The sequence below is a fragment of the Lepisosteus oculatus genome, chromosome 17, assembly GCF_040954835.1.
Source record: "Lepisosteus oculatus isolate fLepOcu1 chromosome 17, fLepOcu1.hap2, whole genome shotgun sequence".
Taxonomy (NCBI): Eukaryota; Metazoa; Chordata; class Actinopteri; order Semionotiformes; family Lepisosteidae; genus Lepisosteus; species Lepisosteus oculatus.
Window position 1 is genome coordinate 12,153,683 of NC_090712.1, and position 576,716 is coordinate 12,730,398.

At 35.2% G+C, this 576,716-nt stretch overlaps 2 protein-coding genes across 40 annotated transcripts in view; both read left to right on the forward strand.

Moving 5' to 3' along the window:
• Positions 1-65,448: 65,448 nt before the first annotated feature.
• Positions 65,449-415,612, forward strand: nrxn1a (neurexin 1a). 38 transcript variants are annotated; one of them, XM_015363013.2, is made up of 24 exons: positions 65,449-65,571; positions 67,866-69,241; positions 84,698-84,715; positions 86,295-86,324; positions 87,187-87,198; positions 173,294-173,595; positions 175,617-175,661; positions 176,593-176,754; positions 186,099-186,537; positions 196,527-196,910; positions 206,410-206,613; positions 208,804-208,830; positions 222,463-222,585; positions 224,371-224,752; positions 225,564-225,754; positions 226,610-226,783; positions 232,047-232,073; positions 237,627-237,746; positions 290,534-290,715; positions 351,514-351,685; positions 361,087-361,176; positions 363,163-363,470; positions 397,253-397,340; positions 411,105-415,612. In XM_015363013.2, the coding sequence occupies exons 2-24, from the start codon at positions 68,533-68,535 to the stop codon at positions 411,407-411,409; spliced, it is 4,494 nt and encodes a 1,497-aa protein (XP_015218499.1). In that variant the 5' UTR covers positions 65,449-65,571; positions 67,866-68,532; the 3' UTR covers positions 411,410-415,612. The 38 variants fall into 38 exon arrangements, with proteins under 38 accessions (XP_015218499.1, XP_069035799.1, XP_069035800.1 ...); XM_069179698.1 differs by having other exon boundaries at positions 397,253-397,331; XM_069179699.1 differs by having other exon boundaries at positions 175,617-175,640.
• Positions 415,613-569,472: 153,860 nt separating this feature from the next.
• Positions 569,473-576,716, forward strand: part of fshr (follicle stimulating hormone receptor) — a 16,527-nt gene continuing 9,283 nt past the window's right edge. For both annotated transcript variants that reach the window (XM_015363305.2, XM_015363306.2), the window contains exons 1-2: positions 569,473-569,916; positions 574,730-574,801. In XM_015363305.2, coding sequence (XP_015218791.1) covers positions 569,765-569,916; positions 574,730-574,801 — 224 coding nt within the window. In that variant the 5' untranslated portion in view covers positions 569,473-569,764. The remainder of the gene's footprint in view (positions 569,917-574,729; positions 574,802-576,716) is intronic.

Consider the following 576,716-nt stretch of genomic DNA (forward strand, 5'->3'; position numbering starts at 1 on the left):
AGATTGTTACTAAAGTAATGGGCTGGAAGTTATTTTGTTGTAAATGGACAAACAATTTTGTATAGAAATGCCTGTTCCCCACTTTTTACAAAAGAACAAAGTTTTAATGTCGAGTCATACATGCACAGTGGGCTTGAGTTACAAATTTACAGTTCTTGCGTCTTGCTCTGTTTACGGTCAGTCTTCACATCCTTCCACCTGAAAAAACACATTTTAAACTTAATAGAAATCCAGTAGTACACAACATAACATGTACTTCAGTGATGTGTGTTGTGAAGTAAGCTCAGCAATTTCTGTTTGTGTTCCTGATGTTCACAAATACCAAAGACGGGAATGACAGAAGATTGCTCACACTGGCTGAAGGGGTTCCAGAAGGAATAGAAATTGAGGAAGACTTACAGTAAGTGGCCAACCAGCCTTGATGCACAGTATATGTATATAAGACAATTTTCACAGGAAAAAAAAATGTAGAAAACTATAGCATGCTTTTCCCCATCACATCCCTTTCAGATATAGTGAGATGTAAAAAGGCAAGAAACTTATAAATTAGAAATTATAAGAAAATAATAAATTCTTATGTTTTTAATAAATGTTGTCTCTGGACTTTGAACACACACATACCTCTTTACATTTACTTCAAAGAGAGACAGTATAACAAATACAAAAATCATAAACCCCTGCAATAATTGAATATATATACTTTATCTATGCTTATATTTGAAATATAATATTAAAAAATGACATTGTGCTACCACAGTACACAGTAACATTGACGCTTAGCTTGTGCAGCAAAAGGCTCCCTAAAGATCAGGCGGTATTACTGCAGTTTGTGTAAATAGAGGTACAATATCTATTAAAAAACTTCAAACATAATTATATGTTTTCTAGTCTGTTGAAGCAACAGCAAGAGTTTGCCTGCATTTTAATGGAAAGATTTTAAGGGAAATGAGAAGCTGAATATGAAAGAAAAAGAGCTTAAAATATTAGACGTGATGTGAAAAAAAGAACAAAAGATTAAAAAGAACAGCAAATGAAAATAGTTAATGTGAAAGTGATGCTTTTTTACTGAACATGTAATGGAAGTGAAAGCTATATTGCTCAAGTTGATAATAAATTTGACTTTAATCATTTAAGTGAACCTTTATCACAACATTATGATTTGGCTACTTTCCCTGGAACTTATTCTGGTTCCACAGATTTTCCTACTGAGCAATGATTTTTGCCAGGCAAAACAAGGTGTGAGAGAGCTGCATAGAATTTCTGAAATTTTGAACACCTACTGTATTATGCTTTATGCTTTCTTTCACAAGAGGAAGTACAAACGGAAGAACAGAAGTGCCCATTCAGTCCGTCATGTCCATTTTCTAATTAGCAGCTAATTGATCTAATGATTTTATCCAGACGTTTCTTGAAAGAAGCCGGGATACTGCTTTCAACAACATGGCCAGGTATCCCGTTGAATATCCCACAATCCTCTGAATAACAATGTTCTCAGTTTTAAATGCAATTCCACCTGTGTCCCCCAGTTGGTGTTTTACAGTACATTCTGAAGAAATCCAATTGTCTGATTTTGTTAAAGGCTTTGAGGATTTTGAATAATTGTATTTGGTCCCCTTGTAGTCTTCTCTGTCCAAGACTTAAATGATTCTGCTTTTTCAGTTTGTCAATGTATGATATTCCATTAATCCTTGGAATGTTTCTAGTTGCTTTTCTCTGGAGTGATTTCAGAGCAGCAATGTCTTTTTTATAACATTGTGATCAAAATTGACACAATATTCATGATAAAGTATTACGATTCATAATACAATTTTAACATAGGATCTGTTGATTTAAATACTGTACTTTACTGTAAAAATATCTCCTATCTCCTTGTTCATCTTGTTGATTTTTGTTAGCTGTCAGGACAGACAGAATACACAATCCAAGGTGTAGTCAGAAACAGGGTTTGTAGGCAGTAAAGTCAAAAAAGCAAAGGTTAATCCAAAGGCATAGCCAAAGCACAAGTGTGGGTTAAAACCAGGAAAGGCCGAACAGAATCCAGGGGAAATCCAAAGCAAAATTAAAAACAAAAGCAAGATCTGAAGCTGGGAGAAGAAAAAAAATGGAAAATAGGAACAAAATACAGAAACTAGAGGATAGACTCTTTAAGACTGAGCAGGGATGAACGGAAAATCAGGTCTTAAGTATCCTGTGGAAATAAGGAAAGTACTGATTTAATAACAGACAGGTGGGACTGATTTTCTGTCACTTCACATTGTCATGGTAATAGTTTGACAGGTGGAATTGTGGAAATATTGGTTGCCATGGTTACTTGGATGCATTTTCCGGTAGTCTGTCACGAGCAAACGTTGTTGCTTTAAAGGTTTCTACAAGTTGGTATCGCAAGAACTAACTTTTTCTACATCCATTTTGATTATAGGAATGGGATCCTGGAATAAGGCTTAAAATGTTTTTGAAAATAATTTTACACCCTTATTCTGTCATTTCCTTATATTTTTCTTGAACCTTTTGGGATACTTTTTTGGCTTTTGATTTACTCACATTTGATTTGGATATTTTTTGTTTCTAAATGCAGAATCTGATTCAAATGTTTTAACAGCATTAGTTTAAAAATGGGAGTAGAGTCTAAATCCATGAAAAACCCTGCACTTATCTATATTATCCAGTACAAACGTAATAATGTGATGGCTAATAATGTTCATTTTAATGGGAAATGTTTATAATACAAATCTGTACAAATTATACTGTAATATGAAATAGTTTTACTGTACATGTATTGGGAAAAGTACACAACATTTGCAGAAAATGCAAATGTATTGCTGAGACACAAATCATGTAAGCTTTTCCTCAGAGTAAGAGAGGAATTCTAAAGAGAGCCATAAGACTGCTACATCATGCAGATAAAACAGAAACTCTTAATTTGAGAGTAAAGGCCTTAACAACCATACCTTATTTTCCTTGACCTTTATCATTGCACTAATGCTTATCTGTTCAGTTTCTCTAGATTATAGCCTCCATGTGGCAATACAGAAAATTGCCTGTTAAATACAGAATGTACGAACATTGTTAAATTACACAGCCCTATAGGCACTGTGTGACAAGTGCAGCACAGGATTCAATCACAACTGCCACCAGTCAACTCTGGCTTACAGAGTCTCACAGCGCCACTCCTTAGATAGTGGATGCATCTACTGTACTTTGCCTAAAGGTCAGGTGGTCTGCCATTGGACAATTTAATGCTATTTTGTTCATGTACAGTACCAATTGTCGAAGGATTCAACATATTAATTTAAAAGTGCTGAAGACCAAAGGTGTTGTTATAGTTATATAGCTTTTACCATTAGAATCTCCGTTCTTATTCCAAAAGTAATCATAACTCTACATCAAGTTCAGGTTTTTATTCTTTACAAGGCCTTTGTATATTCAGACTTAAAGGATTACTACAGTCTTGATTTTAAACTGATAGTGGACACGAGCACATAGTCTGTATTCTGACTCAATTAGATATATATTTGAATAATTTAATCAACTAATTGTATGCCAAACTGAACTTTAGAAGATGTTTCATAGGAGGTTTCTTTGACTGTATTTTTATACTTATTGGTATTTTGTATTATTTTTCCCGTTTTATGTCTTCAAGAGCAAGGAAGAAACCAAATTACATTGAAAGTCTAATGAGAAACAAGAATGAGAGTGCATGATAATTTTTTATTAGAACTTTGTTAGAAAAATATGGCATTACCAAATTAGCTGAAAATGGGTTGAAATGATCAAGCATAGAAGGTAATTATTCTAGTAATGGAATATCGGGTTCCAGCATCAATATCATAACTCACTATAGAATTCAGTGTTTAATGTTTTTTTCACCATTCCAAACTTTGCCTTTCCTCAGATTCTTGTCCTTGTATTTGTGTGGCTGCAATGTCTCATTACCCTACTATTACTTTCAGACAAATATAAAAACTCATACACTTGTAGACATGCTCAGAGACTGCTGTAGCAGAAAGGGTATTATTATCTTAGAATTTAGTGTTTAGAAAAAGTACAATAACCTTTCTCTTACCATGAATTTAAAATCACCCTGGCATGGCTTAACTCCTTTGAGTTGACATCTTATGGATGCAGCTATCAAAAGGACACTAACAATTAGGATGGCTGACTCGTTAAAGGAAACTAGAATGACACAGGTTAAGCTCATAACTCATAAGGACACATCGAGTGATGATGTGCCCACTGTCAAGTTTCTAATACTGTATACCTCTCCAAAACAGAAACAAAAGTGAAACATTTGTACTTGAACCATACGTAGAGGTCAACTGTTATAAGACCACTGACAGGCCCAGGGATATCCCCCATTGAGGAATATACAGTACCCCTTGGATCTGGATACACCAGATAACATCATGACCAATCACCACCCAACTTATAAGGAACTACACAACACTTTGGGATGCTCTTGTATCCTCTAGGCAACCTAGAGGATACAAAAAGAATCACATGACTGTGACCATGAAGTGTATGCCTTGCAACTGAACTAACATACAAACGGGCATGCTGTTCTACACTATGTCTGTAACAAAATATTTTTTGATAGACCTGATGAACAAAATTAAACATTTTTGTTGACAGCACTGCATAGCAATGAATATTCAGCACAGCAGCGAAAATGCAGACTTTATAGATTTCTCTCCATTTAAGTCTTAAAGTGCAGACATTTCTATGGCTTGAGATTAAGTGCACATTTCTAGTAGAGTAGCTGGCTATTTTGGCCTGCATCCATTGGACTTCTTTTAGTTCAGAGCCAGTGAAAGGACACTGGATAGCTGTGACTACATCCATACATTTCTTTTCCCAGTGTGACTCCTCAGTGGCCAGGAAAATGTATGAGACTGATCTATTACAAAATTAATCAAATTACACTAACCTCACTGTGATGTATAATATGTCAATGTATTTAATGATAAGTAAGTGTACGAACTATGATGGTTAATAGGGGGTTTCACAACGATGGAGTGATTGGCAAATCACTAGCAAAAACTGGCCCTGGTGAATGTGTGTGTATGTGAACTGGCTTCCCATACTGGGTGTATCCTGCCTTGCGCCCATTGCATGTTGAATAGGCTCAGGCTCCCTTCTGACCCTGTATTGGATAACACAGTTAGGAAATGAATGATTTGATGATTAATATATTTTGTAATTCTTAAATGATTGATGAGTCATGTGTGTCACAGCAGATTGATTAATATTTTTTTACTTTATATTTATTAAAATTGTACAGTGTACATTGTATTCGTGAAATGAGAGTGTTTATCACCATTGCTTTGATGGAATCCTAGCAGCCATAAGGTAGTCCATATGTTTATTGTCCTGGTTTCTTATTGTTTCAGTAAATTCAAATAATCAGATCACTATAGTGCATTACACAGTACAATATATGACAGGGTAAATTGTGTTTTCAGTGGACCTTTCACAGGACAGGAAGCTAATTAGTTAGATTAGTCATTTGATGGTGATTTCAAGACACCACAGTGTGTTATTTACTGCATGTGGGCAAAGTTTCCCCTGCTGGTCTGAACACTGGGGTACTTCCTTCTCAAATAGGCAGAGTCAATGACCGACTGTAACATTTGAAATGATTTGAAAACTCATTTGGAACTCAATTGTAATCCCTAACCTTATCCTACCATTAATACTACTCTCCTGTTCTAATACACCCTTAACATTTTACATTAAACAGTAAACCCAAATTTTATAATAAAATTCTAAAGATAGCAGTAAATGAAGGTCCCGTAACTGGTAAATTTTCTTTGGAATTAAGAAGCTTTGTGTAGCACTTTGCAAATTATGATTTAGCTAAAAAACCAATTAGATTAACGAATATGGAATTCTGATTATTTTACTGTAGATAGCTTTACTTTTTTGAGCCATTTAAAACCCATGTATTTTCTTTTCCACAATAGGATTATGAGATGTGAGTAGTGTATTTTCACAACTGAGTATTATTATTAACTATAATATATTTAAAAAAGAAGTACTGAAACTCCACAATCACATATTGAGGCACTTTAAAAATACTTTTAAAAATATATCTGCAGTATACATCTGTTAATGGTTCCAAGCACCTACACACTCATTATAACAAATATGAACATAATTTTACAAGATTTTAATTAATTTGCATCCCTGTCTCATTCTTTTCTTCTAGTAAGACTGAAATTAATTACACTGATGGTATTGATAAGGGATTGGGCAGCACATTTCACAGGTCCCAGTAGTTTTCCAAAAGTTGGAAATTTAATGGATTATTCCACCAAGGAAAATAATAGAAGCATGTCGTATGATCCCCAAGCCAAACATAGCATTAAAAGCAAATGAAAAGGCTTGGTTTCATGTACTGTACATATACAGTTTATTTTGTTTCTAAAAAAATAAAATGAGCCTAATCCTCCATCTGTCACATAGTGGGATACACCCTTGATGGAATGCCAGTCTATTACAGGACGCACACAGATAAAAACATTCACACCAGGTCCACTTTTAGAGGAGCCAAATGACCTACCAGCAAGGATTTGGTCTGTGGGAGGACACATGAGCACCTGAAGAAAACCCACATGAAAATGGGCGGAAATTGCACACAGATAGTGCCCCAGGAATTAAACCCAGGGACCCAGGACTGTGAAGAAGCAATGCCCCTGTGCCACTGTGCAGCCCTTATTTGTTCACTCTAAATACAATTTGTAAAAGCCAATATATTTGTAGAATAACATTTTCCATTGTGTATGAAAAACTGATCATCAGTGGATTAGACACTGTACATTTGAGTTTTTTGTGTAAGGAGATTTACAGTACAGTATATATATACAGTAACTGTAGTTCAGGTGGGTAGCTGCATCAGCATGCGTAGGCTGCAAAGGAACAAGTAAGAGGTTTATTCCATGCTGAAAAGAGAAGAAAGAAAACAACGTTTCGGCCGTGGAGCCTTCTTCAGGTGTGAGAAAGACAGCAGTCTGCATTGCATAAATACGTGTAACACTTGTAGATCCCAAAGGATCTCAGAATGTTTTAGATACAGGAGTTGGGCCTACTGTACTTCATTCACTACTGAAGTACAGCACCCAACTAGGAGCACACCAGCCATTATGCTCCAGCAGTCACAGCAGGAGGGAAATGAGTCATTGCTTCACAAAATGGAGTTCTTAACTGAAGACTGTGAGGGATGACAAAACCCAAAATCGCTTTCACTCCAGCTGTTCTAAATCATAATCATTCTCGATGTCTTCTACTGAAATCTTTGTAAGTAAACCTCCCTTTTTACATTTGCCTTTCACATCTCCCCTCTATCCCATCTCCACCTTTGCAGTTACCCCTTAGTTAACTCCTCGCTCAGCATGGAGGTCCTGGTCTCCTCATCCTCACTGGCCCTCAGCCAAGCAGATTACGGCAAATCTAAATACTAAACACAAACATCCTCAAATATGTCAAATTTTTGGGTGTCAGTATTCCTGCTGAATTAATTTAAGGTGGAAATGTTGGGACAACAGATGATTCATTACCATAGTGAAGTTTATCTAGAACATTGGCATAACACCTTACTAGAATCCCCAAGGACCACCATACTGAAACATTGTTTTTTGGAAATTCTGGACTAGAGAGAAGAGTTATATTGTTATATATAGTTATATTGAAAACAGCAATATTGATAGTTAAGATGAAAGAAAATCTGGTTCTGACTAGACTTAGTGTGACAAATATAATGCTGGACTTTGGCAAATATAATCCTGATTTTGTGTTAAAATTAGTAGAATATTGTGTTTAAAAAGTTAGAAAGAAAAAAAATTATTTCATTCTGTAAAACTGAATAGTATATTCAAATAAACTCTCATCATGCTGGAAAAAATACTATTATAATATTTTTTTGAAATTGGTGTAAATTTTTTTTTATTAAATGACAATTAAGACCATTACTTTCAAAATATTTCTGTAGCCAAAACAACCTTTTTTTACTTGTATATTTAAGTAACAAGCAAGAAACACTAGATTTGTGCAATCAGTCAACTTTGGAGAATAATGTGTAATAAAGGTAAATGTGATCTTCACAAAAACATGTGTGACGAGAGACCTGTTAAATGGAAAAAAAAATCAGCTTCTGTTGTAAACTTTAACAGTGAGGTGATATGGCTGATATCCCTTGAGAAAGACATACAGTACTGTAGAAAGTCTAAAGGCATAGAACCTAACAAACTAAAAAATGAGAAGAGCAAGATGTAACACAAAAAAGTAACAAACTGGGTCAGGGACAAGTGCTATTTCATTGTTTTCCATTTAAAATATGTACTGTATGTGTTTTGACTGGTAAACTTGCTTTACCATTTTAATCAATTTGTCTGAAAATAGATATTTAATGAGTTTGTTTCCTGAGCTGCGTCATAATGTGCAAAATTGATGACCCCACATTTATACATATCAGCAAGCAAATTAGCCCTGAGGCCTAGCAGAAGAATCAGAAGAATCTGGAGCACAACACATTGTAGTTAAAATAACCATACAAAAATAAACATATCAGATTCAATACATATTTACCAAAAGAAAAAAGAAAAACAGTTACGTATAAAAACGAGTGTTCGTTTACTGAGCCTCCTTGGTATTACAGTAAATGCAGTGTATACTCATCAGAGGCTTTTACAGATATCATAAAAATAACAGTAAGGGTGCAGTTTTGACATGAGAGACTGGCACAGCCGGTTACACAAGCTGCATTCCACAGGGAAATGTGCACACGTGGGCAAGAAAATGTATATAAAAAACAGTCCAGAAAGTTTTAGGAAAAAAAAACAGATGAAAACGTATTTAAATACAGTATATACTGTATATATTAAGCAATCCAAATAGCTTTTGTACAAGAACATACCCTTAACATAAAATAAATATGAAACTCTTATATTCTATGGGCATTTTTTTAAATTATTTTCTGATAGCATGTCCTTGAAGCCAAATACTCTGAGTGGTTACAAATAAAACCAAATTGGTAAGTTTAGGGAAATGGTTATCATCCAATCAATTTTGGAAGACATTTTCCTGTTTTGTAGCTCACTCTGTATTTACATTGTGAGGATGCCTCAGTGACTTTTAATATGTGTGGTAAAATATTGCTGTGAAATGCATTATCAACTATTAACCTTCAGGCATGACTGAATGCTATCCTAGTTCTCTGACAATTCAAAATGTCAGCTGTCACTGAGGTTAAAGAGCTGCTGACTCCTTTGAACAGGCCAGTGGCATACACTGGAATAAGCTGTGTAACCCTGCCCTTTATGTAAGATTTCAGATCTGTCTAAGAAAAGGCCTGATGACAGCAGTGTGCGGTATCAGAATCAAAGATGCGCTCTGTACACGTGCAGACAAACACTCAGGAATTCATGAATAGTTCTATTTCTTTCTCTGAGAAAGAATGGCCTGGAACACTGTGTAATAGAAGTATATTTACGTAGAAAAATTATCACTGTAAGTTAGAGTTTCTGGATGGTGATAGTTAATGATGCCATTATCTATTTCCTTATGCAATGATAAGAGACAAGGTGCATCTCGAATGCTTCCCTGATTTTCCTGGACCAGTTATTTTTTATTCTCAAAGGTTTTTCAAAATACATGACAGAAACCCCTGTAGATTATAAATGTATTGTATTAACATAGCAGCCTATCATACATATACACAAGAAAAGATATTAAGAATTTTTTTTTAATTCATTTGAATTTATTTATGGATGGGAGACAAAACAGATCCCATTGCATTGAAGTGTGGTATTTTTGTATATCACCTGAGATGCTAGCTGCTCCTGAGTTACTGGCACTCATTGGACTTTGAACAGCGGCTTGTATTTTGATGTGAAACGGTGGTTTCTAGGTCATGGTAAATTAAAGTTTTTTTAAATTTTAATATAAATATGCATGGCCATGTGTCACAAACATGTGTTTATATCATGAGAATAATTTGAATAAAATATGAATTGTACTAGTTTTAAAATCCAAGTGCTTATTATTAAGTTCTGTTTTCTGTGGCGTAAATTTTAGGTAATTAAATTTGGAATGAAATGGCGGTAACTCTCGTCAGGTCCCGTGGTGCTGCTACATGTGAGAGTGATAATCATGCATTGCATTAATTTCAAACACTTTAGACTGCTGAAACACTCCAAAGAATTCCTGAAAGACCTTTCAACATCCAATTTAATAAGGAAATGTAAATGTATAGCACACACACATGTACTGTGTTAGTGTACCACATTGATGTTAGTTCAACACTTTTCCAAAATGTTTTTCATTTTTAACATTTTATTCATGTTCAACATTTTATACACTGATAGCAATGATTCCTAAGATAATAAAACAGGGGAATGGCCCAATGTATAGTATATTGATAACACTCCCAGTGGCACATTTACTCCATTGCCCTGTGCACACGTTACAATTGGCTTTAGTTGTGCCATAGGATTTGAAACCTCTGAGTTGTTTCCATATTCTGAGATCAGTGAAACAGCAGAGGCAACCTAAAGCACAAACCAAAACACTTTTCTCAAGCATTTCTTGAAGTTCTTTATCCCTCTTGTATTTGATATTGTTGATATTGATTTTAAACAAAGAGACAATTAACTCCCCCTGTGGAAAATCCACTGGCAAATTGATGAGGAAAGATAACAAGTGCTGGGAATGTACATCAACTGTTATTTAGATCACTCAAGGACCCCTAGAATGTTTTGGATCTTATTAGCTAGGACAAGGAATCACAAACTGTCTACAAAGTACTTGTTTTATCTGTATTTTTTTAACTTAGTTATTCATGTTATGTATCCACCTGCAGGCTCAAAAGGTTTCAAATCCTGACCTTTAATATCTGCTGACTGTATTGGTATTAAGTGTCAAAACAGGTCATTCATGCTCGCTGCCAAGGTTGTCAGTCAGCTTTAAAACAGCTTGTTCTATGGTGCTGAGTTCCTGGAGTTTTGCCCACATTCTTAAATGCCAAAAAAAAAATGAACACTGTCATTTGTAATGTCATTTTGATGTACATTGTCATCTAGTAAGTGACAGAAACTGATATTTAGCACCCAAAGTATCAAGACATTATAACATTTGATTCATTATATTGTATATTATTTTATCAGTAGATGAATATTTCTTCTTTACATTTTTAAATGAATTGCCATTACTAGTAGATGTGTGTTTGATAAAATATTTGACCTTCTGAATATTTTTCCATGTACTTTGTCTTTTAGGGGGCAAAGGTCTCTAGTTCTCTAGAGTAGCTAAGAAATATTCAAAAATTGTAAAATAGTTTGGGGCTCCGTTATGCTTGCCTTAATTAAAATAAACCTGTTCGAAGCGGTTATAGAGTATACGGAATGATGGTTTTTTATTAGGTATGTTGAGTTATAGAATTTGCTAGTTTGATTAAATTTGGGTTACAGTGTTGCTGAATGAATACTGATGGGATGAGGGAAGATGAGGGAGAAGAAAGTAGTGCTGAGAAGAGAAGCAGTGAAGCGTCACATCAGCAAGTTCACAAGATTGGCCACGGAATTCTAAACACTGAGGACTCCAGCAGGATTCAGCTGGAAAACCTGCAGATACATAGCAGTCGCCAAGGTAATGAAAAGTGTTCTCTTGCTTTATTCTACTTACATTGTTAAATCTTAGAATAAAATTAGACCTAAGGTTAATGGCTTACCTGCTAGCATACATGTTAGCATGTTAAACTATTCGGACAAATAATCAGCACAAAGTTAAACCTTAGAATAAAATTAGACCTACTGTATAGTTAATGCAGTAGCTCACCTGTAAGTATATTAGAAATAACAAATTTCATAATTCATGTTAAACTATTCAGACAAATAATCAGCACGAAGTTAAAGCTTAGAATAAAATTAGACCTACTGTATAGTTAGAAGCTCACCTGTAAGTATATTAGAAACAACACATTTCATAATTATTCAGTAAACAATATTTTAAGACAACTGTGGCTTAATTGGGGTCAAGTGGTCTAATTTCTACTATGTGCATAATAAATTGTATAATATAGATACACTGTATTTCTGTGATTTGAGAAATAGAAATATTTCTACTTTCTACATAGAGTAAAGCATATTAATAAAGATCCCTAAAGTAAACAGCTTTCACATCATTAATATATTGGACTTCCGGGTTGCTGAATTACTGCAGGCACACTGCAGTAGCTTTTTTTTGGATTATTGTAATCTCTCTGCTTGAACCATTGAGTCATCTACAAATGGTACAGAATACATTTGCCAGGATTCCAACTGGTACTAGTAAGTCTAATTAAATTACTGTAGGAACCAGTCTATTCAAATGTCTTCCAGAGTAGATTTAAATATACAAAAAGCCCATGATAACCACTAACAAACATTGCATTTTGTATGAATCTCTTTTATTCCCTTTAGCTTGCTTGCCTTAATTCATAATGTCCCCTTCAAATCCAAAAGAGTTGATCGGAACATTAGGGCTTTCAGAGGTACTGTGAATTATCTTCTGAAGATAATTAGACAAGAATGTTAAACTATGAGCCCAAAAGACAAATAAGAGCCTGAAAAGTATTTCCTGAATTCAGCCATGTTTTACAAGATGATGTTATTTTTTTGGCCTACTGTATGTTGTACATGTAATTTCCCATCTTCCTTTAATACAAGTAGAGTAAGAAGCAGCTCTGTAGCTTCTGTAATCTCCTTTGCCAGATACTAGTTCAGAATTCACTAGTTCTTGTTCGGATTCTAGTTCAGATGTGATTCATGAGCTCGTGAGAGGTCTGCTAGTAAAATGCAACTAAATCGTTTTACCAGTAAACTTCACTCTGCATCGCAGGCAGGCCAACATACACTTGATAGCATACTACCCTTTTCTAGTGCTGTAGTGTTGTTATTACTGCTTATACGGTACTTTCTGTCCATTTTACAGTTTAGCTGAGAACACCCATGTAAGAAATATTGTATTTATAGTAATTGCTGAAATAATACCCCTCAGGAATTGTTTCTACTGTACCTGAATCATGATGTTTTTTGCAAGTCTGACTATTTGGAACATAATAAACATCCATCAATAAACCAGGAATAAGGTCAATGTTGGTCTAATGAGACTCAATGTGTGGTGTCTTAAGTATTACACTATGTAAATTAGACTTTTGTCTCTTCTCTTTTATTTAAGTAATGGAAAAATCAATGCCCGTGGTTAGATTATCAGGTGAGTACTGCAAGATTTCAATTTCCCATGCTTATGCATTGTACGTGTAGAAAAAAAAATGCATTTTGTTATAGCCTATCTACTTGTGCTTGTAGACAATTTACTGACAATTTTACTACTTTGACTTGTACCAGGTAATATGACTTATAATAACTTTTGCATGATGATTCATGTTTTTTTGGCTCCTTAAACTAACAGCATAGATGAATAAGAAACAGTCTAAATGTTTATTTTCCATTAAGCAAGCAGTCTCTTTATTTTGTTTGTATACTTCCAATAGCTCTTTTTTGGATGTATTTCCTATTATTTATTTGCAAGTGGCAGATATTGTATTCCACTTAAACGTGCAACATATTTTAAATAAATGTATGTTGTGACCAGAAAATTGAGAGTGATTTGTTTTTTCCTAACTCCTCTCACCCTGTGCATTGAATATGAAGCAGGTTTATAATGGAACAAGTCAGGCTGATACTGTGGAGTCACAGAACATGACAACAAAGCGTCCTTCTTCTATAATGTGACACTTAGCAATAGAAATGACTTGTATGTTCAGAAAGAAAATGCTGTTGCTGAAAGGAACTTCATTCAGAGAAAGCTTCAATTGCTTTACATGTTTAATCTAAAGCTCCAAGGACATTAGCCATTACATTAAAATCCCTGCATGGATTGATTTCACTTTTGTTCAATCTGAAAAAATAAATATTGCTTTCTACCTTTGTTGGAGGAATGGGGCAAAGGGTACATTTCACTGTTACAGGACTGTTGTTATTGCTACCATGGCATACTTACTCAAAATCACAAAACATGTTGTTGTTTTATCCAAGAAAGATGATAAAAATGAATGTACGGTATAGAAACATTCAAAAGGTTAAGCACAGGACACCGGTACTATAGGACATTTTTTTCTTGTTGTCTACTAACATGGTAACACAATTCGCATATTAAAGGTGAAATTGATCTAGACAGTCATTATTTTAATTGTGTTCCTATTCTTAAATTACAATTTCTGCTCACAGTTTCAGAATCCCTGGTTTCAACTTTATAGTAAACTATATAATAAATGATGGAGTCAACAAAATCACAATTATGATATTACAATACTGCTGCAGAATGTAGCAGTATTGTAATATCCAAAGTATATTACAGTACTCCAAAGTAATGCTTAGTGTAATCCAGATATGTATTTGCTGTATAATGTACTGTATGTATAATTGGTCAAAATATAGTCTTTAACTAAAAATATATACAGTAGTTTAAAAAAAATATAATAATGAACGAGGCATTTTTCTTCCCTGCTCATTTGTATTCCAGTAGTGCCACACGTTATCAATGTCTAAAATACATACATCTCACCTGTAAACAAAATACTACAAGAGCCTTTTCACTGCAGCCTGGCTTTTGGTCATTTGTTAGTTTGTCTAGTTTTGGTGCTTTTCAAAGAGGTTGAAGCATATCTAAATTCAGGTGTATTTGTAATACATCTGCAGAATCCTGGATGTTAACATGTGAGGTGAGTCAATGTCAGATGGTTACAATTCACAGTGACAGGAAATGTCAAGAGGTGAATGGGGAGTCTATTCAAAAAGGCTTTGTTCTGCCCTTTGATTTGATGCAAACAATGGAAATCCTAATCAGGAGAAAAGATGGCTACGCTGCTCAGCCTAACCATTAAATTGCAAAGGTAGTGATCCATGGTGTGTGTAGAGCTCTGTATCAACCAATGCCTGCAAAGCCTCATTATCTTGCAGTTAGTGCATTTTACCCATGGCAGCAGAGTGTGGAGGCTGCATTGCATTTCTTAGCAGTTTAGCATCCATGGGGAGGTCAAAAATGGCAAGAAATGAAGAGATAAGCCTTGTTGTGTGTTCTTTCTCATAAATGGAGAACAATTGTGAATAAACATCAGCTTGCTGCATACACCAGCCTAAATTCAGATTTGTCTGGTTAGTTACACTGATGGGCCATGCAAGTAGATGCTCTCAGAAATATCCTATCTTACCCTAATAAGTTTAAATTATTGGTTTTATCACCTCATGTGCAGACATACAGTACACCCATACCTGCTTTAAACAATTAGGTTTTACTGTTTTTTGATTTATTATTAGTTTGTGATATATAAAAAAGGTCAATGAAGTATTTGAATAAAGACTCTATATTGTAGCCTTCATTAAAATAGCAAGCTGGCTGAAATTTGTTTTTGTGTCAAGCATTTTACAGCTTCTGTTTTTCTAGTCCACTAACACCAGGCAGCATAAGTGCCTGAGGTCCTTAGCAATTCCTAAATTTAGATCTTAGTGTGGCAAGAGATCTATTTTTTTTACCTCTTTTGAACCTCTAAAGTCCCTACAGAATTTCCACTTTTAAACATAAACCAGTTTTCATACACACAGAAGATATTCAAAAGACTATATACTGTATGTATTGTTGTTGTGCAAAATATAACTTGAGTCAGCAGTTGGTTATATACAGTATTTACAAAATATGTAAATACTGGGGTGGAGCGGTGGCTGGAAGGTTTCCGGTTCAAATCCCACAGCCAGCACAGGAATCCTACTCTGTTGGGCTCCTGAGCAAGGCCCTTAACCCCAACTGCTCCAGGGGTGCTGTACAATGGCTGACCCTGCACTCTGACCCCAGGCTCTCTCCCTGTCTGTGTGTCTCATGGAGAGCAAGCTGGGGTATGTGAAAAGATAATTCCTAATGCAAGAAATTGTAAAGGGTTAATAAAGTATAGTATACAAACATTTGCTTTCCTGATACTTTTAACATATTATCTTATACAGTGTATACAGTATGTAGAAAAGACAACCAACATTTGCAATGAATAGTGAACATATTTCTAGATCCCTTGTATTTATTAATATCATAATAAATAAGACAATATAGACAAATTTAAAAAGCTAAATTGCTCTCCTTATACTTTTTGTAATTGATTACATGAATAAAAGTTAAATTACCCTGAGAAGTCTGGTGTACTCTTCTCACCTTATTTCAAATACTCAAAATTCCAACACTTCAGGGATTACAATACATCAAGGGTCGATCAGTGATTCCCCTACAGCTGCATGTGACTACTGTAATTTCAGAGTCAGTATAGAAATCTCCCACACAGGCTTTTTCATTTGTGTTGCTGTTTAGTGTTCACCCATGCAATCCGACAACACCTCAGTACTACTTAGCTCTTTTTGCTACACTGTCTAGACAGGGATTTTTGAGGTGAAGTGTTACTACTCAAGAATAGTTTACATTCTTCAGCCTTGTTTCTTACTAACATCATTAACTGATTTCTGAGGGAATATTTATAGTAAAAATGAAATTGGAAAGTTATAAATCCCACACAGATTTCAATACTGCAACACAGATTTTTGATTGTCAAAGAAATTTGCTATGTTGTTTTCAAATCCAGGGCTTTGATTTCAATAACAAATTGGAATTTCTCTGTACATTCCCAAATGGAAATGTGCATTTTACATGTTGGACACCACTGCACATGAGGGCATTGAAGATGTATTGAAACGTACTTTGAAATTGACCCGGTAAATACATACAGGAATGATATATCTACTAAAGTGCAATTATATTAAAAATAACTTGGAACACTTTATTTTAGAGGTATGTTCAGAAACATTCATACTTTAAGACTAAGATAATATTTCAGTGTAGTATGGATCATTCAGATGTTTTGTCCGTATTTATTACCTTAATTCAGTAATAAAATGCCAAATACACAAGACAAGTATCACTTACAAAGGGGATATTGGATAAGAACTAAGTTACAAATAAGAGGTAGCCATTTGACCCATCTAAACTGTTTGGTAGTAATTGATCCAAGAATTTCATCCATCCATTTCTAATAAGAAGTCCGGATATCAGCTTCAGCACCATGGCTGGATAACGTATTCTATGTTTTCACAACTATCCTTTGGGTAAGTGCCTCCTGTTTTCTGTTTTCCACTTAGTGTACTCTGGTTTGTGTTTTGCTGTTCATTCTGAAACACCCTGCTCTCCTTATTTTATCAATGTGCTAAAATTATAATCAACTATAATTAGTTGTTATTTTTTATTTAAAACTTAATCTCCTTATAATGTACCAAAACCTTTTCAGTTCTTGTACTTGCAGAGTACAGTTTGTGATAAATGTCTTCTCTCACTTGTAAGGCTTTTCAGCTTTTCAGTGCTACAAATCTATAAGACAGAAGAATAAAATATGTTGCCTTTGTTCAGACTTCCAAATCCAATGAGTCTTTGTGTGCAAAAAGGACATCATTTGTATGACCTTCTTTCAGTTCAAGGACAATTAAACCTTGCTTCTTCTTCATTCTCAGTTGAGATGTAGGCACCATAAAGGACCAATGCATGGCATTTCTATTCTTTAAAGGATTTTGTTTCTTAGACCTTGGAACGGTGACAGTTGCTTCTGTTAACATGCCATTGCAGCTGTCCTTCATGTGCCATCAGCATCAGGGCAGACAAAATTATTGGTTATCTGACCAGCATTCTTTCCAGCCCACGTTTCAAAGACCTTCAGCACATTATTGAACAAAGATATCTGTCACCGTGGGCTATAATACTCCAATAAATCAATGTCACAATTGTAGCAACTAAAAAGAAAACCAAAAGTTGAAAAAAAAGATTGGTTTCCTTTAAAATTGATTTTTCTGTACTTGCAAGCTAAAAGCCTGGAGACTTTAAAATGAGACTTTTAGAGTTATCATCCAACTCTTTCCAAATACATAGTGTGTATATAATGTACAGTACACTGTATGTAGTAGGGATTCTACTTAAGGGTTATTTGGGATTCTTAATTAAGGTATCTTTTGTTGTTAGATCTGCAAAATATTTTGTAATATTAATTAAGACTATACACAAAATGAACAGTCACAGAGCAAAGGTTTGCCAGGTCATTAACATTACAGTATATTACAACTTATAAACAACTCATTATAAAACAAGTCTGGAAGCTGATGCAAGCTGAGGCATTCTTTAAAGGAACCATTAAAACTTTTCTGGATTATTAGTTTATCCACTATAGGTTTTATTTTGTGCACAACTTTAAAGCAGGCAAAAGTAATATTCTGAAACAGTTAATAACTGTGAAGTAAGAAAATCTGCTCAGAAGAAACATTCCATGAATGTCACAAAATAATGTCTTCATTCGAATGTCTTTTGATTTGTAGATGCTAAGATCTAACATTTGTCCTTCCTTATTTCATTAAAATTTAATACCCTCTAGCCCTCCATTATAAACGACTTTAAAACAGCAAGTGCCATAAGTGAACACTTTTAAATAATGTATGCTCTGAAAATATTTTATTCAAACTGCACTTTCTTAAACAGAAACAACCATTTCAAGACAGCAAGCAGGCAAGGTGAATAATAAATGAGAAGACCAGACATGTTTTATCTTTGAAACCTCTCAATACCCACTGTAAGATTTTAGAGCTGGGGTTATTGACCAGGCATTGAAAAGTCAGAAATCCTGTCTTTAACAATGTCCAGCAGTGGAACTAGAAGAGCTTCATAGGCTTGTCTGCTAAATCAGCTCAATACAGTATGTTTAGTATCTGCAGCAGATGGGAAATTTCACCGCATGGTATATGATGCATGTAATGTGTGATGTCTGGAAGAGAGACCAGCTCCACCGCATTATTTGATTCGGAGGTCTGTGTAATAGGGGCTTAACATTTGAGAAACGTAATGAAAATAATTATTTATTTTAGTTTTACGTTACTAGCTGGGTGGGTGACATACTGGCATAGTGGCTAGCTTTGTTGCCTTGCAGTATTGAGACTCAAGGTTCAATATCTGGGGTCCTATCTACATGGAGTTTGTATGTTCTCCTGTGTTAACATAGGTTTTCTCCAGGTGTTTATGTTTCCTCCCACAGTCCAGAAACTTACTGGTAGATTAAATATCTTCTAGTGTGAGTGTGTGTTCTCTTTTCAGTGTGTGCCCCGTAATTGGACTGGTATCCCATCCAGGATGTATTCTGCCTTGTGACCATTGTTTGCTAGGATAGGCTACGGCTCCCCTCCAACCCTGTATTGGATAAAGCAGTTAGAAAATGGATGGATGGTTTATTAGCTGATTTTCAATCCACTTTCACTTCCAGTAGCTTATAGCACATACTGTCTGAAAATGTTCCTAAATCAACATTCACACAATACATATTTTTGTTTGTAATTAAGTTAGCTGAAAAACGTGCAATGGACATTAAGAGCTTTTAAAATCAGGTATAAAAAGTTAGTTTCTACATTTCCCACAAGTGGGTGGCGATTCAATAATTTTGAAGCTTCATGCCATGAAGCCTTACCCCCCACTGCATTACTGAATAGAATAACTGTGAGAGCTGAGATTGAAGTGAATTGCTGGAAAATGAAAGGGGTGCTGCATTGTCATTGTCCATGCAGTACTTCATCCACAACTGAAAGCCCTACATTCTCATTTGAAAGAACTGAAACACCAAACCCTGAAAATCAATGAAACGAAAGATCAATGTGACTCCAAATCCCCCTCCATGAAGCCCATCTGCTGCTTTTTGTAAAGATGATGTAAAGTTCACCTCTCAAAATAGCTTTACTTTGACAATAATTTTCCTAGCAGTAGGAGTGAGAACAAAGATGAGCACTTTGATGCGTGTAGGCTCTCAGGGATGTAGGAGGCTTCAGTGGGAGGGTGACCAAACAATTTCTAAATAGATGCCTCCCCTTAAAGAATGGTAACATGTTACACTAAAGGGGCAGAACAAAATTATGCAAACAAATTTTGCACTAGAGGTAAGAAAACAGATACCATCACAAGAAATCAGAGGGTCTGTAGAAATAAAAGCAAGCTCACAATATCAATAAAAACACAATATTCTTTCCCATAACTAGAAAATAAGTCAAATAAAAATCAATGGGCATTAATATATCATACCATCATATTTGGTTTTACATTAATCCTGATTTCTTTTTACTGAAATCCAATATTGATCCATTAATAAGTCTATGGAATTCAGACAGGTTAGACTAAAGCGTTTACACATTACAAGCCCATTACAGACTCAAAGACAACATAATTGTATTAATAAAGTATTAACGATAGAATGCTCTTTTACAGCTCACTATAACAATCTTTCTTTTGTTGGAAGGGAAATACACTTCAGAGTTTAGTTTGTATTAATTGCACAGTTGTTCTGTTGTACTGTACAGTGTGTATACAGTATGTTCAGCTGAGTTCTTTCACATTAGAGGTTGTTGCTGGGAGCTAAAACAGGGTATAGGCTGAAAAGAACATGTAGAGATTCATTCCATACTAAAAATATAAATAAAAAGAACTTTGTTTTAACGACAATGTTTTCTTATGTTGTGTATTTTATGCTCTATACTTTCACTGTTTACTTCTTTTTCCTTTTGATACTTCAAGTAATAGCATTCGTTATGGTATTCCTCATGGGCCAGATTTTAAACCAGTTTAATTTATATTATACTGTTAAGAATATAATCTAAAAATATGTTGGTACTGTATTCATAATCTTTTAAAAATGTAAATATCTTACTGAAGTATTTATCTTATCACATTACAGAATCTTTCAGTTTCTCTGATGGTGTTTAAAAATCTTTCACAGTTGGCTCACACTGGAAGAAAACTTTCCAAAACTTACTCAAGTACTCAACTTTTATTTATTTAATGTTTTGGTCAAACACTTGTATCTAAAGTGATTTTCCATTGAATCTATTTACTGTATGTAGCTGGTTTTTTGCTGAAGTAACCTGAGCAAAGTGCAAAATGTACAACAAAAATACCTCACCAGCAGTTAAACCCACAATCTTTCAGTTTCAAATGCACAGGCTTAACTAATGTACTTATCCACACTACTACCAAAAACGTTCATATGCTTGACCAAACCCTATGAGTGAATACAAATCCAATAATAATAATAATAATAATAATAATAATAATAATAATAATAATAATAATATAAGACATATCTTGCTTGGTGAGCTGAACTGAGATTGAATAAGAATAGCAACATCCTTATGGAGCTTCAAACCCCAATTCTCTTTGATATGGTACCTTACTAGCTCCTCTTAAATGCCATCTCCTGTTTCCATTGACAAAAAATAGCACCTCAACACTCAGCCTTTGGTTGCTTTAGGGGCTATTTTCATTTCAAGGGTACCACCGGTAGCCCTGCCACTTGAAAGAGGGTGCACTGACAGTCTCAACTGCAGGACGTCCTCACTCAGTGGTCTTTTCGCTCTCAATCGGTGCCTTTTATATCAAGAATATGTTCAAATAGCAATGCGATACCATGTTTTAAGATTCACATGTTTTAATTTTTACAGAATTTTAAATTTGTATTCCTGAGACGCAATATATCACACAATAATAAAAAATACTGTTATTGATGATTTACATTATTAAAATTCAATTATGTTTTAATTTTTTAATGCTAATAATTTTGTTGTTTTAATTTCAAGTGTTGTTTTTTTTTTCAGTGAAGATTATTTGTTAAAAAATATATAATTACTGTATATCCTGCACTTAAATTTACACTCAAATGAGTGGAAGGTTGCATTGACTCTTTAGAGACAATACGAACCCTAACCCTAAACTACCCAAACCCTAAACTAGGGTTTGGATTATTAGAAAACATAAAGGATGCTTGATGGCATGGTTGTTTTCTAGGACAGAAAGAAAATTTAGGAATCATGATATTTCAGTGTTATTTTCACATTTGTTTTTCTTGCCTATATGGCTCTATACACTGCATTGCCCAAAATGGGAATGTTGACTTAATTACACTAAAAGCAAAAGTTTGAAAGAAAGGGCTTCATCTTTTCAAACTGTTGCATTTTGCATTTAATCCACTTTCATTTTAACAGTTACAGCTAATATGTATGGACTTTTCCTGACTGTTAACCTAATTAACCCTGAATCCATGCTCATTGAGAACACCATTCAACACGAAACGTCTAATAACAGAATACTTGTAAAAAAACAAAATTATAGCACAGTTCTTACATTTTCTTGGGTTTTTTAAGATTGTTGAGTGTTTTAAAGCTAATGTATTGATGCCCTGAGTTATATTTTCCACTCAAATGAGTGGAAGGTTGCATTGAATCTTTTGGAGACAATTTGAGCCCTACCCTTACCACCCAAACCCTTATCTAGGGTTAGGGTTAGGATTATTAGAAAACATAGAGGAATATTGATGGCATGGTTGTGTTCTATTACAGAAGTGAAATTTAGGAAAAGTTAAATGTTATCTTCACAACGGAAAATTTTTGTATACGCATGATAAAACATGGTAAATCTTTGAAAATGACTTGCTTAGCATAATGGAGACAGTTTTAATTTTATTGGTCGAAGCTTAAAATGAATTGGAACCTTGTAAATTTTCTTGAGCCAAAAATGGTTTTGAGAACATTGTGAATTAGTCTTCACCATGTTTTATTGCAGTTTCATTGTTGTTTGGATAATCAGCATGCCTCTCTGGACAAACAGTGCTATTCTCCAACAAATAGTCTCATTCATCACTTTCATTGTGGCGCCTTGTCTTTATCTACTCATAGAAATGATTATACATGTTTTTTTCAAACTGTACAAGACATTGCTGCTATTGAGCTATGTGGGAGTACACAACTCACCACCACATCAACGAAGTGTATTAAAGAAAACTTTGATTAAGGAAATTAAAAGAAATGTCACTAAAGATTTTGTCAGCAGTTAACTACCTTAAGGTTAAGTGATATTTAATTCGATTAAATACTATAAAATGAAGAATGTGATGTTCAAATTACTTCAGAAAAGCCCTTAAAGAAGATAATAATAATTAACAAAAAATAAAAATTATAGCTCTCTGAGAAGATTGGTGGCTCTGTGGCTAAGGATCTGCGTCTGTGACCGGAAGGTTGCCGGTTCAAATCCCGCGGCCGGCAGAGGAATCCTACTCCGTTGGGCCCCTGAGCAAGGCCCTTAACCCCAACTGCTCCAGGGGTGCCGTACAATGGCAGACCCTGCACTCTGACCCCAAGCTTCTCTCCCTGTCTCTGTGTCTGTGTCTCCCTGGAGAAAAAGCTGGGGTATGCGAAAAGACACATTCCTAATGCAAGAAATTGTATAGGGCTAATAAAGAAACATTATCATTATTATCAATAAACACCACTTTAGAATTATCTAAAAGATAAAATGACAATGGCAAATAAAATATTTTTGTTACAGCATTCTTGGTTTTATACTTAATATAGTTAACATAGGGATGTAGAAAGGCAGATTATGTCAAAGCAGTTGTTGTCCACCTTTTCTGTTGAAATTCTACATAGTCTGTGAACTTTACCGTATATGCTAACCAATTGCAGTACCCTATCATGAATTCCAGCCTCATCTGCTCTCAGAATCACAGTCCTATTGGAGTGGCTCAGCCCTGGATTAGTGACCTTGAAGAAGAATCCTATAATACAGGCTGGGGTTTAGAGAGCACCAATGCTTGTCTCCTGTTATTGCTACTGTATGAGGTGCAGTTCTGTCTTTGGCATTGTCCATCATACTGAATAATAAATTGAAACCTCTCCCTCTCACCACCATAGTGTCATGTCTTCTCTGACACATAGGAGAATGGATCCTATGGTTAGTTCCTTGGTATCATTAACAAATTATGAGTCCAGGTTAATAATGTGTCAAGCATTGGGGTAAAGAACTCAATTATAACACAATAACACACAAATGACAGTTGTTTGCAGTACTGAAGTCCTTTATGACAAATTTGTCCCAACAGTTGACTTTTGAGGGGAGAAACAGGCTTGGCCTAAAGTCTTTATAGACATTTTTCATATACTGTATATTCAAAGTTGAATTTTTTATTTATCTTTGAAGAGACAGTCAAAATAAAATTCCTTTAGGTTTTCTAGTTCATTGCAATGAATGAAAACAAGCCTGCCAGTTTTCAAAACTGTGACTATGCTGGTAGCAATAATTAATCCTGCAAGGAAGATTATAAATGCCATTCTATATGTATTTCAGAGCCAGAAACAATTTATATCGAGTTGTCATTTTTAAATACGTTTTTGGGAGAGAGTGCAATGAAATGACTGCATGAACAATGATGGATTGTGACAGCTATTTTCATAAGAAAGGAATACTGAAGAGCCACAAAGAGACTTATAATTATGTCTACAGACATAATTACAATTAGAAATAATTGTATAAGGTTAAATAATTTGCCAACCTTTTTGTCAGCAGAAAATGCATCTTTTTCAATCAATTTTCTTAGTTTCTTCTCTTATTTCTGAACAAATATGCCTTTTAAGTGTTTCGTAATTCCTTTTAATCTTTACTTGCTTAACTGAAAATACTGATTTGGCTATGGCTGACTGGCCCTGGTGCCTGCAAAAGAACCAAGAGCAGACAGATTTTATCTATACAGTAGCTCTAGAAAATGCACCTCATGGAATACAAAGTTATAAGACAGTGGGTGGTCAAGGAAATCCTACAGAAACTGCATTTTTTATCTTCTTTACCTTTGGAATGTGCTTAAAGTACTTTCTGAATTAATAAAAGGTATTTTAGACCAGGAAAACCATTACAATTGAGCATAGAAAAGTAAACAACTACATTTCAAAGCATGTATTCACTTGAAAGAAAACAAAAAACATAAAATGTTTACATTATTATGATTTTAGTTTACAACTGAATCAGCAAGATTAGAGGTTCTCAGTATAGGCTGTTATGAAAACAGTAAAAAGGAAAACCTTTTATTTGAAAATTCCTGCCACTTAACGAAACATTTGATTGGGCTACACAGAAGTGTCTATGGCACCTAGCCCTTGCCTTGCTATTTTATGCTCTCTAACACCCTTGAGCTTATTTTTACAGCAATTTTAACTCACTTTTATGATATATTTCATCAACAAAAGTGTCATCACTGGCTAAAAGTCACACTTAATAGCAGCCTGAGCTCATACATATGCAGTATGAAGCAACATTTTGAAGTTTCATGTCTCTGGAAAATAACATGTGAATCACTGATTGCATTTCTCCAAATGATTGTGAATAGCTGTCTGGCTGAGTGCCGCGCTGTTCTCGTCTAGAAATCTCATTTCCTCAGTGGTTGCATGAATATGTTGATGGACTTTTTCCTTAAAGATGACATTTTGTATTACAAATATCAAGTAAATGTGTAACATTTCTTTGGCTGTACCTTAACAGTTGTGGGAAAATTTGTTCATGTCAAACTTTTGTTTTGTAATATGCCTATAATTTCACCACAGATCTTCCAAAAAAGAAATCTATAGTGCTTAATCAATACAGATTTGGATTTTTCTTGTTTTTTAGGGAGATGCAGTTATCTTTATTTTGCAGGCAAGCATAGCATAGGAACCATTACTAAATTACATTTAAAAGTCTAGGTATAAAAAGATCAGCTCCCTTTTGATTTGGGCCTCGGGTCACCTAACCCACACTAATCTCCTTATTCAATTTCATGGCATTTCCTGCTGTAACTAATAACCAGAACCACCTCTACGGTCACAGGTCTCTCCCCATTCCATTCTAGGGGTAAAACTGAGATTGCCCTTTCTCTTTTCTAGATGTTACCATTTTTCTCTATACTGTTTTGGAGACAGTCACCGCTGACTGCTGCTCTCTGTACTGAGTTCAGGTGCCCCATCTCTCTGGGGGTTCCCTTGTGATCTCCTCCCTAAATAGAACTTACTCCTGCACTCATTTGCCTGCACTGTTAGTGTTCTCTTAAATTACTCCATAATGTCTAATTTCTTCACAGGACGTTCAATCTCTGTCCTGCTCCCTTTCATCGTCAGACTCAATCCAATTTGTGGTTAATGGTTAATCTGGTTACCTGTAAAAGAGAAGCGTAATTCAGTTTACAAAAAAACATAGTACGGATGGGATGGTAGTGCAGTGGTTAGCATTGCAGCCTCACAGCACTGTGGCCCTGCTATCAGTTCTTGACCTGGAGTTTGTACCATTTGTTCTTCCCATTTTCATGTGCATTTGTGCGAGGTGTTCTGGTTTCCTCACACAGTTCAAAGAAATATTAACAGGTTAATTGGCTGCTAGGAAAATTGGCCCCGATGTGAGTTTATGTGCCTGTGTGACTATGGTTGTCATGTGATCGACTGGCATACCATCCAATGTGTACCTTATCTTGTGCCTGTTACTTGTTAGGACAGGCTCCAGCTCCCCTGCAGCCCTGTGTTGGATAAAGCTGTTAGGGAATGGATGGATGGAAAACCTACAGCCTCAACCATCATTGAAAGTTAATTTTTCAGTTTGTTAGTTAGAGCTATTCAACAACATTAGAAGGAGTTTTATAAACAATATAAAACGTGTTTTTGTGTTCTTTCTGTAAATCATACATACAATACTATCGGAAGTCCTTCTTCTACTTTTGTTTTTCTGATGCTTCTCAAAAGCCAACTGGCCTCTAGAGAATAAGGTTTCTATAATTATGATAATGAAAAGTAAATTACACAATATGGCAGGTAATTTTGTGCTTTGCCAATTTAAAACCACTTGGGGCTTTACAAATTCATGGTTCAATGTCCTAAACCAATGATAGGCCATCCGGAACCTGCACTTTCATCTGAAGAACTGGGAGAAGTTGTTCAACTGATCCCATTAAGTCAATCATGTGATGCTTTAGGTTAGGATCTGAGTTGGAATGAAAATCTGCCGATAGACTGGCTCTGGGACCAGAATTGTCCATACCTGCCTTACAACAACAGAAGTTTTCTGAGATTTTTAAAGTTTGAGTCCAGAAATAAAAATAATCTTACAGTAAATAGAAATCCAAGTACTGTTGATTTCAGCCAAGTTTTGATATTACTGGTCTTTGTTTCAGCCAAGTTTTTAATCACAAATTGATTTCAGTTGCCCACATAAAGGTGAGCTGTCTGAAATGTTTCTAAATGGGCCTCTGCTTGTTGTGGGAGTTTTTGATACATTCATTCTTACATAGTCATTCTTAGCTACAGTATGTTTGTTTATCAGAACTTAATCACTATTGAGAGCTTTTTTGGCAGAAATAAAAGTACAAACTCTAAATCAGCTGAGGAAAGAATGCATAAAGTAAGAAACAGTATGTTTAAAATCAAGCACTGGATGAGGAAATAGGAACACAATGCCTAAACAAATCAACAGGAAAGTTATAGGTATAAGATTTAGCGATTAACAGCTCGGTTGGAATTAAAACCAAAGGATAGAGTGGTCCTAGGATACAGAACCTAGTTTGAGAAGTACCGTATTAATTATTAGGAAGAGAGGAAAGTTTTAACCAGTGGTCAACAGACATGTACTCTAATCACTTCCCTATAAATATGCCACTTTAACGCCTTGAAGACAGTCAGATGGTCATTTACAGTATGTATCTCTTGATGAGAAATATGTAATTGTAGTGATAAACATGGTATATTATGCAGTTACTGCCTACAGTCCAGCATACAGTAACAAACACAAAACAAAGTGAAGTGACTTCTGGTTTGATGTAGTAGCTCTGGTGGCTGTGCTCCAGAAAAATACATATTAGTTGCCCAAGGATAATTTTTTAATTATAGGTAGTGATCTCCCAGTTGTGTCAATTGTTCTGTTCATGGAGTCTTGGTTCATTAGCTAAGCAAACAGTAACTTTCTCTACAGGAGTGGACCATCTCCATTTATTCCCTGCTGACTGCCCTCTTAATAATCGAAGGAAAGTGACATGACATCATATCAGCTCCTTTCAAACTATTAACGTGTATTTTATTTTGATATTTATGTGAATTACTGCATGTCCATTGAAAAACAAAGGACAGAAGCAATACACATCCTGATTAAATTATAACTTAGCTTTATTAGCATAAAACTTACAGAGGCTCGCCTGACACTTTCTGTTAGTGGAACAATTAGAAAGCCCTCAATCTAACATGGCTGTTTCTCTCTAGAGCTCAGCCTGCTGCAGGTAAGGATGGCTTAGTTCTCATCCTCTATAAATACTCAATGATTAACGTAAAGGATTTGACATGCAAGAAAAAAAGAGAAAATGTATTTTTTTAAGGTTATAAAAGGAGAGCCTGTGGGGGCAATTGTACAGTATAAATAGTAAACTATTTTTTCAAGATGCAGGCATGCCAAACAGGACATATAAAATCACACTGTTATTCCTAGATTTTAAAATTCACTGGTTGGAGATATTTTTTCTTTCGTTCTTTCCGAAGGGTGAATTTTGTGGGGTGTGCTTTTTTAGGACAGATAGAAGAAAAGGATCATTGGTACTTTACAAAAAAATTAATCTAATAATGAATCCTAAATTCAGTGTTATTTCACTGCGGCATTACAGGTGTAAACAGGAACACAGCCATTTTATGAACCTTCAGAGCTACTGAGTCTGTCAGTTTTTCAAAAGCAAAAACGCAGCTGGTAGGGTATCTACTTCTTCACACCTACAAAGCACATGATTTTTTTTTCCAGTTAATGCTTGCAAAATTACTTTACAATTATTCCACTCTCAATACAATTGTAAATGTTGTGTTGAACCATGCTGTGCCCCCTTGTGGACAGTGTGAAAATTAACAAAGGGCAGTAAAGCATGAAAAAAAACCCTTAAGAGTGTTCTAAGGTACCCTGTGCAAAACAATTAGGTACTGAATAAACAATAGAACAAGAACATAGAATGAAAGAAAGCTGTAATGCAAATATAAAATAAATATGTCTGTACAAGATGCAAGTTTATTTACTATGTGGGCTTCCATTTATTAATTTAATCCTTAAATTTAAAATTAACTCCAAACGTATTTTCTTACCAAATACTGTAGATTTAACCAGACGCTGTTATTTGGAATTAAAATAATATTTTAATTCTTAAAATGATTATTAATTTTTATTGTTAAATTAAGACACACTACCCCATAATGAGATTCCACATGTATTAAACTGGTTAATCATTTTATTTAATAATATTTAAATAGAAAAAAGCAAACATACTTCCAGGTGGATTCTGCACATTGGTGGTGGTGGAGGGGAGTTCCCATTACCTGTAAAGCGCTTTGTGTGGAGTGTCCAGAAAAGCGCTATATACTGTAAGTGTAAGCAATTATTTATTATTATACTGTATAAGGCTTCTTTTAAAGATGGTAAGTTTATAGTAAAAGCATGGATGTTTGCAGAAGAGTGAGCATGAGTGTGGGACCTAACCTTTACCACGCACCCTTCGTCACGGCAGTATGTTATGAGAGGGAAAGCATGCCTTATCTGGATCTGAGTGGCACAGTATGATGGGATAGCCAGCTTTGGATTTCAGCTGTCATTTCAACAAAAGCAACACTAAGCAAGTTGGCTTTCACAACAGATCTGTGTAACATTTTCCCATGTCTCTTCAAAGGCGGAATGTGTGCACTGCTGGAGATTGATTTAATAATCTTCTACCAATCCTTCTCTCTTGTCCGTGAAGCTTGTACTTTCTCACTGATTTCAGGCTTCCATCTCCTGCTGACAGCAGTCAAGATCTTCCACTACTGAGAGTCAGCGAGCAGATATGTCTTTCTCACTTTGGTTACCTGACATCACCTATTTCTCATGGCAGCCACACTGCTTCGCTAATATTTCTGTGCACAGTTCACAAAAGCAGGACTATGAGCTCATAGTTCTGTACGCGACCTGCTTAAAAGGAAATAGTTCTGTGAAGCAGAACATGCCTCTTCTTTCACTGTGGCTAAAACTTAATTAGCGCCTTTAAATTGGTGTATGATGTTTCTGCACCAGTGTGATAAATCTGTGCAATGCTTGCCAGTATGAGCTTCTGTGATTAGAACCTTCAAAAGTGATTTCCCAGTTATTCTTATTTTATATCTTTTTTTAGATGTTTTGAATGTGCAAAAAAAAAAGGAATAATGTGAGAATTTTAGCTTTCTCTAGACTGGTGCTGTGCATTTTATCTGTAAAAAAACTGTCAAAACCACATTGCCTCTAAGGACAGATCTTAGAGGTGTGGTGCTCACATTGTCAATGGATGTGATAATTTACCACCATAGTAAGCTCTTCCATTCCAGGTATTCTCATTTTAAAAGAAAAGTAATAAATATTGAACTTTTTTAACTAAATATCATTCACCCATTTTAAGGATGGATGTTTTAAAACATTAAACGTAGTTGATTTTGTTCTGAGCTTTTCTTTTTTTCCTTGGGAACCCCATTTCATTAACAACAGTAAAGACAGGTGGTGTAAATCAAAGTATGACTTTTACTTTAACCTCAAATTGTCATTAGTATTCACACATAAAAGGTAAATATCAACAGCCCTATTTAGCTAATTAACTATGTTCTGTGCTCTGCAGCATTTTGAACATGAAAAAGATGAATGTGTAAAAGGGCAAACAGAGGGAGTCTTGATGAAACACTTGCTGCATTAGTTGGGTCTCTATGTTTTCAGGCAGATTTAATGCCTGTTTTTTTTTTCACTTTCACTGTGGAACAAGCCATTATGTCTCATAAAACACATATTACATTCAGATGAACAGTTTTACATTCTAGAGCAGGTAATTCACACTGTCCAATATTGATTCCAGTACACTTGGGGAGGCCAGATAATAACCTTTAACCCTGTGTTTTTTATAGTCTGTCTATCACAGATACATTTTATCGTTCTCCCTTCCTACAAATGCAGACAGGCCTTCATTATAGCATTGTTAATCTTGATTATAATAATGGGAAACTAAATAATTTAAGGGGAAGGATAGCCAGTGTCTTTAGAGAACTAATCAATTTTATGAGCACTTGGAGAGAAAACAGAGCAGAGGAGCTAAAATTAAAATTCAGTGTTGGAGATTTTTTTCTGTCCTGCAGCAAAACTCTAATTACAAACCCTTGTCAAAAAGAAAGGGATAATAAATGTTAATTAGGGCTTTCTGAAGTTGGATTTGTTTACTTTAATGCCTTCACCTTTGTAATCAAGACAGTATAGGCTGTACCTGTGATGAGGCTAAGAGAACAAAGGATTCTGGTTTGTAGTGTCCAGACTCAATAAACTGCATCTGATTTATTGCATTGGTAATTAAATGATCATAGAGATCAGGCTGAAAGTAAGGCTTATATTTATTTTAATTAAGCACAGATAAAACCTCATTTGTTAAAGGTTATTAAAAGTAGACATAACACTCATGTTAACACCATCATATAATATGGATCTTATACAGTAAGTCAAGTGGTATTCGCTAATGTGGATACTTCCTATGAAGAGACATGTTATGGAAAGCATTAGCAAGCCAGGTGTATGGTATTTAAAGGTGCACATCAAAAGTCAGCATAGCTCTTATGATAAGGTATGGTTTACTGTAATGTGTACATTAGAATAAGGCATATCCTATTCCTATACCTATACATCCTATACAGATATCACCATTGGCAAGGATCATTTACTGATTATAAAGGAAGTATGAGAAAGTGTAGGGTAGGCAGCATCTGTAAACGTTGCTTCTTGGACAATGAAAAATGCTATAGAACTAAATTTTACGAGATACAGTGTATTTATTTTGAAAGTACATGTGTGATACATTAAAATAATGTGCAATAAAACTTTTGCTACAAAAATGTGCCTTGATTGTCATTACAGAAATTAAATTGATGTCCTAAATCCTGTTTCACCAGTCCTGTATTTGTACTTAATCTGTATCTTGTGAGGATGTCATCCTCTTGATAATTCTAATAGAGCCGGCATTGCACTGAAACCTCTGGATATTGCTTTCCTTGAGTTTTTCGTCTTCCCCTTTCTTTTGAAAAGGGTATGAGATCATGACATTCAACTTCCATCATTGCTACATAGTATGCAATTTAGCATGCACGTTATGGTAAGCACGATTTAGTGAATACTGTATGCATATCATTACCCTCATTAGTGCTATCTTTCCACATCATTTGCACATATTACCATGCATTTTGCTTATTCAACAGATGCTAATAAACCCATCGTCTTATTTTAAGGCATGTCTGCTGGCACATTTTTTATTCTTTAAGAGACGTGTTACCATGGTTGGTCAATACAGTGTAATCATTCATTATTCTTGCATAAAATGCATCTTATTATAATTCCTTAAATGAATGCAGCCATAAAACTTGTCAGAAATGTCTCAATTTAGGTTGACTTCTCAAATGCTAGATGATTTGAAAATTAATTTTTCTGCCTATGAGAGAAGGTGATCGTCTATTATGTGACTTTTCACCTCCTGGTCTGTCCTAATTTTGTACCTGAGGAAAACTCAGTGAAAACCAACTTGCATACGGGGAGAATATGCAAAATACACACAGAGAACAAAATTTAAAACCTGGATGATGGTGCTGTGAAGTGACAGCGCAATCCACTGCACCACCTTACTACCTGTTTTCTCCCTCAAGCCAAAGCTTACATTTTGACAAACAAAAATTGATTTAACACGCTTTGATTAAGAAAATTCTTTGTTGAATAAGACAAATCAGTGTTGTTTAATTTATTAATAATATTACAGCACATTCATAGCCTGGTATCCAAACCTAATTTGTTCCTGAAAAAGTATTTCAGAAGGCAGGAGATCATAAATCGTAAAAATAAATTCCATTATTTCTTATGGGGAAAATTCCAACCCGTTCTGAGCTGAAGACAAGTTCACTCAAAAAAACACTCTAAACATACTGTATAATACCATACAGAGCATTGTAGCAAGCTTAGCAAACAACATTGTTCTACTCAAATAATTCATAATTTATATTTTTCATTCTTTCGTAATCAATCGCTATCCAAGCAATCGGCTAGAACGAGGTGCATTCTGTTGTCGACTACGTTAAAGAGTCTTTTTCTCTTCCTTAGGGCCCATAATTATGGAAGCGCATTGCTGCCACTAAGGGAAAAAATATTGCCGAGACGCATATCTCGTAATTACAAGATAACGAATTATCTCATAATTACAAGATAGCAATGCTTACATCAGTGTACAGTATGTGCAACTTGTTAGGTTGTGCACTGAATGTCTTTAGAAGCTAAGGCGAACTTGGCTGGCACCTTCGGTTTAATGATTGTGTATAGCGCTGCAAAATTTGTACAAAATTCGACTGGGGTTTAGTCATAATGAAATCTTGCGATGTTTAGCAAATATAAATAGAAACATTACAAGCATGCAGACTGTTTTGTGTTTTTTAGAGCTCAAAGCAATGATGGTTCCGTTATGAACACTTACACATGCAATCACTTCCACTGCTTAAAACTGTAAGTTCACACGCAACGATATAGGTATTGTAAGGAACACCGCCGACATTACAGGTTGTGCGAGCCGGTTGCCAGCGCAGTGATGTCAATGCCCTTCCCTTTGAATAGCAGGGACCTCAGCCACCGGGCTGAGGGGAGATCTCCCTTGAGCTTAGCTGGCTGGTTCCCTGTTGAGTCACGCTGGAGACCTGGGTTCGAGCCCCAGTGTTGCAGTGCTGACCTGAGGCGGAGCTAAAAGGGCAAAAAACCCACTAGAACCTGAAAGCGCTACAGAGAGTTTCACAGCCGAAATGTTCCATTACTTTTCTTCTCTTTTCAGCATGGAATAAACGTTTAAAAGTGTTCCTTTTTAGCCTACGCATGCTGACTTAGCTACCTGCTTGATATAGGTATTATACGACAATTGTGCTATCACGTGAGCATATAAAGAACGCAAGAATTACTTAGTCATAATTATAAGATAATTTTCTCGTAATTACGAGATAATTTTCTTGTAATTATGAGATACGTTTCTCGTAATTACGAGATAAGGGTGAGGATTTTTTTTTACCTTGGTGGTAGCAATGCGGTTCTGTACATAATGAGCAGGAACTACAAAACAAACACTAAAAACACACTTTGAAAAAACGAGAGCACAACCTTTCATTGTGATCATAAACAAATTTCTGGCCTGCTGCCTCACGGTGTCCTTAACCATAATGCCCTGCGCCCACGCAGAAACAAGTAGCTGTTCGGTGGTGTTGAATTCAAATGTTCGCAGAAGGTTCTCGGACAAATTCGATCATATGGATTACTGAAATTCTGTTCTTATAATGAATTACAAGGTACAAATTCTTCATGTTTAGATCATCTTTGTGTACTGAATGTTCTTATACTGGGGTATGAGTATATTTGGTTTGTGGAAATAGAACATGGTGCATAGGAAAAAAGTTGTTTTCACTGACTGTATTTAAATAGCTTCATTGCTATACTTTAAGCCAGGAATGTGTTGCATGCACTTAAGTACATGAACCAGTGTGTTCCTTTTGGTACGCCACCTTCCCCCATAATCAGACAGAACTCCTGGATGCGGAGTAGAAAACTAATGGCTTTGCCTTACCTCTCATTTACTGGGGAAAATGCAGAAAAAAACTATTCCAAGTAATGCTTCTTCATGCTCTAATGCAGCAGCCTTAACTGAGTTTTAAAGAGATCAAAAGCTACAGTGTTTAGAAAAATCAGTAAGGACATTCCATTAAGAAAAAGGCAATTAGGTCTTTGTAGTTCCTTTCCTCCAAACTGGTATCAGGGAGAACCTAATTATCCATTTCAGAATTCACAAGCAACAAAAAATCCTCTTCAATGGATTTGTCTGCTTGTCTGATGGTGAGGAATTAAGTCCATAAATGGCCATAGATTTTTAATTGCAATGTACTAGAAAAATACACTATTTCTCTTTTCTTTCCTATGTTTCCTAAGGTACGTCATACTACATTCATATTTTATCATCAGATGGATTCCATAAAGGTTTGCCTTATAACAATGTTAATAAATTGGTACATGTCCATTGCATTCATTTAGAATTGGTCAGCTTTGCATTTTTCATAGTCTGTATACAGTATACACTAAAACTGTGGTAGTTTTAGAAATGTTCCCTGCTCTACAGTATATAGAACAGGGATGTTCATCCTGGTGCTGTACTGTAGATTATTATACAGATAATTTGGTAATTAGGTAATTCTGAGATCATTTAGGACTAAAGTATAAGTACCCTTCAGCCATCAAGGACTGGACTTCTTTTAATTGAACAGATTACTTGCTTTGATTTGTCAATAGCTTACAAGTGTTATCCTTCTTTAAAATTAGGTGACCTATAAGACTGAGTGGATTGTGGCTGTCCAGGACAGGAAATCCCTGATATAGAACATGAGATATGTAATATGTATTTTTGAACAGTAGATGATTAGTATATTTTGTTTGTAGCACGGGTACGGTCTAAATAACAGAGATCTGAGCATATTAACTCTTTGTAATCAGGTCTACATTTCCAAATGTGGAAATAAAACCAGACACTTAAAAACTTCTACATTGTAGGGTTTTTTTCTGTCTGCTACTTAAAAGAGTCCAGTTGCACTGAACCATTGGAATATTTCATATCGGGTAGCTCCTGGATTTGTTGACTCCTGTGAGTCTAGGCAAACATTTTTTCTGCTCCATCAAGCATGGTTCAGGGCAATCAATTAATGATCAATTAGAAATATATGGTGAGCATTTGCATTGATCTAAACCAGGCCCCATACAGTTTCTTAAAACCTATTGATTGCAGGATGCTGTGTAGTCACATTGTTGAAAAGGGTTTTTGTTTTGTTTTTTAACAAGAGTAAAGATATTGATTTTTTCTATTCTGTACGGGAGACCACAAAAACAATTTGTCATAGTTCACATTATATAATTGTTAAGACTTATTTAAACACATATGCCATTTTATATGTATCCAGATTTATGGTACATCAAAAAAGAATCTCCAAATGCCCTCAAAAGTATCACCCTACTTTATGTGCTTCACTGTCACTCTTTTTATTCTGTAGGTTAAGCCACCAAGTACTGTGATGGGTGTATCTGTACTGTTTTATACTGTATGGGGTGCTGTGTCAATCCAAAATGATCTGTTAAACAAAGGACATTTAGGAAAAGCCAAGGATCCACTTTCCATTCAAATTTTATAGTTAAAATTATAAAGTTCTGCAATTGGTTTGTAGGAAATCTCATCCTGGTTGCCACAGAAGTGCTTAAAGGGTCGACTTACAGATAAGGCAAACATAGGGTACAGACATGAAAACCTAATGGCTATATTTACATAATAAACTGGTTTATTTTGACAACCTGTAAAAATATTTTATAGCAAATACATCTCTACTAAGCTGTTGTTTTTCAATCTATATTTAGTGTTATACCTTTCTATATACACTATTTTTATTTCTAGCATTTTCTATAATGGTTTACTTGTTAGTGTGTTATTTTTATTTCAGACTGTGAAAATTTACAACACAACATCTTTTTTTGTTACCTTGCAACAGATATTGGTCAGAAAAATACACCACAAATCACAGTACTGTATGTGTTCCTCCACTGCGTAGGCAGAATTTCCAATGCAGTAGATTACAGAAGATAAATAAAGCAAATAAGCCTGATAAATGAAAATGCCTTTGAAAAAAAGCGAGTGTGAAGGCTGAATTAATTCCCAAGCAGGGATTTCAAGGTTTTTAAAACATATAAATGGATGAGTCTTTCCCAGGAAACCCCCAGGTAGAGGAAGAATTTCTGCACTACCCCTCCATGGAGCATGAGCCATTCAGCTGAGCTGCCAAGCATCTCTTCAGGAATCTCTTGAAGATGAAGAGATTAAGGAGACAATGAAGCAACTGGGTAAAAAAAAGCAGGAAATGCTAAGGAAAGCAAAGGGGAGAAAGAGAAAATCAGTGCTGTGATACATTGATGAAGGTACAGTTAAAAAACTTTCATCAAGTAGCCATCATACAACTAATGTAGTAAAAGCCTTCAACTGGATTTAAGAGAGCACATACTGTACTGTATAAACAAAAATGATCACAGAACAAGATGGGAAACTCTTCTGTTAAAGATATAAGCCATTACAACCCTCACCGATTTTCAATTCTTCAAAGTGTACATAAATTGTAACCCAGGTTGTACTGCAGCCAGGTTATACAGTACATTAGGCAGTGTATTGCTGCCTCACCCGGTTAACTTCAAACAGTTCCCTAGTGTTCAGTTTGAATTCTTATGTTACTGATGAAGCAAGGGTGGCTGTGTACAATACTGAGTCATTAGACTCACAGCCTCTATAAAATGACTTGGCTAATGTGAAACACATTTGAATTTGTAATCTCTTGATTTCTGACTGTGTACTTTAAGATTTTATTTTTCAGCATTACACCAAAAGAAGCAGGTCGAAATGAAACAAGTTCTGAAAAGAAGTATAGGCCTTCATAGCTCATTAACAGTGATAGGCTATACTACTGCACAATAGATAAACTCAGATGGAAGTACAGTATTAAGTTTATTTTTGTACAATTGAATGTATGCTGCATAGAAACTCACATAGATATGGCTTGCATTGTGAAAGGAGATATTTTCTTGGAACAGAAGCCTTAATGACCTGTACTTTAGGGATGGGTTAGGCCGTAGGATTTGAAGGATATTTACTGTTCCCCTTTAACAATTTACAAGACAGATTTTTTTTCTACTGATGGACAAACATGTAGGAAGAAACCATTCCTAAACTCACAGCTGTTTCCTTGAATTTAGATTGTAGCTGTCTTCTATCTTCTACTATCCTTTTGCTTCACCAAACATTAAAATAATATTTTAATGTTTCATGAAGTAGTTATCCTATTTGCATTTTATTATTTTAATTTGCAAGTGGGCTTCCTGCTTAATTTATTTTAAGAGCAAAAGTTCAGCTTAAATTCATCACCCGAATAAATTATCAGCACAGACTTTTTTTGCATTTTGATTACCATTCTGTTTTTTTTTTATCGTGAGTCCTATATCATATTAAAATTTGCACAGTGGAAGCAGACATACAGTAGAGCTATTAATAAATATTTACTGTATCACCTAAAACAACAAATCTTGCCCTGTCCCTATCATCACTGTGTGGCCTCCTCCTCAATTTGGTCAACATTTAAAAATAAGCCTTTGTAATGCATTTTTTGGCGAAGTCTTTACTGCTAATGCACTGGGTTACTGAGGCATGTAAAAGTCATTTTCACATTAATCCAAACTAGAAAGGGCTCCAGCGATAAGAACTGGACTTAGCCAGTAAATCCTCCTCAGCTCATATTGCTGCTCCTGTAAGGCTAATTGCACAAGCAACAATCACAAATCTAACCAAGGGACCAACTTCATTTTTTTGAGCGTTCATTCAAGAGTTCATGCACTGTGGCACTTTGCTGAGTCAGTGAAATAGTCAAGATGAGCCAATGCTAAGCAAAGCCATAAAATTATTACCTCTGCTCTGAGACAGGCTTTATGTGGGTGTGAGCTGTACGTGCAAAAACAGGCATCATATGCATAAACAAGAGATGAATGCTTTGGAAGCAAGAAAAAGTTTAATTTTAAAACTGCTATAAACTGGGCCACCGTAAGCCATCTAAATCAACAAGAAAAAGGCATGTTAATTTTTACAACCAGGCAGTCAGGGATTTGGCAGAAGATTTCTCTCAGTAATGGTAATAATATTTTATTGAGGTTTTAAATTTTCCTTTTTTATTCTCTAACAAAACCTCCCCGCAGTAGTGAAGGGCTGACAGTACTATTTTATCTAGAAGAAAGTGATTCATATAACGGTGATGCTTTACACCATTTTCAATTCATGGTGGATTAATGTTCAAATTTAATATAAGTAGGTGTAAAATACTTTACCGCACATCAAGCATAAATATTTTATTTATGTTTGGTTATTGTTATTTAAATGAAAAACAAATAGCATCAATCTGCCTCAGATTGAATGAATTTCAATTCTCCTAATGTTCTATTTACTTTTTTTTATTTTTTCAACTGTGGTACAAGCAGATAACCATTAGCTCCTGCAAGGTTTCAAAATCCTATACAGGATTTATGAACAGTGAGTTTAAGGGGAATAATATATTACACAAAGGTATTGTGATTCTGGTTTAAACAGATAGGAACCTGTTCATTATGGGTCAGAATGAAAATTAAAATATATTGTGGTTATAAAAGCAGTGATTTATTAGATTATTTTAAAGATTCTTTAAAACGTCTCGATTGTTTCATACTGTTGAAATATTTTTTTAAATTTGAAAAAGAAAATCCTAAGAACACAAGGTCCTCTATGTTATTTATTAATTTTCTTGGATGATCCATAGCCTCTTGGCCACCTTCCCAATAACCCTTATTCAGCCAGTTCATTAATCATTTTGGTATCACTAGACTGCAGAAGTTAAAGACAAAAGCATAATTTATTTATTAAAAAGAGCTCTAATTTCATTTTAAAGGCCCCATAAAAAGGTGTATAAATTTGTTGGGGTTACATACAGCCTAGATGGTGTTAATGTGCAGTAATAATCTAACTCAATTCTTTTCTAGGCAACTTTTGAGGAAAATCGCTGTTGTCATACAAGCCTCTTGGCTCTATTTCTTGTTGTAATGGGTCAAAGTGTGGCCCGATTTAACTCACTAATTAACACAGAGATGTAAAATTGTACAGTCTTCACATATGTGTAAAAACTATAAACTCAATGTACTAGAACAAAATACCACAAATGCATATTTTTCTGGGATGTCAGTACAAAATTTAACAGTGATTTTGCCATGTTTTATTTAATTAACATAATATGTCATTTCTAATTTAGCTGTTCTACCATCTAAAAATAGCTTGGTGAAATAAAATACATGAACAATGTTTTTTTTTATTTTTGCACTGTATACAATATAAGCAGACACTTAGTTTTTTTTATTTAATGGTACTGTAGCTGTCTCACACCAAGAGATATAATTCAGCACTAAGAACAGCCTCAATACCTGATGTTTGCCACAACTGATCTTCTGTTATTTTCAAGGTTTTGCTTCGTGACATTCATAGAAGCTATTAGCAAATAACTAAACAAAGATGAGATGAATGGTTTTCTCCTGATTGTGAACTTTCTGTTCATTTTGAAGTCCTAGAAAGAGATCAGTTTGTTCAGTACTTCATAGACTAAGCTTATAATTGAGCCTAGAGTTTCATCTGGCTAGAGCTTATCCTGGTTTCTATAGTGTAAATGGACTGGAGATAACAGATCCTCCTCCATCCTCCTCCAGCAATGCTGGTACTAATTTATACAGGTTGGTGGACTGAATCAGCATAGAGTCCAATAGTCTATGCTGCCACCCCCTTGTACACAAATGCACTTCAGGCTTTATAGCTGCTGGAACATGAATGAAGTAAGATCTTTCAAGGGTATACTTGAGCATTTTACAGAAAGTCTGTATTGGTACAAATTCAATCTGCTGACTGAAAGAGACTGTTGCAATCAATTCACACACAGAGGAAGTAATGACACTATGCTATTTAAACTGTGCTGTGCATGGCTAAAGTCTGAGATTTGCAGCAATATTTTAATGTCTCGATAGCATGGTACCCACTATAGGATTCTTAATTGTCTGATACAGCATTTTCAGTTCTAAACATATTAATAAAATCTGATGCCTTTAATATAGGCTTTTTCTTGTTTTGTATAGGACAAATGCATACTTCCTTCTTCCCCCAGAGAGCAGTGATCGAAGCAGTATGACTAGAGCTGAATCCTAAATCAAATTCAATTGGAAACTCATTTTCAAGTGAAATAAGTAATTGCTCTAAATTGTTGTGTAAACCTAAGAAAGAATCTGAATCTCAAGAGTTTGAGTTTTTTTTACAGTGTATGTTTATAACATGAACAGAATATGGAGTAGGATAAGATCATTTTTTCCCTTTTTCAACAAACTGCTGTTTAAAGCATGCCAATCTTTAATATTTATTAATAACACTAACAGCTAATAAATGAAGATTTAGCTGTCAATTTAATCATGTTATTTTCACCTTACAGCTGTTTGTTTTATAAAACACTGAACATTTTCTAAGTATGTGCACACAAAAGAATTATATAAATATATTGAAAAACGTGATTGATAGTAAGGAACAGAAACTGCAGTATTGCAAATGTATAAGACAATACTCTATAAGGCAATATACATATTCATTAACCAAAACAAATATAATATGCATTCTCTTGCTCTGGGTAATAATAAACATGTAAATCATTGGCTGAGATTACAAAAGTCAGAAAACCACTTCAGCATAAGAATGCAAAGCAGATTTCAAATCAATAGACACTAGTAAGACCAGCAGTGAATTCATTTCCCCACTCAAAAGTGCAGCACCTTGTAAAAAGATATCAGTCTTCTCAGCACAAGACTTAAGAGTATTGAGTAAACTGTGGCACAAATGAAACAACACAAAAAAAGACTTATGCAGGATGAGAAGGATCACTTCAGGCACCCAGGTTTGATTAACAGCCAAAGAAAAAAAATAAAAAGGAGTTGCACATGAGCAGTACATGCTTAAACTTCTAAACTGAAAAAAGAAAATAATGGGTAGAACTTCCACCAGTGTAAGACTGATTAATCTTCAGCTACACTCAGAGAACATTTTCAGCTATAAAATAGTGCCATCTGCACATTAAAACAGTTGTAATTACACAAATGCATATTAAGTTAGTTAAACAAAAAGTAGCTAAGTAGTGTATTAAGACTGAATGTTTTAGCTCTGCATGTGTTATACTGTACATTGAAATATGAATTATTATCATGTCTTGGGTGAAAACATAGACTTTAGGAATAGGAGAATGATAAAGCAAAGAATTGTATGCTGGTGATTGGTTAATCACAGGTTAATGTCACAGATTCACATCAGCTCAATATTGTGTTTGAGCTGCAGTGTTTTTTTCTGCATTCTGTTTGTTAATTTTTCATTGATCTTAAAGTAAGTGGTCACCGCTACCTCTCCCCCAGCTCCTGTACCTTGACTATGCTATGTGAAGAGACTGATGGAAATGAACATTTGTGTTATCGTTGATTTGTCTATGATTGAGTCACATCAGTGAGTGGAATCAATTGCTCGCTGCATTACAAGGCATCACTTTAAACACTAAAGTGCCAGTCTAGGTCAGGTTGCAAATACTGTGTTTTCTATGTTCACTATAATACTGTTAGCTAAGACAAAGATATACACTATACTGAACAAATGCTTAAATACACATAATCTCCTGGAGCATAGAGACCACAGTGCATGATCTGAGCCCGTTACTTATAGAGCTTCTACTTAAGATTAATTACTCCTCTGTGTCACGTGGCTCAAAGGAAAGCCAAGCAATTAAAAACTGAAGCTTAATAATAGCCTGGCAAGATAATACAGGAATTATCCTCTTTTTATTGTGTCACCGGTTCTGAATATTAAGGATTGGCTCTGTTTCAAAGCTAGGGGATGCCATTTTGACAGAGAGCTGTGGGGAAAAATGAGAATTTACAATGCATAGAAGGATTGCTGGGGATTTTTATCAAATGCTGTTGCTTGGCTCTTGAAAAATGTTAGGAGACACTAACCCATTTGTTTTTGCTAGTATTATATTTGCATGGTAAGGAAGCTTCGTGCTTGAGGAATGCATTAGTATACAGGTCCAGGCATTTAAAACAAATGGCATAATGATGGTATCAATGTAATACTCTATACCAGGAGAAAAGAAAAAAGGAGAAGATGAGACAAAATTGTTGATCTGGTGTTTATTTCATATAAAGTCTTATATTGCTCTCTCTGCAACAAAAATAAAAATACAGGTTTCAATGCAGAGTCGCATAGGAGGCAGAACCTATCCCTGCCAGCAACAGGTGCAAAGCAAGGTCCACCTTGGACTGGACTACAGTCCATCGCAGGGCACACACAAACAGGCACTTACACCTGTGCCAATTTTCCTAGAAATGAATTAACTCTCCAGTATGTTTTCAGACTGTGGAAGGAAATTGGATCACCCGGAGGAAACCCATGCAAACACATGGAGAACATTCAAATCCCACACAGATAGCACCCCAAGAATTGAAACCAGGGTCCTAGCGCTGCAAGGCAACAATGCCAACCATTGCTCCACAATGCTGCCCAGGTAGCATAACCATAGAGCATTAATATGGATTCACTATAATATATATGATATATCATAATATATTGATATAGAAAGAGGCAAGCTTAGCTTTCTACCTTGCACTTTTCACCGTGCCTTTTGGCATGATGTGTAGTGAAAGTGAACTGAATACCAAGATCGCCAAGCTGCAGCCCAGGAAGCAAATAGCAGCAAGATGCAGAAAAGCCCATCTCTGTGTTTTTTTTTGCTTTTATATGTACAATAGATGCAGTGGAAACTGATACATTCACATTGTGCATGTACGCTTGTATGAAAAATTCAGGAATTTAAACAAAAATCAAATGGAAAGACATTTTTGCATTATGTTTTCCATAAGACAGTGATGTGTGATGTAACCATGCTGTAAGCCATGCTGGATGGCAAATTGTCTGATACTCAATCTGAGTAGCTATTAAACTGCATTCAATTGTGTTGTTAAATAAGTAAGACAAAGAACTGTGTGTTTGATATATAGAGCACATACTATTTAAGGACGCACTTTAACAATTAAAGCTACTATGTGATATAATGCTGTCTGATTCTATTACTTCAATTAGAAGCACTCCCATGTGGTGGTTAGGATAGACACTGGCCTGTGTGTGGTGAGCCACTTGATGTTTATCTAGAAGTAGTTCGGTTTTTTATGGGGCATAACACAGAGCCATAGCACAAATCAATAGTCTGGAAAAACTTGGAAAAAAAGTCTTTCCTTGCCTTAAATTAATGTCCTGCAGTGAATGGTTTTAAGAGAGAAACCTTTGTGGGGACCTGATTCAAGTTTTCAAAATTTCCAATGGAACAGACAAAGTCAACTCTATGGACTTCTTCAGAATAAACAGTGAAATACACACCAGACGGCATGTACAGCAGGAGCTAAGGGGAACCACGTTTCAAACAGAAAATAGGTAGCACCTTTTTTTTCTTGCTAAAAGGTTTGTGGGAGACTATAGCAAGCTAACTAGACATATTGTAGAGGCAGATTACCTTGTTTCCTTTAAGAAATGACTAATTGAGATCAGATGAATTACTGTAGCAAATAGTCAAACCAGCTAGTTGGGATGAATGGTTATCTTTCAAAAGTAGTGCCACAGATGGTGACCCCTAAATGCAGGAAATAATTTGCGTTGTAGCTGACTAAAACGCCTCACAATTATAAGGGTACTTTTTCCCCACTCAAAAAGTTGTTTTTTGCTACCAGGACCACCAATCCACCCATACAGTACATCAGGCAAGACAGTCATCCAACATAATTGAATTACAGTCTATCAATCTTCAGGAAGCCTTCCTTCCTGTTTCTTCTCTGTGTGTTGTACTGGTGGGAATTTAAACCCCCCGTATAACTGTGGCTCAGAATTCATAAGTGGTTTCGAAGACTGTCCCTTTTGTTCTTGGTTGTGGACAGAGCTAACTGCTCACAGTTCCTCGATCACCTGGCTGCATGCAGATGGCCAGAAATAACACAACAACATGATGATACATTGTGTATTTGAACCCTGATCTAAAATATCCCTTGCAGTCTGAGGCTCAGTTAGACCAGTCTTGCAATGTCACATGTCACCTCTGAACTGCGTGGTAATTAACAAGTGTCTGCACAAGGACCATTGATCAATGGGAAGCTCCAGAACAAGGAAAGACAAATGCTCCACTCTTATGGAGACACTGGCCATTCAATGCAAGCATATATAGTCAAATAGTCCTTCACATCTTTTGTCCCCAGACCCATTTTTCACTCTGTCATACTACTCTTTGTTTCTAAAACAGAATATTGTCCATATTGTCTTAAAATGTAGTTCCATCCACTTTAATGAAAATATTATACAGCAATTTCCCTAAGGATTGAATGACATTTTTGCTCTCTAAGCTCTGGAAGGTGTCGGTCTTGATACAGACCTTAATTGTATTCACATTTCCACAATAGGCTGTGCTGAATTGTCATTGAATAACCAGCTTCATTTATTGCCTGCTTTTCCACTTTCCTTCCTGGCCCATGAGGTTAGAGGGTTTGACACTAAGTGTGGTAAGAACCAGCTGTTTCATCCAGACACTGTGTAAAAGAGCCTGTTTACTGCTGTGGATTATGCAAATACTCACATTTTATATACAGTGACCTTACATTATTTAAACATATCCACACTCTGCTGAGTAGAAGCAGCCATACAAAGGAGTTTGGTAAAACATCATTTGAAAACCCATCAACAATTTTCAGATTCAGTGTTCGGCTCTCTCTGAAACAGCTCAATTGAAGAGAATGAGTACCTCCCAGGAGATTTTGGAAGACTGTGCTGCTTAATGAGAAAAACATGTTACACAGTCTATTTCCAATTGAGCCCATAACAGAAGACAACCTACAGACACAATACCTATTTTAGTCAGAAATAAAATACTTAAGAAACAATATTAAACACCATGAATGCAAATTGAATTAATTGGTGTATAAACACGATATGTTCAGAATTCAGAGCTGCAGTATCCCAAGGTCAAAATAAACATAACAGTGAGCTTTATTTCACAATACCATATTGCTTTATGGGGTATTGAGTTGGTTTGGAGGATGATGTTTAAATACTGTGCTTTCTGAAGGGGGTATTCTTAAGATCACCCTATGAGTGCAATATTCCCTATTCAGTTTGTGGGTCACAATTGTTTTCCTCTTGCACCTCTCTGTCTCTTGGTTAATTATCATAAGTAAAAAAAATATATACAAAAGAAAGTTAGACTACAAATCTTTAAAAAAATATGCACTAATATTTTGACAGTGACATTTTGTTTTATGTTTGTTAAAAGCCAATTGATCTTCAAAAGCACTAAAAATGTTTGGGAAAGTAAGTTAAAAAATGCAGATGCCCATGTTGAAACTACCATTGAAAAGTCAATGTGTTCCATTTTGATCTCTATGGTTTGGCAGTTTTACAGCAAGTAGTGAAGTTTGCCTCTTCTATCAATGAGAAAAGAAAATAGCATATGACGAATATCATAATCCCAGATTATGTTCTATAACATTTCTCTTATTTTAGAGATTCTAAACCTTTGGTACTATTTGTTACAATTATTTATTCCAGTGTTAGAATTGGTCTATGGTTGGTTAAAGTCACATTTTCTGAGGGTTTCCTAAACTAAAGCCGTAATGTAAGACTACATTTTTGTACAATTCAAACTCTTTCATGAAATCTTCATTGGTTGGCAAATCAAAAACCTTTCTTCAGCTGTTTCCAGTTGTCAGTTTTCCAACTTTTTCAAGCTGGACATATATGTTACTATTGCTAAAATGGGGTTTCAGTGCTTCTCTACTCTTACAATCAAAGTTTCTATACTGCTTTTATTAAAAAGATACATTTGACAAAATGTCAAATAATATGGAACAATTATTTTCAAAAGAGATGTCATGATTTGAAATTAACCAGCTTTAGATAATCCAACAGGCAAGTGCAATATGACAGGTATATTACAGCACCGTGAGCGAAAATGGTTCTTCCAAATGTCGAGAATGAATTGAAATCTAAACAAAATATTGAAATGAGGAAAATGCAGCCATCAGCAGATAATGGCTTATAGCACATTTAAAAGATAAATGGTCTCATACTAGAGTTGAAGGCCATCACCTATTTCCAGTTTCCACTACATTAGATAGAAATGAAAGATGTTAAATGCCAGAGAAAAGTGACAGTGATGTGATTTACTGGAAATGTCTGTGACATGAGATTAAATTTGAAGCAAGTCAGTCTTTTTGTGTGTGTACTGCAAGAAAATACTTCATTAATGAAAAAAGTCAGTTTTAATCTAAATAAATGTAGTTTTTGTATACATTGTAAAATCACAGAAACAAAGTACTGTAAGTGAAATACAGTACCTACTCTTATCTGTGTACAGAGATGAATTCAGGATTGTGCTTGTTAGGGGACAAGAAACTGGTCTGTCTTCAGTTTCTTTTGTCAAAACTTCTAAAAATCCTTAAGGAAAAACTTCCAGAAGTATTTCTCAGAAAAACTGCTCATTCCCAGTAAAGTTTGTGGCATCTTGGAAGCTTATTCAGGAAGCACAAGAAAACATTGGGACTGACAGGTTCCATTACTTGACATACCAGCTGTTTATATACACTACAGGTCTGTGAAAAATTGTGTAATAATATTGTAATAATGGTGGGGCGGGGCTGTGGCTCTGTGGCTTAGGATCAGCGCCTGTTGCTGGAAGGTTGCTGGTTTGTATTCTGAGTCCAGCAGAGGAATCCTACTCCGTTGGGCCCCTGAGCGAGGCCCTTAACCCCAACTGCTCCGGGGGCGGTATATAAATGGCTGACCCTGCACTCTGACCCCAAACTTCTCTCTGTGTCTGTGTGTCTCTTGGAGAGAGAGCAAATGGGGGTATGCAAAAAGACAAATTTCCAATGCAAGCAATTGTATATGGCCAATAAAGTGATCTTATCTTATCTTAACCCACCTCACTAACATGACAAAATGCAAACAAGAAGGCACGATAAATCCCTAATTCAATAGTTTGGATAATGTAGATCCTAATAACTGTGATAGAGGAATGAAATATGTAGAGCATATCTGTCGAATTTCCATTGCTGAGGAAATGAGATCCAGGTTGTGAGGATGAGGCTGCCCGCCAACCTCCCCACTATTGTGTGCAACGGAGTTGCTGCAAAGGTATAGATGGGGTGGTGGGACTGATGTGAGGGAGATGCACAAGAGGAAGTTCCGGGTATGAGACTTGTACTGTATATCTAGTCAAGTAGAAGTGTGCACAATTAGGATCTAATCTTTGCTGAACTTCTGTTCTAAACTGCATTTCAACTCAGGGCCCAGCAGCCATGAGGCAGCAGTGCTAACTGCTATGCTACCATACCACCCATAGATCAGCATTCATTTTACATTCTAAGTAATTTCTGAAATTACATGTTCAGTCAAATCTTCACTTTGTTTAATTTTTTTTTATTTTTGTCATATTGAAAAGAACAACGTTCTTTCAAATTGCATTGCCTTTAACAAAATGTATCTCTCCTTGCTTTCCAAAGGCTTAATCCATTTCAAATGCAATTCCCTGAACTGCTCTTTTAACAGTGTAGCAATTCATGACCTGAAGTGGAAATTACTTTTTCCATTTTCAGAATGCAGCCAGGACATGATTCAAACTGCTCTCCATATATACGCTCTGAGGTCTTCTGCTGTGTCTGTACTTAGGCTTACGTCTGACAGGTACATGACAAGGTGACTGTATTGAAATCACTGTTACATTTCCAATGTATTAAAGAAGATTTGTTCTTTTTTATTCCAGTCATGTTCTGCATTACAATTAAAGAAATGATTCACAAACAAGCCAAACATAACATGCATACTGTATGCTCAATTGTTTTAGAACCCGTTTCTGGATGATGTTTAGTAAATTATTATTTGAAATAAAAAAGCCGTGTTTAGCATTCAACTGAATGTAACAAAGAAATGAAGTTATGAATTCTCTCTAATTACTCAATATATATATACACTACATCTGTACTGTATATAGCTTGGAAAACAGCACAAAGGTTTAAATTGGAATGGAGAATTATAATTTTAGCCAGCAGCCATATCACCCTGCAACTCCCAACTGGCAGCCCACTGAAGCTCAGCAGGTGTGAGCCTGGTCAGTACCTTGATGGGAGACCTCCTGGGAAAAACTAAGGTTGCTGCTGGAAGAGGTGTTAGTGGGGCCAGCAGGGGGCGCTCACCCCATGGTCCATGTGGGTCCTAATGCCCCAGTATAGTGATGGGGACAGTATACTGTAAATAAGCACCGTCCTTTGGATGAGACTTAAAACTGAGGTCCTAACTCTCTGCGGTCATTAAAAATTCCAGGGTGTTTCTCGAAAAGAGTAGGGGTGTAACCCTGGCGTCCTGGCCAAATTTCCCATTGGCCCCTAGCAATCATGGCCTCCTGATAATCCCCATTCATTACTCAATTCTTGAAATTAATTGGAAAGCCTGTACACCATTCATTGATTGTGAAAGGATAAAACTATCTTTTCAAAACCTTAAGAACAAACTAAATCATTTAAAATCAATATATAAAGTGTAGTCAATATATGCATTATTTAGAAAACCATAACATAAACACTTTGGATTTTTTTTCTTTTAAAAATATAGCTGACACTACAACCTCTTTGTCAAGGATCAAGAATTTTCCTGGAAAGTTATTACAGCACCTTGTATGGGATGGGACATGTTCAGTTTAACAATTACACAATTATGTTTGCTCTGTAGGGAACCAACCATTTTTGAATTATTTCATTTCACTAGCTGATTCATTCGCATCTGTTCATAATACCTTTTTTGGTCTGACTGAATATAAAAGCATAAGAAAGCAAACCTTCTTATTTTAGTCTAATTAGTTTCAGTTTCAAGAACTGAATGTACTGCTGCCCTGGAAATAATTTGCTGCTTTTCTATTTCAGATCAAAACTGCTTAATTTCCAGACTCTACAGCAACAGTAAAGATGGCTAAATACAGTATAGTAAGAGATTTTTCTACTTCATTGCTTTTTTGGTGTATCTGTGAAAACTTTTTTAAATCAATCCCAAAGTTTGTAAACTTTTATTATTCTCAAAATTTCTTCTTTATAAATATATTTTATAAATATATAAATGTCAAAACATATTACTATTATTATCAACAGCAATAATAATAATAATAATAATAGTTGTATAAAAATACATTCACTTTGTTTTTCACAATACTGAAATCCCCTATTTCACCCAGGTTAGGTGGTTCTTCTTGAGCACTTTTGATCAAAGTGTTTAATGAGGCTGAAGTTGCTGAGAAAGACAAGAAATCTATAGCACAGAGAACAGTAGATCCTATCTGTTATTAATCACTAGACTCTGTTCATCCACTTCTTTCACCAGCAGGGTTGCCAGCCTTGCAATTTTGTTTTACTGACTTACCGACACAAGGCCTCCTATTTTTTGCTTCTGTCCTATTGTTCCCCCCTCTACATGACATTTTCATTTTTGCCTTCTTGGGACCTGAGGGATTTTACAGTGCATTTTCTACAAGACAGCTTTCATAATGGGTGGAGAGAGCACCAAGAGTATTTCATTTTTATTGTACTGGGGGTAGGGAATGCAAAAGGACAGTGGACATCTACTGTAAATTGGTAGAGTTTTGTCAATGCAGTTTAGAAGCACCATGCCTTATCTCCAAGTTCAGATGCAGACTGTTGAGTGTTGTACTGTATTTAGGAGACATGCTATACTACTAAACATTGCTGCTATTGCCTGGCCTTCATTTCAAGTGTTCTTTTGAGATTAATAGTGAATGTTGGCGGCACAAATTCATGTTAAAACAGCCGCATCAGCTCCTATACCACCTTACAGATTGGTTCTATAAAATCACAGTGGCGAGGCTTGGTCATTATTGGAATGATAGTCATAAGAAAGATTTCCCTTGAAGAGCATTGGTGGACCAAGAGGTGATACACTTACCTTTTGATAAGAAATCCCAAACTGATACTGCAAATTCAAAGATCAAAATATGTTTTAGAAGACCACAACATTATGGCCAGAATTAAAACTGAGTCTGTCTCTATGCTAACACCAACAGCCAAGACCTAAGAAGATATTTGTCTTATTTGGACTTTCTTGTTATGCAAAATATAATATGAATCATACAGCATAAAACATTATATACTTTTGAAAGTATGCTTTATCCAATGAAGCATGTGTATGTACAGTACATGTCAGTGAGCGTATCTGTGTGACACTGAGGTATTTTTAAAAGCCCCCTAGGCTTCTGAGATCTAAGGCTCTATGAATCGTGAAAAGGGAAAAATCAATCTTTAATGTTACAAAGAGTGTGTACATTGTTTTCTGTGAAATCATTCACAGTGCCCCAGTGACCCAGTGTGTTAAAAAGAATCCCTCTTACTTCAGTACCGCACCCTGTGCAATACTGTAGGCATTGGCACAGCTGTTTCAGGCAGCAGAGAGAATTTTGCTGCTGTGCAGAATGAGGAAGTGTGCATTGGGGGACAGAGGATTTAGCATGGACATGACAGTGCTAGGGCTGCACTGTGGCGCAGTAGCTAGACTTGCTGTCTCACGGCGCCGGAGCTCTGAATTCAATGCCTGGGGTTCTATCTGAGTGAAATTAGTAGGTTCTCCCCGTGTTCGTGTGAGTTTCCATCAGGTGTTCTGGTTTCTTCCTACAGTCCAAAGACATACTGGTTGGTTAATTGGTATCCTATCCAGGACGTGTCCTGCCTTTTGCCTGATACTTTCTGGGATATGCTCTGGTTCCCCTGCGACTGGATAAAGCAGTTAGAAAATGGATTGATGACAGTGCTAAAGAGGACTCCGAAATATATTAGACACAAGTAAAGCAAATGATACAGTTATAACAGGTTTTTCCTTGGAAGGAAGGTAAAAAAATGAAACAGCTGAAATACATTATCCCTCAAGTATTTACAAGAATAAAGAAACGATAACATATATTAATATATAAGAATTAATAACTTACTTTATGTTATATTAGTTTTCGCTTTTGACGTACTCTGGCATATTATACAATTAATATACAAGATGTTATTTCTTGTACTTGTAATACAGTAACTGTCATACTGTAATTAAGATACAAAGGAGGATTCATCTGTTTCCATGTTTAACTTCTAGTATTGTGTGCAATAAGTCTCACAACTGTTTTTTAAGTTGTAAATGATCACAGTTTAACACTGCAGTAGTGATCAACACTGCATGATCATGACAATCCCTTAAAATGAGGAAGAAGTCTATCCAGATCTCATGTTAAATTAGTCAATTGAAATATCTTGGAAGACAGCCTACACCTAAACTATGGTGTAAATACAGTATGTGTAAATTGTCATGAAATTAATTAACTCTAAAGTAAATGCAATATAAATGGAGGTGCAGAAAGAGCACCAAGAGGCGATGAAATAGTAAATCCCCTGCTCGTGCAGTTATGTATCTTGAATTATGAGAGCAAAGAGCTAATCCCAGGAGATAGGATACTGCAATCAGTAATCAACACGTTTCTCTCCAGTACAAGGACAATACAGTTAGTAGTTCAAATTAAATAAGGTGGCAGGTCCCAGTATACCTAAACCACCACCAAATAAGTTCAGACATCAGTCACAGCAACCTAAATAAGCACCCAAAAACACAAGAAAAAGAGAGATGGCGAGATATGGAACACTATTAGTTTGCTAGTAACATTGTCAATTGAGCAGACAGGCTCTCACCAATGGCAGGCGAAAACCCAATGGTTTATGATCATGTTGGGACAAATTGGCAGCACACTGCATTTAATTAAAATATTTGGAGACTTTGGAAGCTATCTGAATCTGACCAAATCAGTGCTTTTCTCTGGGATTATGTGTTTGCCATGCAAATATTGTAACAAAATCAAAAACTGATCTATGTACACAGTGCATGAGTGAAAGTATGGTGTGCTGAAGAAGGATTATTTTTCTTGCTGACTAGAATCCTTCAGTCCTTCAACAAGATTATATGTACAGATGGGCTGGGGGAGAGGAAGAATGCAGATTGAGTGTCATTACACTTGTAAAAAGAAGGGCTACAAAGCATTCTTATTGCATGAAATGGACCTATTACTTACAGTAAGTAGTAAAGCCTCCGCTACTGGTGGAATAGTTATGATTTCATGCCCCTCAATGAAACAGCAGCATCTTCACTTCCCAGGTCCAGTGATATCTTCCCAGCTTCTCTACAAGAATCAGTCATGACTCCATTCTACCACCTCCACCCCAGACTGACAACGACTTTGTTATACCACTATTTCATTGTAATATGACTCCCTTTGATTCTATTTCAAAACAAAAATACTAGCCAAGTGAGGAAAAATCTTTAAAAAAACAGGTAAAGTAAAGCATCCAGATACATTCCTGACCTTAAACAAATGTCCTAAGGGCCGGAAAACTAAGACTTTTTTTATCTTGAACAGAAAGGATTACAAAAATACCTCAGATTCAAGTACTAAAAATCTGAAAAAACATTGCTATTGAATCTACAGAATTCTTCAAAATCAACAGTGAAGCGTGATCCCGAGGACACATATTTAAAGTGCTTAAAGAACAGAAGGAACTCTTACTCAGTGGTGTTGACGCTGATACCCCAACCTTCTCATTTCTAACCTCTAAATTGTTTTTACGTGTAAGATTTTTCTGAATAGCTAATAACTTCAGTTCTGATTTTCTAGATACAACTGCAGATGGTCCAGAAACTTAACCTGCTTGTCAAAAGCATTCTTATCGAAAGAAATTAACACCAGATGCATGTGGTGCTCTGTCTGTTACGCTGATCTCCCACCGGGCGTTGGTGTTCGTGCCACCACTTCTCTTGCCAAAGTTCAGATGAATTTTTTTTGTTGCAATTCTTGGGGGAAAAAAGCTCTATTGTTATTAAAGAAAATGTATTTTTTTCATCCCTGATCCTCACCAAAATGAGTGGACTCAAAACAGATGGATGGATAGATTAATTCCTTAATGCCATAGGTTTTTAAAATACAGTGAAGTTTGATCATTTCTTTGCCCCATGTCTTTAATGAATTAGAGACAAATGAATGTATTCCTTTCAGTAGTTAACAAACACCGTTTAGTTAGGACTTGTTTACTTATCTTAAAATGTGCCCTTTGCCAAGGCATCACATTTCTTATATATTATTCAATGTATTAATAATATAGAGTTAAAAAATCCACATATACTTGATATACTGTATTTGATCTCACCTTTATCAAAAAAACACATAATTGTTACATACTGTATAATAATGTTCACTCAGGCCATAAAAAAATTATAAACTGTATATCATTATACAGTATTACTATATCTGTTTGGGAGACATCAATGTCCCAATATGCAGGAAGTTCCTGATGGAACATTCATTTCAGCAAAGGAATATATAATTACATATAGACTGAATCTATGAGAGATATTATTCACGTTATTGATGTTATGTACTACAGTATATTACAGTAACAGAAACTATCTGAGGGACAGAGGGTATACAGTATGTGAGAACTCACTTTTCTTCACTATTTCAACGTAATCCTGAAATGTCTAATGATCAATAATATTCTCTGCACTCATTGTTAATTCTTTTAGTTCAGGAATGAAAATAAGCAGAATTGATTTCAATAGAAAAAGCAGAAAAATCCCCTAGTGTAGGTTCTTTTTAATACTACAAAATCAAATGGATTGAATGACATTTTACAAAGTTTTAATGAGAATGAAATACAAGGTTTCATAATTGATTTGCTTTAAACCATTTTAAATGCAACTTTTGCATTTTAGATGTCAAGACAGAGCTTGGTATGGCATGCTGAGCAATCGGATTCAGGTATTTTCACCAGTCTTTCAAACATAATTATAAGAAGAGCAAATTAATAACAGCCATAGTTTCATCCAAAAAAATAAATATACATTCTTTAGATTCTTTTTTTAATAATTTCTTGCCCCTGAAGCAATGCTAAGGATATGCTGAACTTCAGAACATTTGATCTTTCACAAAAGACATTTATCTGTAGCTTGAGACTTGAGCTTTGTTCTTGATGAGGTTGTTTACAGCCAGGGTGACCAATAGTGTCCTGAAGATCCGCAGTTTATCACATTTTCAGTAAATCAGCTCTTATACTGTAAGTCACCCTTAAATTATGAATTTGTAAACATTTGGAATATGTATGAATTATAATTAAAAGTTAAATAGCAATTAAGTCAGGAATGGCCATCTTTGGTCCTTGACAGATAAAATTTGCTAGTTTTTCATTTCACGAGGAATGACAACACCCCAAAATCAAAGCGTTGCAATCTATTGTGGAGTGAATATTTGGCTTAACCCTCTTGGCTGAGGGCCAACCTCCTGGCCATAGGATGAGGAGAGGACCCCCACGCAGGGTAACCAAGGGGCAGCTGCAGAGGTGAAGGTGGGGTGGAGGTGGGATGCAAAAGTCGCATTCGAGGGAGATATCGCATTTGGTATTTATAGCATTCGGTGAAGAAAGGACGAAGGGAGTGATTGCTAATCACTGACGGCTGGGGATGATTGAGCGTGGTTGTTGTCATCCCTCCCGAACTTTAGTTAAATAAACTCCATTTACAAAAACTCAAAACTACTTAAAAGAGCAAATCACTTTCTTCAGTAGTGAAAACCAAACTGTTACAATCATTAAGAATTTCGAGATTTATGAGGGACATCTAAACCCTTTTGGCTTGTGGCTCTCCAGGACCACCACTGGCCTTTGTGTCTTGATCTATTAATCTGGTAAGAATGTGCTGAAAACTATTTACTGTCGGGTCCACTGTGCCTGAACTGGTTGGGAGACATCAATCTCCCAATATGCAGGAACTTCCTGATGGAGTCCAGAGGAAGACCTTTGACTTTTGTTTTCATTCTGAATGCACTTTAATATTTACCATAGTTCAGGTTTATGCTCAGCACAGACTTTCTGCTTTTGAAACATTTTTTAGCCCTTCTGAGTTAAAAAGGAACTTCAATTAATCAAAGTCTGAAGCAACCAAGATGATAGTTTATTATTTTATAACTTGCTAATTTATCTATGTTTTCAATGATGTTATAAAGTAAATAACCATGTATAGTCAAAATAAGAAAAATGAAGATAGGACAGAAGCTACACTCATCTTGCATTTCATTTGGGTTCTAAATGGAAGGCATAAGGTAAAAAAAATAGACAGGGATTGCGGGAACATGAACCATAAAGCTGCATTAGGTTTTCCTCAGGACCTCTGGAATACATTCCACTTTAGAAGGTACTCACAATCCAGGTTAATCCAGTTCATCTCCAATGTTGTCCTTTTTTATAAGTGATTTTATGTTTTACAGTATGTTCTTAAGAGATGTACGGTAGAATTCTTAGCATCGTTATGTTATGGGATCTAAATTATTACAAATACTCCTATTGTAGCCATCTTTCACCATCATAAATTATGTTAATTTCTGAAAACTACACATTTCCAGATAGTGAACACCTGTTTCATTTTATAGGATTCAAAAGTCTCAATAGATCACAAATTTCTAACTGTTTCATGTCAAGTAAAAAACAGGAAAGACTGGTTATTGGAATTCCATAGCAATAACTGTTTATTTTTGTGACCAAAGGCAACATACTGTATATTCAACAGCATGAAGCCTGAATCATAAATAATCCACAGTGAAGTAAAACACTGAGGATTAATTGACTTTTGCATGTCAGAAGCCCTGAAGGATACATTTGTTAACTAGCTAATGGAAATAATGACTGTTGCAGATCATCCATTTACATTTAAGAAATCACCATTGCAGGGGATAGTATGTGATTTCAGTCAAATCTGATTAGAACATTTGTCATTCTGTCACTGTTAATAGGAATAAACAACATGGGAGTTGATAGTAACATAGTTCCTGCTGCATTTTAAGGACAAAGGCTTCTGTATTGGATTATCAGGATCTTAAATCCCTTAGAGTAGCACTATTTCTTCTATTCTGTGTACTGTAGTTAATAGTGAAAAAAGGAAAGTGTTTTGGATTGATCAATATTAAAGAATTAACTGACTGAAAAGTTTACATTTACCTGATACTGTATTATTTAACAGGGGGAGTAAAGGCTATAGCTGAAAAAGCAGTAAATGGCTCCTTTGTAAAATTCCCAATTCTTTAACCTAAAAGCGTGGATACTTAATTTAATTCCAAAAGGAAAATATTTCACAAATAGCTAGTTCCTGAAACATTTTTGTTGATCTAGGATATGCTTTGTTTTTTAAAAGTTTAATGGCAATCAGTATTTAACACTCAGTGCTTACTGATGAACAATTTAGGAAAATCTGATGTAAATTAATTGAATCATTGTTCCACGACAGCAATTTTCTCACAGCTAAACTGTTCAGTTATTTTCCTATCAGATATTTTCCTTAGCACAGGTGCTGTACCTTTCCCATTGTCAAAAAAATAGTGCTGCCTGAAGTAGTCTGTCCTCTCAGATGACATTTGTATTATAGATCCAGAAAATAGCAGTGTATTTGCATGTTTACTGTTCAAGCTTTTTATTATAGACTAGTAAGCTTAACTGACGTATTGTTGAATTTGATTCTTTATTTTTGTTTTTGTATGCAGGCTCAAAAAACCTGAAAGGGCACTTGGTAACACTGGCTATATACAGTATATTGATTCAGTGCTTTCAGGTGTTGTATGACGTCTGTTATTTGACAGCAGCCTTGAAATGGACTGAGTACTAAACAGGGTTTATTGTCTCTTTATTAAATCGGCATGCTTGTCAATAAGCACTAAGGAATAACAGATGCTTGCTTTCTTATATACAGTATATAGAAATGGAATACTGTGTGACACAATGCACCTTAATACACAATTAAAGAGGGCATAGATTCTAAAAACAGCTACGTCAACATTAGGTTTTTTATGCAGTTACCATTAAAATTGTAAAGGCCTTTCACCATGAAATGCTGTTTTAATAGTTGCTTTCATATGCACTTTGCACCCTAAGAGCAATCATGGTTTTAATGTAGGCTCTGGATAGTTTTGAGCTAAATAGACCGTATGAGTTTAATAATGCAGCATGCACTTGCTTAGGATGAATACATGCTGAGAAAATAGAGGACCTGTAGTAGTTCCATAACACTTTCACTTTTAAAATACAAGAATTCTACTGTACTCATAAGACATAACAGAAATTAACACAGAGAAGCTAATGTGAAAATCTAAAATCATTCGGTTTCCATTCAGCAGAGCCTAAAGCTAAAATAAAGCCTTTAGCTTTCTCTTACTCATTCATTTCTGACAAGTTGAGTCCACGTGATTAGAACCTTAAAGTGTGAAATTGCCAACAGGTATACTTGCCCTTGGTAAGCCAGTTTATTTTTAATCTTATTTTGTGCCAAAAAAGCCTTTGATGGAGAGCAGGTAAGATTAGAGCAACTAAACTCTATAGTAATGTATTTAATGACATTTATCATTTTAGTGATTTAAAATAAGCCTTTTAATCCCTCTGACAGTGTGTGGCAGAGTTATGGAGGCACTGATTCCAGGGAAAGCGAAGAGAAACATATGCAAAAAGTGTTCTATGACATGAAACAGCATATTTCTGATTGTAGGTTTTTTATGGTCTCTGTAATTGGTAACATCTCAGTCATTAGCATTGATCTGCATGGCACAGAAAGTGGTTCTTGCCATAAATGGCATTGAAATGGGCCAAGTCACTTGGTGCCTTGAATATCATGAAATTCCTCTCAGAAGACAGCGTGTGAAATTATTTTTTTTACTATCGCTTAATAGTGGTCAAGGGTGAGGAACTCATAAAGGGCAATGTCTTGGGGAAAGCAGGAAACTGTATTTATGTATTTGAGTTTAGAGATGTGTCCCACCTTTGATTATAAGATAGGTATAATACAGCATATCAGTCCCACAAGTGATGAAAAATCTTGTTTAAATTCATTTGCTTTTGATGCAATGTGTAAAGGTAATGAAAATATAAATTTAGAATTATGAAAGTATTAGGCTACCATACGGAATCCCAAACTACAGTACATGATATTTCCTAAGTCTCTAAAGGAACATCAGGTTAGTGAGCAAGTGAAATTGTCCTTAAGATTGTCATCTTTAATCAAAAGAATTGGCTTATACAGCAAGTAATGGGAACTGCAAACATTTTGGGTTTATAATGAATTGGCAATGGTACAGTAAGTACATTTCAGACCACAATGAAACTACAGTTCCAAGTGCACGGTAACATGTACAACCGACACTTCACATCACAAAAGAGACAAAGTTTCGATGTGTGCATAGGGTCATATTGTAGTCATTGGCTGCAAATCAGAATGAGTCAACAAAAAGTCCGGTGATGATCTGAGAAATTGGGACTGCAGTCGCCCTTTTAGGACTTCTATCTAATTTAGTTGTAATGTAATTTTTATAATTATTTGTGGCGCAGTGGCGCAGTAGTTAACATGGCTGTCTTATAGGGGCACGCTGGGGCCCTGGGCTCAATTCTGGGGGTGTTAGCTGTGTGGAGTTTGTATATTCTCCCCATGCTTGTGTGGTTGGTCTTGGTTGCTTCTGTTGCCTCCTAGAGTCCACAAACATACAGGTAGGTTAATTGTTACTGGGAAAATTGGCTGTAGGTGGCAGCATGTATGTGTCTTCCCTGTAACTGATTTGAGTACCCTGCCTTGACAGGTTCCAGCTATTACTGTATGTCCCTAAACTGGAGGAAAGCAGTTAGAAAATGGATGGTTGATAATCATTTTCAATTTAATTATTTTTAAATAATAATCGTTTTGTACCCATGCATTGCCCTATTTGTGTATCATAATGATCTTGCAGGCACAGTAAAAGTTGCAGTGGACTGTATATTACCCCAGTCATAGTTAGGTAGCAACAAGAACTAGCTAACAAGACTAAGATTCACAAAGTCTGAGTCTCAAGGAGATAGCACCTTTATTGCTGGAGCTTCTCAATTCTTAGTATTTACTGTATTTACAACTGATCATCTTATAGTGTTCTCTTCATTCCTGCTGTCCATGTATATTCATTTTACATTTTTCTTATTGTGCTTTAAAAAATGCAATAGTTCAATATATGCCATATTTTTTGATTGATTGAAGCTAAATTGTAAAAATTCAAGATACTGTATGGTGCATTAAACTGCTGTAAATTGACCACCTAAATGTTTACACCCAAAGCTTTACTATTCTTTACTTAGCCCTGAAATGTTTTAAACAACAGAAGAATGTTTGGGTTATAATTTTAAATGACATCTTTCTTTGTTTTCTTTTTTCTCTCTACTCCATACTTATGCAATGTTGATCAGCATGTGTTCAGCAAATTTAAAAATAGAGTAAAAAAACAGTGATAGCTTTCTCTCCTGGAGACTAACAAACGGGAATTCAGCCTAGAACATTTACAGTTTCTTTTACGATTAAATTGATTTGAACTCCGGGGAAGTCTTGGTATGTTGACTGGGTGGATTAGTTTCAGGCTCCTACTGGAAGACCACCAGCATTCATTGAACTCTCTGACTTGACCCACTGGCCTTTCAGCACCAATAGTCAATACACTACTGCACCACTTTGTTAAGCTATGAGCAGGGTTCTCGTGAGCAGGTTTTCTTGATAAAGTAATGTATGAAGAGAAGATCAGTGTCATAAAATCTAATGACAGGTTGAAAAGGTAAATCCTTGGAGTCTAATAGATTTTAATTTTCTTTGCTTTAGAAACAGAATCTCCCAACAAATCTCCTCTTCCACCGGGCCTTTTATTCCCTGTCTGTGTTCCCACATGCAGAGCCTGTTCATTCTCCACCCCTGCCTCTTTAATGATGGAATGTGCTATCCACAGAAATGAGCACTGTTCAGTTGCACTGTATTGTACTAATATTCTTAAGTTAAAATGTACTAATTGCACTTATTCACTGTTAATTCTTTATAAGTCTATTTTATAGTTTAATAAAAAACTTTTAATACATTTTTAAAATTTACTGACATACATCAACGCGTAAAGTATATTAGAGCCTTGTCAGTAATTACATTCTGGTACAATTATGGAGCAAACACATACTGTACAAACAGTATATAAACCTTTGGAGTCAGAATGCACAAAAATGCTAGATCAATAATTTTATCACCTTTAGATCTTTCCAGCAATGGCTTGCTTCAGGAATAGTTTTTGGTAAAAGGCATTTCATATTTCCAGCTGATCATTGAGAATGCAAAAAAAAAAGAAATTGGTTAATTATATGATTGAGTGCCTAATGTGAAATGTGATACAAATCAAATGCACATTGAAACCCTGAGGAAACAAATCTATCTGTTCATTCACTTAAGCATGTGATTTTCCTATAGATTTCAGAAAGCAGCCAAATATTTCATTCTTTTGTCTGCTCACAAAAAATATGCCCTTAAACTGTCAAACAAATAAGTTATTGTTACTGGTTGTGGATTGTTTGACCAATCTGGTATCAACTGGTGATTCTAAAGGACATTGTTTGATACAAAATGATATTCTCCTCTTTAAGTAGCACAAACTGCCAGTTTTTTTTTTTAGAATTTAAATTTGGTGATTTATTTATGTGGAGCAGCTGTACGTCCGCCCATCCATTTTTTAACCGCTTTATCCAATAAGTTAGTTGTGGAGGATCTGGAGCCTAAACAGACAAGACGTGGGTGCAAGGCAGGATACAGCACGAACAGGACACCGGTCCATCACAGGGTACACACAGAAACACATAGAGACACATGCTATACAGTCATACCAGGACTAATTTCCCCTGAAGGCTATACACTTATAGCCAATAGCTCTTTGAACCATGTAAGGAAACCCATGCAAACACAGAGAAAACATACAGACTGCAACAGCAGCATACAGTAAATAACCTTCTAACATTTATGGAATGCAGCAGAAAAATACACAATATTACACAATCAAAAGGCAATAATTATCAAACAATAGGGAATGTGAATCTTGATTCCTCTCCTTTTTATTCAGTACTGTTATTATTTTTTAAGGTATGTTTTGTTTCCACAATGTGTTATAGATTTGTGTAACAACCTTTCAAAGGTAAGCGATTCATCCAAATGTTTTTCACATTTTCTTTTTTGGGGGAAAATCCATAAATGTATAAATAATGAAACATTTATATAATAAGTAGAATTACCCTTCAGAAAGAAACATCAGTTTTATCCAAGGTGTTTTACTTCTAAGGTCAAGAAAATCAATAGACAGAGGAAAAGGAAAACACAGGACCGGAAATAAACCAGTAGGCTTTCCTGGCCTAAGTACCTAATATTCCACTTATACTTTGTGTACTATTTAAATTACATTTCTATGCATTTTGCATTTACTTTCATGTAGAAGATGATTTCTAGATGATCTACAATGACAAATAATCACATCCAGTTATGATGCAAAGGTTGCAAGCAACAGTAGCATAAAATAATAGAAAAAGCATAAAACTGTAAAGTACAGTGTTAATTAAGTGCTAGGATGTTGTACAGTACTAATACATTTCAACTGTGCTTGACAGGCAGGAAGTACTGTAGTAACATAGCACAGTCAGTAAGAGAGGGTTAGTCATGACTTCTGGGTTAAGGTATACAGTATGTTGAAGAAATGTTTTGAGTTTCTTCCAGAAAATGGCAAGCGAGTTTGTGGTTCAAACTATGGCCAGTAGTTTATTTCACTATTGGAGGGGCTTTGCAGTTGGCCTTGGACTTGTGCTGCCTCAGTTGCATTGCCAATCAGCATGAGAACCCAGATTTCAGTTCCCTAATTGGGACGCTGTGGTCTGGAAATGGCAACACAGTCCCCTCTGAAACTCTGTAGGCTAGCACTAAGGTTTAGAATTGATGTGGTCTGGTCTTGAAACCAATTCAAAGAAATGAAAAGTGGGGGAAATAGATTGTTTCAGGAAGTTGCAAACTAAGTGGACTGCAATGTTCTGTATGAGCTGGAGTGGTCTAATTGTCCATGCACAGACTCAAGCTACTGTAGAAAGGAGTTGCAGTAGTCCAGAGAGATAACTAGTGATGGGAAAAATAGTTAATAGAGTTAAGTATGGGCAGATCTTCATCTACTATGTACAGGAAAAATCAGCAAGACAAAATCACAGATGAGATTTAGCATCTGAGTGTAAAGATGATGTCAATGGCGATGATGAGCATCTTGGCAGTCTTGGTAGAGACTGTGCCCAGGATTATAAAAAATTCTTGATTAAGTGAATGCCCTGCCCAGACATTAATTAGCTCAGTCTTAGAGAGGTTGCACTGGAGATGATAGTCGGTCATCTAGGAAGAGATGTGTGCTAGGCTTGCTGTGATGCTGGAGGATTCCTGTGTGGCATAGGGTGGAAAAGACAATAGAACTGTGTATCATATGCATAGTGATATTGGGACACAGTCACGATATCAAGTCATGGTAGGTGACAATGGGGCCACGCAGGCTAGTATACAAAGAAGAGGATGGGGTCCAGCCCTGCAGGTCCACTCTTAATAAGTTTTGTAAATTACAAACTGTACCTCTCCATGACACCAGGTAGGAGCTCCCCAAGAGGAAAGATGTGCACCTATTCAGTGCAGTGCCAATAATGCAGACCGACAAGACTGTTGAGGAGAAACTGATGGCTCACAGAATCAAAAGCTCTGGAGAGACTGAGAATGGGCTATACAATCTGGGGGTAATACAGTATGTCATTCAAAATTTGTTTTTATGTGACATATTCTCTGTGTAATAGTTTGAGAGGATATTTACTGACATGAGGGCAAAATACTGCTGACAAGCAGAAAACTAAATATTGGAAAATAAAACTTTTTAGACAACCATGAAGTAGATAGGATTGTGATGTACAAAATTAATAGTCTTTATACCTTTAATGATATGAAGAAAATCAAAGAAAATGTAAAGCTGAACAGAGACAAATACTGTAATATACTTTAAAATGATTGAGGTTTTAAAAATCTTGTAAGAGCTGGATACATCAACCCCACACACTACTTCACAGGAAGGCATGGGCCAGAGGAATGATCTATAAATTTTCCAAAAATAGGATGTTGTTGTTGTTAAGCTAGAGTGGTTTGTATATGAAACAAGTCTCCAAGACATATTGCATCTGTCTACTCCTTTTGGTTTTTCAAAAACTGGCTTTTGAGACTTTGGAGTAGGTAGAGTAGAAAGGAGATGTTTCATTCACAGCTTGAAGCTTTATATCTTTATATACTGTATCTGCTTTATCATATATCAGCTTTATATCTGTATCATGTTCCTTGTTTCTTGGACTTTCTCCAAATTTTATAGCATCGGGTTATCTTGTGTATACTGTACATAGCCTTATTTAGATATTATTGCAAATTCAGTTGTTTTAACAATAATGCTATTTGGTTCTCAAAGTCTTTTTCAATGCAACATAAAGTTGTAAAAGATCAGCAGCTAAAATGTTGAAAAAGCGGTTTCTGTATTATAATCTATGTTGCAGCGCCTGCAGAACTTCAAGAGTGGTGGTTATGGAAAGGATGACCTGTAAGTCACGATGCAAGAAATGAGGGAAAAAAAACTGTCCCCACAATCAAAATGTAATCAATGTGAGCAAAATGTCTAATTTTACCACTCTAATAACTGAACGTTTGTGCACAATCCTACAACAGGAAAGATGAAGATAAGCGCGTTTTACGGAGCCTCAGCAGGTGTCGATCCTTAAGAGTAAAAATAAACACCTTGGAGTGTGCGTAGTCTTGCATTCCCGCAATCGCAAATGCCCGAGGAAATCAACAATAATATCATGATGATAAAGGAATTTCCATACATGCAGATATGGTTGCCGGCTGCCCAATCGATTTTTTAATTTTTAAATAAGAAATAAAAAGAAGATACAATGATGTGTTCCTGCATGATAATAAAAATAGGTTTAAATAGTTAACAACCACTTATGCGCGAAAAACGGGCTAATTGTTCTTCCTCCTGATCAGCTCAGAATGCTATACTCTGTAAGTATTTACTTCTTCATTAAACGTTTAAAATACTTGAATTTCATAAAGACAACACGCGCTCCGTACAGAAAAAATCAGATTCTCTTCTCTTCCTGTTATGTAGGACAGATCAGCAGGTCTTTTTTTCCCAATCAGAGGCTCTGCAAATTGCGTGCCGCCCACTGCGCTCCGTCAGAGAGGGAGGAGGCGCGGAGCTCGGTCTCACATCTGACATAGTGGCCATTCTAGAGAGCCGGGTGCGAAGAGCACCGGCTGCGTCCGCATTCATAACTTAGTGTTTAAAATGAAACAACGTGAATCATTTTCTGTGACTTCTAAGTCCCTTAATTATCATCAAGCACAGCCTTCTCACCACTTAGATTATTTTTTCATACCATCGTTAGACAAAGCAGGAACTTATTGTACTTTCTAATGACATTGCACGTGGAAAGTTCAGTATTCCACAATGTATAGAGCTGAGTGCGTCTGCATTCATTTAGTAAAAAGTAAAAGAAAACGCACTATGGCAAACGAGTGTGAGGACTTAAATTATCACTATAACCTTTCACTCTTGTCCTATAGATCCGGCTCAGTTTTAATGCTGACGTGCGATGCTTTCTTTTCTCGATGCTTTCTGAATTTCTTTTTTTTTTATTTAGAAGGGCTGAAATTTTGTGGGAATAGCGATGATGAGGTGTAATTCACATGAATATGTATTTAACGGCGCTGCTAAAAAAGGTGCTGCAGCGCTCTGCCCCTCCCCTCTCAAACAGACAGCACAAGCAGACACGTGATCCGCTGTCTCTGCCTTCTGACACAGTCGCTGGCAGCGCACAGTAGGGAGACAGATTGCACCTTTTCTCCCTCACAAATAAAGGATTTTTCTAGTTCCCTTCTCCAATGTGTCCACTTTTTCAGAGGCTGGAGGGAGAGTATTACAGGTAAAGGATATATAACCTTGATTTTTGGGGACTGTCGAAGATTTTTTTTAAATGATTTTTATTTTTACAGTGATGCAGTGATTCTAGAGCAAAATGCATGAGGAGGGCTTCACGGAACATCTTTAGTAAGGGTAGATGGGACGAAGATCATGAAATGGTGATTTCTAGAGGTAATAAAAGTTTAAGGTTGGATGCATTTTATTTCTTCCAAGAATATAAAGTCTTGCTTTATATGGCATCTACTGATCTATAATAGCGGGCAATGTATGGTACGGGAGGAATTTGGCTGTAGAGTTTTTCCTTTTTTTTATTCTTGTGCAGGTAAGGTAGTGCCTGTTGTCGGTATTAGATGTATAAACTAGATTAGAAATTGGCTAGTTCAACAGCATTTATAACAAAAGAGATGCTCAGATTTTAAATGTTCATCGTGATTATCTTCAGCCTATTCCTCTTAAAGCTACTTATTCCGTTACTTCTCTGTATTTTTGGATTGAGCCCGTTTATCAAACACCAAGGCAAGACATGCATGTTCCAATGCACATTTATTCTTTCACTGAATTGGAAAAAAGGCAGTTCATTACAGATGCGTTTGACTTGCCTTGTTTATGGACGTAATGAAATTCTATATATCAATTTTAGAAGATTTTTTTTTTGTCGAAATCTTAAATTCCTTGGCTATGACTTATGAACCTCCCTTCGTTACTTCGCCGTCTCTGGAAAGCCTGAATGTGTATATGTGTATTCCCCTATGGATTGTTAATGCCATTTGTCGTGTCGGGGAATGAGAATATATTGTTAGTTTTCAGAGTGGAAAATATTTTAGATGTTAAAGAAAACACTTGCGTTCCCATCTACTTTTTTTCCCTCCTTTATTTTGTAATGGCTGTGGTTTGTCTGGGATATCACGAAAAATAATATTTTTATTATTTACAGTTTTAATGTTTATCGCCATGAGGACAACGATTGTATTTGGAGGTTTTAAGGATACTACGGCAACGTAAAAACGGATAGAAGTGACAGCACTAACGGTGATTCACTCCCAAAATATCGACATTTCCTTTGCGTGTCTTAATATGCAATAACCTACAGGCTTAATGTAGTTTATGTATTTATATCATATAAGAGACCGTGCGCCTTAATGCGAAGCTGTATACAATTGAATGGAAGTATAGCTTTAACTGCAGACCCCCCTTGCTGTGTGGTATTTACGTGACACCTGTAGGGATCGCCCTGTTCTGGAAGAGAAAGGTTTTCATGTCCCTTGGTGGAAACAGCACAATGCGGTGCAATAAATTACTGATAATATTGTTCTCATAGGAGAGTATTAACTGGGGACGAGGTTTCAGCGTACCCTCGGTAAATTGCGTCAAAAACTGTCATGCAGTGACTTGTTTGGATTGCATAATGAAAACCCAAGGTGGGGTGATAGCGATGGGGAAGACGGTTTTCTCCCCCGTTGTTTTCTTTTTGCAGTTAATAACTAGAGCTGAAAATTGCATTTCAAACTTAAAATGTCAGTTGAACAAGCTGCCATGTTTATAATTGGTTTAGTATACACCAGTTACTCCTGAGGAAGGAAATAAACAAGTACAACATTTAAACTTAATAAACAGCTGCCTTGAATCGATGTTTTTTTTATTTTGTATCTATATATAAAGCTAGTCGAAGACAAACAATATCACGACTCTCCTTTTGTCTTTTTTCCTTTTTAATTAGCACCTAAGTTTTGAGAAAAGCTATTAAAGGCACTGACTTGTCAGTCTAGCTAAACACAATTGTCTTCTAACCACCCCAGAAAATACAGTCACTAGATTCTATCTGTATCATATTGGTAAATCCACTGTACCTGTAAAAGAGAACAGCACGTCTTGTGCTTTTCAAACATTTCAATATTACCATGTTTGTATTGGCAACAAAATTACTAAATAAAAAATAGGAGGGTCTGTTTGTGAGGTTAAAAGCAATAGGAAGGAAAGAAGAAAAACATCTTCCTGATATCACTGCATCCATTTAGTCCTTACAGAATAATAAACATAAACTTTTGCTTTTTGATTTTTCTGAATCATTTTAACAGGTTTGATTATTTAAAATCAATTCCTTGCCAAAGTAAACAAAGTTACATATTAAAAGGGGGGAATTGTACCTGCTCCTTATACAGTATGTCTGTGCATCTCTCTTATCTGTATATATGTAGTGTGTGCTGTCTTTATAAAGTATAACAGATAATTAACATACAATTCAGTTGCATAATTCAAAAAATGGGTTAAATCATTATCGTTTTTCATTCTTTGCAGATTGCTGGTCATTATGTTCAAACTATTGTAAACGCTGGGATCAGAGTTTGGCCTTGAAAAGCAGAGGGGCTGTCAGGCTTTGCATGTCAATAGCTACTGAGCTATTTGACAGTTTATGTTTTTCAGCACCACTGGGAAGGAGGCAGCCTGAGAAGCCATAAGCAATGACTCATGTCGTCTGCTTCAGCATGATAGCGTGAATCTGATGATCAGAGCTGGGTATCTGTCACAGGGTTCAGTGTTTGCATTTTAATTGGTTCATTGAAAAAAAACACAACAAGTGAACCAGGATAGCAAGAAAGAACTGATGGATATCAACAACAACTGAGCCAGTTTTTAAGAAACCTGGATTATACAAAAAGAGTAAACAGAAAGAAAAAAATAGAATAACATTTTTGTTTATTTTGGCAGAGGACTTCAGTTCCGGCGTGTTGGGTGATATGGTCTAATACTGTCTCTTGCCCTATTGACAAGTCAACAGTACATTGCAGGTATGCAAATGAAGACTTTAAATCAGAAGTTTCATGATACATCCATCCAAATAAATTATTTTTTTTAGTGAGCCCTCCCCAGGAAATACAGTGCTACAGCTGCTTCCTGATTCTATAGTCTCAGCACAGAACAGATCTTCCATCTGAATATTTTTTCAGACTACATTTTTGCCAATATGGTGCTTGCAATGAGGCACGGCGCTCATTTAATCTGGGTGAGCCTGCTGGTGTGTTGCTTGGTTGACCTTGGTACCAGCATGGAGTTCACTGGAGCAGAAGGACAGTGGGCTAGGTTTCCGATGTGGAATGCATGTTGTGAGAGTGAAATGAGCTTTAACATGAAAACCAAGAGCTCCCATGGACTCTTGGTGTACTTTGACGACGAAGGATTCTGCGACTTCTTGGAGCTCCTGATCCACAATGGGAAATTAAGCCTTCGATTTTCAATCTTCTGTGCGGAGCCAGCCACCGTGCTGTCGGACACAGCAGTCAATGACAGCAACTGGCACTCCGTGACAATAAAGAGGAACTTCAAAAACACCACCCTCATAGTGGACAAAGAAGTCAAATGGATTGAGGTGAAATCAAAAAGACGGGATATGACTGTCTTTAGCAATTTGTTCTTGGGGGGGATTCCACCGGAATTGCGATCTGTGGCACTACGGCTAACATCCGCCTCTGTAAAGGATCAAGTTCCTTTCAAGGGATGGATAACTGATCTTAAAGTCAACAGCTCAGAACCTGTACTCAGCGGCAGTGAAGGAGTCAAAACTGATCTTTGTGGTAAAGACTTGTGTCTGAATGGAGGAGTCTGCAATGTGATTGACAACGAAGCTATATGTGACTGCTCGCAGACTGGCTACCAAGGAAAGGACTGCAGTGAAGGTAAGATGTTTGGATTGGTTTCCTAATCAGTTTTATTTGTCTCTTTTACAACATTTTTTTCTTTAACAAAATATCCTCTCCATATTTCTTTTAGCGATTAAGAAATTTACTTCTGAATTCCCCTGGTTTTATCATTAATTCTCAAAGTAACGTTAACATTTCTAATGATTAATTTGCATAAAGTTTTAGTAGTATAGTTTTAACACTTTAAGAGTCACATTTAGTGGGTATAGTTGGTTTTGAAAGTTATGGATCTCTTATTCACTTTAAAATGCACAGTATATACTGTCTGTATATGTATACGCAAATCAGACATGTTTTGATTGTTTGTAAGACTCGTAATGGTCTAGAGGCCCAGAACTGGGCTCATTAGTTGGTAGAGTGGTTTTGAGCATTCTCAAAGGTATCTGACATTCTGTATCTTCAATTCACTGTGGAAAAGTTGACCTATACAGGTTTTATTTCTGTACATTCAAATTTGAATTGTCTATGATGTGTGTTTTTAAGGCAGAGTAGACTCCAACTCATGCTTTCACAATTATTGTGGAAGATAGCAAGTAACAATATAAACCTAGTAGACAGTTTCAATGACTTACTCCTTATAGGTAAAGAGTTAAAGAATATGTATTAGATAAAGGATATGTATTCGTCTTCTAAATTGTTGTAATACTAGCAATTTACTCTCTAAACACACTACAGTATGTTAAAGTTTAGAGTCAGTTATACAAATGTTGCATTGTATGTTCAATCACAAAAGGCACATGCATAGGGAAAAGTACAGTATTTAGGCACATGATCAGTAGTCACAGTAACAAAATTCGCATTTCATCCAAAATAGATATTTGCTTTGGAGGCATCATCATCTACAAAAGAATAAAAAAATGAATAGGTGCATTTTTCAGCCTACATTTTAGTACACAAAATTAAGTAGAATTTGTAAATAAAACTATAATGTTGTTTGGGATTTGGATATTAGATACTCATAGGATATCTCCTATGTCTTTCCTTGTACAACAAAAAACTATGGGCTTTAAAGTTATACTGTGCACATTTATTACACTCTCTTGTCTTTAAATGTTTCCTAATTTGGTCAATTTCATAATTAATAAATCATTTTGTATCAGGCAAATTATTTGTGCTGTTTTAAAGCAGGTTAGCTTGTTGGGATTTTAACGTCACTTTAAGATAATTATTTCCTGCTAGAGCTGAAGGTTCAATCAGTTGTATCTCTTGTTTTTTTAATCATTCTTTAATAATGTCTTTTGCCAAATGCAGATTTTGTTTTGTGAAATTGCTGCATGGGACTGATAAATGATAACCCGTGAAACCTTGATAGTTCTCATTTATTATTATGACAATGAAAAGCATATCATTTCATGCAACATTAGCTACATGTACCTGTATTCCGAACTTCCTGACAATATTTTGCATGTTTTTTGTTACATTTGTTCTCCATACTAACAGAAGCTGAAATATACCTGCATTCTGGAAAAGAGGTCATGCTCATTCTTTGAGATTCTTGAGCTATGGGGCAACATTTTAACAGGGTACCTACTGTAGATTGATTAATTAACTGAAAAGTGAAAAAGCTTGAATGTACTAAATAAATACATGCATACGTAAATTAGGTTGCTACTTAAAGAGGTCAGAATTATTACAACTAATTAAATACTTGGAAACCAAGCCAAAATGAAAAAAATTACCAGAACTTAATTATTTCATTATACTGTAGATGTTTCATGAGCCACACTATATTTCTTAAAACAAGAAGTACTGGGATACTGTATTTTGTTTTCATGTATTTGGTATTAATATGTCTTAAGGTTCATACTGTGGAGCAAGATCAGTGGTTCTTAAATTCCCATAGGAAGCAATGAAAATGTCTCCTATGCAGTTCAAATATAAGCCCTGACATGTTTAGCCCAGTATATAGTAATTTAAATTCTAAACAATATACTGTAATTATCTGTGTAATTGAAGAGAAATTTCTTCATCTAGCAATAGTAAAAACAGATCAAAAACCCTAATTGTCTACTGCTACTGTACATTCTATGGACCTTTGATCACCAGACTGATCTCTTTCAATATTTCACAACTTAAGCCTTTTTGTCACATCCATCGATCTCAACAGCTGGTGTCACATGTTTGTTCAGGTGCTATAGATAACTCCGTCTCAAAAAGCAAGGATAGCTAAAAAGTTCTCTGTATGCTGCTTAGTTTGCAGTGTTATTTCTGAAAGAATGATTTAGAAGAGGCCGTTATCCCATTCAAGTAACTTGCCTGGTCTCTCATCCCACATCAGTGTCTGAGATGACTCTATTCATAGTCTGAAAGATGCTGGATGGCCTTAGTTTGCTTTTTTATATATTTCCTACTACAGTAAAAAGTTGCACACTTTCCCTCCCAAATAAATTGTATTCTGTGTCATAATTTTTGCTTTGTGACATGATTTGAATTTTTCAAAGCTGCTTCAAAGATAGCAGTGCCATTATTAAAAGTTAATCTCTGTCAGAGTTTTTGATCTATAGTGCAAGTCTGGGATTTCTTTGAAGCTCTCTGTGGCATTAAACTGTGTATAACCTAATTCTGTCTAACCTGGAGAAACACAGTCATGAAGTACATGAGAGAAGGGAAAGAAGGGCTGTTTGTGCTTTAGTATCTGTGCCTTTCAGCTTAGATGCGTTCTTTTTAGTTAGTTTATAGTGAGCTGTGGTGGAATATTTTATAGTCTATTAAGATCTTTCTGGAAATTAGACATACAAAATGAACAAAAAAAAGCAAGATGTATTTACCCTGGCAAAACAGCACAAAGGTTCCTTCTGTCAGTTTGTGATGCAGTAACCTGCTTTTTATTGGGTGTTTTAAATAGTTTCATCAGTACAATTCCCTCTCATAAATTGTTGTTTTCACAGCGTGAATTTAGAGTCTTAACTTTAATGCAACATATGGAAATCACACTACATCATTAAACATAATTCCATATTATGTTGGATTTACAGGCACATTCTGGGATTGTTAATAAGATTTCCAGAGATTTCAGTGAAGTTCTTTGAAGTGAATTTCGCCTAGCTACTCTCCAGAAACACAGTTTTGATGGACAAAGAAGTGTGAAGTTGATTGTTGAAGCCTTGTGCAATGTGAATCCCAGAAGCACCTAAACCTTCTTTGGCAATGCATTCAAAATAATTCTGGGCTAAAATTTACTGAATGCTTTGTCTTCACCTCAGGAGATGTGATTTACTTAGCAGTGGAGTATTCAGGGGTCTGTGTCATTTCAAAACCATCTTGCTGTTTGATATAAATTAAGTGCAGGGGGTCAGCCAGTATAATACCAGTCATGTTGTTACTGAGCTCATATTTGTTAATGCATTTCTCTCTCATAGCTTCATTCTCATAGCTGATTGAGAGGACTCTTTGACTATGTGACCAGGCTTGCCTTTTAGCTGACGTTAACATTTTTTTAAAAATTGTATTTTTTAATATCGAACATTGTTTTGTATTAAAATTGTAGCCTCGTTGATTGAGATTTACCATGTGTTGCAGTCCATTGAAAATAATGAATTTAATTCATGGAATTTCTAGTTGGAGTCAATGAGTACTTTTTTTCGTAAGTTAAAAATTCCAATACAATAGCAGTCTTTTCCAACAAAGTAACATCAAAGAATATTTAAAGGAATTATTTTGAAATTATGCTGTCATATTTGGCTGGCCTGAACATTTTATTTTGAAAAGGTGTCCCTTTATGGCTTCTACTTTAAAAGGACTTTTATTTTTTAACTGTAAAAGTCCAAAAAATATTAAGCACTAACATATTAACTTAATGCAAATCTGCATTTTTCTGCCATTTATTTACTGTTCCTCTTGTGTCACACTGGACTAAGGGTCTTTATTTATAGGATTTATGGTGCTGCAAAGATACATCATCCATTAGTGTCCTTGTCACAAGTATTTTCTTTGCCTTTGAATTCCTTCTAAGAACAACTGTAGCGGAGAAGATAAAAGCACAGTTAGGGTATATACAGTAGGTGTCTTAATTTCTAACTGATTTATGAAGCATCTCTTCATATGTTATAACATCATCTAATTAATATTTGAAAAATACTATGAAATGTAATTAAATGTCTAATTACATAGTGAATTTAAAAATGCTCAGTTTCAAAATTAGGGTGAGTTCTTTATATGTCAAGCTCAAGCCTAATGAGACGCTGACAGTTATTTTATTGTAGTCTGCCATTAGCTGTACCAATGTAAAATCCAGGTTAATCCCTAGCCCATTCTTCCACACACAAAAATAACAAACAATTGTTACGACACAGTAGGTTTTAAATAATTGGAGTTACAGTATGTAACTAAACATTTCTCTGAAAATGTACCAATCCTCCATAATTTCAGGATATTTCAAACTTTAACAAATAATGCAGATTTTTAACCTTCAGTATGCTGCACAGTATGTGACCTGAGAGTCCCAACCTGGCTTTGTGGATGAGGTAGTTGGGACCCATCTATAAAATGAAAAAAAGATTTGCTACAGTCATTTGTGGTGAAGTTGGTGGAGGGGACTTTGAGTAATAATTGCTGGGTAGAAAATTATGATGTTACATATTTATACATTAAGAGTGCAGGTAGAGGGAGATAAGTCTTTCCTTGTACATTTTATGTACTCAATTTATAGAAATATGGATTTATGGCATCTTTGGTAATCTGATGCCTTATGCCTTATCATGTTTAATAGTTTAATTTGTAGTCAGTTTAAATGTTTAACAATGTTTTTAAAACCCCAGTTGGAGAGTGTGTCAGCACTTTCTTGTTAGATGATAGATTCTAGTTCTGTATCTGTTTGATACATGAAATCAAAGTTACATTTAATGTCTTCTTTAGAAAAATGGACATGCGATCTGATTTGGAATCAACAGTTGGTATCTGATTGCTAAAACAATCAAAAACCCTCCACAGCTTGTGACCTTGATGCATCTGTCCCATTCATATTCCCAACAAATACACATCATTTTCTCATACAAATGCCTCTCAAATTTAAATGTGTACTTTTCCATTAAATAATTTAAAAGCTTTCTATTTTGATCAGATGAAGGGATTACAGGATTTTTTCTCTCACAAATCCCTTTGTTTTGTTGAGACAATTATTTAAATGCACTGGGACTATGTGTAATACAGTTTGAGATGTCAAATTTGTGGCTTTAATCACTCATTAGAAAATCAAATGAATTCAAGGTTTTCTCTTTCATTATTTTGAAATGGTACAATTATACTTATATTTCTAAATATTTAAATTGCAAAAATTATGTCTAGATAGCAAATAATTATAAATATACTTGATACATATATAGTATATCACTTTATCCAATGAGGAGAGACTTGATCATATTTTACAGTATTTTAATAGTTCGGATTAACAGTGAAGAGAAATACTGATCTAATTGCGTATTTCCTTGACAGTATCTTAGTTTTCTGTGGTAAGAATAGGTTCAGGCCAGAATGTCTTTTGGTGTTGTGGTTGTATGCTCATTTTAAGAGTTTGCTTTAGGAATGACCTTCAATATGATTTTTATTTTTGTTTCCTGAGAATGCTGACAAACATATATTGCCTGCAATTTATGTCCACCTTTGTCTTTAATTTGGAGGCAATTATATTTGTATTGATTTTTGTATTTATGATTACAAGGATACATGTCATTCTCATGAAATAAAAAAAACAGTATAGTACCTTACAGTATATCCTCCATTTGACAAGATTTTCAGAGACGAACTCTTCTTGCACAAGACAGAGAATGCACTATATTGCTAGAATACAGTAGGATTATTGGGGGGGTTTAAACTTTCTTTGTTAGCACAGTATGAAATGGTTGTAAATCTCTGACATTGGTGGTACCTCCCACAAGTAAAAAAGGAATATAACAAGAGTCTAGAGAACATCTTCTGAAGGAAGGTGACTGTTTGGTTAAGGTTAGTCAGGGGAAGATACTGAGGCTGTAGTAATGGTGTATATGAGAAAAGGCAAGCAATTATAATTAAGATTAGTCTTGTTAGAATAAACCATGAACAATCTTTTGCACCTAGAAGGTATCCAGTGACTTCCTAAATAAGCTGTATTTCATTAAATAAAACACCAATATAATGATTTCTCTCTCAGACTGTGAATTCACACTGGGTTTAAAGATTAGAGGGATTTTCTTGCATTTCTAGCTGCTGAAGATGTAGTTTTTTAATATAGCTGCAATTCTTCTGTTGATGTGAGCCTGCAACATTTTGTATCTCAGGTTTCCACATTGGTAATAATATGAATTGCTTTTTGCTTCTACCTGGTGATGCAAACGTAGATTATTGCTATTCCTGCCCTTCTGTAAAAGCAGACAGAGAAAAGAGCAAGTGCCAGACAGAATTAATTTTAGATTCCTCACCAAAAAAGCCTATGATGTGTACAACGTCTGTCTTTGTGACTCACATCTTTTAGTCAGTCTCCTCTAATACAGTGCAATAGTTTGGTTCTGTTTACTTCGGTGAACAATGTACTGTAAGTGTCATCTATTTTAAAAGGATTTCTATATATAATGTTTTGCTCCACAGTATATATTTTAAAAGAAAATTAATTGACTTAAGAACTGTAAATAAAGACTGATACATACTGTATAACAAAATTGATTTCCTCATTGTAGGGCTTGAACACAGATCAGAGTTTAAACATACAGTACCACTCATGTTGTCATCTCCCTTATCTTATTTCACTTCTGTACTAATCTTGACGAGTGAACAAAAAGTGGCAATAAAAAAGCAAAGAGCAAACTTTATACATAAATTGGATCCAAAATCAACCATGCAAACATTGTCTGAGGAAAGCAAGGATTGAGGAAATATATTGAGCCAATTCAGTATAACAGTGAAAAATGTATATGTCAGATACATAGGGCTTATTTCTTATTTTCAATAAAATAAATTATGTAGCATGCAATGGGTACTTTTAATTGCTGACATAATTCACATAGGAAACATTATCTGGAATTTTAGGGTATGATCCAGATTCTTTGTTTCTTGTTTCAATCATGCATTTAATGATTCAAGCAATCTTGAAGCTTCTATTTGACTTAATATAATTTAATATATATGATGAAGATAAATATAATAATGCATTTCACAGTATGACAGTAAGAAACATTCACATCTTATGTTCACAGGTATTGTCTCAGGCATTTTAACATATATAGGTTGAGTGGAAATGTTTCCTATTTTCTTTAAGAAAATATGCTTAAAGATTATATAGGTGTAAAAATGACTAATAAAGGAAATTTGTTTTGTTCACTGAGAACTAATTTTTGAGAATGAGCACTGTAGATTACAAAAAAGCAGAACTTGTATTGTACAACAGCAAAAGTCTATGTGAAGTTGTCCTGTTAGTTTGTTTTCGCAGAGAGGCTAAATCTTCAGTTTGTTTTACAAAAGGCTATTTGTTTTCATAGCATACATGTGTAATTAATTACTCTTTTAATTATAATGGAAAAATGTTCATTTTAAGGATCCTACACCAAAGATATTTAAAACATAATGGCAACATTATCCTTGGGTTGGAAACAAGCTACTACATCAGTGTTGTTTAGATTCAGTGTGTTCTGTGCAACCAAAACCAAAAATACATCAAAGGATCATTTTACAGGAGATGTACTGTATTCAATGCTGGTTCTTTGAGATCAGCTCAACATCATACAACTATGTTTTAATTGTATCATTCTTTGGTGATTAAGAAGTACTGTCAGTTGTAACAGGGTTTGGAGACAGTTTGGCGAATGTTACAGATTACATAAATACTATGTTTTTTTGTATAGCCTAAACTATAGATCACGGTCAAAAGAAAACAAGTATAATGTACAAACAAATGCTTGCTATTGGCTGGAATGAATTATTGGGGGGCTAAATGGTGTTGATGACAACTGAAAAATAACTTTTTGTTTCATAATCCAGTTTTACTGTGATACTGCAACTGAACACCCATTGTAGCGCACATCTTTAATATTTATCAGAGATATTGCATGCTGAAAGAAGATTTAGCTCACATCTGTAATGCTATTTCAGATATTGTCAAATCAGGGATTAAGGTTATTAGAACTATAAGCTACTCTGTGATTATCCCCAGGATCAGAAAGAATGCAAGATGCAAAAGAATCAAGAGACTTCTGTCACATCTGCCATCTGAACCCTTTTGTGTGGCTATTTCCTGATAAACGTGATATTCATAATAGAAGAGGTCCCAAATTTTGCTGAAACACTGAAAATGTTATTAAAGCATTATACTTAATAATAACACATTGTACTGCATAATAATAACATGGTTATATTTTGAGCTGCATATCATTTAGTAATTTCCTGGTATTTGGAGAAATAGTGTTTTGTGTCTACCTTTTCCTTATTTTTGTGGAATCCATTTTAACTGTTTTTTTTTTACCAGAAAGATAAAACACATTTGAAATATGCTGTATACACTTGTATGTAGAAACAACTGTCCATCATAAAATAGAAACATTGTTGATAATATTAACTACTGTCTATTTTCCTTTAGATATTTTAAGAATAATACATATCTGTATGAGAAGATTTTAGAAAGCAATATTTTTTAATTATAATTTTAAATTGCTAGCCATCTGGGCCTCTGAATGAAAAAAAAACCTTTAGATCTATTGTTTCTTCTCTCATTGTGTTGATAAATCTGTGAAAGTACTCATATCAACAATGCACATACTGTATGCCCACAATCTGTCATCTTCCACAGAGATTTTAAAATTTTACAGTATATTTCATATTTGAAAATGATGTGTGTATATATAGTATTTTATTTATTTGTTTCATGTTGCAAGAACATTTCTTTAGTTGCGTGACCTCTATGTCAACATGGAAGTCCAGTAAACTATAAAACAATGTTACCAATGTTAATAGGATTTCCCAGAGTGCCTTACTTTACTATCTTATGAAATATAGATTCATTGTAGATAAATATTAATAACAAAAATGTTGAATGTTTTTGAAATAATTATTTTATTTCAATTAATACTTTTAAATTATACTTACAGTAAGGAGAATAAGGAGGAAGTATACCACACTCCCCATAACTACCCCACGTAAGGATATTAATGTTACTCATTAAAACATTTATAACAAAGACAAAATCCACAGACTGTAGTGCCCAGACAAATGCTGTTAGCTTTTTTTCCTAATTGATAATGCATTACAACATTACAAACAGAAGTCCTGTTATATCTCTAATCAGATATTATGTTGGATGTCCTTTGGGCATGCACTTACATATTACATTAATCTTCTGTGCAATTCAGTAATTGACAAAATTATATGAAGACAAGTTTAAAGACCGTCTTTATTCTCTATATTACTAAACTTTAATTCAAAATTCTGAATTACTGCTAATTTACATTTGAATGTTGAAGATTTACAGTACAGATATACATAAAATAATATAGATGTGAAATACTGCAATACCCATAGTGCTGACATGAACAAGTAAAACATGCAGCACCTACTGTATATCAATTACAGTGGAAACTGGCAGACAATGTATATCTTCAACTACTTCAGGATTGCTGTTGCCAGTCATTGATATTTTGTTGTCAGTGTAACAGTAACTGGAGGTCTAAACTGCATTAGCTGGAATCTGATGTGCATTTACCTTAGTGGAACTTTCTTAAATGTTTAATGGGTGATCCGGGCAAATAGATCAACAAATTTTCACTGCTGATGAAGATGAATATGTAATACCTGACTTAGGTTTTGTGGCTGTTTTTGTTATCATTAGAGTTGCTGGTCATTAAACAGCCAGTCACATACTGTTTTATGTTTTGGGGATAATGAGAAAGACTACAGGTTTTGAGATGTCAGATGCCACTAAAGATTTGCCTTAAATACATTTGACCTACCACACTTTCAGACACTCTTACTATTATGTACATTTTCTTGATTTCAGTTGCAATTTAACAACAAATTGATCCAGCTAGTGATTTGTACTTGAATTATCAATTGGTTCTTTCACATTTTTCATCTTTTACTTTTCTTATAGAAAGTCCATTAGAAGCCGTAAAACTACACCACTGCACTCAGCCATTTTGTATGAGGACAGCTGTACGGTATTTATATGACAGATATGTAGAAGGATACTGTATCTCTTTAAATAAGTTTTATCTTTCACTAAAATGAATAGTAATTGGATAATTAATCCCAAATGATGCAATATAAATGCAATATATTTTACTAACAACATTGTGTTGTGTGTTTTCATGTTTAAACCTTACATAACAAGTTTGAACTTTTTGAATAATCGTTTAATATTATCGTAAATATGTTATTATGCAGTATATTTCTTTATCACATTATCAAGATGTATGTGACTAACGTTTTTCCATTATACCTATTAAGACGCGAATGAAAAATAAAATTGATCTCTCGAAGTGCAGTTACAAAGTGGGACAATCGATTCTTTAATCAAAACCTTTCCAACATTACACACACAATTAAGCCTGTGTCATAATCACTTAGGAACAAGCTCCAATATGACTTACAAATTACTATTTTGTGGTGAACAGAATCAGATTTATTGTGTTTAGACTTCTAGTTTCTGATTTATTTATGCACATAATTGAAAAGCCTTAATTAGCAAAATTTACATTAATTGCATTGCACTGAATACAGTTTTAGGTAACCCTGAAGGCAACTGATGTTCTATTAATTAATTAGCAGAAAATTATACCATTCGATCATTAAAACCTCTTTGAGGTTCTCTCTGTATAACGTATTTGAGGGGAATGTGCTGGCTTCCAGTGTAACCTTTGGCAACACATACAGTATATTGGTGTCTGGTTATTTTGTGAACTTTTGGTCAGGTCAAAAATGTGCTTAATACTAAAAATAAAAGCTGGGTTGCAAAGCAATATCACCAAGAAGATTAAAACAGTTTAATACTCCCTTATTTTTGAATGAAAGATGAGGATGAATTGTTTAAAAGAAAGAAAATGTTGTGTTTCCAGATAACTATGGTATTTTACTATAAATGTGTTCTTAGGATAATTGTAAAATTATTATAACACTTAATTTTACCTCTGCAGTGGGAATATCCTTAACACTTTGTGATATAAGTAAAAGGTAGTTATAAATATATCTAGTTAATGAGAAGTCAAGCAAGATCAATCAGTTTAAAGGACCCACGCTAAGTCAAATAAAACTGGAATCAAATCAAAAACAGCATGAACAACAGTCAGGCCTAGAGTGTACCAAAGACCCATCAACACAGTATGATGTTCACGATGGTGACCATAATCTGTTTTTATAATATGGCTCTTTAATATGGATTTAAAACCAGGGTGAGGCTGGATAATTTTTCTTTTTTTACTTTTTTTATAAAATAAAATAATTCTTAAATATTGGATTTTTAAAAACTTTTATGTCATAAACAACATCATAAATAAAATACAATACAGCAGTTGTAATTCTACGAAAACCTTGATAACAGTATGCAATAGTGGAAGTGATAAATATGAGAAGTGTAAGCATTAATCCTGAAAGTTTCAAGTGCCAGTCAACTGGCATGGACATAATCACAGCAAAGTCATTCATATTAATTGTCCCTTTGTTTGTTGTTGCATTATTACTGAACCTCATGATTGTGATTTTGGGTATACTGCAGAACTTTAAAATAAAGCCTATCCATTCTTTTTTAATCACAAGATGCGGTTTCAGTCACAGTCTCACCATAAATTTGGGACTTGTGTTTTTTATGCTGACACTGTCCTGAGATCAATAACAAAAGAGAAATACTTTGAGGAATATTTGACTGGGTCTTTTTTAAATGAGGGATTTCATTAGGAAGATTAAACCACTATAAATACCTTTTTTCTAAAGTTGGCTTGGTTTCACATTTTTTTGTTCTGCTGTCTGTTACCATAGAGTAAATACCTGTACTTTCAAGATCTTAAAATTGATTTCACATTAATATTTACTACTGTATGTCCTTTATTACTGTATTTTACTGTAGGACTAAGTATGCATGCATGTAATATGGTAAAATGCTGAATGTCTCAGAGACTGAAGTCTCCCCTGATGCATGGGGTTTGTATTTTGAAAGAGCAGCAATTGGAGAGGTGAGCAGAAATTTTACAAAAGAGCCCCCTACTTCCTTTTGTGAAGTTGCAGCTTATAAAAATAATGTTACTCATGATTCAAAGTGTGATACTGTGCATTGTTTTGCACTAACAGCCTTGGGCTGTTACAGTTGTATTTGAACTCAGTTATTATGCAGCATATTTTCCTAATATGAGCTGAATCTTAAACCAAATAAGGTAAAAAGCAACAAAAATCAGTAATGGATCTAAATGATCTGATGGTAAGGCTAGAATTGTATATTTTAGTTGAACTTCAAAAATGCAGCAATTCAACCTTACTATGAGGATAATATTAAAACAGAACATCTGAACGCCTCATGTACACATAGCCATGTGTCTTAGAGAAACCATTGAGCTACTACTGTAGCTGGCCAAAACTACCAAAGAAAACTACTGTAATTTGGGTTTTGATTAAATACTCTGAGGCATGACATATCCAGATAAGTACTCCTTGGGTTTATATTTCCCTTTAAATGCTTAGATAAAAATTTTACATTTGTGATTGTCATTAAACACATTTTTTTTTAGAAGCAGGTCAACAGTTTTTTTGATATTACTCCTGTCCTGAACCCAGAGCATATATAGTCTGAATGCATGATGTTGTTTTTGTTGTAATATCTACAAAGATTTAAGGAAATGTTAGTTACTTTTTGCTATAATTCCGAAACGTATATAACTAACTATGTATAAATGAGGCAATAAGCAGATTTTTGCAAAAATGCTATCTTTTTTAATACTCCTGTTAATTGTGCAATCTCCATTTCAGGTATAATTAATTTTCATTTTTTTTTATTTATCAGGAAAGATTAATGTTCTGATCAGTTCTGGTTTCAATTCACGCAAATTTCAGCTTACGCTTGTGAAAAAAAAACTTATTTTTTAAATGTGTTTTTGGTTATGAACGATGACAAAGTCACTTTAAATTAATCTCTTGATGTAAATAAGGCTTAAAATGATCTTTAGTTTTACTTATTTATTGGAAGAACAGGAAATGCTTAGTGCAATAATGTATAGTATGTAGAACATTTCAAGAACATGTTCCGGCTTTTGAGTATTTGAAGTTATTTTTAGAAAAACTATGAACACCTTCTGAAACATATTCTCTTAGGTACATACTGTAATTATTATGTTACCAATGAAGGTTGAGTGTTAGTCACTTAAGTCTTGAATTAAAAAAACTGCATCAAGACATTGTGAAGAAGACGCATTATCAGAATGTTTGTGTCCAAAGTCACTTAAACCTCCATTTGCAACTGTATGTTTGAAGAGAGTGCAGTAGGTCATCCTTGAATACATATACTGTAGCACTTTAATCATTTGTGATGCTTTTTGCACATTCTCGGAGTATCTCGGAGTGGCTAATCTTATTTAGTGATCTTTTTAAACAAAAATTAATTTTTGTTCACATGAAATGGTGCTATCATATTTGGCTGTGGTGCGTGGTATCTCAATTGGAAATGAAGCTGACTATTCTGGTAAGTGTGCAGTCAAGAAGACATTTTTATCGGGCACTAAATCAAGAGGTAGGAGCTTGCATTTCTAACAGAAAAAGGACATCAAGCTGTCCTTGATTCTGGTCAAATGCTGCTTGGAGAAGCTCACATGTGGTCATACCTACCAGTGACTGGAGGCAGCCTGTGTCGTGGATTAGCAGTGTGTGCCTGTGGAGATACAGTAAGAACAAGTGAGTGATATCAGGCTGTGGGATATATCTTTTACAGATGAACTTTAATTGAGCCATTTAAGTGACAAAAATGTGTAGGTTAATGATGACCGGTACAAGGCATCTTTGCCGTTAATCTTGATCAATGGAATTGAAGAGAAAGGGGTTACCAGCTTCAAAGTCTTCCAGAAAAGCACTGATAATCACAACCTCTGAGTGTTTTGTGAGTTTAACTACCTGCAAGATCATCTTTAAAGGATTCCAATAAAATGAAGAACAAACATGTCAACCTTTTTAGAATAAAAAAAAACATGAAACAAGCAAAAGCATAATTGTAGATATTGCCCTAAGAGAAATGTTGATGACAGCTGTTGACTTTCTTACATGTCATGCTTCTTAAAGATGTTAATTTTGCCTTTTCTTTTTAACAAAGCAGAAGCTACATCTATGCATGATGCAAATGCCCTTATGTTCACTAGGGGCATGGTTTATTTGCTCTCAGGGTTAAAATATACCTTAAAAGAAATGATTTTCTACATTGCAAAAGGTTTTACATGCCCAAAAAAATTAAATGGCCCAAAACTAGGTTCTGGTGTCTTTGGATAAGTTTTATTTTTAAGAAGCTACATTTGTTCAGAACAATTACTTAATATGATTACAGAAATTGATTAGTACAGTCTTGACAATCTTGCTCCATTGCTCAACATTGTAAGTCCATTCTTTGTCAAATGAAGAGATGCTTGTTTTTATTACTTAATGTGTTTTGTTGAGAAGTGGTGCTTGAAGCATTGCTTTCTCACAATTCACTTTGATGTTCCAAAAGCATGAAATCTGGTTAAAATCACTTTTTCCTAACAGGAATCTTAACAGAAATAATAAAACTTGAAAAGGTCAGTTTTCTGAAAGAGCCCAAACTGTAAGTTTGTAAATTTAACCATGACAGAATATAAAATAGAAACTTTAAATATCCTTAAAGAAGATTATTTTATTCTTCAAAGTAGATTGAACCAGGAGCTTTATCAGCCTGTCATCAAAAGCCATTGAATGCTGTCAGATTGTATTTTACATTTAATTTTACATTTTTCTGCATGACGTTTTGAAAATGTTTCCATTATGACCTTAAGTCTGTTAATTTAATTTTCTTGTTGTAATTGTTTTCATTTGCTTGCAAGTATCACCTTTTTTAATGCCAATAAATCTTGTTTTAAGGCTAAATTATTTTGAAGTGTTCATTATGGAAAGTTTGGTTGGACACTGGGGGTCAACGGCCATCGGATTATCATCACAAAAAACAACTCATCACCAGCACTTTTTAAATATTTACCGACAAAAGCTCTAAGAGGAAAACTGTTAATAGGAAAGAATGCTCATGTCAGCACAAGTCGTTTGTGCACCCGGTAAAGGTTGATTACAGAACTGATGCGTCTCGTTATTTTTTCAATTAAGCAGTTGATATTAACAGCACTGCTTCTCTGGTGCTTTTGTTAACCCCCTTGAATGGTGGCAATGGGGCACTTGCATGATGTGTTTGATGCCTTGCATGATAAAGACATGCAATGGCAAGTTCCAGTCTGCATGCTGCTTAATGAATGTCTTCCTTTTTTTCTCCTTACCTGTCCGTGCTTGCAGAAGACAACTATGTTGAAGGTGGGTACTCTGCTTTGTTCTGTGATTCTTTTCTTGTCTGTATTTCTTTAAAAAACTTCCGCTGTGTGATTGATACTGTTAAGCCGGATGTCCACAGTACGGTAAGTAGATTTACTTTACGTTGATATTAACAGAAATCCTTGGACATGAGGCATCTGCCTTAGCAAAAAAAAAAAGGTACTTTTAGCATGGCTGAGACTTCAAAGGCCTGTGCTATACTTTGCATTGGACCAGTATGCACAGTTAAATAAAATAGATTGGCTTGTTCATATAAAATTGCTGTCAACTGACTAGAGACATGCACGAATATATTCTATTGTGTGGAAGGGTGTTGTCAATTAACTCACTTGAGTTATTCGTTATTACTTATCTTCTGCAGTAATATCTTCTCATACATAGGCATTTCTACAAGGAAGCATCCTTGAAACTCATAACAAAAAACCTTATTAAAGAAGTTACTTTCATGAGGTGTAATGCTACTGTATATACAGAAAAAAGTTTGAATATAATTCAGTTTCTATAAATTGAAACATTGACATAGGTCTCTGAAGGGAAAAAAAAATACAGCAGTTACAGAATTACATTATGTACTGTGAATACTGGTAAGTAATTTTTGCCAAACCATTGCATTGCAAATTCCCTGATTTTATAACTATTTACAGTAGGCCACACCTTAGCCTGGTAGTGTCTTACTTGTCTAAAAAAATATACAGAATACAACTGTGTTCTGAACATATTTTAGATTTGTTTTCTATGTCATATTCCTTAGAGATGAAGTATAAAGCTGAAAACTGTAATCAATAAAAAAGTGATTTCATATCAAATAAATCATGACATGCTTGTCCTTGATTTAAGCTAAGATATTTTGTGGTGAAACAGACCATGGCTGTATGTTAAGTAGAAAGACCTTAGAGTCTTACTCTAGAACAACCTCACTCTTGCATGACAGGCTTTACAGGTGACGGTGTTATGACAGAAGCAAATACAGGTGCTTCTTGGAAGAGGTGGCCAATCCAGTTTTGAATGTAAGCATCGGGAGGAGATGTAATTCAATCAATACTCTTAAGTATTGGCTTCGATGAGGGGAAAATGACCAGACCCAGCCCATCAGGTTGTGTTTGAAAAATGGAGAAACAATGACTGCTAAATATATATATAAACTTGGTCTTTAAAGACTGAGATAGACTGTGTAACTTACAGTATATTTGGGCAACCTGAATTTCCTAAAAGCTATTTTTCTTCCATCACTTTTCCTGTTTGTTTGCAGTATAAATATGGTGTCGAAGTATGGTAGGGGAGGTTGGGGATTTGGGTATAAACGATGCCCCCTTTTTTAAAAAATAAAACAAAAACGCCTTTTATCTTTCAAAGTAAGTGTGACGCAAAGCATTTCAACCACTGGTTGAGAAAATGCTTTTGGAACCTCCCTCTCCTACTCAACTTTCCGCTCCCCTCTTCCCTTTGCGATTCAGACATCTCATGAGAAGCAGATGCCTGCCACAAAGCATTCTTGTCACTGTGACAGATCCTTCCCATGATCCCGTGTTCTATGCTGACTGTGCTCTTGTTTTCCTTCAAGGTCTGGCGCACCTGATGATGGGCGACCAAGGTATGGGCTCTGTTCCTTTTCCTCTCTTGCTTCCATCGTTCCTTCTTGTGCTCTCCTAGCTGCTTTATTTTTACATTTCGCCACTGCAGAACTCAGGCCAGATGCTTGAACGCTACCTTGCACAGTAAATGGATGGTTTGGTTATCGGCCATTTTTTTTCTGCTGTTTGTTTTTCTTTGCCGTTACTTTATTTTTCCCTTCTAGCTTTACGTTCCTCTTTTCCTGCAGCACAAAAAAACATTAAAAGAGACAAAAACAACAGGAAGATAGCACAATGAAAAAAAAATGCAAAGTGAAAAGGTATCAGAATAATCAAAAAAGGAAGCAGAATACAATAAAAATCTGACAAGCAAAAACTGGGGGATGCTAGGGATTTTGTCTTAAGTGTGTTTGAGAGGGATGTTCACTGATCCAACTTATTTTTGTTTCATTGTGGTTTGTAAAGCAGGGTTGGTGAAATCATGCTTAGGGCAGTGCATGTCTATTTTAAAACATGTGCTCCCATTTTGGCTGCTGGAATGCCATTGAAAATCTCCTTATCCCAGTGAGTGGACTGACCTTCCCCATTGTGACAGACATTTTCTCATCTTGACACCATTTCAGTAGAGCACGGCAAAGTGTATTTCCCTCTGCATGCCTCGGTGATGCAGGAGTATTGATACTTGGCTATCCCTGTGTGTCGCCCAATGCATCCACGGAGATCTCTATATTCTCCTCACGTGCTCATCCGTTCTTTCCATCAGTGAGTTTTTATTCTGCATTTACATACAGTCACGAGTCTTATGAGTGTCTCTCTCCTCTTTTATTTTCTTTCTCTGTCTGGAAACGCTTTCTTCATGGAACCATTTCATCAATTGCATAGGTAAAACTAAAGGTACTAAATGTTTTATTTTTATTTATACACATATAAATATACACATATACAATTGTTTGTGTATTATTTATATTTTCTGTAGTATTCAGTAAAAGTGCTAAATAATAGCCTTGAGCATGTTAAATATATTTATATGCTAATGAATGTGCTGAAACACAGAAGGTAGGTGTGGTCTTTGCTTTGATTGCACACTGTTAAAATGGCAGGGATTTCATATTGCTTTATGCATGGAATTATAATTGACACTTGAAAGGGGATCCTCATTCCTGTGGTTGCCACTCAGGCAACTGGACTGGTAACACCTTTTTTACTGTTGAACATAAAGGATGTTTGCAAGAAAATGACACTGAACTTAACATTTGGTTCAACATATTCTGTTCCTCTTCATGCAGCATGGGGTAAGTGATCTTATAAATCTCACCATTTGATTCTTGTCCCTGATAAATGTTAAATAGCAGTCATACAATTGCAGTTTTATTTACATTTAAAAATGCACATATTTATCGGGGATCAGGATTAAATGACATGGCAAGTGAAAGTTTATGATCATGTTATTTATTTTGCGATATTTCACTGGGAAACTTGAATTGGGGAACAGCAATATTTACATGTGTCAGAGAGAATTTATTTATTAAAGAATAATTAAGAAGACCACTTTACACCATTTGAGAAGATTCTAAAGAAGGAATTACATGTGTCTTACATTGTCAAAGGACAACTGTTTAAAGTGAACCTGACACTAATATTCAAGTTTCGCAGGTTTCTTTTGCAAAAGCTATAATAATCTGCTTCAGTTGGCTTTCATCAGAAATCCAAGCTGTGATTAACCACCCTTAAACTGGATTTACGTATTTTTGTATGTCAAAATGTATGGTTTTGTGTGTATACCAACCTTCATCTTTCAGACAGGTAAGAATTTTACACTGAATTTGTGTAACAACCTAAATAATCACTCAAGACCATTTTTTCATTTTTTTCAATTTTTATTTTCCACACGCAAATCCATAAATTATAACACATTTTATCAATAAGATGAAATTATTTTTTCTTCAATCCATTGACCATATTAGTACCATCAATGAAAGCTGCTTTTGAAGAAGAGACTGAAGAGATCAGGTAGGAGGATCGCAATGAAACATGCAAACAAAATATAAACATAAAGTTCATTACACAAAATCTATAGCGTAATGCATGCATTTTTTTAACTGGACATAAACATAAAATGCATAGAGTTGTTATTCATTTTGCTTTAAAATTCACAATGGATGGGATAAAACAAGCAATGCTGTCTCACATGTTTACAGGTAGGTGCTATTTATCTTTCTTTATGAATGTGGCTTGTCAAAATGCAGATGGTGACATAACACTTAGAATGCTTATGCCCACAGGTGGAATAGATTTCTTAGATTACATTCACAGAGCATTTTTGGTGGTAAAGATGGAACAGTATAGCACATAGGTTGTTTGTTGAGAATTGTCCTTAATCCCCTAATGTGTACAGTATGTGCTTGATGGACTGTTCAGTAGGGCGGAATCAGTGTGAAGACACTGCCTACTAGAATGTGTGTGTCTTACAAAGCTTACAAAAGGCAAATTCTCCTGGATTCATGTTTCATAACTTGGCATTAGTTACTTTGTCTCCCTTAATTAGTAGAAATAGTTCTGGTTGGTCATATACTGTATGTTTTATAAATATTTTTTTTGAGTGACCTTATACAGTATGTTTACAGCCTTACAGCAGTTAACATGTTTGCTGTGATGTGTTTTGATGGTACTATTAAATGATTTTAACATTTGCAGTAACTGTCTTGATGGTAAAGTTTATATTGTTTTTTAGCCTTGTATATGGGTTATACTGACATCAAAAAGGGGAAAAAAAAGGTTAACAGGGTGATCAGTTGCCAATTACACAAGACTTGTGACCATCTATTCATCCATTGTCAGGGAATTTCTTTTTGTTTTCTGGTAAGGGTTTCAGCAGTCCAGAACCAATTCCAGAAGCATAGAGTACCATTTGGAATAACATAGTGGAGGGGACAGCAATCCATCACAGGGTAATATCAAACAGGAGCAATTTTTAACCTAAGCAGTGTCTCTGGGGGGTGTGATGAAACCAGAGTACCTGGAGATAGTCCATGTAAACATGGGGAGAACATGCTCACTATAATAATTGTATACATTTGAAAAAATTAATTAACTGGTCAACAGCAAGTAAAAAAAAACAACAAATTAATAGGATCTAAAAATTGTTTCCTCGTCTTATCAATGAAGACATGATTTTTTGACCATCCAGATATACATAAACAGTCCCGGATAACTTTTTGGTTGTGCCGAGTTGAAGAGGATTCATGATACGATGACTACTAGAACTATTTAATAGGGTTGATAGTAGTTGAAGGTGTGGATTTTCCGATTACAACACAAAACAACACAACACAACACAACTATAGACCTACCATCCATGGTAATGCCAAGTTAAATTGTGCTTTAAATCAGAATATGGACAAATACAGCAGCTGAACAAAATGAAGAGCCATACATCACAGATTTTATAAACAGTGAAATTAACTGATAAACGGTTTATTACTATAGTTTCCTATTATAAAAGTAAATGACTTCTTCACAAGAAGTACTGTTACAGTGTTATTATATTATGGTATATATATATATTTGATCTCAATATGATAGTAAAATAAAGTTCCTTAAAAATCAGAGTAGCTTTTAAAAGGTATTGGTACACTACTTGCTCCTATGTCTTTGTCCAGTTTCTAGTGTTTGCAACACATGACCAAAGCTTTTTGCTAGGGATAACCTTACTAGGAGAATCTGGACATGCTGATATTGCCATTACAACCAAACATACACAGAAGAAACTATGTATCATATGGTATCATTATGACAATACACTGATTATTGGGTCATGGAGCTATTTTCACATTGTTTATTTGGGGTTTATAAATATGGTTTATTATTATAACTCAAAAGTTAATTTCTCAATCTCACTAGACAGCCAAATATTTAGTCCTTGGTGTAGCATACTCCCTCACCATTAATTTATTTCTGTTGTCTTAATTGCTCAGAAAGTCTTAACATTAAATCCCTCATTGAGGAGATAGTGGACAGTTGAGCCCATGGGCTGTGCGGTCTTTAGCAATGGAAGATCCTTATAAATACCTTCAAATGACAGGTAAATATGGGAGTATCATGTCCCATACAGTTAGTATCATAAATAGATCTGGATCGGAAATAGTAGTTTAAATGAAGCTGATCAACAGAAGTGCCAGTTAAGCAGTGATCCTGTACATCCTGTATGTTTCCTTAGAAAGGATTTATTTGTCTGGATCATTAAAGTTCTCTGTAATATTATAAACTCTTGCATCTTGTGAATTTCTCCTTTTTAAAGACAATAATGTGTGAAAGGGTTAAACTAAACCAGCAGAATCTGTCATGCTAAAATTAAAGACCTTCACGGACATTGCAGACAAAAGACATTTCTTCTTTTACATTTATGAAATCTTCTTTGGGTTTTAGCATTGTCTACGCTGGTCAGGTGTGTAATCCTTTTGTGTATACTTGTTTGGAGTTTTCAAATGAATAAGTCCTTGTATTATTTTCAGTAGTGAGGTAGAGATCAAGACAGGTAATATTGAAGGGTTCTGTTCTGCAAGCAACATTTCATATATTAAATTACAATCATTGAGCTTTAATGTCATGTTAAGCTTAAAAAATTACCTCAGGCTGCATACAGCACATCTTATACGAAGAACTAAATGTTTTGTTGCATGTGCAATTGCTTTGCTTTTTTTTTAACAAGTCATCTTCTTAATTGAAATAATACTCAAATTCTTAAAATGAGAACATCTCTACTCACCAGACTGTTAAAATGTCTTCACAGTCCCGTTAGTCCACAGTTTTAACAGACTGATTTAAAGTCTTCCTGTGTTTGCTTGTGTTGTCCATAAGTGTGTTAATTGTGTTGTCTGTGAATAAGTATTGACTATTGGAATATCCATCAGGGACTTATCTCAGGCACATCCCTCAGTGATTACTCTGTCATAAATTACTGCTATAAAATAGTGTGGTAAACCTTGTCAATCAATAAAGTATTTAAAGCTCTATTAGGGAATAAATAATGTCATGTATATCAGTTAATTTAATGGGATTGCATATTAGGGAGCAGACAAATTTGCCTGGAAATTTACCAGTGCGTGCATCTGCTAAACATACAATTTTCATGTATGAGGAACACATTGAAACAGTACATTACTGTAACTGAATCAGCTGCAGAGGAGACGATATTTAAAATTCCTAAGAATAGTCTATACAGCAGAAATGGCTATTCTGACAAGCCGTGTCTATAGTGTATTTCACCGAAAGTAGATTATATAAAAGTTTTTTTTTTAATTATTGCAGATACTGTTTAAAGTCCATGCCAGGATACTTTTGTAATTTGTTCAATCTTCTATACGGAATACAGGAAAAGTTGTAGTTTGAGATCTAAGAGTGTCAAAGGATCTACAGGCAAAATAATTTATTTTGACACTGTCAGAGGAACACAATATAATAAATTATATAATAATAATAATATAGGAGGAATTTTGCCCTGGTTGATGAAGCGACCTAATTTCAAGACTGATAGATCTCTCTGTAATAGTTTTTGTTTATGGCCATGTCCATAAATTTATGGCTGACAAAGTTGAAAGCCCCTGAAATTTAAGTGAAGATAGTTTTCATACATCTAATTCAATGCACTGTATGCTGTGAATAGAAATTGATATACAGTACTGTACTATAGCACAACAGCATGAAAGAACTGCAGAAAGTAATGTATCTGCCTGACCGAATCTTCATGCGGTTTACTTCATCCTGTCTCCCAAATCACCCTGCTTAAACGCACAAATTCCTCACTCTTAGATTGAAGGTTATTGCCATTGTGTCCCCAACTATTTTTGCATAATTTTACAGAGTATTACATTTAATTAAAGGCTTAAAATGGTGTCTATCTCACTCAGACAAAAAATTAAACAGTAATATTAGAATATTTTCAATAGAATGTTCAAGCTACGATTTCCATATTTGGGTTGAAAGTAAAAAATGAATAAAGCAACTGAAACTCTTTGATGGCGTGCTTGTGTTTCGTGAACAGCTTCCCAATGGGACTTTAACTCAGACAAATCATTTAATTGCTCATGAAGGTCAGTTATACATAGTGTTTCTTTCATGACCTTGCCTATCTCTGGAATAAATGTTATAATTATATCTACATACTAAGCTTCTATTTGGGTGAAAACCACAGTAATTTAAACAAATAAAGACATTCTAGAAAATGTGTGTTTTCATTAATAAAATTATACTCGGTCTTGAATTCAAAAGAATTTTCTGTGTCATCGTGATTTAGATCATTTTGAAACCATTACAAAATTAACCAAAACATAATCTACAGATATGAAATTGTTACTTGCTATTACATACATGTACTGTATAGTATTCTCTCACTCTGATGTGTTAGTAATTTATTTGGCCACTTTATCCAAAGCAGTTTTTAGAGAAGTGAATTACCTTTTGTCCACACAAATATTACACCTGTTTATACGTATAGTATATTTGCTAGAATAACCTGGATAAAGTAAATGCACACACATACTGTATAGAATGATTCTTTATAAATACAAAGCAATACATTACGCAGTAAATAAAAAAAGGTTAAAATTCAGTATTGAGAACCTCAAAGAAATACTGTAGTATTAGTAGGTACTAATGGAACAGTGATCATGTAGTAGAAACCCTTAGCAAAAGACGCTAATCACGTGTACTTGGTAATATAGGGTAATACAGTGCTAAAATGTGAAGATTGCAATTTTGTTAAAGGGTCTGAATAGGATACAGCTAGGATAATGTGTGAAGGTTGAGGATAAGCCAGCCATGTTGTTGAACCTGATTCTCTGGCTTCTTTCAAGAAACAGTTAGATGAGATCTGTGGTTCAATAAGTTACTAATGACCAGACTAAATGGGAGAAATGGGCTCCTCTTGTTTCCAACCTTTCTTATGTTCTTATGCTCTTCAGATACATTGTGGCTCTGTACTTGTACGTGTTGTGCTTGTTGTTATGCTTAAGATTCATTATCTTACCAATCCGTTAACATTAGAGTGGTGTGGTCTTTAATCAAGATTAAAAGGCTTTCTTGAAAGGTTTTGCTGTAGTTGTTAGATTCAGTGGTGAATGAATGTTTAATTGGATGGTATTTTATCTCATATATAATGAATTACACTTAAGTTGTTTTAAATTATTATATTTATAATTGTGTTGATAGTACTATTAAAGATGAAAAAATATTAAATTGTAATATAAAAGTGTTTTTTTTGTTTTCTGATTAACATGACTAATGTCATTTGCCATTTATTTTGGAGAAATTGTTTGTTCAGACTGGTATATACATTAGCTCGAAGCTTGTCTAGTGGTCTTTGGTCTAGAGGACTTTGTTCGACATTGTAATTTTGTATGTAATTTGACTGACTGAATTTGGCCTAATAGGTGACATTTATTACAACCTAAAACTAGCAAGCATTACAGGAATTTTGCAATAAACAGTGTGACATGAAAGCAAATAAAATCAGAAAATGAAGATACAAAATAATGTTTCCACAAGCTGGTCATTATTAATTAAACAGGATGCATAATCAGTCTTACTGTTCAGTTTTAATTAATTCTTAATTAAATTTTTATGTAGATGTAATGTGTAGTCTGAAACGATTGGTCATTTTATGTCGATGACTAATTCTGCACTAAATAAGCACACATCGGGCATTAAAGATTTTAAAGATGATATTTCCCAATAATTTACATTTTAATTAAAATAGCACTGGCATGAAAACCTCTTATTGTATTCAGTTTATAATGTTGAACAAGTTTAACGCTGTAACGTCTCTGTACATTGAAATGAAAGCTTGGTAAAATGTTTTCAATATCGTGGAAATCATGAAAATCGGGTGCTCTCAACATAACAGGTAAGGCTTATGGCAGCCTTCTCGTTGCATGCTTTCTTTCTACAATTATTTGTGTACAATGTATATATACTGTACACAGTAGATTTGTATGTTGTGACTTACTGAGAAGGAGTTAGATTTGCTCAGATTTCTGCAAACAAAACATACAAAAATGATCCTACCAATTCATAATATCTTTTTTTGCATTTTGTAAAACCTATGGTTATGTTAATATTACTGTGGCTTATGATATACTAATGAGTACTAAGCTTTACATTATACCAAGAAGAGATGTACATGCCCACGATGCTTTGTTGAGTAAAGTTTAGAGTGCCGCTCAACCTTTGTGTTGATATGAGGGTATGATTTAAAGACTGTTTTAAATATATATACAGTAGGAAGATTTTAAACGTATCTTTATTTTTTTCTTAAGAGCCTTTAACATTTCAGAAAGTTAGCTATGGTAGTATAGTAGGTTCTCAACAGCAGTGCCTGTCAGGCTAGGTATTTTATAACTGATGTTATCAATCTGATAACAACAATATCCTTGTCAAGTAGCGCTAATCTGTGCTCTGTATGAAGACACATATACAGTGTGCTCAAATCATATATGCAGTAAAAAAAAATTGTTCTGGCTTTTTGTAGGTATTGCATAGAATATACAATATAATTTCAAGAACTGCTGTGCTAATTGCTGTGTATTCTGAGATGAATGATTTTCTCCCTTTAGAGTTTTATCTTAAAGGCGCAACATGGCTTGCTTTGTAAATCTGTTGCTGCTAATGCTACTGTTGTCTATTATATTATAATGAGCATTTTGTTATTGATGATACCAACTGTAAGTAATACAATGCAGTGTGCTGTGTAGTAGCATAAGTATAGTCAACCTCACAGAAACACTTTAAATGCTTCTCTTTTAGAGCTCCATGGTTCCCCAGTCTGGGGACCAAGGAACCAGACACTTCTCTGTGGGTTCCAAAAAAATTAAAATTCATTTTACTCTAAGGTTAGGATTTAATCTTAATAATTTCCCTCATTTATGGAAACACCCTAGCCTTTTAGGTTAATTAAAGATGTGTTGCCCTTCAGAGTGAGTCTGAATATTTTATACATATAGTTCATCTCTATGTGATGATTATCTGGCTAATGATATGTCAGTATAAGCTGGAGGTGGAACACGATCCAGAGAGCTGTGATGACACTGGCACATACATCGCCAAATGACCAATGCTATCAGTGTGACACTTTTTTATATTTTAAGTGGTCTGTCTTTGTCTTCTGGGGCCCCTGGGTGATCCTAGTTCTTAACCGCTGGCCCCCGTTTAGAAAACAACAGCACTGTCATTTTCTTTTTCGGTGCTTTTATTTGGCTTTACAGCCTCAACTTACAGCTAACATTTGTGGTTTTGTATTCATTCAGTTAAACAATTTCTCATACTGTACAGCTTAACTCTTTGAAAAGCACGAGGTAGTGAACAGTCCTAGAGTTTTCATTTTTGCTCTGGAAATGCCCCAGACAAACAATTCCCCACTTTTCCCTCTCTGTCTTACAGCAAAACACAAACCATGGGGACACAAGTGGAAATTTTGTGGAAGTACAGTAAAACAGATAACAGGACACGTTTCCTTACCTGTAGGGTTGTGGGAATATGGAACAAGCTACCCTGCCAAATTATTGAAGCCGGTACCCTTGGTAATTTCAAGAAATAGCTAGATGAGATCCTGGAATCAGTGAATTGCTACCTACCAAATGTGCAAGATGGGCCAAACAGCCTCCTCTTGTTTCTAATCATTTGTATAGTATGTTCTAATTTTGATGTGGACAGTAAGGGTTAGCTACAGCAGAAGGCAATGGGAAATCTTGTTATAAGAGATTATTATTACGGACTTACTGTATAACTACAATGAAGTATATTATAGACCCTATTATATTCTTATACTTATTCTCAACATTACAAAAAAGCTTATAATTAAACTTTAAAGGTTTAAAAAGGGATTTTCCAACCAGAAGAGATTTGGGAATCCCTGAGGTAAGGCAATCTCTGTAACCCTTCAAAAGATGTTAATGTTTGGGGAGGGGGGATTTTTCTGCAGTGCTTGCAAAGGAAGACCTGAATGTGTTGTTTGAGAAGTTTTAAGAAATAGAAGTTCAGAACCAGTGAAGAAATCTTTCACTAGAAATGAATCCTTATTTCCATTCAGTATTAGAAAGCCATTCTTTTCTAGGTAAAGGGTCATGGTAACTGGAGCCTATATTATAAATACAAAGTTTGAGCATAATTTTGAGTTTCCCGAAAAACACTCATAAACAAAATTGAATCTTTATATGGTGCAATATAGAATGACACTCTGGACAAAAGTCCATTGCAGGGCACACACATTTACAGTGGCAATTTAGGGACTATTTCAAGCAGTCCGTTTTGTTATTGTTTTTCATGAATGTAAGAGCTAGTTTTTCCCACTTTGTATTCTGGTCATAAAAAGCAAGACCAAGTATTCTAAAAGTTATTTGCACGCTGGTGTTCGGGTTTCTGTCGTTTTATTTCTGACAGCTTTATAATGGGCTCTGAAATGGATTCGCCCCGACTGCTTTTGCCTGTGTGCAATTCTGTGTTTCTAGCAGTGGGCCCAGCAGGCTTTGCAGACTCCCTCTATTCAAACCCAGTGGGGGAGTGTTCCGCACATTTAACCTTGTGCACCTAAATTTCTTAGACGTTCGCTCAATTGCTAACATCAGCAAACTTTTGTAGGAGCCAGAAAGACTTCTGTGACCTAACATAAAGTAGAAAACATTCAGACCACATTCACTATAATAATATATAATACACTGTATAATATATACCTTTTATATGATATATACAGTACATAATATGGGGATAGTGTGCATGAATGTCATACATTTGATGAATTTTTTAGAGATCTCACATGTTAATTGTGTAAATTCAGGAATTTAAAAAAATCATTGCAAACATCCCAGAACTTAAAATCCATACAATATATTGATATTGAATGAACACACCTACGGTGTTTTTTAATGTATCATCATCAATCAATCACTCGCAATTTAATATTGCAGTGGGGATGGGTCTATTTGCACAAGGTATAGAAGAATGAGGATTGTATTCTGTCTAGCATTCTATTGGTCAGAACTGCAGAGCACAGCAATTATTAAAATGATTAAAGCACAGACTGTCTGCAGAACTGTGACATGATAGGAAAGCAAGCATGTTCATAACCATTGAAACCCATGTGATTATCATTGAAATTTGATGTTGATTTCAGCCACTGTTTAAAAAACAATACTGATATAGCTTGTGTTAGAATATCACAATAGCAAATCTATATGGATTAGACAAGATTCCTGGAAGGAAGTTGCATTCATGTAAAGTATAGATTTAATGGATAAACATTAAAAATCTTAAATTACAGCATTGTTTAATGGACATGTGAACCTCATACTGTATGCAACTACATACAGTGACACATTTCATTACACACAATATGAAACAATACAGTTTCTCTGTCATGAAAATAATTTCAATGAACCGTTTTTAATCACAGCTATTATTTTTTATCTCTTATTTTACCCACCAGTAATATGTGTGATTTTAATTCTGGGGCTCCTTTGCAATTTCCTTTTCATGGTAGTGTAAATGGCAATATTTTAATCTAACTTTAAAAACATGTCGAAATTCCCATGCATGTAAAGTTCATGCAACATAATAGAACGAAATAAGATTAGAAATTAGAGAACACATGTTTGAGGATTTGACCTAACTTGACCTATCTACCTCATGTGATTGCTAATAAATAAAGTAATTTAACCAAGGATGTAAATGCTATGAGGATATCAGATTCAATAATGTAGTAGGGTTTCCTTTATAGACTTCCACATTCCTTTAGGAGAGTCTTCCTCCTGTTCTCAGCCATAAATGCACTCCCTCCTAGTTTATTTGTGATCACTGGTTCATGTTTCACTTGTCATTCTAAAGATGTCTGACTTTTTGGTACCTTTGAGTATATTTAATACTTAAATGTCATTTTGTAGTCTTCTGCTTTCAAGATCAAGGAGCTTTTAAGCAGTGAATATACCTGTTTTGTTTTCCTTTGGTTTGATAACTGAACAGCAATAGCCTTTACATAATATAGTGGCCAAAAAAGAACACAGTATCTTAATGGAGTCTACCAGATGTATCAGAATTATAACTGCTCTTAATTTAAATTCCATGTTTTTAACTACAGACCATGACACTTTGTTTTCGTATTTCATTGCTTCGCCTACTAGGAAGATTATCTGTGTATATACATAGACAGACATACGATCCCTCTCCTTAATAACCATCACAGTTGTTTTTGGATGGCTTTGTTTGGTTTCAGAATGCATGATGGCATTTGCCATGAAAGGGGCAGTCTAGCAGCTTTTCTCCTTGGTGCTTGAGCTGAAGTGTGATTAGCCACTTTATTGATTCAGTGCCTCACAAAACACAAGGCAAGCTCATATTTATTTTTACATTTGAAGTTTACTCTCTGGTAAAGGCTTAGCATTCAGAAGAAGTGCCATAGTTATCAGGCACCTCCACCATGCCCGTACTGTAGCCTGAAAAGTGATGTTCCAAGATTAGTTTTCTGTCATGGCAGCCAAACATGAGGTATTAGTGTTACTGGGAAAATGTCTTTGGGATTGTTGAGCAGAAGCTGTAATTGCTTGGCACGGGATTTGTGTGTTTGACACAGAAAGATGACAATGTTGCTTTTAGGCAAGAGAGATCAGAAAATTACAGCTGCTGGGCTACTGGGAAATTTGCTACTGGGAAATAATTTTTAGGGGCTTTTTACTTCATTGCCTAATAAACCTTACAGTTTTAGGAAGTGTAATGAACTATACTGTGCTGAGCATCTCAGAAAAAGTAGCTAGCTGTTAAGATTTATTTTACAATAAAGATCCCTTTTTTATTATTATTCTTGTGAAACCCTGTTTTATATACCAGTAATGTGCTTTAAATCTGATGTTTTTAAGCCACTGTTAAGTCTATCAAATTGAGAATATATGCCTTTACAGGCAGTGTATTTTCAGGTTTCTGCAATCCTAGTTAAAAAATACACATTCATTTATCCTTAATTTTTCTGGTGTACCCTACATGTATTTATCCAAGATGTTGCAAGCTTATAAATGCTCAGAAAAAAATGAAATAAAAAAGGTGGATCAATATGAAATAGGCACTGTTGGCTCCCCAGGTGGTGTGAGGAGATCTGCCTCCGATCAATAATGCTGATCGATGACCGAGAGACTGCAGTACTGAAAAACTCTTTTTTTTTTTGGCTGCTGAAACACTGAGAGAATGAAAAGAGCCACTAACACGTCAGTTTGGGAGTATAAATCATTGTTCATTAATCGGTTAATTAGAGGTTTATCAGTATGAACCTCTCTGAAAGTCACATAATGTACCACAAGAAAACCACAAGCCTTTATTTCCTTACATCCAAGAACCACAGCATTGATATAGAATATTTTTTTTCTCTGCATGTTTTAAAAATGGGACTAATGGAATTAAAATAAGAAAATATTTGAAAATCGTATGTCTCTTGTGAAGTACAAAAGCATTTTGTAATATACTTGGAGTTGAAGACAAATTGGTGATGCAGCTCTGTATGATGGAATTATAACTAAAAATATAAATGCAATGCATAAATGCAGCTTTATAGAGTGATGGGCATTCTGAGTGACTACGAGTATTTTATGATGATGCTTGTATTGTCTGAAAATGTGGCAAAAAATCAGGGAGAGTTTAATATGAAAAAAGATGCAGCGTATAGGTTTTGTCCAGGAAAGCCGCAAACCTCTGTGTCAGCATTATTATGAAGTTCTCTCTCATCTCCTCATTCCTCATAGTGCCGGTTTCTTTTTGAGGAGTATTACTAAGACTGATGCATGAACATCAGTACTGGCAATTGTTCACTTTTTAGATTTTATGATGTCACTGACTTATACTAAACAGAATTGCCTAATTATTTTGTATACCATTAATGAACTTTCAAATTCAAATAAGACAAAGTAGTAGAACTCAGTCAAAACATTTGCGTACTTAATGTGCACTGAGTACTCAAAAGCTACATCTAATGTCAGCAGTAAATCATGTAATGCTGTCAGAATTGTCTGTGACAATCACAATCTAAATTTAATAATACATCTTTAAGACTTAACATACACATTTATTGATATGATAAAAGAACTGTGAAAGTTAGAAATGTCATGCAATGTGTAGTACAGTATAGGTTTTAATTCATTTATTGTTTTCGTGGATTATAAAAGTAAAGGATGTTTTTCTGGTTAGGAGATGAGAAAGTGTTTCAAATCTGTAAATTTTAGTTTCAGCGGATAAACAAATCGATCTTCTGGTCACAAGACAGTCGATGAGATGTTAAAGAACTGGAAGTGAAGGGTACAGGCTCCACAAGCAGTCAAATCAGATGAATCCCCTCTGCTTTCAGCCCTTCTGCCTGCCCTCTCTCCCCCTCACAGCAGATCTTTAGATTTTCCCTTTTATTTCTCATACATTTTATTTATGTTTGATTTATCGTGTCACCACGAGGGACAACACAATGAAATCCAATCGACAGGGTCACAGGTCAATATAACTCTCCTAGAAAATTGTTGGCTGTGTGGTGAAACCTCATTGTTGGCACTCCCATGATGCAAGTCCAAGAGTGGAAAAACTGGACATTTATGAAGATACAGTAGAAGCAACATAGAAGCTATTATCTTATAATGCTTTAGGTGGGAACTGCACATGTGAAAATTTGTGATGACCGTTTTTGTGTATAGAAGCAGCTGCTGTAACAGTTAAGGTATTCTTGCACAGACGGTCATAAGCAATAAGAAGCACTTTTGTCTTGCCCTGAATAGGTCAATACCAATTTATCTGAGGAAGGGAGTACTTTAAAATTCATTTTCAGTGTGGAACTCTTTAAAAGGTAACAGTTTATATACAGATAATTTTGTAATTTTCCATTATATAAATAGCAAGTGGTTTCTTTAATCATGGGCAAAGTATCTGTTTACACCAATGGCTGTAGAAAGATGAATTATGCCACCTTGCAGGCTAAAAGTACCATAAATCATGAAGTCTGAAATGCGACACTATTGATCTGAATAATTTGCACTTATTTCGTAATAGAAGACACCAGTGGAGATCATACATTTATAAATCATGTTGCTTTGCTCTTGCAGCCAAACACAGCAGTGTGAATGGAGAATTTCACCTTTAATTTAAAACAGCATGAGAGGGAAATTAAACTGCTACAGTACCTAGTGACAGATTTGGTGTCTTCAAAGTCTATTCTGTACATAAATGTAAATATGAAATATTTTGAAAATATATTTGAACAAATAGTATGTATATTAAAAGAGGAATGTATTTAAAATTATATGGAATCCTGTCTATGTTTTGTAAATAGAGTTACAAGGAGCATGAAATACTGATGAATTCTAAATTTCGGTATGTTTCCTGGTGCACGTGGATGGTACTGTAATAAACAGGAAATGCTTACTTTGGTTGGTCAGCATGGATTGTTATTTTTAACTTCTTTAATGTGAGTGCCAGTTGGGTTTTGTGAGTCTTTAGGAGGCATATTATAGCGCTACAAGATAAGCCTAACATTTTAACAAAGTAGAAATGCTGACATGGAGATAGCTTATTTACATTCTTCATTAATAAATATAAACGTGTTTGGTGAAAATGTATTCAGAGAAAGGCCAGCTATAATGAGAGCTGTCTTTTAGAGTTGGGCTGTTTATTCCAACCACGGAAGATTAAATCAAGGGACACATAAAGCTTGTTTGTGCATTCCTGTCACTGGTATGGGAGAAATTCTCTTTAGTAATGAGGTGAACAAATAGCCCTCCCTCAGAAAGGAAAATCTGGAAGCCAAGGTCAGCTTCAGTTGGTTTCTGCTATGCCAAGAGCAACCCAACAGGTCAGACTGAGTGATGCTTTGGGCAATTGTAGCCTACTTATTAGGTATAGATATAGAGACCAGACCAGAGGATGGATACAAAAATGCAAACAATGAGCTTCTGCTCAGTTTTTTGTGTTGATTTCACAGATCATTCACTTCCAGCCCAGAGAAAACAAGCTAAATAACAAATTATGTAAGCTTGCATCTACTAACATGACATGTATATAAAATGAATATATTTTTATATTGTCTAATAGGTTTATTTTTATGACTCCATGTCTTTATTGCCAAATCAAATGTGGACAGAAAAGCAAGGTATTGATTTTTACATTGATCAATTCAAAAAGTCATTCGCAATTTGCAAACCAGTGGAAAAGAACATGAATCAAATTAACCTAACTCACTTAACATGCATTGCCTGGTAACCCTAACACCAAACACCTTTGAGTGTTAATCAGTTATGTTTTATTTCAGGGTGAGGTGTGTTCAGAGAATTGTTAATGATGTACCATCATGGTCTACAGGTTCCTCTCAGCAGTCACAAGGGAATGTTGTATTTTCAGATTATTGTTTATTAGGCTACATGCTTTTTTGACACAGATGGAAATCTTTATCTTCATCAAACAATGTATATGTGTCTTTTGTTTTTCATATTTACTAATTAATTTCCCATTGATTAAAGCCAAATGCAGATGCAGTATTTGCATGTCAACTTGTACTTAAGTAAAAAAAAACATTATTTGTAACATGACTTTGAAACATCAAGAAAAGTTCTTAGTTGCGTCAGATATGAAATAGTTTGGTATACAGCTGGATTCAGGATGATAAATTTTCTCTACAGCATTTAGATTATCCCTTTTGTACTAGCATGTGCAGTTGCCAAGGTAACGAAACCGTGCTTCATGGGAATTTTAAATGTCTTGGGGAAATTGGACAACTAAACAAAACCTTGACACTGAGCCTTGTTGTGATATAGAATCATTTTCCATAAAATAAATTGCCAGGTGTTGCAAACTGAGATAACATTACCTGGTCAGAAGATGTGTAGTAAAATGCATTAAGTGAAAAATATATCTTCAGTCTTCAGTTGTCAACAATGTATTGCTCTTAAATTAAAGAAGAATCACTTCTTCTCAGTCTCTGTATTATTTGACATATTTTATCAGCTGAATTTATTAAATTTTTCTCGTGTATATGAAGTATCATTTTAGTATTAAGCATGGATACATCCTTTTATATTTGTAAGATGCTTATACAGTATTTGTCTGTACATGCTTGTAGACTGTAATTTGTACAGATACAGTAACCTTCAGAAACAAAGTTACTTAAGCAATATAAAACAAAATAATAAAGTTAGCCATCTGGAGTTGGTCACTCTTCCACCTAGAGATGTTTTGGAGATATATTTTCTGGAGGTAGTATCAATTACCAAATATACCTTAAAAGACCTTATCTTGTGAAAACTGGCTGTGAAATAACCCTGTATCAAAAGTGCAAATTGGGAGTGCTACAGGTTTGTGCTCACCTCCCTAAAAATGCTGTAGGGATAAACAAAAAAGACACAATTATCTTAATCTATTATTCATGGAAGGAAAAATGTCATTAGACAGTAGAAATTTAGGTGATACGGTTTCTTGACTTTATTAATATGTTGTATCTAATTTATTTTTAGTAATGGAATTTCCTGATTAAATTTTATCCCTTGTAATGAACACATGGTGAATACGATTCTGTGTTTGTCTTCAACAGCAAGAGGTCTTTAAAAATCACATGTGAAGGAAATTCTGAAGGCAATTACATATTTTACTGGTTTCTAGAATTACATTATTATAAATGAAAATATAGTTTTCAACTTATTTAATAACATGAATATATACAGTAGTACCTTCCTATTGTAGATAGGCATACAAACAATCACATTATTACAATTATAGAACTTAGATATACAGTATGGTCTGGTTTCTATCCTAAAAATATATTATGCTCTTGTGATGATACAAAATATCAGCTGTGTTAGCTGTTTATTTGAGGTACATGTAAGATAGAACAACCTCAGTACCCCCATTTTCAAAGACAAGGAAATAACAGTAAAACCTTTCAATGTTTAAAATTAAGTAATTAAATATAAAAAGATTTATTTTTAAATCTATTTAAATGACAAGTTTTGCAAACAGCCTCAAACTTTCTCTTTTTTATATTGGGCAGGTATTTTACAGTGTATTACATTAGGAATCTTTTTTTTATATCTAATACTGATCCAAACTTTACTGGTATTTTTACTTAAAATTTAAAAGTAAATATTTCTTGATGGGTGCCTGTACCCTTTTTAATACATCAAATGAGCTTTTGGCACATACAGTAGTTTACGATAGTTATATATATATAAGCTTGTGTTTATGTATACAAAGAACCAAAAAGAACTCACAACAGAGGCAGAAAGTTAAAGCACCAGACATCATTTATTTCCCTTGGCTTTCTTTTGGCTGGACTTAATTTACACATGACTCAGGCAAGGTGTGATCCATTAAAGGGGATTATCCATTCTGTGCTTTGTTGCTGGAGCAGGCTGCTAGCTATGCTCAGAAACCTGAAGGATGCCTGATCCAGAATTTCCATTTATTTTTGAATTGACCTTCAAACCATCACAGTTTTGTGCCAGAATATATGGAATATGTGGTGTTGCACTGTAAATTCATTTACAACAAGATCTTATTAAAAGGCAATATTATCCAGGATTTAAGCTGGCAAATAATGTGTGGGGAAAAATATTTTACAATTTTTTCTTGTGTACTAAGTCCCTGATATGTCAGGTTTTACATATGAATTCGATACCATCACTCCTTTTCAGAAGAGATTTATTTATGTGCAATGCTTGCGAAAGCTGACGTTGCAGCTAACGAATGCTGATGCAGCTCCACGCTCAATCCTCTCTATATACACATTACCTTGCAAAAAGTATTCACCCCCCCTTCCAGTGACGTGGGAAGTCCAAAACCTGCACCATCCCAGTGTGCAAAGTTGGTAGAGGCAGCTGCAGTTGCTGCTGCAGGTCCTTTCACCAAGCATTGACGCAGGGGGTTGAATATTTATGCAATCCACATTTTAATTTGGAATTTTTCATTATAGTTTTTGCTGACCTTTATTTTCTTTCACCCATGTTACTTTTTAAAAATGTGTAGAATGGGATCAACTGAATGGGACTGAATGGGACAAGGTAAATACCTCTGGAAAGCAATGTACTGTATATGCTTCAACTCAGAAGATTCAATGATTAAGGGTGTGCTTGTGTTTGAAATAAAAAATACAGTTGCAGTTTCGTTTGTATGCTATTTATTACATGAAGTGCAAGAGACATACAGAAGACTGAGGAATGTCCTGTGAAGGAACAATCAGAGAAGTAAACGTCTCTGTTAATTTTCTGTTATTGCTAGTTCCTCTGAAACTGAAATGTTGGCTTTGGAAAAGGGCTTGGTACTGTATATATCTGGCTCGAAAGGATTTGTTATAGAGGAGGAAAATCTGGATGTTAAGTCACATGAACAATGATGCTGTTCAATATACCAAATTGAATCAGTATTTGCAAAAAGTGGTCAAGTCAGTTAATAATCCTTCTGTATATATCACTTAATGTTACATAAAAAACACATTTCACAAATACAGTCTGTTACATACATGCATATGGTATGTTAACATCAATATGTATTTTATAAAGTATGTTGACAATCGAACTATAGTGCTGATAAAAATAATGCCAATATACTGTATCTACTGTATGTCATCCCTTACAAGAATACAATTAAACAGAGCAACAAACGAAACAAGAAATCTTAAATCATTTGTTAAATGCAGTCTTGCTCTAAATCAAAATTTTCAGTGTCTGGGTCAAAACAACAACAAGTCTTGTGTACCAAAAAGACTAAATACTTTTTGAAAACTGGTGGATAATGCAGATGTGTTTAAAGGGCTTATTTGAACTCAAGGACATAAGAAAGGTTACTGTTGAGAGAAGGCCATTCAGCACATCAAGCTTGTTTGTACAGCAAGATACAGATACAGTGTTTCCTCGTACAACCAAATGCAGTGTAGCTCTGAAGCTCAGCATTAAAATTGTATTTGTCTGCAGACATCGGCTGTGCAGCACTGCAGCACGGCACGTAATATCTGGCAAGCCCTAAACAAGAAGGATGGCATGATTACATCAAAAACAGAAAGTTCTGGCACAATTTACTGTTTGCAGTCTGCAACTATAAATACACGAGTTAGCCAGCCTGTGTTACCTGATCCAGTAAGTCCATCAATGACAGTGCAGTTGCTTGTACTGTTGGCTTCAGTGTAGACTATCACAGTCTGAATAACAGAGCAGCACCCCCATTCTCATTGAGAAAGAAGACAGCTGGCACACACAGCAGCATCAAATCTCCTGGGCATCTAAGCTGTATGCAGTAGCCAAAAACCAGGAGAGTTCTCACTACAGAAATTCTGCCCAGCTGTTAAAATACCACATTTGGCCAGTAATAAGTAATTATTTTATTTTTTAATTCAAACTTATGCTCAGTAGCTTGTATTATGCATAGATATGTATCCTTATGCATGCACATTTATACATTCATTTTGTATAATGAATGAATGTAATAAATGTGAAGGGGTAACATCTGTTTTGGAGAGTAATAATTAATTTATTTGTTGAAAACAAGGATCACAGAAATCCAATTGTTGCAGAAAAAAAAGACAGCGATTGTCTTATTTTCTTATCATTTCTGAATACTCATACTACGATGCGTTTTAATTTGTGCTGGAATATCACAGCAATTTAGGAATTGTGTACAGTATATGTTGGTTTTAAGACCAGAAGTGATACTTCTGACTGGTTGAGCATTGCCTGCAGTCTCTGCTTGCCCCTTTGAACCAAGATAAACCTGGAAGTATAGTGAATAGTGTTTTAAACACTTGGACTTTCTATTATGCTTTCACGGTTATGCTATGTCAGGTTGGAAATTGTGCATTTGTGAACCATTAACATTACTTTTAACTCCTTTTTAAATTACCTTCCAGAATGTTTACTATTGGAGATGCTGTGCTTTTTGCAAGAGCAGCTGTCACTCGCATGCTGATTTTTCAATGAGTGGCAGGTTAGGGCTCAGTTTTGTCGGTGCTTTGGGAAACACTGCTGTTGTTGTTGAAGTGGCCTGTTCTGTAAGACGGCTTTTCTGCATTGTTCTACTTATTTTTTTTATGTTTTTGGCAGTATTTCTGTATCTGTGAAGCTATTCCCATAACTTGTTATACACTGCAGCAGGTGTTTTTAATGTCATGTTCATTAAATACATACATTTACATTTTTGCAACAAAGGAGCCGAGACAGTTCTTGCATATGTATCTATAAAATGACTGGGGAAACCTAATTTAAATGATATTTTAAATGTAGAAAAATGCTGAATTTAATGTTCTCATTAATGTTCGTTTTATTACAGAAAGCTAGTCACACTGGTGAGGAATAAAAGTTTGGATTGGCTTGGATAAGGGAAGCTGATTTGACTGTCGGTTCCATAAAATCTAATTCCTTGTGATAATAAATTAATGAAATGAAAGGGAGAAAAAGGCTTTTTTTTCCCAGGGGGATGAATTGGTTTGGCAATCCAGCACCTGAAAGGGAACTGGGGAAGGGGAGGGGATTCCTGGTTTTTGCCAACAGTCAGCGAGGATTTCTAGATCTTTTTAAATTATCAATAGCTGCTTCATGTGGACCATGGTTCAGCTGGTCTAGTTATTCCTTTTCATTTGGAGAAGTGCATGAGACCTCTATTTACAGTACATCTGTTATGGCTGTTTAAATTGCAGTTTTACTTTAACCCGTTATGTAGGTTACATTTTAATTGTCCCAGTTCAGTTTGCAATCCAAACAAAATCATACTCTTACACAAAATAATATATTCCAGCATATTTCGGCAGCTTTGAAAATCATACATGGTTCAGCACAAGGGGAAAAAAATGAAAATAACCCTGACATAACATCCAAAAAGATGAAGAAGTATGTCCTGTTATCAAGATTCTTTGATACGGGTGAGTTGACAGAGGAAATCACCACCATGTGTCAATGCAGTAGAATATTGTTTCAAATGGGGGGGTTACCAAAAATAGAGAAATTTGGGAAATAACTGAGCGAATTAATCAATCCATAAAATCAAAATCATAACCTCAATTTACAGATTTCTGCCAACAATATACTTTTGAAGTTGGTATAACTAGAGGTGCATCAGTTCTTTGTGAAAACACTCATCAACGTTGGTGAGTAATAATTCAGGCATGCATCTAATACAAATATTTATTAAAAATAACCATACATACACTAAAGTAGGCACACGATAAACACACAACACACAAGTTACACTATGTTAACAAATAAGGCATTCCAGAGGCCACACAGAACAACCCTTGTGACCAAGACTGTTACCAAGTATTGAACTTTTAAATTGCGTCTCCAAGTGCTAAAAGAAGAATTAACCTGTCTTCTAAATTAAATAGGAAACAATCTGACGTTAAACCCCTCTCTGTAAACCCGAATGGCATAATATAAATGGGAACCTATCTCCCTATTCTAAAAATGCACTTACTATCCAGGAGAGGATTTTTTTAACTGAGGGATTCTTTACACAGGAAATCAGGGTGTCCTTAAAAACCCCAAATTACAAGCTTTCATCAAAATGTTCTGTTTGGTTGTGACAGAAATTAAACTGCAGACCATTAAGCACAGAATATTAGAACTAGCTCCAGAACACTGGCCTTGTCTTTAGGGAAGACAGGCCTGCGAGCTGTGCTTTATTATTAACATAGAGATAGATGAGAATTGTTCCTAAAATTAAAACTAAAGACATTTCTTGTGTGCGGGCAAGTAGACAATCCTGCTTGTTTAGTTCTTCACATAACGTAACAGTATATTGCTTCTGGCTAATGGTGACCTTTATTTTTAAAACAGTTTATCATTTACATATAATTTTCTGGGGGGCAGAAAAGAGGTGTTATCAATAAGAAATATAATTTAACATAATATGCATAACAAGTTTCCTTAATTTGACATGATTTGACATGATTTGCACGGATTTGATGCCAGATATTGATTCAAAATGTATCCCTTCATATATTTTGATGCAGATACCTGTACAGTAGCTCTTGTTTAAAATAGGAAGAAAATGATAAAACCTGTTAATGGCAAAATTGATATGTTCTGGCTTTCTGATTACTTTCAGTTTGCAGTTTTGTTCGGTAGAAGTCAACACTCTCTGCACATTGTACACAGTATAATTTCTTTTCTCTTCATAGCTGGAGTTTAGATTTTGGCTCAGTGGTACTGTCTGACACATGGTTTAAATTGTGGACTACCAATTGCATCTTGAAAAGGCAGGAAATCTCAGCACACATTTCATTCAGTTTGAATATTTTCTGTTTCAAGCCTTAGCTGATAGTTTCAAATGTGACAATAGAGAAATTTAGTACTGATGCAAATTAATATTTAAAATAACACAGATTATAGTATAATAAACAAATACATTATGACATCAGTTTAGCACTGTTTTTTTCAACACTCAGGAGGGATCCACTGTAACATTTACAGTGAATGAAATTCAATTAGCTAGAATTATCCAAACTAAATTTGTGAGTTGCCAATCTCAAATAGCTGTTCTCAAGTATCCAAAGATCAGTTTTTGTCTGTGATTGTTGAAGGGGGAATTTAGTGTACATTGAGGATTAAAAAAATCTCAAATTTTCCCATATAAAGAATGCTGAACATCCTTCATAGTGGCTCAATCACAGTAATGAATAGCACAAGAATTTCACCATTTGAAGCTTGGTATTATATTAGCCATAAAATACAATTATAGTCCCAACAAAGATAACACCACTGAGAGTGCAGTGTCTTGAAAATGGAGAAAATTAACCACATTTTGCAACAATGATATCATAATTAAAAAAAAAACTTAATTTCAGTGTGACAACTAGAGACACAATTTGCTTTTTTATTATCCTCTGCATTTTATATCCAGTTTTTATATCATTAACTGGCTAATAGCTTGTCTTTTAAGACACTTAGTTGTTACACACACTTCTAGTGTGCTAGCTTTTGGCAAGTGTATGGCATTATTGTCACTTTGTCAGATTCACAACATAATTAAATTCCACTTCAAAGAGCCTACTTAACATGAAAAATATTCTATGTTGAGTGTAATTAGTACTGGTATAAGCACATGCCCTAAGCTATATGCAAGTGATTATACTTTAATATAGGAAGCATATTAGAAAACTAACTACCACGTTAACTGGAATAAATCTTTTACTTTGCTGATGTGCCCTAGTCTATAATTTAGTAAATGATGAGACTGCCAGTGTTATCTGTGAAGTGTAGTTTAGTAGTTGACATTTCTTCTCTTTGAATGTTATATGTGTAAATTTCAGTATTTGCATTTTGATTAATCCTACACAGATAAAAGAAAAATAATACCTACAAATAAAAATTGTCATGTGCCTAACATGCTCCTTTAAATTATTGACAGGCTCTTTTTAGATTATTAAACTGACTTCACATTGTTAGCGTATCATGATTATATTTGAGTGAACAGACAACTGAACTCAGTGATAAATTTTGAAAAAAATACTTTAAGTAGACAGCTGTCGAATGTTGTGCTTTTTAAATATTGCAGTAGTGTATCATAACTACAGACATAATGTTCCAAAGCTACCCTAAAGCAACAAGATTAACAAGATGCAGAGATGAAAACGTCCTTGGAAAAATAAACATAACATTACACAGGGGTCATGAAACTATCGAAATATCAGGAAATAAATTGGCAGATAATTCAATTAGAAAAATAATGTTTATAACTCCCAATTTGTAAAGATGTCTGCCAGGAATCTACCTAAGCAGTAGGAATAATTAAATGAATATGAGTTTTCTTTGTTCAAAGTACAGGTTTGGTGAAAAGAGTAATAATTCTTTACACAGGAAATCAGATTTATCTAAAAACTACATATTTTTCAGTCACATCCATAGTCACCTATAGCTGTAACAATAATATAGAGTATGTTGGATACAGTGTGCATGTTCTCGGTAATGCTTCTGTTTTATTCTCATCATACTGAAAACAAATCCTTTGAATATTATAGTACCCTGTGTTTTCATTAATTTTGTCATATATACTTAAAATGATATGAGCTGATTAATCAGTCACTCAACCCTAGATCTGTGTTGTGGCAATTTTGTGTGCAATACTTCTATACCATGAAAAAAGTCAGAAGCTCATCCAGATATTTTGTTTGGAGTGGGCAGGAAGACTGTGGATTGATACAGATAGTACTGTATATGGTTTGCGGACAATTAAATTAATAGACTGTAAGTGTAAGGAAGAGAATTTCAACTGTCATTATAATTGTCTCAGCATTTGTTAACTATGATGATTTGTAAGTGACAGATTTAATTATCTTTTGTACAGTAAAAAAAGAGAACTAAAGAATGCACATGTTGGTTTCCAACCAGTGAAGCCCTTGTGTAGTCATTATGTCACTCACCTTAAAGCTTTCCCTTTGCTGTTCTGGAATATTAAAAGGAAATTTTATATATTTATATTATATATTTTTTATAGAAAAATGTACATGCCTGTCCTTCATGAAAAAAACCAACTTTAAACAATGTTTTTTTTTTTCTTAAGTATGTTTCCAAAAGAATTGTTTTCCTGGCCAAAAATTTACAGTATAAATGAGGATGATTCCTGCAGTTATATATTTTATGATTTGCTTTATTATGTGGATATTTTTTCTAAAGGCAAGCATTTTGTTCAGAAGCAGTTGTTACTGAGTTCTATCTTAGAACTGTAGACCTTAAATTGCACACTTAAGGTTATCTTGAGTTCTTTAATTTCAGTGAAGAAAAATTGTGTTACGGGTAAGCTCCTAATACCATGTCCCAAAAGACAGGAAGAAAAAGTAGACACATTTTTATTCTCTGTATCTCAAAAGAATTGCTTCCACTGAGCACTTTGTTGATAGGAATCTGTCTCTGTTTATTCACAATTTAAGTGCAGAATCACTTTAAACTCTGGAGTTTTGTTATCAAATGGATAGTTATGAACTTTATCTTGACAGCACATGAACAAATTATCCTGTCAGTTTGAGTGTATCATCCATAATTCCTTGTCCTTTTGTTCCATAAACAGTTATTCCAGTCTTGCTGACCTTGGTGTGGAAGATAAATATATTAAATTAATTTGTTCTCAAGTGACAGGGAAGTATGGCAGTCCTGTAACTAACTGTGGACATTTATTAATGGCTTGTCTGTTGAACAGCAAGGACCTTAGTCACTCAGAGGAGGTCAAATGTGAACAAAGAGATGTGGGTTCATATTAATGGGAAGTTTAAATTTGGCACATTGGCTGAAGAGCCAAAGAAAAACATACATATCACAAACCTGCCTAATGTTATGCATATTTAACCTGGAATCCTGTCTTTGACCTTGTCTCAATTATTTTGTTCATAAGATATAGTTACGTGTGCCAATAATTTTTTTATTTTGTATCCGTCCAGTTTTGAATTGTTAGTTGATAATTATTTTAGTTTACTGCTGCAACCACTGTAATACATAGGGAGCATGAGAATTACACTGATATATGCACATACTTTGAACAATCATTTTATAGGCTTACAGGTACCCAGCAAGCCCCAGGTATACCAGGATACCTTGGTTGACTAACTCATGTCCACGTAATTCTGTCACGGACGTCCAAAGGGACTACCTGAGGGCAGCAGGAGAGCGGAAAAAGACCCATATGCGTAGCAGCGAGACGGGAAAAAGGCCCGGGCTCGTGGTGCAAAGGGTTCAGGAATGCCGTATAGAAACCTCTGCCCTCAGGTAGTGGACGTGGTGCGACCTGGTGCTAGGTGGGTCTCAGGACATCCGAACGTCAATGCTGAGTGAGGGCAGAGTGCAAGACCCGGAAATATATAGCCCAAGGGAAAGAGAGGGACCGGAAGGACAGCAGGCAGGAAACTAGGGACAGCACAGAGAAGAAGCGCCCTCTGGCTGCAGAGGGCGTGACAAATTCTCAATCTATTAATGACTTTCCTGACTTCTGGACTGTGGAGTCCTATGTATTTTTAATTGTCTGTGTTAAACTTTTGCTTTCCTGCTTTTATACTGTATGCCTGTTGTGAAAAAAATGGGAGAGCTAGGAGAATTGATTAATCTGTCATCTTTTCTATAGATCGACGTTTAGACAGTGAAAATACAGGAATATGAAGTAACAGCAAATAGATTGTCTTACATTGGTATGCTAAAAATGTTGTATTAAGGTACTTCGTTACAAAGCATTTACAAGCAATCAAAACAAAAAATCAATGGCATTCCTTCTTGTGCTACATGTGCTGAGTCCCACAGATTTTATAAACCTGCTCTGAGGACAGGTCTTTCCTTCTGTTTTATAGTAGTACCTCTGAAAGCCTACAATTATATATAGTTTTTAAAATAGGGGCGTGTTTGTATCGGCCAGCTGTTCCAATTATTCTGGCACTAACTCTTCGATGACACTTTACCCACTGTGCATGTGAAATCCAGGCCACATCCCTTCTGTTCTCAAAAGTAATTAGTACTAATGCCTCTCTCCTGGTTAGAATATGGCTCCATGTATTTCAATAAAATATTAGAAGCACAATGTCAGTTTAATGTGGCTATGCTGGGAAATGGGGAAAGAGCTTCATAATTTGTTCCCATGGGTAATGAATTAGAATGAACAGCGACTATGTATTTTTTTAATTACCTCATACAAAAACCATAGTCTAACATCATGATATGGTTTATTTGTTCATTATATTGAACAAATTATTATTTCATTATATGTTTTGGGTTGTGTCCCTACTCTTATAATCAGTAGTGGATAAGGTAGGTGATAAATAGTAGTAGCTACTTTTCAAATTTCAAAAGGTTATTTAAATCACAGCATACTGTATGTGCCTGTGTTTTCAATCTGTTTAATACAACTCTAATTTACTCATGTTATTTAAAACAGTATGTTTACTGCTATCTGGGGCCTTGCAGTGTGTAAAATGGAAAATGCGTATGACAAAAACACAAAAGAAGCAATAAAAGATCTTGTGTGCTAAGGCTATTAGCATTTGGTGATTTCGTCAGGGCTTAAAAAGAAAATAACTGGCAATTTCAAATTCAAAATGCAATTCAAATTGTCAATCCCACCTCTAGCACAGAGTAAGTGGGGCAGGTAGCCAGGTTCACCTGTCTCAGCTATTCATCAAAATGAACCATAGCAAGCATAGGGAAGTTGGGAGTATGCTGTTAGACATACCAGCATAGCAGACACCATCAATGTGAAGGAGTGGATAGGTCAGTGGGAGCTTGTGGGTCCAAATTGAGGCTTGGATGCGTTTGCTTTTGTAGCCTTGAGCAAGGTATTTCTCTCAAATCTACTCTACTAAATGCCCTACTGTATAAATCGAACTCTAAGTCATCATTTTAAATGAGAGTCTGTTCTTAATTTACTTACAGTACCCGTTAAAATTGTGTGAGACACTTTCGAATGAAAAGTGCTATATAAATGCAACTAACAATAATTGTTAATTATTATTAATTAAAAACAGCAACACTAATACTTAGAAGAGTTGTTTTGCAAACTTTTTCTACATACCTAAAATGTTTGAATCTGTCCAGATAATTTTTCTGATCTAGAGAATAAGACGTAAATATTTTAATCTATTAATTGAGGCTAAAAAGGGGTCTTAGTTGCCCCCCCACAGGGAAATGCACCAACCGTGTTAATTAGCAGTGAGAGTGTGGCACCATGTGGATCCTCCACAGTCCAGCTAATTGAAAAAGACCATGATCACATCTCGCAGGCTCTTCCTGCTCATTGTCATTAATGAAGCATCTCCGTTCCCTTCCTGCGTAGAGACCTCTTAATTAGTGCTAATTTTGTAGTTTTATGGTGTGTCATGAAAATTAAGCCTCCAAGTAACATATTTATTGCTTTTGGTTGGAACAATAGATGCTTCAAAGAAGGCATCCTTTTTTTAAGCTATCATTTTAATGGCCTATTGAATTTTTTTTTCTGATGTGGTATTTGTGAAGGCAGGAGAAAAAGGACAGTGCTCGCATAAATTAAAGTCCATTCAGCTATCATGCACAGAACAAGAGCACAGATTTAGCAACAAAAGCTTGGGGGACTAAAGGTTTGTGGCCTGGAAACACTTTTCTATCATTTCAACATAAAGCTTAGCATCATTAAAGAACTGCATTGAAATAGGACTTTAAGGTCACCATTTTGTTGCGTATGTATTCAACTTCTTCTCTGTCCTCTAGAATGCTACTTACATTTCTAAGATGTCATTTTGCTACAATCCATATAGTGCTATCACAAAAAGTATTATTTATTATATACTTTTGGAATGGACACTTTTATTTACTACTACAGTGTAGAATGGACAGTAGCCAATGAACTTAAGTTTACTACTATAAACCTTGTATGTGCACTGAAGGAATTAAAACATCCTCTTCCAAAGCTTATTTCAAGTCATTCGACTCCTTTCACACTATGAACCCCCAACAGAAAATAGCATCCAATGGAGGTCCCACTGATAGCATTGATGGTTATTCCACTGATAGCTTCACCACTTGTTTGGAATTGACTTCACTCTTAGATGATTACACAGCTCAGACCTGGACAGGCAACCTTCAAGAATGCAGAATCTCAGTTTCCTAGCAGTTTCCTTTTAATTTCAGCTCACTTTTTTCATGAAATTGTTTTTAATGAAAAAAGGTGAATGTACTGTAATTAACATACATATACGTACTGTACTAACATGTACAGTATAAGGTCATCACATGTGCCATTTTGTTGCCATTCTTTGATTCCACATTAGTTTTCAGTGCGTCAATAGGCATATGACTGTTTGTGGATAATTACTCACAGATCATCCCATGATAGGAACTCTTCCATAATTACAGGAAAAAAGCCTGGAGCAGAATTGCTGTATGTGTGAGAACATCATTATTCAATGTTTATTAATATAATTCTCTTGTAGTTGCCACAATAAGTAAGAAAAAAACATATGTTGGTAGTTTCTGAGTTGTCATAAAAGGCCACAACGCAATTTTAATTATGAGTTAAATTTTGGCTTTGGCTACAGTGCACACACACAGAACTGCAAGAAGTGAATGTTGTAGTAATTATAAACACTACCACACCACAATACTACAAGAGTGATAACTACTGTTTCATTTTTATTCATTAGTCTGTTTATGTCATAGGACATTTTAGTTTTCTGTAGAGAGGTATAATGTGGACAATGTTTTAAGGTCCTTGGGAGTATTTAAAATGGTGTCAATCAAAATGCAAAGTGTCTAATGTTTAGAGTATGTCTTCTGTCTGTCTTTGGCAGCAGAATGGAATACATGTGAATTGCAATTATAGTCATCAGAATAACTAAACTATTGAGCAAGGAATGGCAGTATAGTGTTGCAAATTTAATTTAAAAGATTCCTTGTTCCGGTAACAGTAGAAGTGCCTGTCTATTTCATGATGCATGTTGATGTATTAAGATAAATAGCCTGTCATCTAAAACTGGAAAATGCTGCAAAATTGTACACGGCTTGCATATTAAGTTGAGAATCAGCCCTCTTATACTTTTTTCTCTTTCCTCAATGTAATGCAGCTCATCCATAATGTAGTCATCATGGGCAAGATAATTGAGTGTACTCAGAAATATATAACACATTGTGGTTCCTATACTAGAGTGTAAAATTATTAGAATGTACCTGAAACACTCAAGTTTGGAGTGATGTTTTAGAAATATGAAAACAGCCTTTGTAGGATTTTGGTCTGAGTGACTGTGAAGGCTCTTGCTTGGCTTTAATATGGTTTATTTGCTGCTCACACTGTACTCATTCCAGTGAGCGATTCTAAATCTAGAATTCTAACAGCTCAATTTAAAGAATAGCTGCTCTTTCCAAGAAATGCAAAATGAATTCTCAGTCATAGATGACAGCATTGACTAACATGTTGTAGAAATACTTTTTGTCTGTTAACTCTGACTTTAAAGAAAAACATACTTGTTTCTTCTCAGTTTGAGTTCCTTTCTTTGAGTCTCTTTACATTCCAGCAGTGGCATTGTTTCTTCATTTATAAAAAATAAAAAACATAATATAATTAATGAAAGAAATATGGAATAATTCCCAAATGGCTGTGAGTGCTAAAAGTCTTATTCTTATAGTTCATGTGCACCTTTGTTTTAGGTATATATAGCAATTCTTGTTGAGCTCATTAATTATTATAGTTGATACTCTGTAGGAATTATTTATTTGATCAAACTGGGCTAAAATTCAGCATTAGCTGTTTGCTTTTTTGCTATCTCCTGATTAAACTGTAATATAGCTACAGAGATCTTGAGTATTCCCATAGGATTTCTTCAGTTTATTGCTTCACATTTTTGCAAAATATAGGAATGTTCTTCACAATTCGGTGATGTGGATAGAAGGGATTTCAGTAGTGTTGAAATGAATTTCGCAAATGAATTCAATTTCAGCTGGGCAGCATGCCTTGATGTTGAAAATCGCAGAGGATAAATAGCAGCTAATCTGCATTCTATGAGGGGTGGCAACTGACTGAGTCAAATCATGTGCAGTGCTGTTTGTTTATTTGTTTGGAAATTGAAAGCATAATGTGCCCATTTTCCAAAAGGACAAACTGTAAATGCCAGATAGACAAGATCAGATAAAGAACTAATTTAGAAAAACATTAAGTCATTATCTAATTTTCTATAAGGATTTCCTCTCCATTGATACCAGAAAGTATTAAAGTGCTGGCTGCTGTGTTATAGGCAGAGGACTGTACTGTATAATGCTGAAATAATTTTGATGTAAAAAAATCCTTTCAGCAAGTATACAATACTGAAGTCCATTCTAACATGTGACATCTATGTGTTAATATGTTTTTAACTGGTATTGAAGGTACAGAGGAATCCCCAAGCAGTGATCTCCTCTGAGCTAAGGATCCAATATGAAACAATGGGGAATGTGTCTTTCTCTCAGATTTATTTCTGATTGCATAGCACCATTCTGCTCCTTATGTTTCTTCCTTCAGGGTCCCTGGACACTGCAGTTGCTTAGCAACCATAAAATTAGCCCTAGGATGTATCATTCAGAAACAGATTACACTGTAGTCAGGTTGCAAGGTTGTTGTGAACTGTACTCCCAAGAACTCTCGCTTTCAACCAGTGCATTGACTTCATTCATCAATGTGCTCTGTGGCAGCCATGTGAAGTGACTGTGTCAGTATCATACTCTGTGCAAGAGCTAAGCAAGCTGAATACATCATTTTTGTTTGTTATTTAATGCTAGCTGTAGTCATTTTTTATCAGCAATTATGAGAGAGTGAGGAGAATACAGATATAGAAGTAACAGAAGTGAAAAGGGAAAGAAAGGTACAGCAGGAGCATTAACAGAAGATACATACTTGAAATTCCCACATTGTATGTGGCATGGAGTTGTGTGCTTGAGTAAGTGATACACTCATATTGTTGTCATGTCATATAAATTATATTTTCAGAAGGACAATTCCTGAAAAGTGAACATTTGTAATTCTGGAAATTTGCTACCAATGTGGAAATTCATACTGTACTTATGGTCTGTCCAGGTCCTTCTGAGTTAAATGTATTTTTAAAAATATACAGTAGTCATGCTCTGCTGTTTTTAATCTTGATTAAAATGTGAATTTTATTTTAAAATGTAAGTCTTGAATTGGTAACACTACAAATGGCTTGAACTGAATTACTAGTAATGAAGCTCTTCACCATAAATGGACATGAAAAGCACCAATCCAGCAGACTGTCAATGATCATATTCCCCTTTAGTAAACAAAACAACAAAACAAACAACATAAACAAAATAATTTAATTAGGAAGTTCCTTTACAATTTCACAGCAACTGGAATGTTATTTTCAGTTTAAGCAATGGCACTGCAGTGGATATCCTTTCAAAGACTGTTAGCTAGTGGCCCACCAATTCCACTTCTAACAGCGCCTTTTTTCCTTGATGCCTAAGTAGTAATCAAATTTATATGTAGGACTAGTGAAATCAGGGTTTATGATGAAGAAACTGATGGCATTTTGTACTTCTTATGTCTGTTTTATATTATTCTGTTTTGTAGTTATTTGTGTTTTCTGAGCATTATAATCTAGTAGATGCTGAACAAAGTATGTATTTTTTTATAAAATACACATTATTTAACTTTGACTGTTAAGGGCTTGAAAGGGGCTTACTGATACAACTGATATCCCCATTTATTAATCATTGCTTAGGCTATTTTAAGAGGTTTAAGAGGAGTAGCTGCAGCTGTAGGAAAGCAATATGAGGTCCCTTAAAATGTGTTTTTACAAAGATGTAATATTATTTGAAAGATATCTCCAAGAATGATTTGCCTGCAATTATTTTGTTAAAATGTAGCTGAAACTTAATGAAATATATCTCAAAGTGAAAGTTCAAGAAAATAATCAAACCTGTCTGTTTCCACCAATTCTGGAGCACTATAGTATAAATAAGACCACTCTACTCCAAAGTTCACTCTTCTCATGTACCGTCACCACCACCAGTGCACCAGCCCTTTGCATTATTATAACTGATTATAACCCATTAGTCAGCACTGTCGTCCCTGAAGCCATGCATGATATGTATCAATTTATCAATAAATACAATTATTGCAATCCTATTGTTGGGATTTGACGATCTTAGGAAATAAATAAAATGGTCCTGATACTGTAGCTCACCATATTATTTTTGTTAAAAAATTAACAACACTAACTATAATAAATCTGAACCACAGCTAAAATTGCAAATGATTAAATACAATTTGTATTGATTTTTGGCTATTATATCAACTTTACAGTACAAAGATGACTAATGAGATATTGGAATACCAATGTACTGTTTTGTTAAGAAAGCAGAAAATTGTCAAGGCAACAGAAGACGGTAAATGTGAGGTAAAATAATGACAAATAACCCAGTAATATCCTTATATGATTGCATTTACTGATGGAAGCAGAAAATAACACCTTCATCCCTTGAGAGATCCCTTATATAAATAAATCAGTTGGTGTTTCAAAGAGTGATGAAGCTTTCATGTGAGACTGAGGCCTGTTCTGTTGTGGGGGGTTCAGAGAGATCAGCTTAAAGGAAAGAGGAAGAGCTGTGATGAGGCAGCCATATCAGTGCTTTATCTGCAGAGGAGAAAACAATAAACAGGAGGCAACAGAACAAAGAAAACACCTAGTGTCATTTAAAGATAATTCACATTGCTTTGAGGTTAATGTTAAGAGAATGTCTGGATTTATAAAATACATTTCCCAACAGAAAATCTTGCTGGATCTTACCTTCTTTTTCCCCCCATAAATTTCACAATATTTCTGGCACTGCTGGTTGCCTGTTATTCAATGGGCATTTATGCACTGCTGTTTTGGAGAAGAAGCGTGAAAAATAGAAGTGTCAGCTTCACAATGATATAATGTTATTTACATATATTTCTCAAGGGAAAAGGCTTTTTCAAATGAAATGGTGGAGGTGTGCAGGATGTCTGAGTATGCCGTAAACATATTGCATGATTACAGGTTTATTGAACTAAGGGGGGGTCAAATGCAAATGATGTTAAAACCTGGAAGAGCACAAAAGGAGAAGAAACAGACCTGCATCCAATACCTTTAGAGTAACTGGGGCATGTGTCATCTTTTCTCATTTCTGAAATTCTAATCTGTATCAGGCGAACTGCTGTGTGCTCTATAGAGTGTCTGGGTTTGCTTCACTGGCGTTTTGCCAGGATTTGCAGGTTGTTTACGAAAGCACTTCAAGAAGCATTTTTTTTTCCTTTTAACATCAACTGTTTCCAGTCTTTATATCTGCAACTCCTCAGCTTTCACAAAAGTAGGCGTACCAAGTAGCAGATTATATGGAATATTTCAGGAACCAGCAGTGGCAAAGCTCTTTCTTGTCTACCCGTTTTACAAATTGGCATATCACAATATTGAACCTGTCTGCTCCACTGCTTTTGGTCTGGCATCTTCAGCAAAAAGTTCTCTTCTGGATGTGCCAGGATATACTGCCTGGAAGAACTTTGTAAGCAGACTAGATTAATTGCTCTGAATATAATGTCTGGTGGTGTGATAAACATGCTTTGTGTAGAGGACAGATTGTGCACAGAGGACACTTCATTGCAATGGCTCTGAAGTACCTAACTGGAAAGTCCCATCAATCCTAAATTGTCTGTCACTTCTTCAACATCTCTTAACATCAAACACAGCTTCTGGTCAATACTTGGTGAAAAAAAATCATTTTAGGTTTAATCGTTACGAAGCGATGCTCCGTGTATGGGTTTAAAAGGCAATTTTCAAAACATGTTTAATTAAAATATAATTTACAACATCTTAATCATTGAATATTTTCATGTAGTTGCTCATTGGCCAGAGCTGAAATAATATGAACCTTAAAAAGTGCAGGTAATTTTTTCATATAGTTGTTTAACAATAGATGCAAGTTTGTGGAGTCTTTGCAAAATGTATTATTATAATACTATAGTATGTGGCTGATATATTGCTTTGTATTGATATTGGTCTTCTCTGGCATCACTCCCATGCTCTACTGGCTACTGTATGTAATGGCATTAATGTAATTGCTAGACACTTTTTGGAAATCATAGATATTTCAATTAGCTGTATTTTTAGAAATGGTACCTTGACAGTATACTGTGATGTGTTGGTGCTTCCATTACATGTGCCTTCTTTTATTAATTACTTGTAGCAGCTGCTACTGTAGGTAGGAGCTTTTACAACCAGCAAAATAATTTAGGCAGTATCCTTTACATGCCATGGATTTGCTATTTATTTATTTTTCTTGAATTAAGGATAACAGCTTAGCTCAATTTGTTCCAATACAATACCCTATTAAAGTTTGTTCAAAATGTGTTTTTAAACCAAACAAGCTACTCGGGCGAATTCGCCTCCACAGGCATCCAGATGTTCTTGAATTCATTAGATACAATATCCAACTCAATTGCTGAAAAACAAAATCCATTAAAAATGCTATTTGCATAAAATGGTTTAGAAATCCTAAGGTTTCTTTTGATCCATGCACATATAGAAATGGGAATGAAATAAACTCGAGGATGGCAAGCAAAGGAAATTTCCCATATAACAGCCACAAAAAATATTAACCAATGTATGCTTAATAAAATATGATCTCTGAAAAAGCATAATAAATACAATTAACTGAGAAAATGTAGATTCTGTTCCATGTTAGACATGCAGTTCAGTTTATTTATTACATAACACATTTCTTAGCAGAACAGCACTTGCTCTATGTGGCTGAACAGCATGTATATTACTCACTTGCCCATATAATGAAGCACGCAATGACATAAGTGGTCCCAGCATGGAAATGCGCAGACATTCTTGAACCAGTATTTGAGAGGTCTTTGAGCGTACCTTAAGAACAAAATACAAGTTGATGGCTTAATCAGATGTGTGGCACATCTGATTATTCTTTATTCAAGGTATTTCAAGACTTGGAATGTGTAAATTATAGGCTGTGATTTTTTTTCTATTACTGAATCACTACGCCTGAGCAGTATATAATAGAGACTCTCGCCACACACGCCAAATTGTTACAAAAAGAGTACAGAATTCCATTAGCACTGTTGACATTTCCACACATTTCCACCTAACCTTCAAGCTGTTAACAGCCACTGTGCTTTGCTATGTTAAAGCTTCATGGGACATAACACGTTGGGCCTTCACAAGCTTAACTTTAAAATAGCTTTTTATATTATTTGAAATGATTGCTTGAGTTACAGCCCATTTAAGTAAATTGAAAATGAAGTTACTAGAAGGAATGTATTTCTAAAAGCACAAAACTTTAATACATTTGACCCTGAAAGCCAAATTTGCTGTTAAATGCCAAGTCCTCTGAAACAATTAAAAGTAGATACAATAAGCTCAAGATACTTATTGTATCTACCTACCTCAGTGAGTGCTTGTTTGAAATTTTCTGTCTGTGTAAAAAATCAATAATCCATAAAAATATGCTGTTAAATGTTTTAGTTTATTAATTCTTTATGCTGGTGTAATGGACTAATTATGCTACATTTTTGTATGCTTAATGAAAAAATATTTATTTTTATATACATTGTGTACTGAGTGATAGTAATGCCTGGTAAATCTGCAGCATAATTTGTGGGCATTGTTAGATTAGCAGACACATAGCCAATGAAATAAGGATTGTTGTAAAACTGGTTGACTGGTTGCGAAACACAAGGAGCCACCTAGGGATCATGTCCATCGTGATCATGATCCATTGATGAAGTTAAAAATCTTACTGTAAATGTTAAATTTTCTTGGCTAGCTGATTCCTTTTCCACCTACATAGCTATAACCAAATTTACCTAAACTAAAGAACTCCTAACTAACAGTTAAATATATAACAGAAAAGGTTAGTATTTCCTTATCAGTCACATAGAATACTTACAGTTTTACTGGTGTACAATTATACTGATGTAATAGAAAAATGGTCAAGTGCAGCTATAAGTTTTATATAGTATTTGGATAGGTCATGTAATATTATATGTACTGTAGAGCTTAGGTTCTTAATATGTTGTTTTTTACAGAAAATTAAGGGTTAAGCCATTAACCTGCACACCTTTAGTCACTCTTGTCTGTATCTTGCCACTAATGGAATGCTACATACTGTAGTAGCTCAGAATATGACAAAATGTTTGAATGATCTTGTTTGGTGTTCCCATACCACATTTCAGGGACATTGCTGGAATGTCATCATGCATCTGCTTACTCTGTGTGCTTCGGAGTTGTGCATTTTCATGATGCTCCCCAGCTTTTTGAGATTCAGAATCAGAAATTGATCAGATGTGAAGTAGAATTCCCATTCAAATATATTGATATTTTATTTAAAAGCAGTTAGATTTTCTTGTGGTGTATACAGATATACATGTGTCAATGGGAAAACAAGGGAATCCTCTGTGGTTTGCCAGATAGAAATCAGACATCATTTATTTATTTATGTTTGTCAAAACAGGAAATGTTAAACGAAAACCAGATATTTGCTGCAAGGGAGGAAAGAAGATACTGATTTGACAGAGTGAATCTGCTGCTTGTCAGAGACCTTTGGATTCTCTTTGTATCCGAATTATGTTACAGAGTGTAGATCTCTTGTGCCACATCCACAAAGAACATTTTAATGTCGCTGAGCCGCTATTATGGACAATGAAGAAAAAAACAGAAATAGATACCATTCTTATTGAACGAAAATCAAGTATGAAACTCTTTACTTTCCATAATAAGTCAAAGAAAACCCATTACTCCCAAGGGACAAAATTACTTGGCATGGGGAGAATTTGAACAAAACTGCTCGAGATAAATGGCCATGCATGGAGCCCCACATTAACAAGCTTCGTTTTACACAGTGTGACCTTTTTTGGTTCAAATAAATTTGACGTGCTCTCCCCAGGTTTTTAAAATTCCTGATCAAAGTACATATTAGTTGCCAGCCTTGCAATATATTATTATCTCATCAGTTTCTCTTTTGTTTCTCGTTGTGGCAGCAGAGTTGTTTCTGTATTCCCTGTTGCTTTTTGCTTCACATTTCCGGATTACACCTTCAGTCAACTCTAGCTAGGTCTGCAATTAGCCTGAGGCTTCCAATAAAACAATCTTTGCATCTCATTTGAGATTCTTCTAAAGCAGCAAGCCCACAGTTACAGGGAAGAGAAGGGCCTGAGGTCTGTTTCTGGAGGCGGAATCCATTTTGTTTTCCTTACTAACAGCACTACTGTTTGCTGAGATATAGAATTATCTAGTTCCTTTTCTATTTATGTTCTTTAACTCACTGTCTTTTGCTGTTTAATGCCTTTTTACATTTGATCCTCTCCATCTCTGCCACACAATGGGTAAAATAAATGTTTTATCTGCTGAAGGATGAAAAGGACTTATCTTTGGGACTATGCTGAAGTCATGATGAAAGATATAAATGCCACTCCATCTGTGCCAGCCAGGCAGTGCCAGGAGTGGAATCAAATTTGTGTCCCTTCATCCACACCAAGGAACTCCTAGTGAAAGTTTTGGTTATCAATGATGTAAACTAATGAAACAAATTATTGCAAAGACTGAATGGGAGTTGATTGGTACTGTACAGTTTAGTAGGCTGGATGTTTACTTCTTATTTTTACTTAATATTAAAAATCAAAAAACACCAAAATAATTAAAATAATTGAGCAAAGGTTGAGGAAAATCTTTGACACTATTATTATATTGTTTAACTGTTGTGTATTTTGCAATCTGATCATTAAAAAAGCCTAAAGTTCAAATGTTTCATCTTACCCGCTAAATATAGTTTTTTTTCAATGTATTCTATTAGTTACAAAAGTTGTTTTGTCAAGAAGGGAACAAAGAATCTGTATTCCTTATATTTTTAGATACGTTATAAGACTTAAAAAGTACCTTCCTGCTCTTCTCCCATTAAGTCTAGCTGAACTATTTGCAAATTTCATTTAGAATTCACTATATTTAGAATTTGATTTAGTTACTCATATACTTTAAAAAAACACATAATTTGTAAGATTCAGTGGCAGATGTTCCTAAATTAGAAATCATGCATTAAATCGTGAATTTAAATGAATAGACCAAGATGAGAATATGTAATTCCTGGTTTTTAATATTTTGCATACTCTCTTACCCCTATTAGATACATAGACAGCTCAGTGATTGGACTATTTTGCATTTTCAGAATCATGCTTTTGATTGTTGCATTTTCTTTCATGTCATGCTTGATTTCTCACCCTCCTTAATGCTTTTAGTGTGCTGCGTATTTTAAACAGTAGTAGGCTGAGTTCCTTATGATCCTGTCATTTTGAGGCTTGTTATCGAACAAGTAAGATTTGGGATGTGGTCTGACATTTAGCTTATAAATAAATCTCATTGGGTTTTGTTCATAAGGAGCATTACATTTTCAGTATTACTTTTTAAGTCTTGCATTCTCAAGCATAATTGGCTCATTTTTACAGAGAGAATTAAATTCCTGATTTTTGTTGTAATATTATTGTGGAAAAAAAAAACTAAAAGTGAAAGATTTGGCAAAGCAAACTGTAATTTTCCCTCTGCAACTAAGGATATTTTTGCTCATGGTTGCACTTTCCTGGGTGCTACTTTTTTCCCCAGAAATCCTGGCCTGAAAATGTCCTTACCCTGACCATTTCCTGGTCCTGCTTAGCCAGAGATCCAGGTACAGCTGCAGTGCTGAAAAATGGCTTCCACAAAATGTATCAGCCAGACTATTCCTTGATAGGGAAATCCAAAAAAGGGAACATAACAGATGCTAACTCTTCAGAAACCAAATATATAAAATCTCCAAGGTTGAAGCTTTTAGCCAGTATACCAGGGAGTCCTGGAATGTATTCTTCTAAGATAAATACTGGCAATCTTACAATAGGAAAGCCATTAGTGACTTAGAATGTAACCTGCTGAGAGAAAGAAAATCTTTAGCTATACAAATGCATTTTACATCCATTAAAAATGAATGCATAAAATATATATTTTTAATTGTACACAGTTTGGATTTAACACTGCGTATCCCATATTCACAAACAGATTTATTGGTCTGATAATTTGTTGGTTTGATCCACTCATTTAATCAAACAGGCATTATGTTAGTAAGATGACAGGAAAATGTAACTATATTTAAATTCTGCGCTAATGCATCATGCTACCATTAAATATTAACAATCTGAAATGCATCTTAACTCATTCCATTCTCCTGTAATGTAACAAATGGAAAGAGAGACAAAGGTTAACTGGCAGAACTGATAGGTTAAGCTCTAAATGGAAATAACCATTCCGTGCCATCAGCAAAATAAAATGATGTATTTGTTCTGCAAAAAAATCATTTCTGCAACATATGGAATTTATATTTGAACAAAATAATATTAAAAAAATGAAACGTTAAGTTTAATCTGTTAAAATGATGTGTGTCTATATAGATGTGTGTCTGTTATTTTGTAATTATCCTTTACATTCTTGTTAAAATCAGAACAAAAAACAAACGTGGCTGATGTTTCAATGTAAAACCTCCTGTTATAAAATATTACCTTCTGTTGCAGAAAAAATATATATTTTTTAATTCACCTGCATTTTTTATTTTTAATTTCCAACTTTGCAGACAAGCTCTGTGTATAAATTACTTATGAAAGGGCTGAAGGAAAGGTCTAATGAAAGGTTAAAGATATTTGATTTTTGAACAATATTTACATAAAAATGCAAGAAAAACATTTGGAGGTTCACAGTTTGCCAAACTGAAGACAATTTGACCAGACGTTTCCTTGAAGATCCTGAGTCAAAATGCCTGAATAATCAGTAAAAAGTAGCATCTTCTCCTTTATCTATTTGCTACTTTAGTGTCCCAGATGTAACAACTCACAAGGAGTTCAGCTAACTACAGAAACCACCACACTGATTCTTCTGTGATTTGTGTCAGATTTCGGTCAGTCCTTTTTAGATTAATTCATTGGCCTATCCTTGAAAAATGAACGTATTCAATTGGAAACCTGATAGAGAAGAAAACAACAGTCAGATCACAAACAAAACTCATCTACAGCGATGTGTGAAGTAATGTAATCACAATCATATCAGCTCCATTGACAGTTTGTATAATGTAAAGAATTATTTCTGGATGAATTATGAACTTCATATAACTACTTTGCAACTTTAATTTTCTTAGGTATCTTAGTTATTGGGATTGGCGGTGTGCCACATGATCTCATTACTCTTGTGACCCATAATCACCTTAGACATTAATGACTACAGAACTCTCTGGGGACTGATTTAATCTGCCAGGTTATAGCTGCTCTGTTATTCCTGGCAGATACTGAGGGATTTCTCCCTCTTTTGGTCATTCTTTAAGGTGTGATACTGAAAACCACTTGAAGGATAAGAATAGATAGAAAATAGTCATGGCTTACAATCCGAAACAAATTACATCAGTTACTGGTCATGCCAATTGCTACTGTATGTATTTAATTCAGTAATTAATTTTAAGTAATAGGGATATGTTACACCATGTAATTAAAATAAATTGCAATAATATTATTATAATTAGAAGCTTGTGTATAATAAAGAAACTTACAGCACATCACAGACACTCCGGTCGGTTTCAGACTCCTGGATCCAAGTATGATTAATCTCGTTCCATTGACACTTACTGTACATCAATTGCTGTAGTTGTCTAAAACACCCTGTGAAATGCATATTTAAATTTTGGGGTAGGCTGATGATTTGGAAAAGAAATTACTTTTTAAAGACATCAGAATCAATAATGAAAAGCTGCACAAAACACAGGCAGAGGGGAAATCATCAGAGAACAGCCAAGGGGAAAAATGCCTTATGGAAGTATCGCAAAGCTCATTCACTTGAATGATTTTCCAGTTTTTCATTTGAAATGGTTACCGTTGTTTGTTGTACTTCATTTAATTTCTGAAGGACAGGCTGATTTTTATCGTGTTGCCTGCCCTTGTACACTTTAGACTGCAACAAATCCCATTATAGGGCATTACTGTCACCTCTTTAAGAACCTCTGAGCGCTGCCCTGTTATGTGTTAATAGGACATTTTTCCCAATGGGAATCCATGTAGTTAGCAGTCAGGTGATAATACGAGGCGAAACGATTGTATCATATGACAAAAAACAAATAACAATTATTATAAGTAGTACTCCAGCTTCTAGAACACGGCTTTCTCTTTAAGAAAGCGCTATTTAGTTGAGTGTCATTTTACAGAGTTAGATAAGTAGGTCCTTTCCCTGAAAACATATCAAAACCACGTGGATGAGGATTGCTTTTAAAAGGCTTTTTGCTCATGCTTCAGCAATGCTCTCTGAAGTTTCCGGCAACGTAAATTCATAAAGGCATTTCTAATGTCTTTGATTGCCTTGTGTAAGATTGTTGTCGTTCATACAGTTAGGCTGAACTAAGATGAGTTTATTTGCACACTGGTCCATTTTGGTTTTGGGGTTCACCCTACTTTGAAGCAGTAAAAGTCCAGCTTCAGCTTTTAGGTAGCTAGTTCCATCTAAAGTTTTAAAAATATATATTTTATACTGTTACGCATATTTATATTTTTATAATTTAAAACTTTTATTTCAAATAAAATTAATGCAGTTTGTCTCAATTTTAAAACCTGTATTTCCAGCCTTCTCATAGCACTCTCTTTAGCAAATAAAGTGTATTACATAACGTGTGTTAAAACATTGGTTACTTACTCTGCATATTCATACTCTTATCTGAAAGGAAAACCACCACTAATCCCCAGTGAATTTTATTAATTAGATCCACAACCAAAGAGAGCAATTAAGGTTGTATACTGCTGTGAAACTTTTTTATGATGGTGTCAGAATACTCAATGGGGACTAATACATGCATACTGACTCTTCACATATCCTGATACTTTATTAAATCTGTTCTTATTCTGAAATGTTCTCAGACAACTCTTGAAGTCTGACATGAAATAATAAAAATAGGTTGAAAACCACTTATGTCTTGCCTGTGGTGAATAAATGTATACAATTCTTATGATCTTAAATTCTTAAAATATGCAACAATTAGGGAAAAGCAAAATTTGGCCTTTTGGGGATTTAGCAAAACAAAAAAGGAAATTTCTAAACTAGAAAATTAATTTCTTGATCTGATAGAGACTTAAAGCTTACTTAGTAGCCTCAGTCCACAAGACAACATTATTTTACATTTTAGGGTAGCTAATATCCTGTCTCAGGGATCGTCATTTTCCATGTAAACCCTCTAGTCCATCAGAGTAAAATTTATATATACGGTATATATTTCCATGAAATTTATGGTGTCGTGCTTGCTGCAGAAATTGATTTGTTTTTTAGCGCAATAAGGAAAGCAAATGTATTTTTAAATGCACCATTGAAATGGCTTCCAATCACACCAATAAAAGGGTTAGAAGTCATAATGATTTATTTTTCGTTATCCATGTCAACATTTCAAATTCATCATGTTTGAAAGGCATCATGTTTAGCGAATTTTTAGGAAATTTGCTTAAAAGAACTTAAAATGTAATCCTTCATTTTGAATCCTCAATGCATGCTGACTAGCAGTCTTGTGTAACTTGTGTGTATGCATGGTTTTACAGTGAAAATTGTTTGAAATAATTTCAAGTAAGAATGTAATTTACATGTTTATGTTGGTGTAATACACAGTACATGTGTGTGGATAGGTTTACACATTGACCTCAGGGTTCCTGAAAGATTGTGGATAGGGAGTTGAGTCATTAATGCTGCTGTTCTTTAATAAGTGCCAGTGGGAATGTTAATATCCACTAAACACACTTCACAAGGGGTTCCACACCTAATAAGGAGGCTTCAGAGCACAGTGCACCCACACACACACTGTGCGCTTTTGAGCTGAGGAAATGCAAATAAGCTTCAATCGTTTTTAAGCAACTGGCTTTCTTCTTTATTGATCATCACCCACTGTGTCACCTACATTTAACAGACACAATCAGGAAACCTCCCTGTGGACAGCTGTTTGTGCTTTCTTATACTGTAGGTCAGATTGGTGGAAAGTGTGAGAAATGACAAAGAGCAAAGAACATTATCTAGAATAAAGATTTACTACTGTTTTTGTGAGTATTTATGTACGGTCAATATACTGTACAGTATATTTATATAGTATATACAGTATGTGTGCATTCAATTCTCGTAGTTTTTGCCTATGATTTACTACCAGACAGTGAATGCAATTCATCAGGTCTGCGTACCATAAAAACTTCCTAATACCAAACTTATAACCGTTTCTATTTAGAATTTTTTTCAGCTTGATAAAAAAGTTGTTAACCTGCATTACATTATTGGGCTTTGAGTATCGTATCGGACCCCCACTCTTTATCTGCTGCACTCTTTGTGCAATTCACTTCTTTCTCTAGTTCAGGTTACTGTGACTCTAGATGATATTGGGGTTCTAGTGATTTCCCACTTGCAGTTCATTTCTTTTTTTAGATAGACATTAAACTGGGCTGTGGATACTGAACACTCTTTGGAAGAAAAACAATCAGCAGGATTCGGGATTTAGAATTCAGAACTCAAGCAGAATGTCTGCCGTCTTGTGAAGGCTGACTGAGAACATGCTGGCTACATTTTGCATGCAGTTGCTATAGAAACGGTACTACTTTATAGGGTGACCCAAATTAATTTCCTAGCAGCTGAGTCTAGAGTACTGTCATACTGCTCCTGTACCTGCAATGAGCATGTTGGGCTGTTTAATTGGCTCTGTAGACGTTTGCTATTTCTAATTCTTTTATTGCTGGTCCCATGATTGATCATAAAGAATATTAAAAGATTAAGTCGCTGGACTTAAGTGTTATATCTCATTTATTTTCATAAGATTGACTTATAAACCAACAAACAAAATCTGTCGTTATCCTAGACATTAAGACTAACAAATTAAACATGGATTAATACACATCTAATTTCAAATAAAATTGTAGGACAAAAATACATTTTTGTCCTTTATATGGAATTTGACTTTTGTAATAAAATTCCCATTATAAATAACATAATTTTCTCTCTGTACAATCTTGTTTGTTCTTCCATGAAAAGTATAATAATTAAGAGTATACCAGTCATGACTACCTGTTGCTAAAGGGGACATTGGTGGGGGTGAAGTGGGGTGTGGGGGGCTATTATTATGGCCTAACTAAACATTACACATTGAAATGCTATTGTAGCTGAGTTATCACACTCCAAAGCATGTAAATAGGGGATGCTTGCTTGCAACTGCCTTTTGCATTCTGCAGAAACAGAAATGACTAAGTGGGCAGAACTTAAGCTCTGCACTCCTACAAAGAACTACATGTTCCAAATTATGCACAGCAGTCTAGGGATACGTGTAATATGGCTTTTTTCTTTTTTTTTCTTTTACTGGAGTGTTACTTGTGTGCTTCTCCATTAAATTTAATTCGAGAGCTCCTCTGCAATACCTCCCCATCCAGAAGTCCTGTGGGCAGGCTGTGGTTCATCTCTCTCATCCAAGCTGAGGAAACTATTCTCTCCTGTAAGCGATATGTAAATGAGGGTGCTGGAGAATACGCTTGATGGCATGGCTGCAATCCAGCAGCTGCTAACATAAAAATTACAGCAGCGAGGAACAGCTTCAGCACGAAGCATGATACTGAGCGATTAAAAAGTGAGGCATGGCAGAATGTAAGGAATAAAGAGCTGAAGAGACAGGGGAAAAAAACACCTCAATTCAGCGAAAATGAAAGTTGGTACTGTCGGGTAAAGTAATTTGGTTTTGAAATAGTTGTGACACAGCTGTTGACCCAGAGATGGGCAATAATGACAGCAGCATGAAATCAAGTCATTTTCACCTAACCAGCTCATTATTGGTTTGTTTTCAAGTTAGGACGACCTCTAACAAAAATCCTTGATCCGGCAGTTGTTTCAGCATTTCCGATACATTTTATTATTATTATTATTATTTACTACACTGTAAATACCTTTAGAACAGATGTGAAATGTTACTAATTACAAAAAGGAAGAACTAAATTGTAAATGCAACAAATATATGAATGATTCATGATGCAAATAAAATTTGAATTTAATGTGCTTCTTTAAGAATTGAGCATAGATAAAGGTGCATTTAGAAAAAGGAAGGAAAAGAAGCTTGGTTTTATTTATATTCCACAACAGCTGCTGATTTGGCAAAACTGTCTGGGACTTGATGCCTGTGGAGAGGCACATTAACTGCTTTGTTTCTTTATTGGTGAAAGACCTAGGTGTCTTGGGAGGTATTTATGTTGCAACCTTATACACACTTCTGAGATCTATTATAATATGTATTTGTACAGTAAGTATGTATTTGCAGCTGGAGCAGTAAGTGTAAAAGCCAGATGATATTGTTTTTTCTTTCTTGTTTCATATCATTTATAATTTGGTAGTGTGGCAGTTAGCGTGACTATTTCACAGCTCTTGGGACCCGTGTTTGACTTCACCCTGAAGGCCCCTTTTTTCATATTCTTCCCATAGCTACCTGGGTTTTCTCCAGATACTTCAGTTTCCTTTCACATGCTGTCTGGGTGTAACTAGCAAATGGGCTTGATTGGCCGAATGCCTTCCTTTCATTTTTTTCCTGTTCTGATCTTGTTTGGTTACCATTGCTGCCTCACAGAATTTGAGGCTGTGGGCTGAGAACCAGATTTGGGGTTCGATCTGACTGGAGTTTGTATGTTCTCCCTTTGTTTGCATGGCTTGCCTCCTGGCACTCTGGTTTCTTCCCACAGTGCACACACATACTGGTAGGTTAACTGGCTTCTGAGAAAATTAGCCCTGGTCTGAGTGTGTGCATGTCTATGTTTGTGTCTGTCTGCCCTGCAATGGACTGGTATCCCATCTAGGTTGAAGAAGCAGTTTGAAAATGGAGGGGTGCTCTTTGTGTAGCCTGCATTGCTCCCAATGTCAACTGGGTGAGACGTGGTTAGCTCACTGTGATCTCGCATTGGACTAAGCACTACTTTTCCTGTATTCGCATCTTGAAGAAAGTGTGGCATACATGACATATATTGAATATGGTAAAGTCCTTCACACATTACATACATTACAAATAAATATCAACATTGCATACATATGTAAAACTATGTAAAATTTAGAAGAAATGTTACTTTTTGGGGAACTATAACATTCCCATATTTTTACTAATGCAATCTTAGGCAAGAAAAAACAAGTGGTTTTTGTTCTTAGATCTGGAGATGCTTGGGATATTCAGAGATTGTCTAGAGACCCTGAAAATCAAAGAATCCCCAAAGTCAATATTCTTACACAGTGAATGTGTTCTGAGAGCATTTACAATGACTTTGTCATTCTGCTTTATAGTAATTTGAGGCTTCAATTTATGTTATATTGTGTTCCTCATGGGTATTTTCCTAGTGTCCTCCAACCAAAAAACCTTGAAAGCCCCAGATCTATGTTATAAAATGTGATGTTATACAGCTGAATCTGATTATTTTGTCTGAAGAAAGAGATACCATAAATCTGTATAAATAAATGCATTGCTTTCCTTTATGTGTAGTGATTTTGGGCTCAGGCGTGGAAAAGTGTGTATAAATATGCTATTAGGATAACCAATGTGAAGTGAAATAAAAAAGAAAGAAACTAGTTGCAAGACCACAGATTGGCAGACATTTTAATTTGCATAGTAATAACCACCCCCAAAGTCATTTTCACTCTCACAGGTCTTAGTTAATACCAGCTGGATTCTATTAAAACACTGCTGTTATAAAGAAACGCTGACTTTGTCATATCTAGCATAATGTCACAAAATAGCACCTAGGACCTTACAGTATTAATCTTCTATTAACAATTCCCTGCTGTTTAAAATCACTGGTTTCTCTTGGGAACTGTTTTTTTGGTTTCCTATTGCTAGTGCCAGTCACATCTTATATTGCCGGAAGGGCTTAACCAGCACTTTGCTAAGAAACAAATGGCACGGTGCAGTGAGCATTACAAAGAGCTAAAAGCTTTTACTTATTTTACATCACACCCAGACCACATCTTATTGAGTTATTGGTTTCTCATTTGTTCATAAACAAATAAAAAAGACATAAAACTATACAATACATGCTGAAACAAACCTGCAAATAAGCAGAAACAATATACCATCTGCCTGACTCTCATTTTAGAATATGTTTTTTGCTCTTATGGTTTTGGTTAATCTAAAATCCTATTAAAATCATTATCAAAAATTTCTAAAGCCGAACACACGCATACTAAAGTATACTCTTCCTCATTAAAACAAATAATTAATAACTTATTTCTTAAATCCTTAGACATTTTTATTTTGGGTAATTTTGTGGTTGAACATGGAGTTCAACCAAGTGATTTCAAATAACAACAACTATTGGGGTATAGTCACTTTAAGTTAATTTTAAAATGTAAAAGTCAACATCTGACTGCATATCTTTTTGAGGCAAGAACTGCCTGGGACCCACTGAGCTCACTTAACACTTTGTGCAGTCATCTTAGGGGCTTTGCCTAACCTTTGCTGCATCCACCTTTTTTCCTATTCCTGGGCTGTTCAGGCTTTCTTGTTTGTTCTGGCATGGCAAATGCATGATCAATTGTATTTAAATCTGGAGATCGACTTGACTAGTCTAGGGATTTCCACTTTTTCCTCCTAATGAACTCTTTGGTCGTTCAGGTTTATTATAATGCGGCATGGTAAAGCACCACTCAGTAAGTACAGAAGCATTTTCATCTACATAAGCGTTAGGTATGTCATTCTGCTGCTGCCACTATTACTTACATCATCAACAAAGATGACTGCGCCAGTTGCAGAGGTAGTCGTGCATGCCCAGGGCATGACAATACTGCCTCCTTGTTTTGCAGATCTGTTGGTGCTCTTTGGGGCATTCAGTTCCCTTCTTTCTCTCCTCACTAAGGGATTGTCTTGGTCACAACTGTTCATACTGTAGCACTATTCCAAAACTACCGTCTCATCTTTGTTTCAGAACATATCCTATTCTGCCATTTCTGTTCACAATGGGGATAAGTATCTGTGGTGTAGCCTTTGTAATTCTGCAGTCTCAAGACTTCTGCATACTGGATTTTGATACGTTGACCCCTGCACTCTGGGGTTTGTTTGTCAGTTTCACTGACAGTCGTTCTAGGACTTTTCTTGACAGCTATGATATTTTGTTCTATCAACAACAGAAGATAGTTGTTCAGGTCCTGTGTATTTTCTTCAGTATATTTCAAATAATTGATTTTGATATGCCCAATTTTTGCTTTGGTTTGTGATTGGAGGTTTATTTTCTGTAAGTCTAATTTTAAATCAATTGAAGATAAAGATGTCTAGCCTTTAGGGAATACCCTTAAGGGGAATCTGAATTTTTTGGAATTGTGAAAAAGACATTGAATTTATGCTACTTAATACTGTATGTTAGACTGAAAATGCAATGGTATGGAAATAGTCTACATGTTTAATTGTTTTTGCTAATTATTGTTTGGATATGAAAATGCAAAGTTTAATAGTGTTCAACATAATTTTGCAATTGGAACTGTCTTCAGATATTTAACCTTCAGTCTGGCAGATGAGCAGGTATACAATTAGGCCTCTTAAAATCTAATCACATTTATATTTGAAATAAATGAGGTCTAAGGTCGAATGAAATATGTATTAACAAACCCATTAGGTTAATCAGACTAAGCACAACATTACCTCTGTGTTTTAATTACGTTAGTACTATGAACAGTTCTGAGTTATTGTAATAGCTGGCATTTTCATATGTGCACTAGGATTTTGGTGACTTCCCATTAACCTTCTGTAGCTCCTATTCTGAAAGTACACATTGGAGCATATTGTACTTCAAACATATATATAGTATAATTACAGTATCAATGTTTGGCACTTACTATAGTAATATGTAGACACTTATAACTATGATGCAACTGTAGAAATATACTACAGTATTTGCACCAGTTGCAATTAAAACATGCATCTATTCTGGAAGCTTTTGATAAAGTCTCTCTCTTCTCTTTTCAGCATGGAATAAACCTATTACTTGTTCCTTTGTAAACAAAAGCTGATTTTTGTACAATTGAGCTAGTATAAATTATACCAAATAATACAGGATTGTGAGGTTTTGTGATGGGTCAGGGAGATATACACTGATAAGTTCTGCCCTTTGCTCTCACTATGCTGTGGCAAAAAAAAAATTGCTATCATGTGCCTACCTGCAGTGTGCTGAGATAGCAGTTTATATGGCCAGTTGTTAGAAAATGCATTTATTCATTATTCATTGGCATGATTTTTTTGTTGTTGTATCATTTTCACATGAGTAGGCTTAGAGGTAAACTGTTTCAAACAACCCCCCCCATGAAACTTTCTCTCACACAATGAATTTTCCACCCCAGCACATCGTCCTATTTACGCTCAGTTTCATTAAATCCTGCCCAGTTGAATCAGCCCTTGCAGTGTTTGTTTTGCCGTTACCTGTAAGCCCAAGCCATAAACAAAAGCCCTTCTGCATATAAATAGTACCATGCTTTTTATTGGACTTGTTATTTTGCTTCTGGTAAATCCGCCCTCTCTGTGGTATTAACAGGAAATTTCATGCACACCTTGTGTGTTAGATCTTAAATTATTGACTGTCCAAAGAGATAACAGTTACATTGTGTGTTCATTGGCAGAGAGAGGAAAAACAGGTTCAAGCCTGTAAAATGCACCGAGTGTCACCTAGAATAAAATGGATGCATTTGCAACATAGCCTATTTAAAATTCTTGTTTATGGGCTCCCATCAAATTTATGACTTCATTTACAATCTGCAATTGAATGCTGTAACAAGCTATTTGGGAATATAGCAAGTGTGCTTCCAAGTGGGTTGTCCATGCACCACATTAGATATGAGAGGAAAAGTCAGAAATGTCATTTCTGAACAAGGACTGTTAGACTGTGCTGTATGTGAGGATAATTGCAAGGATTTGATGTTTGTGTTGGTTTGCCGCTGGCATGGGAGCTGGGGCTGCAGATATAGCACCAAGGTGATTTAAATGCAGAGGAGGAGAGGCAACACAAGCACACGCAGTTTCCTGCGCTGCACGAGACAACATTGGCATGCTTTCAATTCTCTCCCCATAATAATCTTAACGGCAGTAATTTTAGTGTTAGGGCCGTTGACACCACAATGTATTCCAGTAACCTAACCACACATAAATTATGCTATTGTTCTGTCTGAAGGTGTCTGATGGTTCATATTTAGGGTTCTTTATGACCGCTTCTAAATGCTGCAGAATCCATCTTTTCCCCTTCAGCACCTTGACGGGGAAATGGATTTTGCTCCAGCTGCATGACCTGACTGTCAAGGTGCAGGATTGAAAGGGCATCACACAGTAGATGATAACGACCTTGCTTGTCAGAGCAGAAAGGGAGTGTAAAAGGTGCAGGTTTAAGTGCTGATTTTATGAGATATACCACAACATTGTGATGCTTGAATGTGCTTTGCATTTCCGACCAAAATGCATAACTATTATGCAGCACGTCAATTTGTAATATTGCCTTTATCTGTATATTTCAATTCTGTGCAATACAATATGGAATTTTTCTCTGCTGTATATGTTGTTTGATAAGAATAAATCTTCAAAGCAGCAATGCTCGCTCAGGTTTTGCACAGCAGAATTCTATTTTGACTTGGATTACTTCTATGAAAGTAAAAAATGAATTTGAGTAATGAATGTTGCAAAGTGCAAAAATTATGAAATTGATTTGAGATCCCTTAACCAAACCTTAACACCCCTTATCTCAAGTGCAAACAAGCTGCTTTTCATGTTGCTGTCAGCCTCTGAAAGATGTGATAACATTCCTCCTGTGAATAATTCAATCAACTACCCACATTTAATAAATAAGTGCAGCACTGTATTTAGCAAGTGAACTCAACACATGCATTGAATCTAAAATGCAGTCGTTGCCTCTCAAATATGGAAATACTAATGGAAATACTGTTACTGGGTTTATCTCCCTGGCAAACCATCACAGAAAGAACATATCCTTCCAGAGCAAGATGTTACCTTTTGTATGAATTAATGCACTGTCAACACCATTAATCCAGTAGTAATTGGAGTCTGTAGTCAGTATCCATGTTTACAAGCAACCAACAATAAAAGATTGATTTTATAATGTTTTATACTCTGTAATCTAATTTAATGACATGTCCATAAATTACCATCATAAAAACCTTCACTACGGTTTTGCAAAAAAAGGATGGTTGGGGGATTTGGATTTTCCCTTATAAATCAGTGTAAAGGGAGAAAAATGAAAAGGGTACAGTAAATCCTGAGCATTGCAAGGAACATAACACCTTCACTGTAACTGCAACTGTACCAATTCACAAAGTTATTTCCGGAAAATGACTACATCTACACTGATATTTTATCAAAAGGGCATAACACAGGCAAACTCATTATGGGTACTAATGATATTGCATGTCATCAACATTACAGATCAATAGCATGTCTGCTGTAAAAGTTGTAGGCTAGTTAGCATGTTTGGTCACCACAAGAAGCAAAAGAAGTTGCAGCATCTATCTGCAATCCGTGCCTTGCACCCTGTTGCAGACACTGTCTTGTGGGATTCTGTCTTCCTCTCATGCAGCCTGAATAAGCAAGTGCCAGTTCACTGATCTTTGAGCCGTACCGTAGATGCTTCATGGCATCCCAGCACTCAATTATTCAATGACCATTAATTGTTGAACACTGACCTATTTTTACAACTTTGATTAATAACTAAAGTGGACAGGGATCCAAAGCTGGCAAGATCAACTGAGGTGTTGAGGTGTTGCTCCAACATACCAGCAGCACAAAAGTTTTTGATTTTCATCAGGCTTCATAACCTGCAGAATTAATCTTATCATCACCTGTGCTTAATCAACTATCTCTTTAAATGAGGTGATTTGGTGCTTATACAATAATTAAAGTCTCCTCAGTGCATTGTGGTCAGTCATGGACAACAGCCACCTCTTCACTTTAATTTCGGCATATTCTGAAGATGCATGTTTATCCTTTCACGATGTTTCTTAAATATACTGTATGTAAATAATATCCTGATTGGTTCCACTTTCTGGTGAAAGATGAAACCCTGATGGAACTCTATATGAGAAAAGGGAAGAATGTGTAACCGCCGACATTTTTTTTTTTGCCTCATTTGGTGTGGAAAAATATTTGATTCAGAACAACATTATATGAGATGGCCAACCATCAGCTCATACCTCTAACTGCAGTCCAGTACAACTTGAAAACACAAGGATTGTGCAACACTTTTTATCATTGTAAATTAGGAACAGCATTAGACATTTTCAGTGCTCTCCACAAGTGGGTCCACATTATAACTCATCAGAAAAAATTGAGTGCCTTTTTTATAACTCCATTGAATGTGGAATGAATGTCTTTATAAAGCAGCTGACCAGCTTCTTATTCACAGCATCTTATACACTCAGTACCACAGCTGAACTTTATTACAGTCCAAAGGCATCCAGTCAAGTTAATTCCTGTCTAGCATGTCCTGTACTGTTACTCTCCATTCCGGTTGATGTGTTTATATAAAAATGTTGACTTGTTATATTTCCATTTTATGCAGTATATTAGCAAGATTTGTTACAATTTTAGGATATTTAAAATGACACCTTTAAATAAAATCATTGTGTTGAATGGCATTGTCTTTCATTTCAATATTAACAATGTTTACAATGTAGTGTTTAATGGGACCTGTGAGATGGTTCTAAATAGGAGTACAATCCTGTAGGTGTGGATGTTAATCAAAATGCAGCCAGCCACAATATTTAATCAATAATCAAAGTCAATGTTTTATATGTAGAAAAATACATGTAGAAATGGGTGGCATGGTAGCACAGTGTTTAGCATTGCTGCCTTCCAACGCTAGAGTCCTAGGTTCAATTCTTGGTGTGGTCTCTGAGTAGTTTGAATGTTCTCCTTGTGTTAGCATGGACTTCTGCTGGGTGCTCCCACACTACAAAGACATACTGGAAGATGAATTGGAAAATTAACCCTGTATATTTATGTGTGTGTTTGTGCTCTGAGCATACCCTGCAATGAACTGGGTGTTGCTTGCAAGGATAATCTGTGGCTTCTCTACAGCCCTGTAGTCGATAAAGCGGTAAGAAAGTGAATGGATAGGTAGGTGGACATGTATAAATAGAGTGATAAGTTTCTTTTGATGTTCAGTATGTATTTAGTGAAAACTCAGAGTCTTCAGCTTCTGTGCAAAATTGCTTAAATCACACTTGGGCTACCAGTACATTATGCACTTGTAGCTAGTGAAAAATGTTGGAAATAACTTTCAAGGCTAGTTAACTTCATTTGGGTTTTGATAAAGTGCAAACAGTTACAGCGGACCATGTATATCAAATGACATTTTATGACAAAAATAGAAGCATAAATGTATACAAGTTCACACATTTTCATCTATTACGTTTGTGAATGAGACTTCAGTGTGTACTGCAAAGGAACATTAAAATATGTATTACTCCTACTCTTTGTATTAAATACTGTAGCTGAAAGAGTTTTGTCCTCTGATCTCTAAAGTCATAATATTTGCTAGCACTGTATTTCCACAAATGTACTGTAGATAAGTGTTTCAAAAATAAAAGCTAAGGAGGCTAGCTGTGTTTGAGGAACAGGCTATAAATCTTTCTTGCACAGGAATGCAATTTAAATTAAAACTGCCACTTGTGTTAAAGGGATTTAGTCATAAATATACTGACTGTGTAATGGATTTTTCAGGTGTACTTCCAAATGTTAATTATAGTAAAACCTTTGTTGATGGTATCGCACTTCTGCAGTATGGTGGCATTGAAATGATTTTATGAACTCCCTTAATATATGACTATGACTGAAATATCACTACAGAATGAAATGAATAATCCTAATGGCTTCCTGAAGGTTTACCTTGTTGGATGCGTGTGTAACTATGCACCAACAGGTGTTGTATTTACACAATAAACAGCAATTCCATTTGCCTTGCTTTACTCTGTCCAAATGAATTGCCCCTAGGTTTCCTTTGAAGACCTGGCTCGCTGTGAAAGAGCAAGAGCAGTAAACAATGCTGGCATAACAATTGCAGAGAACATGTCTGCTTTAATCTATCAAATTGGACTAGATGTTAAGAAACTGAAAACTGGCATGAAGCTCTTTAATGATGTGTTTTTCCCAATCTAGTATTTTTTAGTACATGGCCATGACAAAAGCCAGTTCTCCAGACTAGAGTGATACCTCTGTTTAAATGTGTTCAGCTGCTGCAAACAGTTTCTATGCTCTGTCACAATTCCTCCAGGGAGCTGTACCTTACTGCAAAACATTGAGTCAGACCATAGATCAGAGGTCTGCCTTGATTGCAGCACACTGTAGATCTGAAATACTGTATGAATAGGCTCTGTATAAAGATACCATACACCCCTTGGCTGTGAGGAAAGCGGGCCACCATCCCAACAGTGGATTATATTTTATTTAATTGTACAGCGGATTTAGGGATTTACTATTCTGATACACTGTACTTTTCCATGGCCTTTGATGGTACAGATGGGTTTTCAGTTTTTTTGTTGATCACAACACAATTCCATGAATTGATGGACTTATAGACAAATGTTTTGTCCTAGCAGATAGAAGGTGCTGTTCTGCTAGGAGTACAAAAGTGAATACCGGTCAGTCTGAATTCTGATTTTTGAAAAGCTCCTTCCATGGTTTTTGTTATTGAGCCTGCAGAAGTCATAAGTCATGGAGCTCTGAATTTCCCCCCACTTCAGGAAGCTAGTAACCTAAAGTAAAAGCCATCATAAAGTCCTCACCACCCTCTGCCCAAAGCCTAAAGCAGGCTTTGAGGTCATAAATTATGAGGTTCTTAAAAATAATGATATAATAAGGATAATAATATATGGGCTAGTAATATTTGTCATGAGTCATGATGTTCTGACAACAAGCTTTTTTTTTAAATCTCGTATGCCTATTCTGTTTCCAAGGCTTTTAGTTTTATACCCCACTCTTAAGTTTGAAGTCCGCCTGACAGGATGATGAATTATGACATGTACTGTGTGTACATGTACATGTAGAGAAGGATTCATTATGATTTCACATGTGTTTAATCTGTTTAAAGGAAACTTCAAAAAGAATTAAGCTTTCTTATCTTTTTTGTTTTTCTCTTTGATTGATCAGCTTTCGCTTGTGATCACCAGAAAAATGCAATGTTTGATTGAAAGTTATGCCCGGAACGGACTGTACTTCAGCAGAATGCTCAAGACCATGATTAGCTCTGTTTTTGTTTGCCTTTGGCTTATACAGGGTGACAGCTGTCACGGCTTTCATATGTTATTTGCTGTGAATTCTATTAGTATTTTCCTCTTTGGAATGGAAAGATGCCTTAGGTATTATTCTGCAATAATGACTTTCCCATTAAAAATATACCAACATTTGCAGTTCTCCAAATTTCTTTATGCACTGTGAGCACAGAAATTACACTGTGTTGTTTTCTAAAGGTGCAGCTAAATTGTACTTTTTAACTTGTCATTGTACGGAGTCTTGACAAATGACATGCATATGTAGATTTTTTTCAAATCCATCTCTGATTAGAGTTAGTGTCTTGTCAGCTCACTCTGATGTGCACTTAATGCATGCTAACAGCTTTGCTTTAAAATAGTTTTTGCTGTAAAAGAAAGGACAATTACATATAGTATACATTTTGACCTTCAAATACAGTATATATTTGAAACATGTTCTTTGGTTGGCACGTTTCATCTGATCTCTGTTCATTTTTAGGATGAGTGTTTTCTTTTTCATAAAGGAATTTAAATTCCTTTGTGGCAGGTGTCTTCTGTTTACCATGTATATGTAGATAGTTCTCTTGCTACTCAGATAATCCATAATACTGTATATCAATTCACTACACTAGCAGCATGTGGTATCTTCAAAGTCATATTTAGGTCAATTGATTTATTAAGGGAAGAATGAATTGATATTGTGTAAATGCTGGATGGGACAATAAAAAGAATGGATCAGGACAGCATACAAAATTTAAAATAACGATACAGGGGTTAAAATAAAACAGCAGACATTGACATTTACTTTGATTCATATAATTGTAAAAGCTTTACTTATGAGCCTTTTTTTCTTCTAAAACAATTAATTATTACTTTAACTGTACATTTTTGATAAATAGGATCGTCTGTAGTTGTTCAGTTTTGCTCGGTCACGAAATAGACATTCATGAAACGTCCAATGATTAGAATAGTGGGTATTGTAGAAGACGCATGAACCCAAATACAACTCTCAGGTTATCTTTTACATATGGGCACCTAACTTGAATTCACCTTGTAACTTGGTTATTAACAAGTGATGAAATCATGTCACACTCAAGCTGCAATATATCATCCAGTGGTTAAAAGCATAATGCAGCTGATTTAGGTTGTGGATGGGTTTTATTTTTAGCATGCCTTTCAGTAATGAGTACAGGAGATTTAAGTTAAGAGATGTTTCTCATCCTTATGAATATTAGTTTCTGCACAGTTACAGCTGACTCTCAATGCTTTGTACACATCTGCTGAGTGAGAGCAATAAATTTCTATATTCATTTGTGATAAGGTGGCAGCAGTGTGACATGAATATTCTTTCTCATCTTGTGTAACAAATGCTTACAAAAGTTAAGGAATATCTCAGCTGTCAACACATTACAGAAGCTGGAATTTTGCACAGAAAAATAGCTTTATTAATAGATGGCAGTGTCTCTGAAGGAGTCTGTCAATAGGCTAAAGCCTCAGCATAAAATATGTCCGATTACCTTTGCCAGGTTCATTAATGGTTTACAGAAGGTGAAGCTTTTCAATATGAACCTTTGTATTTAATTGTTTGTACAACAGAAAATAAAGCCCTGCGATTTATTTTAATTCTTTTCTTGGAAGGAAGATGAAATGAACTGTTGAAACTATGGAATGTTGTTTACGCTTTTAATAATAGTATAAAATGTAACTCAACTGTATATGAGGTGAAAGTGTCTTCTTAATCCTCTTAAAAATATTTTGTCACTGATAAAAACCTACAATGCAAGTTTTATGACAAAAATTAAACTATATATGCTTTTAAGTATATGTCTCTGAGGTCAGGTCATACATATCAAAGGTTGATTTATTTGGTGAATTAAAACTTTAGGTTTGAAAGACATTAATTGATACCATACAGTAGGTAAGCTGACGTACACAATAGAGTATACAATGTATTTATTCTACACTGTATAATTTGAATCATTTTCATGTACTGTAGGATGAAAGTCTGCTTTAGTTGTGAACTTAAAACAAACATCAGATCCATTTGGGATGGAAATCAGCTGCATTATCTCGAGAGCTACTGTAACAGCTTTCATGCATTAAACCACAGTGGGATGAGTGGTTGGGGGAAAACCAAGCAAAACGGTCACTTCCTTTCCTCTTTGTGTGGATGGGAAAAGGGCATGCCACCATCTCAGATAGCTTGTCATAAACAATCAAGTGGCAGACAATTTTCATTACCCAGCTGTCCAAATTAAACACACATGCTGGGCTGCTACACATCAAGTCTGAAAATGTCGGAGCTGAAAGCTCCATAGGTCAATGTACCCCAAGCTTGATTCACACTGATGCCTTACTTAGGGGTAATCCGTTCTGATATCCCTAGATGCAACAGTCTGTGGTGTTTGAATAAACATTGAATTAACCAAGAGGAAATAAAAGGCTTGCTGAAGCATTGTGAAAACTGCACTTGCATGAAAGCAGGCTAAGTTGTCTCTCTGTGTCATTATAGAGAAATGTACGCTAAAATGTGCTGGGAGCAGTCTGGAAATTGAATCAGCTTTGAACTCATTCATCACTATGTTCCCTGATATGATCTATTTTTTTATTTCTCCTTAAAAGAGAAAAATCCACGCTGTCATAAAATTGTAATATGCTGATTTTAAAATGTTTGCATTTGGCATGTGTAGCATATGTGGCATTCACAGTATAATGTAAAATGCCCACAATATACAATATGCTACAGCTTTAAAAAAAGAGCATTGGATGCACCTACTGTTTAGTTTACTGACTGTATGGGTTGTACACATTGTTTGCTTCTCTTGAACAGACATCCTCAGTGTTTTTTTTTTACTTATTATAAATCATTGTGAACCCCCAGTTATTTTTTTGCTTTGCTCCAGAGTGAGGTTTTGATTAATAATAAAGATATCAATGTAGAAACAAATAGCCATTGTATCATGTACAATCATGGTCCTACAGTAAGAACAATTTATACAAACAAAAAATGTAAAATAATGAAAAGTGACAATGATGTAGTTCAAAAATCTATGTTGTCCTTGTGAGATGGTATTGAAGAGTTTTTTAATTTTCACATAAAACAGGTATATTTACAGTATAAAAGCTGAGTACCTCACGAGGGCATAGTGAGCACATGTCAATTCATAGAGCCTTGACCTCTGCACTGCGTTGAGTATTGTGCATAAATTTGAAATCTAATAAGACCATCAAATTGATATTATACAACTAAAAAAGAGGACACTATTGACAAGAAAATCTAGCAGGTCTAGGGGTTGTGATAAAGGACTTGTTACTAAGGGTAAAAAAGCATGGAAATTGAACCACAGCTCTGAATTAATTCATTGTCTCGTTTCCTAATATGAGACAGTTTTTGTTTACTGAATTGTCTCAGTTCATGTTCTGCCACTTGATTCTCTGCATTTTACTCTGATCTTGTCACTTAACTTTCTGCTAATCCAGAGACCCTGTAGTCTATGTAACTAAAACTAACTTTGCATAAAAGCACCTAAAGCTAAAAAGTATTACGAACCCTTCTAATCCATGTTTAATGATCACTAATTTATTAATTATAATTATAATTATAATTATAATTATATTAGGAGCTTCATATAATGCAGTTTACCATGAATAGAAAACATTTTTGTGGCATACATATTTTTTAGTTATTTCTTCTTTTATCCATCATTTGTAATCACATTCAACTTACTTTTTTCTAGAGGTACATGATATTTTTGTGTAACTCAACAATTAAAAGTACTTTAAAACAATAATGATTGAAAAGTAAAAATATATATTTATTGGACCTTAAATATATTGTAAGATTGATTGGGACAGATTGTGAAAGAAGAACATAACAACACCTTTGTGGTGTGGTAAAGCACTGTAAGTTGATTTATGTGATTTTTAAACAATAATTACTAGTATTGAAAAAAGTTGGTTGGGTATAGTTAGAATAGATTTAGAAAAGATTCTTGTAAAATCAACCTGTTAAAGTTCTTCGAACTAGTAACAGTGGTTGCATATAACAGTGCATATGATATTTTAGTCTTGTCTTGAAATATTGTTGGAAGAGTTTTCCTGATGGCCTGTGATTAATGTCTCAAGTACAGTTGCTAAAATATCAATTGGATTGAAGTATTGTGTATCATGTGCCTCTAATATCTAAAACATTTCTGCATAATATTATTTAATACAGAACAATCCTTTCTCACCATGAGACATGTTAATGATTTCTTTCTTGGTGAACACCTGAGTGAAATTATTATTTTAATATGCCAGCCCTTTCCCTTTCATTATCACATTTCTTTCACTGGCATACTTCACTTCTGCCGTTACTGTACCTTTGTCGTTGTAGTCCTAAAAGAAAACCTTTTTTTTCTATTTTATCCACCATAGCAAAATTCCATTCATTTTCGCTTTTTTGATATCCTTTTAGTTTGCAAGTCATTAAACGTGTTTCCTTTATCTGGATCCTGTTCTATTTGAAGGATATGAAAGTCTTTATATATTTATCCTAAATACTATAATAAACCATGTGGGTCCCTTCTTTCTAGCCTTGTTTACTCTTTGGGATGAATCTGTTCGTTAGTTCTATATCTCAGGTAGAATATCTTTCATCAGTTCCGAGTCTTTCTTTACCTATCCTTTTCCAATAGTAGTGCACTTTGGCGTGTTTGTCACCAAAAATGGTGGTGTATTTGGGGGATTTCACTGTGCTTCAGTTTAAGCTGCTGATAAAAAGGAATTCCAACTCCGAGAAATCGTTGGTCCTTACACCACTTCTACCATGTGGCTTCTTCAACACTACAAATTGTTTCACAGGCAGAGCTGGCTCAGTCCCACCATTGGCAAAGCCAGGGAGGTCAGCTGGGTCTTAGGAGCCTGGCATTCCTCAGAGCCACATTCAGGGGATTACATGATGTCAGACATGGGGTAAGAATTACTGAACAGCAAGATCATACTGCTACAGACACTAAACAGATGTTAATTCAGATGAAAGGCATGAACCTGTGTGTAACAACTCAAATCAGTTTTAGAGAGTAAAGTTCAAGATTTTGTGAAATGTACTTCTGCTTTACTGCAATGAGAATTACTGGGGTGCTAAATAAATGGTATTAAAATGCTTTGAATGCTTAAGATTCTGTAAATAACTATCTTGTTGCTGTATGCAATTTACTTTTCAGTACTGTACAAGGACATTTTTTCTTCTCTAAACGTCTTTATTTCTAAACTGTTTGATCATCATAGGCAACTGATAATTATAAGACTTTTGTCAGCCATCCTAGCTTTTGTAAAACCTAGGAACCCCTTGTAACAAAATTTGACATTGCATACTAATAATTTTAATGAGACTTGCTCTGAGCTATGCTATAATGAAATTTGCTTAACAGTAAAACAGACTGGTGAAGCTTGGCAGAACATTGTGACATATGGCAAAACAGTTGTGTTTTTAATGGCAGGTGGTTTAATTCTTTGGAAAGGTGGATGGTTTTGACGCACCAGGCTGCATATTGATAGAAACTGCTGGGGAAGAACTAAAGAAAATATTACACACATTAATTCCTGATATAACAGCTTGGGAAGCTGAATTATTCAATGAAGTTATTGCAACTTGCATTTTGAATTAATCTTTTATGTTTTTATTTCCTTATCTTTTGTTTTCTTGTTTGTATTTGTATGGTAAAAGATGCTTGGAATCTTTTCAGAATCTTACTTCTGTACCAGCAGTTACTGAACACACTAGTCTGTTTTTAGTAACACATCAGCAGGCCATACCAACAAAGGAGTCAGTAGAAAAACAACATTAAATATTAAATAATGAAAAGAAAAACAAAAGACAAAGGTTATATATAATATATGTCCAATCACGTGGCATGATCCCTCTCCACAGAAAAGGTGGTGAAAACTGCACTGCAGACACCTCTCTCTGACAGAATACATCTTTTTCCAGTCCCTTTGCAGAGATCTGCTGTGAGCCTTCAGTGGGGTTCATAAGTTTACTGCAAGGAGTTGAAAGAAAATCATTGCTTCAGATTTATTTTTTTACTATTTCCCTTGGAGTTTAGATTTGGAAAATCTAAGAAAAAAAATCTTGATTGTTCTCTTAAGTCTTCTCATTTGCATTATAAGGTTAGTTCTAAAATACTAAAAAAATGCTTGAGGCTCTTCAAAGTCAATGTGCTTATCTACTATACCTTGAAAACCATATACAGTACTGGTAAATATATAAAAGGTAAAAGAGTCATAAGACTAGATATCACAGGGCCTGAATAAAAATAAAATTAAAATGTAAAGCTAAGGTCCAGAGGCAAAGATAATGATACCAGTTTCCTGTTGCCTTTTAAGGTGTATACAGCTATACAGCTTTAGCAGCTTGTGCAGTATATTGCACTTACTCACTCTTCTGAGAGAGGTTCAATTTTCTTAAGATAAGTATGTACTGTACCTAGTACGGGGGTGAAATACAGAGACAGACTTTATATTCACACAGCAAATGGGTATGTGTGAGCAAGAGAAATTCTGTCAACAGAAACAAGAGATACAAAGAAATATTGTTTTGTCAGCTTCACAGTTTAAATCTGCAGAAAACATTTTATTTTAAGACATTTTAAGACATTACTCTAGTGACAGAAAGCAGTCTGCAAGGCATGTTAATAGCTTCAGTGTTTAAAAATTAATTGAAACTATGTTTGTAGTGAGCTCTTGAGATGAAACATTGGTGCTTTTACATTTTTTAAAAAAAGGAAAGAAGTAGTATTTCTGCAGCAAACTTACTGAATACAATTCATTCTACTTGTGAAACATTATTACATTTTATATTATATTTAATATATTTTTTTTCTTCAACATATAACAAACCACTCTTTGTCAACTATTTAATCTATCTGAAATATACACTTATTTTTCTCTATATATCCCTTTATATATCCCTTTTCTTTATATACCCCTTATATATCCTGTATATATATATACAGTATAATTCTTCATATTTATACTTTTTATTCTGTCTGAAAATACATTTGCAATATGGCCTAAGGAAAGCAGAAGTCACCAAGCAGTGATATTTAACCTTCTATTGCTGACAATCCTTACATAGTTGACTTGATTTTTTCTATTTTGTAAAGTCTTATTCTATTGTTTTGCTTGTAAAAGACGAAGTAATTCTTGCTTGAGGAATACGGAGAAAGAAGCCTGTCATATTCAGTCTCCCCTCTTTTTCCTTTTTCTACCCACTCCCTGTGTTCTAGAACAAGCTGACACTCGTCTTACATCATCTTCTGAATCCTTATTGATTTAATATCCCTTGCAATCCAAAATACATAATAATAATACAATGCTTTCATTACCAGGTGGATGGAGCAAAAATCTTCTCTCAAATATGTGAACATATTTCATTAGCAAACTTTTAGTCTTCAGTATACGAGTGATTTGCAGTTTAAAAAGGCTAATACTGTAATATTGGCATATTTTCAACACCAATACGAGAATTAAGAAGGACTTTTTATGCAAGGTTTTCTGTGGGCTTCTGATCCTTAAGGATTGTTTTTGCCCTTTTACAAATTTGAGTGGGATTAGAAGATGAATATCACAGATTGGAGACTTGAGAAAACAATCTGCTGGTTAGGAGATTATTAACCTTGAGGAAGCTAATTTTGCCTGATAAGGTATTTGTCAGAAAACAGGCAGATGTCAAAGAAAAGCAAAAACTTTACCGATAAGCCTTTTTTCTTGGCAATATTCACAGACATTTCCGTCTGTTAAAAGAACTAGAAATGGCAATGTGAACTGCAGTAGTTACAGTACCGTGCTGTAATCAAGGTTTTCCAGGAGGCTGGTCTTCAGAAAATAGAAGAGAGGTATGATAAAGGAGTCTTAGCCTGATCAGTAGTTATTTTCAGTGAAAATAAACTGTTTGTGTTGCAGAGTGAAAATTACTTACAGTAGTTACTTATGTGAAGAGCTCTCAAGTCATAATACTGTCACTGGTGAACTGCTCATTTTACCAAATGGGGCTAAATTACAAGCTTTGAGACTAGAGAACTGTTTGTGATGGATTCTATCGATACGGACATCAACACATTTACACTACTCTCTCTAAGCTTTAGTGAGGAGAACTGACCATAGTAAATTAAATCAACTTAATTCAGTGCTGAAGAATTTGAGATAACAGTATATGTATATTTACAGTATATGCATTTCCATTTTCTGTCTTGCATCCTTTTCAGGTGGTTGAAGCTCATAAAACTCCTCAACTCCTAAAGCAATGGCTTGATAAAATTTTTATTTCTCTTAGTTACTAAAGTTCCAGATGAGCAAGAGGAAATGAATGATCTCCGATTTCTATCCTTTCTTATGCTGTTCTGTTTTCATGTTATTCACAGGACATTATGAAAACTCTTCCAGCACTCTCTTGAGACAGGTATAACAGCCACAGGCTGTATAATTGTAAAATTGCTAATGTAATGCCCATCCATAAAATGGGTGAGAAAACCGAGCCTAGTAATTATAGACCGATAAGACTAAATTCTATTATATACAAGGTTTGGTAACAATAATTAGAACCAAATTAGAGGATCATCTATATAAAAATTTAAGGGATGATCAACAAGGATTTAGATAATCTACTGTAGGTTTTCAGAATTGTTTTGATAAATCTCTTTATCATTCAACTTCAAGCAGTAGGCATTAAAGACAGTGCATGTACTGTACTTGATTTATAAATTGTATTTTTCACCTGGAAACATGGTATAGATAAGGAGACAATGCTCAGATTGTAATGATGTAATCAATGGAGTGCCACACAGGTCCTTTTTAGGACCACTGCTCTTTCTATAAATTCTTCAGTAACTAGCAAACTAGACAAGTTTTTTTTTTGTAGTCTCGTAGTTTTGTAGTTTCATTTATAACCATTATTACAATCAATGCAGGGACATGCAGTCAGATAGACACTCACAGACCATTACACCTTGATCTCCCCATCAGTCTTTGTGAGCTATCATGGCTTGTGGTCCCCCAGATTGGGGCCTAGCATTTATGGACTAGGTTTAGCTGTGGTATCTTGCCAGGATAATTATAAACTATGAACACTCCTGACAAAGAGTTAAAATAATACAAAGGCTTTCTTCTCTTCATAGGCAGGGCATATTGGTTTGTTTCTGTGGTTTCTTTCTTGACTTTTAACATGCATGACATTTGACAAATTATAATCACCCCATTGCCTGCTTATTTACTTTAAGTTACTGATCACAGTCATGAATAATCAGTTAATCAGAATGACACAAAAAATATTAAAATTAATATTTGAAGTTTGTAGCTTATTTTCTTTAAAGAGTACATGAATAGTATGATGAGTTTCTTTTGATTGTAGTGTATTTTCTTACAAATTTACACCATCAGCAAAGCATGGTTTAGACTCTGACATTTGCTTTATCTAAATCTGTTTTATCTAAAATCCTGTTTTTCATTAGTAGGCATTCCACTGCAACATTCACTGAGAGGGATAGCTTAATTCCTCCTTTTGTGGGCTTGAACTGATTGGGGCTGCTATTCTTAAAACATTGTGCCTAGCAGAATGTCTACCTCAGAATTCTTTGGCCTTGACCTTTCCCCTCTCTGCTGATGTCCAGGATTGACTGACACTTAAGTGTCATGGGGATGAGTTACAGTGAGATTCCCTTGGTTAAACCATCAGCACACTTGAGCTGTCACAGTCTTCCACTGAAAGTAATGTGACAGAATGAATAATACTTTCTCCCCGGTCAGCGGCTCTTAAGCCTGCTGTCCCTCGGGGGCAAACATTTTGGACACTGAAGCAAATGGTAAAGCACATTAAAGTTGTTTCATGGAGAAGATGCAGTTGCAGACTCCCTGCAGAATGCCTAGATGTCTTCACTCTTAATTATCACATGCTTCAGATATTTCTGTAACATGTTTGCAGGGGATCTCTATGGACATCAGAAGAAGTTTTTAGCTTGTGTAGTTTATTTCCAGTACACAAGATAACCAACGTGTGAATTAAGATGTTTTATCACATTTTCCTGAAAACATTACTTTAAATATATGGAAATTCCAATCATAATACTAATACAGATACATCTGCTTTTTGTTATACAGTATGCGGTTGTTCCACTCAGATAACATGACATCTTTTGAATGTTTGCCTAGCAATACTGCCACAGTATGTTTGCCGCTTATGTGTATTAGTTTATAAGAAAAAACACTGTAGTTAGACATTTCTTTCTAATCATAGCTATTACAGTCATCATTTGTGTGAGAGAATGTTTTCTAGAGAATATTTATTTTTTTGTTCTGATGGCAGAATGTGGAGTTAATTTAATAGCTCATCTTATATGCTTTTCCTGTGCTTTTGTACATTAATAATTCATTTTATGAATATGCTGGCCATGAAGGCTTTTGAGTGAAAGGTTCGTACTGTCAATCTGAAATCATCAAAGTCAGTCTTAAAGTGCAGTATTTCTTTGTTTTGCATGCTGCCTATTTCATCAACCTCTAAATGTTATTAGTAATTTATAATTTGTAGCATTATAAATTAATTTAACAGTTGTACAAATTCACACTAATTGGCAGATTTCTTTGTAATGACACTGTTGGAAAATTTTAGTCTTTGTATACGGAGCTTTTGTGGTACAGAGTTAGGTTTTTATCCTTTTTGAATGTTGTATGCATGTCCTTGTGTCCCTTTAATGAGGTAGGTTCTCCATCCAAAAAATCAAAAAGTCCTTTTATGTCAATGTTTCCAGTCAAAGTAGGAAAAGAAAGAAACCTTTTGAAAAGATTAAGGTGTTAGAAGTTTTTATGCAAAATGACTTGGTTACAATTATTTTACAAGGATATTTTTATGTCCATATATAACATTTGACTTCTCTGACACATACTTTATCTAAGTAACTTATCTTTTTTAATTGTGTAGCCATAATGTCCTCTTTTTGAATTAGAACCCACAACTCTTGGATGAAGAGTCCAACATGAAGTACTACTCCATACTGCCAACTCATGGAAGTATACCTGCTGCTGTCAACACAGCACATAAAAACACAGGCATGTTTGAAATGATCTGGAAAGGTTACTGTAGGTATCTAACTGCAGTCTTGGAACAATCTATTATTGTGTTCCACTTACATAAGCACAGAAAGTTAAATGTAAAAGCATAGGCTTACTTGATAGTAATTGACATAAAATCACATTACTTTGCATTTTAAATGTGAGACATGAACTGGCCATTAATGTGGAAATTAGTGCTGCAGATATGGTCCTCAAACTGATGAGGTCATTTTATGTTTAAACATATCTCTATGTAATTTCACAATGTGGTTCTTGCTTAGAAGAAAAGCCTTTCATTTTGTAGTTGATAATACGGGGCTTTGTTATACTTCATAAAAGTCTGTGATCACCTGAAATGCATCTCCCGGTATCTTTTACACATAATTCATTTCTTACAATAAAGAAAATCACAGTATTAGGGTAAATGTACTTAAGGATTTTTTGTAAATTATAATAGGTGGGTTTCATTTAAAAAGGTCACCCACCGAGAAGAGGAAAAGTGGAAAATATGTATAGAATTTCAGTAATGAGTTATTGTTGAAGAATGTGTTTAGCATTTAAATAATAAAACATTCTAGATCCGTTGCAACCACCTTCTCTCTAGTCATTATTGCTTGCAAATTTAATCATATTCCCTGTAAATTAACCTTGTGTGTGGTTAATAAAATAAACAAGAACAAAGTAATTTCAGCTGGGCGAATTTTATCCAGTGCATTAGGGTGATATAAGATGTAGCTTTTAGGATGTCTGATTAGAATGTTAAATATTGAAGTTTTAAAGAGACAGATGCTGACAGCGCTCTCCCTTTACATGTATTTCAGTAGAGCTTTCAAAATAGAAAATCAGAAGCTCTAGCCTTGAAATTCGGTGTTTACTTGACAAACAGAATCCTAAAAATGCATTTAATAAAACATATCAAATGTTAGTCACAATCTAGTTATAATAATTATACTGCTGATGCTGTCAGGAGATGTTTGAGATGGTTTCTTGAAGAATAATAATACAATTTGTTAAATCATGAGTAATTCATATACCACCTACATTCTTGCAGTACAGCATTAGTCACTTTGCTAAACTAAGATTTAGATTAATAACCGTTAAAGTTATAAAAAAAATAAAATGTGCTTTCTGGGATAGACCAGTTGTTGGAAAAAAAAATGCTGGTAAAATGCTTTGAGCATTAATAGTTACCTTCATATAACCATTAATAAAGCTTTAGATACTACACAGTGCTTTATTAACACTTGCTTTCAGAATAACAGCTTCAATTGTGTCATATTGAACACACAAACATTAGAATAAAATTAAATATCTTCCTAATTTTGGATTTATAAAGCTGAGCTTGCCATCCATATAATTAAAATGGTCCAAACCAAGTGCCTGTGGCAGGCTTGAGAGGATACAGGCAGCTTCAGACATAAATCACGACCAAATTAAGGGCAAAGCCAAAATGTGTTTCGTTGTAAAGGGAAAAAAAAAAGTGAATCATTTTTGTAGTAGAGAGTGTTTGACAGAGATAATTTCTGTTCTTGACACTTCTGATAAATTACTGTAATACAAGCTGTTATAATACCAAGACTGGAGCACTAAGGTAAAGATTTGACTTGAAATGACAAATGTCCATTTTAAAAGCAGATAGCTAGCAGACATTACGGCTGGGAAAATATAAAATAAAACACAGTCCATTTTCTCTCCAGTAAAAAAGAACGAAAATAAATAAACTGTTTCTTTGCTGAACCAAAGACAAAATGCTATAATTTTATAAAGGGCTAAGTCAAATTCTGCGTTATAATGAGAACCTCATTTTGTGGTGTAGTTTAACTAATGACAAGAGCAGTCTGTCTAATAAAAAGCTGTTTCTGGATAAACTCACTATTGCGATACATGGGTGTTGTTTGTATGGATCTTGCCCTGGAAAGAGTACGTTTTTTTTTATTTTGTGCTGACATTTATCTTGCTTGACCCATAATTGTGTTCAGTTTGAGTACTCACATTTAAAAAAATATATACTGTATGTATACATGGAAGTTATTAACTGCAGTTGAGGAGGGATAACAGCAACAAGTCAAACTCACACAGCTGATCTACTCACCATTGTTACAGAAATTAGCTCTTTATCTTGAACTCAGAACCTTCCGTTTTCACTTACTCAGTCTGAATGCGGTTCAGGGGGCTGCCCATTAACCAAGCACCTTAAGCCAAACCTGTCTCACCATGTATTCCAAGCTTTCACAAAGCATCTAATTCTCGGATATTATTGTGACTAGTGAAATCATTTTTAAGGTAGACATCGTCGGAAGGATGTGAATACTTTTCCAAGGCACTGTACATCCTGTACATGTACAAGCACTGTTTACTGTATGTGAAGGTCCTCTGTAAAACCTCCTCATTATGATGATGATAACCATTTTTTTCTTGCAGAGAATTAAGTATTTGTTTTCTGTTTTTGGTAGAGACCTCTCAAATCTCACACAGCACTAGATGTTCTGTGCTTAGACATACTGCAGCTATAAATGTTTGATGTTATTTTTGTTGCTTACTGTAACATACACAGCAAAATGTGGTCCTTGAACATTTGTTAATTACTTTTTTTGTCAGCCAGGAAATACACACTAGCCAGAATTCTCAACAGTGTTTTCTGTCCTGTTTGTATTTAGTGACTCTGGTTCAAGAGATATAAATCTTGCTTCCTTTCTTCTTTTGGATGTGGATTAAGGCTGTCTTCAAGAAAGATTTTCCTTCCTTCCTCCTGTGTCACAGAGAATGTCCTAAACACAGCCTTCAGAAACAAATAGCCTCTGTCAGAATGAGTAATAGTGGACCTGATTTTCGGAAAAATGATTCATCCCTTGTGAGAATCATAGTATCCATACTTACCAAACAAAAAATGAAAAAACTGCAATAAAATAAATGAAACAAGTAGCTCTGATTGTGCACAGCCATAAAAATACCAATATTCCATTGTACTGAGTTACTGACCTGAATCACAGATATATTTTTCAAAAATAAATTACTGTAGTGACTAACATGCAGTAGAACATACCCTTCTAAGTATATTTTCAATTGTAGGAGTTGCTAAATGTGTGTGATATCTTGAATATCACACAACTTAGTGATTCCAGATTTGCATAATTCATATTGGAAATTTCTAACACACGTCGGTTTAGTTTGCAGTTATTTGCATATCCCTATTAACACTTCGGTCTTGTGGAAGGACTTAGATAAAAGGTGTCCCTGCCTTTCACTGCAGCTGTGTTGTTTCATTAAAATCACACAAAGGATTTTATGTATTAATACATATACAATACTTCCACAAAACAGAAACTGCTAGTTGAAGATAATGATATAATTCCCCCTACTTCATTTTGTATGAGTATGTTTACCTGTACATATTTTGCAGTATTATCAACATATTACACATTTTCTAAAATAGTTATGTAATAAAAATGTAATATATATTCCTACCCACACATACTGTACCTTTCAAAGTCAATTTTTATGTGCAGGCTGCTGAATGTGTGTTGTATCTTGCATTTTACTGTCCAGAAATTTGGTTTTCCTTATTTAGCTGATAACATAGCCACTTTGTTGTGGATATCTAACCTAATCTCTCACCCACCTGTCCTGTCTCTATAGGTTTGCAAAGAGTAAATGGATGAATACTGTACTACACTTCCATTCACTGTGTGTCTCTAAGCTACACTTTCACATGTAGACTAGACTAGAGCTGTATAGGGCTATCAGCCAGACAGCATTCAATGGTGCAGCTCATTACAATAATGTGATTAAAGGAGGATCAAAGTATTGTTTTGTACAGTTAGCACACAAAAGGTGAGCTTTACTGGCTGATATTTAAGAGTTGTTGGAATATTAAGAGTCACATAGGTTAGCTGCACTCTGCTTTAAGTCTAGAATTATTTTAAATCATATTTCAAACAGATAAATCTGTCTCAACACTCAGCAGGAAATGCAACAACATCTGTTGGTACTGTACTTCATTCCATTCCTAGTGGTGTATTTGAAAAATTTGTACACATTCCATAATTTGTTTTTTTCATTTACTGAAAAATTCTATTATTGCTTGACAGTGGGTGTAATAGCATTTTTCTTCTGCTTTTGTTAAAGTTAAATTGCAAGATCATACTTTGCCACTAATAAAGAACACAGTAGATCTCAGTATCACCAGACAATATTCCTCAGTGGTTTGTTGTGAGGTATTGATCTACACCACGCCGCCAAAAATGTTAATAATATTATAATCGTTACATAAAACAGAGCAGAGGCAATGTTAGATGATTGAAATTATTTTTTTCAGTTATTACTTTTGTAATTCAAGTCAATGGTAATACTGAAAAGAGTAGTTTACTTTTGTTAAAAGAAGAGGGACTCATTTAAAAAGAACACAAGAACAGTTACAAATGAAAGGAGGCCATTTGGTAATTAGTATTGACTTCAACATACAGTAATATGTGTATACCTTGTTCCATACTCCCACAGCCCTTTAGATAAAGCCTCCTGGTCTCAGTTTTCAAAAACAGTTCTGCATAGTTACCACTTGCATCTTGTGATTCATTTTTCACTGTTTATTCTGAAGCAGTCCTCCGGGTTGAACTGGGCTGACTTCGTCAGTTCCTTTGAGGATTTTGAATATGTGTATAAAGTTCCTTCATAATCTTGTCTATTCAAGATGAAAAAGGCTTAGTTCCTTCAACATGTCAATATACAGTAAGACATTTCCTTTCACCCCAGAATAAGAAGATACTGTACAGTATGTGGTTGTTTTTCTCTTGACTGATTCTAGAGCAGCAATATCAAATTTGTACAAAGTATTTTAGATAAGCTATTAGTAATAGAGTACATTATACCATTTTAATATAACATCCCTTCACTTAAATTCAGTGTTTTTAACTACAGGTAGCTATATACATTCATACCTCACATATCTTGCTTAATTGTATATACTGTATACCTTAACATTTTTTGTCTTAGTGATTCTATATTTTTAAATAAAATGCATACGTGTGGGTGTGTGCACACTAGGAAACATATTTTTTGTATCCTAGTTTTCTTTGAAGATTCAATACTGGTTTTGGACTCTGACAGGTCAAGATTGTTTAGTTTCCAGGTACAGGTAGCCTCTTACTCCACATTTTTGACACATTACAGAGGAGGGGGCAGAGAAGAGACTTTACAGGAGAATAAAGTATGGGAATATTACTTTGGCTTGGCTATGTAAGTTGCTGGGCAGATATGATTAAAGCAAAGATTTTCTGGAGGAGACACTTTTCCTATATTGGTATATGGCATCTTGTAGACATGTCTGTGTCACTGTACGTAAATGAGACAGTTATGATTAGATTGGGAGGTTTAATGTCTTTCCCCATGGAAGCCTGATTAGAAAGTCTGTTTTTAATCTGCAAGCCAATTTATGTATTTGTTTATTTATTTTTGTCATTTTTTAAGTGCTTTTCTCGAATGCTCAATAAAGACAGTGGGGGGACACACATCCATGAATGAAACCCAGCTGTTTTATTTGACATCAAATAATTGCACATATAATAATGGAAAAAAAACAGATATTGAATTTCAGGAGAGAATACAGTGGCATGTCTTACCAAGGAATTGGAAAGGAATTAGCTATCAGCTAGTGTTATAGAACACTCATAAGGGAAATGCATGAAACATGAAATTAATTATAAAGAACATAGTAATGTCTTACTGCTGATTAATAATTTAAGGACGTCTTATCTGTAAGAACCAGGTCTTTCCCAAGCTCATTAGTTATTTTTATGCACCAGAGATCATTCATAATGCCCTACCTGAGGTGGTAAAATTATTAAGAATTAATTACGTCTTCCAAATTCCAGGTACCAAGACAGCTAAAGGTGTTTCCATCTGGTGCATCTTATTTAATAGAGCCCTCTAATTGTGGTTTATTCTGTGTGCTTAATGTCCTTGATCTGTAATGTGTTTTACTATTGCATGTGTTTCATATGTATAATATTTACACATGTATAAAAATGATATAGCAAGAATTCACTTTGTGTTTGAGGGTGTATGTGTATTTCTGATTTCATATATCATTTGGATGTTTCAGATGTCATTTACATACAGTACCTGTGCAGTAGGTATTCTGGTAGATCCAGAATTATATACTGTACTGTATAATCTTTTTTCCTTTACAGGATATTCTTTTGTGGACATACAGTATTTTCATAAGCATTCATGAGTACTAGATTCCATTTATTTTCAAATAATTTGTTAGATATTTGCAACTGGCACAGTTTATGCTCAATAAACTTTGAAGAAGTATTATTGATGAATAATTATACTTTGGCAAGTAATTTTGTATTGCCTATTATATATGAATTCGATATTGAAGAATATTGCTCAAACTCCTTGTTACTGTGCTGATGGTTGTAACTACTGTATACTGTATATATTAAACAGTAAAAAAAAGAGATTAGATGCTCTGTGCTTTAGAATAAAATGCAAAGCCAAATATATGTGAAATAAGCCAAGCTTCCAGTAAGAATGTGTACTTTCATTTTCCTGCAGCAAACAAGAGGCTGACTTTCAGCATCAGTACAAAATCAACATCTCAGAATTGTTTCCTGACTATCAGCCTATCCAGCATACCAATTAGGGTGGAATCTGTTGGTCTTTTGCAGATCCTGCTGACAGTACATTCTTAGCAGCCTCACGCTGTCTGCCTTCTCATACAGTGTATTTGCTCGCATTCACCACAGCAATCAGGGCATTCCGCAGCACAGATGCCAGCTCGCGTTCTTTAGGCACAGTGTGCAAATAAATCAAAGATAACAAAAGGATTTTTAATGACCAGCTGAATTTTGATGAGAAGACTGCTTTAAAAAGCATAGAGGGCATGCCACCTGCTTTGTATCTGTGAATTTCTCCCCCCAGTGAATTGCTCGTCTGACATTATCTTCCCATTAACATCTAAAACAGTGCCCCTCTTTGGAAAACAACTGGCTTTTGCGTCTCTGTGAAAGTGCAGCGAATGCCTATGCTCCTTCACCCCTGCAGAGTGCAGGGGGGGTTTTCCTCCCTCTTTCTAAAGGTGAAGGACTGCCCCGTCTGTGTCATGAAATAATGGAAACAGAAACACTTTCTGCCAGTCCATTTCAAAATCAGTAAAGGCTATCTGTTTTAAAATTCTAAAAAATAAACTGTACTATTGTCGCAGTGTTTAAGAAGTCAATGTACCTTGTAGAGGTATTTTAATAACATGAGAGGTTCAGCTGCCTGGATAGTAGCAAGATAGGAAGAACATGCTGTAAAGGTGTTTGGGTGTTTGTCTTTTCCATGGTAGGGCTTGTGCATTAGGATGGACAAAATCTCTCCAGCCGCAGTCATAAAGCAAGAAAAAATAATGACTGAAGTACTCTGCTGTTTGAAAATTCTCAGATACTCAGGTATTCTGAACTGTTGACTAGAAAGAAAAACCCTTCAGTAAAATATTTTGCAGTATACAGTACATGGCCCTTTGCAGGTAGTATAAGCAGAAAATCTGCAAATCTGAAATAATAACAGGGAAGAAGTGCTCTTTGAGAGGGTGTATGCCATACAAATTGTGAAAAACACAGTGACACTTAAATCTGTTAATACATTTTTTGGAAAATAGATGTCAGCACCCAAAGTATCATTAATGTATTGTATTGAAATATGCAGTGCATATTGTCAAAGCTTTACATCGTGAGACTTCTTGTGTGCTAAAATCGTAGTTGAATAAAATGGTTTGACCAGCATGCATGAGTAGGATTGTTTTCTGTAGAAAAAAATCATTTTGTAGCCTATGAAGGATCACTGGGTACGTGATGTACTCCACTCTTCTCCAGTGAGAATTAGCCATTCAGCCTTTCAGTTCTCTCAGGCAAGATTGATACATGACTGGGATTTCAACCAGCATGTAAGACACAAACAACTGGCTCACTGGGAATTGCACCAACATGGAACCTTCTGCGTAATACAGTCATTATCATTCCACTCTTGTTAAGCAAGAATATAATTGAACAATAAACAATTAATCTTTGAAGTCAAATGTCATACTTCTCTGTTATAATACAATATTAAATACTTTCTTAAGTGGGCATTTGGCACTGTTCATTTAAAAATAATAAAGTATCAAATAGAGAGGACCAGTGTAACAGCTGGAAAAAAAAAATGTTTTCCTCTAGTAATCTCATTCAGCATAGAATATTTTTTATAGAAAATTTAAGCATTTAATAGATTTTCTTAATTTTGTTTATTTGTTTGAATTTACCTGTGTGGTTATAATGTGTCACACTGAATGCGCCTCATTATGTAAAATTTTATTCATTCTCTGTTTAACCAGAAGAGTATTTTACATCTGATAAAAGCTCCTCAGATGTTGATAAAAGGTACATTTTGAAAGCATTTCCAATTTACTTTACGTACAGCATGATGGCATGACCCCAGAGAGAAACTGGAGTTCTTTGTAAAATAAGACACAAAAGATTTTGTTTCTTCTGCTGACTGTCATGAGACTTACAAAACGTGTATTCCAGAGGCAGCAGCCCTTTCACAAATAGCAATTTATTTTAAGAAGTGTTTTAGCTGCAGAATTATGTAAATATACTTACAAAACAGAGTATGGGTTTGTGAGGTGACGGGCAGTCTGCTTGAGCTAATTATTAGCACACTCACTGGTTTTGCTGCTACATCTCTTCCGAATTGAGCTGGAAGTGAACATCATTAACAGTGTGAAGAGTTGGGCTCAGTGTTTTCCATCACTTTGTGGTGTGTTAGCATTGCAGAGTTCCAGAACAGAGCGACCTCTCAACCTGGCGTCACATCCCCATTCACTCTTGGCTTTATTATGTATTAAAACATGCTAATCAGTGAATTTGCAGTGTGTCAGATATTTGCAAGGCAAATATAGCAGCACAGTTTTAAACAACTGTAATAGAAACGCATGTCAAAATTAATGAAGAAAAAATTATAAGAGGTCATTTAAATGTACAAATGTATAAACTGGGAATTAATTAACCATGAGTCTCATAAAATAACAGGTTTTCAGTTTTATCCTAATTATCAGGTATTAGAACAGATTGGAAGTAAGAAAACATTATGCTATTTTGTTTTGCCCTGAGCACAGATGCCGGCAGAAATGAACCTTAATCTTGAAGCTCTTCGTGAATCCTGATTGTCAGGCACTAGCTTTTCTGTAAGAAACAAACAAGGCTCACTGCCACAGTCCAGTGTCCTTCTTTATTGTAAATTAATTATTCCAGTCCATCTTGTTTGGATATATTGAAGCACAATGATTCTATATTTTTTTTACATATGAAAAACAACACACTGGATGCCAAATTCAATTTCAGAAGTAGATCTTACAACACACTGAAGCATGCAAGTCAAGCAAATTGAAAGTATGATCTTGTAATTTTAGAGATCAATAGCTTATTACATTCCCAGCAGGTGTCATCATATGCAGCGTTTCTGCTTTTCTCTCTCCGTTATCATAAAATCCCTTCACTCTGGACAGGATGTCAGTCCATCATGGGTCACACACACAAGCACTCGGGAACAATTAAGGGACACTAACCAATCTTAATTCAGCATGTCCCAAGGTGGAAGGAAACTGAAGCTCCTGGCAAAACCCCATGTGAACTCAAATATTAGCATGCAAACTCCACATAGATAAAGGCACATTCCAAAAATGAACCCACAATCCCGAAGCAGCTGTACATGGAACCAGCACTTAACCACCAAGTCATTATGCCACCAAACTGGCATTTACAATATATGCTATTTTTATGTCTTTCACCTTTACATTTGCATATGCTTATCTGTGTGTGTATCCGAGTATGTTTTCAGACAGGACCAAAACCTCTATCTGCATGTCAGTATCCCAGCAAGACTCTAGGATTCAGTGGCATATATGCCTAATTACCACTTTCTAGAGCTGAAAAGACCTTCGCACTGACAGGGCAGTATTTGTCTCATTAGAGTGTTCCTGTATCAAAAAAGACCTTGTGTGAAATGCATATCTTATAACAGTGTTTTAAATAAATCTGTCCTCTGCAAACTGCCAGTCTTGGCACACAATTTCTGTTTGGTATGCTGTTAACTTTCCATGTCAAATACTGTGTCTGTCTCATTAGTGCTGTGTTTTTTTTTTATAACCTTAAAGCCCTACTTCACTGAATTGAAAGCCAGACGTATTTACTAAGGATAGAGTTGCTTAAATCAGTTGGATGGGGTAGCGAATTAAATGTATTTTTTTATATCTGTGAATAACTTACATTAATTAAATGGATTTTGAAAATTTTCCTTACTGTAGCTGTGAAAATCACCCCATCTTGTTCTGGGGTGAAATTTTCTGTTTAATAAACAACGTGGCATTTCACAGAATATTTAAAAATCAGGCTTCAGTTTATTTTCTACAAAACATGGAGAACTTTCTGCAAATTTCATGCTAGAAACTCAAACATTGGTGATCTTTTTAATGGCATAGTTTTAATATTTATATAGTTGTGCAATTCAATTGCAGCAGTCTGGGTTTTCCATCAATGGCTCAATAATATTTGCCACGTTTTAAATAGTGAAGTCTTGTCATGTGATCATCATGTCAAAGTAAGTTGGTACTCATTCCTTATTTTCTGATTAAAGTTAAACATGAGCCAACATGAGTTGTTGAAGAATGTGTATTAACTGTCAAACAAAAGACAAGATTTCAATTAATGCAATACCTGAAAGATATATTCATGTCCCACTTGAGAACTGAAGATCATCTTTTTGCTATTGACATGATTGATGGCATCCAGTTTGTGAGAGACGTTGCTTAGAGAATGTCTGCTTTAGCAATCTGCAGACTATTCTATAGAATCCTGGAAACCATCTTAGTATGGGACAGGCCCCATCCTGGACGGTCACTGGACGGTCATTGTCCGAGGATGATCACATGGTCCATCTGCATAAATGTTTTCAGACTGCAGTGGCTACAACATGAGAAATTCCAGGAAGAAATACCTGACGCGTTAGGAAATATGAGAATAGGTTGCCATCTGCATAAGGAAAGGTCTACATTCTCAAATGCTGTTCAGGATCAAAATGTTGATAGCTGAAGGGTGAAATACCTGGGACCCAAAGGGCTTCTGAGGTGGCACAGAAATAGTAGTTGAATACCATCTTGCATTCGACTGACCTAAAGGAAGATAAAATGTGTGGAGATATTGCAGTGAGCTTTGTACTGAGTATTGCATTCCGTAAACCAACCAGTGGGGCAACAGAATTGTGAACATACAATGAAGTACCTCCTTTTATAAGATAATCTTTGGTGCAGTTTTAGGACAGCTCGGGCCTGGGTAACATCGCCAACAGTTTTCCATTCCTGCAGTTGATTTTCCAGCAGAATAATACAAGACCACATTGTACTAGAAATAGAATAGAAGTCTTTCTTTGACCAGCATTCTCTCCTGACGTGAGTCCATCAGAACATCTGTGGGATCAACATACAGTATCAATACTACTAACAGGAGATTACTGTGAATGGACAGTCTCAATCAGCTATCTGCTACTGCACAGGAAGAGTAATGGAGCATCTCACAACATGCTGACCAGGCCTTTATGTCCACAGTAGCAGGACTATGTTAGCGAAAGTTCTCATGGAGTCAAACTAATTTTACGATGTGTCCATTTTGAGAGCGTGTCAGGTGTCTAAAGATGCTAAACATCTATCATGGTTCTTTTATCAATCTTTTGTCAGTATTTTCCATATTATTGTTTGATATTTATTTAAAATCTTTTGTCAGTATTTTCCATATTATTGTTTTATATTTATTTAAAATATTTCCTTAAATCCAATAGAGTTTTGCATCAATATGTCTACTATAGTAATCCAGTAATAAAAAAACATTGAAAAAAACAAGCTACACCATCTGTCTCTGGTAATTGTGCAATGATAGGTGTATTTAAACAAAATACAGTATAATCAAATTATTCATTCGGTTACTATATTGCATTGCTATCCATACGTTTTAATATAAAATGTTGCTATAACTTGTCCTTTGGGGAGTTATTGGATACTATTGTAATTTAAGATTGGTAAAAGAGCCTAAGATTGCTCATTTCAAGACAACATTTCTGCAATGTTTCTAATGAATGGTTTCATGTTAACAGGGCACATAATGGAATGAAACATTATATGAAATCAAAACAGGTACTTTTTCAGCTCATCAGTGTATCTGTATCTGTATACCATTGATAACCCTACCAGATAGGAGGTTACATTATTTTGGCATATTTGTACTGTACTTTGAGTTAAGTGAGATTTAAATTTTCGGTGAATGGTGACAAGTTCCGTGTATAAATAACCCACAAGTAAATAGTTTAGAAAATTAAACGTATCAGTAAAAAGCTCACCTCCTCTATAAATGATAATGCTACATTGTCAGTGCTTTTGGTAAAACAGTTTCATACTTTTCATACTAGTAAAGCTGCTGACAAATAGCGGCTTCCCCAGGTGGTTGCTGCACTTCACTGTGGATGAAATGTTGTGTATAAATGCAATCTATTATTATTATTATTATTATTATTATTATTATTATTATTATTATTATTATTATTATTATTATTAACAATAAAATCCAGGTACTAAACTAAATTGTTGTGGGCTTTTTACTTGGAGGAAGCTGCAATTTGAGTTATGACAGACTATGGTCTGGTATTGCTTTGTATTAATTGATGCAAGCAGTCATATTAGAGATTAGAGTAGAGTCCTCCTTGTTTTTCTGAACATTGCTTTTCTGATCTCTCCTGGCTATATGAAATTGGCAGGTTTTCCTTGACAACAGTGACAAGTCTAAATCATATTAAGTATCTTATTCCTTCTCCTGATGGATCAATGACAGTTCCTAAAATAGTTTATTTATGAAAAAGGAACCTTATTAAGCTCCGCAGAGACAGCTGGCTTATACTGGAGGAAAACATCATAAAGAAAACCATGGGTGGTACTTAGCTAGACTTACTTTTGTTGTAAAATGAGTCTTGGTAAAGATATTCTTTGGTAGAAGTTTGCAGAGGTATCAGAAATTGTCTGAAAATCAACACATTGAATTTGTGGATGACCTTTATTTCAACTTATATGGGAATGAACCAATATGTGCACTTATATCATATAAAAACCTTCTGTTTCAGCTGATGTAGTACCAACAACACAATGTATGTCTACGTCCATTTCATTTAATATCAAGTGAATATCAGCTATTTTTCCAAAAATATTTTGATAAAAATATTATAATATTCCTCATAACTACCCGTTTATAATTTGAGAACAAAATTTGTTCTTCAGAAGAAAAGTCTGCAACTGTTTTATCTAACAGTGATGCTTAAAACCAGAACAACAACAATCAGAACTGAAGGTTGATCTTGCAGGCAAGTGTTGACTGTGCATTCACATTGTTTATACGTGGTTTAGTGTGATCTGCTATGGCTATATCCAGAAAAGTATAATTGCATCTATATTTACTGTCAAATTTGTTTTTTGCAGAATGTAATATATTTTAGTATATATAGTTTTTCTAATATTAGTGTAGTGCCTCTAATAGTAGTCTAATCCGATCAGTATCCGTGGTTTATTACTAAGACTTACTGGGAAGATAAGTGAATTCCATATGTCAATCTCACATAATATATTAAAATTAACAATTATAATAAAAATAGTTTAGACAAGTGTGCCCCTTAACAGCAGATCCACTGCATAGCAGAATTAGAAACTGCTTATCCCCCAGAAATAAGGAAGAACTTCAGGCTGGCCATATAGTTCAAGCTTAGTATAGTAGATTATACTATATACTTTCAAATAATGCCAAGAGATCTTTAAAGACCAGGTAGTCAGTGACCCCAATCACCATACTAGAGCATTGGTTTCCACTGGGGGACAAGTATCACTATCTTTTAACCAAAGTATTTTTATGTAGAAAGTATATACTGTATGCATTCAGCCCAGAGCTAAGAAACCGTTTCAAGGAAATGTGTGTACTGCAGAAGGTAATTAAATATTCATATTGACTAGATGTTAGCAACTGCAGGTAAAAATATAATATGTCTTTTATTCATTCTTTGTATCTGTTCCCATGGGAAGAGTGCATACGTAACTAAATAAAAAGCTGAACTGTAAATGAAAGCATGTTTATATTAATAATTAATGCTGTTTTTGTAAGTCATTATTGCCCTCTGCCATACTGTTCGACAATATTTCATGCCATTTTATTGTAAAGGCCTTGCACTGCATTTTTAATCTCTTTCCTTTTCAAAAAAGATTCTGATGGAAAATATGAATACAGTAATAGATAGTAGAGTCTGCTGCATCTACAGGACACACTGCATAAGTGCTAGGTACTGTATTAGACAATAAGCCACATATCTATATCATTTAAATTTGAGAATTTTAGTCATGTTATTACTACCATAAATGAATAAGAAATAAGAACCATGTCTTGCTTTCAAAGAAACCAAGTCAGAGAAACTCTAAAACACATATTTCTTATTTTAATAGTTTTACACCTCCCGTAGCAACATTTATACAGTCACTAACACCTTACAGCCTGTCCCAAGTCAGCATGTTATGAAGTGATCGTTTGAGAAGAAACATTTGTTTTATAGCTCAGTAATTTACAGTCTTCTTGGCAGTCTCCCATTTTGCACTGGAAATATCAAATACAAGCATTTTAAACTGTGGCTTGGTGAAATGAAACCTGACTGAAGATAAAAATGGCAGCCTGGCCCACTTTGGCACAGCTCGCTTTGCCGGGAGCTCTCTGAATGAATGAGCATCTATGAATATTACTGGATCAGCTCCGGCAGTAAGAGGAAGGCATTACACTCTATAAGCACAGTACTGTATATACACACGGAGAACTGGTGAAGTCTGGAACTAGCTACAGTACCTAGCCATGGAAACTGATATGATTCTTATGGTGCATTTTTTCCCTTCAATTATACATTTCATTTTGTCAGCAGAAAGTGGCTTATTATTTTACTTAAGCTATTTTGGAGTTTTATTAAGAAATCAAATGCTAGGACAGGATATATTCTGCCCTACAGCACATTTTTCTGTTTAGAGATTCATGATATCGTTGGTGTCCCAGAGAGCTAAAAAGCACCATTAAACATTACTCTTTGTCTTGATGCCTTGTCAAGGAGTACAGTTTCTCCCCTTGAAATAAATTGAATTGTGCAATTCATAATTTTTCTCAAGTGAAATTCTACTTTCTTTGCTTTACTTTTCAGTCTTTCTGCATTCATTACATCTAAGATGATTTAAGACTGAAAAATATTAGGCATAATGATTTTTTTTTCTAAGGCACTTGACTGCCCTGTTTTCAGACTGTATAGTGCTGTCTTGTACTTTGAACCTTAATGCATTTTGCATTCTTAATTGGATTTGAATAGCTAGTAATTTTACAAGTTTTATTTAATCAATATGTGGCCCATCTTTTGAACTATGGGTGCCACTTCAGCTAAACCATTAATAACTCAAGCACCAAGTGTCATCTTTAATTATAGGTGTTATAAAATAGCAATAAGCATTAATCGATATGACAGAGCTTTGTCTCAGAAAAAAGAAAGTAATGAAATCTAAAATGATTAAATTTAAGGAGCATTTGGTACTTTTAGAGTAAATCTGGTTTATTAAGCACCCTGAAACGTTTCCATTATTTTAAAAAGATAATACCATAATGGCAGGATTTTTAAACATTCTAAAAATATAGAATTAAACAAAATAATTGGAAATCTCACACTACTTTCACTGACAGGATTTTACCATCTAACTCTCACTACCTCCAAACGAAGAAACGTATATTCTGTATATTATAACCCTTATCAAAGAATAAAACAAATGCAATTAGTTACTGAAGGACAGAAAAAAACAGTTGGAGCGAAAGATGTAATATATTATATGGTTTGTACTGTACCTTAGATTAAAAAAAAGTATGTATATTAAGCAAAATTATGTCTTCCTAATTAAATATTAGCAATTAAATATTTTACTTGTTTACAGTTATTTACTGTACATCATCCAGAAAACTTAAGTGAGCTACTGTACATAACATGATAGGGAAGGTTGATTTCTCTGATGTTCAGTGGTGTGGCATAGTAATTGATGTGTACTGTGTCTTAGCCCATTAAATGGCTTTCATCCCGAGTTACAGAGGGGGAAACCTAGTACCTCATAAATGGTATAATGGGAAAATGACAGCTCTTCTTTATAGCTCTTTGAGTGTGATACGTGAGTGAAGATCAGCATTTAAGCCTTTTAACCTGATCTTGTCAGATCTCAGAAGCTAATCAAAGTTCAGCCCAGTCATCATTACGCTGTAAGATAGAACTGCAAGTTTTGTTTGTGGGTCAATGGGAAGCACCTATTTTTTTGGACCAGAAACTTCCAAAACCAATTTGACTACACACAGTGGTATAGAAATATGATGACTAGAAGCTGTTCTGAAGGAGACGTCTTTTGGATGAGACATTAAATCAAGGTTTAAGCTACTTGATCATTAGAGATATCATGGCCCTTTTCAAAAGAACAGGAGTGGTATCCAGGATAATTTCCATTCCATGCTTGTATAATCAGGCCTCCCTAAAGCTTGATCTTAATTCAGGAGGGAAGCAATTTGTTATGGCTCTTCTTGATAGTCTCTGTAGTGGGGTTTCTGGTGCATAACTGCTCCAGCACAACAGCCAAATGGGTGAAGCATTTTAGTTGGAGTTAAAGTAGGTTTCCTCTGTAAAGCACATTGATAATGTTTGGGATGTAAAATGATGATAATGCTAGGGATTATTAATAATCTGTCTTTTATTTTAAGATTTTTAATTAAGGCAAGTCTCTTGGTGATGATGAGTTTGTGTACTCCTTACAGTACATGAGTTTTTGTGTTTTGTTCTTTCCCAGGCTTCATAGAAAATGGGCAAATTCAAAAAACCTTCTATGCACTCTTTTGTTTGTGAAATCCATAACTCTATTGATTACTAGAAGAGCAAACCATAGCATAAAGCTGCAGAGATTACCTGCAGTGATTGCACAGATAGGGTATCCAACAGGCCATGTATGAAATAAACGCTTGTCAGTCACAGGGCTTGAGTGCTGATCATCAGATGACTGCAGGATCCTCCCTTTCCTACCAAAGACGCAGCATGCTTTCTAATTTGTGTTTTTGTTTCCAGCCTTGAGGAAAATGTAATTCAATTAAAGGCCTTGTGTTTGAATATGAAAGAAAGATCATTAAGGACATGCCCCTTTTTAACCTTGTTTAGATTTCTTAGAAACTCAAATCTATTGGGAATGGTTTCAACAGATATTCACTGATTTATTGAGAGCAGCAAACAATGCAGCAGTTTATCACAGTTCACCAAATTGTTGCTATCTTTTCTCTTCTGGATAGAAATTGAATATTTGTATTTACAGAGACAAAGTTACATATACTGATGGAAATTACCTTATGCTCCTGTGTATTGATAGTCTTTTGTGCTAGCACTTTGTAGGATGCCAAAGTGTTTGTCCCAGTTTAAAAGTACTGTCTCGTGCTTTATGAAAGCATAGGTAACACTATAAGTGTGTTTGTCCCAGTTTAAAAGTACTGTCTCGTGCTTTATGAAAGCATAGGTAACACTATAAGTGTAGTGTAGCTTCTTTGAAATGGTGTTAACCTTCTTCATATTTTGTAATTCAGAGGACAGGAGCAAAGGTTAACAGTCTCGGTGTCTTCTCTGTGTACACTCTTATAAAAAGGTTAAGGTCATTTTAGTTTGTCATTGATATCTACACTAAAGCTTTGGTTGCATGACAGAAAGTTGTGTTTCAGAATGTATTAAAGCATTGTACAGACCCAGGGAGCAGGCAGAGTAGATTATGGATTTGTGTGTCACATTTAAAAATTAAAGCACAAGGTAAAACTGTGGTTTATTTATGGTCATAATTACCAAAGACCTTGGCATATGCTTACAAATAGCCTTTTGTTGACCTCGAGGAATGAGACTGCTTGATAATGTGTTGACTGCCTGCTGAGGCTGAATACATTCTGAAGGTCTCTGTGAAGTTTGTATGAAATAATACATTTGTTTTTCTTTTATAGGTATTTTATGAATTGGCACCATGTATTAAATAACGAATTCCTGACATACGTTCGTAACTACTAATGTGACAAATTATATATTGGAATGAATTTATTGACTGTAAATGCATGTAGTTTCACAGAGAAATACACATGCACAGAAAATTTCAAATACTAGCTGATAGAAGTGTACATGAGTATTGGGAAATTAAGTGAAATAGAATTAATTTAGTTTGAGTGTTCTTGCATTACATCATTTACAAGCCACACAAAGGATATGAAAGTGTCACTCTTATTGTAAACTCTATCCAGTGATTTCACAGACCCTCAGCACTAATTGTAGAATCTAATGGATTCTAAATCTAATGTTAGTTCAGGTAAACAAGTCTAGTACAATAACAAATCTCGGCCTTTCCATTGTGCATAGCAATATGTTTTGTTCCAATTCATGAATGAAATCAAATTTTTATTTAAGATAAATAAGGAAAATGTAATAATTGGCCAAATGTTGAAGTCAAAGTTAAGATACTGTTAAAACTAGCAGTTAAGGACTTTTGTCCTTAACACATGTGAACTCTGGTGGCTTTTGTGTAACCAGTTTGTCTAGTCTTGTGTATGGTCAGGCACTGCATTCTCAGGGTCCCTTTCTTGCTGAAAAACTGCTGGTTTAAATAACATTTGACAATGCATTTGTAGCCATTTTTTCAATCATTGTTGATTCTCCCAAATCCCTCCTGTTGGTCTGTCTGATTGTGATTTTAGTTCTTCTGTGGAGTCCAGTCCTAAAGGGCTTTGCAGCAGGGTAATGGAACTGTGCTTTAATTACCATGAAGTTGATTCATTCTTCTTTGTTACATTATTGCTAATCATAGGCATCTTTATATCCTCTCTAATCTTTCATGTAGATGTTTTTTGTCTTATTTGCAGATGGACTGAAATTATAGAAAATGGACACAGCAGTGGATCTTGTTAGTTTTGTTTTGTATTCCAAAATAATAGCATGAACTGTACAGGTATTGCCACTAAGAGCTTTCTTTTTCTTTGTTTTTATCTTCTACAGGAAAAGAAGAATACGTTGCCACCTTCAAAGGGTCTGAATACTTCTGCTATGACTTATCCTTGAACCCTATACAAAGCAGCAGCGATGAAATTACTTTGTCTTTCAAAACTCTACAGAGGAATGGACTGATGCTACATACGGGCAAATCGGCTGACTACGTCAATCTTGCTCTGAAAAACGGAGCAGTCTCTCTCGTCATTAATTTGGGGTCGGGAGCCTTTGAAGCTCTGGTGGAGCCTGTGAATGGGAAATTTAATGACAATGATTGGCATGATGTCAAAGTAACAAGGAATCTTCGTCAGGTAACAGTACAAAGGATAATAAGCAAAGAAAAATATATATTCTTTACAAAAATTCAGATTAAAATAGCAAATTTTACAGATCATTCTAAAACATAATTTTTAAATAAATAATAACAAGTCTATAAAAATACAACAAAGTATACCACATTTGAGCAGGGGCATATCTAGACCTTAGGGGTTAGATATGGTTAGAACCTTAGAACTTATGAGTTTTGAAATCAAGGAGGTTTTTAGTTAAAGCTTCCCTGGCACTTCATTAAATACCCTAGTATATGGTAAAAAACCCTGTGTATAGTAATTGTTTCCAAGCTAAAAAAGGCTGCTTTGTTTAAAAGCATCTGCAGCTGCAGTCTGTTCTCTCTTTAAAATTCCTGCATTATACTGTGGCAGAACAGGGTATCAGTGAGATAGCTAGAAGAATAATGTCAGTCAGATGAGCAAATAATGAGACATTTTGAGCTGACAGCACTTAGAAATTAATTTAATTTCTAGAGTCATAGCTAGCAATGACTGTCAAAGCATTTCCTGATTTAAACAAGGCAAGCTCAGTTAACAGCTATTGAGAAGGGCATGCTTTGTATCAATGTTTGTCACCCTGTGACTTGTGTTTAAGCAGTTGTATGATTTATAATCTTAACTTTGATGTCCAAGTTGTAAACACAGCAATGGTTTATGTAATGCCAACAGCAGAAGCTGTGTTAATTAGTTTGCAAAGTGAGTCCTTTCTTTACTGGCATACTGATATACTTTCTGCTTAGCATTTAATTGCATCTTACAAGTGGCTAACAGTGTGCTTACTTTTGTCTTAGCTGCAATTAATGCCAACGTTTCCTTAACCTCCTGGTCTTTTGCATTAGAAGCAACATATTTCAACCTTCCTTTATTTCACTAATGGCAAGTAAAGATACAGATTTTAACTCTGCTTTGTTGAAATCACAACAAAATATTCCTAGACACGTCTGTGGATTTTGCTGAAAGAACATTTGAAGTGAGTAAACCGATAGGTGTCGTGCAAAGGATAGGAGACATCTCAGTTCTTCGTTACAGTAGCTAAACCATATTATTTTTCTAAACATTTGGATAAATAGTTCCGATAGAGTAACAACCCAGCACAATACATTATATTAAATTCAATTACATTTTCCGTGCCTTTCTTGGTTTAATTAGGAAAACACTGAAACTTGGGTAATTGCAGCCATTCATCCAGGTTAAGAAGATCAATTAAGTGAGTTTCCATTCAGGATACAAAGTGTGAGTGGATGCACTCCTGTGTAAACTGGTTGCAGGGACATCGAGAACTGTTAGAATGTTCTAGATTTGCTCCTGCTCACATTGTGGCAAAAACATAAGATGTCAAACGCAAGCTAAGAATGCGTAGGTGCATGCTTAGTTGGGAAGTTACAGATATCCATTCTACTCATTCTCTGTGTCGGGATCTTCTTTGCTTTGTTTCATTGCAGTAAAGTGATCCTAAAGTCCATCAATATGACCGAAGGAGGCATGGGAGTTGAGAAGGTTTCCCATGTGTGCTGTAAATTACAGTCGTAGGGATTTGGTGTAAACAAAACTTAAAAAACAACAACAAAGGACTTTCGTTAAAGAGGGTCAGCTGATGTGCTTTAGGCAATCTATCTTAAAAACCATTTGATGTCTGTCGAAATCATATACTGTGCAAGAAAACAGGAGACATGTTAGAAATATGGGGCTGCTAGAGTGTAGTAGCAAAGATGCTTAGTAAGGCTTTGTACTGAGGGTCTGAATAAATAATCAGTGCTGGTAACACTGTGGAGGCATATCCGTTAGTCTGCTTTTTTTCTCGTAAACTTATTTTGCCCTTTTTCTATGTTACTAACATGCTTAAAAACTAACATGTCATTCATGGAATGTGTCATTCTACTAACCGTGACCTTTTAACGTTCAGAATAATGTACTAACATGGTAGTAACCATCATATTTTTTGAGTAACAATCGTTATTCTGTTCACAGTTTTTAATTTCCTTTCTCCCCCCTTCTCCACAAAGCACTCAGGCATTGGACACGCTATGGTAAACAAACTACATTGTTCGGTAGATATCATTCTAATTGTTTCTTAGTTTGGGTTTGCCGTGTGTTTCTTTTCTTTCTTTTACTGTAGACATCATTAACAAAAAAGGAACTGCGGTTGGTACTCTTCTGCTTACTTTGAATTCCTTCTTTTCATCTGTTGGTTACCTTCCTTATTTTACCTGTTCCTGTCCAATTCTGTTTAATTCACCTTTAGGGGCATCGTTACAAGCCTTTGCATCAAGCTGTGGTTAACAGGATAAGGCTACTGGCTGGCTGGCCTGGTGTTCATTGGCTCAGCCAGTTTCTTACCATTCACAATGCATGGCATGAACACTGGATGTGTGGAATGATTGCAAAGCTCCATTCATCCATTTTAAAGTCACTGCAAGCAACTTTGTCACTTTTTTCTAAATGTGCTCCTGCATGCACACATCACTGTGTGCTTCCTTTAATCAAATTTTCCTTTAATTTTTTTTTTTAATTTTCCTTTTGCGTGCATGCATGCAAAAAGAAAAGAAAGGCATGCTTTTTTGGTTACACCGCTTTTTTTCCTTTGAACAATGCAAAACGTGATTGTGCTTCTAATTGCTTGTGCTTTCAATCTAACCCTGTAGCACGCTGTTTCTTATGTGAAAGACAATCTGCTAAACATACTAATGTACCCTAGCTAAACTAACCTAGGAAACATTCTACTAACACCATTTTTGTGTCTGCTAAATTACTTTTGAGTTGCAGTAGGGACAATACTAACATTACTTCGATAATCGGTAAACTCCATAACTAGTTTAGATTTCCCAAGGGGGTAGCAGACTAGAAACTAATACCAAACTGAAAAAAACAGACATGAAAATGGGTTTCAGACAAAAAATAGGCCTCACACAGGACAATCCAGGAATGTAGCATATAGGTGTCTGAGTATAGCGTGTCCTTTCCCTGTGCTTTGTTATCTAGGTAACAATATCAGTGGATGGAATTCTGACTACCACTGGCTACACACAGGAAGACTACACCATGCTAGGCTCTGATGACTTTTTCTATGTTGGAGGCAGTCCTAGCACAGCGGATCTGCCAGGCTCCCCTGTCAGCAACAACTTTATGGGTTGCCTGAAGGAGGTAAACACTGTTTCCTGTGCTTTCTAAAGACAGATCACTAAATCCTTCTACCTCTGCTTACTTGCACATTTGCGTTCTACAGAGTTTCACCCCAATGCAGAATTCTGTTTGCAGAATGATATTATCTCAGGGATTTGAGAATCAAATGTGTAATGTTTCACAAAACATGCATTCCATACAGTATGCATAATATAATATGAATTACATTTTTGTTACTCAAATAAAAAGTGTATATTGCTATATCTCTAACATTTTGCAGACTAAAATCTTCAATAAAAAAATCAAAACATCCCCCAAAATAAAATATTTTTTATTTACAAATCAACATATCCATGAATTGAAATGTGATTATTTGGAAAAAAACAAACAGTTGGCCTACAAGTTACTGTTTGGCTCATTTACATTTACAAAAGAGCATACTTTCATTGTCACAATAGGTAATTCCAAAAGTTTTAACTTTTTCAGCATTCAGTATTGAAAAGCAATTATTTCACACAATACCAATGACCTCCAGTGCTCATGGTTCACAAAATATGTGCAGGGTAGGCAACTAATTAATTGTCTGGAAAGTGAATAGAAAAAAACAGCTTTATTGAGTTTTGTTTAAGATTCAAGAAATGACACATTATGCTTGAAACCAGTAGTCGTCCGAACACAGTTTTATGTATAAGGCTCTTTTACCCAGTGGTTTGATGTAAACAGGCATTCAATATGTATCCTATGACCTTTAAACTGCAGTTCTGTGAAGGTTCTCTTGAGGTCAGTCTTTATATTTACAGTACAATATTTTTTAAATTAAATATTGGTGTTCAAAATCAAATCGTAAGCCAGATAGTGCATTGATGTACTGTTTAATGCCATTTTTAGAATAAGGCTGTGGTTTTCAAGAGCAAGCAGGTGTTACAACGAATTATGATTAATTAACCATGACTGTTTCACAGTAATTCAAACAGAACTGTCTAAAGAGACTTCCAGTTATGGTTTGTGTATACTAAGTCAAAATGACAAATCCTGAATAGCCCCTTTATAAGGCTTATCAAAATTGTATATTTGTATATTGTCCAGTGAAATGGGCTTTAATATCATTCTTATAAGAGTGTGCTGTTTAATACTGTTGGTATCAGGCAGTAATCACAATCAGTTCATTACAGTTTTGATCTGCAGTATTCCACAGTCACTTACTGAACAAGCTAAGTTGTAAGTCACAAAAGGACAGTTACAGGCTGGAATGGCTGTCATGACAGCTGTAGTTGAAATAGGTAAAGGATCAGCACGATATGCTCCTAGATAGATTTGGAATTTTGCATTTCCTTAAACCCAGTATTTCATTACATCTGACAAAACAGAGAAAAATGGTGTAGTAGCCTATAAGGAACTGTCTTTCAAAATAAAGCAATGTAATTGAAGACAAACACTTCCTGAGTTGAGCAGTTTGCACAAGATCCCCCCTAGGTTGTACATAGTAAACTGAAATTAATTTTCTTTAATATTTATATTTCAGTTTTGCTATGTGTACATTTTTTTTCTTTTTCGTCAGGATCTACGTCTTTGTTTCTGGGATTGCTTTCAAACAGCTTATGGCAAATACAGCAATTTAAAAGAGCTTTTCTGCACTTTTTTCCCCAGAAGTTATAAATGACTTTTATCCCTCATTGGCATCTAGGAACAAAGTGCTGAATCAGGATTTATCTCACAGACTGCTATGTTGATGTTTGTAATTACTCATACTATGTACAATATACGTGCTTGCTTATATTACATTAAGCAGCATTCCCTGTAAAGCCCATATTTTAATTTTAGACATCAATAATATGCTGGTAATATGCCAGCAGCCATATCACCCTGCAACTCACAACTGGCAGCCCACTGAAGCTAAGCAGGTGTGAGCCTGGTCAGTACCTGGATGAGAGACCTCCTGGGAAACACTAAGGTTGCTGTTGGAAGAAGTGTTAGTGGGGCCAGCAGGGGGTGCTCACAATGCCCCAGTATAGTGATAGGGAAACTATACTGTATAAAAGGCGCTGTCCTTCGGATGAGACGTAAAACCAAGGTCCTGACTCTCTGTGGTCATTAAAAATCCCAGGGCGTTTCATGAAAAGAGTAGAGGTATAACCCCGGCGTCCTGGCCAAATTTCCAATTCCGATTCCAATCATGGCCTCCTAGTAATCCCCATCTATGAACTGACTTCATTACTCTGCTGATGTTTGAGCTTCCTGGTGCACTATGGCTGCTGTCGCATCATCTAGGTGGGGCTGCACATTGGTGGTGGTGGAGGAGAGTCCCCACTACCTGTAAAGTGCTTTGAGTGGAGTGTCAAGAAAAGTGCTATATAAGTGTTAGCAATTATTAATTATAATTAATAATGCATATAAACATTTCTACATATATATAATTTAAGCATTTGTTTAAGATATATACTAAGGTGTCATATTGGGCATTTCACTAGTTGTGAAATATGTTTTATACTACTACTTTCTACTACTGTTTGATCATTATAAACAAACTTTTCTATATTCGATGCCAGAAATCTCCAACCTTGGCCCTAGAGACCCCCAATCCAATTAGTCTTTTAGGTCACCCTGAATCACCTGTTTTTTAAAGATTAGGAACCTGTCTGCAATAGCATGGACACAAATGTTTCCGCTTGAGTGCCGTATTGAAAATTGTATTATTGGAGTGCTAGCGAATCGTTTCTTAATGCTTTAGCCAGATGGCATAAAAACCCTGTTTGCTTGTTAGCTTGTGAGTAATAGTTGCTGTCCAGGTAGCTCATTTCATATTGGAATGTTCTTGCCTTCAAAAGGTGCCCTTTATCTTCACAATCCTATTGATTGCCTTTTACTCCTTGTGTGCTCCACATCCAAGCTCCTGAGCCTTTGGATGCTTCTCTTTTCTCAGAAATAGAATAATTTGGTCATAATCCCAGATGATCCCTTTTTGTAGATTTCTTTTTTGCCTTTTTTGTGTGCTGCCTTTATTGTTGCTAAAAATATTGTCAATTTACTTCAGCTTTGTAAAAGAATCATAAAAGCTTTGTTTTTTGTTCAAAAGAAGCAGCCAGAAAGAAAGACACACATACAATAAATGTGTATATCCCAAGGAAAGAGACATACAGAATTATTGTCTACACTCTCTACACTCTTTATAGTACATTGATTTTCTCCATATTGCAAGTTCTCTGCTTTTAAGTAGTTTGATTTTTCACTTTTGTTTTTAATTAAACTTGTTTTTTGGCTTTTGTTTATTACATTTCAGATTATAATGAGTTACAGTATGTATTATGTTCATATGAAATGGTTGTAGACTTTTTTTTGTGACCCTGTCTTCACTTTACATATTCTGAGTTTACTCTACATAGCAAAATATTGTGTCCCATTGACTGTCCAGCAAATGCTTGTGCTTGCCTCCTTTTATTTGTTTGACACTATTTATCAAGCAGACTTATTAATCCAGGAAAATGTCATTTGAAAGAAATGATCAAAGCTGATGACAGAGAAGTGTGGAGGGAATTAAAATTATTGTCAAATAAAGCTCAATAGACAGTCAATAGACCTTTTGGTAGTTTTCACACTGATGACATGATTTCAGCCTGGTTTTTAGCCCAACAGTCAACGTTGGAGGGTGTGTTGAGCCAGTGGGTATTTGGTATGTGATCATTTACTCTAACCCACTTCTCCTACACTGTATAAGCCAAAAATAAATTAAATGATCATTCTCTCTTTAGTGTATTGACACAGTAGATGTTCTGCTATCAAAGGCAATCTGAAAATACCCTTGGTGATACTGTACATGGTTGCCTTCGTTCTCTCAGCTAGCACACATGTTTAATTTAAATCTGTATAGTTAGGCCTTACAATAAAAGTACACTTAGCAAACCGGTCTCTATTTTACCATTGTCCTTCCTTTTAATGTTATTGTCAGCACACACTGGTCCATAATAAGCACAAAGGTTAATTTGTAGTATACCAACCAAATAAATAAAATGCAGGTGAGCGCTGACAAAAACATCTCTTTTGAGAAACATTTTGCACTTTTTTCCTTATCAGTTATACTTTCAAGAAGTGTTTCGATTAAAAAGTACAAAATAATAGTTGCCCCTCCATTTTCAGTGTTTTAGAAACCTGGACTGTGCTATTTGCAAATTGCTGATATAGAAAGCATTTTGCCATGTCGTGCTTCAGCCAGTTAGTGTCCCATTGTACTGTAGAACATTGCTCAGAAGTTTTTACTTACTTTTCAGAACAAACTGATGTAGGGCTGATAGTGAAACTGGCCACATGGCCAGTTTCAATGTGTAAACACAAGTGCAGATTATTTTATTTCAGTATTGTTGTTTCATTCTTCTTTGCTCGTATATACAGTAGATATGGCACTTTCAGTACTGTTTCTATTCAATATCTGTTGTTTTTTTTTTCTAATATTAACAGCAGACAGTCTGCACTGAGAAGAAGCAGCTCTAAGTAGCTGCAGTACTGTAGTTAGACCTTTGCAGTTTGCACAATGTGCATTTTAATGGCTGTATTAATGATTCAGTACAAGACTCAACATGACTGATTCAGCACAGAGCACAACATGATATATTTATTTGTATTTTAATCTACATAATTGGAAACAAAAGGAAACAGAGAACTAAAAAAGATAAACTATTATATAACTGGGACTCTCCATGAGCTGTGTCTGCTGTGATCTGTCTGGCACAGTGAGAGCGCACCCTGCTGGGGAGAAGCAGTTCTTCCACTAAGTGCTGAGTCCCTCGCAAATGGGTCTGGTCATTTGGCGATATACAGTAGTAGCACGAACACCTATGACATTGGCCAGCTGAGCGTAGGAACAATGCTCGTAAAGTATTGATGCATCTTTTTATAATATTAAAAACCATTTTAATAGTTCTGCAGGAATTGTTGTTTGTTTGTGGTTAAAATGAAATGTCTAAACAAACTGAAGAAACTACAAAGGAACAAGTAATAGGTAAATTCCATGCTGCAAAGAGAAGGAAGGAAATACAATGTTTCAACTGTGGAGCCTTCTTCGGGTGTAAGAAAGATAGGGCAGTCAGCAAACATAATATAGCATGGGAAAACAAAGGCCAGGAGAGAGGAGGAGGCAGGAGCAGGGGAGAGGCAGAGTGGCCAATCAAGTGGTGTGAGGTCGAGAGAGGTGAGGAGAGGTGTGAAATGAAACCTACAAATGAATAGACAGAATTAGAAGAAAACAAGTCTTTTGTTGAGAGAAGGGGGAAGGTGTGAATATTCAGGATAATTTTAGTTTCTGTAGTCTTTCTGATGTTGGTGTTAGGATAACCAGTTTTGAGAACACAAAGAGATCAGTGTGATCATGGCCGTCGGAGGTGAAATGAGACTATATGGGTTTGGAGAAATCTTTAATCTTCACAGCCCTAACATGTTCTCTGAAGCGGTCTCCGAGTCTCCTTCCTGTTTCCCCAATATAGATGGCTGGGCATTTACTGCAAGAGATACAGTAAATAAAGTTGCTGGAGGTACAAGATGTCATCTGAGTGATCCGGAATTGTCCTGAGGGACCTTGAATGAGTGTGGTGTTAGATGTGTACTTGCAGGTGATACAGCGTACTCTGTTGCAAGGGAAAGTGCCTGGTGTGGATGATTGCTGAGGGCGGTCAAGGGAGCTGTGAACAAGAAGGTTACACAGATTAGGTGTATTATTTGTTTTATTTGTCTGTGTGGTTCCATTGCAGTTAGTTTGTACACCTTGATGAGTTGATGATCACTGGAGTTGTGCAATGATGTGGAGTTTCCTCCAGGGGTTTCAGAGATGTGTCTGTCAACCACTGTTCAGAATCAATAAACAATAGGTCACTGTGCATGTGTTTACTAAACAGAGGTTGGGAGGCAGGGGAAGCAGCGCAGCTGTTTTCCCACACTGACTGCAAGGAGATCTTTTGCCTGTCAGAAAGCTTGTAATCATCAGCCAGGAGTCATCACATGGTGTTCGACAGTCCTGAGAGTCATAATAACTATAAAGATGTTCACTCCAGCTCAGTGTCCATCATTAGCAAGAAAAAGCATAAAGTACCTTTTTTTCCCAACATCATATATTTATATCCCTCGCAAGGAAGTTACGTTAGGTGCTCATTATTTTGTTACAGAAGCAATTTACTTTATTCTTTAGAATGTTTGCATCCACAAAAGTCTGCATTTTATCCATCCTTCCCAGTGATTCAAGATTTGATGGTAGCAAGATGAAGAGGCATCTTGCTTCTACTCAAACATGGCAGGTGTGTTTGGCTAGTAATTTCCAATTAGTAAGATATTTTCAAAACACTCAAATTATAACTAAATTCAAAAGTATGGTCTTATGCGTGTCTTATATGCATACTCCACCTTAATGTACCTTAAGAACACTTGTGTTCTTCAAAGTGTCTGATAATGGGCGGTGCAGTGGCTCTGTGACTAACGATCTGTGGCTGGAAGGTTGCCGGTTCGTATCCTGCGGCCAGCAGAGGAGTCCTGCTCCGTTGGGCCCCTGAGCAATGCCCTTAACCCCAACTGGTCCAGGGTCACCGTATACAGTAAGTGATCCCAGGCTTCTCTCCCTGTCTGTGTGTTTAATGGAGAGCAAGTTGGGATATGCGAAAAGAAGACAAATTCCTAATACAAGAAATTGTACTGTATATGGTCAATAAAGTGATCTTATCTTGTAATGGCTCTGGAGATAGAGTACTTCGAAACAGTGTGGGATATTCCTTGCAGCAGCAGACTATGCACATATTTGTAAAAGAAATGCTGGCATGCCATTGTTGGACATGAACAAGCACTATAATATAAAATATCATCATTGCTAGAAGATAATGATGTTGGTTTTCAGAAATATATATCACAAATAAATATGCAAATACTGAAGCTGTGTATAAATATGTGCTTTCTTTGCAGCTCTGTGATAATGTTGCTGGTTGACGTACAGTGTCCACTGAGTATTTTCTACAGTATTTTTAATTCACGGTCTCTTGAGAACATAAGAAAGGCTGCAAACAAAAGGAAGATGTTCGACCCATCTAGCCCATCTAGTTTTGATGCTAGTAGAAAATTGATCAGTGGATCTCATCCGGCTATTTCTTGAAAGAAGCCCGAGTATCGGATTCAACAACATGTTGAACAACTGCAAGTTTATACTGAAAAATATATTAACTGTCTGTTTAGACTCGAATTTGAACACATCTTTTGTGAGGATAATGGTTCAGATTCTAGAACACGGAATGTAGTCATAGCTTACATAGTTAATTTTCCCATCCTCTCATTCTGGAGCACACAATTTGCATTTGTTGTAAATGTGCTTTAAGAGTGTACTGTAAAACCTCACAACCTTAAATTCTTTCCTTATTAAGAAGAAGTGTGATGTAAGGATTTTAACAGTTTTAAAAATCAGTCGTGTTGCAGAATAGCAAAAAATGGAGCAAAACGTATTGTTTATGCATTCTATTGGTCCATGTACTGTAGATATTTAAGAATGTTGATTATTAATGCAGACATGATACTGTAACACTATACAGTATGGTTAGAAAAATGTGTTAGGTCAAAATTGTCTGTTTGAAATAATGTGGCAATATCTTTGCATTTATAAACTGCTGATGTGAAAAGGTGATATGTGGTGTGTACCAATTCATATATACTTGGTAATTGTAATATTTCTTTATTGATTTTGCAAAAACTGCTTACAGTACATTCATTGTTCAGTTGAGTACAGACCTTGTACGATTGAAATTTCTGAAGTATCATCAGTATCCATTTAATTGCATCTACATGTCATTATTTTTACTGGAAACAGTTCAAATTAAAATTGAGTCAATTTAAAAGGAGGGATATTGAATACCTCTGATAATAAAAATGATATTAACGTGCCCTGTGTCAAAAGATCCACAGCAATGCTACTGCTCAGTATCACCTTATAGAAAAAGAGAGATAATAAAGCTCCAGTAGCTCTACAATGGGAGCCCTGCTGATCTGAATTGTGCAATTCTGTGCACACAGCCACAACCCATACTTGACTGTAAGCACAACTGAACAGAGCAGGAGTGTCATTCTGTAATCGCAGCCATGAGACTCAGCAGCACACTGCTGCCAAAGATCACCCTTACCGTTGGCACACATGCGCTTTGAAGCTCATACTGGATGAAGTGTGACAAGTCAGTCCTTCAGCAGTCTAGGGCACAACTGGAAGGGAAAGGAAACTTTTGTCACTTGTTTCTTGTCACTGGTATAAGAAGCAGGTGATAAATTTGGTAGTATAATATGTTTGTGACATTACAGGTTGTTTTATGGCAGAATGAGGTAATAACACTGCTCTTGAATAAAGAACTGGTGTCCTCTTTTTGCTATAAATATGAAATGACAGTTATTTTGTAGCTGACCTAGAAATCCACCGAAGATCCCAGTTATTTAGAAAAGGCAGATACCCATCACTGCATCTTTACATAACTGCCTATTCATAATTTAAACATATAACATAGAGCAAAATACAAGTCATACAGTATATGTTCTGTATAAAGTCTTTTCATCTGTAATTGGATGTGAAACTAAATGCATTTAACAACTACTGAAAATATCAACACTTAGATTAGTCAATTTTCCAATTAACAAAATATTCTTTACACATACTGAATTGTATATAGCTTCCTTCAAAACAATGTTTAAAAGGCTTTTAAGTTAATTCACTCTTGCACTGTTGGCTTTTAAAGCAATTTGTGCCAGGATTTTTAAAACAGTGGGAATAATTTTCACAGCAATAGAGCAAGAGTGTGTCTGAGAAGCAGCCATTAGGTCTTGTTAAACTCTACAGTGATTCCTGAGAGAAATGATACAGTGTACTCTGTCATCCCCTGTGGTTGCTCTTACTCATGTTAAGTACACTGACTGAAACAATGCTAATTCCTAAAAAGCCTCTTTTATTTTCACACTTGTCATTCTGTAGAAGTGTTGTAATACTTATTCTGTAAATACCCAGAATTCAGTACAAGATTCTCAATATATTTGTTAACATTTTTCTGGAAACCAAACGAGTGTACCTCAATAATTCTATAATCTTAACTCACTTATACTATAGTCTTTTATTTATTATATTAAAAAATAAGTAAAATATTTTAAATATTGTACTTTATAATAAGGTGATTAGAACAACTCACTGCATTTATGAAGTTCTATATTAAGTGAAGGTACAAAAGCTAACAATGGATATGATTACAAGCAAATTATACTGTAGGACAAGTATGCTGCAAACAGAATTCTGTTATTTTCTTTTTTTTAAATGGCACACTATGTTTATTCCTAAACTTGCAACTTTAACCTTTTGATGTTTTCCACTTTGTGAACAGGTTGTGTATAAGAACAATGATGTCAGATTAGAACTGTCCAGACTGGCTAAACAGGGGGATGCCAAAATGAAGATCCATGGTGTTGTAGCATTCAAATGTGAGAACGTGGCCACCTTGGACCCCATCACGTTTGAAACCCCAGAGTCCTACATCACTTTGCACAAGTGGAATGCTAAGAAAACGGGCTCTGTGTCCTTCGACTTTCGCACCACAGAGCCGAATGGACTACTTCTCTTTAGCCATGGCAAGCCAAAGCAGCAGAAAGATACCAAAAATCCTCAGACCATGAAGGTGGACTTCTTTGCTATTGAAATGTTGGACGGCCACCTCTACCTTCTACTTGACATGGGATCAGGAACCACCAAAACCAAAGCAGTGAACAAAAAGGTGAACGATGGAGAATGGTATCATGTGGACTTCCAGAGGGACGGGCGATCAGGTACTGCCACACCTGCTGGAGCATGCCGAGCTACTGTAGACTGTTGTCTCCCTTATTTCATGCTGTGACGCTTCCATCCTGTTGTCATTTGTCGTCTGTTAGTACATTAGAGTATGTCGCCAAAGCAACGGCTTTGCCAGATTCCGTTTGCAAATACATTTCCCCCCTCCTAGAATTAATAAGATAGAATGATTTGGAGCCTAATGGCTTGATAATTGTCCTCAGTAAGCATGTTAAACAACCCTCTGTTTTTAAGAGTACAATTAATTTATTGGCCTTTGTTGTTACATTTTTTTAAATTCAAGTTTTCAAAATCAATTTTTAAGATGAACACAGAGCAGTATGTTATGCACTGTAGCAAAATAAAAACAATAGCATAAGTGAACTGTACAGTAAATAAGAAACACTACTGTACAGTAGTACTAAGCCTAAACAAAAAAAGTTTGGCTATAAATCAGTGATTCATAGTACTCAGACTGGGTTGATCAGAAATGCATTTTTAAACAAATTTGTAATGTCCTTGGTTATGAATTTTCAAAGTTCCCTTATTTTGCTGAAGTTAGGATAGTGGACTGAAAAACAATGATAGCAGTGTCAAACATGGCACTCATTGTGATATGCAATTCAATTCTAGCCCATGCAATTCTGGACAGCGTGCTTTCTCCCTATTGCTGGGCCATCTATAAGACAGCACAGTGTAGACAGTAAAGCTCACACTGTCACACCTGGGGTTTGAAGTGCCTTTCTGGGGCTTTTTATCTCATGCACCAATGAATATAAGGTCAGTGCTCAAATACTGAGCAACCACATACTGTGTTGGAGTTTTAGGCTACTGTAACAGCTGCCTCTCTGCAAATGCTCATGTACAGTATATGTGGCTTAGCTAAAGGAGATTTTAAGCAATTTGTTTTAATTGTTTTAAGGATAATTGCTAGTTTACTTGAATATGGAAGTGAACTAAGAAATTTATCTTCCAATGCACACTTTCTCTCACACATTTACACGTAGAAAGTTGCCTCAGACAGTGAGCTGCACATATTTATCCCTGTTAAAAAGTTAAATGTATAAAGTGTGAATACTGAACCATCACATGTAATTTAATTAGCCAACTTAATTTGGGAATAATGGTACTATAAGTTTTTAAAATATCTGATATTTTTTATATTTTTAAGTTAACAGTGTAATGTATACGTATATGCATAATACCACTAATAATAATAATAATTGCACACCATCCAAAGTAAAACATTTATCTGATTATAACCAAATCTATTGGAAGCAAGTTCTCTCTGCTCAGCCTGTGTTACTATAGTAACATGAATCTGGCTCTCACAGGAATTAACCATTTAGTGCACAGTGCACAAATTAACTGAGGGAGAATGTAGTTTTCTTATAGACCTTTATCCTACCATTATTTGTTACATCTCTGTTACCATCTTAGAATTTTGTGTCAAATAAAAAAATGTTTCCCAAACATATGTCATGTTAAAATAGAACAGGTGACAGGATGCAATTTAAGACTAATGCATGTGAGGGGAATACCCTGAATCTCTCATTTGGTCTTTTACCTTTATCATACAGTATATTTTATTGTGCCTCCTATTTTTCATTCTGAAGTCACAGGCACTTGTGAGTGCAGAACTGTTATTTTTCTTGCAAGAATCTCATCCCTATGTTCATGGCATAGTCGGTTCATTGAAATATTATCTTTTTTCTTCATGACAGCCTGACAGATTTGTGAAAGTATTTAGAGCACTTTTCTTTTTCAGGTCACTTCTTTCATTTAAAAAAAAAAGAAAACATAAGCTCATAAATTAAAGAATGACTTCCTTCATTGTGCTTACAAATTTTTTGAGAACCCAGTATTACTGTTGCATATAATCACCTCAGTATACATGTAGGGGATTTTCATATTCCATAATGTGTTTTGCTATTTCTTTTACAGATAAGCATTTTAGAGTTTTTTACTTACATACTGTACAGGATTATAAGTGCACGAGAACAATGTTAGCTTTTAATAGTTATTCATTTCTCACATATGCAGCATAATACAATTAACTGAACATATTCAGATAAACTTTTATTGCATAAAAACAATATAAAGCAATAAATGTTAACATATAATTTTGCTATTGGTAACTGGTGAGAATTCTTCTTTACTGCAATTTTGAACATGCTTGCAGGATGCCTAGTTATAAACAACAGAGGTACAAAAATTGAATTATTTGGTGCCGTTTCCGAATTATGTTAGAAGAAGATTTCATTGGTACTACATTACTGTTACAAGACTGGGTGCATGCTACCAACAAAGGGATCACAAAGGATTATCTGCGCTCTGGACAGCATCAAATTACACAGATAGTTATAGTGGCTGAGCTGGAATCTGGTTGTGTGAAGCAGCCTTTTTGCCATCTATGAACACCTCCTTTAAAATATAAAGGAACCATTAAAGCCTTCCTTTCTAGAGGTTTGAATCTGTTCTCAATAATTAATTTATTGCATCTGTGTAGTACTTTTCATCCCAAAGGATTACAGAGATAAAAGTTTAATACGAAAAGTTTAATGTCTCATCCAAAGGACCTTCTGCTGCACAATGCCTCCTGTCAGCATACAGGGACATTGATTTGGAAATTCTGCTCCAGAGGGAAGTGTGTCGCCTTCAGGTTTGCAACACCACTGACAGTAGCAACCTGGGTGTCCTAGGAGGTCTCCAATCTCGGTCGGACCAGGCTCAGCACTGCTTAGCTTATACGATCTGACTACAAGGTGGGAATAAAACTGCCAGCTCAATCAGCCTTACATGGCATCAACATGCCATGTAAACAAACAGATTTGAATGACCAGAACATGTTTACAATGCCTGCACCCTCAGAGCACTTCAGTTCTTACCTGGCAGCAAAATGCAGTGTGAATATGCATCTTTGGTGCATACTTGGAAATTGGCTGAAGTGTTGTCAGTCATTGCAGACTTTGATAGCCAGAGGCTCTTTATCTTCTGAGTAAGAATCCCCATTCACTCAGATTCTCATTTAGTCAGTGCTGCAGTTCTGTGTAGTCTTCATGGTTGATAACAACTACAGTGAAGGAAAGTCACACTCAGAGGAAATGTGTCCTTCAGCATGTCTAGCCTCCAAAACAATTGGTATGTTATGACATACAGTATGGGCAATTTACTGTACATACAGTATATACAATGTTTTTTTACTAATAGATTTTATAGATTTATAGACTTTACATATTGTATATAGAAAGTACTGTACAGTACGTCCCTGTATTCCTGGGAACGGACGTCATTAGAAAGTTGATTTTTTTATCCTTCATTTGCTTTACTATTGCCTATTAAACCAAAGCATGCATGCAGTTGCGTATTGTAGGTTTTTAGATTTCTGTTTAAATGAAAAATGGAAAATGATACTTGGATACAATAAATGATTAATTATTCTTTTAAAAACAAATGCTATATATTTCACATTTCTACCCAGTGATTTTTGGATGGAAAAATAATAAGAAGATGAAAATCTGTTTCCTGTGAACAAAGCACAGCCCACTCATATCCTTTGCAGATGTATTTTGAAAAGCAGTTAGATAGATGTCCTGTGTGATGTGTCTGATGAAAGTGCTTGCTTTGCTCTCTATTAATGATTTATGAGTGGATATGGAATCTGGCTCACTAGACATTCTGCAATAGCTTCTGTGCCCCCATAGTAATGCTGGCATTCCATCAGGAGTGGAGTATTGATTTCATTCTTATATATCCATAAAGCTTTTGTTTAATGCCACTGACTGCTATTTTAGTACTATTCTTGTGTTTGCATTGCAATAACTGGCTTCCAGCATTTAATTAAATTCCGGCATTGAGAATAGATTTTCAAAATATTCAGATATCCAGATTTCAGTAGTTTGCTTATGAATGCGATAAAGTGATGGAAAAGTATTTCTACTGTAACTCACCTAGCTGAGGGAACGATAGCCTAGTAGTGAGGATAGGCTTCCCCAATAGCCCATACCAAAATGCTATAGAGAAGATTTTTTTCCCTCAGAGGATAGTTAAATACAGTTATTAGATGAATAAGCGAAGGAGTTGCTGCAAGGGTTTAGATGGGATGGTGGAAGAGGTGCAAAAGAGTTTCATAAAAGGAAGTCCTGGGTGTGAGACTTACAGTACTGTACATGTATATATATAGACGAGCAGAAATGAGCGAGATCAGAATGTCACCTTCCGCCCAAACGTCTCTTATATACTTCATTTGTTGAAATGAGAAAACATATTTATAACAGAAACCTTTTCTCTTAGTATTTCTGAAATGTAATAATAATAATAATAATAATAATAATAATAATAATAATAATAATAATAATAATAATGATAATGATAATAATAATAATAAACTTTATTTTATATAGCGCCTTTAAAGGTAATATAAAAGGCGTAAAATGTAGAGTGTATACAGTAAATGCTGTACACTTTGCTGAAAGTGTCATATTGACTGTTAAAGAGGTAGCAAAACTATAGTCCACATTAGTTGCAGCTGTTCTATCTATAGTTGATCATCCAGTACTTCATTTTTGTGAATACATACAGTGCAGTGCTTCTCTTTCTGTACCTTCAAAAGCAGAAAGAGTTTCACATGCCTACAAAACCCATGCATATAAGAAGGATATACTTCTAAATATTCTAGTTCTAAAGACTTAGAAAAATAACACTCTAGCTATGACTTCTGTATGTGAAAAATCTAATTCATCCCTCAGATTCATCCCTTGAGCTTCTCTCATCACATTGCAACAAATATTCCTAAAACATCCTAGTGAATCCTAAAATGATTGAATTTGAAGATGGTCACAAAACTGCATACAAGAAGCAGTTCTTCCTTAAACAAACAGATGACTCAGTCAGTAGGCTGTCTGATTGATTATGGATATAAAAATGATCAAATTTAAATATATTTTTTTAAATAAGTTGTGCTTAATGTATTATATGCTATATACATTAAATAGGAACATTAGTCTTGGGTTTTCTTTTAGATTTATAATTAGCTTCTCACTCTTTCTACAGTATGCCATATTAACTTTTTATTCTCTTCATTATGCTTGGAAAATATTTTTTGATTAAAACACTTTGATAAAGGGTAGTTTAGAAGTGTGAAATTGAAACTTTGATGTGAAACATATCAGAATTCTGCATGCCTGAGTTGCCTTACACAGACACTTTATGAACAAGGGCAAGAAAAGATGAAACAGCAATTTCAAATCTATGAGCAGAAAGGCAACCTCCAATTTGCTTTTCATTCTAGGGACACTCAGTCACGTCATGAATTGTGTATGTGTTAAATGCCCGGTGCCATCAGAGTTCACTTTCCAATTTTAGGACAATGCTTCTAATGAAAGCTGTAGTACATGTAGATGACTACTGATCTAAAATTTCGTGTCACAAAATATTAGTAGCCAATTATTGCAAAGTTAAATGAAAACACACATGTCAACCAACAATCATGACAACACAGGTATAATCTGTTTCACCTGTCTTCTCAGGTACAGTATGTAAATAACAGTCCCATTAGTAGAAATTAATTTTATCCATCTTGATATTAGTACACAGTTTATTTTTATTCTTTCCACGTGAGCCAACAACAAACCAACTTAGGTTGTGCCATATTCTCATTCTTCTAAGTCCAGCCCTTTGAAGAAGTGCTGTACCTCATTGCATTCTAATGTGAAATGTCATTGTATACAGTATCTTGCGATCCTAATTCATCATTTCCAGTACTCTTCTGCCATTTATTTTCTGATTTGAAGTTACACTATTGTCTAATTGGGGATTTTATACCCTGTAATACAGTTCTCTATGCTGGGCTTGAGTGGAAATGCAGGTGGTAGGGCCATTGTTTGACATGTGTCATTGTGCTGTGTTTATAAAATCTACATACAACCAATATGTATGAAGAAAGAATATTCACAGCACAAGTTGTTATGAATTGGAAGCAATCCATGCAGCAGATGCGACTGGCCTCAAGAGAGAGCGAGACTCGAAGGAAGTGTGTCCATGGGTTTGGAGGGCAGTAGCAGGGTACTGGAAACTGCAGCGCCTCAGACTGACTCCTACTCATGACCCACAACCCATGATAAGCAAGATGACTTAGGTTATTAAAATATGTCTGAAGATTTCCTCTTTATAGCACATTTTTAGCAGGTTCTGTTTTATCTAGCAGATGCCACAGTTTATTGAATCTAATTTGAGAGCTCTACAGCCACATTGATCAGCTAGGCTGCATACTGTATTTTGTTCTGTTGGTGTGATTTGTTATTATAAGCCAATGTCACTTCCCTAGCTTCTGCAGTTAGGGCTTTAGATCATTTAAATACTGCTCATATTGTCTACAAAATTAACATTACTTTATAGGACTGATTGAGCCTTAAAACACAAAGTATGCATTCTTGTTTTGTTTTACGGATGCACATGGGTATCACAGCATCCCTCCCCATTTAATTGATACAATCTGTGTGTGTGTGGAGAAGAACGTTGTGAATGTAAAGGGACATCCATAATCTGCATGGTTTAGTTTTAGTTAGGAATTGCACGTTGGGATTGTTCTGTTACAAATGTTCGGTTAAAAAATTAAGCTGGTCTTTTCATTATGTTCTAATTGCGTAGAAGCAAAAACACTTTGCCAAGAATCTTTGGCAAAGGTAAAATATATTTTTTTAAAGTTTCATTACATACTGCCAGACATCTTATATGAGCCAGGAGAATCTGACAATAGCTTTTGAATTGCTCAGAGATTCTCGTGCATTATTACAGCTAGATTTCCTAAATCTCATTCATATGCCATTCGACTGGGAGCATGGGTGATGTGAAGTAAAAAGGATTACTGATATCAGCAGCATGTGATCAAATCGGGATCAGCACTGTAGCCAGACTCCTACAGACAGATGGGTTTCCCTTGAATTTCGCATGGAGAGAGAGACGAAGAATCGTGTTGTCAGACCATACATTTGTTAAAGAAGTGACTTAATGACTCAAACAGGCCCTTTATGAGAGGGAAATAACTCTCTCACAGTATTACAAGACTTCTCTTACATGCCCCTGTGCATGTTTGCCTATAAATGTTCTTTCATTAAAAATCCATCACTGAGAAATACTGTCTGGAATATTATTGCATGTTCTTACACAAGCAGGTAAATAAGTAAACCATGGCACTATTTAATAGTGAGCCTCCCTGTGGGGATATAAGTCTTAATTCCAAATGAAACATTGCAAATCAGCAGTAAACACAGTTTTCCAATTTCTGCTTTTCTGGAAGATTACCATTTAGAGACAGATGTTTCCACACTCCTGGGATGTCGGCCCTCCCTCCGGCCTTAGTGTGGCAGTGAACTGCGCAGTAGCACAAAAACTCTGATGTGAAGGATACCCCGAAATAGGCTTCTGTACACTCCGTAGGTACTCCCTAAACATTCCAATTATAACACCGATTTCCTAATTTCTCAAGATAAATAAAAGTCATACATATATATGGATAATAATACACAGTAGCTTTTTTCAATCATCGCTATGTTCACATTTGCCTTCTTAACAAGAGGTTTAGTGGATTTTCATGTTCAGTGGCATGGCCAGAGCTTCAAAGGTTTGTGCTGCAATGGTTGCTAATGCTTTTGTGACATTATTTGAAAGAACTTTCTTTGCCTTCACTGTGGCTGACTCATTGTTGGCTGTATAGCATACATTCAGTGGTGGGGTTTTTTAAATAGCAGTGACTTAACTTGCGTATTACAGGTTACATCTGCAAACATAACAGAGCATGAAGATTCCATTTCCCGGTAAACAGAGTTAAAAATGAAATTGCTGAGATAATGAATATGATGGAGTAGGCTCATTAGCACTAACCTAGGGGAAATGTTTGGCTCTGCATCTCTTCATTATTGCCAAGTCTGCAGTACAGAAAAGGCAGAACAGCTGTGAGGGTCTTAGTCTGTGGAGGGCCTTGACCACTTTGGGCTGGGTTAATCATCCTTTGGAATGTCCTGATATTTCTTCAGTCTTGTGCTGTAGGCTGGCTGACCTTGGGCAGAGAAAGACTGCATTTTCTTTTGCATGCCTCCTGGAAGCCACTAAACAAAATATTAATGAATAGAAAAGCAAATAGTAATCAAAAATCTAAACAAAAGCCCTGCCATGTAAACAAAAAAACCACAAAAAAGCTCTGGTAGCTTGGACTTTTCTTGTCAGTGTGAGGCTGTGAAGAGAAGAGAACGCATCCAGTGATCTGTAATCAGCAGACAACCCACTGCTTAATTGTTCATTGCTTGTTGTTTTGCAGAATATTTGTCAAATATTTACTTTTTTTCTCACACTAAGGATCAGAATAGTTAGCCTGTTTTTATTATCCATGAGGAGTTCTCAATGATTTTAGTAACATGAGCTTTTGTCAACTACAACTGTAGTTGAATTGTCTGTTGAATGAATGAGTACCTGACGTTTAACTCTCTTTGTTAAGGAAACCTCATGCTCAGAAAACAGTCTAAACCAAAACAAAAACCCCACAAGAACACAAAGAACAGTGGAAGCAGGCAATTCAGTGAATCAGATTCACTCATACAGTAGATCATACGACCACTTGTAACCTCCTTGAGCCTGAAATCTCAGCAGATCTGTTTTCATCCATAAAACCATTGCTACACTCTTAGTAATTTGCATTTCACTGATTTTACTAAAATTCCAGAGAATCACAGATGGAGACAAATGCAGCACGAAAAGGGCAATTGTTTACTTTGGTGAAACTTAGAATTTGTTAATTTGTAGAATTCCTGCTTCAATTTTATTCGGTTATATTAATAATAGCCTGATTAACTTCCAATAAGAAAACCCAGCAGTAGATTACCAGTGAATAGTATTGTTAAGAGCACATAATGTTTATGTCTCTTTAGTAAACCCTGATGTATTTAGAACTTTAAGCTAAATTATTGCAAATTCTACTAGGACTCCTTTCTTCGGATGTTGTTTTGGCAGGATTTAGAGCTATAGATTACTGGAGAAGATGCAGAGGTTTTAGGCAGGCATCATTAATTAAAATTCCACAATGGCTGTTCACTAGAAACCTGATCTATAAACATATTAATCAAATGTCGGACCTCGCAGCACAATCCAGATATTCACTTTTAACAGTCGAGTCATGTACGTCGTTATTTGTCATGTACTGGATCGAGAATTGAAGCTGAATCAAAATGATACATCCCAGAAAAGCACACAATTTTCATTTATACAGGTATGTGTGCATAAGTAAAGAAGAAAAACTGCACCCCAGTTTGAGTTGTTTCTTACATACAGACGACAAAGCTAATTGATAGGATGGCCATAACAATATTGCACTTGTTTTGTATAACCTGCATCTCTGTTAAATATGTTTTCTTTTTGGAGTGCAATGCAGTGTCGGAGCAATTATGTCACCTTTATTGTTTACTGGGCTGGGTTTTCGCCTGGTGAAAATGTATAGCTAAGTTAAAACAAACTATTTCAGATGAGTACGCCTATGTGTTTAGGATTTAAGTCTGATCATTTTTAAGGTTTTTATCAATAATTAACAATGTCAAATGTATGGAATAGAACATAAAGTTGTGCAACAATTTCATCTTTGAAACAGAGGATGGAGTGGTGTGTTAACAGCATACAAATCATTAAATAAAAAATGAAAGTTCACATTATTACTTCAATATACATTTAAATAAAGAATAAAAAGTATGTTTAATCAGAATTCGTAGAATTCGTAGAATTAAATATACTTAAGGCAATGTGTAGGCTAATTCATACATTCGTGCATTCTAATTCAATTCATTGTCTGCATTTTAATTCTTGCAATCCTGTGAAAAAAAAAGCAGTTTTTTCCCCCTTTTCTTTAAAGCCTATGAAATTATGACATTTACAGCTAATCAATAGTTGTATGTTTAATGTTGCCTTGCAGCTACTTTACTAATCTAACCTTCTTTCCTTCTTCCAGGTACCATATCTGTGAATACTCACCGCACAGCATACACAGCACCAGGAGAGAGTGAAATCCTTGACTTGGATGACAACTTGTACTTAGGTGGCCTGCCAGAGAACAAAGTAGGGCTCGTCTTCCCCACTGAGGTGTGGACAGCCCTGCTTAACTATGGGTATGTGGGCTGCATCAGGGACCTCTTCATTGACGGTCAGAGCAAAGACATTCGGAGGATGGCAGAAGTCCAAAAGGCAGCTGGAGTGAAGCCATCGTGTACCAGGGAGGTGCCGAAACAGTGCCTTAGCAATCCCTGCCAGAACAACGGTGTGTGCAGAGAGGGCTGGAACCGATACGTCTGTGACTGCTCTGGGACCGGCTACCTTGGAAGATCCTGCGAGAGGGGTTAGTAACTTATGGTTATTTTGAACCCTGTGACGCTGGTAGAGTTCCAGCCTTAGATTCTGGTTTTGGTATGTATCAATTGAAGTTTGTGTTTTTTTAACATTATACTCATAGAGTTTCCTTTTTTTGTCCTTGGGTAGGAGAGTGCAATGGTGAAAACCAAGAGAAGAGTGCTACAGTATATTCTTGTGGATGTGTGTGCAAACATAAACATTAAATGCTAAGTGGCAATTTCATTCAATAAATACATGGAAATTGCCTTTGCCTACCATGGTAATATGCAAAATAAAGCGGCACCACAGTCTATTTTCACTTGGGGTCTTTATAGTATAGTATATGTTCAATAACTTTTAAATTGCAATGTTAAACATTCTGTATTTTCTATTACTTCTTTAAAGCTATATCATATTTCTAATTAATTGTTTACCCTTAGATCTTAAAATTTATAGAAAGTATAGTATACATTACATCAAGACTGAATATGCTTTCATATACTGTATTGTGGGGCTTCTGAGCTATTGTCTAGCACTTACTTTTTCCTGAAGAATCCCTGATCTACAGTACCAGAAGAGCTTGCCCTGCAGAATTACATCATATGCAGCCTGTATTTGCGTTAGTTTCAAATGTGTCTAAAACATTCACCATACCTGTAGAAGCCAGTGGCAGAATGCATTGATTAGATCATACAAATGCAACAACAAGTGGCAATTTTATGTCAAAATGAATACTATTAAATTAAGAAAATGTGCCTCTTTCCAAAGGCATCAGCTTTGGTAAAACAGGCTAGAGGCTTTGCTGATAAAAAAAAAACATTTTTTTCAACTTGAATGGGAATTGAGCATGCATCCTTAAGAGATAGCATGCCTTTTTGGAGATTCTTTTAAAATGCATCCATGGACCTTGTGACTGGGCTCTCATGCATTTAAAATTGAGGGGCTCTTTAATGGCAGTGGGACTGCCTGTCAGAGAGACACCACTCTGTAAATTCGGGCTGTCTGTACACAACGTGTAAATTGGCTGTCTTCTGCCAGAAACAATTGGACCCGTCAAGCCATTCACTTGTGACCAAAGCTGGATTAAAATTCAGATATCACACATACCTTAGCGAGGGCTCATGAGCCTCTTGAATTGTTACACCAAAAACATTAGAATTGCAAACATATTTTTCAGATTACAAAAAAAAGACAGTATATTACTTAGCATTTGCATGTACTGTACAAGTGTTGCTTTTGTTTTTAATTGGAGTTTCCTTCTAAGTAATGGGATGGCGCTAACCACAATTGTCAACATTGCCAGTTATGTGGATAAAATGTATTACATGGCAACAGATGCTTCTTTATGGTAATGGTATTTCATGTAATCCATATCTGCTCCAGCGAGACAAACACGGACATGATTTTTCAAGACTTCAATAATTTTGAACCAACACGATTAATAAAAATGCATCAATGTATTATGCTTGTCTATAAATATAGATGATTGAATTTAAATGAAAATGGGATTTTCCTATGCTAGAGAAGTGTTTTAGTTTGCTTCCAGAAGTTACGAGATTAATTCCACCTTAATTGAGACTTGGTCAGGTTAAATAAATTGGAAGAGGCACAAATAGTTGTTTTCTGATTGGCAATGCCTGCATTTATTAGGGACAATGTGTTGCCCCTGAGCAATTTATGCCTTTTTTTGGTAAGGGACTTAATTATTTATAATGAAGGTTGACACTAAACTCTTAAAATCATTTGGACAATTAACTCTTTATAAATTTTTTATCTCCTTAGCCATTGCAAACACATTTCCAATTCAATAGGGCTGTTCGATTTCTTAAAAGAAAAATAATTGCTCTATCATGTCTTTCAAGTTTGGTAAGAGTGCACACTACGCAAAGTACATTAAGAAACATGCTTACAAGTGATTACAAAATACATAATTCAAGAGCTGCAGTCTAGTCACTGTGAAACCTAGCAGTTCTTGGATCTGTCTGTTTGGCTTTCTCAAATTCTTTCCTTGCACGCTACTAATTTTCAAGATGTGTGCTCTCATTGGAACTAATCAGTTGAGTGGAATAGGAAAACAGTCCTTTGCATTTAAAGAAGATAATAACCCATCAAAAGTGTGCATTTGAATTTTTAGAAGCATAATAATACAAGCTCCATTTAAACTTACAGCCTAATACAGGCCAAGAGAGAGAGAAAAATAAGATGAATGCAGCCTTCCTATGTAATGGTCTATATATAGAAACAGGTAAATAGTACAGTATCTGCAGAGATCTTTAGGAGAAGAACCCCTTTGTCTGAATGTGTCATCGCAGGAATCATAGCCCATGCTGCTCCTTCCAAATGCAAATTATTTTAAAGTAGATGAGTCCTGGCATATGGCCAGTTGTTTTGATGTCTCCAGATTGTTCCCTCGCTGGTAGAATAAAGCTGGCACCAGTCACAAAAAAGCTGTCAGAAGAATTACAAAAGCTTTCACTTAAATATGCATGGTGTACCACCCTGTGGCAAAATTCAGCAATTACATATGGCAAGAAAGACAACAAATGGTGGATTTCACCATCTTAAATCAAAGCAGTATAATTAAGAAGGAGAGGAGATACACATTTACATCCCAAATGTCCTTACTTAATTAGCAAAATTCTGTAACTTTTATTTAAGCTATGTCAGGAAGGCCAATAAGCATATGCTGGAGAAGGTATAAACATGCCTCATATAATGAAACATGACAGCCTGTGAATATGCAAGGAACATCACACTTAGGAAATAATTTACAATATTTCAGCTTTTTTTAATTTTTGACCATACTGTTTATTAATGAAAGTATCAAAGTGTGTGCAGCTTCAGGAATTTATTTAAAATTGCACATAAATTACTAGAGTTTGCAGTTGTTTTGCATTTTTCTTTGGATTTCCATATTTGTACTGAACCTAGAATGAAGAGTATAAAAAGAAATAGCAGAGGAAATAGAAAGATGTGACATGCCAAGTAGTGCTTTTAAACAGGGTTTTCAATCCAGTTTCCAGAGGAGTACTGCAATTAAGCACCACTGTTTCATAGTGTGTTTTTTTTACTTGACCAGACACATTTTGGATTAATTAGATTGTATTAATATTGCATATGCATTGCCTTTTTGACATTATTTAAATAAAAGTTACAAGTGTTTGCTTATTAAGTACAAACCTTACTGTATATAGAAAGTAACACTCTCCAGCAGTTGTGTCATATTAACTTTTGAAGTACATAAACAGTATTTTATGTATAAAACATATGGTTGATGTTGTAACTGCATTATATAACTATTACTTTTAGTTTACCTGTGTAAAATAACACATTGAAACACACTACTGTACAAATTGAAATATTGCTGGTATTCCAGTGCAGTTATGCTTTTAAATACATGTAATTATACAAAACAGACCATGACTGAACTAATAATGTCACTATAAATGTACTTTTCTCACAGTACCCTATTTTATTAGTGTAATGTGTATCATAAGTAATTGTCAAGTATTTCCATATGAACAACCAGTCGTAACTATTAAAAATTGAACTCTTAAGTTAAAATGAGAAAAATAACACAGAAACCACTACAACGATTTAAGACTAACATTTACGGCTCCTGAGATAAACACTATAAAATATCTTCAAACAGCATTCCACTAAATCAGCTATACTTAACCTGTGATCCTTCCAGTCCACTCCCATTTCAGTAGCTTAATAGCCCCCGAACCTTAACTGTTGGTTTTATTTATTGATTCAATAATTAAGGAGCTGAATTAAGAATTCTGCAGTGGATCCAGAGGCCTGCAGGTTGGGTAGTCATGCACTACACTGTACACTCACTTTATTATTTAGCTATGAAGTAGTTTAGCTTATAGAGTACATTTTCTTCTGCACTGTGTAATGTAAGTCCAATCATTATTTTTTAAAAGATTACTTTAAAGTTCATAAACAGAATTTTTGTTTTATTTTAAAAATGTAAGCTGTGCTGTCATGTGGCTTAACCACTAAAGACTCAATGAGAGTCACCAGAGATGGGTGGGTTTAAGGCACTGTTTTCTTAGCTTACACTAAATAGTAGCACCTGGGACTTTTTCTGAGTCTGTCTGTGAAAGATACTGTACTTCCCTCTGTTCTGTGCTGATGCTCCAGCAAGGCATTGTGGAGCTCTTACAGCAGCTTGTCACATTGGCGAATGACTCTGACAGACCTGGCATATTGGAGTTGTGTGTTTCATAGGCTTTCATTCTCCACGAGCGGTACAGGGGTGCGGGAAAGATAAATTGATTAAAAATTTGCAATTGTAAGGTTGGGAGGGTATATAAAAGAAAATAGTTGGTATCCCCAAATTTACAAATTATTAACTAACTTCATTACTGAAGTTCATACATGGATTTTAACAACGTTTTAGTTTGGCTGATTGAGGTATATTGAAAAACCCAACTTTTTTATGCGCTGAGTCATGGATCAATAAAGGAAATACTCTATTACAGTACATGACACCTTAACACCACATTCATAGTGTGACAGTCAAATCCCTTTGTTTATTTATTATGCTCAAGCAGGCTTCCAAATCCAGTCTGCAGACAATTGCTTTGTTGACAGGTCATTTATATTTACTCAACAGGCGTATGTTTTTTAAAGGTCTTTGCATGAAGAAGACCTGAACATATGGCAGACAAAACAAGCAGGAAAAAAAACCAATAAACACAATTACATTATTTATGATGCCTCTGAGGAATGCACACATATTCAACATGGATTTCTGAATCCCCATGGCAACATTTACTCCAAGATATTTTTTAATTAATTCTGATCTCAGATGTTACATACCAATATTATTTCACATGCGTTACAGGGATCAAATATTCAATCTAAAAAATTGATTTTTTTCTCCCAGATTTGCCCTTTACATATGTGATGCCTTAACAGTTTCAGAATTGTTTTAGGAAATATTTACATTTGAAACATCTCTTTTGATTTATCAAATTAAGAAAGCAACTACAACTGCATATGGAGATTTGCTAGTGGGTGAGTTTGGTGGAAAATGTATTCTCTAGCTCATCTTCAAGACATTATCTAAATGTGGTGTAATATTCTTATTGACTTAACTGGATTTTTTCTCTACATAGGATAAGATGAGTTTACATTGTTTTATTTCATGTAATTAATTTACTTTGTAAACTCAGTGCTACTTCTACGAATAATATTATAGATTTTATAAAATTTACAAGCATCAGTAATAAGTATAATCTTTCCCCAATCTTGGATTTTTTTCAGAAATCGTAACAGACTTTTTTAGATAGAAAAAAAAAAGATCAGAAATAAGTAGTTCATTAAGTTCCTGAAGTCTAAATATTAATGAAATAAAGACTTGAGACTCTTGGTATATGACAGAAAATTATTAGCATGGAAGGCATTAAGAGACACTGCATACTGTGTTTAAATCCAGTGGGAGACAGTGGTACCAATATCCTAGTTTTATCAGCATAAGAGGCATTATGAGCAGAACGATATGGAAGGCAACACATTTCTGTTAGCAATAAAATCTAAAGTGGAATGTGCTGTTGTCTTGGAAAAAGCAATTGAAGTTTGTAATAGAAATGCAAGATTACTCATCTCCCCCAGCCCAGCATATTGTACCAAGGCTGTCATGTAGTTGGTGTTAGATTTCTTTGGAAAACAAAGACAGGTCGCTGTTTTCTGAGGAATGGTTTTGAATTCTTGCAGAACGATGTAAGCAGATGGAGAGGCAGATGTCACTACGATGTTTTCTGGCTCCCTGTCAGTCCATTTGGAATTTTTTCCATTTGAAGTCCCAGTGTGAGGCACCCCATGGGCTCAGATTTGCACAGGTGTGCTTCTATCTGCTGGACTACAGAGGAGTGCATTCTGTGAGATCCCAAGCTATTTTAGGATCTCACAATTGCTGCAGTTGGCCCTCTGTCACAAAGTAGAAAGTGTTAGTAATGCTTTTGCTGAATTAATGTGTTTGATTGTGTTAGTCATGTTGCTCAAGAAAGCAGACACGTATGAATTCAAGTTATGCCAAGAAAGATTTTTTTGTGCAATTACAAAGCCTTGTGTTCATGAACCTTTATCTCAGAAACATAGATTAAAACACCAACAACTGTTTCATTTCTTTTGCAAGTATTTGTGTTTAGCAAAAATAGGAGAGGCCTTATAACACTGACTAACTCTAAATGCCTTCAATACAAAAATGTATTTTGTATTGTTATATATTTGTTTGAAAATGAAATCAGGGAGACCAGTAACAATTGAATTATTCTGTTCTGTCCAAAGGTGAAATTTATTTTGCTTGACATTGGAACGTTAATAGCATGTTCTGTATTTGGATATGATATTATTAATAAACAGAACTGTGATGAAATACAATAAAGATAAGAAAATAGTACAGTAGGTTACAGAATGTGGTTTGATGACTTATGAGGCTTATGATTTAGAACACAAAACAAGTATTGAAGTATTGGCATTAGGACCCACATGGACCGCTGGGTGAGCGCCTCCTGCTGGAAGAGGTGTTAGTGGGGCCAGCACGGGGCGCTCACCCAGCGGTCCATGTGGGTCCTAATGCCCCAGTATAGTGACAGGGACACTATACTGTAAACAGGCGCCGTCCTTCGGATGAGATGTAGAACCGAGGTACTGACTCTCTGTGGTCATTAAAATCCCAGGGCGCTTCTCGAAAAGAGTAGGGGTGAAACCCCTGCGTCCTGGCCAAATTTCCCATTGGCCCTTACTAATCATGGCCTCCTAATAGTCCCCCTCTATGAACTGGCTTCATTACTCTGCTCTCCTCCCCACTGATAGCTGATGTGTGGGGAGCGCTCTGGCGCACTATGGCTGCCGTCGCATCATCCAGGTGGGGCTGCACATTGGTGGTGGTGGAGGGGAGTTCCCATTACCTGTAAAGCGCTTTGAGTGGAGTGTCCAGAAAAGCGCTCTATAAGTGTAAGCAATTATTATTATTATTATACTTGGTGGCATGGTGGGGCAGTGGTTAGTGTAGCTGTCTCACAGCGCTGTGGCCCTGGGTTCAGTTCCAGACCTGGGCTGCTATCTGTGTGGAATTTATCACATGGGTTTCCTCCAGGTGCTCAAGTTTTTTCCCACAGTCCAAAGATACACAGTAGTGGTACTGTAGGTTCATTGACCTCTGGGGAAACTGGCACTGGTGTGAGCGTATGTGCCCTGTGAAGGACTGGCATCCCATCCAGAGTGTGTCCTGCCTCCCCTGCAACCCTGAATTGAATAAAATGGTTAGAAAATCAATGGATGGAGCATATGCAGCATTAATCAAATTTGGAAACACCAAATTATACAGTATATACAGTACATAGACTGAGGATTGTAACATTATTGCTAATTTTTCCATTCCCATTGATGCATTTTCTTTATTATCTTAACATGCAAGAATAAATAGCTGTCTTCTTATTGCAAATACACTCCAGTCACTGATGAGGTATGAGTCTCCTATGTGTAATGGCTGTCATCTTTTTACTTTGGGAGATACTAAAACTGTGAAGAGAATGTGTGTATTGCCTCATAATCAATCTTTGGGTACTCTCTTATTATGCCAGTTAATTTCTCAGAAAAGAAAATTGTTTTTTTTAATGATCTGGATCTGTTTTAAAATGCAACTTTCTTCTAGGCAGTGGGTAAAATATTACCTCTGCTCCTACAGTTCTGTAATAAGCTGTTGATAAATTATTGTATAAGAAAACTAATAATAATCACATGTCATCTTGTATAATATTTTTAGGTATTATTATTATTAATTGTATAGCAAGTCATAGCATGTCCTGTGTCTATTGATATGCAACAACTATGTATCCAAATCTAAATAATGTATTCACTAAGGCACACACAACTTTATCTTTGTGTTAGGAGAAGCCTCCTCTGAAATTCTGCACAATAATTAATTGTCACCAAGGAGACAATCTTTCTGTCACCCTCTTAAATCTGATGCTCACAGCTCCCTCAAAACTTTCCTTGAGTTTCTTTTCAGTACAGTACATTTTTTGACAGGTGTGGTTTCTTCTTTTTGCTAAACATTCCTCTGTTCTTTTCTTGACAATATTCATTGCTTTACAGTAGCAATGAGTCTAAAGAACGTAGAATGTTAAGGATCTGTGTCTGAGAAGAATACTGTATATTTTAATTCATACCGTATGTTTGCTGTTCTTGGAAGTCAAAATAGATCCAAAATAAGGAATTACAGATGACGGGTTTGGGCATGTTTTTCTGAGTTCTTTTGGGAATTTTTGATGCCATATACAGTATATGGATATGTGTGTATTGTGTGTCGTGCAAACCTTTTCTCTTTCAAAATAAAGCTCATCCCCATAGAAGCCCCTTCAGGTATGGGAGATATAGAAGAATGGTCATTTGTCAAACACCCATCTCAGGTTTTGACACCTTTGGTTTGGATCGTGCAGAATAAAATTGGATTTTGAAAGGGATGAGATGTGATCTCCTCCAGGATAAATGTGTCCTGCCTAATATCCAGTGTTTTGTGTTCCACACAGTAACCCTTCACTACTGACTCAGCCCCCCTGCGGGCAGGGTTCAGATAGGGACCCTGTGGCAAGACTGGTATCTGATGCAGACATTTGGTTTCTGACATAGCAAAGCCAAAAGCCATCTGACAGCTTTCATCTAGAGTACACTCTGGGAACGGGAGATACCTTTCCCACCGAGAACACTTTTCCCCCTTCTTAGCATTAGTTCTCTGAATTAAAGGCTATTGATAATGGCAAGGATTGGCTATATTAGCTGTTGTAGTATATTTTCAAAACTATTCAACAAACTCACTATATACCAAGTAAGAAATATATATTGAGCCTTTTGGTGGGTATTTTGAAATCAAACAACAATGATGCATTATTTCTTCCTTAGTCTGTGGTTGCTTTTAGGTTTTTTTTAGATAATAATGTGCTGATCTTCCCTCTGTCAGCCTTCTCTGGGTATAAGATTTTGCACCTGTTATCTATTCATCATTTATATTTTTCTCTTACACCACTTGGCATTGATAGTTTTTCTCAATAAGTAACCAAAATGGAAGCTTCAGGAACTGACACTGACATTACTAGAGGAAAAAGAAAGTTATTCAGCTGATTAGAAGTCAGCCCCTGGTTGCACTGTCATCTGAAATTTCCATCCGGACTAAAACATCTTTATAGTGCTCCAGCAGCTGGCAGTTGAGCCTGGTTTTTGCAGAGCCTGGCTATTTTCTGCAGTGTTGGTGATATTCTGTCTTTCGTTCTTTTAAAATGAAAGGGATGACTGGTACTGTGATTGTATCTACTGAAATGTAACTGCAGATATTGTGACATAGTCCATAGTTCAGCACCTGCATGCCATAATGTATACAAAATACTTAAATCTGCAATACGTGATCAGGAAATAGACTTCAGGAGAGCTCATTCAAAGGATTGTCTTTGACAATACAAATACACTTATATCTTCAACATCTCTATTTACAGATGCCACAATTCTCAGTTATGATGGCAGCAAGTTCATGAAAATCCAGCTGCCAGTGGTGATGCACACTGAAGCAGAAGACGTCTCCCTTCGGTTCAGATCACAGAGAGCCTATGGGATTCTAATGGCAACAACATCCAGGGACTCTGCTGATACCCTGCGACTGGAATTGGATGCTGGCAGAGTGAGACTGACTGTCAACCTAGGTAACCCTAACACACCTCTCACTATCACCCATCACTGCATGGAAGTCCAACATTCATAGTGCTATCTTATTGATTTTTAACATTTTTTAATATACTGCTAAACATTTTTAAACATTTTACACATAAAAATATGGATTTGTAAATGGACATCTTTGCATTTGTACACCAGACAAACAGCCCTCCCAAAGAAATATATGTATTTGAAAATGCCTCATAGTAATATATAAAGACACCTTTAAAAGCTAGCTATTTGAGGGCTTCTGGAGTAAAATAAAGTTGCATACATTTTAAATATTTCCCCCATATATCATGCACAGAAATGTATAGAACTATTTTTGCTTCTGTTCCAAATGGTATTGTTAGTGATCAACAAGCCTGTTTTTGTATTGAAAAGAAGGGGATGGTGTAGAGCCCTTCAATGGCCTGAGACTGCGGCCCTGAGCAGACTGCCAAGTGAGCACTGTACAGCCCTTACTGCAGAAGGAATGCTTGCTACTCCTTAGTCCTGCACCCTACATCTTTTAATTTAATTGCATGGCAATGTTTATACATGGCTTTAGCCAAAAAGTAATTCTTAGGTACAGTTAATTACAAGTACATTAAAAAAAACAGAGGTAGGATTTTTAAAGCATACTTTTGCCGGCTGTATCCTGATAGCCATGTACTGTAAAGGTAAACCTTTACAGTACAACAATCATTTACTGTCAGAAAATTACAGACCTATCTGGTTTGTAGCTTTACAGCATGTTTATCAACAGAGGTAGAAAATGCCTCCAAAATACACTTTATGCTTCAAATAAAATGGCTGTAGAAATGAGAAATTATATGCCCACAAGAAAGAGGTGAAGAAGAAATTGAATTGATTCTTTCATTACATTTTCCTATATATATGTATAGTTGCTCATTTCTATTCAGGAGGACCCCGTTGATTCCTAAAGCTCTCGTCCTGTGGCTTACCCAGTTCTGACAGAGCTAACAGCTTTCTGAATGATAAAGATCACTCAGAAGGAGCATGTTTGTAATTTGTCTCTCAGCAGATGGAAGGCTTGGGAGAATTTGTGAGGCTTTTGCAAAGTTTAATATTTCACAAATAGCATTTTTACAGGAATGATAGTCATCCCTTTTCCTTTGCAAACAGAAATCACTTTCAAAATGTCACCATTTACCACAGAATACTAACAAGATGACCCAGAAGTATTGCCTGTAGGGTCCCTGTAGCAATATCTGCATGGTATTGCACAAAAATGCTGGATGCAGTTGATATTAAGCAGGATGGTACAAAATCACAGGAGTCACACATCTGATACAGCAGATGTGTTTTTAAAGCACAGCATTCCCTGTAAGGGCATGTGTACATTGTGGTCTTTGGCTGTTTGCAACCACTTTTCTGTTGCGGTTGACGACACATGACAGACTGAGCTACATGGGAATGGAGCCTGGGTTAATTTGTCACATTTCTCAGAGGATTTCGTGACTTCTTTTCCAGTGCCAGTCAAGCCTGAATATGACAGTTTTCAGTCTGATTGTAAAGTTACGACTATCATACAGGAAGAATATTATACTCTGTCTCTTACAGACAATGTGATTGTACAGTGTATTTATTATATATAATCATATACTTGCTATATATTGGTTGATAGCTTACAAAAAAGTATTATTCCTTATTAGAACTGTGGAGAAATCCTCTGAGAATTCCTTAAACTGAAAAAGACTTTTCCTCTAGCTTTGGCTTGCAAAATACTCCATTGTGAAAGAACATTGATTGACTTTGTTTTCATAACAAAAATAAATACCATTGTTCCTTCACACGTATAGAGTGGTAGCAGTCATTCTGGGGAACACGTCTTTGAATTTCTCATAAAAATCTGCAAGCCCAGATTGGTTGTCAAGTAGCTCTGTTTGATTGTGGCCATAATTTTACATGATGTTCATGTACTGTATGCATTTGAGCACAGCAGAGAAAAAAAAAGTGTACTGTACACAGAAGCAAACAGATTAAAAACATATGTGTTTGAATATACAATCTCACTAAAACAAACATAAATGCTTCAGTGCATACAAAACAGTGCAACAGAATGGCCACATTTTATGTGTCTGTCCCCAGAAGGGTGGAAATTGTATTTAATGGATGTCTGCAGCTATAACCTTGAAGGATAAATTTACATCTTTCATCTATTCTTCCCCATCTAGACTGTATCAGGATAAACTGTACATCCAGTAAGTTGCAATTAAGATCTCTATTTTTTTATCTTTTTGTCACCTGCAAATTTCTAATATAATTCAATTTTTTTAAAGTGTTTTATTATATGTTTTGACAGTATTTAGAGAATTATCTATTCCAGGCAAGGGTGTAAAAAATTGGACCTGTATGAAATGTGAGCCTGTTCACAGAAAATAAGACTAAATTAAATCAGTTCCAATGCTTTATCTTGCTCATAAATGATACATATATAGAGAGAGAATCCAGGCTTATTTAGTGGGTATTATGTAGCGTCACAGATCCATAGTTGGATGAAATTTATGATGGGCAAACATTGCACTCACAGATGATTTTTTACACCCTATTATTTCTAATTAGCAAACCTTGAAGTCGTAAATTCAAAGTGCTTCATATAATATGCATGGTTCTAAGACAGAGGTGTTTTAGTAATGCATGAACATTTTTTCTCACTGCATGTAAATTGATTAGGATGTTCAGAGTAAAAAAGGGAATACGGACTGTGATTTTATTACTCATACTAACCATTCCTGAAAAGGGGTGTATTAATACTCAGTAGGAAGAAGTTAAAGTTCCAAGCTTCATTGTGGTTTCATTACAACACTTTAGGACAGAACTTTCCTGACATGCATTATTCATAAGCTGTAATGAACTAATGAAGGATTTTCAGACTTTACAAAAGTTTTTTTTAGTCACTCACCAATTAATGGTTTCTCACATTCACATATAATTTGACATTTACTTCGAAGCGACAGATTTTGCACAGCTACACTGATGATGAAGATAAATCAAAGTGAAATGTCCGTTTTAGTCATCTTTAGCTGAGGTTATCGCTCAAGAGCGAATGCAATGTACACTTAAACAGGCCCTGCAAAAAATGTCTTAGGACATACTGTACAAGTTTATTCAATTCTTTTTTTTTCTTCTATTATAAAGGTTAAAGTAAGACTTAGACAAATTAATTATAGGGTCATATCTCTTAGTAAACCTAGCCACTTTGCTTCAACTCACTACTATATTAGTACACAGACTGACACCGTTTTATTTTAAAATGCATACATCTATTTACTACCCTAACTTACTGTACATACAGCATTCACATTTCACTCCACTGCAAATACATTGCACATTTATTCTTCCCTATTGCACACAAGCTCACTTTGTGAAAGAGAAATACTGTACAATTTCCCTGGCTTTCAATGGGATTCCCAGTCAACCACAGACGGCAAAGGTGATGGCATGCATTCATAAATCTATTGTAAAAGTCTGATTCTGCTGTACAAATGAACAGTCTAGTCATCGGTCATACACTGAGGTTTTCTCTGCAAGAGCAGCTCAGAGCAGTGAGGTCCTGCGTCTGAAAGTCTTTTGGTGTCACCTGTTTTCTGAACACTACTCATTACAAGTACTCGCGGGTTTATTTATAACATTTATGAGCCTGAATATAACTCAAGAAGCATGAGAAATTTGTTTTGAATGGGAATATTCATGCTGAGTTTACACTGGTTCAGTAAATTTCTAGAAACATATGTTTAATGTCCTTGTACAGTACATCATTCAATATGCTTTATGCACATAAGCATTTGATTCAACATCATGGAAAAATGCATTATAAAAATGTACCTTTTTATTTTATTATTACTTTAAGAGAAAGGCATGTCAGTGTCCCCAGTGACAATAAGCCCTGATGTGCCCATGTAGTTATTCTTTACATTATTAAGAACATATTAATGTATTCTGTACAGATGTTTTTAACTGGATGCAACGAACTTTAGTGCGGGAAGAAAGATTTTAGCACTTTGTGACACAACAAAGTAACTGGTATTCACCAGTCAAAGACATCCATGTGTTTTAAATTACAGTCTTTAATCCATGATGTTTTTTAAGAGAGAAACACTGTTTTAATTACACACAAATTGCATCTGAATGGAACTGATTTTTCTCAGGAGAGCTTGTCTTTAAACTGTAATGAGTTTGTAAAATATCCTGACTGATGGTTTTCACAGTTTTATCAGAAGTGAGACAATCCTTGTAGGCCATAAGTGGTAAAAGTCCCAAAGAGGGTTGCCCTTCTTAGTTGTTGTATGACTTCTAATGGACCTTTATTTGAAACAAAACAAAACTCTGAAACCCTGGAGTTTGACCTGTATGCGTTGACCTTTTTGACCTTTGTTAAGTCTGCACTGAATGTCATGCAAGACATTAGGAGTCCATGACATTGCCCTACTTTTAACCTACAGTAGATGTTTGGCAAAACAGTAATGTTGTACCAAGACCTTTACTTCTGTGATACCATGGAAGTTTGTTTTTTTTACTATGTGGTAAGTATTATATAATTATACACAGAACTACAGTATATCAAGACAAATCAAGGCATGTTTAGCGAGAGGGAGGAAAAGATGGGAGTTTTAAGGTAGGTAAGATTTTTTCTTTCTCTTTCATCACTGAAATTGTTAATGTTTTTAGTACTGTAAACAAGTCATGTTGAATCCACACATTGACATAATTTGCCTCTTTTGCAATAAGATTCTCAATAAACCTATAAACCAAATAATCCAAACTTACTTTGCAAAACATTTATGTTTTTAAAGTGATGTATATATAGATTTGTGTATGCTGTATGTACCTGCTATACTTTGAGTCTACCTTCACTTTAAGCACCAGTGGTGTTTTATATTCATAGGAAAGTGAACAGCATGTGTTGATACATGCACTCTGATTTTATCTTAAAATGGCAGACATTATGCCCACTTTAATGACTTAAAGTACACCACACATTACATCTTCAAAGAAACATATTTTGAGTAACAGATCCAAGGTGTTTGTTACTTTTTTAGTATTCATGCAATATCCCAAGATTCATGTGCTTTCAGAAGCTCATTTTCTCAAACAACTTCCATTATAAATAGGCAACAATGTTCAAATTTACTATAGCAATTTATATAATAAATATGCAGCCGCATTCACATTTCCATTTGTAATACAAATAATAGTGGGGACAGAAAATGAACTGCAAAAATGCTAGCACTTTGTGTTTAAGTGGAAAGCAATGGAAAGTGATTGTTTCATTAAGTTATGGAGAGATTAAATGAGTACCAATGAAGAATGTGTGAGTTTCTGTGTAAATGTAGCTCATGCTGGGTGACTTCAAGAATGACTCTTACAAGTGCAAAGAGTAATATTTATTTTTTCATTCTGTGGATAAAACACAAACAACATCAAATCAAATTATCATGTAACACAAAGTACATACCGTATGTAGATTTGTAATTCAGTCGATGACACAATTCTGCATTAGGTGCTACTTTTACACACCGTAGATTATGTTGAGTGTATCTCAGTGATTGATATAATCAGTCTATTTAAATGTATTATTTAAGTACGTTTATAATCAGTCTTTATGTGCATTTTGGATGACATTCAAAGTACATTGTAAAATGGTGAAAAATAATGTTCTCTTGTTGACTTCCAAGCTCTTTTGTAACATTATAAAATAGTTCCATTGTCAGACTTAATTATGTAACATGTATAGTAAGTCACATAAACTCTTCAAATTTGTTTTCAGGCTAGCTCTTTAATAAATGCACTGTTCACACTTCAGTAGCATATATACAGTACCATGAAGTTTTTTTTTTTCTGTGAAATGGTGACAGTGACGGCGTAGCTGTACTGCATACCTGTACAATGCTGACACTCCAGCTCCTGGATCACAGTCAATGTTTCAGCTTGAGGGGGTATAGTACTCTTGTGCATGTCCTATGTTAATATTCTAACATACAGCTGTTAGTTGTAACTTGCTGATAACTTGCTACAAAAACCAAGAAGGAAGTGATGTCATAATTATTTAGAAAAACTAAGTACTTTTTTTACTCAAGAGTATGAAAAAAAAACATGTCTTGTCTCTTGAGTGGCTTAACCAGTATTAACAATGGTTTAGAGCACAGGTTCCACAATCCAAATTTTGAATCTGAGCTAATGTACTGGTTGTCTGTGAAAGGAAATGACCTATTTTGGAATATTACTATCAGATGGGCTACTGAAACAGAAGTCCCAAATCCTTGTCCTTAGTTTCCTGTACAGCAGAGATACCTGTAACTTTTTGTTCTCCTGTGATGTTGCAGTGCTCATGGTGAGAGCTGCTTCTTCCTAAACTCTGTTGCCATACAGTAGATCTCCAGTTGATAAAGTGGAATCACAATGCGAACAATTTGAATGCACATTCCAAGGGATAGCGTGTACATTTACTTCATGTCTCATGCCCTAGTCTGCATGGATCAATACCATAAAAAAAGAAAATCTGTGTGTTACCAGTTACAAGTAGCTGGTACGTCCAGTAAACAGCGACGCCTGTGACTTCTCAAGAAAGTGCTGGCTTGCAGTGTTGTCAGTAAGAGGTGTGCTTCTCCTACAGTCAGCACTAATTCCCTTGTCAAGCACTGTGGAGTTTGCAGCATGGCAAAAGAGGAATGGCTTGATGGGTGGAGGGCTCAAAGGAGCAGTCTAAGAGTTACTGCTGTGACCTGTGTTGTGAAGTATCAATTGTCATTTCCAAATTGAACAGATATCTATAATGAAGATTGCATTGTGCAAAATGATAATGATAATTTATTAGAAGTGGTGCATTTAAAAAGCCTCATTCATTAGATAGTCAAACAAATGATTATTCCAGTCACCTCTCAAGATTAGATTTCAGCTTAATTTGAAAATCAAAAATAGTCTGATATTCAGTGAAATGAGCACACAGAATATATTCTATAGGAGATGTCCATATCAGCATTCAGGTGCCCCTCTGGGATTGACTCTTGCATAGAAATTCTTAATGCTCTGCAGATAGACTGTGTGTTCTAATGGCATTCCTATTATGAGTTGAATACAACAGAGAATAATAGTCTTAAAAAAAGGTAACTGTATTAAAGCCCGAGTCCTTGGGATTTACCAAATCAGAAGAAAATTAAGCAATATAATGTGCCAGTCTCATTCTCGGTACTGATTCTATCAGGGTTATGTATTATTGAAGTCATTTGAAAGAAGTCAATGCATTTTTAAACAGATGATTATTTCAAAAAGCCAGGACATGTGCTTCAGACATACAGTACTAGTTCTCATAAGCCCAAGCATATGCATTTCAGCTCTACCTTAAAAACTATTTTTGTCAATTATGAATAACAATACTGTGTGTTTCAAGCTTAAACTTTAAGTATTTGTATAATAAAATGAGTCTCACTTGAAAAGTAAATACTATACAGTACCAATTGAGAACCATAATAACAATATACTGGATATTGCAGTAAGATGATGTTGTAGTATGTTAACTGTATATGTAACCAGTTAATTCATAAGGAACACTTTTCACCTACAGTACACATTGTATGCATAGGCCACATTTAGTTAATGACATTGTGGTATCCATTTACTCTATTAATCAATTTTTAAGCAGTTATGAAAATTTCACATAACTCTACATTCATTGTAATATAAAATGCAATGCATTCCTAAATTAGGTTTGCATTTGCGTTGTTAATAAAGAGAGAACATGACCCCCTTAAGCATTAAGTATAATTCAACACTTGGGTTAGTTGATGCATTTTACACTAGCTGTTTATATATTTACTCTGAGATTAATAGAAGTCTTCGTAAGGTTTAAGAACAGTATATGTACTGTAATTCAATAACTAAAATAACATGGACACTTCAGAATTAAAGGTGTAAAGAAATGTATTATTTTGTCTGGGCAGCATTAGCCTGAACAAAGTTAAACATCTTTTTAGGAATCAATAAATTACCATACATATTGCAGAAATGAAAAACAGTGCTACAACATGCAAGATAATATCCAAATAATGAATCGAGTTAGATCTGGGACCTGGAGCGTGATGTTGTGTTATTGTGGTGGATGTGCTGTACCTCAGTCTGTCTCTTATTACATTTTGCGTAAACTTTGAGACTACACAGCCTCTTGCAATATACTGTACGGTATAACCCTATTGTTCTCCTCTAATGAGTAACAATTTTAATTTTATTATTTTTAATTTAAGAGAATGGATTATTTATTCAAAATGTCCAATTTCACGTATTATCCCAGCAACCATCCCAAATATATTCTTATTTTTCTATTCTATTCCTCCAAATTAGGAAGCCAGAATTCTTTTTTTGTATGCATAGCATTGCATGGCGTATTTTTTAAATGTTAAGGATGAAATCAATCTTATCAATAAAACAAATACTCACATAACAGTAGCGAGGAGTTGTAGTTAGGAGTCTACAGGCCTAAGTACTGGGTGGGCCATTGATGTTGTACTGTTGATCTTACTTCAGTAAAATACCCAGCTTTATAAACATACATTTATAAATGGGTATAGATGTATGTTCCTTTGAGTGAAAGAATCAACCAATTTCTAATGGTGATTAATAATTTTAAATACTAAGAACATGTTCACATAAAGTAATTGTTCCTTGACAAGACAATGTAAAATGTACAGTATTTAGATCTTTTGACATCTAAACGCTTTGAGCGTTGTCTGAAAATCAACAGTGGGAAAAGCGAGGGACCCTGAATTATATCGGGGCCTTTGCAAGAGGAATATGGCAACATACAGTAAAAGTCAAGGTTGCATCCCTGAATTCCTGCAACCTCATATTTCAAAAGAACTTCACTATTAAGAGCAGGCCTGACCAGAAGGGTCATGATGAATGAACAGTAGCCTGCGTCAAGTGCTTTCTCAAGTAGATGGGTAGCTGCAGTGGTCCTTTTCAAACTCTGCTTACAGATAGAGCACTAAAATCTGCTCTTCTGAAAAGAATGTCTTCCCTATTTACTAGATTATAAGGTTCATTGCTTTTAATGCAGAAAAAATAGGAAATTGGATGCAGTAGACTTTATCTGCTGGATGGATGCGCTTCCTGTTTTCATCTGATTTTTGCTATAGCAGGAACTGATGTTGCTTCATTAAGGTTTAATAAGAAATGCCCTTGATTAGTTCCACAAGTACAGTTTAAAAGTTGCAAAGCCCCCTAACCATGGGAATTGACATGTTTGTCATGCCAGCTTTAGATCAAGGCATTTGCTTTGTGTTTTCCTTGGATCATTTCACATTCTTTCTCTGTTCTCCTATGAACGAGCCAGATTTGTGGCATTTTTTTGGTCCTGAGAGCTGGTAATGGGAGGTTCAGCTTGTGCTTTAGCCACAGTCTCATCATCATAGATGCCACCTGCTGTGTCAGACATTGTTCTGCAGCATGTTGTGAGCAGAAGATGTTCTTACAGAATGGAATTGTTTTTACCTTACGCTCTATCTTTGTTTCACATATGTGCTGCAAAATGTACCATATCTAGTATACAGGGGAAGAAATATAAGGTCTGTGTTTTATTTTAATATGTTGCGGGTTGACCTTCATGTAAAACCACAGCCCAATTGGAAATCCATTAAATGAGGTTGCCAATCATCTGGCCAGTGTAATAATGTGGAGGAAGGCATTATTTGTTTAACTGGGTGAACGTTCCCAGGCTTTAAGGTAATGCATATTTAAAGAAGTATCAACATGATTCTTATGTTTGAATAGCAGTTGGTACCATAGAGATTCTTCAGCTCTTGACCCACTGCTTCTGCATCTCTCTGTTTCTAATGGCATTGTCCAGATTCACCAATCACTGAGCCTTTGTCTGAGCCTTTCCTCACACAAAGACAAACTGTATGTGTGAATGTCATATGTGGATGATGCCTAACATCAACCAGGGAAAACCAAGGGTTTCTATGTTTGGAACCCTCTCAAACAGTGGCAAGCTCTTTTCCTTTGTAGCTTATGATCTCAATCAACAAAAGTGTACTGGTAATCATTTGGCCCAACAAGACCATATTGAGCATTTTTTTCTTGATCCTCCTTGTATAACTTTTTTTTCCAATCCTATCTTGTAATTGCTTACAAAGCAGTCTAACACTTTGAGACTCAATTTTTTTTATTTTGTTCCTTCAGATTTGCATGCACATTATATGTATTAGCATCTTTCATTTCAAATCAAATGAGAACTATGTATAGATATTTATATGCATACATAGTGTAGAAGATGCAGTTTGAACCGTCTTCATTATAAAAAAGAATCATTTGAAAGTAGAAGAAAACACCCTGCTGAGATCATGCCAGTTGGCACATCATAGAGATCTTTCTACCTCAGTACAAATAAGCCAGATGACATGAATGGCCCATCTCAGTTGTAATCTTTTTATGCACTTTTCTCACGCATGCAAAGATCCAGGTACAGGTGCATGGGAGGTGCAATTAAAATATTAAAATTCATTTTCATACAATATTGTACAGCAGATGTGTAATGAATTATGAAGCATCCTCATTCAATTCCATAACATTGAATAGAATATATGAACAGAACTGTGGCTTTGGGTAAGAACATACTGTAGTAACTTCAGAAAGACTGCTAATGAGAGGAGGCCATGTGGTTCGTGCTATTCCTTAGGCTTCTAGCATATTGATTTGAGAGAATTGTCTTCTGGTCTTTTCTGTTCTGTATTCACAACATGCATGGTCACTTGCTTTGTTAAGCACCTTGGGGCAACCTTGTTGTAAAAGGCACTATATAAAATAAATTGAATTTAATTAAATGAAATAGCAACATTGCAGGGCCATTTGTTCAACCCACTGTATATACCACTATATTAGTCATGCCTAGTATATATACTAAATCTTAATTCTGTCCCATCTGTATCCAATTACTTATTATATTATAATAAGTTACAATAATAATAATAATAATAATAATAATAATAATAATTGCTTACACTTATATAGCGCTTTTCTGGACACTCCATTCAAAGTGCTTTACAGGTAATGGGGATCCCCTCCACCACCACCAGTGTGCAGCATCCACCTGGGTGATGCGACGGCAGCCATGCTAATTGATTAATAGAATTATATAATATAAGGATAAATGATAATATATAACAACATTTATAGGAATGCCAGTATAAACAAGTTTTAAGTTAAGACTTGAAAACAGAAACTATGTATTCCATATATTGAAAAAAAGTCTTCCATGGCCTACAGTATGTGCGTAGCAAGGGAAGGCTCTGTTACCCACAGTTTGTAGCCTTGTTGAAGGGACAAACAAGTGACCAGAGGAGGGATAGTTGCTAGGTGTCTACAGTTTATGGAGGTCAGACATATACAGTAGGTGTACTAGATTACCTAATAGCTTTGAAAGTCAAGAACAATATCTCAAAATATTCATAACAGAGACAAAAAAACAGGGATTTCAAAAAGGGGGTGGTATGATCACCAGAAGGACGCTTATTCTCTAGCAAGTGAGATTCGAATATAGCAAGGAGGGGATTGCAGTAGTCACGTCTATATGAAACCACATCAGACCACATCAGACACTAGTTTTTCTGCTGCAGGCATTGACAAAGCAGAAGAAAATATTGTTCCTAAGAAGGCATCTTGGTGATGCAGATATTGAATGTAGTTCCTAAAAATAATTATACCGTTTTTCAGTAACACAAACCATTGATAATCCTGCTTTAATTATTTTGGTTTTTCAACTGATACAAAGAGCCTAGTATCATGACCCTAATTATTTTCACTGTTCAGTTGCAAAAAATACTGTTTATTCATAGCCACAAACACAGTGTTTTCATGTCACGTTTGGTTTGGAAATTAATCCGTATGAGCAGGTGAAAATTCACATTATGATGTTGAAAGATTTGGCCTCATGTAAGCATGTAAATATTTGAGTTTCCAGTGTGGACCCCTGGGGATACTAACTCAGTAATAGTCCTGAATCAACCCATAGAGACTCATTGCTTTCTCTCAAGATGATAAGAGCTAAACCAACTGAGGGCAGTATCAGAAAACATTCTCATAGTAGCACAAGAGACACTGAAGTCCAGTAGAAGAAAGACAGAGAACTCTCAAGTGATAGTCAGAAAACAAGGGGGCAGAGGATGCGACATTAAGGTTAAATTCAACCTAACGTCCCTGTGTGGTTTGTTCAGATTTTCTGAATGAATCGTTTCAGGTTCTGCTCCCACTACATACAGTAAATATACAAGAAGGACATGAAGGTTTATTCACGTCGTATTCGAAAGCCGTGTTTTCCCTGCACCGAATGTTCCGCCGTGCTTCCATTTTTTTGCAGTGCATTGCTCAGTGAGGTAGCTCTAAGTGGACTGGACAACAATGTTACACAGCTCAGACTCCTTGTTTTTTGGTTTGTGTGGAAGTGATGAAAGGGAAGGAATCCATGAACCTTTAACTCATTGCTCAAGAAAACAACAGAATCTTTTACATGGGAAAATAGCTATTTTATACCCGGTATCCTTTAGGAAAGATCTTTTTAAATGATCTATCTCTACAGATGCATACTTGTTCTTTAGTATTGCAGGAGGTGTCAGGTCTATCTAATATAAAACAGACTAATAATAGTATAATAATACTTGCTTCAGAGGGATCTGGTGTTGATTAAAACTGGGAATAATGACATTCAAGTGGGATTCAGGTGCAGTGGTGTTTTTGTGTAATGTGTTGTCTTTGCGCAGGTAGGTGTGCATGTCTGGATCACACAAAACTATTATAGGACATTTGTAAGAAAATATTTTTCAAACGTTGCCTTTCTGCCTGCTGTAGACATTTGTGGGGCAAAAATTGCTCTTCCAGCCTGTGAGCTATAATAATACAGATACTTGTAAGCATCAGTAAAGGAACATGTGGAAGACTACAAAGGAGTACATCCTGTGCTGCTACATTTGGTTTCTATGGTTGCATCTGGTATCTGGCTCAGTGAGAAATATTATGCTGTATTTTTTTATCTGCAAATATTTTAGATTTCCTCTAAGATTTAAAATCTTTAATAGGAACAAAACGGTAGAATAGCCTGTAAATACCAAGTGCATTTAATAGAATGTATTGTTGTTAGGTTATAAATAATGCATTTCTTATTTGATTAATGCATAAAGAATTAATCATTTCGTGGTGGTATTTGATTACATTTCTTGGTGGTATTTGATTAATGACGAGACCAGATGCAAAAAAAAATAATTCATCTGCCTGCTATTTATTGCAAATCTACTGTAGTACTTGATGGTCTTTTCTTTGCAAGAGACATCTTTTATTTTCCACAAAATACTAAAAAATAATTTTAAGTGTAAAATTCAAAGTAAGTTGAATGTCTGATTTTTAAAGAGTGTCTGAAATCTGTGATTCACTTGTTCAATGATAAAGATCTTTGTGTGATGGAGTATAGTATTTTGATGTCTTTATTGCACCTAGAATTTCCTTAAACCCTCTTTTTAAAAAGATAAAATCTTACATTTAGGCTTATTAATTATTTGGAGGAATAATAGGTGTTGCTGGTGTTCTTTCTGAAAACTCCCTAGTGGTACAAAGTATCAAATGAGGAAATGAAATGTTCAATGCATTATTCTTATCAGTATGTGAAATGTGAGAATGATGTTTCAAATAATAATATTTGAAATACAGAGTAAATATGATATGCATGCCATCATCAAATGCCCTAGGAAAATCACAGTCCATATTTTCTACAAACAAGGTCAATCACAGTCAATATCAGAAATGTGTTAGTATGATATGCAGACTTAGGCAGTACAAAGCTAGCACGTTATTAACTTTCTAAATGTTGTTTAAATATTATTTTATATATTTTAAAACTTACACATTTCCATCATATACACAGACTTTGCAAAGAATTGGTAATCATTTGGAAAGCTTGGTACAAATATACACAATCAACAATTCAGATGTCTTGTGAGGTTAAAATATTGTATTGTTGATAAAGGTCTCAGATTTTAAATTTGCTGTTTAGAGAATATGAAAAAGAATGCAATCAGTTCTGTGGACAATATTCTATAAGATGTTAGTAAAAAATATACATGTAGTTATAATAATAATAATAATAATAATAATAATGATAATAATAGGTTTTATTGTTATGGCGTCAGACAGTATCTGTATCATTACACATACAAATGTCTCCATCTGCAGGCGATAAAGGGTATTGAATGCTTAACACTTTCTGATACAGTATATTTCACTTTCAACTGAAACGATTTGGTCTATGAATTATTATTATTATTATTATTATTATTATTATTATTATTATTATTACTACCACCTTTAACCACATTTTAACTATTTCTAATCGTAAAGATAGGTATCTTTCAAGGACTTTAGTCTGATTTATTACAACCAACAGTAAATGTGAACACCTACAGTACCTGCCTGGCTTGTCTGTGCTGATAGCTATTGTATGCCACACTGGGACAATGGACTTCTTTTTATACCAAAGATTTAACCCAAAAATTAAGTAAATTCGATATACAGTATACAGTACTGTAACACTCTACATTGAGAAAAAAAATACCAATGTGTATAAAGGCAGACTTATGAAGCGCTTATCAATAGTTTGAAATTAAATGCAGATTTATCTATCAAAGATGCTCTTAAACAGGAGGAGTTTAGATACAGTAAATTTGTTTTTTATAATTTGACATTTTCATAATTTTAACAAAATCCAATATACTGACATCGTTAGCTTATACTGTACATGTATATACTGTAGTCTGTGATATTACTTGTATTAATATTTATCTTCAGACAGCTGCATTCTCCTTCATTTTCTTTAGAAATAGAACGTTTCTTTAATAAATGCCTTGAATTGGAAGGCAATTTTGGATTTCATAGGTGATCCTGGATTTTTTAGTGTTGTAAACAATTGTTGCCACCTAAATCACTTTATATGATTTTGTTCAGACTGCATTGCAGTAGCTTATACTAATACATCATTGTATTGGATTGCATTAAAGCAAAAACACACTTTTTATTTTGTAACAGCAACAGCAAAAACAATTATATATTATTTTAATTTCCTATTTATTTTTTATTATTCAAACTATTAAGAGAACATACTATAAATAAGAGAAATAATATTAGTAATCCAAGTAAACAAAGTATAAATATAAGTAATTATAATCTTTTAATTGTAATATACAGTTGTAAAAAATTAAAGTTTAAAACATGGAAGAAACTTATCTCACAATATTTTGAGAGAATCTAAAAAAATAAATGAATCTCCAAGATTTTATTAAATGCAATTAATCACCTATTAATTCAAAAACCTATTGCTGATTGTGCATGTTTGTGACAAGCAGAGATATCTAATTTAAACATTCTTTTTATGAGATAGACTTTGGCAGTGTTCTCAAACTTTGTGAATCTTGGAATCAATGAAAGACTATCACTATTGCAAGTGCTTCATTGTAAGGATACAAATGTTATTTATAAGCCTACAGCTTGATTTTATACTCCTGTGACTTAATCATTGCTTAGTGTAAAAGTCCCTTTTTAACAATATTTGTAGCACTTTGAAAGAATGTGGGCTGAATTCTAGCCATTTGTATAATTATTTTTTTTAATATTTCAAGAAGACAATGATTGCTTTGTGCAGCAGGCACATCATGGGCTCTAATTGAATGTTTTCTGGCAATTTACAGTACCTTTACTTAATTTCATTAATTTAATGCTTGTAGTATGCCAGCCTTTTCTGTAAGGTGTCGCTTTGTGCTATAATTTAGAAAATGCACTTAACCACTCTTTGGAATATTCTGCAGGCAAAGGGCCAGAAACCATTTTTGCGGGGTATAACCTCAACGATAACGAATGGCACACAGTGCGTGTGGTCAGGAGAGGAAAGAGTTTGAAACTAACAGTGGATGAATTACAGCCTGTGGAAGGTATGTCCTTTTTAAATTCCATTTTCTTTTAGGTTTTACTGTGAGATACTGCCTTTTAAGTAGAGATGCTAGGAAACAGATAAAAACCCATAGGTTAAATCAAGCCTTTGCAGTGTTTTGTGGTTCATCTGATTTCCAAAATATTAGTCTGAATCTTGTTTTGTTGATATGATCCTTTTTGTGCGGTGTCTGCTTTTTGAAAGGTTCGTCTGGGACAGACGGATAGTTACAGAGATCTGGCTTATTTTGGAATGTTATGATAAAAAGAGCTTGTGACCCTTAATAACTGTGCTACATTGTAATCCGTGGCAATCAAAACTGCAAATACAGAATACTTTACACAGAGCTGCTCTCTTTTTTTCCATTAGTGTACTTTCCCTAGCCTTGTCATTTAAACACAATGCATACTCAGATCAGTAGTTCTGAAGCTCAAAAATATTAATATATTAAGATGTGTTTCTTGGCACAATTCAGTTAAAACCATTGTTTCTAGTTATCAATCCCCGGGTTTACATGAACTTGAAAATGACCTACAGTACACAATAAGGAATCTATGATGTAGCACAGACATAATTTACCACAATACCTTTGTTAAAAGAAGAAAGCGGTTTTAAAGACTAGATCAACAGGAGTGCCAAGAATTGGATGTACAGTACAGTATTAAAGAGTGACATACAAGGTCAAAGAGTGAGACTTTCCCTATAGTGGAGTAGACATTGCGACAGTACACACATTTTTTTCTTTCCTCTAAAGCTGATATTTTAATTGTATAGGGTAAAGCATTTTCAACTTTTCTTTTTGCTTTACACATATACATGCATAAAAATGCACATTTATAAATAGTATGTTTAAAAATAGTAATGCGGCCAACAGGAAGGTGGAGGGAGCATTTTTATAAAATATAATTTGATTAAACTAAAAAAGTAAGTGTTGCACAATGTAAGTGTAACGTACAAAGAAACAAGTATGTCCTAATTAGGAATGTAAGTAGACCAGAACTGAATTATCACTTGATCTAGGCCTAAACAGTCTGTTTAAAGCTGTATGCTTTTAAGAAATGGCTGTGTGACATCTTTATATCAAATAACTACTACTAAATGGACTGATTGGCCTCTCATGTCTAACCTTGTTCTAACCTCTTCCGTTCTTTGTTTACCTTTGAATTAAAAAAAATATTTGATACCCTCTAGTGGCCAAATGTATAAGAAATTTTCCTTTTTCCTGCCTTGATTTTTTAGTCATGCTTGGCTTTGTTTACACAAGTCAAACTAAAATGATATATATTAAAAAGAAACATCATGATTGTTTTTGAATATAACAGTAACAACTTAATTAAATGCATTACGTTCTGCAAAAAATTAAAGCAGCAAGATTGAATTTTACAGGCATAATATTATCAATAATATTTACATTAATGGAATGGCACAGGCCTGGGGTTCAATTCCTGAGGTGCTATCTGCGTGGAGTCTGCCTGTTCCCCCTATGTTTATGTAGGTTTCTTCTGGAAACTCTTGTTTCCTTCCACAATCTAAAGACATACCGGTATTTTAGGTAGGTTAATTGGCTTCTGCGAAAAATCGCCAGGGTGTGAGTGTACAGTATGTGTGTTTATATTTGCGTGTCCTGCAATAAACTGGCATCTCAGCCAGGGTGTATCCTGCCTTGCTTCTTGGGATAGGCCCCGGGCCAACATGACGCTGATTAACATAAGAAGTTATTGAAAGTGATGTGATGATATGATAATGATTAACATTAAATTCTCTCTGTTCCTTTCTTCATTTGAAGGTCTGATGGCAGGAGACCACACGCAGCTGGAGTTCCACAACATAGAAACAGGAATTGTGACCGAGAAGAGGTATATGTCTGTAGTGCCGTCCAACTTCATTGGCCATCTGCAGAGCTTGTCCTTCAATGGCATGGTTTACATCGATCTCTGCAAGAATGGAGACATAGACTACTGTGAGCTCAATGCCATGATCGGGTTCAAAAACATCATAGCCGACCCTGTGACATTCAAGTCCCGGTCAAGCTATGTGGCGCTGTCCACTCTGCAGGCCTACTACACCATGCACCTGTTCTTCCAGTTCAAGACAACTTCATCTGATGGGCTGATACTTTACAACAGTGGAGATGGCAATGACTTCATTGTGGTGGAGCTTGTCAAAGGGTAGGTACAATATCTGACGTCAAGAGCAATTTTCACACATCACAGTCTTTCTCTAAGCAGCGCAGCAGGATTCCAAGACGTAAAACTTTCAGGTGAACATACTGTATAATGTATATTGAGTATAGATTGTTTTTTCACTCATCTGTCTGTATAATAATAATAATAATAATAATAATAATAATAATAATAATAATATTTTAAAATTTGTCAGATACACCAGAATGCCATATAAAATGTTCTTAAACACTGGAATGTACAGACTCTTTTATATGAGGAATATCTATTCAATATATCCTCCTTTGTATTTGAATTAATTTCATGAAAGTACAGTCAAAAAGACAAAAAATACACTTATATTTCTGAATATATTTTTCAGAATGCAACAGCTCTGAAATAGTGTGACTCTGTGGATACTGCGAATTCCTAATGCAATGAATAGTTTTGGCCAAGCAATGGACACAGATGTCTTGAATCTCCTGCCAAATCTTTGTAATGAGTGATATACATGATCTAGTGCATACACTGTAAACCTGTTAACCATCTGTTAAATGTAATCGGAATTAATAGAAAACATTGGCGTAAGACATATCAGGATCAAATAGTACCTTTCTGCCTGGATTCTTTCTAACATCCGTTTGTCATAAGATAAGACCATGTTACACAGGTAAAGATAAAGGGTAATGGTTTTATCAACTTAAATTATCCAACACAGCAATTTAAAATATATATTTGTCAAGTCAGCAAAATAATTTCTAAACTCACATGAGTTCTATGTTCCCTTCTACATTTTGTGTTGGAATGTTTATTCCAGGTATCTGCATTATGTATTTGATTTGGGTAATGGTGCTCATCTAATCAAAGGCAACTCTAACAAGCCCTTGAATGACAATCATTGGCACAATGTGATGATATCAAGAGACACAAACAACCTGCACACAGTGAAGATCGACACCAAGGTGACAACTCAGACCACAATGGGAGCCAAGAATCTTGACTTGAAAGGTAAAGGTACCACTATCCAATACACAAACAAATCTTACAGTATAACTGAAAGGTCTACCAAATGCCCCCATGTTGAATAAGACATATCTGGATGTCATCAATTTTAATTATTGCTATTTTCTGCTTTGAGAAAATGCCCTCCTTCAGGTAAATATGCATGAAATATTTGTTTAAAAAAATTATTTGCATTGAAAAGGGTAAGATTAGTTGATACTCCCATCTTTGGCCACTTCCTGATTAGCTTTATACTATGAAGCAACTATTCATAGTATAGAAACTTCCAGTTTCTACAGGAGAGCTGAACATTGTATTGTAATGGAAATATAATAATGTTACAGCTGTAAAAGATTACATTAAAAAGATGTTACTGTTACCACATATTAATGGAAGTAAAAAAAATTAGATTACTAAATGATGTAATACAGCCATGTAATACATTTTTGTTGTTTTTGAACTGGAGCTCCGGCAATTTCCCTGTTCATTACAACTTCTGGCTATTTTGTGTGCTGCCCCAGCAGAGGGCAGTAGAATCACATCACATTTTATACAGCACCAGGATTTGCTTTGGTTTTGGAATCACAATTAATGTACTGGGTTTTTATAAAGACTTCTAATAATTTTAAAAGACTTTTTTTACGAAAACATTTTGTTTTTCAAAAGAATTTGATGAATTAAATGCATAAAAAGAAAAAAATATATAAATATGCTTTGCATATACCTGTACATGTAAGCATATGTGTATACTGTATGTAAATGCTGGAAGCTGAAAATTAGGCAGTTGCAAATAGGACAAAGCAAGATGATTAAAAAAGAAGCATTAATGAAAGGCTCCTTTCTTCCTGCATCTTCCAACAGGGGACTTGTACATTGGTGGGGTTGCCAAAGAGATGTATAAAGACCTGCCTAAGATGGTCTATGCCAAGGAGGGTTTCCAGGGCTGCCTGGCATCTGTGGATCTGAATGGCCGGCTCCCTGACCTGCTGTCCGATGCTCTGTCCTGCGTGGGGCAGATCGAGAGGGGATGCGAAGGTACAGAATTCCTTAGACTTTGCACATGTTGCATTGACAGAATGTCAGAAGCCCCAGAATACTGGATTCAGACAAGGACAGCACTTCAGTGCTCTGCTTCCTGCATGAACTTTAATACTGTAGCTTTACTCCTCATCTGTTTTACATGGCACACTCTTTAAAAAGTTCTTCAATTTCTGTAACTAGTATGTCTCCAGATTCTGTCTGTGGGAATTGTAAGTGTTTTCAAACAAGGAAGAAAGAATATCCCAGTCAAAGGCAGCAGGGTACAGAGATAAAGTGGGGCTTGAAAAAATTGAATGCATATTATCTCTCATCACCACTAAGCTACAGTATTAAATCCAATTAAGTCTTAACTTCTCAACTTAAGTCCACTTCTGTAATAAGATTTTGTATTAAAAATGCACAATGATATATTATTCAGGTTTATTTCATATTGTAATAACAATCCTTGTTGGACTGTTACAATTTTTTTTAAATCTGATGTACCATTCACAACATAAAACGGACCATAGTCCTATTCTGTTAGAAACATATATGGATAGATTGTTGTTATAGTAACTACTACAGTTTAGAAAGTATTTAGTTGTGTCTTTGTTCTAAAACTGGTCATTAATATGACCTTAACAATTTATCAAAAGCATTTATATTAATTCCCCAACTCAAACATCAGTAAGGTTACTCTTTTAAAATATAGTAAAAATGTTTAGTCCAAAAAAAGCTCAAGATGAAATTGTCCTAAGAGAATTCTTACACTTTTATTTGACCTGACTATAAAAATTCTGTCTCAGAGCAGTTACAGAGTCTCTGTCGATTCTGTCTATAGCATAATATAAGGTCCTGATTCACATTCAGGATGACATGAAAGAGACAGAGAAAGGTTGATATAAGTAGTACTCTAGCTGCCTAATACTGTATGTCCTTTAGCAGGGATGGTGAAGCTTTTTTTAGCTATAGTGCACAAAGTCAGGTTTTTATATAAAATTGCTGTGTATATATATCACTAAGTGCCCAGGGGCTAACAGTAACTTTTTCAAGCAATATTTCCATCCTTTTTATTGATTTTGTAAAACAAGAAAGAAATGCGTCAAAATGCAAAATAATCAAGAACATTGCATTAGCAGGTATGAACAGTCAATCTTAATTAGATAAGATCCAATGGTGTCTCAAAGCAACACAACATAGAAAAAGAATAACAGCACTTATGACAGTACAATATGGTTTGATTGTATTGCTAAGCTACTGGAAAATTGATAAATCATGTCTCAGTGCACATTAATTTTGAAAACCCAAATGCTTAACTAAAAGTGTTCATTAAAAGAAACAATCACAGTGTTATTGTTACTGCAATCATAAAATTCATCAAAGTAGTCCACTCATTTGTGGGACTCTGACTGTAACTCTAATTCATTGTTTATATAATTGTTTATAATTGTTTTTTTTTGTTTGTTTGTTTGTTCTGTAATGATCAGTGGCAGCCATTATTGGTTTGTCTTCGTTTTAGTAAATAAATCTGATTTTTCAGCAATTAAAGTAACTTCTTAGTAGAAAGCCCCCTAAGTTAAAGACTATGCATAATATTGCTTTTCATAGCAAAGGATTACTGTGCTATCCAAGAACGTTGAAACAAAGTTGCATTTACAATGTACAGTACTGTACATATTAGAGTCCTATTTCATTTCAGGCTCGTGTTATTTTGAGAATTTACAACCAGGGTGCATCTTTTATTTCATTATGTTCACTGCAAAAAAGCACTTGCTACCTGTGATACCTTTGAAAATATCTTGTTGTTTGATTGTACGAGCTGATTCATATGAAAAGTGATACCCTTATTCAGAAGAAATATACACTGGAGGCACTTTGATTAAGCAATTGTGTGTGGTAACGCAGGGCTCCCCATTCCAACTTTTTTATATTGGAATGTGAAACATGGACACTTGTTTTGCACAGAAAATAGCAGTTTGACATAATGCTGGAATCGTATTAGAATCTACAATAAAACCTACAAAAGCATTAGGATAATGTTCTACTCACTTATTCATAGCTGCCCACAATTGCATGTGACCCTTCATGGGCAATTATACAGTTTTAATCTCTTTCTAGTCCCAGGGTGCCTGGGATAAATAAAACAGCTCAGCAGCAAAAACTGCCAACCACGAACGAAGGGAGCATATAATAAGTGCTATACTGAGCACTGCTAGTTTCCATGGAGTCAGGGCCATTTTTGCAAATCAAACTGACTGGCTTTCTAAAAAAATCACTCAGGTCTTATAGGGGTAGGGCAAAATAAAAACAGTGGATATGCTCAAGGTGGGATGTATCCAGGATGTATTCCTGTTGTAATACCCATGTTCTTACAAACACCACCAAGAGATCTTCAATGACCAAGTAGGTAGGACTTTAAAGGACATACAGTATGAAGGACCTTCTTCTGTATAGTCTCCTCTGTCTCCATCCTGCAACATTGCTTTGGAAATCCCGTATCAAGGGGAAGAATGTGATCTACTTGTATGCCATCACCACATACTGTACATCATGCTCCATTACCATTCAAATTTATAAATATACATATTTACATTTTACCTATTTTACTTTTTGAACAGTCTACTACAGAGTATGTGTCAGAGTTACTGTCAGTTGAATTCCATTAATGCAGTAACTTGTGTTCCTGTAACAAAACTATTTCTGAAGCAGGAGAGTGTTATGCTGCCATTGCTTCAAGCATTGGCTGCCTCTCATTAACCTGGTTCTTTCTGTTTTTCAGTCAATTTAGTAATGGAGTAACAACAGTGATAGAACTATCATCTATATACATTTTTACATTATGTCTGCCCATCAGCAAAGCATGTTTGTATGTACAGTATGATCAGGCATAGACATAACATTGCTGTGGCTAAATGGTAAGATTTTCTTGGTAAAAGGAGACTTCACCTTTTTTGCGGTCTCAAGTTAGCAAGAAAACCTCTTCGATGAAGAACAGCATTGTTGTGTATGGCTGCCATACATAAGCTTTTTACATTTAGATTTGGCCTTTTTTGTCTGTGTTTATTTAGTCATATTATTTATTTTATTATTTATTCTGTTAAACTAATAAAATATTAATTTAAGCTTGCTGTGTGCATTCAAAACTACTTAAATAATATTGCTGATGTATGCATGGAATTTCATATTGTTTGCATCACAATAAACATTTATTTTTATTGTCATGAACTTTTTGTTCATTTGTATACATTTCATTTTATTAACGGTGTCACTCTCCCATTCTTTTTATGTCTGTGGCTCTCATAATCCCCTCTGCGCTGTGATTAATGTCAGTGTTCACTGGTTATTTTGTCTTTTCCTATCTTTGTTATCCTCCTCAGTCTGCTTCTTGATTTTAATGTACTATTCGTGCTTGCATTGAAGAAAAAATTAAAGTAGCTCAAACTGAAATTTAGGCAGAATGCCATTTCAGTTCCAGACAACAGTGCCTATACAAAAAAAAATTAAATTTAAAATAACATTTTATTTCTAATTTTATTTTTCTTAATGTTAAATTACCCTGACCTTTCAGCTATAAGGACTTCATTCTGTGCCCCTCATTCTCCATTGAATTTAGTCAGGTTATGAATACATACAGTATTGTCAGTAACAGATTGGATTTATTCTCCAATTAGGAACTAAGTAAGTGGACACCTTTCACAATCATTCTGCTCCAGTCTACAGGGCATGAAATAACACAGGCTATTTAGACTGTGAGCAGAGAGGCCTTCTCTGGCTCCAGTCCAGACACAACACTGCAGCAGAATCACAGTTTTTATTAATTTCCAGACAATAATACTTCCTTGTGCTGTGCTGTTCATATTATTATTACTGGCAATGGAGCTGTATGCACATATTGAGAGTAATGACAAAACAGGATGTGCAATTAACAACTTGACTGCAATTACAGAGATTTCTCAAGAGATGCAGAGGAAGAACAGCAGAGTCCAGACTGTGAAAAATGGCTCACTTCTGCATTAATAATGCATTAGATAGCATATTTTTTCTTCTTATTAAAAAGATTCTTCATCAGATTTAACTTATCACTTATGTATAAGCACTGTACAGTATATCACAAACACATCTCAGAGTTTTAGTGCTCAAGATTTCTGTGCATAAATAATTGGAAGGTAATACAGTAGAACATAACTATGTCTAGTGGCACGCTTTATTTTTTTCTGTTTCTCAGAAGCACACCCTGTAAACATCAACTTTTGTCAATTACTTGAGGTGTGGTGAGAAAATGGTTTGCTTCTGTGAAGAAAACATTACTACTGGAAGTGCACTGTGGGTGAAATCCCCAGTGCTGGTCTCTGAGACAGGCAAATTATTCACTTGACTAATGTTCCACATTCCATCAGTTTGAATTAGAAAATTCATGGGATGAGCTCCTAGAACGTGCATGGTCTGACCAATTAATGAGCCAGTCACTTCAGTGAGTAGTCATCAATCTGACCAATATGCTTTCATTTCATTCTTTCAATTATCAATAGGAAGAGGATTAATTCATTTTTATTGTACTGTACATCACCCAAAACAGGATCAGTCCTCCAGAAAGAAGTGAACTTTTCTTAATAAGTCAATACACAATTTCATGTAGCCTCATGTGAATATCATCATTTCAAAACATGACAAGAAAGTCTTAAACAGAAAAAAGAAGGATTTGATGCGTAGTTAATTAATATAAATTTCAGTATTTTAAGATGTTTGATTTGATAGTGCTGTCATGTTATGTATTGGGGGCTATTCCATACTGTACATGGGGGTACATGGGTAGTAGGTAGATATTCTGAGAAATATAAATGGAAAAAGTGAACTGCTAAATATAACAACTAATCTCATAGTTCTAAAGCAGTGTTGTTCTATTTAATCTTTCATGTAATAATTTATTTCGAGGTACGATTTCAAGTGTAATAACAGGCCTATGAAAGCTAATGCTATGAAGGATATATTTAAAAATCTTTCTAATGGGTATGTGGGGCTGTGGGGCTGTGATACTGCTAAAACGTTTAATTTACATTCATCACATCACATCAGCTATGTTATAATTTCAGTAATTACTGTTTAGGCCTTGCTTGCACAAAGGTTATGGCTACTGTAAAATTATTTGCCTTATGCAGCAGTCTCTTCGTTCTTTCAGCAGCATGTCTGTCTCCTATCTCTAGTTTATTATGACCGCTAACATTTCAATGCTTACTAACATTTGATATATTTTGCTTTTCTTTTATTTTGCTGACAAAAGTTGCATTGATGAAAGCTGACTTGCAAGGTAGATAGCTTTGTTTGTTCAAACCAAGTCTGAAACCCTTAACATACGACCCCCTTGGAAAAAAAAGTTATTTTTTATACTATATGTATTCGGTTTTACCATAGTAAATACAAGTAAAGGCTCTCTTCAGTTCTTGTATTGATTTCTATGGGGTTTTCAGTCTTGAACTTCCTTGTGTAGTAGTCACCTTAGTCTTTGGTTTTTGTTTCCCTGATCCTTCACGTTTGTCATATGAAAGCATGCTGTTTATTCACGCTTCCCTTAATCAATAATTAAATTGTGGTGATCACCACTGCATGCATTATAGAACATGATTTGAAAAGCTTCTTGTCAAGCCAAAATAAAAATCTTCTAGATGGGGGTCTTAATTTTATTTAATTGCTATTTGCTGCATTGACAATCTAGATGATTTTTATCAATTGTGATTTAATTTTGTGTAGATGAATTTAATTTGATGATGATTGCAATATATTAGAATGAGCTTGCATCTTTCTAGGCAATAATAAATAACTGTTAAGTAGGTATTGTTTGGACAAATCAGACATGATAAGCAATTGGCTTCAGCTTTTTTTCATTATTTATACAGTAATACCTGAACAACAGGGAGGCATTTGTATGAAAGTTTACAAGTCAAAATAGTAACAGATCTTTTATTAATCCTCACAAAATATTAGAAAAGTATTACTTGTGAGCAATCCTCAGTTTATTTCCTAGGATTTTCTATCAATACTGTATGTACTGTAATGTAATGTTTTATAGTCCCAAAGTGACATTTTAACATGTCTCCTTTCAGTATACAGTAACCTATTTTTAATACTCTTGAAGCACCTCTATAAACTATTCAGAAACCAATTCTCTTTTATGACACCAAAATTACTTTAACAGCGCTTTTCTTTTCTCTTCTCTTTTTTGGGATAATTTGTTTTTTGCCTTAGGGCACGAAGCTTGAAATTACTGAAACTTGTTTTATGTGTTAGAAATTCTGCCAGCTGTAGCTCTTTTCATAAAAGCAGGTTTTATTTTTAAAACTATAATAAATGCCATACTAAAATTGTTACGGTGTCCATGTTACTCATGGATAGAATATTCTAACAATAAAACTTAAGCACTATTAAAATATGAATGTTTTGTCATCATAATAATAACCAGCAATAAAAATATCTTCCTAATTTGTTGCCTATCAGTGTCTATAAGAGAGGTCTGTGGAGGAGATAAATATAAAAAATGTTTTCATAAATGGTTAATGACTTCTAATCAAGTTAAGGTATGTATTAGTCTTAAATAATTTAATTTATGTAGCATAGATTGGTGAAATCATAAGGTGTTATAGCAGCATAATTACGAATTCATGTCATCAGTGCTTTGTCTGCAATCTCTAAAATTAGGTATTACTGTTACAGAGGAATATGAGTTGCTTGGTTAGTTTCCTCACAGGAGGAAATCTATCCATAACAAATCAAACTAATAAAGCTAATATTTAAATATAATAATCGCCTAACCTTGATGCATAAACCTCAGACTAACCTCCATGCTAACCAGTTCCCATTTCACTCATATTCACCCATTAACGCCTGGCAGAAGGACATATTAACTGAGACATGGACTTCTGACCTGTTAGCAATGATACAGACTTGCAAATGAGTGGTATCACTTGTTCATGCATACTTCAGTCTGTTCAAAGGGAGCTCTACAGGGCACTTGATTGTAATGCAATTCCAAACGTTGGTCTGTTATGGTCAGTCTGACTGCAGAGGGAGACTAGTTTTTGTGTGTCAGTTTGCCCAGCAGCCTTTCCTTATTATATTCTATTATATAATTATGATATATAATTATTATATTTCCTTAATTATTATATTCTTTTGGATTCCACGTACTTGTTCTCTCATAGTTTCCTGCAGTAACTTTTTCCATGTACAGATCCATTAAGGCAGATTAAATACTGTCCATAAACATATTACATTTAATGGTAATAAAAATAATAGTTGAAGAGTATAGTATTACAGAGGTATGGTATTTAGAACAAAATTAAACATTTTCATAAAATGCTGTGCAAATTACAAATGCTCTGTACCAACTATAAACTTTGTTGATTATATAAAGAGAGAGGGCCCCGGCTAACTCCAGGTCCTCCACGAAGGAGGTGGGGTACAAGGCTAACAATCCTGTCCCGTAAAAAACTAATGTTACGGGAACACCAACTTGATGCTGCTGCCACTACGTGCCGGAAGGCATAACAGGCAAACCTCTATCCATATAATGAGAAGTTTATAGATGTATTTGTTGTTTATAATAAATTCCTGAAGTGTTAATGATTCTTTCAGAATGTTTTAATGTAAAAATCTAATTTTCATCTGGATTCTAAAGAAAACATGGCAGATGGCATTTAATCTTTATTTTTCTCATGAACAAGCACAACTGAAGTACACAACAAGCACAGGAGAGTGAAAAGCAGACTTCTTCACCTGTGTCACTTAAACACTGAAAAACAACAGTAGTGTGAGATACACAGTACATTTTGAGTATTAGATCACTGCTCTGCTGTGTTGTGAATGACATTTCTTCCAGGACAAGCAGAGATCGTATTTGCCATGTTTGCTCCTCAGTGTTTGACTGTGAACATTCCTTGACAGGTCATTGTGGAAAAAAATGAAATCTTTTAATTTTGTATTGGATTTTAACATGCCACTAATAAAAGCACAATCTTTTCCAAACACAATTTGAATTTGACAGTAAGTACCTGAGGACATCTCTTCTGCCTGTGGTTCAGTTTAGAGAGAAGGCGATTCTTACTGATGCTACATCCTCCTGAGCAATACTGTTAACATCTAAGTTGTCACAGTATTGTGATTAAGTGTTTGACCTCAAGGATGACAGTTCTTTAATTGCTTCTCTTTAGGGTCACAGGTAATCTGCAGATGATTGTTTATGCCTAGAAGAATCTCCAGAATGATTGGAACTGTTGTGAAAGCCAAGGATACAATATTGGAAAGTCTCATGTAACTTTCATGCAATTGGTTATAATAAATAATACAATTTAAAGAGAGCTGCAGGTGTCAGTGGCACAATTGCCAAGTCATGACAGATTCTGAGTCACAAGGAGAAGTCAAGAACAGTCTTAAAGACATAGTTAGACCATTACACTTAGTCATACCTGGAATGCCTTTCAACTGTAAAATAGATGTATTTTTTTAAAATACTCAAATAATACCTATTGAAATGTTAATGATTTCAAGTAAATGATGCCTATCTCATTAGCTTTATTAACCTCTGCTGCATTAGTTTATTAGAAGCTTTCTGAAAGAAATGTCTAATGAATATAAGGAATACTGTAGAGCAATCAGATGGCAAAGCAAACACCCTTCTGTCCACTGGCTAATGTCTTACTCTTTTTGCAGTTAAATGCATTAGTACACTGTTTCAAATGACTCGTATTAAAACTGGTTTGCTGCACAGACTGAAGGAGCTAATCATGTGAATTTTGACTCGTGTAGTGAGTCCTAATTTTCCAATTGTACATCTGGGAGCATATGCCAGCCCTATGGGTTCTCTGCTCTCCAGCAGTCTTGTAGGGCACTGTGCCTGGTGTGCAGCTGCTGGGGACTGGGGGAGGTTACAGTAATGTCTGCACATAAAAGAAACACTTCACTTTCTTTATCTAGTTGGCCATGTAAAGATCCTTCCCATGAGAAAGGGGCTTTATGTCTTACAGTATACGGTATGAATACCCCAAATCCCCACTTGAATTATAAAAGTGAAGTGAAGCCTCACTTAAGCAATCACATCAGTAGCAGCAGGAGGAATTAATTTAATCCTACAAACTTCTAATTTTCCATGGGGAATCCCCTCATATCATCTTATCTTGCCATCTGGCTTGTTGTGATGTAGTGAGTTACTTTACAATTTCCTCCTCTCAGAAGAGTCTTCTAATCTTTTTGCTTCTTGACAATATAGCTGAGGAGCAGAGAATAGAATTTTGGCTGCTTGACATGCAATAGACTAACAAATATAAGGAGATATGGAATGTCTCTATCATATAGTTTTAAAAAGTTCAGTTTGCTTTGCAGTCTTTGCTGATTTATTAGTAATAATAACTAATAACTTAGTACTACGGTTATTGGCTGCCACTTCTAGTCAAAGACGACTGGATTTCAAATCACCCAGTTATAAAAACGGACACATAGCTGAATAGGCTGCAGCTGAGATGTGGTGGTGTAACAATACAGGAAGTAAAACAAAAATGTGAAAAATAAAGGAAATTCAAGGTTTTACTGAAGGACCTCCTACGTAAATTCCAAACTGATGGATCCTAAGGTGGTGCCTGGAAGGTGACCAGAGTTATTGAAGCTTCTCCTCCCCATATATCATAAACAATTGAATGAAGAAGGAGGGTGCTGACTACTCGGCCAACTTCTATAGCATACTTCACTCTGTATGAGGTATCTGAGTGATATGTGTGACTGAATAGATAATGGGGTTGCCTCTACATAAAAGTACATATTTGGGAACTCCAGTTATGCTTTTAAATTTTCCCCATGGGTAGAGCAAAACAGCTTAGCAAGCCTCTCATATTTTACCTGAGATTTATGAGCGCTGACAGCAGCCTGTTTTAGCTATTGGTGCTGTATTTTCATATGTGAAAATAATGGTGGAGAACTGAAGTCTGAGGCATTCATTGGAAGGATATCAAAATATATTTTTCCCATATACCGTAAGTATATTATACATAGGTAGTATTTGTTTGTATATATATACAGTTGACAAATTCAGTTTCATATAAATTTTATTTCATTTTAGCCTTCCATTTTTAGCCAATATTATCAGATGAATTCGTGTATTATATGATTTTAAAAGCTGAAGCCAATAATTGTTTTATTTTGTTTGAGCTGTCTGGACAATGCTTGACATAACACTTGAAAGCTAAATGTAACGTGATTTTTTTTATTGTATTTGCAGTCTGTTTCCCTGATTTCTTTTCATATCCTAGTTAGAATCAATGGTGGTAGTTGTTGGAGCAAGTACCAAATTATATTAATAATTATTACTGTTAATAAGATGTCTTTAGAGTAAAAGTTTAGATTTATGAAAACGTCAAGAATATAATAGATTAAGAAGCAAAAAAATCACATAGACACATGAACGCAATGACTGATGAATCCTTCATAGAGATGTTTGCCTTAAGCATGTGCTTGATAAATTTAGAGCACAGGACCATCATTCTCAGTAAACAAAGCTGTGACAATTTAAACAACTGGCATATCATTAATTTTATATTCATATTTCTAAGAATGCAAATTAGATTTACTTTCAAAACTAGTTTGAGGGTGCATTAGTATTGGGGGAAAAAAAACGGTAGCCCCAGAGTGGCTATTAGTGGTCAGTATACTGTAGGCTCTTCATCTCAGAGGATACAATAATTCCTCTTTTTCTATTACCTGTTGAACCTGTGGCTGACCTGAGGTGTCTCCTCCGGACGGGTGTCTCTCCGTCATGTGAGAGAGGGTCTTCAGCCAGGCCATGGGAGTGACAGTACCTGCTCTTTTGTCCTTGATTCAGGACCTAGCACCACCTGCCAGGAGGACTCCTGTGCCAACCAGGGAGTGTGTCTACAACAGTGGGAGGGCTTCAGCTGTGACTGCAGTATGACTTCCTTTGGAGGTCCCCTGTGCAATGACCGTGAGTACAACACTGATTCCTCTTCTCCTCCCGCACTGTACATTCTGGTGCTTAATGTTGGTAGAGATATTATGAGTGTGTACTGAATGATAGTTGCAAGTAACAAGGTGATAGGGAGTACATACTGTATGTATGTACTGTACAAAATTCATTTTCTTATTGGACAGTCTTCATAATTGTCATTTAGTCATAACTGTAACTAGTATTTTTTACAGTGAAAATATTATATTGTAGTGAAAGAAAGGTTAGACTATTTATAATAATGTTGCTTTATTAGCCCTATACAATTTCTTGCATTAGGAATTTGTCTATTCACATACCCCAGTTTACTCTCCATGAGACACAGACAGGGACAGAAGCTTGGGGTGAGAGTGCAGGGTTAGCCATTTTACAGCGTCCCTGGAGCAGCTGGGACTGTTCTGCCAGCTGCAGGATTTGAACCGACAACCTTCTAGTGACAGGCACAGATCCTTAGCCACAGAACCATTGCTCCACCCAAAATGTTTTTTAGTTTTTACTGAATGTATGTACAGTATGTATATATACTGTACTGTACATATACAGTAGTTAAAACAGTATCTAATTGGAAAATCACTGTACAAAAGTTGGCCTAGTAGTGACCAAAGCTGGTTTAGATCATATTTGAGCATGTAATTCATATTGACTGATTAGTAATCAGTTGACTTCTTTTGAAACGTTAAGAGAACATGTCGTCTCCCAATTACTTTTCCAGCTTTTAAAGCTTTTTATTTTGTTGGCTATCCATTCAGTGCTGTACATTTCTACCAGTGCAGTAACTCTATTACATCAATAAAATATGGCAAAAGAAATCTAGAAGCAAAAACCAATCTAAAAAAAACATAATATATGTTTTTATTATGCAAAATCCATTAATAAAGGGGAGATATTAAATAAAACCTATTTCTCTGAAGTATTGTTTTGAACGTGAGATTTGAGATGCAGAGCCTACTGAATATTCTCACACCTTTCTGCAACATTGAAAGGTAGGTGTATGTGCGTAAATGCTGTTAAGTGTTTGAATTTTCAAAATTCTATCTCCTAATACATTGTTTCTTAATTGTATCTTTAAATCCTTTGTTTTTTTTTTCAAGTTATATCTACATGTCCTTTGTATTCAACTTTTACGTTTTTTTCCAGAAGTAATCTAATGGCACATTTATGACACTGTGTCAATAGTCTAAGGGTTACTTTTACCAAATCGTTCATGTACAGGGAGTAATTAGCAATTTGTACTACATTTCCTTTGGTTTCAGTATCACTACTAGACATTTTTGATTGACACTGTTGGAGAGGGGGAAGAAAATTTGACTGAATCGTAAAGCTTTTGTCTTTGAAACCTGGGGAAACTCAGGCTCTGGCACTATTTTGGGTGATAAGGTTAAGCTTTCTCTTTCAATGACAGATATATTCCTGGCTCGTTCATAACAGTACGGTGACACTCGGTTCACAAATACATTTAAAAAAACAAAAGCAGAATTTTTATGGAAAATCATGCAGAAAAACATTTTAGTGTGAACTTACCCCCCTAGTTTCTACATTAATTTAAACCTGTAAGTGTCTGCTTCTGTTCAGAAATATAATGTAAGCCCTTTCAGAATCTAGTGAGACTAATATGGAAACAACATTGTACTCCTGTAGATTTGAACTTTGTGTCTAAAAATCTTTCTGAAATGTCTATCCGATGTGATATGGATGAATTGTGTTTGTAGTAAAGCTTTACATCTCTCCCTGTAGCACATTTCTGTTGCAGTTTTAAGGTAATAAAGAAATGCATCTAGCCATTTTTTCTCAAATTCATGAGCTAGGAACTCCAATTCAGGTTGTGACCAGTCCATACTGTATACTGTATAATGGCTGTAGAGCCATTGTTTCTGATATTTTATTCCTTACTTATCCAGTATGCTTGACCTTTATTTGATTCTTTGTTATTTTTACAATTTAGACTCCCTCTATAATGAACTGTAAAATGAAACAAAAAATTGCAAATTGTTTAAACTTTTGTGAGACTTTGCATGTCATGATAGCAAACAATTACTTTAAAGTATTGAAAGAGATCTAAAGTCAATATACTGTATAACCTTTTAACAACACTTTGGGGAAAAATAGTAAATTGTGCTATAGTAATTTGCCACAAGAGGCCGCAAAAGAGGTATCTTGCTTGTGTTTTGAAGAGATTGTAGCTCTGGAAGGCATGGTGCAGTTAATACCTCTAAGCTTTTGGGTGTGGGCTTGGATTCTGGACCGGTCATTACAGCCTATGTAGTTTTTGCACAAGCCTGTGCTTGTGTGGCTTATTCCAGTTTTTTCGTACATGCAAAAGACATGCAAACTAGGTTAACTAGTGTCTCTCTATTTTCCCTGTGTGCTGATGTGTTTGCCCTGCCATGGACTGCCAGTCCCTTTAAGAGTGTATTCCCACCTTGCAATCTGTGTCTGACGCATTAGGCCCTGGCTTGCCATGACCCTCATAAGGATGTATTGTAGCAGCTGTGGATAATGAATGTGTCTTCTTCTTCATCTTCCTTCCCTTCTCAGTGTTAGACTCCCGAAATAATTTATGAGTTGTCATGGAAACTAACATAACTTTATCCACACTGTGTGATGCTAAATTAATATACTGTAGGTTAACAGTCCATTTGAGTCTATAGTCGAATAGTAAAGGGATTGTGACACTGGTGCTCGTTAATCAATAAAATGTACACCCCAGAATATTTACAGTGCACATTCAGAAAAGCCATGTAATTGGAAAATTGGAAATTTTAGATAGGCACTTAGATAAACATCAAATACTGAAGATAAATGATATTCAACCCCCTTTTGATAACTTTCTTCATTACTCCTCTTTTACTAGTTCAAAACCTTTTCTTAAAGAGCATCAATGAATTTCTCAATAAAAGCCTTAGCTTTAGAATTGGAAATTTGGCCCATTGGAAGCATTCTGAGCATTGTGCACAGGGAAAAGAACAGTTAATGAAATGCAATTGTTTTTTGTTAATATGTCTTAGTGTTTTGGACTTGTTGAAATGTTTAAAATTTTATGTATCATGCAAATGAATACTGAGAAAAGAAGATCATTATTTCTATTCTGCTGTGTTTGAATATATTGAAACTTGTAAAAGAACAAATTGCTGAACTAGAAAACCTGAAGTGGGCACTCTGTGGAGATGACACAAAGGCGATGGGAAACCATAAATGTTAATATATTCGGAGCTGTGTGTCTGTGAGCAAGATAAGACGACTTCTTTGTTACCAGAAAACACATTAATAGTCTTCAATTCAAACACCAGATCCTCTCCTGATCTGGGATAAGGGAAAAAGCATAATTGTTTAAAGAATTGTGAACTTTTAGAAATGCACCCTGACCTCCACTTTGAAACAATTTTTTTAGGATTTCTGTTGCATAAGAATCAAGAGACATTTATTCAAGTTAGGAGAAAATGTAACATCCAGTGTGCTTTTTGTGAAATTTTAAATTCAACCTCCCAGTGAACCAGGTAATGGTCATAAAGTAGAAGAAATATCATAAGTCAGCCTTACTTTGCTTTATAAATATGCATGAAGCTTAACCTGACTCCAAGGGTAAAAATGTCATTTTTCATTAGTCTGCTTAAGTCAAAGTGGGTGTTGTAGTAGCTAAAGGAAAAGTATCATGATAATGTGCAATAAACACATTATTAACAATGTCTGGAAAATGTCTGAAAAATGATTAATTTACTTGAAGGTGTAATAAGTTGAACGCAGGCAAGAACACTGGCAAAATCATTTGAATTCAAGCATGATTGCTTTTTTTAGAAAACAATGACAATAGAAAATCTGTAACCTTCAGTTTAGGAACATGAAAGAAATATTTCTAACCTCAGATTTCAAGAGTATTTTATGTCTTTTATATGATTTACAAACCCTTCTTTAGAGCACTTCAAATAGCAATCAGCTATCACAACATATGTTATAAACATAAGGTACAGTAACATAAGAGATATATGCACATTTCAAATTGTAATCTCAGATCCTTGTTTTTTGTTGTCGCTTTTAATCCTTAATGAATTATTGGTTATCTTTAACCCCGAAAGATGCCAGGATCCTTCATTTATTCTACGGCATTGTTCTAAATTTACCAGACAGACGTACTGTACTCTAGCTATGTATAGCAACAGGCAGAGCATGGCTGACAACTATTAACCTGATTACATCATTATTCAGTTGCTTATATAGTAGATGACAACCTGTCTGATTAATGTACCAGTTTCACTTTCTACAGTATACAGTATGTTGTGTATGCATGAGACCTGTAAACCTAATTTTAAATTTTGCGACCTTTGACTCCAAATGTTCTTTTGTCTCAGTGAAATATAGCTTTGAAATGGTCCAATAACTGAATAAAATATCCATAAGCCATGTGTTATTCTAGCAGTGATATGCTCTAAGATACCAGGTCAGTTTTCTATGTTATATTTCAACAGTACCACTGAGATTACCTTCTAGAAAATGGTACATATAAATAAAGCACTTGGGATGAACAGCTACAAGCACCAAGCTGACATTAGGTAATAAATAGTGCTTTTGTTACTGAGACCTCAATCTAAACAAAATATGTTACTTTAGGGATCACTGCCTGGCGCTACCTTAATCGAATGTTTATTACTCTTGTGGCAAATGATTCTATTGCCTGTGATATTTTATTAAATGATTTCCCCTGGAGGCTAAATTACATCTCTGAAAGTTAATAGCGATTAGCAGTTATGGTGGATTTGCTTGTGCATGTGTGTGAGTTTTGAAAAACAGATCTCAAAATAAGAATTGCACTTAGTTCTAATGGGATTTACAGTGTAGTCATCACTGCTGATGCGTCACGTTAATATAGGTTACATTTTTTCATTTATTGGTGTTTTATAAAGAAATAATGCATTACTTTTCAATATGTGCAACCAACAATAAATACAGCCAACAACATCAGCCACACAGAAGAATAGAAGACTGGTTTTAAATGAGAGGAAGCCTTTTGGCCCATTTGGCCTTTTTTTTAGTTAGTGTCTAATTGATCCAAGGAACTCATCCAGCCGTTGAAGAAGCCAGGGTATTGGATTCACCAACATGGCTGGATACCTTGTTCCATTTCTCTCACATCCCAGCACTGCAGAAAAAAAGAGCTGAATAATTAACATGAGAGGGATTCAGCAGCTTCTGCATATATTTAGGATGTAATGCAGTAGTTTTATGAGTTTCTTTCAAACAGTAATTAGGTCTCCTTGACTTAGTCTCTGAAGTTTTAAACTTTTAGTTCATTTTAGCTCAAAAGCAGTGACAATCACATTGTACCCGATGTTTTAATTTGATATATTGCCTGAAGTAAATGTTTAGAGGACTGGGACACTGTTAACAAAATCACTAAGAGATCTTGTATTTGTCCTTGATCTAGTGATGGATTTGAATCTGTAACTCCATGTGTGCCTTCATGGTGTGCCTGTCTGTTTTAGCCAGGCTGTAAGGAGACTTTGTGCTGTAATGAAAGGCTAAACACTTAACACTGTCAAAGAAGCTCAATCTAAAGAGCTGCTGAGCTGGATTGCTGCCAAGTGGTCAGGCTTTTAAGAAAAAATGTTTGCTTAATAAGAAGAGGGTACTTCTCTCTTGTGAACACAAACAGTAAGACCTAATTCAGTGAAAGAAACCAGCATTGAAGCATAAATTAATGCTTTCGTTAACATAGATTTATGTTGAAATGCAATATATTGACTTATGACGAAGAGAGACAACCTTCTTATAAACACAGAGGTTCAAATGAAAAACTAACCTTTCAAGATTGTTGAGAGAAAGTATTCTAGTATAAAGTATACTGAGTGAGTTGACTGTATATGCTGTACAGTGCGATATGTACATGAAATTTTTATAAATAATAGTGGGGCATTCGTCTTGCTCATTCGATGGCAGCTGTAGATTGACTCCAAAATCTCATCCAGTTGGATTTTAAGGATAACCCTGCATTGTCAGCTTGGGTGGGGGAGTTGTTCCTGACTCTTCAGCTAAGAAGTACTTCATGTTTTCCATCCATAAATACTGCCCCTCAATTCAGTTTGAGATTCTGTATATATTCTAAAGCACTCCACCTCAAGAGAAAGATCCTGATATGGTCTTAAGATTTCCAGTACGTTTCCAAATTCAAGACACTAAAGTGGAGTGCTCTTTTCTCTTACTCAGTATGACAAAATAAACACTCTTGTGTTCAAAGGGGTATAGAACTGACTAGAAAAGCCCCATCACTTGCCCTTGGAGAGAGAGGAATGGAAGCATGCTCTGGTAACTTAATGCAGAATACAGCTAAAAACCTTTAAAAAATAACAATGTGCGTATCACAATTGTATTTCCTGAAAAAGGAATTGCAATGCTGTATGACAGTAATCACAGCGGTTCCTTCGTTAATCACTGTGAAGTATTTATTCACCTTCCATTTTTTTTTGTTTAATCAACTTTTAATGCGAACAGTACAGGGATTGTGTGTGTGAAGAAAATCTGAAAAAAATTGCATTTTGCATACTTTCTTTCTACTAATTGTTTGATTTTTTTCTTTAGTTCTGCATAGTGATTTCTGTTTATTTTACTTACAAGAGGTATAAATAGAAATGTTATATCAATGTGTTGTTGGTATTAGTTTCCTGGTAAACAATTCTCACAAATCAGAGATGTCCATCAGTAGCATGTATCAGTTAGTCGTTGCTGTTTTGAAGTGAAAAAAGCATAAACTCCAGTATGTAGTATGTATGAAGATGTGGCTTAATTATTTGTATAACAGAAGTAAAGGACCAGAGTGGTGAAAAGTTTCTATTATAGGTCACTAGAGGGTGGCAACTTTCCATAGGCATAAGAAAGTGAATTGGGAACTGGAGAGTTATACAAAATGTTATGTAAACCACACAACTAATTCAAAATAAAGCAAGCTGTATCAATTAAATATTGAGAATTTAATAACTTTTAATTTACTGTCCTGTACTGGTTGCTTTCTATTATGAAAGCAAGCACATGCATGTGTTGAAAACAACATTTCAGTCTTTGTTTTTCCCTTGCAACCACTGGTTGGACCATTATTAACAGAATGGTCCAACCATGTTGTCAAAAGGTCTAATTGGCATTTTGGCTGAATTCTCTATTAAATCCTCAAATCTGCAGGGATTTGCTTTGTGCCCCAATCTCACCTGGGAAAAAAACTCAGTACAGTATGTGTCAATTTGCATCTGTACATTTTGAGGTCTACCAAAAAGTATGTCTGTAGGCTCACGTTGTACTTGTAGTTTTTATTGGACACATTGTCATGGTGTCTATACAGGTTTTAAAAAGCAATGAACAAACACTTTTGTAAATTTGATTTCAGTGATGCCCGTATGTGGCCTTTTTAATACAACTATTAAAACTAGTCTTTTACAGTAGTTTGTTACAGAATTTGTCAAAATTGCTTTCAAAGCCCACATCAAGGTTAAGCTTACTAAGGATTATGAGTAAAAGTGCTGGGTAAGACTCAGTTGACAATAATTACATCTGACCTTGGCTGCTAGAACTGAAAGCCAAATTTAAAAACAGTTTTCTATGCTGAGCACAGCCATAAAAAAAAACAATATTGAACCCTGTGGACCCTTGTCCTGCAGTTTGTAATAAAATAAAATTGGTCTGGCTAGCAATAGAAAACAACATCTGAAATTGAACTGACACACAAAGAGTGGTTAAGTTATCACCAAAAAAACTGTGATGTCCTTTCAATATCAAACATGTTGATGTGATGTCATTTTCATATGAGTGGAAGGTTTATTGTATAAATCTCCAGTCCTCATTGCAGTCAAAATAAGCCATTATCCTAAACAGACACTTTTTGTACTCTGGAAAATGAAAAGGAGAGGTAGCAGATGGCGTGAATTGTTGATGCAGTGCAGTAGTTAGAAATTGAATTTAATGGCTCCTTCCTAACAAAGCAAACTACACACAGACAAAGGAAACTACCTGAGTCCAACCGTGGTCCCATTAGGCATGGCAGTAAGAACAAAATGAGGTATTTTCTGTTTGCTTTAACCTCTTCAGACATTACAAACATTTCTAAAGAAGCCCCACCATTAAACGTGTTAATTATAGAACATTAGTCTTTCCTCTTGTATTTTCTACAATTTAGAAGAATAATTATAATTGCTTGCATTTGAATAGTCCTTTTGATCTTTTGATCCTAAAGAAACCAAAATTACTTCACGTATAGGCAGAGACACACTTTTTCTACCACTAATGTGCAGCACGCACCTGGGTGACATGTGAACTAAGAGAGTACTTTACCAATTTAATTAAAGGGGGGCTTTCGTGAAAACTTAATTGGTTGGCTGAACAATGCTATTCTTGCAAAGATTGTCATGGGATCTTTAATGCTTACTGTAGGTAATCAGGATTTTGATTTAATCTCTTCTTAAAGTCTGTTTTTTAAAGTTTCCATTTTTTTCATCTATCGTATAGATATGGTCCTTTTCGTTAAATCATCATGAATTATATAGATCAAAGGCAAAAAATATATAGTTTTGATTTTAAGCAGTGAAACTATGAAGAGCAGTTTCTTGTTCCTAACAGTTTTCTTGCGTAATGAAAGCTAGAGTTACTTGAAAAAAAGTGATTTTAACAATCTAATAGTAATATAAATTGAAAGTTTTTGCTGTAAGGCATTTTCTGCTTCAGTAGGATGTGCACACATAACCTTGATAATTCAATTCTTTCATTTTCTAACCGCTGCATTCAGTAGAGGGTCATGGATGACCCAGGGACTATCCTAGGAAGTAACAGGAGAAAGGCAGGATGCCCCTAGAGGGAATACCAATCCATCACAAACACACTCACACTAGTGCTAATTTGTCCAGAAGCTAATTAACCTAGCAGTATGTCTTTGGACTGTGTGAGGAAACGGGAGCACCAGGAGGAAACCCACACGTGGTGAGCACACACATACCCCTCAAGGCTGGAATTAAACCCAGGACCCCAGCCCTACAATGCTAACCACTGTGCCACCATGCTTCCCATGACCTTTGTAAACCAGGAATGTATTTTTTCAGTAAAATCATATGGTTGATTTAGATAAAAAAAAATAAAGAAGTTCCATTGTTGTTCTTAGAGTTTCAGTGAGCTTTTTTTATTTCAAAGGATTCGGGAAAATTAATTACTGGATGAAAGAAATTCCTGAATGAGTTTCAGGAATGGTTTTGTGCATGACCTTATAGTGGTCACTTAAATCAAAATCTATATATTTTTTATTTACTAACCATTCCCTTCTAGCAAATAAAAAAAAGTATTTAACCTAGAAAGTCATATTATCTAGCATGATAGTTCATTCTAGCAGCTTAGTTTGTGTTGTGCGTACAGTAAATGGCAATTGTCTATTGATGGTGTTATGAGAACAAAAAGTAACCATTAGTAAAAAGCTACCCACTTCAAAGCAGTTGCCGTCTATGGAAATTTGTTGTGCAAAACATTAGTCAATCTCACATTTCTGAGAACATCAAAACAAAGCTAGGCTTTTAATTTCTATGGAGAAATAGAAAGGAAAGCTTTTTAAAAATCAGAGCAGAAGGTTAGGTTGACTATTTTAATCATTTGACGAGCTGCAGGGTTTGAGTAGCATGGAGTCAGTCATCTCATGGAGTTTCAGTCGGGTTTATTAAAAAACACTCAGGGAGAGCAGCATGCTACGGTGCCTGTAATTCCATGGTGGGTTATGTGTCTTGAATGTAATAGATCAGCACCTCTCAATTCACATGGTTCATTAGATGCCATGAAACCATCAACCTTGGAGAAAGATTTTGTGTGTGTCGCAGCCCCCGCCAGCTCACAATATGTAAAGGCTCCGTAATGATCAGGTAATCAAAATAAAAGTCGAACAGCCTGAAGAGACCTTGAAAATGACTAATTATGATCTTTGTTTAAAAGCAGACAGAGATGAAAGGTGTCTACATGCGAACTGGATGCAGGCACACAGACACAGTGGATCTAAATTGCACTGTTGAGCTTCACAAGTAACAGACAAGATGCAGGAGAGTTCTTTCAATTCTCCTGTCAGGCATGATTTATAGCAGACCCTTTTGCAGAGCTATGGAAAAAGAACAGCTTTTTTTCCTTTTTTCTTTTTCCTTTCTCCTTTTTTATGATGCTTGATTCTGTGGTCTTTTATGCTATGCACAGATCTATTCTGTATTTCACTATTTTTCGTGCTACAAAACTGAATTGATTTTGTATTAATTTAGAATTCTTAGAAGCAATACTTGTATTTCCTTGTATGAGTTTTACTTGTGTTTATTCTATTCAGCATTTCAGTAGTTCATGATATGTCAAAAATCTGGGCACACTTTACAAGCCTTTTTATTATTTCTTAATGGAGCATAATGTGTGTTGTTGTGCTTTTGTGAATGTGAGTCTTTTAAAGAGTTAACTACTGCAGTCATGTTCTTTGATATGTGTAAACAGTATGAAAAGGATCGTTCTGGTCTTCAATTAATTAGTAGAGTATAGAAATAATAATGAATATATTTTAAAAAGATCTCCTGTTGCTTTGCATTTGTGATTACAAGAATGCTACTGTACAAAGCAGAATGTGCAGAAAAGAGACTCTTTGGTGTTTCAGCAATAGGGCAAATAGGTGGAAATAATCCAAACTGACAAACATGATCGTGCTCTGTACTCTGCCAGGCTGGATTTGAATGGGCAAGAACATCTTCAGTTTGTCTTACTTTCATGCAACCCCACCTTATTGCTGCTTTGCAGAGAGCAAGTTCTATTTATATGATCTTGGTAATGTATCAGCAATGCTTGTTGTTTAGAATTGGATTTTATTTTGCCATTTAAAAAGGTTAATGTGATATTTTCTGGACATGACCAAACCGTTTGTTAATTTTTGGTTTGTGGTAAGCACATGTAACACATGCTATATGTTTGAGTAAAAAAATATATCACAGTAAAAGCAGTAGTAAACATTGTTTATACAAATGATCTCTACAGCCATAATTGTACAAAATACATCGGCACAATGTGTTCTAGATTGCTAAGTTAGAAACTGTTTAAAAACGTAAAGAATACAAAGGCTTTTATGTACCTGTATATGTATATTTTAAAAAAATCTAAAATGTACTTTTTCATATACCTTTTTGAAATTCTTTATAATGATAGTTTTGACAACTTTAGAATTTGACATTATAGAGTTTAATCAGTTTTCAGTCAATAGTTGTATCATATCTATTCTCTGATTACCATGGTTTTCTACATGGTATTCTACAAATAACAGTGTTGCAAGGTGTGAACAGTAATTCCTGTACGTTACTTATTGCTGAAATCAATCATTAATTGTAATGATGAAAACACAGAGGATGGTTGCTATTGCACAGTACAATGATCTGTAGCTGGGCAATTTCTGTAGCTCATCTCCATTCTGCTCATGACTGCCCCACCTTCCAATCTGTCTTTGATTTCAACAAGGAGATCTGATTAATTAGGAGTATAGAGTCACCTATGCAGCTCTATTATATTTAAAAAATATGAATATACCTATATTTAAAATAGAATAATGTTCTCTAATTTGTTTTGTTTACTAGATGGAAAAGCACAAAGATATGGTCTGATGTCATGAAGAAAAGTTTCTAAGACCTTTCTAACCAGGGTTGTTTTGAGCAGGAGAGTTCATTAGCAAACTATTGAGGACAAAACACTCAAACAGTAATCGAATGAATATTTTTTTTAACAAGTAGATTGGCTATCTAGACCATAGTAACAGACGTCATGGCGAAGAAATGTCCGCTAGACAGTGGCTAATTACACTTCCATCATTTTGATTCAATGGGATCTTGCAACAGCCACTTTGTCTGGATCTGTGTCATTTGGATTTTCTCTTCCTTACCCCAAGCAGACGTTATTCTACTTCAGAGGAGCAAATCCCACACTGTTTCAGAAACTGTACTTTAACGGAGCATATCTGTACCTGATAAAAATGTAAGGAATTTCCTGTGTGGACTGAAACCCACCTCATAGCCACACTTGAACACATTGATGAAGATTTATTTGTATTCTGTTAAGAAGATAGAAATACTTCCAATGTTTTGATAAATAAGAAGAGGAAAATCTACTAGGTTGTGCATAATATAATGGAAATAGCAATAATAAACTTAAAATAATGCAAAATAAACTTAAAATTCGGACAGTTTGAGGTTGGCAAATTAGGAATAATTATCCTGATGTTATGTGTGTTTTATTCTGTAAATACATTTGCATTTTTTAATGAACTCATATTTGATTTGACTGGTTATTAGGTAGTTCAGGATATTTACTAACAATTGCTGAACAGAATAGTTAATTGCTGGTGTGTTGAAAACTGTACATACACTCTTAACTACCTGTCACTCTTTGATAAGTAATCTGCTGAAAATAATATGAATGTCATTAATGGTCATTGGTGTGATAACTCCTATTGCCACATGATCAGCAACCTTTCAGTGCACAAAAGAATTAAAATGTTTAGTTCAGCCTTAATCAATAACAAAGTGCACCAATACACAAGCTTCAAATGATAGAGGTGTAGTAAACAGCTTGCTGTCAGAATGAAGTAATGGCCTGTGAATATAACTGTCTTCTTTAGGTGCAGCATAGCGCACTAAATCTATTGGTTTGAGAAATATTTGGGCTTCAATGTATCACTAATGCCTGACTGGGCATTAACACAGCAATTGTGCCTAAAGACATGAGAAGAGCTTTCTAAAGTGCTTCTCCATACACATTTCTCAAACCCCTCCCCTACATATCTCCCAGGCCCTTTTAAATGGAGGCTTCGTTTGTGGAATAATCCATGTGGGGTTAGCGCGAGTTTAGGTTATTGGCGTGAGACAGGCGGCAGACTAATAACACCTCAGGTTTTCTTCCAGCTCATTTAAACATGCAAAGATCTTGTCTGTTAACACCCACTTCAGGGACTGCCTGGAGCAGCCTTTATCAGAAAGTTCATCCTTTCGCCACAATAAGCTTATTGGCAGATGTGTCGAAAGGAAAGAGTACAGTAACAGACGCTGCTCTTTCACAGCAAAGCGGTCCTTCAGCAGTGTGTCTGAAGCCTGGAATTACAAAGTGAAAAAAATCACTTGACATGCCTGCAGCTCCTTTTATTCATCCCTTAGTTACCTCTCTATCATACTGTAGCACCTCAGATCTGGAATCCTGTCATTACGTCCAGTAATGTACATTCAAGCTCCTCGTAACCAATTAAACACACAAATCTCCAAATGCTCATTGGATATTAAGTTACTACTTAGGTGTGTGTGTGTCTGTTTGGGGGTAATACAGTGGATAATGAATTGACAATCAAACCTGAGAATCATGTCTTATTTAGAAGCTGCTGACTTAATTTACAGTAGATGATGATACTACAGTTGTAGTTAGAATTAAAAGTTCTTTATCCAAATGATAAACTTTTTATAAATCCTGCGCAAAAGGGAAAGATAAAGACCGATGTGCCTACAGTACAGTATTTCTCATTTGTTTTTTCCAAAAAAGTAATTTACAGTAAAAGGTGACCATCTGTGTGCCCACGTTACATGTGTTTATTTTATTTAAAGGATACTCCTCTCCTCTTCTGAGAAAAAAAAGTAATCTGTAAGAGACATACAGTATAAATTATGTATGCTCTAAATTAGTTGTTTTTGCCTTTACTCACATTTTTTAATAAAGCAGTTAAGCTTGTTTAGAACATACAGTACATTATAATTGAATAATACGAAACATCCCTGCTTATAAAAATGTTTTGAAAACGCTTATTAAGATTATAATAATTATAAGCAGTAGCAGCAGTACCAGTAGTACTCATATCAGCAGTTCCACTATGCACTCAGTAATACTAACACTCTTCATTCAGATTTATTTTGTATTTACTGTACCATAATAAACTAAATATTCAAGTACATACAGTAGTAGTATATCTACTATGCATATACTGTATACACAAATGTCAGATATTTACATAAAAACATGGTTAGGGCAATTCCACTCCTTAAGAACCTGAAGTTTACAACTTTGAAGTTAATTGTTTAATTGAACTAATTATCTGAATAAGAAGTAGTCACCTGTTTTTTAACAAAGTTGCTATTTGTAAACCTGCAGGGCTCCAATCCTGAGGAATTCAGGTTGCCCGCTCTCGATTCACACCCAGGTATACATATACTTATAATATTCTTTTTTTTTTTCGACCATTTCTCAGATTCTCTCAAATGAGGACAGCTTAATCTGCTCACTTTTACTTCAGTTCTGCCTTCAGAGGCAATTGGTGAGGGCAGACAGAGGTGGTTTAGCCCTAAGGCATAGTTATACAGACATACTGTACAAGATGAAACCTGTACCGTCAGTTCTTTTACAAAGGACACAATTTAAATATATACATAACGTACAGTACATACAGTAAATGAAGTGTTAAAATGTTTAAGAAATGCAAAGGGAATTTCTTCCATGCATCCTTGTTTGAAAATCACTAACTTTTGGAAGATTATCAATTCATCTGTAGAAAAAAAATTACGATGCTTTACTCCTCCCTCCCCTTATTATTCCACTGAAATAGAAAATGAGAACTGCTTGTTTCGGTGTGTGTATGTGCTGATGGTGGCAGTTGCAATATACTGTAAGTCCCTGAGGAAAATGATTTTTAAAGAGTTTGCATTTGAGTTGTCAATTATGTCTTAGTTTGTTTCCTTTGCCTTTTGCCTTCAGCGTCCATAGCTAATTCATTAAGTTTGAAAACTGCTTGTCAGTTTTTAGCTGTGACTATTCCTTAATGATTTTGTCATTGATGAATGTGTAAAGAAAATCAAGTAGAATTTGCCAAGAAGAAACTATCATTCCTAGAACCGAGAAGCCTTTAAAAAATAGCACATCTGCAACAAAAAAAGGACATATTGAGCATATATTCAATTAATGTGTTTCTTAAGTGCAAGAGCACTTGTATAGATGTCAATGTGTACCAAGAAGGAAGTATGTGAATGAAGATTTTCTTCAAATATTAAACTTGTATTAAGGAAATAGTGGTAATATGCACAAGCTGGCTCCCTGTTTGTTTTCATATCCATTTTATAGTGTTTCCACGATTACTAAAGTGAAACTGGAATTTATACATTGGAGATTTTGAATCTGGCAACGTATTGGGTGACACAATGATTTAACATCCTAAAGGGCTAAGTTTAAATACTCTTTCCATCAGAAATAAAATGAGTATTTTTTTACTCCATAACAGTTTGCCATCCGCATCACAAAATCTTCAAATACTGTATCTGAGCTTGTTTCCCATTCTTTATGCATACTGAGGCTCTAAGCAATGAGTATTGCAGAAATAAGTACTTGGTGAAAAATTGTTCTATAAGAACATGGCTGGGTGAGAAATGCTTTTGTCATAAGTTGAAACTGGAAAATTCATATAATATAGTATTATAGTTGTTTGGCTATACATTCACATTTACAGTAGTTCAATTATGATCAAAGGTAAAATGAAACCCAAACACCCAGCAATACTGACCCAAACACCTAAAATACTGGACCTGATCATTTTATTATATAGGTGAAAATAATTATTGCACCTTTGCTCCATTAAATTAAAATCACTGAGTGCTAGTAGAAAGCCTCTATCAACAAAGAAATCTGATATTTTGTGAGATTACTTTAATAGAAAATGAAGTTCATATCTGTGCAATCTAGAACCCCAGAAATCACTGTAAATGCTAGTATAATTAATAAAATCCCAAAACAGAAAAAATCGAATACGAGTGTATTGACAGTATTTCTCCTACTCAAACACTATAAACTTCACAATCTATATACTGTACTTACACAATTAAAGAATGGTTATTGGGAAAATTTGTCATGGCCTTCTTCCAACCAACTAGAGAAGTCAGTAAGTTCCGTTTCCAACAAAAAACAAAAAAAAATGTAAATTACCATCTAAAATAATTTTGCATTTACTAGGCACTGGTGTCAAACATATCTGAGTACAGACAGCATTGCCTGAGCGAATTGATAGATAACCGAGCAGAGAATTGCTAAGTGAGTGGGCTGAAGTTGATAAAGGGGCAATTAGTGTCAAAGGTTGAAGCCTGCTTGTGCACACCAAATCAATAACAATGATGGTGCTCAGGGCTTATTTTGTTATCTCACTCATTTTTTAAGATCATTGAAAACTATTGAATGAGACAATTTCATCTGCTGGTGCAACACTACTTCTGCCAGGTTTGATATCATTTGAAAATAACAGATCTTTTTCAATGCCCTCAGTTAATGTACTTTTGGGATTTTAATTTTGTTTAATTCTTTGCATATTCTCCATAGAGGTCTTTGAAATATTGTATTTTTAAAAATTTGTGGTCATTTTTCCCACATATTTTATAGGGCAATGTCTTTGTTAATTCCTAATTTGCCTGACACATTTATCCAAAGTGATATGTTTTTGCACCCATTTACAGTATACAACTGGGTAATTACTAGAAAAACATAGGTGAAGTACCCTTGTTCAAGGGTGCAACAGCAATGTCTCAACTGAGATTGAGATCTATAGCCTTCCGGTTACATGTCCAGAGCCATAAACACTGCCCCACACTGTTGTACATTTATGGCCTGCAACCCATTACGAAGTCAGTTTTGTCATTTAACTGGTGTAATTCAGTTTGATGTTGTATAATGCAAACATTAAGTTCATGTATGATTTCCTGAACTGTGCTTTAAGATACAGTTAGTATTACTAGGCATGTATCATTGCTAGCATTTTTAATTCTGAAATCGGTGTACGGTAATTGCAAGGGAGAAACAGGGTATGTTACTACACTGAAACGATACATGGTTTAAATTGTCCATGCTTCATCCTATGCACTGTCCTCTGAGTGAAAGGGAACTTGATATATTAATTAAATGGAATGGCTTGATAGCTTTTGTGGTTGGGCCCTTAGGACTGCACAATGACACTTATTTTCTTTCAAAATTGTGGTTATATTTTCAGATATGCACAGTGTATCTTTTTCGTGCAGAATGTGTAAATTTTATATACTGTAACAGTCTTTCATACTGCATTCTTAGATTTAATCTTATGAAACAATTTTTGACACTCAGGACCGAACCCTTTCATTTTAAGTAAAGATTTTTTAAACTAAATTGCTATAATAACAGCATACACACAAACACTACATGGATAGTTTAGGTATTGTACTTATCTTTTTTTAAAATTATGAATGTCTATACTGAGACATACTGTATAATATTAACAATTAAGCTCTCAAATTCAAAATAAAGCCATGTCCATTCCTTCAATGTTGATGGAATCCTTTGCATATTGAGATGTTTAACTATCCTTAAATATCCAACACCCAGAGATAGCATGGGATGATGTTTTGCTTGAGACGCTTAGCCCTTTTCAATTTGCAATCTCTTAAGCTGCAGATGTAATATTTAGTACAGTATGTGTGAGTGCAGCCTACTTTACACTATGTGAAAAAAGAAAAGGATCTTTCCATTTTTTTATATAATAATGCACTAAATTGTATCTGAAACTTGAGTATAATATGGGATGTATATCTCTTGTTTACTAGTCAAAGGTTTTAATACCACAAATCTTGTTTTGTATGGATGTAATAACCTAGTCCATTGGTATGGGAATTTTGACTTTTGTACACTGCCACAGACTTTTTTCATTCCTTAATTCTCATTGTACAGTTCATTGGTTAGATTTACAGCAGAAGAGTATGGATATGCTGCTTAAGTTACAAAGAAGATTGTATGCAGGGACTGTGGTTGATGTTTAATTTCAGACCATTTATGCATCAACCTAAACCCAAAGGAAATTAATACAGCATTACATAAATCCATAGCAGGGTATTTTCACAGAAAGCACTGCAACCATCTCCAAATACAATAAGATGGATGACATACTGTACAGTAAGTCATAAGACCAGGGTATACTGGGTAGTACAGAAGATTATAAAGACAGTTCTAATTTTGTTATTGTTTTGTGTTCATTAGGATCACCTTGAGTTGAAATAGAAAATAAAGGGCAGGAATGGACATTGTCATGTATTATTATTATCTTCATTGTAATAGATTGAATGATAGAAATTCTTGATTGAACCAAAGTACTTGCCTGTGTTTGATTGCAGGCTGAAAGATATTTTATTCTATTTTTTGAAACACTTTCAATTCAGTTTCAGATTGACATGATGATCTGCCCCTTGAAGCCAAAAGGAGTTAGGAAAATGAATCAATTGTAGATCTGAAAATATTTAAGCATCTTCTTGCTGTCTTGAAGCAATTGGTTTTTGCTCCTTGAGATATTATTGGATAGTTGAGACGGTTCTAAATCTAGGTATACAGTACAATATATTGTGGTAGTTCTTTACTGTGTAAAATTAGGGCTTCTGCTCTGCTTTCACTTTGGTTTTGTATGTGTAGCAGTTGTACATGTTCATGAAGAGTGGTGTAAAAGATATAATTATAGAATTCAGAAGTGGATTTAATCTATTTGTTAATATTTATTGATTATTTTCTGTTCTCCAAAAAGGAAGGGATTGACTCAAACCAAATACAAAAAAGTCTAGAAGTTGTCTATCTGTCTGTCTATTGGTTGATATGGTTGTACTGTATATATGTATGTTGGTATTATTGATTGTGTAACATTTGTAGTTGTCCTGTTCTCTGTGGCTGTGTATTTATATTGCTGAGATCGTTTTAAATTTTTTAGTTTATTGTGTAATATTATATTCCAAAGATATAGTACATTCTAAAAAAAGCCATGGGGTCAGTCTCCCAAGTTTTTTAGCTTTTCTTCCACTTCAGTAACATCTCATCATTATAAGAAAGACAAAGCACAAAGCATTGATGATGAAACTCTCCCAGATATTGCCACACTGATTGCATATGTGGCACCTGATCAGTGGAAGGAATTTCCAGCTCTCTGGTGTTAGACTGTACTCTCTGTTTCAAGCTGTCCCTTTCCAAGCACAGGTCAATACTAAGAGCAGCCTCAGTTCCCAAAAAGGGATTACAGGCTATAGGGGATTGCAGCTCCTCCTTTAGATGTCTGATCTTGGCTCCCTCATACTGACAGGTTTTATAAGGAATGCCAACAACACAAAAATCAATAGGTGGTACATGGATAAATCTCTGCTTTCAGTCAAGTCAAATTATACATAATTCAGTTGGGTAGGGTGTGCTTGGAAGCCCATAGTGATGAACCAGTTTTCCTACTTAGAATTTAGGATTCATAGAATTAAAAGTCTGTCCTGTACAGTACCAATATACAGTAGATATACTGTATGAACAAATACTCAAAATATTTTTCGTTTTCTGACAAAGCTGATGTTTGATTTTCTATCAAAAACATACAATTGCCTGAATTAACATTTAGTTCCTTTTAGAGATTTATAATTGCATTTTTGAAGACTGAAGACAAAAGTCTTAATTTATTTGAGTTTAGAAATTTGCTTTAGCCGCTTGATAAAATATGATTTGCCAAATATTTTTCTAGTGACAAATAGGGGAAAATCTGAATGTAGACAAATGTTTGTGGATATTATTGATCACAAGATACAGAAACCTAAGATTCCAATGTTAGTTCAATGTGACTGTTTCATGTTGTTAATGTTCCAACATTGACATTTCCAAACATTTTTATTATTACAAAGCTTTAGTCCATGTAAATAATTGTGACGTCTAATCCAGTTATTGACATGCATTCATATTAAAAATGTTCTTTCAACCTTTAAAAAGTGCTAAATTAAAATAATAAAAAATATATTTTTAGTTGTCTTCAGGAACTGTGGCTTTAATGACTGATGATGATTGAAGAGTAGCACTGAAAATATGAATGCTCGTTATCTTTAATTAGCTTTTTAGTGTACTTTCAGTTCATTCAATGCAAAAGACAAAAGCATAGCCAATGCTGGTGCTGTTGGAAATCAGGAATGGATTTCTTTTCTCCCCTAACTAAACACTGTAGCTCGATATGACAATTTTGGCAAAGGACTGAAACCGGGGAGAGAGGGTTTTATTCTGTTGCATTAAGCACTTTATTCTCTCAGCCAAACCGAACTAAGGTAGCTGTGCATGCCAGTATGAAGTCTATTGGAATTGTAATCTGTACAATGGGAGACCTGGAATCAGACCAGATTCTAGTGCCACTTGGAGACCAATGGCAAAGTGCAGTTCAGGAATTCACTTTGGCATTGTCACATTCCCACTAGAGTTGTTTATTATCACATAAAGTCTGTAATTATTGTTGTATCAGGACAATAGGCTGCTTAGAGGCACTATTTCACTTGACATTGTAAAAGAGGTTGATCACAGTGTTAACCTTAGAGACCGAAAGGTCTGTTTCTGAATTGCCCTTTCACATTTCTCATTTTTCCATCTTGCTCTTTATGTGATATTATTAGGTAGACTTAACCCTTTGACCTTTACAAAAGCCAGTGAACTGTGCAAACAAAAAAAAAACCTTCAGCACTGCTGCTGTGGAGCTACCACATGCCCATTTCCAATCTTCTGCTCTGCAAGGAGATATGCCTTCAGGAAGAATACGGCCTAAGACAGCCTGACATATGAACAACTGTATTAAACCATAACGAATCACCCACTAATATAAAGATCTTCAGTGAATGTCTTCAAAGTCTTACTGATGTAGACATACTACTGTATATAATTAGTGTTGTCTTAAGTTTACGTATAAGATTGTTTAATCTTGCCGTGGTAATTTGGTATTTTATTATTTAACAATGTTGAAAAAAAGTATATAGTGTCTTATTTCTTCCTTGAAATAAAGCTACAGTAACGTCTATAAAACAAGCACAGTAAGTAAGTGCCACAGCATCAAAAACCATTGCTTTCACACAGCTCTACTTTACATAGCCTTGTTACTGCTTTTCAATAATTTCTTGCTATACAGTATGTCAATCAATTACTTAGTTGTAAGACAAATGCTAAAGGACATTGCTCCCATGAGACTACAATATAAGCAATAAACTAAATTATAATTAATGTAAAATAACATTTAAACAAATTGGATCTAATGCTGACAAACGTTCATTTAGGCTGTTGTCTAAATCATGTCTTTTTCACAACTAGTTTCTTTCCCAGAATGCAGCTCTTACCATGTTCTAAATTTGACTTAATTAGAGGTGACAAATCCTCATTAGAAATCTCCAAATTGTAATTAAAAGTGTGTTAAGGATGTCTACAGTTCAAGAATAGATCTTTCTTTTGTGATGGTCATTCATTTCTTAGTATGTTTTTTATCTCAGTCTTCAGTGAAAATGTTTAATGGAGATTTATTTTTTCTTTCCTTTAACAGAACCTATAGCTTCAGGTACAACAAGGAATTCTATCTACAATATTGATTGGTGGATAATAGTGCTTTTCCATTTGGTTGAAGCTGCTTTTGTTTGTTTATTTTACCTGGGACCCCCCAAAAAATCAAGGTCTCATAAAAGGCTACTCACACCTCAAATTTAACAGTAGGGAAGAAGAGATTGCTTAATCCGTGACGTTCAAAATGGGTACTCTTAATGTTCCATTGCTTTCCTATTTTTTGTTTGCAGACAGCTGACTTTGGGTCTGCTGGGAAAAAGCAATTGTTCTTTCAGGGGTGCATATTTCTCTAAGTCCTCCCTAGCATTATAAAGTGCTGGCTGGTAAATGGTTTTTGATGTAAATAAATAAAATAAACCAGTGGGCTGCAAAATAATTTTACAGTCTCAAGTTTCTTTTTGTATGAGCTAGTGCAGAGGAAGAATTTCAGTAGTAAAACCAAAGGAATAGAAGAAGGAATGCTGTGAAAGGGAAAAGCTGCTTATTTGTCACCTTGAACTGTTACATCTCATTATTCATTCAGGGAGGTGATCCCTGAAGAGTTTTTTCTGTTTTGTTCACCTTTTCTTTCATTGTGCTCAACTACTCAGCTGCAGTATATACATCAGAGATTTAATAGGCAGAGCACAATAAGTCATTTTATTACATTTTCATAAAAAGCTGAAAGGATGCTTTGATTACTACAGTACCTATTAATATCATTATTACTCTTCATCAAAACATCGATGCTAAGACATTTTTTCTCTGTGATTAGTTGCTAAACATTAACATACGTAAAATATATGGTTTCTAATCCATTTTTTACTTTCAGTCTGAAAAACAAAAGATGATATCTTTTTTCTCAAACCATTGTTTCAGGAGCAGAGTGCGTTACATGTATGCTGTACTTCTCCTTAATGAGTAAAAACTGGCCTTCAGACTGTATATATAGTATCTGTCTAAAGTGGCTCAGGGAATAGCACAGCAGAATTCAGAGAAGACCAATAACTGTCAGCCCTACTCAGTTTATTTAGTTGTCACAGCCAGCATGAGGCCATCACTCATTACAATTTGTAATTTGTCAGATCAGGTGGAAGAAACAGAAGACTGTGTGAGGTTTCCATTGTAAAAAATACATGGACATGTGGATCAAGTGCTTCTTACAGTCACACTAGCCAATTAAACCAGCTAGTTGCTTAATTTTATTTTGAATGAAACACAGTTAATCACCAAACAGATTTCATGATTTCTATTATACCTCAAAGCAATGAGTAACAATACCACTGAGACTCTTCAGATCCAAGGAACACCTGTCATGATAACATACTGAATGGGTCTCTGGGGGAAGAGTTTGGAAACATTAATGGGTATATCTAACCAACGAGTACAGTGAAACCTCTGAAATTACTGTTGTACAGGGTAACAGATTGAAGCATCATGTGTATGCATCAATGTAGATGGAGTACATTCACTTGTTTCGATGCAGATCATGCACATGTTTGTGAATAACAGTGATCAGAGCTGGTTGCAGAACAAAACATTATTAAAAAGCTGAAAACACTGTTCCTGCACAGGTATTCTGGTGCAAGAGCTGGGATGGCCAGTTTTTGGTCCCGCAGAGCCACAGTCCTTTGGGTTTTATGGGTCACCCTTAAATATCCAATTCCAAAACACATTTTCTGTTTTTACCACTGAAGCAGGTGAGTTGTTCAATCAGGTTGTTTAGTGATCATCTGAAATGAAAACACCAAATCCCCTGTAGCTTTCAAGGACAAGAGACTGAGCTTTGTTGAGCTACTGTAAATAACCTACTATACACAACTAAACTAATAAAAACACACATTAGTTCCAAATTTTTACAATGTTTTGATTAAAGGGGTGATGTGTAAGACCTAATTAATTGGTGGCTTTCTAGGACAAAGGTCACTATGGAATTCCTAAAAATGTGTACTTTATGAAAACAACCAAGTATTTACAGTATATTCTGGTTGAAAGAGGATGGGGAAAAAAAGATTGGTAAACACTAAGTCTACAGTACATACAGTACATTGTAATCTGAAACAAAGGATTAGACAATATTTGAATTCTAGAAGTTTATTTTTCAAGGTATAGCATTTTAAATGGTGAATTACTGAACTAAATTACTAAATATTTGTATCATATTTAGAGAAACATTAACATCTTGCTTAAAACATGACAACATTCTTCATTTGTCCTTGTAAGAAGGGAAAGCATCTTGAAGAGCTTCATAACATAATAATTAGTTGAGTAGTTGTAAGTAGTTCTGTAGAAACAAATGAAACAAATGAAAAGCATAACAAGACCCAGATTGTGTTTTGTAGAGTTATGTTAGGAGGAAGTGACACTGTTTTATCTCCGTACACTGAGTCATTAATGAGCCAACAATGTGTGGATATGGACGTGATAAATCTCTTTCATGTCATTTATTCTGAAACCCCCACACACACACAACATCACTAATGTTCATTAGTGAAGTGTCAGGGTCTAGACTGTTTTTTTATGCAGTTTGATGTGTCTTGCCGATTCCCTTGACCTTTTCAGGCCATCTGTCAGTCTTGTTGTTTGGCAATACCTCAAAATTCAATCGTTTTCTGAACAAAAGTGTTTTAATGTATTAACTCTCACACCTTATGTCCTGGTATTACTCTTAGAGTTTCTATATCCGTAAAAATACTTAAGTGCAGAAAACAGGATGATATGGGAAACAGGAGGCTTTTGAAGGAGCTTTTAGTTCTGTGTAGTAGCCTGCTGTATTCAAACCAATAATGTAGTGACCAACTCCCACCACAAGGTGGCAGCAAGTAATAAGTAAATTATGAAATATAGAGCAGTAAACAGGCTTAAATGGGAGTTAATTTCATCCAAAATAATGATACTTGTTATCCCTGTCACACATCCACCATGTGCATATGGACTTTGACATTTTTTTTAATTTAAGATCCTTTTTAACTGCACAGGTATACTATACTTTAGTTTATTGCTCATAGTTAATTTTAAAGTTTAAAGCACATCTTGTATTTCTGGAAGGATGTTCAAGGCCTCCATTAAATGGACTTGACAGGTGTTTTGTTTGAGGTTATTAGACTGTAGAAAGTAATGTTAAATAAAAGTATTCTCTGAATTGCTACTAAATTTTAATAGAACAAATTCAAATGTAATTATATACTGCAAGTTTAAAGCTGTCAGAATCTTGTCACTGAGAGGGAAAAAAAATATTTTGATTGTGTGAGCAAAAACGTTTCTGTAAACTTCTCTCAAACATAAAAATAGGGTACCTCATCTAAAGGACCGTCTGAAAAGCACAGACAGGTACAGTAATTTTAGAAGAAAGTAAATTTAGTATACTTACACATTTCTGGCCTTCTTTGCCTGGATACTGTAATGCTGAATTTTATGTCTGAATATATTTAAGAAATGTTAACTGTGTACTTTATTTAAGGAAGAAAATTATTTTTTGTATAGAAAATATACGCAGAAAGCAATATGACAGTTCTTCTAAAAACTGACTGAAGATCAAATGATTTTGAATGTAACCTAATGATTTTGCGTTAGGGATGTGTGGATGCTATATCGTTGTTTGTGTAATGGTTCCTATGTTATTAAAGGTTTTGAGTTTCAAACTAACTGATTTCCAATTAATTTAATTTACATTAAATTACCTTCTACCCTGCTCAATATCGTACTCCCCTGATCATACTCTGTATCCATATTAGGATTTGGGTTAGAACAGTACAAAGTGCCGATTTAGAAAATAATTCAGCCTGTTTTGTGTTGACAGTGGAGGGTATGCTTCTTTGATTTAGCATACTGATTTAGCAGACTGCCATTGCTTAACAGGCCTTCTGAACTTGAGGATTCCTCGTCAGCTAAAATTCTTTCCCCTACAATAAAAGGATTTTACTGTAATATCACAGTCTGGTTGTGTCTTTCTACAGTATCTCTGTAAGCAGAGATCGATATTGTGTCTCAGTTCTTACAACAGTTTGACACTTGGAAGAAATACTTTAAAAATTAGATGTTCTAGTGAGGGACATTAAGGAGAGTATTGCAGAAGTGCTGAATCTGAAGACTGATATGTAATGGGATTTTCATAACCTTAATACAGTTTTACCCTTGACAGGAGTTTACAGGCCAAAGTCTATAAAGTACATTTTTCATAGTATTTCAGTTTTATTTAAAGGACGAAGGTAGACTCCTCTTTTTTACTGCAGGGATAAGACCTACATTTGGTTTTAAAAAACAGATATCCTGTCTTTGTGCAGTTTGTGAAATTCTGTCGGATTTTGTCTAATATGCAAAGAGATGATTTGTTTGTTGAGAAGGCACTTTTAATTTCCCTTGTCATACTTGCTAAGATGACTTGTAGCTGAAAAATACATCCATACTGTAGCTAGCACAGTCTGTACTGCTAAATTAGGCTTTAGACACTAATTCCATCTTGCATTCGTATTAAGCTTTCCATTAAAGTATATGTTCAAAAATATTGAACTTCTCTTAAATATAATCCTTTTCCTTCTTTTGTCCATTAGCAAAGCCTGATGTCTGACTCGAAGAGTGTAAAATTCTATTGATGCGGAGTAGTTTTTCCTGTAAGGCCAATCCTACACATTCTCATGTAATAAATGATCTTTTCAAATGTTCATTAAAAAGGCTTTCAAGGTAAAATTCCATAAAATCAGCACATCTGATGTGCAGCACTATCAGGGAAAACAGTTGGCAAGGATACACTTTTGCACGATTCAGCTGTTTTTAGCTTAAAATGTGAAACACAGTGAGGTTCTTTCTGGTTGCAGATGAGCAGAACTCAAAGTGGTATTCTTGTGGCCTATAGGTAGAAAGAGGAAAAAAGATAAATCTGAAGAGGTGGAGCTACAGTACTTTTTTGAATGAGTTTATATATATTTTTCCTTTTAAGGCTTGTTTGAACTGTGATGTGCACATTTAAAGAACTGTTAAGTGTGACAAATACTGTACTCTGTACCTAAGAAAATTCAGCAGCTTTAGCTTAAGTGTCTCAGAAGGTGAGTTTTGCCGTTTCTTGCTGATGTGTATAAGCTTCCCAAGACACTGGATTAACTAAAGATAGTTAGAAGGGGAACCTATGCAATATATGCTGCCCATAGGGAATGAAAAGAAAGCTCTGCTTTGCATCCTTGCACGCTGTTGTTTGCTGTTAAATTTAATAGTTGTTTCATCTGCAGAGCAGTTTGTAAAAGACAGCTTAGAAAGGGCTGAGCTTGAGAGCACAGCCAGCTTGTACGTCCCCTTTTCCAAATAGGCTCTTCCTCTGCAATGCATTCAGGCTTCAGTGATTTGCTGTTTGGAGACTGCAGATTTGCATAGCCCTCTCCTCAGCAGTGTGCTGAGCTCCAGCTCCTTTCATAAGGGAGAACTACCCTCTAAATAGCATCCTCTAGTATTATTGTCAAAGCCGGGTGTCCATTTTTCTGTCGGGGCCATCTGCTTTTTTCCTGAGTTGTCTTGGTGAGACAGGGGGGTCTATAGAGCTGTACTGGATGAGGACTTCCTAATTTGTTCTCAAGTGCTGTGGGTCCTTTTGGCATCTTTCAAAAGCGCAAATGAGGCTGTTTTTCATATGGATTTTGTTGGATGTCATCTAAAATAAAAGAATCAAGAAACTTGGGGGATCTTGTTTTTTTTCCAACAGTGGAGTGTGCTTCTGGAGGATCTGTATTGAATTTGCAACCTGCAAGATAGAAAAGGCGAGAAACAGAACAAGTGAGACTGGATTGTGTTTTGATTGTTCCTCTGGTTTTTAGTTCATTGTTATAAATTATTCCACTTCTATAATGTTGGTGTGGATTTCATGACTGAAGGAATCTGGACATTTTTGTTTTTCCTATTGCTTTTGCTGAGTTTGGCTGGTTTTGATTCTTTGCTTTGTCTTTCCAATTTTTAAGAAAGGATGGCGAAGTGAAACCATGGGCTGTGTGGCACTGTAAGGGTCCTGTTTGCTGATTGCTCTTACCACTCAGGGAACATGGTCTGCCAGAGAATGTTTTACAGTTCCAGCACGGACTCTCTAGCCATCACTGTGCGCTTGGCTTTTTGGATAGTTCCTTTGACTTTCAGTTGTGTTCTAGGAGTCGCGTTGGGGGCTTCAAACCTCGGATCGCACCACGTACACCAGTTTCATGGAAACAAGCATCAAACAGTGCCTATTGCAATCTACAGATCCCCTGCCTCCCTACGAGCAGGACACGGTGGGTGTTTTAAGGCATATGGAAGGGTTCCATGCTTACCTGTTTCACTGTCCCCTACTTTAGATTAAATGCCTGGATTAGGATGGATTAGAGCAGCATGTGCTCTGTGTGGTATGAAATCTGTGCAGCTCTAGGTTTTGGCTCTGACCGTTTCAAATGCATATGAGCTCTCTTGAAGGAATGTGTGTTTTTCTGCAAACATGGGTGAATATCTTCTTTAAAATGACTGAGGCTTGTGGATTTTGAGCTGATTCTCCACTAGCCATCAGGGTTTTTCTGACAAGGAAGAGTGTGCCTTTAACACACAGAACTTTTGTCTTAGCAGCACTGTTCTAAAATGCTGTGCTTTACCTGCTTTAAATAAAAAGAGGGTTGTAATACTTCTTAAATTGTGTAATTTGGATTCATTGAAAACAACAAATACCGAGGAACATCTGCTCATATATAATTTTATTCACTTATTGTTTTACAAGGGCAAATTAGAAGGATTTTGACAAAGAAGCTGCTCCTCATCCTCAAATGCCAGATTTAACATCAAGCTCCAATTATATGGATGCATTTAAATAGCTTATTTCTTTTTATTTTGAGTTTTCATACCATTTCCTAGTCTCTGATTGCCCATCCAGGTCATCAGCAGTGCATTTCATTGGCACCAGTGTTTAAAAATACATGTCAAAGCAAATTTCATTTTTTGGCACACTGTCCTCCATCTCATCTGGAGTTTTTTTTTTTGCCTCATTTCTTTTACAGTTTTTCAGATCACGTTTTTTGGCAGAAGAAAATAAGTGTATTGAATCCATCCTGTGCTTTGTGCCATACCCACAGTTGCCAGAGATAATAGGACATGGCCCGTGTCCAATTCAAGCAGTATTATAGCAAGTCGTAACCTTTGTTAAAGCAATGGACTCTCTAGATTTAATTGACCAGCTCCATAGATGGAAAATTACTTTTTAACAGTTTTCCCAGCTCCTCAATTAAAATGTTTAAAAAATTGCCATTTGATGGATATTTTGATACAAAAAATGTCATTTGATGTAGATAGATCATTAAAATGTGTACAGTATGTATCCCTTTCTGTTAAAACAGCTTTGATAATAAAACTGTTGTACACTTCCTATTCTCAAATAAAAACGTAAGGTAATCTGAAAGAATTAAGAACATGAATGAAATCTAGACTAAAATTAGGTATTCTGTGGAGGGAGATGGCTAAATGTTTGTAATGTTATTGCATTGTAATTTCAAGAATAGCTGCACGATTTAAATGAAATAGTTCAATGCATTATAGGTAAAAAAATAATCAGAATCATTGTGTATACATTCCTTATAAATATATTTTAACAAGATCTCACTAGTGCAAAGCCATAAGAGATGTTTTAAATAATAGGTGACTAACTAAATACTTTATCAAATGTATCACTGATATTCAGACCTGCAGTCTGAATTTATATAAAATTGCTTCTCCAAAACACATCTAGCAATGAAGTGTTAACACAAATTATTCAACAGTATGAGTATTCTGCTATGCAGAACATGCACATTGCATGCTGTTCATTAAATTTTTCATATCATGTTCTAGTGTATGCAGAAACATGGATACTGTATGACATTTTACATTAGGGTTTAATTGGTTCTTTTGGAGTAAAGGCCGATATCCATGTCTGTCTTGTGAACAAGATAATATTTTGTTTCCTCTTATGTGTAATAAGAGTCATTTTCAGACATAACAAAATTCTTATAAATCTTTTCCAATCATATTGTTTGGAAAAATGAAAGGGGATATCCTCAGTTCATTAAGTTCATAGTAACGTTACTTTAAAGTATGTAAATACATGAATTAAGAACTTGTTGTGTTACAATTTCATATTCTGGAAGAGAAAAGTCTCCCACCAGAGTGCCGCGAGTGCTGATTGGAATATACAGGTTCATCCTTCTTCATTTTCTGGCCTCTCCATGCCTCATTTACACCATCATCCAGTGTCACTTCTGAGATGACAGAACAGATCTCACGCTTAACCTTTGCATCCTTGCATAAGTCAAGCCTGTTCAGCACAAGACACATTGGGATTTAATTTGATTTCTTTAGACAGAATAGTATTTGCAAAAAGGATAAAAATATCCACCCCTTCTGCTGAAAAATATAAACATATTAATAATACCAGATAAGAACATTTCTGTAAATACTCTTCAGGCATGCAAATTGACATAACAATGAACTGACTAACAACCTACTCTAAATTCAGTTCTCTTATCAGCAAAAACCACTCAAAAGGAATTTATATACACGACTAGTGGCATTATTTTCTTCCTGGCATATTTTCCAGTAAAACAGAAATCACTGCACTGTTTGTCAGCCTACTGTTCTGTTGTATACACATAGTGCAATGATTGCTTGCAAAAACAAATCCACTCAAATAATTAGTAGTTATTTGAATATGAAATCATGTGTGAGGCATACAGTATTAATAGGGGTCACATTTACCTCTGCTTAAGTTTGAAATGGCATTTTAAGTTATCATCTCTCTTTTTTGGGGCAGCAGGAAATGGTTTAGTAGCAGGCTGTTTGGTGTCCTCTGACTTCAAGCAGCCGGATTAGTGGTTTCAAGTGGGTAGGACCCACTTCCAGATTTCAAATGCTTAAATGATGTATTGGCCACTTGCTGCGAGAGACCTTTGTCTGCTTCTTGCACATTTATAATGTAACTTTTGTGTTTTTAATCCCAGCTTTTCTATCAAAGTCTGAGAAAGCAATTTAAGTGATTGTAATCAATTTTAATAGGCTGTACCTTAAGTACTAATGAAGAAATGGATTAGTTGATGAATTCTGCTGCAACTGCACAAGGAGAGAGAGAGGAAGGGAGAGAGAAGGAGTCTTCTGTTTTGTATGCTCTCTGTGCATTGTGGCTTCTATAATATTATCAGTCCCTCGTCTTCACCCTCGTGTCGCTGTGAGATATTCATTCTTTGATGTTGTCTGTTGACGATCTACAGTGGTGTAATCAGAAGTGGAACAGAGCTGATGGCTTTCTGATAAGTATCTCTATACAAGCCCCACTGCCTTGGAACGAACACAAGTTATTGATTGTGTGCAAAGGTTTTGAAAAGACTAAATAAGAAAGGGAAAAAAGGAAGTATTATGTAGTTTCTTGTTATGACATCTTTCAATCTGAAAACAACAATCTAATCCAGTTTAAAAGAGCTTTAGACATCAGTAAAAACATTTGAAGTCAAGCTATTGAATTTCAGTCGCATGTTGTAATGTTGAGCAAAGGCTGTGTTAAAGCAAGCAATATTTATAAAGGTAAATGTATTATTCTATGTCATTTACATAGGAGTCATAAAATTAATAAGATGATTTTATTTTAATAGTCTCAATAAGCAAGTGGATTTAGCAAAATACTGAAACTTTATTTCCTAGGCAATAACTGCTTTAAATGCATTTCCCTCCATAAACCTAGTAACTCCATAAACTTTCTTCACTCATTTAGTACAAAATAATCTCATTTTCAATTTAGAGATAGCATTAAATTGAGGGTGGAAAATTTCGAAGAAGGAATGGTTACGCAATAAAGTGGATGACATAATTGGAATGCTAATCATTTCTGCTTATACAGTATGTGAATCCTTCATAAACAGTAAGAAGATAACTGCAATGTCAGATTCCTGATTGAACCATGCCCAATGCTTTTAGCAGTAATTCAATTTTTCTGATGCTATATCACATAGATGGTCATTATTGTGGTTATCTGGCATATGACACGCTTGATCATTTCATTAAGTGTTCAACAAATCATTTAGCCCAGGGTTTATTTGCTTGTCCTTATCCGTTTTCAGTGGTTAAAGCTAGTGATAGTTTGTAATCTCATTACAAAACCCTCACTGACGCCAATCCTACGTGGACACTCCTCCACTTTGGTCTCTCTGTGATTTCACTGCAGACTGATATGAGACCCAACAGTGTGGGCACAGTGGATGAGGTCAGTGGAGAAATGCACTTCCAAAACAGAAAGATATGTATTTATCTCACTAATGGGGACAGGTTAGAGCACTCTGTGAAGCTGTCAGTTGGCAAAAAGAGGATTTAATTTACGCATCTAAAGGCTCTTGGACACATTTGGTATTGTGCACAAAATCATGAAATGTGCTTCATGAAAGTGCCGTATGTGCTTCTCTCTCAGTGAATTTGGTGGCTGTATTGTTTTGTGGCCCATGGTTGAAGGCCCAGGAAATGTAAAAGGGATGTATTCTGGTGGTTATTAATAGATACTTTAGATTTATCTTTAAAATATAAATTTATTAAATAAAATATTCCTAAATAGCTTATAAAATTAGCACATTTTTATATTTTTGTCAAATAATTCTGCCTGTAAGTCTATTGGCAGTCTATTTTAATATCAGGTCTGCATACACCCTCTACTAGTTCCACACATTATTTACTTTGGTGTCAAAATAAGGAAGATTTATGACTATGAGCTAATTGTTTGCACATAAGAACAGAAAATTCTCTGGACCTTTCATAAAGGAAATGTTATTTATTTATTCACACACTGTGTGAAATTGAGAAGATCCTATGTTTTTTGCAGAAGTAGACAAACTATACCTGAGAAAACAAACTGTGTGCTGTGGTCTCTAAAACAAGAAAAAAAATGGTTTCCCCTGCTTCATAGCAATCATTAAAGTATTCTGTTAGGACTAATATAACATGACCTTAGGGAATGGCTGGGAATAAGACTGAGATATTGAATATGAAATACAATAACACTGTAATGTATTAGCTAGAGAAAAGAATCCCTGCATTATATCTCCGACCCCACAAGAGCAGTACAGTACAATGAGATTTTCATCATCTTCTGCGATTGATTCTTTAAAAGTCAAAATGGCTTAGTAGGTAATCAGAAGAAAAGAAAAAGACAAAGAATGTAATGTTTTTTGGTATTGGCAGTACCTGTACAATCAAGCCTGTGGAATATGTTTTGGTCCTGTCAGCAGAGTTTGACAATTGCAGCGATTGACCCTCCCAGCATGATGAAACCTCAGGCTTGTTAAAGGCTGAAAAAAATGTTCATCCAGAAAGTATCAAAGCAGTGACCATTTCCTAGCATACCAAATACTGTAACACCTTCTCAGACTACAGCTGAAACTTAATTGTCTATGGAATGGAAAGGTCAAGAGCAAATAGCGGATTGTTGACAGTAACCCTGCTCCAACAGTAAGCTGGACAGGACATTTGTTGACCCACCAGAACTTACTGTATACCGCGAGTCTTTGTCAGAAAGCTTCCAGTGCTGATTATTTTCTGCCACTTATACTTTACCCCCTCATTATACTGTGGGTATCATGATCCCATGGTAAATGCATGATATAATGATGGCCATGGAATAAACTGTGAGAATTTACAGTGTAAAGACTTTGTACTATCATGGATGTCAGGATCCAACACAAATTTGCTCTGTAATTTTGATGGCAGGCACAGTTTATATCCAAAAGATTTAGAAATGATGAAAAAGATATACAAAGCAAATTGTTTAGTCACTAAAATACTAAGCATGTAATTGCATTGCTCTGTAGAAGAACAGGCAACCACTGTATTCTTTAGAACTAACAAATACAAAACTGTATACTGCATCATATTTACCAAGAGTATTTGCTACAGTAAAGCAGGAATTGGCACTGACTGATTTCCATTGTTGCCTAAAAGTATTAAGTTTTATGATTTTCATATGCCAGACTTCAGGAGGTGATCTGAATGCAATTTCTTATGAATGTTTCTTTTGTTGTCATTCAGATGATACTGTATACTGTATATTGGAAGTGGAAAAACCATAGTCCTCTCAGCCTTTGAAAGATCATTACAAGCACGATACAGGAATTTAAGATATGACCCAACTAACAAACAATTAGATCATGCAAAATGAAACAAAACAACATCATTCTTTGCATTCTTGTTCAAAGCTCTAAAAATGTAAATGTCTTGTGTCTTGTCACCCATAATTGATTCACCACTGTTGTAGGCACTGTTGTTAGTATGTAACTACAATCTGTATATTTTTGTGCTCCTGTTATATACATGTTTTATAAGCGATTCAGCAGTTTCTGGCACTTTTTTTGTTGTCATCGTTCAGTTTAGCATGATAGGCAAAATACCCTGGCATATGTGCAAAGTGTTGCTAACCCCTGTGGTATAGTGGGAGATACAATTTTAATGATACCTGAGTTTTCTTGCCGAGTAGGATTGCAAGACGAATTTCATTTTTGTTAATTGTTTTTTTTTACCTTCAAGTTCATGAATAAATCCTATCCATTTTTCAGCATTTCTGAGATTTTTGCAACTTTACAAGAATTGTAGATACGTAGTTACTGTATTTACCCTATGGATCATTTTCCCCATTTCATCATAAAACTCTATACACTCAGAGTCAGCGAGTCAGCATACGTGTAGAATACTTTCATTCTAAAAATGAAACACCTTTTAAAAAGTCTTTTTGATGACACTGACATTTAATACAAATACAAACTGCAAGCAAAAGCAACAAGTTGGCATTTATCAGATTTACAAGCATTAAATAAGAGATTTTAGATTCACAGGGCTTTCATTGTAAGATAATTTAACACTGCAAGAAACTAAATGCTGATGTTGTTCATCCACTGTTTAGAGATTGGGATTAGTTGGAGATGGAACAGTACAGTAGTCAGTAATTTTTTAAAAAGCTGATCTTTAGAGCAGCCCCTTTTCATATCTCCAAATGTTGTCACATTGAGCCTTAATGAGTGCTAAAAATCCCCAACGCACCAAAAAAGACGATGTCATTACTATTCTTTTATTATGATTTACAATCACACACCTGCAGTCTGTGGCAGTGCATCGTAATGCTCACTATAATCCAATCTAATAGGATTGGTGAGGGTTTAAGACACCTAGCCTTCCTTGGATCTTGCAACGTCTGGCAGGCTGCTGGTGAGCAGTGATAAAAATGGCTGTCAAGCCCTGCTATCTAATATTGGGATTGCATTTTTTCTTTTGTATAGATTTGCTGGTGTGTGGAATGAAAAAAAATGGAACAGCAACGTGCAGCTCCGCACTAAGATTGCTGTTCTCATGGGAATTGTTAAGTGCATGCTTTAGCACATGTATAATGTTGAAAACAACCAAAGAATATGGCTGTAGGCTCTATTCAGTGCATGTGATGCTTAGCTCTTTTTTGATTGAAAGTCACTGTGCTCCTTTCAATTTAAAATTGTCTTGATATAAGACAGGTTACAAACAATAGGAGACCATTCAGCACACCTAGTCGACTATTTTATTTGGAGCTGTGCTGTGCAATTAAATTTGTTAACATAATTTAAGGCACAAAGATAACTCATTAATGTGCATTTGTATATTCTGTATTTGTACAGGTACAGTATGTGTTTGTATGGCATAATAGAGGCTAACATGCACTGCACTGTGAATGCAAACAATTAAGTGCCAGGCTGCCAAAATCCAGTGATTGTACAGTGTCCTGCAGAGCACAGAAGGTTCAAGACCCCATGCCTGCCATGGAAGATGAATTACAACTGCTGAGTCAAAATTGGAAAGAAGACCAATTGCATATACTTTATAATTTAATCATCTTACAGCACATTTTCCTAAATACATTAGTTGTTGTATTTAGTTATTATTATTTGTATCATGGAGGTTACCCTAGCAAGACTATAATACTATTTATACCCTTAGTAATGTTATCAGTTTGCATAAAAAAGTATGAAATTAGAAAACAAAAATGAGCTTTAAAGGAAAGCAAGGAAAATCCTGAAAATCAAAAATGAGTATTCTTACTAAAAATGCTTTAATGAACAAAGAGTAAGATGTATAAGCAGTGTGGTAAACTTTTAAAATTGATTTAATGAATAATTAGTAACATGAATAAGTGTATAAGATTTTTTAATAGATCAGGTGGGTAGCTATGTCTGCATGCGTAGGCTGCAAAGGAACAAGTAAAAGGAACAAGCTGAAAAGAGAAGACAGAAAGCACAAGGCTGTGGAGCCTTCTTCAGGTGTGTGAAGCCTTCTTCTACATACCTGAAGAAGGCTCCATGGCCGAAAAGTTGTGTCTCTTTCTTCTCTTTTCAAGATTTTTTAATGCTTGCCATATTTGCAAAAGGTAAATACTTGTAATAAAGGGGAGCTTTTGCTCTTTGGCACAAGGGTGATATTAAACTTGCCTTTGTGATGCTGATATTTCTATTTTTCCCCATCTGTTTGTTACTTCCTCTAGTGTGTACAGTGCAGTGTAAAGAGTGAGAACAAGAAAACCCCAATGGATGTGTGTCATCTCTATCAAAGGGGAAAACAATTCAGCTGTTGGAATTTAAGCTTTTTGACTTTCGCGAGATCCTGCATAGCTTCATTTGGAAGTTATTCAGGATATTGTGTTTGCAAGACAGTCTCAGTCTGAATAATGGACACTGTAGGAGGATGAGATCACAGTGTGTTGTGAATTCAGCTAATTGGAAAACATCCTGTCAAAATATACAAACAGCTAAAAAAAGGTCCCTGTGCTATTTGACTGCCATTCATATGCCTAATGGGATTCAAGTTCACACAGCTACACATTCTATTTTTGCATAATTAATTCATAATCAGAAGCCCAAGTGAAAGTCCTAAAGGCATTGTGTGCCATGTTTGGTCATTAATACATCTCATAGGCTGTCTCTAAAGACTTCAATATGAAAAAAATAAAAGTGAAGATTTCACTTTAAGTGGCAATCAAATTGCCTGTTCTTAAGTGATGGATTTTGAATGGAATTAGTACAAGGTAAGTCCAAAGAAATATGGGAAATGGGAGTGCCTAATGCAACATACACTATAGTACAATTTCTATTTAAGAGATTGATAGTGTGTATATCTGTTTGCTCTCAGAATGTGTAAAAACAATTGAGGGAATGTTGTAAATTTTATAAAAACTAACAAACTGCTTACCTTTTAGTTTTATAACTGCTTATAACATTGGCAAATGGAAGCACACCAGGGGACATCTATAGGTCAGTGGAAAAGTACAGCTTATGTCTTAAATATAGTAAAAAGGGACGTAGAATTTCTTGTTTTGCAAATGTAAGCAATAATGAAAGTCTCAATAAGGAGTTGTTTTCCGTTATCCAAGCTTGACCAAGAACTAATGGTTCGTTTTAGGGATTAGGTAATCTATGTTAAAGGTAGGAAGCTTGTCTCTTACTGTGTATAAAAAGCGCTGAGCAACATCTTTCGGGGAGACTAGCTTTTACAAGCTGATCTCCCGTATGCATACGAATAAACAGCTCTTCTTTCACCAACACCTGGACTCTGACATTTTAATGTTTCTACACAATGCATGTGTTTGTCATTCATTTTTGAGCTTATACTTATAATACTATACTGTATATCTAGTGTGAGTACTGGGTATACAGTACATGGAGGTGAGGAAGTTAAACACGCAAGCCTGCATTATGCTTCTTAAAACACTTTAAAAGAAAGATGTGAAGAAGACTAAACCCCAGAAGAATCTACATAGAAAATTTATGTAATGGTTTTGTCATGTAAATCACAGCATCAGCAGTGCCATTTCTACAACAATACAGTATATACATCTTCTGTATCTGTTAAACTTCTTGTTGGATGTGAAAGAGAAAATACCAGGAGGCGGAACCTTAACATATTGTGTTGAACAATGTTTAGCAAGTTGAAACAGATTGACAGAAATACAAATCAGGTCGTGCTGGAAGGTTTTGTCTTAGGTATGATATAATACAGTAGCAGTTTTAAGTCCTGTTCACCAAGATTTTGGCTGTTCCATGTTTTTCCACTTGCCATCAACAAAACAAAAATCCAGCATTTAGAAAAGTTGACAAGATGGATATTGGATATATCTATTGAAGCAGCATTCTGTGTGCTAGAAAGAACTTACAATTGCATTACACAGCCAGTTGCAAGAATTATGGCTTCAGAGTTTAGCTGTTTAATTAAGATAATCAGCTCCATCAGTGTTGGCAGTTTTAACTTTCTGGTACAGTAGGTTTTGTCATTTATCACCGGGGCTGATAGAAACTAGATTGGGTTGGTGATTGACAAAACCACTTCCTGAACCTTCACATAATAAATTTACTTCAGTCTATAATAAATTCATCAGGCCATCCCCACACACTGGAGGAGGGGATCATTAGCCTGATGTGCTGTTTTCATTTGATGTAGACCATTGTGATAGAGCTATATTTAATGCTGCTGTTAGTCTTTTACCAAAAAACCCTAAAGAGCTCATTTACACTCATGGCTCTGTCTCCAAGTTTGGTCATTATAGGAGGAGAATGTTAGAGAGTGCTTAAATGTTCTGATTAATTTACAGAGGGGTAATAATGAAACCACCGCTGTTGTGCCATGCTAAAACATCCAAACTACAATTTACTACTTTGCTAAGTGTTTAGTAATGTTGTAACATATATTTGAGCAATGTATTTTTAATAAGCCTGTTTATAAATACAGTTATGTCAATGTACACCAAAGTAATTCAGAAACTATTATTGAATTTAAAAATTTTAATTAATAAATAATTTGTAATCGTGCTCTTAGATTCTTCTTCTTAATCTTCAAACATGCATAATCTACATAATCTATTATAAGTAGTTTTATTATTAGACGTGAAGAGACATGAAGGCTTTTGCCAAGCAACAGCTTTATGACATAAACTAAATGTATAGAAACCTTTGTGTATTATGGGATAGAAAACTATTTTGCTCTTGTCAGCTGCTGACCGAGCTTCAAATTGCATCATAATCCAGTAATGCAATCAGTTGATCATTTATGTGGAACATTGGAATTCAAAGCACTATAGCCCTCACCATTCATCTCCACATTAAGAAGGACAGCCATCATGAAGGCAGACACACTAGTAATGTTAAGCGTTTCAGGAATGTGTTAGACTGTAATGAAAAATTCAGTCATAAATTAAAATTAAAAGAATAGTTGGGATGTTTGCTGTAGCTTCTAGTTGAGTTTATAAATTACTATTGATGTTTTAGAAGTAACTACTCTTATGAAAAAATGAGATACATTTGTATTTATCTGAACTGCGGCATGTACTGTAAATGCCACAACCTTTCAACTCTGTATTCATCTCATAGACTCCTTATTCTGTGAATGCTTTATCGACCTGCTTATTAACAACACCAATTTCAGTGCAAAGCAGAGAGCTTCACAGGAGCTACAATAGGTTTTATTTGTAAAACCAAAAATAAGAATGAGCATGCATTGTAAATATCACTCATGTATGATTACATAGCTGTGGTTGTATCTGTCTCTTAGTTTTTAATTGTTCTTGCATACCTTTATCACTTCTGCAATTCCAGATTATTGCACACAACTAGCACCTCGTTAAAACTCAGCATCTTAAGTACATCTGAATCAGCTGTAACTAAAACATGTTTGATTACCCGAAGTTTAGTTCCATTGAATTAAGATAAAAATAAGAAACTAAAGCTAAAACTCATTAGTAGGAGTTTAACATGTTTAACCGTTTAACATGGAGGAAGAAAAGGGGCCCTTTACAGTAAAATTAGAAATGACGAGCAAGGGTGACACTTCAAGGGTGCACATTCTGCAGGTTCCAAATTTCAACCAGAACTGCTGGTCAAAGAAATCAAGCCCCTAGACAGTAGTTCTTTGTGGGAGCCTGTCCCATTCCTCTCATATATAGTAACCTTGACAAACTTGTGTATGATTTCAGAATCATACAGGATATGCTGCACGTTACTCCAGACTATTCCACAAATGTCTCAAGTTTGGCAAGCAGTGTATCGACAGCGTAAGAGTCACATTCTCATCTTTCAAGAATCAGCATGAGTATGTGTTGTCCTACTGGAATACTGTCACATTAGGACTAACCTGCAGGAACAGCAGAAAATTAGGTCCTAGGACCTGTTGCAATGTAGTGCTCTGCAGATAGGTTGCCATCTATCACTGTTGCAACATGGTACAGTATTTCTGACACAGTGGAAATTTGAACATGAAAATGCATCATTCGTGGTGAAATGTATTGACTCCTAATCTCCCAGATCATAGTCTACCACAAGCAGACTATTTGACTGTTACTGTACATCATACCAGGTTAGAAACTGCTGACGGTGAACACTGATGAGCCAAGTGTGCACACAAGGTACACTTGTGGACTTGGTCCACTCTCAGACATACAGCCGATACAAAGGTATTGTCCTCTTGATGACATTTTGGTTTCCTTTTGTGTTTTTTCTTCTTGCTTTCAGCACCTTGACTTTCTACAGGTTAAGTCACTTCATCACCTGTGCACAGTCAACTATTTTACTCATGAATTACGTTAGAATGTATGCATCAAAGTCACTAACATCAAACTTTTCCTAAGAACATGCAAATATAGTAAATACATGTATGAAAAGTTTTGTTCCTCAAATAATTGCTCAAAGAAATGATGGAAATTGGAGGAAAAATTAATTTTAAAGAAAACTAGAATGCATTGTAAGTGAATGTTAAATACATTTCTAGAGGAGGAAAATGACCCTGCTGCTCAAAGGATGCACATTGTTGAACATTCTGCATCCTCAACTACTGCTGTTATGTTCTGCCTTTGTAGATCAGAAATAGGCAATTGGTGTCTGCCTGTATTGTCTTTCAGTTTATGCTGTAGTAACAGTCACCCATAATGCGAATGGAAATCTACAAGAAGCTGCAGACCTTAATTCATTAGAACACTATCTGTATCCTTGCTTGGATTTCCAATGCAGTTGCCTTGCAGCCCTTTGGGTAGCTCAGATTTCAATCCACAAAAACACAGAAATGCCCTGCACATGTATAATGCATTGCTGTTCAGCAGATATTTCCTATTTTTCATCAGCTGATACCTGAGCCATTTTAGTCCTGGGCATTTGTACCTGATTCAGAGTATTTTTAATTTTTAACCATGTGTTATCCATCAAGGATGTGAATAATCGTAGAAGGGTACTGCTTTTACTCTACCAATTATTATTTTTTATTTGTCAATTGAAATTACTTTGAGAGTGGGAAGTCAATGGAATAATCCACTGGTGTGAAAGGTATGAAATCTGACATAATGAATGACGGTCTTTCCGTGTGCATTTTAGTTCTGCCATGAATTCTTATGAGAACAGCATTTTATTGATGTTTTTGTAAATCTTTTCTCCTCCCTCAACGTCTAGTATTTTAGTGTGTACTTTTGCAGCACATAATAAATACTTCCCAATTCTTCTAAAACAGTTGTTAAGCTTTTCAGATGACATTAAAATGATGTAACTTATCCACATATCCAGAAGAGTACATGATGTGCCCTCAAATCTTTTGGTAGTCATCTTTTCCTCCAGATTCTAACCAGCATAGGGATGTTATAAATAAGTTGTATTTATTATTCATGTATTAAAGTGTCACAGGCAATAAATACTGTAGTGGAAAAAGTTCATTAAAATGCATCTGAAAACTACCAGTCTAGGGATTGTAGGTGTGCTGCAGCTAAGGTATATTGCATGTTATTAGAAAACAGTGGGTGGATCATTGCTAATACACTTTGCTTTATAAGAAAGTATAATTAAAATTATGTATTAGTTATAAGTTTTTAAACAATTTCTGTGTTATTTATGTCCTGCTCCTGATTTTCTTGAAAGCTCTGAGATTTTAATCCAGTGTTTCTTGATTTCATAAGGCTGTCATGAATGTGTAAGGGCACAGAGGACTGCACTGTGATTAACGGGGTGATAGAGTCAAATAAAGTGTGAGATTGAAACTTGGGGTTTAACCCTCTCTTGGAGTTAATGTGGGTGAACAGAGGAAGTATTACAAAAGATAGACTTAAGAGATCTTATGCTCTTCAATCATTGAGCAGGACAGAACTAGCGAGGACAGCAGTGCATGGCAGGGAAATTTAGTGCTTAGTGGATAAAACATTGGCTTTCACAGACCTTGAAAATGTATCAGTCATTCAAATGAATTGGATCATGACAGTTTGTCATTGAGTGAGCTTCTTTGTTGTAATTCAGCAATGAACAGGGACAATGCACTTCTGCATTCCTAAGGAAATAATGAGGACACCTGCAGTGAATCCACTTTAAAAAAAAAGCAGGAGTAGATTTGTCATGGGGTGTTGCGCACTGCAGGTACAAAAAATAGACATGCAAAAGTCCTTCTAGACTACAGTAAATTTAATGTTGATTTTAGGTCTACCTGGCATTACCTGTTAGAAATGTCTCAGATCATGGAACAGGATAGACTTCAGTAAAAGCTTTTATATGAAGTCTCTATCTAGGAACAGAATACTGTAAGATGCCAGAAGCTGAGCGATGTTCGGGTCACTTATTTTAAAATGTCAGCTTCCCTTGAGCTGGCTGGATTCCTAATTGGGAGAAACGACTTCTCTCAGCTCCTAATTGACAAGTATACCTGTTCAGTCATCTCCTACTGCTGTTAAAATGGCAAGGAGAATGTTATCCTTTTGTAAAGTCCTGTTATGTCTGCTTCTTTGCTGAGATGTAGTAGAAAAAGAAGATTTCTCTATTTTATAAGTGGAGTGGCTCAAACAAGATTCACTGACTGTGTGGTCAGCCATAAATGCAGGTATTGACAGTTCTATAAACATGTCAATATCTAAAGACTAAGCAAATACAACACAGCCTTTTCAAATGACTGGTTTTATCGCCAGTACCAAGTACTTGCAGCTTTATACTAGCTCATTATAGAAGAGAAGGAAATATTAATATTTGACTTAAAAAGGACAAAAAATAGATTTTAATGCAGATTTTTACATGACTAAGGAACACTGCAGTTTTTATATGGTCACATCCCAGTTCCTTGGTGAATATTTTATTTATTAGTCATTTATGACAATCCTATCATGTCGATCTATTAATTTTTAATTGCAGCCTTGTGAAAAGTCTGTGGAGAGACTCTACATGTAATGACGGAAGATAAACTGTAACTAGATGAGCCTCCACAGAATTCATTGGGTCAGAATTAGCTATTATTTTATACGGCTTCGTTTGAAGTGTTGGAATCATTGTTTTATGATAGTTATTATACAAAATAGTCACTTGTTTCACTAAGGCAATAACCACTGAATTACTAAGTGGTCAAAAAAGAAAGAAAATGGATGTAAATTTGAATGGTTTCAACTTGAGGGGACACTCTGAGTTGAAATAAGCCTTTGATGATAAAATCTCTGTATCCTGTATTTTTTCCTCAGTTTGTGTCAAAATGTGATTACTGAATAGTCAAAATGAGTATGACCTTTATTTTCCCATGAGAGTGCATAGATAGTTTTATAAAACAAGAAAGAGCTTTTATCCCAATGTTGTTTCAGGGGAAATGATTTACTTTAAATGCTCTGTTTGAAATGGAACATCAGAGGTTTTTTTTCAAGGTGCTGGTATAGAGAGAGGAATGGAAGACTTTATTGGAAAGATATCCCTCGATGCTTCAATGCAACAGACCAAGGCATATTCCAGATAGGGAGATTTCTGGGAAGTGCAATGAATGCAGAGGTTTGGTTCATAACTGATCATTTTCATACTCCAGGAAACCTTACCAGATCTAGAATAACAACTTGTGGTTCAATAGACACTTTTGGTCCACCTTACACAAAATGATATTCAGTTTGGAAATAAAGCTGTAATCTGTACTTGACAATTGCCTTAGGGAAGAGAAAAAAAGTCTTATTTTTTTAGTTTATGAGAAAATGTTTAATTTTGCAGTGCTGTAATAAGAAATTTGGTATTTTTTGTGATTTGACAAATGGGCAATGTCTAAAGATCTGTGAGTTTATTAATAAGGTATGTGATTATTTTACACATCTAATTAATGAACCATACAATTTTTATCAGTGTTTAATCTTTGAAAATCTTTAAAAAGTTTTTACACGTTGTTATCATAAAATAATCCCTTGTTTCTTGGTCTCACTGTCTGTCTTGGCAAATGATGCATCCTGTAATTATCTGAATAAGATATGCAAACAGTGAACTACTGTAGATAGCTGTGAGGTAATTACTTTAAAATAAATATTGGAAAGCAATCTGTGCAACACAAAATTATAATTAATTAGCAATTTGCTGCCTTTTCAGAACCATCCTCAGCAATAATATTTAATTTGATGTCTATGTACATACACTACAGTTTGCACGCATAGTGTGAGGAAAAAGCAATTTGATTGGTTTGTTTTAAAAAGATTTGATCCCTTAGACAGTGAATCCACTCCCATTGATTATTGATGATCCCACAGCTATATAATAGTCAGGTGTAATGACACCAAATGCAGTATCATTGTTTTCATCAGTCTAAGTAATGACTTCCCTAGACGTAGAAATTGTTATTTAATGGTCATTGTTTCAAGTGTTTTAACTGGATTGATCTACTGGGATGCAAAATTCTCAGAAATCATATATTTTAGTTTTAGATTGCTTCCTTTTTTCTTTTTTTGCATGTACAGCAATACTGTAAACCAGTTTTAAATACTGTTACCCTTAAGCACACGAGAATGACCAAATTAAATAAATTATTTTTTATTTCTTTGAAAAAATGGGGAAAATAACAAATAGCAAAGAAAAATGGGCCATTAATTGTCATTCATTGAAACCTAGTACTTTTATTAATAAAATAATAATAATTGCTTACACTTATGTAGTGCTTTTCTGGAAACTCCACTCAAAGCGCTTTACAGGTAATGGGGACTCCCCTCCACCACCACCAATGTGCAGCCCCACCTGGATAATACGACGGCAGCCATAGTGCGCCACAACACTCACCACACATCAGCTATCAGTGGGGAGGAGAGCAGACTAATGAAGCCAATTCATAGATGGGGATTAGTAGGATGATTGGTATGGGCCAATGGGGATTTGTCCAGGACACCGGGGTTACACCCCCTACTCTTTTCGAGAAACACCCTGGGATTGTTAACTATACTATACTGGGCATTAGGACCCACATGGACCGCAGGGTGAGTGCCCCCTGCTGGCCCCACTAACACCTCTCCAAGCAGCAACCTTAGTTTTTCCCAGGAGGTCTCCCATCCAGGTACTGACCATCCTCACCCCTGCTTAGCTTCAGCGGGTTGCCAGTTGTGAGTTGCAGAGTGATATGGCTGAATATGAATATAGTTTATGGAATATATGGAATCTAGTTCCAATATGTCAATAATGACGTGACAGTTAAAGAGCATATTTTTTCTGAACTTAAAAGTTTAAAAAATACCCCACACTAACTAACATAAACATTGGGAATACAGTATTCCAAAATAATTGTATAAAAAATGTTACCAAATATTTTGTTTGTTTACTGTTGCTTTAGCTTTTGTTAAGGGCATGGATGGACTACAGTCGGTAGAGACATTTTGATGTGCAAGACTTCTTTTGTGTTTATTTGATAACAAGCTGTTGTCACTGGAAGTGAAAGAGGAGGCTGCAGTCTACAGAGAGGGATTGTCCCTCCCTCTGGATTGCTAGCCGGAGTGGAGGCTGTGGCTGAACGGACAGCTCGTTGATTAGCACACGTGAAAGGACACAAAGTCCCCTGGACAAATTCAAGACAGAGACTGCCTACAAAAGAATGCCCGGCCTGGCTTTCTGATACTATATATAAAATGAAGGGTGGGCTCAAATGATTGACACATTGCATTCCCATTTTCACTGGGAATTTTGTTTTATGACATAAAGAAAGACTAAAGTAGTCTAATGGTCCTGCCTTTCCTGCAACTATTGCACACTTCACAGTTTAAATGACAATAAAAAAATCCTATAACTTTATATGTAGAGAGGAATTCTAAAATAATAATACACAATTGTCTTATATTTAAAACACCTGGATCTGAAACTCTCATATAAGTAAGTTTGATTTCATTGACACAGCTAATAAAGACAGTGAGATAGTAATAATGAAATCTAAGACTGAATTGCATTATTTTGATATGGATTCAATAAAGGACACTGAAGAAGGGGGGATGATATTGATAATTCAGTAAACCTTCTACATATGATAACTCAATGGGCCAAAAGATATAACTTTTTCATATTTTGTTATTTTCATAAAGATGGGGCATCCCATCTTGTGCCCAGTGTTTCCCAGTATAGGCTTCAGGCCACTGTGACACTGAATTGGATAAGCGGTGATTGAAAGTGATGATGATGATGATTTGATTCTTGAGAAATACAGTATATATTTTTAGAACTATATAGTTTTAAATTAATCTACTGTGTAGAGGGCATTTAATGATTCCAATCTATAATCAGTTTAACCTATAGTTAGCTTGGAATATGGCTCTTTTCTTCCATAAAATATCAGTGAACTGCATATTAATTTAAAGCAAAAAGACTGTTCTTTAAACTGAAGAGCCATTTCAGCTTTCTATACAGCAATTTTGTTTTGTATTTTAAGAGAACTGCATTTATGTGAGGCAAGGGAGTCCTTTGTCTGAGAGTGAGCTACACTAGAATATGGCAGAGCCAGAGATTCAAGCGGTAGTTAGATTATTCTCATGATATGATACTTTTAATGGTTTTAAGGCCCTAAATGATATTGTTGATGTCATTTTACAAAACTATTTCACATGTCTGCTTTACTAATGCTATTTTACATACAGTATATAGGCCTATGTAGACATATTGTCAGGTTCTGCTTCGATTCAATGAAATTTTATTCAGGTTATTTAACTTATACAGCTGTACATTAACTTATGTCTGCAATGCACAAATGAAGGAAGGAGACGTGTATGAAAGGGTCTACTTTTTAATTATTTCCGAGGAGGACTGTGCCTAAGGACATTGTTACTGAGCTAGTAGGATAGCAGCTATGGGTCCACAGATTTTCTTCTTCAGAGAAGATGAGTTTTCCTCAGAGAAATATAAATTCAGTGTAAAAATGAGAAAACTAGGTCTGAAACAGGCAGGCATTGTTCTAGCTCGCTGCTTAAAGTTTGTGTCCCTTTCTCTGTTGAGAACAGCTATAAATTAATGATCCTGGATATGTTATAGTGGGTGTCAACAAAAAAAAGAAAATACTTTGTATGGAATATGGCTAGTTTATTGGTAACTGAAACTTTTTAGCTGGCTTTCCCTCCAAAGATCTTTTACTTTTCATATAAAATCAACATATCATTAGAAAAACCCATTATTGATTAAAACTGTTTAAAATACTAGGATGGATTTTGTAATTCTATTGTGTGTGTTTATTTCAAGAACAGTGCAGATTAATATTTTAGGAAAAAATCTCCGAAAATTAATAATTTTCTTGTCAGATGTTCCAGAAAATATACATATATATAAATTTATATTGTACATACATGAGGGAAAATAATTTTCTGAGCAAAGTAATGGGAATTCAGATCTAGGATTGATATCCACTTTTGGTTGTTTTGAACAGTAGTAAACCAAAAGCAGTTAGTACTGTAGAAAGCCTGGTGTTCATTTAATGGAATCTTAAAGAGTCTTTACCAAATGATATGACCCTATTAGGATATGATTAGCTTTCTAAGTATATCAATTGTACTTTACAGTAGGTCACAGGAGTGCTACAAATTGCATTATGGCTTGCTTGTTGTGCGCTGAGTTAATTTACAGTGTCTTCCATTTGTATTAAATATAGTAAATTGTTTTGATGTTAGTTTGAATGTTTTTGGATGACTTGAATTTCAATAACAAAATCCAAACAGTAGCTAATTGCATAAGTTCCTTATGATAAGGAACACAGACTAATTTACAGTAATACACTGATATTTACTGCTTCGTTTTGGATTACCAGCCATGCCCAGGCAATCCTTCTGGCACTTCTCTGAGCTGTTTTCTGGATGGTAACCATTAGCACAAATACCATCACAGTCATCAAATAAATAGCTGCTAACGGAATACTCATATTCTAGGAGTATATCGTATGACAACAACAGATCCATATCTCTGAGCACACCATGATTGAATGCACAAACAAATAAACTACTGAAGCATAATTAACCAGAGAGAAGTGGCCAATAGGCATGTGCTTCTGAACTGTTTCTTAACGCATCTCAGGTTTTTTCACAGCATAAGATGGGCACTACACCAAAGTCTGAATTTATTTTATACTGTATATCTAAAAGTTGTAAATTAATATCTCTTCTTTGTTCTTATTGAAACAATCATTACTAAATGTTTTTTTATCAAAATGATAATAATTAATAATTTGCATTTCTGTAATGTGGCTAATAACACAGAAGCTTAAAGTCCTTCTCAAACAGGAGGTGACCCACCTCATTCATCACTGAAGTGACACTTGGGTGAAATGTGGCAGTTGTTATACAGGAGTTGTTTCACATTATATCAGGTGGAAGAGTAAGAAATTTCCTCCAGTTCAATTATGAATGCAATTTATGGTGACCAGATTCTGCAAGTTGAAATTGATGACCAAACTGGGGCATTGAATTGAAAATTCTGTTACAAAGGTAGAAGTGCCAACTATTCAACTCCAACAAAACCACTTATTGTAGAAACCTTCCTTTCCTTCGCAGTCTCCCATCCTAGTAACGTTAAACCTTGCCTCGCTTCACTTCTGAGATCTGACAAGAAAAGTATTTTATTCCATGACCTGCGTTGTAAATGTTTCCTAACCAAATAATTATATTCAGTGTGCATTAAATGTAAACAACCATGCTTCTGAAAACTGTAATTTAATGTAATTATTGCAACAGTGAAAATCTGTCTCATACTGTTATCAATGCCAAGACAAATATACAGAAAAAAGGCAATTCCATTGGATAGTAGAAAGTAAAATAATAGCACTATAATTATTACATCAAAGCTAATTAATGTTGTCCAGACCCTTGGGTGTTACTTGATTTAGAGTACCAACCTCAAATAATTCTGTGGTTCAAAGGCAAATTGGTGCTTTTACCACAGGAAGGAAGGAAGAACAACTTATAGTGGGAGTTATTTATGGATGTCTGAAAGCTGTTGACACAAGTCCCAAAAGTCAACTGTGAATTAGCTAAAGACAAGCAACAGCAGTGTGAAAATTAAACAACAGGCAGCTCGTCATATTAGTTACTGCTTAGTGCTGGGCAAAACTGAATTGATTAGTCAATTTCAACACCTTGAGCTTGGAAAACCATCAAGCTATCAGAGCCAACTGAGATGGTTTTTGACACAACAAGTAAAAACCTCTAAATGAGCTTCAGAAGTAGTCTTAAATTGTATAAGCTTGCGTGTGCATCTGGTATTACTATTAGGGTTTTCAAACATCAACCAAATAGTACCTTGATTCTTCAAACCAAGGCTTGAGTGTAGCTAAATGACCTGCGTAACCAGCAGATTAAATGTCAATGTAGGAGCATTGTTGTCAAATCATATAAATATACATAAATGGAAACCGAAGGGATTTATTTGTAATGACACTGTGTGAAACTGCTTAATTGTATCATGCTGGAACTGATATCAAGTATTCAGTGCCTTGAGGCAAAGAGGGAAATGCCAGAATATCATCCAGTGTGCGAGCATGCTGTATCTTTAAAAAGCAAAGACATTTTCTTTGAGCATATTAACAGAGATCTCTGCCTTGTTGTTCTTGTGTTAGAAGCTAAGGTACTGCAAAAAAGCAGTCAATGATACTGATATTCTGTAGCTGCTATTTGCTAGCAACAATAGTATAAAGGTAAAATGATGAAGCATTTGCTGTCTCTCTTTAGGCCTTCAATGGATTATGTTAAAAAACAAATGTATTAATATGTTTATACTCTTATGAGCTAGTTTACTGCAAAAAATATCATTATTATGGTCAAAATGATTTATAATCTGCTGTTATAGTGTGTCTTAATGCACAGCCTTTCTATGAATATTTAAAGAGCTGTTCCTTCATCTGCTTCAAAATTTGAACAGTCATGCCTATTTTTATGTCATTTTGGGTTAGTATTTACAGAAATTATAGCCGCACAGACAAATAAAGATAAAACAAGAAGGATCCATTAGATAAAGCATGTGAAGTGACCTGCTTATTCTTCACAAAGCATGAGGGCCAATGCGTCTGTGTCACTGAGGCAGACAGCAAAATCCCTCCTGCTCAACACCCTGACCTAGTGCAGCGCATCATGTGCTAATGAGCTCCAAGGCAATGCTTCACAATTTACAACCCAAGGCAAGGAGAAGATGAGGAAGACTAGAGCCTTTCAGAGATGTTTTCTTGTTCTACTTTTCACTGCTCATTACTTCTAACATAAAAAACGTATCTTTTTTCCGCTGACACAGAGTTAAACTGAAAAGGGTAATTTGAAAATCATAAAGCTTTGTGTAATACAGTTAATTAAAATATGGTTTAGGAATGGGAGACTTCCATTCTCTCTTCTTACTCTCTCCCTAGATCATAGATTTGTCAACTGGTTCTACAGTACATGTCTGAAGTCATGCGTTTTAATCATGTATTGCAAAATTGAAGATTTGCAGTCTAGATTATCAGAAAGTATACAAACAAAAGACATTTATTTACACTGTAAGTTCTATACAGTCCCATCTTGACTTAAAGATGACGAATGATGGCTGTGAAGGAATTCTGCTTAGATGAGTAAAGAAATTAAACTTTTGATCTGCATGCTGCATGATATAACTACTTTGTTACCATCACTGTAGTGGGGACAGTACCAAAACTTCTTCAGCTGCTTTCCCATTAATTTGACGATATGAAAATGTACTTTCCTTATTTATTGGGGGATATGCATAAAATTATTTTTCATTCATTTTTAACCTTTTGGTGGTTATATAATATAATCAACTGTTATAAAGCTGGTTCAACTGGAGTAAATGGGTATCTCACACAAGCAGTGCAACAGTAGGTCTGCTGGCTACTGCCAGTCATGAGTCAAGAGATTTACCTATCTGATGTAAAGAGACAATAATTACGCTTTTTTAGATAATCAACGTGGCTATTAAGATTTAGAATTTTGCATTGAAAAGCAGACCATTTTAGGTCAGCAGTATAGTTTACCTGAATGTTAAGTCTGGTTTATATATATATACAGTATTAGGTATATTTTTCCTCGTATATAAAAATATCAGTGTCATCTATAGTACTTGTCCCTAGAGGAAAAAAATTCTATCTGAAAGGGATTAAGCTACTGTATGTATTCATTTTCTAAACTGCTGGTTGCAAATATTTTATTTAATTTGTTCTAGAGTTATTTTACAACATCTGTCAGCTGCATTGGTCATATCTGCAAAAACTGAATATTAATTTTTCCACTATTCAATGTCTTATCATCAAAGCTAAACATGGAGTGAAATCTGTTTGTCTGTGAACTATCCCCCTTAAGATATAATAATATCTTCAGGAAATTTCCTCCTATATTATTTCCTTCATCCAGTCATGTGCTGTATACCAATGTTAAAAAATATCTTTAGGATTTGTAGTCAATTTTACTGTGCAGTATTTCTAGACTTGTATATTACCTCCTGCCCTGAAGCAGATGCAATATTTGAGGGTATTTGTATGGTGGGGATGAGTGATTTAATCAATACATTACAAGAAATTATATTTGCTACCAAGACCCATCATTTTGTATCCATATTGCTTGAAGGACCATCATAAACTACACAGCTGCCCCCTTTCTCATTTCATGTTGGTGATTCCAGAAAGATTGTTTTCTTGTAGTCCTGATCTTGCAATAAAGCGGGACGCCTTTATTGATATTATTGGCCTTTACTATCATTGACATTTAAAGTATTTTGGATACTTTCTAATATATACTGCAAATGCTGTGAAGTGAAGCTGAGAACCATTCTAAAGACACCTGTTTAAAAAGTAATGGAAAAATATTACTTTATAGCCAACATCTGCGCTATTACACTTTGGTCAAATGGCAAGAAGATCTTGGGTTCATGTTCCTGAGGTGACTTTCGGTCAACCTGTTATTCTAATGATATTTTATATTTTAATAATAATTTTAAAAAGCAAATTGAAATCTTATAACAGTAAGTAATGTTTACTGAAAAAAGAATAAATAAAAAATGTACAGTATTTAATAAATTGTCTTAGATTTATTCCATGTAAATTACATATTTTGCAATATGATTATTACCTGCAATAATAAAATATTTAATTTGGCATTGGGAAGGAAGGAAGACTGAAAACTGACAAAAGCCTTTGAAAATGGCGCAAAATAAAGCTTCTCCCATAGTCTTTGCATGAGCCTGCCAACTAATGTACCAGGTAATGTGAAGTAACACTAAAGTCAAACTAAAACTGATAAGGGCTTCTATTACTGAAGAATTGCAAGGCCGGAGAGAGTTTCCAGATCTTCACCCATACTGTATATTTGATTGAATTTGAGTTCACAGATTAATAACAATATAAATCAAAATAATTGTTTCTGTGTAAAATCACCTACCTACAGTGCAAGAGTCACTTGTACTGTAAATTCACATCAGTGACACATTGCTGTGACCAACTGTTCTTATCTTTCTGCATCCATATATAAAAAAAGTTAATATATTCATATTCTGAGCAAATATTGTCAATGTTCTGCATCCATATGTGAAAATATATGTTTCATTACATTAATATTATTGTACGTCTTTAGATATATAAATGGTGAGAGCAATACTGTAGGTTTAAGGGCTTCTGTAGGTAACCTGTGAAAAGAGCATTTGTCTCAATAGATAATACTTGGGTACTCGGTGTGCTCTGACATGACTAGTGAGCCTTGTTGCCAGCCTCCATTACTTACCCTGCTGTCACAACCTGATAAACCTTGGGCCCATAAAAGTCTCCATGAATTTATTTGTTGCATTTTGCTTCATTGCACAGGATGGCCCAATCATGTCTCGCATGCAATCATCATTGAATGAGCTATGACTGGCTCTGAGATGTTAGCAGGAAATATGCTTTGTTGCTCTGGAGAGATGAACATTGTACTCCTAACTATGACTGGAATTATATTTTTGCTTTTCCTCACATATTTCTTTGAATATCTCGTTGTGTCCTCTTGATTACTTAGAACTGAAAGCAGAAAATGAATCCATAAATGAAACTTACATGTCAGGTACAATTTCCCCTGACAGTACTACAGTACTTGCCACAGACTAGAAAGGCCTAAACACAATGGTGAGGAGGGAAAAATTGTGCTCTATGGCTGTAAAAATGTCTTTCTGCAGTATTGGTGGTTTTAATGACTTTTATATTGTTGCTTTTTTTTCTTTTGACAGCGGGAACTACTTACATATTTGGCAGAGGAGGTGGACTGATCATTTACACATGGCCCCCCAATGACAGACCCAGCACACGTGCGGACAGGCTGGCCATAGGATTTAGTACTCAGTTGAAAGATGCTGTATTGGTACGGGTAGACAGCTCCTCTGGACTCGGAGACTACCTTCAGCTACACATTGTAAGTAACTTTGACAGAGGTTGAGTTTTCAGTGAGTATGTATAAAACAGTGCAGTGTTCCAGTGCTCTCAGCCTTTCAAAGCTAAGTGTGTTTTTTTTCACTCATTTGCACATTTACACAGGGTGCAAGTAATAGGGGTCATTACGTAAAACTCCTTGACCTCTCTTCAGTTACTCCCACTAGCCGGCTGCTTCGTTCCCTCTCCCAGCCGCCCACTCAGCCAGGAGCCAGGGTTGTTGTCTTTATTTGCACTGCACACAAAACACCTCTGATCCTGTGATCTTGATGGCGAAGGGTGAGTCAGCAACTCTGATCCAAGATGTCGTCTAATCTCTGTCACAAACACTTGGATGGCAGTGATACCTGGATAAGGAACCTTCAGTGTTTGACACATTGTAAAAGAAAAAAATAAATGCGCAGGCTTTCTTTGTTGAAATTCTTTTTTTTTTTTCAATGAAGACAACACTTCACTGAAATTGAATCCCACGCATTAAAAGCTAGAATTGTGTGCGAAACATTAGAGGAAGAGACACACACTCAGGGACCCATGTAGGCATACAGCACACACATGCACACACACCGGCTGTCATTTATTCAACTCAAGCAACAGTAAAGTATTTTCTTCCTAATGTAATATTTATTCTAGTGGAATCATCTGTCCCACACAGATGCTTCATTCCCATAGGAGCATTGGATTTTGCCTTAATAAGGAGTTCTTGGCTACAGGTGTCCTTTCTAAAAGATTCTACCATGCACCTTCTGTTGTTTAGGTTCACCAAGCAACTGAACTATAATCATTTGCTCTCAACAGAGGTTTTAGACTTCAGCGTCATTATAGTATATATCAGTTTTTTAAAATTAAAATATACATAAGTATAATTTAGCATGAAAACATTAGCTAAATTGTGAATAGATATGTTTCATTGACTGATGATATTCAAATACAGAGCCTGTAGATGCCTGGCAGGGCCAGTGAGCCAAGATTACGTTCATACTATTTGTTACAGTATTACCTGTTCGGCATTGATTTATACAACTCCACCTTTCCCATGGTGATTGCATTCAGACCACTGTTATGACCACAAAGTTATTTTGTTACAGAATAAGCAATATACTATAATATCCAAACAAGACAAAAGCAAGATTTGGCTGTCGGTATGGAGCACTAGACCAATATCTAAGTACAGTGATGTGTGTTTCTATAGGCACTGTTTTTGTAGATATCAGGTGTTGTTGCTTCACAATCTATTTCCAAATGAAAAGCAAGCATTGACTTTGTATTGATCTGGCTGAAAATAAAAATGTGCAGCAGGTCTCCTCTGCTCTTCTGAACCAATCAGCATTATGAGAAGATGATTCATGAAATTTCTGAGTTTTCAAACGAATCAGATAAGAGTGTCAAATGCTACAGTATGTCAATACCTAATGGCTCAATGAATGAATTTCAATTCATTTAAAATTTAGTTTTAGATTTTTGTGATTCCAAATGGCATGTGTTCCTTAGGACCTGTATCTTTAACATTGGAATTAAAAAATGTTGCACAAAAGCAAGTGAAAGATAATTAGAATATCCATATACAATACAAATACTGTAGCGATGAATTCATCTGGACTAGTGGGAATTGCGCCTTATAAAGTTAATACATTTGCAGGTCTGTGATGTTCAATAATTTGTATTTTACTTAAAGAAAAAGAGAAACATAGGCCTTCAAGTGCCTAGATACATTGCGCTAATGCTATTTTTGCAAGATCAGTGACTTTGTGTAGCTAATGGGAAAGCCTTTCTAAAGAAACTGAATCATGACTTTAGAGGAACAGGGCTCGCAGGGCTGATGTCTGAACAGTGTGGCTGGAAGATGAGAGCTTTGCAGTGTGCATTGTACATGTGCAGGTCACGGCTGCAAATCCACAGGCTGGGCCAGCAGTCTCTGACAGGCTTTTAGAGGTCGTGACCATTCACAGCCTATGAGATAAAAGCCAGCTTCAAACACTTAAACCCACTTTCCTTGTGACTGCAAGCCAGGGCAAAGCTGATTCACAGGGAGTGCAAGACTAGAGGATCGAGGTGATGTTTATTCCATACGGTACTGACTAACTGGGAAGGGAAATAGGCCACTGGTTGACATTTTGCTTGCATAGCCTTTCTCTCAGAGATAAGGGTGAGCATGATAAACTATACTAACCACACTTACTGTGATATTATTCAGTTCTGTGCCCTGAATTAATCATCATAAATGGTTTGTATAATGGTGATTAGGCATGCTTTTCACACTTTATGAATATCTTCAGGAGTAGTCACTTTAAAATGTATACTTTCTAGTCATTCCCTATATAGGAGGACTAATTTTTTTCTGTCATTCACATTTATTCTTCATTTTCAACATTTGTTTTGAGCATGCATGCAGTTATTTGTATGAAACTCTTCAGCATTCATAAATGATGCCTAGGCATGATGGCATAATTACTTCACTTGTTAAAAATGCAATGCATTTACATTCTGCAGCTTTGTGATGACAGCAATGCAATATTGTACACCTCACCATACACCAATATCAGTAATTATAATAATACTGTATATCAAATGTGTACCTTAAGTTGCATCGACAAAAATGCAGAAACAAAAACACAATAACATGGAACAATGTAACATATTTATCCGAACATTGTGTATTTGAAATACATGCTGAAAAGAGAAGAAAAGAATCACAATTTTGTCAGCTGTGGACCCTTCACAGTTATTCCCTGTAGTAGAATTTCTAACATATACTGTACAGTATGAGCCATGAGTTCTATTTTAGTTTCAATTATTGATGTCCATCTTTATTTTTTCCCATCTATATGGGGAAAACTAACATTTCGATAACCACTTCTTTCTTTACTCACGGATTCTAGATTATTATTAAGATTGAATTATAACTGATATCTGAATTTTGTGATCTGTAACATACTCCTAACACTGTGCTTTTTGTGATAGTCTTGTTTTGACATTTTGACCCATCTATTTTCTGAAACTCTTAATTTATCTAAGTTCACTTACTGTGCTTGAATGCTTTATATACAGCACCAAACCTCCAACTGTTCCATCTTTCCTGTCTTACCTTGCCATTTGACATTTTTCCCTTTGTTTTTTCTTATTAAATCTTCTCCCTGTATATCTCTCTTGCACATTTTCCTCGTGTTTTCTCACCTCCATTCCTTGTTTAATTATTATAGAATACAATTTTTTTTTTCAAAAAATATAATGAAAAATATATTTTTAATTTTGAATATGGGTTTTTGGCATATCTTTGCACTTCATCTGATTATTTTGAATGACTAGCATAGCTGGGCAGTACTTTCAGAAGCTTCTATTTTGATACACAATCTATATAGGTCAGGATTTCAATTACCTTTAGCTGGAAAGTGTATATATTTTTGGGACATTTCAGATGCAATTCACAAACTTAAAAATGTGTTCCAGTCTAGGCAATATTACAGTTTCTACGTATCTTTCATACTGTATAATAAAAAAAAAACTGTATACCAAGTTCAAGCCAGCATTTATTCATCCTGTCACCAAAGAACTGCAGAATGTGTGATGGAGATAAAGGGACTGGAATTAGATACAGTACTTAGGGAGCAGTATTGGATCCAAGTATTCTCAAAAGAAAATAACCGCTCTTTATCACACTGATTTTGATTAATACACATCCAAATAAGTAAGAGTTTCTTGTTCTGGAAATCATGTGTAAAGACAGCTTAGAACCACACATAGCAGTATCTGCTTACTTAGACTTTCACAATTAAAATAAATAACATCCCCGTCCTTTGTCCAATAAAGAAGATGGACATCTCATAAGAATGGAATCCCTGACCTAGTGTAGAATCACTTTCCATTTCTATACAGATTTTTAGTGTCCAGTTACTGTGATCATGTTTTACATTGCATGCCATTAGTATTACTGTATTCTGTAGATTCCAGAACTTTTTGTTAAAATTTAGGTTATTTTGAAAGAGCGTTTTTGCTCCTAAGTTGCTTGCCAAAAAGATTTGAATCACATAATGTGGGTAGAGTTCGTAAGGTGACGTCATATTCATATTATTGCTACAGTGGAAGTCATGAATTTTGTCCCTCAGTTTAACTGATTCAAGAAAATATTAAATTGGGTATAAAATCTACTGTATGTGTGATTGAATTCTAGGAAAAGGGGATATATGGGGTAGTTAAACTAAATTAATCTCGTCTTTATAATTTACATGAATTTGGGTTCCAGTCTGCAATATGCATGGCTCAAGAAGCTATAACTCTGTGCTCAGCACCACCCTGGGACATAGCACTTGTTTTTGTCTTGTTGTTGTGTCTCAGTGGAGCAATTCTTAGGAGCATGGTGAGTGCTATTTTCCTGTCCTAATTGCTTACAGTATGTCTCTTCAAAACATCAGATCCATACTCTCACCAGCTGAAAGAGGAGAGCTCGTAAGGCAATCTGTTCTAAAAAACATAAAATGCTGAGAATTAAGGGGTGCTTTCAATGTGTTTTGTGGCTCTGCTTCACTTGATTTCTATTGGAGCGAATGAATTGTTGCTGGTGGTTAAGTGTGCCCAGTTGCAGTTTTTGTTTTGATACAAGTATTTTGAATATTAAAACCACTAAAAAGGCTTGCTCCATGTCTCTTTGTTCTTAGCTTTTTTAATGTTAGGTGCACAAGGAGAATGATCATTTCTTCAGATGGATGTTATTAGAATGGTGATTTTTGTCAGTATTGATACTGTTTCTCTGTTTCTCACTCAAAATGTCACACTATGTTTCTTAAAACAGGAGAACAGTATTAAGAATGAATATTGCTGTTTACTTAGCAGTTCTGTGTTGTCACACAGTAGTCTTGTTTAATGATTTAAAGCCAATGATGTATTTTATCAAATTAATTTGTTATTCTGAGTAGAAACAATAATTTTGGATTTTCTGTTTCTCAGAGGATTTTCCTGATATTTTGTAGTTCTTTACATACTGTATAAGCATACACCTTTCAGAATAAGAATGAAGATAATAATCAGTTTAACTTTTACATGTTTTTTCCATGTAGGAAACAAAATAAGCTTTGGCCTTAATTTAATATTAATAAATGATGTGTTTTATATTCATACATACTGTATCTTAGAATTAAATGCTACATCATGTTGTCTTGCCAATCTCCCAAAAAAGCTAATCAAATATTACTCTCTGAGCTACCATCGTAAGAACACCTTTGGATAAAATGGCTTTGAACAAATCATGTTCTATAATAAACAACCCAACACTCAGTTACTGCGACGCTGAGAGCTTTCCAACTCACTGACACGCAATTCCCTGGAAGCATTCTCCTTGCTATAAATAAGTGTCATATTCATTTGTAAAGTTTATTGTGAGCAAGTAATGAGAAATTAAATCCTCCAGAGCTGTAGCATATACAGAATTTCACACGCCTTGCATTATTCTACCTATATAGACATGTTGGGATAAAAAATTGAATAGCTTCATCATTATTGAAATGAAATAAACACAGAGAAACAAGCAAACAAGCACACAGACTAACACAATAGAAAGTTAGCTTTCTGTAATATTCTTCTCTTCCTTTTCTGAACAGTATTTTTTTCAATCTTTAACCGTAGTTATCCTTTTATATTTTAAAAAATCCAGATTAAAAATGCACATATAAATGAAAGGTATTATTCTCTGTGTTGGTTTTGCCAGCTATTTACAACAGAGCAACTGTGTGAACAAAGCAGGATAATGCAGCACTATAAAAGAAAAAAAAAACTAGAAATAGACATAATGTTACCAACAAATTAATGGTAATATTTTGCATTTTCACATTTTCTCTGTTGCTCAGAATTTAATGAGCAAGCAAGGAAGAGAGCACTATGGACACCTCCACATTACCCATCTATCTCTCCATAAATCTGTTGTCACTTTAATCTGTTGTGAGTGCAAAGGAATCATATTCCTTATGTCTGTATTCCAGAACCATTTGAACGTTCTTTTCCTTTATTCTTTATTCTTGTCAGATTTTACACTGGAATGCAAGAATATATAAATATTTTAAATGAATCCAGTCATGTTTGTGGATTTATTTTTAATAACACAAACAAGAATCAGAATTAAGTAAAAAACGTTTTAAATTCAATTGTGAAAAATGTTGTATAAAATATACAGTAATACCTTCTTCAAGCGATAACTGATATCAATCTCCTGTGCTTTGGGTTGATGTCATCAGTGTTATGGAGTTGTTATTTTTACTTCAGAAGATTGAGATAACTTTTTCTTAACTTGTTTTTAAGGGTTTGTCTGTATGATACAACACGGCATTCTTGTTCTAACTGCTGGATCTATTTAAGGTTTAATGTTCAATGCTAAAAGCTCTTTTCGCAGTCCTGCAGTGAATTTTCAGAGAGAGTATTTGATCTCATTCTCTGATAAAGAAAACATGCTAATCTTATTATATTGACAAGTCATGTGATCATAATGATATTATATTCTGACCATAGGGGTTACGGTCTTGCAGGATTGGTGCTGAAGTACTGTATGTTAGCATCACATTCCCCATGTCTTGCCAGATGATAGTTTTCGATTTGTAGTTATGATAGGAGCTGTATTGGTGATCTACTGATGTACAGAAAAAATGAATGACAAAAGCTTATATTTATTTGTGTATTATACGCTGTACAGTACATAGTATATCCAATGTATCACATTTTATTTCTTTATATGGATTCAGAACATGGACTTTGTTCACTTTCCTACTAGATATTTTGCTCGTTAAAGGCCCATTAATGCCTTTTCATTTCAATATGTGCCTGACCTGAGAACTGGATAACTGCTAAGAAAATTAAATCTCATCATTCCTCTATTGTAAAATAGAGTGAGTAAGAATTATCATTACTCATCTTTCAATCATAATAATTTCCCCCATTTGCTCAAGATCAGAATTGTAAGAGGTAAGTGGCCTGAGAGAGAATTCCCTTTGCCGGTGTAAGAAATCATGCTCAGTAATAAGCAGCCTGACATGCATTTATAATTCATATATGAACTGAATAAAACACATTTCCCATATCCAGTAAGTAGGTTATGATGTTTTATTTCTCTCCTTTTCTCTTACAGGGGGTTTATAAGTTTTGTTACCATTCTATACTTTCTTTACTTTCTTTTTTAGTGGACATTTAGTGAAGAATTGTCATCCAGATGCCATGCACAAGAAGCTTTTTTTTAATAACAATAAGAAGTTTAGCTTCTCTCCACTGACATTTCCTTGATATCATTTGAAGATGATTCTTGCCTTATACTGTTGTACCGTGACATTGGTTAGCTCTTTTCTCAGGCAGCATGACAGCCATCATCTCTAATAAGCACATTAATCTACACTTGTCTGACTGGAGTGTTACATTAGAGATTCTCGACATAAGATCTTCTTGACCCATAACAAATTCAACATGTGGACTTAAAACTGTATTGAATGTGCAGGCCCTTTTTTGCATCATCTGTGCAGTTTTCACTTCTGAGCTTGACCTTCACAGGCAGGTCATGTAGTTTGCCGATATGTTTACACAGCCACTCTGTTTTACATATGACTGCAAGCCGAAACACAGTACACTTCCCATGGAATAGCAATAAAAGAGGCATCTGCCATTGCACACACAAGATAATTCTGATTGCTTCAGCCATTCTGCTGAGCACACCATCACATCAGCCTATCTTATGGTCCACTGTGACCAATTTTCTTTCAACTGTTTCATCAGGTTTTAACAGCACCCTTGATGAGTATATTGCTATGTGACAGAATTGAAAGAAGCACATTTACTCTTTTTTGTGCGTACAAAGTGAAAGAATTTCAATATTCACTTCACACTTGGCTGGGTGTGAGCCTGGTTAAAACCTCTGAAAGCCACAGAGTTTGTTTTGGGTTTTTTGCTGGAATGCCAGGAAAGGCAACACCCAGTGCACTGAGAAAAAGAGAATAGAAAATAATTATTGTATGCAAAGCAGTATGCTATGAAATATGAAGCCACAAAGTTAATATACTGTATGTTTTGAAAACTAAAACAAGGGCAGCATAGATAAAATCCATTTTGAGTGCACCTTCAACAAATATTTGACAAAATTTCACAAAGTATTATTTTCTTGACATTTCAATGTAATCGATGACAAAAAGTATTTACTTCATTATTCAGATGAATGACTTGTGTCATACATAAGAGGATAAGGAAGAAAGTTCAAGGTGGAATTCATGCATGCTTTTTTCCCTCTGCTGGCTTTTTGTGCTAATAAAAATGTGTTTTGAGCAGGCAGGAGCTCGCAGGGTGCTGAGACTGTGATTCTTAGTGATTTGGAGGGGCTTGCAAGCAGGCTGCAGTGCAGGAGGTGACAGTTTACACAGCTGCCCCTGTCCCCAAGGCATGCTATAATTAGCTTATATACAAGAGGCCGAGTGACTCCTGCACTACTGCAAGACTCTGCAGTTTACTCCTTAAAAAATACAATGCTTTGGAATTCTGCTTGCAAGCATTAGTACAAGGGTGTCCAATCCTTGTCTTGGAGAGCTAGTGTTTCAAGGTCTCTTTAAAGCAGAAGCACCTAAAAAGTGGTAGATGCTGTTAAATTAGTCCAATTAAGCAGCAGCCAGCAGCATCAGCTTGTTAAGATCCAAGTTGCAATGAAAAAAAAAAGCAGGATTGGACACGTCTGCATTGGTTCATTCTAGTTAAAAAATTCAATATGATAATGCTTTCATTCTTTAAAATATTTTTTAATGTGCAGTGTTTTGAACCTTATAAAGGTATAAGTATTTTATCAGTGGCCATAGGGTGACATAAGAAAAATTTGAGATTCATACCAGGTTCCTATACCTGTATTCACTACTTATTATTTGAGTTTCTGTTTCTGTATTCAAAGGTGTTTTCCTTCCTGTGTCTGACTTTCTTCCTCCGCCACTTCCTTTCATTTATGGTCTTTATTCCAGTACTGCCAAGAGAGCTGACTGCTATGAGTAGTGGATTTTTTAGCTGTGCTCATTTACAGCAAGGCTATTCTGTTATTTCAATCAGTTCAGACATTCCAAGCCACTCTAAAGACCTATTAAATCTGCTCCCCTCTTCTAGCCCTCTATACAGCTAAATTTTGCTACAGCTTTTTAATCATTTAATTGTTGATTAATCAATATAGAAATCAAGATGAAGATTATATAAAACCACTACTGCAGGATGTATTGTATGCACTACACATTAAATAGCCCTGTCTAAGTATATTGGCAGCAGATTCATAACCTTTTAATATAAATACAATTAGCGTTTATGGGCTTTAAGATGAATGGGCTGTGCACGAGTTGCAGTCTGAAGTTCAGGAACACTGTGCGTTTTAGTGTAAAAAGGGTGAAAAGGAAAAGGCTATTAAGGCTCATTGCTTAAAACAGGAAAGTATTAAACAACTATTGACCTCAATTTATGTCATGTTGAAAGGAATCTGAAAAATTAGTATTTTATCTTTAAGATCTGTGGAAATAAGTAAAATTATAGAATGTTTGCAAGGGCTAGGAGGGACAGAAAATATCTCCAACAATTACAATTAATTGTGATCAACATGTTAGTGAGGCAGTCGTTTATTACAGGAATTGTGTTATTTGCACAAACATTACATTCAGCACAATTTCAGCAACAAAATAAGAGTGAGCTGTCCAGTCCCTTTTTAAGCTAATTAATTCTTCAGGCTGTTCTTTGTCCAGCAAAAAGCTGCTAAAAGCTGTGAAATACTGGCAATTCGTACTGTAATGTGCTTGGAGATTAACAAAAGTAATTGTTCCATTCTGTGGTTGAAATTACATACATATTTCTTTGGCACTGAAAAAGTTGTCTAGGGTGTTTTGGCATAATTATTCTTTAATGTTGTTCATGCCCAGGTGTGCCATTGACAATGCTTTGTGAGATCTCATAAAATATTAAACAGCTTGTTTTTGAGAGCTTAATTAAGGCTTGTATGTGGTGATGGGATTCCTCCGAGCTTCTTGTGCCATTTCTCTAAGGGCCTACTTATACTGTATGCACATACTAAAGCAATGTTTTACAACTAGTATAAAACTATGAAAAATGTTCAGAAGTACTTGAGGATATACACTATGTTTTGTTTTTTTATTTATTTTTTCAGTTTTGTTGTCAAAAGTGATGGCGACATATCCTGTTCCTTATTTATATTATTGATAAGAAACTGTTTTGTTACTATTAGGTTTTTTAACAACACAGATGGTCTTATCAGATAGATTAGACAATCTTATCTGGTGTATGATACAGGGAAAAAATAGCATGCGGGTAAAAGTCAACACAAATCGAAACAAATATGAATAGAAGAAACTAGATCTAGATTCAAACTATGGAGCCGGTACAAGAATAACTCTAACTGGCTGTGTCAGCAAGTATATCTGTCCTATACTGTTACTTATATGAATTATAGATTTCATGACCTCCTTATTTCCTTGTACCTCAAAATCAATAGTTTCAGGACCAGCTTGCAGGCACTGGAGTACCAGTGTACTGGCTTTAAAGTACTTCATATCAACACTGTGGAAAAGCTTCCGAAGTGTCATCAGTTTAAATTAAATATTGGGTTCTGTCAGGAATAGCTTTCAGAGAGGTCCTGTCAGTATTAACTGTTGCAGCACTTTTATCGGTGACAGTGGTCACCTATCTGGGTACAAGAAGAATATTCCATGCCATTCCCTGCATTTAATATACTGTAGGTTCCCAGTTAATATGAGTAATGCATCTTTTAAAAGCTGTTCCAGAGGCAAGCAAAAGTCCTAAAAAAAACAAATTACTGCAATGATGCTATATTTTGTAGTGGGTAACCAGTCTGACAGTTACTTGGCCTTCCTAAGCAATACTTTAGAGCTATCTGCTAAAACATTGAATGAACCTTCCTTTATAAAGATAATTTAAACCAGTGAAGACACTCCAGTTTCATTTGTCTGCATTTTTTATCCTTAAAGATTTGCAAGCTTAATCAAATTAGAATTTAAAAAGACACCATTATATGTTTATTTTCTGAAATAATCACCAAAAATAAGTATGTTGTTTACATTGTTTACATAAATTATGTAGTACAATATGAATATTTGTGTATAAATTAATATTATTTTAAAATGATAATTCTAACTTATGCAACACTGCTCATCCAAAACTGTTAGGGCAGACATGGCTAAACCCCTTTTAAGTGGTTTCAAAGTACCATTTACTGCCAGCACTAGATATTTGATAATTTACAGGAACCCATAAAACCTGCAGAATTATTTATTCCAAGGTCACGATGCCAGTAGTGTGTTAGACAAAGATCAGTGGATTCATATACAGTTAAAAAAAAATAACAAAGCAATGGGTGCCTCAATAGACATTTGCGTAATCCATTAATTATGGTGTTTCCTACTGTATGCCTGTACTCATTTCCCCTGGGACTGTCTTTGCCAATCAGCTTATTTTGTTTTGCCTTCATTAACTGTAACTTTGCGATGTGTTAGTACCTCAGCTATATGTGACAGCTCCAAAAAGGAGTAGGTGCAAAAGACAGATATGTACTGTAGGTGTAAGAGTAGGTGCACAAGAAAAAAAATTACATCTGTTTTCCTTGAATGCCACTTGGTATCGAGGTGTTTGTGTGCAAGGCTTAAAGGTTTTCCACCTATAAACGTCTCTTCCTCTGAGATAAAAAAATCCATATTCTGCTAGTTCCTGAAGTTCCCAGTGGAGTTTTCAAGACAATAGTGATGTCATCACACCTTCAGCAATGATAGATGTAAGTACTGTCTGGTGATGTGCAACACTGCCCACTTTGGAGAAAATCCATTCATTACTGAGCATTGTTCCTGTGCAGCAGGAAGTAAATCAATGTCCTTACCTTCTTTCAAGCAATTAAAAGCTAAGCTGGACAATTGTAATTTCTGAGAGTTACTAATATGATAATATTGGATATTCTATCAATGTCAGTCAACTGGGTGATTATTCAATAAGTCAATAAGCAACAACACATATTTCAAAGTTATTCACCTACTCTAGCTATTCAATATGGAGATATTCTACAACTACATGAAAAATGTGTAATAATCTTACCAATCCATTATCAGAAAGCTGCTTTTCCTGTTTTTGGTTTTGGGAAACCAGAACTCTGAAAAATGTAGTGTACAAACAGGAAAGACAGTGCATGACTGCTCTCAGCCTGGATGTGATGCCAGTCCACCCATGTGTCACACAGAAAAGGACAGTCTCAAATATTTGGGAAGTGGGAAAAAATCTTCTTTCTTCCAAAACTAACAACTAAGGTGATAATACCCACCCCATTAAAAGCATTAAAAAATTAACTACATGGTATTGGTCAACGAATCACAAGAATATCTATTACTTTTGCATTTGAGAACCTGCTGTAGGCAAAGACACAAAAAACAAAAATATAGCTGTATTTCCTTTTGCATAATTAAAATATATAAGTGCTGCAAAGGCAAAAATACCAAACATGGCTTTTTAATGTGTGTTCTTTGAAAATAATTACAGCTGTTCAAATATTCTGCAGCTATTCAAAAATTCTGCACCAAGACACGTGAAAAAATAAAACATGCACCTGATCATTGCAGTATAGTGGGTAATGTACACATTAGGTCTACTTTATCATATCCAGGTTATCCACTGATTGAGACCTACATTACAGCAATTAAAATTATCATGTTTTTTTTTTCCATTTGTGAATACAGTTTGAAGAGCTCTTTGAATAGCAATTTGAACAGCATGTACCTAGTTTGGATTTCAGAAAAAATAGTAACATTTGCATGTTGTTTATCATATTGCTCTACATACTATACAGTATCATGTGTGTTTACTGTAGTTTTTTGATGAGTTAGTAATATCTTTTTAATTGAGACATGATTTTTGACTTACATTTTCTTATCTATTAAGATAAGAAATTAATACTGTTTTTCATCAAAATGTCATGGCTGTATATATCTTGACATGCTCTTTTCAGAAAACACAATTTTGTCCTTGCAGTATTTGGGAAATGTTATAACAGCATTAAAAGAGAACTAAAGACCATGGGAAAGGTTAAAATTAGAAGAGGTCATTCAAAGCCTTGTAAGTGGTTCTGTAGCTTAATGTCATCTTCAAGTTAATGTTCTACAGTATGTGTATCCAAAAAGCTACAGCTGATGGATTTGCAATTTTGTCCCAATGGAAGAGATATTTTTTTATCCCAGAGCCATAAGATACAATGAATAATTTTGTTATTTTTGCTACAGTTTGTACTTCCCATCGATTAAAGCAGCAGTTCAATTTAAAACTCATTAATGTGAGTTCAGGTGAATTCTGGAAGGACTATATGAACGACGTTTGTCTTTAAACAAGCCTGGAGTCTTAAAGAAAATAAATAAGTCTGACATTAAATACAAGGGGGTGTAAACAAATAAAGCCAAGAATGGAGATACAGACACAGAGGTCTGACCCTGTACATGTATTGACTTGTCAAGATGATGTAGACCAGGCAGAGGATGTGCTTTATTAAACAGGAGATTGTGATGCCAAATCAAATCCTTTGCCCTGTGGGTCTGTAAAGAAACAAGCAGTTTATATCAGCATAGGCAATGTGTGAACTTGTAACCCAGACACCTTATCTGCAAGATTCCTACAAGTATTATTTTACACAATTTGATGTAAGCCATTTATGAGAGAGATTTCATTGATAAGGACAGCAAAACACAACATAAAGCTTTTAGTTATGACTGAAGCTAATTTAAGTTATATAAATATGCTTGAACAGATAAAGAGAAAGGAATACAACACAGTGGAAGCTGTAAAGTTTATTTAATAAAAAACTACTTAGAAAACAGACTTATGGTAAGATGGAAGGGTATAAATTGACTGTAAATTGGCAGGTAGTCGGTGTTGGTCTTGTTTGAAAGTGCGCTTTCTATGTTGTTTGCCTCTGTCAAAAGTGTGTAAGCATCAGCTTTACTCAAGCAGGGATGCCAATGCTGTCCACTGGGAAGGAATGACAGTTTGTCAGATTATGCACCACTGCCAAACCATACTAGCCAGCTGCTTCATTTGTATCATTTGTGCTGAATCCCTGTGCTACTCACTGAGATTAGGTTTGCTGTTTCCCTTGGCACCAATGGTCCGAGCTGGCTGAAGTAAAAAGATGGTCAGAAAAATCAGGGTAATTAGGTTCAGTATTAGAGCCAAGTTGTTTTCAATTTCCAAAGCCATCTCATAAGCACCACTAGCATGCTTTCTTCAGGGCAGCAAAGGCCAAAGTGAACAGAAAGAAAACAGACACGCTCAATAGATAGTTTTGATTCATAAACTCTTTCAGGGTGCATCTACATTTGGTTTGGTGATTCTGATCATCTGTGCGCAGTATTTCATGGAGAGTGTAAGCTACTTTTGGCTTCAAAGCAGCTTCCCGCTAAGACTGGGAATAGAGGCTGCACCTGCTACCCCAACCCAAGAAGCAGCCAATGTGTTTGTCAAAAGACTCAGATGTCCTAATTTAGTGTATTCATCAAAATCTCAGTCTCACTATAGCCATCATCTACAGTACAACCAAACTGAGATGCTGGATTAGTAATACTGTCAACTATGTTAGAGTTCCCATCCATAGATATAGAAAATAATCATGTTGTACTGTATTTACAGTACGTTAACTTTGTTAATCTTTTATGAAGACTTGAAGTTTTCTTTTAAAATGCAACACTATTGTTCAAGATAGGTTGTCATATTGCATATACAGTAAAATAGCTGACCAGTTACCCTAACATGAGTTAAGGATTAACACATTCCACAAAAGAGAAATTATATTTCCCTCATTAGAATAGCAGGATGGTTGTAGTTATTCGTAACATATGGGCTGTCATTGTAATTGATCCAACATAAGACAAAAGTGACATTAAAAAATTGTTTTTGAGTTATGCTGCAGTTCCACTGCTGTCTCTGCCTGGTGGAGCATTTTACAGTGAGGCTGGTTGAGAAATCCTAAATGTTAAATATGGTTTTGTCCTGGTCTTTTTTCAGCATTCTTTATTCTGGAATGTATGATATTGCTGCCCATTATATCATCTATGAAGTTAAAACTAGAACTAGTAATTTAGGTCTGGAGGTACTGACATAAATTGCACTTCTGTACCTCTGTGATGCCAAAATATTGGTTTAAGCTTGCATTTATCTTATTTTGTTACCAGTAAGTCTTTAATAGACATTTCCACTTTTGCTGCAGGCTCATTATCATTTCATGCTAGGACCACTGGCTTTAAGGCACTGACATTTTTCAATACTTCATACGTACAGTATATAAGGCACTTCTTTTTGTTAGCATTGTGTTCTTTTCCCATGCCTCACTGTGAAGACTGTCTTTTAAGTACACAGGTGAAAGCTTGGTTCTAACTCAGTGCCTCCCAGGAGGGCATCCTGTATCCCAGGCAATTTCCACCAAGTGTTTACAAGTTCTTTCCATGTCGTTGGCTGCTAACCTTATTCCAAATAAGCAAAGATAATTGGTTTCAGCCAGTACTGTTAATGTCAGGGATGAGCTTAAATTAAACAAGTCTTTGGGGAGCTTTTGGTAGCCTAGGATACCCTTATGTAGCTGTGAAACACCTTTAGAAATCTCCTGATGTATCTTTGAAACACCTTTAGAAATCTAAGATTTGTAGTTTGTTGTAAGAGCTTTGTCAGTATGTTCTGAGTGAGTGTGAAAATTGGTCAATAAACTCATCACACACTTCATAAAAAATAATGACATTTGCAGCGCACTTCCAGGGTCAAGGGTATGGCACCACAAGAAATCTTAATAGATCAGGAAAGTGCAGAGCACGCTGAAAAAGACAGACTTATTAATAATAAATTTGATTCATAATAAACATTCCTAGCAACTAATGAAATTGATCTTAATAATGGCAAAAATATAAGCTATTCATGTTTCCAGAAAAGCAGGCCTGTCATATTAAGCTTTGTTGTACATCTGTGTGTAGCGTCTGCAGACAGTTTTGCTCAAAATCTAATTAAAAACACAACGTGGTGAGAAAGCAAGCATTTTCCTGACCCACACGCAGAGGGAAGCAATTACTGTGCATGTCTTGATTAGCATAAATTATGTTGCAATGCCAAATAATAGGTGTTCTTCTGATCATATGCAGTATATTAAAAAACAACAGAAAATTCAAGAAAATTTAGATGGATTTATTCAAGGTTCCACTGAACCAGACGTTAATTGATTAATGATACAAGCTGCGGAAGGAAAACAAAGAAAACAAGAGAGCTTCTTAAAAGTGTTCAGAGAGCACTAGTGTCTTAAAGGAAATGGAAGGAATGAACTTGATTTCCAAGCAATATTTTACCGGTCTGAGTAAGTGACTCACAGGTTGAGTGACTTCTTGTGATTCTCTTTGACACAAGAATTGCCTCTTAAGCTTTTTAAAGTCTTTATTCAAGGTTTGACTGATGTCTGTATGACCAATTACAGAATAGTGGTTTGGAAGAGTACTTATTCCATCTTTTCTTATTCTTCTTTTGTAAAATGTGATATGTACAATATATTTTTCAGAATCTTTATACATATACAGTAGCTATAGTGTTAAATATTTGCATACTTTAGATTCTGTTTAAGAAATGCATTTAATGTTTTTTATTTATTTATGTGAAAATAATTGGAATTAGTAAAATTGTTGATGGAGCTGGCAGGTGAGAAAAATATGCTTTGAAAGTGAGTTGTGGTTCAAAGATATAGAGATAATTAAGAGTGTCAACGGAGATGCTTGCAGAAAAAAAATACAGAAGAAAATAGTCCAGAAGTAACCTTGTGGAAGAATTTTAATAACCAAAAAAATCACAGTGCAGGTCATATCTTTGACCCAGGGTGCTACATTTACAAGGAAATAGCAACATCCTCAGTAAGGTTTGGCACAGTCATACAAAAGACAATTATAATAAAACAATGTCATTCAGACCTTAGGTGACGAACATGCAGATTTGCATGTACTCTACCTGATAGAACCTTGTCTTGGATATTGTCCCAGCTAGAAAATGTAGTCCTTGGTCTGGCTTGTTTTCAGTTTAGTGATAACATGTTTTATGGTGGTTATGTAGAACAATGGAACAAATAATAAGAATTAATGGATTTAGGCTTTCTACTTATTACTAGTCTACTGTTAACAGGGGGAATTTAAGGTTGTGTGAGATTGGACAGCTGTGGGCAGAGGTAATGTGACCTTGGCACTCCCAATGTATTTCACTGCAGATATTTACTTTACACCTTTCTTTACTGAAGTTTTTCAGTTTCAGTTGCATAGTTGACTGTTCTATAACTTTATACCTACAACTTCATTTTAAATTAAAAGATGTATGCCCTGGCTTTTTTTTCTAGAAGGAGTTGGATGACACAGTTAGCTGGGCTAAAAGGACTGGATCTTAAATATAAATAACATTCACTATAAACCCACCAAATCACATTCAAGGGCACAATCATAACTTTAAAAGGAACATGCCACTCAAAGACTGGGTGAAGTAATCTCTTCATATTGTAATATACCTACCTTGCCCTGAACAATACACAGGTGGATGACATTAATGCTCTATAGTAATACAGTACTGATTTTATTCTCCTTTTAGTAGCTATCGATGGGTTGCCTTGCATTCCACACATACTAACAAAGCAAGTTTGTGGCTAACATATCATTTTTATAGCTAAGCACACTACTTTCAAAGCAAATAATTGTAAATACTACAGAATACATTACATGGGGTTATAAATGTAGTTGTATACAAAATAATCATGGACATGTACAGCAGTTAACTTCAACACAGTGACTAATACTTTCTTGACTCAGGAAACGTGTGTAAGAGCAGGAGGGGAAGCCATGAAAATGAAATCCAGCCAATCCAATCAACAGTGTTTCTCTCATTTATGCATTTGTTATACAGGTATTCAAAGCAGTTGCTACAGTACATTGGGTGATTGACTGTTTAAGTGTCGCTCACTGGCATGTTTTTGACATGCTCAAGGTTTTGACAGTGCCATTATGAAGACCAGTGCGTTGAATGAGAAGAGAATTTTGATTGCTGTTTCCATTCATATTTTCAGTTACGGAAATTTGTTCCAATGCATTTCCACTTGATACATATGTGTGTACATTCCAGGGATACATTAAAATAGTTCTGTGGCCACCAACATAACTGTTTCAGGGCTTCACATGCGTTTGTACAAATACTGTATCAAATGCAGTGTGACATCAATTTACATAACATATGCCTTAATTAAATGCCTGTGTGTTGTAAAAATTCCATCAGATTCTTGAAAAGGCGGGTTTATGACTGTCATATTGTAGTTTACTTGCTGATGGGACACCAGTCACCTCTAACAGTGTAAAAATTTCCATTAAAAAAGAACAGTTCAAAGTGAGGTCAAAATCAACAAATTCAGTCTCATTCTCAGGATATTAAGGGCTTTTTACTCATTTACTCATCAAGGTACTGTTTAAGTACAATTACATTTTTGGTTATTTTAGCAGTTTAACAGGGATAATGTTGTACAGTATAGTTTTTTTTTAATATATTGCAAAAATAATTTGTTTATTGTTGTAAAAAATAGTATGTTTGATATTTTAAATTAGTAAGATACAAAATCAGAGAGGTGTCTTGCTGGGTCTAGAGCTGCTTTTGTTTCATTTATTTGTTTGTTTTATCTGTTTGTGTATTGGACTATTGACTTTTAGGAGCTTACTGTACTGTATATCCTAGCCTAGAAGCATACAGTAGGGTGTAAAGTGGAAGTAGACTATGGACAGGACACCAGTCATTCAGGAAGTACAAATACTCAGGGACAATAAAGAAGCACCAGTTAATCTAGCCAGCATGACTTTACTAGGTGGGAGGAAATCAAAACACACAACAAAACAAACAACAAAACACATACAGTAGATGCTCCAGTCTAGTATTGAACCAAGGAGCCAGGTAGTGTGACGTAGTGATGGTAACAGCTGCATAATTGTCCTGCCCTACAAAATACAACAAATAATTGTTGCCCATTCACAAACCCTTTTTTCACATTTGTTAATTTTGCCTTCTGCTGCCATGAAGAAGTGCTGCATCCGTTTTTTTGTGGTTAGCGAAAAACATAGATCCTGCATCACATTAAATACAGTAGAATGAAGACTTCACATATTTTTGTAATAATAGAGTCTCAGAGTCTCTTTGATTGGGATTCTCATTCCAAAGCCTTGACAACAACTGAACCTCACATGAGACTGTGATTATCGTCTCCAGAGAGACATAGGGCATAGGTGGTGCCTGGTGTGGCAGCAGCAGAAGAAAAGAACTGTAACCTTCAAAGAAAAAAAGTGGAAAAAATCGAATCGGTTTTGCTCAAACTGGAAGTTTACAAAATATGCCTTCTAATAGGCACTTCTGTCCAAAAACACCATCAGAGTTCTCAGTGAATCTGTCAGGTGATAAATAGTGCTGTCATTGGAGCTTTGTTTCTTCCTCTGAAACACTAAAATGTTACACTCCAGAAGCAAGGTTGGTAGGCGGGTGGCTTCCATTAATACAAGGGTAATCCTTTGATCACTGAGTCTGAGTTACAAAATGGCACTTGCAGTCTCCTGAAGTTGAGAAGCAAAGGCAGTAGGAGGAATCTTTGCTGAGCCGATAGGTCTCTGTACCCCTGCAGATTTCCAGCAAGATTCATGGGCTCAGCATGGCTTGTGCAGTGCCAGCGGGGGATCCCTCACTTCACTCCGGAAAGATCCCTGCTGAAAATTGTAGCAACAGCCACTCACTCAGCCAATAACCACAATGCACTTTAACTGCTTTCATATTACTGTTGACTCAGCTTCTCGGCAAAGCTCATACAAACCACGGAAGTACCCTGCCTCCTAATATCTGGATTGGGGTCCTTCTCCTTTCCAGTCTTTTGCAGTTTGCATTGTAGTTAACAATTGAATTAAGTGTTTTAACATAAAGCTCTATATGTAATTAGCTTCTTGTAGAAGATGCCAGGAAGCAAGGAGAGAATATGTCAGTACATCTCAAATATGTATTTAAAGTAAATATTTTTGAAACATGTAGTTACGCATTTTGAAAATACTGTCTAAACAAGGGGAAATGAGAAAAGGTGTTGTTTTTTTTACTCAGTGAGACGGTTATAATATTTGTACAGTTTCATACAACAAATTAAACGGGACTCACTTAACTTGTCTTTTTTACTCTAGGCAGGTACTGTACCATTAGAAGTAAATAAGTTGACAGTTGTTACAGTAGCTACAGTATATATCTATAAACATTTAAAGCAGTTTTAAAAATGGGACAAACATGGAGATTGATACAAACTTTCCATGCACAGATATCTTTGATGATTTTCATTTTTTCCTGTTTCTCTGTGCACAGTGTTCAACACATTTATTTCATTTTTTAAAAGACTATTTAACCTTTTCAACCACGGTAGTGTAACATAGTTGGCATCTTGAATTTTTTATTTCCCTCTTTGCCAGGAATTTCTCTTCGCTAACACTGTAATCTCCAGCCCCTCTTGCTTTTCCACCTGGCTGAATTTGCTAATGGAAGCAATTTCATTAAGCTAACTCATATGCGAAGGTGCAATGAAATCTCAAATCTGGAACGGTACTTGTGTATTATTTATTTATCCCATTCCTTTACCAAAGGTTCAACACTTTGACCTTTAAAAAACAGAGAGAGAGAGAAGCATTTGGGAAAAAAAGTTTTTTTATTGCTCAAGGTGGTAGAATATATTTTTTTCAAGGTTATTTAATAAAGAAGAAGAAATATTGGGTTTTGCATTACCAGATATTTTATGTTCAGCCAGCTGTAAATTTTACATTACAAAAAAGTGCACCATCCATGGACGTTAAGCTTTTAAAATGTCAAATCACCATGTTATTCTTTAGTGTTAAGAGGTTTTCTGAAACTTAACTTAACATTAAATTGTAAATTAGAATGAAGCTGCAAGTTTTCAACCCCTGCTTTTAAGCCCCCTCTTTTTATTTTTAGTAAATTACCTTTTAAACTGTGAATGCATTCAGTTCTACAGTATATGCCTTTTTATTTTGCTGTGTCAGTAGAACAAGCAATAGATAAGTTAATAAAGCCACTGTTATTTAAGAGCAAAATAAGTGAAGGCCTTCACTGATGGCATGTGGTTTGACACAGGTTGTTTAAGTGCGGAAGCTTGCTGTACATTAATGGTTAAATGGCAAAGGTCTAGTTTAACCCACGTTGAAACTGAAGACACATCACAATCAAATGCTGATATGCAAAGTAAATTGCAATATGTGATTGTTTTGTTGTGTACACATTTGTGAAAATAGAAGAAAACAACATACTGTGTAACAGTACGTCAACGGAAAAATAACAAAAATCATAGTCATTGCAGTGTTGTTTAATTCTGGTATTTGTTTAGTGCACTGTGGTAGACTCCAGTGTTGTAGCCCATTACTGGGAGGCACTAAGCATTGGGGACATTGGTGGAACTAAAACAAAATCTTAATACAGTCTAATATATATTGCAGTCATATTCAATATTGATACAGTTATTATACACTTGGGAGGATTTCAACATTTGGAAAAAGCCTTTGTGACAGCTGTCTGAAATACTTTGCCTTTCTGCCAAATGTCACATGTGGTGTGCCTTTTGAATAAAAAAATGGCTCCCAGAGAGCCAAGGCAGGAGAAAAGCATATGGTAGGAATCCAAGCAGGTAAAGGTTTTTATGCTTATACTGTAGATAACGGAGATGATAAATGAGAATGCCTACTTGTTGAGAGCTGTGCCAAAATGTTCTAGATGACTGACCTCTGTGTTCTGCTGTAGCCTTACACTATTTGTGGGACAGATGGAGAACATGACATGTTAATGACAAATTATTTCATTTATAACATTCAGGTATTATACATTCTCTAGGCTTCAAGCTTTCAGCTACAGGGAACAGATCTATAGTAATAATAACACAGGCATTAATACACAAGCCCTACTTTTTTATTTCTACATTGACTACTTATTAAGCTACAAGCCTGAGGCATTTTAATATATAGTTTGCAATACTGAATTTTCTAAAAAAATATTCTAACAATAGTATGCATCTAGGAAATTACAAGTTTTAATATATTTTTCTTTCTTTGTTAATTTGCTAATCTGTCTGGCAATGGAGACTACTGCATTAGGGATGACTCAGTCATCATTACAGTGCCTATTAGAAGAAACATTAGCCACTGACCACTAGATAAAATTTCCAAGTTTAACATACTGTACGGTCCCAAATATATAGGTAATTATCCTTTAATAGGATTTTACTAGCTCTCATCCATCAGCCTGGGCTGTTCTAAAAGCATACCTTTCCATCTCCTGGTCGTGTCATGTAAATGTCTTTTTGCAATAAAGTAGAAATACAGATAAAGGCTTGCATGAAAAATCATTCTTTTGCTTCTTAGTATTACTTGCACTGATCCACTTCACCATTAGAGGAAGTGTAATTCAAAACACTCTTCTCGTTTTTGGTTTAGAGAAATTTAACATCAGACTTGGTTAGTATTCTAAACGACTTGTAAAGGTTTGTTGCATTTGATAAAGCTGGAAGTTGAGTGAGAAGGGCACTTTCTCTGACTGCAGTCTACAAAAAAATAAAATATTTAATCACTAGATAAGACGATAAAACATCATCCTTAAAAAGGATAAATCACATTTTATTACTGGCATGTTTTTCTTTCTTTTTGGAAAAAGCAGGCGTTGTTTCTTGAACCTTTTCTCCTTACTTTATTTCTGTTCAAATGAAATCCATTGCTTTATTCGACATTTCAAAAAGGCAGAGACTTTAATTACACTGACATGGGCTGCATTATTCATGCAAGCAGCAATCTAAACAGGCTTTTGTTGGCAGCAAGGGGAAGACTGTACCACAGTAATCATCCAGTTTTTACAGCACTTGAAGCAAAGCAGGTGCAAGCACATACAAAAATGTCTTACAATCTAAATTTCTTAACATGTGTTTATAGTAATAAACAGATTGCTTCATTGAAGGCAAGATATAACAATAAAACTATGACTTAATGAGTGTGGGCTGAATAAAACTTGTTTCTAGTATATTGGCCCTACTGTATATATATTAAGACCTTGCATACAAAATGACTTCTGCATTTGAAAAGTATGGGAATGGTAAATTGATTGGAAATGTCCCAATGCTCTGGGAGGGCACTTGATATAAAAAACATTATCTGTGTTTAAATATACTGGATATATTCTGTACATGTGTTCAGGAGGTGCAACATTGATTCATTAAATATAAAGGACTTAATATTTATGCTAAAGGCCAAACATGTACACTTCTGAACATTTATACAAAATAGGGCATGATGGAATTATTAATCCACAACTGCTTGCTTAAGGATGATGATTTCACTGTTCATATGTGCAAAGAAATACCTTTTGAGCACTACAATTAAATTCAGTCTTGGAGTTGTAAAAATTAAAGAAGCATGAGAATAGAATTGATGTTATTGAGAAAAAACTGATTCAGAAATTCTAAAGGAATAGAAATTGTGAAATTTCAACTTTTTATTTTGTTAAAATAATGAACTGTTCATCAGTGATATTATGGAGGAAATATCACACTACATACAGTAGAAACATTTTGAACATTCACCCCATGAACTCCGAGCACTCCATGTTTTGGTTAAAGCACTGTGTATAAAAAGTACCGTATATTCGTATAAAAACAAATCCAGCTTCTTTTCAATTACTTTGTTGATGAAAATAAACAGAGAAGAAAACAAAGCATTAAAGCTCACGTCAGAATTTTTGCTGGAGGGAGGTGTTATGAAGAATGGAATGTCTGTTATACAGATATGGATAAATAGATTATAAATAGTAAATAGAAAGTTTTAGTCTCTGCTACAGTCGGTCTGTTCTTTACACCTTTCAATCTTAATTACATTCCTCTGTATATGAGATAGAGCATGCATCTCCACTTATTCTAGTAGTATACATTCCATTTTGAATTCAAATTTACTGCAATTTGTAACTAGTTGATATAGCACTACCCTGGAGGCCCAGCAATGGGAAAGCTCTATTTCGTTAGCTAGATTGGTAGAAATTGCTCAGTGCTTCAGGAAAAGCATTAAATGGGCCCATACCAAAATTATCTGCATGACAACAGAACCACATGAATACTTTAAACCATATCGTGCTGATTTTATGTATGCAGTGCCCTTCATGTACAGTACATGTTTCCAGTGCTCTGCACTGCTGGCTAAGTAGATTAAGTTCTAATAGTAAATTTCAACATATCCGTTGTCCCACAACATTCTGTAGAGAGGTGTATTGAGAAGGAGTAAGAGTCTTTACATTTTTTTCATTTTAGAATTTAAGTCCATGATCTACAGTAGATGGCCAGCATCTACAATGAGAGTTAAAGTAATGCCTGACATTTTGCAGGATTCAGAGCCTTGTACACTGCCAGGAGAGTAAAGTGTGCACATGTGAACAGAATACTAGGTGTAGGGTGACCTGTTATACAGCATGCCATTCATTTTATAGTAACAGATACACTCCATGTTATAGTAACAAATGGCAAGAAGCTGTTAAATTTAATCATGCAAAATGCATGAATGTTCATCTGAACTATAAAATTAATTTATTTTTAGTTGCTGTATTTTCTGAACTCTATTAATGTTAGCATTTTATAAAGTCTATACAATTAGTAGAAGGTCATCTACTCAGCCAAGTGCACTTGCTTCTAATTATATATTGTAAATACACAGGCATGTGTTGAGCTGGATGTTCACTGCAGTATACAGTATATGGGAGGGACTACTTCTAAGGATGATGATAATAACCATTCATTTGTCATTCACAAGAATGTTTATGGAATGTAGAAAGCCAATTTGCCTTTTTGTTTATGTACTGTAATTCAAAAACACACACGCACACACACACAATAAAATTCCAGGACGTTTCTTGAAAGTCTCCAGTTATTTCAGCATTTCTCAACATTGTTTGGAGTTGCTTTTCCCATATAGTCACAATCCTCCACTTAAAACGAAGTACCTCCTTTTCTAAAAATTTGTAACACTGTGGTTTTAAATATAGTATCATTAGGCAGGATGTAGTTTTTACAAATATTCAAAGTAAAGGAGTCAAGGTGATACAAAAACCTTAATAAAATGATTTTGTCACTACTGCTTTATTTGTTTCTATTTCTATTACATTTGATTTTACTGTTACATAGATTCTCAGATGAAAGAGGTATCTGTACACTGTACAGTATATACAATTCCAGTACATTATATGTTTCAACTTCATTCATCTAACAACATTGATAAAAGAGGCAGAATCCAGTGAAATCTATTTAAGTACCGTAGATCAATTGATCTATAGATCCATTCTTCTTAAAGATTGTTTTTGTGCATAATCCGGACTAGGATCTTCACTCACTCTAATGAGGGATATCTAATTTCAAGAGAGACATGCATGACCCTTTTTCTATTTTGTTTTTCTCAGTATTTTTGAGAATTTATTTTGTATTGACATAAGCAACTGAGGCAGTGACCAGGAGTCATTTGAAATATGAGAGGAAAACTTTCAAGTTGTGGGTTTTTTTCATGACAGCACTGCAGCTTCCAAAAAACACTGTTGATTCCTGAAAATTAATAGAAAGTGTGAATTGTGAAATAGTGTTAATACCCAGGTTTTTGTTCCCTCTTTTTGCCCCATACCCTGCTCCTTTCATTCCCTCAGGATATACTGTTGACCATCTTTCACTGGGTTTGGGAAATTGAGCTCTTTGGGAGTAATTTAGCTAACATCTGTGTTCCTGCTCTGCTCCTCCTGTAAACCCCTAACATTCCCTAATTCTGCACATCAGCAGAACGTCTTCTCTGAGTGCTCTCAGTACAGTCTATGCAAGATCTTCAGAGGGGCGGATAACAAAATGTGTGTGGGTCAAGATTGCTTCTAGCCTGGGTGAGAATTTGTCCCAACCCAAGCCATCAACAAATCTTTTTTTTTAATTTGTTAGAATCATTTTTTTCATGGAACATAAGATGCTCCAGGAGTTAATAAAACTGAAAATGTGTTATGATGAGTAAAGAAAAGCCATAAAAGAAATATATGTATCTCTACCTAGAGCAGCTCCGAAACCATTTGAGCTCTCCCTGGGGTACAATTTCTAATCCTGCAACAGCACTGGACTGCTTCTAAGAGCAATAATAAGAAGATATGTTAAGTCCTTGTTTACTGTGTTAAACATAGTGGAAATAACTGAACAGGAACCGAGAGCTGCTTTAAATGAGGTCCATAACGTAGTCCCACTCAGAATTTGGCAGTTACAAACAAATTCACCCACAAAGGAGTCTATAACATAAATACATATACAATAACCGATATTATAGGACACTTCTGTCAAAGGGTAGAGGCTGTTTGAATTTCAGCCAACAACAGTGTTTAGTGTCACTCTGAGTATAGCGTGCATAGCGATTTTGATAATGGCCATTGCTGTTAGTGTACTTTAAATGTGAGGCTGCAGCAGAGCTATATGTGCTATAGGCCATTTGCATCTGTAGACTCTACACTCTCTAGACTGTGTAGAAGAAGACTTGCTTCTTCTTTCAGACCTGGGTGATTAAAAGAAATGTTCTAGGTTAATTAATAGGAATTGTGGCTCTGGAAATTAGGGCCTGCCAATCAAATAACTCTACATATCATAAAAGCTGGTATCTAACCACGCCTTTATAAATGTGTCCTGTAGTATTATAGGAGGCATTCTTTTTTAGCAACTAAAATAATCTCTTAATATTTCAAATAGCTGACTATTATAATACCATTTCCATCAGATTTTCATTTACCCCTGTTGTCTGTACAAGCTACTGTATTTGATCCCAAGTGTCTGCCAGTTAAGGTGTTTGTTCTTAAGGACATGCTGGAGTCTGGATGTGCTATTGATTTTATTTTTTGTGTGCTGTTTTTAAGTGGTTAGTCCTGTAGCCTCAGAAGTACTGTTGTATTCTGAATATAATCAGTTGTGGTAGTATTTTTCTTCTTTCTCTGAATGATTGGATTTTGGAGGATATTGATTTTGTTTTCCATAGTTAAGCAAAAGTACTGTACCCATAAAAGACATACAGTATATAAAGTCTTAGATAATAGTCTTTTCTGATCTGATTATCTCAATTTCAGTTTGTTTTTGTATAGCGCCTTTCACAGCAAGGTTGCCCCAAGGCACTTAACAAAGCTGTGTGAAAGTACATGACATTATAATACAGAAAGAGAAAAAGAAAAAGCCAGAAGACATTGGAGGAAAGGAACCAAAAACACCTCTGTAAAGAGAATAAATCTACCTGGAAGGCCAACACCGAGACACACAATGGCATATACAGCACCAGCAGCCATAGTTGCAATGAGCTACTGTATGATGTAAGGTGTGTCTAGGCTAGGCTGAAGTAATACGTTTTTAGTCTGGATTTAATTGACATGGCATCCTGTACATAGGCTGACAGACTATTCCATAAACTACGGCCCTGTAGCTAAAGGCTTTACCAGCTGTTTTTTCTCTTTATATTATTTATTAAAATATATTTTAGGCAACAGTAAGAAGTAACAAATAATAGTTTTAAGCTATTGCCTAAGCTCACATTAATAGTAAGCAAAATGGAAATATCAATGTTTATCTACAGATTATCATCATTCGTTAAAAACAAAAATTGATTCATTCACTGGAATCTTTTTCTTTTTTGAAGAAAAAAAGTACAGCTTTGATTTTTGCTGCTCTGTGTGCTGAGATGTGAACATATACTAATTGAGAAGCGATTTAGAAAATACCTGGTACAGTACTTTAAGGAGCTTTGAGTAAGGATTGGTGCAAATATGCATTTCATTTTATGAAGTATGCTGAACATTATATTGTTTTCCCATTGTTTGCTATTCAGCTAGGGATCTGCACTTCTTCTTCCTTGTGCACTGTTGATTTCTGTACCATACACTGTGTGCAATTGTTAAGGATAGCAGTGGGCTCAAGGGAGCTGTAGACGTAAAAGAATAATTCGTCCTTTCACAGAGCAGCTATGGCAGCTGTTCATTTTCTGCCTGAGTTGCTTTAGAAGAAGGCAGTTACCTTGTGAATGATGAATGCTTTTTGACGCAGAGTTGTCTGAATCCTGTACAGTATCCTTGCACCCTGACAGTAAATGTCTTAGTCTCTTCCTCCATGTATGCTTACTTTATTTAAAAGAAGTGATTGCTAATAACTGAATCTCCCTGCTTTCCAGAGCTGACCAATAAAGGATAAGGGCCAGCATTGTGTACTATATAAATTAAGTGAAAGTTAACCTAAATGTAAGGTAACCTGGAGGCTGGGAAGAGAGAGCACAAAAAACAAGAGATCAAACTTCATTACACTTTCTTTTTCTGAGCACTGTTTGTTTATCAGTCTTCAGAACCCTAATAAGGAAACTGACCCATTTTCCAGAGCATAGAAAAAACCTCAGTGCTGTTTCTATAAAAAACAGTGTCTCCTGTTCTACTTTTATAAGCCAATCTTTCTTCAAAACCATGCACCATGGCCGGAACTTTCGTTGTATTTTATGCATTTTATGAAAAACAGATTTATTTTCCCTTTTGTAATTTGTGAATGGGACTTGTGTACCATCAAAATGCTTGAGAAAAAATCAATTACTTTTATGTCTAGAATGCATTATGAGTACAGTAAATCTAAGAGATATCTTAAAAAGAAAATCATACTTTATATCTTTAAATAAAAATAGAAAAACCGTGGTTATAGTATAGTATATAAACATTAATTAACTAAAGATTCAATAAAATATAGATTTCTATTTGAAAGCGTGTGCATTCTGATGTAGATTTATTTAAACAGATCAATAATTTGGTGAAGATTTTGCCAGTAAAAGAGACACAAAGTGTAACATCAAGAGAAATTATAAGGAGCACTTTTGTACACCCATGAAAACCAGTTTCCGTGTTTTTGTATTTATATGGGAATTTTTAATTTGTTTATTGCAAGACAGAGTTTTTCTTCTGTTGTATTATTATACCATAGCACTACCATATGCACTCACATAGGATTTTCAGTGCCTTGATTTCTCCTATTGCCACTTTTAACATAACAGTGATTTTGATAAATGTGGAAGGAGAAGACCATTAACCTACAGGTCATACCATAGCTCTACCAATCCAAGAGGTCACGACCTTTACATTTTCCATAAGTGATCTGCTGTACCCAGTCACATGCAACAGTTCCAAAGAGCAATATGTTAGATGTGTGAGAGTTTCACTATGCCTTTGCCCTTGTTAGTGGTAAAGTATCATATCTGATGGATGCAAAAGTATACTGTTTTCTGAGACATTTAGATACCCAGTAGTTTATAGGCTTATATTTTATTTTGTTACAGTACTGAATAATTAATATGCATTTGTTAAAAAATGATTTTGGTGTACATGATAATGGATCATTAAGCAAATAACATGAGTCATTGTTATACAAATTTAATAGAAAAAGAACAATATAACAAGATAGATAGAACAGTAGAACAAGATACTGGGTTCATTACAGTTACATGTTTATTTATTGTTCATTAAGGCTTTAATAAAAATGTGACAAGAAAGATAATGTACAATATAAAGTATATATAAAGTACGATGTACAGTGGCTTTACAATAATACTTCACATTTAATAGTTAATTTATTTGTATTCATATACTGTACAATGAATGCAGCTAGTGTATACAGTACATACAGTCCAATAACAAATCTATTTTTAGAAGCCAGTGTGTTGGGTCTCTTTCATTTTGCTGCTAAGTTTGCGAAGTTTTCCTAATTTCTGCTGCTACAATTTGACTCCATTAGAACTGTTTTTGTTTTAATTTTGTATACAGTACATAAAGTTTTGCCCTGTGCATTTAGTAACTACACTCCCAACATATTCATGCAAATTAATCAACCAGTCAATCCTTGGTCAGATTTAGAATGCATCCTGAAGATGCAGGAGAAAGGTAAAAGGGAAAACATGTATAGTGTTAGAGAGTGGGTTCGATTTTTCTGAATATTTTCTGAAGTCTCCAATGTCCGTAATAAGTATAACCAGAATAAGTACAGAATAAGTTTGCTGAATTGTCAGCTTTTCGGTTGATACTTGAAGGTATTACTTCCTCCAGCTTTCATCTACTTAATGACAATTAAGGGATTATGCAACATGTTATCTGTTATGGAATTGTGGAGGTACAATGATGTGTTTGAACAGGGCTGCTGCTATATTTTTTTCTGTCTGCTTCTGCCATTTTTATCTTCAGTTCCAGAAGGAAAACAAAGGTTGTCTCCTGTAGTCATTTATCATGCTCCCCAGTACCAAGGGCATATGGTATAACACACCAGACTTCTCTTCATAGAGGCAATGCAGCCTTGAGTAAGAAAGATGAAGAAACTGCACTATAGAAACTGCAAGAAGGGAAATTTGTGTCTGTGAGCTACATTTTAAATTAAGAAGAAATGCTAAGAGGGTTCAAGGATGTCAATCACATGTACAAAGTATGAATGGAATTAGACTTTCTAATATCAAGTGAGAAATCTGTGTTCCAATAATTTAATATTTACAAAAAAAAATATTTTTTTAGATGACCCAGTTTCCAATGCCTTAGTATAGCAAATATATATATATATTATTGTTGTTGTTGTTTTAACCTAAACGATTGGAATAAGAAATTATTATTTTTCAAATTGAAAATGGAAAAATGCCTCTTTGCTCATTATTAAAATTGAAATGTTCCGCTTGTAATAGTCTTTTAAAATGGCAGAACAGGGGGATTTACATCCCAGGTTGTTTTTCATATTTAAAAAATGAATAATTAATGATATACTAACAATGACATTGCATCTCATTTTGAGCTTTCCCGGAAAGGCCAAGATGTACTAAAATGCACTGAATTCAAGGGTTTGGTGCTGACGAAAATAGCACCAATTAAAATCCAAAGTGACCTTTATTGTGTAACAATATTCTGAATATCTTAAAAGAGGTGAATGGAAATTATCCATTAACCATGTTGTGCATTTAATGCTAAGACAATCATATTGAATAGCAATTATTTCAGGTAACTAAGGTACAGTACTGAATGTACTGAAGAGTTAATACAAATCAGAACAGGCCATTTAACACCACTAGCTCATTTGCTTTGCTAGTACTGTAGCTAATTATTCTGAGGATCTCATTCTGTCATTTCTTGAAAGAGGGCCATTGTATCAGATTTGACAGTAAGGTAAAAAATTAGTTGCTTGTTAAAGACTCCTGCTACCCTTAGTGTAAAAAGTAACTCCTTTTCTCAGTTTTAAATGCCCTGATGTTCCCACTTGTGTCCACCATGTTTCATGGTGTAGTCTAAAGAAGTCAATTGTGTCAACTAAGGAGCAGTGTCTTTTTCATAATGTGGTGATCAAATTTGTACATTACAGTATATTAAAAAAGGTCTTACACATGTATAGTAAGCTATTATCAGCAGCTTTTTCATGCTCAGTATTTCCTATCTTACTGTATTATAATGTATATTTTATTACTGTTATGTAATATTTTGCACATATGCTTTACAATTTGTCTATTGGGTATCTTTTGCCAGTCTTAATTTTTTTTCTAAATGTTTTAAATTTCCTTTGCCACTTCTATATTGTTTCTTAATTCTATTTTCATATCGTCTGCAAATTTAAGGTTACTGGCTATACCAGAATCTTGATAATTCATATAATTCATATAATTTAGGTAAAACAGGAGTCCCAATACAGATCCCTGTTGTACTCCACTAAATATATCAGCCTTTATACTTTTTATCTTAATTTTGCCATTAACCAGACCTGAACCCAAGAACATACATTACCTTGGACACCAACCACCCCCAACTTCAGAAATAATATTTTATGATTAGCTTTATAAAAGGTTTCTGAAATGAAAATCTTTCATATAATATCTCCTGTTTCTATCCATTACTGCTGTTGCTCCTTCTAACAAGTAATGTTAGCAATTTTATAGTAAGTCTGAATATCTACTGTAAACCCACTTTTCTTAAACCATGCTGATTTACCTAAAGAATTCAATTGCTATATAGACAATCCTCTAGCTAACCTTGCATGTGAGAAAAGTAAGACCAATTAGTCTCTAATTAAATATCTGTTTTGTCACTCTTTTTATAGGTGGATGCTACATTAGTACTCTTAAGAGACTGTTGGAAGAGTTCTTTTTTTAATGGCCTATGAATATCATCTCATTTCCTTAAGTACAATTGGTAGAATACCACCTGATTTTAAATATGTGGTATGTTAAGTGTTTTTAATAGAGTATAATGCAGTTACTTTGGCTTCTTCTATATTAATATTATTTTGTGTTACATTTCTGAAATTTAATCCTGTTATTTATGATTTGTTAAAACATTTGGTCCAATGCTTTTCTGACCTTGATTTAAGTACTAATGGGATAAAGGAGAATGTCTTTAAACTGTTTCTAAGTATGTCCTACTTAATCCATAATTATCCTGTCTCATTGTACTTCCCTTAAGATGTACAGTATCTCATTCTTTCATAGTCTGAAATCATAAATTTGGCTGTGGACTCTACCTGTATTCTTTCAAATTTTACTTAAAAGCCAATCACGTTATGATCTTTTTTTACCAGTTTTTATACCTTAGATAGCTACTGTAAGACTGATATAGACATTCCCAAAATGCCTTAACACAGATTAGAAAGAGACAACATTTCCTATTGCAGAAATGAGCAAATTATTCTTCTCTAAATCTAAAACACGAAACAGAAAAGAAGAAACAGTCACTTTGGTCTTTGGTTAAGAAATAGCATCAGATTGGGAATTCCTTAGAGTTACTGCAGTTTCCCATCTTTAAGATGCTGAAAAAGCAATTAATTGTCGGGTGACAGAATATGCAAATAAAAACACATTTTTAATGAATGAACAGAAACTGTATCAACTATGTTTATGAGACACATCACTGATTAATGATTCATGTATTCAGAATTTATACACAAAGTTAACCCATGAGGCCTTGGCCATTGCCTATAGCATTTGACATCTTTTGCAACAAAGGTAAATAGCACTGAAAATGTTAAATCTTTATTTGAACAAATCTAAAATATTTTTTTGGTGGGTTATAATTTAATGTTTAATAATGAACTAAATACTAATAATTTGCCACATTCAATTAAATGTAATTTCTAACACATTATAACAAGAAAACAACTGTGATGATAAATGAGAGTGAGCAGTTGTAGACACAATGTGAGGATTTAGTACTCTGAAACTGACTGATACGTATCAAAATTTATTGGTATACAAATGTAGCCTTCTGGAGATGAAGCTAATGTTTCAGAATAATATGGTAAATACTTCCAGAGACTTCCAATATCAACAAGGTTTGAAGAAGGTGAATAACTCATTATTTCCATAAACCATGAGCACAGGCGGTTCAGCCTGTCAAAGTAATTTTGTGTAGTATTCTTTCCCCATGAAAACATTTTGCTGGCCTAGCTTATTTCTTGACCTTGTTTATTTGCATATTTATCAAAGCATACATATTTTCACTTTAGATGGCTAGGTCATCGATGAATGTACATGAATTATGTAATAGGAAATATGCGAACTAGTGTAAGAGATTTGAGATATTTTTGATATCACTATTTTCATTGAGCAGTATGTGTGCATACAACAGCTCACAGCTTTACATTTTGTTAAACTTAAGTGTTCTGGATATTCTGCTAAACCTGTTCTGTTGAAGTCATAAAAACATATAATCATCTTAAAATTAGGTACAGTATGTATACAGGGTGTTGTGTGGGGAGCTTTCCTTTATCTTAAATGTTATGAATCATCCTTACTGCCCTATCTAATACTTAAAACCAGATTAACATTCCACTTGGGCTGTATTGAAAAAATACTTTGCCTAAAGCTTGAATGATACCAGTAGAAGTATCATACCTAATTAACATCTCTTCACAACACTAATGGATATTCTATTTTGGAGCATTAATTATGTGCAACATCAGTTCCAGTTCACTTACCATGACATGCATCTTCATCTCCACTTTTTTCTAGGTATTTTTAATAGAAAATTACCAGAGCTTAACAAGTTCAATACAAAAATTCACAATCCATGGGCTGTAAAGTATGAGCTGGGGTTAGTGTTGTATTTTGTCTTTGAGATTGTAAAGTCCTCAGCATGCTTCTGTTACAGTGTTTTATGATCAGTTAATTTGCTTTTCTATACTGAGAACAGCATAATTCTTTTACAGTAATTATAGTGTTGAAATGTAATCGTTGTTATTAAATGTAATGTTAGAGATTTTTGAAAACAGCTCAGTTTAAGGATTATTAAGTCTCATGATAAGATAAGCACAACAGTCCTTACACAGAGTTGTAGATATTAATGATGTATAAATATACAGGGTGAAATTTTATGCATCTAACCATAAGCTTTCAGAGCTCTGGTATTTGTTATCTACTATACTGTACAAGCAATGTTTTTTCATGAAGCTAAAAAAGGGTTGGGAAGTTAAATCTTCAAAAGTGCAACAGCTGTTATCAAGACACCATCAAACAGTGTGAATAAAAATGTTCTTGCCAGAAAGCATCATCAGAGTGGCAGTTCTGTTGTGGATGCAAAATGTTTAAAGATTGTGAAGCATCAACAACTTCCTCTTTTCTAACAGCTTTGCTAATATCAATGTCAGAGGACAGGTTAGGCTCCCCAGATCAAGTATTTTAGGTTTCCCAGTGTATTACTGATTATTTAAAGAATAAGACAAAGAAAATGTTGATTGTGTGCTCTATATTTAATAATTTGGTGTTTCTTATGTAATTGTTGATATTTACAAGGATAAGTAAATATTATTTGTGATTATAAATGATTTATAAAGTTAATTTTCAAATTCAAGACATATAATTAATTATGAACAAGTACTGTATATTTCTATATTGAGATTGCAATTCAGAAATGGTTCATTTGTGACATTCTAAACTTATTTATTAAGCCCAGTGTGGTCAATTGCAAAGCAATTTTCAACTTCACCAGGCAGTTTATGATCATTGACATGCAATTTAATAGTACTGGCTGATCCATTTCAATCAACTTGTGAAGCTCATGCCATTAATGTTTTGCCATACAATCCTTTTTCATGAGCTGCTGTGTGATATCCATTCTCAAATGTCCATAGATTTCATTTGCCCCCTGCGTTATGGCCTTAGCTATTATACAGCATGCAAGGGGCATGTGAATAGGATATTTTATGTAGAATAAAAAAGAATGCTAAACTTTAGATGTCATTATCATTTCACATTTTCCTTGGGTCAGACAGCAGTATCAAACTGGCACTTAGATTCCATGTTGTCTGCTTTTTTATGGTGAAATCCACTGCCTTAAGGTTTTCAGAACATCCCAATCAAGAACTACAGCCTCAGCATGCCTACTGCCCAGCTCAATGAACTGTAACCTCCCAGCATGACATAGAGTCATAGCTGCTCTATGCAAGAAGGTAATGCACCTTTTCATTTGTGCTGTAAGCGGCTATCTTGTCTTGCAGCTTGTAGCCCATCATCCTTCAGGGCAGACACACAGTGTGCTCAATGTTCCTTTCACAGTATGTTCCACATTCCTGTAGAAAGAGCTGCAATGTATTAATTAGAAGTGTCTGTGTGTTTTTTTTTTCACCAGTACACTCACTAGCTATATTTGTGACATCTGAGGTGTCAAATCCCCCAAAAAATGTGTACTGTGTGATTTTCACAAAAACCGATGTGCACATATTATCTTAAGAATTGGTGATTACAACCTCAATCATCACAATAAAAAGTAAATTGTCATCTTATTCCTAATTTTGTAATACTTTGTTAGGAAATGAAATCTGTTCTTTCAGTTTGCTTGGTAAATATATCAAATATTAATAAGATGTACCAAGGGCAGCTACACAAATGACTTTATTTTAGTGTAATAGTCCATTACCGACATGAGACTACCTGATTCATTTTTGTAAATAGAAGCAGATTCAGTAACTAATAGAGTGCATGCTTTAGACTGGAAAGCTTGTTGAACCAGCACTGAAACACTTGAAATACTGGATGTGGTTAAAAATTTGAAAATGGAGTTGACTGGTAATGGGAAGAAAAGTGTCTTTGGCTATTAGATATTCATAGGAGCATTTTTTTCCAAAGCATAGAACCATCCTGCGGAAGAGAAAACATCAACACATCCTTCACTTAGCGCCTACATGTTGCCATCTTCCAGAAGGCTTTGTCAACACATAGGTAAAATAATAAGATCATTAATTAACACTTCCATACTGGGAATTCACCAAAGATGCTTTTTATTAAGCCAACCTGAATATGGCAAACCCATGTACAGTATGCAAATGTAACCCACAACAGCAGAAACAATATTTGTGATACTTATGCCCAGTACCAACGAAAACACTGGGGCGACACTCTGAAATAGGCTACAAAAAATGAAAAGTTGTATAGATTAGACTAAAACTCACTAAAAAGTCCCTTTCATTCATATACAGTATTATTGCTTTATTGTCTAGAGTACATTTATATTATTTCGTATATATTTCGCACGAAAGTAATAGAGCACACTGTACTATTCAGTAAATAAGATATAACACTGAATTTTTAGCAAAATCTCTGTGTTTTCCTAATAATGTATGAGTTCTTTAATAGTTGTTTAAAGTCTTTTTTTATTTTTATGTAACTACGCACACAGGAGTCTATTTGCTAACTCAATTCTTTTGAATTTCAAAACAGGCTTGTGGTATACTGTATGATGGACTGGTAATTCACCTTGTAATTAATGGAATTAGAAAATCTTTGTATGATATTAGTGGAATGTGGCAAAGTCATCTTTGTCTGATAACAAAGAGTCAATTCTGAGAAAATAATATGAAAGAAAACACCCAGGGTGCTCTCAGTTTCCATATTTTTGCCTTCTGCCAAGATTCTCATTAAGAAGTACAACAAACAAGGTAGTTCTACGCATTGTGCCAGAGGATGATCTGTTACTATCTTATTAAACCCACAATTTCCACCAAAAATTGTATAGTCCAGTTAGGAGTTAAATGTGTGCATGAGTGTGTGTGAGTAAGGAAAGGTAAACTGTGTACTAACACAGAAAGTACATTCTCATTTTGGTTTTTAAAAGTGTTTGTCATGAGTTGATCCTGATCATCCTTCACCCTGAGTATGTTTTCTGTCGTATTACAAGAATCACTAAAATAATAAAAAATGTAAATATTCCATATTGAATTATGTTATACAGTTCTTGTAAAAAGTATTTTTGTCACTTTTTTTGTACTTCACATTACCTCACTATATTCTGTTATTTTCTTCTATCTCCGTTGAAATCAACTACTTTCAGGGCACTGAGAGCAGGGAAAACACATTGGCTGATGAAGCTGATAGACAGTGTTATTCATATAATTTAAAAATGAGCCAAGGAAAATGTTTGGTATTTACAGTAGCTCATGTAGGAACTGCACAGAAAAAGAGAGAGTGATAGAGTAAGATACTGTACAGTATCTTCTTGTTTCATATATTACATTGCATGAAGCATGTTCTGGAGAATTTAAAGCAGGCATTCACAGACTCAAGACAAATGGAAACAAATCTGTCACTCTGAAATATAACTTTCTTGAAAGAAATACTTATTATGTGTGCAAAACATGAGCCCATAATGAAGATATAATGGGTGTCCGTACAAACTTGCGTGACTTTGTATAAGCCAAAGAAACGTGCTCATACCAGCTTTTTAAAAAAACTCAGCAACTCTGTGCACTAAGTGAAAATGAAAAAAGGGTGCTCTCATGAACGTGCTGTGATATATGGATCTGATGGTGGAATAATGTTTGGTGCTTTAAAAATCCAGCAAATTGCATGTTGCTTTTTTCAAATGCTCATGATGGATGGAAGTAATTTTAAACCCTGGCAGCTTCCCAGTCCTCAGAAAGTATTAGAAACAGGGACTCTAGGGTGCTTTTTAGCAGTGCCCCTCTTGTTTCCCTAACACAACAGTTTAAAAAAAAAGTTTTGTAGTGCTCAAGGACTCTTGAAGATGAATAATCTCAATTACACGTTATGTATATATTATACATTATGGGAATGTGATTATTAATTTGTCACTTTACAGTATTAGCAATAGAAATCATCTTAAAAGATACCATAACTCTGAAAGGTGTTCCTTGTATGGTGTATAATGTATATTCTAGACTTATACTAGCTTAATATTTTCACAAGATGCTTGTTTTAACAAAAATAATGCAAGTTTACATTACGTATTTGTTAAAAAACATTAAAACATACATTTCCAATATACATTAATAACAAACCTATTTCTAAATACTGGACATGGAGTTTACTGACACCCTGTGAATATGACAAAAGGATGTAAATGTAATCCTCTACTGTTTTAAGTGATCACTCAGAATCAGCCTCAGAAAGTACAGTATATAGCAACTTTTTTAATTAAGTCACCACTGGGTTTTAAAGAAGATTGAACACAATCATAAAACACTCAGTAAAACCTTGTATTGGGTAAGGTTGGGAAACCTAAAAGATTATCAACCTTAACAAGTTACTGTATGTGATAGCAATAAAAAAAACATAACACTTCCTCGTTTTAATGTGGTGTCCACCAACAGAAACTAATGGTATTATCAGCAACAATTTGGGAATCTTTAAAAAACTCTGGCAAAATCAAAGTACAAGGTCTCCATGACTTCTATTTGAGATTGGTCTGATGAATATGGGGGTCTGTGGCAGACTCAAATTAGTAACATACGAAGACTTGACTGACAAGTCAAATGGGACCACATGAGGTGGTTGGGAGAAACAAGCAATACAGTATATTGTTGTTGTTGTTGTTGTTGTTTACGTTTCAGTAGGCTACAAACAAATATTTTAGCCAAAACCTTGCTTCCCTGGCTCAAAGCACACCTTCAAAGCTACGGTATGTCATCCGAAAGAAACAGAAACATTTTGGAAAACAAAGTTGTGACTAGAAAGGTCACAAATCTCCACTGAGTGCCTGAACTTATTAACAAGGATCACAGAATTCTGATTACTGCGGTGTGAAGGATTTTGAGGATTGTATATTTAGAAACCTACAGTATGCAATTATTTTGAACAGATTTGTTTTTGTTTCATCTAATACTGATAATTTTACAATTTTGTATTTTTCTAAAGCAAATGCTGAACATCAACTTGCATATTGTTTGGTAAAACAATCCTTCCATTGCATAGTGCCAAAGGTATGAATACATTTAAACCCAACTGCTTAGACAGAAATATGTATTTTATAGAACTAAAATAAAGCACTGCTTTTCTTTTCATCTCTTCTTCAAACCTTAGAGATCTGGTTTACAGAGAATGTTTAAGATTATCACTCCTGTCTTTAGTAAGCCTGAGGGTTAGCATCTGAAAAACTGGCATTCAGGAATGCTGTAAGCCTGGGCTAATATATTGACTGTCTTCTTCTCTGTAGTCAGCTCTTGACATCTATTGCCTTGGGTTAATCTCTCAAGAATGTTGTAGTCATCTGCCCATTATTTATTAATTAAGTTAACCTTCCTATTATAATCCAGTCTATTTGGCTAGACACAGCCACAATTATTTTAAATGGGACTATTTATTCTGTATAATGTTTTAGAACGTTTCCTAATTTGGAGTTTTGAACAGGAAGTTTGTCTTTAATTTGATCATTTGTTGTTATTATTTTTCATGTTTTGTATTATTATACCTGAAAATGGCTGTGCTTATATGGTGATCCCTGAAAGAACTAATCATGATTACAGTATATCTTTCCAAGATAGAGTTTTTAAGGGCCTCATTTTCTGCCAGTATTACGATACCATCTAACTGTTAAAAGGGTTAAAAAATGAACAGTTCTGAGAGGTGATTAGTCAAATATGTTTTATCTGAACTCCCGCAGTGTGGCCATGAAGTTAAAAGAGAAGTTTTAGATATTTATTTTTATCATATTTTTAATCTTCTGAGTTTATTTTTCAAGTCACTTTTCATCTTTGCCTCCTAAATGTTGAGTACAAAGAAGAAAACAGGAGGTCAGGGCACTTGAGAGAACTGAAACTGAGATTGCTAGTCACTTGTTGTAGCCCTGAATTCCTCAGTACCTTCAGCAATTAAAAACATACATTTATTCAATTAACAAAGAAACCCTTCACTTTACAGATAAAACCACTATATTCATGTCTTATAGAATATATGTCCTCAGTTACCTTACCAAGGGTGAATACATTACTACTGTACATGCAGTATATGAGCATGCCTTTCCTTACGCTGCATATCAACACTGGAAATTTGATTTGCAATCTGAGATAACAGTACAGTTTAATTAATCTTTATCGTGCATTGCAACTGTTCCTCATATGTTTTTTTGAACTCACAGAAGGTACTGTATGTATAAACAGCGCTTGGCATGTGTGTTCACATTTTATATAAATAAATTGTCCAGGAGAAATGTACAACACCATCCTTCACACAGATACTAGTTAAAATAATAACACATTTTATTTATTAAAAAAGATGGAGCAGTACATACTTATGAAACACAAAAAGAAACACAGATGTTGTAGATGTAATCAAATAATTTCAACAAAGTAACAGAAAATTTGAATGCATAAGGTGTTTGTAATATGATATACTGTAAACAATTTAAAATAAATTGAGTCTATAACGAACATTTGGGAGGGATGAAGGCAGCCAAACTCATTAAACTCAGCTGCTGCAGCTCTCAGTGACGTACTGTAAGTGCTCAGTCTCCATATATACCAAACATCACCCTCTCTTCTTCCTCTCATTTTTCGCATCTCTCCTCCACCCCCTCTCCACCTTTGAAGCTGCCTGGTCCACTGGACAGGAGGTTGGCCCTCAGCCAAGTGGGTTAAGCCAAGTCTTTGCGTCTCAGTAAACAATTCTACTTTCTCTCAATCTTTGGCTGCTGTCATTGCTCATGAAATTAAGTTAATATTGAGTATGAACACAATTCTGCAGCCCTAATGCATAGATCTGATTGTCCTATCCTCTGGAAAGGCTAATTATGGGGTGTTCATCCAACTCTTACTCTGCAGCTCCAGCCGGCTGGCGGTGGTTGGCCAGTCACAGCAGCCACTTTTTGATAGCATTAATGAGATGGTCCAAGATAGGTCCCATTGGACTGTGGTCAAGAGAAAAAGCTAGCTGTGTCAAGACACCATGCTTTCTTGAAGATATGCCATTGTAGGATTGCTAGGATCGCCTGTAAATGTGTGGTCTTGTTTTGTCCTGCTGGAGAATCAACATACTTGTAGAATTGCAAGAATAGAGGAAAAAAAACTATTGACTCAAGGACTTTGTTGATCTATGACTGAGTATGCAGATCGCCAGGAATATGCACACAAAGATGTTATTGTAAATTGCTCCCTACATCATTACACTCCAACTACCCCCACTTGTTGGCAGCACAATGGCACAGTCAACAAAAAGCTCACCATGATTTCTCCAGATATGTCTTCTCTTAGGTCTATCAGGAGCAAAACAGCATTCATTAGTGAATACATGAGTCCCCTTACTCTCTCTGCTTCAGATGTTCTCTGGCCTTAAAGATGGCAATTTGTCTCTCAGCTGTTAACTGAATAGTTTCTTGAACAGTCTCCGAACACGCAGATCCTTTTCCTGTGGATGGCAAGCTACAGTCATTCTGCTGACACAGTTTATTTCTTCTTGGATTTTTTTGTGCTGTAGCCACTGAATCTTAAAATGGCAATGCTGATGTATCAAATGGACTTGACAGTTCTGGCTCTGTTGACCCTTTGCCTTGCAGGACATTGCCTGTCCCTAAAACAGTCGATTTCCTCATTTCTTTGGACTACTCTGCTGAGTATTGGAGCCGAACATCTCCTTCTCTGCGCAGTTTCTCTTGGAGATAGGTCACATTCAATCATGCCAATAGCAACCAGATGAACTTTGTTACTCATGGGGGGACATGGGAATTTTTTCTCTGTTCTTGCATTAATTTAAATTAAGTCTTTTTAAATTGTCATTTGTCAATGGATTTTGCATCAAATCAGTAGAGCACTTTTAACTCAGCATGGCGTTTTTATCAATTTTACACTTATTTTAATTTCCCAAAGAGCAATGCTATTCAAAATGTGAATAATCCTATCTGCTCACACTTCAAAATATAAATAACGATCTGTACTGGTATTTAGCCAACAAGCTGTTGAGGTACAATGTAGTTGCATTTGCTAAGATACCCAAGAGAAGTACATTAATCTTGCTCTTCCTGGCCATATTCCTTGACTGCTCTATTTGCTGTGAGAACCTGAAGCTGTATTTCATCAGAGTAGAGATGGAAAATAAACTGATAGTGTGGACTTTAACTAGGTTCGCTTGCCCTCTACAGCCATTTTATTGTGAACTCATTTAAACCAGCATGCATAGCTGTCTGTGTATTGAGGACTGAACTTAGAATTAGTGGGAAATCGCAAAGTAGAGCCATTAAATTTATATTTACTGCTAATAATTTCTCCCTGGCAGTCTGCCTAATTGCCAGCACAAAAACGGAAACTCAGGAGAGTTGTGGTCCTATAACGTGTCCAATGACTTTCAATGAGATACATGTTTTACTGGGCATTTATATTTAGAGCTTACATATTGCTGTTCAAATTGGCACTCAGGCATATTAGTTTTATTAACCTTGTATCAAACCAAAAGCTATACTCTTAAACTGTTTATGTAAATGGTAAGAAGAAGTTGTCTTGTCTATGTCCAGTCATTTACACATTTTTTTGGATTCATAACCTTATGTTTTGTTCTTTAAATACTTACACGTGGGATGTATAGAATGTATGCCCTATTTCTTTAAAGTTATTTTTAATAATTGTTCAAATAAGTTAAACAAAGGAACAAGAAGTGCAAAATATGCATAATAATCGAAATAACTTTTGCTCTGAAACTTTCTTTCCATGAAGTCTGTACACATTTATTAAACGTTAAGACATTAATATTCTGCTTGTTTCTTCAAACCCTTTACCATATGCAGGATTGGTTTTGCATTTCAAACGGTTACTTGCATGTCTATTTATTAATTCATTTAATAAATTAATAAACCATAACCTATTTTGTTCTGAAAGCTAGAATAGAGATTAATTTTGACAGCCATATAATTGCAATCAATAAATAGACAGTAAAAAATGGAATTTATATTGGTGGATTGGTTAGGAGTTTTTACATAATGATTATTTTATACAAATCAATGCCAGATGTTTCAGAGATCTCCGTAAGAACAAATTCCAGTTGTCTAGGGTCCCTTTCCTCCAACACATTGGCTCTTAAGAATTAATGAGCTGGAGTTACACAGATTATGTTCTGCGGTTATTAAAACATTATAATGCCTCATGATCAATTTTATGTTTAAATGGGACCATGTTTATGAAGATTTAAAGTTGCCCCCAAAATCTGCTTTATATCCAACTTCTGATACTGTATATATACATTCTACAGTATATTCAGTATAGTTTACAGTATATTTTTGCTTGCTTTTCCCAATTGGATTTTAATGATTTTTATAATTAAATTAAGTGCATAAATTATGATTGATAAATATAAGTGAAATCCAATTATTTTCTGGGTGCATATAAAACATTTTTATACTGTATGTTTGACATTTGTATTGTCAAACATTTTGACAATTGGTAATGATACAGTACGTGTATATGCAGAAGGAGAGACTTAAGAAGCATGGCTAGTAGCATATGAAATGAAGAGAAATGATTTAGTCAAAGGAATAAAAAAACACTCTGTTATTTGATTTATTCTCACTGTTTTGTTTTATGTTGTTACTGTGGATGTATCTATGTAGATGTATCTTATTGTATTTGTGTATTGTGTATATTTGTCTTGTCTCTTTCACTGTATTTCCTGCAGAAGCAGTAATAGTAGGTTCACCTTGCCATTATCTCATAGCTCATTACTGCAGGCTATCACAGGCATAACATCTGCTCTCTTGTGTGAATGATATTTTAAAATTGTGTCATGAGGAACCTAAAGAGGACCATTTGATAAGGAAACAGCAATAATAGTTTAACAAGGGCAGCAGAAGTGCTGGCTAATACCTCAGTGTGCTCTCATTGCATAGCTTTGAGGAAACCTCTTCACTTCAGGGGTACTTGCACTCTTGGCCTTTACTGGTACTTAAGGTTTTTTTTTGTTAATCTCTACAGCCTGCCGAACATGTGGTTTTCTATTGATGTGACATTACCAGCACAGTTCTGGCTCCTCTCATTGCAGACACCCGAGCAGATGGGTGTGCCAGTGATTACAGGGAAGTATGAAACTCAGTGAAAACCTGAAAACAAAAGGGGGAGGGGGTGTTTTGTCCTGAAATTTTCCTTCAAGGTCAATATCGCATCTTTATTGGATGTAGCACCTTTACAATGTGTGTTGTGGTTCCAATGTGTCAAATTTTATATTAAAATTATATATCAAAAAGGCCCTATATTGAAAACCATGCATTGTCGAGGCTGTTTAATAATTTGTCACACTGACAGTTTGGTAACTGGATCCTAAAAGCCTACCTTATTAGCGCCAGTATTCATATTTCCTTCCTTTTCTCTTTTGCTTTTTCCCTCTTTATATTCTGTTAGTGTATGTGATCTGTGAGAGCCCAGTAGGAGGGAAGTTTCTAAGCCTGTTTCAGATGACTGCTCTAAGCTTTATGTGACTGCGTTCATCACTATATATGAAAAACAGCTCATTTGTTCTAGCATTTAAGGACATGCAGAAAATTGCTAAGTTTGAATTCACTGCTCTGAAGCATTGTATTTGTGATTTTGTTATCCTGCTATGGAAGACTAGGCTATTACCTAGTTAAATATGCATTCATTCAGTGCGATAATGCTTGTTGTCATGGTATTAAACTACTGTATGTTCCTCAAGCTTATTTATACACGAAGGTCCAGTCAGCGAGACACTACCTACAGCTTATGCATTCAGGGCATGAAGTGTTTATATGCCAATCAAATTGGGCTGCATTATGTCAGATTTGATAAAATGACACCGCACTCACCCATCACGCTCAGCAAACCTCCAAAATTTGTGTAGAAAAAGAATGAATTCTACATGTAATTGTCACTGCAGTTTTTGGTCTCTTGAAAGTGGAATTCTCGCAGTTTGACGCACCAGATGATTAATACAGCACAGTGGTTTTGCATTTCCGAGACCCTCATTACCATAATTCCTACGGGAGAGATTTCTAGTAGGAAATGAAAAAAGCGAGCCTCTGCCCCAGTTTCTTTTGATAATTTTCAGGGGGTGCTGAAAAAGGATCACGCTGCTGCCGGCAGGCTCTGTCTCCATTATCACCTGTGACAGCAACGCCTGGCCAACTCCACGAATCCCCATCACACAAAGATGAGACAGGACCTCGCACTGCAGCAACAAGTACAAATGGGTTTTGGAGAATTTGCACATTACATTTTTTATCACACTTGACAACTTGTCCAAACAGCACATTTTCTGGTACAAAAGTGGTAGATTGCCTTAAAATAGCAGTGCACATCAAATGTTTCCTGTCGCTTTTCCCTAGTATTTAACAGGAGATGGAGCCAGTGAGGATGATTTCTTTCGTTTTTAAGGAATGGGAAGTCAAGATTTAACCTGGGTCAGGTCTAATAAAGAAATCTTTCATTTTATATCTAATATTGTATGAGGTTTGTTTTTACAAATATACATTACTATCATGATTATTAGTACAGTATGTTCTTACGTGATATTTCATACTGTATGTGGATCATAATGAATAGTGTGTCCATTTTTGCCAGTGAAATTGCACTCCCTGTGGCGATGTTTTCAAGTTCCTCCTGATAGCTTTTTTCATTGGCTATGGGGTGAATCAGGTTAGATAAAATAGGACGCAAGAACAAAGATGTTAACTTTGTAACATTTCTTTTAAAACTGGTTAATGTTTTGGGTTAGGGCATTTGGAAGAATAAATGCACTGTACTGTATATACAGTAGTAGATAATCAGAAGTTAATCATATATTCCTTCAGAAACAAAAATCAGAATACTTTGCATACATTCTTAAAGCATGTAGTTGGTGATTTCACTTTCATTTCTTTGCAGTTTCTTGCTCAGAATCATGTTCAACTTCAATTTTATTAATATTGACCTTTAAGATTACATTTTGAGCTCAGTTAAGAGTCTGCTTAATAAAAAACAGATCCCCAGAACCCTCCTTGGGTTAATCTTGTCCATATATTATACTACTTGTAAAAAGGTGGAGAGCTACTTGACTGCTGCTAACCTTAACTTAAGCGTGTAGTATTTTGCTCCGACAGACATATTACTCTGTGTGAGATGCATTCAGATGCACGGAGGCATGAAGAAGGTGACAGGCCTGTGCAGAACCTGCCATTTGTTCAAGGCTGATAGTTACTGTTCAGCTACACTCACCTGCTGCTCGTTTTCTGTGTGCTGAATATAAATATCAGGTTGCGTACATTTCTCTATTAAATGCTTTTCTTTTATGGAACATGCACCATTAATTTTACCAGAGAACAAAATGCAAACAGTATCAGTTAACTCATTGGGCACATACAGTACATAATGCTCTGTACATTTTAAATAGTGAGCTGAGTAGTGAGCTGCAGTTTGGATTTTGTTATTTATTGGGATATCCAAGTACTGAGATTAATTTGTGTAATTTTATTTTTTTTTAAACCCCCGATGCTCATTGTTTGGTATTTAAGATGAATCAGAGTTGACTGTATAAATCGATATAAAGAGTTATTAAGAAAGACATGATCTCAATTAACACAGCAACAACAAATATATGACTGTGCCCCGCTTGAGTAATGAAGATTGCCTGTATGCTATCGGCATGATTGAAGTTGGCCTGCCTATGAGAGAAGTTGTCCGGAAAATGAAATGTTCTGCTTCAGCAATCAGCAGATTGGACCAGAGAAACCATAAAATCTGTTCTGTGAGGGACAGGCCTCATTCTGGAAGGCGCAAGGTGACCAAGCCAGTCCAGGACCATTGCATCCATCTGATCCATCAGTGTTATCATTGGCAGACTGCAGTGGCTACAGCACATGAAATTCCAGGAAGAAATATCCTGAGCATCAGCAGAATAACTGTGGTTTGCTATCTTCCTGATAACAATTTGCATACTCAAAGACAAGCCAGGAGAACATGTGGATGAATGCTGTTTTTCCCTTGACAGGTCTGATAAAAGACATATGTGGAGACATCGTGGTGAGCGCAATGTCGGCATTGTTCAAGTCGATCAATGGGGCAGAGGAAGTATAATAATGCAGGAAAGACTCTCCTTTAGCATAATAGGGCCTTTGGTGCAGATCGACTGCAAACAAACTGCTCAGAAATCATATGACAAAACCAACAGATTTTCCATTCCAGTAAACTAATCCACAAGTGGTAACTTCCTATCAGGATGATGAAAGACAGCACAGTTGCTAGCACCATAGTGTTATAATTTCAAGAACATTATATTAAGCTCTTGCTAGCTTTTTTTCTCTTGGCATTAGAACGTATTTGGGAACACCCAGCCAATTCCATCAACAGGAGAGAGCTGTGGCTGACCTTTGCTAGCAAGTTGCAGCCTTTTGGGAGAAGTGGCAAAATATCCTGCAGCATTATGGTCAGAAGCTGATCAGGTCTCTGTGTCAATTCTTTGCTAGTGGTCAAGAAGATTATACCTCCTTCTGAATTTTATTTTTTTATATAAATTTGTTTTTATTTTGACCCACTGTCCCATCTTTGTCACATTTCATACTGAAAACTTAACATTAGTCTTTGACCTGTCATTTTGTTCACATTTTCATTTATTTTGTTTCCTTTCCATTTTTTAAGTATAGTGGCAGGCATTTAAAATAGATGCTATTGGATTTAATTTTAATTTGTTGCAATTTTATGCCTCTTGGTATATTTGTTTAAATCCATTAGACCTGACCGTTATATATAATGCAGTATATAAAATAATATTTACTTTGTTCAAGAATGGCATTGCAAGAGTAAGTCAGAAAATAATTGTTGCACATAAAAGAAAGGATTGTGAATGCCAAATAAAACTAGTGTGATGTTAATTACATTTCAATTTATTTCAGTGCAAGTTTCAAAAATCACAATATAAATATAAATCTAAATATAAAAAATACATAATTCAAATCACAAAATAAATTAGTTTTTGAAATTATATGGAAAGCTTTTTAAAAAAATAATGTTTTTTTTTATGTGAATGTGAATGTGCTTATTAATCAGCTTTGTCCATACGAAAAGTCTGTTTGGATGGTTCTGCTTTCTTGCATATGTCCAGATCTTATTAATATTCACATTCCCACAATAGATTGATTGTTTTAATTAAAGTTGTTCAATTTGTTTCCATTTATTTTGTTTTGCGTATCACTGTAGTATTATGCTAATAGATACATTGAATGTTCATACATAATCCACTCCATAACTTCCCAAAGCTGGTGATCATACAGTATCTGTTGTATCTTTTTTTTTCTGACATTCACAAATGTATCCCTTGATCTTCCCCCCATAACAAGCTACATTCTTTTAAATACTATCTAATAGAGGGGTCTCCTGAATGTAGTTCTCAGTAATTAATGTACCTTCTATTGTAATTCAGTGCACAGAGTATCATTTCATTTTTTTTTCTTTCTTCATAAAATACTAGGAGTAGACTGATGATTTATTAACTGGAGATATCTGATGAAGCTCTGAAATAGAAGTCAGTTAGACTACAGCGCTGGAAACAATTTCAAGCTAACTTCACAGACAATTAGGCACTTTCTCTTGCACATTTTAAAACAACAATCTATACATGAAGTAGATAGCCCATATTGCCCTCCTCAGTATACTACTGTATATGAATGCAAAAACATCACAGCAATAAGGATAAATCAGTGTTTTCTCATATAACATGACAGTTATGTAAAATGATTGATTTAAAATACACTGCAAAGCAGCTTTTTATTGCTTTTTCATTTTTCAAAAAGAAAGATTATATCTTTGCTATAGTATCCTCATTTCCCTAAATTGAAAACTCAGTTCTTAAATAAAACATTCTGTTGTAGTTTTCTCCACAGACCCCATCTCGAATGGCTTACACAAACTCAGAAGCTAAACGAATAGAGCTATCTTGTCCTATTAAAACATAATGGTACTTGCTTGTCATTTATCCCCATTCTTGGCAGGCGTTCTGTGCCTGTTGTTAATCGTGACCTGTGCTTTTGGATCTAGAATAATAGGCATATTCCGAGGTGAGAGATCTGTCTTCATGTACTTAATGTTGCTCTGTCTTGTCTCTTGCAAGAGGGAGTTATTACTAGAGGCAGCTAGCGCCCTACATTGCTGCTGATGGTCAGACAGTCTATTCTCATCTGAGGGCTAAATCACAAAACCTAATTGCTACTGTGTTTTGGGGGAGATTAAATTGCTTTCTGCCACTTCCTGCACAAAGCATTACTGATGGGAATGCAAATGTAGTCATTATTTTATTCACATGTACAAGAAAGATTATGTCCTTAAATTTCAGCTGAACACAGATAGAAATACACTGTGTCCAAGAGTATGTGTGTTTGTATGGTTATTTGAGATATTAGGATATCAATGTATTATGTTATAAGATAAAATATTAAAAAGGCAAAGGACTCTATGGTAAACTTACGGTATTTTGTAGATATAAAAGGACATCAGGAGTACTTGGAATTACCATTTTGTTTTAGGATTCAGTAATTCCAAACAAAACTATAAATTCAGCTAATGTCCCACATGCTTACCAGTGTAATATTTTAACAAGATGAGGCATTTCAGTTCTGGGGTTCTGGTTCCTCTTTGGAAACATAGAATGATCATGATGCTTACACCTACAGTACAGTTGAAAGACTCTACAGTTGAAATTGTTTGAAAATTAATTTGTATTATATAATAGGCTGAAATATGCCAGTGTATCTGATTGTAAGCCTTGACAGTCTTACACTTTAAATATAACACTGACCAATGTGTTGTCACAAGAATAATGAATTGTAATGTGTACTGTAGGACAGATACTGGACCTCTGCAAGCAGTTTTTCTTTGCAATTTCTCTGCCATCACAACAAGATGCCATCTAGTGGTGTGCCCAATCCATTTGTCATTGAACTGTTTTACCATTTTCTGTCTGTATGTCTGTAAGTGTTGTGGTTTTATCTAAATACAGCCTGCATCAGTGCATTAACAATGTATTAATGCATGTATGATGGACAGAGAGATCAACTTTTCAATTTATCAGTTGATTCATTAACTGAGTGGTTCTCCTGGGTGATCCTATTCTAGGTTTTCATTTAAGTCAAGTTCTTAATCACAGGCTAATTGATTTCAGTTTTCTATTTGAGGCCTATTTTTAGTTTGATTTTAGCGCTTAAAATATTGACTATTTTTTATAATTGGTAACAACTCCATCCCAATTAGTGCATTTCAGAACTACCTTCTTCCTGATGTATCAGTTACAATCTGATGAACACAATTTAAAGAGAAGGGAAGAGCACTCATTCATTGTCAAAGTGTTTTATACATTATTACTAACTTCAATATAAACTGCTTACATATCAGAAGCTTTTTATTCAGATCTAATGAAGACAATTCTTAATTAAGAAGTGAGGAGATATTGCATGAAGTTCTGTAGGCTGTCTTTAAAAGAACAAGTAAAGGTTTATTCCATGTTGAAAAGAAAAGAGACACAGTGTTTTGGGTGTGGAGCCTTCTTCAGGTGTGAGGGAGAGAGGAGAACTGACAGCTTATAAAGCATGAGAGAATAAATAACAGGAGAGGAGACGAGGCAGGAGCAGGAAAGAAGCAGTATCAACACTCAGGTGATGTGAAGTCCAGAGAGGTGAAGATAGGTGTGAAGTCAAACCCTGCAAATGAACAGAGAGGACTAGAAGGAAACAAGTCTGTTGTTGAGAAAAGGGGGCAGGTGTGATCCTAGTTTCAGGATGATTTTGGTTACCAAATTACCAAATAATTACTGCAGCTGACACAGCTACGTACTGCACATGAACACTTTTGAAAGAGTGTACTTTAGCTAGACAAAAAAAAAGCAAGAACAAATCAGTTACAGGCAACAAGTAAGTCTAATGATTTAGGACACAGTTGGAACTAAGGCCAGCCGGCATAGGGTCCCTCAGGATCACCAGATTAGTTTAGTACAGTGAATGTAAAGAAGAATTAAAACTGCCTTTACCTTATACTGCTTTTTGCTGTTTGAAATGGTCAGATAGATGTACAGGTATATCCTGAAGACTGATAGATTATATGTTTAAAAAGGTACAAAACGGGCTCGCACTATCAATGGGAAACTTTCTGTGTTCTGTATGCATGTCTACCATGACAAAAATTCTGGTTAAATGGTAAACCATTTTTATTATAATGGTAAAAAAATAAAAATGCCAAGGTAAGTACAAGAACTGATTTTTTAAAATAATTCCATTACGTCTATATTATAATTACATTAATAGGGATTGCTTTAATAATAAAGTTGTCAATGGTAATTAAAAGATAAGGTGTAAGCGAAGAACCACGCATCTATTTCTCAGCATGTCTACTGCTCAATGAAGCTAAGCTACTCCTGTTTCCTCTCATCTCAGATTCAGCCTTTTCACAAATGTAATCATGTTATCAGAAGAAATTTGCAGGTAGCAAGGAGAAAAATCAATACTTTTAGGATCTCTGATGGTTTTTAATCTAGTTCAATGAAATGGGAGCCATAATTTCTGAAGCTATGCAAGTGAAAGTAAAGGATTATCCCTTTTAAAAAACAAACTATAGTACTTTGTCCGTTACTGTTTAATGTATTTATTTTGGAATGTTTCCATTGTGCTCCCAGTTCCAGGGGGCATACGTACATACAGTACATGTAAGGCAATGCATATGTATAAAATGCATTTATTGTTCTATTTAAAATGTTTGTTTTACTCATTTTAATTTCCATATAAGTTGCATATTTTTGCTTTTGCACATATAGATAGCTTATTTCAATCTAGAATCTATAATGCATGTTTAAAGAGATGAACATGCCATATGTCTTCTGCCAAGTCAGCACTGGGAAATACAGTAGAATCGAATCTGTTGGCTTTTGAAGGAGGCAGTACGGTTCATCACAGCCTGAGCTGTGGGTAGCAGTGGTCATTGGCTTCAGTCCTCGACCGTAAATTGAATTTAGGCCATCATTTTGTCTCATCACTGATGATGGTGCGGATGTTAGAAGCATTACATCTGGGTCTGCACTTTGCTCACGGGTGAACTGCCTGTCTAGATGGCCTCCATATGGTTGACTCTGATTGACGAAAGCACAGAACATTGTCGTGGCTGAGCTCCTGAGACCAGGCACCAAAGGCTTGGTGATGTGTCTCTCTGTCTAGTTATAGATATAAATGAGCTGTGGTGTGTTATAATTACCTCTTTATGTGTTCAGAAGTGGAAAGGCTTTGCATTGTTTGTGCCTCCGTCTCTGTCTTATAATTAATGATCTGGGTCTCGGTAGTTTTTTTTTTCCTTTATGGCAAACAAAAAAGAATGTGAAACGCTATTACCCTCTGTGGTTAAGAGTAAAGGTAAACAAATACATTGTTACAGGTGCCCTCTGACTAAGATCAGGATGAACAGGAGACCTTCACGGCATACAATTATAAGGTTGACTCCTTTGCTCTGTGATATCTGTGCCTCTGAGAGGGAGTCCACTTGTGACATTTCATGACCAGTCCTGGCTCGTACACCTGTTTGTCCAGGCGTGACAGTTGACCACCTGTAAGTAAAGCCTGTGCAGAGCCTAGTTGCCTCTGAATAGCACAGCATCAGTGAGTGATGTATTCCAGAACTGACTCAGGCAAAACAAATGAATGTCTATCTCAGCTATAGCAGACTTGGCAATAGAAGCAATTCCAAAATAAGAGCACAGTACTATATAAAACAGGATATTAGACAGATTGAATGAAATTTCCCAGCTGTGTTAAAGGCACTCTCTTAACCATGTCTGCAGAAGGTAAATATCCCACAGAAGAGTTGTGTTTTAATTTTGAAATCTAATATATCCACTAAGCTTGTCAACATGCATGATGTATGTAAATATCAAGAGGTAAGGCAACAGTGGTATGATATTTTATGAAGTGTAATGGCTTTTTTTAACTCTATAGTCTACTATAATCAATAGTTTTGTGTATTTTGAATAATATATAAAAATAGAATAATATGCAATTAATGAAATGATAGTTAAATAAGCACATCTCTAATGAAAGAGCAATTACACCAGTAAATGTGTCAGTACCGTTTAACCTGTTTACAATTTTCACATTGTTGTGCAATGAGAATAAAAGTAATGAATAGAACAGAGGAATGCAAAGCATATGGACTATGAAAATACCTCCAAAATTATGTGTAATATCCATTGTGTAAGAAGACACTAGGACTAAAGTGTGTATGTAAGAAAGTAAGAAGTAAGAAAGACATTAAGGGTAAAGAAAAACACAATCTTTCCTAATCATTGTGTTGTGAGTTTTTCTGGTGCAGGGCTACACTTACAGCTAATAAAAGCCTGAAAAAAAGTATCAACAAATTGAAGTTTAAAAGGAAATGTTCATAGTCTTATTAGATATTACACTGCAACATGACATATTGTTATATATAATTATTTACAATGTTATTCAACATAGAGGTGTCCTATGAGGTGTCTTGTTTCAGAATAGCAAACTTAAATATTTAAACTTTTGGCATTGGAAATTCTATTCACTTTAATACCACAGTTTATCACTCACTGAAATAATTTAGGAAAAAAATCTTGTCGATTTATTTTATTTTTATTGCAATTCTGATATTATTCTTTATGACCATCTGTTGAGCATTATTGATTTGTTTTCATTTATTATTTAATTACACTAATTAAGATAGAGTTGGTATGTATTGGGCGGCATGGTGGCACAAGGGTTAGCATTGCTGTCTCGCTGCACTGCCGTGGGTTCAATTCCTGGGGTGCTATCTGCGTGGAGTTTGTATGTTTTCCCCGTGTTCATATGGGTTACTTCGGGGTGCTCCAGTTTGTCCCACAGTCCAAAAACACAATGGTAGGATAACGGGCTAGCTGTGTGTGTCCTATGATGGTGTGGAATCATGTCCTCAGTGTATCCTGTCTTGCACCTGTCGCTTGCCACAACCCCTTCGGATAAAGTATTTAGAAAGTGGATAGATGGGACAGTATGTTCATGAGATGTGGTTCAATGGACTAATAGCTGGACTGTATATTGAGCCTATGGCATTACAGCGCTAGAATGTTGCCTTAGCTACCATGTTCGTGGAGAGTTGTTAAAAAATAGAGAGTCCCTGAAACAGTTCTATATCACAGATTTCAAACAAAACTCTTCCTGGTTTTTAATCAATGAAAATGATTTCTTCAAAGCCTCCTTTTTCCCCTGGTGTTTGTAGTGGCCCTACCTTGATAGGATTATATTGGTAACTATTACACTGAAACTTAGTCTGAACCTATTTTTAACTTTAATTTGGTTAACTTTGAATTCATTGGTTTTGTTTTCTTCACCTGTCTCAAAAGTAGATTATTCTGGGTTCATAATGCCTTTTGTTATACAGTATCTGGTCTTGTTTGTCAGCCGCATTCTTTCACTGAAAAACTGGATGCAAAATAAAACATATCTTTCCCTTGGCAAAATACAGAGATATGTCATTTTTTTTCCTCAAAAAATGGTGTTGATGACAGACATTCTCACTTCCCACATTTATTAATGTCTCATAGGCCCTCTTAGATTTTTGATGGATTATGTGAAGTATATGCAGTACCAGCCCTCAGTTCACTGTTCTTGGTGCAGACATTTCCTGAACCCCTTCCAGGTAATTGACAGAGCCTGATTGACATAACCACATGTACAAAGGTGGATTTATTTAGCGATTGAAATGTACAATGTTGGAATACTGTATGTGCACAGCCCTTGAAGTGTTACTGTTTTTTTAACAGCTAATTACTATTAGCTCTGCAAAGTTTCACATAGGAACCCTGAGTAAGGAATCTGAGTCCTACCAAATTAGGTCAAAAGCCAATGAAAAGCATGAAGAGAGACTAGAGGAGATAAGAAAGACTAGTAGAAATACCTCCATGGTTTGTGTGCTTCAGGTCAGCTGAACTCTCCGACTGTTATAATGCAAGAAATAAAAAAATGATGGTTGCGACTACTCCTCGTTGAGCATGAGTGGAATATAGTTCTCTGGCACAGAGGTCTACCTAATTAAATCCATTTCTTCTTGATGAGCAATTAATCAGACACCTTTATTAGTGGCAGGATCTTATTAATTGTTCAGGCAGGATATTTATTATCCTAGGCACGCTCTGTAGAGCAAACCCATTTACTCAGGGAGCTCTAGAAAAGAAAAATGTGAGACTTCTGAAGTGGCATTCAGCAGGTTTCAACTACAGTTCTCATATGGTAAGGGGGTCAGGAAGGAAGGCGCATTTGTCATTCCATTAATTCCCTACACCAGTGCTTTATACCTGAGAGACAGTGCTGTCTGGCGAGTTTTGTCTTCTTACTCCACTTAGTTTTGTGTAATTTTTACATAAGTGCAGTAACTATGAGCACAGGGTAGATAAGGCAATGCAGATGCAAAATACATTGCAATTTTTTTTTCAAAATGTCCTTGCTTCAGTTAGTTTGCTACTGCTTCTCCTATGTTCATGATAAGTGATGATCATATTTGTTACGTATAGGCTGGAAGGATATGCAGTAGATGGCATTCAGTAATAACTTATACATATGGAAAGTGCTCTCTTAATGCTATGTGTTAATAGCTTGTTGAAAATTAAGAGCATGTTCTGCAGATTATTGATTTACTAATGGATTGGGTTGAGGTTTTATTTTTTATAAATGTTTGACTTTGTATGACTTACATTTACAAAACACCTTGGATGAATAAACATATTCTTCTTATGATTAAATAAATAGAAATTCCTCCTTTAATCAAAAAATAATTTCCATAAACTTCAGATGATATGTAAAAAAGCCATTGTGTTCATTAACAGGACATAGGAGGCTATTAAAGGGTCATTGAAGGATAGTATTAAAACTTTGGTTTAATTAGCTTTGTAGCCACTAAATTCTCTTTTGACATCAATTAAAGGAGTCATAAAAGTATGAATTAGTAAGTCTTTTTATGCATTTGACACTGCTTGGTAGTAGATGCCCCCTACTGCATAATCCTTTGTAAGGAAATCCCATTGGAATTCATTATACCAAACTGTGTTGGTTTATGGTATAGCCAGAGTTAGTATTGCTTCTAACACAGCAGTAATATTTACAGATAAAAGACAGAAACAAGAATGTCTCCATAATAAATAGCATGCAATGGAAGACATATTTTTTCTGTTTAGTCCCAAATAATCCCCCAGTAGATAAAGACAAAATTGTTGCAGCGATAATTGGCCATCCTTATCTATAAAATCAACCAAATGCTTAAATATCTTATAATGGTGTTATGTGTTTAATATGAATTTCTATTTTTTAAAAATTCATGCTGCCATTCAAATCCTTTCCTACCTAGGAGAAAGAAGATACAGTATGTTCACATTGTGATGGATGTTGAAATGAAGGCAGAGATGCAATTACCATTATGCTGAAATCTCTCTGTGTCACAGGCCCCTTCTGTGAGCATTAATTTGGTTTTAAAGAAAAATCACTCAGTGATTCTTACTAATTTGTTGTGCTTTAAGATCATTCACAGGGGTTCCTGTTAATTTGTGCTTTAAGTGATTAATATTTAAGTAAAGAGACCATACCTTAGGTTATAACATTTTAATTTTTTTTCAGTAATATTATTCTTTAAATAAATGCAGCTTAATAAGTACTCATACTTTGTCCTGTAAATGGGAAATTTGTTCTCTTACTTTTCCAGCTGCATGCTGTGATAAAGGATTACATTAACATGTGTAATATTGGGATATGTTCAGTATATACTTAAAGTGGAGAAATCAGTTTCCATCCCTTGGCTGGTGGTTTATCACTCCAACTCCAAGTTCTTAGATTCTTAAATGATATAATAATTTGTGTCACTTTTAAGTATTTAATTTCAAATTGTCTTTAGCAGTTAATAATTGAAAAGACATTGCTGGCTGATGGTATATTTACAATACAGTACTTTGAAGCCTAGAAAAAAAGTTTTATATTTTTTCTAATTTAAAATAGTATTTAAATTAAAAAAGTATTTACAGAAGAGGCATAGAATAATATTCATAATTCAGTTACTGTATACCCTAAAAGACATTTTTTATATATCTAATTTAGGAAGTGTTGCTTAATCTAACATTCTACTGTTCTGTACTGGATAGGACTATAGGGATAAAATACAAAGTTCCCTGTTAGGATAAATGTGTATCTGTGTATGTACAGTATATGTTATTTTGTAATTATCAAAATAGATGAGAACATTATATTAAAACTGTTTAGTGGTGTTACAGTGATGTCTTTTAATAAACACATTTAAGAAGAAGGTATAGTAAAACATGTACTGTGTACTGTGTGTAAGATAGCTAAATTTTAAGTTTAATCATGATAGCTTTTGGCTCTTAAAAGATGTTTGATATAGATGACTGCTAATCAGATAAGTGCTTCGCTGCACATTAGGAGAGAAAATCCGATTTGATACAGTAACAAAATGATGCTGAGTGGATAAGCACATACAGCACGCTGCTTTGTGGTGCTTCCAACCATATGTCTCGATTAGCAGTTGTGTTTTAAGGGGGTTTTGTTGGAGCAGCTCAGTCCTCTAGATAATTAATCATGGTTCTAGGAATTGAAATTATGTCATCAAAACATTGTATGAGGAATTTTTGCATGTCAGAAAAGCCACAAGCTCAGAATTTAAATAAAGGTAAAACAATAAAACATATGTCCAGATTTCAAACTAATTTTACCAATTAACATACAACGTTCTCTGGTTGGAAAGTGCTAAAACATTCACAGAAGTATGCATGCATGTTTCTGAATATGTGTGTAAGCATACAAAATTGACTAAGAAGAAAACGATTTAAAAATGAATGATTTGGAAAAAATGTGGATCTCACATTCAATTGTCAGTTGTTGGAGGTTCCTTTTAATGAGAAATTGGAGCAGGATACCCATCCATGAATCATTAGACAGTCTCTTATTCCTGCTAAGGATCATGACATTCTGCAGATTGTCTCAAAGCTCTAGGATGCAAGGTGAGACTACACTTTCTCCTAAATATCTACAGAACATACTTAATTTAGAGATACCAAAGAACTTAACCAGTGTATAGAAGTTGAGAAGAATAAAGAGCACCTAGAGAAATCTCACATGAACGTGTGGAGAACAATCAAACTACCTACTAAAGAAACCCTGGGCTAGAATCAAACCCCATGATCTGAGAGCTACTGTATAAGGCAGCAGCCGAACATCTCTTCCTTTTGCTTAAGGAAATTGACTCACAGGGATTTCAGCTTTTGATTCTTGGATTAAAAATCTGATGTTCTACTAACTAAATTGCCCGGTGTCTTGGACCAAGATCCCCCACGTAAATGTTCCAACACAATCGATGAACATCTGTTGTGTAGCATGTACTGGCTTCACACATGATACTGACTGTTTTAATATTATTTTAAAATTGTCACTAATATAGTTTAGGAAGTCTTTTTAAAATAAGGTAAAAAATGACTGCAATCATTGTAAGCAATTTCTTTGACTAAGTGAATTATAAGAAAAAATTGAAAATGGTCAGAATTAAACATGGAAAATACTGTATATCTAAAGAAAGTACAGTATACTATATACTGTATGCTCTAGCTAAGACAAAAATGATCAATACATATATTTTCTCTTTAACATTATTCTAGGTTTAGAAAATAATCCCTTGTGCTTTTGAGCTGATATCTGCTAGACGACTCACTTTTAATCACAAATTGCAGTCATTTCTTCCAGTTGGCTTCAGCTAATTGCAATCAATGACAAGCTGTATAATACATTACAGATTCCCAAAACGTCTGCATGGGAAGGAAATGATGAATCTGTTTAGACTATGAGTATACATGCAGCAAACTCGACATCGCTTTATTGATTTGCTATTCACAAGTTTGACTTTTATATCAATGGGACTTGAGTACAAGGAAAGATGTGTAAAAATTAGAACCCAAAGATTGTTAAAGAAGGGCAAACAATGTTTTTGTAAATTACAGCACATCCGTTATAAAATTAATTTGTGTCATGCAGGAAGATAGAAATGGATTTCCATCTCAAAAGAAGAAAAACAAACCAAAAACTTGTAGTCTTGTGATTTATATATAGTGTTTTGGGGGTTTTTTTGTCCCTGGAAAGACAACTTGCTAACAGTTCTTATTTGCTTGGAAATTCACATCACCTCCCACTTTCTGAAACCTCATTTAATTAGTATGAGCTGACATCTGAAGTTCTAAAAATAAAAAAAAACTTCTACCCTACCATGAGATTTTTTTTTATTCACAGGATTACATTTTCAGCTTTATAAAGCAGCAATATCTCATATGAAATTCAACACAAATGCAACTAAAAGACACTTGTAGTCTCATATAGTATGTCTGAAAAATATACATTCTCAGGCACTTAATAGCTACAGAACATTAAAACATGCATCTTTTTAAATTTTTTTGAATTATTAAAAAAAGAAATACTGTATTTAAATCAATGGTTTTACATCACAAGGATTGCTCAAAGTACACAGTAGGCATTTTTAATTTCCAGGATTATTTTACATTAATTCATTTATGTAGAATATGGCATATTATTAAAGCTTGTTACTATTTTTGTGTGTAACTGTTTTCAAAATATTTAATACTACACTACACCAAAAATAGTCATTTTAGAACTGGAGACATGATGGTTGGTTTATATTAACCAGGGTAACAAATTACCAGTAGATTTCATTATGTCATTATGCAGCCAAAATTATGGAATTCAATTACTACACAATTCTTTAAAATATAATTAGTAGATATCTGATCATGGTGTCCACTGGCTATGTAGTAATCAAATTAAACAAGTAAGCAGTATCTCAAATGAAGGTTAATGTTTGCTCAAACAGAATTAAAAAGCCCTAAAGCAAATAACAGCAACATGTAGTATGTATGGAAATATGTTCATGATGCATAACAGGAACAAAAATGGAAGTCTTTTAGCACAACTAACAAGAGGCATTGTACATAGGAATGAAATTATTTTAGTAAATGTTTACATTTGCATCATGCAAGTTTATTTAGGATGTTCTTGTACAGAACAGGAGGTTCTTCTTTTGCTGTGCAATGCCGTCTGTAAGAGTTCCCTCTGTTTTTAAAATTGCACAGATATAGTATCAGACTGCTTTTTCAGATATGCCTCATTTCTGTTCCGAATATACTGTAAGCATAGCAGACTTTCATTTTATAACTTCTTCAGGAATTGTTCAGTCAGCATCAAATATGAAAATGGAACCATTTTTGAAAAATAATAAAAAATATCCAGTACATGGGTGTACAGAATCTGGAGTCTTGAGGTTCATTATATTTTTTGGGTGACTGCTAATCGTTAGCAATTATAATAAGGTTAAACACGCATATGTGTTTAGTAATGTATATAGAAAGCTTTATTTGTAGTGAATAATCAATTAAACACTAAATCATTTTTTTCTATTTTGTTTCTACAGGAAAAGGGGAATGTTGGAGTTGTATTTAATGTTGGAACAGATGACATAACTATTGAAGAAACATCAAAGTTTGTAAATGACGGAAAGTACCACATAGTACGTTTCACGAGGAGTGGTGGCAATGCCACGCTACAGGTGGACGACCTACCTGTCATTGAGCGATACCCAACAGGTAAGGAACCTGCATTTAAAAAAAAACAATGACATACACTGCTACTTTCTAAAAAGGTGTTAAAAACTAAAAATAAAAAACATATATGCAGTGAGGACCTAGGCATGTAAAATGTTGGAGTGTTAGAAAAAAGTATAAATTTGTGTTCTAAATTGTTTTGTTGGTGTTTAATGTGCTTTCCTTTTTGATATAAAATATCTAGTATCCTTTAAAATGTCAAAATGTCAGCAAAAATGATGACTTTCAGGCATAAAAGGCACTAAATGTCAAAGCTCAGTTTATTGAATTCACTAACATTTAAACTGCTAAAAGGCTTCGACAAAAGCTTTGAAAGATTCAAAGGTATCCAAATAAATTAAACTTTCCTCTCATTTAGTTGTTCTCGATGTTTTCATAAAACAAGAAAGTTGTTTTTTGGTCTTTATGTCTTTGTATTTAGAAATGCTAGACATCCTAATTAATCTGTAACAAATTACATGCAATTTAAAAGTCAGTTCATTATTCTGGATGTGTTCAGTACAGCATATCATCTGTAAGACAAGAATCAGAAAACAGTGGAAACCTCAAAATATGTTAAAATTAAAATTAATTGCACACAATTTCTAAACCCTAACAACAACAAATGCAATGGTCAAACCAAAATTGTAATTAAATGCTGTAGATTAAAATTGTGTTCATTATATTGTAATTTTGCTAGTACCACCTCCAGTGCTACACTACAGTACCACCTACTGCATGCCCTACTTCTGAGCTAATATTGCTACAGGATTCACATTCTCTGTCAACATTGAAAACAGAATACATTAATTAATTGAATTAATTAATCTAATTATGATTGTAATTGAAACTTTAACATTTTTATTTGCTGTAAATTTTTCTGATTTCTCATTTAAATAAAACTTTTTTTTAAATATCCCTGGTAAGATAGATAACTCTCAAAAGTAGTACATTTATGCAGCTTGTAGTATGAGCTCTTTTTCACAGCATCAGTGCTCCCATCAGTGTATTAAATGGAGTCATTTCTTCATCATGTTTTGTAACCTTTATGGACATCCACATTGCTTTTATCAAATGGAAGACGTATTATGCTTGAGAATCAATCAGTATTTCTAGCCTTAGGTGTGAAGAGGAATTAATCGCTTTTGACTGAATTACCACATAGCTGAACTCACCTCAGTTAACTATTTCTATTCTGGTATCACCTTACAGATATCTACTATGTTGCACTGGGCATCAGTCATAGTTTTGAAGCAAAAAATGCAAATACTCCCAAAGCTGACATAAAAATGAGATACAATATTACAGGAAGTTTCTATACTAGTCTGGTTTTTGGCTTTTATTGGTGTTTTGACTGAGTGATTTACTGCACTAATGCACAATCTATTTTGCCTCCCTACATATGCCTCTATGAGCATTGAATCAGATGCAGGATTTAAATTAGATTCACCTTTAAGCTGGTCTCCACCTTTACTCTAAAAGAAACCATGGATCTGTTCTTTCATTATACAGTTTTTGCTTCTTTCAATTTTATATATAATCTGCTGTATACCCAGAACAAGCTCCCACACACAGCTTCCTCATTTCTCTGTTTAGTAATCACTGGAGATGTCATATCTAGCCAGGGGCTCATTGAAACAGTAGGCTCTGATGTGTAAACCCTGATCATAGGCTTTATAATCACAAAAACACCACTTCAGTATATAAAATGGGAGAGCTTTTGTCAGCTGCCTGCAGTTCTTAATTGTTTAATACAACTACTCCTCCAATAATGTTTGTGAGAGTTAGAGAAAAACTTAACTAAATGTAAGATCTGTTATAGGACGATTTCCTGACAAATATCTAAAAGGATGTATATTAATTTAATTACAGCTTGGTCAGCTTCATGATTAATGTAGCTAATGTATGAAGGATTTCATTTTGTAGGCTGTGTAATTATCAAGACATTCCTTCTGTTCTAGATTTCCTCTTTGGATAAAAAACATGTCCAACTGTTAAAAAAAAACCAACAAACTTTTAATATGAAAAATGGGTCCCTAATTGTTCTGTCAATGCCCAGCAGTTGTACTTTCACACCATATTGATTGCATAAAAGTATAACTTTTATAAAAATCTACTATATTTATGTGTTAATTATTTTACAATTATCTGACTAACAGATGTGCCTTTATGAATATAAATGTGTTATATTAATGAATGCTAATTCATAACCACGTTACATTCCCATTAATACAATTACAAGAGCATGACGTGGCTATTAGGTAATAGTATTTAAATATGCGGTTATCCATCTAGCATTTTAACAAATTTAACATAGTTAACAAACATGTGCAAGTCTGTTCTTATCTAGTCTTGTTTGTTTTATGTCAAAGTAATTAGTTTTGTTGGGGGTGGGGGGTGTTCAGCTTCATTGGTACTGTAGGTCTTTTTCTTTGTTAATGTTGATTTAGCCTATAATAATCAGTAAGTCCTTGTTTCTCCTATATCCATCTAACACCTCAAGATGTGTTCCTCGGTGTCCTGCTCTGCCCCACTTTTGAAAAACCTTCACACATTATATCTGTACATTTAAAACTCAAACAGTTGTTCTATCCCTCATCATTTTAACATTTAACACAATTTCACTTCAGCAGATTAAAGGTATTACTCAGAAAGAACATTAATCACGTTTATAAGATCCCTGAATAACTTCAATAAGTTATTCAGAAATTGACTCAATTTCTGAGAAAGAAAAGATACAACAACATTTTATTTGTAGAGGATTACACAGTTAACGGGAAGTAGTAAAAAGCATTGATACATTAAGAACTGCTAATATACATATCCATAAACACACAGATATAACTGTATACAGTATATATATACGCACGGCATTGAAATCATTCTCTTGGTAAAGGAAAACATGCAGCATGTAATATTACACTCACCTGTTGAAAGCAGTTTTCCATTAGTTAAATGTTGAGCAAAGCTGATACATCTATCAATATATACGGATTTGCACAGTAATTGGATATTATTTAATTATTTTCTATTGTTAAGAGAATTAGTTATATATTTATGTATGGAAATATTTGTTTAATTATACCAAGAACTCGTGATGCAAAAGTGTACCCTTTTTTCTTATGTACTGTATGTTTATCTGTCTTCCTGTACCTGCCAGTTACCTGTGAGAGAAATTGTATCACACCCAATACGTGAAATATATCAATAGATGAATTGCAACGCCTGGTCAGATGCCTGGCTTTGTGGAATTGTTGCCATAGTGACCAATCTGGCAGCAGCCTGAAACTGCTGCCATTGCCAGGCTATAGATGCTGTCCAGAGAGAGTGAAACAAATACACCACGCAAGTCGTTTCTAACTTTAATAATTCAAGCTTTTTCTGAGTGCCTAATTAACTAACATCACTGGCATAAGGATGTAGTTAAGGACAACCTATAGGATGATATTGTTCATTTAGTAAAGGAATGATAAATGGAGTAGAGAAGATTAACTAAATAGGGAATTATTTTACAAGCAGGCACCCTCTCTACAGGGTGGTCCCAGCATTGTCAGAAATTAAGGACAATAATACCAGCAGTGCTTTCAGGCAGATCCCACATAATCTTATTAAAAAGTCACATTTAAGATACTTAAGAGCCATTTGATGGTTTTATCCCAATTAATGTGTCCCTGAACTGTATTGATGCTGATGTGTTTCCATTTATTTTCAATTATGAAAGGCAATAATAAAGCCAGAGGAGCTTTCTGGTCCAAATGCTCATCTGTGGAAGTAATGCCCTCACAATGCAATAAAGGCCACGGGCCATAGCACTGCTATGGCATGCAAGGAATCAAAGGGTCTATTTCCTTAATGCACGAGAAAATAATAGAGGAGACAAAGCCAAGGTTTTCACCAGAGTATATCCCATTGGGAGTGCACACAGTCTGTCCCTGCAGTCTTTGATCTACAATAAGTGACATGTTTGATGCCAGTTTTGGGATTACCATAGTCAATTGAAACATTTAGTAACAGGGAGCAAAATGTGGGTTAAATTAAAAAAGGAACAATATTCTTTTTTACTTATGTAAATCCATTACTGCAGAGCTTACATCACCTAACATAAAAAACACTTATTTTTCTATATCCAACACTAAGAATTTACTTATATATAGTTTGAATGCATTCAGGAATTAGGCCTGTAGATTGTAATGAACAGAAGTGTGGCCTTATCTGACCACTTTATTAAGAAAAATGAATAATATACGATGCACCCAAGGCTGACGAATGTAAATGATGTTCACTCTAGCCTGGAAGCATAGATAAGGTGTTCTGTGAATACCATATCACATTGGCTTTGTCAGCAGGCATTGTAACTTCAGGTAGATGAATTGCTTTGGAATAGCATTAAGTCTATGATAAGGGTATTGTTAACACTCTTCATCCTCATTTCACTTTCCCTACAGAGGATCAATATATGATCAAAGCATGACTGCTTTCACCTTTAATTAACTTCAGCATTAATTAAAATGCTGAAGAATTCCTATTGCTTACAAAAGAAGTGACATGTGTCAATGCAGTGTAAAAATAAATGTGGTTAAGTACAGTATTTAGCTTTGTAAACTTTCTTTCAATTGTGTTTTCCCATACTGTACGGTATTACTTGGGGAAATTTGTATGCATGGATTCTAAAAAATAATTTGAATGTAAGGAAAACAAAAAATCAATATGTTCTTGGGAAAATGTAGAAATGAAAACATGTGTGCTCTCAATCAATATCAAGTGTGTGCAGATATGCCTGCCCATGCCTGAGTGTTTGTGTTTCAGGATGCATGTATAAATATGTTTGTGGGTGTCCATCTCTTTTTGTTCCCAGACACTCTCTTGCAGGATATCCAACCTCTGTTTATATACCTTGCCCATAGCGTGAAAGGAGAATGTGTACAATGTCTTAAATCCTATCATTTGAAAGAGATTACTCTTTTGTGGGAATATAACTAGGAGGCATAAATATACAAATAGGAATTCTACTGTCAGACCCAGCTGAAAAAAAATAAATAAAAGGCTTTTTCTGCCACGGGTGTTTTAGTTCCCTTAGCAGTGACACGCAACAGATTTGTATCTCCTCTGTGTGCTGTTTTCCATCAGAATTCGATGCCTTTGGGTTTTTTTGCACACAAGCATTCAACCAAACAATGACCTCGCCCCCATTGTTGCACTTGGCTTGCATCTGTGCATTTATAACCACTTGAGAATGAAATGCCAGGGCCAGCAACTGGCACAGTCTAATAGTGGAGATGATGCACCAGCAATGTCTCGTAGCTTTGTATTATTTTTAACGCAAATGTAAAGATTGACTAAGGTTAACAGCCTTCCTTTCAATGTTTAAAATGTAAATGCTACACATGAGTGCATGTACCACTTGCATTATTAGTGTGCTGTACGTAAGTTTAATCTTGATTGATTCAGTGGTTGTCATTGATGGAACAAAATGGTCATAAGTAATCACAATAAACTTTATGCTGAGTAACATTAATAACTATACATACTAAGCAAAATTAAACATTCATGTTTTGAAACACCTGTACATTCTGAAACCATATACAACATTTTTTCAAATAAAAGTAGAGGTCCTTGCTTTGTGGACTATAAAGTGTGTTTAAATGCTACAGTATATGAATGTGCAGTTGTCAACAATGAGATTGTAACACATTGTTACTAAAAAAAGGCATTTAAAGCATTTTTACAAGGATTATTTTAGGATAGACAACAAGTACTCAACTGAGTTCAAATCTGGTGATTGACGTACATGTATATTCAACATATATTTATTAATTTATATATTTGTTAATTGCAGAGCAATACGACTGAAGTCAGAGAGGCTGTCAGCATTTGCCCTCCTTGTCACCACCTTGTCCCTTACCTTGCCAGGAAAACAGTTCTGTTTTTTCCGCTCTTTGACTGAATGCCTTCCCCATGTCTGAGTCAATACCTCATTTTGTGGAAGGCAGCTCATGCGCAAGATTAGAGCACTGTTCCATTAAATCCTGTCATTTGTGCTGGCCCGTGATCCTGCCTTCTGCTCTGGCTGTGGCCACTTCCACAATGCCCACCTCAGGTGACCTTGCCCTCCCAGTCAGAGTCATGGTGAAATGGTAGGTAAGGCTTCCTTTCAGGAAACAGAGTCAACCCATCAGGTCCCTTGCAGATAATCAATCATATTTCTTTTAAATGCATTTCTGTCACCCCTGCATCCATGTGGATATATTTTAAACTTTTCCCCCCTTATTGAAAGCTCTGGCTGTCAAATGGCTGAACCCCCTTGATAACATTTTTGACAGCTTGCCAGTCAATAAGCAATTACATCGTTCCAGAAGATTTACAAAGCACCATATGGAGATGGATCTGAAAGGCTGTTTGTTGTAAAGGCACCCCACAAATGTTTGGCATTTCCAATCTCATCAATGTGCTTTCATGAATAAACTTTTCTTTCTGCATAATCACTTCTCATAAAGAACCCTGAAAGATAAAATGAATAAGAAAATAAATAGTTTAGAACATAAAAAAGTATTAAATATGACAGTAAAACCTGATGACAGATTATTGAAATATTTGAATATTTTTGTATTTTTCACTGGGACAATTGTAATGTGTCCTTGTACTTTAGGCAGCTTTGAGATTCAAAAACCTTCCTTGAGATTTAAACTGTTGGAGAATGTTTAGGGTGTAATGAAATAAAAATATGTTTTATTACAGTAATTATCATTCCATAGATACTGCAGTATTCTGACAAAAAACAGAGAGAAGACAGCAAATGCAAAATAAATTATTTCACAAAGCTATTTTTATTTTGTCTTCAAAACATTCCAAGACATAATGCAAGGAAAGTTTTAGCTTTATGTTGACTATATAGCCTGTTTACTATATATATAGCCCCAGAAAGGTCTAATCTTGGGTCAATACTTTACAATAAGTGGCTGTTCATGATACATTGTGAGCTTAAGTGTTTTGTATGAACATTATGTATGTCTGTATGTGTCACCTTAAAGTTAATCATTCTCCCTGGAAGCAAAATGAAACCCCCCAGTCGTCAGAATCAATTCAGTGAAGGATTTTCAGTTTTAATTCAAGCATCATTTCTGTGCTTAAAATGCATTTCAGTAAGTCTTGTCTGCAATATGTAGTTTCTAAAGGGCCTTTTGTGTAAGCAGATAATGCCAATAATGTAATAAAAATACAGTAATAACAAAAGAGCACTCTTAAGTCATGCAGCAAGATCATCATCTTTCTTTTTCTTTTGTTTTCCATTGACTTCAGAGTGATATCAGGCCATTCAGTGCCTTCCACCCCAGATGACTGACATCTTCATTTCACAGAACAAAATGGAATTAGACTGCGGCAATCGCAATATAATACACTGAGAAAAAAGAATATTAGCCAAGTTGACATACCTGGTGTGCCACAGCTGACCCTAAGATATAAAGATATGATTAAAAAATTTTCAACTGCTCCTTCTCAATTCAGCCAGCAGATTTGGATCTGATTCACTGAACCGACCTTTCTCACTTCTTTCGGCTTACTCTTATTCTGTTAAATTACTGTTACTCCCCTCAACTCTACCTGCTCAGACAGAATTAATACAGTACAATGTGACAAAATATTGTCTATTTGGTGAAAGAATGAAGGAGTCTGAAATTCAATCTTTGAAGACAATGTCACAGCAAAAATCCTCAGATGGGCCTGCGTACTCTTAGACTTCTTTACTTTAAAGGTTATTTGTTGAACTAGAAGACCTGCACAGGAGAACTAACCATTGTCCATTGCAATTAAGACCACAGCTCATCATGAGATCAAATTGTTCCATCCGATGAGCTAGTTTGATTTCAAGTAATGAAATATCAACAATGTTTTCTTTATTTTTTAGACCTTATATTTCTTTTTTTTATAGTTTGTGGTAAAGCACTTGGTAACCTGGTACTGAAGTTCCACGTTATAGCATAATCTCAGTATCACTTGTGTTCTAACTGTACAGAAAATGTGCATTTAATCTAATTTACTGTAGGTCAATCATTATATACCCTTAGATATAACCAGGAAGAATAATAATAATGTTTGAGTTGAACAGGATTCCAGAGAGAATTGTTTTTATTGTTCTAACCTGAACATTGAGGCCTTTCCTTACATATCTTTGTATCTCATAGCTGATCTCATGTATCTTACCGTATATAAACCTTGCTCTGTGCTTCAGTGCTCTACCTCCACTTCTCTGTCACCTTGGAAACCATGTTTTTCCTTTGCTCATCTTTCCCCACATGGAGTTAGAAGCTCAGGGGCCACAGAAAGTCAGGTGTCTGAGGAGGAACCTGGGTAAACCCCCGAGCACATCCGCTCTCCCCTTGTTAGCCTCAGCGACAGCGCAGACGTGTGGAAAATGGATTGAATAATAAACAATTTAACCCTTGTTGCCATGTTTACTGAAGAAAGATATAAGGAAACTGAAAAACAATTTCTCTTTTGTGTGTTGCTCAACTGAAATGTATGTTGTAATTAGAAGCTGGTGTTTAGGAGGGTGATGAGAGAAAAACCCTTTTTACCTTTTGACCTGCAGGGTACTAGTGAGTATATTAATTTAATAAATTACTTTTTCATAAATGTACAGTAAATTATTTGGATGGTAAAAATAACTTAATGGTTTCCATCTGATGCGAGGAATGGTGTCAATAATTTATGTTGGATACCAGGACGATTCCAAGTGCATAGTCATACCAGAGCTCTTGTCAAAGCCTTCCAACCGATGTCAGTATGTCTAATTGTACCGGCTGCCTAACTATCTCATTTTTCTTCTGTATCAATTCTGAAAAATTCCAAGCACTTCCATCACTGAATTTACTGGTTTGTTCTGTGACTAGCTAATTAGTGTGAACTTCTAAGATGGGTGAAAACATGTTATCATGTGACCTTCTCTAAATCACTAACTTGGTGCAAAAGGTTGAATGTATTTTGAAAAATAATAAATAAAAATGTTTCTTCTGAGCAATGTTTAACTAGCTAAAAAGAGGAGAAAAAAGAAAAATTCTGCAAAAAAAAAGAAAGAAAAAAATCCTTTGAGTATTTTGTTGTAGAGTTATGCTATGGATATGTTTAAATTTGTTGTTTGGGTTGTTTTATAACTTAACATCAATAACCTAGATGAAAATTCAGCTTTCTAATTTTCAATTAATATAGGAATAATTTGTCTGCTAAAATAAAATTAAATGACTGAATGAAAAGATTGACCAATGAAATGTTTTAGGTAGCTTTTTTTAAACTTCCAAAATTACAAAAAAAAATCATGTGGCAGTTGTATAGCTCAAGCTTTAAGTATTAACATTTAACCTTTGACCTTACAGATTTTAACCAATGAAATGTCTCTTTAAACTTTAAAGGAAACAATGATAACGAACGCCTGGCGATTGCTAGACAGCGAATCCCATATCGACTTGGTCGAGTAGTTGATGAATGGCTACTCGACAAAGGTAAAAACATTGATTAAAACTTCAAATAAAAATAATTTGAACATAACCAAGTAATACATTGTAACACCAATAAACTTAAAATATAAATCACCAGTAAAACTAAATAAAACAAAATTTTTAAAAGAGTAAAATATAGCTTGTAATATTTGCATACTTTGCATAATAATTTATTTATCTATTAAGAAATATCAGCTGTTTAATAAGTCTGCCCTGCTAACTTCAGGTTAAAGGGACTGTAAATATAATCTTCTAAATCAATCTTTCTGAAGTAATATTAGCATTATTAACAAAAATATATAAATTATTCCTAGTCTTTTCCTGCTGTAAACATCTAAATTATCAACTAAAAAGGTCCAATTAGCAGACTATTTTTTTTATTATGGATCATGAAAACTCGCACTGTTTAAACTTATAGCTATCTTAAATAGAGTGCAATATTAATTGGCATCAGAAATGAAGTCCCTTTAACAAATACTGTAAATATACTGAGGGATATACGAACAAGAAAACTTATTAAAAAATAAAAACACTAATTTTGGTGCATGCCTTTTTTGTCTATACTAAAGATGTATTTTCAAAACGAAATGTGTCATAATTATATTTTTTAAGGTTTGCTTTTTTTCTGTTTCTTTTTTAATGGAAATATTCTCATAAGTTATCATTTTTATGTGTCTCATTATTAAAGTCACCTTTACATCTAATTTATATGTTTTAACTTCTCACTCTTGCTGAAAGGCAATCAGACGTATGCAGGTCACATGTACTGCATTGGTGCACTGCTTCGTTTAACTGTGGGTGCACTTCAGTAAGTGGTGCAAAGTACTTTTTCTTACTGTTAAGAATTCAGACCATGGAGGAAACCTACCTATCTTTACCTTTTAGTTGTCTACGATACACTTTCTCTAAAGAACCCAGTGGGCCTTATATTCAAAACCCTTAGGTATTTTAATAGGAATAGAAAGCAGTGAGAATTTCAGCCCCTAAGAGTTTTGAATATACAACGGTACAGTATACTGTATGTTTATCTCCACATGTCATTTGCTGTCTGAACAACAAAGAGATGGCATTTTATGAAAGGAGATATTTTAGACATCTGGGTACATTTATCATGAAATTTATCATTTATCATGAAATTTGGCGGGATAGACATTTCAATGTCAGCAGTAATATCACTCAAAGCTTGTAAAAAAAGGTTAATGGGGCAGGTACTGTATCATTCACAAAACCTAATCTTTTTTTACTGACAAAACTGAAACATGCTACATACTGTAACTCTTACCTCCACATGAAATGCAAGTGGTAAATAAAATCAAATACAGATCAACTGACTGCATCTTTAAAGATGATAATCCTATTTTCCTTTTAACCCTTTTTCTGTTAACAGCTTGATTAATATTACTTTAACCAACTTTTGAAAAACATTCTGGGGCTTAGTAACTTCAGTAACATTTTCCTGGTACTCCAATAAGTACTTCCAAAGTTAGATCATATTCCTCCATAGTGAAAATGTCTTTGTATAACATACTCTCAATATATGCAGTGCAATAAATTGGTAAACATGTGGTATACGATCTCTTTTCATTAGCCTGCATAAGAATATGTTAGATAAATATTTAGCATACTGTAGATACCAAGATTAATTTCAAAGGTTTCCTTAAATGTTTCTTATCTTATTCTACAAAACTGGTTCAGTGAGATACATTTTTAGGACGTTGTGCTATTATAATATGGATGTGATTGTCCTTTTAGCAAAACCACACTAATTTAGGATATTATAAATATTATTTTCTTTAAATTTGCATTCCATAGGCATTTCATCACAACGGTAATAAATTACTTGCTTGAAAAGCTTGTAGGTAATTTATTGCTATCATTAGCCACTCCATGAATAATCCGTCTTTTGATGTGATTATTATCCATCATCCTCCCTGGAACTATGGAGTCCACAGTCAACATTTCCGTATGTATGTAACATTGTTTTCACAGGCCGCCAACTTACTATCTTCAATAGCCAAACAACTATAAAAATTGGAGGCAAGGACAGAAGCCGTCCATTCCAGGGCCAGCTGTCTGGTCTGTACTACAATGGGCTGAAGGTGCTCAACATGGCTGTGGAAAGTGACCCCAACATCAAGATCGAAGGAAGTGTGCGCCTGGTCGGGGAATCCCCATCCTCAATGACAACGGAGTCCAGTGCCACCGCAAACCATTCGGAAACCTCCACCTCCATCATGGAAATCACCACCACCACTGCATCCAGCCGGAGAGGAAAGCCACCTGCCAGAGAGCCAACGGTACATTGCTCTTATTACCACATTGTTTTGTTGTGAATTATCAGTGTATATTTGATATGCATGTAGTTATCACTACGGTAAAGCATTTTGGGAATGAAGGTCTATCTGCAAGCTATTGCAGCTGTTTCGGTGCAGATCTATTCTAAAGCAGTCAGGCTGAGTCTCCAACTAGGCAAAGACGTCGTTTGTGTTGTTTTCCAGTTCATGTCTTTTTGTGGGATGGTCTGAGAAGTTCAGTATTGTAGCATGACTGTGAAGTGCATATTTAGGTTTTGTTAGGTTTTTGTAAGCAAAGATTCGGAATCTTCCAGGAAGAGTACATTAAATATAATATTAGATAGATCATTTATAATATAACGTTATGATTCTACCAACAGTACATGGTGAACAACTCTATTGATTGAACAAATTGAATTATGTTTAGAAATCAAAAATATGTGTTTCTTATTTCTTTAATTCACATGATAACTGCTAATATTTAATGTTTAAATGTGGTGCAGTCTTTCATAAGGAATGCAGTTGTTTCTTATGGTGCAGTCTTTCACAAGTAATGCAAGTTGTTTATTTCTTTTAAATAACCCAACAGATGCACATCATTTAGTTATACCGTTATTCTACAGTAAAAGGCGGGGTTTGACAAGTTTCCTTGAAGACAGAAAATGTTTCACAATGCACTTTGTAGGTCAAAGAAGACATGGGCTCATATATCAATTTAATTTGCCATGTATCGTGCAAGGAAGAGAGTAGTGTTTTTTTAAGTGTTATTTTCGTGAATCTGGTGAATACATGAAGAGAATGCCATTCTAGTTTGCTCACTCAAAAGAGACTTTGAAAAATAAAACCAAAGCACTTAAAACAGCAATTGCAAAATGCCGGGGGTGATTGCATGTTTTGGAACAAAAGAAACTGATTTTGGTCAAGCAGAATTGAATTGCTTTCATACTAAATTGATGGGCTGGGACATGGTCAGTGTTTCTCCAGGGTGTTCATTGGGGTGAAGGAATTATTTCTGTTTGTTTGGGCAAATTCAGTTGATAGGAAATAAGTCAAAAGCAGATCACGATAGGTGTCCTGCTAGCATGAACTGCTGTATGACAACATTTTACAATTACCATAGAAATGGGTTTTTGAATGCAAAATGCAGTCTTCTAAAAACCTTAAGTGCGCTACATTTTTTTTCCTTTGCCCTCAAGTATTGTTCTGACAACATATTGTATAGCACAAACATTCAAGTTATTCTGCGCTTAAATATGTTTTTAAACAAACATTTTAAACCAGCTTGCATTAAAAGGTATAATTAAGTCAGAAATCAGAGAAAGCTTTTTCATTCATTTAAAAACTAAAACATTTTGTTGTAAGTATACATAGTTTTAGCTTGGCAACATCAGCTTCAGCTGGGAAGTGTTGAGCCTAATTGGGAAAAGTAATGTCATAACTCATCCACAATCACCGGTAGAGGATATGATTGCTTTGAACCCTGAATTATGTTCCAATATTTATTAGCATTGATTCTAGTAGATTGATAATAGCTTTAGGGATTCCTTTTTGAATGGGATTTTAATTACCATCCTGGTTAAAGTGTTGTTATGGTACCCAGCTATTAATTGAAAAGAATTTGCTGCAGCACTGCAATTAAAAAAAAAATATATAAGTGTTTCAGTTAAATACATAATGCTCGGCTCACGTGGCAGGGAGCTTTCTTCTTCCTCGTGAAAAGTAAGAAAGGTGTCAACAAATTTTTCAGAAGTGTTCCGATTACTCTGCCAAAGCATCTTGTTTGTGGCATTTCCTTTGCCATGTGTCTCTTCCAACCTGCCCACTTCTGCTGCAGTCAGAAGCAATTCCCTTGATTGAATGCATGACTGCAAAAATCCAAGGCATGCAGGTGCCAGGTACTCATGCCTACATGCAGCACCCTTTTCTGTTGGGAGACCCAATGAAAGACACTATAAAAGAGCTCCCAAGACAGTAAGTGGTCAGCAAAATTTCTCAAGGTATCTCCCATTAAGTCCTTGGATAGAATTCCATTATTTTCTCAATTTTTTAGAGGAATAATGCACAAGAAATGGAATAAAATGCAGTTTGGTGTCTTGCATACAGTTTACGGCACCCAAGATGACGTATTGTTGTTAGTGTAATAATAATACTGAGACTAATTTTCAGGGAACAATTAATGAAAGTTACTAACCTGGTTTGTGGTTGAACTGGCTTTGCTCCCATAAATTCCAAGCTCTTCTCATTTGTTTCTAGTGCTGATGTTTTGTAAAGGAAAGAAGGTAAGGTTGTTTAGTAGCTTGCACAAACAAAGACTTGCCTTACAACTGTTCATGTGCTGTATGCATTCATGCACAAAATGGCTGTTCCATCATTTACTCCTAAACCCGTAAATATTGATCCTGTAAAATACTGTTTTCACAGATTCATTCCAATCTCTAAATCACCGTCAAAGCATGTAATCCATCTGAAAATCACACAATGAACTGTAATTGCTGCAATAATCCTACAGTATAATTACAGCTTGGTACAGAGAGCAACAATGATTGGCAGGGAAGTAAAGCTTTATATTGCTAATTCTTTTTGCTGTGTTATACAAATGCATTTGTTTCTCCAGCAACCAGTTGTGCAACTGAGTTTATTTTTATATAGATGTGTACAATTCTTCATGTGGATAACATATGTGTAATTGTTTTACCCATTAGCATATTCAGCCTGATTTTCATTTATTTTTAATGTGGGTGTGTAGCATTTATTCAGTGATAAAAATATTGGGTTTTGAAAAGAATTCTCTGTACTATGTCCTTGGCAGACTGGAACTTTTATTTTTTGAACATGCCAAACAAGCATTCACACAGAGCTCAGACAGAGTGAGATATATAAAACAGACTTTCACAAGTTTTCCTTTATGTTCTTTTTTAATTAAATACTTCATGAACAGGCATCAATTCTACGGATTCGCAGGCATTGCAAAGCTATTTTGCAGAAATATATTACAATGGTCTATACAGCCAATTATGAATAAAGAATTGGAATCCACAAACAACAACAGGAATTATAAATCAGACTTAAAAATCTTTAAAAAATGCAAGAGGAAATTGGTACATTGCGCATAGTTGGCATTAGTTTTAAAATTAGCCAAGCAGTGCAAGGCAGCAACATCTTTTTAAAGCAAACACCTTCTCATTTAGTAAAATCATTACCGTGTCTACTACAAAATAGGTATCTCATATATTTGGAGAAAATTATTTGGTTATGAAAAACTTTCAGAATTAAACTATAAAATATATTCTATTATAAGCTGCATAATAATCATTTATAACACAATCGGGCCCAGGTCTTACAGCTCACTTGGGCATTGGTCACCAATGTAGCCATCACACATTCAATATTTCTTAAAACAAGATAAATCCCTTATGTGAATCCCACTATCTCTGTCTATTTTCCTCTTTCTCACTGTCTGTTTTTTACTTATCTTTGTGCTTTCTATGGTCTTTACTTTGGTGTGTGTCTGTAACACTGTTGTCATTATTACTTTTTTACTTAACAAAAGGGAAGGAAACAATCTCTTTTTTTCATCAATAGGCTTGGCTCAAAGGATAAAGCCCGTAAGTTCAGCTTCTTTTGTAGCACTGGCTTGATCTGTAAGCCTTCTTGACTCCTAGGGTTTAGTTGTCTGCTAGTTATCTTTCTTTCCTGTGCTTGAAAAGCTGACAAAGGCATCTGGGTCTCCATGGCATCTTGCTGCCAGTAAATAGGCCAAGCATTCTGCCTGCTGTGCAGAGAAGTAGCTATGGGGTTTCAGCACAACGAAGTTCAGGTGAGAAGCCCAGGAAACAGATAGCGCTGATGCCATAATCTTTTAGCAAATGAGACTCATTTATTTTATTGCACGCTTTTTAAGTTCCCTACCAATGCCTGTCTTCACTTTGTTCTTAATGTCTTCATTTGCCTTCTAGGACTCACGGTAGGGCATATATTCACCAATTTGCAGAAATTTTAGCTTTATGTTTTTCTTTTTTTAATTTTTAACAGTAAAACTGATTGCTCAAACATGGTGAAACATACACCAGGGAGTATTCTACACGTGTTTAGTTAGTTTTTCTAAGAAATGCTTTCTGTTTACAGATACACGTGCAGGCCTAGGAGTTGTGATCCATTATCTTCCTCTCTTTTATTAATAGGTCATACAAAAAATAAAAACAGGTTTTGGAAATGCAAAATAGTGAATTCAGTCCAGCAGTTTTCCTATTTCTTGAGCTTTAGATTTCTAAAATTTACTAGCTTGGTCAATAGCTATAGTACCTGTCTGAGGCCTACATTTTCAATAGCTATGGGGTTACCAGTTAGATATAATTTAATTTATAATTTGAACACCTGTGCATTGGTAATGTTAATTATAATGTGTTTAATATTCATGAATTCTTCTGCACTGTGCAAGGACACTCGGGATTGTGTCTCCAGTTGCTGAACAGTTTCTGGGTTACATCAGTTGGCTATTGGCTTCACTGTACAGCTCTGAGAAACAGGTGAATTAGACGGGTTTTGGCAGTTCCCAGAGATTTAATACTGGACATATACTCACTGCAAAAAGTATTTAAAATATATTTTAGCCAATACTGTATCCCATAGTAACCTAAATGTAAAACCTACAAATGATGAAGCAAAAAGTTCATTTTGTAAAAAATGTGTTGTAATTATACTGTACATCGTTTTACTGTACCTTGACACATCAGTCCAGCTGAAGAAGAATATATTTAAATTAATCCCATTGTATATGGTGGATGTTGAACATGGCTGTGGTCAGACATACAGTATGCTAAAAATGGTGACAAATGAAATGCACAATTTGAAATTATTTAAATCCTCACACTTACTCTGTACTTGAAAATCCTCAGTACTTACTCTGTGTATGTGTGGATCATGAATGGGACATTCATGGGACAAGAATTAAGTAATAAATTATGGCAAAAGCTTATACAGTACTTGCTACATTGACTACATCTGCAAATCTTTATTTTATTTTAAAATAGAAAATCTTAATAAATAGTTTTAAATATATTATACATTTATTATAACACTGGCCATTAAAGTTAAATAATTCATTTATTTTAATTGTTATGCCCCCCATTCTTTCATCAGGATGCTCATCTGCAGCTGAACAGCTTGTACAGGCTATTTTTGCCTCTGTTTCATCATGTTTGTTTCAAGGCCAGTTGGCTCTCTAATGTATAACATGGTCATTTATATGAAATCTCTACAGTTCCCAGTTGTTGGCGTGAGAGTGCAATGAATATGCATCCAAACCCTTAGATCCTGATTAAATATTAATTATACCCAGCTTAAAATGAACTGCCTGGGCAGTGACAAATATCTCCACACTCCAGGCCTTATTGGAACAATGGCCGTTATTAGCAGATACTAGTATCCTCTCCAGTACAGCACATGTTACCAACAGACACCTGTGCTTGTTGTTGACCACATAAAATTCAGTTTATCTTAACAGTAAAAGTGCACCTACATGCACACACACCTTATATAAGGCAGTACTTGCTGCTGAATACAAAATGCCCACTCATATTAGAAATGTGACAAATTTCTGTATGAATACGTACAATTTCTCCATAATGTTGGTGAGTCTCTGTCCTTAAACCACAAGATTGTATTCTGTATACATATGTATTCTATATTCTATAAACATTTAGTTTGGTGAGTTTTGCCAATTTTTTAAAGATCAACTCTCAAACATAAGGTCATTCTTCGAGAGAACATGACAGAGATGGGGTGTGCTAGTCCTTAATTAAACTTAATAAGAGATCTAGTATTTGGAAAGCTTTTTTATGTGTAATGTGATGTTTTTTACTAACACATAAACATTAAGTGGAGACAAAGGCTAATCAAATACAGTAGCTAAAAGGTGATGTGATCCAGCATCAAGCTGGATTTCAACCTACAACACAATCTTTTTTCCCCTCTTTTTAATTGTGAGGAAGGTGTAACGAGCTCTGAGGCAGTGGGACACTACAGTGCTGTTGCACTGCATCATGATGGTTGTGCTTAGGCAAGCCCACACTGTACAGTACTTACCTTTCCAGCATCATCCCTGTGTGTCAGCATATCTCTGGTTAAACTTCCAGTTGTGGTCTTAATTCCAGTGCACATGTGGTGGTGTGCTTTTCATTTCCTCTGCTCACCTCCCGCTACTCCCAGGCAGTCAGAAATGGCACGGTTGTGGGTGGCTTTACGAAATTGTGGAAAATTAGTGCCTGTGGCTTGTTTCCATGACTCCAGAAGGTGTCTGCAGAGGAAATATATTCAGAGAAAAGGGGCCCCTGTGCTGCAGTGCTGTCATGTTGGCAGTCTCACTCTGGAGCTGGAAGATATTACTGCTATACTGCTTGCAAGAGTGAATGCTCAGTAAAAGGTGATGTGAACAAACTGAGCTAAATCTGTACCTACCTTGCTGAATATCTCATCACCATATAATGTAAATAAATATACTGTATGTATGTGGCATGTTTACTTATCTTTGACTTATTTTTTATTTCATTTTAAATGAATTGGAATAAAGTACTTCAAATAAAGTTCGCATCATTTTAATAATTAGATTGCAGGGCAGATTCATTATCATTGTTGTGAAAATGGACTCATTAGATTATGTGTTTTATGCTAAATAGGTAAATAACTTATTATAGTGCTCAGTTTGTGTTGTATTGTTCATAGTTGTGTGCCAGGATGTTTTACTGATGTTTTACTTGTCCTCAGAGGTTCATATTAATAACCTGGTCAGATATATATTTTTATGTTCAGTTTGTTTATTGGTTTTTCAGGAAAAAAATAATAGTGCATGGTTCTACAGTATATACAATAATTAACAAATGTGAACAATCTTCATGGCATGGCAGACTTGATACCTAAATAAACTGTGTATATCCAACAATGATATAAAAAAAGAATAAAGGAGTAGAAAAGAGGAAAGCAGAGATGTGGAAGAGATACTGTAAGCTAAGGAAAAAAATGAAAAGAGAGAAAAGGTAGTGAAAGGACAGAAGAGGGAAGCCACAGTCTTCATTTTTTTAATTAGTGTTACACATGATTTGGCAGATTTGGGGGAAAAAAACTCAATGTCACATTGATATTGTATTACAGACACCTTGCAGCTGTATGGGTGTTATTACTGAGGGCTCTGTTGAAGCTAATCACAGTCACAATGTGGAGCAGTATGATAAAGTGTGGACCTGAATACTGACATCAGTGACATTATGATGACACTATGATGGTGACACATCACAGACAATACCCTTATGCTATGATTAGTTTACTGTATCTGTATCAACCTTGAAGGCTTTGTACACATACTGTAGGACTCACAGTATGTTAACAAGAAAATGTTCATTGGACATCTGATTGCTACTGTATGATTGGTATTTTATTATAGATGAAGCCAACTTGTGCTCTTGCAAAATCTATCACACATTCAGTTAGCAAGTTATCCGTTCCTATAATTTTGTAATGTGTCAGATTAATTTAAAAATTTTCCCTGCCTTTTGAAGAATGAGGTTGTTCTTTGTGTGTGGTGATTGATGGACTATTTCCCTTTAAATAAATCTTGCCGTCCTGTGGCAGTGACATGAATAATAGAACACAGAGGTGTGAAGGAAATGGACGGCTTGAGTGATAGGGTTATAAGATAAATAAAGCATGCTACAAAACGCAGTTGTCCCTTTGTTTCACTAGTCAAGGTTGTCACTGAAGAAAGACAATACCTTTGCTTCATATGCACAGATCAGGAGCAATATTCATTTGCTTTTTATACCTAATAATACACACAAATACAGAATAATATTGATATACCTTCTTTTGATAAGCCGCATCACCGCTTTGATACAGTGTAGGTCTGTGTTATTTGACTGGAATGCTAGCACTTGAGTTCAAGTTTCTGCATTTAATATGAAAAAGCCTGTTAAAAAATAAAAACAACACAACAAATTTGAAATATTCCTTCACAAGAAATGTGGTTGTGAATGAAAGTAATGAGGTTTTTTTTCCTTCAAAGTCTACAATAAAGTGTATAAATTCTCTGTTATCAGACACCAAGGGACATTTAACAGGTTTAAGCTAATCTTGGCAGACAATAGAAATTACGTTTTTCTTAAATTAAGAAATTTGTTGGGTTTCAGGGTAGATTTGTAAGTGACAATTTCATCGTACATGTTATTACAGGTACTGTATGTAGTGTTAAAAAAGAGGGACATCGGGCATTGATGAGAACTGTCTCTAGTCATCAGAACTTAAAAGTGACTTGGAAGGAACTAGTTCCAACAGAAGTGTGGCTAATGACCGTAATGATAGCTAAGGAGTGCCCTTGTGCTGAATGCGCCGTTGAGATGGTGAGGGAAAGACATTCAAACTTGATGATATTTAATCAAAGTTACATTTAGATCAGGGCTACATCTGTGCTTGTTCTGTGATGCGGTAAAGGAGGACAATTTTCTGTCTGAATAGGGCAGTAGCAGCTCCCGACAGTGATTTATGCTCTTTTCTGCTTACTCTGCTCAACTATATTATCCCACTTGACGTGCATATGTACATAAATCAAACAGGTCCATGACACCTGCTCAGCCTGCATCCCCGACCTGTCTTTGGTTTTACCCCAAGAGTGCGTGGCGGAGGAAGGACATGTGGTCCCCTGACACACATGACAGCCTGATGTAGTAGAACATGAGTTCAGCACAATCTGGGCACTATTTCATACCTCTGCTGCAGATTCAATTAAAAGCATCTAACATGATCGTCCCAAAGATCTGTATCACTCGTCATAAGAGGCACAGGAAAGCTGCAGGAAGCTTTCACTGCTTCTACCTTTTTTTCTCCTTTTTTATTAAAGGAGTTTCAGTGCAAGGCAATTTTACACCTCATTATTTTCCAATGCCCTCAAACCCCATGTTTTTATTTATCACAGGAAGTGCATTGTAAACTAATATTCAAGCCTTTATTTTAGGCTTTAAGCGTGTGGAAATTTTACATCTTTAAGCAGATACTAAACCTGTTTCTCTTTTCGCTTCAAAATGATCAACAGTATGTAAATGGAGCATGTAGGCATAAAAGAAGAGTAAAATATTAACAGATTGCATCTTTTACAACCTTCCTTAAAACTACCCCATAAAAATTATTTCAAAATAAGAGTCTAATTCTATTCTACAAAAAAGAATCCAAGCACTACTTTATGCCATCCTATTAAATATGCAGAGCATCACTTTCATTTTATCTGGCTGAATGCAACCAAACCCACAATCAAGGGTAATTAATTTGTAATAATAACAGTTTATTAGAAGGTCATTACTTTAGGCTGACCTTTCTCTCTTTGTTGCTGCAAGACCGTGACCAGCAACAAAGCCAGGGGTCCATTTGGAACATTATGAATGTGGGTGGAAGATTTTAGTTTAACAAGTAAAGCAATTGCTCTTATATTATACAGATCTCTTGCTGTTAAGTCCATCTTTTTATGCTGATATGAGCAGAAGCCCATAAAGATTTTTTTAAAATAAAAGCAAAGCAGTCACCATAAGAAATTGTGATAGATTATGTTTTTATTTCTATGCAGTGGTATAAACATATTCCTTTATTTTCTCTACGGACATTTAAGCTTTAAGAATGCAGGTTATAAAAGGCGTTGCAGTGGTGCTTTGCAAATAAACAGGCATGAATTTAAAAACAGTACTTATTTTTTAAAGAAAAAAAGTAAAGAATCAAGCAGTCAGCAATCAATCATGAGATATCTCAATATGTTTTCTTTTAATATATTTGAAATAAATAGGAACACATCAGACCAGATTTTTACATACCCAGTCCTCTGGTCTCACACAATTTGGCTACCAGTTGTTATGGAGAAGGTTTGAGTGCTTTAATTTCCTTGATTTTTAGGATCATTCACCATTACACATTATGAGTAGTAGTATTATAGGCACGTTGTTTGCTGCTTCTGCCTTTGAAGTAATTTATATAACAGGGGAGATAAACCAGAGCCTGCTCTCTTATTCTCAACTGGGAGATATGATATGTCATATATCTGACAAATGTTGACAGATGTTGATACCATACTGCAATCATTATCCCTTGTTAGGTTGAGAATTACATTTTACTCTATATTCCTATAGTTTTATTAAAAATCGAAATTTGACATTAATTCATGTTTTTATCCTATAAAGTTAAATTAAAGACCAGAAGAAACGATATAATCAAATTTTACAAATTGCGTTACAAATATACAGTATGAAATTCCTCTTTTATTGGAAACACACAAATAAATAAAATGCTTAATCATAAAAATGTTCCTTTATTATTGTCTTTTTCCTATATAATTTAATTATTTTGATACATGTATTTGATTTATTTAGTTTAATGCTCTTTTCTTTCTTTTCTTTCAGTATTGTTTTTCAAATACATATTGCACAACAAATAACCAAGCTCTGTTATTATTTTTTTCACAAAGCTCTTCGAAAGCGTTTGAATCTTTCCACCATGTTTACTTCTGAAGCATGGTAAACTGCACCGCATCGATAATTAAGGTGGTCTCGATATATTCTTCATTCCTACATAGAAAAATCTTCTCCCCAGTTTTACTCGGAACGTGTTAACAAACAGCTGCTGTGAAGAATAATACATGTTAATTAGTGTCCTTTTGTTTATTTTCATTTTTAACTCCTTTGTCTGCTAAACAAAACTAAAGCTACAGTACATGTGTAAGTCAGAGTAACAGCCACCAGTATCTTGTACAGTAGATGTTACTGGGTGTACATTGCCTTCGTGAGTTTTCTCCTTAGTTACAATACAGTATATACTGTACATTATAGAAAGCAGTACAGCAGAATGTACCATAATGCTTTATAATATCTCAAAGAATGTCTATTTCTATGGTCTATCTATAACAGTTTGTTATTGTGTGTTTGTTTTTTGTTTAAGTCAAAAGACATGCAAGAAATATTTAAAGTTTTTTTTAAGTACTGCTAGGGCATGCCTTACATGACAGAACCACATGTCAATGTCAAGTTTAAGGAGGACATCTGCAAGAAATATTCATCCATCAGACATGTTTGTTTCGCAACCATTTTCAGTCACTTTGGTTTATTACTCTCTGTAGCCTTGCTTTACATTACATTTCTTTGAACTTCTTACATACTGTATAGCATTCACTATAGCTTAACCTAATGCTAAACCTTTTTTTCAGTGTAAATTGTTTGTTAAAAATACATATATCAGAGATAAGGTTCATCTAGTATTCCAACAGAAGATATTTTCAGGTTTTAAAGATAATTCTGTTTGCTCACGGAAAGAAAAGTCAGCATGTTTGAATTCACTACAAATGCCTCAGGTATCATTGTACTGCAGATGTTTGTAAATAAAAACATGGGGTTCCTAGTTTCAATCTCTTAGTGAGCTTTACCTCCTGGATTACGGGATATATCAGCAGAGACTTGAAGTTGTTTCTAGCTCACACTACTAAAGGCACAGAAAGCAAAGCAGTTATTTATTTCCTTAATTAGAAATGAGTGCAATCCTAAGGAGTATTTTCATGTTTGGATAGAGGAAATGACTCATATATTGAGAATATAAAGATCTTAATGTATTATTTCAGTGGAGCAATTTGCAAGTGCTCTCAAAAGAGTATTAATGAGTTATAAAAGCTGGGGATGTCATTGGAATGGGAGCAGAGAAAACTGAAAAAGGTTGTGGTTCTCACCTCCCTGTTGTATAAGTTGATATCATAGCTGGAGTTCTATACAAGAATGTCAGTGCCAATAAACACACAAATACTGTACCTTCTTTTGATCTCACTGAGATCATCCATATTGAATACTGCTCGACTTTTACGATATTTATCAAACACCTACAAGAGCAAGGCAGTCTCTTGCAGACCTAATTTTATTGTATTAATTTGTAAGAAGGTAAATGTGTGACCACTGCTGTCAGATCTCTTCCATGTGCATGAAATGCATATGGGAGGGGAGAAGAGAGGATCACATTTTACAGCTCACCTTGCATCTGAATCTATCGGATATTCCTCATGAAAATTGTGTCTTTTGAAGTCTGTAGCATGTTATTGTGAGCTTTGCCTGGTCCAGGTTAAATAAATATTTTAAAGGTTCAAGTATAATATGAAAGCATGAGATAACAGGTGCTTCTTCAAACAACCAGACAGTAATAGGTTGTCCATGAGATAATAGGAAACTGTTAGGGTCTTTGCAAGCACATTTTTTATGTTCTAGAACTGTGGGTCTGGTAACATCTTTTCTTCTTTTTTTCTGCATAGTAGAAACTGTTTCTTGGCTTTGGATCTTTAAAGTATGAAACGTTAATTCAAAGTTGTGGTGCATGCACTGTTTATGATAAAATATCCAAAACAAAACAAGGCTTGAGGCACTCCACTTCATCATTCTTAATATTTATTTCTGAATTAGTAGGACATCACTGACCTTAAGGAATGATACTTTAAGTGCTTGATGTACTGTAGCTTATATTTTCTATATAAAAAAATCTTCTTGTAACTAATTTTCTTACAAAAAATGCATCCATCCTTTTCACAATATTCAACATTTTGTTGATGAAGAATTTTGTGAAAATATATGTAATTATCTAAAATTGTCTGTGCCATAAAGGGCAAATTCTAGATCACTTTCAGTCTTGGGACATTTTTGGCATCTTGCTTATGAAGTTCTCTGAACCTGTGATATGTACTGTAAAGAAACCATTAACTTTTTCCAGTGAGTTAGGTGAAAAATAAAATGTTGTCTTTGTGATTTTTTTTCACATGATCCTTTTGTTTTCCTATTGATAGTCAGATGTATGAAGACCCATTGCTTTGCTAGTAAATTATTTTCATTTGAATTTGAGCCAAGACAGCTATTTAGCACTAATTGCTTTAAACAGATAATTTCTAAAATTAAAATTAAATAACAAATAACAAAAAGCTTGTTTGAGATACATTCATTTAATTTTGCAACCTTTATTATATTTTTAATGATTGAAAATATCCACTAAATGTTACAGGTGTTGATCTTTGAACTCTCAAATTATATACAATAGATGAAAACTGTTTTTTTATCCTTCTACATAATGGAATTTTTAAGACATGCACATGATAGCAATATCTTTACAGAAAAGCTGCGATTTTCCATCTTCTTTAAGCAGTTTTATGACAGAAAATGCCCTGCATCCTGTCTATTTTTGTGTTAATAAAATGTACTTTTTTGATAAACAGGATTCATATGATGTTTACATTTTAAAGTAATGTAATACAGTACATGTTTAGCAAGTATAAAACAGAAAGATCTTTCGCGTTATACTGTAGTTATTATTTTCAAATCTATTTCTTAAGCTGAAAATTCACTAAAATCTCTACTTTAAATCCGGATTTGAAGTAATATGTATAATTTTTATGTGAATGAAATGAATTATTCACGTCTCAGACTCCGTTCGGGTGACACGATAGTGTGAAGTTAGCTGCCTCATAACTCTTGAGTCCTGGGCTCAGTTGTAGACTAGGTTGTCTTTTGTGTTGGTTTTCTCCAAGTAATCCTGTTTTCTTCTGCCTTTAAAGAGAGGCTGGCTGAGTGACATGGTGTATCTGAATTGTGTGCACATTTGTTTGTGCTTTGAAATAGACTGGTGTCCCATCTAGGGTGTAGTCCCACCTTACACCCTATGCTTCAATAATAGACTCTATGTCACCATGATGCTTAAGTGGAATATGTAGTTTTATTAGAATGGATGGATGGACTTCGTTTGTTCATATAAATCTCTCACATTAAAAACAAAATGGTTTAAAATATGAAAATGAAAATCCATACCGCATATAACAGAACACCTTAGCAGACCTTTTGACTTTATTAACTTTTTTTACTTTCGCCTTAAGACAAGGATCATGATGAAAACGAAGTTTCCATTATTTTTGTGATGATATGCAGTATAACCATGTATGAGTGGCACCCCCTTCCTAAACTGTTTTTCTTATTTCTTATATAGCATAAACCTTAAATGGAATAATAATAATAATAATAATAAACTTTATTTTATACAGCGACTTTAAAGGTGGCTTCTCAAAGTGCTTTACAGAATGACAACAACAATCAATAAAAAGGATACACGAGATAAAACACAATTACAATATAGAGAGGAGACCGTGGAAGGTGGTACTAAGAAATGCAGAGGGGTGAAGTATGGAACCAGTTAGGTAAAGGCTCTTCTAAATAAGAAGGTTTTGAGTCTGGATTTGAAGGAGTTTAGAGAAGGTGACTCTCTGATATCCTTGGGCTTGGAGGTTTCACAGAAGCATCTTATTCTCCACAAAGGGATGCTAACAAATCTTACACAATTGACCTCCACCTAGAAACTGTTAGGACCCCTACATACTCTCCTTTATCTTTTCGGTACAGCTCTGAATGTGGAGTCTAATTATAATTTTTAGATAGAGCCAGGCTAGTACTTTTGCAGAGAACGGATATCTGTTGAATATTTTAATAAGCCCAAAACACTGAAGCATTGATGTTTTAATGTTCATTACCAATAAACTACTCCAGACAAATGCATATATAATTTTTGGCATGTTCTGTTTACTGTGTTGTTTTTTTCCCAATTAGTAAGCATTGATAATGGGACAAATGATTAAAGTTAATCTGGAGCCTTTTTTTCTATTTGTAATGAGCATTATTTCAGCATTTAAGTCACTGTTCTGCTCTGTTAGTTGTGTGACAGCTAATTCCTATTAGGCACTTTCTGAAAGAAAAAAAAACAAATCCATAATTTTCAAATGAACTCACTGAGTGCGTATATCAAATTGTGCTTGTTTGATCCACTAAACCACATTGCAGATAAAAAAAGAGTAATTAGTGACTTGAATCAGACCTGCATACAGTAAATATCTTGCATTTTGTTTAATTACATTAATCAAAGAGAATCAACAAAATCTCATTCTGAAGCGCAAATATCCACACTGAAGAGAAAAATATTTCTAATATCTTTGAAGCATATTACAAAATATTTATACCTTTAAAAGAACCTCAGAACTGCAAAACTATAATATTCCAGGTATTCCGATCGTGGCACCCATGAAACATACACATACTGTAAAAGCACAATCAATAACATACATACATTTATTCTCAATATCAGGGTTTATTTTCCTGTCTCTTCTCTGCTCTGCTTCATCCCTCAGTTTCTTTATTGATTTATTTTCTTCTTTGTGTCTGCTTTCCATCTTTCCTGCACTAAATCTGTCTATTCATAGTCTACTTCATAACCCTTTGAAGCAGTCCTGGAGAGGACGAGGTTGATATTGAATAAGTTTTTGTATTTATTACAGCTTTAAGAAACATTTCAGTTGAATGTTTGATGTTGAGCATATTAAACTCATATATCCTTCTGATATATAAAATTTCCCGCTCAATTCCTTTGTGTATGTTTACATATGATTTTAATTGTGATTTAATTCTTTATTTTTATTAATGTTTTCCTGTTTTTTTTTCTGTAGTATTTTCTTCATTTTGTTACAGTTGAGAAGTATTCTTAATCTTAAGATGTATTTACAAGGTGCTTTTCTTTATGCAGTTTGTGTATCTGAGTTGCTCTCTCTCTTCCCCTGGGTGAAATCGCATTAGACGCTCATACAGGAATCGTGTGTCACAGGTTCACCAGGGGCATTGCTGCCCAGCATTGACTGATGGGAGTAGTAAGTGATGTCAAAGACATGCTGTGGTCCTCTGTCCAATGTGGACCTGAGCAAGACATTGCAAATCTATCTTGGTATCTCCTGGCCTTTCGGGGCTATTAATAAAAGGTGCCCTTCACTGACAACCTTCTATTTTAAATCAAAACTTTCTTCGGTTTTAAAGGCAAGCGTTGCAATTTGCATAAGAGACTTGGACTATCCCTCCATCTTAGTGCATGTATGCTGTTTTTTTGTTCGTTTCTTTAGACTGCCACGTTTATGATAACAATGCAATACTTGGCATTGAACTGAGCAGAGCTATCTGTAATCAGAACTTTTAATAAATGCTAAATAAACCTTGGCTTTTTCTCCAAAAAATGTATTTTTAAATGTTATTTCCTACAGATAACTTAATCAAAACCACAATATGTCTGCTGTCATTTTCTGCTACATCTTGAACTTGGATATGGTTGTCGCTCAAGGCCATTGTTATGGAAATTACTACCAGAAGAGCAGTACTGTGTTTCTGATCAGGATATTATGCAGAGATACGCTGAGGGTTTCTAAAATGAAAACATACCATATTTTTCTTTCATTCTGGATGCAAAGGTCATGTCTTAGATGCATAAGGAAGTGTTCAAATTTTACATACAGCATACACTAAAACTCAAAATCACTTAAATAATCATTGCAAATCCTGCTGGCCTTGTGAAGCCTATAGATGGGACAGTGAGATGAAAAGAAACATGATGTTGAGGCACTGCTGAGTCCCATGGAGTATTTTTTTGACAGATAAAGTGGATGATATCCTTTTTTAACCAACCTTTCTTGCACAGTATACAAAACTTGCTTTTCAGATAGATAATTATTTACAGTAGTGTTGCAATGCATGAATTGTTTATTAGCCAGTGTTGGCATTAAAGCATGCTTCATTCATGGTGTAAATTAAATTTATAACACTTTTGTTGTAGTCTGTCTGGACCATTTGATGGAGGCAGTATGACATCACTCTAATCAGAATCCTTGTATGTGGGCAGCTACGTGGAAAGTGTTGTTTCTGAAGCAATTTGCAGTTTTATTTTTGTATGATTTTACACTTTTAGTTAAAGAATAACGTCTTCACACCTGGTGCCTACTGCATCATCAGAAAATGCCCATAGTCTGTGAAAATATTTTTTTAGAAAACTGTTACATTGTGTTTTGTAGTTAAGGCCGGTTTCAGCAATTGTGTTGATATGATATGTCTTTTCCATTGGTTGTTCTATAAACATACAGTATTTATAAACCATAATATGGATAGATATTGTTGGGATAAATGCTTTTTCCCCAGTTTACAAGACAGTGGGTAGCATTATGTGCCAGTAACTTAATAAATCAGTTAGTAAATTTCAAGATTAAATCCACGAACACACATTAAAAAAATCTAAATACTATAAAGCATGTAAATATATCCTCAACGACCTTTACATTGTATACAGATTCTCATCTAAATACATTTGCCAGATGGTGACAATACTGTGAGAAAATACAACTTGAAGAAAGATAATGTCGTTAAACACAGCTGTGACTGCAGAAATGTACTCCACCCCCCACCACACAAAAAAAATGAGTTTATCTGAACTGGATGAGCATATCAATGTACAGTATGGCACAGTGTAGCCTGCAAATGCAAAAAGTGGAAAGGTACAGAGAGAGTCTGTCTGTCCTTCTTCAATCTCCCTGTATGGGTATATCAGTCTGTGGAGCATTTAAAAGGTTAATTGTGGAACGCAATGTTTTTAGTAACTGGTTGTTTGCCTCCTTTGATCTCATTATTGTTACTAAGTTTCCATTGGATTTGAATTGTCATAATACATCTTTCATTGGTTGTAAAGTGTCATAATGTGATGTCAACCAAAATATATACCCCACTCAGACGTTTTGAGAGCAGGAAGGTTACAGCAGCTTTCGATAAAGGTAGCCAAACACTGTACCGCTCTTCACCGTATGTTCAATAACATGCATGTTGGCTCTTTTGCAGCTTCATAAACTTTGGTGTGTGAGTTGAGACATAAAGAAACAGCTGATGAACCCATATAAGGTAGAAAGTGCAAAATGCAAACGTTTTCCAGTGTTGAGCTTTAATATGGGGTTAGCTGTTCCCCTTCAGATTTTCCTTTTCTGTTTTATTCTGAAAGCTTTTACTGTTATAGTATAATTTAATAAGAAATATAGGCAGATACTGACATGGAAGAAACTGGTATAGAACTGAACCACTGTCCTCCTGACTTTTTGTTTGAAATTCATAAACATTGATTGCTACCCCCATCAATCAACACTGACATTTACCGCATGTGATAGCCCTGAAAGTGAAATTATCGTTAAGTGGTTTATTTTGTGAATCAACAGTATGTCCTTTTGCATTGGACCAAATGAATTTTCCTCCTATTTTTTCAGCTTGGGATTTGCTCAAACTAGACCGGTGATATTTGAGCTCTTTGTTTTAGTTTTCCATATCCAATTACATTACAGCTTTGAACCGCCTAATTAACAATTAGGAAGCACTTTGTTTCTCATTCATTGAGTTTTTGGTAGTTCCCCAAAATATTCCAGCTGCCTTTAACATCAGTAAACCCCAAATATTTTTTAAAATATGTGAAGGAACATTCTTATACAATACATTAGACTGTATGAAGGAAAAATACTAATTGTACAATGCATCTCTACTATGTGAAGGCTCAGTATAAATTAAAACCCACATTCATTCCTGGTAATGGGGTTGTATATGAAATGTATCTGATATAGATTAGGTGCTCTTCACTGATTTTAATTTTAAACCCATTAGATGAACACAAAAAAACACAATGTTCTGTCTGCTATCAGCAATGGATCACTTAATGTGATTTTCTTCTATTTTAATATCTGGGAAAGATGGTCTTAGGGAGCTTTGTAATGCAAAACACTGATTTTCAGTCAAGTACACATGCTGCATAGTATATTATAGAATTCCGTTAAGATGATGGAACTATAGTTACTCAAAAATTCTTGACCTTTATTTGTATGGACTTTTGAATCAATAACTATAATTAGTTGGTGTAACAGTCATTGTGTCCTCTTCCACAGATTGTTTCTTATCCAAGATGCTGTGCTTTTCATTTTAAGACAATAAAAAGTATGTTGCCAATTGAAGAGATAGTTAGTTTCCTGAGAGTATGCATTATACCCTGCATACATATTTAATATTCACTTCTAATAGTGCTCTCAACTTGACAGTTTTATCATTAGGTAGCTATTAGGTACATTTCCTGATATTGTTCTTTGAGAAGATTCATATCTGTTTTTCCTGTTATTTGGTATTAGTATTACATTTCCCTTATGGTGCAAACTGAATATCATAAATATAAGAGATTATGTGTTACTGCACAAAGATCTAAGATGATTCAGTTCCACTTGGAAAAGTTGAAGTCATTTTATTGCAGTCCGAAAGTGTGGTGTAATTTGTCATTTGCAATTCTCATCTAATTATGTAGTTAAACACTTGGTGAGTAGCCTAGGAAAAGATGCTGTGCCTTCCTGTTATTTTAGAGCAGCATGTATCACATATTAAGATGTTTGTTTGCAATGTTCTGACCTTCTGTAATAAGAATCTTGATGGCTTTCTTTTTTATCTACTGTATATCATATAAATAATTCATTCTGTGTGCACTGTAATCCTCTGTGTGATCAATGGTTGCCACATACAAATTGAATCCCATGGGATCACCCAGTTTTCCCTGATCTGTGACAACAGTTTTGCAAACAAAAATGTTTACATTTAAATTTGAATGATGGATTATCAGTTGTCGTAATAATAGAGGTTTACAGTTTTTTGTTTATTCACTGTATCCTGATGAAAAATCATGTGACCATCTCCCCATTTCTGAAAGAAGATGTTCTGCAGAAAAGCAGATTAGTCAGCAACATTAACCTGTAATTACTTATTGTGTAGCATTTGATTTCTAAACTAATATGCCAAATTTAATGGTGTATGTTTGATGTTTGAATCTGGGTTGTCCCCTTGGAGTGTAGAACGGAAAGCGTGAGACTGCCTGCCAACAGTTTGTCAGTGCTGCTCTTGATGGTGATGTACAGTACATCTCATCTGCAGAACAAACTGCAGCATCCTCACTCTTAGCTGCTTGGCAGCCATTGGCTACAGAACGGCACGTGACTGATGCAGGCTGCTTAGAGTCTTCCCCTCGCCCATCTGTGTGCAAGGCACTGATAGGCTCGGCTGATGCGCAGGCAATTTATCATCCTGATCTCCTACTGAGTCTAGGAGCTCTCCTGTCACCACTATTGATTTCAGAGGATGGACTAAATTTCCTAGTATTTCCATTAAGAATTAAGAAAAAAAATCTAAAAGCACGCAGGGTAGCCAGGCAGACATGGATATGAGATGGCACTGTGCATCCTCCCAGGTAGCTGGTTTTATCACAGTCGTTCAAAATGCAGTCACTGCAGCATGCAGAGGGTTTAAGCTACCATTAGTAAAAATAGAAATCTGCATTGCTTTGAATATAGAACTGCTACTATGTTAAGACGGGGGAAAGCTGGAATGCGGCGCGCAGATAATCTGCAGACGTATTGTTCTTTTGTTTCTTTTAAGTGCAATGGTGGTGTTTCTTTTAAACACTAGGCATGAATGCTTGTTATATGCACTTTTTAAGCTTTAAGCTGCTTTTCATGGCATGTTGTTCCAAGTTTTTTTTTCTGTTGGTTCTCTTTTGTTTTATTTGTAGTGGCAGTAGGAGTGGAATATTAATAAGATTTTATTCACAGGGAAACAGACCTCTGTGCTCATTATGATACTAGCTAAATGATACTGAATGACGGGATAAGATTAATTCATTGTACATTACAAGCATGGAAGTAAAAGTTTGCGAAGCATTACAGTATTGTGTTTAGCCTTTTGCATGCCTTAATTCCCGGAGTGTTGTTTAGGATGTATGAACATTGGGAAGATTTACCCTTTTTTTTCTTTTTTAGAAAGCCTGTTTTTTATATTATTAAGTTCAGTCAAGGAAAAGTATGTGATTGCAATTGTAACTCCATGGGCAGTTAAAAACAGAAAAGCCCTGGGGTGCTATTTATGTCATGGATTGTATTTGCTGGTCTTGGATTGAAAAGCAGTAAGACATATGGAAACCTGATATAAATTAATCTATTCTAGCAATAAAGATAACTATACCTAAAAATACCTGGAAGACTTCCAAAATCCCAAGTCCCAAACAGCTGCAGGTGCATGACAGAAACTTAAAAACAGAAAAAGAGTGAGAGTGCATAATTAACAACAAGTGCTAGCTAGGTCCTCGATACAGACTGGCAACCAGTGCAGAAAATCTGGTTTCAATTGCTTATTTATTTGTTCTGTAACACAGTTTCAGGAAAAGCTACTATACAAATGAATCTTCCCAACCAAGAACTTTATTATACAAGGTTGAAAGGAAGAAAAAATGAAAGGGTGATAGAAAATTATCACAAGTCCCATGAAACTGTTTTTGACCTAGCCGCCTACTTCTGAGCAACACACAGTTTACTTGTCGTGTTTGTGCAAAGGTTATGCATGGGAATAAATCTAGCCTACATAAATCTTTTAGACACTGGCATCGATATCAGGATGACAGATATTGCGCTATTACCCCTAGAAGAATTGGGACTGAATGTCAAAATTTCAGGCAAAGTCAGTCACGATCGCCGTCGAGTTTCACTTTTAACAGAAGACCATAGAAGTTTATTCAAGTATGAAAAGTAAACTGGTCTTCAAAATTAACATTGATAGGTACAAATCCACTTTGTTTGTTGAAATGAAATCTACAATATTTAGACATTTTGCAAAGGTACGGTGACTTTAAATTTAGTGAAAAGATCATTTTTCCTTCTTCTGTACATTTTTTAACCTACAGTTTCAATTAAAGAGGAATTTTACTCTCATAATTTGTATAGAATTTTGTATAATTTTTCTGGCTATGTATGAATAATTGCTTTATCTGTGAAAGCTGATCCACAAAATGTTTTATATTGACTTAATTAGTCATATTGAATTCTTTTTGATTTGTAATTCTCTTCCACAGCTTACTGGTGGCTTTTACTACCGTGAAAGACACAGAAGTGGAATATTTTGCATTCACTTTGCAAGTTATATTCTTGCAGAATAACAATGAAAATGACAAAAAAGAGCCCCTAGTGTATAATACTGCGAGATTCAAATACACCATTCTGCATTTTTGAAATACTCAAGAGTCTTACACCCCATTTGATGATACTGATGTGTAAACTTTTTAGAGTCGCTGTGCTTCTTCAGGTGAAATGATTAGCTGCTGCAAAGCTGTTACTGGGCTATGGGGAGCAAGTGTTCTTGTGTACTGTATGTCTTTTAATCATTTTGAATTCTATATTTTTAGTATGAATTTCATCGGCAAAAGTGAAGAGTACCCAGTAATTAGCATTAGCGTTCATTGTTAAAAGGAGAGATTTCCTACAGTGAGAGGTACTGTAGACGTTTTATAATGACAGGGGAAAAAATAATGGGAAGATATGAAAACTCCTGCGTTATTCTTATAAAAACCATAAATCTGCTTAGCTATGAAAATGGTTGAGTGGAAATGGTCATGGCCTTTAATAGTTGTCTGATAATGCAGCAATCAGGAGCTTCTTGCAGATGAAGAGAATGTGATGTTGTCCAGTGTCAGCTGTATTAAGATTAAAGACACACGGCAGTCAAAAATATAACAACAAAAAAAACTCTCTCTGATAAATTTTGAAGTTGAATGGGGAAATGGATTTCAAGAGAGATTTTCCACACATCACAGAACAGACACTAAATAAACAGCTTAGAATGTGTGAATTCATGAAGCAGTGTCTTTGCATTAAAGTGCTCCTGACTTCACCACTGCTGGCATTAGTTTGTATATTTCATTATGCTTTTCAATTCAATTTATATCTCTCTAAGATTAAGATATTATGTGTGCATGTACTGTATATGTATTAAAGGACACAGACAGATTCAACTAGTGCCACTGTGTATTCTTGAAAAAAAGTCTTAAAGGAGATGTCTCAAACTTTGATAAATATTCACATTATTATTAATAGATATTTAAGTTAATCTCTTGGCTGCCCCTCTCATTTAAAGCTCTGTGAAAATAGGCAATGATTTTCATAACAGTTTCAAATGGATTCTTTCAGGGTTTCTTTCTTATAATTCTTAATGAGCTATATAAACATGTATTTGCTAACAACAGTTCCATTATAATATATGGTGCAGCATAACAAATCCTAAGTAGATAGGTCATTATCGACTATTAAGGATGTAGTTAAAGAAAAACATGTTTTACAGCTGTAAGATTCTGATTGTAGAGTAATATTACCGTGCTGAAGTATGCATATTGTTTTTAACCACTTGTTAACTTACTTGTGTCCTGGATTGATTCTGAGCCTGATTTAGTGTAAAATTGTTGGAGCAAGCATTTTCCTTTTTGGTAGCCTTAATGATGCATCATAGTCAAACTTCATTTTATCAGCTGCTTGAGGTAGCGCAGAAGACAAAAATCCACCGGGGTTTGTGAGGCATACAGTATCTGCAAACCACAGCAGGTTTGCATTAAAGAAGACATATAACTACTATCATGGCTGCTTGTATTTTCAGAGCTACGATCGTTAGTACATTTTAATTAGCAATTGAATAAGCCCTTCTTTCACATAACCAGGTTTGGCTCCTCACCTCATTCCCCCAGCTGCAGCAAGCAGTTCTTGTTTTATTTCTGGTTCAGATCACACATGCTGTGGGGATCAGCGTCTAAATTAGTCTTTGTGAAGTGCATTTATAGGGAACACACCGAAGTTCATCAAAAACAATAATTTGTGTTGTAAGGTGATTCAAAAAATCAGAAGAATCAGGTATGGACAGTGTCGTGTTAAAAACAAACTTTAGAATTTTACAAGGATCACTTTATCTCAATTTTCTGATTTGTTACATGACTTGGTGAGAGTCAGCAATGCCGGCCAATGTGAGACACTGTTTTAGCAGGTGTCATTAAGGCTCAGACTAGCTTTTGCTTCATGATCTGAGCACCCCTCATCACCACTCAGCAGCTAGCCCAAAGGGACAATTATACAGTATTGCATGATGTGTCCTAATGTGCACTGGGTGCTGAGCTGAAAAACCAGTCTTGTCCAATTCCCCCAGAGCAGAAGTATGGGATGGAAAAGAAGGGATATCTTTGCCTTAAATGAACATCAGAAAGTGAGTATTTCAGCTTGAACTCCTGCAAAGTATTTTCAGCTGTGGTATTGAATGTAAAAGCATTTCCCACTGGGATATCTTCTGTCTGTATGAAAATCTGATATTCAGAAATGAATAGACTTGCGTTTAAGTTGTGTAAGTGTTTAAGTGTAAAAAATATTATAATATTATTTGTCATTTGTTAATCAGTTTACTTAAGATTAGTTGAGATGAACATCTGTGTGTTCAACATAAAACATAATTAATTATTAACAATTTCTTGGAAGTGTGCTTTGGAATCATTATCTTCCTGGAATATGATAATAATAATGCCTCTGTGGTGCATTTCAGTTTTTTATTTAAGTCTTAAACATTTTTAACATTTTTTAACAGTTTGTGTGGTTTGACTTCACATGAAGGAAAAAATAAATAAAACTGCACAAGCAATAGTGTTCCAATACATTTCTATACAGATGTAGATATTTTTTATGTATATTTAATTTAAAGATTGATACAGTATGTAGGAAGTAAATGTTGGCTAATCGACCTGGGTAATCAAGATGACTACTAAATATACAGTAAATAGTAAAGTGAATAAATGTTTCATTTCGTTTCACTGTATCTTAATCATACAGCACTTTATTGAATGTACAAAGGCATAAGTTTCAATCTTATGAAGTGGTTATACTGTATGGTTCTTTTGCAAAAATAGCAAGCCAGAACATTGCATTGAAGCAAGGATATGGAGACAAAAACATTAAACAGCAGGAGGAGCATTTGTGCTTTCTGAAGGATTTTGAGAGTGGAAGAATTGTCTTATTCCTTAGGTAACAGAAGAGCGTGAAGCGAATTTCCTTTCTTTCTTTTGCCTTGAGTTACAGTAGTGTATTGCAGAGACTGGTTTGTCACTGCTGGCATTAATTAGTGACGAGAAAAAAAGGGGCTCTTCTCTGTTGTCATTGTGGAAATACGGCTGAGCTCATTAGTATTCAGCTGGTAAAACCCAGTGGATTACAGAGGCTAAGAATTATCAGTAGCATGCAAAGGCACAACAGGAAGCACCAAGACTGAGGCTCTGTCTGTTTTTCTCACATCATATCAGCACTCAGGCACAAATGTATCTCTAGCCTAAGGGAGAAAGACAATTTAGCAAACATGCATGTGGTGAAAAGAGGGATGTAATGCCATGATTGATTTGTGAGTCAGGTTCCTTGGGTTACTGGTCCAGATGCTTATGAAAACACCTCTTGAGGAAAACTCAGAAAATTATCTGAACTGGACTGATTCATTTTCTCTCTCCCTTTCTCTTACTGTGTCCTTTTTTTCTTTGTCTTTGGATGCATTTTTTTACCTTTCATTATACATGGTAATATCTGCAATATTGTGACAGAATAGTGATAAATAATATTTAAAGACAATTATGCACCATCGGCACCCTGTGGTGAAATAGCACAGGCTGATTCAAGTAAATAATTAGGGCTCCTGTAATTCCTGTACTTCCTCTATGAAAAATTCATTAAAATACTGTCGTTGAATGTAAGAAGCTCTGCACATGAGCTAAGAGAGCAATAATAATGAGGAAGCTTTTCCACCGACTTACAAATTCCCTGTTTAATCTAGCTATGTTTGAAATGAATCTCAAATATCTATGAAACAGCAAAGTAACATTTTGTATTGTATGTGTTTACAGTATATAATGTATACTGTATATATACTGTACAATATTTGATAATGTTTCTTGATGTATTTTTAAAATACTAAAATGCTTTCTCTGAAGTGACATTGGTACATAGTAAGATGTATGGGATGTGAAGACAACCAAGCACCCTGGGAGAACCTTGGCACTAGTTTCACTTGTCCCATTATAATATATTGCCTACATTTTAGCTGCCCTTGTCTAAAATAAGGCAAAACTAATTCCCTGGACTAAAAATAAAAGGCAATACTGAAGGCTGCGGTGCTGAAAAATACTAGAGTACTTTTGGTTATTAATATACTGTACTGTACTTTGTTGAATACTTTTCTGATCTCCTTGAATTGTTTTGCAAGTAAAATACAAAATGTTACTCCTCACAGCTACAGTAGTTTTCTGAATACAAAAAGAAGAGGTACCCCAATTAAAAATAAAATATCTTATTTTATTATCTTATAATAACATGAGATTTGTTTTTGTTTGTAAAGTATTGCTAGGAGCTACTGTAGGTGTAATTTCTTCCTTATTATGGTTTAAGAATCAGAATCACAAAAAGCTCCCCAACTAAAATCATCTGAGCTACAAAGATACACTGTTGGCTTACTTCATATCTATACATTCCCAGACTTTAAGCAACATTTGCTTAGGACTAGTATGCTTGTGCAGAGCATTCTACATTTGCATTAGTCCTTAGCAATGCATTGAAAATTTTACTTTAAAGTGACTCTATTAAGGGGTGGTGTGGTGGCTCTGTGGCTCAGGATCTGCGCCTGTGGCTGGAAGCCTGCCGGCTCATATCCTGCGGCCAGCAGAGGAATCATACTCTGTTGGGCCCCTGAGCAAGGCCCTTAACCCCAGCTGCTCCAGGGACACTGTATAAATGGCTGACCCTGCGCTCTGACCCCAGGCTTCTCTCTGTGTCTGTGTGTCTCATGGAGAGCAAGTCGGGGAATGTGAAAAGACAAATTCCTAATACAAGGAATTGTACTGTATATGGCCAATAAAGTGATCTTATCTTATCTTAATCAGCATTGACGTACTTACAATATAAGTGTTGAATATTTTGAAGGCTTTTCTTCAAGTTTGAGAAAAAGCAATATGCTTAGAAACTCTGTTTTTCTAACAGACATCAGTAACAAAGTTTAAGAAAGTACTTGCATGTCAATGAGAATAAACGAGTTAAGTTTACACCTGAATCAAACCTCACAGATGTGTGTTTTTATTGTGGAGACACTCACTTGTGATCACCTCTTTCCCATCTTCTCTCAACACAGGGCTAGGTACAAGTTTAACCAATACACCCTTGCATCCTAGGTGATTAGGTCTGATAGAATGATTCATTGATAAAGATAGCCAGAGCCACTGCCCTGTCTCGAGAATTTGGCAAAATTTAAAGGGCAGAAAAATCAATCTGGCAATTGGCATGCACATTTGTAGTTTGCTTTGATGGGACACAATGTGATGAGTTAAAATCAAATGTATTCTGACCAGGCAAATGAAAATATGAGTATAAAAGAAGCCTAGTCAATTTCTGGATTTCTAAAGTGAATTAAACTGCAGTGTAATTAGAGACATCAGTGATAGTAAAAAAAAACATCTCGGGTAACAGGGAAGGAGTTTTATTTGTATATATGTATTCTGTGTGAAGCGTCATATTATAAAGTTATGCAAATATAGCCATTGTACAGTACATGTACAGTATGTGTGTATGTATTTAGTACAGTATATAGGTTTTCAAAACTAACAATCTTGTAATAGCCTTTTCAGCACTGTATTCATTTCAAGGGATAAGATGCTTTACTTGGACCTTAAATAAGTAACAATACAATTACATTAAAATAAATATTAAGCATAATTGCACAGGAGAGGTGGGCTTTACTTTCTTTTTATTTCCTGTATGTTACTGTGTTCAAGTGCAACACTAAAAAGGTTAAAGTTTGGTGAGAGGAAACATCATTAGCTTGACTTGTGACACTACATCTGTACTGAACTGTGCAGGAATACCAAGCTTGGTTTCTAATAAAGCTGTAGTGAAAAGTTTTGTCATTTTGGTAAGCAAATGCAAGGGAAAGGGGGTCCCCAGTGGTCTCATTTTATGTAGGACACTTTGTTCCATAATGGATCATTTGCTGCAAAGGCCTTTGGCTCCTGAAATGAAAGAGTAAGTATTCGCACAGGCAGAACATAATGTTGCTGGCAAAGCAGATTTCAAAGTATGAAATCAATAGACTGTGTAAGAGTAAATTGGGAAAGAAACAAAAATGCAACAGAGATGTTTATTTCTTTAAGATAATTATGTGTTTGCCCATTACACGTTAATGACATGGTACCTAAATGCATAAATTATTGTGAGCAGCATTCCTTAAAGTAGCTAGTGTCATTGATTTACTCTAATTGATTTCACCAATTTAAATGGCACATAGTCTCTTAATTTGACAGGGTCAGTCCCTTGTGTTAAAAAAGAATAAAAGTGTTGGTTGACAGACATCTATAATGACTAGTTTCTTACTAAGGGACTAAACTTCAGTTTTTGGAACTTGTTCTGCAAGCCCTACATTGCCTATAGTTTTATATTATTGGTGTTTTTTCAGAAAGAGACAATTACATTTCATTCAAATCTCTATTATTACTGAAGTGTTCAATCTATACCATGCTGTACTTAATTCTGCAAAAAAAAATCACAGCGGTTCTTTAGAACCTTTTTATACAAAAGTTGAAACCTTGTTTTTTTCAAGAAAAGGCTAGATGAAATCCTCAAATCTAAAGTATTAACTACTGTAGCATCCAACCGAACTAGAAGGGGAGAATGCTGTTATTTCATCTATAGCTTTCCTTATGTTCTTGGGTTCTCACCATATGTCTATTCGATATACTTATGAATTCTTACAGAAAAGTGCCTTACATGAAATGGCCAAAAAATACTTAATCTCAATTACATGAAGACTTCATTTCTTCAGTGTCTTGCTGTGGTATGTGAAGATATCTGAATAGGATATCAAAGGGTCTTCAACATGTCTTGAGGAGTCAACTAGTTCTCTCTTTTTGTATTGTAATTCCTATTTACAGTACATATTTAAATTACAATCTATATAAATAACAAAATGATTTTATCATTACTAAACTTTCCCATGTGATTACTAAAGGCTTTCCTTACAGATCTAGCAGACTGGATAACAAAAGACAATTCAAAATGCACATGCAATAAATTGTTGAACATTAGATTTTTAAAAAATTATTTTCAGCTGTTGTTAAAGAGATGCTTGCCTCACCCATAGGCAAAGGAGAAAAATAATCAAAATCTTGTTACATGTTTCTCATTTCAGATGAGCGCTATCTGAATTGTAGGGTGATAAGCTGAACAATATACAAAATATGAGTAAGAGAACCTTGATTGACAGCAATGTTATTTGCAACTACTGTATTCATCCACTCTGGGAATTAGTTAAGAGAGCACGAATTATGAACTATATTTAAGGGGAAGTAGTGGATTAAAATAGAAAATAATTCCTTCCACAAGTACTGACTGTATCAGTATAGTACTTGTAAGACTTCTTCTCAGTAAGACTCAAAGTTGGCTTCCTAATCTGCATGTTGCATGTTCAAAGAGCTGTTGGTTGTGTCCATGCCATGTTTTAGTTTGTTCCAGTAGCACTTTAGAAAGATAGTTTGGGTTACAAATCACACATTATTAATGCATTACAAACATGATATTAGTTATTGTCTGGGTGATAATTTATATGTTATAAAAAGAATTGGAGATCAGGGATGTCACAATGATTTGAAAGTGTTTACTGAGCTACCTAAGGATTTCATGAATCAGGTCACTAGTTTAAAATGTATACTGTATACTATTAAATACATTTTAATTTTGATTATAAACAAGCCATTAGAAAATTAGTACCATTAGTTATTGGTACTCTTATTAATGGTCTATTAATAGAGTTAGTATACTGTATGTGTATCAGAACTATATACAGTATACCGCAATTATATATCAATCGAAAACTTTTATATCCTGTAATACAGTATTGGAGCATAAATAGGATGTTAAGCTGATAGAAACTGTTCCCTGATAACAATGAATTCATTGTTTTATTAACACACAGTCTGATTGTTTTCATATATAATAAATGTACTAATTTTATGCATTTCTGAAGTGCAATTTTCAAAACCAACATACTAACACACTTATTTGTAAGTGACTGAAACCCTGTCTTTCCCTCACAATTATTTTCTTGTCATTTAATCTTAGTTACAAAAATTCAATTTAAGCTTTATTTTCACTAGTGAGAAATATGTTTCACAGCATATTTGAGTCCAATGGTACAGTAAAAACAAACTACACCAACAAAGGACAACAGTGTTTCGTGATTTTTTTTAAATCTATTAAAATGTATTAAGTCTTTTTTTTGTTTTAAAGTCTCAAAATTTACTTAATAAATTAAGTGATTTTCAGATGGCTCCTGTAAACTTTTCCACTCTGGCTCTCTGTAGTTTCCCTGCTTTGTGCTAGCAACCCTTTCAAGATTTCTTTTTCTATTTAATTATAAACCTTCTCTGCCTTCAGTCTTTTGATTCTTTGCTCTGATGAAACTGAGATGAAAAGGATGACAGAAGCTAAGCAAAGAGAAACTTTTATACTTTTTCCTTTCAGTTTATGTCATAAACACTGCTCGTAGTTGCAGCTGATTGAAGTACCACCAAGACATACAACAGCTGACTTGCTGTTTTACATAATTTTTATTTTTCTGGTAGTAAAGTACTTTAAGAATTAGTGGGCCTAAGATGATATAGAGCTTCTGTTTTTGAATTGCCAGTTCTTTTGTTTTGGTGGGAAGGTTGAAGATATATACAGTATACTGTATACACATTGGTAAAACAAATTTGTAGTATATATTTTGCTAATACAAGTGTTTGCTGTTGTGTGGAAAAAGAGTAAAAAAGTCAAACAATTCCTTGATTAAAGTGCGTAAAGTGAATTACTTGGTATACATTAATTGGGGCATGAAGGTGAGCATCTGGTGTTCCTGAGAGTTTACACAAAGAAATGCACTGGAATGCCAATGAGGAGAAAAGTTTTATATGATGGCAATAGGTCATCAATAAGCCCTGTTTTGTTTGATCAGCTTATAAAGCAAAACCTTAGAATGTCAATCAAGCGACTCAATTGAAATATGATCTTTATTCTAATTAAGCAATACATCAGGCACTGACTAAACTGGTGTTTATTGTCACAGAAACTGGAAACCAATTTTGGGTGGGTAAAGAAAATAAAGCTAGAATACTGTATGTTAATGTTCAAATTGATATAATTGGTATGAGATAACTGTTAAAGTTTATGTTGGAAAAACTGATTGTGGTGGAGTTCCGATTATTAGGTGACTTTGTGATCTTGGAAATTTATCTTCACTTTCTCTTTGTTTAATAACCCTTCTTGTTTTCTTGAAGACATACCCCCACCAGTATATGTGAGCTTTGTTTCAAGGTTTGACGTCTTTTATCCCTCGATAGATTAGACTCCATTAAAATGGATTCATTATACAGTAGCCCACTTTTCTTCATTAAAGAGAGTTAAACAACAGCTCCTGGGGACTGTTTTACAAATTGCAAGATTTTCTTTGTACTTGATCTTCACATATTTAAGGCTGACTTATTAGAGGTTTCTGGAACAGCAGAAGTATTGCTCGTTACCTTCTAAGTCACTGTTGATTCTAGCACAGATGCGAAGTGCTCCGATTTATTCTGAGATAGCATATTTTTCCTTGTCTTTACCTGAAGGAGAAATGCATTGATCTTCCACCAAACCACTTTAATATAAGGAAGGTTGATAAATAGCAAGGGAAAACAAATCAAAGGAAAGGATTGATTGATGTGACACTTTTGAATCACTGTGTATAGCTGTCCAGACAACCGACACTTCAGATCAGCTTCATACACAGCAAATTACATTTAGATTTACATTGCTATCCTGCTGGAAAAAATGTTTAGTAAAGTTTAGCCTTTCAATGATTTTATTTTTTTTTCACATCACCTGCTTTCTGCTCTTTCACGCCCCACCAGTCCCTGCCCACTGTGTCTTCTGAGGATCAAACTCCCACTTTGTCTTATGGTTTGACAAGTAAACTATTTTCAGGAACAAATATAAAAAATAAGGCAATACCAAAGTGCAAAGTCCTATGAAAGAGAACAAAGGCACCAAAAGAGGTTGTTTCTTCAAAATACAGATGCAATATTTATAAATTCAGGTCTTCCTATGTTCACAAATATGACCTTCAGATGTGCAAGTGTATAATTAGCCTCTGTGTTTCTGATTTATTTGTATATTGTGGGTTTCCCTGTCATCTTTGTTGCTCAGAATCTCTACCTCAATCGAGGAGCAAAACAACTCCTCAGAAAAGGATCGTGAGGTGATGAAGAGAAACAGTATAATGAAACACTGGAACACACTGGTTATATTGAATAAATGGAACTCCACAGATCTGTCCAGCATGAACTAACATGCAGTCTCTTATCCTGCTATAACAGGAACTTAAGTAAAAAAGTTTAGCTGGCATGACTGACTGCTTCACCTGATCACTCCAGTATTAAGGTGACTAATATACTGTATGACATAACTGTTCTCTTTATTTATTATCCACCTCTCTTCTGGTATACTGTATAACAGCTCCAGGAGAAGATTGTGAGCTCTTTTTCATCATCTAATTAATCTATTAATCTTTTATTCTGAATTTCCAAATTTCCTGAATTTGCAAATGTTGTTTCCTCATGATGTAGTTTTTTTCCATTTAGCTATGGAATCTGTTCATCTACTTTGTTGTTAAACTACTTCTGAAGTCCATATTCACCACAAGTAGAAATTAATTGAACAAACCTCACTTGGGAAAGCTGGCATTTCATGTAAAAATGCAGATACATTGTTTAGAATAAATAGAACCAAGCCTCTAACAATGCCTGGGGCAAGACATTAGAAATGTTGCCCTTTACGTATGGTGATTTCCAACAAATGGTCTCGGTCTTGAGCAGAAGATAATGTGCTTAGGAAATGACCTTTACTATTAAATTCGATCTGATCGCTTGTGGCAAAACATATAATAGATGTTGCAATATATATGTTTTATTGTTTGTTACTTTTTTCTCTTTTGTTGTCTGCAAACAAACATTTTTCAAGATATTCCTTGGCGAAGTCCAGAAGGCACCACACTCCTATAGTGGAGACATAGTGCTACTGTACACAGAGTGAGAGGAAGCAAATGGCCTGAATTCCAATCTTGGCAGCATTCAATCCCACAAGTGCTTTACAAGTGAGCAGAAGTACGTCATTAGCTTCTTCAGCTGAGCTGACACTTTTATGGTCTCTTGGCCTTTGAAGAGGAACAGAACTAAAAAACAGGAAACTGAAAATCAAAGTCTCTTACTGATGCAAGATTCAACTGACCTTTAAAGGGTCTCGCTTTGCATATGATTATGTGCCTGTCTGGTCATCTTTTGATGGCTTTGAGAATCTGTAAAACTTTCACTAAACAGTGCAGTCAGAGCTGCAACACTTTGACATTAACACATCTGTGTGTGGTGGCAGGCCTGAGAGGAATCCCCTGATGGTAGTCTGATTCAAAAAGATCTTACTACTGCTACTGTAGGTTCACTTTTGGTTTTCCATATCTAACAGCCAGCTCTTCTGTGTTACTTTCTTTAACTGATACATTTCAGTAAGAATGGTAGAGACATTGGACTAGGACTGCCTTGAATATGGAGTCATCTCAAATCAGTGGAAGAAATCTACTGTAGAGTGAGGCTTGTGTGCTGTCAGAAACTAAATAAGAGACAGAAGGATAATGCGAAGATTTTATTTTCTATGTTGTAATGACATTAACGAACATTTACAAAGAATTCATTCTCTCATATTCAAAGTGTTTTCCTCTAGGGCAAATATTCATATAAACTTAATATTCTTTCAAAATCAGATATAATTTATTTTCCTTCTAATTCTTGAGTTCACCAGAACCAAGCCAAATTAAGATTACACTGCTCAATCCATGAAAATCCCAAAGGAAAGAAACACCAATTGTGCATACATAGAGCTCTGTAATCACTGTAGAAATGCTATGTCTGTGTCTGTTTTTTTGCTCAGTCTAAAATTGTTTAATTCCTTGCAGCCAACAGATGACCTGCTGGTGGCGTCTGCTGAGTGTCCCAGTGATGATGAGGACATTGATCCCTGTGAGCCCAGCTCAGGTGGGTTAGGTTAGTCATCTTTTTATTACTACTTCTCTCTTGTTGTCAGTGTCTTTGTGTTTGAATTTGAAAATCATTAGTAGCAGGATTTATTTCTTCTTTGATTGCCGTGCGTAGCTACTTAAGTTCCTCCTGCATGAATGTACAAATAATTGTTCCCACCTCTTACAGAATGCTTTAGAGGTTCCTTTAAATAAATAAAATGTGAAAAGAATGTCCATAATATTTACTATTTTATCATTTCCCATGAATTAGATATTAGTCAGATATGACCTGAAATATGGTAATGGAGGATGCCTTTTATGTGTTTATAGCCAAAGAAAGGGAACAATATGATTGAGTCTTAAACGCTATTCTTTGATATTAAAGGAACTATGTCATTCATTAAGGTTAAGTGGCACCTCAAGCAAATATAAATAGTATTGACATTGCTGAGCAGTTTAATTGTTATTTCTACAAGCAATCTGTGTAATTAAAATTGGTACCATAACAGGCAACTACTAAGAAAACAGAAAAGTGTGTTGTCGTGTATTGGTGTTAATTGTAGTAATGTGAAATGTAGAACTGTTTTGGTGAAGGGAGCGGCGTCGTTTTATCATTGGCCTGTTGTGTCTTGCTAAACATGTGACTGAAGGTGGCATCAATTAGTTTTCTGTTTAATTGATATAATTGCCATGCTGTTTCCTCCAATTAGTCAATTATACACTCAGGTGATTCTGATTATTCCATGGGGAAGAAGCTAAGGTATGAAGCTCAGAGAGCTTAAAGGCCACCCTCTAGGCACAATTAGAGAGTCACAGAGACACATTTTGATATTTAAGGGTACAATTGGGGCTAGATGCCAAGGCATATTAAAAGGATACATTTTTGTAATCTTGTTGTTAGAAGCACAAAATAATACAACCTGCATAAGTTGGCCTAGCAGGAATATTTTTGTATTCTAAATTTTTCCATTTTGACATTGGTATTTCAATAGTCAATCCCTACCTTTGAGATGTTGAGTAAACATTTTAAGAACATTTCTGTTGCTAAATTTAGGGAACAAAAGTAATGGGATTGAGACACACACCCCTCCCATACACACTTAGTAGAATGAACCATAGATCTGCTACAAGGGCAGTGACAGGTGCTCATAACAGTACCAGCATTTACTGTACATGTGATTGGACAATGTAGAGAATTAGTGTACTTCTTCACCCTTGACTTCAATTAGAAACTTCATTTTGTGTGAATCATAGATTTAGTGGCAGTAATTCTAACAATTTCTCTTGTTCTGCAAACTTTTAAAGCCATAATGATGATGAGGTTCCTTGACATTTGTCAGTCTCTAGGCAGAATCCCTCCAATTGTCAAAATTCCATTTATGTCCAAAGATTTAATTTAATTTATTTTCCAAACTTCAGTCATTTCTTGATAGAGTGGCACCTTCAAACTATTGCATCAATTTAACTTTAAGCCCTGCATCTTGCACAATTATTTGGTGTGAGCTACCATGGCTTTCAGAAGACTGGGAGCAAATTATGTTGCTGGTATGAAATCTTTGAAGAACAGAGAGCCTGCAAAGAGTACCACAAGGTTACCTAGCACAGTCCTAATAACTAAGGGGTTATTATTGCATTAATGATTAAAAATGTATCAATTTTTCTTTTTCAACCTGGTTGCAAGTCAGCAGTGTGCCACGTAATCTTTTTGAGATCTCCTGTTAGATCAACCCATACTAAATTGAATGTTCTGCTGTGCCAGACTCCATTGAACTGCCTAAGCACTGACATTCTTTTCTTCCTATCAGCTGGAGAAGGCCACCGGGACATATAGAAAGCTGTGGGAGCTAAAGTGATAATGTATCACTGAACCTGGTTCAAACAAAAGCTGGAAAAGGACTTGATTCCACTAATATTAGAGCCAGAAACTGATATGTCTGACCATTGACATCTATTGTTTAGTCAGTTATTTAGTCTGTGTGCTGCAAAAATTCCAGACATAACCTCATAGTTCCAAATACAATTAATATCTCCCTTGCTGCTCAAATATACTGACATGTAAGGCTGTTTCATTCTTCAATTTAGTGTTTGTGTTATAGTTCAACATATTCATTTCTCTGTATCTTGATCTCTGCCTCTCCATCCCCCTACTAAATCATTGCACAGAGCTATGCTGTGCATATCATTGATATCACTGTAGTTATTCTGTTATTGAAAGACACATAGTAAAAATGAGCTGTTGGCAGCTAAGCTCTGAAACCTATACCTAATGCATTTTTTTATTATTAACACCCACATTTGTTGTTCTGCTCTGTTCTTCTCATGGGTGGAGCATTTTAAGAGTTTCTCATCAGCATGTACTCTTTATCAGAACACCTACTGGGGAAGATTTAGAAATGTTCTTTGATAAATTTGTCTGCCCAGGAAAGTGCCCTTTGAGAAGAATGTTTTCCTCAAGGACAGCACTCTACTGTGTGAGGCTGAACTGAGGTACAAGTGAAATATGTGGTCTCCCGTAGCTATGAAACATTAATAGTTTTTTTTTTCTTGCTCACTCCAACAGTCTGTCCTTTAATGAGGCATTTTCTAATCCTTAATTGAGAATTTATGTGACAGTTCAGTGTAAAGTAGTGCCCAAATACCGTTTATGACACTAGCAAAGGGACCTGTTATTTTCTGTAAAGTTACCTTCCTTCCGGAAACTAACTAAGGTGCTGGGTTTTGCATCTAGGGCACTTTTTCAAAACAATGAGCTTACTTTTTAGTATGGTTATTTCTTCACTCAGACTCCTCATTTTTAACGTTGCCTGTTTTCACACTTTGCAGGCTCACTGCAGTCATTGACTTGACACTGATGATCACAAAATATTTTTACACTCCTGTGGCCTGTTAGTGAGCCATGTATTAGCTTGCATGTTTTATCATTACAGCTTCCTTTCCCTCAATGTTTTCAACCAATTTAGCTTAATTACTGCCCTTTCTTTATAACAGTGTAAACTTTGCTTAGACTGTGAAATCATTAGCATTTGTGTGTATTTCATAAGGAAGGAACCTTTTGTTTTTCGTAAGAGCAAGGCTCATTAACAAGTATTAAATTTGAGGAGCCTCTGAAGTAGCTCAATGAGGGAGGGGCAGGTTGATCTCTATGATCGTGGGTGTGAGCCTGGGTTATGTCAGTAGCTGACTATGATCAGAATTCCCCAATTGGCAATTGGCTGAGTGTTGCTGAGGATAGGGTAGGGTTAGTCTGCCAGAAACGTATTGGATATCAGAGACACAGTGATCCCTGTTGTCTCTTGGTGCTTCCAGGTATGTGGTGCTGTCAGTGAGTGATATATCTGTCCTCCAATCAGCACTGAACCTCTGGCAGAGAGATGTAGTGCCAATGACGTGTTAAAAGACAAGGGTAGGTTAGACAATTCTCTCTATACTTTATTATCCTACTGTACAAGAAGTTGTGGAGTTCAGACCTGCAAGCTAAGACAAGAAAAGCACAATACTGGCTATTCCAAGTCGGGAAGATTTAATATGGAAATATAACTAAAACATACTGTTGAGATTGGGAAATTGAAGTCACACCGTGTGAATCTGAATACATTGTTTCCATCATGCAGTATTGTTCAGTACTGCATTACATTTAACCATGTTTTTCTACTTAAATAAAATTACTCAAGGATATACATAAAATCTATATTTACATATATTTGAAGTTATTCATCACAAAAAAATCTGAAAGTAATATTAATTTACAACACACCCCACATTTCTGTGATGCTTTGCTGTCTTACATCAATCAATTTTTATTTTATGTGATTTTTTCTTGTTGAGCAGTAACTCACAGTGCTGTGTGAAGTGAAACTACAGAAGGGCATAGTTAGAAATATTAAAAGACTGAGGTTCAACAAATAATCAAGTTTCAAGTAAACAAAGTAATCAAAGAACTGATGGAAATTGTGCTGAAAACTCAATTCAATATACTATAAATCTAAGGCATTATCTTGAGAGTTTCTGGAATATTTTGTTTCCTCTTCTCTATTGTAAACTATGAGACAAAATGGAGATTCTTTCACATCACACTTTTATCACTGACTTTGATAACAGGAAAACCTGTGAAATGGGTTGTTTTAAATCGTATTTTGCACTTGGAGTACCAAACTACTTTTTTACTAATCAACAATTTTACAACTATGCAAATATTTAATAATCTGTACAGTATATAGTAAAATAGGATCTCATAGTCATGGATGCTGTTTATACCAGAGTGAATGTTCATCTGGTTTCTTTCAAAGTAGAAGCATTGAGCAATGTTTAGGGTTACAATAAAATACTCAGATTTATAAAATACTGTAGGCCCAAATGTAAGTTGCTTTGGATAAACGTGTTAGCCAAATAAATTAATTAGCTAGTTAAGTGTGTTTTAACATCAAACAATTCCAGTCTTCTCTTCTACAGTATCTCCCTTTTATAATTGCTCAAACACTAATCCTCCCATCATGTATCTCTTAAAATGTTCCATAACATATATGAAAAAGCTTTGTTCTTCAAGATTCTTAAGCAAAATACCATTGTGTGCTCAGTTTTAAGCATTTTATTGTACAAGTAACCGCATGAAGCAAACTACAGATTGCTTTCTATAGAAAAAGACCAAGATAAACACTTACTTTTAAGTCAGCTCAAGAATGAGAAGCTGTGATCCATGAAATACAGATAATCATTTACCAAGAGACAGAAATAAAATAAACTTTAGATAAAACAGAGAAGATAATAGGCATTGATTTTGAAAGATGTCCACATTATTATGGTACTTCAGATTGTAACGGGCAAGTAGTCACCAAGAAAGCACTCTGCAACTCACAACAACAAGAGGCAACCATCTCTAAAATTCTTTTCTCTTTCATATTGCCCACTAGTATCAGTTCAGAGAAGAGCAACCTGATACTTCCCAAGGATTAAAGCAATTTTCCTATCCTGACAGACTGGAAGTATTGAATATTTTAAATTCTGAACAGAAAAAACTATGAGGGATCCTAATGTATTTATTCAAAATCCTCAAAGCAATAACAAATTGCTTCTGGTTTACTCTCTAGAATCAACAGTGAAACACAAATAAGTGGAAGCTACAAGAAGAACTGTAAGGCGGCAATGCTGTCCTGCCATTGAGCTGTTACATAAGTAATGTCAGTAATTTTGTTTTAAAAAAGCCATCTCAACTTCTTACTGTACATTACCATAAAAATCTTTAGGTTTGTGTCCTTCAAAGCTTAGAATCGACCTTCAGAAAATCGCATATGAAATTTTGACTTAATTCAAAAAAGCATGTTTGAATTCCCTCATTTCAACAGAGAAAACTCTGAATTCCTTCTAATTAAATGTAATACAAAAGAACATTTCTAGCACATGAAATATGAGGTGCTTAGTTTTCTTTATAGAGTTTTACAAGGGGTAGCTTTCAATTACATTATTCTCTAAACACATGAGCTTAGACTTGAGACCCAACTCAGAGACCAGAACAGTCAATGAGATTCCAATAAGATCTTTTCATTACTTAAGAAAAACCCTAATTTAGATGGATGAGAGGACTAGAATTGAGAGCAATATTGGGGTAACTCATCTGGCTTAGGTGAACAAAATCCCTTCAGCTAAGAGTTTTGACAGGGATATAGAACCCCCCCAGTGAGGAATGACCAAGGGTGCTGCTGCAAGGGTGAAGAAGTAAATAAGTAAAATGAATCTGGAACAATAATGAGAAACTTTTAGATGCTCTAGTGAAATGACTGACATACTGTATTAGATGGATATTTCACTCAGGTATTTACCAAGGAAGAAATCAACAGGATTTGGAAGGACAATGTTCTATATTAAATGGAAGTTATTAACTGAAGTTCCGTAGAGTTATCAATGACAAGGCAATCTCACATAGCTGTTCCTAATCACCATCATTACAGAACTAGCTATATACATACAGTATATAGAGCTCAAATGCCTCTTTGCATTCGTCTCAAGCATCCAGAAAGCATTCAGTCCTTGAATGTTGTTGTCTCTAGTGAAATAGTTTTGGCAAAGAGGCAGAAGAGCTGCAGGTACTACAAGCACTTTAAATACACAGATCTCCAGTGTCTGATGGTAGTCTTTCATTTGTACTCAAAGAATAAAAGAGATTCTATATTTATTAACAAAACTCATCCAGTAGTCAGTCAAGACAGGAGTAATACATTGATTCGAAAATTGCTAATTTAACATCCATTCATAAATAGAGTGTCAAAACTGAACCAAGTAAATTAGAAAATATTAAATCCTATTAACTGTATGTGTAATGTTATGGAAAAAATATTAACTAGAGAATCAACTACTGTACATGGTTGTTCTAGGGAATAGTCAGCAAGTTTTTAGGAAAAGGTGATCTTGATCAACTAACTTCTTAAAATTCCTTGAATAAGTAACAACAGTAATAAACACATATGAACCTTAAGAGATGGTGGATTTAGATTTTCTAAAGGCTTTTAATAAAAGGTTCACATAAAAGAAAATGATCAATCAACAGGCAGTAGGCGTTCACAATAATGTGTTTGGATTGAGAACTGATTAATGCACAGAAAACAGAAAGTACAGGTTTGTGATTACATACAATTTGGTTGTATTCAGTGGAGTACCCTGGGTATCTGTATTAGACCACCGCTCTTCCTAATTTATAGCAATTGTCTAGATTTAGATAATTTAGTTAGTAAACTAGGAACATAGTTTGATAGGAAGATTAGCAAGAACTATAGAAGCTGAAAAGGAAAGTCAAAATTATTTAAATTTAAGACTGAACAAATAGCAGATGATATTTAATATAGGCTAATGTAGAGAATTACACACAAATACAGTAGATAAAACAAACTACAGTATAGATACAAAATGAGAGACACTGAGCATGAAGAATGCACTAATGGTTAAGTATGTATGTTTGCGACATATACTGTATATTTTCTAGACAATGTAGGGATGCAGTAAAAAGGCAAACAATGAAATATATTGAATATTTTAATATAAAGTTAAATGTGTAAAATTTAAATATAAGGAACCCATGTTACAACTGTACAACTATACTACATATAGTTTTGGTCACCACATAGCAGAAAAAAGATAGCTCTAGCCTGAAATCAGTCCAGAAAACAGCAGCCACATACTGTTTATTACTGGCAATAAAAGACAGTTTTACACTGACAAGAGGAATTGAACCATTTTAGTCTTAAACAAAAAGATTATGAGGGGACCTACAGTACTTTAAAATTTCACAATCTTCAAAGTCATTGTCAAAGTCAATTCAATGGACTTCAATAGTATAAATCAATAGAGAAACACAAACACATAAATAAGCAACATAGAAGTGGATTTTAAGCTTAATAACTGTTTAACAAATGTTTGTGGGAATATGTGGCAAGCAAGCCATGTTAAGGCATGCTATACAATATGATGGTTTCTTTTAAGAAACAGTTAGATGAGATCCTCAGATCACATAACTACTGCAACCAAACAAACTAGATGGACCAAAACGCTTATTTTGTTTGTAACTTTTTCTATGTTCTATGCTCCTATTAGTCAAGCTCCATAAAATTTCTGATGTTCTAAAACAGATCCTGGGCTGACCTAACAAATTGCTGGAGGCTGGAACCCTCTAATTAAGGAAGACAAGTCTTATTTCACTGACAATGTAAATAATGCAAGTGTTGGTTACTTCTATAGTACCCTTATTTTTCCTGGGACCTCTGCCTCCTACAATGGCAGGCTGTGCAAATAATCCTGAATCTGTTTCTTCCGATGAAATGTTCATCAATCTGCTTATTTCTCTAAGGCTGCCCTTTAAGATTTGTGATTCTCTATAAAAGTGAACATTGAACATACTGTATAACAACAATTCAAACGACTCTAGGATAATATATTTTTGTTCTTGTACTTTATGACAAGTTCCCCCTTGCTTCACCAGTAAGGAGATATCTGAAGTTTTTTTCTGTTTTAGGCATTATTTTGCACCATTACAAGTATGAAGAATTTTCTGCATGTTTTTCACTGGAATCAGTTCTGTTTAGATTTGTTTGGGTATACTGTATAGATGTATAGATCGAAATGCTTCATATTGCCATTTACTGGTCTAGTAATGGTGCTGGAGTGATGTGAGAGCTGTAGTTCTCCCTGCTGTTAGAATATTAATTTAGCATACTGTAATAAAATGTGGACAAGAATACAGCACATGGCACAAAATCCAGGATAGGAGGATACATAACCCATTGTATTTTTATTTTACATTTGCTTATAAATCTTTGCAAAAGGTCAGTGAGAATTTTGTCCATCGTTGTTTAAGTAGGCTTGTTTGCTCCATTACTTCAAACCAAGCACCACTTGGCTCATCCACTCACTCACCTACTGTTTTCAGCTTGTGAATTACAGAATAAATGAATCTCCTAAGAGAAGATTGAATGAAATGAATGAAAAACTGTTTAAAAGATTCATTTATTTAAATCCCTAAATGCTGGTGAATCCCTAATTCTGTATTTCCTCTTGAGTGTGAATGAGACAGAGGAGGAGCAGCCTGCTGCAATCTTGTCATGCATTTCAAAACAATTTAAACAAAAGATACTTAAGCACGTAGCTTCTAATCCATGGTTAGATGTACAGTATCTAAAAAATAGAAAATAGATCAATTATGAGAAATAATCATACCCTGAACTAAACATTTCTAATTGCCAATACATGCTCAGCACTATTCCCTGGTCCCCCATAAATGAAAGAAATGTCAGTTATATACAAACAAAAACAGAGATATTAATCAAACATAAATATAATTTTAAGATATTGTGTTTTAATTATACATGCAAACATATTTGTTTTAATTATGTATATTCAGTAACAGAAATGATGAACAGCTATAAAGTCTGTATTTTGGATAAATCAACCCCAGCCCATGATTCATCTTAGTAAATTAGTGCTTTGCAAGGTCTGAATAAATCTTTGGTTTACTGCAAGGTAAAACTGCTTTTAGAAATTAATCTGTTCTTTCATACACATCGTTATTTTCTTAATACTTGAGCAAAAAAGCAACAATTAAAAAAGTTATGAGTTATATAAATTCTATATTAACTTTATTTTTGTGTATTTTTATGTATAAAGTAGATGATATACTGTAGTATTTGTTTTTCCATTTAGCCTGTTTTTGTATTTACATTTTGTATTTGTCTTTATCTGATAAAGGACACTAATGTGTATAAATGCTTAGCTGAACTTGTGGCATTTTTAACTAGATCTATTTCAGGGTATTGCTTTTTCTAAATAGATATTTTTATTCTAATCATTTTACTTTATATTTTGAAATACTAAGATTGACAGCTTAAGTTAGGCAATCAACCATGACTAAGTCTGTAACGTAGGCCCCTATGAATAAAAGAACAGTTTTTTATATAATAGGGGTGCAGAGCATTGCAGGGTATTTTCAGGCATACTGTGACAGAAAAGGTTATTTCAGTGATTTTATAGCTTTGGTTTATATTCTAAAGTTTACAGCAGTTATCTAAAAGTACAGCCTGTCATTATGAAATGACGATAATTTATCAGGTATTGCTCTTTGTCTAATTTTACCCTTCAGTACGCTTGAGTAAAATTTATAATAGTGTTTATACTGCCTGTGGTCATATTTTTATAGATGTCCATCATTTAAAACACTTGTTTCAGGCACAATTTCTTCTAAGTTTTACACTTTCTATCAACGGCTGAAACAGGACTAATAAACCAACATTGTTGCCAGAGGCAGACTGTACTGCTCCAGCTGAACCTCATACTGTATCAACCTTGGCCAGTTATACATGTCAAGACAGAGAAAGAATTGGTAGACTTGGAAATTATATTACAAATGTTGGACAGGTCAATGGTCAAGAAAAGTATGTTATGATTATATGGCTACTTAACCTGACAACAACATAAAAATGTTTGAGACAGCAATAAATCACACTGCCTACCAAGACCTTTATACCACTTATTTCTGATTTGCTCTGGCACAAGGAAGTTGATGTCTTCTAACAAAGTCTAACGGATAAATAAATGCTTGTTTGAGAGAAGCTTTTAATTTATAACACATCAAGTTATTCTTTTTAAAGTTAAAATTACTTTGTTGGAATAGCAGAGGTTATAGTTGTTGTTGAGATTCTCATTACAGTGTACCTCTTTTTTTTTCACTGACTTTTTTTTTCTTTTCTAAAAAACCTTTTCAAGACACTTTTGTCAACTTTCTACTGAAGCAACATGACCACGACTACAGCATCAAGCAGTTTTGATAGAGCTTTGGAAATTGACAGATTTCAGTAAAGAACTGGCATGTTATCAAAATTGGTGTACATGTAGGATTTAAAGCACTACATTTTTTGGCAACAAACTGTATTTGAAACAGTTGTAATCTTTTACAGACCCGTTTAGTTCACTCAGATTTCCATCCATCCATTTTCCAATGGCTTTATCCAATACAAGGTCGTGGTAGAGCCGGAGCCTATCCCAGTAAGCAACAAGTATAAGGCAGGACACACCCTGGATGGGACGCCAGTCCATTGCAGGGCACACACAGATATAATTACACCTTGGGCTAATTAACCTACCAGTATGTCTTTGAACTGTAAGAAGAAACCAGAGCATCCAGAGGAAACACAGGGAGAACATACATAGAACTCCATGCAGACAGAACCCCAGGTCCAGCATAGAACCCAACCCCATTGCTGCAAACAAGCAATGCTAACCACTGTGCCATAATCACTCAGATTTGGTTTGAGCTAATATATTTTATACATTAGCTTCCCAACTGGCTCAACCAGTTAAGGTACAAGTTGAGCCAGATGTTGGGAATTTGAGCCAGAGTCAGCTTATTAGCTATCTGTGACTGGGATTTTCCAAATAGCAGCAAACAATTGACAAGGCTCTTTTGGCAGAAAAGGTTTGGATTAATTGGCCCCAGGGTTCTTGATGAAACAACAACTCATGATTTCTCAGGGACCTACAGGCTTCGAATGATGTCAGAGAGAGATTCACTTCTCCTCCAATCAGCAGCAACTCTTCTCTCATTCTCTGAAGAACTTGCATTGTGTCAAAAGATAAAAGACTCAGTGGGTGGAATGTCAGATCCTTCCCTATTCTACCCAAGCAGCACAGGAGTCATTGTTGTGAGACGAAACATGTAGAAACAATTAGCATTTTCACACTGGAAGGGGCATAACAAATGTAATGCAAAATTAATTATATGGGACATAACATTATTGTATATATATATATTACCCAGTAACTGATTAGCCACTGATTAGAGATCAATAAAATGTACTTACTAAATAAAAGAAGCATGCAGGAGAGTGTTTACTATAAACCATACAAACTAAAACTGAGCACTAAATTCCTTAATTCTCAACTGCATATTAATTGTGACTAGGTGTAAAGTCATGTCTATAGTGCATTTGTGTGAGAAATAGAAGATGGCATGTGATGCTCCCAATTGGCACACCTGCAAACAAGTCATTAGCCACCTCTCAGCAGACCAGCAGTGATCTGTTGCTGACAGTGTGCACTTGGTGGGACTTTCTGAGTGAAAAAGACATGTGGCTATATGTGATACATATCTGAAATTTGATGGAGTTAACCTCTAGCAGGGAATTTTAATTAATAAAAATATGAGTAAAGGGAATTTTAATTCATAAGTGGGTGGGATAATCTTTAAGATTAAAGCCCAATTAATTGATATTATAAAATGGCTGTAACATTCAGATACAATCAATGCACTGCAAGGTTCTATGTGTCAATGGGGAAAGGTTTGGGAATTTCAGTGCATGTTCCAATTGCAAAGCCAAATGCCTTGAATATAAGTTATAGGTTTGGGTTACTCCAATTGTATATTAACTGGAAATTTATTATTGATAAACTATGGATCAGACTTGGAGCAACCAACTCTTATAATGATCAGGCTAGTTGTTAACAACATACTTTTCTTTAATACACTAGCTTACTCATTTTGCAGTATTACATATTTTTATACTGTATGTGTGAATTAATAATAGATGCTGTATACCTCCATTGTTTATGAATACAGCGCAAACTACCCCACAAACATTGTGACCAAGGAGAAAGGTCGATTTAAACACTTAGAGAAACACGGATCATAAGCTGTTTGTGTCGTACTGAGTGGAGGCACTCCAGCTGGCTCGTTATGCCGGTTGCTAATGGCCAGTTCCTTTGTCCTTGGTTACAAAGACATTGGTACCTACCCACAGTATTAAATGGCTGCATTAATTTATATCCCACTTGGATGAGAAATTGTGCAATAAAACAGGGAAAGACACATTCACCTCTTAACTATAGCTGCTGCTTGAACAGTCAGGAGGTTATATTACAGATGAAGAATTTACGGTGTGGTACGGTCAGGAAATACAGCACCCTCCTCATTGGAAATAAATTATCTTTATCTGAGAGACTGGAGAATGATAACAAAAATATATTTTACAATATCTAAATATCTTTACTAAAAACATACTAAATAATAATGCTGCAGTTACTGTATATTTTTGTGTCTAATGGCTTAAATCTTGTGTGAAGTCTTCAGAAATGTTTTGATAAAATCACATACTGTACAGTATATACAGTATAAAGTAAATAACACTGTGAACTATGGTACTCACCCTCCCAGTATTATACTACAATCTGTGACACTTGAACACATGAAGAAAGTAAAAAGTGTAGTATAGAGTGAGTATGTCATAATTTTAAGAGTATGTAATCAATGCACTTAGAGGCATTTTAGTTTCCCCAGAGTAAAGAAGAACGTCAGCAGGTCTGTGCTGTTTTGTAGGCAATCCGTAGGTTGGAAAACCCTAAAAGCTATTCATTACCATATGGATAGGCAATACAATGCAGAGGAGCCAGGTGTGGAGGATTGTGACCATACCAAATGGTACCAATTAGATTTGTGACTGCTGTGTTTTGCACCAGCTGTAAAGTGTGAATGAAGTGTGATGGGAGTGGTACATTTTGACAATGATGGTTACAAACAGAATTGAAATTAGCCTCAAAATACTCAATTACTGTACCAGGTTCTGAACATTGTATAATCATTTAAGTTAGGCCATATATCTGAAATACTGCATTCTTTTTGATGTGCCACATTGATTAACCTTAGAAAAAGTATAATAAAATAATCCGATTTGTTAACTGAATTAACATTTACTGTATATAAATGCTGCAAGAGCTTTGCCATGTAATTCTTTGTCTTTCTGTCATGTGCTCATCTTGTCTCGTACGCAGAGCGCACATACAGTATATTATACATACAGAGTACACGCTCACATACTTAATGCAGCTTTGAGCATGGGGGACTGATCTCTTTGAATTGTAACTATTATGTCAGTTTTAAGAAAACTTTTATATTCATTCTACAGCTGTGTGTTTTGTTATTTAGGCCTAATGACAGAGGTTATCTATATAAAAATTGCATATTGTCATTGGTCTGCACAACAAAGTGTTTATATTCATACTAAAATGTTGCTTATACCGTGTAATCCATTAAAATTATTCAAACAAGGCACTCAAAGTACAAGTATGCAGTCCTCTACTCACAGACAATAGTGGGCATTAAAAAACAAAGCTCATTGTTTTTTTTTTCTACTTCAATCAAGACTGCTCATTTTAGGTCTCCGAGAAGTTTGTACTGTATGCGTTTCAGACAATGCTATTCAGAACCACCAGAGTTTGATCATCTTTGTAATAACCTCTCCCTTGTCACATTATATACCTACAGCAAACCCTACCAGACCGGGGGCTGAGGGCTACCCTGGTCCCTCAGAGGTCATCCGGGAGTCCAGCAGCACCACAGGCATGGTGGTGGGCATCGTGGCAGCTGCCGCCCTCTGTATCCTCATCCTGCTCTACGCCATGTACAAGTACCGCAACCGTGATGAGGGCTCCTACCATGTGGACGAGAGCCGTAACTACATTAGCAACTCGGCACAGTCCAATGGCACAGTGGTGAAGGAGAAGCAGGCTAACAGTGCCAAGAGCTCCAGCAAGAACAAGAAAAACAAGGATAAAGAATACTATGTCTGATCTTACCTTTAAAAGAAGAACACTTGTATAATAATTTAGTCTTCATTTTATCTGAGACATGGTATAATAAACTTACTTTACTTTTTACTCAAGCACATTGGACAAAAAAGGATTAACAAACAAACTGGAATGTGGCCAGCAAGAAACAGACTGAGCAGAATAAAAAGAAAAAACAAAAAAAAACACAAACCAACCAACCAACCGACAAGCAAAACATTGACATTTCATGCTTTTGTTTCAGAGAAACAGGAGCCAATTTAGGGGACAACAAAATGTCATAAACAGTCAGTGTTTTCATTTACGTTGCCTGTGTTTGTGTTGCTGGGACATTTTCTTAAAAAAATGCCGCCAAGCATTCATAATGGAAGAAGAATGATAAAACTAGAAAGGGAATTGGAAAAAAGAAACAAGCTACCTATAACTGAGGAATCAGCCAAAGTATTTGCACTTTCCTTAGAAGCGATGGAGGCCAGATCAGACTGTTGTTTGGCCCAGCTAACAGACCTGTCCAAGGTGCAAAGAAGAGAAAAAGGAACTGGTAACAATAAGACTCATTTAAAAATACTTTCGTGTTGTCAGGAAGGAAAATGGAGGCCTTAATTTCAACCCAATGTGAAATCTAAGGCAGATGTTTTTGCAGAATTATGAGGATGTCTAGATGCGATCATTTGGGAAAATCCATGCACGCAAAGTATCTTATTACATATGTTTATATACAATACAAACACATCTATATGTGCTTTCTGGACCGTGATGAGTGGTGTTTTATAGCCTGTTGTATAGACGATGCAAACTATATCTGCTCCTCAGCCATTTTTAGTAAAAAAGGAAAAGAATAAAAAAAGAAAAATAAATGTTATTAAGTGTTGCTAGATATAGAAGAATTTTATGATGACATCTGCTATGATTTTGTTTTCATTTTATTATTTTTTGTTTTCTACAGCCATCTATTCTTATGTTAACCTCTTTCCCCAGAAAGGCCTAACTTGCTACTGTATGACTGCCCTCTAATGTTGTATGAAGGAGTGAGCCAAAAATTAAGTACACAGGACTTAGTCATTTTTTGCTTAAATTATACAGCAGTCACGTTAGTAAGGGGCGGTGTTATGGGGAAAGAAACTATTAAACAGAAAATCATAGTTCAATATTTAACCTCCAGAATCTACAAAATAACAATAAGACTAAAGGAGTCACCCCAGCCCTACCCCCAAGAAACATTAAGACCTCATTTCATTCTATTCATTCCGTCTATGTATGTATTTTCATTATGTCACTATTTTGCTTTACTGATCCCTCTGTCCAGAATAAAGAACAAAATGAACTGCAATTCTACAACAACAAAAACAACTACAATTCAAATGCTTTGCTAAATTCACAAATACATGTTTCTTCTTCGTTCTACATTTTATGCGGCAGTACTTTATTGACCTCAAATTAAAAAAAAATTAGAAGAAAACAGATTCGTTTTTGATAAGTACAGTATAAATGAAAAAATATTACACACTGTAAGTGAACTTAAGACATTGATTAAAATACTAGACGAATGTGTGACATAATTGTTACCATTCTACTGAAGGTTTTCATTAGGAGATGTATTCCCTTTCACTCTGAATTTTCAATTGTACTGTTCTGCATTTTGTCTTCGTAACTAAAAGAATATGATTGCACATCTTGTGTGGAACAAAGCTTTATTTTGGTGCTTCTCATTTATAGATTTTCATATCATTTAATATCATTATTATTAGCATAATCATGATTGGTATTGTTTATTTTTTGCATACAGATTTATCTCCAAAATAAAATTTGAATTCACAGAGAATATTGGGCAATTTGAGTTGGCATTTTATTCTTTCATCTTTTTCATGTTATTTATGGATGATTTTCCCAGCAATAACCCATATTGTAATGTACCTTCTTAGAAAATACAAAGGGAATACATTAGGCTCAGAGAGGGTATACTTCAAGGGAACCTGGCTATATCTCTACAATGCCTCCTGGGAGAAATATAGATGTTCACACTTTTCAGACAGGAAGGAGGAATCTAAAATAGGCTTAAAATAGCAGGGGCAGCAGCCCAGCACATCCACATGTGAGCAAATGTTTAGTTTCAGAAGACAAATGGCTAACTGATCTTAAATGTGTGTGTCCTTTAGCAGTTATTTTAAATGGACCTACAGTATGACTAAAGGCAAAGCCGTGAGCCATTTTACACAGTCAAATGTCTTTTAAATAAAAATGCACGTCCCTTTGAACTTGATTCAGGGTACAGCACCAGTTAAGAACAGCTTAGATCATCTTTGGAATACAACTTTGTAATAATAATAATAATAATAATAATAATTCCAGTGGAAGATCAGTATCAAACAGAAGCTTTCACCAGAACATTTACAAAGATATCAAGGAGGAATAGAGAGCAGAAGGTCAGATCTCTGATCAGAAATTTCAGGCTCTCAAATTAATTGAAATATCCCATTCCATGGAATTGAAGATTGTTGTCCATTAGTTTTTAGAGCCCCTACAGTACATCAAATAAATGTAATTGCAATGATTTTGCAACATGCTCATTCGGAGAGCTGAGACCTGGCAGGGAGAAGGAGTAAGATGAACCAAGAGGCCTCTGCAATAGTGTGGGCATGTGGACAGTGGATGGCTGCTAATCAGGCAATCTCGTGAAGAAAACCTGACTCGTGTTTATAGTGATGTGGTAACCAGTGACTGATATGAAAGGGGCTGCTGTTCTTCCTGAAATTTCATTATCAGCTCAATTAAGAACTTAACAAGATTATAGTCAAAGTTTCTTATGGTGAAATGACAGTAACTATTGACAAAACAAATACAATTTGCAGATATCTTTTAAAAGTACAATGTCATGAAGCCAGGAACACTGCCATTAAATATTATGAATGTGTAACTTTTGTAACACTGTGCATTTAAGAGTCTGTCAACTACGATACTAGCAGCGCTGAAAGGAGAATTGCCTTTCTTTAATGTTAATGTACAGTATTAATGACATTCTGAAAATGCTGTGTAAAACATTAACTCCTCTATCACCAATAAGATGTCCTTTGTTTTTATGACTAACAGACAAAAGCAAAAACTAATTATAGAAATTATAGATAATTTAAGGAATTTAGAACTCATTAAGAGTATATTTAGTACTTTGGTCAATTAAACAACTTCAATACATATTGTATGAAATATGTTTCTTAAATTATCTTTCATTATTAATATTAACCATACATAAGACACATTGTAAGATAAAGAAGGTTAAAAACAAGAGCTTTTTAGTTTACTCACAGAAACCATTAATTTATATATATATAGGTATCTTATAAGGTATCCAAGTAAAAATATTGTGGCATTTAGACCTTTGTTTTATCCAACTGTGCCAATTATTCCCAATTTTACCATTTGGAACATTCTTGGTGAGTTACATGGAGAACCACACAACTCACACATGAAAACCAAGGTTCTTAGTTACATTTTACATTCAGCTTCAGTCATAGTCTTCATGAAACCACAAAAGTAGCAAAATATAAGCAAAAAGTGCAAAGCAATGAGAATTGAAACTGAAGGAATATGCCATTTTTCATAAAAGGATTAAAGGACTTACTTGTTCTTTCATGTTTTCATCTAAATACAGTATAACGAATGCTCGTTGTGTACGTATTTTCAAATATATTTAAATATTCTTAAATACTATGAATACTATTAAATACTATACAGTCAAATAATGGCTTGATCTAGTCATCAGCTCCATAATCAGAATTAAAGCTGGTGCTTTACTTTTACAAAAGAAAAAACGTTACTTTTTGCAACTTTTGTACGCAATGGTACAGTACCTCATAGTTGGGGTTTGCCAGTCTTGGCAATGGATGATGTCATTCCTCCTTTCTGTCTTTACTGTTCAGGCTTATGACACTCTGTGACCATAGAATTACTCTTTCCTGTGCCATCTTCTAATTCTGAAACAAAAAGATAACTTCCCAACACAAAGCATTCATATCTTAAATACCCTTATCCTTGGAGATATAGATAAATATTGAAACAATACATCTATTGATTGCCAAAAGGTAAACCCTTTTATTTTGTTAGTTGGTTTGTTTTTTTTATTTTGTTGCAAGGTCATTTTATTCATTGTTGGAAATGCTACGCAAGTGGAATTTACTGTTTTGTTAATAAAATGTTTCTTATTATAAACCATGTTTTTGCTGTTACTGTTGTTTTCTGTGCCACTATATGAGGCATCAGGCATCAGCAGAATGAATGGAGGAAACTTTTCCTTGTCTTTGCTTGACTAGTGGGCAGTTACAAGACTGAGTGGAACGTGCAGCCAAGTCCTGTTAGCAAAGATATCGATCTCTCCTCTAACATAATGGAGAGGTACAACTCAATCAGTGCAAGAAGAACGGATCTATCAAGAAAGCACCCATCCACTTTATTTCCTATTTCAGATGTATCACACACGGATCCTCCGTGTGCTTTGTAGATACCCTACGGTAAGGTTTTAATGTCAGATATCAGATTATTGGTATATTTTTATTTACAACAAACAGTACAAAGGTCATGTCCAATGACGCATTTGGTTCTTTCGGGAAAAACAAGTTTGTTTCACTCTGGAATTACAGGCACATTGATAAATCATTTAAAAATGCCCTGCAGACTGGAAATCTTTGGAAAGTTACAGAGTCAGATTCAATTATCTGGGGATCCTGACGAGTCAGTAAAGTTATTTAATATTACATTATTATGTTTATATAAACCTTTTAACATGCCAGAGTAGTCAAAGATTCACATTTTTCTTAAGGATTTTCACTTTCTTAGAAGAGAGAGTGGGGATTACCTATAACAAAGGACTACCAACAAAATATGTTTCCATGTTGGGGATGAAATCATGTTCCCAAATTAAACTTTTTGAATTTACTTGATGACTATTTTGAGGTTTTCTACATATAAACAGTAAACAACATACAGTATATACACATCATTCTTCATCATTATGATTTATATATACATCATTATACTGTATATAAACAGTACAGTACTTCCTATTTAAATATACTGTAAAAGCTATATACTGTACATCCCTAATTCCAAAGTATTGCAAATAATTATTTCAACATGACTAAATGATCTTTTAATCCTAGACATTCTGAAATTCTTAAAGAATGCTTGAGATAATTTCCTGAGATCAACTTAGAGTTTTTTTTTAGTTTTGTACAGGTTATTACTTAATGTATTGTTAATTTCAGTAGCACAGTACCTTTAATTCCTTTGTATGTCAATTACAAAAAGCACTTTTCTTCATTTTTATCTCAGAAAAGCTTCAATTAAAAAGTAGATCATACAGACCAATCAGCAAACACCAAACAAAAATCACCACACAGCAACCAAAATCTTCTTCTAAGTTTGCTTTTCTAGGACACTGATTAAGCTAAATACACTGCATACAGCATTTCGAAAAAGAAGGTGCTCTAGGTTCCTGAAGTTTATCTATCAGGGTTTTATAAGAAAAGACTGACCAAAACAGAAAGCTAAAATTGAAATAGTCAATAAAAATTATTTAGAATTTAAAATGCACACAACTATTTCTAGAATAAAATATACAGTGAATATAGAATATTTAAATCTCAGGATCAGTCCAGCCTGTCTTCTTTTTCCTATTAAATGCCAATTACTGTACATAAAAAATATTTTAAAAATAAAAAAATATTTAAATTGTCTAATATATAAAATGTATTCCAAGAGCATACCTACAGAAATCTAGAATACATTGATGAGATTCCCTGTGCTCCTAGGCTAACCTGGTTTCCCACTGCAAGCTACTAATTCAGTCTTCCCTGTCACCTGACTACATGTTAAACAAGATTTATGTTTCCACTGTGTCGTCAACAATGACAAATCTAGCTTGATTAAAGAAGGCAAACAGTATAATTTCCACCGTTTTGAAATGGCTCTTAAATTATTGTTTTCTTACATGCACAGTATATGGAAACTCTGCAGTATACAGTAGGTTTGAACTTGCCCAACATCTTGCCCTGTCTCCATTGGTTTAATTTTCCAGTGGTCACTTTCCTTGTTCTGTTTCAGGTCTTGCCACCCTGGGAGTGGCTACTTTCCACTGTACAAAGAAGCTACTGTAACAGGCTGATGTACTGATTTTCAATTTTCTCCCTCTAAACTAATATTAATCTTGTCTGCCTGGAGAGGTAAAAAAAAACATCACATTCCTTCAATAACTTTTGAATAGCAAATATAATTTAATTTCTATTTATTATCTTTCATTGAAGATGTACTTTTCATGGAACATTTAATTAATATCATTTAAGTTTATTACGAGTAAATAGTTCAAAAGATGTTGTAATGCTTTTGTAATACTCATATGCCCTCTGTATCTTTTTAAAAGACTGTACTACTGATGTAAAGGTGATAATTTCCTGAGGTTTTAGAGTTTTGACTTTTAAGTGCTATAAAGACAGAGAAAAAGTTCTGCAGAAGTGTTAAATGCTTCTGACAGTCATCACCACACTCCTTAACTAAATATCTCTTTAAATCATTAACGGCAGATCTCATGAATTGGAGCTTTTTTAAAAAAGACCAAATATTAAGCCTGTTCCTGACTTGAAAATGTGGAAACACAAAAATGGGGTTTTCATGTTTTTGTTGACACTTCCAACTACTGTGCTTGTAATTAAACAGAATGTCAGCATGCTCAGAAAGAAACAAGTGTCCACTGAACATTAATATCTGTCAGGTCTATGATAGTTTTTCTGTTATGGAACACTGCCTAGTGTGATTGTTACTAGATCTCAGACTGTGTTTTTTTATGTTTCATATTTTACTAGTAGAACCAGCTATACAGGTAAAATCAATATTTAATATGGAATGATCAATGTTTCATCTTTCACTTACTGATCAAAAAAGACACAGTAGCTGTCAGCAGTCTAAAATTGTTGTTTTTTTTTCAGAAGTAGGTGTTATGTGCTACTGAGAGCTAGAAGCTTGTGTGACTACAACCTTGTGCTCTATATTTGGTGAATTCAGTTTAGCCAATTGTTATTTTAGTAAATAAAATATTGAAAAATGGGGGTCTAGAAAAAAATACCTTATCCTTAGTATAAAATATTGATACTAATTGAGAAAAAAAAACAGAGTGTGTACAAGAATAGCCAATGCCATAAACTCTGCAGTGACACTCAGCATTAACTACTGGAAATGCATTATTTGAGACTTGATAAATTTAACTGCTACAGACCATTTTCCAAAATTGAGTGGGATATGATGACACTTTATTTAGAATTGTCTGCATCAAGCTGAGGAAAAAAGCAGTATCGTTTACTGAGCAAGGTCATATTTATTATTTATCTTGTATTTCTTGGATTTGCAATGCAATCACCACATCAGTTATGTTTTAGCAACAGCTGCCAGGACCGTCTGTCCAAGACGGGCTGCTTCCTGATCTGAAAAGAGCTATTTCTCTTATCAAAGTGCACAGCCTATATTGTTCAATGCTTCTTATTGATATTTATTTAATTTGCTACAGTACATCTGTTAGCAGTGGAGAAATCCAGAGCACGAAACCTTTTTTTCATTGTAATTTCCACTAGATTTGTCATCTGCCATACCTCATTGTAATGTGCTATATAGATAACCATCATATCTGTCTTACTGTAAAATACAAGAGCTACCCACTGATACAGTATGTTGACTTACCAGCAGAATTCAACTGTCTACAACCATGATGTAATCACATAAAAAGCATTAAAAGGACAGTTATGTCTTTCAATTAAGAGATGTTTTATGATACTGGCAAGACAGGATAAATTAAGCTTTCTAAGTAACATGGAATAAATTCATTTCATTTTTTCAAGAACACACATGGTGAGAGCTCAGATATACTGTATGGTAAGTAGTAGGACAATTAAATAAGGCATCATTTGTTTAACTTGCTTCCAAGGTAACATTTTTTTAACCATGAAAATTCACAACAAAAGATAATGAGCATCCTGATCTCAATGGACTGTAAAAATTTACTTCTACATTCTAATATCTGTGTTACCATAATCCAATACAGGAAGTCAGTATCAATATAAAAACAGAGTAGTCAGTGTCCCCTCATGTATGCACTTAATCCAAGAGAATTTGGTGTTGACGTTGTAATGATAAACTGCACTGACACAAAATCAGACACTGTCAGGGGAAAAAATATACTGCCACTTGATCATCAATATATCATAGTTATTAGAATTCATCCACATAACAGCTGTCTTTCACCCCATTCTTGCAGGCAGATCGTTAAAATATGCATTGGTCTGTAAAAATGAACTAAATCTAAAAAGAATTTTGATTTAAGTCAAAGTAGGAAGAATATCTGCAATTCAAAATAAAATCCCAAAGCCTTAGCTATAGATTATAGTCAGACAGAAAGGCTTTAAAATGAGATCAAGGAATATTGCAAGTGTTAACGGGCAATAATGGTGCAGATATACAAGATTCAATTAAACTGCTCAAGCATTCCCATTTGTTGCGGTTCCTGCAGTTGACTGGAGCAGATACCCCGTGCATCTGATAGCTATTGTATGTGCTTTAACAGAACATAGTACAGAATGCTGTACTCTTGGACAGTGTCCAATGGAGAGAAAAAGACTTTATCAAGAAAAGCATGTAAAAGAAAATCAGAACTGAACACTATTCAAAATCAACTCATAAATAATTGAAACCATTAAGGGTTTATCGCATATATTTTTTTCTTTTAAAGAAACCAAGTTTCATTCAACTTGTAGTGTATGATATTGGATTCATTTTGAACAGTGACTTATAGTGACCAAAATAGAAATTGAAGCACTATTTTCTGCTGCTGGAAACTTTCTAAAAATATAATATACAGGATTTGTATTTACTGGTACATTTAAAAAATGGATTTTACATACTGTAGTGTCTGACAAGTTCAGTTACTCTGCTGATTGAAACTTGTTTAACGTCCTGTCAGACAGAGCTTAGATCTCCAAAGATCTGAAGAATATGTCACTACCTTCTCAAATGTACTTTATAACCTTAGAAGGTTTAGAGCCTATAATACTCAGTTATTCTAACACCTGTAGTCTGCTATTTTGAAGATTTTCCTACTGGTTCTACTATATATTCAATCTGAGATTAACACAGTGCCATGGAGGTGTTGGGTGGTCATTTTTGGTGAATTGTATAATGTAAGGAAATGTAAAGATTTCTTTAACTATTGCATTGATACTAGTAGTAACTTATTTAAACTGTATTAAAATCACAAAATGTAAATGTATGTATGAGAATAAAGTCATTGTTTATTTTCAGCACAATCTGTATAGTTCGAAGCATACTGTGTTTTAGAGCTCAAAAAACTGTAGCTACAGTATTTTACATAACAGAATGGATCTGGTCAAAACTAATGTAGGGTTCAGTTGTCTGCAGATTCTTTGCAATGCAAAGTCTATTACAAAATAACTCTTCCTGACTTTGTTAAAATGTTTCAGGGGTATATTATTGCCTTTACATTGAAAGTCCACAAGTCACAGCCAATACCACACTATTATAGAAATAAGCAAACACAATCTGGAATTCAGATAAGGAACAATTCTTTATCTGCCTGAAAATAGACTAAAAATCAATACCTGAGCTAAAACAATAAAAACCATGATAAAACTTGTAAACGTCCACTGTTGTTTTTACAATATCCCTGTATTTGGACTACTGTTGGTTAAAAAAAGTATGCATGTCGGTCAAAGGCATTTTAATTGATCAAACATTACTGTGCTTATTTGTATTTTCACATTATTTCCTTTTATTTCCTCCAGGTTTGGGGAAAAAATAATAGCATTATCAAAACAATATTTTCTTTTAATAAAATATACTCTACTGAAATTTAAACAAAGGCAAGAGATCGGTGTGACCCTGGTTAACAGCTTGAGTTTATCAGTATATATACATCTCTCTAGCTTGCTGCAGGCCTGAGCAGCAAAAATGATTGTTCTGCTTATGGGGGCAGAGACTTAAGCCTTATCTAAAAATAACCCTTTTTGTATCTGTGCCTAGTTTATGTTATCATTTACGTCTGGCTAAATAAAAGTGATGATATTGCAAAACCCTTTTATTTATATGATACTGGGCTAACAAGAAGGGATGTTCAGACAGACTGCAGTGTCTTTAAATAATGTCCTGTTTGTTTTGGAGACATGCAATAGTATGTTTATTATGATTCAGAAAATGTACACATAAAATGCCCACTTTGACCCACTACCCTCCATAACAAGGACTGCATTAATTATAAATTACATTCACTTATTTGAACTGTGAGGAACCCATTTTGGGAAACACTGTGTGTTGTTGTCTTCCTTAATTCACATTTTACTTTTTTCAGGGTGAGTTGAAACAACCAATGTTGCTTAGTTAAGGCCAGTAGCATGAAAAAATGTAGAATAGAAATAAAAAAAAATCATTGAGAAATATGCAGTAATTTAAATTTTGTTTTTTGACTTCAAGTATGATTTGCTTTATGGGAGTAATTCGGACATAGAATGTAATGGATGTGAGCATTGTACTGAAAATCCATAAACAGGTAAAGCCTTTGTCCATATTCAGATAAAACGGAGGCAGGCAGGGGTATTGATTTAAGTCCACTTTCTCCAATCTTCTGCTGCCATGGCAGCTCCATGTGGTTTCTAACTTAACTGCCACATTGCTGTTGTAAGGTTTTTCTTTCAAGGTCACTTGGAGTGACTGCCGCAGTTTCACCAGCCACCCAACATGAAATACAAGCAGTTCTCTGATAACAGAAAATAAAAGCAGCTTCATTCTTCTTTATCGCTTCCGGAAACTTTGTTATCATGAGAAAATGATAGAACCACCAAAAGAAGAGCATTTGTCTAGTTTATAGCTTTAACATTGTGCTCTTTTAATGTCAGACTTTAAGAAGAGTCAATAAGAAGGCAAGCACTGGAATCTTCCTCTGACTGTCACAAAACCACAATTGTCATTTTATGCAAACACTATCTCAAATACCTTCAATATGAATTTCTCTGGTATTTTATGTAAGAGCTGCAAAATGTCTGCATTAGCGAATATGGTCCATGGTGCATTTTAAAAAGACAGTTAACAAGACCATAACAAGACAATGTCAATATGAGCCTTTATAAATGCCCACATAGATCACACAATAATATCTGTTTTAAAGAAAGTGCTTTAAATATATAAAACGTGAATGTCTCTAGATGTAAAGTGATAGATATATAGAGATCTAATCATCATTTTATACCATCATTACCATCATTTTGGGGTCTACAGTACATTACATTTTTAATAATTTGATGAATGGTTGATGGTTACACAAAACAAAAACAATATCTGTGTCAGGCCAGGTCAGGAAAAGATAGACATTTCAGTTGACCTGCCATTAGAGGCCATTAAAGGGCTCTGATACTTGTTTATATGGGTACACCTGAGGTGAAATTGCTAATTATTAGATAATTGGTGAAAGGCTGAGACTGCACATTCTCACATGGAATTAATTAAGTCTGTTTGGGGCTTCACAGTGGTAGGTAATGTTTGGGATTCTGAGGAGCAGCTCTTTGTAGTTATCTGGAGAGAGCTTTGGTCCAAAAAGACTCCTTTCACCATATTTCCTGGCATTGTAAGTTTTCATGTATAAGCCACCTTATTTAGGTTAGGGCCTGTCACAATGTGTACCAGGTAAGCACTACCAGAAGTCATCCCCATGCCTTTTCCAATTCCTAGTCACATGAGTTATTGTCTGACCTACAAAAACCCCCAAATACAATGTCTTGGGAAGCTTAAGTCAAAATCCTTCAAATATGACCTGACAAATAATTCATTCATAATTACTTTCATGTTTGTTCTTTAAAAGCAATTCTGAAATGGATGACTGAAGATTTATTTGACATTCAAGAGCATGCCAAAAGAATCAAACTATGCAAAACAGCTAGAATGAATTTATAATAGCCAATAATTGCTCAGGCATGGAAAACAGTGACTCAAAAAAATCGGCTTTTTGTAGCTATCCATTTGTGCTCTAATACTGATTTGCACAGGAATGGCAGGGTAAAGGCATCATTAATTCAACAGCAGCATTCTTGATTGAGCCAGGAACAACCCAAGTGTTTACAGCTATGGCAGTCACTTCTGTATAGAAATATGAGCCATTGCATCATTGCGAGACAGAAGCAGCTGTGTAGACTGCCAAGCAGGCAGCAGAGGTGTAACAACTGAAACATACGTACATGTACAGTACATTTTGCCAGAACACACACTGTACATACAGCATCTTGTAAAGTATTCAACATCTTCCACTGACGCTTTTTCTGTTGAATTACAAATGATGTCATTCATTTACAAGTTATAGAATTTTTATAGCTAATACTTCAATTAAAAAGCTAAAACCAAATCAATTTGATGGGAGAAAGATGTCAAATGCCAGCCCAAACTGCAAAGATAAATGAAAATTGAAATATTTTTGTAAGTATTCATCCTCTTTGCTATGACAAACCAAAATACGTCCAGGTCCACAAAATGACTTTGGCAACAAATTCACACAGTTGCTGTAATCGAATGGCCTCCATTAATAACAGTGGCTCACACAATTTCAGAATAAATATACCAATTTATAACAAAGCATTTAAGATAGACAGTAAACATTTGCCAAAAGAATTTAGAGTCGGATGAGACATAATTGAATTGTTCTGGACTAAATGTTAGAGGTTTGATGCAAAACCAACAGAAAGCAACAGTCAAAACCTACTGTCAAGCATGGTGGCGCCAACATTCTGTTACAGGGTTGCTTTCTATTAGCAGGGACTACAAAACCTGTCAAGAATGGGGGAAAGGGGATGCAGCAAATACAGATAAATCTTATAGGAAATTCTGCAAAGTTCTCCTTGTGTAAATTGCACCACCCCAGTGTATAAAGTTGTCCAGAAAGGTTCACACATGTAATTGCTACCAAAAGTGCTTCTGCCAAGTTTTAACTTGAGGGGTGAATACTAATGCAATCAGCATCTTTTAGTTTTTGATATTCCTTTGTTGTTTGCGCTGACACTTAACTTCTTTCAAAAAAGTGTTTGGTTTGAGCATTCAAAATGTGATTAAAATATTCAGTTAAAAAACAAATCTTTACATACAGTATCATTGCTTTACATACAGTATCATTGCTGTTCAACAAAATGGGTAATCATTAGAAGACGGTGAATACTTTTGTGAGAAACTGAATTCAGCATACTGTGCTTTTTATATCACTGTCTTGCTCTTAATTTAAGAGGCCTAATAATATAACTTCTTGGGTTGTGATTGGTGAAGTACACTTGAGAAATGTTTTCCAATTAGTGTCAGCTTCACCATGAAGAATTGACAGACAGCTTCTCCATACTGAGGTGTCAGTCTTCTACCCAGAATATGACTTGTAATGAAATGTAATTACTGGTCTTTCAATTAGGAACTGTGTCTAATGTCAGGAGTGGCTGCTGCTTTTGCAAGAGAATAGTACAGTGAGTGTAAAAACTTTTCTATTGAATATTCCAACCAAATGAGCTGCACCTTGACAATTGTCAGAATCAATGTTTTTTCTGTAATAATCTTTTCTACGTCTTGTACCATAAATGATTGTGACTACAGCTATCTCTGTTTACTATATGTGGAAAATCCCAGTTTCTTGTGACAGTCTCTGATACAGAATGCATGGATATACACACATTTGAAATGTGTGTTTGTAGTGCCTTGTGCAAACATACCTGCTGAAGAGCCTTTTACCAGCCAACGCCACCTTAAATTCTTATATGATACATTTGTAGTGCTCCAGATGTTTACAATCCTGTTACAACCATATAATCTTGCAAAAGCAAATATGTAGTACAGGACAAATTCAATATCATTAAAGTTGGAACCAGTTGACAGGAAGGTGAATTCTTTATTTCCTCTAATTTTAATGTAGGATGTTAAGATTTTCAGGAATGTCTCTGGTAACATTGCTTCAGGAAGGATATGTAGGATTAAGAGCAGATGTGTTACAAATTGTGCTGTATCAGGTTCCCACTATTGATATGAAGTATAAAAAAGAATTGTAGGCTGAGTATTTTTACTATTTGTATCCCAGCATAAGATTTTAATGACAAAGCTGGGTTGCATATCTTATGTCTCGTGTATGTTTATTAAGTATTATTTTAGATTAATATTAATTTCATTTTCAGGAATAAAGTAACCACAATACATACAGTTAGAGGTGAATTTCATGACTCTGAATCTCTCTAGGCTATTTAAGTATTACAATGCAGATAGTGAAAAATCCTTTTAGGTATCCCTGAAAGAAACAAGAGTACAATTGCTTCCATTCTTGTTTTATAGTATATGACATATTTTCCAAGGAAGCCTACATTTGAAGCACAATTACACAACTGCGAAGTAAACAGTAATTATTACTATAACTTAATTGACATACAGTAACAAAAAGTAAAGTACAGCATAATGCAATACTTTAAACAGCAATTATAAAATAAAATACATCCAGATAGCAGGATTTATTTTCTTTGTCTGGCTCTCACTAGTTTGTCACTTTTGTTCTTCCTCAATTCTGTGTCTTTCAGTTTGTTTTCCTTTTTGTTAATGTGGTTTCCTTACTAATTTTAAGTAGGTATCCAAAAACATAAGTATGAAACAATACCTATCAGTTATGTGATCAGTCTTACTTAGAAGGTGGCAGATGAGAGTTTTCCGTTTCATTAGAAACACAAGTCCAGATACTAGAAAGATATTAGTCAGTTTCTATAGAAACTTTATTTAAAGCTATTCTTCAAATCTGGGCTGTGAGAATGTTTTGTAAATAGTAAACTAGCTTCCAACAAGACAATTCCAAGTCTCTTTTCATTTGAGTCACATCATACATTAAAAAGCAAGCAATCCATACTTGTGTGCACACCATTACAGTACTTCAAACACAGATTGAATATGGCAGGACACAGACAGATAGCAATATTGTCAACAGACTTACTGATTACAGGGTTATTATTTGCTTTTATCTTTAAAGCAGGTGATAGATTGGTATACATATTTGGTGCTGACATATGTGTATACCAAGCACATCCCCAATGGGGCTTAATTGGGTTAAATTGCAGTGATACCATGGAGAAGGCCATGATATTGACCTCAGCTTGAATATAATCTTAAATGACCCTAGACATGTGAGGATGAGCACTTTAGTACTGAAAGGTAATGGGGAGTATGTGTTGAATAGGACTCAAATTGTGGGCGGTAGTGCTGCATTGTGGGGCTACCATTAAACAAGCCAGCTCCAAAACCTGGCATTAATATCCCCTCCACCAACCATAATTATACTTTGATAAAAGCACAGCGATTTTCTTATATGGATCTCAGTGACACATCTATTACTCTATCTGTGTACCTATACACATACAGTACAGTAAGAAGGTAAAAGCACATAAGAAAACTTGCAAAGTTGGGGATACGATTCAGCTTGTTTGGTTACTAGTAGGTAACTGATCTAACGATTTCACCACCATTTCTTCAAATAAGCCAGGGTATCGCCTTTAAAAGTAGGAGGTAGCTTGTTCCAGACTCCTGCCACTAAATGAAACCGAGTACTAGATTTCATCAGAAAATACCTGCAAACATCAAGGAATTACTGGCAGTGTACTGTAGGTGCTCCAGCCAGAGGTGATTCATAATGTTTCTATTGTTGAGGCACCTGATGATCAAAGGTGGGCTTGCGGGTCTTCTGTGACGCCCACTGTTATGAGGAAACAATACATGAGGTTCGTCTTGCTGCTCATTCACTAAACACAGCTGACCAAGTCTGGCTCAGTCAAGGGTGCTTCCAGTCAGGTTGTACTGTTGCAGGACGCATATATACCTTGAATTTAATGCTGCACTACTGCAGTGTGATGATTTAAGTGTGATGTTATTACTTTGTTAGGAGGTAATGAGGAATGAAAACTGGACATAAGCACTAGAGTTTTGCATAGGAATATTGTTGCCTACTATAAAATCAAACTCCAATACAAATTGCTAATTGCAATATTAATTGTAATGACTAATGACTTATTAATAATAAGGAGTGACCATATATAAAATTCAATAAAATATTTCATGTTTGCTCATTTATTTGTCTTTCTGTCTCTCTCTTTTTGCTTTTCTCCCTCTTTTGTTCTACTGTCTGTTGAATTTGTCTCTGAGTCCTGTCAGGAGTTTCAAAAGAACATGTATAGGTTGGCACAGGAATAAATGTTTTTCCAACTGCTGTGCTAACTTATTCTGCCTGCTGAAACACTTGGACGTGTTCCAGCAGAGTTGCAGAATACCAGACAGTTTAGTGCAGCAGTGGGGAAGCAATTTACGGCTACACCTACAGTATCTGGTAGCTTCCTGGCAGGACCTCATGTAAAGCAAAGAGTTTAAAAATCTAAAGTTCAACTACAGAGGTGGTGTGGGTGAAATAAGAAAAAGGTTTGGAAACAAACAAGTCAACGAGAATGATGCAGCACAATGCACAGAAAATAATAAGAATGTCGGCCCCTGTGTGCACTCATGTAAAGATTGAGGAGTCCAATCCCTTCTAGAACAGTGCAGTAGGTCTGAGCTGAAACAGAATCCGATTTCACTCCCTAGTTAGAAATCAATCCTTTTAACCAGATTTATACCGATTAATTACAGTGCAATAACAGAAATAACTTTGTTTCCGATCAATGCAATTCAATATCTTTGATCATTTAAATTTAGCAGTTGTTCTTGAATGCAAACAATGAAAAGAAGACAGTTCTGACAAATTGATTTAAACGTCAGACATATCCTTTGCCAATGTGCCAATGTCAATATTCTTTCCCAACACTATCTGAAGGCTGAAATTCTTTGTATATACTGTATATGTTTTAAATATGGGTTTCTGAGAATTCCTTAATGGTGTAATCATACTATTATCTTAAGCAATCATTGAAATAGATTATAGATCATGAGGTAAGATTATGACTACAAGCACAAACTGTGTTTCTGTATTCAAGGCAAAGAAGAAAGAAAAAGAGATAATATGAAAAATGAGGAAAAGTCATGATTGCAGAAGTATTCAAACCCTTTGCTGTGGCAAATGGAAATTAATTTAAGTGCACACAATTACTTTAACAATTAGTTGAATGGCTTCTGTCAAAACAACAGAGACAAAGTTTTATAAAAGCCCAGATCAGTAGAATGACATAAAAACATTTCAAAGAACATTAACATATCGTTGATCATGGTGAAGTCAATCATTAGGAATTGAAAGGTGTGACCGTCGCGGTTCCTCGCGGGCTCATGCCCTCGCTGCTCTAGCCTGCCAGTTTGTCCTGCGACACCTGGGCGCGAGCCCGGGTCTCCGGCGTAACGCAACAGGAAACCAGCGGCATGAGCTAAAGGAGAGCTCCCCCAGCCCAGGCGGGGAGAGCAATGACGTCACCGCGCCCAAACTAGCTCCACCACAAAGGCACCCAGACAATGCTTAGATCAGGCTATACTTCCAAACTGAACAAGGAGGGAACTGGTTAGGGATTCCAGTGTGAGGCCAACAGTGACATTGAGAGTCACAGAGTTCAGTGACTGAGATGGGAGAAAAATGTCTGTGAGTTAACAATATTGAAAAAGATCCCAGCCACTCTACAAATAGAGTTTTTGTGGAATTAAATAACCCATCTCAAATCTGAAAAGGGGTTTGCAGCAAAGCACCCAAATGATAATGCAAAGAAGTGGTTTTGTGGTCAGAAAAATACAAATAAAATAAAAGTATTTGGACTAAATACAAAGTGTTATACAGTATGTGACACAAACTCACCATTACTCATATCGTTATAGTTCTGCTTTTCATCAGCAGGGGCTGAGAATTTGGTTGAGACTGATGGTAACATAGATGTTGCAATCTACACTGAAGTGGCTTAAGAATAAGAAAGTATTGACTTGAATCCCATCGAACATCTGTGAAAAGACTTGAATACTTCTCTCAATAAGTGATCCCTCAAGCAACTAGAGAGAGTCTGAGTAAATCTGCCAAGAAATCTGTTAAATTTGTATTGTTTTTATTATCACAAAACATTTAAAAACAAGCTACCCTGAATTTACATTATACATATTACACATGTTAAAAGCTGTACATAGGCACATGTACTGCAAAGGCAATCATTTTTTACAATAATTAATGCAATTGCATTTATAGTATACTGTAACTGTCTTGCTTATGTGCTGTTAAATTAGCATAAGAAGCATAAGAAAAACAATCAGCATAATAAAAGTGAAAATTAAAGACAGTAAAAAGTGATACCTCACTTTTAAGGAAATATTAAACTTGTGGCAAGCTTCCCAGATCCCTTGGTCATGGTCTTGTTTTAAAGCTGACTGTTGATGGAGCAACGCAACACTTTTCTGCTGTTAGGCACCAAATTAGCTTGGTTTCATTGAATAATGAAGTGGAATGGGTACCCAGTGTTCTAATTAAAACCCATGGTCATTCATCTATCTAATTGTTACAATGCCTTGCAGGATAATTTCATCCCCAATGTACCATTACTCTTTTCCCCGAACAAGTGGCTTCTGAAGAAACTGGCCCTTTGCCAAAACACTTCAGCAGATAAACCCCCTTTTCAAAAACAAGAAGAAAAGAACTGCAAACAACAATAATGTGCAAGAAAAATCATTACTGAATGAACAACGAAAGAAGACATTCTTGTAGAGTGGAGTTTTCCATCAAGTTCCTGCCTGATTCCTGGTTTCTTACTGGTGACAACAGACTTCAACATTATCAGTTCTCTTGTCTGATTTACTGTGGAAACATTTTGAAAACAGCTGGTGTGAAATAAAAGCTTCTCTTTGGATGCTTGGTCTCTGGCTCTAAATTATGAATAATACAGGCACAACATTGATTTTTCATCTGACATAATTTAGAGATTAAGAGTAAGAAAAAAGAGAAACCATTAGTGAGTTTTTATGTTTGAGCTGTGATGGACAAAATCTATAAAAAATGTTACATTTCTCATGTAGTCCTTTATTCTTGGTGTTTTGACTTTGTATGACATTTAAAAAACTCCATCTTTTTTCTACATTTCTTTTTACCCGTTCTTTATACCTTCAGACAAAATCTCACATGCAACATGTTTCATAATTAAATCAAAACCGCTAAAATACTAAGCAACATGCATGAATAATTGAAAAAAAATATTTTGTATGTTTTGTATAGAGTGATGCTGCTAATTAGTCATTATAAACTCTTTAAACATGATTTACTGCCAAATACTAACTGTGCTTTCCAGTATAGTTTAAAATTAGAGCATACTGTATATCTAAAAATTAATCTAATTATTTTTTAACAGCATTTTTACTTCACTGGACTATTCATCGGACTGTGTCTTAGAGGAATTCACTTTGTACACTTTTATTAGATGATGAAAACAAATAGTGCTAAGTCCTTTTGTAGGAGAAATGTAGGTGCCTGGCTCAGATCTACTGCCTCATAGAGTAACACCTGTATTGTAGAGGACCTAAAGACAAAACTAATTCCACAGAGTTGCACTGCAAGTAAACTGCAGTGTTCGACAAATATTTCCATGCCTTTACACAGCTACCTGTTCTTTTGTTTGTCTTGAAGCATAGGAAATGTATGCAATATAAAAGATTGAAAATGTTCTTTCTAATCTGGTCACATGGAAGGTATATTTGTAATGTTTGATTTTCTTTATGTTGTACTTAACTTATTGCTTTGTGAGTTTATGAAGTGATCGGTAACAACATCAGGCATTTTTAAAGTTACAAGTAATAGGTTTATTCCATGCTGAAAAAAAGAAGAAAGAAAACACAATGTTTTGGCCGTGGAGCCTGAACACCCAAAGAAGGCTCCACAGCCGAAATGTTGTGTTTTCTTTCTTCTTTTTTTGCAGCATGGAATAAACCTATTACTTGTTCCTTTGCAGCCTACAAATGCTGACGCAGCTACCCACCTGAATTTGTAAAGTAAGGCTAATAAGTACAGAAGAAGGAAATCATTTTAATCTTCTAAGAGGAATTACTGTATGTTAAGCTGACTAGCTGTATCCTGACTGTTTTTAGCTTGTTTAATTACCTACCAAAGTTTCTTTCCTGCAAGGCTTCCACTTGGCCCTAGCTTCACAGTGCATGTATGCACTAATTACAGTATGTCTGCATTAAAATAACACATTGTAGCATATAACGTATAATAAATGATTTATACTTCAAAACTAAAGTCTTAAGTAAACCATAGTTTACTAACTGGGTCCATTGTAGTTTCTGACAGCCATGTTAAGTGATTCTGGAAAATTCGGTCATATTTTAATTACAAAATATTTAAATACAGCATTAGTCTGCATCACTTATGTCAACAAAGATCTACTGTAACTGTAATTAGAACCCTATTGCTTTAATTTAACAAGGAAATGAAAATTGTAAGCATTCTTGTACTCAAGTGCCCTTATCCTGCGTATTTAAAGAAGCATATTTACCAGAGGCTGCTAAAGATTAGAAGACATAAAAAATTCCCGTATATAAACTAAAGTATTCACTTAAAGAGTGAAACAGCTGGCAGCACTAAAGGAACTTGAACAATGACATTACTGGCATTAATAAACCTAGAAACACGAGCCATCTTGTGCACCATAGGGAAATCTGCTTTTTGCACAGTTGGTGGAATAGGATGGATGTTAAAGAACAGCTAAAGTAGACAAGATTGTTTTAATGAAAAAAAAATATTTAGAACTTTGTTATTTTTAGACACTTTGGCCTTAAACATATGTAATTAACTCAAAATATAAATAATGCACAACGCTCATTTTCATGATTTTGTCTTTCACTGCTCATGGTATGAATGGAAAATGTTCTTTAAAAGGTAAAAATGTACACTTTAGGCAGGTAAAGGTGCAGTAATGTTGACCACAATACCGCAGTTAAAAGAGTTACTGATTGCAGGTAACAAAAGTAAATACCTGAGCTACAGTATAAAAAGGTTAAGTACATAAACAGTAAAAAAATACTATATTTTGGGAGAAAAACCCAAGCAAACACCTTATCAAGGAGCAAATTAACAAAAGCAAATATAAGAAAAAAGTAATCTTTGAGAAGAAAAAGAAAATAAATATAAAATGTATTTTAATCCTTAATTTAAACCACAGGCAATCCAGCAACTATCTCTATTTTAGGAGATCCTTAATATTAAAAAATGTTTAAACACATTACGCTCCTTCCTTGGGTTTCTGACAACTAATCAATACATTCTAAATAATTAAAAGTACAAGTAAACATTAAAATAAAAACATCAAATCATTAAAAATATAAAACACATAAAAGGCAAGGGTTATCCTTTTTTCCTTTGTTGAGGGATAGTATTGTAATCTGTAAGGCTGCAGAATATGTGAGATGCAGTAAATCACACAACAATCTAAGCAAAGCACATCACACAGCCGCAGAGCAGTACAATCTTTGTAATGTTTTCATTTTGATAGTGTGACACATTTCATTTTTCAGAACTACTTTCAATGCCTGGTATTTTTTCACATTTTCTGTGATTGTGTTTCATATCTACTGTATGTAAAAAATATTTTATGTAATGTCATTAAATTCATACTATCACAGGTACTATGTTTCTTTTGTGCAAAATACAGATTCATACTATATATAATGTATGTAAACATAAAATGATATTTATATAAAATAAGGCAATAGGTGCCTGAATAATAAAGCAGACGTATACTGTAAAACATTAGACACATAAGCATTCAATAATACCAAATATGTTTTGATTTGCTTTATAAAATACACAATCATATACCGTAGCTTTCGATTTTTAAGAATCAAAATAAGACTTTTATCACACTTTTTTCCAGAGCCAGTAAGTTTTGGCTTAGCACTTTTAATTTGAGTCTTATATTACACCAAAAAACCTCAATGTATACATTTCTACAACCTTTTAATGGACCATTATGAGTTATTATATTGGCTCCTGTGGAGATAACTGAGTGAGCAGCTATTATTAATTTTATAGGACATTTATGACAAGATGAATACAGTAATAACTTGGAAAAGGCTGCAGAGATCAAAAAATCATTACGTAATTACGTTTTAGGTTTTCAGCTTTACTTTGCAGAAAACTTATCAGGTTCAACTGGAGGGTAGCCGTAGCTTCAAGAGAGTTCAAATGGAACTCTACAGTCATCACTGAGATACTGTGGCATACTGTATAGTACCTCTAAGGCTCAAGTGATCACTGCCAGTACCAGTTGGTTGCCCTAATAATTTTGAGTACATTGAGGTACAACCCAGACTTTGATCCTAGCTCTGAAGCTTAATTGGTCATATTTATATAAAGATAATAATAAAAATTAATAATTGCTTACACTAATATAGTACTTCTCTGGACACTCCACTCAAAGCGCTTTACAGGTAATGGGGACTCCCCTCAACCACCACCAGTGTGCAGCATCCACCTGGATGATGCAATGGCAGCCATCATGCGCCAGAACGCTCACCACACATCAGCTATCAGTGGGGAGGAGAACAGAGTAATGAAGCCAATTCATAGATTTATAGAGTCAAGATGTGCAAAGATCGTGTCTTCAACTTTCTTTCCTGTCCTGATAAAGTGCATTACTGCATCATTCATATTGTTTTAGAATTAATGTATATTTATAATATAAACAAGGTAAAAAATAAAAGTTAAAAGTAAAGTAAAGGATTTAAAGGTGGTCAAGTATTATATAGCCCAGTGTCAGACTGCAAACAAATCAGATCCCATTTTCTCAGCCATTTTCTTCAGAGTTGGATGAGGTATTTTTACAGTAGTTTTTGTAGGATCTATTTAGATTATTTGTACTCCTTTCCAAAAATGTATTTTCTGCACATAATGCAAAAATAGCTCATCAGGATCTTTGAATGAAACAAATGAAATACAACCAATCTTAGCTTGTGTTCCAGATTTACAGTGTTCCCATAAATCAGATTAACCTGGAGGAGATTCTGTGTTCCCCCAAAGATTTAGAAAACACATCCATAAATTTTCACTAGCATTTATGTCTGATCTGGAGTACCAACCTTATTGTTGGTATAGTAATTTGCAGACAGACCTGAAAACCCATAACAATTAACTATTACTGTAGGCATCTTTAGTCTTCATTATTGCATTAAACATATCTCATAATTCATCTTTGCTCTTAGCTACCCACAGGCTAATTCCAACAAATACATTTGTATTATGACTTTTAAATTCCATATTGAATATTCAATTGAAGGAGACAAGGATCTAGAAGCAATCTTATCTATACTCTGAGCAGGTTATAAGATTTTCAATTGTAACTCGGATTACTTCTGTAGCCTCCCAGATATCTTTGTGTAGGTCTTCAGACTTAATCTTACACTTTCAAATTGTTGATACCTCAAAGCATTTCAAATTGATCCAATCTACTATAATCCATAATAAAAAGCAACACCCCAGTTAAGCTTAATGGACTGACAGTCTGAAGTTCAGTGAGGACTATGAAAAGGAATACAGCTGTCATTATGAACAAAAAGCACCATTCTGGAATTAAAGTGTATATGTCAAGTACTAGAAAGATCAGAGAAACTGAAATGAAATGTTAATTTTTATTTACTTTCAAGACAAAGTCTATCCAACATTACCTTAATGATCACCTAAATAATCAGTAGAAAATGTGCAATACATCCCAGTCAGGCTGTGAAAGTGTTATTCTTTACACAAAGCTTCAGACCTTCTTTTTTACACCCTGGTCGTCCTTTTGATGTACTTGTGAGTTTGTACCTCATGAAGTGTGAAGAATGAAAGCATTAGTTAGTCACTGTTAGACATGATCCTACAGGTGCCATAAAAGCTTCCATCTTCAGATCTGTCCCCTGTGCCTTTCTGTATCCCTGCCCTTTTGAGGCACAGTCTTAGAAAATTAGATTGGTTTTGTGATGAGGGCTGTTTTGTGAGACTACCACAAGTGCATAGCCTGGATTCCACAGCATAACCAATTTAGCTACAGTACAGGTAAAATAGGCCACCAAGGTTGGCTTTTGAACACACTATTTGAAAAATGTCTGTCTGCAGGTTTTGTATGAGGTTTAAGGTATGTAATTTAGTATGAGTTCTTATATAAGATTTATCTGGCTATGATTATGCAAATCAAAGTGCTATGCTGGTCTCACAGCCTTAGAAAAGAACCATATACTGTATAAAGAATTTAGGTTAATGACCTGGCATCAGCAGGAACTTTATACTGTACCTCTTCTCTTGCCAATAGTACCAGTTTTATGAGTCCCCCTCAGAGTCTTAATGTAGCTCTGGATAAAGATGGGCTCAAATCTGTCATTAGCATTAGCTTTCAAATTTTGATTTCTATGCTGTTGTCATACTGTATGGAACTGTCTTCCCAGCCTTCACCAGATTGTTTAAAACTTTATAGTGGTGTCTCTACCTGTACTTACTTATTGTACTGTATGTAGGCCTTAATGAATGGCCCGACAACCAATGATCACGTAACATAGTAGTCCAATACTGTATTAGATAATAATTCACTTTTCCACAAAAGGTATTTGTCAAAAACGCATACTTTGCTTTACATACCCACTGTTAACTTTGCTTCCATAATTATTTCCATTATTGTATCAATCTGTTTGCAGTTGGAGGTTAAATACATGTAATCAAAACCCACAATCTATCAACAATGTGTTTCTCATACTGTATATAGTATAGACATATATAGTATAGATATTAAAATGTTTCAGTTATCACTGTAATCTACTGTATACCAGAAAGACTCAACATTTCAGATGTTTAAATTTTGCACTAAGCTGAATAATGTGTGATGCTGTCTAGTTCAACTTATGATTCTGAATTTCAGGACTAAAATTCTTTTAATCCCAGTATATTTGTATATTTAGCCTCCAGACAGATGTTTTGTAGCACATTTTTAACAACTTTCAATCCACTGCTGTTGACAGACTAATATAAATTAGGCTACAGTTTCTCTGCAAAACCACCAGTATGGTACTGAACTGTAGGTATAATGCAGTGCTGTTAAGTAAATCAGTCCATTTTGACTTAAAATGATGCTAAACCACACTCAGTATGATAAAGATCTGCTTTTATAACTTTTCAATACATATACTGATTGCTTAAGGTGCAAAATGTTTAATTTGGCATAGAAAAAAGGAGATATCTATGTGATTATGTTGTAAAACATGAAATATGTTCAGACATCTTTGTTTTCTACAGAAAAAACAGGAATCCACAAAACATCATCATCACTCTTCATAGTATTTAAGAGCATAAAAAATCAGTATAATCTTCTTAAATACGTGGCAAATATCTACAACCCATTTAAATAGATAACTCCTTTTTTCTATATTTATGTGATTACTACAACATACTGTATGTAGCTCACATACTGTAGCTGTCACTATACCTTCACATGCTTATGCTAATGTTTAGTTTAGCAGAAGATAGTTATGGCCAGTTAATTGTTAAATTGGCTCAAAACAATCGACTGAGATTATACAGAATTCCATACAGGAATTCTGTTTGAGGAATTTTATCAATGTTAAATACTGTAAATCTTGTATTTCTTGTTCAATTTACGAATCAGATACATACAGTAATACTGAATTATTTCATACTTAGATGTTCAATATCATTTTACATTGATTTGCAGTGATAATAATGTTAGTTCTTCTAGATGAAATATCAAAACATATTGCATTTAATTTGGTCAGAGCGCATTCAGTGTAATGTAAGCTATTTCATTCTTAACAGAAGGTATGTTATAAAATATTATGATAAAAAATTCATATACTGTATAGGTTATTGCATTTGTATGAAGATGTTCCATATTGTATAGATTAATGTCGGTTTACATTTAACACAATACATTTTAACACTACTTAGTTGAATGAGGGACTGTTATAAACTGTTGTAAAGAACTTTAGCTCTATTATTATACTTGACTAATAAATAGATTGATGACATGTGACCCAGCTTGTTTTATGCCATACAGACCTGAATAGGGTTCATGAATACATTTCATATATACATTTAAGCATTTGGAACCACTGGTGCTGTTGTAGTTATTTACTATGGCTATCTAAAATAGCTGATATTCCACTTTATAACCATGTGTTATTTGTCCTTTGGGTGTATTGCTGCTTCTACATGGTGTTCCTGAATGTACTGTACAGTATGAAGTAGAGGAACATTTTATACAACATTTCTGGAATATTTGTTAAGTGCTTTTTTTCTTAGGAGCTGAAATTATATAGCTATGCATTTGATCCTCTCTTTCTTTTTATTTATTTGCCATTCTTCACAACTCAAATATTGCAAACAGTATTACATTTCCATCCAGTTATGGTTAAGAATACCACTCCTTTTTTCAGAAATGCACCTGACCATAACAAATGCCTAAATGACTAAGTGTAGGTGATTTTGCACCCTAGCTGCTCATTAATGTCCTAATTGATATTCTGCCAAGTCAATCAGTATGTAAGCAACTACTGATTTAGAAAATCTGTTTCATCTAAATGCAATGTTACTGAAAGGAGAGAATTAAAGCATCAGGAGTCATGTAATTGACTAGTTGCTTAAACTGAACTCTTAAGGCTGTTATGGATACCCGAGCTAGATCAGTCCTGACTATTAAAATAGGGCCCTTTACATATACGTCAGATGCACACCATACACTATGCCCTACCATACATCATTTTGCTCTTTTAGCCAGATTGCATTTCAGCCAGCGTACATAAAAGAAAAAAGCAATTTTGCACAAACGCAGTGGACAGTGACAATTAATCAATTAATAAATCAGTATGGCTTTGCCCGTTGTAAGCATGGCACAGCTCATCAGCTTGTTTTTCACCTCCCAAGTAATTATCTGAACAAAAGCATGTTGACCTTCAGGAGCCGACAGACCTTATTTTATTCTACCATAGAGCCAGCAGGAACTCCTGTACATAAATCCATAACGTACATAACTTACTACATACAGTACATAATAATTATTCATAGGTATTTCTCTATAAGGCTGCAGGGGTATTTTCATGATTTATTTTCCTGGGAGAACTTCATAATTAGGATGCATGAATTATTCTAAATTAACCCTGGCTTCCCTAACTAAGAAATGATGGTTAGTTTGACCAGAAGGGTAATCTTCTTAAGGAAGGTTAATGCTTCCCTGATTTTGAATTAAATGGATTCAGGATAAAATAATGTAATAAATGTGTGACATCTGTGTTAATATAGTGTAATTAATAAATTGTGATTCCTACTAGCTTGGAATAAGATGAATGACCTTTTTGCCACAATGGAACAATCTAACTTCTAATTGACATGTTACACCGAAATTGTTTATGATAGACCTACTATACAATGAGAATGTACAATTCACAAGTTAGGAATCTTGCTCAAAAATGATGCTTCATTTTTCATATGTTGTTTTTTTTTTAACTTTGGAATGCAGACTATCAAATAATCTTGAAAAACACCCTTTAAAAAACAGTCTGAGTTTTGATGTTAATCTGGTCAATTATTTACAAAGAGTAAAATAACATTTCAACTTAAATTCTCATTGCAAGGACAGTTTGCGTAATTATGCCTTCAACAGATTTGCTGTTTCACATCATACTGTATAACATCATGGACCTTTCCCTTGAGAATTCAAGAATATATATGGAAACTTCCTGACAGACTGAAGGAAAACAGTGCCATGAGCACAGAAAAAATCTATTGCCTCTTTTATACAAAAAAGCATTAAAATCTCCATGTTTAAATGTCATAACATGTCTTTTTAATACAGTAGCATCCTGTATTCCATTTTTATTATTCTAAATGTTTCATTTCCTTTAATGTCACCAAACCTCTTGCTTATTGTGTACAAACCATACAGTATATAGTCAGACATGGAAAGAGAATAGATACAGTATATCTACAGATACTGTATAGATCCTGTACTGTACTGTATAGGTACTGTATAGATACTGTATAGATACACTATTGATATGATATATATCTATATCAACAAAAACAAGTTAACTGTATGATTTCTCTGGTGAAATTTAACACACAGTTTCTGAAATATAGAAATGTAGGCCTGTAGTAATTAGGTATTTTTTTGTTTATACAATAGTGCTGCAATAGTATAAACAATAGTATGAAGCTGGAAAAGAAGATAATCTAGCTATTTTTACTGTTGACACAAACAGAATAAAATCCCAGGGAGTCCTTTGGACCTCTGTGCAGGCTCTGGTCACTGCTGGTGTATGGGATCCTGTCAGGCTGAAGCTTCACTGATACTGTACATTACTGCACATACGGTTAACCTCTGTTATATCCAATATGCTGAAAATGAAAACTGGTTGGTAGTTACAAGTCTGGTAAGGACATCTGCCATATGTTACTCATAAATTATGGGCAGAGAAGCAGTTTTACAGTTTGCAAGTCAATTGTTTGATTCTGTAAACTAGGAAGGAATTAGATAAATTCCCTTTACATACTTGAAAATATTACACGTTCAGGAGGTATCTTTCATTCATGCCAAATTAATATAATATTATATACTGTATATATTAATACTAATATGCTTATATTATCTGACAACTTTACAATTAAACTGTTGTCAGCACGTTTCTCAGAAGCATTGATACCAATAATGTGTGTTAAAACGTAATCAAAAGCACTTAGTGATTTCATTACTGGGTATACTGAATGTTGCTGAACATTGTTTCTGTTAGATAGCACTAAAAATAGGAAGGAATCTGTTAAAAGTGTTAATTAATGATAACTGCAGTCCTGATCAACATTTAACTTTGTCAAAATGCAGAGAAAACGTATCAGTTTCAGGTTGTGCAAGCTCCCCATTATCAAGGACTGTCAGGCACTAAAGACAATGTCTATATTGAAAAATGAAGGAAAGGATGGGCAGAATTATCTTGGAATTAGACATTTTTTGAAGGTTCTTTCCCCACTTTAAGTGATACCTGCCCGTTCACCATTTTTTAAGAGAGGAATATTCATACTGTATTTCCCACCAAACACAACTGCTCTACACCTTATCGTACCAGCTGGCATTATTGCATGATTCTACACACAGTGTGTCCAAGTGTGAGGAGTTAGACTGGTGCTGATTTAGTCTCGTACCATGAAAAAAATGATATGCCATGCCATTGCAAGGCATTTGGGCAACTTTTATGTCCTAATGTTTTTTTTTAATGCCACGATTAACAAAATACTGTAGGTTAATTTTTTTTAACTGGCATCTTTGCAATCAGCTTAATTTCAACAGTTTTTACAGCCTCGAAAGAAAAGAACAGACCAAACTCAGAAGTACCACTCCTTGTGTTCAAAACTGCGAAAATCGCTTTCAGGAATTCATATGATCATGGTGTAAGATGTCTCTCCATCATAATAGAATTTTAAATATTCATGACCAATAAACATGCCAGCATGCCTCTTTACAGCAGTAGCAGAGAGTGAAATAAGACAAAAGACTTGGCAAACCAATGCATAACTTCTGTCAAATCAGTTTCACAAGATCAGTGTTTAAAACCAAAAGGTACAGGGAACCTCTTAAATGTTACCAGTCTCAAGCGTCCAACAAACACAGTTGTTTTATTTAGGAATGTGTATTGCTGTTTTTTTTTAATAATCCTGAAGAAGCTATATACAGTGCACCTTTTCCACACTTTGTTGTGTTGTAGATGTTTCTCAAAATTGATTGAATTAATTCTTTTTTGCCGTTAATTGACACACAATACCCCAATAATGACAAAGTGAAAACACATATTTAGGAAATTTTGCAAATGTATTAAAAGTAAAAAAAACTGAAATCTCCCATTTAGATAAGTATTCAAACCCTTTATGTAGTACTTTGCAAGACCACCTTTAGCAGCGATTACAGCTGGGAGTCTTCTTGGGTATGCTTCTACCACCTTTGCACACCTGGATTTGGGCACAGATTTTCTATGGGTTTCAAGTTCAAATTATGAGGTATTGTGTCGATTGATGGCACAAAATAATAAATTAAATCCATTTTGAAATAAGAAATACGTTGTGGAAAAAGTGGAGGGGTCTGAATTCACTGTAACAAAATTCCCTTCTTCATCCAATACCCTTCTTCATGTCTAAAGGGATATGTCTGATGTTTTGCTCCATTTATTCCTACACTGTCCATCCTCAGTGTGGCTGTTTTTCAAATTTCTTTATCCAAAAATGTTAAATGATCAATCATCAGAAATTATTCAGCTGCAGAAATGTTTTTTGTGTGTGTGTAAAAAAGAAAACAAAAAAAAACAGGTTAAGGGTACCCATCACAAAAAACATTTTAAACATGGTTCAGCTGTAAAACTAAAAACAGTGTGAAGGAGAGCATAGTAAAAAAAAGGCAGGTAATACCTTTAACCTCATTCTGCCAGCTTTCAACAGTCATTACTGTCAGACCTATTTTACGCTGCTCTTTTTTTAAAACAATGATTAACATTGAGACAGACTTGACTCAGATTGATTTTGACATGACTCTCTTATCAGAAAACAAGCACCAGACTACAGTATCTTCACCTAATAAGTTAATCGTTCAAACGAAATGAGAAACTGCAGTCATCAAGAGCCAGAGATCTGCAGGTTTTACAAGCACCTGTCAATTACAGACTGAGATCCAAAAAAGCAGGTGTAACAATTAGTTAATGAGAATATTATAACTGAACATTAACTATTCATTTATTTTTTGAATTGTTACTTCAATACAATAATTAAGATTGGCAGTGAAATAAAAATCAGGGAAGCCTCAAGCCCCAAAGGACTCAGGTTTATATCCCTGCTCTAAAAAGCAAACTGCTAATTATTCCTCATTTTTGTATTCTTTATTATTTCTTGATTTGTGTCCTTTGCTAAGATTATCATTAGTTATATTTTCTCCCCATAAAGCAAACACGTGCATCTCAATATTTCTCCTAATTCTAACTGATTTTAGTATCATTTATTAGTTTTTGAAGTATTTACAGATTTGGAAAAGGTATTTTTTGCATATTTCAGTCATTTTTCTTACATGTTTTTGTGTTATCATGCCAACTCAGTATGACCTGGAGAAATAAATGAGAGCCTTTTCAAAATATGATTTAATTGTACTACTGCTGCCACAGAGAAAGTATATATATCATATATATATATATGTATATTCATAAAGTAATATTTGCTTTAAAATTGAAAGAAGCAATTAAAAAAAAACTTTATTTAAAGAAGACAGAAATCTGATGCTTACTGTAAAATCAAATCTTCTAATTAGGAAGGGTTTTGGTGGCAATAATAAATGATTTAACAAAACAAATAATTAATTTCTATCTATCTTTAGATATAATTGCAAATCTCTTTTATTACGTTATTAAAAGTGGTAAATGAAATCCACAAAAAAGAAGAGTGCACTTTAAAAAACCTTGATGGCTAATTAATCAAAGTTAAATCCAGGTTTAATGCACCAAGATGGTTATTATTGTTGTAAAGAGAGTGCCTACTTACTGATGGACTCACTCAGGAGGTCCACCCTAGTAATTTGCACTGACACTGCGTGCCTGACAGAATGAGTACTGCACTTTGTTGTGAAATCTTTATATCTTGAAGACTGACCCTTTGATCTCAGACCTGATCTTATTAAGGAAGGATGAGTTGCCCCAATCAAGTGCATCAAAGTGTTACCTCTGAGATACTGTACGTTTAGTTTACTACACAGCAAAGGACAAATTAATCTTGGTTTAATGTCTCACTTGTCAGGGTCATAAGACAAGAACTGATGGAAATGCTTTTCTTTAGCGTAATGTTATCTATCAGAGCTCTTACCACCAATATGTCAAAATACTGTATCTTTACATGATTTGCATGGCTTGATTGTTGATTATTAAACTGTGTATTTAGAGAATCCTTAGTGCTTTAGACTATGTCACAGTAGGGTGAAGTGAAGTTAAAACAACAATGTACCTCATATTTCACAATATTTGCTGTTCCTGAAGACTGATTTAAGAGTAACCATACTGTATATTCCTCTGAATGGTAGCTCCAGTTGACAGATATGGGAGAACCAGAAAAATTATGTTTGCACTAATTCTGTCCATCTGTGGGGAAAAACATGCAAAAATATGTTCCTTGGTTAATTCATATGCTGCAATTCAATGATAAATTTCCTGTCTTTGGTGAACTATTGTTATACTGAGACATGATATGCCAAAGAGAAGGCTAAATTTATATATGTCAATATTTTCCCAAGAAGGTCATACAAATGCAGTGTTGCAGGTTCAGTTTGTTTCTTCTTATAAAGTTACAGTTGGCCTACATAATTACGTTAATACATTCATTGCAAAATCTTTTTCTTTCTTGTGTGTGAATGTACTGTATGTGCATTTTCAGTTAAAAAGTAAAAATATATTTTTTTCCAAATTATTGAACCTATGAACACATATTGTATATACACTACTACTGTTCAAGCTAAAAAGGTGGACATTCTGTACTGTATACATTTATTAAGTATGTTTTAGGCATTTGATTTCACTTCTTAAGCATTTCTAAATTATTAATCTAATAAGGTGGAGAAAGGAGAAGCAGTTTTTTGGAACACTCCATGGTTGCTTAAAGGTACACTGACTTTGCAAGAAAATAGTCCGGTTCCAGTTATGTGTTAAATTGGTGTGTTGAACATGAATAAAATGTACATTAAAATAGGTAACTGTAATGTTCCTGCTGCCAGGTGGTATTAGCTGCAGATCAGGAGTTGGATGGGAGAACATGCTTGCTGGGCAAGAGACAGCTGAGACCCAAGCGAACTGCGCGGGGTGAGACCAAGACTGCAGTGTGGTGCTGCACACAGGCAGAGGTACAAAGTCGCAGGCAGGTTGGTGGCTGAACAGGCAGGGTCTCCAAGCTGCACAGCCAGACAGCCACACCACTGAGGTGGAGACAAGTGAAAGCAAACCAAGCGTGATGGTGAGGCAGGCACGAAAGAGTAGCACTGGAGACAGGTTCAGGAGTCGGGCGGTCCAGGTCGAACACGGGGAGATGTAAACAAGAAAACAAACCCAGGGAGAGATTCAGGAAGCATAGTCGAGAGAGCAAAGAAAGTCAGGACTCCAAAGCACAGCAAAGAGAAGAGGCAAGGGAACAACTCGGATAATAAGAGGCTCATGGACCAGGCTCTGTAACAGAGAGGAGGGTCTGGAGCCCTTAAATATCCCCAAATCACCAAAACAGGCATATGGTACAGTAATTGCAACCAGGTGATCCCAGTCTCCAACTTGCTGGTGCCCATTGCAACCAGCTCTGCAAGACAGGTGGGCGATTCAAAGTCTGGTTGCCACATCAATGCTAACTTGCCCCACAGAATAGCAGCCAGTGCAAGCCTGACAGGCAGCGAAATCAATTTCATGGTTTATTTTACTTTTTTTTTAACTGTGTTTTTTAGGAGCTGTGGATAATTAGAAGGTTGAATGTTAACTTTAAGTAATTTGTTCCAAGAGGAAATGTGAGTGTAATAAGAACATAAACAATTACAGACACCCTACTACCTCCAGGTGATGAACTTTGAGAAATACAGCAGAATTTTCTTTTTAAGGGGTACCTCCAGAGGCCCTTTCTATTATGTTTATTTGTGTTTATTCATTTCACATTTTCCAAAGACGAAAGTTCAAATTTAGACTGAGGGTGTTTCCTTTTCTGACAGCTCCAGCAGAATTCTCCACAGAGAATCAAGTTAAGAAGCTTTTGTGGGCCATCTGCCAACTCTTCAAAGACATCTTTAATATTTTAGCTATGTTAGCTGGACAGGTTTTCAAATGCAAATAAACATTTTATCTGCTTAAGGTCGTGGAAATGGTTATTTATGTGGAGGACATGGCTCTTTAATAAAAGAATCCAGTTTTATAAGCCAGTCTGCTAGTGTTCACAAAATGTCTGTCTTTCTGCTTCATATTTTAGTTTCTCACTTTCCAGGAAATGCTGTCTCAATTTAATTTTGAGTATCATGACAAAAGCAGCAACTTGCACAATCCGAACAGCAGTGTATTTAGTGGTGGAGAACTTGCTCATTCCATATCAGTCAGCTTCCTGTCTGTGAGGTGAGTGTCCTAGTTTTATTGGCAAACTTTCTTTCTGTGCTCAGAGGAGTTTAAAGTTGGAAGAAAAAAAATGATGTAAAAACAACTGTGACTCATACTCTGGTGTAACCATGGAAACCTTACAATTAATGTATGACAGTTTTGATTCAATTAATATTATACTGTTTTGAAACTGGGTTTACTTAAGCCAAAGTTGAAATCATCTTTGGGAAGTATTTAATTAATTAAAATTAATTTAATTTAATTAATGTCACACTAACAATGTACTGTAAGTAATATATTTTAACACAGTGAAAAAACACTTGTAGAAAGATATGTGAATTATATGGAAAAAAGACTAAACAGTGGAAGGTTTGCAAAACACCTGAATACTACATCCCTTTTTTTATTGACATACTGTACCCACTGAATCATGCAGTCAGAGCTCTGTGGGGCGACCTGGGGCCCACAAACTAATTTTCACTCTTGTCACCCTGCCTGGCAAAATGGATGTACAGTAAAGACTGGCAATCATTGTTCACTGTTTAAAAGCTTCTGTATTAAAGATAGTAATGTTTCACCACGGACAAAGCAAAGCACAGCTTTTGAAACAGCTAATGTAAAACTCCATGATAAATGCAAGTCAAATTTTTGTTGGTATGGTATGTGGTAACATATTGTTCTCTACTAATTATATTAAGTTAATTAATTACAATCATTTTGATTTGTCAGGTTATCAGCACTAGAGAACTAACAAAAAAAAACGATAAACCCACCTTTTCCATACTGTGCATGCAAATTCTTTATAGCATATTTATAATAACAGCTAATGTAGGTCTTTTAATAATGTAGGTGTTAAGAACTATGATGCATCAAATTAAAATAAATGTAGTATACGTTTTCTGTCAACAATAAATTTTATGAACTGAAAAGCAATTAACAGGTATTATCTATAATACACATATCATTGTTTCAATATGTTTTTTTATAAATTAAAAGAAAGCAAAGAGAAAGTTACATAAAACCATTCCAGCAGTTGATTTATTCAGATTCTGTTCCCGATTTCAGTCCACAGACAAGGACAGCTTATCTCAACCACTAAGTGTGTAAATACAATATATTTTCTTGAGAGATTTCTTTATTCCTTTTTTTCAGCAGTATTTCAAACCAAATCTTACTTCACTCTAGGTAAAGTAAATAATAATTAACTGTACAGACATGCTTACCTATAACAGCATTCCAATAATCATATATTATTTTTTGTAGTTAAACTTAATTAATGAAGTAAATGTCCTTATTAAAAAAGATTGTTGCTCATCAGGAGCACCTTAACTATTTGTAATGCTATTCTCAATATGATCCTGATTTGAAATAGCAGGGGGATATTAATTAGCATTTTGGTTTTGAAAACGGGAGGAATGGTAATTTATTATAACTGCAGATTTGTAGGACGTGGTCCCAGAAGACTTTTTGTCCACGAAACTTAAAACATCTTATTTTCCATGCCTATTCCAAAAGATGATCAATGTTTTACAATGCTTTGAGCTCTAGTTTCAAAATGTACAAATATTTTTCTCTGTATGCAACCATTACAACATAAGCTACAGTATGTAAAATGTGAGTTTGAAAGCATACATGTATTATTAACATGGTCAAAACCAGCACTAGGCAAACATCCAGTAATTGAAACTGCATTGAATGTACAGTATACAAGCTTTTCAGAATCCCACCCAAGTGGATTGGAGGAACAAACTACAAGCCTAAGGTGCTTTTTGGGTTGGACAATATGTGCATCGAGTCAGCAAAGCTTTGATCGATGGAAAGAGGCAAAGGATAGGGCTGCATTTATTAGAACCATAAACTAGGTTTAGAGGCAAAGAGTGTGGCTATTTTATTAGAATCATAAATGTGCACATTTATTGGAATCATATTTTAGCAAATCTGAACTGCAGGGATTGCAAAACAAGGGATGAGTGTCATCAGCACAGGAGGATCAAGGAGCCATCAACAGTAGATCAAACAAATGTGAAAGGATATGCATGCCATTCTGATCAATACAACATTCTGCCCCTAAGGTAAATGAGTGGTGACATCTTGCAGGGCCAGAAACTGGCTTTAATTTGAAACATTTTCATACTTTGTATTTGGCCATGGCACCAAAGTTTAAAAAAATCTGAATCTTTGATTTCAGCAAAGGAGACAGGAACTTATTAGAGTGTTGTATCTCATATGAAAAGTCTTTTCAACACACCGTGGCATTTTCTGACTTCTATCTAATGGTCTGCTAACATCACTTTTAACATCCTACTTCACTTAACACATCTTGTAACATTATATTTTAAGGTGGCATGGCTTTTGTACATTATAAGCACACTTGCTCTTTTGTGTTGGAGGATTTCTTGTTTGTGTGTGTTCGCGATGTAAGGTGATGACAGTGGGGAAGTGGATTCAGGTAGGCCAAATCCTGTTGATTTGATTTGTTATGGTAACAGTGCTTATGGTATGTACAGTATCTGAAGGATCTGACGTCACTAGTATGGGTGAGAAGTTTGTTTCACACACTCAAAACTCTATAGAGAAGAACCTTTTATTTCCAAACCTTTTTCATGATTTCCTCTAGTGTCTTCAGGTAATTGTGTCATTGCTTAGGAAACCAAAGAATTCCTTTGGGTTGACTTACACAAACTTTTTCAGAAAGACACAACAATATTAAACCATGCAATTGTACATACATACATATACTGTATATATATTTGAGAAATATGCTTTGTCTGCCTGATCTTTTATAATGTACTTTGAGTACTAAAGCCACATTACTTCAGAGTTTATCATTTAAATGAAACAGATAAAAGCTAAGCTTAATGTCACCTTAACATCATAGCCCACCATGACCGTGATGGGAATCCAGTGTTTTGGAATGACTTCCATAGCAAACTGAAAGGTTTATTTGTACACCTTTGGTGAACTACAGGTTATTCAGCATTTAATGCTTTAAACTTTACACTATAGGCAAAAGCTCTTCATCTGACATTTTAAATGTATGTTCACGTTACCAGGGGTTACAGTCCATTTTCATTATTGTTATGCTTTTGACTTGAAAATTGCTTATACAATACTTCTTAGAACTGTTACTTGCACCCATTGAATTGAAAATACATGTATTCATATATACTTTTAATTCCTCTAAATAAAAATGCAGACATCTCTAACAGGTACCGTATATTTCTGTCTGAATCCCGTCTTGATTGTAATTTCAGGTTAAGCAAATATGTCTGTATAAAAATAAAACCCTTAATCACACTTCAGCACTTTCCTATTAATTTCTTTGAAGCAGAAAATAGAGCAATTTCAAGTGAAAGACCACTTGTTAACTGAAAATACATTCTAAACTAATATGCATCGCTGAATTCCCATCTTTTATTTACTTATTCATTCAAGGGAATATTTTAAGATGAATGGTCTTTTGCTCCTGTAAAAAGAGCTGTCATACCATTGTAGCAATAAATTCCTGGTTAAGAAACAGGGCTAACATAAATTTTAACCCAATTTTTGGACTATGAAAGACTATGACATGTACTTTATACTGTATATTCTCTATTTTTCATTGTTTGCTTGCTAATCACATTTGTGCATGTTCACAGTGTTGTTTACAAAAGGAAAGATGATCTAATACCTACAAATTAGGTTTAATAAACATATTCTTTATGTGCCACAGCCTGATGCAAGGGTGTAGGTTATTCTTAGAAAAAGGACAAAGCTTACAACGTAATTATAAAAGTCTCAAAAATATACTGTACAGGAAAGCAAGAAAGCTGTTTAAGCCAGCCTAATTTGTCATGGTCTATTAGAACATGTACGAGCACTTATAATTAATGCAGTGACCTGTTTCATTTAACAACTGTGACTTTCTCAGCTGGAGCTCCCATTTGAGATAATGATACATCATTTGAAGCCAAAGGGTACAGGAATGTACCCTTATGAACCTGTAAACCCTATCATACCATTTGTACAAGCACTCGTGAATTAATCAAGGTTTAATGAACCCAGGACTCACCCGTCTTTCTATATTAATGTGCATTGCTTTTTGAAATCAGTGACAATCAAATCAAAGTCATTTGATGTAACTGCTCATTTGGACAAATATCCCTGAATACTCATGCATTACTAGGCAGATTGATTTGTTTCTCTTATAAATACAGTTTTCTAACATTCAAGCAATCTGTAAATCTTTCCAAATGGAGTTATTTTGTGCTTTAACATCCATGCAATATTTTTTCTATGTTTCTTTTTTCTCACACTCGGACTAAGGCCAGTCTTCCCAGAAGCCAATTATCCTAGCAGTATGCCTTTGGACTGTGCGACTGGAGATTGTACAGCATGTAATTCCCGTGTTCACATTGGTTTCCTCCAGGAGCTTCATGTACAAACATACATGCAGATACTGTAGCAACCCAGGGCCAGAACTGAACCCAGGGCCCTAGCACTGCAAGGCACTAATGCTAACCACTACGCCACCCCAACTCAACTTTATATCAAGACAAATAACTATTTCGATTTCTAAATAATTTATTTTGATAAGGACATAAGATGGCTATTTTCTCAAATGTAAGAATTTTTATTAACTATATAACTTTGATCATTTACTGTCAATGCATAGACAATCAACAGCCTTTCTATTTCTCCAAAGATGATGCTGTAAATGCTATTAAACTGAGACTAACATTCATAAAGAACCGGTGGTCATGGGATTAGTTTAATTGAAACATTCTTATGAAAAACGCTAAACCTCCAGTGACACAGCAATAATATTGATGCAGCTTCAAAATAAAATATGCAAAATCTGTATAGGCTAGGCTAGATACCAAAAAAAATATTCATTATCTAGAGGACTATGATCTTATATATTTTTAAAATTTAACAGTACTTTGTTAGACCTTCTCTAGTGTTATACTACATTGAAGGCTATTTACAGTATATGACTGTTAAAATAAAAGGTGGTTGTTTAAAAAAATGTTGATCTGGCACAGAATGACCCTACAGAACAATCTGTACAGGGATCTGCTTTAAATGATGTGATTACACACAGTCTTCACATCAGAGGATAGCTGATGGGATGTGAAACAATCCACGATGGCAGCCAGATAGAGAGGAAAGTTGCTGTGACGATGCCACTGGGAAAACACAAAAGAAGAGCCATACAATGAGGCATCACAGGAAATACATTTTCATCTTAAGAGAAATGAAAAACACTTAGCTCGCTTTACTGTACCTTGACGACCTCTGTGTTATGTTTTTCCATATTAATTTTAAACAAAATCATCAATTAATCTGAAAAGGCTGTATTCTGCAGAGCCTGAGAGCTGCCAGTTATAGGAAATGTATTATAATTGCATTTTTTGATGTTTCAAGGATCACAATTTAGTAGGCATAAATAAGATATGGTTAACAGTTCCATTTATAGACAGAAGATAAATGGAGGGTTACTAAATTCACCACCAAATACTACATTTAGTTTTTTCCCCAGTTTCTACTCTAGAAAAAAATGTGAAAGAAAATTAATTTGTCCTTTTTATATGTTGATTTACACCTAACATTCAACAATCCCTAGCAGGCAATGAAGAAACATTTTAATTATGTTTATATCAGCTGTTATTAATAAATGTATTTTTAATTTAAATTCAATCTGTAATTTTCTCTCACCAGTTGTAGGGAAATAATGCACGCATATTTGGTGTTATTATGCTGTATTCTCTCATGTTTTATCTCCATTTTGCACCTCTAATGGAATAAAAACATGCTTTTTGAACACAATTCCCTTATCTCTAGGGGGCAAAGACTGCACCACTTCCCCATACCTTCGACCTGCTGAACATGTCTTCTCTCTGTCAACAGCTCCTATACACTAGCTGTAGCCAGAACCAGTCAAAGCTGAGAAATAAAAGGCTGCTCCATAATTCAATGTATAATTGTGTTAAGGAAGAGTATCCATGGATAGTTAAGACAGAATATTAAATGGAGAAAATTTCAAATGTCTGGAAAACTGCTTGTATACTGTTATTGTCTCTGAATAATTTCTTTAAATCCCAGAAAGCACAACTGATGCCTAAATCTATTTTATAAAGTGTATGCTGCCTGATACAACTGTAATTCAGTTAGAATGAAGCAAAGGATGTTCTTAATTTCTCAGTCTGTGCTAGGGACAGATAAAAATTTAGAAGCTCCTTTCTTGTGCAGTAATTCATAGTGCTTTGAGATATCCAGTTTCTCTTTAATATAGGCATTGATTTGCTAAGGAAGTTTTCTAAGGCAGGAGTTTATTTATATTCATCCATCCATTTTCTCTCTGTTCCATCCAATTCAGGGTCACAAGGGACCCAGAGCCTTCCTCGGAATGGGCACAAGACAAGATTCACCCTGGATGGGATGCCAGTCCATCACACAGCAAACAGCCACAGAGACACAAACTCACATTGGGGTCAATTTTCCTGGAAGCCAATTAACCTACCAATATGTCTTTGGAATGTGGGAGGAAACTGGAACACCTGGAGGAAACCCAGGTGGACATGGGAAGCACATAGAGACTCCACATGGATAGTATCCCAGGCCTGGAATTTAATTAATGGCCCAAGCATTGTGAGGCAGCAATTTTAATCACTATGCTGCCGTATTATGATTCTTAATATATACAAATACCATTATCCCTATTATTCTGTGTCTAGTCATAAAGTCCTGCTGCCAACCAACTTTATAACCTTTCCAGAAGACTGTGGTGAGCTGACATTCTGCTCATTATATGGAAAGGTCACTTTAGCTTTTACTAACTCTATTAGCTTAGTTTCATTTAGAATAGATCATTGGTGTTGTAATTAAGAATTTTCCTTTTCAGCGGTGAACTGAGGTACTTACTGTACTTATCATGGCCGGAATATCTCACACATTCCATCAAAGCAAGGAGAAAAAATAGCAAGGAGAAAGCACTGGTGTACATCTTTAATGATTCCAGACAGTCCTTCATTGTTAAACGGGTCAAGACAGATAAATGGCATTTCTTTTCTTCAGGGTCTGTTGTTTGCCATGTTCTTCACATCACAGTTCACCTGCACTACAAAAAACTGTGCAGAGGAAAATCACTGATGTGTGATAAAGGTGATGTTATTGATGTGCTACAGATGTTTATTTATGGTGCAGTTTAGAAAGGTGACATCACAGCAACAACTGATTGTCAATGGTTACTAACAGTTAGGGTAAACTTGTTTACTAGTGTCTCTAAATTAGTCTTCTCTAGAAAAAGTGACAGCCTTCAACTGATGAAAGATGCGTTTGCAGGTTAAGAAACAACTGGAGAAACATTTCACTTTGTGCTGCATGTGTTCAAAACAATTTTAGCTATAATATAACTTTTTATATTGAATGAGATATAGATTTATCATCAAACTTATAACCAGTTCTCCCAAAAAATGCTCCCAATCTCTATGTTAGTGATTTCACAACTCGATTCCAGTGTGCATCATCAGAAAAAAGCAACTACCTTTTACATTGTGCATTACCAGCTCAGTATTGTAATTTAGAAATGTGATATCTTTCTTCACTCTGATATGTACTGTAGCATTATCCTTTTCAGAGCTCTTCCCAAGCTTCTAGTAACTTTTTAATGGAGTTTGGTGTTGCTATAAGTGGGCTTGAATATAATGCCAATACATAAACCCACCCACTAAATATAAATCATGAACACATGTATTAGTGGGTTTCCACTGGGTAGGAGGAAGTCTCTGGCTAATAAAATGCTACTGTACACAATAGTGCTGGGTTTGGATTTTCACACTGGTGGGTGGGATGAAGTTTTGATTTAATCCAAGCCCTATCCTTAGCTTTTTGGGTAGTATATTCTATGAATACCGTGTACTTTATCTATGCACGCACACAAATTATATATACACAGGATATTTTGGGAAGCAATTTCATCTCAATTTTTCAGAAACATAACAAACAGGAACACAATACAACATTCCCTCCACCATCAGTCATCCAGCCCTCTGAAATTCTTCTAAAGAACCTCTAAATCTGACTTCTAGGCTAGATATTTCATGAACTGTGCAGTAAGGATCTGACTGTGCCAGCAGCTCCCCAAGTCTCCACCATCACCCCTGGCCCCCAGCACCATGGACCTGAGCTATAGAAAGCATTTTATGAATAAAGCAGAGCAGGGAAGATTAAAAAGATTCCAGGGGAGGGATTGTGGAGGCTCGCAATGCTGCACCAACTTCATTTCAGATACAGTTAGCCCATCCCAGCCAGCCAGCCAGATCCATCCCCATTGCTACAAGAGGCCAAGATGGGAGCTAGCGAGAATACTAGGTGCTAAGAAGGAAGACCCCTGTTTAGAATAGTAAAAAAAGATGAGCATTAATGGAAGCTGAATCATTCCTATTGTTCCAAATATTGGCCCCAAGTGAATATCTTCATCTGTAACATTCAAATCCCTATTCCACATACAGCAGAAACAGCTGATAAAGGAATGCATAGAGCCTCTAACAGAAAAAACATACTGAAACAAAAACAGGGAGCTAGTGCTTTTGTTTTGCCCCTGAAATCCAACAGATTACTGTATGTACAGTATGGGTTGTGCAGGCAAGCTCTTCCTCCAGGGTACACCATAAGCACACATATTTATAGGTTTTAAGGCACAACAGTTATTTATTGAACAGGTTGTGACAATATTGTGCCTTTTTTATGTATATCCCTTTTGTTTGGATTAAACACAGTTGACCTCACTGATATTGGTTATAGGGATCAGACCTGCTGTGGGTATTTCTGTGCACCCTCACACACATACTAGTGATGGCATACATTTTGTAATGATGGCTCAGATTCTTTTGTAATCCATCCTTTGAGGTTTATTGTTTTTTAAGTATATTTCTTACAGAGATTCAGCATTCATTGTGTTTATTTTTTTCATTCCATTTCACTTGTTCTGTAGGAACTAGATCACCTTTTTGCATTCCATATCAGTCAAAATGTGTTAGTGCCAAGGTCGGGATTTTTATTACTGGAGCTGCAGATCTCTGAAGATGACCAATAAAATGAACTGTCAAGGACCCTTCTATTATCACACTGGAAATGTGAGGAACTTTTTTAATTTCCTTTGCCACTGTGTACTGAGCTTTATGGTTTGGAACTAATTCAATTCTGGCAGGTATGCAATAAAATGAAATGGATCTTTTCAATGCATTTAGTTTAAAGGTAAGGAATAATACTCTACCGTCAACATAGCCATAGTGGGGAAAAAAAAGTATTTTTTTAAAAGCTGGGTATTTATTTATGTTTTTTATTCAAATATTATAATAACATTAATACAGTACATCCTTCTTCCATTCAAATCAATGAAAGAAAATTATACAACATCGTTTTATGAAGCAGTTTAGTTTCCTGAAAGTGCTTCAAAAACAAGCCAGGACCATATTGGGCGTTATTATTTTAAAATAAATACTTAAAATTTACATCACCATTCAAAAATAAAAGCACCGATCTTCAAATTAATCTTCTGAAGTAATTGATTAATTCTATGAATGGAGAGAGTGCTAAAAAGGAAAGAGGGTTTTTTTATAGACAGGAACTGAAAAGGAGCCAATAACATGACAGTTGGAAGAGAAGCCATGAAGCTCTTGCTTCTAGGGGACATTGTGTATTGAACTATCAAACATGAAGCCTTTGCCAAGAGACGGCTCTCAGTCACACTGCAGAAAAGAGAGATCAGAATAGAACAGTAAAGAAGGTGAGAGACTTTATAAGAAGACTATGAAACCACTGTCAATAAATTTGGTGTGAACAGGAAAGTTAGAGGTGACTCTGGGCTTTCTATACTCCAAAAAAATGAAATGTTCATTCATAAGATTCATAAGAAACATGCTATTTAGTTATAGGCCTCAGCCTTGCTTTCTAATTAACGGAGCGGCTAATTGTTATAAATTAGTAGGATCAAATCCACTTAAGGTGGAAAGACAAATTTGACTGTTTTGCAAAATTGAAAGAGACAGAGAGTAAGCTGCCTATTTATTGGTCAAGGCAGGTAGCTGATCAATAGGCTTAGCCTGTTTGGTGCCATTCTACACTGCTCATCCCAGCACCTCTGTGGGCTCTGATGAATGCCATTAACTCAAAGTGGAGTACTATATGCAGTTCATTTTGTATTTTTCAAATTACACAGTAATATATACAAAGGATTTATCAATATTTATTTGTTATTGACTTTAATTTATGCAAATTATTTCACAGTAAAAATGGTTTCAGGAATATACTATTTAATTAAATTGGCCTACAGTATATTATTTCCTTGTTTCACATTAATATAAAACAAATATACCTATTAATGTATGCTAATGTGTTCATTACAATTTCAACACAAATCAAGAATGATTAAGGACATTAAATACCTAGTAATATATAATTTCACGGTACTCATTGTATTGTATTTTTCTTTTTCTTTGGATACTATTTATGGCCATTATTTTTTATTACGTCTTTGCAAATCATTAAAGCCCTAATTTGCACTTGGGAGGATTTTTCATGATGAAAGCAGTTAAAGGACATGTTATTGTTTCTTACTCCAAGAATCCCACATTTCTGGCATAGGCTTTTCCACAATCTGTGCTACAAAGGACAGGCTACGCCTCATGTAAAATACTTTTTAAAACATCTGAAAAGTTTACTTAGTACAAAACGTATTTATTGTACTGCTTATTGCAGTTACTGTACTATACTCAGCAAAGTATGTACTGTATGTGAGTCTACAATTGCTTCAGTTTTTAGAATATTTGCAAACAGTAATGACAAACTTGTTTTAATCACTATCATTGCTTGCCTAAAACATAAGATCAGGGCTGCTGCATGCAGTTTTTAACTGTTTGCTGTAACAATGCACACAGTATTTATATCCAATATCTATGAGATACAGATACATGTAAAACAAATTGCCCTAAGAAATTTCCATCTCAGAAATCTGCAAGTTGGAAGTATTGTGTTTAACAGTACGTAGATTTCATGTGCAATGGATTGATCTCTAAGAGTGTATTGTTATCAGATCTCTTCACTCAATCTCAGATTGCATTTGGCTAGATTAATTAGTGTCTCAGATTGTCACTGTGTCTGTCTTGGACTGGTAACCAAGGTAAAATGTCTTCCTCTCTATGCCTCAGAGATGATCCCACTTCATGCTCAGAATGATAAGATAGAGACCTAGCTAAAAATACTTTTCTTTTTACATATCATGTTTACCATTAAACCTGTTCACAATGCCTTACACAAAGTTTTGGTCAAATATTTAATCTTGAAGCATAGCAAAAACAAAAGACGTAATGCATTTCCTTTTCATTTATAGCTAATTTACAGTATAACAGTTTTAGGTATTTTATACAGTAAAATTGCTGTGCAAGAGGTTCAGTTACAATGAGAAATTATGAATATTATGTTAGATGTAGATATTATTATTATTTGTAATTTAAAGTTTTACTGTAAAAAGCTTTATAATCCTTACACTTTTCTGAACACTTCACTCAAAACACTTTACATGTAATGGGGACTCCCCCCCACACCACCAGTGTGTATCCCCCTACCTGGATGATGTAATGGCTACTATCTATCAGTAATCAGCTATCACTGGAGAGGACAACAGAGAGTTGAAGCCAATTCATAGATGGGGATTATTAGGAAGCCATGAATGTGTCACGATCGCAACCCCTCCTCTTAAAGATGCTCCAGCCTTTCCTTGTTTGTTTCATCTCCTACACCTGTTCCCTGTTCCAGCCCCTTTTCAGTTCCCCCTTAAAAGCCAGACGCTGATGCTATTCCGGGCTCTGCATTGGTTCCTGCATCATGCGAGCCTGGGACCTGGATGCGCCTGGCTCCGTTATGGTTTTAGTTTCTGTTTCTTGTTCCCGTGCCCCCTGCCGGTCCCAACCGGGTTATGGATTTTAATCGTCTGTCTCGGATGGATCGCCCGGACTTGGACTTTTGCCCTGTTTTTGGATTTCCTGTTTGTCTCATCGCTGGATCGTTTGCCTCGGCCACACCTCCCCTGACCACCAGCAGTCCATGGACATGCCCCCCCTGTTTTCATCCCCGTATCCTGCAAGCCTTTTTCCTCCTGTTTTCCCACTCAACCCTGGATCGTGTCGTCTGCATAGGGTCCGGAAATAATTCTCCCTGACAGAATGGTAAAATGCAACTTTAGAATTATCCAGATCTGGTGAGAATTAAAATCCAGAAGAATCAGATTTGGCCATAGTAGTTCATCAGTTCAATTGAAAATCCCTGTCAAGGATGTGTTCACTATTCAATTAGTACCTCTCGCCTGTGCCTTCTCTTCAGAGCAGCTCTCTATCACATCAAGCCTTGCTACATGATCGCTGCTAAGAAACTGTATTAAAAATTAATCAGCATGGCACTAAAATTAGAATCTACCAATATAATAAAGTATAATGTAATAAAGAAGATTTGGCCATAGTAGTTCATCAGTTCAATTGAAAATCCCTGTCAAGGTTGTGTTCACTTTTCAATTAGTACCTCTCACCTGTGCCTTCTCTTCAGAGAAGCTTTATATCACATCAAACCTTGTCATATGATCTCTGCTAAGAAACTGTATTAAAAATTCATCAGCATGGAACTAAAAATGCAATCTACCAATGTAATAAAGTGTGTTAGTGTTTAAACCTTGCAATATCCAATCTCTTCAAAACTGTTTCATACAAATATTTAAAGCTAAAATATTTCTGTTGATATCACTCACACTAACATGCTGAAGTCTTTTTTTTATTTGTATTAAGACCAGACTTAATTTTTTTAATATTTAAGGTCGTGACCTGCATTCTTTGACAGTCCACGATTTTTCTTACAATTGTAATATTGTCAGGCAGGTTCGATATAGTAGGTGTAGCTTATTTTGAAAATCAATCAAAATCCCATATTCAACACACCAGTGCACGTACACTAATCTTAAATAAAATTACAGCTAGAGTTACTACTTCTGCCAAAAGAAAGGCTCAAGAAAATTATTTGTCCAGTAAGTACAACCATGAATCAAACACTGTGCTTGGCTTCACACCAGATGTCTCTGTGGCTTATGTTCTTCAATATGAATAGGGAAAAAGCAATTAAATCAGAGGAAAGCGAGGATGACAAGAAAAACATTAGCAAATAGGGTCAAGGAGTTTCATTGCTGCTAAAGGGCTTAACTGACAAGAGATATTACTTTTTTTTCTTTTATCTTTAATTCATTATGCACAGCTCCCTATTTATACTTATCAAGTGAAGAGATTTTAGTGTTCTTATCTCTCCCAAGAGCTTGGGGAGATTGATGCTTATCATTTAGTAAAAGCTTTGACTTAGCTGTAGCTACAACGCAACATAGATAACATTTGCCTCAGATTTATGTTCTCCTTTTCACCTCTTTAATCCTCTTTGTTTATAAACAGGATTTGCAATTCTGCTTATCATCAAACAATTAGCAGCCTTTCATACAGGATTCTGAGGTTTGGGAGGGGGTATTTGATATGTTAGAAGTGTATTCAAATGTGGTAGAATTAATCAGCAGTGTCAGCTTATAATGCAACAGAATTTGCAAAAACCTGCTGTAGATGTAAATGATGTTCTCTACTCCTCGTTTAAGGGGCTCACTTAATCTGTACACCAGGAAGCCACGGACTCTGTTCATCAGTTTAGGCAAGAAGAGCAACGTTTTCCAAAAGCTGGATGAAAACACTGGTCTTACAGTATGTGCAATACGAAGACAGAGGGTCTCTAAGGCAGGCGTGTTCTGTAATGCACAGTAAGAAGCATTACAGCAAAAAAGATTAGCAACCTGAGATTTAGACCAGTCAGCTACTGAGAGCAGGATTGTACATATTCTAAACTGAGGCTCTGATTCCCCAAAGGTTCGCTTGTAGAAAAATTGCTTGTGCCTCAGCTGTTATCCCTGTGGAACAGTAAGTATCTCTCTTCTCCAGCTGCTTTCCTGTACCACTTTATTGCATTGAGACCTTTGAGATAGATACCAAGACTTAATTGATGTGGGTAGACTGAGCTCCTTCCTGATATTCAGCAGCTACATGTAGCTCAATTGCACTGAATCTGTGACACAGCCTCAAATGCCTTTCTCACATCGAACTTAAACTTCCATTGCTTAAGAAAATAGTAGATAATGAGCACATTTCACACTACACATTTCAATAAAATTAATAACTGCTTCTCATAAAAATCCTGTTTTTCTCAGTGTAAATCATGAACAAATTTTAAACTCTGTATTTTTGCAAGGCAATGGAAAATGCAAATTAAATTTTGCAAATTGTGTAATTGTAATATACTTTTAAACAAATATTCAATGACTCAATATGAAAGCACCTGCATTTTCTTTTTTATTACTCTAATATACTACAATGTACACCGCTTCAAAAGAAAAAGAAAACTGTGAGACACAGCATGCACCTTCTTTTGTAGCCAGTCTTCTTTCCACCATCTTCCAAAAAACTGCTCACAAACCAGAAATGTACAGTATCCAGTGACACAGAAAACCACAGAAAAGGGGTATTTTATGGTAGCAGGAGAACCAAAATAGAGTTTAATATTTTCATTTGTAACTTTACATGGACTCTAGAAACAAATAAATCCAGCAAAAGAGAGGAATTATTTAATAAATGTAAAGAATGAATGACTAAATGGGAATATATATCCCTAGCTCACAGAGTACAAATCAACCTTTTTCTCAAAGCCAGGTACAGTACAGTCAAGTAATCTGAAATTGTCAGATAAAGCAAAGGGATGCTAAATTTCCTAAATCATAATAAAGAAAATATGCACAAATAGCATAAATATAAAACGTATTATCAAATTTAATTATTATATAATAGAGTATTAAAATGAAATCTTTAAGGGTTTCCAAATGACTTAACCAGCACAGACCATTGTTAAGAGCACAATTTCTCAGTTCAGTTATCCATCCTCAGTAAGTAATTAAATTCATTGACATTATGGAGAAAAATGACAAATTTCAAATTAAGCCCCAAATCGTAATTTTTGTACTGTAAGTCTCCATGTTGTGGCAAACCCCTGGTGGCGCGGGAGATCCCACAAATTGCAACGTGATACGGCCTCTACCTGCTCACGAGTCAGTGTAAGGACTAATGTAAAGTGATGCACGAAGAAATAAGTACAAGTTGTGCAGAAGACATTTCACCGCAGAAATTTTCCAATGTGATCTGCATCCAGGGCTAACAAGTAACTAGTATTTGTCAGCAAAACTGTCTAGAAGTTGAGAGCAATAATTTTATTGATTTAAAAGACGTATTCTCAAGCCTGCTTCTTCTTCTGCATTATTCCCAGGAGGTTTTGTTGCCTCATTTCTGAATAGCAGAATATGCCGCTGTGCATACCTGGAAATTGTATCTATTTTGTGTTGTAAATTGGAGGTTTTACAAGCTACTGTGCAAATTTTCCTTTTATAGTGGTTTGAAATGCACTTATTAATGCTCATTCAGTTTTGTGTTTCAGTTCCCATTAAATTAATAAAACTCAGTCAACTGAATGCTGCTACTGTATCTCATGAATTCCAATCACGGTCAACTGATGACATAACCTAAACTCATGCCTACTGATGTCTGGATTATAGGTCTGAACCTGAGCTCAGGGTGAGATTTTACTTATTTTAGGGAAGAATCTGTCTTCATTTGCTTAGAGCATTTTCTATCGCAGAAAATATCTATTGGATAATTCCGTAGCACAAATAGTTTTTGCCAAAGCTACATCTCTAAAAGTGAGAATACATTCCAACAAATACAAAATATTTTAAAATAAAACAAATATACAAACTTTATTTCAATTTGTTTTTGTTTCACTACTCTGTTTTACCTGGAATGTTCTTGAATGTATTTTTTTTTTCAGACCTTACACATTATTCCCAAATACCGTATATGTGATCAACAGAGGATATAATATGATGCACTGGATGAAGGTGTCAGTCAGTTAGCATTTAAAGCAGGTTCTCTTTAAAGTGGAATGAATTTCTCATTAATGTGTACACCAACAGTTGCACACCTGTTTACAGAAATAACAGTTTGTTTTATGAAATTTTTTCCTGTTTCCTTGGGAACACATAAGAGCTCAACTTGTTCCTTATAAGCTCCAGAAAAAAAAAGTTGCAAGTTTGCCAGACCCTGATTCCAATGCTTCTAATTTGAGCTGGATATGAACCAATTCATATGCAGAGTAACCCTGCCAGGAAGGAATAAGATTACACACCTACAGTAAATAAGATTACTGAAAACCTTCAAGGATGCCTTTTTTTCTTTCCCTGCCATTTAGCATGATGCATAAACTTGACAAATGCTCTATAAGATGACTCATAACTGAAAACGCTCAATCATATATATACATACAGGAAACCTACAGTAACACAGTAAACAAATGTTTCAACAGCTGCCGTCTTTGGAGCTGCCAGACAATGTATTTCTGTCAGTCTTCTCCATTTTGGTATTCAGGTGCTTATTTTTTTAAGATCTTGAGGAATTGTATAATAGTTTTATATCAGGAAAAAGCTCATGATTTGTATTTTCCTTTGTCAAAGTCATCCTTTCTGTAATGAATAAAATCTTAGTTTTTCCAACAAGGGATAGATTTTGTCTGAAATGAAAGTTCATTTAACTTTAACATAATTTCCATAGTACTAGATTTATCAGATCAATTTAAGAATTTAAGCCTTATCTAGAAACCCCTCACAGGGTACTTCCCAGAATGTACCTTTAGAAATAAGAAGAGCATAAGATTTCAGATGCTATCCCTGTGCTATTAATTCAGATTCTTCACTTCATTAGTATGTCCAAACGTTGTTTAAAACTGTTACCATTTTTCACCTACTCTGATTTTTTTTTCTATAGCATTTTGTAAAAGCAAGGAATGTAAAGAAATTGCATCGATCTTTCACCAGGAAAAAAATGAAAACCTTGACCCAAGACAAGCTCCATCACATTAATCAAATTATACTGCTTCAGTTACAATAGCCATTAAAACAGTATTCTGAACTGAATTCAAAATCTTCAAAAACGATTTACTGTATGTTTCAATCTGGTTTGTCATCTGCCTAAACTATCCTAATGTATACTGTAATGTATAGTTTATTGTTTTGAACAAAATATACATTAAAAAAACTTAAGTGACCATTAGCAAATTGGCTGGACATATTTTAAAGGTATAGCCTTCAGTTGTTTTTTTTAAATAGTTTTTAATATGTCATTACATCCATGCAATGCAGGCAGCCGATAGCTGAGTGGAAGTATTTTGCAGTGAGTCACAACAAATCCTCTGAAAGGAAAGATCAAAGTCAAATTAAGAGAGACTTGTTTAATGCAAAATGCGGTATGTGAGCCTTAAGCAGTTTTCTCTTCTCCAAATTTCTTTTTTAAAACTAGAGCTTTGCTCAAATACTGTAAGAAACAAATACTGGGGGTGTTTCCTTACAATGTTGACAAAATGAATAAAAACCTTCTTGTACTTCTGAATTTTGTCCCTACAATAAAGTGGATGCCATCACTGTGAATGTATTTTGGTGACTAAGACACAGTACATCCAACTGTCAATAGCATCATCTTTTTGAAAAGTCTATAAAACACTGTAGTCATTTCCCTCACACTGTTCAACTGAAGCCAAGCTTTTGGCTTAATTTCTGTGCTAACATTAGCTTCATGACATCATGACTCCAACTCAAAAACCTTAATAGGGCGAAAGAAGAAACGACCAAAACTTTGTTTAAGAAAAAAGGGAGGGCTGATAAAATTATTTTACTAAAACTGTTTTCTGCAGCATATGACATACTGTTAATCACAAGTACATTAGCCATGCTCATACAACTTAATTCTTCTTGCTGATTGCTGAGTAATTGAACATTGCACTGAAGACTGTACACCTAAATTTGTCCAGATGTCTGAGTGCCCAGAGTCCATAAGTCGAACATTTTACCACAGGTATAGCAGTGTATAAAATAAACATTTTTTGTAGTGGAATAAGACTTTGTTCATTGTGGTGGTTTGTAATCTTCATTGATGTCCTCTTCATTAGTACCCTCTTTTATCCTGACAGAAAAGTTTAAAGGTATTCTTATAAAAAATGATAGCATGGTTTTACCACTAAATTTCAATTTAAAACATTAACAAAATAGACTTTCAAACCTGTATTAAACTCAATAATATGTTTTCACTAATTGCAGTGAAAACATGGAGTGGGGAGCGGGGTTAAACGTTTAAAGTGGTTGTGATATCCCAAGAATTTTGCAAGTTTTTTTTATTGTATTCCATTAGGGTGAGTTTTAAGGTGCACAGAAATTGGTTCAGCTTCATACAGTAGCTTAACTGACTGTAATTGGGAGAACATGACTAGGAGAAAAAACAGTTTTAGATCTAGGAGAATGCCAGTTGTTGTTATATTTCACCATTACATGTGTGATATCATACACACAAATCATGGCAGCTGCATGACAGAGAAGCTTTAATTTTGCTGGGGGATTAAATACATTTTGAGCAGGGATAACTCTGCATCATTAAGTAATGTATAGTTAAAAACATCCCCACTGGGGTCTCTGAGGCCACAGTTGTCAGGATTAGAGTTAATGATGTTTCCAAACAGCTCAAACGATTTAAGTAGCCAGCGTCAGTTCAATATGTATGATTGTGTAAAATTTAGACATTTTTCATGCCATCGATGATTTTTTTTATCTCCTCATTACAAGACTCAGACTGCAGCAGTAAAATCCAGTGCGTTGACTCTTTTGAGTGCTCAAACAAGCTCTTGCTGTAAATGGAACATGTCTTGCTGCAGGCAAGAAAAGGCAGCTTCATTCATTTGTAATTTCTTTATAGATATTCTCCATGGGTTTGCATGTGGGTTTCACATCTGTGTTTGTGATGTCTTCCTTTGCTGCATGTGCTTTGAAGAGGACTGAGTTTTGGTGGAAAAGTCTTTCTGTTGACTTTCAAATAAAAGACACTGGATGGGCTTTGCCAGATCCAGTCAGTTGTGAGAGAATATGACCACTGTCAACCTCCATGGGACAACAGTCAATCACAAGGCCATATAACAAGACAAAGTAGAATAGCCAAGCCCAAACAACAAGTCTTTGGGAGGTGGAAGGAAACACAGTAAAGGCCCACAAAAGCAACAGAAGGAAAAGAATCAAACCTGAAGCCATTAACTACAAACCACCCCCTTTATAAATGTATCTGTGCTAAATGTCACCAGCAAGTAACATTCTACATGTCCATAGAAGGGTTTTGTAATGTAAGGTACCAAAACTTTATCTATTCATTTAAACATGCATATCAAGTGACTTGACACCTAAACCTAGAACCTAAAGTCACAGTTTTTCAGTATTTTCATTATACTTTAATGGATAAAATTATGGACCATGTCCTATTAAGGTCCCATTGTTTCTCAGAACACTTTTTTTAATGTGTTCTAACATCTAATATACATCTTATACATTGTCTTCACTTTTTGCAAAGTTCTGATTTTTATCATTTGGTTATAGGACACCAATGTCTTAAATCAGTATGACTACCCCATCCTAAAATAGTTTTGAAATCCATACGTTTTGCCTAATCTTTTATCTCTCCTTGATCATTGCCATGGGTTAAATGCTGGAAAAAGAGAAAATATTCACAACTTCACACAGATTCACAGTAGAATTGCACCGCATACATTTTTGAGGAAAAAAACATTCTAAGCAACAAAAAAACTGAGAAAAAAAAGTGAGAAAAATCAAAGTTCAACATCTTTCATAGGAAGAAATTTAAAAAACATTTGCAGACTAATTATTAATTAACAAAAGCACAGTGCCGTCAATTCTTAAATGCCTGCTGGAGAGTTAAAAAGAGCTTGTTTGGCAAATCCCCAAACCTTATTTGCAAGTTCATTTTTATAAAATCAGAAGGTCTCATGTATAACGATTGATGCACTGGTTTAATTAAAGCTTATGCTAGAGAGCTAGAGTCATGTAATACACATGACAAGCTGCAGTTCACAGGGTCTGCTGCCTCTGCACTGCAAGACAGAGGAAACCCCCTAGTAATTTCCACTTCTGAGTCACATCAATTTAAATGGAATTATTAATATAGTATAAGAAGTGATATGATAACTTGATCAGGAAACAACCTCCCCTGAAGAGCCATACCATGTAAGAACTATAAATCTTTATGGAAAATGTAGCTGGTCACCTCAGGTAGGAAAGAAGGAAATTTGTCACAGTCTTTAATCATCCAAAAAGATGACAAAAGAGAAAATGATAACAGAGACAGACTTTGCTGAAAGGGGAAAGATGAAAAAAGCATGTCTTGAGTATCATTGAGGGAATAACAGAAACTGAGACTGCCTCTTGACATGTGAGTATGTGAAAAATCTTTACATTTGAAAAATAAAAATAAATGAATAAAACGGTGTGTGGTAACTGTTCCAGCAGAGCATGCAGCTATTCTCTGAAGTGAGCATTCTCCAGGCAATCTCAGCCCGGGCTTGTCATCTATTCATCTTTTCTTGGGTTAGTATAGACCAATGTTTGTTCATTTTGACCACGCCATGTAGTGCATCTGTGAATCACATAATGCATAAATCATGTTTAAGGGCTTCTCAAGACAGATGCACAACTTGATGTGACTCCATCCTATGAGAAACATTGTACTGTAATTCACAGCAGGTTCTGCTCCTCACATCTGGATTACAATGCATATGGAAACATAATGTGGAAATCATTTCTATTTTATTCTGCAGTTGTTTTTGTATTATAAATATTGTTGCTGACACTTTCTGTATGTAACACACATTTTAGTTTCACTGAGTTCCTGCTACATTTTGCAAGGGAAAGTCCAGATACAGTACATTCCATCCTCATCAACATTTAAAGCTGCTAACTTGCTCTGAAATTAGTGAAATATTTTGTGGCTTGTATTAATACCAATACAAAATTGTGCAGGACATAAAGAGATCACAAGGTTTCTGTGTTCTGCATCCTATAACATATTAAAAAAATAGTCTAGTCCAAAGAAGGAAATAATATTCTGATTCCCAGCTAATAATTAAGGTTATAATGTCTGTCTTTAGTATTTTTTTCTTCTGTTCTCTCAATCTGTGACCAGTCTAATCACAAGGGCCCTTAGGTATACCCCAGCACTCTGAATATGTACAGTATGAAAACATTAGTTTTCCATTTTTCTCTATGTTAATTATGTTTTCACTTCTTTAGCTTTTTGCTTTCAATGTATAGAGTAACATACTTTCAAAGTGTCTTGACCACAAGCTTTAAAGTAACAAAATGTGAAAATTATGCAAGGGTTTGAATACTTTTGCAGAACCTTGTAGGTAGAAAGCTTATAGAAAGACCTACTGTATAATGGTGGTCATCATGTACTGTATGCTGTAGAATAGCCAGATATGAAAGTTTAATAATCACTACAGTGACACTGCTACAGTATGTCAGTGACTGTAAAGATCTCATAGTTAGGCTAAATTAATAAAAGCTAGGAAAGAGCAGTTGGTGCTCCCCCGCCCTTCAGATGACAGATGCTTTATATGATGTGTAGGTCCTGCAAGAGGCAGTATTTTTTGTGAAACAGATTGCCATTTTTCCCAGTGAGCGGCGGTAAATCAATTTGTGCATTGCTTTAAAATCATATTTACCTGCTAACACTGAATAACAATCTGTAGATCACCACTTTAAAAAAAAGTGCATTGGTAGATGTGACAAAATAATGCAGGAGATCTTTTTCAGGAAACATGCACTACAGCTGTGTGACTCTTGTCCTTCTCTTCTTAAACTGACAGATGTACCGTAGCACTTACTGAGACCTTACATGAACACTGGAAAGAAAATAATTTCAGATAGCACAGCATGGAAAGCAAAGAAGAGACATAAAAAGCATCTTGTGAATTATTATAATACAGTTTGCTGTTATTAAAAAAATGCAGTATTTTAGGTGAAGCTCATGGAAACAAAACTGTTGAACTAATACAGACATGAACAATATGCATACTTGATCTTTGCTGCTTTGCTATGAAAAACTTTCCAGCCATTCAGCAATCCTGTGCATATAAAGAGAAGGCCTCAGGGAGCGATTGTTGAAGATTGTTTTGGATATCACAGCCTCTTTAAATTTTGTGTCCAAAGGAGAACACTGCATTAACTGATGTATTCGCTGTACAAACTACTGGCTATTAGGTGGTGTAATGGGCTGAAAACATACCCACTGTATGTTCTGTGTACTGGTACATTCCTGTTTTAGTACATGCTAGATCTCTTTTTATATAAGCAATATGCTTATCAACAACATACATTCCTGTACAGAAGTCTAGATAGGCAGCTGGCTGTCCCAGAACCTGAATTGTATTGTATTGTTAACACAGTCACTGAAAATACTTTGACAAAAAGTTGTTTCAACATTTAACCCACATACAATATATTATACTGATAGTTTTTTTTAACTATTTTTTTAAAATAATTGCTTTTTTATACATATACAGTGAAAAGCACATTGCGTGTGTAGGGTATAGTGTGTACATTATATGGAGACACAAGGGTTGATGAGTATTTCAATAATTCGAAACGGAGCAAAAAAAATCAGGAATAAAACATCAAGAGAACTAACACAACAGACTGCCTTAAAAAAAGGATTAAAATAAAACTCACAAAATATGATCAACAGAGCACTGCTTTCAGCTCCACAATGAAAAAAAAAATGAAACTGCCTTTCCTAAAAGTAGCATTCTCCTATAAGACTACCCATTGGTTCACAGCAGGACAACTTAAGTAAATTAAGTTCATTTGTCACCAAGCAAAGCCTTGAATTGCCTCATGGTGTGAACCTAGTTATCAAATCCTTCATTTGGCCTCATGAGACAGTGCACAGGAATTTCTGTAACCTGATAAACCTGGTTATTTTCTAATGTGTGAATTTTATAACAGAAAATATCTATACATATCTATGAAAATACAGTATATTGGAAATATTTATTGGAAATGGAAAGAAGAGTTAATTGTATTTTATATAATTATTTATAATAAGTTACCGCTACTGATCCATTAATTATAAGACTGCATTCTAGTGTCAATACTTGAAGCACAGACAGCAATGCAGAAATACATTCTAGATGGTCCAATATGACATGTCCTGCAGACCCAATTTACACACACCCATTAACCAAACCGCCAAGACTTTAGAAGGTGGGAGGAAAGAGTAACACCCAAAGAAAACCAATGTGTTTTAATAGTAAGAGTCAAAATGTTTGTTTGGGAGATGTCTCTAGTACAGTACAGTATATACAGTAAATTAGAAAGAATATTAAAGTACGGAGTAAAGAAACACGACTATTGTATAGTTTTTTTTCCCTTCTTTCCCATTATGTCAATACATAAACAATATAAACAAGCTATAATGTGATTTTCTTTTTTGCTTTGGTATTAAATACCCAGAAGACCATTTCTAGGAATTAATAACTTAATTATAAAACATCCATCCAACCATTGTCAGTAAGCCGCTTATTTCTAATGAAATAATAGTCATTAATGGATGTAACGAAGCCGTCAAGGAAATTTTTACCTAATAGACCTATGAGGAGCTGGATCTTTTTAATGCAAAGATTGATTATCAATTTATTAGTGAAAACATGCCTCTATAGATTTACTTTACAGAGAATATAAATTTACTTCACAGATAAAAATTTTAAAAGCAAAATGCAACAGATTTGTCATGTCAGACTTTGGTCAAGAACTTCAGCACTGCCACAGAGTAAGAAGCTTTTTCATGCTTGGCACCATCACAAAGATATATACAATGAAGTGGAAACAGATACATAAGGTTACAATATATCAAAGTCAAGACTGAGTCAAGACTTCTAGCTTCTGTGTAGGTATGAACAATTGATCTTCAACAACTCTTCCGTTGTAGAATACTGCTAAACAATGGACAGTAAACCTTGAAGTATAAAAATGAGAATAAATAAAAGGGTGTTTTAATATTCAGGTGAAGCAGCCTGCCAATAATAAGTCTTTGAAGAGGGTTCATGGAGATTTAGGAAAGCTTCATGGGTTAATCATATGTGTACTAGCTAAATACAAATCAGATTATACAAGTATCTTTGCTTTTAATACTGTACAGTATGTATGATTGAAAAAACTAAAATGAGGGAATAGTTTCAACATCAAATAATCTTACATTACTTAATTTGTAATTGCCAAGGTTTTGCCACTATTGTTCACTGTTTCTGAGCAATAGATTGTATGGACATGTACACACACATAACTCTCATTTTTCTTCATGTTACATTATGTTTGCTTTTCAATGGTAGCAGAAGAATTCTGTTCAGAATGCTCTGATTCATACTGTTCATACTTCTCATAATAATTGCAACAGCATATCAGCAGTCAGTCCACTTTAATTTTTAATTAAATACAGAAATACAATATCTCTGAAGAAATCACATGGATTTTGCTAGCTGTTTTGGACCCTACATATCATAGAACAGTTTGTTTTTAGGGCTTCTTTAAATTGGAAGAGACTGCAAAAACTTTAAAGATATTAGCTTCGGAAATGCCATGACATTTTTCATAGCCAATATTAACTGGTTTGGAGTTCTTCCTCTAAAAATAGCTATGTAATGTGAATCAAACCATGGGACATATCAGGAGCAAAATGAAAGAATTTCAACTTGAAAGAAAATGTAATATTCTTATTTCTTCCTTTTTCCCTTTGGAACTCCCAATAGAACTGTGAATTTTCAGTTCACAACTCTTAATTGGTACAGAAATAACTTTAAAATAAGTATCCTGTGGATTGCTCTTCCTTTGAACATAGTTTTTATCTTGTACATTGTTTAACTCCATGCAGGTACATCATCCTCTGGGAATCCTGGATGTGTTTCTCGTCTGTGACAACTCTGTTATGCAGAGCTAGCAGGGGATGTAAAGGCAGCATCTGCTGATACCTTGCAGGGAAGTTGCTTGCTTTATAAATGCATTTTGTTGGAGTTGTATGTTTTATATAATTTAATTTTAGCTCTGGGAACACTGTCTTACAGTTCATAGGATTCTTATGTTGCACACTATTTTGACTGTATTCCAATTTATTTTAGAGCCTTAAAACACTGCAGCATAGTCCTAGTCCTGACTTATTTCCATGTACCTTCAATATTGTCCTATAGAAGGGGAGGGTTGTAAAAGACCTGCATTGGTTCCTATACAAATTTCCATTGGCACAATGGTAATACTGGGTTAATAGTATTAATATACAGTATATCGAGCATAAGGGACCAGTATGTTATGAGTTGCATGTACTGTATGTGATTTTTAATTTTTTTGTTTTCAAAGCTTAGAGACAATTGTTGCAATAATATTTCAAGTTGTGGACCCAATGCCTCATTGCCTTAGGGGGATTTCACAGTTGAAATCGTACTGAGTGAAACAAGTAACAGCTGCAGAAATGGCACAGAGTAACGCAGAAATGTCTGCTCTTATTAACATCGGAGCTTACGATGCAGTCCTGAAAAACATGGACAGAAGTATTTGTAATGATATACATCTTTCAAAATACTTGCAAGAGGTTTGCCAAAACAAGACTACCCAGGAGTCTCTGTCAGTACAGGGATGAACTGACTGGCTTAAGCAACAACAGATAGAAGCACATATGCATGCACCTTCTCAGTTCTTGTATGTGAGTTTAATGCCAGATTCAGACCTTATAGGGTTCAACCCAGGTATAACACTGTGAAAAGAACTCTAGTGTCTCGCATTACTGGGGGTGTATTTCTGAGTTTAATATTCTGTAGGTTTCTTTGGTTTCTTTGGTTTGGTCTGGAAACAATATCAGGATTTGCTTCACAAAGAGTGAGCAGAATTACAACGTTTGAAGTGAATTTTAGCAAAAGCTTATGGTAGTGTTCTACCAATTATACATCTAGTTATGAAAAATAATATTACCCACTTTTCTTGGTAATGAAATGTTCTGCTTTGAACTTTATCACTGTGTAAAATGGTCTGAATAGGACATTAGTGCACCTTCAGGCATAGTTAGCTGTAATGTCCATCCATCCAATTTCAGTTCACTTTTTGTGGTACATGTTTCTTATTTTTCATAGCAGGCGTAAGTTCTGATGTTTCTTGTTTGAGGCTATCTTTTATTTAATTCAAAAACCAATTAAAATGAGAGCCATCTTCAGCCTGATAACTACTTTCAGACCACACTAATTTTAAGAGATAAAAGCCTTTAAGTTTGACATCAATTTTCAACAAGCCTTTTCCAATTCTACTGCATCAAGAATAAAGGCTGCTGTTTGTATTCAAGAAACTGATAGTATGACTCCAAGCTAGCAATTACCTTTAAAAGAGAATAAAAGAACAAAATGAAAAGAAAAGAACAATGCAAACTGGTGATTAAAGATGACATAGAATTTGGGAGAATTGTACTGTTTTTGATTTGAAACAGATTTACTTATTCCATATGTCAATAAATACTCAGTAAAGCAAACCTTACATTTTCAAAAAGAATGTCCTGAGTTCATTGGAAACTATTATGTACTATCAAAGTTTCATTCTATGCATGACTGTAATTTGTTTCCTTTTTAGTCAATGTAAATGTGTGTTTCCTTCTACATCGCCTCAACCCACCCTTCCCCAACAAACTACTATTATGTGGATGATTTCAGAGGCAAGGAAAGAATTTTTAAAATGCTCAAACCCATTTGACACTGAAAATGATGCAATGTTCTCAGAAGGCCTTATACTTTTCAGGTGTCAGTAACAACTGTAAAAAGCACACATACAGCAGACTGAGTACATTTCAACTGTGAACTGTGCGTCTTTTCTGTCAGTAACAATTATGATTAATTTGGCTGACATTTATGCAAAGTAACTTTGTACCAATTTATACAGTTATGTATTTTGCTGAATCTAATCCAAGTGACATACAGTACCTTACTCAAGGACACAAATGATTCACCTTATTGTCAAATGATTTCCCATTTTGAGATTTTTTTTCATTTTATAAGAAACTTTGGAAATAATGGTTAAAATAAAAAGTATTGCTTGGATTAAATGGGAACTGCAACTTTATGTTTATATTTCAATCAGTACTGATTAATTCAAACCACAATAAAAGTAAAATGTACACAGCGATCTGTAAAACCTTCAATTTACCTCTCAAAATAGACAAGATTTCTGGGTACATGCAGCTCCATATTCTGCAAATCAGAAAGAGGCATCAAACCTCCCAGTGACGTGATACAGCCTTATAATACAAACAAGCAGGCTTGTGAATTCATCTCTTTTAATCCAATAGAAATATTGCTCTTGACTACGAGACGATTTTGACGTAAAATACTACTTACTTTTTAACTCGTCATGTTACAGAAGCACATTGCTGCCACCAAGGAAAAAAAAATCCTCGCCTTTATCTCGCAATTACGAGATGGTAATTCTTGCATACTTTATGTGATCACGCGATATCACATTTGCTATATAATACCTACTGTATGTCGCTACGTGCCGACTTGCAGTTTTAATCAATGAAACTGATTGCACATAAAGCATAACGGAAGCATCATGCTTTGATCTCTAAATCCCACAAAACTGGTCGTCATGCTTATAATGATTATGTTCATATTTGCTAAAAATGACAAGATTTCATTATGACTAAACCCCAGGCAAAATAAATCAAATCTGCAGTGCTGGACATTGACATGATCAGTAAACCGAAAGTGCAAGCCAAACTCACGGTAGCTTCTAGATGCTTAATCGTTGCTATCTCGTAATTAAAAGATAATTTGTTATCTCGTAATTATGAGATAAGGGGGCAATTTGTTTTCCCCTTGGTGGCAGCAATGGGCTTCCGTAGCATGCAGATCACGTTGGAACATTTCTACGGTGAAATGTCTGAAATGCAGCATAATGTACTAATTCGCTCGTACATCGCATTAAATTAGTCATTACAGTGACTAAGAACTGCTCCAACTCCAACTCATGGCAACATGACGACTATACAGTACTTTCTCAAAGTTCACAGTTTTGTGTTTAATTGGTAATTTGTGATTACCAATCAGTTCATCTATTTTGTTACGAAGAATTAATGACCAATCTGAAAAATTGGGACTGCAGTTCCCCTTTAAGTACTGCTGATAAAAAGATGCTTTAATGCCCACTCAAAAAAAACAACAACATATTCTGTGTCATGACATCTCGATTAATCATAATAAAATAATTTTATATGTTTAATTAAATGTGTATTTGTTATCAATACAGTCATTTTGTTAACTGTCTTAGGACAGAGTCACTGCAAGATAACCCACTTTACTTTATAACACTCTCTGGCAATGTTGGATAGAGCCCATAATTTAGCAAGTAAGGACAGATAAAGGAAAGGCCTCTGTAAATGCTGCTATGTAATGACAGGGTCTTGGCATCACAACAGACTAATTGAATGTTCTTTGCTTTGTATAACTTGTGGCAAAATCATATTTCAGATCATGAGATATTGAGAAGCTGTAAGCTAGGGGTTTGTCCCTGGCATTCTGTGCCAGGTCAGCAGCTTCTTTAATAAATATAGATGGTCAATAGGCTATGGCTTATAGTACAGTCCACCCAAAAGCAATTTAACTTCTGCCAACAGATTTGATTCTGGTCATTATGCAATTAATGGGGCATGCTAAAAGAAATAAAAATATCAATAAACAAGTTCTAATTTATCAGAGGAGTTATGAAAAGCTTTAAATATTAAAACCTACAGCTTTGTTTCAATAGCAATAGGTAATTTAATCATGTACTTTGCAATCCATCATTATAATGCTTATGCCAAAGTTAGCCAATTGTCTGTTGTATTTATTTGAACACGATATTTGATGATTACATAAAACCAACTTCTTAAAAGAAAATAACTGTAAGGCAATATTTTTGCTCAGAAAGTAATATAGTTGTACTTTCCCAGTACTGTACAGAAAAATTGTAGATTCTTACTTTCCATTTTACAACATTATGTTTGCAACATATTTTCACAAGCATTATGTTGTTTCTTTGTTTTTAACCCATTTGATCCATATTTTCAAGCTGTGATTACCAGTTACTAAAGTCACAGTATTTTCATATTTGTCTACATACAGTACTTTATATGTTACTTCTTTTTAACTCCATTACCTTATTTTACTCTTATCTAGGAATACTATTAACTCTGGAAATGCTTAAACTGCATCCCTTCTATCCATTTTCTAACAGCTTTATCTTATACAGGGTTGGGGGAAGCTGGAGCCTATCCCAGCAAGTAACAGGTGCAAGACACCATATACCCTGGACACTCCAGTCCATTGCACTGCACCTCATCTTTGCTAGAGTTTCTAGAATAAAGAGAGGATGTAGCACATGCCAGCATGAGCGTATCATATTCTTGCAAAAGCATGTTGTACAATGTTGTGAAATGAAAATCAGCTTGTTTATTCTCAGTCCCATGACGTACTGTGCAATAGGTTTTACTTTTAAACGCAACAGCAGATTGGCAAGTTTCCTTACATTCAATATTGTAAGAAGTTCGTTTCAAAAGTCCCGGTGAAATTAAATATATCATTTATTAAATATGAGCGCATCAAAGCAAAATCATTATGTACACCAGCACTTTTTTTAAGATTTTAGAAATTTGTTTTATAAAACAAATGTATTTATTGGTCATTTCATTGTTTTATCCTATTGTTCTGTACAAGTAGTATTCAGAAATTCTGAAATTCTCAATTTATGTACAGTATGAGTGCTTTAGATTCAAATATACATTAACACATGTTTGTAAGTCTTGCTATCATCACACTTTCCCTGCCATTGATACATTCACATTTGTGATAACTCATGTGCATATACCTTTTATGTGACGAAATAGAAGAGATTCTAGTAAACACTTAGATTACATTGCCCTAAAATGTTCATTTAGTTTGCTCTACGTTCGTTCACTTGCTTAATGTAATATGATTTTCTACTCTTTTCATAGAAATTATTGCAGTTTCAAACCTATTAGAGCTGTTTGATAGATAGTGATTCACCCCTTTGGGGGTAGATAAAAGCACTGAGGCTTGTGCTCATTCATTGTCATAATGGCTCTTTTGGAATGCAGAGCGTTACGTTCAATATGAAGCCTTAATTCACCTTATGTCCTGTGTCTCAGAGGTTTACATGTTCTGTTTTTATTAACATATGCTATATCTTGTCCACTCCTGTAGGACATTTCTCCTGCTTTTCTGACTTTCATTTTTTTCCATGAAGACATTGTAAGGAATGTACAGTTTTGTTCTGTTACCAAGCAGCACACTGTTTTGTGGTAAGGCCTTCATCTTCATGCTTTATATAAGCATAGCAATTTGTCAGTGCTACCCTATTGGTGAGCGAGAGATAAGTATTACAAACTACAATGTTAATGGATTCCTTCTGGATTTCTAGTAGTACTCTTGAGAGCAGAAAAAAGGAAACACGCAGAGAGGTGAAATTAAAAATACAATATGTCATTATTGTTTTCCTTCTTCAAAATCATTTTTTACATTCAACTCTAACGTAAAAGGTACAAATTTTCATGTCACATTTTTCATGTAATTTTTTCCTCTCCTTACAGGGAACAGAGACAAAACAGACAAGGAGACATGAAATGACATATCATAAGGACACAGAAAAAAACAAAGACAAAAAAGGAGAGGGGAGCACGGCATCTATCCATTCTAAACTTTGCATGCAGATGGACAGAAGACAGAAACCTTTCAGCCTTTAAATCCAAGTCTTGTTTTCTGATAACCCTCTCTCACCTGTAACCCACCTGTCTTGAGTCCCCTTTAGATAAGACAGAAATGGCAGAAATGCAGGTCAGTTCAGAGACCCCCAACAGTGAGAGAAGCAGAGAAGTGCAGTAACCTTCTGTGAAAGGCTTCTGTGGGGATGAATATAAGAGGGAAAGAGAGAAAGATATAAACACAATGTCCAGGATACACAAAGTATTAAACAATGACCCCATTTTGTAAATTCCTCAACCCATTTTCGCTTAGGATTTTTTTTCTCCAAAATGTTCTCATACTAAAGACATATTCTAGCTTGGTTTGACTTTAGGTCACTAATAACCTATAATTTCTTTTTCAGTCTTTTAAAATAACATACCTACTCTAAGGTGGATGGCAAAATGGTATTATTAAATAGAAATCTGGGTGAAGATCAAGTGGTAATCTCCTACTTCCGCTCTCCTACATATAAATACTCGTTGGCTGCTTACAACTCTCTATGCATCTTTTCTAGCACCCCTTCCTTTATCCCATCTGCACCCTCAGAGCAGCTCCCTGGTTCATTCCACTTGTGCTGTCATTTCCTCAGGCTGGTGAGTTGACACCTAAGAATTAGTTCCTTTATATTCATCAGCTCCTCTTGTCCCTGTTAGAATTTGACTGAACTATCGAAATATATATTTTTAAATATAATTTCTGCAAAGCTAACTTTGCCAAACGTCGCCTTGTATTTGCAATGGATATTTATTTGTCCAAAATAAAAGAACTTCATACAGTATACTTTTATTTTTTTACAGTGTGTCCTAGGTTATGGCATTGATTTAAGTATTGATATTAAGGGATCAGTAAACCCTGGCTACTCAGGTCGAGGGTCATAAGAACATAATAAAAGTTGCAAACAAGAGAAGCCTATTTGGTCCTTCTACCTTATTTGGTAGTTAGTAGTTAATTAACCTGAAGTTTCCATCAAGCCATTTCGTGAAAGAAGCCAGGGTGTCAGTTTCAGCAGAATGTAGCCCTGATTATAACCTGCAAAGGTTTTAGCCTTGCCTCTAACACCCTTTTATTCTGTTGTGTTCATTTTACTGTGTTATGGGTCATAATAATGGCCATGTAACATTATAATCCAAGGTATTTATTTTTCAAAAATGGCATTGCTTTGTTTTTCTTTGGACCTGTGAGTGCAAGAGAGGGAAATTTTAAAATTACCCAAAGCGCACCTAATATTTTTCTTAGAAAGCCTAGTCGACAGGGAGCTGTTGTCATCAATCAATCAAGTCATGGAATCATAAAACACCCACTTCAGGGCATTTTTCAGATTGCTTTCAAAATTTATTTGAAGTTGTTTCCAAGAAAGCAAACACAGATGTCATATGTTATTCCTGCTAAGTAGATGTGATAGGGATGCAAACTGTATTATTTTTATAGGAACAGAAAAGCAAGAGGCACCGTAGCAATAAAATCTAAGAAGGGGAAATTCAAAAACAGTATCACAAATTTTAAAGGCCTTCAATCTTTTTCAACACAATACATCCTTTACAGAAGCTCTGGATGTTGGGACAGTATAGGAGAGCAGAGGGCATTTGTATGACATTTTTAAGTGATGACAAAAAAAAACTGCCATTGTAAATCAAGGCCTGAGGAAACTGAGACCATATAAAGAAAAAAACAAAGTCACCAGGGGATGGAGACGAAGAAGGTACATAAAAAAGCAGGAAAAGAAATGGGAATAGGCTACAGAAAAGTAAACACTGACTGTCCTTTTACTCAGTGACTAGCACTGTAACTGTTTGTCATCTCTTGAACCAGATTACAGCATCTGAAGCACAGGGGCACCTCAGAAAGCAATTAGTCAACATCCTTGGGGAAATAACTTGAAAAGGAGAGGAGTCTTCATGAACTGGACAACCATGTCACTGTATTTTATATGATCTAATATCAAACAACTGTTTCGTCTCTTCCTCTAGAAACTAACATCCCATCAAGACAAGACTGCATCATCAATGTTGCACTTCACAGGTTTTCCCAATGAGACTGGAAATTAACTTTAATCCCAGACATTTTTCACTAACATACTGTCCTTTAAACCAGCCTTTCACATATAGAAAAGCATTAAAAACACAATTTGGGCACATTTTGTTTATAAAAGAGTAGCTTTTTTGAGAGTATTCAGTCTTATACAGTGTATGTCAATATCAAATATATTTCCTATGCCTGCTGCCATCAGCCAGCGAAAAACAAAACTGTAGGCTCTGGTAGAATGATTTCTGCCTATTGATTTAGCATTGTATGTCAACTTGAGTAGCTTTGCAGATGCAGGGAGAACCCCCTACTTGCTATTCTCTTGGGAGTGACAAATCATGTCTCACTTGCACTCCGTGTGGAAATCACAGGATAAGCACCTGGGTGGTTAATGTGGTGTTTTTTTTAATCAGAGCAAAACTGCTCTGCAGATCAGGCCCTCCAACTGTAGGAATGCCTGCTCTTCCCAGCACAGCAAGATAGTAAAAAGCCACCAGGGGATGGAGATGAAAGATTTGTTTTGATAATTAAGAAACAACAGAAACAAAGATGCAGATTTATGAATATAGCTAGTTTCATTAACTCAAGCTTTACAACCGTATCAATTAGTTGTTACCCTCTCCTCTTTAAAAAATGCACAGTATGGAAACCTTATGGCGATCAGATGATGGTAGTTACTATGACGATTGAAATAAACCACTGCTCCCAAACAGATACAGGATATCTGTGTGTGCTGCACAGCAGACGATGCAGAAGGAGCTGTAGGTACCTGCTCTCTGACGGCTCAAGCCAACTGACAGTTGAGTTTGAAAATGAATCCTGTACTTTTGTTGAGAGGCAAGATTGCCACTGACAGATACCCGGTGATTGTGCTGTCGCAGTGTGGGAGAAGGGCAAGGACTACAGGCTATAAAATAAGCACAGCTCCATTTTTTCAGCTACATGAAAATGTAGGTCCTTGTCTTTTTTTCCCTGTGTCCATCAAAAGTTAATAGAAAGACCTGTGAGTTGACAAACAATACATCAGAATTCTATGAGACTTTGTATGGATACAAACTAAAAAAAAAGTAAATCCATTATACTATTTCAAGACCGTTCTTTTATCTGTGTTTGCCTTTGACTGTAATGTCTTCAGGGAAATGCTACTAGCAATATGCATTAAACAATATGTATACTTTCAAAATTCTTCCAGGGTCAAAAAAGGCATTCTTTGTTTGAGCCTCTGAGAGTAATTTGAAAGGGACACCTCCTGTCTGAGCAAAGTCCAAGATTTATTTCAAATGCACTAAGGACTACAGATTTTGAACTAAGATCCTCATGTACTAAACTTTTAAATGCATAATAATCCTTTGTAGAGGCTTGGATCTGCAAGTGTGTGTGTGTGTTATGTATTGTTTGCAATTATTTGCTTGTGAGGTTACTATTTACAGTTTATTACAAAATCCAGACTATTATTGTAAACGTATTCATTGCTGCTGTCAAATGTAAGTAAAAAAATCTAAAAACCATGAAAGTAAATGCTTTGATATTGTTCAAACTGCCTTTGCTTATTCTATGCAATTTTGGAGGTCTGGAACAGTGACTCGTTTTTTAGCATGTGCTTGTATAATAGATGTAATGTATATATTGTATGAATGTTTTCTTTCATTGATTTTCATCTTTTTCTGGGCTGCAGCAGATTCCTGCTGATCTGAAATATGGATCACTCCGAGGCATGTAATATATGTGAAATTACAGCACTGACAGTTCAGGCTATAAAACATCAAGTCATTTCAAAACCAAGGCCGTAACTACTGAATTCAAGTTTATGTTTATTTTGTTCCATCAGATTGAGTTTTTTTTATTTGAACAATTTAAAGATTAATTCTGTTACATTTTATATACTGTAGTAAAGAAAAGGTCTCCATGAAAATTCCTTAAATGTTTACTTTAAATAAATACACGTTTTTGTGTTACTAACAACAAGCAACATGAAATATTGAAATGTTAACATGATGAAAGCCATAGCATAAAAGGAACACTTGTCTGCCTTATTTCAGGTAATGAACGCAGGAACAATTCATGTGTGTGAATACAGTTTTCTATAAAATATTCTGAAACTATAAGGCCTTTAACTTGATTCATACTGAATGAAATTGTGAAAATTGAAGGGAAAATTTTGAATGTGGTTTCTAATCTAACATAACTTGGGAAATCTACAAGTACACAGTATATACTGTACTAAGCATCAAAAGAAACCCATTACTTACTGTATAACTATGAAACAAATGCATTTTTAGGAAAAAAAAATATTTTGGGGAGAAGAACATTTTATTAAATATGACATATTAGAAATCATTAAGCTGATTAAAAGTTCTCATCAACAGGGGGTGATCAACAGGGGCTATCCTATAAACATTGTTGTAATCAATACAATCTGTATGTTTTTTGCACATACTGTATTTTGCATCAGGTTGTAGATCCATTCCTCTTGTAAAGCCTGGACAAGCATGCACCTCTGTACTAGTTTCTTAGACCTAAATGCCCAACTAAATCCACAAATGTTCAAAGGGAATTGAGCATAGAAACTGAGGAATCCACAGCATAATTTTCATATTTTTATCCCACACGAAAGCTATAGTACTTGAGTTGCATGGGGACATGTTTTGTCCTGCCAGAATGGTGTCATATCAAGTCCACAGCAAACAAGTGAGGCTAAATGACTTGATCAATGTAACAGCATACAGTCAGGTTTCTATCAATCACTCGTTATGACCTGGCATTTCTGATGCAGTGGAACCGGCACAGTGAAAAAGATCACAGAGATCATGACGTGCCCATCAAGACAAGATGACATGAATCATGGGCTCTACAATCATGGCCTATTGCTGATGTACTGTTTTTAGCTTTAATGCCTTGCTAGATTAGTAATTGCTAGCTATGAACAGTCCAGACAACAGTAAGCAACATTGGGCTGATTTATTCCAGCCTAAAAATATTGCTGGTACAATCCCGTTCTCTTAAAAAGCAGGGCATGTTGGTCCAGTGTTATTTTTTTTATTTTCACCAGGATTCTACACATTGAATCTCCTCATCACTTGTGCCAAATGAACTCCTTCACTACGGAGATGATTCAGTGCTTACACTACAATCAAAGACAATTTTGATGAGGTTCAGTAATGAATGGTCAATTGAATTAAATGATCATGGGGGGGAAGCAATCAATGTGCGAAATCCATATACTTAATTTTTAAGGACAAATACTGTATGCATTTATAAAGTGACAAGTTTCTTCTAATGCTCAGTGTATATTTACTGTGTATCCCAATCAAAAAGAATAATGATGTTACTGGATGGAAAAGGTTAGCAGGAAAACACACATGGTGGTTATCTCAATCAGTAAGTATGAGATTATGAGAGAGCACATTATTACTGATTCTATAAATACAATATGCTGTTCTGCCTAATAATATATACAGTAATTTTAAAAGAAAAAAAGAGAGTAAGGAAAACATTGTTCTACAATGTTTGTTTTTCCTAAATACTTTTGAATTAATTTCTTCTCTATTCACTGGTGGAAATTAGTTGATGGATGTTCTTTTTTGTTATTGTTATTATATGAGAAAAGAAAGATCTTGTACTTTTGTAAAGTTTTGTTTAAACTGTATGGAGAGAAAGTAGTATAAAAAGTTGGATTTGCAAGTACAGTACTATTCAAAATCTGTGTCCCTTATTCATAAACCCTGAAACATTACACAAATCAATAATCTGTAATTGTTTATTTTACTTTTACTGAAAAATATTTAAACCAGCCTCTAATTTTTGGATGGTTACGTAAAAATGTGTTGTATTTTGTATGCACATCTTAAGGAAAACTTTTAAAGATCAGACCTAAATGTCTGAGAACAGACATGAAAAAAGATTAGTGAAACTCTCACCAAGAATGAGCAATATTTTTCCGATAATGATGAAAGAGATATACAGTACTGTACAGTACTTTCCACTCAAGATAATTAGTTTAAAGTACATACAAATGGAGTTTAAAACGTAAGTTTGGCAGGAGGTCAAACCCAAACCTTACCTATTTCCACCTACCTCCATGCACATATCACACTTCTCACTTACTGTATTTGCTTACAGTACATATTCCATTTTCACATCTTACCTTCAACTCCATCTTTACCCTGACTTGCAATAGCTCCGTGGTTCATCCTTCATTAAAGGGTGCTGTTCAAACTACACAGTCCTTACAGATGACGGTCTTTCTCCTCAACAAATGAGTTAACCCATTAAAACTATTCTAATCACCCCTCTTCTCTATCTTAACTATGGTATGACCAAACTCCTGAACTCGTACTGTAGCCAATGTATATGTTTGTATTTTGAATGGGTTAGTTATTTCAAAGAAACAGTATCTCATACATGGAAGAAATATTAAGGAAAACAGTAAAGAGACACCATTAAATCAATGAATGTGTCCTTAATGACTATGAGACAGCCAGGGTAGGGATGAACAAAAGAAAATTTAAACTCAAACTTACTTTTAAATCTTTCACAAAATAAGCAGTAAACAGTTCTATTCTAATGATTATTTGCTTTCTCAAAACATATCATGGGTCTATAAAATATTCTCACTCTGTATTTTATGTATAAAGCTACATAATATCCACCTACTGTTCAAAGACTAGGATGGTCAGAACAGTTTATAATTGGTGTTTTAGAGGGCTAATTTTCTTATGTATAAAACATTTATTCAGGGTGTTATATACATTTCATTTCCAAAACAAAATGAGGAACAATCAAGATAAGGCTGCAAGATTCCCCAGGCCATCAATTTACAACAATTATATTATTTATCTCCCATTATACTTTCTCATTGTGAAACCAGATATTCACTTGGCACACACCAGCTTCATTTATTTCAATTCTGTTTTCATATTGATTTCACAATTAAGAAACATAGCAGACTAAACATTTCAGATATTTCTAAATTACTAGTCAGAATGAACTCCATCAGTTTCCTGATGAAGATATCTTAGTAAGGAAGACAGGACTACTAGAAGACTTTAATGAGACAGTCTTTCTGCAAAATCTGATGGTTGTGATATAAATCCTGACACATTAAGGCAATATCAGAACACTCTCCCTTCACTGTCATACGGATTACATTTTCTATCCCTTATTTTGTTTCCCATGATGAGCTGAATGGGTACTTTGCTCTTATTTTGTTGCCCTATTGGTTGTATAAAAATGCCTGATGGGAGTTTCATTACTAAACAATGCTGAGTATATTCTAAATGGAAAATTGACACTGGGGAGCTAAAGCAAATACGTCTTCATATGATACTACTGACAATAGAGAAGTTATCTCAAAAAAGAAAATGAAAATATATTGTTTTTTTTTATTTTCTATCCAATTATTACAGAAAAAAACATGTGAATTTCCTACATTTTACACTTCAATGGACATTTTTTTCTAGATGCCTTAGAAGGTTTATTTGTATGCATAAATTCTCTGGCAGCCCAGTTGCCAAATAAATAATGACAACGGCAGAGTTGGACCTTTATTTAAAATTTTAGCACTCGTTAAAGGCAATACTTGCTTCACAGAGGCAGCAACTTGCCTCTAAAAAGAATATTAAAGAATACTGTCATATTTTCCTTTCTTTTTCTTCAGAGGTACTGTATTCTGTATTTCTTCTTAAAATTATTTCCCTGCTTCTCATTCGCATACTCCCTGACCTTATATTCTCCAAAAAGCATGAATTGTCTAATCAGGTATTTTAACTATTTGAAGTTAATATAATATTTCTGTTCTGCGACTTTCTCTGTTTGGAACAGCAATGTGCTGAAGGGAGAGTTTGCTACCACAGCTTTAAACATCATTGTAGCATGTCCACATAATTCCCAAATCTTTTCTCATGTTTTTGTTTTTATGATGTAGTTAAATTTGGAATATAAAGAACATAGATATCTAACAGAGTTCCCAATGTTGAATTAATAGCAATCTTTGTCAACTACCAGTGCTACAAAGTTGTTTACCACAAATCTATGTCCATCTGCAAAAATGTAGTGAAATACTGCCAGAGTGTGGGTTGGTGACAAGTATGGGAAACAATTTCTGCAAAACATTTCTGATTTCCTGTTTATACTTCCTCTCTTACACCAAAAACGACTGTTAGGATGAAAGATGAAATATTTTTTTGGAGAACCTAATTCATTAGGAAGTGTGAGAGCAGTTTTGTAAAGCTATAGTGGCATTTTTTCTTTTACTTTCCTTTATCTACATTACAGCTCTCTCAGGAGTCAGAAGTACTTTGCACAAATAGCACACAGTGTACGTAAATTACACTCTGAATAAAATATGCATAAAAGTAAGAATGGGATGCATAATCCTTCAAGACAAAAAGCAAGTGATGTTTTATTTTCAAAATGCGAAAGAGAGAATAAATAGCCTCATTTTGTATTGTTTTTAAAGTCATGTTCTTTCCCATATCATACTAAAAGTATGCCATTGGAATTGTTATGAAACATAATGAGCCAGTTCAATTGAACTTTAGTGCCATTTGTAAGCTGATGGTAAAAGACGTGGTTTATCAAGTTTGTGTGTTTCAGTGCTTCTAGCTTGGGGCTTGCTTTGGGTGTTTACTATTTCAATACTGTACAATCCCAGTAAAACAGGGTTTTGCTTAAGATTGTCCCAACTTATATACTCCTCTACTGTATCTCATTCCTTTAACAGTCTTTGAAGAAAAATGAACATGACAGAAATATTGCATTATAAATGAATTTGATAACAATGACATTTGACAGCACAACTGCATGTACTGCAGTTATATTCTACTTTTTTATTATATGGAAAATCTTTGTAATGCATATTAACTCTTGTTTACTTTGTTCCATTTGATGTTATGAGTTTTTGTACTATATTGAATACACATGTGCATTAGCTCTGTTCTAGATTTACTGTAACAATAAATGTTCTAATATAGTGCCAATTCAAATGTAACTCTTTATACATATACTGAATAGAGGTGCTGAGCGGGACTGTGTTAGTGATATTGAGCCATATCGATATTTTAGTAAATCACTTCAAATTGACACGCAAGTATACTCATGGTAATTCATTGCTAGTACTGGCCAGTTATGATCATATTTTGATGACAGAGTTTTTTATGGTTACATTTTGTTTTAAAGGAACATTGCATTAACTCTTGTTATTTTAAGATACAAAATTGATCACATATCAATCAATTAATAGACCTTCATATCTTTTTACCAAACTAGAATATTAGCAAATCAATGAGTGGAGACCAGTTACACCTATGTAGTTCTTGAGGTGGCAAAGTAACTAAGTAGTCTGAAGATCAAGCAGACATTATCATCTTTAGTAAGCCATCTGACAGGTTTTCTCCTAGTTTTAGATTCTGTATAAAACTTTTTTTAATTTCCTTTTCTAGCTTTTGTGTTGCTTGCTACTGTGGCATACACAGGGGAGGGTATTGTAACAATGTCTTTTTATAGGCAGGGCTCAGTAAAAAAAGACGCTCTCAGCCTTAAGGTACTGATACTAAATACTACTGATACTGATACTTAATACTGACGCTTTTCTTATGAACGGCGAAAAAACAAAAACCGAGTCAGAAAACACAACGTAGTTCTGTCCAGCCTGTACCAGCACATGATCCTGTGTCCTTCGCTACAAACAGATATGCAGCTAAGACGCTTGCTGGTATCCCCCCCAAATAAATTCCTTAAATCCAAAAACCCACAAGTCTTGTCCACAGGCTTGTCTGCTGCTCTCCCTTATGCCCCCTTTTCCCTCTGGCACATGTAATGGAGGTTCCGCTAGCTTCCTGGTTTTAACAGCTTTCCTATTGCTCTCTGGGGAATATGGTTAACACTAGAATCTCCCCCCTCTTACACAACATATTCCAGAATCTTGATTAATGAAAATTGAAAATGACTATACAGATACAGATCCTAATACAGATACACAGATACTGTACCTGTGGTATTTCACTAATTACACCACCCCAATTTTACCTCCTTTCTGTTCTCTACTGTACAGTGTGTTCTATAAATCAAATTGATCTCAGACCAAGTCATGCACTACCTTGAATATCTATGGCCTGCAATTTAAGATTTAATTAATTTTATCAAAGCATTTTTGTATGATAAGCAGTAACCTAATTAACACTTCCTCCTGCAGTCAAGAATTTTATTTAAATTTGTCTGCACTGTTTTTTTGCTCATGAAAGGTATCTGTTTAATGTTCGCAATGTCCTTTATAAAATATTTTAAAATTCAAGTGTGTGAATATTAGATTGTAATCAATAACTTTACTAAAAACTTTCTTGACCACTCATGTTTGAAAACAATGTCAAATGTTACTTAAAAAATGAACAAACAAAATACATGTACTGTATAGCATTAAGCATATTAGGTAACGTAAATGATGTGTTTCCAGGACAAAGTTATGCACAGAGCTATGATTAACTGGAGAGATTTAACCAAGAATTCTGGTCCAAAAAAAAAGATTTCAGGAAATGTGCTGTGAGCAGGTGTTGTCTTGGTAATTGAGACAGAGGTGAGTGCCCATTCTATGAGGCTAGATTTTGAGTGTTTGTCAAGAACAAGAAGTGGGAACTATTCACTTAGTAGTGACTGAGAAAACTATTCACAACTCTTGTTGGGGGTTAAGTAGGGTACTGGCTTTCTGGAGCTTTTTGGCACACCTAGGTCCTTGGCTCACTCTGGTCTCTTGTTCCCTTTTTATTTAATCTTTCATCATGTATTACTTTACAGATGTGTATAAAATTTGGAAATCTCTGTAAAATGCTATTGACAATTTTCTATATAGAGAAAACAAAAGAACTTAAAACTGTGCTGATAAATGGAGAACTACAAAAAATATATAATATTTTCCTTTAACTTTCTTGTTTAATGTAGTCATTTCTCCTCACTTCAGGAAGTTCCTCACTTGTCAGACTATCTGTGCACTTTAAAGAATTGTGATTATTGCCAATGCTTTACAAATATTAATAATTTTGCATAACTGTTATAGTAACATGTTTTATAATCCAAAGTTTTGATAATCTTCTCTGAAGAAAAGGACTTAATTTAAAACCTCTCTTTTTCAGCTGGGTGGTATTTTTGTGCTGCAGACAGGTTAAACAGAATAGAAATGAAGAACCTCACACCACTCTAAGGCAGGATGATCTAAGGGACAAACTGTGAATAGGAGCTGACTCGTTGTTTTGCAGACAGATTAATCGATTGAAATGGCAATTGATTAGCTGAACAAGTTAAATGGCTGGGGTTACCATTAAGTTAAATCTGCCCAATTGCGTTGTTTAGATAATGCAGAGATCTGAGAACAATTCAATGAGACAACATGTTAAAAAGAGACAAGATTACATGAAAGCTGTTTGACATCCGACACTTGTCAGTACTTTTAAAATAATCTTACAGGCATTTAAAAGATTTGAAATTTTTAGGGTACTTATCATGGGTATTTCTGCTATAAGTTCTTGTTTTTTAAATATATCATGTAGCTATTATTTAGAACAACATCAAATCAATGCATTGAGTGAGATGCTTTTTTCCAATTCAGTGAAGGCAAAAAAAGGGTTCATTATTGCTTGAATAGGTTCTTTATCACCGGAATACAATTAAAACTGGCTTCTTAATGCAAATGCACAACTGATTCCCTGAATTGTTTCTTTGCTAATGTTTTGTTACCTGCTGAGTTTAGTATGTAGTGTGTTTTTCTCTTTAAAGGAACAACCAGTGATGCAATAATTACAACTTCCTTCTAGATAAAGTGAAACCATCAGCATTATTTCATAGCTCATAAAAACATAAGAGATGACATAAAGTATTTAGCAAACTGTGTGACAATATTTCAGGATTACAGGAAAGAGACAAATGTTGACATCCTAGATATTCTGCATCTCACATAAAAGCTGTAGAGCAGGAAGCCCCATTCTATAACTTAAACTGAAATGGAAATCTGTGTAAGAGACAAAGGCTGCCACCTGCCTCGAATACTAGAGAAGACAATATCCTTAGGGACCACAGTGGAGCAGCTTTGGGAGAATCAGTCCAAGAATGAGATAAAGACCAATGCTTATTGTTTTGACAGGTCACCACAGCCCAACTACTGCTGTGTTATGCACAGTCCATTAAACTGGGAACCATGAATGAGCTGCAGTATTGCCCAGAACCTAATAGTTTATTATGAATCTCTTTAGGGGTGCGCGCAAAATGACAAAAAAATGTACAGTATTATTGAATTCAGAATCAGTGGGGTTCTTTTGTTCAATCATTTTTTTTCCAGACAGGTGTTCATCACAAGAATATTTCTCATCTGAAATATGTCAACAGGAAACAGAATAAACACTTATATATAATTTGAGATCTTAATTCTTCTTGTCAAATTTTAAAAAGTATTCTTCACAATTTGTTTTTTTTTTTCCCAGAAGAGATATTGGTTCTACAAAGCTTTGTATTCATATCAGAAAGAGAAGAAGTGGTGTAAATGAAACTGGTCATAAACAGGTCATCTACAAGGACATCCACAGGTAAGTAACAGCACAACTTAGCAGTGCGAAGTTCTGTCTTTCAACCATCCATCTATTTTCGATAACTGCTTAGTCCAATAAAGAGTCACAATGAGCTGGAGTCTAACCTGGCAAACAACAGGCAAGGCAGGATACACCATAGGTGGCAGACCAGTCTATCACAGGCACACATGCACTCATACAGGGGGTCATATACAAATGCCAATTAACTTAGCTAGCATGTCTTTCCACTGTAGGACGAAACTGGAGCACCTGCAGTAAACCCACATAGCCATGGGAAGAGCATGTGAACTCCACAGAGAAAGTGCTCCAGGATGGGCGCAATTGAACTCGGGACACAAGAGTGGAAAAACAGCAGCACTAACCGCTACAATGCCACATTGCTGCCCTCTGCTTTTCCTGTGCCTTCTGACTACTGAATGTTTTAATTATCCCCTGCTTTCCCACTGTGACAGCCAGGAGCAGTACACATGTTTTCACTCTCTGCTTGAGAAGGTCAGAGCATTGCGGCAGTGATAAAGTGGGGGGTGTCTTGAATTTTTAATTTGTGAACATGTAGTGAGGAGATCAATGAAGGTGCAATGGATGTGAGGTTTGTTGCAAGCAGATGGTGTCAGAATGGAGGGTTAGGGGAACTTCAAGCTGTGATGTGAGGAACCAAAACAGTTGAGTTCTAGGAACAAGCTGGCTTATTTACAAGGATGGGCAGAAACCAGATCCTTCAGGGTTTCCAGCCTGCTGGCTTATATGAATCTTAGACTTAACATCTGAATAACTCCATGACAAAGATATCTTTTTTCTACTTTTTTTCCTGCTAAGCTACTGGTTCTATCTAGTAATCTAAGAGTGTGTTCAAATGAAATTCAAAGGTGCTGCATCTCTTCTACAACAGGGGAGATCATCACTGTTTGCACAGATTTCCAAGATAATATAATGATTAAAATCTAAATTCAGTACAGTCTTTGAAGTACTGTACTGTATATACTGTACAGTGCTTCCAAATCTGAATGCATGCATTGGTGGCTTGGAAAACAGAGGTTGCATGACAAAAATGAAAAACTATACCAAACTGCTTTTCAAAATCTGTTGCGTCAGCATAAGTTAATGGCACTTAATTAGATAAAACTTAAAAAAGATCATCTCCAAAATTCTATATTGCCATCCTAAGAAATACATTTTTTTAGTATATTTTCCTGATTCAAAAATTATATCTTCATTTCATATAAAAATGAGGAGTGTCACAGTTTGGTCAATTGCTGAATCCCCTCAAAATAATTATTCAGTACAATGTATTGTGCATAACATACAATGCTATTTTAATTAGTCATCGCTTATTTTATCTTACAATATACATATTTATATACACCTACCCCCTGTTCAAGAGATGCACAATACAGTATTTAATAACCAAGGTCAGAGTACCCATGATTACATTTATCAGTGTGGAAGACTGGAGTTGCTTTCTGCTGTTTCTGACACCTTTTACCACATCTAAGCCCAAAGTGTTTCTATGTAGATGTTCTAGGATCTAGTGAATCCACAGATGATGCAATGGGCATGATGCATCAGAATGTGTCAGTATAAACAACTCCCTTTCTTTTAGCAGAGGAAGGCAACTTTTATGTCTCAAAAGGCTATGCTGAGAGGACTGATTTTTGAGGTTGGCAATGTTGCATTACTAAGATGGCATTTGATTATCATACAATGACATAATCAAGTTGCAGTTGATATAGTATGATATCACGCTATATTTCACCTTTATATCTGCAATTTTCTAGGATGTTTCAGATCTTTTGTGTGCGTATGAGCTATGCACGAAAGATCAATTTTCACTGTATACAGTTTCATTTTGACATTAACTCTAAAATGGCTATACAGTGCTTTAGATTTATATGCATACAGAGTCATTTATATTGTATTAATTAGTACAACCTACAGTACATGCAGCCTTATGCTACTCTGTTTTATTTCTATGGAAATCCTTGCTATATCTAACGTGTTCGGGTTTTGTAAATTTGGACAGTTTGAGCATTCTTCCCTTTGGGCTTGTTCTGCATTCCCTTAAATGGATGTAAAGTATTGCATTCTTGCTCACAGAACAGGTTGGAATGCCTAAGGGTTTTGCACAGTGTGCGTCTGAAAAGAGGAGTGCAGAGGATGTTAATTTGAGCCTCAATCCGGTATCTGTGGTGCTTGTCGGCGTTTATCAAATAGGTTAATTTCTGCCTACAAGAGTATGTGTGTGTGTGTGCAGGTCAACCTCTGTGGGTTGGCTGAATCACTGGCCGCAGCCTGCAATGAAAAGTGGCATGACTGGACCCTGATTAGTGTCAGAAATATTAAACAGTGTATTTCAGTAAAGAAATGAATTGTATTTACTGTACATACTGTATTAGAAATAATTAGAAAATATATGGAAAAATAATGAGAAAAGTACCATATAATGTAATATCTACATTATATAATGTATGAATAGACTTTGTGTAAAAATGACACAGTGACAGTTGTCAGGTAACCCATCAGAAAATTGCACGCTACCTCAAGGCCTACGTAATTGTAGTAAGTGATAAGTAATGCCATTATAGATGTTTTAAATATGTTTTGAACAATATAGCTCTTGTGATCAGTACTTAGGCAGTTACTTCTGATAACAATGTACAGATTTTAAAGTGAACAGGGGAATTATTCCATGAGTGTTACTATTGTATCCATCTCTGGATGACAGCAGCAAGTGAGGCAACACCCCTCCAATTGGCACCACCTCTCTTGCCAGGTGCTGTGGAACTTAAAATATGGTAATGAACGCCTCTGCAGCTGCGTGCATTGGAGAAGCATGTCTTCTTGTCCCTACTTACCCTCTCCTAAGTGGTACAGAAGTCAGTGCTGGGCTTTAAGAATCAACTGGATTTTTATTTCATTGTGCATCCACCCAATCTGGGATCAACAGATACTGTTACAGTCTAGCTCATAGGTTCTGCCAGTCTCACATTACTAAATCACTTTGATACTAGTATGAAGTAAACATCGAACATGCATTTGAAATAATAGTTCTTGAGAATTATAATGTAAATAAGTTTTATTCGAAATCTGTTGGCCAAACGTTCTTGATGAGATTAAACGTTGCGCTGGTAAAAAGATGGGCTGGGTTTGTCTGTGGCAGTAGAGGAAAGAGTTTTTCCTTGTGGCAGCTTAAAAAAGCATGTTCTCTCATTGTTATTTATTTTATAATCTGTGCTACAGTTCATATTCAGAAATGTATACCTCCTGTAAATATTTATAAATGGGCAGAGGCAGTTTCCCCTGATGTATTGCATGCATGCATGTCCTGACAGCTTGTGACATTAGTGCCTTGGAAACTAGACCCAAGATGACAGACCCGGGAAACCCAGCTGCTTCATTCATATAACCATAATGACAGACTCAAAAGGGCAGAATACCAGCCCTGGACTTTGCAGAAACTGCTTATGATTTATTATAAAAAACGTAACACAAACTCATTGCCTGGATAGGAGGCACTCACTGGGCCTGGGATCCAATGGGTTTATTTTCATCCACTGGGAGTTTCTCCTTTCCTCTCCTCCATGCCTATACAATTAAACTTGTTATATGGTTAACCGCTATAAACACATCTGTAAAGCCTTCTGTAGCAAAGTGAAAGGAAAGTAATGCAGGAAACAGGCAAATGCAGAGCTGCATTTCTCAATTTTTGTTAGGATAAAGACTCTGAGTGCATAGAATTGTTTAACAATTATCTACTTACTACACAGAAAAGCATGGTGTTGGGATGGTAAGTATTCCTGCCTCGCAGCACAGGAGCCCTTGTTTCAATTCTGGACCTGGTACTTGTATATCTGTGTGGAGGTTGTACTGTATGTTCTCCCCATATTCACATGGGTTTCCTTCGGGTGCTACGATTTCATCCTACAGTGTAATAACATACTGGTACTGTTAGTTAATTTGCTTCTGGGAAAATTGGCCCTGGTGTGAGTGTGTGTGTCTGTGTGTGCCCTGCAATGGACTGGTGTGCTCTCCAGGATGTACCCTGCCTTGAGCCTATTGCTTACTGGGACAGACTCCAGTTCCCCAGTGGTCCAGAACTGGAAGTGGTTGGAAAATGGATGGATGAAAGTATGCTTACTAAAACACTGGTACTGAAACATAACATCACAATTTGAATTCTGGTCCTTATGGCTTCATCAAAACAAATTCTGCACAACCGTAATAAAGGCACAGCAATTGTAATCATGCCGATAGGTTTTGTGTTCCCTTACAACAATAAAATGTGATGTTTATGTGTACTTATATTATTTACTCTAGTTTTATTCACTGCACTTAAAATTATACATTTGTTTGGTGTAGCATTTTCCCTTTTATCATCATCACATTCTAATTTCAATACTTACTGTAGAGCTCTCAGAGATAAAAGACAGCTATCTACTGAAATTGGCTTCAGCATTTTCAAAAGGCCTGAATGACTGAATGGCTCAAGTCAGTCAAGATGTCATAGAAAGAAGATGAAAGAAGATGCATGTTCAACAATTTAGACATTCATAAGAAGATTGTGTTGTGATGAGGGAACTTTAACTATTGTTACATATTTTCTGTTGAAAGAACACATTAAGGAGGAATGAGCTAAATTAATCTGACATGGAGCATGCCAATAACAGGGAGAACAAACTACACATTTTTTCACTATTCTCAGTCCTTTCTCAGGTTTGTGCTTAACCTTACATTGTGCTTTAAAGTATATTTATCTACTAACATTGGGTGTTTTCTTTTTACATGGACTATTTTCCATAATCCAGGAAATGCATTGAGCTCAATTTGCTTAAAGCAATTGAAAAATGCACAAGAAAAAATCATATTTAAATTATGTTCACTAATGTACAGTATCAGCTCTGTTATACAATTTAGTGACCATGTGTATATTTTCACATTCTCATCTGTAGTTTTGGATGGTTTATAAATGTGCAAATATGCATCACCATGATGAAGGACTGTTGCTAGTCCTCTGGTGGTACAGCATATCTCAATCTCTTATGTTCACTCACTTCCTTTGTCAATATCCCAGAGCATGAGGAATATGACACTTTATTTCCATATTTTGCATATTCATTCTTATTATCACTATTAAAAACTAAATTTTAAGTTGCATTTTAGTTATTTGTATTTGTCTTACCAGTTGTGGCTCCAAAAGTAATCCCTCTCTCCTGTCTATTCCACCATTTTGTGTTAGATCACAGGCTCTGACACACCCCTATATTAAATGGAGGCTTACCTGTCCATCAAGAGGAACCAGGGCTGGGGGAGGGGTGGAGCTTAGGGTATTTAACCTGCCGCTCATAATATAGCAGCTGGTCTTGTCTATGTTTTTGAATGTAACCTTGTCTGCGTGGTGTATCACAGTCTGTCAAACTGAAGGCTTGATACTCTTAAAAATGTTGATGGGAAATTACTTGGAAACTCTAGATTTTGTTATCTTTTTTTAATATATTTTGCCTTTTCTATTTTGTATATTTTTTCTGTGCACAGGCACATTTAAGTAATTACTGTTTTTATTTACTCACAATTTGTGTAGCTTATTTTGTATTGGCTTTTGAGACTGCCCCTGGACATAGTGCCATGTATTTAGACACATATGGTATCCATGGTATCTCTTTCTGATGTTATTGGTATTTTTTCTATAGATATTTTTATTTCTTCTTTCTAAGTATTAGTGGTGTGTCCAAAGGAAATGTGGGGCCAGAATTCAATGGCAGATTCAGAGGAACAACTGAAGAAACATACAGCTGTGGTGGTGGCAGCTGTACTGCTGCAGCTGAACTGAGAGAAGTTGGCCATGTGGAGACATCAGGCTGTACAGTATTAAAGGCCTAAACATGGTTCACTTCTTAAGTTGACCAAGAGCCACTGTTTTTGGTAGAAAAGCCCTTGGATGCATTAGCTGGTCAACATTCTTGCCAAGGTAAGGTGCAACAATTTAACTTTGCTTCAGATTCTATGGGATTGATTCTCATTTTCTCTTGATTCTCCTTTACAAAAGCATTGTTTGCCTATGTCATATACTGTACCAAGCTGTCTGCAGCTGTTTCTGCCTCTGTCTCTGTTCTGCCTGGCTGACTTCTACATTGACTACTCAAGCGTTGTACATTGGACTATCACTACTCAGCCTATGACTGGGAGAAAAACATATGACACCCTGCTCCCCTCCCAGTGTTAGTTGACTCACCAACTGGCATCCTTGTGGTCTGTGGTGCCTGATGTAAATTATCTTGGGTGAAAGTTGATCACCCCTCTCTCTGCTCTGAGTCCAGAGAAACATGACAGACCAAAGACAGGCCTCCCTGTCTGTAATAACTGTTTCACCTAATTCATGATTTAGTGGCTTTGTGTACAGTACATTTTCACATGCTTATGCACAATTCTGGATGATTCATAAATGTAAAGGCTCCCTTGCTCTTGCTGTTGTAGCAACTACTATATATAGCTGGAAACTATATCTTGGCACTCTCCATCTTTTATGAACTTGCTAACTGGTTTATTAAAGTATAATAGGTTTTTAAATTTTACAAAAATATTGATCTCTAAGTCCTCCTAGAACTTAGAAGGTAACTGGTTATGTGAATTAATTTAAGGTATAAGATCCTGACATTTATTGTATGTCTGCATGATTATAAACGTCTACGTTTGTAAAACTATCTGATTTATATTGAAAGCAAAGTACAGAGGATTTTAGAATCATAAAACAAATTAAATTGTTAATAAGCCATTTTCCTGTTAAACCTTCCTGTTAACATTTTCTGTTAATTAAAATCAAATGATGGTTGGTTTCCTTGGTCAGGCTCAATGACAACCTTCAAAATTCCACTGTGATGCAGAGACTGAAAACATTGTACTGTGTAATTTGGCAGTCTAACAAAAAAAACAAGAGCCAAAACCTTACAAAAAACTGTGCACTCAGTATGAATTTACTGTTTAATCTTTTCATACCTGATACACAAGATGTTATAATCATATATGCATTTACATAGACATGAGTAGGCATAACAATTAGGACTAAGATGTCATGACATTTGTGAAGGCCTTACTAAACAAATGCCTTGCATGTCCTTATCCCTACTCTTATTGTAAATAAATGCTATATATTTATTTTTTTCTGAATAAGAATTACTTAATTTGGTACCGTATATAATGATATATGACACTATATAATATTGCTATAATTTGAACATAAGGTATGAAAACTACATTACATGAAAATTATAATTTCTTTTTACAGTGTGACTGAGGGAGAATTACATGGAACAAATGTACTTAGAAACGTTTTTTTAACATGTTTTTTTAACATGCATCACTGAACACCTTAATTGTTTACAGTTCACTTGATAACAAAAATCTTTCCTTCCTTTTTAATATAAGTGGGTTGAAAGCTAACCTAAATTGCTGCAGAAATAAAATCAGGGGAGAAAATAAATACAGTACATGCCATAATATGGTGTGAAACATTGTGAACATTCAGTTTATTTGTGTGAAAATGAATCAAGCAGTTCTCAAGGCTGAAGTAAAGAGGATGGGTCTCACTATAGTTCTGCAGTCTAACTAGCAGACAATCCTTGGCTGCTTTTATATTTTTCTTCTTTTTAAAAAGTGTCAGAACATGAAGCAGACAAATGGTTTGGTAACCAAGGTAACATGAAGATGTCAAGACTGCCTTCCCTGCTCAGACATAAAAGTAGCAACAATCTGAGGCAGACAAAAATTAAAGAGAAATCAAAATCACTTGAGCAAAAAAGAAAACTTCAGAACCTCAAAATAGATGAGCAAATAGATGCCAGTTGTCTAAAATCTGATTTTAATTATGTCCATTTAAGATTTCATTTTACAGCCTTTTAACTGTGTACAAAACAGATCCTGCAGGTCTTTTTCTCATAAGTGAAAAAAGGCTCATCATTGGGGACAGCTGAGTAACAATATGACCTCAATTGACTCAATTAATTTTGCAGCACTTGGGCCCCTCAGGCTAGCAAGAAAAATACAGCACTTTTACTCATGAATAATACTGTTTGTAGCTACTGACCATGGGAAACATGTTAAGAATTGTCTTCATTCATTTAGTTATTTAGTTATGTATTTATAATCTAGGTTATTTATTTATAGATGTTCTCAGAATAGATCCAGGCAGAGCAGTGTACCCTTTCCAAAGACTTTGAAGGATTGCCTTCAATGTGTAGAAGGATTCTGGAAAAGGATTTTCCAGGTTCAGAGGACTGTTCTTGACATGTCTTGAAATTATGCAGTAACTCTGAAAATATAAAAATATACAGTATAGCATAAGGAATGAATGGGTAAATATAGATGAGTTTGCAACTGTCCCAAAATTAATACTTGTTTGTAGTTGTAAAGCATTGATATAAATTTACTGTTTCTAAAAGGTCTTATTAGCAGTGCTTTCAAGTATTACGTCAGTTGGATATTTAATAACGTATGGATATTTTAAATTTTGCTAGATATTAATTATCAGGTCAGCTGTAGGGTTAGGAGGGGGGTGTAGCACAAAACCTTCCAATAGTCAGTCACACACTTGAGAAGCTTGCCATTTAGCATTAGTGTCTGATAGGAGAGTTAGTGTCACGATATTAGTTCCCCCTCCTTAAGGGTGCTCCAGCCCTATCACTCAAGACTTTATTCCATGCACCTGCGCCCTATTCCCTGCCCACCTTAAAAGCCAGGCGCTGACGCTCATTCGGGCTCTGCATCTGATTTCCATATCGTGCGAGTCCGGGACCAGGAAGCGCCTGGTCCCGTTAAGGTTTTAACCCCTGTTCCTTGTCCCTGTCCGCCAATTCCGACCCGGTCTTCGTGGTTTTTTAATTCTTGTTCTGATGGATCTCCTGGTTTTGGACTTATTCGTGTGTTTTGGATTTTCCCTAAGGATTACTCTTGGATTGTTCGCCTCGGCCACACCTCCCCCGTGCACCAGCGCACCTTGGACACGCCCCCCTGTCTTCAGCCCCGTTTTCCTGCATGACGTTTCCCCAGTGTTTCCCCACTTCTTCAGATTGTGTCGCCCGCATAGGGTCCGGAAAGAACTGTTCGTTACAGTTAGTTTGATCGGTAGAATAAATTGTCTCTTAATGATATCACTGTAATTTCACAGGCACCTAAGCAGTACCATGTGTCTGCTTCAATAAGTTAACTGGAGATTCCCTGGCTACCTGAAGGCCATCCTATTTCAGTAGACCTTGGCCAATTCTGCATGTGAATTCCACTCACAGTGAACTAATGACAAAGCACATGATTGACTCAGCGGCCTGTAGGCTGGCCTACTGTATAAACCCTCAATTGCGCTGAAACCAAGTAAGCCTTGATGTGCATCCACCTTTTACATAGCCTGTTCCTCTGTGTTTATGTTGTTCAGTTTATGGTAGACCACATTCAAGATAAAGACAGGTAAATGAGTAGCTGTTGGAATGTTTTGAAAAAACTGCTATTGCACATTTTGTAAGAACAGCAGGACCATTAGATATGAAAGGCACAATTATACTAATTTTCCACTGTAACCACAATGTAATGCTTTAAGATTTGCTAAGGTCCTGTCCCAGCACAAGGGAGTAGTGCTCAGAGAGTTTGGAACTTGAACAGTAGCTTCACACCACTCCCTTCTTTTATTATACAGAGCAGGCTTATATACTACAAACATATATACGTATTTAAGACAGTTTATATCGTCTTTGCAATGTCCTAATAACATCACTCATCAGGAAGACATGCGTATACTGTATGTGGATCACTCTTTAACTCAGTTGATAGTATTTGATTGACTGTTGTCAAAGTAAAAAGTAATGAATATTAACTTTGTTAATCAATCCTCTAGGAATACTCTTATTCTTCTCTTCAAACAGTACCTTACCAGAGGATGTTGTTCTACAAACATGAAAAATAAAAAGAAATGAACTAATTACGGCTCTAGGGGTACTAGGGGATGCTACATGCAGAAATAATCATTTGTAGAGATGAACTACAGTTTTATAGTCAACTGGTAGCTGGTAGTTTATCATTTGTAAGATTAAAATTGTAAAAGCTACTTTGGCAGAAAGCAAAGTGGTGTATTCAAATTCAAAGCTATCTGGCTGTATGAAAGAGAAAAAAAAACCGCAACAGAAAACCTGTTGTTTGTCTTATTGGGTGTCAGAGCAGAGTCGGTAGTTTTTGAAGGCGTCCTAATTAGGCGATTATGTACCTCCATGCCATCTTGTAATTGAATGTCTTGGTGACAGAGAGGATATACTGGAGACACCTTTCTGTGTGATTCAGAAATGTCTGCATGTATTTTCAGTTCTTGCTTTATTAGTAGTCAGTGTGAGATATGGTTGTAAGGGATGTGTCGCTGTATGTTCAGCAGGAAAAACACAAAATGTCTTAAGTAGTCCTTGCATGAGTCAGAAATAATGAGACAGGCATCACCATGGAAAATGACACTTTACTCATATTTGTATGTTGCCTAGAATATTTCTTTTTAGTGATGAAGACTCAATCAACTGAACCCTCTGCTGAGTCTGTGGTATGAGCTAATCTTATTGATTATAAATTTGTTTTGTATAAACATACAGTAGGATGTTATTGTTGAAAGATTAGCTTAACTCACATTCATTTAATCTATTTTTTTCAGATTTATAACTACTAATTTATTATTTGCACAGACTGAAAAAGCTTTACAGTAGTTTGTATTCATCTGAATATGCATTTTTTTAGTCTTCCATCTGGACTAGACTTTCCAAATCCAGTGGCCCAGCATGTTGATAAGGGACACTATTCTGTAGGCGGTGTTGTCCTTCAGAGGAGACATTGAAAAAAAACTATTTGGTCATTAAATGTTCCATTGCACAGTTAATAAGAGTAGGATATAGTTATTATTTAAAAAATACATCAGGCTTTGAAGAGAGTATGCAGTGTATTGGAGATTTCAGTGCTTTGTGGAAACAGGTGATCAGACCTAAAGCAAGGCCAAAAACAAAATTCGACCAGACCTGAGTGGACTACAGATGAGTCATATAAGGTCCTGATACTTCATCTACAGGAGGACTGACCAAAAGAGAAGGAGTACTGTAGGTTAATATTACTGTGCTTCTCCAGAGATGAAACCTGTATATTGAATTATAAAATAAGGAGGTACTGTAGAGAGGTGGAACAAACCTTTACTTTACTGCACTGCATTTATTCCCCTTTCAGTACCTGAATAATACCACCAGTAAAGAAGCTTGGCCCCTCTTTTTTAATTTGGAAGAAAAAGAAATGCTGTTTGAAAAGAACCTCAAAAGGAGAGGAGAGAATCTACTGGCACCCAAAATATTCATTTGAATTATCGAAGTAGGAAGGTGTACATTTTCTGCTGATGAGGTGTGGATTTCCATTCAATTGGAGGCACATTTCTCATAATTTCACATTTTATTTTCACAGACTTAGTGCAATTATGAAGAACTCTAAGGTACCAAATTGCTTTATTTTTATTTGTGGGTTGTAAGTATGGCTGCAGAAAAATAGGAATTATAATGCTGACTACCACTAACATAGTCTCTTAGGGATAAAGATGCTTTAGAAATTAACACTAACTTTATTAGTTCTTTATTACACAAGAGAAGGTGGGCACATGCAGAAAAACAGTGGGTTCTTTCCGTTGTCAGAAACAAAACTCCCACCAGAAGCACAATCTTGCCAGCTTCTTCACTCTGGTGAACTCCATGCCATTTTGTTTTGTTAGTCCTCTGTGTTAAATTAGCCCAGTCACCAGATCCCACAATCCCTCTGAGATGCATGTGTTATATACAAAATGTCAGCTAAGAATGGACTACTCTTATATTATTTAAAAGTCCTCTACACATTTCTATTGCTGAACACAAGTTTAGAGACCAGCAATGTACAAAAAACTGAAATGGGGAAACATTTCCTGAAAATGGTCTTTCATTGGACCATCTGGGAAAGATTTTTGTACATTGCAGACTGTATTGCTCTTTCAGCACAGAAACCAATATAATAACTATCGAAGAGGGGATTAATGGCCCATGACGTTGTCCGTTGATGTTTTAAATAAATACATGTTCTGGCTCCAGAGCTTTAACATTAATCTAATGACACATAACTGCATGGCATTTTTTAACGGAAATTAAGAAATGAATTCCTGCCCATAGATCCTGTTGTTGATGACCTCCCGGGAACGTTTCATGTAAACGTACTGTGAAAGAATCATTTTTATAGCAAATGATCAATAAAACAATTTAATTTAAAGGGCAAATGGACAATTACAATCAGAGAAGCCAACAAAAAGTGTTCATTTTGTTCTTTCCAGCTTATGGTTAGAGATCAAAGCTGCTAAAGCAATCCAAGGTATTATGGATTACCTTGGTCCCTTGGTCATTTGACAAATAAACATTTTATTTGTTAGTCAGTAAGTCAAAAACACTATTGCATAAAACCATGACATATATTTAATCAGATATGCATCTTAAGAGGCATACATTCTTCAAATATTTGGTTATAACTCTGTTTGTTCAAGATAAAATTCTGCTGCACGTTTACAAAAATACCCAAACCCAAAATACAAGCACAGGTGTTTAAGTCCCCCAATAAATCACTGTTTCTCCAACTATATTACTCATTCCCTTTTTTTGCTGAATGTTTTACCTTTTATGTACTGTATAGTGTGAGAACATTATTCTTGGAGAAACAAAACTGTTCAGAAATATCTTCTGTTTTATTTAATTAATGACTAGAACAAGTTAATTAATATGTGAAATAAATAAATGAAAAACAGGATTAAACATTTGCTTAAATAACTAATTCTATAAAGGTGGCTGAATATGACCCCTTGTTAAATGGAATTCAAAATTCTTTGTCTAGTAATGAATTGATTTGAAGGTAAATTATTCCATCCTTGTTCATTAAGGGATGTAAGAAAACTAAAGAATGTGAAAGCTAGGGTTCTTGCTTATCTCTTGTCATTGTGTATTATATTTGTAGTCACTTATCTTTTTTTAATATTCTAAATAATTATACACAGAATATGCAATGCCACATTTTAATGCACAGTAAAAAGGGACTTTGTATTATTAGATTTTTAAGTCATATTTAAAATGGGATGTTATCAGTACTGTCATTAACAGAAATATGAATACTGTACAGGCCAAAAATTGTTAGTGCATATTTGAAGGGCTCTACAAGGGTTGATCAATTCTGATTCCTTAGATTCAGAATACGTTGTACACTGTTACCTATTGGTGCATTTCTGCAACTTGTCATAAGTTACATCACTCCACACCTGTAAGAAAATAAAAAAAATAGTATTTTAGATGTTCAGGGAGAAAGATGGGTGTATGTTCCAGTTCATGTGTGATTGCACTGGTCTGTGCTCAAGGCTTAGCTCAATGACTGATAAAAATGCTTGGTCACAGTGGTGTTTTGAAAACATGCCCTCTTTCTGGCAGATTTTCTATTAGTTATTTTCATTACAGAGTTGTCTGTGGAGAATTATTTTAGTGGCCAACAAAATGTATGTGCCACCTCCCCAATAAATACGTTATGAAACATCCTGTACAGTATATGTATCTTGTAACTGTTTCTGTTGAACAACAATTTTTTACACAAGGGCCATTATAATTCCATAGTGAAGTCTAATCCAGATGTTAATATGATGAAATTTCTGTGTAGTAAATGCATAGATTTTTTAAATAATGTCAAAGTCAATAATTTTGGCTATATGTTATCATTAAGCTTTAAAGACATGACAATTAAAACAACAATGAAAGCTCCAGTGTGGGAAGTATTGATTAAGAAGAAACAATTTAGAGCCATAAAGATGCTTCATATCAGGACATTAAACAGGCATGAAATTAAATATAAGCAACCTTTAAATTTATAAAAATAACCATATGCTGCCAATTTAAACCTAATAAATGACTATGAAATCAAATATAATTAACTGTAATATATTATAAAATAATCCCTAATAAAAGGTAATGAAACCTTAAAGTCACTGCAGAGTGTATTGATTAATTAAATTAAGCATAGTAGAAGAGTGTTCGCTCATCTAATACAAATAAGTTGAAAGACAGAATAATGCCATTAAATACAGTACACTGCATTCCGGAAAGACCGGAAACATCAAGAGGAGCATTTAGACAGGAAATTACTCTAGATGAAGCAAGGGTCTTACAATCTATATGAGTCAAATGTATAAAAAAAACTTCTAACAGGCTTAGTGTCTTACATAATAAAACAGTCTAATAAAATTATAAAAAAATTGTATACACAAAGAAACTGGTTATCATGAAGGATTTGGATTTTCCTCACACAGATCGGGAAAAATATCAGTTACACTAGCACATGAAAGTAAAATGGTAGATAATTTTTCAACCGTTTCATAGAAAAGCTGATAATAAATGAATCAGAGTTTAAGGGAATGAGAATAGGACAGGAATTCTGGCTATGGAATTAGAGAATGGATGGGAACATATACTGTATTCTGTTTAAGGTACAGAGCAGCTTTAACCCAAGAGCAAGTAAATTGGTGACCCTATCAGTTTAATAAATGAATTAGGAAAAAACAGAGGAGAAAGAATGCAAATTATTTTAAAAAGTGCAGCTTCCACATAAAAAATAGATTAGGTAAGGTCAAGATCAGGTAACAGAGGGTATTAGAAATCCAAAATGAAAAATAAAAAATGTTCCCATGGATATTGATATTACTTTTTTCAATATTGCAACCCCAAAAGAAGAGTAAAGGATGATGTAATTTGTCTCAGTTAATAAATATATAATATAATTTAAAATAATTAAGGACATGAATGGGTAATGTATTAAATTAGTATTTTACTCAGATTCTTACCAAAGAAGAAATGTACCTTGATAAGAACATAAAGAATGTTACACATCACAGGCCATTTGGCCCATCTAGCCTGTTTGATACTGTAGTTTAGGTACAGTAGCTCTTCCTTAATTCAAATTAAGAAGCGATTTCACAGTTATCAACCTGAGCAGTTGTGTAGTGGGGCTCCTGGCACACAATGGCAGCTACACATCACCCATTGCAGCATGTACAGTAGGATGGGACCAGTGGGGGATTCTTCAGTGGTGGATGAAGTCCTGTGAGTTAAAACGTTTGGGATCCTTAGGATGAGGTTACAATATAAATTATATAAATATTTGTAAATTCACTACTTTATCTGACAAAAGAGCTCTCTAATGGTTCTAAATAAATTTTGACATCTGTATAAAATCTTTTATTCAAGTAATAACTATACCTCTATTTTTTACAAAGGATCTTTCTTACCTTTTATATTTTCTATTTTTTTCCAATTATATAAATATTAAATAACATGATAAAGCCAACACTTGATATTTACTTCAGTTACTTACAAATGGATAATGGTGTTTTAGCGAGACTTTCCAAGGCCAATCTATACTATAGGCACGTCACAAAGTGAATTCCATTATAGCTTATAAAAGAAAAATTGAAATACTGTATCTTTTATCTAGGGGAAATAACAATAATGTTTTTGATATCTATACTGCATCTATTACAGAATGTCACACAGTTACATTGGTTTTTTAAAGATGGTGTATTATTTCTATTATTTCTGGTGTACTATTCTTATAGTACTGTTTTCAGATTTATTAATATTTACATTTTTCCCCTATGAGTTTTACAGATATAACTATGCTCTATATAAATTAATGATAAATGGGTAAACTTCCACATTATTACTTGCTAATGAACTTTAATCCGAGTGGAAGTGTAAAGTTTTAAGTGTTTGATGTAACCAGCCACAGAGACAAAACTGCATAGATCTTTAGAAAAAAGATGGCAAAGTTGTTTCTCATGGACATTAGATATTATTTTTTTTTATTGATTAGAAAAGATTATGGTTTTTCTATATTTCTAAGACTGGGAGTGGTAATAATGAGCCCCAGCTCCATTCCTTTTCTTTCAATGCAGAAATATCTTAATAAATAATGCAGAGAAGAAGACAGACTTGGAGTTTAAATTCACTAGTGACAGCCTTTCATTTATTTATTATAACTGCTTTGCTTGGCATTTTTACAAATACATGACTTTTTTATGTGCTTGTCTCTTTCTGCAAGCTCGTGGTCTCACTGCTCCATCGGATTCCTTATTCTTCTGGGGAGTTCTGAAAGAGAATGAGAGAAAGCTGTGGATTTCATTAACTCTTCCATTTCTGAAATTTTGAGCACCCACATCTGAGACTGCATTTTACCAAACACAATAGAATAGTACTACTTTTTAACTAGTTGAGAAATTGGGAGTACAAAGTTGTATCTATCTAAAATCACATACAAGAAGTTCTATGGAAGCTTTGTTCACCATCTTTCCTTCTGGCACATTTGTCTGGAATTGACATGGAATGAGTGGCAAAAAAACTCTTTGCACAAATAAGTATCAAATATCTCCTTAGTATTTTTGTTGTTATTTTATAGAATAACATCTTAAAACAAGTAATGATTGCTATCACACCTTCCTTTCACAATTAAAAAAAAAAAACAGTTTTTATTGTTTATTTTATTCTATTATTACCAACAGAAATCGGGGGAAGTTTCGTTGTGCCTTTTGCAACATCTGGTCAATGCTGGAATTCATATTATCACAAATAATTTTGCCAGGCTATTTTAGGCATTAAAATCACCTAGATTAGGTGAATTATTAGGTCACCCACTGTCCATTTTTCAACCTGCTCCACATTCTCCTTCTTGAACCTAGATTCCTAATGACTACTGTATCGGAAACACATTAGATACATCAATGTAATCTGCTTTAGTTTAAATATATCTAGATAATTCTTACCTTCTCCATAATATAATATATAAAGGGTTTCTATCATCTCATTCTTTTTTACCTAATTTCAACAAACTCAAGGACTATTCCTGAAACTCCTCAGACCTCTGAGAACAGAGTACAGATAGCTGTACAGATCTATGAATTCACTGGCCATACAAAAAAAATCACTTTCAATGCTAATAGGATTTACAAGGGGCATTTTGACCTTGTTTATACAATTGCTCAGAATTATGTTATCTACCTAAAAATGCACATCAAAACCTTCAAAATGGAAACAGGCAACACAAGAGTAAAATCAATGATGAAGCTTTCAGGTTTTTATTTTTGATTTGCCATTGCAGCATAAACTCTTCAATTGCTTCCTACTGTTTCACTGAAGTGGTGAAACTGATGCTAACTTTGCCAAAAATTGTTTAAAAAACAATCCATCACATTCTACGCCAAACTAGACAACTTGAAAATCCCTCTCTCACCATCACTACCACACACATACACACAAACAACTAATATATAATGTTACTGTATAGACACAACCACACTTATCTCAGAACGCATTCTTAAAAAATTGTATTAGAATTTGTTTATTCATCAGGCTAAGATCTGAAACAAATTAAAACTCCATTCCATCCGACTGTCCCAATTCTAAACAGGTGGAAGCCTGCTGTCAAGTATTAAAAATGAAAATCATGATTAATGTAAATCAAAGTTTGATTTAACTTAAATGCCTATTGATTAAATGAAAATATTACATACATATATAATAAGTATGATCTTCAATAGAGAGTGTTTTTTCCTTAGGGTGGATAGAATTAGCCATCACTGTGCCTATGTAATTTTAATGTAATATTCTTATGTTCTTATTCACTGTGCTCCTGACTTTATCATCAATATTGACCATTTAGTTTAGAAGACAATACTTGTCTTCCTATTTTCCCTAAAATTCTTTGTTGCAGCTAATGGCTGATACTAGCACAGGTACAATAGATTTCTAACATGTTAAGAAAAATACAGAAATGTTGTATTTGACATTAGTTCTGTTTTTAGAAAAAAAAATCTTATTATATAAGATTACTTACAGTATAAGGGCTTAAAGTAAAATTTAAAAATGAAAAAGAAACAAAATACAACACACTTGTTACTCCTAGAGCCTTCACGTACTGTATATGGCTTTAAAAAGGTCACATTTGTGAAAGTTGTCTCAGTCTGTTTATTCAATTTACCTGGGTGTTTACCTCAATTAATTTATTGATCAAACTGTTTGTGAAAATTGTTGTGAATTTTGAAAATGCTGTGAAACATAAAACGTGTTTATTCTTATTCAAACAGTAGCAAATTATTTTAGAACTAGTTAAAAGCTATACTGTATATAAATGTATTATGAATGGGTACATGCATGAAATCTTTTAACACCTTTCTCTGTGCTCTCTTGGGTTACAACATTCATTGTAATTCAAGAAACATTAAAATCCAGCTAGCACAACAAATGTAATTTAAAAAACTGTTTTTAAATTTGTTTACATGAGGTATGTCAACATTTAGCTGGCAAGTTAACTGGTGTTTTTGTTAGCAAACACCTCTGGATGAATTAATTTGGGAAAAGAACTAACGGGTTTTAATTTCACAAGCTGAAGCTGAAGCTGGAGCTAACATACTAATGAGCCCAGGCCCACGTAAGAGTTGCCATACAGGCGTTCGTCCCAAACAGGTGTCAGGGGAAGGAAGTGGGTGTGGTTTCAACCGCCAGACGCATCCGAAGCAGACTTCGAGTTTGCAAATGCACCGATACTGTGATGTTATAAAATAGAGAGAGAGAACATCAACAGCTATTGTTATAACACGTTACGCCAGAGGTGTCCAGCTCTGATCCTTTTAGTCCTAGTCCTGCATTTTTTTTTGCTGTAAAAGGTCAGTTAGCAAACATCTGGAAAACATAGTCAACCTTCTGCTAAGATGGGTTCTTAAATTGTAATTTGTCCAAGGGTCCAATTAAGACTGGAGGTTAGCAAGGTCACCAACAAGAATATACAGGTACATTGTAGTTCAGGTGGGCAGCTGCATCAGCATGCGTAGGCTGCAAAGGAACAAGTGATAGGTTTATTCCATGCTGAAAAAAAGAAGAAAGAGAACACAACGTTTCGGCCGTGGAGCCTTCTTCAGGTGTGTATACAGGTACATTGGTGCTCAGCCTCGGGGATAAAAACCCCTTGCATCATATACCATTATGAGCTTATTTTCACAGCAGAAGATAACTTTGTGGCTAATTATTAATACATTGTGTTCCAAATCAGGTTTAATTCAGGGGTAATCTTAAATGGCAGATTAGGAATGAGTAGTTTAATAAGCACAGCTACATACCCTACAGGCTACCTGTCTAAGTTTTTATGTCATGCTAACCTCTGTGGGCAGGGGATGTGAGTGTGAAATGACAGTTAACAGCACTGTGGCTGAACCCTGCTCTGCTTTACTGACAGACAGTCTTAATCCTTCATGGTCCACTGATTCTATTTGCATGGTTTGCTTTGATTTTGAATTCATAGTGTAAACATCAACAGCATTTATAAAAATGTATAAGAAAGGGGCAAATAGTTTACATAGATTCTTCCATCACATATGTACTTTTTATTTTATTTAGCCTTTTCAGCATTATGGTATTTCCAATTTACACAAAATATTGCCTCGGTTTAGAGTGCCATTCATCAAGACAGAGGGTCACAATAAATCCTATGGGGAAATTATACAAAAGAAAAGGATTTTGGGCCCTCCCTGTTTGTCTTTGGAATTTTCTACAGTATATCTTTGTGATTAAGTACTTTCTTTTCAAAAGGCTGTGCTACAACAGGGCCCTGTTAGGAAAAAATGTACAATACTCTATTGCTGTATCAATAACCCCCTTTTAGGATGAAAGTCTTGGAATTTAATATTTCATCAAGTATCTTTCTTGAGTGTTCTCATGTTCTTTCAAGAGCTGCTATAAATCAGTCATTCTGATTATGTGTCAAGGAGATAATAAAATACTGACAAATACCTTTATTTTGAGAGCTTTATAAATTGACTTTGAAGTTCACTTTTCCAATGCATAAAGATGTGATTTGCTCGTGCATACAAGTTTAAAATAGTATTGTTTGTGTGGGACTAATAAGCAACCTCTCTACTCCAGTGTTTCATACAGTATACTGTAGTGTAAGAGCAACTGAGTTGATGTGTTTAGATATTTTTATGCCCATTTTGAGTGAAGTGCCTCGCTCAAGAATTTAATAGCAGCATTTAGTCCAGGATTTGGGCTCATCACCCTCTCTTATGGAGTCCAGAGTCTAACCACCCAAGACATTTAATAATAATTAACCTTAAAAGAGCAATATCATTATGACATCTTATTTGTGTAGCAATTAATAGGACTGGACCCGGTGCAGAAAAAGATAGTTCAACTGGAAATAATACTAAAAAAACTTGAATTGCACACATTGATCAAAGAGCATATAGAATTTAAATTGATTATTTGATTACTGTATATTGTCTCATAACATACTTCTTCCTATCAGTGTAAGTACCTGCGTGTTTTTAAAAAGAATGTCTAAAGATATTTTTAGTATATATACGTTGTTCCATTTTTGGGGCAAAGAAATACCATCATATCAAAGTTTATTAAAGTTAAATATTTTCCTTGGTTTTCTATAAATATTACGAATATATTTTACTATTGAAAGGTAATGATCTTCATTTCATATTAGTGTCTTTTGTGATCCATTATCTCTACAATATTTTACACATTACACATTACAATATCATGGAGATATAAACACAAATTAATATAGTAAATTGAACAGATTTAAAAGTTACAGTATAGAAGTATAAAAGTGGGTTTTAAAACCAGATTTGAAAGTGCCAACCACTTTGCAAGATGTAATATGGGCTGGAAGATCATAATGCAGCTTTGGAGCAAATCAGTAATAAACTAAACATATTCCCTCTTCATTGTTCTCAAAATAGATAATATTTTGGAAAAATGTACATTATGAGGTCTATCGGTTTATAATCTATAGGTGTCAATGCTATATGAAGTACTTGCCCTATAAAATCACAGTATAAGATCAGGATCAAAAAATATTTACTGTACAGTATGTATTATTACAGTTTTACTTATTGGACAAGATCAACCCGCATAATCCTTACAATATGTAGTGATATATGGAAGTGAAATTTATAAATAATTTATGATAGCATGGGTACATCAATTCTTTCAAACTTTGTGTATTTTTTCAAACCCTACAGGCAAAGAGTGGCATTGCATTTGATGCCTTCACTCAGCAATATTTTTCTTATATAAACAGCTGCCTGTCTCTGTCCCTTGGGTTCTAATTATTCATAGATATTTAGAGGCCAATCACAAGAACCCAGCACAGGAGCTTCCAAAATTCAAATTGAATATTCATCTCCATTTCATGATACACTAGTAAAAAAACAACTGATGTCAGCAGTGTCTAGCCTAAAACCCTCTTTTAAAGAATCCCTCTGGAGAGAATGCTTTCTTTGTTTCTCATGACACAGTCTCAGAAGGTGCAGGTCTATATTTTGATACTTATTTGCAAAGCATTCAATATGTTAAACATTCACTTACCAACATTTTACCAGCTATCACCTATTATATTTCATTATTGTCCAATATTTTGACATTCATTACATGTTGTTGAGGTCATTCAAGAAGCTTTTATTTTGTTGTTGTTTTTTCACACAGAGAATGCAGTTTGGAGATTAACAATTGTCTGTTAATGGTTCTGTAGAAAACCTTTTAAATTCTCTTCTTCCATGGAAAACGTTGATTGTTGTTATTTTGTACAAGGTGACTGAAAACAGAGAGGCAAACAACATTTCATAATCTGCCATTAAATTGTTTTTGAAAGGGCATACAATCTCCAAGAAAAAATGTTTATTCCACTTGACTGTGTGTTTTCACCTTTCATTGTTTTAAGAAGACTTAAAACACAACACTAAGCGAAAAGTGTTCAAAATGGCCTCAGGATGACACGTTAGGACTGCAACTGTTTTTCTAAAACGTTCTTATGGCCGTCATGAAACATCTTGCTTTGCACATATGTTATTTTATTTCCGCTACAGAGGCACTTTTTTGATGGCACTAACACACTGAATCAGATGCTGATGAAGTGAAGTGAAAATGCATGTTGTTTGGACCAGAGAGGTGCTTCAAGCGTAGAGGGCTGAAGGAGAAGAGCCCTGTAGAAGAAGGTGTCCCTGGAGTGAGCAGGAGCTAAAGGCTTCAGGACATAACACAATCCGCGCACCCTACCCCCACACTCTGCTTCCAGCCATCTCCGGAATACTGATGATCTCCAGAGTCTGATACCAGAAGAAAGTCAGAACCTTCAAACAGAGAATTTTGTCATGGTCTGATGAACACACTTTCAAATAACAAATAACCAGTAGGACTGAGTCTTAACAATGAAATACTCTATTAATTAATACAGTATGTGGATATACAATGCAAAAAAATAAGTCCACAGTTTTTTTTTTTATGCCAAGCATTGATGTAAGAGGTTTCTGATCCTCAATTTAAAAATATAAAGATTTTGCTATGGTGTTTTACTTGATTCTAATAAATGTTGAATTAACAGAGTTTATGTAATGTAATTGCCCAGCTCTATTCAGGATCCTCGGTTACATTTACTGTCTTTGTATTGCTTTATAGGTCAGTGTTCTGTGATGGAAATATTTATGTTTCTTATACAAATTGATTGACATAACAAATATTCTGTTCAGATTGTAGGATAGGCAGAGAACTGTGCCCTTTAAGGTTTATTAAAAATGAATAACACAGGACAAGCATCACAATTCCCTTGTTAGCAAGCTTTCACAGAAAAAGTTGAGTAGAATGCAATGAGACTGTCTGCACTCGGATGGTTGCCAATTAATGAAAGAATTGAAACTATCTCAGGTTAAACTGAAAGAGTATTAAGTAAATTTGTTCATTCATTTTAAGTTTTGCTTTTATTTGTGTTTTTTTTTAAGTTGGTTCAGAAACACAAGTATCATGTCAAATCCAACTCTTGAAGGCTGAAGGATCTTTAGATTACAGTTCTTTAGATCCCTGTTACTGAAATAAATTGGCCTTAAATTTTGCTGTTTTTTTTACATTGTAGTCATTTTTTACATGTAGTGGAAAAAATAAGCCCACAATATCTGTCATTCAATGTCAGTCAACAATTTTGGTCATTCAAAGTCATTAATTCATTAAGTTCATGTTGCTTCTTAACAGCAAATTAAGCAGTGTTTACAAAATGGCTGTATTCATGTCATTCTTATACTGCTTGTTCAAAGATACTGTATGAATGAAGGCTATCTCCACAGAGAAAGAAAGACTTTGAAGGGTAGTTTGCTCATTTCATAGGACATAATGTGCACAGGGAGTTTACTCAACCCATTTCCCTTGGTAATATTAACTCATAATTTTTTTTAGTAATACTGAATCTGTTAGGTAATGAAGCATACACCTTGTTTAGTCTTAGTGGCAATCTGTGTGTCTAGAGGAAAAATGTCAAACGATAAAATGAGATGCCTCATTTTATGAAATCAAACAGACTTCAATGACATGACCAAGAACTCTCTGAATTGGAAAAAGGAAGCCTCAAACCCACTGTAAGTGTCTTACTCTGTGTGTTTACTTTTAGGATTGATGAAGGGTGGCTGCTCCTTAAAACGATTGATCAAGAAATCAGTTTGACAATTTGACAGCACCTAGATTGATGAGAAGCTCAGAACTGTACTTTAACTGCCATGATGGAATGAATTGCCCTTACTGTCAATATGTACCTTTGATCGTCTTACGGAGATCACAAACAGATTTAGAAAAGGTCTTTTGTGGTTCTGCAAGAGCTTCCTTTCAGTATTTATTCCAGTAGTGTGGAAACGAAGAAAATCTTTTTTACTTCAAAGGGTAAATAGGGCTTTTCACAGGATATTACTGCCACTGCATGGGCAACAAATATTATTCAGTCCTATATATGGAACTTAAATAAGCTGCCTTTTAAAAATAAATGAAACACTACAGTATTGAGTGCGATTCACTGATCATGCTGAGAAAACTCAAGTGATTAAATACAGGACAGCAGAAGAGAGTAGCTCAGAAAACTGGCAGGTTAGGTATTTAATGGATTGATCTTCTGAAAGCAGTCTATTAAACCATCCTTCAGAATCCATCAGAATGACCAGTTAGAACTATCCAGTTTAGCTGTGACTTTGCTGACCTTTTTGTAATATAATGTAAAATGATGGGCTGGATAATCCAATAATTATGTGAATTTTGTGTGTGTGTTATCTTGTCTTTTCACAGGTGTCATAGTATTTAAAACATTGTTTATCATGTCAGCTCATGAAGAAGCCGGACAGACAGGTAAAAGCCCAGACTGAATTTTGAAGGACAGAAGGCGATAGGGATTGGTTGATGTTACTGAGTTACCATTTTTAACTTCCAACGTTTTGGAAAGTGAGAATAAGAATAATTTGCTGTAATTTATCTTGGGAGCCAGTTTAAGCAAACTGCATGATTCATAGCATGCTGGTAAAAAAGGAAAATTATCAAAAGCAACAAAGCAAACAGCCCAGATTTTAATGTTACAATAAGAGTAGGGGAGGAATTTTACATTAGTTATAAACATGGTGTAACTACTGTTGAATGTCCTCATCTATCATTATTTTTCAGCTGGATCATGGAAAAACAAGTGGAACGGTTTCCTAATGTTCTCATCTTTCGGATAAAAACTTAGATTGCTTTGAAGTTGCAAGCCACATAACCTACAATGAATTGACAGGTGTGTATTACAGAAATTGCTGGCAAACATTGCTTGCAATCATTTACAGCAGGTCTTGCTTACAATAATTGTGGATTGTAAACACCCATAGGGAGTGACTGACTGACACAGTTGATTAGTGAAGCTAGAATAACACTGTATGTAAGTTGTCTGAATACTCCCTCTTATCATGCATGTCTTCAAATATTATTTGAAGCAGATATGACAATCACCTTTAAAAAGAAAAGTTCTCAAACTATAACTTAAATGTGAGAAGAAATAAATATTGATAATATGACTTTTGGCAAGACCTATCATTTTAATGACCATGTATTTTGCTGTTCTGAATAAAGGGACTACATGATTACATGACTACATGATTGTTGAAAATGTAATTATTGTATCAATCCATTCAAAACCACTTACTCTGTTTACCACTAGACACTAAACATACCAATTCAAGCAGCAGGCATTTCATCAGTCTGTCTCCTTTATTGACAACAAATAAGATTGGAGACTGATGTGGTTTTGAATTGTTCTGGTCTTAATTTCAGTTCCAGCAGAATGTTTGGGGACTTTAGATGAATTGGCTAACACCGTGACTTAGCATCAAAGCAAAGAGATCAGAAGTCTAGTAATTGCTTAATGATAGATCAGCAGACCTAATGGTGTTCTTGCATTTTTAATTAAACAATTTATACTAAATGCTGTCTGTCAGACTCCCTCTGGAACGGACTATTAGGTCTGGCAATGCAGCATGCAGTAGTAGAGACCAGGAGCTGATTCAGACAAGAACATGTACAGTATATTCCCCCTCGCTCTACAACAATATGATCACTATGAAAAAGGGGAACATGGGAGGAATAAGGACTTTCTTAAGGTCCACAAGTTCCTAAAACTCATTTAGTAAATGAAGAGGTCGTATTTAGGTTTTATTTGAAATCAGACTACCAGTGTAAGAGGTAGATATTAGGTGCCATTTCATAGCAGTACAGACCATACCGATTCCAGGCACTGGCAAAAAAAAACCTCAATAAATGTAGTACTCAGAGTACCAGAATGCGCAACACGAACTGTTGTCGATAAACTGTACCTTAAATGAACAATCCAATTGTATTTTGAACAAACAATATAGAAGTACAAAATACCTTTTACAAAACAAAGAAAACATTATTTACTGAATATCAAAGAACAGTGTACATATATATTCAGCTACAGTGGATCTCATTCTTCTGAATATATACCGTTATCTCTGAGATGTAACCATTTTACTATTTTGAAGAATGATGTTTACAGAACTTAAATAATTTATAGTTTTTTAGTCTTAAACAAAGCCTGAAATATTCAACTTTCTCAAGGATTCTGTCAACGTCATCCTAAATCTTCAAAATAGCACAGGCACCAGGATTAGAAGACACCACTGTAAATTAAGTGCATTTACATTTTATTGAGAACCAGGATGGATTTTGTTATAGAAATAGCTATGGTTGTATGGAACAAACCGACCCTTAATTTTGTGAATTTGTGAATGTCTCACCACCTCAGACTACAATATTCTGATGGACTTCCTGTTGGATTATGAAATATTTTGCCTACCACTGTATTTAGATTCTGTGCATGGAACATGCATTCATTCATGCATTGATCTACTGGTGAGGTAGGCTTTATTCACATAATCCTAGAAACTGTGGGAGCTATTCTGGTTGCTGGAAGTCTCTAATCTCAGATGAGATATGCCAGTATAGTCTAGGTAGGAGCTGAAAATCTAGACTGGCAAGAGACAGATCTGCTACTGCCTGTCTTTCTGTTTCATTCATCAGTTTTCCTGTGTTGTTAGTGCTGTTTTCTCCTTTGATTTCTGTATTATCCTCCAGCAACTGCCAAGAAAACCAAAATTAGAAAATGGATTTTCAACGAACAAACCCAGTAAGCCTATGTGTTTATTTGATTTTTTATGTGTTTACATGGTGAAATCTTTCTGACGCACATATCATACCAAAATTTCAAGGTCAAAATGTTTTCCAGAACACAACTATGAAATTAGATTTAATATATGAAAAAAATAGTTCTTAGGAGTGATTTGTTAAATATTTCATGGAGCACCATCTCTAATTTATTTTTCAAAGTTAATTGGTAACAGTGTTTTTAAATCATGTAGATCCAGTACTGTAGTCTGTTTCATTTTTTAAAGAGTGCAAAAAAAAAAACAAGCTTCCACACTAAAGTCAGAGGGGAAAAAATAAGAATAATCACATACTGAACCCCAGTGGGGTTTAACTTGTTTAAATAAAGCAAAACAGATGAACGAATGAATAATTTAGAGGAAGAAGTGACGTGTCTTGTCACAGACGGCCTTTTTGAAGTCTGTCATATTGTAGAGAAAACTATATGCAGGCGATCATTCAGTGGTTTGTATCTGAGACAAGAAAGCAGTCTTTTTTTAATGTTTGGTGAAAATGTGGAGACTGACACAAGTAAAACATGTGGGGGACAGCCTGCAATAAAACAGCTATTTTCACTCAAAGCCCTCGACACTCTTTTGATTGATATACAAATTAACTTCATTTGTGTTTAAAAGTCTGTTGTTCATTTCTTTATTCCCCATATTTCCATTTATCTCTTCCTGTGAATTATATGCAAAAATACTGTTGTTTTAGAAAAAATGAATTGTAAAAAAAGTAGGGTAAATAAATAAGTAAACTGAGTTTTTCTTGGTCCGCACCCTTCTAAAATTGCTCAAAAAGCACTCATAAGGTTATGGATGCTTTATTAAAATTAAATGAGGCTTGCTCTTCTATGATCAATTCCTGCACTTCTACTTGGACCTTATTGTTATCATTAGCATTCTGACCCTGGAGATCTCCATGGTTGGTCTTCATGGACCAACAGAGAAAACAGCCAACTCTGTGAAATTCAAACCAAACTCCTCAATGCACTACAACGTGGTTCATCATTGGTTGACACCCATTATACTGTTGTAGAATGACTCACCAGATACATAGCCCAGATTTTTAAAGATTTTCATCTTTTCATCTTAAGTCTTTAAACTGCATGAAAAGTGACAATGTTCTGCATTACTGTAAATGTACCTTGTGTCAATGAAATCAGAGTTGCAAAGTAAAATACTAAGATTTTTTTCAAGATTTAAAATGCTACAGAAATGATACAGTGCTAATGATAACCACATTATGATCACAAGCTGCATAAAGTAAGTAACTATAAGTTACTGTACCACAGGAGTGTAGACTTCCTTCCTAGGGAACTAGTGCCTTCTGGCTTTTGTTCAAACCTGAGTAGTCAATTAAATAATTAACCTACAGTAATTATTTGCTTTGTTAGGTATATAATAGGATTTTTCTTAAGGTCTTTTAATTACATTTTTTCAACACATTGACTACATACATGTATAAAATCCCTCAGTGCGTAGTTAGAAGCTTTACAGTTATGCATAAAACTAAATAAGCATACCAATTATGGAACTAAAGGTTGAATGGAGCAAAACCAGAAGACATTAGGCTCCCCAGAAACTGAGTGTGAAACCCTTGCTATAATAATGGACTACTCTTGTAGAAGTGGACTCTGGGCCTGTAATTAAGGTAATTTTACCAAGAGAGAACAGAGCAGTAATTAGAGAACAATTTATTGTAAAGAATTTCACTGTCACTTGTAATTCAATGAGTGTTAATTGATTGGAATGTGGGACTTCCACGAAGGGTTTGAGTAATATACTGTAAGGTGTTTATTATTTGTTAGCAGATTAGAGTTTGTACACACATACTCAGAAGAGGGCAGCTGAAGAAACTGGGTTCTGTGATAGTACTGTGTCCTATCACAAGTACTGTGATATTAACAGATTACTTTTTTTAAAGTAACTTTCCCTAACTATGTCTAATTATTGAAATTTCGGATCAGATCATTAATATTTGTAATGTTTTAAAGATAATGCAGTTCCAATTATGGAATCATCCACTGTACATGTGTAGACTGTAATAAACTTAGTGAAAGAGTTTCCCATGCTCTGCACTGTAAAATAAATTGTAGGATCATGCTAGTGTGAATCAAGTATCAACCTACATTTGCATGAATGCTCAAGTCATCATGTTTCCTAAAACAGTATTTCTCTTCTTCAGATACAATCTCAAAAATACATACAAACTGCAATAAGGTCTGCAACCCATTTGTAGTACTGTATATTTGCACATATATTTTCTTATTTTTTATTATTTTCTTCATAATATGTTTCCTACATATAGAAAATGAAATACATGCAAATTGTAAAGCCAGGAAGTCTTATTTGTAAGTGTCAGAGAATTGATCCAGATTGGCAATTGGATAAAATTCCATTCTTTTAGTGTGCTTCCTGTAGTGCGGAGGGCTTGGTGGGTCATGGAATTAAACAAGAAAATGGAGTGGTTTATCCACTAAGAGTGCACATCCAGTAAGAGTTTTTTATTATTTTGCCTTCCCATGTCTCTAGTTTGCCATATTGTTAGTTTTGCTTTTAACTACGGTTCAAAGGGCCTAACATGTAGAAAGAAAACTTCTTATATGATCACACCTGGCTTTTGGGGGTTGATAGAGATGAGAACAAAGTTTTTCTCATACAGTATCTTTTGTGTGGATAATTGGGAAGTAGCCATTATTCTGACCTTGGGCCATCCCTAATATACAGTACTGTATATTTGTTGTATAGATTATGAATAAATTACTTATTCTGCCCTTTCCTGTTTCTTACATCAAATGTAACATGGAATGTTCAAAACTCAAAAATCTGTTCTGAACCTGTATGTACTGTAAGTATTCATACAGTAAACAAAAGTTATTTTATTTATTAATATTTATTTTTGATTGGAAGCACCTATTCTCTGGAACCATCACTTCCATCATGGCTGCTTGTGATCTTGTGGGATTTGTTTATTTATTTACTAAGTCTTTAAATGGGGAAAAATAGATACTGAGGTGAGAAATCTCTTTTATACAAGTAGCCTGGAGAGCTAGGCAGGCAGCGGCAGGGATGTAAGGGAGGCAACAGGATTGCTGGGGCTCACTGGAAAGGCACCGTGTGCAGGAAGATTCACAGAGGCTTAGAGTCACACAGGAGAGCAGTAGCGTGTGAGTATGTTATAATCACTGTGTGGTGAGATGTCCCAACATAAGGTTGTTCTTAAATGTCAGGGAGTGGTTCTCAGTAAAATGGCAGAAACTTACACATGACATTTCAAGTTTCAATTTTTAAACTAAATCTCGGGTCTTCTACCACTGAGCTATGGATCACTCTTTAGATAATGCAAATAAAACCTTGGCAAAAACCTTCATATTCTGTTTAATTACATGGTATCTTGCAAGCTCTGAAACTCGGAAGCCTTCATCATCCATCTGCATAAAGCACTGTGTGGACACTACAGCTTTTCTCTTGAATCATTCCACCTTTTAAACTATTCGGCACCTGAGCTATTTTTTGTAGAAAGAATATCACTTCTTATTGGACACTTATCACAGCACACTTTTCTCATCCCTTTTCTTGCTTTTGATTACATAAAAATTTTAACACATTCAAAATCCCATGCTGCTTTTTAATCAGTATACTCCATTTAAATAAGAATAGATTAGCATGATATTAGCCAAATTTAGCAGAGAGGAGCAGTGCAGGCTGTGGAAGGACAACAGATATATCATTCTTTGTAGGGTGGAATAAATGAAGTAGTGAACCTTTCGAACAACATTGACTCTTCCCAGGAAAACAGGTGGTCATCTGAGATTAAATGTTTTATCTTTCTCTTTTTAATTCCCAAAGTGTATGAAGTACGTTTCTTTTGTGGTTTTATTAGGTATTCATTCAAAATCAGGTTTGAAATTACATCTTCTGAATTCAACTGCAACAATTAAATCAAAACTCAGCATTTACAGTTAAAACGTATAGTTTCACTGCCTAATTCAAAGGTGGAGGCAGAAGAGGCATTCAGGCACTAAACACACAGTTAACATTTTTCATGATGGTTCCATCACTGTAAGCACAAGCTAATTATTATATTAATTGCAGTCACGCAATCAGGGTCTATTCAGATTCAGGTCTCAGACAGGGTTGTTATTCTGAAAGATAGATGGTTCATGGATAGATAGAAAAACAGCTTCACATTATAGTGTCACTAAGGGAACTTCAACCATAGTGTACCCTCTACATTATTTAAGAAAGGTAAAGTCTAACTTGACAGCACTACATTTTATTGATTTGCATTTAGTGTGAAGAAGAGTGTTTTTAATTTTTAAAATAAAATTCACTGAAATAATGCATCAAGGTAAAGAAAGTGGGAAATGTCAACAATAGCTCAGAATTTAGAAACATAATTACAATGCAGAGCCTTCTAATGGAATTCTGGCTGCAAAAAAGTCAGTGGCCTCTACAGCATAGAGATAGCAATGAACTAAGACAGAACACAACAAACATATAATGGAATAAGTAGGTAATCCAACTTCAATACTGTGATTCCAATGTGATTGCACTGAAACAAAAAATACAAAGTTTATGAGGAGCTGCATTGATACACAACAAATATCAAATAGGAATTCAAGCCTGATTCCCTTCATTGCATGGCCAAAAGAGGCCCCATGCTGTACAAGTGTTTAAGAATGAAGGATTGATGAAACACCCTCTGTGGTATTGTTAGCAATCATGTAAGAGAATGCATCATTCTAGTGGCAGATCTGACAGCAGACATTAAACCTCATATGCACAATGCCAAGCCATTATGTTACTCCTTTATATGAAAGCATATCTGCTTTTATTTATACCATCTTCCAAGGAAATATAGTAAAATTATATTGATTATTCATTGAAATGGCTTCCTTCTCAAAATAAAGTTAATTGCATGAAATTTCCTGATTCCTGATTCATGATTATAGAATTCTTTTGTACAATATTATTGAAAATGTCTCCTGCTGTTAACTGTGTTTCATTGATACCCTTTACTCAGAAATACAAAAGAATATCACCTGTTGATAACCTACTACTTTCTCTTAATAGTATGTCACTTTTTAAGTGGAGTACCTTAAGTGTAGTACATTTTGGTCACATAAATAATACCAACAAATACATGAGAGAACACTTTTGCTGGTTTTCTTTTTTTTCAGCCCCATTTCTGAATTGTATTATTACAATAATTACAATATCAATTCCAGGATACATCCAAGGCAGCATGATGCCCCATTAATCAAAGGAATTATAGAAAATATTCTGCAAAATGGTATAGTATGAGAAAGTATCTGTGCTGTGAGCTTGTTTGGTATTTATCTTATATAATCCTGTTAAAAGTAAAAACAGCAAAAAAAAATCTGGATGAACACATAAATAGGGAGAGTTATTTAACACCTTGAGTGTTGTAGCTTGGTTATCCCAAGATGGGAGTCAGTGCAAAAGGCAGTGAAGGGTGTCCGGAGCCCAGTGGCAATAAATTGCACTTGCAGTTAAATGAAGACATGCACCATATTGCTCATCTTAAACAGTTATAAAGCTGTCCCAGTGATTAACACCAGCTAATCTTTAAACCAACCAAGGTCCTAAAAGCACACTGTCAGCTCTGAGAAAGAGCAATCATTCTCTTACCATAAACCCCAAATTACTCCCCACTCTGTTGCCTTAAATCTACACAACATTAACATATGCCCATACCTGTGCTTCCATCTTTTATATATGCTGCTCCTTACTTTGTGTTTTAAATTGCACACTGTGGTGTTATGTGTGCTTGCTATGATGGATAACTGCGGTGCCGAAAAACAACACAATGTATTTCTCAGCTCTGTGCATTTTCAATGTGGGTGATATTTTGTATTTTCTTAAGCCCTCATAATGAACACTCTGTCTTTTCCATGAGACTGTATGCTGAAAATAGCAACTTCCGGTCATGAAATTCCAATACATTTTTTACTTTATTCAAAATAATGTTTAACAGTTTTCCTCTTTTATTTTACTTGCTTATGGCAGAGGTAAATATGGGGTGCATACAGTACTACTTTTTACCAAACATTTTCATATCTGAGACAGATATACTATCAACACAGCTTTCCCCTTGACATTATTCCTAGAACAAAACCATGTGAAAGCTAGCTCTCGGGAACAACTGACGTTATCTCTGGGCAACCTGGGGGCCTTTTAATGAGATGCTAGAGTTTAAAAACATTCCAGATCTGTCATGGGAGAACCGTGTCAAAAACAAATGCCTTGGCAGTAGACCTGCCTCACAGGGTATAAAAAAGTATAGAAATAAACTGATACATGGAAAACAAAAGGATGACTGATGCTTCACAAGCATGGTCATTAGCATTACTGTCCAGTCAACAGAAACAGAGTGACACTGATGGACAGGAGCACAAACAAGCTATGATGACCAGGAAGAAAGGGTGAAAAGGCATCCCTGTTTGTTTAAGCCTTTCTGTGGTGTAATACAGTATGTAGGTCATTCTTTTTAGAAAATATAAAAGACGCATTTGTATGGTTTTAATACACAAAAATGTCCAATGAAATTTAATTATGTTGCAGAACATATGTATGTTCAGAGAGGAAATTAGCCATAGTGGTCATACATGTAAGTGACCTACAGCCAGCTGGCCACTAGCTTTGCATTGCTAGCACACTGCTCTGTCAAGTGAGTCACCCGGGCATCTGTTTATACTACTTACAGTATACAAGGCATACTATTATAATACTTAACAGTATCTAACAGTATCTAACTTAGAACAGTATCTAAAAACTATTTAGTTATTTAGTACATAGTTTGTGTCATAGTTAGAGACTAATGCAAGCTTTTGTGCTTTGAAAAATGCAGCAAACCCAAGGAGAGACAGAACTGATTAGTTCCACTGCCCTCTAACCTACTGTCCTCAACATAATAAATTAATCCTACAGCACTGAAGTGGTACCAACAACCTTTAAATGACTGAAGTTATGCTTTTGCCTAAAAAAAAACAGATAAGGCTCTGGACAACATAAACAATTTTCATCCTATATCTAACTTGCCTTTATTTGCAAAACTTTTAGAATGCGCTCTTGCAAAATAATTACCAATCGCCTTGTTACAAATAACCTCTTTGAACCCTTTCAATCTAGATTCAGACAATTACAAAGCACAGAAACTGCCCTTGTTAAAGTTACTAATGATCTTCTTAAGGCAGCTGATTCCACATTAACTCTGGTGTTCCACCCCCCGCTAATCAGATTCTTCATGTTTCCACTTGTTTAGATATTAAAATCCTGTGATCTAAATTATCATCTCTTTGCTGATGATACTCAAATCTATACCCCTACATAACCTGACACTGAAGGAGCTGTCTCTGCACTCTCTATTTATATCTCTGATATAAAAACCTTGATTTAATCAAAATTTCCTTCACTAACAATGCGACAAGACTGAAGTAATGCTTTTTCAGAACCTCCCATTATCAATGTAAAGCCAATGCAGTGATCTTTTCTGTGAATGACACTGTGCTTGAATTTCAATCAAAATTAAATAATTTAACAGTGATACTGATATTTGATTCTGGGTTGACTTTTGACACTCATCTGTAGAATATTGTAAAAACATCATTCTTCTCTGTCACAAATGCTGCCAGAGTGTGTCCCATCTTTTCTTTGATTGGTGCAGAAAAGATGTTCAACTGGTCACATGCAAACAATCACATTACACCTGTGTTGGAGTCCTTGCACTGGCTTCCTATCAGGTTTTGAGTTGACTTCAAAATCCTCATGCTGACCTATAAGGCTCTACTGGCCTATATGACTTTATCTTTACCATTATCTGTCTATTCCCCACTTTGCAACCTCGTTCATCTGACTCTGGTCTTCTGTATGTCCTCCAAGCTCATTTACTTTCTGTGAGTGACGGGGCATTCTCTTGCTACACTCCAAAACCCTGGAATTCTATCCCCAAGGATAACAAAGAGTCACCTTCCCTGAGTGTATTTAAATCTGGAATCAAAACCTTTCTTTTCAGAAAGGTCTTTATTTAGTGTATGTATCTGCTCCATTTTCTAATGACCATGTATCTTCTGTTGCACCTCTAACCTCCTGTGTTTCTTACAATATATGTTTAGTTTGTAATTTTTTATCCTTATTCCTGTTTTAACTGTTTTTATACCTTCTTTAAAGTGCTTCGAGATGCTACTTTTCAAGGCACTGTGTAAAATAAAGTTTTTTATTATCTATCATCACAAAATATTCATTTTGAAGGGGGCTTTTCTGTATTCAGCCCTTGCAGCATGGATAGTCATTTACACTAGCTTCCACTAACAAGGTCAGTAATAAATAAACATATTCCGCTCTTTAGCTGCACAGAGAAGCAGGCTCATTTTTCAGCTATACCCTATGATCACTAAAGAGGAGAGTATCTATATAGACTGCCAGAGTGTTATATTATTTTGAAAAATTGGGAAGCCATTCGCTGGTATCTGCATTTATCAGAATGCCAAGTGGTGGTGACATTTTGCATATACAGTAAGTATGTGTACTATGTGTAGATGTTAGACATCTGCATGCCTTAAATGCAATGGTCTACAGTGTATTCAGTGTTCAAGTAAATCTTACAAATAATGATGAGGTTTAGAAATGCTATGGTGATTCCAACTTTGAAATCGTTAACCATATCTTTGAAATCATAACTGGAGTGCTTAAGCTAGCGAAATACTGTATTAAGCTTTTATGTTTAACTGCCTTTTTTTCTTGTGGCTTTTGAAATCAAGCTGCTTATACACTGGAGCAGAATGTCACGGAGGAGTGCTCTCCAAACTGCGTGAAAGGTGATGGCAACTCCACAGTATGGCAGTTCACTACAGAGCTGCAATGGAAATTAATTGCACTGGCTTGCAAGGCAATTGCTTTCTTAAAATGATAAAACATGAAGCATATTTGTTATGGTTGGAAATTATTCCCAAAAGGCTTTGAGTCTTTTTTTCCTATAAAAATGTTAAATTTACTTAAGGAAAGTAAAGGCTATGCAGAAAGGGGATTTCATGATGAGCAACGCCTAGATGTTTTATTTTCCAGTGTAGCAGTAAGCACATAAAGGAGTTTTATTGGTTACAGGTTCCATAAAAGGCAGGTAATCATGTTTTTATATTGTGGACCACTGTAATTCACAACCCTGGGACAATGTGATTATTTCAGCACTTGCTTTATAAGATAGAACATTAATAACCCTGAAAAGCATTACACAAGTGGGTACTTTACATTTAAAACTGGGTACTTTGCAAATAATAATCATCATTAATTGACATAAAAAACAAAAAGATATTACTTGTGATTTTAGTACTGAAATATATAAAGTCTAAAAATATTGCCTTTCAGTTTATTCATACTGCCTATGCAGTATATATGAGTTATTGTGGTTAGCACAGAAAAGAAGATTCACCTTTTTGTTAGAAGTTTGCCAGAATCTCTTGGCTACATTTAGAGTACTACAATTAGTCATTTCATCCATCTATTTTTCTTCCATTTTATCCAATAATGTTTTAATGTTAAATCTACAATACACTGTACATCTGTACCTGAATTGTGTATTGCTTGCTTGTTGGGGGTGGGGGTAGGTTTATGGTTATGTATGCTCAGAGTACTTGATAAGAGCTACTAAAATAAAACTAAATTAGTTAATACAGCAACTTTTAGAAAGTCGTCTAGTAAATTCCAAAGTACACAGTTTTTTCTGTTTCTGTATTTAAAAAAAACATCTGTTTGGTGGAATGCAGCCTATTGTTTTCACCTGCCTTGTTGTTACTTCATGAAATGTCCATTGTGTTGCTGACTCACTCCAATGAAATCTTTAGCTAGGTGTTTGATAACTGGCACCATCTCATTTAGCTGTGAGAGCCGAAAAAAGGCAACACTATAAATCCCCTCTAGTATTACCTCTGAAAACAGAAAAAGGCAGACAGAAAACTGAGCACTGAAGTGTGACCAGATACTACTTTCCTTTGTGTTGAAACTGATTGTGTTCTGCTTTTCTTAATCAGATATCTGAGGGGGAAATGCAGGGAGGGTTAGAGAAGGTGAGCGTAAATTATAGTAAACATAAACTGTTTTCTGGCAACAACAGTGTAAAGAGAGATGAATGTAGATATTTGTTAGGTGCTTCCATACAAAGACAAACAAAGACAACTGCTATCAATGTCATAGATGCTAGATTTTACTTAACTGTCAGAATTAAAACACAGTGCTCATCATTGACAAATTTGAGTCAAACTCTACAACACAAACCATACAAACTATTCATTATGCATTCCTATATTGTAGATAGTCTAAAAACTATAGAAGTACCAAAACCAATAATGCAAGGAATCAAAAGAAACTCTGGTTACTGTGAAAGCTGAAATTCCACAACTGAGACAGTAGAGCTGCATTGTGATTTTGAGCGAGTGCACGCTATTGATAGGGCTGAAAGTAGGATATGTTTTATAAGCCAAATTTGCTCAACAAGTGGCCAGGAGGTATTGTTGATTTTCTTTTTTTGTGCTTTTTATTTTTTCGTATTATTTTCCCCACTTAGCATTGCTAGGAGAAGCACCGAGGACCTACAAATCAGGGTTTTGCGAGACTGGTGTTGGAGGCCACAAGAGCAGAGGACTGTGTGCTGCCCTGACTCTACTGGGGTGTCTAAGAGCTTCACTGCTGCAGGCACTCATGCATCTGTGGGACCAGTGCACGCAAATGGAAATAGTATAAAACGAGCTATGAAACTCATTCTGTTCCCTCCACACACTTCCTTCCTTAGGGGTATGTTTCACCTGAATGACCCTTATAAAAATAATTGATCTGTGGCATTTTTAATAAGAAATCTCAGACGATCTTTGGAAAAATCATAACATTGTTTCTGCCCAGCATGGAGTCGAGTACTATATAAATTTCTGTTTCCTGCAAATATATATTTTTATTTGAATAAGTGGGTTATTTAACCAAGCAATTAACCTATGGAAAGCAAGTTCACATTTTGAGGCTGCTGATCAATAAAGTGTTTTAACTCCTCTTGATAGAGAATAGCTTTTCACCTCACAGAGTTTGCACAAGTCAAAAGAGCTCCCATTATATTTTAACTACACATCAGTGGAAGTGATGTACAGTAACAACACTACATTGCATCATATGAAACAAAATGAACACAATTTTTTAATGATCCACTTTTAATATTTTGTGTATTTTACAGTAAGCGTTTACCTTTCCTTCAACAACTGAATGTTGTAAAAATTACGTTTCACAATGTTTACATTGTATTAATATTTTTAAAACAATTTTATCAGTACAACATTCAACATTTATTAACAATTCCCCAAACTAAAACCTACAAAAACAAGCTATGTGTAATAATCTGAATGTCTTCCTGCTTTCACATATTATAATAATAAGCAGAGAAATTGATTAGTTTTCAGGCTCAGTGACAGTGTGTGTGTTACATAAAACTAAGATTTTTTGAGGAACGTTACATAAAATCTATTTTTTTGCTGCATAAAGAGAATTCGCTTTCTTCAGCAGACATCAGAGAAGGATGTTTCTGCAGAATACAAAATGCATGTTACCTAAATGTTTGAATGTGCTGATGAAAGACATGGTCTTCTATGGCAGGCAGTGAGAGAGTGATGTGGAATTTTCTTTTAGGCAAACCCAACAGGCAATTCTCCAAACCCATTGGCATAAACACAGAATGCCCAGCACCTTGTTACCATGGAAACCTTTTGCTTAAAAATAGACTTGCAGAAAAAGGCTGAATGGAGATGTGCTTAATGGATTCTAAAGTAAATCTTTGATGCCAGTGTATTTAGTAGGTTAAAAACTGTGTTCTTCATAATGGCTGAAGGCATTATAGGATTCCTTGTCTTAAAGCAGAAAACAATCCAAATACCAATCAGTATCACTTTGGAATGAAATCAGGAAATCCTAACAGTAACCCTTATGATACAGCCTATGAGCGTATGTTTATGAAATGCACAATGATCTGGTTTGAATCCATTTTTATCTTTTGGATGCTTCTTCCTTCCAATTATTTATGAACTGGCCATGCCGGGCAGTGCAGTATCCCATTATGTTACACATTTGTTTGATACATAGAAAGAAAATCACAGGCTTACTGTTATACAATAAAGTCACCTTAAGTCTAACAGTATATTAAAGTATCATGAGATATATAATAAAGTACAGTTTAATGGATTTGCTTTAATAGACCAATAACAACAATAACAATAACATAGAAATGCACAAATAATAAAGCAATGTAAATATAAATCTTACAAAGCTTTAAAATTCAGAAATATCAATGATGCCCTGTATCGCTTGGTTTATTTGCTTACAGTTTGCTTTAGAGAATTGTATACAGTTTATTTACCACATGTGAATTACCAAGCTTGTATATTGATGATAAAAAGACAAAGGAACAATTTTCATTGACTATGTTGATAGCAATTATTACAAAATACATCAAAATATACAGAAGGCATACACGTAGTACAGTATGTTCTGCATATATTTCTCATATAATAGTGTGTTTGTGGGCTTAAAAATGTGATTTAAAGGACATTAGGCAATAATGGACACCGCATCCCCCCTGTATAAGTCTATTAAACAAAAAAATGTAACACTACTGGGTACATTTTTTATTTAATTAAAAATTAAATATCATGAAATAAATAACATTAAATATCTAAGTGCTTTAACGTCAGGTTAACAGGCAACCACGCTATTTTTTGGGAAAACTCTTACCATACATGTGGCTTAGCTTAAAATAACTTGTATTGTATGTTTCTTCAATTCATATAGCTGTTCTCATTGCAATACTGTAGCTTTTCATAGTACAATGTTGGGAAAATACTTGATTTTCACCGGAATTGGCTAATATGTCTGTGTCATTCAATAAACTACCGAACAATGTATTTTCATTGAGGAATCTTACAGCTCTTCTGCACACACATTAAAAAAAACTGAGGAGAAACTGCTGGTTAAGTAGTAATGTAATGTATATACAGTATGTGCAACATTATAAAAAAATTCTAATAAATTATACAGTATAATAATAGCTAAAATGGCTGTAAACATGGAACTATTTTTAGTGAATAGTGCTTATATGTTTTATTTTAATAAAAGCATTTAAATTTAAACAGCTTTCTGGGTTACGATGTGAGCCAATTTTACATGGACATAGAATCTGACTCAGGATTCCATGCATCATGATGCTCATCTCAGTACAGAGTTCCTCCCCTCTAAAGAGGTTATTCTAGTTTTTATGAAGACTGAGCAGACTGTGATCACACCGCACTTCTTAAGCCTGCAGCAAATTATTTCACCTCAAGGCCAGTCGCAGCTTCTGCTGCTTGTGATCGAATTCTGCAGCTGCATCATGTGGAAAAGCTCTGTGGGAGTGTGGAAAATGTATTTTCACTCAGGGACAAACCTTTTTACATAATTTAACGGTTTCGCTGCTGTCAACACCTGGGTGTACCGAGGGTGCTCAGTTCTCTCCCCTTTTTTTAATTTATCCAAAGTGATGTCGGCCAGGTATGAATCTTCATTCCTCCAATTACTAAAATGAGTAAATATGCACTTCATGCATTTTCCATGAGCAATGAAGATGAGCCAATTTAACTCTGACACAGCCTGTGCCAATTAAATATTTAATCTTAAAGAATAACCTAATTTTGGATGATATGATCATGAGGTATGATGATGACATATCTCTTTTTTTACAGCTGAGAAAATGGAAGACATATTTGAAGAAAACGCACTAATGGCTTTTGCTAATATATGAGGTTATAGTCCTCATTGAGCGTTTTTGCTTAATTTTTCATTTTTTCTAACGCATCCGTTCCATTTGAGGGTAAATTAACGAATAGTAGGCATATACCCAATGCTTCCGGATACAAAATTACCTGTACATGAACAAAATGAATGAGAAGTAGATTTAAGATTAAACAAAGTAAGTTTGACGATCATTGATGTGTCTGAATGAGGTGTTCAGTGTTAAGGATAATACACCTCAAGTCATATGAATCACACAGACTTGCAGTTTGGGTCAATACTTAGTAATGAAATTTAGTTTTAGAGGGCAAAAAACAGCATCTACATTGGCATTCATATTTTCCTGCACCTTGATAGCCTACAGTATCTGTCTCTAGAAAGGCCAAGGAGTGAAAGCCAAGGTTGCTGAGGTCACATGTAAGGCTTGCTTGCAGAGCTATGAAGCAGTCATGGTCCCTGACAGCAAATCTACACTGCTGCAGCCAGCATCATTGTCTCTCGCCTTCTGTGAATACTAAAGACACAACCACAGTATATACAGTAGCAACATTCTTTATTTTTCTTTTGTTTTTGGTTATAGATTTAACTTGAGGCCATATTTACCCTCACCCTCCTTGGTCCGCATTATAAACTGGGGTCAAGTGAATTCTTCTTGCTGACAATGCTGGTATTGTATAAAGGAGGGAAACAAAAAGCTGCCACATTGCAACTTTATCAGTGTCACGGCGGAACAAATGGGCTTTTGAGCTCTCAGCCTAGAAAATAAAAATTGAAATTTAATCAGGAATATTGAGTAAAGATGTTTGAACTTTGTCATACTGTGTTGAAATATTGCGTTGAAACTAGTAGTTTCAGACGGGGTCTCAGAAAATGTTCTGGAATCTAGTGAGCAGTACATCTTGGCTTGAGACACAGTAAATTAACCAGGAAGCGCATAATAAAATGAATATATGACAAGTGCTTGAACAATTCTGAGAAGTGACAAAGGTCTCACATTGCAGTCCTCATACTCCCAAAATGAGTCTGTGACTGTGAAAAACACCACCTGTCCCTTTTATAGACCTACTGGAGGATCCGGTGAAACATGAGGTGCTTTTCATTTGGGAGGCAGGTGTCAAGACGACCTCCACCTGAGACCAATTTTTTTTTCTTAAAGCAACACCCCTGCTGGCATCCTGTAAATCAGCACAATAAACAATCTGAGAAAACTGAGTTTCTCTGGAGTCCAAAAAAGATCTTTTTCAATATTTTGTAGATCTTTTATCTAAAATATTTTAAGTTTTCCTTTTATGACTTGGAGACAAAAACCTCCCTCAAAATGTTGCAAACCTCAGCTCTAAAATCACAGGTGAACCTTTTAGACCCCTGGCACAGCTTTTATGTCCAGCAGATCCTGAAGAAAGCCTGTGCCATCATTGAACACCCATCTCATGTCCTTCATCAGTCTTTTGAACTTTTTCCTTCAGGAAAACGTTTTGTGCTGTCCACAGGAAATTTAGCTTTGTTTTTCAGAAACTTGTTTCAGAGGCCATCAGACTTGGAAACAATGACTGTAAAGAAGTCTTATCAATATGATGTCTATTGGACAGAGCCCCCTCTACAACTGTACATATACTTAATACCTTTTTTAATACTACACACTGTTATGTTCAATCACCTCTATTTATCTGTTGGCTGATTTTATCTTTTAGTTTGATCTTTTTATATTTTTAACGAATTATGAATTGATTCATAACAATCACAATTTAAATAAAAGGAGCACCCTATAAGACCATTACATTTCAGATTTCCCAATGAAAGTGAAAGTCTCAGAGCTGGACAGAATGGTCACCATGTTCCCTTCGATGCTCCTTTGCATTTCAAAGGCCTTTAAGACTCTGTAAAAAGCTGTGCTGGTGATAGCAAAGGACTGGAGATTGCCCTTAAAGATGCAGTTTCCCATTTCCAGTGTTTCAAGTCTTATTTCTAACAACACATAAAATTAGAGAGCAGAGAACTGAAAACAAGACAAACACAAAGGATTCATTTCACCACTCTTCCAAAAAACAACCCCTTTTCAGACATTAGAAAATAAAAGCAAAAGCTTTTTCTGAAATGTAGCAAACCGCCTTAGATATCTTTACCATAGTATCATCTTTGCCCAGCACATCATCTAACTCCAGATGTTTCTATAAAAATATTCAGAGTACATGCATCTCTCACACAGTACATCTGTCTCAGTTTTGATGCAGAAATACAGAATAAAAATGATGATTACAGCTAAAAGACATCTGAGTGCAACACATAAAGTATAAATCAAATGAATTTAAACTAGTAACAAAAACCAGGAAAAGAAGAAAAACAGTAATCACAAAATGCCTGATAGAGTTCAGCACAATGCAAATGTTCAGTATACACTGAAGAGGTGGAGATTTATGTCAAAGGATCCCCTGCAGGCATTTTTTATATTATATGATGTTCTATGTGACATCTGGGGCTTCACCTGTCCTCAAATCTGCATTCTCATTAAGTAGATTTTGAAAAACCATATAAACTTGAAGTGTCCTTCCAGGTACATACTGCAGAGGAGCTACTGAATGGCACTGCTCGTGGAGCTTTCTTCTGCTTCATTCGTTCAGCCCCAGTGTTTCAAATTCATACTTGACTGATGTTTTCTCAGAGAATGAATTGTTCAAGATGGATTTCACCATAATCACACGTCAGACTTTAGCAGCCCAAGATAAACAGCTGAGTATCATCTTTCTCACAGTTGAATGTATCATTTTAAGTTTAATTACAATAAGTATTAAAAGTGGGTGAAGGTGCGTTATGTGTACCCCTTTCTTAGTGAGATGTTTTGATTAAATAAAGTAAAGAGCATTAAAGGTCCTCTAAATTCTTCCTGCTCTTACATATTACTGTATATCTGATGACAGATGCTGGCAAAAGAAAATCAATAAACCTCGACTACAGATCTTAATTTATATGCAGTATTCCTGCCAATACTGATTTTTCCCAAAAAATCATATAACAATAAAATGCAATAAAATTATATAACATTTAAAATGTAAACATTTGAAATATGGTATTGTGACGCTGCAGTGGGAAAAAGTACAAGGATGATCCAAGAGCCATTACATGCTTAGTGAAAGAAAAGCAGTCAATAAACAATGTTCATACGTGCTTCAAAAGTGGCTGGTGCCATGCCCCTGAGCACATTTTTTTTCCCTTTTCTGTGTAATTTATATTTGCTCATCCAGTGTTCCCATCCTGCAATGGTTATTGGCTCTAAGGTTTCATCTGCTTTCACGGTAGATCAGTGTCTGCTAGGCAAAACTGCAGCACTGAACAGGATATTGATGGACCAAGATCTTAGATCTCTATTTTGTGTGGCTGGGATAGTCAGCACACACTGTCAGGGGAAGGACTTTCTTCTCAAATGTAAATAAGCTCAAGAGAATACCTGATTACAGGCAGTCTTCTAACTTCTAAATGTGTCAGACGAAGACAGAGGCAGGAAGAAGAGTATGCTAGACATGTGCAAGGGTGATTGATGATGGTTTAACCAAGGGCATACTACGGTGAACAGTGTTGCCATTTATCCAAAAAGCTACATTAGGCAGCATGAACTGCTTTTGTGGAGCTGTTTTTATTTGAAGCTGAAAGGGAAAAAAATTCTCTGTGAAGGTGTTAAAAGCCTGTTGTAAGTGAACAAGTAGGGTTTGTTTTTTTTAGCTGAGCTGGCATGAAATCATCGGGATATTAAAAAAAGTAGTAGGGTGCTTTGGAAATACATTTGACTATTCAGAGAAAACCCGATCATTTATTGATGAGACAACTGCTGCAAGCATCAGAGGCTCTGGGATCAGAGATCAGGACATCTAAATAGGCACCCTCTACATTTGAAGGTTCATCTGTAATCTCTCTTTTTTTTCCCTGCTCAATATGAGACAAATCAGCAATTTATTAATACTGTGGAAGGTCCCTGCTACTGGTAGAATGGACTCAGGGACTTTTGCACATTAATTTTACTCCAGCACTGAAAGAATCCAGTAAAATAATTCAGGGGGCTTCATGATTTTATTTTATTTCTTTTCACAAAACTTCTTCTAAATCAACCATTCTCTCTCCCTCAGGGGCCCTGTGTTTGCTGGTTTTCATTCTAACTGGGCCTTAATGACCAATGCTCACTAGAGCCTGCAATGGATCCGTTTGGTAGACTTTCCTCTGCATTTAGGCCTCAGTCCAAAATAACTCTCAAGTCTATCATTTACATATATTTCAGCAGACAGAGCAGCATGCAGTTTTTCCTCAACTTGCTAATTAAAATTGTACTCATTATCCATCTTCTAACTGCCTCTTCCAACCCAGGGTTGCAGAGGAGCTGTTGCCTGTCCCAGGAAGCAGCAGGCACATCCTGGACAGGACAAGAGTCCATTGTAGGGCAGACTGGCCCTATTACTTCAGACTTAAAAGCTCTTAACAGGTGACAATTCATAATAAACATACTTTACATTATTTATATCCCGGGCATCAGACAGTGCCATTTTCCCTACTTCTAAAATAAAATTGATGATCTTTCACCTTCCATTCTGCATATGACTAGTTCTGAAACCCACTAAACACAGGGCTAAAACCCATCGCAAAGCCCATTTACAACAGGTGAAAAAAATTTTGAAACAGGAATAAATCCCATGTTTCAGGGGACTTCAACTTTGTACTAGGAATTGAAATTCAAAAACACTGACTACAACCACCAGTAACAGGTTCTAGGCTTCTGGCACGCGTTTATATACAAGACAAAACACGTGAAAACTCCCCAAATTCCAAACAATTAACAATAATACAATTAATGAACACGGGCAAAACTATTTTCACGAAGAAACTACTTGATTACGAAGCCAGGTTTTGGAGGCTAGCTCTGCGGCGGCCTCTAGTGGCGACCCCATTGTTATTGCGACAATACCAACCTAAAAACCATCCTGTTAGTTATATAATCCTTTAAATAGCCTTTACACTTGCCACAAACCTCCAAAAGAGGGTTAGTCTAAACATCCTTTTTTACAATAAAAACCTAGATTCTTTCAATTTTGAGAAAATACAAGATCTTGCTGCTTCTTTGTCGGGGCATAAATTGGAGTTACCGTCACCTCAACATTAAAGAAAAGTCTTTAGATTGCAGAATAGCCTTTGGGTAATCCTATAAGTATTTTATATTCCCCAGTATTATGAGAAAAGTAGTGATAAAACCATTTCAGAGATATGCCAAGCTCTGTTTTACAGTATGCATCAATCACATAATTATCTTCGAAATGCTAAGCGGCTATAAATGCTATAGATAGTATAGTTTAAGAAGCTTTATTAGCCTGTAAGAAAAAAAATCTTAATTCCCTTTTTTCATAAACTGCCTCTGCTTAGACCACTTAATCAGCATACAGTTCTGCAGCCTGTGTAGATGCAGTATCTAAAATTACTCCTGTAGCTCAACACAGCAAGCCTCCCATCAGCTCTGCTACTCCAAAGAGCTGCCAGCCTAAATGCTGCTCTACAAAAAAACAATTATTTCCTCTGTTTTTCTTTGCCATGTGCTGGCCAATGCTTTCTGTGCAGCTGCATTCTGCCAGGGAAAGGAAAGGGTGTCAGAGAGAAGGAAGCCCCACCTACTGTATGCAGGGTCGTTTTTGCTTTCAGTGGTTCAAAGCAGACTGAGGTCACAAGTGTAATTTGTTGGGTGGAATATACAAGCATCTTCAATAAAAAAAGCTTAAAACATGTCTGTCTTTGAACAGCTCTAGTTTGGCTTACACTCCAAAACTGGTGCAGTAGTGAACAATAATTGTTTGCCCTTGCTGCTAGCACAGCTTCCTACAACTAGTAGTATTATGGTTGGATATGTACTGTATACTGTATGTAAACATATAGAATCTACTGTATAAATTGTACAACAGTGCATTAACTTGCAGATTTGCATGTAAGAAGATTTACCAGCTCATTCTGAAGGCCTTCTAGTGCCAGCCATTTTTATTGAGCATAAGATGATGGTGGAAAGCAGAAATAACCACTCAGTTTGGCACCATCGCTACTGCAGAAGATCAGTGCTGGCAGAACAGCAAGCATGAAATTACCTCATTCATTTGGACAGAAACGCATCTGAGTATTACATTTTACATAATTCAGTAGGAAAAAAAGAAATCACATTGGCCAGAAAGACTAGAAGCTTGAAACTTCTGAGTAGGTTTTAAAGGGAAAACCATATTCCCTGTGCACATATTACCATCATTTTAGAGAGGGAGAATAAAGCAATTTTAGCTGTTTCTCTAGTGCAATAGGGAGATATTACTCTTTTGTTACTTTTATGAAATTTAAGAGTATTTCTGTAACTTTATTAAAAAAAAGTCTATTCTTTAAAGATAAAACCAAAACTTTTTTTTTCGATACAACAATAATCTATAACCATTTTAAAGGCAGCCAGTAATAAAGTTATCATGCTAAAATCATTTCAAACTTATAAAGCTTTTTTTTCACTGAATGATGATGTTAAAAATGTAAAATCGCATGACTACCTGTGATTGATTTAGTTATTAATCTTTCAAAGCTTCCTGATGTTGTATGGAGCAATAAATGCAGAACCAAACTCTAAACACAATCATTTCAAATTTGGGAATACCACACATTAAGATCTGTTCGCCAAGTTAGAAGGCAATCACTGTGAAAACGTTCATCTTCAAAAGCATCCTTTTCATTTCTGGGCCTGTGGTGTGTTAATTAGATTCACTTAATTAGCAACGTTGATTTATTTGATAGTATCTCCACTACCAGCCATTGGATGTTAAAGAGCAGGACTTGCCGAGAAGCTGTCTTGTGAGTACAGTATATAGGCACTCATCAATACTTGCAGCTTTCATCTTTTAAGAGGAAGCTGCCATGTTTCTGTTATGGTGCAAGTGCTACATTATCAGCAGTTAGTATATTATAAGGTATACATAATGAGATGCTTACGGTAATTAATCAAGCAAAATTTGATCATTTAAAATATTTCATGGAAAATCTAATAGCTGCCCCCGCATCCCTCCGCCCATCCCCTTCTCAGATTAAACTGAAATTATGCGTGTTTTTAAATGATAGGTGCTAAGAACAGCTGAGGTTGTGGGTCCTTATTTTATTTTTTTATCTCACAAGTTTCCTGCTGTTCCAATGGCATTTTGGGAGCCTGTCCAATTATTGTATATTTACCCCACTTTCCCCTCTCTCTGCTTTTGCTTTTCTCTCCATCGCTCTGACCCCCACCCCCATCCTGCCAAAACCAACCTGCCCTGCTGTACTGTTTTCTTTCCTGCCCTGTCACAATAACGTTTGAGAAGTCGGTAAGGAAAGGTCAAGCGCTGCATGAAACAAGGAAATCAAATATGTTTATGCACCACGAGGACTTGTCTCTCGGTGAGGTATGTGTGATGGCAGGGAGCTGTGACGATACATCCTTTGTGTCATAAACAGCCAGGCTGATGCCAGTGGCACTAACAGCAAGCACCCTGGCACTGCGCATCACTTCAGATACGATCAGCTCCAAACTGAGAATGAGGGCTCCTTCGGTCTGCTGTTCCATCCGACACAGTTCTCACTGGATGCACTGCAATTGCTCTTTGAAAATAGTGAGCTCTTTTGTAAGAAATACAAATGTGTAAGGAAATGTCAACACGTTTAACTCCCTAAAAAAACAATCTGTGTTTTGAAACCTTGCCTTTGTATTTGGTACCTTAATTTACAGCATTACTGAAAGAGCAGGGTTTCAAATGTCTTTGATTGGAATGTGTTGAAACTCAACAAGACTGTGCGGTACACTACGTTAGCGTCCCATGAATCACAAAACTTTGAAGAATGGACCAGCTGCTTTCTTCCTCACACAGAAAGAACAAATTCAGCTCAATGCGAAGCCCACATTGAATTAGAATTGGAAAGGATTTTTGTAAGCCTTTGGCACAGTTAAACCAGTGAGGCTGGCTTTCCATCCCACTTTTTTTTATATGACAAACCCACACTGCCTCCTAAATGACTTGAAATTATGAAAATAAAACAACACATCCCACAGTTTGAAACACATCGAGGAGGTAGGTCCCTCGTTTCTCTCTTTTATTATCTTAGCACTTTGTTAGCAAGAAACACCACTTCCCAGCACCATCCCACAGTATAGGTGGGCTAGACCCGGCTGCTAGGTTACCCAACAGCTCAGCATTCACTGCCTTCTCCTGGGCTGGCTCATATTGCCACCAGGTCTAGTGAATGTGTGGTGGGAAAGGGTTTCAAAGTGCTTCCAGTTATTATAATTATGTTTCAGTTATTATTTATACTTTTTGATAAGTACAATTACACACACAAGCTGTGATTCACTTCAGAGTATTCCTTTTTAATTGTTTTTGCTCATACTTTTTAAGTGTGTGCTAATTGAAGAGTAACGCTAATATCTTGCATCAGACAGCATTAGTGCAACAGTTTGAAAATGTTTGTCTTGAAGTGGCTGGGCAGTATAACGAATAGCATTATCGTGACTGAAACAGCAGTGGCAAGTAGAGTTGCAAGCCCCTGATGAGCTGTGAGAAATACATGGGCTAGAGCAGTGTAAGACCACTATGGATTAGGAATCACTGTGTGAAGAATGAAGGCCTTGGTCCCATGTCTCCGAATCTGTTCTTTATACCAATGGACACTCTTCACAGGGCACTCTTCAAATTCAAACCAGAATTTCGTTAGAGCTGTCTTGAACTTTCCTGTGCCTGCTGAGTGAACACAGACTGTCTCATGGAGCATTGCTTTCTGCTGTGTTGTTTCACTTCCAGCTTATTCATGATAACCCCTGGGTTACAGCTAAATCCAATTCGAGGCTATATAAGCTAGCTTGCCTAAATTCCTCTTACCTTGACTAATTCTCAGATAAAACCTCTATTTCACATCCCCTGTTTCCCTATCTGCCTGTTAGCGAGGTCAGGCTGTTGTGTGGTGTCTATTGGTGTAGAACGGCAGCCCAGTTTCATTTCAGTGCAGAGTATACTGTAGCTCTTTGGTGGATTATCAGTGTCTGAATGGCGAATGCTTAGAAATGTGTCAGTATTCCCTGTGAATGAAAAGCAAGTAAGTTATGTCATTATATTTAAACATGCCTGTATTTTCTTTAGCTCTCTCTTGGGGATGACCACTGAATAATCCTCAAAGCAGGGTTGTAAAGTGAGATTACTGTTTGAAAACTCCTCATTTTGCGACCACAATCTTATTATGAGTCCTTTTTTCAAACAGTGTGACAGCTTCTATTATTCTTTTTGGAGATTTTTTAGTTAAAAAAAAAGATAATTAGCTAAAATGAGGACATGTATAACCAGAGAAACCACTCAGAATTTCCACTATCAGTCTAAAGTGAACGGACTCCTGGCTCTCCTTCATCTGTTCCAGGGACAACTCTAAATCCAAACAGAGAGGAAGGTGTAAACAGAATGTGAAAGAGACAAGACACCTGCATGTTAGTTTCACAGAATTGTGGAGAAAGTCTGATAACTTTCACAGCCTCTTACAAAAAATGTGTCAGAATCAAAAATAGTTGGTGCCTTGCTAATGCAAAACACATATTCACAAAAAAAGAAACAGGAAAACACCTACAAAAGGGAAATGGTGCTGATGGCTGAGAGGTATGACATGTTCGCATTATTCAAATGCCAGCTCCAATCTTACACATTTAGAAAATTCCGAGAGGGTAGACTGCCTGCCTTCTAACTTCTGAAAGTAATAATCCTGTTCTCACTAAATACTAATCTAACTATGTTTCAACACACAGACTGGGTCTTTATATAGAACATCAACATCATGATTTGTCAGTCACACCAAGTCACCTATGGTGAAAATAATAATTTGAAAGAATAAAATATAATTATGGTTTACTAGTTGAATAAAGTAAATGTAAACACAAACTTAAAATAAGCACTGAAGAAAATAAATATATTCAGACAGTGCTACTTGGCTAATCCATTGTAGTGCATATTCAATATTTTAGCACATATCCATAATCTTAGGAGAAGACTGGAATATTCCTTTTTAGAAGCTGTAATGGACTGTGGTAAAGACGAAATGGTAGATGTCTCAGTTTTAGCTTTTGGGATGGGCTTTTCAGGTTTAGAGACTGCTGACATGAAACCAGGGTGTTTCCTTCCCTGAGCAATCATCTGTTTGGCCTGCAATTAGAAGAATGGAGCAGGGTAGACAATTCTGAGCTTGCCATGCCAGTCGATGAGCCATTACAAGGCTGCTTCAGGATCAGTGATGGCTTTTCTCCAGGTGCCACATAAACCACACTATAGCTTGTTCTGAATAGCTCTGTGTGAAAAGATGCAGTCAGCCTCACAGTACATTTCTAAAGATGTCTGGTTCAGCAGTGGCAAGTCTAGGTTATGAATTCTTACCTATTCTATCTAACAGCTTTGTTGATGCACAGGTTAGTAGCCAAGCATATTTTTTTTTCTCTAAACTTAATCGTTGAAAAAAGATAAAATAATCAATGTTTGCATTTTTTAGTGCGGTTTTAAAGTAAAACACAGTTTTTTTTTCTGATGCAAGACACTTCCTGTTATTTTATTCATAGTCCAATTCAATGCAAGTAATGTCAAATAAGGAAATGAACAAACTCCAGAGACTGGCATTAGATTACCACCTCAGAATTTTCTTTAACACAAACTGGTCCTGCATCACATGGGACATAACCGGTTTTCTCTTGATTTACCAATACCTCAAGCAGTTTAAATGTGACTTGAAGACATATTATTGTGCAGGGAAAAATATATTCTGTATATTATCAGCACTAAATTTGCAGTGTGTTGTCATGCACCATATGAATAAATAATAGATTATTGCTATGTGTTTTTGTCTGCTAGCTTCTGCTCCAAGAACTTCATCATAGCATAGTTACTGTCTTACTAAACCATTCAAGGAATTATTTCAGTATATGCAGTATACTATACAGTACATCAAATATGGTAATTTTAGCATGACAAAATATATAATGTAAGTGTCAATAATGTAGCTGCACTCAGTTTCTTTTGAGTTGATAAATTGAAGATACTGTATTTTTAAAATGTCTGATGTTAGCTCAGTGGAGATCTTAAATTTGGATCATGTGCAAAACATGTTCTTCATACCTTTTAAAAATTATCACAGCACTTTCTTTCTTCCATGATACAATTGTGCAGTAGGACACACAGCAACCCTTAAAAACACAACTAACAAACAATCTTATTTAATGATTTAATGAATAGGCTAATGCATACCTAATTAAAGCAAAATACTTTTCTCTAATTTATGTTTTTTTGTTGTTTTTTCATCTTTCGTTCCTATTGTAAAGGAATAATGCAACAGTCTGTATCTGACACTGGCTTGCAGGAAATATCAATGATGCCAGGAATGTTTGCACACAGTCAATGCCAAGAATCAAATCAGGACTGTAATATTTTCTCAAGAAGCATAAATGTTAAAGGAATACAAAATCACTTCACATTTACAGGAAAGTGATACTTTCTGCACCAGCCAACACAAAACAGCTCCAGGCTGAAGTGCAATCCACAGGCTATGAAATATTCATCCATCACTGCTAACTCTCAATCATTAAATCTTCACCTGTGCTAAAGGCACCTAATTCTGAAAAAACATATGAGCTGTCTTCACTCAGAAAGATGCAATGTTGAAACACATGCTTCCAAACTTAGAACAATGTAAAAGGATAGCTGTATTAAAATGTTTTCAGGGTCAAATTGAAGCTTGACCAGAAATGACCAGCTTTGAGTAGTACACAATCTTGGAACTCAAACTACCAGAACAAAACTCACATAAGAGATAACAATGAAGTAAAACACAATTGCTAAGCAGAATGATTGTCAGCCCCAAATCACAGTACATAACAGATTCACATTCCATGGTGACTATCAGTGACACAGGGAGTCTGTGGGTTAGGCGTTTGTTGAACAGAGATGAAGGAGGCTAATTGTGTTGCCAAGAATAAAGTATTTTCTTGAGGCTATGAGAGAGAGGAATAAAAAGGGGTGAAAAACATATTGCAGTCGCTAACACACAGCAGCTGGAAACCCCAAATTTAAATCTCTAGCAAACTTCAAGCTGGCCCCATCTGTATCATTAGGAATGGAAATTTATGTTCCATCTTGTAACTACTGGGGATTTATTATAATGTCAGAAATATATTAACCTAATAAATTTAACACAGCCCAAGCTACATTAGCTCTAATTCTAGTCTCTTTACTATACCAAACATTGTTAATATCTATGGTTCAGCTATTAAATATTACAGTTCATTGGTCCAGTGGCACCAAACTTAAACATATGTCTGGGAATCACAGACTAATGCCCCATCTGAATAATAGAAAATAATGATCCTTCCTGAAATATATTGTGTTGCATAAATGATACTTGGCCTGGCTGTGGTTCACTAGCTCCTTCTGCCTAATTAGGACTGATTGTCATAGTTTCGCACCACAATGTGCTGCAAAAGATTAACTATGGAGACGAATTATCTTTGCCTTGCAAGTTCCACATTAACTAACCTGAATTGGATAATTAAAATTTAGCTTAAAACTGATAGGTAAGGACTCAAATTCAATTTGAAGTGCCGTGATTTCAACATATTTTTAGCCTTAGAGACAATCAGATTAGCTTTCATGAAAATCTGAATACAGCTGGGCATATACTGTAACATAACACACTTCACTAGTTTTCTTCAGTAATAGCATTGGAAACAAAAGAATTTATATATATATATTGCACAGAGACTTTTTTTGAAGAAAAGCAGCTTTTAAAGCAACACACCCCATAAACATTTGAATGATTTCAAGACAAACATCCATTATTTGTTTAACGGTGTTCGGCTGCATATGTGTAGACACATATTTTTGTCTTTTTCACTCAACCAATTACAATGAAACAGGACTTCATCATTCTTCCTAATTAATTACTTCCAAGCAACAAATCCTTAAACCCCCATAACATCTGCTTGTTACTCAATAAAGCTGACATTTTATATCTCCCCAGCAAAAGTTAAAGAACAATTAATAATGTTACCTCTATAAAGAAGACAAGACACTAAGTTAAAATTTGGTAAAGAACAACTGTAGACCCTATGGTTCATGGGTACATACTGTAGAATGCACCTTACATTGACATTGAAGTTGACATAAAGTGTACAGCAGTAAAAGATTGCCAGTGCTATAGACATTGGATTTCTTGGTGTAACTGTCAAATAAAGATATTAATCATGCACAGATTTGCTGGGGAACAGGTCCAAAGTGTACTTTAGCACATACATTGAAGCCAAGTCATTGTTTGAAGACATATAAAAATAATGTTTTAAACATATTAAATTTTCCTGTAAGACACGTTATGTGAATATGCTGTCAATGTACTGTAGATGCCATGTTCTGTTAATATGTCTATAAACACTGTTTACAGACATGATGTCCACAGAGGAAAGAAGAGTTGTGAGTCAACAGTTACAACACCCAAAAAAACAAATAATGGTTAAGTACAGGGATGAAACTGAAGATACTCTTCTTTCACACATAATAATAATAATTGCATATACTTATATAGCGCTTTTCTGGACACTCCACTCAAAGTGCTTTACAGGTAATGGGGACTCCCCTCCACATACAATAAGATTTCTAATATTATTTATTTGTAACTGACTTGGCATCAGATTTCTAACTTTCCTGCTATAATATCGAAATAAATGTTATGTACCGTATATTTTGTATTTTGAGCAAGACTCCTCAGTAGTAATCATTATTGTACTGTCTTGAGGAGAAAGCTGTATGCAGAGTCTGTAGCTGGAGTCATGTGGAATGCTGGCTACATCGTCCCATATTTCGAGTACAGGTAATGTGAGTTCACCAGAATCAAAGAGAATGTTATATCCATACATGTCAAGGGAAATAAATAACCTAGAGCTTTAATAAACAGTTTCGGAGAAACACTGAGTAATTCAAACTCATCAACTTTTGGCTTTTATCCAAATTAAGCCAAATTAAATAGTGAAAAACATCTCAAAGTTCAGTGTCAAATTTAATTCTTCTGTCATTAACATCCAGTTTACAAACTACAGTATGTAACACATCATAATTTCATCCTTTATAGGAAAGTATCCTTACGGTGTAAATTAATCTAATTTGTAGTGACATGACAACTGAATACAAAAGTAGTCTCAGTTTTCCATGTTGTCCTGGACCTCTGATGCCTGTAAATTAAAATGAAAACAGTTCAGCAGGTACACACAATTCAGGAGCTAAAATGCTGTTTCCATTACTTTGGTTCAGTGGGGGAGATTAATGCAAATGTATGTTTATTTTGAATTACATTCATATTGCATCACAGTCTATGTACCCTTGGCCTCTAAGAACTAGCTTACCTGACCTGCATCTTTCTCTTATCATGGAGGCAGTGCTTTGCCACTCTGTCTCATTATATGGAAAATCGGTGATGGTTGTTGGGGAGAAGGAAGCAAACTGAAGCACATGCCACGACTGATTGTTATAGGTAAAACGAAACCTTTCTCTGCCAATCCATGGAAGTGTTAATCATTCATTGACTGACTCATTATTTTGTCAGTGCTGTGATGACATGTGTCATATGGGAACGTTAACTGGCATGTACAGTATATGCTTCTGGGTTGTATGCCACAGGAAAAACAGAGGATTTTCCTGAATCACTGCTTTACTTGTTGTTTTGTTTGTTCTAATCCCTTCTGAAAGCTCACAGTTTTTCCAAGGTTTTACTTTGGAATGCTGTGTACACACTTTATTTTCCCTTGGTTTCTGACAATTACTGCCTTAAATTTAACTGTCATATAACACTTCAGTCTGATTTACAAATTCCAACTTTTCTTTCAGGGTAAGGAGTTGTTTTGTTTTTTTTCCAGCACAATTCTAAAGTCAAACCTGCAATGGGGCACCACACCACATGTGTTCACAGAACCTTTTTCCTCCCTGACATCCTGTTCTGCAGATATTGTCCACATGTGGACACAGCACAGTTTAGTCTGCTTGCCACTGACAGCTGAGAGAAGGTGGATTTGAAGATGGCTTTCTGGTAGAGATGTACCTATGAAACATTCAGCTCTTATGACCCTATCACAGAGACTGACAAGTTGAAGCATAGACTCTCTGCCATCTACTCGCCAAAAAAATCAATGATATACAGTAGTTCAGGTGGGTAGCTGCGTCAGCATGCGTAGGCTGCAAAGGAACAAGTAATAGGTTTATTCCATGCTGAAAAAAAGAAGAAAGAGAACACAACGTTTCGGCCGTGGAGCCTTTTTCAGGTGTGACACCTGAAGAAGGCTCCACGGCCGAAACGTTGTGTTCTCTTTCTTCTTTTTTTCAGCATGGAATAAACCTATTACTTGTTCCAATGATATACAGTATACAGTATATGCTTTTGTACTTCCATATGGGATTTTTCTCTAGAAGGAGATCTGGGTGTAGTTTTTGCAATATTTCTTCCAGTGCAATATTCATGTTTTACAATTCCATTTAATTAAAAAATTAAAATATAATGTTTTTGTTCATAAATTGTCCCCTGCTGGCATTGCACCTTTAAACTGAAGTTAATACTTTGAAAAACTGAGGAGAATGTTTTGCTGTGGGGTGGAACTGAACGAGAAATTTGGAACAGGAAATAAAAATTACTGCTCTATCGTTTAGTTTTGGAAGAATATCCCTCAGTACTGCTAGACAATTTGAGCAATTCAATATATTTGCATTTGGACTGGGATTTTGACAGGTTTGTATGTTTCTAAGATGAGGACCTATTCCCTGCAGCTTGCCCTCTTATAGAGGTCCAAAACCCTTAAATTTGACTCTCACTAAGAGTCTATAGTCAGGCTATAGCAGTGGTTTACCTCTATACTCCTGTGCCTTGTCTCCTTGGTAACAAAGGAATGAGACTTTGTTTCTGCACAATATACAGTGGTGGAGGGGCTTCGTCTGCTTCAGAGCACTGCTGCTGCTATAGCTTACTGAGCTTCATTACTCTCATTAGACACCAAGCCTAGCAATGCACACATACTGTATATCTGGAATTTTGTCCAAGAATGCCCCCGACACGCCCTGCTAAATCCCTGCTCCTGGATGTGGCATAATGTTGCAGTTCAAGCTATCCTTGTGTTTCCTGATGTTGGACGTTTCTTGTCTAGGGATCTTTCACTTGCTGTAAATACCTTTGTGCTTTTATCAAACCTACTGTACTAAAAGGCACTTAACATTGGTCTCCATTGAAAGCTGTAGCTGACTTTTGTGGTTAATCGATTCCTTGTCAGCTGAAAGAGTGAGAGACACAACGATAATACACCCAACACATGAGCGGTAGCAGATGATGACTATAAATGCATCTGTTGTGCACTTGTTCCTATTATGTGGAGTATGCATTTTTAAATCAAAGATGTGTCCCAGCAATTTGTGATGTAGGACAATTCAATACCTGTGTAAGAGGATTCTGAAGTTCCGTAATGAGGTTGACTTGAAAAGAACATTCCTGCCACCTAGTGGCTATATATTAATATATTAACAGATCATGGCAGTCTGTTACTGCAATTTCTGTTCTCCACATTGTTGATTTTCTGACAATAGATATTTTGGTGTAATTGTCTTCACTTTAGCTGTGCAAGAATGAGATGGGATAGGATAACTCAAGGTCCTGGAGATAACTGCCATGCTGCTATTCCCCCAAACCTAATCTAACGGGATTTAAAATTACGCTCACTAAAACATCCAAAATGATCAAATGCAATCTATTACAAAGAATGCAATCACTATTTTTTTCCTACACGATAATTAATTATTTACAATGTGTGCAAGCATTACATTTCCAGCAGAAATGTTAATAAAGTTTTATTGCCACTAACCAGTGCAATTAGGTTGGTTTTATTACTGTCAAAGGGACCCTTGCTTAAAGACACTACACTCTATGTTGCTTTTGTTGGGTTTGTTTGATATGGTTGTTTTTTTTTGTTTTTCTACTTGACTGCTTTGAACAAGTTAAACCTGTCTTCCGCTGTCATACCGTATGTTGCTTTAGGATGAACAGCAACTGCAAAATATCAATAACAGTTACAGAATACAAGAATACATTGCCTATCAAAATATCAATTTCAGAGAGATGAAGACATTATAAATGCAAAATAAGCATTCTCTTTTGGATAGTTGTGGATCTTCTGGGGCTTCATTTCTGGAACTGCTGATAGATTTCTCTCTTCACTGACGTCAGCTGTTCCTGTGTCGTTCCACTCTCTTGGGCCAGGATTCGGACAGTAAAGAGGAGAGATCTAATCAGCTTGCTGGGATGTCAGTCTCCAGGGAGCACAGATAATGCTGGCCCAAGGGAGGGAATTAGAGCATTGGTTACTGAAGACCCCTGGGGAGTAACATATGAGGAAAGAAGGACAAATGTATGGAAATAGCTAGGGGGCCACACTTTTATGATTTTGGTAACTCTCCTGTATTGTGTGGCAACTCTTCACATTTAATTTGCATTCAATTAAAAAAGTAATTTAAGATCATTCACACATTATTATGGCCATTTTGATGTGTGACAGGCGGCAGGTCAAGTTTATTGCTATGACATTGCTACATTATGTACAGAGAACAGTAGGTGATGCGTTTTGCCACTCAAGGTTTGCCTATTATAAATTACCGTACAGTACATTGGTGTTGGAGTCAGTCAGTGGGTGTTATTAAAAACAGCTAATGTTCACTGAAAGCTCAAAATATTGTATTGTCACTTTCATTCATTATTTTATATCAAAATAATTGTTGATTATTTGATCTAGTGCATCTAGATCACTAATAAGAGTGTGTATCGGGTCATGATTGCTTCATATACAGTATAGTATATTGCAAGGCTTTATATGAACAAATAAGGAATTAAACACTAATATAGTTTTGGCAAGTGATGTTTCAATCGTGTACATTAGTTTCACTGGCTGTAGGAGAAAACAGGTGAAAGGATGATGGATAGAAAGGAGAAATGTACTGCTCTAGAGTGTGAGCAGGAATGTCCTAGAGATCGTTGTATCACAAACTGTGTATTATGATCAACAGCTGTGAGTTAAACAAAATGCCCTTATTTAAAATAAAACCTTTAAATGTCATTGGCTTTGAATTCCATCAAAAATCTGCTTCATCTTGTATTGTTGCCTCAGATTAAAGAAAGTAATCCATGTGCCTGAAGCTAAAAAAACAGCATTGACATCCACTTGGTCTTTGCAGATCACACGCTGATGCAGCTCCACAATCTAGACTCAAATGACAAAAATATGCATTTACATTCATCAGTGGATGCAACACAGACCGTTCTTCATTGCTCTCCTGGCACAGAAAATTAAATGATTCATAAAAGACAGAAGAAAATCATCTTCCAAAGAACAGTACTGTTTTTGGTCTGTTACATATTAAATGGCTGTGGAAATGTATGTGATGTAAATAAAAAAATACACATATTCCAACTGTACTGTACAGGGTTTACGATGAATCTTAAACTTTACCATTCAGTCTTCAGAGGTGAAAATGTCACACAAACACAGGTGATAGAGGTACATATGTTGAAAGACTAACGTCTGAGCACAATTAAAACAAGATCTGCATGTACCAATCTAAGCCATGTTATTTAACATATACTGTAAATGATGGTTAATTATTTTCCCAATTGTATCACAACAATGAGACAATTCACAGCTCCATTTTCTAAAAATCTGTAATCTTTAAGTAAAAGATACAGGTGATTTTATATGCCATGCATAAACAATAGTTCTTTCACTAACATCAGTGAGTTTCTCTGCTATATTGTGGGTCATAATGCTGCATGATTAGAGGAAACCTATGTATTGTTAACAGCTGGGAACACCATTACATACACAGCTCCTTCCTCCATAGCTACAGAATGCGAGTGTGATTATACAGATTGATATTTTAAAAATCAAGAACGTCACTTAAAAAGTGATTTAGAAACCCTTGTTTCTGTTAATCATTTTATTCTTTACATTCCTTCTGACAGGCATACTGTATGACCAATTCTGCATGACCTGTGTTCACTATTCATGCCAATAATTAGATATTGTAAACAACTGAACAGCGTTACTGATTTCTCTGTAATCATAGTTTTGGGTCTTATTTTACAATTAACAAAAATCAAGCAAATCATAATTTTAATGTTACATATCAGCATTTTTCAATTTGGGTGTAGTTTTAATATTATGTCCTGTGGAGCATTAAGTTACATGGTATCCCCAATTTTACATTAAGTTGCAATTTGTTATGTTACATTTTTTCCCTCAGTCATTCAACACATTTTCATCATCACACTGCTTTTTGTTAAAAAACATTGTGTTCAAGCCACCAACCTTTAATTTGATCACCAGAAAAGATGCAGTTGTCAGTTTTGCTATTTTTAAAGTGCTATTATGTCAAAGGCTCACACTCTGCCCCCTCACCGATGTCAAATGTCACTATGTACAGGACTTGTGTGTTTCTCCCCACAATTTCTTAACAGCTGACAATAATTCTCCATTCTTAGGGTGTTATCACTATTAAACACATACAGTATACTGTATATACTGTACATATGTCAAATAAGTAACAAAATAAAAACAAAAGCAAAATAAATTAAACTGGTTTTCAAGGTTTGGTCTGACAAAATGTAATACAGGTCAGAGAAACTGTTAATGATGAATTCAGGTTTAAATCTTAATCACTGTCAGCCCAACCAATTCACAATTGCAGAAAAAATAGCATTTCACTTTTCATTGAACTCAGGATTCCATCTGAAAAGACATCCTCAGAGGCCAGGCTGAAACACACCCATTCTTCTGGTTGGGTAGCCAAGAAAAAATCCTGTAAAATCAGTGGGAAGGAAGTACACATGGGATGAGATGATACCATTTGGTTGTGTGCTGTCCTGTATAAACTGGAGAGATAAAAACACAATTCTCGACTATAAGTGTTTTATCACTATTTGACATATACTGTATACATATGTCACATAAGTAACAAAATAAAATCAAAAGCTAAATACATAAAACTGGCTCACAAGGGGTAGTCTTACAAAATGTAATGTGGCTCAGAAAAACTGTTAATAATAAGTTCAGGTATAAGTCTGAGCCCGCCGACTTGCAACTGCAGAGAAAATAACATTTTGCTTTTAATTGGACTCGAGATCTCATCCGGAAAGACACCCTGAGAGACCAGGCATAAGCTCACCCATTCTTCTGGTTGAGCACCCAAGAACAAATCCTGTAAAATCAGTGGGAAGGAAGTACACATGGGAAGAGGTGATACCATTTAGTCATGTGATGTCCAGTGTAAACTGGAGACATAGCAACCAAATACTCCATTCCAAATTGAAAACAAACTTAAACCTTGAAATAAGATGAAGCTATATCGACCTGTACGTACAGCGTGAAAGGTTACACAGAGTAAGATACTCAGTCGGAGCCTTGAAATACATCAAGACAATGAAAGCCATTGAAGTCTTACAAGTGGCAGCATGGATACCTTAAATCTTATTGAATCAATTGTTTTAAATACCATCGATATAATCTGTTTCTTCTTTTTGTGCTGTACCAATCTGTGCACAGCACTAATTTGTCTCAAGCTAATTCAATCCCACATTACTCAGATGATTTAGTTACTGTCATCTGTTTTCATTTTTAATAAAAGTCACTCTGAGGTATTTGTTAATGACTGTCAGTTATTCAATGAGTTATGGATGACGCCAGTTAGCTGAACATTAAGTGATGAATTACACTACGCCTGAATTTTGACCTAGTGGCCAAGCCCTTCTAAACACTGATTAAACATATTACAGTTAAATAATCACTATCTTCTACCTCAAATGACGTAAAGTGACAATCTAGTTTCAGTAGATCAAGTGTCAGCTGTGTGATTTGCTACAGCTTACTCTCACTGGCAATAAATCACAACATTAAGTCAATACCTAATCTCAATTAAACACTATATTTTCATTTCTGCAGATCAGCTGCAGTCAGAGGAAAGAACATATCTGAAAATATTGAATTCTCTGCTCATGTTTTATATATTTCTACTGCATTCCATTTTTTACTTCAGACACTAAAGTAGAAAATATACAGTAAAAAAACACACTGTATCAAAAACACTTGCAAATTAAATACAATTACAATGTCTAAAATGTCAAAAGATATGAGCAAGAATAGGAATAAAATATATAAGCAGTCCCTAGAATATGAGAAATTGTCCAAATATCTGTGCTTTTAAAAAGCTCTTATGGGATCACCTTTCTTAAAGGCAGGTAAATAGCCTGTTATTCTTGCAGGGAAGCCAAAGTACAGTAGCTCCAGTGATTCTGAAATACAGTTTAAAGATCATGATGATTTTCTCTCATTCTTTCTATTCACCCTAGAGTCTGTACATTGCAAAGCTATCGTCTCAGTAAATGTGACTGCGGCTTATACTGTATGAATCTAGCTCAATATTATTTTTAATGCCAATGGGGATTGTGTCTATTAGCTTTAATAATTAAAAACGTTATATGTGAATTGGTTCTGTATAATTAATTGCCTACAGTATTCACAACAGGAACCCACTGTGAAACTCAACAAACAGTGAGGGGTGGTTCTTTGTGTAAGATCAAAGTAAATTAATGTCTGTGCTAAATTATTTCAGTGTCACCAAATAATACCTGGCCTTAAGAAAACATTTTAAGTATGTTCATATCTGGGCACCTTTGTGAGTGGTAGACAACGAGTTTAAAGAATGTAATCGCAGAAAGAAAAAAGCCTATGTGCAAGGGCATATTATCATGCTGAGAAAAAAATAAAACAGCACACCAGGTGCTGTGATTTGTGTACTGTAAGTGTGAGCAACCAAATATGGACAGGCTGTTGTTTGGTGGGGGCAGAGTGTTTATCTCTCAGAATACTCACCTGCACATTTATTTAAAAAAAGCTGTAACTGCCCAGTCAGTGGCAGGGACGGGGCTGTTGTTGTTTCTTTAGAAATGGATAACTAAGAAACATAAATATAGACAAAAGAGGCAAGAAAACAAAATTATTAGTGCCTGAGGAGTGACCAGTTCTGCTGGACTTTATGGCCTGTTATGAAAGGATGCACTTTTGACTTTTTCAGAAACTCAACGCACTTCATTTTTACACCTGTATTGCTTTTTGTTTTTTTGTTTTTTAATGCCCATTTGGGGCACATGTGACCCTCTGTGACAGAGGGATCTCTGTCACCATCCACAGACAGTACGGTACGCCACACACGTTATCCCACGGCTACCACCAAATGTCGCAGGGAGAGCAGAAAGGTTGCCCAAGTGAGTTCTTTCAAAATAGAGTGATGGCAACATTAGCACTTATATGCAAACATGGTGGTTTATTTGGACAATGTATTATGCAAAAAACAACAAAATAGAACAAAAACAAACAAAAAAATACACAAACACTTCCTCTGAGAGTTATAAGTCAGGAGTCCCACCACACTTAGGTTCTATCAACTAACTCTCGGAGGAAGTGTTCGTGTATTTTTTTTGTGTGTTTTTGTTGTATTTTGTTTTTTTTTTTGCTCTTTCTTCATTTTCCCACAGGGTTTGATTTTTAAAGGTAGCTGGATATTTTTAAAGAGCAGTGATTAAAAGTGAGATGTAAACATCTCAAGCTCAGTTATAAAATGACATTTGCAATCTTCTGATACTAAAAGTAAATTATGCTGTCACAAAAAGGCTACATGCTCTTCAAAATTGTGACCAGTTCTCTATTGTCAAAACCTAGATTGATTATATAGTCCCTGCTTGGATTACACCCTTGAGAAACTGAGAATACTACTCCTCTTAGTCCCTCTATGGGGATATAGCTGACACTGATTAAGTTTCAAGCTGATTGCTGCTAGCTAGGTTTATCTGGGTTGAATTCTGAGGGGATTTCAACTGAGACATAGTTGACTTGAGGTTTCATTGAGTTGGGCCTGTTGGCACTGGCAAAAGTAGTCCACAGTTGACCTTCATCTTTTATTAATTATATATATGTTACTTATATACAGTAACATTTGTATAGCATGAGCTGCAAACAAGCTTTACTTCCATTACATGTACAAAATGTTCCCAAAAAATTCTCCTAATCCCAGACCTGGTAGTTACTGATAAGGCAGACCAGAAGTGTCACACTGCAAATGAAAAATTTATGACAAAACAAAAACAAAGAGCTATTTACCAGCCTAGATTTGTTCCATTGTAGGTCTGTGTATTAATTACCTGTTTTATAACTACACTGGGCTTCTTTTTGGTAAAGACAGATATTTTTCTTCCACTGGGAATCATGTCAGGGGAAGGACTTTTGGCATAGTCTTTTCATTGTTTCCTTTTCCTAAATGTAATGTATGGCCTGCAGTGCTGTATTCAGCAAGGATAATCTGTCATTCTTTTTATGACTTAAATACTAATTCATTTTGATCAACAGTTTATAAATGTTCCTACCGTATACTTACAATTTAGAGAAAAGTAGCGGCAAATGAATTTGATGTAAAATTGTGGACAAAGTGTGCCTATAGCATATCCATCAATATACAGTATAGTATAACCATAAAAGCGTGTGACTATGCAGAAATATTCCAGTATATTTTTTATACATACTGGCACAAACGAATTGGTGGTCTTCTGCTTCATTATACCCTACCACCTGGACATGAAGTACTTTGATAAATGTCACTCCACCTTTGGTGGATGGAGGTGGTCTGATTATTGTTTAATAGACTCATTTTCTACATCAGTAAGTTTATTTTTAAAGTCTCTGTTCCTCAGCTTAAAGTTATTTCAATTTATAGACCTCATTTTCAGGTGAGTCCACTGATTATTTATCTTAGCTGTTTTCCTTAAATTTTCAACCAGAGTGATTTGAATATCTATATTAATTCAGAAGCCCAACTCACAATGGAGGTATGTCCACCACCCATATTGTCACTAAGGTCCCATCTTGGACTTACAGTAGTCATAGTCAGGTCTTGTAGCTATTTTGTTTCCCACCTGATTAATTTTGATATGGGTCTATATGATCATATGTTTTTTCATTTTGGTCAGTAGTTTCCTGTCTTTGACTTTATAGCTTTGCAGCGGTCTGTAAGATTTTAGAATTGGCTTTCAGTCAACCATGTTAGGTTTGCTGATTCAACATCTTTTTTCACTTTTTTGCTTTTCTGTCTTGAATACTTTGGAAGATCAGGTGGAGCTGCTCAATATCTCCCTAATGCATTACCTAGGTACCTGGAGATTGATTTAAGTTTCATTTGAGTTAAAAGTCAATCTGTTTCCCCTACTCACTGTGCTGCATGACACACAGAGCAGCTGCATTATGTAAAGGCATTGTCTCATAAACTGGAAGGAGTGTACACTTTCAGTCATGGAAGTATTAGTTTTAATATGGGGATGCCATGGCAATTTCTATATCTGACTAATTGTGTCATATAATTCAGAAATATCAAAAATCCTAGACACATGTAACCCTAGGTAATCTAGGGTTTACCACCATGGATGAGTTAGCTAAAGCTTCATCCTGTGTATGCTATATCTTTAATAGAAATTTTATAGCCAAGCATTATATTCTTGCCTCTCCTAATGCTTCTACTGCACAGCCTCTTTGTATGCCTGACATTTCTCTTTCTCCTCTTTCTCACTTTACAGATGCATATCTTACTGAATGCACATATGGAATCCTTCTCTTGCTTGCTGGAGTCAATCCTCTTTGTTTTATCTTGTCCCTGTTTCTCTGTCCTTTGCTCCATGGTGCTTAATATAATAAATATCTCCCTGAGCTCTGTTGAAGTGCTAGTTTTAAAACTGCTGCAAGAACACCAGTGTCTAATACAGTTTAAGAAAATGTACTGTATATAACCTTTGGATCACATCTAACTGGACATTTCTAAGCATGGTGTTGCAGTGCAAATAGGTCATCTTAGTCTTACACTTTTCAAGCATTCTCAATGGAGGCTTAGACAAAAACATGGCACAGAAACTGTTGTCCTTAATGCTGCTAATACAGTAATTTACAATACTTATAGCAGCTGTTTAAGGTGCACTCTCTATTTTAATCCCTTAAGAATTTAGATTCCTAAAATCTCAGTGGTGCATTTTGTTTGGTTTGGGAGTTGTTTGACATCTTTGCTACTGCCATTAAATGGCTTAAATTATACCTTTCTAAATGTGAACATTTAATTTCTCTTGGCAATTTTAGTGCTGAGGCTGTGTTGGTTATGTCTCAGGTTCCATAGAATTCAGCTCTGTACCTTCTACTATTTAGTATTTTCCTCTTGTTCAAATACTAAGCTTACATGGTCAGAATTATCATTTCTATGTAGATGATATTCAAATCTCTGCACAAACTAACCTGATAAAAACACAACCGTTCCAGTACTTTCTGAATCTTAATTAAATAGGATTGAGATCATAAAATTTGATTCCTTCCATCAGTTACTTAGAACTGATGGTCTAACCTTGTCGGTTGATAGTATTATGCTTGAGTTTCAATCAAAAATGACAAGCTGATTTTCAGTGCTGACTTTTGAACCTCATGCATAGCATATTATTAAACTGTGGATTTTCCATTTTAAAAATAATCCCACTCTTCATCCTATGATGCCTAGTTTTGTAAGCGATGTTTGTAAAAGACTTGCAGGAGTCTCTGATTCTAGACTTAAAAAGTTACCATATATTCAGAATTCAACAACAAGAATCTCGACTAGGACATGATGAAGTGATCACATCACTTCAGTCTTGGTGTGCTTGCACAGGCATCCTGTTAAGTTTCAAATTGAATTTTGAAATCCATCTTCTTAGGTTCAAGGCCCTGCATGGTGTGTCTCCTCAGTATCTAGCCAATTTTTTCTGTTTACTTGATAAAACCATTCTGTGAATGAAATTAGGGACTCGTTTACACTGCATACTTTTTAACTTATTCTGGGTGCTTACTTTTTAGAAAGACATTTTTTGTGATTATTCCATCTTCTTTCACGACTCATTTTGTTTTCCATGTTATCATTATTATTTTATTTAATAATAAAATTATTTGATTTGAATTTTGCTTTTCAAGTACTGTAAAGCACTTTGAGATGACACTTGTATGCACTATATACAATTATTATTCCTTCCTCTTTCCTTCAGTTCGTGTAAAGAGGAACTAAAAGAAATTGACCAGAACAAGTCTTGACAAAGTCATGACAAGACATGAAAAAGTTGTAATTTATTCATTAGCAACAATGTAAGAGTATTAAATTTAGTTTTAGTCTTTTTTGAGAAACACAGCTTCTGTCACTAAGTAATGGAAGTGTCTTAAGCCGATTCCAAATGGCAAAAAAAATATTTCTGCAGCTTTCTGCATCATCGATTCTGCTTCAAACTCAACTTCTTTAACATTAAAGGCCATGCTGCTTTTAAAGGGCGTACATGAGAGATGACGTAAAGAGGACAAAGCCATTGGGGGACCTGCCTGCTTTTCTCTCCAGACAGGTATTGAAAAGGAAAGGAGTTCCTCTGGAGAAGGGCTGTTGAGGTTGATAGGCTGCTGTAACAAATGCTTAATGGTTCCCTGAAGCATTTCTGTTTAAAGATATTTTGGGAACCTTTATCATAAGCGGCAGTTGTATTCTGACCTAGTCTACTTCAACACAGTCCCCCATGGAATTTGTGATGGCTTTCTTCTAATACTGGTTTACACCACCAAGTGTCAAACTTACAGTAGTCATTCACAATATCAAGGCAGAGAGCATTACTGAACCACTGCTACTGTAGGTTTCTCATAATGGCTGCTGAGCTAAAAGCAAGTTTAAAATCAGAGTCTTTTACTTTGCTCATGCTTGATGTCCCCCTTTGAAGAACAAATATTTTATTTTAATTCAGGATAATAAAGCTTAGCTTGTGACTTCTCCACTATTTAAAAAAAATAAGTGAGGGCTGGCCTTGGTTCATATACTCATATATTATATATAGGCGTATACTGAATCACATTTCAGTGACTTGTATTTTACATACCGTAACAAGAAGAAAAAAAAAACACTTAAAGCTCTTAAAAACTGCTGCATTGTTGTTTTGAGAAATGTTGTAGGTCGGAATTTTGTACTCTGGGGTTGGAGCCGCAAAGTCTTTTGCTGTAAATTAGCAGCAATAGAGAAAATAAATAAGTGTAAATTTCCAAATTAGGAACTGATCTCACAGCTTGAAATAGCCTTGTTGTTATCTTTTCCTTATTTCTGCCATTTTCGTGTCAGTCCTCTATTTATCATCCGGCAGGGATCGTGGCGCAGGTCAGACAGGGTGCTTGGCTGCTCTCGACTTGATCTGCACTGCGGCAGCACAGCCTGCGTCTCACTGGCCAACTCTCTTCAACAAAGTCAATTCTTTCGGGGATTCTCCCTCTCACTGTTCCCATTGTTCTGAGCACGACAAAGGTATTACTGCCTGCCTGAGAAATAGCTCTAGCACCACATAATTACAGCATCTCCTCTTAAGCACCTTTGTATTGTACAAACAGACAAAAACCTTAGCTCCTGATTTGTCGGAATTAAATGCAGACATTATAGATAACAGGAGGCATCTTTTCCATTTGGCTATTAGTAGTTCAGTAACCCAACAGCTCTATCAGGTCTCTTGATGACTGCTTGCAGTAACTCTGCTTATCCAACGTACAGTAGCTTGACGGTTTGTTCTATGCACCTACAACCAATTTATGTAAATCTGTAATATCTTGCCCTTCATTAATTTCCATTTATTTCCAGTGATTCACGTCTCTCTGAGCTAAGTTAAGAGTATTTCAAAAAGCTTTATGGAGTTTTTAATGAAAGTTCGGGAGGAATGAAGGCAGCCGAGCTCATTCGACACAGCTGCTGCGATTCTCACTAATCCCGACGCAAGCAACCGGTCTCCATATATATCAAACGTCACCCTCTCCTCTTCCTCGTTCAATTTCTGCATCCCTCCTCCATCCCCAGCTTTGCAGCTGCCCAATTGGTCGCATGGGGGTCCTATCCTCCTCGTCCAACGGCCGGGAGGTTGGCCTTCAGCCAAGCGAGTTACGCCAAATCTCCATATCCCAATAAACAATTCTAATTTCTCCCAAGCTTTCGGCTGCCGTCATTCCTCGTGAAATTGGCATGAATGATGAGTTACAGTGTTGCTAAAGCAGATACAATAAACACATTTACTAACTTTTACAGTACAAACACATTATTGGACATTTACATGCATAAAACATCAATGAGAGACAAGTTCGCTCTGTTTCTCAGGCTGTGACAGGTCATTACATACTGAGTTCCCAGCTCTGTAGAGTTTCCTCCTCATCCTCCCTTAGGATCAGAAGCTGTTCTGATTCTGACAGTTTGGGGAATTTAGGGATTAGATTTGTTGTTTGTAGAAGAATATTTGTCTAATTCCACAGTTTTATACTCTGACACAGGACATTAAGTGTCACTTCTCCTGTTCTCTCAGTTCTAGGTGCTACATTTCACTTCTTCCACAAAACATTTTGTGCTTTACTGAAAGAAGTAATGTATTTACTATATCGTGGTTGATATATTTAACATTTATAATTCCATTTTTTCAGAATTTCTCTGTAGTTGTTTCTGACATATCTAACTTCATTTACGCACCATTTCCTCTGTGGCAAGAGGGCTCAGGTTTTAAACCAAACTCATGTTCCTAAGTGGAGTTCTAAGTGAACCACATTATAAATGTATAATGTTTCTTCAGTCAAGCTTGATAAACATGGGAACATCTGGACTGGTGATGGGTTGCTATGGTTGCATGCATCAGAATCATTCCACCTAACCTTGCACAGGGTATTGGGTCACATCGTAGGCTGTCAGTATTTTTTCAAGTACTTTGCAACTTTTCTTTTTGCATTTATCAAATTGTTACCTCAGAACCTCATATAGAGGTCTGTTTGGGATTCTGTCCTGATCACAGGTATTGTTAAACTAATTTTGCAAATTCTATTGGATTATTTAACTCCCTTTAGAAGCCAAACCTCTTCAAAGGGCCATCTGGCTGGATGATGACAGAGAGATCATCAGGAACTCAAGTTGCATTTCACACTCCTGCTGCACAGTTTGTTCTGTTTGACGTCATCCAATTAGAATCAGGGCTGTAATTGTGAAAAAAAAATAACAGATCTCAAGTTCAAAAGCTTTGTTTCAAGCAAAACAAAATGTGTAGATATCAAATGCTTCTACTTTCTTACTTAAATAAATGTTTACAGTAGTGTTTACAGCTATTCAACCTATCAATATATCACTGATAAGAAGTACTGAACATATCGTCTGGCAGTGGTTGTTCACCCAGAGATATTTGGGAAACAGGTGTTTAGGTCTAGAAGGATTATACTGTATGAGTGCTGATATGTACAAGAAGATGCAATTGTGCATTCTTAAGGATTTGTCTCAGGTGGTGGGAGTTTTGGATTTCAGTCTCATAACATAAACACCTGTCAACATTATCTTTTACTTCCTCCTCCTGTGGGTGCTCCCATGCTGGCTCATTTCTGTGGTAGGTGCTAGAGTAATTCCTGAGACCCCACTTAACCTACTAGTTTTATCACAATATTTTTGGAAACGTAACAAAATTGTCAACGACTTTTCACCAATTTTCACATTCCATGTTTTTCAGTGACAGTGTTTCTTTCACTCTTTAGTTAACAGGATCTCAATTCAGCAGGACTTATCGATTCATTGGTCTAACTGATATATTTAACCATAGTGACCTGCAAGGGTAACAAAACACGGTTGCATTTCCTTCAGTCATTCCTAGCCCTGGTTACAGTTATAAGGGCGCAGGGAGAAACCCACACTGACCTCTGTTTGAACTGCTGTTTTCACAGGCAACACAAGGTGGCACTCTTTATTTGTGTAGCTATTTTGAAAGCACACCAGCTAGTTTACATCAATTAAAGACAGATATGTCAAAAAACACAGCTTGTGAAATGCGTATATTAGAGGAATCACAAATTATGAGATGGCCACTAAGACTGGACAAATATGAACAAGCTTCATGCAAGAAAGAATCTTGCCCTTCTTTTCAGCTGGTCTTCGCAGTATCAGCGGATTTATGTTTGTTGGTGCCTTTGTAGGATCACATATGTTAAAAGGCTTTCTATCAAAGCAGATGTTGCTGGTTTCGCTTTTAGCTTCAAATAAAGGTGTCTGAGTACCATGTCATAATCAGCACCATTCGTGTCCAAATCAGGTCTCCAGGTGCTCTTTTTGTCAGCTGACTGGGCCCAGTCTTTCTTGGTCTCCTGCCAGGGGCCCTCAGAAGGAGTGGAGATAACTGATATACTGTTCACATAGGTCAGACTCGCCACATCTGTGGAATGCAGAAAAAATAAATAACAAAAGAGTTCACTGCAAGGGAGAGAACAGATGTTACACTCTTATAAAACAGCCAAAAATAGGCAGCTGTATCATGTTTGGCAAAACACCATCCCACACAGAAGGAGGGGGAAACTTTGCTCTTTGTACTGTTTTACAAGGACTTCGCTTTTCTGTCCTTCACCTGAGGAAGAACTCCCAACTTCTAAAATGCTGGACTTCTTGGCCTTGCTTTCTTGACATTGTTTTAAAGGGTGACAACAATAAGAAAATGCATCTTTTAAGTATGTTAATTGTATTCGTTTTATGTTTGTCATTCCAAATATTCCCAATGAGCTTCACATACAATACTAAATAAGAAGGAGAAGCCTTCATCCATCACTGAAAAGTAGCACCACCCATCTGCCACATGGCAGCCACTATGTGCCATGACAGCCCCACTAGATAGTAAATCAGGTAGAGAAGAGATACATTGCTTCACAAATTTAATTTAGTGACCATATTTAAGTAAGCCAGATTATGAAAGTATAGAAAGACGTTTATGGACTGGGCCATAAACTTAAACTTAAACTTAAACTGAGTTTAAGCAAAGATTCAGGAGGAATAACTGCAAAGGTCTCCCTTATCTCTACATCTCTAATTTAATATTTTTAATGGGACAATGCCTTTAAAAAATACCATGATAAATCTGTGAGAGGCCACTGTCTCTTTCTGTTTAACCTCTGCTTGTGAAAACCTATACTGCTATGATCTGTTCTTTGCTGCTTCATCTTCTCTTTAAATAAATCTCCACTGTTTTGCTGATGTTTAAAGAAGGCAAGATTCTCCAGATGCCCAACCTTTCATCCATGCCCTCTTCGTCATCCCCTTTTCCAGTCAGCCTCTCAAACCTTCTCTTGTCTTGCCTGCAAGCTCCATCTCTGGCTGATATCCTATGCTCCGCAGCCCACAGTATCACTTCCTCTATCACTTTCCTTGCTATTAATGACAGGACCATGTCAAGATGCATCGGATTCTCCGTAAACACAATCATTCTATAATAAATTATTTTAAAGACAAATCATTTGTTTGGTATTTTAAACGTGATTTTCGGCATCAACTGTTTCCATAACATGGTGATGATAGCAAAAAAAAAACATGGCACAAACTTTGCTCTGGAGTACAATACAAAAGTAGAGATAGAAGAGGAAAAAGAACAAAACAGAGAAAGTGAAGCAACAGAGCAGTGAGGTGAAGGGTGCAAACAAGTCCTGATCAACAGTCTCATCTGCTTTTGTGATGATGCTATTGAGCATGTCACTTGATTCTACTCTGCTGCAATGACCCCTGAGTCTGTATCTCCATCTACCCACTTTTTACCCAACTGTCCTCTAGTTCTGGTAACCCAGATTCCCTTATTCCAAACCCTCAGTTCACCAAGTCTTAATCCCAGATCTACCCCCATACTCTTTCAGTAAACTTAATTATTCTTCTGCCTCTGTCCCCTCTGTCCCCTCTGTCCACTGGCTCATAAACAATACCTTTGGTATCTCTGCCCCTGGTGCCCTTAGTCCCAAATGCCACTCACATTCCCAGAGCCTCTGCTGCTGATACCACTGCCTGGGCTCTGGGTCTCTCTGGCATCCTACCTCCAGCTCAGTCAGCAGGCATCCTACAATCTGTGCTCTCATTCCTGTTTCCTAGCATCCAATACAGCAAAGTGGGTGTTCCCATTCCCTACCCTTTTCATATTATTGGAAGCTGAAATTCATATATCAGTAATTACATTATAGATATAAAATGTGATTTAAGTTTAATAATATGATTTTATATTAAATTTGATAAAAATCCATAGATCACAAATCTGTTTTTTCATGGCAGCAGTTCAGGATTAACAGCATATACAGTACATGTGCTTTTAATATGATTTATCTCTTCTAGACAAGGTGGGACATACTGTTTATTTTCTAAAGTGGAAATAATCTGAATGTTATACAATGCACTATTATGATGTCATTTATAATACTGTGTACAATTCTGTTTGTTTTACAATAAAAGGAATATATTGTGTTTAGGAAGAATTCAAAGAACATCAGCAAAAATAGTCTAAAATGTATGCCACACACCAGCAGGTTAAAGGTACTGTGATTAAAGGTATCTTTTCATAGTTGGGCAAAGAAGAGTCTGAAGGGATCTGATACTTGTATTCAAAACCTTAAAAGTTATTGATAAAGTCAATCAGGGATCAGGGAAGGCGATGAATAGAAGATGGCCTTCATCACCACCCATGAGCACTACGAATACCAGGTAATGCCCTTTAGCCTGGTTAATGCACCCACCATATTCCAAAATTTTATGAATGATGTATTCAGAGACATCTTCCAGAAATACTTATTGGTTTATCTGGATGACATTTTAATATTCTGCTGCAATTTACAAGAACACATCTCCCACATTCGTGAAGTTTTGTCTCGCCTCATTCACACCAAGTTATACGCCAAGCTGGAGAAGTGCATTTTTCACATCTCGAAGATCCACTTCCTGGGATACATTATGTCTTCTCTCAGGGTAGAGATGGATCCTGTTATGATTTCCGCCATCACAGACTGGCCTACCCCCCAAAACCTGAAACAAGTCCAGAGTTTTGTGGGCTTTGCCAACTTTTATCGTCGTTTTATTAGGAACTCCGGCTCCATTGTTGCTCCCGTCACTGCTCTGACCCGTAATGGCCCCAGGCAGGGCTAATGGACCCCCGAGGCAGACAAGGCTTTCCACCAGCTCAAGCATCATTTCTCCACAGCCCCTCTCCTCTATCACCCGGACCCTACTCTCCCCTTTCGTTTTAGAAGTCAATGCCTCTGCCCACGGAGTCTGTGCCTTCCTGTCCCATGGCCACAGAAAAAAGGGGATCCTCCACCCATGTGCCTTCTTCTGTCACCAGCAGAGATTAACTCACAGACGCTTACTATTGAGAAAATCCGTCTGGAGCTCCCTTCGTGCGCCTTTGTAGACAACTAATTCTTATTCGCTGCCTGACTCATCGATTGTTTCTGGATCACGTTTTTTCCGTCTGCTTTCCCGTCTTTGTATCATCTGAGCCATGCACAGGATCCTAATTTTTGCTGCAGCCCTGTCAGTCAATAGCTGGAGTCAGACTGAGCAAAAGAACAGACTAAAGAGATAAAACTGAAGAGATATGCAAAGATTCAGAGGTCTTAGGACGTGGGCAGCTGGGAAGAGGACATGGTCTTAAGATGTATGAGGTGATGCTATAGAGATCACCACAATAAGAGGAGACAAGACTGGAGCTGTAGAGGCTGCCAGGTGTCATTTAGTACCTGGTTTGAGTCTGCAGTCATTGGAAGGAGCGTGTAGAGAGGTGGTACAGAAACACTCAACCAAGAGCCAGCTCGTCTTGGGCTATAACTGGAAACAAAATCTGGTTATTGAAAGAAATGGCGGGTGTTTATACTAACATCTTGACTCTATATTATGGAATGCTGTTGGTCTTTTTAAATATTTCAACAATTCATTGTTTTAGGTTGCCAGGACTTGGTCTCAGAATTCTGTTAAAATGTATTTTTTAAGCCACTGTTTTCACTTTTTACACATTAAATTTAATCACTAATTTATCAAATGATTAAATTAAGCATAGAGTGTTTCTCAGGAAGGTTCATGGCAGTTGTTGAAAAGTGATCTAGCACGGGAGGTGTTTATAAACGTTTATTTTTCCTTAACAAGCAAATGATTCTTAAATGATTTAATTGGGAAAAAGCCCTGTGGTTCATTACAGTAGTAGTAGTTTGTCAGGACCTAGACAGGACCAGACATTGCTGTCAGTATTGAACTCATTTCGGTTTTCTCTTCTGATCTGATCCTCTTCTTACTCTGCTTTGTTCTGTGTGCCTCATTAAATTAGTTTCTGAACTGCTAGCAATGTCAATATCTTTTTTATGGTGACTGGAAGGCTAAGGTGAAGTTAGCTTGTTACTTCTTTTAGAAACAGATTTCTTTGCAAACTGTCCAACCATTTTCAGAGGAAACCTTTATTACATTGTCCACTTTTCCAGAGCTGAACTTCATCTCTGTCTTTTCACACAGAAAAATATGTGTGGGACTTATTGGTGCATTTTTTAATGTCAAAAGGTGTCAAAGAGTGAAAAGGGTGGAAACGTCAGACATAGAGATGCTCTAAATGTATAAAGAATCTGATAGAATACATTGAGAGCAATATTACTCTCTCTTTATCTACAGTAAATTAAAATTATGAGCTGGGAGGACCCCTATATAGTAATACAGTACCAATTAATACTGAGCTAGTTATGTTAGCATTATGTATATGATTATGTTGTAGAATTGCCTTCCACTCATAAAATCAAAAGTGAAATGTTTTTCTAGAAGTGAAGCATAAGTTTCATAATAAAATGTTTAACTTTCAATTAAGTATTTCTGACTACATAACATAATAAAACAATTTAAAAGCCAACAAAATGCTACAGTATATAGTAAAACATTACATTAAAATAACTAATGTCAAGGCTAAGCAATTTGTCAACACTGAATACTGAATTGTGCACAATTCAAGTTCAGAAATAATTCCTTGTCTAAAAGGAATAACACAGAGAGAAAAGTTAAAGGGAGTGAATCTTTTCAGAACAGAGGTAATTATAAGTGACTGACAAAATGGTGCTGAAAAAATGCTGTCAATGTCAAGTCAATGGATGACTTTAGGAAGAAAAATAAGACTTAAAGGCCGCAAGTAGAAGTTAAGGGAGGATATTTAGTTATGAAAGCCAGAGCCACCATTTTTGCACAAAGGGTGGTGAGTTTCCAGAATAAGCTGTCAAGTCATGTTGTTTTCAGAAATAAAATAACCAGAACACATATGCAACTGTCCATGCCCCCATATTTTGGAACAACCTGGGAGTTTCCAACTCAGAGAAGGCTCTGTCTCAGTTCTTTTCCCCTGTCTAATAATGTTTGATTAGCTGTGTTGTATTTAGAAAAGGGAAAACCTAATTGTCTCCAACTTCAGAGGTAAAGACATTCTTTAAAGCACCCAAATCTGGAAATAGTGTTTAAATATGAACTTATCTCAGAAATAAAATACTTACCTTGAAGGCATCATAGTATGTGTCAGTGTGTAGGCCTGGTCATTTCAGTGTGTGGAATGTTGGGCAGACTGAGGGATAAGGAGGCCTAAATAAAGACAACACAAAACTATACTAATCCCAGATTATACAAAAAATGCTTCATCTTTATGTTAACTGATTAGTGTGGGAGATTCTTTAAGATGCACAGCCAAGGATATAATTTTATTTCAGTAAGATTATAAATTACAAACTGAAATGATTTCAGAGCTTTTTTTATGGTCCAGGAAATCATTTCATAAAAGCAATTGCAGAGAAATTGCCTTCACAAGCATATTGAAGCTCATAACACTAAATTGTTTTCCCAACCTTGGTTCTCTGAAAACTAAATGAAGTTTTCACCAATGGAAGATGTGCACATTACTGACCATTTCTGTGCTTTTATGCCAAATCTGCCTTGATACTTTGAACTTCACTGTATTTTTCTAGACGTTGGGAGGACAGTTTAATCTATATCAATTTTTTTAATCGGAATTAGAGGTCAGCTAAGAGCAGACCAGAAAGGGTGATGATTACATTCCTTTTCAGCCCAAACAAATGGCTGACAATACAGTCAATTGTTGGGCACAGCATGAGGACTGGTCAAAGCTTCCATTAGAATTTGAGTGACAGCTATCTACACATAATAATGCTGCTCAGATCTCATCCAGGAATGCTCAGGCAAATATAGCCATGAAGTGACATGAGCCTTAGTGTAATCCAGCCTTTTGGATTCCAGTGGCAGAAGGTCGGTGGATTTTATGATAGTTGGATGTTGTCTATAATTAAATGGCACAATCTAGATTTGGCAGGAACAGAACCACAGATCCAAAAAATTAACAAAAACCACCCCACTAGCTGAGCATATGCCGTGGGGGTAAATATAATATATTATATTTTCACCAATTTTAATCAATATCTCTTAGGGGAGATAGACAACTGGCGACAGGTCACTCTGAAAATAATATTTCTATTTCAAAAGAGTCTAATAGCTCGGATGCAAGAGAAAATCCATTCTTCTCTTCAGAGAGACAGGGAGGGAGAGAGTGTGCCTTAGCCCGATTTCCATAGGCAAGGTTCTGGCTCGAACACTGGGACATCCACATGTGCAGTTTATATTCCTGCTCATTAAATAGACAATGATCCCAGCGTTGCATTCCCATGCGGCTGGCAGGAGAAAGAGGCTTGAGCCATATTCCTTCTCCCCTGAGGCCCTCCAGCACTGACCAGCAGAGTTTTGGCTCAGATAAAGACAGCGAGTCTCCATTGTGTCACAACGTGTCAAAGAAGCCATGGCTGCCATAATAACTTGGGAGTGTAATCCAGATTTCAGAGGGCAGTTTCGGTAATCAAACTGCAAGTAATTGAAGTAAAGGGCCTCAAAGTAAAAATCTCAGAATCACTGGCTACTCACAGGCAAGTGGGCTAAGGCTTCTTTCTTTCTGTGATGAGGTATTTTTTTCTACCTCTAAAGTTTTTTTTTTTCTGTATGAGAAAACTTCTCTTTCTGTTTGAGGTTTAGACTGCAATCCATCTGCTCACTGCAACATCTTATCCTATCTTTTCTGACACCACTTTAATGAAGCTAGTGATTTGGCTTGGATCCTAAGAAGTTTAGTGAAGAAAATAGCCTTTAACAGGTGCCTGGAGCACTAATTTAAAGTTGCACACTGAAAAGGAACAAAATCTCTCACTTAGAAAGAATGAAGAACAGGAACAGCAGTGACAAGATGTACGATAACAGTTATAATACTGGAACTGAACATGGTGCAAATGGCACCCTATATTTATAAAACACCCTAGGGGGTGACGAAGATGACGTGGGAAGGAGTTTTAGATTCATGAGACTGTCTTAACCAAGCCACTGCATCTGTGTGCTCCCCTCTTCTGTCATCTTATACAAAATATTAACAGGCTAACAGGTATAAGTCAAGATTCTCCAGTCCTGGTGTGCTTCAGCCACATATACACTTTCAAATTAAATAGTCAATGTGCCTTAAAGATTCAGTAGTATAGTAGTACCATCTATGCTCTAATGAGAGAAGTTAGTGGAAGTAAACAATCGTCTCTGTTGTGCTAAGTACATAATACAGCTTGTCAGAAATTCTTTTCTCATGCCGGTGCCTTGAACCAACATGTGGATTGAAAATGAGGAAAAAAGTGTCATTATTAGAACTAATTTAGTTTTCAAGAGTAAGACTTTGACAGGTAAAAATGTATTTAAAGCTGGGGGAATATTTAGAAATCTTTTTAAAGCCGATTATGTCTTTCTTTACGAGCAAGCTCCAGTGGACTATTTGCAAAACTATTTACCCATCTCCCAATGATGTCCCATCCATCCATTTTCTAACCGCTTCTTCTGCTCAGGGTCACAGGGGAACCAGTGCCTATTCCAGCAAGCAACAAGCACAAGGCAGCATAAACCTGGCCAGGAAACCATCACGGGGCAAATAAGCATGCACACTTACAGTATGCCTAGGGACTGTTCCCCCAGAAACCAATTAACCTACCAGTACAGTATGTTGCTGGACTGTGAAACCCATGTGAAACACAGGGAGAACATACAAAATCCACACAGATAGCACCCTGGGTCTAGAATTAATCCCAGTGTTGCAAGGCAGCAATGCTAACACTCCACCACTGTAATCCTTAATTACTTTTACGATTAAGGTAACTTCTATGCATTCTCAGAACTTTTAAGGGTGTAAAAAGTTAAATGACCACAAAATCTGTAAAAAAAAACTAAGACATTCATTGCAAAGTATTCACCCAGGTGAGTCAACACCTGCTGGAAGCACATTTGGCACCAATTACAGCTAGGAGTCTTTTTCGATACATCTACCAACTTTACACAGTGAGATAATACAAATTTCTGCCATTCCTCTTTGAAAACGTACTAAAGCTATGCCAAGTGGCTAATCAGTTTTCAAGTCTTGCAATAAATCTTCAAACTAGGACCTTGAGCCACCCTGATATTCACTTTCTCCTTAATCTACACTAAGAAAGATTTGGGATATTGCCCCGCTGGAAAGCAGACATCTCACACCTCAGGTTTTGAACTCTATACTTATTCATAGTCACCACTGGATTCATATTGGCATCTGTAACTGGTTTCCCCATGCCTGGCTGCTCAGTTTGGAGGCAGTGCCTAGGTACACCCACTTCTTAATTAACTTCACCATACTCAAGGGGCAATTTATACCCTTCTCTGTTTTGCTGTAACTTCAAAATATCTCCAAGTTGTTTTGAAAGCTCATTGGTCTTCATCGTTGAATTCTTGTTTGAAATTCAGTTTTCATCCCCCATAGTAAAAAGTATAGAGCCTCATTAAATGACCCAAGTCATTAATACCAATACGTAATTGACCACACTTGTTATAGACCTGAATTTCTATAACAAGTTTTTACAAATGCTTCAACAATTATAAAGATCTTCCTGCCTGATCTATTTTTGGATTTAGAATTAAACTCTTCTGAGCCCTCAACCTGATTATTTTCTGTTTTCTTTTAATCTGGTAACGTTCCCAGGTGACCCTAGGCTTCACCCTTATAAAGCAGCTGCCCACTTACTATTATAATGAGCCAGAAGTACCTGACTATAGCAAAGCCAATAACTAAAGAATGATCTACAGTATAATTAGTTAACTGGAACATATCAGGGGAAACTAATTAATCAGTTGAGCCAAGATACCAGCTAGAAAAATAACAACATCCAAAAATTGAATGCTTTGTGAATTTTTGGAATGCCTGGTAAGACAGGTTTTGTTTATCCCACTTGGTTATGGGCAGCCTCCTGGCCATAGAATGAGGGTGTTTGAACCCCATTCGGAGAGGGGTAAACCAAGGAGAGGGTAGAGAGGAGGTGGAGGAGGGATGCTTGAGACTAATGCAAAGGAAATGTTTGTTCAATATATACTGTATAGAGCTAATTTCAGTAATGATAGTGATTATGTAATGAGATTTACTTATCTTTGTTATCCCTCCCAAATTTCAGTTAAGAACTTCCATATCTAAGTGATTCATTAGGTTGTATCTGTTTATTTAGATTGTTATGAACATTTGTTTTAAAAAAATCTGTTACACCATGAGATCAAACCTGAGAACTTTATGTGAAAAATACAATATAAAATACAATTTTATATTTTATTGTCAGGTTTTAATAAAATATTTGTCTTAAGACTTGTTCAGACAGCTGTAAGTTCATTGACTGTCTTGCAATGAGGTTTCCCATTTATTTTTGTCTGTGAGTTTCATAATAAGAATAGTGTGTGCTGAACAAAGTTCATTTTGCTCTTAACATGCACTGCTCCTTATTAAAGAACTAAGTGAAAGCCAAAAATTGACAAATATTTGCATATGCCAAAAAACGTTTTGTAATCACAGACAAAACTAGACAGCAAAATGGACTTTAAAGTGAAAGAAGTATGAGCCTGGTTATAACACTGTGTTCTTTTATATTTTAATGAACTATAATCAGAGATGGAACAGATCAGATACACAGAGTGTGTTGCCAAACATTTATAGGTAACATGAAGTCAGAAATTAGTGTCTTATCATTTTTGGAATTCCTCTGGTTTTTGAGGAGGTAATCTATCTCCACCATTTAGTGATGAATTCAGAATGAGGAAGAGAGGAGAAAAGCAAGAAAGGCACTTGCTCCTTATCAGAGTCCTTTCTCCCAAGGTCTCTGATGGGCTTGCTATATAACAAAGCTGGCTGCGTGCTCAGGATCTATTTATTCACTTGAACAATGTGTTGTTGTCTTTTTCGGTACCATTAGATGAAGATCTAGAAGAGCAAAACCAATCTGCAAAATTCTGGAATCTAATGATATATAACTGCAATATCAAAGTAGTGTTAATGCTTGTCAGCTGAAAAAAAGACGATCCACACATCACCGCTTTATACACAAAAACACAAAGAGACCAGATTTCTGTGGACGGAGACAGAATGATCCTGTTGTGGGTTTACTTTCTTTTGATAGGAATGCAATGCATTGAATGCCACGTCTGTGCAAGCAATGGGACAACCAGATCTTTCTCATGTGTGGGAATCAAAGTTCTACAGATGCCTACTGACATTCCACAGAACACGACCTATGTGTGAGTAAAATGCCTGTAACTAAAGACATAGAATCTCAATTGTGTTAAAATCAGTAAATAGCAACTGTTTGAATTTCTTGTTCTAATTGATGTAATTATCTTACATTTATTTATAGTAATATAAACATTAATATTTTAGCTTTTACAAACTATATCATATGATGACTGCTGGAATGAGTGAGTTTGAGTGAGTGATCTTTTCCAATTGTCTTATTTTTTCAAATTCAGTTGTTACTCCTGCAAATATATTTTAGCCAATATGGCTGACTGTAACTACTATTTTGTAAATGAATGGGTGGATGTTTATGGCTCTTTTAATTAAGGGAAAAAGCCTTGAACATCATGTGAAGAACAACATGATCATATTTTGATGACTTCATTTATAATGCTGCATAGCGTGTGAGTAGATAGTAAATAATCCAGCAGAAAACATCTTAAATTTTCCAGCCAGAAACTTTGCAAATATCACAGTATTCTTTTTTCAATTATACATTTCTGCTCAGTCTTTACCAAAAATAATGTTTAATTAGAAATATCACAGTGCTTAATGCTTTACCAAACCAGAACAGTACAGCAAAACTTCATAAACACTAATAACAGATCAAGTAAATGTGTTTTTCATTTTTATTTATGAGCACTTCTCAAGAAACTCATTTTTATCACCTCATGATAGGAAAGATTTATCTTGAGATGTATAGGATCCCACTCCAGACTTGACACAGGTTAATAATGGTTGTCACAGGGACTGTACATCTCCAAGTCCCCAGTTACTCAAAACCCCTAAAACTGGTCCAGGACATGGTGGGGAGAGTTTCTTGATTACTCTAGAGAGATCTGAGGAGTAAGTTTATATTATTAAACCAGTAATACCCCATTCCAATAAACCTCTAAGAGTTAATCATGTAAATTTAATAGCAACGGTGATTATACAATATATGGGAAGCCACTATGTATAATCTGGGTTCCTTGTGAAACAAATGTGGTCTAAAAACTATCATAAGTATCTCAATTTATTGTTCCCCAAGATTGAAAGATAATGGAAAGAAACTATCTTTCTGATGTATGAAGAACCTTTAAGATTTTTCCCACTTACTTTTGTTACTTACATTTCTTGAAACATTTCCACTCTCCTATCCAGTTTTTAATATTTCGTTTCATCTATATGCTTATATACTGTAGATGTTTTTTAGAGGAACCTTTTAGTTACAAAGCATTATAAAAAAGCATTATGAAAAAAGTTACAAAGCAGCAAGATTTATGTCACGTTTGACCAATGCAAGCTGGAGACTTTGTCAGTCTTTTGGCACTGTGAAAGCAATAATGATTTTTTCTTTGGTGTGTAACTCAGATTAATTCATAAGAGTTATTTATAAAATGTAGGTGTGGGGAAATTTTAGGAAGTCAACTACAATGATGATCTAAGGAGTACAAAAGACCTTCTAAGGAAATTAGAAAAAATAATAATAAAAAACACCTGGACGTTAAACAGAATAATTACATAAACATTATTTCTTCATTTAAATGAGTGGTACATTTTTAGCTGAGAGCAGTTTTCATTCTGAATATGCTGTGCTTTAAATCAAGCAAAGTCTTCCCAGCCCTGTTAAATCCCTATGTGTTAGAAATTAAATTCAAATGCCCCTAAGCTATATCTGACCCCCTTGAAAAAAAGATACAGAAACCTACCTAGTTCCATACGCAAAAGGCCCTTTTTTTTCTCAAGGCTCTGGGTTTTGGTCCTAAAGGACAAATGTATCAGGTGAAACACAGGATTAGAGTGCCTTTGGCTACTATATCAATAGTTTATATTACAATATTAAAAAAACATAGTAAAAAATACAGATGATGTCAAAGTTGTGGCAAAAACTGGACATAGCAAAATAAACATTCTTGATGAGAGATGGAGAGGATTTATATCAGGCCATTATTGAAGCTGCAAAAGAAACATCTATTTTTGATTATTTAAATACAAGAAAGTCTAAATTGTTATGCTCTGGTATTATTCAAAGCTAAGATAACTAACTGTTGTGGAATCAGAAGTATTTCGTTGGCATAGTACAGAAAATCAGTGCATTTATCTTTCATTGTGTGCAGTGACCATAAAGATATTAGAAATTCCAAGGAAATGTATTTAAAACTAATTTTGCCTGGTGTTTTTATGGTTTCATGATCAGAAAAAGGCAAAAAAATGAAAATATTTGTAAAAGGGAAAAACATGGGATAATCTGAACCTGAAGAGATTACTTCTTTCCAGATAGTAAACTGCTAGGTAACTGAAGGTCTTGCAGTGGTGACAGAAATTAATTAGCTGGGACTGCTGTGTATATAACAGGGAGCTGTAGATGCTGACTATGTAGAAAGATCACAGAGGTACATTAACTTCTCTGGTACACAGACTGCACAGAACAGAGAATCTATTTTCTTGTTTACAGCTAGTTTACAAAATTATCTGTCTAAACACCCAGTTCTCCAGTAATGTAATCTTACTCTAACAACAAATGTGAAGGATTGTTGTATGTGGTTTTCCAACTCCCATGTGTAAACACAGTGAGAAATTATTTGTTTTTCACCTGTTTGTTCAAGACAACTATTCATTTGTATACAGAGAACTAATTAATTAGCTCCCCCGAAATGGTGAAAGCAAACAGGTATGGTATTGCTGACCATGCAGTATTTAGTCATGAAACTGCACCATAGTATTTAGATATATTTAGTTTTCAAATTATTATTTTCCGAGTGCATTAAGAAATATTATGGTGTATGTTGCCATTTTAACATAATCACCATATTTTTTGAAGCACTATTCACTTGATTTGATTTAAATTCAATAACTTGTTTGCATTAAAAAATCTTGGAGAAGCTGAAACAAATTAAATTGCAACCTTTGAAAATGATAATTTCCTTCATACACTTACTGGCCACATTACGAATGCAAAAATGGAAGTCCATTGTTAAACACTGTTTCCAAAAAAATTAAACAACAAAAAAATCCTGCTACTTATTGTACAATGCACTAGAATACAGTAGGCATACGCTGCCACATGGCATATTTGACATGAAGCCTCTGTCAAACAAAATACTAAGTCTTCTTTGACCGGGTAATTTATAATTTAATGTTTCAATCTTTTTTTGTCTTGCACATTCCAGCTTGTCTATCCTCCCTCTTGCAATATAGCATTTAGAAGTATAGGTATTCCCCTCATTCACGATGCATTCTGCTCTAACAGGAAAAACAAAAACTGTCCCTAGCTTTTGCCATACTTGCTAGACTTCCATTATGTGGGAACACATGGCAAACTTCCCCATTATCAGGAAAAAACATTACCTATCAAATGAAACCGAGTGTTGCAAGTCAGAACTTGCAAGGGCAGTCAGATCTATGGGCAATGCTTCAATTCTTTCCATTCCTGTTAAGCCAATCACAATAAAGAACATATCACGCTCTCCATCTGGTCACGAGGCCAGGGTTCAAGTCTGTTGTTTTGGATTGTGGTAGTAATTCCACAAGTTGCACCCTAATATTAAGAACAACCCTAATAATGTGGGCAGACAGATGCAATTTCTTCTCTAGTTCAGTGAAAACAAAAATGTTCAAACTGGAATATTCCAGAGGAACGGATATTCAAGAGGGAAGGAATAGACGTTTTTCTGCAAAATGTAATTAATAATGTGGTTACTATTTTCTACCATAAGGTTCTCATGGACCAAAATAAGACATAAGAGGAAATTAGACAGCGTTATCAGGAAGTTATTTACAGCATGGGAAGATTCCCCACTCCCAGGATCACAGATCATTAGTGTAGAAACTGTTCCTTAAGTGATACTGGGACTTCTAGGAATAGGTGCAGCTTTTATTCACTATGATGAACCAGAGCTTGTTTTTCTAAAACTTTTGTAAATGTAAACTGTGTACAAGTCATTACAGAGCGAGAAACCAACTAGGGCAGAGGAGACAATGTATTAATATTTGAGAGTACAATGCTGTACAAGTGTCAAAGTTCAAAATGGCTTTCATCTGTTCAACTATCCAAAAAGTAAACTGCTCTTCAATTCCTTCCCTAGAGCTACTATTACAAAATGACTGGTATTTACTAATCAGGCTCTAGCTCAAAAGTCAGCTTCACTTCATTACGCCCTTCTGATATTCATAGTGGTCATTATGTCTCTGTCGATAAACATTGATAATACAGCTCTTTAGGTTATCTGTATTTGCCTGCAGTCAACTCTAAAATCTGACAGTAACCAAATATAACCTAACCCAATGTTAAGTACAGGGGGTTGAAACCTAAAAATACTTAAGAATTCTCAAAGCTTTTTTTACAGGTGATATTACTCAGATACATTAGGAATGAACAAAAAAAAATATCGTTGCCAGGGATTGAGAAACACAGAGTATGACAAGTACCATATCTCTTTTTGACAGGGAGAACAGATAAAAATGTCAATTCCGTTGGGAAGAAGAAAATATTTTTGTAGCTGATTTTATAGAAATATTTGCCCTTGAGTTTAATTTGTTTTTGCATGTTTTTGTTCTTCTTCATATGATACAGCACCCTCCTAACCACCTGACTGCAGTGATGTAAACACCAATTTGGGTGAAAGTACAGATCAGGAAATGACAGGCAAACACCTGTGGGCACTTAAGGGCTTTCATTCATGTTGGAAGGAGAGACTATTGATATTTCTGTTTAATTCTTACGAAAAACTGCTAAAAGCATCAGTAAGGCCTCAGAAATACTGTAAATAAGAGTTCTATTACCTTTGCAATATGAAAAAGTTGCTCACATACAGTACTTATTACTTTTGTTCCTAGGGAAATTAAGATGACCAAGTTGAAAGTGATCCCGAGTGAAGCCTTCTCTGGACTCACCGACCTGTACAGAATGTATGTATAAGAAGATAAAAGAATATACAGCATACTGTAGCTATAAAGTATAATTTACTGTACTTGAGATACAATTGGGAGAATTATTTATGGTGCACTTAATACAAGGAATTTATTCAGCTCTATTTCAAAGTTCATACAAAGACAGTTTCTAATAAAAATAACTTTTTTTTCAAAACAAGGTAAATCACAGGATTCCAAAGTTACTTATATTAAAAGATTGTTTTCATTTTTTCATTTCAGAAGTTAATGAATAGGTCTTTGTGGGGTATTATTTATTACTTGCTTTTTGTATATATGTTATACTGTATTTGTTTAATTTTATTTGACTGTAGTTAATTGTAGCAGATATGCAAAAGTGATGCTACAGTATACCTTGCTGCTGTGTGCATTTGTGATCAGAAAGACCTGAGAGCCTGGTTATAAGTCTGCCAGGTTAAACATACTGTAGTTTCCTGCTCAAGAATAAGCCTTTTGGCTGTTAATCAGAGAAAATGCTGTCGGTGAAAGCTGCACCACACCTCCAGAAGGTGTTTACTGTTGTAGATGCTCACAGAGTGAATTAAAGTGCATGGCCCCACAAGGCACATTTCAGAGGTTGTGTGTGTGCTGTCCTCATCCATCCTGTGCTGGTTCAAGAACGTGATGTGCTGCTTTGAAGCCGTAAACCGACAGAATGGGGACATCAGAAAAAAAAAACAGCATCGGTTCAATTTTTGAACAAAAACTCGTCTAAAAATGAGAAATCGTTTATGTACGAAAAATCAACAAAATGTGGCAGCTGCCATTGGTTCTAATAAACCTAATTACAAAAAGAGCAGTGATACTTATGAGTGTTGCAAAAGATTTAGGGTACATGATTTGTAAATATTGAGATAAGATTTTATTTATCATAAATGTTTAGTCTTTGATACAGAACATGATGTGTAGCACAGATCTAAAAAACATTTGATATGTATCACAGAAATAGAATGGTTATGCCTAGAAAAGAAGGAATGCCATGTCTGGCTATAACTGCACCACGAAACACTGAGAAAGGAAAAGTAGAGTCTGGGAAGAAGCAGTTTTAATGAGTACTTACAGAAACTGTCATAATGTGGAAACCATTCACAGCCACTTTTAACAAATAATAAATCTTGCTGCAGAAAATGATTGTATGGATAAGTGTAAGGTATTTCGAAAGCCTGGGAATTGCCAGTGTAGTTATCAATACAGCTTGAAGATTCAGAATGTTTTTTTTTATCTGCTCGTTTGATTGTGACCCCCTTTCCAGAAAAATCAAACCTTAAGCACCAGGATGCAGGACTCAATACAGTGACATCAATAAAGTCTTCAAGGGGTAAATAAAATAAATGGAACAAAGAGACTAATTTGATTGAAACAATCTATGACCTTTTCTGCCTAGCCTATAACGAGGCCTTATCCCTTTCTTAATAATCCCAGAGTCCCTGATAAGGCAAGGGACTCAAAGCAAGCTATCCCTATAGACTGCAAGTCCATAAACCTTCTTCGTGGTCATTATTTGAATTACTGTGAAGTTAAGCAAACTGTGATTTCAGTACAAGAAAGAAAAGTAATTGGGCATTATCAGTACTTAAACTAATTACATTATATACTGAACATCAAAAGGAACAGAAATGACATAAGTAAATTCAATATTATGATTAACATTTGTCAATAACAGGGTTGATCAAACATGAAACGCAAAGGATTGTAGCATGTGTCCACTGCTGGAAGAAATATAAACATTCCTCAGTAGAGTGTGACAAGGACGTGCCTGTTCACTGGTTGATGTGCCCTAAATGCCACATGTAATCCCAATTTATCCCACAGATCTTCAGTGAGGCTCAGGTCTGGCAAGCATAACATGCACTGTTGCATGAGCAGCATAAGGATGTGTCTTTTCTCAAATTCA

Bases quoted from the DNA above. Each gene is read 5' to 3' on its own strand.
- nrxn1a (XM_015363013.2), top strand. From the start codon at position 68,533: ATGGTGCTTGCAATGAGGCACGGCGCTCATTTAATCTGGGTGAGCCTG. The intron at 186,538-196,526 runs GTACTGCCACAC...TCCTTCTTCCAG, and splicing joins CCAGAGGGACGGGCGATCAG to GTACCATATCTGTGAATACT. The intron at 361,177-363,162 runs GTAAAAACATTG...TTGTTTTCACAG, and splicing joins TGAATGGCTACTCGACAAAG to GCCGCCAACTTACTATCTTC.